This window comes from Pan paniscus, chromosome 19 (assembly GCF_029289425.2).
Source record: "Pan paniscus chromosome 19, NHGRI_mPanPan1-v2.0_pri, whole genome shotgun sequence".
Classification (NCBI taxonomy): Eukaryota; Metazoa; Chordata; class Mammalia; order Primates; family Hominidae; genus Pan; species Pan paniscus.
Genome location: NC_073268.2, coordinates 12,728,391 through 13,302,413, shown reverse-complemented (window position 1 = coordinate 13,302,413; position 574,023 = coordinate 12,728,391). Strand labels below are relative to the sequence as shown.

At 45.2% G+C, this 574,023-nt stretch overlaps 14 protein-coding genes, 4 long non-coding RNA genes, 1 other non-coding gene and 1 pseudogene across 67 annotated transcripts; 12 read left to right on the top strand and 8 right to left on the bottom strand.

The window, feature by feature from the left end:
* The first annotated feature begins 107,566 nt into the window (after positions 1-107,566).
* Positions 107,567-205,495, top strand: NLRP1 (NLR family pyrin domain containing 1). Of its 26 annotated transcripts, none has more exons than XR_010110609.1 (18): positions 107,634-108,691; positions 109,527-109,703; positions 110,311-110,514; positions 131,983-133,687; positions 138,456-138,626; positions 150,317-150,487; positions 152,759-152,929; positions 155,306-155,395; positions 158,263-158,348; positions 158,846-158,938; positions 159,246-159,408; positions 161,603-161,826; positions 170,511-170,773; positions 171,276-171,407; positions 174,395-174,536; positions 176,774-176,818; positions 190,441-190,576; positions 205,231-205,495. XR_010110609.1 is itself a non-coding variant. In XM_063598905.1 (17 exons), the coding sequence occupies exons 1-17, from the start codon at positions 108,421-108,423 to the stop codon at positions 177,536-177,538; spliced, it is 4,428 nt and encodes a 1,475-aa protein (XP_063454975.1). In that variant the 5' UTR covers positions 107,567-108,420; the 3' UTR covers positions 177,539-178,176. The 26 variants fall into 26 exon arrangements, 21 of the variants coding, with proteins under 21 accessions (XP_063454975.1, XP_063454976.1, XP_063454988.1 ...); XR_010110608.1 differs by lacking the exon at positions 205,231-205,495 and adding an exon at positions 191,010-191,148; XM_063598905.1 differs by lacking the exons at positions 190,441-190,576; positions 205,231-205,495 and adding an exon at positions 177,219-178,176 and having other exon boundaries at positions 107,567-108,691.
* On the bottom strand, positions 132,663-174,478 carry LOC117976418 (uncharacterized). Of its 2 annotated transcripts, XR_008621587.2 has the most exons (10): positions 174,197-174,478; positions 158,545-158,666; positions 155,198-156,490; positions 154,438-154,689; positions 154,061-154,193; positions 152,156-152,210; positions 148,262-148,298; positions 145,337-145,380; positions 137,865-137,985; positions 132,663-132,799 (listed from the first exon to the last, which is right to left on the bottom strand). It is a non-coding gene; the product is annotated as an uncharacterized LOC117976418 (long non-coding RNA). The 2 variants fall into 2 exon arrangements; XR_008621588.2 differs by lacking the exons at positions 145,337-145,380; positions 155,198-156,490; positions 158,545-158,666 and having other exon boundaries at positions 148,112-148,298.
* On the top strand, positions 178,015-178,076 carry LOC112437628 (U7 small nuclear RNA). The gene has a single exon (XR_003026190.1). It is a non-coding gene; the product is annotated as a U7 small nuclear RNA (small nuclear RNA).
* On the top strand, positions 179,037-181,324 carry LOC100983257 (zinc finger CCHC domain-containing protein 9). The gene has a single exon (XM_034941380.3). The coding sequence runs from the start codon at positions 179,551-179,553 to the stop codon at positions 180,262-180,264; it is 714 nt and encodes a 237-aa protein (XP_034797271.1). The 5' UTR covers positions 179,037-179,550; the 3' UTR covers positions 180,265-181,324.
* On the top strand, positions 191,285-191,720 carry LOC117974258 (uncharacterized). Its single transcript, XM_034941382.3, has one exon. It carries the CDS (start codon positions 191,357-191,359, stop codon positions 191,714-191,716), a length of 360 nt encoding a protein of 119 aa, XP_034797273.1. The 5' UTR covers positions 191,285-191,356; the 3' UTR covers positions 191,717-191,720.
* On the top strand, positions 191,986-192,885 carry LOC100973474 (uncharacterized). Its single transcript, XM_034941381.3, has 2 exons — positions 191,986-192,282; positions 192,363-192,885. Exons 1-2 carry the CDS (start codon positions 191,990-191,992, stop codon positions 192,514-192,516), a joined length of 447 nt encoding a protein of 148 aa, XP_034797272.1. The 5' UTR covers positions 191,986-191,989; the 3' UTR covers positions 192,517-192,885.
* On the bottom strand, positions 201,487-205,954 carry MIS12 (MIS12 kinetochore complex component). 6 transcript variants are annotated; one of them, XM_055101017.2, is made up of 4 exons: positions 205,613-205,740; positions 204,593-205,296; positions 203,696-204,089; positions 201,487-203,462 (listed from the first exon to the last, which is right to left on the bottom strand). In XM_055101017.2, exon 4 carries the CDS (start codon positions 203,420-203,422, stop codon positions 202,805-202,807), a length of 618 nt encoding a protein of 205 aa, XP_054956992.1. In that variant the 5' UTR covers positions 203,423-203,462; positions 203,696-204,089; positions 204,593-205,296; positions 205,613-205,740; the 3' UTR covers positions 201,487-202,804. The 6 variants fall into 6 exon arrangements, with proteins under 6 accessions (XP_054956992.1, XP_003810212.1, XP_063454996.1 ...); XM_003810164.6 differs by lacking the exon at positions 204,593-205,296 and having other exon boundaries at positions 205,613-205,906; XM_063598926.1 differs by lacking the exon at positions 205,613-205,740 and having other exon boundaries at positions 205,266-205,423.
* A 122-nt stretch (positions 205,955-206,076) lies between these two features.
* Positions 206,077-218,009, top strand: DERL2 (derlin 2). Of its 4 annotated transcripts, none has more exons than XM_014341934.5 (7): positions 206,094-206,230; positions 207,089-207,151; positions 209,416-209,489; positions 210,912-211,005; positions 211,721-211,916; positions 212,159-212,249; positions 217,510-218,009. In XM_014341934.5, exons 1-7 carry the CDS (start codon positions 206,102-206,104, stop codon positions 217,613-217,615), a joined length of 753 nt encoding a protein of 250 aa, XP_014197420.3. In that variant the 5' UTR covers positions 206,094-206,101; the 3' UTR covers positions 217,616-218,009. The 4 variants fall into 4 exon arrangements, with proteins under 4 accessions (XP_054956990.1, XP_014197420.3, XP_003810210.1 ...); XM_003810162.6 differs by having other exon boundaries at positions 207,086-207,151; XM_034941378.3 differs by lacking the exon at positions 207,089-207,151 and having other exon boundaries at positions 206,106-206,230.
* A 3,183-nt stretch (positions 218,010-221,192) lies between these two features.
* On the bottom strand, positions 221,193-223,211 carry LOC130540917 (uncharacterized). Its single transcript, XR_008954951.2, has 3 exons — positions 223,164-223,211; positions 222,302-222,382; positions 221,193-222,204 (listed from the first exon to the last, which is right to left on the bottom strand). It is a non-coding gene; the product is annotated as an uncharacterized LOC130540917 (long non-coding RNA).
* On the top strand, positions 222,953-251,017 carry DHX33 (DEAH-box helicase 33). Of its 2 annotated transcripts, XM_003810157.5 has the most exons (12): positions 222,953-223,731; positions 228,627-228,787; positions 229,767-229,994; positions 230,764-230,934; positions 235,691-235,876; positions 236,602-236,713; positions 237,880-238,039; positions 238,192-238,280; positions 240,933-241,060; positions 241,461-241,664; positions 242,982-243,068; positions 247,369-251,017. In XM_003810157.5, exons 1-12 carry the CDS (start codon positions 223,443-223,445, stop codon positions 247,675-247,677), a joined length of 2,124 nt encoding a protein of 707 aa, XP_003810205.1. In that variant the 5' UTR covers positions 222,953-223,442; the 3' UTR covers positions 247,678-251,017. The 2 variants fall into 2 exon arrangements, with proteins under 2 accessions (XP_003810205.1, XP_008960763.1); XM_008962515.4 differs by lacking the exon at positions 228,627-228,787 and having other exon boundaries at positions 223,561-223,731.
* C1QBP (complement C1q binding protein) lies at positions 248,209-259,106 on the top strand. 2 transcript variants are annotated; one of them, XM_003810159.5, is made up of 6 exons: positions 248,209-253,077; positions 253,646-253,796; positions 256,916-257,009; positions 258,115-258,213; positions 258,466-258,588; positions 258,720-259,106. In XM_003810159.5, exons 1-6 carry the CDS (start codon positions 252,846-252,848, stop codon positions 258,867-258,869), a joined length of 849 nt encoding a protein of 282 aa, XP_003810207.1. In that variant the 5' UTR covers positions 248,209-252,845; the 3' UTR covers positions 258,870-259,106. The 2 variants fall into 2 exon arrangements, with proteins under 2 accessions (XP_003810207.1, XP_008960768.1); XM_008962520.5 differs by lacking the exon at positions 258,115-258,213.
* A 62-nt stretch (positions 259,107-259,168) lies between these two features.
* On the bottom strand, positions 259,169-271,864 carry RPAIN (RPA interacting protein). Of its 7 annotated transcripts, XM_003810160.6 has the most exons (7): positions 271,601-271,864; positions 270,426-270,596; positions 269,063-269,123; positions 265,808-265,919; positions 265,595-265,658; positions 263,675-263,815; positions 259,169-259,340 (listed from the first exon to the last, which is right to left on the bottom strand). In XM_003810160.6, the coding sequence occupies exons 1-7, from the start codon at positions 271,679-271,681 to the stop codon at positions 259,311-259,313; spliced, it is 660 nt and encodes a 219-aa protein (XP_003810208.1). In that variant the 5' UTR covers positions 271,682-271,864; the 3' UTR covers positions 259,169-259,310. The 7 variants fall into 7 exon arrangements, 6 of the variants coding, with proteins under 6 accessions (XP_003810208.1, XP_003810209.1, XP_034797268.3 ...); XM_003810161.6 differs by lacking the exon at positions 263,675-263,815; XM_034941377.3 differs by lacking the exon at positions 265,808-265,919.
* Positions 271,865-272,208: 344 nt separating this feature from the next.
* Positions 272,209-305,772, top strand: NUP88 (nucleoporin 88). Of its 2 annotated transcripts, XM_055101008.1 has the most exons (18): positions 272,401-272,538; positions 273,757-273,880; positions 275,223-275,392; positions 277,752-277,877; positions 281,091-281,177; positions 282,956-283,132; positions 286,623-286,809; positions 287,619-287,766; positions 292,228-292,326; positions 296,895-296,985; positions 300,221-300,322; positions 302,923-303,081; positions 303,977-304,102; positions 304,205-304,270; positions 304,411-304,491; positions 304,767-304,893; positions 305,051-305,169; positions 305,604-305,772. In XM_055101008.1, exons 3-18 carry the CDS (start codon positions 275,319-275,321, stop codon positions 305,665-305,667), a joined length of 1,833 nt encoding a protein of 610 aa, XP_054956983.1. In that variant the 5' UTR covers positions 272,401-272,538; positions 273,757-273,880; positions 275,223-275,318; the 3' UTR covers positions 305,668-305,772. The 2 variants fall into 2 exon arrangements, with proteins under 2 accessions (XP_003810206.1, XP_054956983.1); XM_003810158.4 differs by lacking the exon at positions 273,757-273,880 and having other exon boundaries at positions 272,209-272,538.
* Positions 305,773-306,058: 286 nt separating this feature from the next.
* RABEP1 (rabaptin, RAB GTPase binding effector protein 1) lies at positions 306,059-409,754 on the bottom strand. Of its 4 annotated transcripts, XM_034941375.3 has the most exons (18): positions 409,480-409,754; positions 383,183-383,311; positions 359,790-359,993; positions 356,603-356,763; positions 353,810-353,929; positions 345,200-345,335; positions 341,192-341,370; positions 337,333-337,464; positions 330,138-330,605; positions 328,796-328,900; positions 326,575-326,691; positions 323,458-323,556; positions 318,430-318,570; positions 314,601-314,790; positions 313,675-313,730; positions 311,445-311,543; positions 310,406-310,522; positions 306,059-308,770 (listed from the first exon to the last, which is right to left on the bottom strand). In XM_034941375.3, exons 1-18 carry the CDS (start codon positions 409,511-409,513, stop codon positions 308,669-308,671), a joined length of 2,589 nt encoding a protein of 862 aa, XP_034797266.1. In that variant the 5' UTR covers positions 409,514-409,754; the 3' UTR covers positions 306,059-308,668. The 4 variants fall into 4 exon arrangements, with proteins under 4 accessions (XP_034797266.1, XP_063454992.1, XP_034797267.1 ...); XM_063598922.1 differs by lacking the exon at positions 311,445-311,543; XM_034941376.3 differs by lacking the exon at positions 383,183-383,311 and having other exon boundaries at positions 409,480-409,728.
* Positions 409,755-436,600: 26,846 nt separating this feature from the next.
* LOC103784728 (uncharacterized) lies at positions 436,601-500,549 on the bottom strand. Of its 2 annotated transcripts, none has more exons than XR_004667091.3 (5): positions 500,378-500,549; positions 478,325-478,484; positions 477,233-477,379; positions 469,035-469,202; positions 436,601-452,341 (listed from the first exon to the last, which is right to left on the bottom strand). It is a non-coding gene; the product is annotated as an uncharacterized LOC103784728 (long non-coding RNA). The 2 variants fall into 2 exon arrangements; XR_001337288.4 differs by lacking the exon at positions 436,601-452,341 and adding an exon at positions 455,379-458,421.
* On the top strand, positions 457,374-497,375 carry SCIMP (SLP adaptor and CSK interacting membrane protein). Of its 2 annotated transcripts, none has more exons than XM_003810168.5 (5): positions 457,374-457,504; positions 469,063-469,165; positions 471,175-471,238; positions 477,528-477,601; positions 481,576-497,375. In XM_003810168.5, the coding sequence occupies exons 1-5, from the start codon at positions 457,484-457,486 to the stop codon at positions 481,758-481,760; spliced, it is 447 nt and encodes a 148-aa protein (XP_003810216.1). In that variant the 5' UTR covers positions 457,374-457,483; the 3' UTR covers positions 481,761-497,375. The 2 variants fall into 2 exon arrangements, with proteins under 2 accessions (XP_003810216.1, XP_003810217.1); XM_003810169.5 differs by having other exon boundaries at positions 469,063-469,186.
* Positions 500,550-500,640: 91 nt separating the features above from the next.
* ZNF594 (zinc finger protein 594) lies at positions 500,641-510,843 on the top strand. The gene is given in 3 exon segments (XM_014341948.5): positions 500,641-500,793; positions 508,266-510,676; positions 510,679-510,843. Coding segments are annotated over 2 exon segments (2,424 nt in total). The 5' UTR covers positions 500,641-500,793; positions 508,266-508,285; the 3' UTR covers positions 510,712-510,843.
* A 4,898-nt stretch (positions 510,844-515,741) lies between these two features.
* On the bottom strand, positions 515,742-569,046 carry USP6 (ubiquitin specific peptidase 6). Its single transcript, XM_055101784.2, is given in 35 exon segments — positions 515,742-519,372; positions 520,506-520,598; positions 521,267-521,703; positions 523,122-523,410; positions 524,054-524,245; positions 529,181-529,301; positions 530,577-530,663; positions 536,886-537,070; positions 543,716-543,927; positions 545,289-545,400; positions 546,309-546,460; positions 546,904-547,078; positions 547,620-547,793; positions 549,926-550,031; positions 550,289-550,418; positions 550,928-551,002; positions 552,751-553,170; positions 554,152-554,304; positions 554,675-554,774; positions 555,239-555,304; positions 555,691-555,785; positions 556,498-556,618; positions 557,144-557,192; positions 558,436-558,545; positions 558,882-558,989; positions 559,442-559,522; positions 559,997-560,036; positions 561,751-561,833; positions 561,996-562,068; positions 562,346-562,499; positions 563,302-563,483; positions 564,800-564,935; positions 566,493-566,610; positions 567,133-567,190; positions 567,323-569,046. Coding segments are annotated over 29 exon segments (4,212 nt in total). The 5' UTR covers position 562,068; positions 562,346-562,499; positions 563,302-563,483; positions 564,800-564,935; positions 566,493-566,610; positions 567,133-567,190; positions 567,323-569,046; the 3' UTR covers positions 515,742-519,198.
* LOC117976687 (uncharacterized) lies at positions 562,397-570,237 on the top strand (annotated as a pseudogene).
* Positions 570,238-570,357: 120 nt separating this feature from the next.
* On the bottom strand, positions 570,358-571,882 carry LOC106633948 (uncharacterized). Its single transcript, XR_004667090.4, has 4 exons — positions 571,610-571,882; positions 570,910-571,024; positions 570,649-570,833; positions 570,358-570,524 (listed from the first exon to the last, which is right to left on the bottom strand). It is a non-coding gene; the product is annotated as an uncharacterized LOC106633948 (long non-coding RNA).
* Positions 571,883-574,023: the final 2,141 nt, after the last annotated feature.

Genomic DNA, 574,023 nt, shown 5'->3' with positions numbered 1-574,023 from the left:
CTCAGCAAAATGAGAACAGGTCACAGCTACTAAGCAATTTTTGGCACACCAGGCACTGCTCTGGCCTCCTTATGCATTTCAACCCATCGACTCTTCACAATACCCAGTGAGGGAGTTACAGCTTCTCTCCCCATTTTATAGATGGTCGCATAGCAAGGAAGGGGCAAGGCTGGGATTTGAACCCAGAGCCCAGAGGCTTATCTTCTCTACTACATGACCTACCTGGTGAAGCCCAACTACACTGCACCCTCGCCCACCTCCCCTCATCTGACGATGCCGTTCCTTCCGTCAGAATCTTCCCTCTTTGTCCTCCTTGGCTGGCTGGTTCCTCCTTGTCCTTCCAGGTTAAGTTCCTCCATGCTACTTGACAAAGCTCCCCGGTCCTGCTCAGTACCCTACACCCTTTGTACAGGTCTCTGGCATTTATTTCCCCTGTAGATTGCAAACTCCCTGAGGGCAGGGATGGTGCCCTCTGACATGGGCTCTGCGTCCCCAGCTCCTGAAGCCAGGCCTGGAAGGCAAGAGATGCTCAGTAAATATTTAGTGAATGAGCCACTGAGTGAATGAGCAAAGGGGCCCGACTCCCAATTTTCCAATTTGGAAAGCTTGCTGCTCTCCAGGACAAAGACTTCACATCACTCATGGATATAAATCGACAGTTTCAAAAGCTTAATCCTTCCACACTTACTGCAAACCCATACACACGTGAAAATAAATAAGTTTCTTTTCTAGGAGGAAAAAGAAAGCTTCTTCATGGCAACATAAAAACAACGGTTTATTTTTCATCTCCCAGAGTCTGTCTGGGTTTAGTTATGCTCTGGAGCCCGCGAAAGACTCCGAGCTAACACTTACTTGAAAAATCACTGTCTCCACGGCTGCCCAAGGCGCGTGGAAGGAGTAGAAATTTCTCTGTGTGTCCATCTGTGTGTGCCCAAGTGTTATCAATCAACCTCAGAATGGGGCCTGTGTGGGTGGGGTGGCTCTGTCATCCACAGTAAATGGCAAACAGATTTGGTGAAAGAGAGGACATGTAGGCAGGGGAGCTGGAAACGATGGAGAGGAAAAGAACACGCATACATTTTCAAGATGCTTAAACCTATTATTAGGACCCAAGGAGTTCCAATGCCCTTAAAGTGGAGCAGTTGCAAGTCTATGCTGTCTTTTCCTGGGTCCATCAATAACCACTAAACTCAGATGGAGATTCTAAGTGCATTCATTCATGCATGCATGCATGCATTCTGACATGGGCATTAATGCTGCCCCCGTAATACTTGCCCCCTCTGCCTGCTGGGCACACCAGGGTGAATATTCTAGCCCCCTGTGCATTCAGCTGGGGAGCTAGAATAACTAGACTAACTCTGGCCAATAACTAACTCCGGTCAGTGAATTTGAGTGGAAATAATGAACGTCACTTCTAGGTTGGGGCATTGATTTGCCAGTGTGAGACCCTTGGGAGATCCATCCATATTAGAGTTGGTGGCCACTCTGCTGGCCTGGAGTCGGAGTAAAGAGATAAGGGGCAGCAGCACCAGCCACTAGGATGGATGTGGCATGAGTGAGAAAAAGTTGTGTCGCTGTAAGACAACAAAAGATCTGGGTTTTGTTGTTGCTTGTTACTGCAACATAATCTAGCCTACCCAGACTAATACCAAGTAATCAACTGACCCCAAATCCAGAGGCCTTCAGCTTCAGTCCTGGGTCCTATGACATATTAGTAAAGCATTGTTGAGTAAGTCTCTGAGCTTGAGTCCCCCCAGCTGTAAAATGGGGATAACAGCAAAACCTTCCTCTCTGGGCATCTGCACCAAATGAAAAGCACTTCTGGCTGTCCCTTTCCTGTACCTGGGTCCCTACCCCATCCTCTCCTTCCTACCCTGGAGTCTCCACAACAAGAGCAGTTCACAGTCCTGGCATGAGACAAACAAGAAAAAGAAACATTGGCTTCCTTCACCAAACACCAGCCCCAGAGCAGACACATGGCTACTGCATGTTTTCCACTGGAGGAACCCGTCACCCAGCCCAGCCCCAGAACTGACACCTACCGAACAGTTAGCCCTTTAGGAATGTGAATTTTTTTGAGTGTATAGGCCATGTATGTCTATGAAGCTTTGCAAAGAGAAAGAGGGGCAGCACGCTGTCTTCGTCAGCTCAAGCTGCCATAGCAAAATGCCAAAGGCTAGGTGGCTTCAACAACAGACATTTATTTTGCACAATTGTAGAGGCTGGAAAATCCAAGATTAAGGTGCCAGCCAATTGTGTCCCAGTGAGGGTTCTCTTCCTGGCCTACAGACACTCCGTCCTCTCGTTGTATCCCCCCAAGGCAAGAGAGAGCCAGCTGTCTGGTGTCTCTTGTTATAAGAACATTAATCCTAAGACAGCAGATCTCACGACCTCATCTAACCCTAATTATCTCCCAAAGGTCCCATCTCCAAACACCATCACATTAGGGGCTAGATTGCTGACAAACGAACTGGGGGCAGGAGGACACAATTCAGCCCATGCTAAATGCATAGCATGACTCTTGAAGTCTCTGAAACGATTACCATCTGCCCAGCACTTTACAGTTTACAATGCACCTCCCATACATCAACACATTGGATATCCGGAATCAGCCTGTGAGGAAGGCCTTGTAGGTGAGGAGATAGAGACATACAAAATCTAAGCAGTGGGGCCCACATTTACTCAGCAGGAGGTCAAGAACCCAGGATTCAAGCCCAGATCTTCTGCCTCCCAAGCACACTCTCCCTTCTTTACACTAAACTGCAAAACCTAATACGGCCATTATTCAAATAACCAGGGGCTGGGAGTGGGCCATGAACGACCTAGCAGATGAGTGAGGTGGGCATGAGGGTTCAGTTCAAGGGCTCTGGACAGGCAGCCCTGAGTTCCAGTCCTGGCTCAGGCTGCTGCCTGTGTTCTGACCCTGGGCAAGTCATTTACCTCCAAGCTCAGTCCTCCACCTGTAACACGGAGGTCACCATTGTTCCTACCCTACAGGGTTGATATGGGGATTCAGTGAGATAAAGCATGAGCTAAGCACAGAGCCCAGCACAAAGAAAGTCCTTGTATTAGTCTGCTAGGGCTGCGTTGACAAAATACCACAGGCAGGGTGGCTGAAGCAACAGAAGTTTATTTTTCACAGTTCTGGAGGCTGAAAGTCCAAGGTGGAGGTGTCAGCAGGGTTGTTTCTTCTGAAGGTCTCTCCCCTTGGCTTACAGATGACTGCCCTCCAGCCTCCTCTTCACCATGTCCTCACAGGTCTTTCCCCTATGTGAGCTCACGCCTGCTGTCTCTCCTCTTTTTTTTTTTTTTTTTTTTTGAGATAGAGTCTCGCTCTGTTGCCGAGACTGGAGGGCAGTGGTGCAATCTCGGCTCATGGCAACCTCCACCTCCCAGGTTCAAGTGATTCTCCTACCTCAGCCTCCCGAGTAGCTGGGATTACAGGCTTGCACCACCACACCCAGCTAATTTTTGTATTTTTAGTAGAGACAGGGTTTTGCCGTGTTGGCCAGGCTGGTCTCGAACTCCTGACCTCAGGTGATCTACTCACCTCAGCCTCTCAAAGTGCCAGAATAACAGGAATCTCCTCTTCTTATAAGGACACCAGTTGGATTGGATTAGGGACCACCCTCAAGGCCTCATTTTAACTTACTTAACTCTTAGAAAGCCCTATCTCCAAATGCAGTCACCTTCTGAGGTACTGGCAGTGAGGGCTTCAATGTATGAGTATTTGGGGGAGATGCAATTCATCTCATAAAGTATTCAGTGCCTATTCGCTCTTAGAGGGAGGACTAGAGCATAACTCTCTCTTTCTGTATCTCCCATCACACTGCCAATGGCATTGCAAATTTGTCTACCCGCTTTGGGTGGACTGCGCTGCTATGCAGTATCTACTCAAGGTGAACATGCACATACCTTATGACCGGGCAACTCCACCCCCACCAGAAATGCATCCATGTGTTCACCCAAAGACAGCCACCTGAATGAATGTTCATTGCAGCCCTATCCATAATAGCCCCAAACTGGAAGACACCCAGACACTTCGAAACTGTTAAATGGATAAATAATGTGTGGTGTCATTACACAGTGGAATACTCCACCCTGCCGTGAGAATGAAGAAACCACAGCAACCTGGGTGAACCTCACAGGTAGAAGGTTGAGCAAAAGAAGCTGCACGCTGGCCGGGCGTGGTGGCTCACACCTGTAACCCCAGTGCTTTGGGAGGCCAAGGAGGGTGGATCACCTGAGGTTGGGAGTTCAAGACTAGCCTGACCAACATGGAGAAACCCCGTCTCTACTAAAAATACAAAATTAGCCGGGTGTGGTGGTACATGCCTGTAATCCCAGCTACTCGGGAGGCTGAGGCAGGAGAATCGCTTGAACCCAGGAGGTGGAAGTTGCAGTGAGCCAAGATTGCAGAGCGCCATTGCACTCCAGCCTGAGCAACAACAGAGAAACTCTGTTAAAAAAAAAAAAAAAGAAGCTGCACACAGAAGAGCAAATGCTTCTGATTCCATCTATATAAAGTTAAACAGGCAAAACTAAGGAGTGCATGGTGTTGAAATCAAGACAGTGTTTACCCTTGTGGGGTGGGGAGTGGATAGGGGTACAAGAGGCCTTCTGTGGTGCTGGAAATGCCCCATCTCTTTTATTTTTTTTTTTTCCGAGCTGGAGTCTTGCTGTGTTGCCCAGGCTGGAGTGCAATGGCACAATCTTGGCTCACTGCAAACTCCACCTCCCGGGTTCAAGCGATTCTCCTACCTCAGCCTCCCAAGTAGCTGGGATTACAGGCACGTGTCACCATGCCCGGCTAATTTTTGTATTTTTGGTAGAGATGGGGTTTCACCATGTTGCCCAGGCTGGTCTCGAACTCCTGATCTCAGATGATCTGCCTGCCTCGGCCTCCCAAAGTGCTGGGATTACAGATGTGAGCCACCGCGCCTGGCCGGTGCACCATCTCTTGATCTAGAACCTGGTTAAACTTGCGTAAACTCTGTGAAAATGCATGGCACTATACACCAAGGATTTGTGCAGAACTTTCTGCAAGTTATACTGGAATTAAAAGTGTTTCAGGGAGTGGGGGGTGGGAAGAGAGTAATACCTTCTTGGGGGGGAAAGGTCTTGCTCTGAGAGACTCCTCAGTCCACCCAGGTAAAATCCATGGCTCTCCCCACTTCTGCCTTCTGACAGCTCCACCCAGGCTTCTGCTCTGTCTAGCCCCAGTCCTCAGGCAGCCCAGCCCTGATCTTTGCTTGGTTTCCTGCAGCCGCCCACCCCCTGCCCTCCACGGCCCCAGAATGCAAATCTCCCACTTCCAAGAGCACAGCCCTTTCGCCTGTTCTCAATCAGTTCTCACCTGCCTGACCTGCTCGCCCTGGACAGAGTGGTTTGCTAGACCAGGTTTGTGAATGGGAGCACCTTCTCAGTCCCAAGCCAGGAGGCAGATGGTGTGTCTCTGCCCCTCCCTGACCTCCTTTCTAATTTGTCGGATTGACACCTGTTCCTTGACCCCACTCCTCAGGAAAAAAAACAAAGCATTTTCTGCTGACCCAGATTCTACACCTTTGACGGTGAATAAGAAGTTGGACTTTTGCCTCCAGAGAATGAAGCTTTGCAAAATGCTAGCTCAAATCAGGTTAGAAAAAGAAAACAGGTCGGCTCAGGGTCGGGGGCTTCTCTTTGTGGAAAGAGCGCTGGCCAGAGGGACAGGAGGGAGAGGGGCTGGTTCCTGGGCAACCTCAATAGGTAAGAACAGGAAAGACCCTTCAGCTCTTCTTGACCAGAGGTATCAAGGTGTTTTTCTATTTTGTTTCAAAAGCTTTATGGAGATATAATTTAACCACCATAAAATTCACCTTTCTTTTTTTTTTTTTTTTTTTTTTGTGATGGAGTTTCACTCTTGTTGCCCAGGCTGGAGTGCAATGGCATGATCTAGGCTCACTGCAACCACCACTTCCTGGGTTCAAGTGATTCTCCTGCCTCAGCCTCCCGAGTAGCTGGGATTACAGGCATGCACCACCACACCTGGCTAATTTTTTCATATTTTTAATACAGACAGGGTTTCTCCAAGTTGGTCGGGCTGGTCTCGAACTCCTGACCTCAGGTGATCTGCCTGCCTCAGCCTCCCAAAGCACTGGGATTACAGGCATGAGCCACCGCGCCCGGCCTAAAATTCACCTTTCTAAGGGTTCAATTCAGTGATCATTGGTTTATTTACAGAGTTACACAGCCATCACACAACCTCATGTCGGAACCCTTCCATCACTCCCAACCATCACACAGTCTCATGTCAGAACCCCGCCATCACTCCCAACCGTCACACAATCTCATGTCAGAACCCCGCCATCACTCCCAACCATCACACAGTCTCATGTCGGAACCCCGCCATCACTCCCAACCATCACACAGTCTCATGTCAGTACCCCTCCATCACTCCCAACCATCACACAACCTCATGTCGGAACCCCTCCATCACTCCCAACCATCACACAACCTCATGTCGGAACCCCTCCATCACTCCCAACCATCACACAACCTCATGTCGGAACCCCTCCATCACTCCCAACCATCACACAGTCTCATGTCAGAACCCCTCCATCACTCCCAACCATCACACAACCTCATGTCAGAACCCCTCCATCACTCCCAACCATCACACAGTCTCATGTCAGAACCCCTCCATCACTCCCAACCATCACACAATCTCATGTCAGAACCCCTCCATCACTCCCAACCATCACACAGTCTCACGTCAGAACCCCTCCATCACTCCCAACCATCACACAACCTCATGTCAGAACCCCGCCATCACTCCCAACCATCACACAGTCTCATGTCAGAACCCCTCCATCACTCCCAACCATCACACAATCTCATGTCAGAACCCCTCCATCACTCCCAACCATCACACAGTCTCATGTCAGAACCCCGCCATCACTCCCAACCATCACACAACCTCATGTCAGAACCCCGCCATCACTCCCAACCATCACACAACCTCATGTCGGAACCCCTCCATCACTCCCAACCATCACACAATCTCATGTCAGAACCCCTCCATCACTCCCAACCATCACACAGTCTCACGTCAGAACCCCGCCATCACTCCCAACCATCACACAATCTCATGTCAGAACCCCGCCATCACTCCCAACCATCACACAGTCTCATGTCAGAACCCCTCCATCACTCCCAACCATCACACAACCTCATGTCGGAACCCCTCCATCACTCCCAACCATCACACAACCTCATGTCGGAACCCCTCCATCACTCCCAACCATCACACAACCTCATGTCGGAACCCCTCCATCACTCCCAACCATCACACAGTCTCATGTCAGAACCCCTCCATCACTCCCAACCATCACACAACCTCATGTCAGAACCCCTCCATCACTCCCAACCATCACACAGTCTCACGTCAGAACCCCTCCATCACTCCCAACCATCACACAACCTCATGTCAGAACCCCGCCATCACTCCCAACCATCACACAGTCTCATGTCAGAACCCCTCCATCACTCCCAACCATCACACAATCTCATGTCAGAACCCCGCCATCACTCCCAACCATCACACAGTCTCATGTCAGAACCCCGCCATCACTCCCAACCATCACACAACCTCATGTCAGAACCCCGCCATCACTCCCAACCATCACACAACCTCATGTCGGAACCCCTCCATCACTCCCAACCATCACACAATCTCATGTCAGAACCCCTCCATCACTCCCAACCATCACACAGTCTCACGTCAGAACCCCTCCATCACTCCCAACCATCACACAATCTCATGTCAGAACCCCGCCATCACTCCCAACCATCACACAGTCTCATGTCAGAACCCCTCCATCACTCCCAACCATCACACAACCTCATGTCGGAACCCCTCCATCACTCCCAACCATCACACAGTCTCATGTCGGAACCCCTCCATCACTCCCAACCATCACACAGTCTCATGTCAGAACCCCTCCATCACTCCCAACCATCACACAACCTCATGTCAGAACCCCTCCATCACTCCCAACCATCACACAGTCTCATGTCAGAACCCCTCCATCACTCCCAACCATCACACAATCTCATGTCAGAACCCCTCCATCACTCCCAACCATCACACAGTCTCACGTCAGAACCCCTCCATCACTCCCAACCATCACACAACCTCATGTCAGAACCCCGCCATCACTCCCAACCATCACACAGTCTCATGTCAGAACCCCTCCATCACTCCCAACCATCACACAATCTCATGTCAGAACCCCGCCATCACTCCCAACCATCACACAGTCTCATGTCAGAACCCCGCCATCACTCCCAACCATCACACAACCTCATGTCAGAACCCCGCCATCACTCCCAACCATCACACAACCTCATGTCGGAACCCCTCCATCACTCCCAACCATCACACAATCTCACGTCAGAACCCCTCCGTCACTCCCAACCATCACACAGTCTCACGTCAGAACCCCGCCATCACTCCCAACCATCACACAATCTCATGTCAGAACCCCGCCATCACTCCCAACCATCACACAGTCTCATGTCAGAACCCCTCCATCACTCCCAACCATCACACAGTCTCATGTCAGAACCCCTCCATCACTCCCAACCATCACACAACCTCATGTCGGAACCCCTCCATCACTCCCAACCATCACACAGTCTCATGTCGGAACCCCTCCATCACTCCCAACCGTCACACAGTCTCATGTCAGAACCCCTCCATCACTCCCAACCATCACACAACCTCATGTCAGAACCCCTCCATCACTCCCAACCATCACACAACCTCATGTCGGAACCCCTCCATCACTCCCAACCATCCCACAGTCTCACGTCAGAACCCTTCCATCACTCCCAACCATCACACAACCTCATGTCAGAACCCCGCCATCACTCCCAACCATCACACAGTCTCATGTCAGAACCCCGCCATCACTCCCAACCATCACACAATCTCATGTCGGAACCCCGCCATCACTCCCAACCATCACACAGTCTCATGTCAGAACCCCGCCATCACTCCCAACCATCACACAATCTCATGTCAGAACCCCGCCATCACTCCCAACCATCACACAGTCTCATGTCACAACCCCTCCATCACTCCCAACCATCACACAATCTCATGTCAGAACCCCTCCATCACTCCCAACCATCACACAGTCTCACGTCAGAACCCCGCCATCACTCCCAACCATCACACAGTCTCATGTCACAACCCCTCCATCACTCCCAACCATCACACAATCTCATGTCAGAACCCCTCCATCACTCCCAACCATCACATAGTCTCACGTCAGAACCCCTCCATCACTCCCAACCGTCACACAGTCTCATGTCAGAACCCCGCCATCACTCCCAACCATCACACAACCTCATGTTGGAACCCCTCCATCACTCCCAACCGTCACACAGTCTCATGTCAGAACCCCGCCATCACTCCCAACCATCACACAACCTCATGTTGGAACCCCTCCATCACTCCCAACCGTCACACAGTCTCATGTCAGAACCCCGCCATCACTCCCAACCATCACACAATCTCATGTCAGAACCCCGCCATCACTCCCAACCATCACACAACCTCATGTCAGAACCCCTCCATCACTCCCAACCATCACACAACCTCATGTCAGAACCCCTCCATCACTCCCAACCATCACACAATCTCATGTCAGAACCCCTCCATCACTCCCAACCATCACACAACCTCATGTCGGAACCCCTCCATCACTCCCAACCATCACACAATCTCATGTCAGAACCCCGCCATCACTCCCAACCATCACACAACCTCATGTTGGAACCCCTCCATCACTCCCAACCGTCACACAGTCTCATGTCAGAACCCCGCCATCACTCCCAACCATCACACAATCTCATGTCAGAACCCCGCCATCATTCCCAAAAGCAGCTCTGCCTACTCAATGGGCTGCTTTGGGAAAAACCACTGCACACGAACACTTTGCATGTGTTCAGTACTTTACAGTTGGCAAAGTGCTTTCCCATGGACTGTCTTAGTTAAGCCCCATTTCTAATATGATTACCCCCATTTTATAGATGAGGAAACCGAGGCTCTGAGAGGTTCAGTGACTTGCCCAAGGTAACAGAGCTAATAGGTAACAGAGCTCGGATTCAACTCAGGTCTGTCTGAAATCAAAGCCGTTGTTCTTAACTATTCTGCTTTTATTTCCACAGCCTGATAGCTACAGCATAAGTGCTCTCACACTGTCTCATTCAGAATGAGATTTAGAGAACAACGGAGGTTTGTAAGGCACTATTCTAAATGCTTTACAGAGAGTAACTCATGTAATCCCCATAACTAACAATGTGTGGGGTTCTATTCTTGCCCTATTTTCTCAAGCTCAGAGAGGTCCGATATCTTGTTCAAGGTCACTCAGCAGAGCCCATAATCAAACCAGGGAGTCTGGTTCCAGAACCCGAGATCTTATCCCTCCCACTGTCGATTTTATAATGCAAACAGTTCCAGAGCAGAAACTTAGTTTATCTTCGTTAAATTAAATAGAGTTGCGTTCCCCGTTCTCTATCTCCCACACCCCAGTTCTGAATTCATATTTCACCCCTTCCTATGAGAACAACAAGCTCTTCCTTACAATCAGAACAAACTCTAATTACAAGGAAATATGGCCTGGATGGAGCCTCCCTCGCTCCAGGTGGCCTAAGTCCTCGCTCCAGGTGGCCTAAGTCCTAAGACCCTGGGTCCTGTCTTCAGTGCTGCTTTGCATCACCAGGGAACCGGGTGGAAATGCATCATCTTGGCTTCACTCCACGCCTGCTAAGTTGGAATCTGTAGTTTGACAAGATCCCCAGATGATCTATGTGCTCATTAAAGTTGGAGAAACACAGCCCCAAGAGTTTATGCCCACAACACCGTCTCCAGCCCTCTCCTCGTACCCTCACTACCACTTGGGCACACCTTCCTGGGGAGGCTCACCTGCTGAGCAACCACACCCCACCTGCAGGTGAGCACCTCCCAGGTCCTTCCTCGTGTGTCCCTTGTCCAGGCTTATCCCAGGCTTCCTCTCTTTTGCTTCTGGGAAAGTGCCATTTCCAGAGGCCTCAGCAGCCATGAGTCAAATTTTTTAATTTGCATTCAGATGCCCAATTCAAACAGGAAGACATAGACCAAAATTTCCCCCAGTCCTCACGCCTCCCTATTGCTGACTCCGTTTGCTTTCATCAGCAGCACTACCTGCCTGGCTCCTGAGGGCATTTGACATTGTAAGTCCTGGTTTAACATTCCCTTTTACATTCACCAAATAATTTACATTCCACAAAAAAAAAAAAAAAAAAAAGATTCCCACAAGATGCTTTGGGGTAAAGATATTCCAAGGTTAAGTGCATTTTGGGAAATAGTATTGATAGTATTATTTCCTCTCTGGTAGATTACAAAGCATTTTAAAGGCCCTGAGAAGCCCTCAGTAAGAAAAAAAAAAAAAATCCTAATTTACCCAGCGTTCCCTAAATTTATTGGTTTACAAAATCCCTATTCTCAAGTAATCTCTATAAATATTCAATGAATATAGTGTTGCTAGGAACTCATCTTAGGAAAAACTGCTGTGCTGCTGTGGGTAGAGTCATATTATCACTATATAAGGCTAGTGGGCCCCAGGAAATCTGCACTTTATCACATTATCTACCTTTACCAGGTAATTTTGATGTAGAGGCACAGTGCATCAGAGCATGTATGACTCATGAAGTCACTGATGATTACTATTTGCCCAGTACTTTACCATTTACAAGACACATTCCCATATATCATCACATTTAAAATGTTATCTTATTCAATTTGGGCTGCCATAATGAAATACCATGGCTTAAACTACAGACATTTAGTTCCACAGTTCTGAAGACTGGGAAGTCCAAGTTCAAGGTGCTGGCAGCTACACTGTCTGAGAAGGACCCACTTCCTAGCTTGCAGATGGCCATCTTTTCACTGTGTCCTCAAATGGCAGAGAAAGAGATAGTTCTGATGCTGCTTTCTCTTTCTAAAAGGGCACTAATCCCATCATGGGGGCTCCACCTTGATTACCTCATCTAAACCTAATTACCTCCCTAAGACTCCCACCACCAAATATCACATTAGAGTTAGGTTTTCAATATATGGATTTGGTGGGGACACAAGTCAGCCCATAATAGATGTGCAATTAACATCATAGAGAGTCTTTGTAGATGTATACCCTTCCTTGAACCAAAGGAACAGGCCAGGCATTACATGTTTCTCTGCTGTCTTTTCATCATGGCTAAGCCAAGGCTTCTTCCTCTTTGCTCCATCCTCAACCAATATGGCAGCAGAGCCCAGAGGGATGTAAGGCCCCCAACTGGCACCAAGCTGATAGGCTCCATGAGAGGGGTGCAAAGCCAGGCTTGAGAGTCTCGATGGCCTGTTCTTCTTGGAATAAGAACCCCTCAAGAGAAAAATGGAATATGCCCCATTATACTGATCACCAAAAATAGGTCAAGTCTCCCTACAGTTGAACATAGTGGCTAGGAGAAGTAACCTTGGGCTGATTGCGTAACTCTCCAAGGCTTCATTTTCTCATCTATATAAATAATAGAGAGCTATGGTGAGGGCTAAATAAACTGACTTGATTAACAGCACTTATCATAGATCTTGGCACATAATGAATGCTTAATAAATGTTAAATAAAGATGACATTTTCCCATCTTGGCTGTCTTAGTCCATTTGAACTGCTGTAACAAACTACCATGGACTGGGTAGTTTATAAAAACAGATATTTATTTCTCACAGTTTGGAGGCTAGAAAGTTCAAGATCAAGGTGTCAGCAAATTCGGTGTCTGGTGAGGGCCCATTTCTTGGTTCGTAGATGGCCATCTTTTCTCTATGTCTTCACATGGTGGAAGGGGTTAACAAGCTTTCTTGGGTTTCCTTTACAAGAGCACCAATCCCATTCATGAGGGTTCTGTCCTAATCACCTCCCAAAGTCACCACTTCCTAACACCATCACCTTCAGGGGTTATAATTTCAACATATTAATTTTGAGGGGATAAAAACATTCAAACCATTTGATTATGCCTCTGGACCCCCAAAATTCATGTCCTTCTTACATGCAAAATATATTCATTCCATCCCAATAACCCTAAAAGTTTTAACTCATACCAATATCAACTCAAAACCTAAAGTCCAAAGTCTCATTCGAATATCATCTAAATTAGATATGGGTGAAACTCAAGGTCCAATTCATCCTGAGGCAAATTCCCCTCCTTCTCTGAGTCTGTGAAATCAAAGTTAAATGCTTACAAAATACAATGGTGGTTTGGGCACAGGACAGACATTCCCATTCCAAAAGGGAGAAATAGTGAAGAAGGAAAGAGTGACAGGTCCCAAGCAAGTCCAAAACCTTAGGCTTGAAAAAAATCTTCTTTGGCTCAATGCTCTGCCCTCCGGGCCCACTGGTGTGGAAGTCTCATCCCTAAAGGCTTGCAGGGTAGAAGTTGGGCACCCAACTTCTAAAGCTGCCCTCACAGCTTTGCTGGATACAACCCCTGCCACAGCTCTCACAGGTTGGAGTTGCGCGCCTGTGGCTTTCCAGTGCTGGAATCATACACTGATGCCTCTACTGTTCTGGGGTCTCAGGGTGACCTTTCCACCTTGGTACTACTAGGCATTGCCCTACCAGTGGCCCTCTATAGTTTTCTGCCTGGGTGGCACACCCATGACTTCAGGTGGCTCCATTCTTAGAAATCTAGGTGAAGGTAGGCTTGCCCCCACAGCTCATGCACTCTGAGCACCACGCAGACACAGCCAAAGTCTGCTGCCTGTGCTTTCTGGATGGGCAGCCAAGCAGCAAAACCCTGGAATGCAGTGGAGTGGCGCCTGTGATATGAGGGATGCTACACAAAGCCTGCAGGGGTCCAGCAGGCACCTGCAGCCCGTCCTATGAAGTTGTTCTGATGATCTCTGGAGCACCTTGCTATGGAAGGGGTTCATTCTTCCATTGTCTTGAACAATAGCCCCTGGCTTCTGTTCAGATGGCTGACAAAACTCCATGTAAGATGTGGCCATTGGGCCACACCCTTAAAGTTCTTTAGGAACAGACCTTTTCATTCTTTACAATATGGAAAGGCTGAGAAGTTTCCAAATCTTTAAGTTTGGCTTTCTTTCTGATTAAGAATTCCATCTTTAAGTCATTTCTCTCTTTTTTCATTTTACTATAAGAAGTCAAGAGAAGCCAAGCTGCTCTTTCAACACTTTACTTAGATATTTCCTCAGCCAAATATCCAATTTCATTACTCACAAGTTCTACCTTCCACAAACTACTAAGACACAAACACAATTCAACTAACTTCCTTGCCACTTTGTAAAAAGGATGACCTTTCCTCCATTGTTCAATAACATCTTCCTCATTTCCATCTGATGCCTCATCAGAATGGCCTTTACCATCTGCTATGGTTTGAAAGTGTTCCCCAAAGTTTGTGTGTTGAAAATTTGATCTTCAATGCAGTAGTGCTGGGAAGTGGAGGCTAATGGGAGGTGTTTGGGCTATGGGACCACTGCCCTCATGAATGGATTAGAGGACTTTTATTATCCTGGAAGTGAGTTCCTCATAAAAGGATTAATTTGGCCCTTTCTTCTCTCTCTCTCTGTCTCTCTCTCTCTCTGTCATCTTTCACCATGGGACGACACGGCAAGAAGGCCCTTGCCAGATGTCAGCACCTTGATATTGAACTTCCCAGCTTCCGGAACTGTGAGAAATTCTCTTTTCTTCATAAGTTACTCTGGCATTTTATTGTAGCAGCACAAAATGGGCTTAGACACCATCCATATTTCTACCAGCATTCTTGATTACTTAGGTATTCTCTAAGAAGACTGAGACTTTCCCTACAGCTCCCCTCTTTTCTTTCTAAGCTCTTACCAGAATCACTCTTAATAGTCTCTTCACAGCAATGTAGGCTTTCTCTAGCATGCACCTTAAAACTCTTCTAGCCTTTCCACATTACCCTGTTCCAAAGCTTCTTCCACAGTTTTAGGTATTTGATACAGCAGCACCCCCACTTCTCCGTACCAATTTCCTGTCTCAGTCTGTATGGGCTTCTATAATATGAACTAAAAACTCCATTAAAGCAAAGTCTGTGGGTATTTTGCTGACCCCAGTGTCCTAGAACCCAGCTTTCACATAGTAGACACTCAAATAAATACCTGTGAGGGAACGAACGAAGGTGTTCTCACAGCTCTCTGCCTTTGCCCACTTATACAATGGCTCACCCAGTACTGAAATTTACTGTTGAGCTCTCAGCCCCAGGAAGCCCGAGACTGTGTCTTCAATGTTCAGAAAATGTCTGAGGGACACAGCTCATGGCTAAAGAACAGAAAGGCCCTCATCATATTGACTGACTGAATGAACGAAGAGGGAATATAACTCTGCATACAGGCTTCAGAGTTAGATATGGGTGTTCTGGGAGTGACCTCGAGCAAGTTACTTAATCTCCCTATGCCCCAGTTTCTCATCTGCAAAATGGGAATGATAAGACAGCTTTTACCCGTAGAGTTATTTTACGGATTATATTAACTAGCAGTTGTGAAACCCTTAACACAATGCCTGGCACAAAGTCATCACGTAACTGATGCCTAATAGTAACAGTTGTTGTTATTACTAGGCTCATTAATACTCGTCAAGAACAGGTGCTCAGAACAGGCTAGCATCCCTTTAGGCAATGAAGAGCATCAACTTCTGTTGAAGCTCTTGTTGAAGCATGAAATTTCCTTCCTTCCCTTTATGCAAAAAGACAAAAGCATGTTCGATTTAGGCTCGAGCAAAGAGCTCTATATGAGACTACAGGAAGGTGAAAATGACTTCATTGTCATTCATCTTCCCTGGGCTTTTTCCTCTGAACTGGCAGCAGAGCTTTAAGCATTTGATATTGGCTTGTCCTGATTCATTACCCTGGCCATTTCCTGCACACCCTCCTCTGCCAGCTAAGTTGTAAAGCACAGCTCCAGATGGTCCCCATCAGAACTTGAGGGCTCACCACACAAATGGAAAGCACTTGGGTTGCCTCTCTGCTCCTTCTTGCCTTGCAAAGCTATTTCCTTCCCTGATATGCTTTTTTGTCTGCCATCCCCAAGAAACACTACCAGCCCTCCATTGTCATGTGGAAATGACCTCCAGGTAATGGCTTTTAAAACACCAAATTGCATCAAGTACAAGGGCTGCTGAGAGTCCCATCTTCAGCAAGGAATTTTCCCCTGTTTGGTTTGGCCATCCAGTGGAGCATTAGACAGCAGTTTAATCATTATTACCGGTGCTGCACTGCGACTCTCTGGAGAAGCACTAAACTGGAATGAAAAGGAACTGACATAATTAGTCTGACACAGTTCAATAGGGAACTATTACACCAAAGGTAATGAGCTCCAATGATATGTTAATGTTATTGTAAGAAATTATGCTGGTGCAACAAAGTGGCTTTGAGTTGGGGGCGGGGAGGAGGAGACAAGCTATTCCCAGGCAATACACCAATGCAAAACAAAAATTGAGAAGGCTTATAAAATGCCCTTTCCTTTGACCCTGAGGAGCTGTGGTCTCCTAGAGCTGAGAATCTGTTATCAAGACTACAGGATGCTGCAGAGGCCACATAGGCGACACTGCTAGTGTCCATATGCATAAGTAGCTGGGTATTTCTGCAACTAGGGAAATTTAAAACTCAAGAAAATTGCTCTGAGCACTAATAACAAATCCCTTACAGTTGTTCAACCCTGCACAGCTCACAAAGTGTTTTCATGTCCCTTATTAGAAGCAAAGGGGTACAGTCAAAGGGCAAGAACCTTGCCACTTAAGAAATTGTGACCCTAGTCAAGTAATTTAACATCTATGGGCCTCAATTTTCTCATCTCTATAGTGGAAACAATAGTACCTACCTTGCAAGTTGAAATCATGCCCATAAAGCTTCCATTCTACAGCATGTGTGCAATAAGACATAGTTGGATTATGCTTATTAATTGTCTTTATATTGGGGCGATACTGACAAGGACCAACTCTGTGGGACATCAACATTCACTAGAACCTCCTGATTAACTTTCAGCCTCAGAAGAAGGAACGTGGGCAACACTGTGATGGTCCCAAGCCAGCAAATGTCAACATTTCCAAAATACGATTGACCATTTCCCAAACCCAAATAATCAACTAACCCCCATCTTTCATGTTAGTGGGTGTCATGGCTAAAGTTGATATGACAGCTGAAGTGTGGACTTTTGTGTCATGTCATTTTTTTAAAATTTTATTATTATTATACTTTAAGTTTTAGGGTACACGTGCACAACGTGCAGGTTTGTTACATTTGTATACATGTGCCATGTTGGTGTGCTGCACCCATTAACTCGTCATTTAGCATTAGGTATATCTCCTAATGCTATCCCTCCCCCCTCCCCCCACCCCACAACAGGCCCCGGTGTGTGATGTTCCCCTTCCTGTGTCCATGTGTTCTCATTGTTCAATTCCCACCTATGAGTGAGAACATGCGGTGTTTGGTTTTTTGTCCTTGCGATAGTTTGCTGAGAATGATGGTTTCCGGTTTCATCCATGACCCTACAAAGGACATGAACTCATCATTTTTTATGGCTGCGTAGTATTCCATGGTGTATATGTGCCATATTTGCTTAATCCAGTCTATCGTTGTTGGACATTTAGGTTGGTTCCAAGTCTTTGCTATTGTGAATAGTGCCGCTATAAACATACGTGTGCATGTCTCATGTAATTTTTAATCTGAGTTTTCTGAACATAAGGAGAAAAAAGAGGAAATGAATGCCTGGGTCTCAATGGAAAGTAGTTGCTCTCTTCATGACTGTTCCATTTCTCCTTTCTCCTTTGATTCCCTTGCAAACTTAAAACAGTGTTAGAATTCACACAGGTACACAATTTATAGCTCACATATCAATTTCACATCCACTGCCTCATCCTCCCAAAACAATCCCAGTGAGCAGTAGGACAGACATTTTCATTGTTCCCATTTTACAGATGAGAAAATCAGGGCTCACTAAGTTAAGTTCCCCCAGGATCACACAGCAGAGGAAGGTGAGGTGGGACGTGAGCTTGAGCTTTGATGTCAATGCAAGGAACAAGAAGGTTCTGTCATGGGGCTGCTCTCCTTTCCAATCCACTTCCACTTCTGCAAACCTCAACCCCCCAACACAAGGCACTCTTGAGTAACTATCGTAGCAGGGGCCCTTCTTTCCATCCTAGAAAGGGGCGTCCTTTGTCACTTGGGGGAGTGGGTAAATCAGAGGAATTGGCCGGATGGTCTCAGGCTGGAGAGTGGCCTCTAGTCTCTTATCCCCGGGGAAGGAAAAATCAGTGCCCAGCCCCATTATCTGGGGGAGTCCGCTCCACCCCGTCCCCTGCCAGTACTCTTCATCTTCTCAGACCAAACACACACTGAACCTGAGGGAGGTGTAGGCAGCTCCCTGGTGAGGAATTCGAGTAAGCACCAAAAAATTGTACAATAGAAGCCGGCCACATCTAGACCAGTGGCTCTCAAAGTGTGGTCCTCTAACTGGCACGGTCAGTGATACCAGGAGCCTCTTAGAAATGTCAGTTATCAGGTCCAATCCCGGACCTACGGAATTAGAAGCTCTGGGGTGGGGCCCAGCAGTCCATGTTTTTGCAAACCCTGCCAGTGATTCTGATGTGTGCTGATGTGTGAGGACCACTGCTCTGGCATCTCATCCTCACGTCACAGGGTGGAGAAACAGGAACTAGGTCTCACTAGGGACCCCCCCTTCCTTCCCACTCTCCAGCTCACAGCCCCACTGCCTCTTCCACCTGCAGCCCCCTGGCCCCTACCTGGGTACCCCCACCCTTCCCTGGAGACTTTTCACCTTTCTAAACAATACTGGAATCTCGCCTCTTGCCCTGCACTCTGCCCCCTCCATCTTCAGCCTGATATCATGGGACTTCCCCTGCTCTGTCCCAGAATGACTGGGACCTGTGGGCCAGGGTGGACCAGGCTTCAATTCCACGTCAGGCTCTCCCTACCAACCACAGCCATAACCAGTGTTTTCTCCTGATGACTTAAGGACAAACTCACCTTTCAACCAAAGAATCAAGTTTCCCTGGAGACATCATATTTTAGTTTACAAGAGAAGTGTGACTTCTTCCTGGTCATGTGACTGATCCTACACTTTGTGAAATAATGGCCTGCTCTTATCACATCAGAGCAGCATCTGCTGACTCCCTGTTCCTATTTTCACACCAAGGGGCCAGTACTTAACTGAACGTGTCTCTGAGTCACCCAGGATGACCCTGACTCCCCATTTCTCCCCTGGTAGAGGAGGGGCACAATGCATCCCATCAATGGGTCACTCTCAGGATAAGGAGCAGGCCCGGGAAGAGCCAGCAACAGGGATGCTAGCACCACTCGACCTCACTGCCTCAGGGGGTGGAGGCCAAGCTGCATTCCTGCCCCCATCAGCACCCACTGGGGCTGGACCTTGTTGGACTGCCCCTGTCACCAGGAAGAGCTTGGTAAGCAGAAACAAGGACCCTAGGAGGGTGCTGGGTTCTACTTCCCTGAGTTTTCCTTAGGTAATCCACAGCACAAGGAATGCCTGGATTCATGGCCCCTAATTTCTGCTCATCATTCCCACACCATGATAGCATAGCTCGAGCTCCAGTGCCTCTGGGAGGAGGAGGCCTCCAGCCAGGATACAGCCCCTCTGGCAGACACAGCTCATGGAATTCCTGCCCAGAACTTCTCCCTCGCACAGTTGCCAACTGTACACACTGCAGGGCCTCCCCCAACCCCAGGCAGCCACCCACAAGCCCCAGGTGGAGCTGGTCCCTCATCAGTGGAGGTGGGGAAGCCCTGGCCATGTGCCGATGCCACCTGTGTGGGCAGCAGCATCACTCGTGTGAGGAGCATTGAGGTCAGGCCCTCCTTCCCACCTGCGAGCTGCTTGTCTGGGCCCTGCTCAACAGTCAGGTAATCCCATGAGCTCTCAAGGGACCCAGCAGAGGTTTTGTTCCCAACAGGCTCCCCAGTGGCCACCAGCAGGGGCACCTCCCAGGAAGCCCAGAGCTTGGACACAGGCAGATTGAGCGGGGCCCCCAGATACCACCTTGTCAGATGGCAGCTCTGACATTTCCCCATAGGCCGCCCCACCATGAGGCTCCTGATACTATCTCTTTCAAGCAGCAAATAACACAACAGTTAGGAGCCAAGGTGTCAGACTCATTTGACCCATGATCAAATCCCAGTCCCACCATTCCTATTTGAGCCTCTGGGAGGCTACTTTAGCTCTCTGGATCTCCATTTCCTCATTTGTTTGATAGGAATAACAGTAATACCTACTTCAGGGTGAATAGCTCACAGTACCTACTCACTTCAAACATTGAAATAAGGTTTTTAGTTTTATTTTACTGTTGGCAGCAGCCATAGGATGGGAGGGTACCCAAGTGGAAGTTACAAGAAGGGAACCTCACCCTTGAAACAGCCTGACCTGCATCCTGAGCTGTGTCCAGCAATGGAGAGGGGATAAGCTGAACAACCACACTCTCGAAAGCACACTAATGGCCAAGGGAGTTTTTTCATGGCAGAGTCTGAGGCCTAAGCCATGGCAGGGTTTGATTTCTGCACCAATGATTCTTCTGCAGCTACCAGGGCAGGGCCACCTCAGGTAGGGGGCACTGGGACCTTGTATTTTCATCAAAGGGCAAAAAGGCCTCCTTGTGCCCAGTGCATGACCAGGAGCCCTCATGCACAGAGACCCCCACGCTGAATTTCAGGCTGCATCTACACAGCCAAAGCTAGACCAGTCCACAGCAGCCCCTTGCCCTGGGCTTTGCACAGCCTTAGAGCAGCCCCTTACCCTGCCCTAACCTCTCCAGGCTCTTGCCTTTAACCTCATGCCCTGTTTGACTTAAGACTGTTTAGGGGCAAGTGATCAAGCTGGCTTAAGTAAAAGAAGGAGTTCAGAAAGAGCTAGCTCCAGGCATGGCCGTATCCAGGGTCTCAAATATGTATTATTCAACAAATATTTATCAGTACTTCTATGTTCCAGGCACTGTACTTGGCATACAAACCAAACACCTGCCCTCATGAAGACTAAGACTGCATAAGAATGTGCATTCTCACCTATGTCTTCCAGTGGGCACAGCCAGATGGCCCCTCATGGCCACAAGTGGCTGTAGCAGCAGCTCTTGAGATACTATCCTTCCAGGTTCAAATCCACCACAGAAGAGTGAGTCCCAACAAAAGTCCTTAAAACACTAATTAGACATCTAAGGGTCAAGCTCCCACTGCTGAAGCAATCACTGTGGCCAGGGAAATGGGATGCGGTGATTGGCTGGGGCCCTGGTCTCATGATTCATTCAGACCATTGAAATGAGGCTGGAGGACAATGTGGCCAAGGAAGGGAGTGAGTGCTGGGGAGCAACAGCAGATGTCTTCTCCATTCCCCCTGCCCAGGGTCTCCTTGCCTGAGGCTCATTCTCCTCTCCAAACGAGCTCCTCTGAGAAGCTGAGCAGGCTGCATTGTGCTCTCCTTTCTTCTCTGGTTTCCTCCCAAAAATAATAATAATAAAAATGTATACGGGTGTGCAAGCTACAGTTTACACATTAATTTCACATCCATTGTTTCACCCTCTCCAAATGATCCCTGTGAAATTGTAGGTGCTATAAACTGAAGGCTTGTGTCCCCCTAAAACTCATATGTTGGAGCCCTAACCCCCAATGGGATGGTATTTGGTGGTGGGGCCTTTGGAAAGTGATTAGGGTTAAATGAGGTGATGAAGATGGCACCCTCATGATGGGATTGGTGTCCTTTTAAGAAGAGAGAGCTTCCTCACTCTCGCCTTCACCCTGCATGCACACAAAGAAAAGGCCAGGTGAGGATGCAGAAGGCAGCCATCTGCAAGCCTAGAAGAGAGCCCTCACCAGAACCCAGCCATGATGGCACCTTGATCTCAGCCTTCCAGCCTCCAGAGATGTGAGAAAATAAGTGTTTATTGTTGAAGCCACACGATCTGTGATATTTTGTTGGGGCAGCCTGAGCTGACTAAGACAATAAGGTAGGCTCTAACCTCTTCCTGTCCCAAGCCCCTCCAGGACTGTCTAGAAAGGCAACAGGGTTTTGAGAAAAGGCTTCTGTGCTATGTAACCTGGAGTAGGATGACATAAAGGGAATTCCAGGCTGATGGAAGGGAGGCAGGTGAGGGATACGCCCATGTCTCACTCTGCACCCTACTGCCTTGGACTCTGATGCAGGGACAGGAAGGACTTCCCATCCCCTCCCTTTTTTTTTTTTTTTTTTTTTTTTTTGAGATGGAGTCTCACTCTGTGGCCAAGGCTGGAGTACAGTGGTACAATCTCAGCTCATTGCAACCTCCACCTCCTGAGTTCAAGCGGTTCCCCTGCCTCAGCCTCCCAAGTAGCTGGGATTACAGGCGTGAGCCACCATGCCCAGCTAATTTTTGTGTTTTTAGTAGAGACCAGGTTTCACCATGTTGGCCAGGCTGGTCTCAAACTCCTGACCTCAGGTGATCTGCCTGCCTCGGCCTCCCACAGTGCTGGGATGACAGGCGTGAGCCACCGCGCCCAGCCGCCATCCTCTTCTCAGGCTCAGCACAGGAGTGAGGGTCAGGACTGGCCACTGACTTGGACATCAGGACACCTGATCCCTAGTCTCTGCTTTGTCCCTGACTTGCTGGGTGACCCTGCAGGTGTCTTCCCCTCCCTGAGCCTGTCTCCACTTCTGTAAAATGATGAGTTGGGATGTTGTACACACAAGGTCCCTTCCAGCTTGGAGTGCTGGTCTGTGCTCTGGAGCCTCTGAGGAACTGGGACAGCAGAGAGCCATGCAGAGCAGATGGGTGCCCAGGTACCTGACCCTGGCATGCTCCTCCTTCCCTTCACTCAGGGCTCAGGGGAAGGTGCAGCCCAACAGCACCAGCGAGCTCAGCATCCATTTGTCCCCCACAGGTTCACCCAGTCTGACCTGGGTCGAGCCGCTCGTAGAATTTCCGATGCTTAGTCATACTTTTTTGAGTAAATATCATGGTAAAAAGACATGACATTTCCGGGGCCAGTATTCAGCATTAATAAAAGATTCCAAGAACAGGGTGACCTTTTCACAAAGGATTTGTAAATGCCAAAAACTATATAAAACCTCTCTTTCTGAGGCAGGCAGGATTGTCACAGCTCAGCATTTATTCCCCCACATGCGAGGCTGGCTCTGGTTTCTCCCAGTTCTACGTGCTGGCAGGTGAGAAGCTGTGAGCACTGTCTGAGGGAGGAGGAGGGAGGAGGAGCAGGAGGGAGGAGAGGAAGGAGAAAGAGCGGAGGTGAAGGAGAGGAAAGATGGAGAAGAGAGAAGAGGAGGGAGAAGGAAGGAGGAGAGGAGAAGGAGGAGGACAGAGGAAAAAAGGAAAGGAAGAGGAGAGGAAGAAGAGGGTGAAGGAGAAGGAAGAAAAAGGAAGAAGAGGGCAAGGAAAGGGGAGGAGTAGGAGGAAGAAGAGAAGAAAGAGGAGGAAGGGAGGAGGAGGAGTAAGAGGAGGAGGGGAAGGAAGACGAGGGAGAAGACCAGGAGGAAAAAAGAAGGAATAGCAAAGTGTAGGGCAGGGCCAGCCCTGGAAGCAGCATGGGTGGGTGAGGACCTCTCAGTTGCTTAGGAGGCCACTGAGAATGAAGCGTCTAAAGTGCCATCCTTCAACCTCCACCACAGGACTGTCTGTCACATCTGAGCTGGTCAAGCAAAAGGTGGCTCCTGACAGCAACCAACCAACGCAGTGAGAAATAAAAAACGTGTCTTCCCATGGAAGTCCCAGGCTATGCTCCTCCCAATGTGCATAGGATCCCAAATACTCACTCTGTTGCTAGCCTTCCCGCATCCATGGTCCACAGAACCTCAGGGGAAGGCAGGCAGCACAATGTCTGCAAAGAATACAGGCTTTGGGGTCACACTCACCTCGTTCTGGGCTGGACTCTTTCCAAGCTTCAGTTTCCTCATCTAGAAAAAAGACCTCCCTCTTAGTAGTAGACGGATGATGCCAAAACATTACCAGGTGCAAACTGAACACTAGGAGGAGCCGTCCCTACTAGGGTGCCCAGCTCCAGCCTTCCTTGTGGTCCTTCTCATTGGTACAAATCTCCAGTGCGTGGGCAGGCATGGAAGCCTGAGTACCTTCAGAAGCGGATTTTGCTTCTCAGGCCAGAAAATTACATCAAACTCTCCCCACTCCCCTCTCTGGGGCAGGGACCTGGGAGGAGAAGGAGACTTCCCAGGCAGGGAACCCTCCATGTGGAGTATTGCCTCGGCAATGAGCAGCTCTAGACAACTGCTCCCCATACCACTTGCGGCCTCTGCTTGGCTGGAAGCTTGGCTGCCCCTTTGCTGGGTTCGTTGTGTAATGGTGCTTGACAGATCCTAATTTTCTTTTAAAAAGACATGCATTATAGCAGAGGACATAATAACACCCATCAGTGACATGAGGCAATTGTCCAGTTAGTGAGGATGGAGTGGGTTTCCCTGCCCGGCTCAAGTGCTTGACTGATGAAGAATTTTAGAAAGGGGTCTGCAAAGAGCTTTTCAATTTAATGATCATATTTTCAGGGCTATTGATGGGCCAGGCCCTGTGCTGAGCAATGGGGAAGTCCACATAGAGAAGCCTGGTCCCTGCCCTTTATAAGCCCTGAAGTAAAGAAAGATGAGTCCTTACCACAGCCCTGTGGATTAGATCCCATGAAATGAAAGCCCAGAGAAGGTTAGAGATTTGCCCCAAGTCACACAGCTCCCTAAGGCAGAACGAGGACTAGAGTTCAGATCTTTGCCTGTTGGGCCACCACTCTTTAGCCCGTCCTGTGGGAAGTGAGCTCCAGACTGATTCCCAGTTGTCTTTCAGGTAGGATGGCACAGTGGTTAAGAAAGCTGATCTCTGGAATCAGACAAACTCAGTGTTTCCTGACAGTTGTTATATCAAATCAAGCTCATTTCCTGTTCTGGTGGAAGGAATGTCACTTGATTCAGTGAGGCGGTTGGCAACATCTCCCACGTCATCTTTGTGGACAAGGTGGAGACATGGGGACTAGGTGTTGCTAGAGTTGGGAAGATTCCTACAGTCGATTCCTTGCTCACCCGGCTAATTCAACTTCCATGGGGTGTGGCTAGAGAGAGGCAATTAAAGATGACTCTGGGCCAGACGCGGTGGCTCACGTCTGTAATCCCAGCACTTTGGGATGCTGAGGCGGGTGGATTACCTGAGGTCAGGAGTTCGAGACCAGCCTGGGCAACATGGTGAAACCCCATCTCTACTAAAAATACAAAAATTAGCTGGCGTGGTGGCAGGCGCCTGTAATCCCAGCTACTTGGGAGGTTGAGGCAGGAGAATTGCTTGAACCCGGGAGGCAGAGGTTTCAGTGAGCCAACATTGCACCATTGCACTCCAGCCTGGACGACAAGAGAGAAATTCCATCTCAAAAAAAAAAAAAAAAAAAAAGATGATTCTGGATGAACCTGGAGAAAAGTCTCTGCCTGCGTGGGCTTTCTTTGCTCTTGGCTTCATCATCACTATCATTCATTCATTCGATATACATTCATCAAGCACTTGCTACTCCCAGCCTTACACCAGGCGGTGGGGGTATAATGGGGTGCAAAACAGACGGAGTTCCCGCCTTGAAGGAGTTTATAGTCTGGTGGGAAAGACAGATAACTCAGTAAGCAGTAATCACTGAGGGAGGCCAGTTACCCAGTGCCATGACTGGAGGTGGGTCTCATAAGAGCAAGAGATGGAAGCCTATCCTGGGGGTGGTGGGGTGGCAGGGAAGCCATAATCATATGTGAAAGGTGAGTTAGCCAGAGGAAGGGGGTGGGGTAAGAGCGGGTTCCTGCCAAAAAGGATAATGTGTGCAAAAGTCCAAGTTTCAGAGGAAGCAAGCGTGCTGCAAATGGACCAGTATGGCCAGAACATGGACTGGGGGATGGATGCGGGGAGCCATGAGGCTGGAGGAGAGAACCGGGGCCAAGTCTGGAAGTGCCTGGAACTCAGGCTTCATCTTGAAATCCGGAACGATGCATTGAAGGATTCTGGACAGAGTTGCCGTGGTCAGGTTTGTCCTCTGAAGAGAGCTCTCCGGCTGCTGTTGGAAAGTGGGCTGGAGGCGAAAAGCCTGGAGGCAGGGAGTACAGGTCAGAGGCTCTGGGAGCAGCCAGGTGAGCGATTGGGCTGGACACGCATGGCACTGGGGGTGAAAGAAATGGACAACTTCGAAGATAACAGAGAGTAAAAAAGACAGACTTTGGTGACTGAGGAGGGCGCTGCTGGGGCTGGGGAGGGGTCCTGGCCGTCACAGTCCCCACATAGCACGAAAAAGGGAGAAGCTGTTGGGCCTGGCAAAGGTTCATAAGTCCAGAGGTCAGAAGCAAAATCATGTCCATTGGAGTGAGCCTGAGGAGGGAGCACCAGGAAGACACATCCAAAACAGAGCATCGGGGGGCCTGCGTGTGCTGAGGGAGGAAGCCAAAAAGGGTCAGAACACCAGGGAAGGGGATGTTAGCAGGGAAGGCCAAATTGGGGAGCAGGGAGCATTGCTCTGAGCCCCCTAGCCAAGATCCCGCTGCCCTTTTGTGTAGGGGTTAGGAAAATGCCAAGGGGCCAGTGCAGGGGACAGCTGAGGATGCCACTCACAGGAAAGGCTGGCAGCTAAAGTGACAGCCCACACTGACAGAGCCAGAGCGTGAAGCCTGCGCTGAGGCTGGACACCCAGGCGCGGAAGTCTTAGCTCGCAGCTGCTCCCACAGGGCGGTCCTGGTGTCTCCATCTGACTGCAAGGTCTGTGCGAGCCGCCAGCCGCATGTGGCTGCCAAGAAAGCAATTGCTTTCTCTGACTACATTAATAGGAGTTTAGTGTCCCGATCAATGTGGCTAAGAGTCCCGCTGCACTCAGCACTTGTCAAGTTAAATCTGAGCTCAAGACTGTAAGGAACCTGCGTGGTTCAGACACTTCCCTTGGGGGTTCCCCAGGCCCCGGTCTAAAAAGCCGATGCTCCTCCTTTTGGGTGACAGTGACCCCACTCCCACGTCTGCAGGGCCTACCTCACCTGGGAACGTTCCACCTCCAGCTGGAATTGCCTAGGAGGCTCTGAAACAGGCAGGAGTATAGGTCTAATTGTTGCCAGATCACCCTATATTTTAAGATAAAATTCAGAACATCGGATTTATATGTGAAATCTAATGATTTTAAAATACTGGTCCAAATGTCTTTTGTTGTTGTTTTTGTTTTGTTTTGTTTTTGAGCCAGAGGCTCACTCTGTTGCCCAGGCTGGAGTGCAGTGGCGTGATCTCGGCTCACTGCAAGCTCCGCCTCCCGGGTTCAAGTGATTCCCATGCCTCAGCCTCCCGAGTAGCTGGATCTACAGGTGTGCACCACCACTCCTGGCTAATTTTTGCATTTTTCATAGAGATGGGGTTTCACCATGTTGGTCAGGCAGGTCTCGAACTCCTGACCTCAGGTGATCCACCCACCTCGGCCTCCCAAAGTGCTGGGATTACAGGCATGAGCCACCTTGCCCGGCCTTGTTTTTGTTTTTGATAGAGAAAGGGGCTTGCTATGTTGACCAGGCTAGTCTGGAACCCCTGGCCTCAAGTCATCTTCCCACCTCAACCTCCCAAAGTGCTGGGACTACAGGCGGGAGCCACCGTGGCTTACCCATCCAAATGTTTTTAAAAACCCAGTATAGGCCAAACACGTCTGTGAGCTGTATCAAGCCTATAGCCTCCAGTCTGTGACCTCTGAGCTAGCCAAGACCTCCATTTTGCAGGTAAGGAGAGCAAATCTCAGAGCACACAGCTCAGCACCAAGCTGAGGCCCTTCCTTTGTTTTTCTCCACAGCCGCACCCTGTACCCCATCCTCAAGTCTTAGTCCCTCATACCTGAGCCCCTATCTTTGTGTCTAGGATCTTAGCACCTCTGAAACCTTGTTGAGCTCCATCCTCCAGAGACCTCTAGCATTGTTCTGATCCCAGCCTACTTCTGAGGCCCTTTCCAGCTCCCAGATCTGTCTCCACATTCTGCCTACGGTGTGAGTCTCTCAGTGTGCCTGAAGAGCCCAGGGACCCACCCACCCCATGCCTGAGCTCTCCTGATTTCTCATGTTAGTTCCTTATTGCTGCTATAACTTAGTGGTTTAAAATAACACAGACAGATTATAGTTCTGGAGGTCAGAAATCCAAAGCAGATCTTACGGGCTAAAATAAGTGTCAGCAGAGCTGCACTCCTTCTGATAGTTGTAGGGGAGAATTCGTTTCCCTGTTTCTTCAGCCTTATAGATACTGCCTGAATTCCTTGGCTCGTGGCCCCTGCCTCCGCCTTCAAAGCTCATCACTGGAGCCTCTGCCTCCATCATCGCATCTCCTCTCTGATCCTGAACCTTTGCCTCCCTCTTACAGGGACCTTTATAATTACATTAGGACCACCGGGATAAGCCAGGACCCTCTCATCCTGAGGTCCTTAACTTAATCATATCCAGAAAGTCTCTTTTGCCATCCTCACGGGTTCCGAGGGTGAGGATGTGGACGTCTTTGGGGGCCATTATTCTGTCTACCATACTCCTCGTCCTTCAATCTGAATGCTTGCCCTTCCCAAAATATCTATGACTCATCTGCTATGGTGGATGGGTCTACTCTCTAGATCCTGGTGAGCTGTGGTTCTAACAGGCAGAAAGACACGTGGACAGACATTTCAGCAGAGGAAGTATTTGTTAGTGTGGAGACAACACTGACCCTTGTTCCTGTCATCGTAACGAATAAGCAAACACATGTGCGTCCACGAGTAAGGAAAAAATAAATAAATAAATAGAATAAGTGAACACCACATTTCCCAACTAGGAAAAAATATACCAAAACTAACAGGATCACCCTATCTAGTTCTGCCCCCAACCCCACCTCAAACAAATGAAATATTGAGCCTTCCCAGTCATTGACTGACTTTGTAACAAAACAAACTTTGTCTCTGACTTTGGCAATGCTGATAACTAAGAGCCAGAAAGGAAAGACAGCATCCACATACATGCAAGTGTGAGTGTTTGTGCATGGGTGCATGTGTGTGAGTGCATGTCACATGGGAAGGGGACAGGAAACCCTGACCCACAGGTAGGTTCTCCAGCCCCTTCTCCTGCTCACAGTCCCGCTGCGTGTCACTGCCTACACCCCTTGCTCTGAGTCCATTCTCTGAAGTGTTGGGTCAGCATTTTTCCCCACCCCCCAAATCATTTACCAAATTAGATTAGCTGTGGACAGAACCCATTAAACAAATGCACCTCCCAGCCTTGATTTACTGGAAGAAAACAAGAGATGTTTTTCTTTCTGGGAAGGTATCATTCTTATGTGCGCTCACATGCAAAGACTCCACTCCTGCAGGCCTTTTGAGTCATCTCTCTCAGTTAGGTGGCGGGGAGCTGCTCCTTAGAACCAGAGCAGCAGAGCTGAGAAGAGACTGAGAATTCATTCAGCCCAGTGAGGGGCAAGGATTTGAACAGGCAGCACCACTTGTGAGAAGAATGGGCACAGACAGCCTGGCTCCTAACTCCAGGGAACCAAGAGCCAGGGGACACTTGGAAGTTGAGACTGTCGGAAAGTGACATCAACAGGTGACAGGTCCTTAGGTGCCTTCCCGCCCCACCCCACCCCCAACTAGTTGCTCAAAGTGGGACTATACTGGCCAGGGAGGAACAGCACTGCAGCCCAATTGTATGAACTGAGCTCACTGAGTCAGGCTGCACGCATGTGGCTGGGAGAACAAACTTGGGATTCAGACAAAACTGAGCTCAGCTCCTGCCTCCGTAAACACTCGCTAGTTCTAGAACTTCAGGCAAGTCACTTAGCTGCTCTGTTCCTCAGTGTACCCGTCCACAAATTGGACATAAAACCACCTGCTCATAGTTGTTAGAGAAATAGATGTTACATTATGTACAAAGTCATTAGCACGATGCTTGCACTGATCATTGCTATTGGTAGTGGTATTTGTCATATCAGGCTAAGAGGGCAGGGCCAGACTAGCAACCTGGAAAACTTGCCATGGAGTCCTCTGAGCCACGTAGAAAGTGACTCTACCCCTCCTGCCTGGGTGTGGGAAGGCCCTAGCATCTGAGCTGGGACTGAACCTGAACCTGAAGTGGGGTTCAAAAGGCTCTGCCTGTGGGGAGCTAAGCCAAGCTGCGCATTCAGCGTTATCACTCCCATGGCAGAATGAACATGATGGTCACCCAGGACAGGAGACCAAGAACACCCGCAGAGCCTCTCTCTCTCTCCGTCTCAGGGGCTAGAACACTGGAGTTCCGTCCCAGGCCTTCTGGTCAGGCCTGAGTGACACAGAGGACACTTGGACCAAGAGAAGCAGGGAAATCCCAGGAGCCCTTGGGTAAGCAACATTCTCCCCTCTGGGCCACTGCTCCCTCGTCTGTAAAACATAGGAGTTGCACTCAGTGACCCTTGGGGCTCTTTCAGTCAGTTGCAAGCAATAGAATCTGCCATCTGGATTTTATCAGGAGAGGAGGTGTTTATCAGTGTGGAGACAACACTGACCCTTGTTTCTGTTGCCATTAAGAATAAGTGGGGGCCAGGCGTGGTGGCTCAAGTCTGTAATCCTAGCACTTTGGGAGGCCGAGGCGGGTGGATCAACTGAGGTCAGGAGTTCAACATGGCCAACATGGTGAAACCCCAGTTTCTACTAAAAATACAAAATTAGCCAGGTGTGGTAGCACGTGCCTGTAGTCCCAGCTACTTGGGAGGCTGAGGCAGGAGAATTGCTTGAACCTGGGAGGCGAAGGTTGCAGTGAGCCAAGACCACCCCATTGCACTCCAGCCTGGGCAACAGAGTGAGACTCTGTCTCAAAAAAATTAAAAAATTAAAAAATAAGTGGGGGCCAGGCACAGTGGCTCATGCCTATAATCCCAGCACTTTGGAAGGCTGAGGCAGACAGATAACCTTGAGGTCAGGAGTTCGAAACCAGCCTGCCCAACATGGCGAAACCCCATCTCTACTAAAAATGCAAAAATTAGCCGGGTGTGGTGGCGCATGCTTGTAATCCCAGCTACTCAGGAGGATGAGGCAGGAGAATGACTTGAACCTGGGAGGCAGAAGTTGCAGTGAGCCAAGATGGTACCACTACACTCAAGCCTGGGCAACAGAGCAAGACTCTGTCTCAAAAAAAAAAAAAAAAGCCTGGGATCAGGCATGGCATCTCATACCTGTAATCCCAACACTTTAGGAGGCCAAGGCAAGAGGATCACTGAGCCCAGGAATTTGAGACCAGCTTGGGCAACATAGCAAGACCCCATCTCAAAACAATTTAAAAAATAAAGAATAAGTGAACACACCATGTCTCCCAACCAGGAAAAAAGAAACCAAGAATAAGAAGATCATCCTATCTAGTTCTGGCCCCCCAAAACAAATGAAATCTTGAGCCTTTCCCTTAGTTGGCTAACTTCATAACAAAACAATTTTTATCTCTGACTTGGGCAATGCTGATATCTAAAAATTTGTCACGACTTTTATGGGTGTGATAATATGTGAGAAAATTGCTATTTTCCGCCATGAATGGACTCAAAACAAACTCAGTGACCTTGGAAGGTTTGTCGTGCTTTTTTCCTTAAATTCCTGTTGCGTTTTATTTGATAAACCAGAGTCTTTATGAATTCTGACTCTCTTGAGCTTCTTTACAAGTAAGCTCTTTCTTTTTTTCTAAATGCTATTGTCTCTGAGCCTTACTTTCACATTAAGTAATACACAGAACTATTGAGCGGGACAGAGAAACAGAGTCAAGGTTAAGTTTCCATAAGGAACATCTAAAACTTTGTCAAAGAACCAGTCTGAAGTGGAGTCATGTGGCTGGCCCTGGCGTTCACTGAATGTCTGGCTCTCAGCAAGACAGCACAAACAGGAGGTTCCCAGGAAGGGGAATACATCCCCCTGGAAACCAGACCCCTGCAGGAGTCAGGCAGGTGGGTGACTGCACCAAGACCCAGCACAGCCTTTGAATCCCTGTGGATGTGGATTGGAATCTTGTCTCTACCATTCATGTTACCTTAGGTAAGTCTCTTAGCCTTTCTGAGCCTCAGTTTCCTCCTCTGTACAATGGGAATAATTAGAATCCACTTCTTTGATCTACTCTTAGGTTTAAAGGGCCAGAAGCAAAAAAAGGCCCTCAACACACAGAACTTTGCTTCCTATCCTGAGCTTAGAGGAACCAATGTTGGGCTGGGGTCCAGGGATGGGCCACTACCCCTAAGAAGGGGCAGTTAGAAAGGATGAGGAGGGAAACAGGGCCTCATAGCGACTGAAAGAAGTAGAGCTGGGAATGGACCCAGCTGTTAGAAGTGGGAACCCCGGCCAGGCGCGGTGGCTCACGCCTGTGATCCCAGCACTTTGGGAGGCTGAGGCAGGTGGATCACCTGAGGTCAGGAGTTCAAGACCAGCCTGGCCAACATGGTGAAACCCTGTCTCTACTAAAAATACAAAAATTAGCTGGATGTGCTGACAGCCACCTGTAATCCCAGCTGCTCCGGAGGCTGAGGCAGGAGAATCGCTTGAACCCAGGAGGTGGAGGTTGCAGTGAGCCGAGATCGTGCCACTGCACTCCAGCCTGGGCGACAAGAGGGAAACACTGTCTCAAAAAAAAAAAAAAAGAAAAGAAAAGAAGAGAAAAGAAAAGGGAATCCCGGCAGTTGGAGGAAGGAGAGGAGAGGCTGGGGCTCTAGATGGAGGCCGAGGCCTGGTTAGCATAACTCAACCCTAGCATCAGGGGCTGACGGGCTGACAGCAGGACTTGATGCTGAGCCCAGAAGGGGAGGCTAGAACTCTTCAACATCTCCAACCTCAAGTGAGGCTTGATCCTGCACCTGGGCTCTGGCCAAGCCAACTTCCGGGCCTGATGGCCCCTGCTGTGAAAAGAGGAGGGTCTCACAGTGTTGCTGCCGAGGAAGAAAGGGCTGCCTAGGGGTGAGGGGTGAAGCCTCCCTGGGCTACATCCCTGACTCCCACTTCTGTCCATGATGAATGGGGATGTGGCTGTTTCCAAACTCAGCTACATTTATTATCTCTGAGCCCTGCTCCCTGAGCAGCTATTACGTAAAGCACGACCTGACTCTGCAAATGGACAACCTTGGCCACTGCCGGTGGAAGAAGTCAAGTTGCCTTTTAGTTCCAGCCTTCACATGCACTGCCACTCCCTCTCTTCATAGCCATACTCTAGTGTGTCCTCTTTGCACCCAATGGCCCGTCTTCCTGCCATTCAGCAGATGTGAGGGGCAAAAGAGGGCAGGTGTGGCAAGGCATCGCCAAGCACAAGCATGGGCCAGCATGTATCCTCTTCCCTAATCCCTGGCTGGCCCCCTAGACCAGAGGCCTCCTTAAGGGAAAAATCACCAACATGGCCCCTGAATGGCTGCAAACTCTGAGCCAGCTCCACCCTCCCCAGCCCCAAACCCATGGCTTCAGAAGTCAGCCTTGCCTTCTGGGCCTCAAGAATATCAAAGCCACATAGCTCTTGTATGGAGGCTTGGCTTGACCTTATGGGCTTACAAAAAGCTTCCATGTTTCCAATCTTATTAAATCCTCACAGCAACCCTGATAAGTAGGCCAAGCAATAATTAACCACTGCATTGCTCAGCCAGGGAGCTAAAGCTCAGAGAGGGCAGGTGGCTTGTGCATTGCTCAGCCAGGGAGCTAAAGCTCAGAGAGGGCAGGTGACTTGCACAAGGTCACAAAGCTAGTAAGTACCAGAAGTGAAATAAACATCCAAGTCTCTGGCCTCAAGGATCACACTTTCTGTTCTCTGCTTCAGCCATGCCTTTCTAGGGGTAAGCTTCCCATCAGTCAGATGGGCAAGCTGAAAGTGTGGAGGGTCTTTCTCGGGAACTGGCACCTAGAGGGTTGCCCAAAGCCCAAGGTCAGGTCATGTGCAGATTTGTCGTCAGTGCTTTGGGCAACATGAACCACAGACCTAAAAACAGTAGCCAAAATCCTTCCCCATCACAAGAAGGAGACACAAAACATCAGGCAAAGGCTTCTTTCAGTTCTCCCTCCACTTAAGCGGCGAAAAGGACACCGTGCTCCCCACCAGGCCCTCAGGTAGAGTCCAGGTTCTGCCACGTAAGTCATGTGGCTTTGGGTAAAGCAGCTCAACTCCCTGAACTCAATGTCTTCATCTTTAAAGTGGGAATGATACCTCCATCCCCAATCTCGACATAGCCCAGCTCCCTGCTTCAGACCTGGGGACTGTGGATTCTCACCGTTCCCTCTCAGGCTCCCCTGAGAAAGAGAAGGCTCACATGGCATCCCCTCCCTCCCTTCCTGATCCCCAACCTCCACCTCCCAGCCCCAGATCAAACCCAGTTTACCAGGAGCCAAAACAAGGAGCTCAGTGCAATGGAAAAATCAGCCCAAGCAATTGTCTGACCAAATTGACTTGTCAGTCACCCTGCCCAGACAGGGCCTGGGAGAATCACCTGATCTGCACACAGGAAAGAATGATTTGTAAGCGTTGAGGCCAGGAGGAAAAACACCCAGGAAAGCCCCGACACAGAGACAACAACTCAGTCTGGGTTTCCATAGCAATCCCAGGAGGAACAGGAGGAGCTCGTGCCAGGATCATTCAAGAGATGGCAGCCAGCAATCACCTTGCTCCGCCATCCACCGCTGAGCCATCTGCCGCACGTCACTGAAGCAACAGGTTCCCTCTGCAAAGCCACCAACCCACGTGCCCAATCATCCAGCCCCAGACAAATTTGAGATCTCCCCACCCTCTCTCCAGAGTCTGCTATGGTTTGGGAGAGGAACCCTAAAGCCATGTCCATACAATAATACATGGAAAATATGTGCAATCTTTTGTTGTTGTTGTTGTTGAGACGGAGTGTTGCTCTGTCGCCCAGGCTGGAGTGCAGTGGCACGATCTTGGCTCACTGCAAGCTCCACCTCCTGGGTTCACACCATTCTCCTGCCTCAGCCTCCCGAGTAGCTGGGACTACAGGTGCCCACCACCACGCCCGGCTAATTTTTTTGTATTTTTAGTAGAAACGGGGTTTCACCATGTTAGCCAGGATGGCCTCGATCTCCTGACCTCATGATCCGTCCGCCTTGGCCTCCCAAAGTGCTGGGATTACAGGCATGAGCCACCACGCCTGGTCAATATGTGTAATCTTAAGTAAAAACATTACATCTACATATTTGTCCTAAGAGTCTAAGAAGAAAGAGCTCAAGACAGCAGAGCTTGCCCCTCTAAAGACTAGCATGTTCTTATGGCCGATCCACACCTCAAAATCAGGACCGTGAAAAGTGAGTTACAAATAACTCAGTTTTCTTCCTCTGAGAAGTATTAACTACCTCTGAGATTTCAGCATTTAAAACAGTTCTTTTCCTTATGCACTTTGACTTGATCTGTCTGTAGCATTTCTTATTTGGCAATAGGTATTTCCTACACCACCTGCTCTGGAAATAATAAGAAATATACTCCAGGTGTGGCAAAGTCCCTCTGTTCTGTTCCAAGTGTGTTTTTGATTGCTCGTGGTACAGGCTGAGGGAGGGAAGTTTGCTAAAAATTTGGGAAATTCAGTAACTGTCGCTGCCTCCTGCACCCGCGGTTGGGGTCTTCTCTACCCCTTCTCCTCCACCCTTGCTTCTTTCCAGCTTCTATCCCTTCCTTTGGTGACCCATTGGGTCCTTCTGTTTTGTTAAGATGCTCCCGCTGGGTGCCAGCACAGGCTCTCCCCAACTCCTTCCTTGCTGAGTCACAAAGTAGAAGGTGTGTATGGGAGAAACTGGGTGTGGGGTATACGGGAACTCTCTGTAATATTCTTGCAACTTTCCTATACATCTAAAACTATTCTAAACTGAAACATTTATTTTAAAATAAAATAACCAACCAAAGAGGAGGGTGCGGACTCTGCTCCCAGGAGCGAGGAGAAAGCGTGACCTGGAATCTTCATTCAGAGTTTACATAAGGCCCAAAGACACCACATCAGAGCAAGTCATAATGTTTCCCACATGAGAAAAGGTTATTCCTCCTGTTAAGACAACATCGACCTTGTCCTTGAAGAGAAACGATTCCAGCACATTGTTGTGCTAGAAACATTTGACTCTGCATTCCCACTGTGAAGGACACCCTCTCTGAGGGCATGGCACCAACTCTGACTGGCGTGTTTGTTTCAAATCTCTCTCTCTCTCTCTTTCTCTCTCTCTCTCTCTCACACACACACACACACAAACACACACCCCTACTCATTATAATGGAGGGGGCAATGCATCTTGCCACATCATAAAAATTGAACTTGCATGGGGTTAATAATTATTTGAATAGTGTTACATCATAGTGTGTTATTATAATTGTTTGAATGTCTTGGATATAACAGAAGTGGAGGACCTATCACCTCGCTGAACCTGCACAACCTCTCCCTGAGGCAGGCATTGTGACCTCCATTTCACAGCTTGGGAAGCTCATTCAAAGAGGAAGGCCGTTTGCCCAAGCTGACTGTGAGGTTAGTCCGTGGTGGAGCTGAGATCCAGCCCCAGGCCTCTCTGCCTCCAGGGCCAAGACGGTTCTCCCTTATTCCACAGCTACTCCAGGCACGGTTTTCTCTTTCGACCAAACAAGACCCAAATTTCAGCAGAGACTCCTGAGACGTGCTGAGGATGGGGGAGATTCCCTGTGTCCATCATCCCAGAGCCAACGCTCTTCATTGAACAACTGTTAGAAGGAATCCCATGTGCTCAGATACATTTCACCTGAAATTCTAACACAAGACAGCGGGGGCATCTTGTAGATATTGCTGAATCGGGCAGGAGAAAGCTCCTACCTGAAGTAATGTAACCAAAAGCCTTGCCTGGTTGGTAGGAAACACATCCGGGTTCAAGGAAATGCACCTGCCTTTTCTGACCACCAAGTTCTGTGTGGCCCAAGCTTCTCATCATTTAAGCATGAGCTTAAATGTCACCTCTCAGAGAGGCCTGCCCTGAGTCCCTGATCTCATGCATGTCCTCCTGTGAATCTGAATAGCTTCTAGAGCTTTTTCATAATAACAGCTACCATCATTTGTGAATTTATACTTATTGGTGAGCTCATAAGATTTTTTTTTCTTTTGAGATGGAGTCTCGCTCTGTCGCCCAGGCTGGAGTGCAATGGCCTGGTCTCTGCTCACTGCAACCTGTGCTTCCCAAGTTCAAGCGATTCTCCTCCCTCAGCCTCCCGAGAAGCTGGGATTACAGGCATGCACCACCACACCCGGCTAATTTTTGTATTTTTAGTAGAGAGGAGGTTTCACCATGTTGGCCAGTCTAATCTCGAACTCCTGACCTCAGGTGATCCACCCACCTCAGCCTCCCAAAGTGCTGGGATTACAGGCATGAGCTACCATGCCCAGCAATATGCTCATAAGATTTAATGTCCTGTCCCCCCATTAGGAAAATGGACTCAGAACCTGTCTTGTTCATCCCTGTATTCGCAGGCATCATTCTTTCCCAAAGTAAGCGCTCAATAAATATTTCAAGAAAGGCAGTTTAGAAAGCTGCCTTTCTAACACACAGAGGGTGTTCCTAATGCTTTTAACACAATGGAAGAGCAACGTACTTGAGCATGAGAGAGTCTGGAGATGGACAAAGGACAGAGAATGGAACACTGCTGCCCAGTGAGGTGGAAGCTACCCTGCAGTGCTCTGGACACTGACGTGGAGGGGAGCTGTCACGGTGACGAGGACCTTCACCTCGGGGGGAACTCACCCTCCAGGATGCCAAATCTGATAAGTCCTTTAGAGGCCTCCAATCAGATTCTGACCACACGCCACCCCTTCCAGTAACCTTGCAGACTCCAGGGACAATCATCTGCTCCTAGGGTCACTCTGTTCATTTTCCATAGCTGCTGCAACAAGTTATCACAGATTAAGTGGCTTAAAACTACACAAACTTATTAGCTTATGGTTCTGTAGGTCAGAAATTTGACATAAGTCTCACTGGGCTAAAATCAAGGACAGGACTATGGACAGGACTATGTTCCTTCTGGAGGCTGCAGGGGAGAATCCGTGTCTTTGCCTCTTCTAGCTTCTAAAGGGTACCTGCATTCCCTGGCTCACGGCCCCTTCCACTACCTACAAAGCCAGCAGAGGCTGGTAGAGTCTTTCTCACAACCCATCGCTCTAACCTTCTCTTCTACCTCCCCTTTCTGTTTTTAAGGGCCCTTGGGATTACATTGGTTTCACCAAGAACAATCCAGAATAATTTCTTCTTCTTAAGTCATCTGATTAGCAACCTTAATTCCACTTGCAACCATAATTCCCCTTTGCTGTGTAAGCTAACAGATTCAGAGGTTCTGGGGATTAGGTTGTGGACATCTTGGGAGGGACATTATTCTCCCTGCCATAGTCAAAAATTTTGATGGCCACCACTGTCTCTAAAACCCAGTGGGCTCCTGTGTACTGTGCTAACATGATGGAGAGGCCGTTTCCCTACTCACTGGCCTGACTAGAGCCCTGGCTTTCTTGGAAGCTGCCAGGGTGGCTCCCTGTGCTTTTCTAGAAACCTCCCAGGGTCCTGAGCAACCCCCTGTGTTTACTGCAACGCTGTGGTCAGCCCAGTAGCACACATCCTTGTATTTGCTTTGACTCCTTTTCTGCTTCACTTTCCCTTTTTCTCAGACATGATTCCTGGGACTTGCACACATCTTCCCCTAAATAAACCATCAGCAAGGAAACTTTTGTCTCAGATTCTGTTCTCTAGGAAATGCAGACAACCACTGTCAAGTGTGACCCTAGAAAGCTGGAGCTCAAGAAGGGACTGTGGAGTTGGGGTGACCACATGACTTGAGTAGTAGGCACCGGTGGCTGGGGTAAAAGGGCAGTGGTAACCTTTGGCACATAATGACATCAATTCATTCCCCTGTGTTTACGAGGATGAGTTTGGTGAGGAAGGTGACGTAGTAGAAGATCCACTCAGCCCTACCTATCCAACCTGGGTCTCTGCTATGTGCCTCATGTCCTAGCCAGGGCAGACCCAGTGACATCTCATCCTGTTCCTATGGAAAGTCCCAATGGCTGCTGCTGCCACTACCAACCAAGCTCCCACTCACAGCACCAGTGAATGAAGAGAGCTGGCCACATCAGCACAAGAGCCAGTCTGGGCCTTGGAGGCTCCAGCTTCCCAGAGGCTGCCTAGAGTTGCCCCCTCATGGTGTTTGGGGATTAATACCCATGGTTTTGATCCACGGTGAGACAGAGATCCATGGTTGATCCATCAGTGAGAAAGAGATTATGGGAAAGGTACAGTAAACACCTACCTTGCCCTTCCTCCCTCCCCATATACTATTCTGAAGAGCAGGAGTCTCATACCGCCTTTCTGGAAGCGTTTCACAAGCTCAACACATCCTCTTGTATGTGCTCTCTCTCCTTTCTCCTTCCCTTGCTTTTATGTTGCCTCATTCTTCATTCCCTGGAATTACACCATTCAACAAAGCATTGGATGTAAGTTTTTGCCTCTAGGATCTTGCTCTCTAGGGAAACTGAACTAAGATACACTTCTATTTCTCTTCCCAAGAAACAGAGAAAACAGTCAGAGCAGCACCTTCCCCTTGCCTATATGTGACCCAAAAGGAAATGATGGTTGATGGAATGGAAGTGGCAAAAAGGTGAGAGGAAAGGTCTGTGTCTTCTTGAAATCCAAAATTCATAGCAGAAGAGATGTGGCCTTACAAGGTGTTAAAAAGGCAGACCACAGGCAATATAGCAAAAATAGAAGGGTAATTTCAAGACCAGAAACTCTAAAAGGGAATTTATCTTAGAATGATAAGAAGTAAAGAGCAAGGTAGAAGGTAAGGAACAGAAGGAGATGAGTTTAGAGGTTTAGAGCCAAATCTCATTTGCATTATTCAGTAAATAAATTGCTTCATCAGGTTACTATACTTTTCTAAGACTTCAGCCTCTAAAACAAGAATAAAAAAATGGTTCTGTATAGAAAACCATTGTTATGAGGGTTAAATAATACAATACAATGTTTAATAAATATTAACAATTATTTTCCCTCAAAATACACAGAATTTCACAGTTTGCAAAGAGCTTCACATCACTGAATTCTCACAACAACCCTGTAAAGTGGACAAAACCATCACCACCTCCGTTTGGCTGATGGAGAAAATGGGGCTGAGAGCTTAGAGATTTTCCCAAGGTCCTGCAGCTAACAGCATGGGTGAGGCTTAAATCAATAGCTTAGGTCTTTTTGTTAAGTGGTCTTTCCAGACTATCATTTAGAAGTTGGGGGGTTGGAATCATTCTGAAGAAGCAAACATGGAAATGCATGTTAAGAAGAAAAGACAGAGAGTGAAACCAGTGTGTTTGACGTAGGAGGAGGCATATGCCCAAAGACAGAGGCAGCCCAGTTGAAATTTCCACATTATGGTTCTGCTGGGCTGAACCCAGAGAAAGCAGAAGTGTTACAGCTTTTGGTTGTACAGGAACAGACCAATATGCTGAGACAGCACGGTTTGCAGCAGAGAAAGAGTTTAATGATCACAGGGCAGCCAAGCAAGGAGATGGGAAGAGACCCTCAATCCATCTCCCCAAAGAGTTCTGGGCTGGGGCTTTTAAGGGGATCATGGAGGGCAAGGGGCTGGGAATTGGGGTCATTGATTGGTTAGGGTAAGGGCGATGAAATCTTCAGGATGTGGAAACTGCATTCTCTGGGGAGTCAGCTCCTCGTGGGGTCCTTCAGGCCAGCTGACATTGATAGTTTCACTGGTATGCAGGGTCTGAAAGACTGTCTCAATGGGAAAACTTAATATTCTGTAATGTTCAAGTTGTTACCTATGGAGCAGTTAAGGGAAACTGTAATCTAGGGTCAATGTGATTCTAAGACAATAGGCACCAAACAACTATGAGGAAGTGGGTCGGTCAGAGAGCAGCTGATCTCATGTTAATGCCAAATGTGCTGCAAGCTGTGTTTATTTTCATTTCTTTCTCTCTCTTCTTCCCTGATGAACTTTACAAAGTTTATAGGGACAGTTTCAGAAACACATGTGGAAACAGTAGACAACAAAAGCAATTAAAGTAATAGCTGCCTTTTATTGAGGCTTTCTCAATGTCAGACACCATTCAGAGTGCTCACATTGGAAAATCCCACTTTGTCCTCAGAACAATCTTATGAGATAAGTACTTCTGTCAGTTATGATGTTTTAGGTTGTAAGTAACAATTTTTTTTTTTGAGACAGAGTCTCGTTCTGTCACCCAGGCTGGAGTGCAGTGGTGCAATCTCAGCTCGCTGCAACCTCCGCCTCCCAGGTTCAAGCGATTCTCCTGCCTCAGCCTCCCAAGTAGCTGGGACAAGCACGTGCGACCAGTCCCAGCTACTTTTTGTATTTTTAGTAGAGACGAGGTTTTGCCATGTTGGCCAGGCTGGTCTCAAACTCCTGAGCTCAGGCGATCCACCTGCCTCAGCCACCCAAAGTGCTGGGATTACAGGTGTGAGCCACCACACCCGGCCACAACAATATTATTTTTAACTAAAAATGGTTTAAACACTAATGGAATCTCCCAGCCAAGATGATACTGTAAGTTCATACTTCAAGCTCTTGCTCTGATCCCAACACGTAGCACTCATAGATAAAATATTAACAACAAGAGCTAAGAAGACATAGCCACCTTCAAAAGTAAGATAAGTATCTTTCTGGACTAGAAATGGTAGAAAAGAACAAAGAAAAAAGCTGACTGAATTGCAGGTCTGCTGGACTGGGGCCAAGATGCAGGAAGAGGTGGCTGGAGCTCTATCTTGTGGGGTGGCTGGAGCTCTATCTTGTGGGGTACAAGGAACTAAAAATGTAGAGATATTGATCCAGACTTACTGGGCCTGGGATAGGATTTCCCTGGTCAGGGAAGGAGTTTGAAACCAACTGCAATGTATCTGGCCCAGGGTTGTGGTTTATATGTAGCTCAGTGATGACGAAGGTAGGAGTGGGGATGTGCAGCCTTCCAGCCAGGACCTATAGGCAAACCAGCCAAGTTCTTGGATCTGCATCTTCCTCTGTCTCCTTAAAGAACCAGAGCCCCAACCACCAACATGAGACCAGTCCTTGGACAAAAGCCTCATGACTGGGTTGGAGATGACCACAAAAGTTGAATTGGGGGTTGAGGGAGTTGAGTGGATTCCCACAGTAATCATACATAATTATCCTACAAAGCTAAGTTCTGAAGCATATGAGGAAATCTAATGCTAAGAAAAACAGCCGACAAAACCATACTCAGAAGGTTGATGCAGCCCAGGAAAGTAAAATAATAAAGCAATCAGAAAATATTTTTTATTATTTAGGATCCACAATGGATAAAGGAAGAAATAGCATGACTAATAACAATGAGAAATTGTGAAACAAAAGCAAGCAAAAATATAACAAGGTACGGTGGACATTTAAAAAAAGAAACAGATGTAAAATGCTGAACACAAAATAGGCATTTCATTTACAATACTTTTCAATAGAAGGAATCAATGCTAGAGAATAAAAGAAGGAATCAATGCTAGAGAATAAAGTCAAAGAGAGAATAAGTACATTGGATGATGGTGCTAATTTAATCACTAAGAACACAGCCTAAAGAAATAAAGAAAAATAGGAAAGAGCTATTAAACAAACAAAAAAAAACTCTGGCTCAAATATGTGTTGAAATAATAGCTCCAGAAGATAATAGAGGGGGGCTATGAGGAAGGAATTTCCAAAGAGGTAAGGGCTGAGGATTTTCCAGAATTGAAGAAAAATGTGCATCCTCAAAGACGTATACTAAATAGAATAAATGTCTTAAAACTACACCTATTTATATACCACAGTGAATCTATAGAATATCAGGGTAAAGAAAAAGTTATTTTAAAAAACTATCAGATAAAGAAAAAGCAGACAGATTAGCTGCAAAACAAAACAATCTAATGACTGTAAGTTTCTCAGACTACAATAGAGGATAGAAGGCAATGAAGTCATATCTTCAAAAGGCTGAGCAAAAATAACTGGAAGCCGGCGGGGCTCAGCGGCTCATGCCCATAATCCCAGCACTTTAGGAGGCCGAGGCAGGTGGATTTCCTGAGCTCAGGAGTTCAAGACCAGCCTGGGCAACACAGTGAAACCCCATCTCTACCAAAAATACAAAACCGGCTGGGAGTGGTGGCACATGCCTGCAGTCCCGGCTACTTGGAGGCTGAGGCAGGAGAACTGCTGGAACCCAGGAGGTCGAGGATGCAGTGAACCATGTTTGTGACACTCCACTCCAGCCCAGGTAAAAGAACCAGACCCTATCTCTAAAAAAAAATAATTAATTAATTAATTAATTCAAGTAACTGGAAGCCTAGAATAATATCCTCAACTAAACTGTCATTCAAGACTGAAAGTGAAAATAAGACATTTTCAGACATAAAACTGTTTGCCATCCAGGGAAACTAACTGAAAGAATTGGCAAAGAATGTACTTTAGCAAAAAGAAAAGTGAATCCAGAGGAAAAGTGTCATGCAAGAAACAAAGGTAAACTCAGAAACTGGTAAAATGTTAATAAATTTAATAAATTACTAAGTAGTGCTTTTTTATTACTATATAATTACCAAACAATAATAATGTCTAGAACAAAAGTCTGGACAGCAATAATGAGAAAGATTCAAGGTTTTATTGTACATGAAAGATTCAAAGGTTCTATGGGTAAAGTATGCTAAAGTCTTACCTGAAGGAGAACATAAATAATGAATAACCTTTGACTTTATTTAAAAAACGTAATAGTTTTCTTATAAATAGAAATAAAAATAGAATTTCTTAAAAATAGAAATGCTAAAAATACACATCTCATTGCTAAAAGAAGACTAATATAATGTATAGTCTCTGAGTCAGCAGGAGAAATGGAAAAAATAAAACTTTATCAATCTAACAGCAGCTAAAAAATGAAGCAGAAAAAATAAAGAAAAACACAAAATGGGCTGGGCGCGGTGGCTCACGCCTGTAATCCCAGCACTTTGGGAGGCTGAGATGGGTGGATCATGAGGTCAGCGGTTCGAGACCAGCCTGACCAACATGGGGAAACCCCATCTCTACTAAAAATACAAAAATTAGCTGAGCGTGGTGGCGGGTGCCTGTAATCCCAACTACTCAGGAGGCTGAGGCAGGAGAATTGCTTGAACCTGGGAGGCGGAGGTTGCATTGAGCCGAGATCACGCCACTGCACTCCAGCCTGGGCGACAGAGTGAGATTCCATCTCCAAAAAAAAAAAAAAGAAAAAGAAAATGGTAGGCCTAATACACTAATAAGAACCAAAAAATGTAAATAGACCAAAAAAATCTGGTAAAGAATAGATGATGCGATTGAATTTTTTAAAAAACTATATGTTACTTACATGTGACAGAGAAACTTTGAAATAAAGGGACAAAAAAGAACCCATCCTTAGTGAATATTTAAGCAATGCTAATGTAGCCAGAATTGGAGGCAAAAAGCTATAAGAGAAATAATGAGGCATTATTATTAAACATAATGATAAAAAGGAACACAGTCCACCAAAGAGACAGAACAATCATAAACTCCTGTGAGTCTAAATATCCTGTCTTAAATATATAAAGCAAAAACTGGTAGAGTTCCAAGGAAATATTGACAAATACCCAATCACAGAGGAAGAGTTTAGTGTACCTCCCCAGAGACAAATAAATCAAGCAGTAAGGGTATTGATTATTCGAACCACATAATTAAAAGTCTTGATGTAATAGATAAATCTGGAATCTTGCTCCCAATAAGCATGGAATATTAATTCGTTTCAGACACGCAAAGCATGTTATAAACATCGACAATGCACGGGGTCACGAAGACAGTACCAACAAATTTGAAAGAATCCGTGTCACACAGACTATGTTCTCCAACCAATTCATTTGTATTACAATTCAACAATGAAAGTAGTTTAAGATGCATTTGGAAAAGAAAAATATGCTCCCAAATAACATGGGTTAAAAAAGAAATTCACAGTGAAAACTTACGAAATATTTAGCGCTAAATGACAATCACTATGCTTGATGCAAAATCTGCAGGACATGATTAAAGCTCTGCCTAGAGGAAAAATTTAGCCTTCAATGTATTTATTAAAAATGAAGAAAGATTAAAAATAAATGAGTTCCTTGTTCAACTGAAGAAGCTAGGAAAAGAAAATCAGGGTAGAATAAAAGAAATAATAAAAATGAGAGCAGAAATTAATGAAAGGGAGAAAATCTTACAGAGGATTAACCAAAAACAGACTCTTTAAAAGATCAACAATATAGACAAACCTCAAACAAGGAAAAAGGATACAATAAATACTTGAAACCACACAAGAAAAATATGAACTTCAAGTCAATGAGACATGAACAATTTTCTGTAACAACATAAATCCTAAAAACTAACTGGAAGATACATAAAAAACTTAAATAAACCAATAACGTTAAGAAAATATAATGGGGCCAGGCACAGCGGCTCACGCCTGTAATCCCAGCAGTTGGGGAGGCTGAGGCGGGCAGATCACTTGAGATTGGGAGTTTGAGACCAGTCTGGCAAACATGATGAAACCCCATCTCTACTAAAAATACAAAAATTAGCCAGGCATGGTGGCACGTGCCTGTAATTCTAGCTACTCAGGAGGCTGAGGCAGGAGAATCGCTTGAACCCAGGAAGCGGAGGTTGCAGTGAGCCAAGATTGCACCACTGCACTCCAGCCTTGGCAACAGAGTGAGACTCTGTCTCAAAAAAAAAAAAAGAAAGAAAGAAAGAAAAAGAAAAAAGAAAATATCTCCCTTTCCAAAGACACCAAGCCCAGACAGTTACAGAAGCAAGTTTTACCAAACCCTCAAAAACGAGTAATTCTTATTTTACAAAAGCTTATTCAGAGAATTGGGGGGTAAGGGTGGATAACGCTTCTCATTTTATAAGGCTAGTATGTTCTTGCTACCAAACTGGACAAGGACAGTATAAAACAGTAAAATCAGACTTTTAAGTTTATTAACAGAGATACAAAAATCTTAAATAGTGGCAAATCCTCTCCAGCAGTATGCAAAATATAATTATGTCCAAAAAATATAATTATGTCCAAATACCTTCCAGAAATGCGAAGGTAGCTCAAAATTAGGAAATATTTTGACCTAATTCAACATATTAACAGATTATGGAGAAAAATTATATGATCATTTCAAAAGATACACCAAAAGCACTCAATAACATTTACCACATTCATGATTTTTTAAAAGAGGGAAGAAAACTCGGCCGGGCGCAGTGGCTCACGCCTGTAATCCCAGCACTTTGGGAGGCCGAGGCAGGCGGATCACAAGGTCAGGAGATCGAGACCATCCTGGCTAACACGGTGAAACCCCGTCTCTACTAAAAATACAAAAATATTAGCCGGGCGTGGTGGCGGGCGCCTGTAGTCCCAGCTACTCGGGAGGCTGGGGCAGGAGAATGGCGTGAACCCGGGGGCGGAGCTTGCAGTGAGCCAAGATCGCGCCACTGCACTCCAGCCTGGGCGACAGAGCGAGACTCCGTCTCAAAAAAAAAAAAGAGGGAAGGAAACTCTTAGCAAAATACAAATAGAATGTCATTTCCACACCAAATAAAGCATAGGTATCAAAAATGTCCAGTAAACATTATAGTTAATAATAAAAATTTAGGCTGCTTCCCAATTAAATCAGGAAAAAGACAAGGATGTCTGCTATTGACAGCACTATTAAAGATTGTACTGGAAGTCTAGCTAGTGTGCTAGAGAGTAAGGACTGGAAAGATTGCACAGGATCTGGATTTTATAAAAATTAATCAATTAATTAAAATTTAAACTGTAAAAAGAACTGGAAAGAAAGCTATTAAATACAAATTTGTCATTCTTTTCAAATGATAGGCTTATCTGCATTAAAAATGCTTAGTAGGGCCGGGCACGGTGGCTCACACCTGTAATCCCAGCACTTTGGGAAGCTGAGGCAGGCGGATCACAAGGTCAGGAGTTCGAGACCAGCCTGGCCAAGATGGTGAAACCCCATCTCTACTAAAAATATAAAAATTAGCCGGGCACAATGGCCGGCTCCTGTAATCCCAGCTACTCAGGAGGCTGAGGCAGGAGAATCGCTTGAACCCAGGAGGTGGAGGTTGTAGTGAGCTGAGATCGCGCCACTGCACTCCAGCCTGGGCGACAGTGCGAGGCTCCGTTTCAAAAAAATAATAATAATAAAACTTAATAGGCACTCAGGGACTGAGTGAGTGACTGACTAAATAAATAAATAAATAAATGAAATGCAGTTTGGCTCCATGGGGTCAAGGACAAACGTAGCAGAATATCACAGTTCCCTGGAGGCTCAGAGCTTTGGGAGGCCAGCTCACCTGTTCATTAGACCACATAGCTGTGCCTCAGAATTCATAAAAGCCTTCTGTCCTATTGATCCTGCCTTGATTTAAAATGTTGCTATTATTTCATCATGAGTATTTTGTATTAATTGGGGTTTTCAGATATCATTAAAATACTGCTTATCTTCATTACCGAGTTGTTTGGTGCCCCCTTAAATCTTGTGGGTGCCTCACTTGCACTTGCCTCGCCCCAGTCCCGGCCCTGCAGAGGCTGATGAAGTTTTATGCACTGACGCTGTCTGCCCAAAAAGTGGAGATCGAGCCTCAGGGCTGAGAGGCATCCGATCTATTAAGGGATGCCCTGCTTTCCCAACTCCTACACATTGCTGTCATTCAGTCAGACGAGACAAGCAAAGCTGACAGCCTTCCAGTCTGAGGCTGAGGGGGTGGGAGTTGTGCCCAGGAGCCGTTTTCACTCCCAATGCCAGGCCTGCTTTCTTTCCATAGCTGGGGAAGGCCCTGTTTACTGTTCAGCTGAGCAGCCTTCTGGTTTATTGTGCCCCAGCAGGACCCAGCCCTCTCTGAGGACCCTGCAGTCCAGAGAGCTACCATCCTACCACCCCCTGAAAAACAGCCACCTGCACACAGCCCCACAGGATCCCCAACTCGCCCACTGTCAGGTCTTAGTCCAGGGAACCTGCATTTATGCTCCCCGCCTTATGCCAAATAGGCAGGCCATAGATCTTAGAGGTTAAGAGCAGCCCTCGCTGAAATTCAAATCTTACTCATATGTGAGAGATTAAAAAAAAAAATTGATCCCCTGGAGGTAGAGAGTAGAATAATAGTTACCAGAAGCTCGGAAAAGGAGTGGGGATGGTGGATAAAGAGGGATTGGTAATGGGAAAACACTGCTGGATAGAAGGACAATATCTAGTGTTCAACACTACAGCAGCATCACTATAGTTAACAATAACTTACTGTATATTTCAAAACAGCTAGAGGAGTGGATTTGGAATGTTCCCAACACAAAGAAATAATAAATGTTTAAGGTGATGCAGAGCCCAAATACCCTGATTTGATCATTACAAATGGTATGCATGAATCAAAATATCACATGTACCCCATAAATATGTACAATTATTATGTACCCATTAAAATTTTTTTTAATTCCAGCTCTGCCACTTACTACCTGTGTGCCACTGGTAACATTATGGTGAACCTTTCCAAGCTTCCATTTCCCATCTATAAAAAGGTCATGGAAACACCTGCTCCCAGGGCTTGTGAAAGGATGGAATGGAGGTGATGCCATAAAGTGCTTGGCACAGTGCCTGATACATGCTTTGTCCTCTGCACACATCCATCAACAGACATGTCATTGACAGTATTAAAGAAAGCTTTAACAGGCTGGGCGCGGTGGCTCACGCCTGTAATCCCAGCACTTTGGGAGGCCGAGATGGGTAGATCACCTGAGGTCAGGAGTTCAAGACCAGCCTGGCCAATATGGAGATACCCCATCTCTACAAAAATACAAAAATTAGCCGGTCATGGTGGCGCCCGACTGTAATCCCAGCTACTCAGGAGGCTGAAGTGGGAGAATAACTTGAACCCAGGAGGCGGAGGTTGTAGTGAGCCAAGATCATGCCATTGCACTCCAGCCTGGGTGACAGAGCAAGACTCCATCTCAGAAAAGATAAGAAAAGAAAAGAAAAGAAAAGAAAAAAAAGAGAAGAGAAGAGGGGAAGGGAAGGGAAAAAGGAAAGGGAAAGGGAAAGAAAAAAGAAAAGAAAAGAAAACTACAAGCCATAGGATGTGGGAGTGAACCATGAAGAGGGTGAGTGCTTTGCCATGAACTTGGGGGTCTCATGTCAGAGGCCACACTGGAAGAATGAGAGGACTTCAGTAGGGAGAAGAGCTGAGGTGACGTGCTAGGCTGCGGGGACACATCAGCATGTCAGGCCTTAGAGGACAGAGCAAAACAGGGGAGCACAGGACAGGTGGAGGGACACCTGTGAGTAGTTAGGAGGCCAGGAGCCGACGTGAGAAACTTAATGCTCTGTGCAAATGAGCTGGGCGTGTTGTGGGAGCCACTGCTGTTTCTGGAGCAGTATGGTGGGGTAACATCACCTGTCTGGATGGAGGAGCCTGGAGGCCACTATCTCCTCCTACTTCCCAGCCTGTCCTCTCTTCCTCTATAGGTTGTGAGTTCCTTGAAGGCAGGGACTGGTAAGATTCATCTCATGGTCCCAGTGCCTGGCAGGTGGCCTGGCTCAGTACTCAGTGAATGAATGGAGTCTGACTTGCAGAAGACCTGAAGCTCCTCTTTCTTCACCCTTCTCTCCCCACAAGGATGAATGGGAATCAAGGGTGAAGAAGAAGGATGTTCATTCTGTAAGGAGGAAGAGGCACGGCCTGGTTAGTTGGATTTCAGGACACTGATTGGACTGATGTTTGTAGGGGCAGAATTTTCAGTGGATGGAAAAGCTTCTCTTTCATGGTGGCCAGCTTGCTTCTGCTCTTTAACCCCTCTCTCCTACACTGTAACGTGACAGCTAATTTTATGGGTCAATTTGACTGGGCCATGCTAGGCCACGGTGTGCCCAGATATTTGATCAAACACTATTCTGGGTGTTTCTGTTAATGACACTAACATTTACATCTATACACTGAGTAATGCAGATTTCCCTCTCTACAGTGGGTGGGGCTCATCCAACCAGGTGGGCCTGAATAAACCAAAAGGGTGACCCTCCTCCAATTAAGAGAGGATTCCTCCTACCAGACTGCCTTCCAACTGGAGCTTTCTCTATCTTTGGACACAAACTCGAGCATCAGCTCCTCCTGGGCCTTGAGCTTTCCAGCCTTCAGACTGGAGCTACACCATTGGCTCTCCCGGTTCTCTCCTGGTTCTCAGGTCTTCGAACTTGAACTGCAGCCACTTCTTCAGCTCTGCCAGGTTTCCAGCTTGCCAACTCACCCTGAAGACCTTGGGACTTGTCAGCATCCATAATCACCAAAGCCAATTCCTTATCATAAATCTTGACTTTTGTCCTCTGGAGAACCCCAAGAATTACAAGTAGCCAGTCCCAGGGACACTGCCTAGGTCTGGAAGGGCAGGGGGAGGACAGCTAGGGACAATTATGCCCTAGGCCTTAGGGAAAATGCTTTTTTTTTTGTCCCCCAAGACGGAGTCTTACTCTGTCATCCAGGTCAGAGTGCAGTGGCGCAATCTCAGCTCACTGCAACCTCCACCTCCCAGGTTGAAGCAATTCTGTCTCAGCCTCCCAAGTAACTGGGATTAAAGGCACCTGCCACTGCACCCAGCTAATTTTTGTATTTTTAGTAGAGACGGGGTTTTGCCATGTTGGCCAGGCTGGTCTTGAACTCCCGACCTCAGGTGATCTGCCTGCCTCGGCCTCCTAAAGTCCTGGCATTACAGATGTGAGCCACTGCACCCAGCCTGAGAAAATGCTCTTTCTCTTCCTCCCTAGATCCATTCCCCCTCGTGTTGGCTTTTCCTTGCATTGCAACAATAAGATTTAAGATTTGGGTTTGAGCAGTAAGAGGTGAAACAGAAAAGTGTGAACCTCCTGGCCTTGGTCCTAAAGCTGTTTAGGCTTAAGAAGTGTAGAAGAAAGAAGCTGTTCACAGGGTGCAACCAGTCCACTTGAATTCCACATCAAGATTTGAGCATCAAAACCTCAGCTATTTTTGAAAAGATTCCTTTGCCTCTGTGGCAGATGGTATTTTCCTATATGATGCAGCAATATCTCTCATGTTACATGCCTCTCATGCAATGTGACTTCAACATTCCTCCCACTGAGAAGTGGGATCTTTGCTCCCTCTCCACGAAACTGGTCAGGCTTGGGATCGCCCCAACCAATAGAGCTCAGCAGAAGTGATGCTATGCACCTTCCAAGGCTAGGTCATAGAAAACACGGCACTTCCACCTGGGTCACACTGTTTTAGGGAGTCTTGCTCTGCAGAAGCCAATCATTATGCTATGAGGAAGCTCAAACTAGCCCACACAGAGAGAGCACACAGAGAGAAAGTGAGCACCCCAACCAACATCCAGCAGCAACCACAGACATATGAGCGAATGAGCCTTCAGATGGCCTTGGGAACTTTAAGGACAGAATGAAGCTCCTGGGTCCTCTGACTGTAATATCATCTCATAGCATGCCAATCTCACCATGACTCATTCACAGAGAAAAGGAGAGATGATGACAGGAGGAGAGAAGGAGTGAAGGAAGGAAATTGCAGGCAGTATTGCAGCCCGAAGCAGCTGTACATTTAAAAAAAAATGTTCTTTGCCTTCTTAAAGGGTATTCACCCCCTAATTGCCTCCACCATTGTGTGAGGAATTAGCCCCTGCTGGCCCTAGTGAGAAGGTCAACTTGGTCAGACAGAAGCACCAGGGTTTGTAGGAAAGGCCTTTGTATTCTAATGGCCGTCCTCCAGTGCCAAAGCCAAGCAAGACAGGGAGTGCCTGCAGCCTGGCCCAGAGTGCTCCACTGAAGGTTTGTGCACTGAGAAAGCCCTAGACAACGAGCCCAGAGCCCAGCAGGGACAAAAAATTGTTATTGGAACCTGAGAGCAAGGGTCATCACAGGAGGACTGCAGCAGATGATTGAAACCCAAGTCATCCAGAGACACAGGTCATGAAGCAGGTGGCAGGTGCCAGAGTGTGTGGTCTGAGAGAAGCAGCTCTGCCCACATCTCCAGCAGCCCTGCTTTGACCAATTTATGCAGCCATGCTGGTGAAGAAGTACCTGCCATGCGGCAAGTGGCATGGGCATGCGTAACCCTTGTCATCGCTTGATGTGTGACACGAGGAGGAATGACCCAGCAATGGGAGGCGTTTCTAGTTACATCAATGAGGAAGAGAGTGAGACACACCTGAGATATGGTCATGTTGGTTGGCTGACCCTTCCTGCCTCCTTTTCAGCCCTTTCCAGGGCCCCTTCCTCAGGAACTATCTCACCCACCCTTGCCTGCCTGGCTCAGACACCGGTAAGGAGACCAGCTGGGCAAGGTCATGCTTAACTGAAGCCACTCAGCTCAGCCCCCAGCTCAGACACTGGAGCAGATATTGGTCCATCTGACTGAGCTCACAGCCAAACAAATGAAGACCTTGTCCTTGACTGCCCTGAATCTGACAACCTCCAGTTTGGCAAAGGTGGCAGGACCCACAGAAACCTTGGCAGGTGCTGGCAAACAACCCGAGAGCCAGCCCATCGGAAGGAGTCAGAGCGCCTGCTCACATCCAGCTGTTGAGGGGAGGCCAAGGTGCTCACAGCCAATTGGTGCTCATATCCAATTGATGGGGGGGATGGGTGACTGTACCTCCATGAAACCCACACCCACTTCTGCCTTTACCAGTGGTACTCAGCTGGCCCATCAAGGAAGCCTGCACTTGCTGATTCTGGATCTCTCCATGAAGGAAGTTCTTCCTGAATTTTCCTTCCCCTTCACCGCTTCAGCTCAGACACTTTGTCATGCCTATGGGGTGTCCCAAAAAAGACTAATTTAGGTACCCCTTAGTATGAGATATCATCCCACTTCTTCCTGCAGAAGCCCAGTGCCAGAAAGCCCATCTCCAGGTTCTGGATTGATGGTAAAGGCAAAGTATTGGCATAGGAGGCCCATCCCTAAGCCCTGGCTGACTGATGTATGCATACACCCATCTGAACACCCACCTACAGAGAGACAGCAGCTAGCACTGGAACCCACCAGGCCTAGAGACAGCTGCATGACCCAGTGAAGTCCACATCCAGTCTCACATCACGTCTTGGAGGCAGGAAAGGTGAAGTGCTATGTCAACTTAGCTCAGCTAGAGCTATGGTTCTCAGAACTCCCTTTCAGCTGCATGACCCAGTGAAGTCCACACCCATGACCCAGTGAAGTCCACACCCAGCCTCACATCATGTCCTGGAGGCAGGAAAGGTGAAGGGCTATGTCAACTTAGTTCAGCTAGAGCTACAGTTCTCAGAACTCCCTTTCTGTCATGCTTCTGGTTTCAGGGTGGCCCCAAGAGAAATTTGCACAGGATTTGGGAAGCAGAAATGAAGCACCAGCCATTACTCTCAGAAGGTCAGTGAAAAGCACCAGGCAATGTCACAGTTTACACACAATGTCTCTCAACTGCTAGCTCACCTTTCTGGTGGGGAGCTGGTATGGGAAACACCTGAGCTGTAGCTCCTCCAGTTCCTTCTGGGTCTTCTCCTTCAATTTTTCCAGGTCTTGGGCCAGGTATATGGTCAGCTCTGCAATAAAGGATGCCAGCTTCTCCTTCAAGTCACCTGTGTCAACAAGATCGGAGGCAGTGAGGAACAGACATAGGTTCTGATTGTCCTTATGGGATCCAGTCAATAATGTTCTGGTAACTGTTTAGCAACCAGCTCACCAGGTATAGTTTCAACAAGAACGTCAGTTGGTATTTTTGTTTATGTGAATAAGCAAGACAAAAGTGAAACAATGAAGATGTATGTTAGCACTTCACTTGTTCATCAATGTTGTAAGCTACTTCTTTGCTAAATTGAAAAATAGTTCTGAATGCCAAAAGACTATTTCCTATATTCACAATGTAACTGCTACAAATAGGTCAAATTTTTAAGTTTAATTTGCTTTATTAACATTTTCTTCATTGCCTTCTTAAGTCTATATAATCAGCAAAATCATAAATCAAGCTCTGATCTATAGTGTTTGCCAATCTCTATGGTGTAAATAACTCTCTCCGGGGCTACGTTAAAGCTGTCAACATGATATCATTGAACATTGTATGGCATTTCCAACATACAGATGTAATAGACATGAATAACCTCAAGGGCATAGGTAATAACAAGACATTGCGAAATGATTAGGAAGGAATGAGTCTTGACTATTACATTTGTTTTAATGTAATTTATTTAATTGGATCTTTATATAGTTTAATTTTTTTTTAAGACAGAGTCTCGCTCTGTTGCCCAGGCTGGAGTGCAGTGGCGCAATCTCGGCTAACTGCAACCTCCACCTTGAACCACAGGTTCAAGTGATTCTCATGCCTCGGCCTCCCAAGTACCAGGGATGACAGGTGGCTGCCACCACGCCTGGCTAATTTTTGCATTTTTAGTAGAGATAGGGTTCCACCATGTTGGCCAGGCTAGTCTCAAACTCCTGACCTCAAGTGATCCACCCACCTCAGCCTCCCAGAGTACTGGAAGCCACCACACCCAGCTTTTTAATTTTTTAATAATGGCTGTGCTTAACAGCTTGATCACAAAATTCCTAAAAATTTAATAATCAGCTCTTGCAAGTTGGTACCAGCCAGCTCTGGTTGAAGTGTCTTCATGGTTTCCAGCTTGTGTTTGCTCTCCCCAAGTTCACATCCAGCCTTCCTTTCTAGCAGCCAGCTTTGCTGAACTATAGCGACATCAGGCACAACATCAGACACAGAAGCAGCAACCTTACACAGAGGTACGAACCTGCTCCTACAATTATATCACTTGTAGTTCCTATAAAACATCCCTTATTCTGTGAAACTCAATATGTTTCTGCTTCTATGTTCAAACCCTGACTGATACAGAAATAAAGGGATTTCTTGAGTCCAGAAAGGATGCTGGCCACCCCTGTAGTAGGCTCCAGAGGTTTGTTTCCATTTCTCAATAATGCAAGCACACAGCCGTCTTCCAAGCTGCTCCTAAATTACACACATCAACATAAATGTGCACATGCTTCCTGTGGACACAGAACGGCAGCATGCAGAACCAGGGCTTGGACCACTATTCCCAGCCTGGTGTGACAGCCAGAGTGATAGAGTCAGGATTCATCTAAGAAGGGCACTGAGGGGCTGTCCCAGCAGCAGGGTTGAGAAGGTGTCAGGTGAGTAAACTTGCAGGAACCACTAGAGTATCTCAGCATGTATGGGACATAGCCACGAATCCTAGTAGCAACAAGTCAGAGTGGAAGGCCTGTCCTTTGTGAGCACTTGCTCACTCATTCATTCATTCACACATTGCCTATTCTATGCCAAGTCTTACACTGAACTCTGGAGCACAGTGATGAAAGCAGAGGCTTCCTACATAGAATGTTTATTTGCTTAAACAAAAATATCAACTGACATTCATGTTGAAACTATACCTGGTGAGCTGGTTGCTAAACAGTTACCAGAATATTAGTGACTGGATCCCATAAGGACAATCAGAACCTATGTCTGTTCCTCACTGCCTCCAATCTTGTTGACACAGGTGATTGAAGGAGAAGCTGGCATCCTTTATTGCAGAGATGACCACATACCTGGCCCAAGACCTGGAAAAATTGAAGGAGGAGACCCAGAAGGAACTGGAGGAGCTATAGCTCAGGTGTTTCCCATACCAGCTCCCCACCAGAAAGGTGAGCTAGCAGTTGAGAGACATTGTGCGTAAACTGTGACACTGCCTGGTGCCTTTCACTGACTTTCCGAGAGTAACAGCTGGTGCTTCGTTTCTGTTTCCCAAATCCTGTGCAAATTTCTCTTGGGGCCACCCTGAAACTGGAAGCATGACAGAAAGGGAGTTCTGAGAGCTGTAGCTCTAGCTGAGCTAAGTTGACATAGGCCTTCACCTTTCCTGCTTCCAAAAAATGATGTGAGACTAGGTGTGGACTTCACTGGGTCATGCAGCTGTCCCTAGGCCAGGTGGGTTCCAGTGCTGGCTACACATAATGTGGTACCTACAATAGACTCTCAAACAGAAAGGGGGCATGAGTAGAAAGACTGGTGAAATCTGAAGAAAGTCTCTAGTTTAGTTAGTAGTGTTGTACCAAAGTTAATTTCTTAGTTTTGACATAAGTACCATGGTTATGTAACATGTTAACATCAGAGGAAGCTGGATGAAGAAAATACAGAAACTATCTTTGTGACTTTATGCAAATCCAGAATTATTTTTTTAAAAAATGTTATTTTAGAATGTTAAAAAGTGGGGAGAGAATCTCCAGTTCCCCATCAAGGCCAAGGCCAATCACATGGGAAACAGGCAAAATCTAAGCAAGGCATTCCTTCCAGGAATGAGGTGTGAGGACTGAGCTATTCACCAGAACTTGAGGAGAAACCAAGCCCAAAGCTTGAAGAAAGACTTAGAAACAAAGACTTGAGGCCAGGCGCGGTGGCTCACACCTGTAATCCCAGCACTTTGGGAGGCCGAGGCGGGCGGATCACCTGAGATCAGGAGTTCGAGACCAGCCTGACCAACATGATGAAACCCTGTCTCTACTAAAAGGCTGAGGCAGGAGAATCGCTTGAACCTGGGAGGCGGAAGTTGCCGTGAGCCAAGATCACACCATTGCACTCAAGCCTGGGCAACAAGAGCAAACTCCATCTCAAAAAAAAAAAAAAGAAAAGAAAAAAGAAAAAATAAAGAAACAAAGACTTGGGTCCCCAGTTCTGAACTTGTCAGAGCAAGAAGATGAAGTTCCAAAGCCTCTTCTTTGCGTCTTATAAATACAAAGAGATACCTGGTTAGGCAGAATTTAAACCTTTATAGGGAATTTATAAGCTGCCATTTAAATGTTGCAGCTAGTTTATTCCATAGATGAATTGTTCTAGAAAACCTCATCTGGTCCTTACGTAAAATGACAAATAGCCCCCTAGTGCCTCGCAAGGGAGGGCTGCAACTGGACATTTTCCTAGCCAACCTATTGGTTGCTCCTGCTGATACTCCTTGGAACGCAGAAGTGGTACCAGAAGGAGGAGATTGAGTCCTCCGGCAGCTTCTCAGCAAATATGCCAATGTTGCCCTCTGCCATTGTTAAGTTCAAACCTATTGGAATTGCTGGGGCACTGTGAGGATCCCGATTGAGAACTATCAGCAGGAAAAGATCCCTCTGGGAGGCTGAGACTCACCCTAAAGGGAGGGGAAATCTGGAGAAGGGACCCAAGCTAATCTCAAAGAGAGTTGGTCTTGAGGCCATGCATGCTGAGGCCGGCAGAACCCCCGTGGCTGCTCCATCACATGACGGGGCGTGGCTGGGAATATACTCATGAACAAGGAAGCTATTGGTTTAGGAATCCCAGTGTGCAGCACCCTGTGCCAAGCGTAACACTGAGGAAAGAGAATCCCTGTCCTCCAGTGGCAGCTTGGGTCTGGAGCAGTGGCTCATGCTTGTAATCCCAGCACTTTGGGAGGCCGAGGCAGGTGGATCACCTGAGGTCAGGAGTTCAAGACCAGCCTGGCCAACACGGTGAAACCCCGTCTCTACTAAAAATACAAAAATTAGCCAGGCATGGTCGTGGGCGCCTGTGATCTCAGCTATTCAGGAGTCTGAGGCAGGAGAATCACTTGAACCTGGGAGGAAGAGGTTGCAGTGAGCCAAGATCGCACCACTGCACTCCAGCCTGGACAACAGAGCGAGACTCCATCTCAAAAAATAAATAAATAATAAATTTTAAAAAATAGCAACCTGGTCAGTGCAAGGATGTGAGCCAGCAAGCACATCCTCACAGCCAGGGATAAGAGGGGACCACGTTGTGCTGGATCAGTTTTCAACAACCATCCCATGTGGCGGCAGCAGCGTTGATGGCAGCTGAAGCCAGCCTGCCTACTGGTGGACTAGACATATTTCCCAGTTTTACCAGCATGAGCATATGGAAACCGGACTGACCACTTAGGACTGAGTGCACACTAAGGGGTTTTTTAAAATAATCTAAAAGCCCCAAGAAATTTCCTGAGATTTTTTAAAATATGGCAAGTGAGGGGCTTAGCCTATTTTTATTCAAAAATACAAAAGGTAACCAAATTCACTCTTAATGAAGCTGGAGAGTCTAGTTGTAGAAACTCAGTTCACTTCAGAATTGTTCCCTGATTAGTCTCTCTTAAATCCAACTTATTTATGCCTCCCAGAAGGGCTGTGCTTAGAGTTCTGAACCCAGGATTTTAAAAGCAAATTTCGTTTCGTCAAAACAGAAACAAGGGCCATCAATTGATGAATGTGGCTTGGAGCTAAAAGTTGAGGCTGCAGATACAAGAAGACAGAGAGAGAGAGCTCCAGCTATTTGCAAAATCCTCAGGCTGGGCTCTTGTTGCCAATGAGATGGGCCTCCTGGACCCTGAGAAGCCCAGTTCTGCTCTCACTGGATGAATAAAGCAGCAGACACTTGGTCTCCTGAACCTCTGCTGCCCAAAAGTCACAGATTCTGGAGGTCATTAATCTTAAAGAGCAGAAAGCAGATAGTCCCTTCTGTAAGATAAAAATCTCAAAAATATCCTGTTTCCCCAAGTGTCTGCGGGTGTGTTCAAGGTGAGCCTCTTGGACAACTCAGGATGTGTCTGACAACTCGAGCCCTGCCATCTGCCTGTGTCTCCGTCAGTCCGTCAGGACCACTGGGCTGCAGGGACATCAGCCACAGCTTGTCCTGCAATACAGAGATGGGGGTGGGGCACAAAGGAAGAGAGAAGAACTTCGGAGTCAAAGAGACCAGAGTTAATTTCCAAGCACTCTCTCTCTCTCTCTCTCTCTCTCTCACACACACACACACACACGCACACACACACACATGCACACACACAGAGTAGATAAAGACACATCACTCCTCTGAGGCCTAAATTTTCCTGTCCCTTAAGTGAGACAATAATAGTGTTATCTACCTTATGAGGATTAAGGATTCCATGAGATGATGCACACAGAATACCTCGCACAGAGCCTGGCCTTAAAAAGCACTCAAAAAACGTGAGCTGTTGGAATGTGCACTACACCTAGTTTCCAGATTCTGTCATCCCATTTGCTGTTTGATCCTCAGAACAACTCTATGAGGAAGCTGGAGCAGATATGTTTGCCCCCGGCTTTGGGTGAGGAAACTGATCAATCCTTTGCCCAAGATGACACAGAGTTAGTGATGGGGTCAGGTCTGAAACATGGGCCTGGCTGCTTTAAGTTCTGTGACATTTCACCTCCTCAGAGCACCTTCCCCATTTCCCCAAGCCCTGAGCCCTCCCTGCTGCCGTCCTTCACCTGCTGAAAGGGATCAGGAGAGATGAAATCTCAAGGCCCTCATCATTTAATTCACTTTAAGTGATATTAAAGAAAGCTTCTTTGAGGGGTAAAGTGGCACCGCATTTTGCTACCATTCTCCTTGACAAGGGTTTCCATGGAGAAAGTGCCTGTGTCTCCAGAGGGGCCATCCCCCAGCTCCCTCACTGGGGAGCTGCTATATGCCACTAGAGCAGGAGAAATAAATCCCCTTCCAATCTGCTTTGCTACAGTCCAGAGACCAGCAAGAGCCTGCTTCTCCAGCCCCCATGGAGGCCATATGGGCATGTACAAGGCAAGATTAAGTGTGTTTGTGGGAAGGGGGCAGAAAGACAGCTGCTCTCATGACCAAGAAGGTTCTACATGCTCTAGGGAAGCTGGTCCCATTAAGAGAAGTTGCTCTACCTGCACTAGCAGATGGAGAGTCCCTGCTGACTGGCTGCTGGAGGAAAATCACTGCCATCCATTTCTGTTCCCTAATGAGAGATGGAAGTCTGGGACCTACACACCTCGTCAGCACCGTGGAGAGTTGCCTGCTCTTGGGCCTATAGAAGACAGTGGGGCTCTCAGTCTGGTAGGAAGAAAGGAAGCAGAGAGAGAGAACAGAGAAAGGAAGAACAGACAGAGTGAAAGCCAGAGAGGGAGAGAGAGAGAGAGGAGTGAAGAACAGAGACAGACAGATAAGCAGAGATGGAGTACAGGAGTCATAGAGATAGACACAAAGAAAGACACACAAGCAGACATACAGAGACTCAAACTAAGAGAGAAAGAAACAGCAACATTGCATAGAGCAAGGACTTTGATAGAATTTAAACCCTAGATTCAAGCCCCAGCTCTTTAGCTCTCTTGAGTTATACAGCACAAATAAAAGCTAACATGTATCAAGCACTTATTATGAGCCAGGCTCTAAGTTAAGTACCTCCACACATCACAGCCTTTGATCCTCACAACAGCCCTACAGAGTGGGTACTAAAATCATCTTGATTTTTCAAATGAGGAAACAAATCATGTCAGCTGGGTTTCCACTGCCAAGGAAGCACTCTGCAACAGAACTGGGGTCTTCTCTCCTGAGAACCACGCGTGGTTTTTGGCTACTAACATTGAAAATGCCTTTTACATCACCTAATGCAGCTGCCTCTTTACTAAGGCAGGTTCTCCCTAAAAACTGAGGTTCATCTTCCCATACTCTACTTAGTTAAAAGAAGCATGAAAACACCAAGGCTGTCCTTACCTCAAGACTTTCACACTTGCTGTTCCTCTTGCCTGGAACCCTATTCCTCAGATCTTCAGACATCACTACTTCATATCATTCAAATCTGCTGCAGTGTCACTCCCCAAGGAGGCCTTCCCTGAATTCCCAATACAAACATCACATACACACATGATCACTCCACCTCTCCTTACCAGGATTATTTTATTTGTGTATTGTTTTCTAGCTCTCCCACGAGAATATAAGTCCCAGCAGGCAAAGGACTTTATCTTCTTCATAGTTGTATTTCTAACTCCTAAAAGAAGGCACTCAATTAATATTACTGAATGAAATTTGAATGAATGAACTCTTCTTCCTGGAACCGAGGAGTATTGGTCGGATGCTGCCCAGGAGCCAAGAGCTTTAAGCTAGAAACTAAGGGAGACGTGCCTCTGACTCCATCCAGGATCCACACTGGAGGCCCCATGGGGAAACAGTCAATAAACTGAGTCTTATCTGGACTTTATGGTATTTCGTTAGAGAATGTGAACACTGGATCATGAGAAGTCACACAAGGGGCAGGTTGTCACAGCATCTCCATTAAGCAGCCATCTCTAATGGATGCTGTGGGATGCTGCCCAGATCCTCCTTTAGGACAAAGGCACTCATTCCTCCAGCTCCTGGAAATGTTGGTGGCTGATGACTCCCAGCTGAGTTGCTCTCCTGGAATTGCCCTCTACTGAAGAGCAGCCTCATCCACAATCCCTCCTCCTACTTCCCTGGGGGACAGCTGCATCTGATGATTGGTCAGTGAAAGGTTCCAAAGGGCTGACTCTCCAGCCTCAATTCAGGACCATTCCAAAGGGCCGCCTCCACTCCAGGGGTCCCCAGGGGAGTAGCTGAAGCTCTTTTGCAGTTTTGTCATAGCTCAACTCCTTCCTCTGCCTAGTCATGCTTCCTTTACCAGATATTGATCATGGAGGCACTTCCTGATAAACTTTGTGCATTTGGAGATTCATCTCAGAGCTATGTGCCAGGGAACCTGACCCAAGGCACCATAAGTACTCATGCCTTCTATCCTTTATCTGGACAGCAACAATGAGGAGAAAGCTCTTCCTTACACTCACCCGAAATATGCCTCCCTAATGGTGTCCTCTCATTCATAGCCATCAGTTCTTTCCCTCAGGGACACACAAAACAAGTCAAATCCCTTCACCCCCAATAGACTCTCAGATATTTAAAACTGGTCATTGTGTCTCCTGAGAGCCATCTGCTGCCCTCTCCAATCTAATCAACTTCACTTTCTTCAACCTTCTAATATGGAACATCCACATTTTCCTGCTTGCTTTTACGAAATTCCCATTCCCCTATTGAAGTGCATCAATTACAAAAACAGAACACGTGCCCCATGTTTATGTAATACCCCTTTATGTAACCACCACAAGCACCGGTCGGGGCCACCTTGATGCTAGAGGCAAGGACCCCTTGGGTTTGGACACACTTGGAATTATTCTTCTATTTTGGTCACTTCTCCTGAAACTTGAGTTCTTTCCTTTGGAAAAGAGCACGTGTAGGCAGACCATTCCCCCAACTTGGGCACAATCACTGATCATTCTTTTCATCAGAGACTTTGCTCTTTTGTTCTAAACTACAATTTTTGACCAAAATGAATCTAGCTCTTCTGTCACCCCACAGTGGTAATAGCTAAGAATCTCGCTGGTAGCAGAGACAATCTTTCCTTTTTATAACTGGCTTCGGTCAAGTTGCAAATCGAATGGATACTGCTCTGTTGGGGGGCTAAGAACACCCTGTAAAACAGGCTGTTGTCTTTAAGAAGGAGAAAAAAAATCTCATATTAATGGGCAAGACACGTGTTACTATGACTACGGTTTTTAAAAGATTATGAACAAGCCAAATGTCTTCTATTATTCATAAAGAAAAAATAATGTTTTGCCATCACCCAATGATGTGCCCTGCATCAAGATAGACTGCCTTTTATCTGAATGTGTGGAAGAGAACAGCAGTTCGATGTATTTTGTCAGCGTCGTTAGCTTCTCCGGAGAGAATATTGGAACACTGTTGATGACGGAGCATCCATTACGCTGCAGACAACTTCTTCTGAAGCACTAATTTTCTCAGTATTGTGCAATCTAACTTGTGGATCTGCACTGCACATCAGCTCCGCAGTAATGCAATAATCAGCTGTAAGCATCCTGCTTCAGCTAAAACAACAGGCTTGGAGAGGCACGCATCTCTGAGTAGATTTACACACTTGAATCAGAAGGGCTTTTGACTAGCTCAGGCTCCAAACAGGAGTGTAGTGGGGAGATGGGAAAGGGGAAGCTTTCAGAGTGTGGAGAGCTGATTCGGAGGCACGTAGCCTGGAGAAGATGAGAGGGGCAACCTCGTGAGGAAGGAGGCAGGGCTCAGAGCCAGTTCGGGCTGACACTGTGGGGAAAACGTGGAGGGCAGCATCTAAACCCTCATGTCAGAGACCAGGGCTGCGGAGACCTTGGTACTGACTGAACAAACAGCCTCTTCAGCCTGTCATGTATCCAGTCCTATGCTAAGCCCTGGGGTTACAAAGGTGGTGAACACAGGGGCCAACCTTGCCCTTGGGGAGTTCACAGCTATGTGCCCAGTTTATAAAATCCTTTCTATAGAGTCTGGAAAGCTCTCTAGAAACACTGTGTGGGATGTGTCCAGGTGAGAGGTGCCTAACAGGGATTTAAGGCAGGGATGGCAAGCTGGTGGCCCCAGGCCAGAAGCAACCTGGCTTGACCGGCCTGCTTAAAGGTTTTAAAATCAGGAGACTTTATATAAAAACTCAGCCTTGTCTTGAAAAATCAGAAGATCTATCCACATTGAGTCCACAGTCCAGGGAGGCAAGAATTATCTGGGGCCAGGTAACAACAGCCCCCATGGATGGACACAGGGTCTCCCACACCTACATCCAGCTCTGACTTCACTCCATAAGCATCTGAATCCGGAGCCTTCTGGAGTCTTTTTTACAGGGAAGAAACATTTAGGTTGGGCATTGAAGGGTGAGTAGGAGTTCTCCAAGTTGAGAAGTTAAGAGGTGAGGAAAAAAGAAAATGTGGCCAGACAAGAAAAGCTACACCTGCAAAGGCACATGGACGTGAAACAGCCCCTAGTGTTTGAGTCTAACCTCAGGGTGGCTTGAGAATGGGTGCATGGTGTCTGGTCTGGCTCCTCTGATAGGCTGAAGTAAGGTAGTTGGGGTGAGAGGAGTGGGTCAGTATAAGAATACACAGTTAGGGGTGGGGCGCTGTGGCTTACGCCTGTAATTCCAGCACTTCAGGAGGCTGAGGCAGGTGAATCACTTGAGGTCAGGAGTTCGAGACCTGCCTGGCCAAGATGGTGAAACCCCGTTTCTACTAAAAATACAAAAATTAGCCGGGCATGGTGACACAGGCCTGTAATCCCAGCTACTCGGGAGGCTGAGGCAGAGAATCACTTGAACCTGGGAGGTAGAGGCTGCAGTGAGCTGAGATCGCACCACTGCACTCCAGCCTGGGCAACGGAGTGAGACCTTGTCTCAAAAAAAAAAAAAAGAATACACTGTTAGGAAGAAGATTGTGTCTAAAGTAAACTCAAGAAAAGGAGCTGTAGAGGAGGGGGCAGGCCTCCCTGAGTCTGAAACTGGAGGGTAGACACAGGCCAAAGGAAGGCCTAGTACACCAGCTACTACTGCTGCATAACAACCCCTGAAACTTTGTGTCAATCATTTTATTCTGCTCATGGACTCTACGAGTCAAAAATTCAGACAGGGCACAGCACGGACAATCTGACGCTTCTCTCAATGTCTGGGGCTTCAGCTGGGAAGATGTGTCAGTTGAGGGTAACTCAATGGCTAGAGGCTAGGATCATCTGGAGGTGTCTTTATTCCCATGTCCAGTGGCTGAAGCTGGCTATCAACTGGAACTCGGCTGGGCTGCTGGCCAGAATACTCACAAGTGGCCTCTCCATATGGTGTCTTCACGTGGCCTCATTTGGGCTTCCTCATAGCATGGTGGCTAGCTTCCAAGAGTGAGCATCTCAAGACAGCGGGACAGAACTGCATGGCATATTGATGATCGAGCCTTGGAAATGACATAGCATCACTTCAGCCATACTCTATCCGTCACAACAGTCACAGAGGTCTTCCCACCTTCAATGGGAAAGAACATAGATCCAACAGGGGAGGAATGTCAAGGATACACTGTAAGAAAATCATGAAAGGCTGGGCCTGGTAGCTCACTCCTGTAATCCCAGCACTTTGGGAGGCCAAGGCAGGAGGACTGCTTGAACCCAGGAGTTCTAGACCAGCCTGGGCAACATGACCTGATCTCTACCAAAAAAAAAAAAAAAATCAAGAAAATTAGCCTGATGTAGTGGTGCACTCCTATAGTTGCAGCTACTTTGGAAGCTGAGGTGGGAAAATTGCTTGAGGCTGGGAGTTTGAGGCTGCAGGGAACTGAGATTGCACCACTGCACTCCAGCCTGAGCAACAGAATGATACCCTGTCAAAAAAGAAGAAAGGAAAGAAGAAAGAAAGAAAGAAAGAAGAAAGAAAGAGAAAGAGAGAGAGAAAGAAAGAAAATGAAAGAAGGAAAGAAGGAGAGACTGGATTCATTCAACTTTTTTCCCCAAGAAGACTGGATATATAAGCCTAGGATTAGGGAAGATGTCTGAGTTAGAAGCAGAAATCTGGAAGTCCTCAACAAGTACATGTTGTTTTAGGACACCAGGAAGGATGAGATCATCAAGAGTGTGAGCATAGGCAGGGAAATAAAGAGGAGGGACAGGGACTGATCCCTGGGGCACCCCAACATTTCAAAGTCTGGGAGATGAAGAGGAGCCAACAAAGGAGATTAAGATGGATCCGTTGGTGAGATAAGAGGATATATAGATGAGCGTGTATCCTGAATACAAAGAGGGAAAAGTGTCTCAAGGAGGGAAGAATAATCAACCCATGATCCTTGCAGCCGCTGGAGCCTTTGCATTTGCTAGTGATAGGGTCTGAGCTATGTTTTAGGAAAAAAAAAAAATCTGGAAGTAGTATATAGGACAATTTGGAGACAAAGCAAAGATGGAAGCAAATCGATGATGGCCAGATATAAACCCTATATCTCGGTCCTTAGGGAGTTGAAGGAAGACTGCACAGGATTGCCCCCAAAGCCTTCCTAAGACAGTTGAATCCAGAGTCAGGAATGAGAGGAAGTGATGAGCACAGCCTTGGAGAGCAGCCGGGGAGCCTCCCTTGCAGGTGAAACAGCTTGGCAAAGGCTTGCAGGCTGCAATGATGTGGGGCCACTGAGCCCAGGGGCAAGTCTGACCCCGTGTGAGTACCCAAGGGCTTCTTCGCTGTTCCTTGGCCCTGGATTAACCTATAAACCCACTGAAGGTTTATTGAAGGCAAGAATTATCAGAAAAGAAACAGTAAGGATTGAGTAAGCCACTCACCACTGCTGAAGAAATAACTACCTTCATATACAAAGTGCACGTCATTGTTACAACCCTAGGAGGATCCTGGAGAAATAAAACTCTGAAAACTAATATATAAAAACAGTTTTTTGGCCAGGCGTGGTGGCTCACACCTGTAATCCCAGCACTTTGGGAGGCTGAGGTGGGCGGATCACGAGGTCAGGAGATCGAGACCATCCTGGCTAACATGGTGAAACCCCATATCTACTAAAAATACAAAAAATTAACCAGGCGTGGTGGCAGGTGCCTGTAGTCCCACCTACTCGGGAAGCTGAGGCAGGAGAATGGCGTGAACCCAGGAGGTGGGGCTTGCAGTGAGCAGAGATCGCGCCCCTGCACTCCAGCCTGGGCGACAGAGCGAGACTCCGTCTAAAAAAAAAAAAAAAGAACAGTTTTTTAAAAGGACCATGGCAACTTCCTTAAGGCCTCTGTTTGGCCCTAACTCATTCTTGATAAGCATTCTTTCTTCTGCCCTGTACATTTGTCAAAAAGCCTTCCGTGCTGAGTTCCCTGAAGGAAGGGTTAAATAAGCCTCACTTCCTTGGCTTCTGCCACCTGGTTTTTGTACCACGCACATGGCAAGGACCCTATTCCTCCTTTGATGCCTCCTCTTTCTTCTTGTAATTGATTTGGTTCTTACATTGTTTGCTCTGTGAGCTGTGAGGAAGATATAGTCTCCTGGACAATCAAGCCTGGGATTTCACTGCTGCAGGTCCCCCTGGAAATGCAGTTTTATGTCATTGTTAAAGTAAGAGTAGTGTGACATCTGTGTGTCCAGGGATGTCACACTGGCTGCTGGTGATGTTGGCTGATGTTTCAACCCTTGTCTGGGTATTTGGCATCATAGACATCATCAAAGTGATTTGGATATTGAAGATTTGACATTTCCATACTGAGTAGCAAGACCTGGTTTAATAATATTCTTTGTGGCTTATTAATATATATGTTCAGTATATTAAGCATATGCATATATATATAAATGCATATATATAACTAATAAAAATATTACTATTTCTCTGGGAAGGTTTTCTCTCTTGGTGTGCACCACAGAATGGTCGTAGGTTCTGGAGGGAGTGAGATCAAAGGTTCAAGCCTTAGCTCTGCCATTTACTAGCCTCAATTTGCTCAACTGCAAAATGAGAACAATATGACTTCTTTGTAGGATTAATGAGAATGTATGCAAGGCATCTGCACATATCAGAGGTCTAATAATTGAAAGTTGTTATTATTGTAATCATTACTCCTTCCCCCAAAACTTACTCCCTCATCTTCCTCCCTCTCCTTAACATGTTCATTTATACTTTTCTTCCCTAGAAATGGAGCAGTATCTTCTTTTAACTGCGAATGGCATCCCCCATCATTTGTGTTTAAAGGAGTTTCTCAAGGCAGCTGGTATGTAGGTGGGGAATTTCCCAGAAACTGTGAGGTCCCGGGACAGGGAAGCCACATTCACAACTCAAGTCTTGCATTAATCAGAATCCAACCAGGAAAGAGAAACCACCAGATTGTTCAAGGCAAAGGGACTTGAATGCAAGGAACTGGTTACATGATTGATGAAAAAGCTCAGAAGCCCAGTAGGACAGTGAGGCAACCAGATGTTAGCAACAGCAGGAAGCCACTACCATCTCCAGGCCACAGGACAGAGAAAGAAGCCCAGGAGGGGCCCAGGGTCACCCTGAAGAAGCTGCAACTATAAAAGAGGTATAGCAGCTACTGGAGACTCCACCCAAAGCAGACAAAGAGGGAGAAATATCCTGGTTTCTCCCTTCTTCCCACTACCTCCCTCTTCCATCAGAGCCTCCCACTGGCTGCTATTGACAAAAGGCTGGGAATGCTGCCTGCAGAAGTCAGCCCCCTTCCATACACAGCAGGGCACAGAAAGCTAGGGGATAGATCTGAGAGCAAACAGACCCGGAACCCATACAGACTTCTAAATCTTTCATTAATTTCTTGGTTAGCCACAGTCATCAGGTGTCTATACCAGCCCTGGGATGAGACAGGAGAATGAATCCCTGCCTCAAAGAGCAAATGAAAAACCAGACATAGCATGCCCTGCAGAACTTCTCCCCAGGGAAAATGCCCTCATTCAACACCTCTGTTTTTAGTACTCAAACTTCACAGAACATCAAGTATCTCTCAGTACAATATTTGTGGTTGATATTTGCATAAGAAAAAATATTTGTCCCAAAAATCCAATTCCAAATTTGTAACAAAACACTCTACAGGACAGCTAACTATACCAGCCTCCTATATTGTCTTCCCACCTCGCCGTTCTCCTCCTCCCTAATCAATCTTTTCAAAACTCAGATTTGATCATTTACTTCCTCCCTAAAATGATTTGATTGTTTTGAGGAAAAATAGTAAAGTTACCCAACACAGCCCTGGACAGGTGGCCATTACCATACCTCCCATCTCCCCCTGGGCTGCACTCCCTTGGAAAGCATTCCAGTCACACCAGCTGCCTCTCCTTCTGTGAACTTATTGTTTCTCTCGCTCTCTCTCTTTGCTCTCACCAAGTCCACTCCTCTTCTCCTAGATCTCAGCTGAGAAGTCTTCCTTGCCTCCCTGACTAGGTTCCATCTCCCATTACAGGTTTTCACGGCACTGTGTACCTCTCCTTTACAGCAATTTTCTCCATTGCAATTTGGTATTTGCCTGTGTTAATGTCTACCTCCTAGATAGTAAGCTCCCTCAGGGAAGGAACTGTTTCTGTTTTTCTTGTCATTGCACTTTCAGCACCAAGTATGGTGGCTGCATCACGATAGGCGTTTAGTAAACATCTGTCGTATGAATGAATAGATGGGTAGATGGACAGATAGGAGGGCAGATGGATAAATAGGTAGGTGAGTAGATGAATAGATAGATGAGTGGCAGGTGTGTAGATGCATCAGTAGGTGGGTGCAGGGATATACAGAGGTGGAAGATAGATGGGTAAAGGGCAGATACATGGGTATGTGGGTGTATGGACAGGTGGATGTGTGGAAGTATGGATAATACAAGGGTGGATAGGTGGGTGAAGAGTGGATATTTGGGTAGGTGAGTGGATGGATAGGTAGGCGAGTAAATAGGTAAGCAGAGAGTGATGAATAGATGGGTAGGTGGGTGGATGGATGGATGGATATGTGAGTGGATGAATGGGTAGGTGGGTGGATGAAGGGGTAGGTGGATAGATGGAATAGGAAGGTGAGTGGAGGATGGATAGATGGGTAAGTGGGTAGATGGACAGATATATGAGTAGACGGATGGATATGTGGGTGGATGGATGGGTAGGTGGGAGGATGGATAGATATGTGAGTAGATGGATGGATATGTGGGTAGATGTATAGGTGGGTGGATGGATGGACAGATAAGTAAGTAGAGAGTGATGGATAGATGGGTGGATGGATGGATATGTGGGTGGATGGATGGGTAGGTGGGTAGATGGGATAGGTAGGTGAGTGGAGGATGGATAGATGGGTAAGTGGGCAGATGGACAGATATGTGAATAGATGGATGACTATGTGGATAGATGGATGGGTGGGTGGGTGGATGGATAGATACGTAAGTAGAGAGTGATGGATAGATGGGTAGGTGGGTGGATGGATAGATACGTGAATAGATGAATGGATATGTGAGTGGATGGATGGGTGCGTGGGTGGATGGTTGGGTAGGGGGGTGGATGGTTGAGTGGAGAGAAGAAAGTGGATGAAGGTGACATGATAGCTCCCACATGTGAGTGTTAGAAGGATGTCTCACTCACTGGACAAGCTCTGGGGAGGAGGTTTCTTTAGAATCTGTTCTCTGTCAGTGCTTGGTGCCCAGGAAATGGATGCTTTCTCTCATTTTTGCCCCACCTAACCTTTTCCCACCACCTGAAGGAGACACTTGTTCTTGTGGAGACTGAGGATGCTGACACTGGTTTAGCAGGAGTGTGGTCTCTGCTCAAGCTATTGAGGGGAGTCTGTAGTCACCTCCTCCAACAGTAAGCCATTTTGATCAGAGATATGGGTTCCAACCCATGGGAGTCCCTTTTTCCTCTTGCTTCTTGCTTTACATACTCACAAAGAGACTAAGTTGGTTTCTTCTTCCTCCATAGATCCAAGAAGTGAATTTGGGGAATGTGACGGTCAGTTTCATGTGCCAATTTGGCTAGGGCACAGCCCCCAGTTATTCCATCAACACTAATCTAGATGTTGCTATGAGGGTATTTTGTAGATATAATTAACGTTTATAATCAGTTGACTTTAAGTAAAGTACAGTATCCTGGATACTCTGGGAGGAACTGATTCAATCAGGCAAAAGCCGTAAGAGCAGAACTGATGCTTCCCTGAAGAAGAAGAAATTCTACCTGTGGACAGAAGCTTCTGTTCTGCCTGAGAGTTCCAGCTACCCTTCCTGATGGCCAGCCTAGCCCCCATCCCCCAAAATGCATAAACCAATTCCATAGAAGCACACATATACACATACATATACATATGACATATGTATCTACATATACATATACACATGCACATCTGTATGCCTGTGAATCCTGATGTTTTCTGTCTCTCTGTTGGAATCTGACTGATACAGGGGAGGAAGAGGAGAGGCAGCCGCTGGGTCCTAGAATAGATGCTAGAAGCAGAACCAGTTGTGTGGTAGCTTCCTCAGATGAGGTTGTGGGAAACCTTGACATAGAAGCAGTGAACACCCTCTTCTTTTATGATATGAGAATACCCATAATGTGGGTGACTAGCCCCATCCCATCAGTCCCCACATATGGCCTGAGGTGTTGTGCAGATGCCAGGGATCACTCTCAGAGGCTCAGGACTCCTTAGCATGACTTGTTCTACAGAGTCAAAAAACACCAATGGCCTTTGCACCATGGCAGGGCTGGACCTTCCCTCTAGAACACTCCGAGCCTTCCTGACCCTTAGTTTCTCCTCTCCCAGCCAGCGGGGGACTGAAGTTCAAACTCACTTGTAATTTTGGGTCACCAGTCTTCATGACAGTCAACTCTTCCCCCAGACTGTGCCCTTTCTGGCAGAAACCTTATCTTCTCTATTCTCAGCAGAGCAAGACCAGAGCTGAGCACCAAGCATGGTCTGGAAACCCCGGCTGGCGTAGCAAGTTCAGCCCTGGTTTTGCAGAAGATGTCCTGTGGTTATTGCCTTGGGGCTGCTTGCAATCAGTGGATGAGACAGATGATAAACACAGGAGGACTATGCCATGTGGTCAGGGAGATGCCAGGGGAAGCTCCAGGGTCGAGGGAGCCCAGGAAAAGGGGAAATGCTGACTTCCTAGAATAGTTAGAGGCAGCTCCTCAGGCTTAAGCTGGGTCTTGAAGGATGAGTAAGACTGTATCTAGGGATTTTTTGTATTGTTTTGAGAACTTATTCTGGACCTCACATTTGTCTAAGTTCTTTACAAGAACTATCTCATTTGCTCTTCACGACCACCCTAATAGGGAGCTTCTGTTATATCTTTTCCACCAGTGAAGAAACTGAGATGCAGAGGGAGAAGTTAAATAATTTGCCCTGAATCACATAGCGGCTGAATAATGGTACCAGGATTAGAACCGAGGTAGCCCGGTTTTGTTTGTCATTTGTCGTTTGTGTGTATGTTTTGAGACAGGGTCTTGCTCTGTCACCCAGGCTGGATGCAGTTGTATGATCATGGCTCACTGCAGCCTCCACCTTCCAGACTCAGATGATTCTCCCACCTCAGCCTCCTGAGTAGCTGGAGGTACAGGTGCACACCACCACACCCAGCTAATTTTTGTATTTTTTGTAGAGACAGTGTTTTACTACATTGCCCAGTCTGGTCTCAAACTCCTGGCCTCAAATGATCTGCCCACCTCAACCCCCCAAGTGTTGGGGTTATAGGTGTGAGCCACCGTGCCCTGCCTGGTCCAGTTTTAAGATCTTGTTCTTCACCAGCACCCTACACCACCTAGACAGGAGAAGTGGTACCCCATGTAAAGAGGACACGATTGTGTCAGCACCATGTGAACCCATAGTGAAGCCAGACTCAAAGTCTGCCCTTTCCCAAAACTAGATTTTGAAAATATGACTGATGCACTTGCTTCTACTAAAGCCAGGAACATGAAATTATAATAAATTCTGGTCTGGGTAAAAATAAAATATTTAAACTTAAAATAACGTTGTGAGTGGTGATACGTCTACTTTTCTGTTTTGCAATACTTAAATTAACCCTTTAAAAATACATAAAAACACATTTGTTAGGATGCACCTTTTCCCCTTGCCTCAGGCTCCAAATAACACTCTGCACAGCACTGTCAGAGCCTGTCTTTACATGAAATTCTGATATTACGTTAGTTGTGGGTTTTTGGCACTCACTTTGATTTTTTTAAATATTGATTTAAAATTTTGGTTATAAGTTTTTGACACCTGTAGTAACGGCCTCCTTTGTTTGCCCCAGACCTGAGGCAAAGAGCTATGACAGCCCCCTGCACTAGCTGGAGTCAGGGGTGGACGTGAGAAAATCACATGAAAGGGCCCTGATGAGGAGACTGTGGGCCAGGGCACAGGAGACTTTCTAGGCCATGATGAGGAGCTTAGATTTATCCTGTGGGCAATGGGGAGCCACTGAAGTATTTTAATGAAGAAAGGGGCAGGGTCAGACTTGTGTCTTAGAAAGATCACCGTACCCTGCCTGCCGGACCATCAAGAAGGCTGATGCACGGGTCGGATGAGAAAGGACAAGGCCTAATCCAGGGCAGGGGCCGTGCAGATGAAGTTCGGGGTCATGGGGTGGGTGGCATCGTCAGAGCCCCCAGGCTGAGCAGCAGGAAGTTGAGTCTGGGAAGACTCTGGAAACCACCCTGAAAATGTTCGGTTCTGTGTCCCCACTTAAATTTCACCTTGAATTGTAATAATACCCACGTGTCAAGGGCAGGACCAGGTGGAGATAATTGAGTCACGGGGGTTGGTTTTCCCCATACCGTCACATGTCTCGCGATAGTGAGTGAGTTTCCACGAGATCTGATGGTTTTATAAGGGGCTTCCCCGTTACTCAGCACTTCTCTCTCCTGCCGCCATTTGAAGGACGTGTCTGCTTCCACTCCTGCCGTGATTGTCAGCTTCCTGAGGTCTCCTCAGCCATGCTGAACTGTGAGTCAATTAAACCTCCTTCCTTTATAAATTACCCAGTATCGGGCAGTTCTTTATAGCAGTATGAGAACAGACTAATAAGTACCTGGAGTCTGGGAGCGTGCGCTGCGGCTGCCATCATGGCGAGCGTCATCAGGGAGAGGGGCCAGGAAGGCAGGTGACTTCACCCACACAGAAAAAAAAAAAAAAAAAATGCTGCTTCTGCAGCCCTTCTTCCCTGTTACCTAGAGTGGGTTTCAGCGAGAAGACTCTGACAGACAACACCTGAAATCAAACGTGTAGTCTTCTAAATTGTGTGGGACCCTCAAAGGAGGGCTGGTCACGAACCAGAGGGCATAAGAGACAAGTAAACAATAGACTCTTCATTTTTGATTTCCCGTCCCTGGCGTCCAGCGACACACTTTTAATTCCCAAGGACTTCCAGGGACCCAAAGTCCTCCCCTGGCTTGCTTTTGTGAAGCCCATGATCTTGCATGGAAACCTAAAAAAAAAAAACTTAAAAACAAATGTTCATAGCATCTTTATTTATTATAGGCAAAAACTGGAGACAACCCAAATGTCCATCAACAGGTGAATGGATAAACAAATTGTGGTATATTTATACAATGGAACATGACTCAGCAACAAAATAGTGCAAACACCACATGCACAGTGTATGCACATCATGAATGAATCTCAAAAGCATTATGCTGAGGGAAAGAACTAGATGCAAAAGATATATACTGTATGACCTCATTTATGAATTCAAGGACAGACAAAACTAATCTATGGTGATAGATTTCAGAGCATGGTTACCCCGGGGATGATGGGAGAGGGTGAGACAAAATACTGGCTGAAAGGAGTACGAGGGAGTATCCTGAAGTGATGGAAATATTCCATATATTAATTTGACTGGTAGTCACGCTGGTATATACATATTAAAAATTCATCGACCTGTACACTTAAGATTTGTGCATTTTACTATATATAAATTATGCTTCAATTTAAAAATATATAAAAACAAATAATTTGTAAAAGAGGAAGTGATTGATGTGTGTATGTGTGTATAAATCTATGTAATGATGATAAAATGCAAGTTTCGGCTGTAACCTATTGCCATAGATCAACACTGTCCAATAGAATTTTCTTTGGTGATGTAAACTTATGTATCTGCACTGTCCAATATAGTAGAAACTAGCCACATGCAGCTATTGAATACTTGAAATAGCATGTGAGTGGCTAATGCAACTGAGGAACTAAATTTGTTGCTTCATTTTAATTAATTTAAATTTACATTTAAATAGGCACAAGTGGCTAATGGCTACCATTTGGGACATTACAGCATAGATTTAGTAAGATGCCAAACCAAGATGTTTAAATTTTCCACTTTGAGCCAAGCGTGAGGACCTTCAGCAGGACCACTCAGGAAGTCTGATATGTTCAGGGACAGGGTGAATGCTTTGGAGACAGGAGTTTTTTTAGAAGTTCTGTTCCCTATCATCCTGTTTCTTCTGCAACCAATGTCCCATTTACCTTACTTTGTCTCTTGATTAATTCAGATTCTCCTCAAATGTTCGGGGATCCTTGGCCATTCATTCATGTTTATAAATGAACTGTTCTGACCAGGAGCTCTCTATCCAAGGGCGGGACTGGCCACTGGTGGCTTCATGCCACATGAATGATCAGAAAGACAAAATCACACAAAACCTTCCCCCCTCAAATGCCAGAAGGCAGAGGACGTTACTCTCAGACCCCAACTCACACTCACTGCCCAAATTCTTCCCGGACATTTATGGAATTTCTTAAGAAATAATCATTCTGTTTTGTCCTAGGGGTAAATTCTGGACTGTCATCTAGTCTGCATTTTGGGAAAGAGAGTGAAGGTTGTGACGGTCAACTGTTTTTGTACACATCTTCGATTATTCCTCCTGTTTTCAGCCTCACTCTCTCGTTCTAGGCCATCCTAAAGTACCTGTCATCTCTACATCTGCGGCCTTCTCTGGGCTCCACTAAGCATGTCCCCTTTGCATGTATTCCAAGCTGGGAGTTTCTCCACTCTGCTTTCCAACCAGCAGAGTTCATATACTTCCTCCCTTCTGGAAATCTGTTAAAATGCCTCATTCACTGCCCCTCCCCATTGTCTACCTTGTTAGAGGACTATACTATTGTATCCTTTACTGTCATTTAGTGGAAGGAGGGAATATAATGTGCTCAGTGCAGCATCTTGAATAGGAGTCCTTCAGGAATATCTTTAAACTCTCATGGACATAGACAGGTCTCCAATCTCTGCTACCTCTTGAAGAAAATTCCCAAGGTCTCCTCATTATCATATGACCTTGAATTGCATTCCTCCTCTGGGGTGGGGTGAGGGGAATAGGATCTGTAAGACCAGGGTGGAGCAGAAGGGATGAGCAGCACAGCTCAGTATTAGAAAGGATGGGAACTTCCACTTCCACCCAAGATGAACTAGTAAAAGGATGCCTAAGGACCCATGCCCCAAAACCACTTTAGGGAATAGGCAGTGGTAAGGGGGCCTGAACTCACCCTTGGTTAGATCCCTGAGCAACCTTCCCAAAGGGCTTAGGGAGGGAATAATGTCCTGAGCTCCCAGGAAGCTAGGCACCATGACAGTGAGGTGAAGAATTACAACCGCAAGTAGTGGGAGCCGTCCCATGCCCCTGGTAGGCTGAGCACCTCCAGGTTAACTGCTAAGGGAGGGAGCAGACTGGCAAAGGCCCAGGAGCTGGCACTTGCCCGTGCTGAGTGGGAATCTATTTCAGAAGGCAGAACACTGCTTGAAGAACACAACAGCATCTAATGGTGGCTATGTTTGAAAGTAAAGAGCTTGTCATTTTTGACACAGAGAAAAAGGTGGCTGTGCAGCTGGAATATGATTAATTTCCCTTCAAGGTATGTCTGTACTGATCAAAAGACAACCAGATAGAGAATTGAAGAAAACAACAAAAAGAGTTTGAGGATGGTCCACTTAGAGGAAAGGCCTCTGTTGTCCTTTAATATGCACACTCACTGACCTCCTCTTTCAATATTACAGAGTTGCACATGTGTAGAATTAATCATTTATTGTTTGAATATACAGGTTGAACTCCAGTGCATTCCACAGTCCTTGGGTGGACCTGGAGATGAAGTAGTCCATCATCAAGCAAGGAGGTTGTCAGGTTTTAAAAGCCTTGTACTACGCAGGGGTCATATTCAGAATAGTTAACTAGTGTAGGCATAGGCACTGACCAGTCAGAATCAACATTGAACTTAATAACCCATCCAGTCAAACCAATACTGACAGTCAGCCTGCATACATGCACACACAGCCTCTGCAAAGTGGAATGAGCTCTGCTGAGCTGCACTACCTGGCTGCTTGGCCGAGCCTGGAACCTTCAGCCTGTGTTGTACCTTCAGCTCGTGTTGTTTGCTACTTTACTCTGGATATCTGTATTGGAGGAGCCTCTGGGAAAATTCCCTTTGGAGCCTGGGCTCCCCTTACATCTGCCACTTTCTCCCTTAGTCACATAACTATCCTCAAATTAGCAAGATGCCTGTATGCCTTAAATTAAGAGCAGACTGGTGCAGCATCAGGATGCATCAGTCTAAATTTAGACCCAGTGTTCTGTGGAAATGAAAGAGCATGTTTGGGTTTTAATAATAGAATTTTAAAAGACTGGTAGATCACTTGTGCGTGGGTCACCCAGCTCCTGAACACCTGGGTATTCTCAGTAACAGCTATAACTATACAGTCTGATACATCAGGAGTTGCATTAAGAAACTCGTAACAGAAAATGGCAATAATTTTTTTCTCTCTTATATACAAGAAGCCCTGGGATAAACAGAAGAAAATATTCTGTAGTAAATAGAAGCCAGGATCTTCCATCTTTATGTTCTATCACCCTTAGAACACGGCTTTCATCCTCAAGGTCACTTCCTGATGACTTTTGGGGCTCCAGTCATTATGTCTGAGTTCTAGGCAGAAAGCTAACAGGAGAGAAAAGGCCGGGCGCGGTGGCTCACACCTATAATCCCAACACTTTGGGAGGCCGAGGTGGGCGGATCACAAGGTCAGGAGGTTGAGACCATCCTGGCTAACATGGTGAAACCCCATCTCTACTAAAAATACAAAAAATTAGACGGGCATGGCGGCGGGTGCCTGTAGTCCCAGCTACTTGGGAGGCTGAGGCAGGAGAATCGCTTCAACCCGGGAGGCAGAGCTTGCAGTGAGCAGAGATCATGCTACTGCAATCCAGCCTGGGTGACAGAGTGAGACTCTGTCTCAAAAAATAGAATAAAATAATTAAAATCAAAATTAAAAAAAAAAACAGGAGAGAAAAGAAGGGGCAGAAGTCACATACCATTGCCTGCCCTTTGTTAAAGCACTTTCTCAGAAGCTCTACCCAACCACTTCTGCTCCCAACCTGTTGGTCACCTCTAGCTGAAGAGAGGCTGGAACACTTGGTCCTTTAGTTAGACCCATTGCCACACGAAATAGAATTGGGGCTCTGTTATGAAGAACAAAGAAGAGAATGGATATTAGGGAGGCAACTAGCATTCCTGGCTTCAGCCTGTATAAGAAAGTCCCATGAGTCTCTGTCTCTCTCTCTCTGGGGCCATATGAAGAGATAGGAGATGCTCCCCAAAACCTGCCACTGCTGTTGCACCAGCTGAGGCCTCCTGCAAGAATCAGGAGCAACCCTCCCCTGAGCAGACAAAGTTGACCCAGTTGCTCAGGGGCTCACAGGCAGCCAGACTGGAGCCTACCCTGCAGGGGCAGTGGGAAGCTGTAAGCCTTTCAGCCCGGACCTTCCCTTCTCCTCCTCACTGGGTTGCCGGATGTGGCACGAAAGTTTGGAAACCTGAACTGTCCATGAAGGGGTCACCCATACAAGAAAAGAAACTACTGTTCTCAGCACCACTTTCAAAAAAGGAAAATTAGCCTAGAGTCACACTGAGAAGACCTTAGAGAGACCACGTCAACCCAAGGGTGGGCATGGAGGGTCAGTACTAGAAGTCCAGAAAAACAGAGAGCAGGGCTGGGAGTGGTGGTCACCACTTTCCATCCCAGCTTCTTCTCTCTGGATTTCACAAGTCCAGGGAATGAGGGTGATCCAACTGTATGGGTAGCAGCACTGGAAACTCCCCTGGGGAAGCTGGAGAGACGGTGAGGAAGGGGTGGCTTCTGACCTCAAAGAAATTACATCCCAAGGAACTCACGTTGAAACCCAAATCAGAACGTAAGGAACGAGGTTCAGATGCTGACCCTGGGGGAGATGGACTGAGGAGGGAGGTGTCCTTCCAGTTTGGGGACTCAGAGAAGCCTGAGGGGGGCTAAGCTATTTTTCAAGCATAAGGATGATTGGTTATGGATGATTGGGCAGCATCCTTTGAAAAGTCAGTGTGACATGAGCAAAACTAGGAGAGGGGACCTTGACAGCTGGGGGCTTTGACTCTGTCCCTCCCTCTTCCTCCTGCTTTTCCTTGAGCCCGTGAATTTCCTTACTGCTTCCTAAGGTGGATGGAAGGAAGCACTTCCATCTGAGGCTAGCACTTCAGGCCCGACTGATTGCTTCAGCAAGCAAGGACCCACTAGTGCTCCTCTACCCCAGCCCACACCCACTGCCTAGATTCTGTCCGCACAGCACTGGCGCTCAGTGCAATCTTTTGGACAAATTAATGTGTGAACAAATACAATTGCAAGGGGGCCACCAGAGCAGCTGAACCTGCTCTTTGAGGGATGTTCTCCATGCAGAGAAACACCAGTCTACAAAATGGCCTTGTTTCAGGTCCACCCAGGACTATGTCTCAAAGGGAAAAGTGACCCGTAAAATATGTTTGTGCAGTAAAACGAATGATCGTAGTGTCAATTATTTAGAAACAAGCCCCTAATGTGAACAATCAGAAGTGAGGAAAAATCGATACACTTCTTCTCATTGTGTAGAAATGGAAAACAAGCTTCATTTTACTCCAGCCCCAGGGAGAAAAGAGCAAATTAATGATTCCTGTCAAGGGCTCCTGTGCTACGTCTCTACCCAGGGCCTGGCTCAGGAAGGTGCCAGATAAATGGGTTAGGAGGGTTCTGATCTCAGGCCCAAAATGCCCAAGTGAATCCAGGGTGCACGCATGTGCACACAACACACATAACACACAGAGGTGTACATATGTGTTCTCAAGTGCCTTATGCATGCGCACCCATGTACACACATGCCTGCACATAGTCATACACATACATAGACACATCTGTCTACACACGCACGAGCAAAGATGACATGTTCACTCACACAGGTGCACGTATGAATATTCACACACGTGTGTGAGTACCTGAACACGGATGGCTATACCACTCACTCACATAGATACTTACCTGTGGGTCTCAGGCATATCATGCTTGCTGAGTTCAATTACAGTGCTGTATGTGTTGTGGCCAACTAATAAAGGAATAGCTGAAGCTTGCAGCCGTCCCAGGAATCTGCTGGCTTCTTCACCCCTATTTTGCCACCAAAAGGGCTCCCCTTACCCAAGACATGTAGACTTTTATGGAGAGATATACACTTAGAAAGTCATGTTGGGCCGGGCACAGTGGCTCACGCCTGTAATCCCAGCCCTTTGGAAGGCCAAGGCAGGCTGATCACCTGAGGTCAGGAGTTCGAGACCAGCCTGACCAGTGTGGTGAAACCCCCGTCTCTACTAAAAATACAAAAGTTAGCCAGGCTTAGTGGCACGTGCCTGTGATCCCAGCTACTCCAGAGGCTGAGGCAGGAGAATCACTTGAACCCGGGAGGCGGAAGCTGTAGTGAGCTGAGATCGCGCCACTGCACTCCAGGCTGGGCGACAGAGTGAGACTCTGTCTCAAAACAAAAGGACATGTTGTGCATACACATAAAGCACACATTTAGGAATACTCGTATTGGTTTCCTGTTGCTATTTATAACCAACTACCACAAACTTCGTGACTCAAATTTGTCATCTTAGAGTTCTGGAGGTCAGAACTCCAAAATGAGACTACGAGGCTAAAATCACAGTGTCAGCAAGCCTGCGTTCCTTCTGAAAGCTCTAGGGGAGAATTCGTGTCCTTGCCTTTTCCAGTTTCTGAAGGCTGTGTGCATTCTTTGGCTCATGGCCCCTTCCTCTGTCTTCAAGGCCAGCAGCATAGCAGTTCAAAGGTCTCTCTGATCCTCTCTCTTCTATTTATAATGACCCTTGTGATTACATTGGGCCCACCCAGATCATCCAGGATAATCTCCCTTTCTGAAGGTCAGGTGATTAGCAACCTTAATTCCATCTGCAACCTTAATTCCTCTTTGTCATTTCCAGGGACTGGGATGGGGACATATTTGGAGGTCCATTATTCTGCCTACCACACTCACACACATTCAGAGTAAAGAGAACGGCAGCGTTTGCAGGATGAGAGGCAGAAAAGCTTGCTGGTAAGAGTATGGGTTTTAGGGTCAGATCCACCACTGAGGTTTTTTTGTTGTTGTTTGTTTGTTTTTTGTTTTTTGTTTTGAGATGGAGTCTCCCCCTGTCGCTTAGGCTGGAGTGCAATGGTGCCATCTCAGCTCACTGCAACCTCCCCTTCCCAGGTTCAAGCGATTCTCCTGCCTCAGCCTCCTGAGTAGCTGGGATCAGAGGCGCCACCACGCCCAGCTAATTTTTGTATTTTTAGTAGAGACAGCATTTCACCATGTTGGCCAGGCTGGTCTCAAACTCCTGACCTCAGGCGATCTGCCCACCTCAGCCTCCCGCAGTGCTGGGATTGCAGGCGTGAGCCACCGAGCCCAGCCTCCACCACTGAGTTCTAACTCTGGCTCTGCCTCACATAGTTGTGTGACCTTGGGCCTGTTTCAGAACCTTTCTACACCTCAGTTTCAGCATCTGTGAAATGGAAATCATCACATCTACATTCTGGGATTATTATAAGGGTTAAATGAGATAATGCATGCAAAGTGACTGGTAGAGTACCCATCAGTCAGCTTTGGCTGCAAAACAAACAACAAAAATCTTACAGAGGAAACCCCTAAATTTTATCTCCCAAGGCTATATCGTAGTGGCCACACTTCCGGTTTGGTAAGACATTGTTTTGTTTTCCCACCATGCAATTTCTGGCCTCTTTATAGTTCCTTAAAATTCTGCTTGCAAGCCGGCCACTTCCTCCTTGAGCTTAATGCAATTAACAGTAGTCAGCACATACTTTCAACATCCTGCCCCAGATTTTTTTCATCCAATGTGACAAATGCTTCAGGCACATTCTTTACCTTCCAGACTATTCCAAGTGACAGCTTTGCCAAACGTTTTGCCATTACATAACATGAGTGCCATTTTACTAGCCTCCTACAACACTTCCCTCACCACCTGCCACCCGGTCTCAAAACCAGTGCCACGTATTTCAGGTTTTTGTTATGAAAGCATTCCACTTCAGATACCAATTACTGTATCGGTCAGCTATTGCTGCATGACAACCACAAAAGCTCAGTGTCATACAACAACAAGCACTTACTTTCTCACTCATTTGCCTGTGGATTGGAGATTCAGGGGGAAGGAATGAGTGATGAACAATAATTTCGTCTACCACACATAGCGAGGATATAGTGATTTTTCAATAAATGTCGGTCATTGTTAGCTATTCTGCCAACTCCTCATACAGTGACATTCCGTAGTAAATATGCAGAATTGGCTTCTAATCCCAACTCCACCATTACCTCACCGTGAGGCTTAACGGAAGTCACTTAACCTCTCTAGGGCTTGGTTTCCTCATGTAAAAAGTGAGGACGCTGAGTGCAGTGGCTCACACCTGTAATTCCAGCATTTTGGGAGGCCGAGGGCGCTGGATTTCTTGAGCCCAGGAGTTCAAGACTAGCCTGGGAAACATAGTGAGACCTTGTCTCTATGAAAAATACAAAAATTAGCCAGGCGTGGTGGTGTGCACCTGTAGTCCCAGCTACTAGGGAGGCTGAGGCAGGAGGATTGCTTGAGCCCGGTTGCAGTAAGCTGAGATTGTGCCACTGCACTCCAGCCTTGGCGACAGAGCCAGACCCTGTCTCAAAAAATAAATAAATAAAACAGTGAGGACAGTGGAACTAGAATGTCAGATGTCTGCTGTAACTTTCACTTTTCCCCCTCCAAAGTCTGTGGTAGACTCACAAATAGATCAAGCCACCTTTTCCTCTGAGCCTGAACTTGAATTCTGAATTAATCTCCAGAAGGTACACCTTGTGGCCACCACTAAAATGATCTGAAGTTGGTTCATTAGATGAAATGATTGTTGTATCCTGAACTAGAATTGCCTCACTTAGAGCAAGATGTAACATTGGCTATCATCCAGCTCACCCTCCTTCTGAAGATGCAGGAATTTAGGTCCAGAGAAAGAAACAGCATGGCTGAGAGCACACAGCTAGTTAATGGAAGGCCATGCCCAGAATCTGGGCTGGTATTCCTTTCACACCACACAGCTGGAAAGAGAGGGCGCTGGTCCTCAAATGCAGGTCTTCCAGTTCCAGGGATGTCCTCTCCCTCTGCTCTCTCACAGACACAGAACTGGGGGAAATGATTCCACTGGGTGGAGGGAGAGGGGGCTCTTCTCATTGCTTGGTAGGAGTAGAAAGCCCTATGAAAGGCGCAGCCCTCTGTCAGCCCTCTCTACAAAACTCACCGTCTTCATTCACACTGCTTCACTTGACATCTTTTCTGTATAGTTTTTGAAACGATTATGTCAACATAGGAAAGGAAAGAGGTTAACACACTACAAAAAGGCCAGAGAGAAGAGCAGATGAGAGCTCATACTGGATGGAGATCACCTGGGTTTGCATCTTGACTCCAACACTTACCAGCTCTGTGATGTTGGGCAAGTCACAAGTCACTTATCTCTCCATGCCTCAGTTTCCTCACCTGTAAAGTGGAAATACTAATAGTAATTACCTCAGAATGGTTATGAGGAAGCTGTTTAATACATATATGTTAAATGTATGTAAAATATACATATAGGACTTAGAAGAGTCTCTGACACTTAGTAGAATTATATAAACATCAATTGTTACCTATTCCAGTTTTCTTACCTTAGAGTTGTAGAAAATGCAGCAATTTGGAAAGCTCTGCTCTCTGCAGCCTTGCTCTCACCTGGCAGCATTCTGTCACCAACCAAATGAACCTGAAAGCCCCTCAGCCACCTCCAAGAGATCACGACTTCACATACGTCATATGGACATAGGTGGTGAGAGACGCCCCTAAGGAAAAGTTCTTTTTCCATTTGATGAGAAACTAGAACTCAATTTTCAAGAAAGTCCGCATGCTTTTAGAGCTGCTTTTAGCAGAAAGGAGCCACTGAGTTGAAAGTTTCAGGGCCTTTTCTATTGGTGTGTGTGACTCATTTAGAGCAGTGGTGATAAATGAGAGAAGGTCATGGGAGCTGGGGCAAGGCGGCAGGATTTGGTGGGGAGAATCAGAACTCCATTGTTCGCAATGGATTGCTGGAGGAAATGCTGTTTGCTTGGGAGTCATTTGCAATTAACTCCACCTAGGATGAAAAATGGTGTGGGTATGAAAATGTTATACTACCCGTGTAATAATAAATCGTTAGCAGATGCTGTGGGCATGAAGATTGTTGTTAGTGACTTTGGGGAGAAAAAGGTTTGTGGGAAATGTTTGATTCGAAGGGAGGACATGGTTCTTGCTGCAGCCCTGCCTGTTTGGTTGGCCACAGCACTGGGAGTTTATAGAATGGCTTGAAAAGGAGAAAGGTGTCATGTGCAGAGGGACCTGATCTGGCTCGTCCAAGCTGATGAGAGCTCTCCGTCCAGATGTGGAGGCCTGGAGCTCACCGTGCCCCTCCCGTAGGGAGACTGTATCTGGGCTTCTCGCTCTACTTTAGGTCCTGAGTCCTTGGAGGTCTGGGGCATTGCTGCTCTTGTGCATACCTGAGGGCCTCTGGCTGGAAGTGTCACACTCCAGGAAGAGCCACAATTTGGTTCAGCACAGCCATCACTTTTGGGGTGCTCTCTCTGTGCCAAATTCTCAACTCAACTCTCACCAGAGTGTTCCAAAAATTCAATCGTAAGAAGCAACAAAAATGTCTGACCCTCCCTCTCCCAAGAGTCTTCTAGGTAATCAAAGCTTGCAGCACATCCCACAAATATCTGCCTTTGCAGCCTTGTCTTGCACCCAGCATGGGCCCGGATAGTGCAAGGCTGAAGCACTCAGTGTTGGACAGCAAAGTGCTGGGTGGTGCAGTGGTTAAGCGTGGGCTTTGAGGTTAGCCCTGACCAGATTTGCCTGCAGCTTTGCCTCTTCTTAGTAGTAGTGTGGTTTTTGGCAAGTGAGCTCACCTCACTGATCCTCAGTTTTCTCACCTCTCAAATGGGCAAACAAGTAATATGTATCCTCAAGTACTTTTTTTTTTTTTTCTTGAAACGGTCTCGTTCTTTCACCCAGACTGTAGTGCAGTGGCATGATCATACTTCACTGCAGCCTCAAACTCCTAGGCTTAAGCAATATTCCAACCTCAGCCTTCTGAGTAGCCAGGACCACAGACACATGCCACCATACCTGGCTAATTTTCTCTACCTTTTATAGAAACAGGGGGTCTCCCCATGTTTCCCAGGCTGGTCTCTAACTCCTGGCCTCAAGTGATCTTCCCGTGTTGGCCTCCCAAAGTGCTAGGATTTCAGGGCTGAGCCACAGTGCCCAGCCCCCACGTAATTTTTGAGGATTAAATAAGATATAGAAAACACTTAGTCCAGGCCAGGTGCGGTGGCTCACGCCTGTAATCCCAACACTTCGGGAGGCTGAGGCAGGCAGATCACCTGAAGTCAGGAGTTTGAGACCAGCCTGACCAACATGGTGAAACCCCATCTTCACTAAAAATACAAAATTAGCCGGGCATGGTGGCGCATGCCTGTAATCCCAGCTACTGAGGAGGCTGAGGCAGGAGAATCACTTGAACCCATGAGGCGGAGGTTGCGGTGAGCTGAGATCGCACCATTACACTCCAGTCTGGGCAACAAGAGCAAAACTCCGTCTCAAAAAAAAAGAAAAGAAAACACTTAGTCCAATCCTGGAGAGTAGTAATAAGTCCTCACATGTTTTCAATGGTGACGTGTCAAACCCCTCACCGTGAGGGTTTCCATATCCAGGCTCTCCCCCTCCTGCCACCCTTCCCTTTGGTGCACTGCTTCCTCCCTGAGGCAGCCTAGCCAGCACTTCAGAGCATGAACTTTGGGCTCCACGGCCCCATCTTTAAGCCCTGGCTTCTCTACTCACTAAGTCTGCAAACACAAAGACGTGTCTTAGTTCTCCAGGACGTGGTTTTCTCGTGTGTAGAATGGGGATAATAGTGGCATATGCCACATCTGTGCTGTTAGGAGGGCTAAGTGAGACAGCAGTGGTAAACCACCGGGCACATGGGATGTGCCCCTCAGTGCTGAGTCTCAGAACTCTGCTAGATGCTGTGGGCAGGAGGACTAGAGCAGGAATGAGGTCCATGCCCCAGGAGCTTGCAGTCCAGAACTCCATGCTGGCAAAGAGGCGTCTTGGTCCAGGCTCACTCTGCTCAACATTGGGGTGAGCTGGGGCCACAGATCTCTGCACTTCAGCACTCCTTTACCCCATTCCCCTCCCCCTCCTTCACTGCCATCGTCAGCCAAATCCTGTTTCTTTCACACCTGAGATCCACAGACAATTGGGCTTAAATCCACACTTTCTCACTGTGTGACCTTGACCTTGGGCATGTTGCTTAACGTCTCTGAGCCCATTTTCTCACCTGCAGCTGTAGGGACCAAATAAGATGGAGCAGGCAGCATGCCTAGTCCAAAGCCTGGCACTGTTTCCAGGTTGAACTGTTCCCTCCATCCTTACTTTCGGTCCTAAGTGCAAACTTCTCTCTCTGCCATCTCCTCTCCAGATATATACTGTGCCCAAACACTTCTTCCAACACAGTGTGCCCTGTGGCTCCTGTTGTATTGGAATCAGAGTCTTCTGCATTCCACATCTTCTCTAGAACCACTCTTTCCATTTGCATCTTAGGGTAGAAGCAGTGGCTCTCTCCCAATGTTAGCTCTCCTCACTGGGGTAGATTATTGTGTTTATGGCTCCAACTTTGTTCACTCTTTCTTTTTTTTTTTTTTTTTTTTTGAGACAGGGTCTCACTCTGTCACGCATACTGGAATACACAGGTACAATCACAGCTCACTGCAGCCTCGACCTCCCAGGCTCAGGTGATCCTCCCACCTCAGCCTCCTTGGTAGCTAGGACTACAGGTGCCTGCCACCACACTCAGCTAGTTTTTGTACTTTTTTTTTTTTTTTAGAGATGGGATTTTGCTGTATTGCCCAGTCTGGTCTCAAACTCCTGGCCTCAAGTGATCTGCCCACCTCGGCCCCCCAAGTGCTGGGATTACAGGTGTGAGCCACCGTGCCCAGCCCTTTCTCCATCCCCTTATCTTCCCCTTACCTGATTCAGTACTTGCTGTGTGACTTGCTTCAGCCAATGGGACAATAGCAATGTGTGGCAAGAAGATATTTGGAAAGTGTTTGTGCCCTGGGGCTTGTTCTCTCTTGTGGCTCTTGGAACCCTCAGACAATCAGAGGAAGAGAGGCTCCAGTCATCCCAGCCATCTCAGCAAAGATGTCATAAACCCCACAACCTGAGCTGACCAAAAATGCAGGAGAGATTTAGGCCCAACAGAAGAACCATCCTGCTAAACACAGCCCAAATTGTTCACCTACAAAATCTGAATGTAATAAACAAATGATAGTTTAAGCAACTAAAATTTAGGTGGTTTGTTACACAACAAAAGCTAACTGAGGCCGGGCACAGTGGCTCATGCCTTAATCCTAGCACTTTGGGAGGCCAAGGTGGGTGGATCACCTGGGGTTAGAAGTTCAAGACCAGCCTGGCCAACATGGTGAAACCCTGTCTCTACTAAAATTAGAAAAATCAGCCAGACGTAGTGGCAGGAACCTATAATCCTAGCTACTTGGGAGGCTGAGGCAGGAGAATCGCTTGAACCCAAGAGGCGGGGGTTGCAGTAAGCCAAGATCATGCCACTGCACTCCAGCCTGGGTAACAGAGCAAGACTCCATCTCAAAAAACAAAAAGAAGCGAAAAAAAGCTAACTGATACACCCATGCCTACCGTGCAGCACTCAGGTGTTTTGGATGGCCTCTAATTAGTCTAATCCAATCTGGATAATCCCAGTCTCCTTGCCACGGGCTCTGGGATGAATAGAATTGAGCCAGTCAGCACACGAAATCCACCAGCCACCAACTTGTTCAGGAAAGGGCATGGGATCCAATTCAAGCCAATGAAACCACAGAGAGGTTTGCTGGAAGATTCTGAGAATAAAGCTTCCTTTATTATGAAAAATCTTTCAGACAATTTCTCTTCCTCTGGATTTTATGTGTGGATGTGGAGCCAGAAACTGCTACCTCTTTTTTGCCTCCAAAAAGGAAGCAGTCTGAAGACAAAGACTAAGCAAAAAGAGAGTACAGATGAGGGAATTGCAGAAAAAAGGACACTGGAGCCTTTGGATTAAGCTAATCTAAGACCATTGTACACATGGGCTTCACATTATATGAGCCAATAAATTTCCTTATTATTTAAACCAGTGTGAGTAAGGTTTTCTCCTATTAGCAGCCAAAGTCATCCCAATTGCTGTATCTCCTATCATAAAATGAAGAATGTCTCTTAAATGAATACACTTCCCACAATAACTTTACTCTGCAAGTGCTTCCCCCAACCTACCTGGTGACAAATCGAGGGCCCTAGTCAAGGAATGAGCACCTCACTCCCTCTGAGATAATGGATCTCTTCCCTGGGAATTTTTTAAATGTGTGTCCCAGAAGATCAGTCTCTTTGGTGATTAAAGCTATAAGAAGTAAACCTCAGAACTGCATTGTGTCCTGCCACATGAAGAAAGTGATTCATTATGGAAACGGCAAATGAAACAAACATGTCCAAGAAGCAAGATATGGACAGAGAAAAGGACAGAGACACACACACAGAGAAAGACCTGTTGGCATTAAAATCCCTGGTTCCAATAGTTCTTGAGACCCAGTTGCTTCCCTGACTGTCCCATAGCTTGACTAATCTACCCTTCCTAGGATACTCGAAGCCAACAAATTATCCTTCTCTTGCTTAAGTGTTTTTGAGGTTGGACCATTCTGTAACTTTCAGTCTGAAGTGATCTTTAAAATGTGCTCTACACTCTATCCCTTGATATCATCCTTGATGAACTCAGCATCCAAGATGGTATCACTCTTGACATCCTGGTCTTACAGTTCTCCAGCCTCCTTAACTCCAGCAACATTCTCCTCTATATCACTGCCCCCAGGCCAGGGACCCTGCCATAACTCTGAACTCTTCCACCTCCAATGTCTCAGACAGAGCTGTGATGTCATACTCAATGCACAGATCTAGAGTCAGAAGCTCTTAAAGCTCTTGAAGGATGATTGAAGCTTAGAAATCAAACCTGCCTATTTTCGGCCAGGCATGGTGGCTCACGCCTATAATCCCAGCACTTCGGGAGGCCAAGGCGGGTGGATCACCTGAGGTCAGGAATTTGAGACCAACCTGGCCAACATAGTGAAACCCCATCTCTACTAAAAATACAAAAATTAGCCAGGCATGGTGGCGTGCACCTGTAGTCCCAGCTACTCTGGAGGCTGAGGCGGGAGAATCACTTGAACCTGGGAGGAGGAGGTTGCAGTGAGCTGAGATCGCACAACTGTACTCCAGCGTGGGCGATAGAGTGAGACTCATCTCCCTACAAATTCTGGACCAAGTGCTGCTCTTAGTGACACCCTGAGATCCCTTGAACCCATGCCCTACAGTCTTGTCCTCTATAGACAAAGACCTTGTCCTTTGACCTGTCTCTAATTCTCAGACCACTGAGCTTTGAGGGAAATTATGTGCCAGAGCTTCTCAGTCATTCAGTCCACAAACATTGATTGAGCACCAATGATATGGAGTTCACTGGTTGATTAGAGATCAAACCCAGCCCCTGCTTTTGCCAAGCTCTCAGTTTTATGGGGGATCCATACTATATATCACACATATTATACTGTGTGAATGCTATAAACAAATAGCATTCACACAGTGTATTAAGTCCTATGTTTTAAACGAGAGTATTATAATAGCCCAGTGGGGAAGTAGCCACTAGAGAAAGTGCCCTAAAGTTGGTTAACTTCTGAGTTCAATTTTGAAGAACTAGTAAGAATTTGGGCTGGACACAGTGGCTCACGCCTATAATTCCAGCACTTCTGGGAGGCCAAGGCAGGCAGATCACCGGAGGTAAGGAGTTCAAGACCAGCCTGGCCAGTATGGTGAAACCCCGTCTCTACTAAAAAATACAAAAATTAGCCAGGTGTGGTGGCGGGTGCCAGTAATCCCAGTCAGGAGGCTGAGGCAGGAGAATCACTTGAACCCAGGAGGTGGAGGTTGCAGTGAGCTGAGATCGTGCCACTGCACTGCAGCCTGGGCAACAGAGGGTCTCAAAAAAAATATTTGGAGGCATAGAATACTGCAAGCAGAAAGTAAATGCAAAGTGACTAGAGTATTCATTCATAATTCAACAAATATTTATTGTGAACCTACTAAGTGGCAGGCATTATTACAAACACAGAGGATTCAGTGACTCAAACTCTGCCTAGTCCTGCTTTTTCCCAGACAAAACCCTAAGCTTCCCCTCACCAATGGGTATGAAAGACCGTGGCATATGTGGAGGACTATTTAATACCCTGGTCACCTGTGAATCTTCTCCCTCACACCAGCCACCAACTGCCATTGATTCATAGACCTTTATATTGGTAACACCTCCACTGTATCCATATTCAGTGGCATCTTGTTAATTTCAGTCAAGTCTGCCAAACTATCCACATTTTTTAAAATACCGAATAGCCATTCAGTGTGTTTATTATCACTTCCAGGTTTGCATTACCTGCAAAGTCAGTAAAGCATCTTCCTTAGCATCTTGATCATAAGATCAAGTATTATTCTGTGATGATAATACTCACAGAAGTATTAGACACATTGTGCTTGAAATTAAATTATCATCGCATGCCAGACACGTGGTGCTGACTAAGAAGGGTTGTCTCCTCACTGACATCAAATGATCCCCTCATTCGACAACCCAAATTTTGACTATGTGCTTGACACTGTTCTAGTGACAGATAGGTAGACATAACTAACTATGCTCTTGAAGTATTTTGTATCTAGACAGACTTAACAAAGAAGGCAGCTAGTAACCCTGACAAGAGAAGGCAGGAAATATTTCCGGGAAAAAAAAAAAAAAAGAGGTGGGGACATTTAGGCTAGCTCTTGGCAGATGCATAGGAGTTTGCAGGGTGGCTAAGAAGAGAGGAACATCCAAGGAGAGAAAACAGTGTGTGCAAACGTGATGTTTCAGGAATCTGAGTGCCTGGGTGAGGCTGCAGCTTGGGGGATATGGGGATTGGAAATGTGGGCAGGTACCAGACGCTAAGAAGCCCCATGTCTAATTAATTCTTTAAATCCATGTCATCCTCCATCAAGTCCACAAAGACATCTTGAGAAGCCACTCGGTTTTGTTGTGGAGCTGAGTGTGCCTGAAGTTCCAAGTAGCACCACTTCTTGATAAATAATTCAAAGCCCTGTCTTCATGAATCCACATACATCTTCTCATTCAAGGAGTCTGATTTATAGACACTTAGCTTTTGAACACAAAAGGCACTGATTCTAATTTGTTGGGTTTTTGTTTTTGTTTTTGTTTTTTTTTAAGCAGAAGTGTTCAGGATTTACTACACTGATAGGCATGTATGGAAAATGAGCACAAGAGGAGCTGGGGGCTGTTTGTATAAATATATGGGAATGCTAATGCAGTCCAGCTGCAGATGAACCATCCTGCTGCCTGCCTCCCAGTCTCTCCATCCCAATGGGCAGAGAGGGACAAGACGCTCTCTGTCCACCCCAGTGATTCCCTATTACAGCTCAGCCCCTCTGCGTCACAGATGGGAAAATCATCTAAAGCCATGCAGAATGCATGGAACCACTCGGAGCTCTGCACCTCGAGCTAATGAAGTTTCCGCTTCCTTGAAGCCTCTTTAGTTTCTTCCAGTCCAAAGCACATGTGGACCTCTACAGGGAGGTAGTGTGGCTGACCGGAGAGCAGGTCCTGACATGAGGGAGGTTCTGCCATGCACCAGCTGCATGATCTTAAGCAAACTACTTAATCTCTCTATGCCTCAGTTTTCTCACCTCTGAAATGGGGGTAACAATGAGTAGATGTTGTAAGGATTAAATAATGTTGGGAGTGCTCCCTAAACACGCTCATCTGTAGTTCAAAATTGTGCTGAAGGGACTTTATGTCTTTTGCCATATTTTTTTTGCGGGGTTGGAGGGTTCATTTTTTGGTTTTTGTTTTTGTTTTGAGACGGAGTCTTGCTCTGTCACCCAGGCTGGAGTGCAGTGGCGCGATCTCGGCTCACTGCAACCTCTACCTCTGGGTTCAAGCAATTCTCCTGTCCCAGCCTCCTGAGTAGCTGGGATTACAGGCACACGCCACCATGCCTGACTAATTTTTTTGTGTTTTTAGTAGAGACGGGGTTTCACCATGCTGGCCAGGCTGGTCTCGAACTCCTGACCTCGTGAGCCGCCCACCTCAGCCTCCCAAAGTGCTGGGATTACAGGCTTGAGCCACTGCACACAGCCTTTTGTTTTCTTTTATATCATGTCTGCACATCTATGGTGTAAAGTAAGAACTTTACTTCCATCTGTATAAATATCTTCATCTTGTGTGAAGTTATTTGGATATTTCTTTAACCCAACAGCTGTAAAGTGAGTAAATCCAGTGTTCTTGAAGGTTGAGGAAACAGGTTTTCTTTTTATGCTGTTGAATTGTAAAATATGTAATCAAATTTAAAATACAAATACCCTAAAATCTTATGATCTTGCTCCAGAACTCTATCTTACAGAAATACTAGTAAGACCATGTGAGGCACAAAGTGTAACATTGGTTGTAATGGTAAAAAAACAAAGTGGAAATAATTTAAATGTGCATTCATATCTGAATGAATAAATTATAGTATATCCCTACAAATAAAATTCTACACAACCAGTTAAAAGGTGCCATATGTACAGACTTGGAAAGAAGTCTATAACATATTGTAAAGTGAAAAAGGAAGTTGCCACACAATCTGTAGAGTGTTAATACTCATTTTGGATTTTAAAAGCCATGTTTAATAAAAATCAGTAATGATTTATTAAATGCTTATCTTTGCCAATTATTTAAATATTTTACCCTTACAGCAACCCCTTGAGATAAGTACTATTATCCCATTTTGTAGATGAAGAAACTGAGGCACTGAGAAGTTAAGTAATTTTCCCAGGGTTGTGGAGTTAGCAAGTAGTGGAGCCCAGAATCGAACCGGCCCATCTGGCCGCTGAGCCCACCCCTTCAGCTCCATGTGTCAGAAGCAAAGAAAAAGGTCTCAAACTGGAATGGGGAGGACAGTCCTTCTCCACCTCCTTTATCCACTTTTATGTTGTTTGGATTTGTTGCAATGAGCATGTAATTGAAAAATAAAAATTTTATAAAAGCACCCAACCATGTGGAATCCTTGCCTGGGATAGGAGCCAAGAGTGGGTGGAGGGACCACAGACACTTTTCCCAGCCAGGCTAAGCTCAAACCTGACGTCCACAGATCCCCAATATACACCTTACCCGTCGGCAAGGAGAGGTGTGTGGGGAAAGGCACCAGTTTGGGCCTAAGACAATCTGAGTGCAATCCCACCTTCACCACCTTCCAGCTGGGTGGGCTTTCACAAATGTCTTAACCTCTCTGAGCCCCCACTTCTCAGCTGCAAAAGACTAATGCCACCATTACAGGCTTGCTATGAGGATTAGAGAGAATGACTTATGCACAGCAGGTGATCAGGAAGAGGAGCTTGTTGTGGCTACTGGGTCCCATCTCTGCAGCCATGGCTCCTGGGAACTTAGTATCATGTGAATAAAGACAAAGTCCGCTGGCTGACATCATCTGGGAAAATTTTCTTGTCACACAGCGTTCATAACCAACTCTCAAGTCCAAACTCAATTCAGAGAAAGAGGATTTCACAATTATAAATTCAAAAGCCCAATAACTTCCCAAGTCTCCCCCTAGCTTCAAGGCTCCTCCCATTCCAACGAACAAAAGGGATGGAAAAAGAGATTTCTGTTCCCACTTTACCCAGTGATCTACTCTCAGCCTCTGGTGTTCCAAATCTGGTCGGGCGTTTGGAAGAAACAGTTTGCCTCGAGTCTGCCTGTCAGTGGGTCTGGGAACCACCTGGACAATTGGATGCAAGGCTGCAATACAGAAAGAACAAAGCCTTTAGACTTGGGTCCTGCCTTTAGAAACCTCAATTTGAGGGTGCTCAGCCCACGGGAGACAGAGAAGGGCTAGAAGGTGTTGTGACCCCTTTAAAGTTTATATTTCAACTTTAAAATGACTTTAATATTCTAATATTCTCCCTCCCAATATTATGCAGCATTACCTGCATTGATTGGATTATCCAGATAATGACTGGAGTCTCTACTACCCCTACTCCCAGCCCCTAACTGGGTACTGACCTCAGAGTGAAAGCACTCCCCCTTCTGAAAGCCCTTGTGAAGCCTGTGTGATGCTGTGTAATCTCCCAGGCAGCTTCGTTTATCACTATTCTACGTTCCTACAGATTCTTAGTTTAATGACACCCTTTCTGAAGCAGCAGCGATGGTGCCAAATGGCACTTGCATTTCCAGGAAAGCAGCCAAACTCATTAAGTTAATAAAGGAATTTAGCTGTATAGAGATGCCTCCTTCACATGCATTCCCGAAAAACCCTCACTCTCACAACTCAGCAGCAGCAGCCGTTAAATCTCTGCCTCCACCTGCAAAGCACTGGCCCCACTGAGTCAAACCGCATCGGCCCTGCGGTCAGCTGCAGAAGACAGGGCACATCTCAGAGCCTGGCCAGCTGACTTCTCTGCCACTTCTGCTCCCAAAGCAGCTCCCCAAGGTCCCTCTCTCCATGCCAGAGTGAGCCCCATTAGGGCCCACAGATCCTGGTCAGGGATGGGACAGGCTCCCTCTGTCTGCCTGGTTGTTATAGCTGGACTGTCTGGAGTCACAGCATAGCCTGGGCTGGTAGGAAGCAGTTGTCACATGAACCATCACAAGTGCCACCTGTGTGGTCTTCTTGCCTCGGTCTTACCCTCTCTGATCACACTTCCCCGTTGCAGCCAGGGGAATCTTTCTAAACTATAAATCTCACTGTATCACTCCTCCAGCATATTGTTTCAACAGCTCCACATGACTCGCAGGAGGCCAGTCCAAACTCCTAGTAGCATCAGGCCTCCCAGGGTACCTCCACCACCACTTGCCTCTCCAGCCTCTGCTCACATCATCACCCATCCAGCTCCCAAAACACACCCAGCTCTCCCTCACTCCAGGCCTTTGGGTACCACTCTCCAGATGCTGTGATGCCTTCACCAGCCCCTCTGCTTCCTCTTCCTGCATAACTACAGTTTTTCCTTCAAGACTCCATGCAGAAATCTCTTCCTCCTGGAAGCTTTACCTGGCATCCCAAGTTTGCTTAACTCAGGTGCTCCTCTTTTAAACCCCACAGCAACTGGTGTGCCCACACACCTGAGCCCATACCACACTGAATTGTGGTCATCTCCTTTATTCTCAGTCTCCACAGTTGTGGAGCACACAAAGAGCAGGCACTGTCTTTTTCACCTCTGCATTCCCACGTACCTGGCACACACAGGCACTAAATAAATGAAGCCACAGGCTCCTGTCTTGTGGAATGGGCCTCAGTGTCCTGCATGTTGAATTCCTGTCTCCTGCCATCCTATCTCCTCAATGACCTTTATAGAAATGTCCACCCTTGGCCGGGCACGGTGGCTCACACCTGTAATCCTAGCACTTTGGGAGGTCGAGGCAGGCAGATCACAAGGTCAGGAGTTTGAGACCAGCCTGGCCAACATGGTGAAACCCCGTCTCTACTAAAAATACAAAAATTAGCTGGGCATGGTGGCACACACCTGTAATCCCAGCTACTCGGGAGGCTGAGGCAGGAGAATCACTTGAACCTGGGAGGCGGAGGTTGCAGTGAGCCAAGGTCACGCCACTGCACTCCAGCCTGGGTGACAAAGTGAGACTCCACCTCAAAAAAAAAAGACAAAAAAGGAAAAGAAATGTCCACCCTTTTTCTAGTGCCCAGATCTCTCTTCCTTGCCCTCTCTTAGCTTTTTCTCTTCTCTATCATACATACTTGTCAAACTGAAGCTTTAAGTATTTTCATTTCTCCACTCTTGGGAAAGGTTTCACCTGGTCCCATCTGCTGCCTTGGAGTGACCCATCCATCTCTCCAGCCCTGGTTCCCTCACCTCAGTTCCTACACCTTTAACTCCACCAAGGGTTGGGGAGTCCCTTTACCCTCCTGCCATCCTGCAAAGGGATGTGAGAGCCACCAGGGGGTCAGCCTCTGGTCCACTCAGCCCCGGTTCTGGCTCCAGCCAGGTCCCCTAAGACACATTATCACTGCTCCATAGTGGGGGGTGGCTGCATGACAGACTCATTTCCCTTAATCATCCTACACTGATCAATTGTTGAGTTCAGCCAAGCCTCTCAGGAAGGGTTTATATTTCCTATTGGCACCAGCTCTTGGCATAATGAATTGCTGGAGTTTACTAGCATCTGAATGTGTTTCAAACACTCTTCTTCCAAGTGTCAAGGCACAGAAGGTAATTAGCATCCTGGAAGTAGTGGCCACATGTGGGTTGTGGTCTTGCACCAAGCCTCCTACCCCACTCCGCCAGGATTCAGAATCCTCCTCCATAAGAACCAACAGAAGCATTGATTCAGCCAAGGATCCAGATCACCGAAATCTCTGAAAGGGAATCATAAGGCAAATAGCTGCAGGAGGCAACACTGGTGCTTATAAGGGCCACCAATGGCTGGCTTGCAGGAACACTGTGGCCAAGACAAGAGACCCCTATGGGTAGAACCCAGGGCAGAGGCTGGTCTAGGAACCCCAGGACTGAACCTTCAGCTGACTGATGAAAGAAGACTGTGATGATCAGGATCTAGTCGGGAAAACCGAAACCACTCTAGTATTTCCATCACAGGGAATTTGATAGGAAGGACGGGCCACAGTGAGGATAAAAAAGATGAAGAAGCCATGCAGAGATGGTAAAGCCACCCAAATATGAGCAACGGCAGGGGCTAGTTTCGCCTCCAACAGCTGCAGGACACAGGGGGGTGACAATATTACCAAAACCCAGAAGCCAGGGCCACCCAGCCCGAGCTAGAACCATAGCAGAGATTGCCAGGAAAAGCTGAGACCGTGGTGTGAGGGGCCGTCCAGCTGGGACCTGAAACAGCTGTCCAGATGCAGCCATGGCCAGAAAATGCCCTCCCCCACCCAGAGCAGAGAGAAAAGGAGAAATGGCCTGACCTCGCCCTTCCTCTCATGCTCCAATCTCCTGCCAAACCTAGACAAACACCCATGGCAAGGGAACCTGGGAAACACAGCTTGCAGGAGAAAGACGGGGGATGGATCTAAAAGCCAGGGGCAATGACCAACTGAGGGACCACTGGAAAAACAGACACCCGTAGTTCATGTGCCCCTCTCTGTTCTCCTTAGCGTTTTATAGCGTTCGGTTGTGTCCTTTCTCAGCTTCCATCCTTCTAGACTGAAGAGTTTGTCCCCACGAGGCAGTCTTCTGTGTCCATCCTATGGGCTCAATTAATTTTACAATTCTCCAAATACTTACTATGCATCAAATATGTGCCAGGCACTCTGCTGGGCAATGGGAGGAAGGGGATGCTGATAGAAATAAGCTATCACTCTTGCTCTCAAAGTACTCGTGGTCCAGGGGACAGGGGTAACAGATAGTGCACAGCTCGCTATAACAAGAAGTAAATAATTTATGTGTGGCCAGTGAAGGAACTGTGCCTGGGGACATGGGAGAAGGCTTCCTGCAAGAGATGACATCTGAACTGGAATAGAGGAGGAGGAGTTTATCAAGTCGGAGAAAGCCTCCCAGATAGAGGGAGCAGTCTCCCAAAGGCACCCAGTGGGTGGCAGAACGCGATGGTTCTGGAGACGCCGAGAAGGCAAGGCTGACACGGAGACCATGTCGGGAGAAAGATACAGACAAGGCCTGAAGCTTGTACCAGGGCTAAAGGACCTGGAGCACCACACAGCAGTGGGGAGTCATAGAAGGGGTTTATTGAAGGGTGTGATACGATGAGGTACGAGTTTCAGAAAGGTCTCTCTGACTACCTACATGAAGGATGTGTTGGAAGGGGTGTGATCAGAGGCAGGGAGAAAGTTTGAGAGGCAATTACAGGGTAATGCATGGTAGAAATGATGATGAGCAGAGAGGATGGAGAGGAGGACCAGGGACAGGAAATGAGCTGTCTTAGGGACAGAGCACTGTGAGGGAGGATGAGGGTTGCAGGCCCCTGATACATGGCCTGGCATTGAGCTTTGCAGTCTCTGTGCATTTCCAAGGTGGTGCTGAGGTCAAAGCTGAGCCCAGAGCCCTGAGGATGTGCAAAGAGAGAGGCTGAGCCCAGAGCCCTGAGGATGTGCCTGGTGGTGCCAGGCCTTGGGGACTGTTTTTGCTGCAGTTGTACATTGGGCACTGACATCAGAGTTCCCTGAATCATACCAGAGCAAGGTTTGAGTCATTTTCCCAAATGGCTCCCTGTATCCACTTCTTGGTTCATCTATTTTAATGGCTCTGAAATTTTATCTCTTTACCCACTGGTTTCTGAGCTGGGGAGCAGAAACTTCTGTTCCCCAGAGCCTGTTTGAGAGACTGAAATCTTGGTCTTAGATTGACTCCCCTAGTTTCTCCTTTTTTTCCCCCAGTTCTTCCCTCCCTCCTCCCTATCTTAGCCTTGTATTATATGATAGTCTGAGATACTAAGAAGCAACATAGAAGAATCAAGAACTGGGTTTTTTTTAGCCAATCCAGATGTGAGTAAACAAATACAAAGAAGAAATAAATGTAAACAGCAATCCTTCGTCTTCTACTCCTCAGAAAATATCAACTGAGACATTTCAGGGGGGTGAGTTTAGAGCCAGGTCCACATGTGCCATATCCTTGCACAGTCCTGCACGATGAGAAATTATGCGCCTTTTATTGAGAGCTGACTTTGTGCCTGGAATTGTGCAGGACACTGAGCACCCAGAGATGGGCAAGGCACACTCCCTGCCCCATGAATTCATGCCCTAAGCCCCTGCAGTCTGGCCCCAGCTCACCCCTCCAGCAACCTCTTGTGCCACTTCCTACCACACATCCTTCAACCGTAGTGACATGGAAGGGACTGGGATTCAGAACTAAAAACTCCATAGACACAGATGAAGAATGAGGCATTTAACCCAAGTGGTTCTGTGCAGAGAGAACCACTCTTTTGGACCTAGCTCAGCAGGCTGTTTGGGGGCCACCACGGACACAGTAAGACTGTCAAGGAAGTACATAATTCAGTGAATACATACTAGGAACAGGTTTTGTGTAGTGTTGCGGCAAAGCCCTGGGAGGAAGGCAAGAAAGCAAAAGACCAATCCGTCGAAGGAAGTCAGGGACTGGTAAGAACCCTGGACAGCTCCATGAAGGCCAGCTCTTGTCCTAACCTTCATTCATTCCTTTGTTCAACACGTAGTGAACTTCTACTTACATATAACTAATCCACTGCATTAGGTGCCGGTTGTATGGTGGTGTGCAAAATGGACATAATCCCTGCCCTCAAAAAAGTTATAGTGTAAGAAATAGGCAAGAACACATCAAGAATCAGTGGCCTCTCCCCTGCAGCCGGAGAGCTCCCTAGTTTGGGGGAAACTGCAGATGGGCCTTGGTCTGATTGTTCCAGGCCACACCTCCTTGAAAAGGGGGACTTGGGGCCGGGCGCAGTGGCTCACGCCTGTAATCCCAGCACTTTGGGAGGCCAAGGCGGGTGGATCCTGGGGTCAAGATATCGAGACCATCCTAGCCAACATGGTGAAACCCTGTTTCTACTAAAAGTACAAAAATTAGCTGGGCGTGGTGGCAGGCACCTGTAGTCCCAGCTCCTCAGGAGGCTGAGGCAGGAGAATCCCTTGAACCCAGGAGGCAGAGGTTGCAGTGAGCAGAGATCACGCCACTGCACTCCAGCCTGGCAACAGAGCGAGACTCCTTCTCCAAAAAAAAAAAAAATCTGCCCAAGATCCATTGGGCAGCAGAGCCTTGTCCTCCAGTCTAAGGAAAAATGATCATAGGCTGGGCATAGTGGCTCACACCTGTAATCCGAACACTTTGGGAAACTAAGGTGGGAGGATTTCTTGAGCCTAGGAGTTCAAGACCAGCCTGGGCAACATAATGGGATCCTGTCTCTACAAAAAAGTTAAAAAAAAAAAAAAAAAAAAAAAGACAGGTGCGGTGGCTCGAATCTGTAGTCCCAGCTACTTGGGGGGCTGAGGTGGGAGGATCTCTTGAGTCTGGGAGGTCAAGGCTGCAGTAAGCCGTTATCACACCACTGCCACTCCAGCCTGGGTGACCGAGTAAGACCATGGCTCAAAAAAAAAGTGATCACGGTGGGAGCCTAGGAGATCCTTAAGAGTCAGGAGAGGCATCCCATTAGTGGATCTGCTAATTGCACCTCAATCAGCACTGGATTCACAGAAAGGTTCCTCCTCTTGCTCCCAGAAGCAACCTTCCAGATTGCTTTTAATGCATTCTCTCATGATTAGAAGAAGCCCTGTTTAATCAGCTGTTTAATTATCGCCACCTACTGGCCTAAATTAAATTTTGTCAAGAAAAGAGAGCCTGGAGTAATGGAGTTTAATGACCAGTTGACATCATGGATTTGTAGTTTTCTAGGGAGGCTTAGCAGGGCTGTCACAAGGGGCCTCAATTCTCCGCAGTAAGCCCCAGACAGTTGCAAATTTAGCTTATTCTTAAAGGCTTCTGGAAGGGAATTCCACGCTAACCTCCCCTATCTCATTCCTACAACTTAGCATCCCTCACTGGGCAGAAGTCCTACCCCAGGGCTAATCCTAGTTCCTCCTGCTGCACTTAAAGCCCCCTTGCTTTGATTGTCATCCACGGAGCTGGATGTTCTCAGCGGCCATCATCTGACCTCTGTATTTTCTAGCTCAGAAGCCTCCATAGGGAGGGGTAGGCAACAATCCACTTGAGGTACAGATACGTTCTGAGAGGCTCGGGCTTCCCCCATGTAATGGCCAAGGCAAGCGCGGAGCAAGCCGAAAGCAGCCTCGGGAGTGAGAGGAGGACAAGCCTATTGGAGAGGGATCTGCTGGCTGGTCACTCGGCGAGCACACCACTCAGCACATCAGTGCCATTGCGATGCATGGGAAGGAGGAGGCTTTGGAGTCTTATAGATCTGGTTCGCATCTGCAAAATAGGGACAATAATTTTAATCTTAAAAAAATAGTTGGGAAAATGAAATGAGCTAACTCTACAAAGTGCCTGGTATGAAACAGGTCCCATTCAACAGACGTGTCATCTGCTTGTCTCCCAACTCCCAGGACTGTCATTAAGAAAACTCCATTCAGGCCAGGTGCAGTGGCTCATGCCTATAAACCCAGCACTTTGGGAGGCCGAGGTGGGCGGATCATCTGAGGTCAGGAGTTCAAGACCAGCCTGGCCAACATGGTGAAACCCTGTCTCTACTAAAAATTTAAAAAATAAAAAATCAGCTGGATGTGGTGGTGCATGCCTGTAATCCCAGCTACTTGGGAGGCTGAGGCACAAGAATCGCTTGAACCGGGGAGGTGGAGGTTGCAGTGAGCCGAGATCGTGCCGCTGCACTCCAGCCTGGGGGACAGGGTGAGAGGAAAAAAAAAAAAAAAGAAGGAAAGGAAAGGAGAGGAGGGGAAGGGAGGGGAGGAAAGAAAGAAAACTGGATTCAACCATTTTGTGTACTCACAGCACATATTGTTCTGGAGCGACTCAGTGAACAAATTTACATACATATAAAGATACGTGATAAAATTAAAATGTTATTACCTTAGTATGTACAGCAAGCAAAATTAAAACAAGAGTAGGGAGAAAATAAGATGAAACCAGGAGTTAACATTGTAGACATATCATGTGCTTTAAGATTGAACTTGGCATGTACATTTTTAAGAGATGGGCCAAACCTCTGACTTGAAAACCTCCCAGAAGACAAATAAAAGATGCATGAGTCTAGTTGTTGATGCCATGGTTGAAAGACAAAAATAATGAACTCTCAAGAGAAGCATATTTCTTTTTTTTTTTTTTTTTTTGAGACGGAGTCTCACTCTGTCGCCCAGGCTGGAGTGTAGTGGCGCAATCTCGGCTCACTGTAACCTCCGCCTCCCGGGTTCACGCCATTCTCCTGCCTCAACCTCCCGAGTAGCTGGGACTACAGGCACCTGCCACCATGCCCGGGTAATTTCTTTTTGTATTTTTAGTAGAGATGGGGTTTCATCATGTTAGCCAGGATGGTCTCGATCTCCTGACCTCGTGATCCGCCCACCTTGGCTTCCCAAAGTGCTGGGATTACAGGCATGAAGCACATTTCTGAACCCAAATTTTTATATGTGTGATCTCTTCAACCCAGAAATTCCTTTTCTGGGACTCTGTCCCTTGGAGGTACTCACATGTGTGTGATAAGATACACTTGTGTACGAAGTTGGTTATCACCATGTGGCTGGTAACAGGGAAATGCAAATGAAAGCCAGCTAGATTTCCATCAAATTTGACTAATCAAATAAATTATAGTAGATCCAAACTATGAAAAACTCAACAATTACAAAAAGAGAAGAAAGAACGACTTAGATCCATATGTACTAACATGGAGGGATCTGCAAAATATTTTAAGAGGAAAAAAATTCACTCCTAAAAAACTTAGATCCTATATATTTGGCACATAGAAAAGTAACTGTGTTCATGTAAAACTGTGTTTTTTTCTTCGTGGAACACTGAAACATTCATGTAACATTGGTTATTCCTGGGAAGTAGATCTGATGGTGCAGAAAGTCAAAAGAACATTTTTATTTTTCCCCCTACATATTTCTGTATTATATTTTTATAATCCTAATAAATCTAAACAAGATGAAAATGTCATTTTAAAAGTTACATGTAATTGGATAGTAGTATTGCATCAATGTTTTAAGCTTCCTGAATTTTATCATTGTACAGTGGCATATAAGAAAACATCCTGATTCTTAGTAGATACTGCCAAAGTTCTTAGAAGTAAATGTTATGGGCCAGTTGTGATGGCTCATGCCTGTAATGCCAGCACTTCGGGATGCCAAGGGGGGGGGTGGCAGATCACCTGAGGTCAGGAGTTCGAGACCAGCCTGGCCAACATGGCAAAACCCCATCTCTACAAAAATACAAAAATTAGCCAGGCATGATGGCAGGCACCTGTAATCCCGGCTACTAGGGAGGCTGAGGCAGGAGAAACGCTTGAACCCAGGAGGCAGAGGTTGTAGTGAGCTGACAATCGTGCCACTGCACTCCAGCCTGGGCAACAGAGCAAGACTCCATCTCAGGGAAAAAAAAAAAAAAAGAAGAAGAAGTAAATGTTATCATATCTGCAACTTACTCCCAATAATCAGCAAACACAATTAAAAGATAAAACAATAGTAAATGTTAATAATTGGTGAATGTGGGTTAAGGTTATATGGGAGTTCACTGTACAACTCTTGACATTTTCCTGTAAGTTTGAAATGTTTTCAAAGTAAAAAGAGTCTCTGAAAAGTTATGCATGACTTCCTCCGTTTAGCATAGAGACCTGGGTGTGCCTTGCCTGGTTTCTAAGAGGACCTTATTGATGGGTGTTTTAGGCCTATAAAGCAGGAACAAGTCATTGTTCTTTACTGAGATTTAAATGCAGTTAAGAAGATCAAATGAGAATACTCAGAGTGAGAGATACGTTCTGTTGTAACTGATGTAAATTGACTGTGACCTTTGGCTATCGTGTGTTCTTGGAAGATGGTGATGCGGGTATGTGTATTCTTGTCCAAGTTCACAGGACATTAAAGCAGACCATGGTAGGGGCAACACCAAGTCCTAATATTTCCTTCACTTCACACTGGAGGAAAGACTAGAAGGAGGAAGAGGAGTAACAGGGAGAGGAGGAGGGCTGGATGAACTAGACTACGTTTTTTAACAAAAGATTTCACCTGTTGATGTTCAAAGCACCATTTTATCTAAGCCTGAAACACACCAACTTGGGGGAAATGAATTGTCAAACTATTGAGATGATCTTGTTGGGTCCATAACACTGTTGGATACAGTGAGTTCCTTTTCAAAGGTTCCTCTTGTTCAATTCTCTCATTCTTTGTCCTCTATTTTCAAAGCCTAACTGTTCTGCCTCCTTGCCCCTAGTTACAGTAAACAACCTTCCAGCCGTTCCCAATCTGTAACTCACATCCATTCCCAATCTGTAACCCACATCCATTCGCAATCTGAAACAACCCACATCTGTACCTTATTTGGCCAAAACTGCTCTTCCCGCTGCTGTAGCCCCCACCCCTGCTCCATTTGAAGTAGCCAATCAGGATCAGCTTAGACTGTGCAGTCCAACTCCAGCCAATGGGGACCGGACACAGTATCAGGGACTGACTGTGTTAGGGATAAAAACCCCTTCCCTCCTTTGTTCAGTGTGCTCTTGCAGTGGCCAGAAGGGTAAGCGACACCCTTCTCCAGAAGTAAATTTGCCTTGCTGAAAAAATCCTTTATTTGAGTGCTCATTTTCTCTGTGACTCCGAGCTTTTATTTCCAACAATACCAAGCACACACGTGAAGGGACTAGATATTTCCATGTCGATCATCCTGGAAGGAGGATAATCCTGGGGCCTGTGCTAGGAGTGATGTGAATGTAGGACAGCTTGTTCTCTTTCTAAGTATTAGAGCCAGAGGGTCCTGGCCTCCAAAGGGCAGAGGAGGCTGGAGAATCTTGAGGCTGGGCAATGACCTGCCTGTGTGTAATGGAAAGCACCAGAGCTGCAGAGGGCTCCAACTGGAAAAGGGATAGCAGGGATGATCCTGGACCAGAGAGGGCTCTGAGGACAGTGTGAGCCACAGCTACAGAGAGTGACGCCCTGACGTATTTACCATCCTTCATCCCTGAACCTTGGGGAAGTTCTCGCTCAAAATCATATCCTCATGTCACAGTCTCAGCTGTGCCGTGAATTGGGAAAATCTTGTCCCACATTTCAGGAATGGGCCAGAAAAGAGCCGTGCCCTAAAATGGTGGTGACAGAGAGGACACCTGGGCCCAGCAACTTCAGGAGGATAGAAATGGGGTCTGAGACCAAAGGGACGACAGCAAGGTAGTCAAGACCAGTCGATCAGAGGGGAACCGAGAACTGACTTCAGAACCCCATGAGGCAATGCCTGGGACACGCTTAGAAATAGGTGGGAGGAGAGGAATTTCAAGGAGGCTGATTTCAAGTTATCCAGATCTTGATTCAAGTCATAGTAATTTGAACCTAAAGAGAAAGCCTCACTGTACTCTGCTGGAGTATTGGCCATACAGATATTCCTCATGAGTTAAGTTTTAATTGAAAATAGCATGACTTGAATAAAAGTGAGTTTTAATGTGTTCCTAAAATGCCTCAAGGAAAGGAAACAAAGGCCCAAAGCACCAGAAACAGGGATAACTTTAAAAATTCAGGCTCAGAGAGCGCCAGTGGGTCCTCTCCACCAAACCCATGAGGCTGCTTCAATTCTCAGAAAGTACTTGAGTGCCATCTAGTGGCCAGAGTGAGTAGCTGTTTGGAAGGATAAAAAGGAAAGCATTAAAGGAAAGGGTTCAGAAGACATTCAATGTCTGTGGTATTGATTGTGCTGACATTGTGGGCCAGGCACTGATTTAGGCATAGCGGATACAACAGCGAACAAAACAAGCCAAGTCCTGTCTCCAGGGACCTAACATCCTATTGGCAGGAGGGGGTGACAGAAGGTAAACAAATAAACAAGTCTGTAACGTCAGGCAGTAATAAATGTCATGCGGAAAAATGAAGCACGGAATGGAGGAATTCTACTTTACAGAAGGTTGGATAGCACACCTCTGAATATCTGGGGAAACCATTCCAAGACAATGGAAAGACTAGTGCAAAGGCCCTGGAGTGAGAGTATTCTTGGTGTATTCAAGGAACAGGGAAAAGACTAAGAGGATCCAGTGAGGGAGGGGGATAGGGTAGGATATAATGCCGGAGAGATATCAGGGGCTAGATCATGCAGCCCCCGGGAACCATTGGGAGGACCCTGGGAGATTTGGGGAGTTGTTGTTGTTGTTTGGTTTGGTTTGGTTTGGTTTGAGACTGTGTTTCACTCTTGTCACCCAGGCTGGAGTGCAATGGTGCAATCTCAGCTCACTGCAATCTCTGCCTCCCAGGTTCAAGCAATTCTCCTGCCTCAGCCTCCTGAAGGAATACGGCGTGCGCCACCACACCCGGATAATTTTTTTTGTATTATAATTATTAGAGATGGGATTTCACCATGTTAGCCAGGCTGGTCTTGAACTCCTGGCCTCAGGTGATTTGCCCGCCTCAGCCTCCCAAAGTGCTGAGACTACAGGCATGAGCCACTGTACCTGGCCGGATTTGGGAAGTTTTTTAATATTATGTCATAGGGACAGGGTCTTGCCATGTTTCCCAGACTGGTCTTGAACTCCTGGCCTCAAGCGATCCTCCCACCTCAGCCTCCCAAAGTGCTGGGATTACAGGCACGAGTCACCACACCTTTGGTTGGACTTTGGTTTTTACTCAGAGTGAGATGGAGTATGGGAAAGTTTTGAGCTGAGAAGTGACCTGACCTAATTTATGCTTTAAGTGGATAATTCTGGCTTCTAGACTGAGAGTAGACAGTAAAGGGGCAGCATCAGCATGGGTGGAGAACATGTGGAAGGCTAGCACAGTGATCCCAGTAAGAGACGACTGAAGGCTGGACCAGCAGCCCCAGTGGGCGTGGTGGGAAGGGTCAGGTTTCTGATCTATTTAACAGGTTGAGTGGATCTCCAGCGGCCAGTGATTTAATGAATTATGCCTATGAAGTGAAACCTCCAAGAAAACCCCACAGTCTTGTTTGTTTGGGGTTTGGAGAGCTTCCAGGTTAGTGAAGCAGGGAGGGGCAGGGAGAGTAGGGTGCCCGGGAGGGCAAGGAAGCGCTGTGCCCCTCCCCCACCCACACCTGGACCTCGGCATCTCTTCCGTTGGGCTATTCCTGAGTCGTATCCTCCATCATGAACCGATAATAATAAATAAAGTGCTTTTCTCAGTCCTGTGAGTCATTTCAGCAAATTATTGAACCTGCCGGGGACTGTGGGAACCCTTGAATTTGTCACCAAGTCAGACAGAGATGCCAGTGGTCTGGGCACCCCATTTGCAACTGGCATCTGATATGAGGCCAGCTCTTCACTGAAACCCTAAACCTGTGGGGTTTGATGCCGACTCCAGGCAGTCAGTGTCAGAATTGCACTGTAGGACACCAGTTGGTGTCTAGAGAGTTGGTGCCAGAACTGGCTGGTGTGAGGAGGAAAAAAAGCCCACACAGCCCTCCTCCAGGCCATTCCTCCCGCTACATGGAGTCTCACGGTCCTTCACGGAGTGCTCAGAGCCTCCCGATCATCCCGCTTTTAGCACAGCACTTTTCCACTTCTGGTCAATCTGATATTAGAATGTCCTACAATGTGCTTATTAGCCATTTTTTAAAACTAACATTTATAAAATTTATTTAGGCCAGGCACGGAGGCTCACACCTATAATCCCAACATTTCGGGAGGCCGAAGTGGGCAGATCACCTCGGATCAGCCTGGCTAACATGGTGAAACCCCATCTCTACTAAAAATACAAAAAAATTAGCCAGGCGTGGTGGTGAGTGACTGTAATCCCAACTGCCCAGGAAGCTGGGCTGAGGCAGGAGAATCGCTGGAACCCAGGAGGTGGAGGGAGCTTGCAGTGAGCCGAGATCTTGCCACTGCACTCCAGCCTGGGCAAGAGAGAGAGACTCTAAGACCTTTTGCTGAATTGAAGCCTCTTGGTAAACCTATGATGTCCCATTTAATAGATGGGCAAACTGAGGCTCAAAGAAATAAATCAGGCACATAAGGAATCCTTGTCCAAGCAAGCCGTGGGTTGAAGCCTGGGCTCTGCCAGTCCAAGTGAAACCAAAGCATCTCCAGAAATTCCTGGTGGTGTGTTACATCAGCAAATGAGTAGGTAATGTCATTCCTCAACCTGAAGTCATTGGCATCTTGCAGATTCCACGAAAGAGGAAGTCTGCACCTGGCTCCCCGAGGCCTGCTTGCAGGAATGAGGAAGGGGCTGTTCTGCTTTCAGGTGGAAATGTTCACCAGCTAAGTGCTGGGCTGCCCAGAAGGCAAACAGCCCCCTGGGCCTGGGACACATGCTTTAGTGCCCCTGGTAGCATGGCAGGACATGCAGTGCAACTCAAGAAGCTCCCAAAACCATGAGAGGCTGGGAAAAATGTTCCCTGGCCCAGTTCTGATGTTTCCCAATAAGGAGCTGCCCAGGCAGACACAGGGGGCCCCACCCATCCTGAGAGGCTGGGCCTGGGCTGCAGACACAACTGCTTGGAGAGTCTGCATCCTGGCTCTGCAGACAGGCTGTAGATGATGGGCTGGCGGAGTGCCCATGTGGAGGTGCACACACCGTGTTCAGTATGGGCCTGTACCTGCTGCAGCGTCAGCTGGTCTGGGCCTGTGCTCCTGGTCCGCCTATAGATGCCATGTGGCCCATCTGAATCTGTGACTCTCAGTCTGGCCTACCCAGGCCTGGTTTGATCCTACCCCCTGGCCACGCCCCTTGTGGGTTTCCTCTGGGTGACGTTTCCTTCCTGCTCTTGTTGACTAGGCGCTGTTCTTGCTGGCTGGTGCCCCAGGGCCTGGAGAGGTCTGAAGAAACCTGGGAGCCAGCAGCCCTGGGCTCCGCTCTGGGTTCTGAAAGCCCATTCCATGCTCTGCGGCTCCTCCCACCCCACCTCTTCTCAGCCTTGCAGCTCAAGGGTTGATCTCAGGAGTCCAGGACCCAGGAGAGGGAAGAATCTGAGGAACACAGAACAGTGAGCGTTGCCCACACCCCATCTCCCGTCACCACATCTCCCCTCACCCTCACCCTCCCTGCCTGGCCCTGGACCCCATCCCAGGACCTCCCTATCAGCTGACTTCTTCCAGTGTCTCGCAGGCCCCTCTGGGCTCCTCCTTCCCCTGGCTTTTCCTACCACTCCCCCTCTATCGGCGTCTATCTGTAGGTGCCCTGGGATTTATAAAACTGGGTTCTGAATGCTGAATAAGAGACGGTAAGAGCCAAGGCAAAGGACAGCACTGTTCTCTGCCTGCCTGATACCCTCACCACCTGGGAACATCCCCCAGACACCCCCTTAACTCCGGGACAGAGATGGCTGGCGGAGCCTGGGGCCGCCTGGCCTGTTACTTGGAGTTCCTGAAGAAGGAGGAGCTGAAGGAGTTCCAGCTTCTGCTCGCCAATAAAGCACACTCCAGGAGCTCTTCGGGTGAGACACCCGCTCAGCCAGAGAAGACGAGTGGCATGGAGGTGGCCTCGTACTTGGTGGCTCAGTATGGGGAGCAGCGGGCCTGGGACCTAACCCTCCATACCTGGGAGCAGATGGGGCTGAGGTCACTGTGCACCCAAGCCCAGGAAGGGGCAGGTGAGTGGACAGAGGACCCCACTGCCCGCAGGACATCCCCTGGCCCTCATGCCTGCCCTGCCCTCTTGGGACCCCACCACTGAGCCCTCCCTGCCAGGCCTTCCTCTGAGCAGTGACACGGAACTGCCCTCTCAAAGGGGGATCCAGGCCCCAGACTACGCTGGAGCCAGGAGGCTTGCTGGGGGGCCCCTGCTGCACCTCAGAGCCCCACACCCTCTTCTATTCAAGTGCATTCCCGGTACTCGCCTGGCATTGTAGTTATGAGCACGGACTTGGGAGTCAGGCACTATCACCAGTCCTGGCACTATCACCCTGGGCCAATCACTTCACTGCTCTCTGCCTATTTCTCTGTCTGCAAAATGGGAGAGTGAGAGCCCGCCTCCCTGGGCTGTGTGAGGGTTAAAAGAGATCATCCAGGTTAAACATTTAGCACAGAGTCTGATATACAGTAAGTGCTCAATAAATAAGATCTCCCATTGCTGTTGTTGCTGCTGCTGCTGCTGCTGTTATTATTACTATTAGCCACCCTGGGTTGCAGATGCCGTTGGCCCAATAAAGCACAGCTGAGGCTCAGTAGGAGTAGTGATTTACACAGGGAGATAGAACCAAGACAGATATGCAAATTTCCTGATCCTAGATCAGGATTTTTTTGCCTAGCAGTATCTATAAGAACATCATTCTTCAGACAAGCCTCTAGAGGAAGTTGTAGAGGGCTGCAGCGGGTTCACTGGTGTATCCTGACCTCTCTTGGTTGAGAGAGGAGACCAGCTCAGTTCCCTGGCACCTGCCCCTGCCCCTCTGATGTGTCTCCAACCTCTTTGTCTCTTTCCTGTAGGCCACTCTCCCTCATTCCCCTACAGCCCAAGTGAACCCCACCTGGGGTCTCCCAGCCAACCCACCTCCACCGCAGTGCTAATGCCCTGGATCCATGAATTGCCGGCGGGGTGCACCCAGGGCTCAGAGAGAAGGGTTTTGAGACAGCTGCCTGACACATCTGGACGCCGCTGGAGAGGTGAGGTGTGCTGAGTCAGGCTGACAGCCCTGGGTGGAGCTGTGAATCAGCTGGTGGGCCCCACCCAGAGGATCATGTCTGTGCATGGGGACCTGACATGGGGGACAGCAGAGGAAGGATAGGGGAGCCAGGATGGGCTGTGAGAGGTAGGCCTGAAATTGATCTTTCAGGGACCTTCCGGTGCTGAGATTGCATCCCTCCCCGTGTGGCAGATGGGGAAGCTGAGACCCATGTGGGTCAGGCAATGAGTCTTCCCCAACTGGGTGCCCAACTCGTGACATGGTCCTTGCCCGAGAACTCAGCTCATAATATTGATGGGCTCTGAAGATCCTTAGGGTCAGGGTGGTCCAGAAGTTCCAAGGAGGACTCTGTTTTCCAGACAGACCCCAAGAAGAGGCTAGGCTTAGTCCTCAGCCCAGGCCAGCTCCCTCACATGACTTCTCTCTTCACTACTAAGAGAATAAAATTGTCCCTCTACTTCAACATGGTTTTCAAAATAATATTATTAAGACCCATCTCTCAGGACTGTTGTGAGAGTTTAAAATATATGCACCTAAAAGAAAATAAATGTTCAGTAAATGGTTATTTTTCTTTTCATTCCCCCCAGAAATCTCTGCCTCACTCCTCTACCAAGCTCTTCCAAGCTCCCCAGACCATGAGTCTCCAAGCCAGGAGTCACCCAATGCCCCCACATCCACAGCAGTGCTGGGGAGCTGGGGATCCCCACCTCAGCCCAGCCTAGCACCCAGAGAGCAGGAGGCTCCTGGGACCCAATGGCCTCTGGATGAAACGTCAGGAATTTACTACACAGGTGAGACCCTACTGAGCTCCTGGCGGGGTGGTGAGGTGGGAGAGGCAAATGTATGGACAAAGAGTCCCCTGGGGACCAGGTTGGCAGGCTAAGCAGAGGTTCTGGAAAACATCTGAAATTTCCCTCAGGAAATCCCACCCTTGGAGCCTCTCCACTGGTCCAAGGCACTGTTCCCGGGAGGCACCTGGACATTAAAATACAGATGTGTTACCCAGCACATCTGGGGGACAACAGAGCAAGGAGAGGGGAGCCTGGATGGGGTTACACATCACCTGGTTTACTGGACAGGGCACTGGCCTGGGGTCAGGAGAGCTGGGTTCAATTTCCACTGAGCTCCTCACCCCACAAGTGGACTACAGCTAGTCCCATGCCCATCAGTGCTCACTGGACACTCTCTGGGTTAGACCATGTCCAGGGCTTTACGTGTACATTGGACTTAAATTCTACAACCACTCCGTGAGATAAATATTGCTATTATCATACCCTGGAGATGAGAAAACCAAGGATTAAAAAGATAGTCTCACAGTTAGTACTAGCAAAGATGGAATTCAGCCTTCACTCTCTCTCACGCAGCAATCCACACTTTTAACTCTTACCCAGGGAGTGCCCTCATCTGGGCAATGAGGACAGTCATACTAAAGCCACAGGTACAGAGGCTCCTGATGCCACAGGTTCTTTAACCACTGAACCATGCTGCCTCTCAATGCCGGAGGATGCCTCCTTTGAAATCTGAGAGGTTTTAAGTTAAAAGGATTTCTTCTGCACCCAGCAAGGAGTGAACTTGTAGATTTTGTGGTCATATATGGCCTAGGCTCAAAGTATATCAGTTTACTTAATTACTCACACCACTTGCCATTCAAAAAAAGAAGCCATGTAACAAACCTGCACATATACCGCGTGAGTCTAAAATAAAAAATAAACTCATATTTTAAAAATCTTGATAGGGTATATAAGGAAAGATCAACATTCGAGTTAAACTAAGGAAAACAGAAAGTCAAGAAAGGAAGATTCTAATACTTTAAGTTGTTTCTTTCTATATTTGAGAATCACAAAGATAACTTTTTCTCAGAATTATTTTGTGAATTAAAAAATCCAAACAATAAAGACAATTAAAACTGAAAAACAGAAAAGAAGGAAGATAGGAAGAATATAAAGACATATCAGAGCCATCTATAGAAGCATAAAAATGCAGTAACTTTAAAAGTGAAAAAAACAAGTATGAAAACCACAAAGACTAACTCATTGCTATAAATAAAGTTTCCATCAATTGTGGGCATTCTAGCAACACTGGCAAAAGGGGAAATATAATGGGTTACACAATACCTGTTACTCAATAGAAAAGACCAATGCAAGGGAAATAACAGTTTTCCCTGATTCTAAATTCTAAGGGAATTCTTCAAATAGGGAACTTAAAAAAAAAAAAAACAAACTTTTATTTTAGTTTCAGAAACACATGTGCAGGTTTGTTATATAGGTAAGTTATGTGTCACAAGTGTTTGGTGTACAGATTATCTTGTCGCCCAGGTAATAAGCATGGTACCTGTTAGGTTGGGTTTTTTGTTTGTTTTTGTTTTTGTTTTTTGTTTTGTTTTGTTTTGAGACAGAGTCTTGCTCGGTCACCCAGGCTGGAGTGCAGTGGTGTGATCTCCACTCACTGCAAGCTCTGCCTCCCGGGTTCACGCCATTCTCCTGCCTCAGCCTCCCGAGTCGCTGGGACTACAGGGGCCCGCCACGAAGCCCTGCTAATTTTTTGTATTTTTAGTAGAGATGGGGTTTCACCATGTTAGTCAGGCTGGTCTCGAACTCCTGATCCGAGGTGATCCACCCGCCTCAGCCACCCAAAGTGCTAGGATTACAGGTGTGAGCCACCGCACCCGGCCCGGTAGTTTTTTAATCCTTACCCTTCTCCCACTCTTCACTCTCAAAAGGTCCCAGTGTCTATTGTTCCTTTTATGTGTCCATGTGTACGCAATGTTTACCTCTAACTTATGAATGAGAACATGCGGTATTTCATTGTCTGTTCCTGTGTTAGTTCACTTATAATGCTCTCCAACTCCATCCAAGTTGTTGCAAAGGCATGACCTCATTCATTTTTATGGCTGTGTAGTATTCCATGTGTAAATGTCCCACATTTTCTTTAGCAGTATGGTTGATTCCATACTGGTGCTATTTTGACTAGTGCTGCAATAAACATACATGTACATGCATCTTTATGGTAGAATGATCTACATTCCTTTGGGTATATACCCAATAATGGGATTGCTAGATTGAATGATAGTTCAGAGTTCTTTGGCAAATCGCGAAATTGCTTTCCACAGTGGCTGAACTAATTTACATTCTTACCAGCAGTGTATAAGTGTTCCTGTTTCTCTGCAATCTCACCAATATCTGTTATTTTTTGACTTTTAAATTATAGCCTTTCTGACTGGTGTAGAATAGTACCTCATTATGGGTTTGATTTGCATTTTTCTTTTTCTTTTTTTTTTTCCAGAGAAGGTCTCTTTTTTTATTCTATTCTGGCCTTCAACTGATGGAATGAGAGCCACCCACATCAGGGAGGGTGATCTTATTTTTTTTTTTTTAATACTTTAAGTTCTAGGGTACATGTGCACAACATGCAGGTTTGTTACATGTGTATGCATGTGCCATGCTGGTATGCTGCACCCATTAACTCATCATTTACATTAGGTATATCTCCTAATGCTATCCCTCCCCCATCCCCCAACCCCACGACAGGCCCCGGTGTGTGATGTTCCCCTTCCTGTGTCCAAGTGTTCTCATTGTTCATTTCCCACCTATGAGTGAGAACATGCGGTGTTTGGTTGTTTGTCCCTGCAATAGTTTGCTGAGAATGGTGGTTTCCAGCTTCATCCATTTCCCTACAAAGGACATGAACTCATCCTTTTTTATGGCTGCATAGTATTCCATGGTGTATATGTGCCACTTTTTCTTAATCCAGTCTATCATTGATGGACATTTGGGTTGGTTCCAAGTCTTTGCTATTGTAAATAGTGCCACAATAAACATACGTGTGCATGTGTCTTTATAGCAGCATGATTTATAATCCTTTGGGTATATACCCAGTAATGGGATGGCTGGGTCACATGGTATTTCCAGTTCTAGATCCTTGAGGAATTGCCACACTGTCTTCCACAATGGTTGAACCAGTTTACAGTCCCACCAACAGTGTAAAAGTGTTCCTATTTCTCCACATCCTCTCCAGCACCTGTTGTTTCCTGACTTTTTAATATTCACCATTCTAACTTGTATGAGATGGTATCCCATTGTGGTTTTGATTTGCATTTCTCTAATGGCCAGTGATGATGAGCATTTTTTCATATGTCTGTTGGCTGCATAAATGTCTTCTTTTGAGAAGTGTCTGTTCATATCCTTCACCCACTTTTTGATGGAGTTGTTTGTTTTTTTCTTGTAAATTTGTCTGAGTTCTTTGTAGATTCTGGATATTAGCCCTTTGTTAGATGAGTAGATTGCAAAAATTTTGTCCCATTCTGTAGGTTGCCTGTTCACTCTGATGGTAGTTTCTTTTGCTGTGCAGAAGCTCTTTAGTTTAATTAGATCTCATATGTCAATTTTGGCTTTTGTTGCCATTGCTTTGAATGTTTTAGACATGAAGTCCTTGCCCATGCCTATGTCCTGAATGGTATTGCCTAGGTTTTCTTCTAGGGTTTTTATGGTTTTAGGTCTGACATTTAAGTCTTTAATCCATCTTGAATTAATTTTTGTATAAGGTGTAAGGAAGGGATCCAGTTTCAGCTTTCTACATATGGCTAACCAGTTTTCCCAGCACCATTTATTAAATAGGGAATCCTTTACCCATTTCTTGTTTTTGTCAGGTTTGTCAAAGATCAGATGGTTGTAGATGTGTGGTATTATTTCTGAGGGCTCTGTTCTGTTCCATTGGTCTTTATCTCTGTTTTGGTACCAGTACCATGCTGTTTTGGTTACTGTAGCCTTGTAGTATAGTTTGAAGTCAGATAGCGTGATGCCTCCAGCTTTGTTCTTTTGGCTTAGGATTGTCTTGGCAGTGCGGGCTCTTTTTTGGTTCCATATGAACTTTTAAGTAGTTTTTTCCAATTCTGTGAAGAAAGTCATTGGTAGCTTGATGGGGATGGCATTAAATCTATAAATTACCTTGGGCAGTATGGCCATTTTCATGATATTGATTCTTCCTATCCATGAGCATGGAATGTTCTTCCATTTGTTTGTGTCCTCTTTTATTTCATTGAGCAGTGGTTTGTAGTTCTCCTTGAAGAGGTCCTTCACATCCTTTGTAAGTTGGATTGCTAGGTATTTTATTCTCTTTGAAGCAATTGTGAATGCGAGTTCACTCAAGATTTGGCTCTCTGTTTGTCTGTTATTGGTGTGTAAGAATGCTTGTGACTTTTGCACATTGATTTTGTATCCTGAGACTTCGCTGAAGTTGCTTATCAGCTTAAGGAGATTTTGGGCTGAGACGATGGGGTTTTCTAAATATTCAATCATGTCATCTGCAAACAGGGACAATTTGACTTCCTCTTTTCCTAATTGAATACGCTTTATTTCTTTCTCCTGCCTGATTGCCCTGGCCAGAACTTCCAACACTATGTTGAATAGGAGTGGTGAGAGAGGGCATCCCTGTCTTGTGCCAGTTTTCAAAGGGAATGCTTCCAGTTTTTGCCCATTCAGTATGATATTGGCTGTCGGTTTGCCATAAATAGCTCTTATTATTTTGAGATACATCCCATCAATACCTAATTTATTGAGGGTTTTTAGCATGTAGGGCTGTTGAATTTTGTCAAAGGCCTTTTCTGCATCTATTGAGATAATCATGTGGTTTTTGTCTTTGGTTGTGTTTATATGCTGGATTGCATTTATTGATTTGCGTATGTTGAACCAGCCTTAGCATCCCAGGGATGAAGCCCACTTGATCATGCTGGATAAGCTTTTTGATGTGCTGCTGAATTCGGTTTGCCAGTATTTTATTGAGGATTTTTGCATCAATGTTCATCAGGGATATTGGTCTAAAATTCCTTTTTTTGTTGTTGTGTCTCTGCCAGGCTTTGGTATCAGGATGATGCTTGCCTCGTAAAATGAGTTAGGGAGGATTCCCTCTTTTTCTATTGATTGGAATAGTTTCAGAAGCAATGATACCAGCTCCTCCTTGTACGTCTGGTAGAATTTGGCTGTGAATCCGTCTGGATTGGTAGGCTATTAATTATTGCCTCAATTTCAGAGCCTGTTATTGGTCTATTCAGGGATTCAACTTCTTCCTGGTTTAGTCTTGGAAGGGTGTATGCATCCAGGAATGTATCCATTTCTTCTAGATTTTCTAGTTTATTTGTGTAGAGGTGTTTATAGTATTCTCTGATGGTAGTTTGTATTTCTGTAGGATCGGTGGTGATATCCCCTTTATCATTTCTTATTGCATCTATTTGATTCTTCTCTCTTTTCTTCTTTATTCGTCTTGCTAGCGGTCTATCAATTTTGTTGATCTTTTCAAAAAACCAGCTCCTGGATTCATTGATTTTTTGAAAGGTTTTTTGTGTCTCTGTCTCCTTCAGTTCTGCTCTGATCTTAGTTATTTCTTGCCTTCTGCTAGCTTTTGAATGTGTTTGCTCTTGCTTCTCTAGTTCTTTCTATTGTGATGTTAGGGTGTCAATTTTAGATCTTTCCTGCTCTCTTGTGGGCATTTAGTGCTATAAATTTCCCTCTACACACAGCTTTAAATGTGTCCCAGAGATTCTGGTATGTTGTGTCTTTGTTCTCATTGGTTTCAAAGAACATCTTTATTTCTGCCTTCATTTCGTTATGTACCCAGTAGTCATTCAGGAGCAGGTTGTTCAGTTTCCATGTAGTTGAGCGGTTTTGAGTGAGTTTCTTAATCCTGAGTTCTAGTTTGATTGCACTGAATGGTCTGAGAGACAGTTTGTTATAATTTCTGTCCTTTTACATTTGCTGAGGAGTGCTTTACTTCCAACTATGTGGTCAATTTTGGAATAAGCGCAATGTGTGCTGAGAAGAATATATATTCTGTTGATTTGGGGTGGAGAGTTGTGTAGATGTCTATTAGGTCCCTTGGTGCAGAGCTGAGTTCAATTCCTGGATATCCTTTTTAACTTTCTGTCTCGTTGATCTGTCTAATGTTGACAGGGGGGTTTTAAAGTCTCCCATTATTATTGTGTGGGAGTCTTAAGTCTCTTTGTAGGTCTCTAAGGTCTTGCTTTATGAATCTGGGTGATCCTGTATTGGGTGCATATATATTTAGGATAGTTAGCTCTTCTTGTTGAATTGATCCCTTTACCATTATGTAATGGCCTTCTTTGTCTCTTTTAGTCTTTGTTGGTTTAAAGTCTGTTTTATCCGAGACTAGGATTGCAACCCCTGCCTTTTTTTGTTTTCCATTTGCTTGGTAGATCTTCCTCCATCCCTTTATTTTGAGCCTATGCGTGTCTCTGCACGTGAGATGGGTTTCCTGAATACAGCACACTGATGGGTCTTGACTCTTTATCCCATTTCCCTGTCTGTGTCTTTTAATTGGAGCATTTAGCCCATTTACATTTAAGGTTAATATTGTTATGTGTGAATTTGATCCTGTCATTATGATGTTAGCTGGTTATTTTGCTCATGAGTTGATGCAGTTTCTTCCTAGCATTGGTGGTCTTTACAGTTTGGCATGTTTTTGCAGTGGCTGATACCGGTTGTTCCTTTCCATGTTTAGTGCTTCCTTCAGGAGCTCTTTTAGGGCAGGCCTGGTGGTGACAAAATCTCTCAGCATTTGCTTGTCTGTAAAGGATTTTATTTCTCCTTCACTTATGAAGCTTAGTTTGGCTGGATATGAAATTCTGGGTTGAAAATTCTTTTCTTTAAGAAAGTTGAATATTGCCAGGCGTGGTGGCTCACACCTGTAATCCCAGCATTTTGGGAGGCCAAGATGGGCAGACCATGAGGTCAGGAGATCGAGACCATCCTGGCTAACATGGTGAAACCCCATCTCTACTAAAAAATACAAAAAAAATTAGCCAGGCGTGGTGGCGGGCACCTATAGTCCCAGCTGCTCAGGAGGCTAAGGCAGGAGAATGGCATGAACCTGGGAGGCGGAGCTTGCAGTGAGCCGAGGTTATGCCACTGCACTCCAGCCTGGGTGACAGAGCGAGACTCCATCTCAAAAAAAAAAAAAAAAAAAAAAGAATGTTGAATATTGGCCCCCACTCTCTTCTGGCTTGTAGAGTTTCTGCCGAGAGATCCACTGTTAGTCTGATGGGCTTCCCTTTGTGGGTAACCCGACCTTTCTCTCTGGCTGCCCTTAACATTTTTTCCTTCATTTCAGCTTTGGTGAATCTGACAATTATGTGTCTTGGAGTTGCTCTTCTTAAGGAGTATCTTTGTGGTGTTCTCTGTAGCTCCTGAATTTGAATGTTGGACTGCCTTGCTAGGTTGGGGAAGTTCTCCTGGATAATATCCTGCAGAGTGTTTTCCAACTTGGTTCCATTCTCCCCGTCACTTTCAGGTACACCAATCAGATGTAGATTTGGTCTTTTCACATAGTCCCATATTTCTTGGAGGCTTTGTTCGTTTCTTTTTACTCTTTTTTCTCTAAACTTCTCTTCTTCCTTCATTTCATTCATTTGGTCTTCAATCACTGATACCCTTTCTTCCAGTTGATCGAATTGGCTACTGAAGCTTGTGCATTCTTCACGTAGTTCTCATGCCATGGTTTTCAGCTCCATCAGGTCATTTAAGGAGTTCTCTACACTGGTTATTTTAGTTAGCCATTTGTCTAATCTTTTTTCAAGGTTTTTAGCTTCTTTGTGATGGATTCGAACTTCCTCCTTTAGCTCGGAGAAGTTTGATCTTCTGAAGCCTTCTTCTCTCAACTCATCAAAGTCATTCTCTGTCCAGCTTTGTTCCATTGCTGGCGAGGAGCTATGTTCCTTTGGAGGGGGAGAGGCGCTCTGATTTTTAGAATTTTCAGCTTTTCTGGTCAGTTTTTTCCCCATCTTTGTGGTTTTATCTACCTTTGGTCTTTGACAGAAAGATGGGGTTTTGGTGTGGATGTCCTTTCTGTTTGTTAGTTTTCCTTCTAACAGTCAGGACCCTCAGCTGCAGGTCTGTTGGAGTTTGCTGGAGGTCCACTCCAGACCTTGTTTGCCTGGGTATCAGCAGCAGAGGCTGCAGAACAGCGAATATTGCTAAACAGCAAATGTTGCTGCCTGATCCTTCCTCTGGAAGCTTCGTCTCAGAGAGGTAGATGGCTGTGTGAGGTGTCAGTCTGCCCCTACTTGGGGGTGCTTCCCAGTTAGGCTACTCGGGGGTCAGGGACCCACCTGAGGAGGCAGTCTGTCTGTTCTCAGATCTCAAACTCCATGCTGGGAGAACCGCTGCTCTCTTCAAAGCTGTCAAACAGGGACATTTAAGTCTGCAGAGGTTTCTGCTGCCTTTTGTTTGGCTATGCCCTGCACCCAGAGGTGGAGTCTACAGAGGCAGGCAGGCCTCCTTGAGCTGCGGTGGGCTCCACCCAGTTCAAGCTTCCCAGCTACTTTGTTTACCTACTCAAGCCTCAGCAATGGTGGGCACCCCTCCCCCCGCCTCACTGCCACCTTGCTGTTCAATCTCAGACTGCTGGCTAGCAATAAGTGAGACTCCGTGGGTATGGGACCCTCTGAGCCAGGCATGGGATATAATCTCCTGGTGTGCCGTTTGCAAAGACCGTTGGAAAAGCGCAGTATTAGGGTGGGAGTGACCCAATTTTCCAGGTGCCATCTGTCACAGCTTCCCTTGGCTAGGAAAGGGAATTCCCTGACCCCTTGCACTTCCCAGGTGAGGCAATGCCTCGCCCTGCTTTGGCTTATGCTCGGTGGGCTGCACCCACTGTCCTGCACCCACTGTCTGACAAGCCCCAGTGAGATGAACCCGGTACCTCAGTTGGAAATACAGAAATCACCTGTCTTCTGCGTTGCTCACCCTGGGAGTTGTAGACCGGAGCTGTTCCTATTCGGCCATCTTGGAACCACCCCAATTTGCATATTTCTAATAATAAGTGATGTTGAGCATTTTTTCATATGCTGTTGGCCATGTGTATGTCTTCTTTTGAAGAGTCTATTGGTGTCCTTTGTCCACTTTTTTTTTTTTTTTTTTGAGACAAAGTATCACACTGTCATCCAAGCTGGAATGCAGTGGTGAGATCTCTGCTCATTGCAACCTCCACCTCACGGGCTCAAGGGATTCTCCTGCCTCACCCTCCCAAGTAGCTGGGATTACAGGTGTGCACCACTACGCCCAGCTAATTTTTGTATTTTTTAGTAGAGATGGTCTGTTGGCCAGGCTGGTCTCGAATTCCTCACCTCAAGTGATCTGCCCACCTCAGTCCCCAAAGTGGTAGGATTACAGGCATGAGCCACCATGCCTGGCCATTTGTCCACTTTTTAATGGGATTGTTTTTGGCTTATTAATGTGTTTAAGTTCCTTATAGATTCTGGATATTCCAACTTTGTCAGATGGGTAGTTTGCAAATATTTTCTCCCATTCTGTGGGTTGTCTATTTACTTTGTGGGTAGTTTCTTTTGCTGTGCAGAAGTTCTTTAGTTTAATTAGGTCCCATTTGTCAATTTTTGTTTTCATTGCAATTGTTTTTGGCATCTTCCTCATGAAATTTTTGCCAGGACCTATGTTCAGAATAGTATTTCCTAAGTTTTCTTCAAGGGTTTTTAAAGTTCTAGGTTTTACGTTTAAGACTTTCATCCATCTTCCATTGATCTTTGTATATAGTATCAGGAAGGGGTCCAGTTTCAGTCTTCTGCATATGGCTAGCCAGTTATCTCAGCATCACTTATTGAATAGGGAATGCTTTCCCCGTTGCTTGTTTTTGTCAACATTATCAAAGATCAGATGGTTGTAGATATACAGCTTTATTTCTGGGCATTTTATTCTGTTCCATTGGTCTATGTGTCTGTTTTTGTACCAGTAGCATGCCGTTTTGGTTACTGTTGCCTTGTAGTATAGTTTAAAAATAGGTAATGTGATGCCTCCAGATTTGTTATTTTTTACTTAGAATTGCTTTGGCTATTTGGGCTGTTTTTTGGTTCCATATTAATTTTAGAATTTCTTTCTCATTATGTGAAGAATGTCATTGGTTGTTTTCTAGGAATAGCATTGAATCTGTAAATTGCTTGGAGTAGTATGGCCATTTTAACAATATTGATTATTCCTATTCATGAGCATGGAATGTTTTCCATTTGTGTGTGTATCATCTCTGATTTCTTTCAGCAGGGTTTTGTAGTTCTTGCTATAGAGATCTTTCACAATCCTGGTTAGATGTATTCCTAGGTACTTTTTTGTGGCTATTGTGAATGGGATTGCATTCTTGATTTGGTGCTTATTGCACAATGTTACATAATACTTACTACCCAATAGAAGAAATTGATTTTGTATCCTGAAACTTTGCTGAAGTTGTTTATTAGATCTAGCAGATTTGGGACAGAGACTAGGAGGTTTTCTAGGTATAAAATCATAACATCTGCAAACAGAGATACTTTGACTTCCTTTCCTCCTATTTGGATGTCTTTTACTTCTTTCTCTTACCTGATTGCTCTGGGTAGGACTTCTAGTACTATGTTGAATAGATGGTGAGAATGAGCATCCTTGTCTTGTTCTGGTTCTCAAGGAGAATACTTCCAGCTTTTGCCCATTCAGTGTGATGTTGGCTGTGGTTTTGTCATAAATGGCCCTTATTATTTTGAGGTATGCTCCTTCAATGTCTAGTTTGTTGAGAGTTTTAACATTGAAGGATGTTGAATTTTATCAAATGCTTTTTCTGCATCTATTGAGATGATCATGTGGGGGCTTTTTTACTTCTATTTATGTGATAGATCACATTTGTTGATTTGCATATGTTGAATCAAACATGCATCCCAGAGATAAAACCTATCTGGTTGTGGTGAATTCGCTTTTTGACGTGCTGCTGGATTCAGTTTGCTAGTATTTTGCTGAAGATTTTTGCACCTATGTTCATCACAGATATTGTCCTTAAGTTTTCTTCTTTTGTTGTGTCTCTGCCAGGTTTCGGTATCAGAATGATACCAAACTCATAGAATGATACCTAACTCATAGAATGAGTTAGAGAGGAGTCCCCTCCTCCTCAATTTTTTGGAATAGTTTCAGTAGAAATTGTACGAGCTCTTCTTTATGTGTCTGGTAGAATTCAGCTGTGAATCTCTCTGGTCCTGGCCTTTTTCTGGTTGTTAGAATTTTTATTACTGATTCAATTTTAGAACTCGTTATTGCTCTGTTCAGAGTTTTAATTTCTTCCTGGTTCAGTCCTAGGAATTTATTTCTTGTAGGTTTTTCTAGTTTCTGTATATAGAGGTGTTCGTAATAGTCTCTGAGGGTTTTTTATATTTCCATGGGGTCAGTGGTAATGTCCTCTTTGTCATTTCTGGTTGTGTTTATTTGGATCATCTGTCTTTTTTTTTCTTTATTAGTCTAGCTAGTGGTCTATCGATCTTATTTATTCTTCCAAAGAATGAACTTTTGGTTTTGTTGATCTTTTGTATGGTTTTTTCCATCTCAATTTTATTCAGTTCAGCTCTGATTTTGGTTATTTCTTGTCTTCTGCTAGCTTTGGGATTGATCTTGCTCTTGTTTTTCTAATTCTTCTATTTGTGATGTTAGGTTGCTAATTTGAGATTTTTCTAACTTTTTGATATGGGTATTTACTGCTATAAACTTTCCACTGCTTTATCTGTGTCCCAGAGAATTGGCATATTGTATCTTTGTTCTAATTGGTTTCAAAGAATTTCTTTATTTCTGCCTTAATTTCATTGTTTACCCAAAAGCCACTCAGGAGCAGGTTGTTTAATTTCCATGAATTGTATGGTTCTGAGCTATCTTCTTAGTATTGATTTTTTTTAATTGTGCAGTGGTCCAAGAGTGTGGCTGGTATGATTTGGGTTTTTTTAAATTTGCTGAGAACTTTTTATGGCAGATTGTGTGGTTGATTTTACAGTATATGCCATGTGAAAATGAGAAGAATATATATTCTGTTGTTTGGGGTGGAGAGTTCTGTAGATGTCTCTTAGGCCCATTTGGTCAAGTGTCGAATTTAGGTCCCAAATATCTTTGTTAGTATTCTGCCTTGATGATCTGTTCAATACTGTCAGTGGGTGAAGTCTCCCATTATTACTATATGGTTATCTAAGTCTCTTCATCAGTCTCTAAGAACTCGTCTTATGAATCTGGGTGCTCCTGTATTGGGTGCATATATATTCCTGATAGTTAAGTCTTCTTGTTGAATTGAACCCTTTATTATTATGTGATGCCTTTCTTTGTCTTTTTTGATTGATGTTGATTTGAAGTCTGTTTTGTGTGAAATTAGAATGGCAATCCGTGCTTTTGTTTGTTTTCCATTTGCTTGGTAGATTTTTCCCCATCCCTTTACTTTGAGCCTATGAATGTCATTGCATGTGAGATGGATCTCTTGAAGACAGTATCCATTTGGGCCATGCTTCTTTATTGAACTTGCCACTCTGTGCCTTTTAATGGGAGCATTTAGCCCATTTACATTCGGATTAATATCGATATGTGTGAGTTTAATCCTGTCATCATGTTAGCTGATTATTTTGCAGACTTGATTTTGTAGTTGCTTGATAGTATCAGTGGACTGTGTACTTTAGTGTGTTTTATGGTGGCCAGTGATGGTCTTTTGTTTCCATATTTAGCACTCCCTTAAGAACCTCTTGTAAGGCAGGTCTGGTGGTAATAAATTCCCTTAGCATTTGCTTGTCTGAAAAGGATCTTATTTCTCCTTCGCTTATAAGGCTTAGTTTGGCTGTATATGAAATTCTTGGTTGGAGCACAGTCATAGTGGTGGTGGCCACGGGGGTGCTTGTGTCACTTTTTAATGAGGTTAAAGGTGGCTTTAGGTGGCTTAGAAGAGACAGAGACTGTATGTTTGGCAGAAAGTAAGGAAAGAGAACAAGAGTCTCTGCCTGGTAACCTAGATAATTCAACCAGATTTTGTCTAAGACTATTAAGGTGGTACCTCTATGACTGTGCAAGAACCACAGCATTACTGGGCTTAGGGTGCCCTCTAAAGCAGAAATGCCTTAGATCACAAAACTCAAGTCCTTTCAAATCTGGAAAAGCCTTTCCAAAAAGGCTGCCTATAAATAAGCCTGGACAGTGAAGACTACAATAAATGCTCAACTCTTCAATGCCCAGACACTGAAGAACATCTACTAGCATTAACACCATCCAGGAAAACATGACCTCACCATAAGGCATCAGGGACCAATTCTGGAGAAAGAGAGATATGTGACCTTTCAGACAGAATTCAAAATAGCTGTGTTGAGGAAATTCAAAGAAACTCAAGATAACACAGAGAAGGAATTCAGAATTCTAGCAGATAAATGTAATAAAGAGATTGAAATAATTAAAAAGAATCAAACAGAAATTCTGGAGCTGAAAAAATTCAATTTGCATACTGAAGAATGCATCAGAGTCCTTTCATAGCAGAATGGATCCAGCAGAAGAAAGAATTAGTGAGCTTGAAGACAGGCTATAATTGAAAATACACAGAAGGGACAAAAGAAAAAAGAATAAAAAAAACAATGAAACACACCTGCAGGATCTAGAAAATAGCCTCAAAATGGCAAATCTAAGAGTTATTGGCCTTAAGGAGGAGGTAGTGAAAGAAATAGGAGTAGAAGTTTTATTCAAAGGGATAAGAGAAAATTTCCCAAACCTAGAGAAAGATATCCAAGTACAAGAAGGTTTTAGAACACCGAGTAGATTTAACCCAAAGTAGACTACCTCAAGGCATTTAATAATCAAACTCCCAAAGGTCAAGGATAAAGAAAGGATTTTAAAAGCAGCAAGAGAAAAGAAACAAGTAACATACTATGGAGTTCCAATACATCTGGCCGCAGACTTTTCATGGAAACCTTACAGACCAGGAGAGAGTGGCATGACATATTTAAAGTTCTGAAGGAAAGAAAACTTTTACCCTAAATAGTATATCTGGTGAAAATATCTTTCAAACATGAAGGAGATATAAAGATTTTCCCAAACAAAAGCTGAAGGATTTCATCAATACCAAACCCATCCTACAAGAAATGCTAAAAGGAGTACTTCAATCAGAAAGAGAAGAACATTAATGAGCAATCATCACCTGAAGGTAAGAAACTTACTCATAATAGTAAGTACACCGAAAAACACAGAATATTTTTACACTGTAACTGTGGTGTATAACCTCTCTTACCCTAAGTAGACAGACTAGATGATGAACCAATCAAAAATAATAACTACAACAACTTTTCAAGACACAGTCAGTAAAATAATATATAAATAGAAACAACAAAAAGTTTAAAAAGCTGGGAAATGAAGTTAAGTTTTTATTAGTTTTCTTTCTGCCTGTTTGTTTATTTGTTTATCCAAATAGTGTTGTTATCAGATTAAAATAATAGATTATAAGATGGTATTTGCAAGCCTCATGGTAACCTCAAACCAAAAAACATAAAATGGATACACAAAAAATAAAAATCAAGAAACCAAATTATATCACCAGAGAAAATCATCTTCACTAGAGGAAGACAGGAATAAAAGAAAGAAGAGAAGATCACAAAACAAGCAGAAAACAAATAATAAAATGGCAAGAGTAAGTCCTTACTTATCAATAATAAGTAATGTAAATGGATTAAACTATCCAATCAAAAGACATAGACTGGCTGAATGAATGAAAAAACAAGAACCAATGATCTGTTCCCTACAAGAAACACATTTCACCTATAAAGACACACGTAAACAGAAAATGAAGTGATGGAAAAATATATTCCATGCCAGTGGAAAACAAAAAAGAGCAGAAGTCACTATACTTGTATCAGACAAAATAGATTTCAAAACAAAAACTATACAAAGAGAGACAAAGAAGATCACTATATAATGATAATGGAGTCAATTCAGCAAGAGGATATAACAATTTTAAATATATATGCACCCAACACAGGAACACCCAGATATGTAAAGGAAATATTATTAGAGCTAAAGAGAGAGATAGGCCTCAATACAATAATAGCTGGAGACTTTAACACCCCACTTTTAGCATTGGACGTATCTTCCAGGCAGAAAATCAGCAAAGAAACATCAAACTTAATCTGCATTACAGACCAAATGGATCTAATAGATATTTACAGAACATTCCATCCAAGAGCTGCAGAATACACATTCTTTTCCTCGGCACATGGATCATTCTCAAGGATACATCATATATTAGCTCACAAAACAAGTCTTAAAACATTCAAAAAATTGAAATAATATCAAGCATCTTCTCTGACCACAATGCAATAAAATTAGAAATTAATAATAAGAGGAATTTAGAAAACTACATAAATACATGAAAATTAAACAATATGCTCCTGAGTGACCAGTGGGTCAATGAAGAAATTAAGAACAAAATAAAGAAAGAAAAATTTCTTGAAACAAATGATCATGGAAACACAATATACCAAAACCTATGGGATATATTAAGAGAGAAGTTTATAGCTATAAGTGCCTATATCAAAAAAGAGGAAAAACTTCAAATAAACAATCTAATGATGCATCTTAAAGAGAGAAAAGCAGGAACAAACCAAACCCACTATTAGTAGATGAAAAGAAATAACAAAGATCAGAGTAGAAATAAATGAAATTAAAAAGAAAAAATACAAAAGATCAATGAAACAAAAAGTTGATTTTTTGAAAAGTTAAACAAAATCGACAAACCTTTAGCCAAGCTAAGAAAAAAAGAGAGAAGGTCTAAATAAATAAAATCAGAAATGAAAAAGGAAACATTTCAGCTGATACTGCAGAAATTCAAGGGATCATTAGTGGCTGCTATGAGCAATTATATGCCAATAAATTGGAAAATCTAGAAGAAATGGACAAATCTCTAGATACATACAGCCTACCAAGACTGAACTAGGAAGAAATCCAAAACCTAAACAGACCAATAACAAGTAACAAGATGGAAGCCGTAATAAAAAGCCTTACAGTGAAGAAAAGCCAAGGACCGGATGGCTTCACTGCTGAAATTCTACCCAACATTTAAGAAGAACTAGTATCAGTCCTACTGAAACTACTCCGAAAAAATAGAGGAGGAAGGACTATTACCAGACTCATTCTCTGAGGCCAGTATTACCTTAATACCAAAACCAGACAAAAACCCATCAAAAAATTGACTAAAAACTTAAATCTAAGACCTCAAACTATGAAGCTACTACAAGAAAACATTGGGGAAAATCTCCAGGACATTGGTCTGCAAAGATTTCTTGAGCAATAACACACAAGCATAGGCAACCAAAGCAAACATGGACAAACAAGATCATGTCAAGTTAAAAAGCTTCTGCACAGTGAGGGATACAATAAACAAAGTGAAGAGACAACCCAGAGAATGGGAGAAAGTATTTGCAAACTACCCTTCAGACAAGGGATTAATAACCAGAATATATAAGGAGCTCAAATGACTCTATAGGAAAAAATCTAAAATTCGATCAAAAAATAGTTAAAAGATTTGAATAGACGTTTCTCAGAAGAAGATATACAAATGGCAAACAGGCATATGAAAAGGCATTCAACATCACTGATAGTCAGAGAAATGCAAATGAAAACTGCAATATCACCTCACCCCAGCTAAAATGGCTTTTATCCAAAAGACAGGCAAGAACAAATTCTTGTGAGGGTGTGGAGAAAAGGAAACTCTCATACACTGTTGGTGGAAATGTAAATTAGTACAACCACTATGGAGAACAGTTTGGAGTTTCCTCAAAAAAACTAAAAATTGGCTGGGCGCAGTGGCTCATGCCTGTAATCCCAGCACTTTGGGAGGCCGAGGTGGGCAGATCACGAGGTCAGGAGATTGAGACCATCCTGGCTAACACAGTGAAACCCCATCTCTACTAAAAACACAAAAAATTAGCCAGGTGCGGTGGGTGGCGGGCACCTGTAGTCCCAGCTACTCGGGAGGCTAAGGCAGCAGAATGGTGTGAACCCAGGAGGCGGAGCTTGCAGTGAGCCAAGATTGCGCCACTGCACTCCAGCCTGGGCAACAGAGCAAGACTCTGTCTAAAAAAAAAAAAAAAAAAATTGAGCAATCTCACTGCAGGGTATACATCCAAAAGAAAGGAAATCAGAATATCGAAGAGATACATGCACTTCTATGTTTGTGGCAGCACTGTTTATAATAGCCAAGATTGGAAGCAACCCAAGTGTCCATCAGCAGATGAACAGATATAGAAAACATGGTGCATATACGTACTATTCAGCCATCAAAGAGAATGAGTCCCAGTCATTTGCAACAAACATGGATGAAACTGGAGATTACGTTATGTGAAATAAGCCAGGCACAGGAAGACAAACATCACATGTTCTCACTTATTTGTGGGATCTAAAACTCAAATCAATTGAACTCATGGACATAGAGAGCAGAAGGATGGTTACCAGAAGCTGAGAAAAGTAGTGGGGGGCAAGAGGGAAAGGTGGGGATAGTTAGTGGGTACAAAAAAATAGAAAGAATGAATAAGACCCACTGTTTGATAGCACAATAGGGTGACTATAGTCAATAATAAATTAATTGCATATTTTTTAATAACAAAGAATATAGTTGGATTGTTTGTAACTCAAAGGGTAAATGTTTGAGGAGCTGCATACCCCATTCTCCATGATGTGCTTATTTTACAGTGCTTACTTGTATCAAACCATCTCATGTATCCCCATAAATACATACACCTACTACATACCCACAAAATTTTTAAAAAATAATTTTAAAATTTTAAAAAAGAAAAGAAATTATTGGCTGGAATTTCTTTTCTTTAAGGATGCTGAATATAGGCCCCCAATCTCTTCTGCCTTGCAGGGCTTCTGCTGAAAAGTTCACTGTTAGCCTGATGAGGTTCCCTTTTTAGGTGACCTGCCCCTTCTGTCTCTAGCTGCCTTTATTGTTTTTTCTTTCATGTTGGCCTTGGAGAATCTGAGGACTTGGGGAATCTGAGAACTATGTGTTTTAGGGATGATTGTCTTGTATAGTATCTCACAAGGATTCTTTGCATTTCCTGAATTTAAATGTTGGCTTCTCTAGGGAGGTTGGGGAAACTTTTGTGGACAATATCTTCAAATACGTTTTCCAAGTTGCTGGCTTTCTCATGCTCTTTCAGGGATGCCAGTGAGTCATAGATTTGGTCTCTTTCCAAAATCCCATATTCCTCAGAGGTGTTGTTCATTTGTTTTCATTCTTTTTTATTTTTGTCTGACTGAGTTAATTTGGAGAACCAGTCTTCAGGCTCTGAGATTCTTTCCTCAGCTTGGTCTATCCTGTTGTTAATACTTGCTATTGTATTATGAAATTCTTGTAGTGAGATTTCCAGCTCTATCAGATCAGTTTGGTTCTTTCCTAAAATGACCATTTCGTCTTTCAGCTCCTGTATCATTTTATCGTATTCCTTAGATTGCTTGGACTGGATTTTGACTTTCTCCTGAATCTCAATGATCTTCATTCCTACTCATATTCTGAATTCTATGTCTGTCATTTCAGCCATTTCAGCCTGTTAAAATACCATTGCTGAGGCACTAGTGCACACGTCTGGAGATAGGAAGACACTGTGGCTTTTTGAGTTACCAGAGCTCTTGAGCTGGTTCTTTCTCGTGTGTGTGGGCTGATGTTCCTTTAATCTTTGAAGTTGTCTTCCTTTGGATGGGGTTTTTTTTGTTTTGTTTTTATCTTGTTTGAAGCCCTTGGGGGTTTGATTGTCGTATAAGGTGGGTTCAGTCAACTGGCTTCGATTCTGGAAGATTTCAGGTGGCCAAGGCTCAGCTCAGCACTCCTGAGCTGCCTGCTCTAACTCTAGAAGGCTGGTACTGGGTCCCCAGCCTTTTCCTCTGGCCCCCTGGGGTTCAGAACCTGCTGCATTAGAGGGGCCAAGGTGTTCCCAGTCCGCTGGCCTCAACAGTCCGGTGGGGGTGCAGGCCAAAGTGCTTCCTTGTGGCAGTGCCAGCAGGATCTGTGCTCACTCACACATGGCACCAGCCACAGTGGCATGGCAGGGTGCATGTGTGTTGGCTGGGGCAGGGCGCTGGTGGGAGCCTTTGCCTTAGTTTTCATGGCACTGAATACTGCAAAACATTTTGGTGTTGTATTTTGGGGCCGCCATCCAGTAGGCAGTGCTTAAGAGTGATCACCAGGAGATACACTCTTACTCTGCTGCGTGGTTCTTCATGTTTCGGTACAGTTGGCAGTAGTGTTCCGTGTGTGTTGGGGACAGGGGGGTGACCTTCTCACTTAGTCCACTCCTGGGCCTTAGACAAGACCCTTCTGATTACTGGCTCCACACCTGCATTTCTTTTGTTGGGTGTTCTGGTAAACGGGGTTCCTTCAGGCAGGGGCTGTGGTTGGCAGACAGGCCGTATCCTTGCTGGGTCCGCCCTGCAGAGAGAGGCATACCTGCTCCACCTCACTCCTCCACCAGCCTACACTCGGACATCTCACCTCTGTCAGTGATAAGAGAATGAGGGCTCTTCCCTGCTTGGGCATTGTCCAAACCAGCAAGTCCTGCTCAGCTAGGATCTGCAGAAGTGGGTGGGGTCACATAATCAGCTGTCTGGGTGCTTCCCAGAGGAACAGGGGATGGCACCCACCCACAGAGTAGCGGGACTGCTGGGCTGGAAGCTCTAGCAGGTGTGGCCCATCTGGCTACCACAGGCAGAGGTGGTTGGAGTCACCCACCCTGCCATCTGGGTGTTTCCCTGGGCAGTAACAGGAGGCTGCACCCCTCAGCCGGATTCAGACAGAATTAGGACCACTGCGCTGGAAGCTCTAGCAGACATGGCCTGCATGGCTAGGAGAGGCGGTGGTGGGTGGAGTCACCTGCCCTGCCTTCAGAGTGTTTCTCGGGGAACCGGGAGTTTGCCTCTGCTGGCTGAGTTCAGACAGAAGCAGACCGCTAGCAGACATTGCCCGCCTGGCTACCAGTGGCAGGGATGGGCAGAGTCACCCCCTCTGCTGTCCAAGTGGGGAACCTGAACAAAATAATATCCCAAAGAACAGTTTCATGGCAAGTATAAAAACCACATGGCATGCTTTTTGATCTATCAAGAGCAAAGGTAGGAAAACTTGTTTGAGTAAAAGACAAGATAGTAGGCTGGGTGCGGTGGCCCATGCCTGTAATCCCAGCACTTTGGGAGGCCGAGGCGGGCAGATCACGTGAGGTCAGGAGTTTGAGACCAGCATGGCCAACATGGTGAAACCCCATCTCTACAAAAATACAAAAATTAGCTGGTGTGATGGCGGGTACTTATAATCCCAGCTACTCGGGGGGCTGAGGCAGGAGAATCGCTTGACCCTGGGAGGCGGAGGTTGCGGTGAGCCGAGATTATGCCACTGCACTCCAGCCTGGGTGACAAGAGAGAAACTCTGCCTCAAAAAAATAAATAAAATAAAATGAAATTCACCTAAGGAGAGAAGGGAGAGGCACTGAACATATTGTGAAGAAAAGAACAGAAGGGGTTGTAACTGTTGTTCTATTTGGAATCTGACTAAGATAGGAGCCTGAGGTCCCTCCCTGGGAAACAATGGTGTATATGACCTCAGCTTCTCACAGGTCATGAGGTATCTTCCATCAGTCTCAGGTCGGGCTCGCCCGGAAGCCTGAGACCGGATTTGGTTGCAGGTGGCTTACTGGGGAGGTGATTTCTTGGACTCATCAACAAGAGAGAATGGTGAGGCGGGGAAACCCAGGAAAGGTAGATTATGGAACAGGTTACCTTGTGAGCAACTGAGGCTCCATGCTGCTGCGGTTGTCTGGGAGACTGTGAGAACATGCCTGAGTGTTATCTGTCCTGGGGGCAAGGGACCCCATCTGTCATCCACTAAGGGCACCTCCTGGACTGGAGAACTATCCTCCAGTATTTCTGGCCCACCCGGCTTACAGGCAGAGAAAGAGCCCTCAGACAGATGACCACAGCTGTTGCCGAGGGACACCATTGGCAGGTACTGCAATAGCAGGTGCTTGGGATGCTGTCAGCATCTGCTACACACTCCAGTGTCTCCTCCAGTCCTCCATGACCTACAACCCCCAGCTTACAGATGAGAAAACTGAGGCTCATAGGGGCTAATGGCCAGCATCATGAGCTTAGTGAGGACTGAGAGTTGTGTCTGTTTTGTTCACTCTTTATCCCCAACCCCTATAGCAGCACCTGGCACAGAGTAAGCCCTTGATAAATATTCAGTGAAGGAAAGTCATTCAGGGAGTGTGACTTAGTTGAGTCAAGACTTGAACTGGGATCTTCTACCCCAAAGCACATGTCCTTCCGCCGCATGGCAAGAACATACCAGTGTCTGCAGCCAGCGCAGTGTGTGGCTTGGAGTAGGTGCCTAAAACAGTTGTTTAATTAATTAATTAATTCTTCTATTCTCTACCTTTACGTTCCTTCTTTCCCTCCCTTACTTAGAAATCAGAGAAAGAGAGAGAGAGAAATCAGAGAAAGGCAGGCCCCCATGGGCAGCGGTGGTAGGAACGCCCCCACAGGCGCACGCCAGCCTACAGCCCCACCACCACCCATGGGAGCCTTCTGTGAGAGAGAGCCTCTGTTCCACATGGCCCTGGAAAAATGAGGATTTGAACCAAAAATTCACACAGCTGCTACTTCTACAAAGACCTCACCCCAGAAGCCAAGATCCCCTGGTCAAGAGAAGCTGGCCTGATTATGTGGAGGAGAATCGAGGACATTTAATTGAGATCAGAGACTTATTTGGCCCAGGCCTGGATACCCAAGAACCTCGCGTAGTCATACTGCAGGGGGCTGCTGGAATTGGGAAGTCAACACTGGCCAGGCAGGTGAAGGAAGCCTGGGGGAGAGGCCAGCTGTATGGGGACCGCTTCCAGCATGTCTTCTACTTCAGCTGCAGAGAGCTGGCCCAGTCCAAGGTGGTGAGTCTCGCTGAGCTCATCGGAAAAGATGGGACAGCCACTCCGGCTCCCATTAGACAGATCCTGTCTAGGCCAGAGCGGCTGCTCTTCATCCTCGATGGTGTAGATGAGCCAGGATGGGTCTTGCAGGAGCCGAGTTCTGAGCTCTGTCTGCACTGGAGCCAGCCACAGCCGGCGGATGCACTGCTGGGCAGTTTGCTGGGGAAAACCATACTTCCCGAGGCATCCTTCCTGATCACGGCTCGGACCACAGCTCTGCAGAACCTCATTCCTTCTTTGGAGCAGGCACGTTGGGTAGAGGTCCTGGGGTTCTCTGAGTCCAGCAGGAAGGAATATTTCTACAAATATTTCACAGATGAAAGGCAAGCAATTAGAGCCTTTAGGTTGGTCAAATCAAACAAAGAGCTCTGGGCCCTGTGTCTTGTGCCCTGGGTGTCCTGGCTGGCCTGCACTTGCCTGATGCAGCAGATGAAGCAGAAGGAAAAACTCACACTGACTTCCAAGACCACCACAACCCTCTGTCTACGTTACCTTGCCCAGGCTCTCCAAGCTCAGCCATTGGGACCCCAGCTCAGAGACCTCTGCTCTCTGGCTGCTGAGGGCATCTGGCAAAAAAAGACCCTTTTCAGTCCAGATGACCTCAGGAAGCATGGGTTAGATGGGGCCATCATCTCCACCCTCTTGAAGATGGGTATTCTTCAAGAGCACCCCATCCCTCTGAGCTACAGCTTCATTCACCTCTGTTTCCAGGAGTTCTTTGCAGCAATGTCCTATGTCTTGGAGGATAAGAAGGGGAGAGGTAAACATTCTAATTGCATCATAGATTTGGAAAAGATGCTAGAAGCATATGGAATACATGGCCTGTTTGGGGCATCAACCACACGTTTCCTATTGGGCCTGTTAAGTGATGAGGGGGAGAGAGAGATGGAGAACATCTTTCACTGCCGGCTGTCTCAGGGGAGGAACCTGATGCAGTGGGTCCCGTCCCTGCAGCTGCTGCTGCAGCCACACTCTCTGGAGTCCCTCCACTGCTTGTACGAGACTCGGAACAAAACGTTCCTGACACAAGTGATGGCCCATTTCGAAGAAATGGGCATGTGTGTAGAAACAGACATGGAGCTCTTAGTGTGCACTTTCTGCATTAAATTCAGCCACCACGTGAAGAAGCTTCAACTGATTGAGGGCAGGCAGCACAGATCAACATGGAGCCCCACCATGGTAGTCCTGTGAGTATACCCAAACCACCCATGTCTGCAGCTCCTCTGTCAGTCCATAAGCCCGAGTGACCTGAGCACCGGAGGCATGCTCACTGAGCCTGGCCAGGGGCGGGGGTGGCTAAAGGATCAGGGTCTCCAGTGACTTCTAACTGCCCAATCTGACCACCATGCTCTGTCTACCTAAGCTCCTCTGCAGTGCCCGGCTGTGGGGCAGGCCCTGCTTGCTTCTGGAGAGGCCACTGGGCCCTGCCGTGTCTGCCACCTCTCCTCCTACCCTTAGAATGAACGTCCATCTTCTCTCCTGGACGTGCTCCCACCTTCCTGCTGACCTTAGCTACCCCCACACTCCCCAAGGATCAGGCAGCCCCCCTACCCCTGCTCCTCTCTCTGGGCATTCATTCTCTCAGAGAAATTGCTCCTCCAGCTGCTTCAGGAACCCTTTCAATGACAACGACATTGGCCCTGAGATCTTCCCCATCAGCTCTCAAAAACAGTTACCTATTTTTCCCTGCAAAACTGACTTCATAATTATTTGTGACCATGGTGCCACCATTGCCCCACGCACTCAACCTGAAACCCACTCTCTGGCTGTGCAAGAATAGCTTCCTCTAACCATTCTCCAGCCCGGCAGTACTGAGAACTTCCCCATCCCGGTTCCCCGACCTCTGTCGTGGTATCCATCACATGCTATTGGTATGTGTCTATGTCCTGCTTTAGATGATTCATTCCATAAGTATTTATTAAGCACTGATTCTATGCCAGGCCCTACAGATCACAGATTAAAAAGCACAATACGTGCCTTAAGGAGCTCAAAAAATAGGGGAGAAGACAAACATTCATTTAATGACAACAGAGTGTGATGTCTACAACAGTAGAGGTATGGACAAGGTACTGTGGTGGCCCAAGGAAGGGAGTGATCACACGAGTGGGTAATAAAGATTCTCAGAGGAAGAAATGTTTGATGTGGGCCTTCATATTTATATTTTTAAAACTTTTTCTCACAATAAAATTCATGTTCATTATAGGAAAAAAAAAAAGATATGTAGGCTGGGTGAAGTAGCTCACACCTGTAATTCCAGTACTTTGGGAGGCTGAAGCAGGAGGATCACTTGAGGCCAGGAGTTCGAGACCAGCCTGGCCAACATGGCAAAACCCCATCTCTACCAAAAAATACAAAAATTATCTGGGCATGGTGGCACACGCCTGTAATCCCAGCTATTAGGGAGACTGAGGCATGAGAATCACTTGAATCTGGGAGACGGAGTTTGCAATGAGCTGAGATCATGATACTGAACTCCAACCTGGGCAACAGAGCCAGACTCCGTCTCAAAAAACAAACAAAAAAAAGATAACGTAGATAAGCAAAAAGATGAAAAGTAGTATCAATAAGAATTCCATCATTCTGTAATAACCATCATTAAAAATTGGCTGGGTGTGGTGGCTCACACCTGTAATCCCAGCACTTTGGGAGGCCGAGGCAGGTGGATCACCTGAGGTCAGGAGTTCGAGACCAGCCTGGTCAACATGGTGAAACCCCATCTGTACTAAAAATACATAAATTAGCTGAGAATGGTGTCAGGCGCCTGTAATCCCAGCTACTCAGGAGGCTGAGGCAGGAGAATCACTTGACAGGTCAGGGGCAGAGGTTGCAGTGAGCTGAGATTGTGCCACTTCACTCCAGCCTGGGAAAAAGAGCAAAACTCAGTCTCAAAAAAAAAAAAAAAATTAATGGTCAATTGTAAGAACCCCAGTCTTTTTTCTGTGCACATGTCTATGGCGAAATCGAACCATATTGTACATTTTATTTTATAGTCAGTTTTATTTTCTTTACATATCAAGGCTATCTTCTTGTGAGTGGGTGTGGGGTATTTTTTTTTTTTTTTTTTTGGTTTGTTGTTGTCTGAGACAGAGTCTCGCTCTGTCCCCTAGGCTGGAGTGCAGTGGTGCAATCACAGCTCACTACAGCCTGGACCACCCGAGTTTAAGGGATCCTCTTACCTCAGCCCCCCTAGGAGCTGAGACTATAGGAGCATGCCAACATGCAGCGATAATTTTTGTATATTTTTTGTATAGAGATGAGATTTCACTGTGTTGACCAAGCTGGTCTCAAACTCCTGGGCTCAAGCAAGCTGCTCACCTTGACCTCCCAAAGTGCTGGGATCACAGATGTGAGCCACCATGCCCAGCCCTTCATATGTGTGTGTGTGTATGTGTGTGTGTGTAGAGACAGAGAGACAGAGACAGAGTCTTGCTCTGTCACCAGGCTGGCATGCGGTGGCACGATCTCTGCTCACTGCAACCTCTGCCTCCCAGGTTCAAGCAATTCTCATGCCTCAGCCTCCAGAGTAGCTGGGATTACAGGCACGCACCACCACACCCAGCTAATTTTTTGTCTTTTTAGTAGAAACGGGGTTTCACCATGTTGGCCAGGTTGGTCTTGAACTCCTGACCTCAAATGATCCTTCTGCCTCGGCCTCCCAAAGTGCGGGGATCACAGGCGTGAGCCACCATGCCAGCCCTTTATATATTTTTAAGTAGTCTGATACAACACCATTTTGAATGACCACATGCTATTCCATAGGGAAAGTGCCATGGCTGATTTGACCATTCTCCTGTTCTTGGCCATTTTAAGCTGCTTCTAGTTGTTCATAGCTATAAATGTGAGGTAGGCTTTAAAGGACCTGGATACAGGTACTGCAAGTAGCAGTGGACAGGTGGGAAATCTTCAAAGAGTTCCAAGCAGCTAGAGGCAGAGACCAGATGGTGGCTGGCCGGGGGATGGGGGCTGGGATAGGCATAGGGAACCAAGAACACCAGGCCAGAGAAGAGAGTTTGGGATGGGCGGGAGCAAGTGGAGCCTTAAGAGAATGCCATGGGAAAGTCAGAGGCTTCAGCCACAAGTGGGAGGAGAAATTTTCAAGGAACTGAATCAGCTAGGCAAGGCAGAGAGAAGAATAAGGAGGCTACTATAAAAAAAACAAGAAAGTTCAGGAAGAAAGGGTGGAGGTTGGCCAAGGGCTGTGTGAAGGAAGAGGAGAACCAACCAGAGATATTAAAGAAATGAAGATGACAGGATGGGAGCTTCCAGGTGTTTGGCATGTGATTAAGCATTGTGCATTTTCAAGTATAAATTTTTAATTTTTTTTCAGTCACCTTGATTAAGGATGGCAAATGCCAACAGAAATAAAAAATTTAAAATGTATTTTTCAAGTTTCACAAAACTAAGTAAATGTAAAAGAAATTCAAGTAAGCTTTCATTTATGGCTTTTTTTCGTGTGTGTGTGTGTGTGTGTGTGTATGTGTGTGTGTGTGATGGGATCTCACTGTGTCTCCCAGGAATAGTGCAGTGGCATGACCATACCTCACTGCAACCTTGGCCTCCCAGGTTCAAGCCATTCTCCTGCCTCAGCCTCCTGAGTAGCTGGGACTACAGGTGCACACCACCACATTGCCTAATTTTTTTTATTTTTTGTAGAAACAGGATCTTACTATGTTGCCCAGGCTGGTCTTAAACTCCTGGGCTCAATCGATCCTCCTGCCTCTACCTCCTCAAGTACTGGGATTACAGGCTAGAGCCACTGCACTCAGCTGGCTTTTTTTATATGTTTGTAGTACTTGTACTTTCACAGTTATTAAAACTTAAAACTGCTCTAGGACTTTTGGGATACTCTGTAGTAGCTTTTAATTCTCACATGCCCCTCTGCAGCAGGTGCTATTGCTGTCCTCTTTTTGCAGCGGAGGAGACGGAGTGAGGGATAGAGAAGCAGAGCCCACATGCAGGCAGCTCCTTGCCTCTGCTTCTTGCCCCCACGTGGCTCTGCAGACTTAGGGGGAAAAGATGAATTCAGGTTGGGGACTTGTTGGGACAAATTAGATCCAAGAATTACTGGGATGTCAAGGTGGGGATATCCAACCAGAAAATAGAAAACTCAGTCTGAAACTTGGAATAGAGATTTGAGTAGTTGAAGCCTTGGAGGCAGATGGCGTCACTAAAGTAGTATGTGAACACAGATAAATGGGTGGAAATTCCATGAGTCGGAGTCTACTCTAACACCCTCAGACAAAGCCCATCATCTCCTCCCCTCAGGCTGCAAATATTCTCTCCTAGGGCACTCCCCACAGCCATCCCTCTCCTGCAGACCCTCTTGTTATCCTGGGAAGGGGATAGGGTCCCATGTGAGCCAACCTGGATAGCAGTGCATATGATCATATACAGTCTTCCATCACAACATCATCCTCAGGCCATCTCTCCCAGGCTCTGCTCCTGCCTCCCGTCTTCTTTCCTGGGCACTGGGACTCCAGAATGTCTGTGCCAAAGGAACACAGGTGTGTTTGCATCAAAGGGAGGAAGGCTGTCAAATTTTTTTTTAATTAAAATTGTCAATTTTTTTAAAAAAATTTTTTTCTTATCTGCAGTGCTCAGCACAGAGGCCAGGCCCTATGCTGAGCAGTGCAGATTTAAAAAAAAAAAAAAAAGACAAATGTCTGTCCCTGCCCTCAAGGAACTCCCGGACTGAGGCAGAAACAGACGCACGAGATGAACACTTCAGTGTGCTATGGTAAGGGCTGTAGAATGAGGAGCCACATGGAGGAGAGGGACCTAGCCCTGGGTGACAGGGGCAGACAGGCAGGGAGGGCTGGTCAGTACTGGAGATGGCACTACCCACTGTGGCCTGGTGCTCAGGGGGACAAAGCCCAACTGTGTTGTGCAGGGCTGGGCACCTCAAACCCCTGCCAGACACATCACATCTCTCCTGTCCTTCTCTCTCCCCGTCAGGTTCAGGTGGGTCCCAGTCACAGATGCCTATTGGCAGATTCTCTTCTCCGTCCTCAAGGTCACCAGAAACCTGAAGGAGCTGGACCTAAGTGGAAACTTGCTGAGCCACTCTGCAGTGAAGAGTCTTTGTAAGACCCTGAGACGCCCTCGCTGCCTCCTGGAGACCCTGCGGTGAGTCTGGCCTGGGTTCTGTTCTGAAGCAGGGATGGGGAAGAGATCCAAGGCAGAAGCTGAGTCTGGGCTGAGGGATTTGTCTTTGTATTTATCAAATATTCGTTGAGGTCTTCTCTGGCCGGGGTGACTTTAGTAAACAAACACAGATAGGATTTTTTGCTCATAAAAAAAAAAATTCCTTCATGAAGGGAGGTTTGAGGGAGGTCTGAAGAATACAGAGGATTTAACTAAGCGAAGCAGGAAGGAAAAAGTTCCAGGAAAAGAGAATAGCATGTACAAAGGCTCTGTGGAGAAGGCAGGAGGAGGCAGTCAAGAAACTGAAAGCAGGCCAGTGTGGCTGGAGGGCAGATAGCAAAGGGTTGAGATAAGGCTACAGATACCAACAGGAAGTAGACTATCCCAGGCTTGTGGGCCATGTTGGATTTGGGTCTTTTCCTGATGGTGTGGAATTTTAAGCAGAAGGTTGACAAGATCAGTACATTTTCAAACTAGAAACTGGCTGCAACATGAAAAATGGATTGGAAGAGTGCAAAAGTAGAGGCTGGGAAACCAATTAGTAAGAAAATTGCAGTAGTCCCTGCAAAGATGGTAATAGTTTGGACTAAGGAAAATTATAGTACTTTTAAATGTAAGAGACAGTCATAGCTTGGACTATGGTATTGGCAATGGATATGGAACAAAGTGGCTAGATGTAAGAGAGCTATAAAAGTAAAATCAACTGGGCTCAGTAATGGATTGAATTTAGGAAAAAAAGGAAGAGGAAGATATCAAGGATGATTTTAGGTTTCTGACCAAAGCAACTCATGGGATAGTGGCATCTTCATTAAGATGGGGAATACTAAAAGAAAAGTGATTGGGGGGTGGAATGTCATGAGTGTGATCTCATGCTTGCTGGTTTCAAGATCCTTTCAAGGTATCCAACTGGACCTGCCAAATAGGTATCAAATAAAGCTCTGTCCAAAGATAAGATGGCCCCATAAAACAAATCTCAACAAATCTGCAAGGACTGAAATCATACAAAGTATATTCTCTGACCATGATAAAATGAAATTAGAAATCAACAATAGAAGGAAAGTTGAGGAGTTCATAAATACACTGAAATTTAAAAACACACTCCTAAATAACCAAGGGTCAAAGAAGAAATCACAAAGGAAATTAGAAAACACTTTGAGAGGGATGAAAACAAAATCACAACATGCCAAAATGTATTGGATGCAGCTAATGCAGTGCTTAAAGGGAAGTTTATAGTTATAAATACATCTATTTAAAACAAAAAAAAAAAGCAAAGATAGAGCCAGACATGATGGCCCATGCCTGTAATCCCAAATCTTTGGAAGGCCAAGGCAGGACGATTGCCTTAGGCCAGGAGTTTGAGACCAGCCTGGGCAACATAGAGAGACTCTGTCTCTACAAAAACATAAAATAAAAAATTAGTTGAGAATGATGATGTGTGCCTGTTGTCATAACTACTTAGGAGGCTGAGACAGGAGGCTCACTTGAGCCCAGGAGTTCAACACTGCAGTGAGCTGTGATTATGCCATTGCACTTCAAGCTGGGCAACAGAGACAGACCTTATCTCTAAAAAAATTACTCAAAATTTTTTTAATTAATGAAAAAAAGAAAAGATACCACTACACACTTATCAGAATGGCCAAAATCCAAAACACTGACAACACCAAATGCTGGCGAGGATGTGGAAAAACAGGAACTCTCATTCATTGTTGGTAGGAATGCAAAATGAGACAGCCCCTTTGGAATACAGTCTAGCAGTTTTCTACAAAACAAAATATACTTTTACCATAGGATCCAGCAATCGCATTCCTTGATATTTACCAAAATGAGTTGAATACCTCTGTCCACACAAAAACCTGCACATGAATGTTTATGGCAGCTTTGTTCATCATTGCCAAAACTTGGAAGCAAGCTGCCCTTCAGAAAGTGAATGGACTCATAAATTGTGGTACAAACAGACAATGGACTATTATTCAATGCTAAAAAGAAATAAGCTATCAAGCTACACAAAGATATGGAGAAACTTTAAATGCATGTTACTAAAAGAAGCCAATCTAAAAAGGCTACATGCTGTATGCTTCCAACTATATGACATTCTGGAAGAGGCAAAAACAAGGAGATAGTAAAAAGATTAGTGGTTTCCAGGGCTTCGGGGAAGGGAGGAATTAATAGAGCACAGAAGAGTTTTAGGGCAGTGAAACTATTCTATATACTATAATCGTTCATACATATTATTTTACAGCAATCAAAATCCATAGAATGTACACCACCAAGAGTGACCCCTAATGTAAACTATGGACTTTGGGTGATGATGTGTCCATGTCAGTTTATCAATTGTAACAAATGTCACCACAATATACTAGTGTGGTACAGCATGTCAGCAGTGGGAAAGATTGTATGAGGGATGTGGGGACAGGGAGTATATGGGAACTCGCTGTACTTTTTGCTCAATTTTACTGTGAACCTAAAACTACTCTAAAAAATAAAGTCTATTGAAGAAGAAGAAAAAGAAGAAGCAGAGAAATCTCAAATCAGTAACCTAAACTTACACCTTAAGAATTTGTTTTCCTTAGGTCTTTCATGTTAGTAAAGAATTTTTTTTAAAAAGCAAACAAGGCCGGGCGCGGTGGCTCACGCCTGTAATCCCAGCACTTTGGGAGGCCAAGGCGGGCGGATCACGAGGTCAGGAGATCGAGACCATCCTGGCTAACACGGTGAAACCCCGTCTCTACTAAAAATACAAAAAATTAGCCGGGCGTGGTAGCAGGCGCCTGTAGTCCCAGCTACTCGGGAGGCTGAGGCAGGAGAATGGCGTGAACCCGGGAGGCGGAGCTTGCAGTGAGCCGAGATCGCGCCACTGCACTCCAGCCTGGGCGACAGAGCGAGACTCCGTCTCAAAAAAAAAAAAAAAAAAAAAAGCAAACAAAACCAAAAGCAAGCAGGGGGAAAGAAATAATAAAGACTAGAGTAGAGATAAATGAAACAGAGAATAGAAAACAATACAGAAAACCAATGAAACTAAAAGTTAGTTCTTTAAAAATACCAACAAAATTTGACACCTTTTAGCTAGACTAACTAAAATGTAAGAAGATTCAGATTACTAAAATCCGAAATAAAAATGGGGTATCACAATTGAACTTACAGAAATAAAAGGATTATAAGTGAATATTATGAAATATTGTAAGCCAACAAATTAGATAACCCAGATGAAATGGGCCAACTTCCAGAAAGACACGAATACCTAAACTGACTTAATAAGAAATATAAAATCTTAGTAGACTTATAACAAATACAGATATTGAATTAGTAAGTTAAAAACTTTCTATGAAACAAAGCCCAGGCCCAGATGGCTTTACTAGTGAATTCTACCAAATATTTAAAGAAGAATTAACACTTATATTTTCAAACTCTTCCAAAAATAGCAGAAAAGAGAACACGTGCCAATTTGTTCTATGAGACCAATATTACCCTGATACCAAAATTAGACTAAGATAACCAAAAGCATCACAAGAGAAAAAAAAAATCTGCAGGCCAACATCCTTTATGAATATATATGCAAAATTACATAACAAAATACTGGCAACATATAAAAAGGATTGTAGACCATGACCAAATGGGATTTATCCCAAGAATGCAAATTGGGTTTAACCTAGGATAATTGATCAATGTCATGCAAGATGTTAATAGAATAAAGAACACAAACCAGTGATTATCTCAAAGACACAAAAAAAGCATTTGACAAACCCTCAACACCTTTTCACATTGAAAACACTCAGCAAACTAGAAATAAAAGGGAACTTTATCAACCTGATAAAGTTGTTACCAGTAAAAAACCCACAGCTAACATTATACTTAATGGTGGATGACTGAGTGCTTTCCCCCTAAGATTAGGAATAAGACAAAGTTGTCTGTTCTTGCCATTTCTATTCAACACTGTACTCAAGGTTCCATCCAGAGCAATTAAGCAAGAAAATGAAATTAACAGCTTCCAGATTGAAAAGAAAGTAATTAAACAATTATTTGCAGGTGACATGACATTGTATGTAGAAAATCCTAAGGAATCTACAAATATTAAAATTAGGGCCAGGTGTGGTGGCTCATGCCCTGTAATCCCAGCACTTTGGGAGGCTGAGGTGGGTGGATCGCTTGAGTTCCGGAGTTCAAGACCAGCCTGGGCAACATGGCAAAACCCTGTCTCTACCAAAACTACAAAATATTAGCCGGGCGTGGTGGCACACGCCCACAGTCCCAGCTACTCAGGAGGCTGAGGTGGGAGAATCGCTTCAGCCTGGTAGGCAGAGGTAGCAGTGAGCTGAGATTGTGCCACTGCACTCCAACCTGGGTGACAAAGGGAGACCCTGTTGAAAAAGAAAAATAATAATAATAATGATTTCAGCAAGGTTTCAGGAGACAAGATCAATATACAAAAATTAGTTGTACTGCTATACACTAGCAATGAACAATCCAAAAATTAAATTAGGAAAACAATAAATTTAACAAAAGAAAACTTGTATACAGAGAACTACGAAAAATGGTTGAAAGAAATTATGTAAGACCTAAACAAATGAAAAGATGTCCCATGTTCATAGATTGGAAGACTTGATATTATTAAAATGACAATACCCCCCAAACTGATCTATAGATTCAACACAATCCCTAGCAGAATCCCAGCTGCCATTTTTGCAGAAATGGACAAGCTGATTCTAAAATTCACGGGCAAAAATAAGATTGCATGTCAAGCCTGGGGAACACCCCCACCCCAGTATTTAATGGCCAAAGAAGAGCCAACCAATAAGCCTGAGAAGGAGGGGCCACATAGATGAAAGGGACACCAGGAGAGAGAGGTGTCATGGAACCCAACAGAGCAGAGGGCCTCAAGGAGGTCAGCAGGGACTACTGCTGCTGGGAGGTCAAGTAAGATAAGGACTGAAATTTGTCCATTGGATTAGTGATAGGAAAGTCATGAATAACCTCAGCAGAAGTAGCTTATGTGGCATGAAGAGGCCAGAATGCAGACTGGAGTGCATTGAAGAGGGAGAAGGAGGTAAAAAATGAGACCACAAATATACTTTCTTCAAAGACTTTGATAGTGAAAAGGAGGAAAGCACTAAAGCAGAGGGGATGGTGGGCTGAGTAAATGTGTGTGTCTGTCCATCTGCTTACTTGCATTTAAGAAGGAAAAGATCTCAGTTTGAGAATCAGTGAGGAGGAGTGATAAAAGACACAAGAAGGAGAAGGAGTCATTGATGGCTCTCTATCCTCAGAGGGAGGAGGGAGGAAAAAGACTGGCCTTGGAAGAGGGAGGAAATGTCTCCTTTACTGTAACAGGAGGGGAGATGAGGACAGGGAAGAGAGAGGTAGAAACATAGGTTTCACTCTGAGAAGCTGAGAGGTTCCCATCTGATGGCTTCATTTTTCTCTGAGAAATAGGAATTGAGTTGTCTGCTAGGAGTGAGTGTGAGGGTTGAGGTGTTGGATGTTCGGAAAAGGCAAGAGCTTCAAATGGCCATAGTAGAGTGTGAGATCTCTGCCAGTCAGGCATTGCTGTGGCCCATGTGAGGGTCGTGGTCATGATTCAAGATGGCAGCCACCTACTCTGTTGCACAGGTGGGAGTTTGGGTGGAGAGTGGAAAGATAGCAGAATTCAGGGTTAGCCAGAGGAATGTGATGGAAGGTCAGAGGGTAAGAAATTCAGGATACTGCCAATGAAGGATCATGGAATCTAACCTACATTCCAAGGAAATTGAAGAAAAGAGAGTGATAAGAGATTGAAAGAAAGGAGATTGTAAGAAAGGAAAGCAATCAAGAGATTATTCATTGAAAAGGAGTTACAGTGGGAGAAGTTGAGCAGGCAGAGTAAGGAGGCAAGCCCAGCCTCGTGCTGTGACTTTCTGTATCCTTATGAGGCTGCTCTACCCACTCCTAAGACCTATCCAAGGAGAACCACCAGAGTCCAGTAAAAATGTTTTTGAGCAGGACTAAGGAATCCTGGTTCTACCTCAAACTTCACACCCCAGTAGGAAGACACCAATCTTCAATGTACTCTTTTTACGTTGGCATAAAATTTCACTATCTCAAACCCAAACACCTCCATATCTGTTAATTCCTTGGGCCTTCCAAAAAACACCCTGCAAAAATGGCAGAGCAGGGACAACTATTTCCATTTTCCATATATAAAGAAATGGGCTGGGGAAGGACATTCCCTGGAGCCAGACACACACAGGTTCAAATCTTGCCTCTAACAGTTACAGATTGAAAACTATGGGTAGGTTTCTTTAGCAAGTTTCAGTTTACTCATTAATAACATGGATTCACCATGTCTGTTGCACAAGGTGGCTGCAAAGTCAAAGGAGATCATGTATGCTATGTACTTAGGACATGTATGCTATGTACTTAGGGTCATGTATGCTATGTACTTAGGGTCATGTATGCTATGTACTTAGGACATGTATGCTATGTACTTAGGGTCATGTATGCTATGTATTTAGGGTCATGTATGCTATGTACTTAGGATCATGTATGCTATGTACTGAGGGTCATGTATGCTATGTATTTAGGGTCATGTATGCTATGTATTTAGTGCCTAAGTTGTCCTAAGAGGCTCAGAGAAATTAATGACTTGCCAAATTCACATAGTTAGCAGTGGGAGAGCTGGACACAACTCAGTGAGGACATGACCCAGCACCAACACCTACCTCCTCTGTATCAGGTAAGCCAGGGCCTGATTAATTCTGGCTCACTGGGGGTAGCACCATAAAAAGAAAGAAAATCTGGATCAGGCAAATGTGAATATTTCCCACAATAAAAACATCTCCATATGGAAGAGCGCACAGCCTTACACACGCTTGGATGCCAGACTACCCAAGACCCGCAAGCAAAGTCCTAACTATTGTATTTCTCTTTTTTTATTTACCTACATCTCCTCATTTCCTCCCCCTCCTCGCCCCTGATAACCACCATTTATTCTTTCTTTGTATGTATTTTGCTTTTTTAATATTTCACCCACAAGTGAGACCATGTAGTGTTTTTCTTTCTATGTCTGGCTTATTTCACTTTTGGATTTATCTTGAAATGCATTGAATAAGCTGGTGTCAGGAATTCTGGGGTTTTGTCACTAATGGCCTGTAAAATTGAGCACATTATGCAGACAAAGGAGAAATTGGTGGGAGTGGGGTTGGAGAGCTCAAAAAAGGAATGCCGGAAAGAGCAAGGTCAGGGGAGAGACCAGACAGAGGGTGTGGAATCGAAGACACATGAGGGTGGACCCTTGGCCTCCTCTGGAACAGAAGAGAAAGGACTATGTGATGACACAGGCAGCTGAGGACAGAGAGGTGGAGGGACATTGAGGGTTTTGGTTACCACAGCAGCAGCATCCTTTAAGCACTAACCTTCTGCCAGGGGCTTCCCTAAGAACATGGCATACATGATCTCCTTGGATCTTTGCAGCCAGCTGGTACAATAGACATGGCAGATCCATGATACTGATGAGTGAACTGAAACTTGGTAAAGACATCTGCCATAGTCTTCAACTTGTAACTGACAGAGGCAAGATTTGAATCCATCTCTGTCTAGCCCCAAAGCCTGTGCCCTTCACCTGCCCACTGGGGTCACTGCTGCCCAGGGTCAGATGGCCTGAGCCTCCTCACAGAGGTCCAATACCAAGTGTCTTCACTGGGGCTTGGGAGTGGGTAGGATTGGAGGAGGGAAGTCCACACAGCACAGCTTGTAATGGTAAGTTGTTTAAAAATAAATAAAGCCCCAAGAGAGGCACATTTGTTTATACTGAGATGAGTCCTGGGGGCAGGAACATGCCTAGTGAAAATGAGCTTGTCAACAAGCAGGAAATCAGATAAGCCAGGTGGGTAGAACCGACCACCCAGGGAGAGAGTGGGCTGGCAGGAGACAGCCATCTGGGAAGTAGGCCCTCAGCTGTGAGATGCCAGCCACAGGCAGTGAGCACAGAGCCATATCTGCCAGCTGCGTCTGGACGTCCTTGGGCCACACTCTGCAGCTCAGGGTTGGAAGCAGAGAAGGAAGACAGTGATTGTCCAGGGAGATGTTACCGAGGGCCTGGTGCACTCTAAAATCCAAGTGCTCTACAATGCCACATACTGAGTCATGTGTGTGTGTGTCTGTGTGTATGTCTGTGTCTGTGTGTCTGTGTGTGTCTGTGTGTCTGTGTCTGTGTGTGTATGTGTGTCTGTGCGTGTCTGTGTCTGTGTGTGTGTGTCTGTATGTGTGTGTCTGTATGTGTGTCTGTGTGTCAAAGTGTGTGTGTCTCTGTGTGTGTGTCTGTGTATCTGTGTGTGTGTGTATCCGTGTGTGTCTGTGTGTGTGGGTGTCTGTGTCTGTGTGTGTGTCTGTGTGTGTGTGTGTGTGTCTGTGTGTAAGAGAGACAGGGGGAATTGGGGTTTCGTTCTGTCACCTAAGCTGGAGTGCAGTGGTGTGATCATGACTCAATGCAGCCTCAAACTCCTGGATACGAGCCATCCTCCCACCTCGGCCTCCAGAAGTGTGGGGATTACAGGCAGGAGTCACCACACCTTGCCAGGATGTGTGTTTAATGCAGCTGACCTTAAATTCCTGGCTGGATAGGAAAGTCCAGAAGGAAGCCAGAGAAAAACAAAGGGGAAAAGTAGGTCTTATGAGAGCAAGGAAAGACAGAGATTTTTGGAGGGGATGGAGAGTGGTATTTGAGTCCAACCAGAAGGATAACCAGGCCCCACCTTCAGCCTCCTTCCTCCTCACGCACAGCCGCTCCCATAATCATATCAGATGGCCGCTCCCACAGTGTCTGCCAACCCTGCATCTGCAGCTCCAGACCCAAACCCAACACCCTCCTCTGAGGTGTCCCAGAGGCTCCTGAAATTCAGCATATTCTTACCTAGACTCTCCTCCCTAACTAAAAACAAACGGTTCCTCCTCTCAGAACCAACTGCATCATTTTCAGGACCCAATACAAAATGAAAATGCAGTGTCCTAGCTCAAAAGTCAGGATGAAAGTGCTGTTAAAGGTACTACGATACAGAGCTTTTTCTTTCTTCCATAGTTTCTCTCTCAACCTATCACAGTGTATTTTATTTGCTATTTAACAATGCATTCCCTTGGGCACTGGGACACTAGCAGTGTTTGTCCAGACCCTCAAAGGTGCTCGGAGGCCTCTCCACAGCTCAGCATGTGCACATGGTGCACCAGATGCAGGGTGCCTCTCCCACAAGTCACCAGATCCAGGCACCATGCCCCAGAGTGGGTAAAATGTCAAGCCAGACATGTCTCCTTCCCATGGGCTACCACCCCAGCTTAAAGCAGATGGGAGACCCTCCAGGGTATTGCCAGGATGCATTAGGTATCTAGATCAGTGGTGGGGGAGATTTGCCCCCACCAAATCACCAAATGTGCCATGATGCTGCCCCCCCAAATCGAGAAAGGCTGCCACCTGCCCTGCCCCAAGATGCCCCACCCCAACCTACCCATGCCTGATCCAGGCCCCCACCAGAGATAAAGGGTGGCAATAATCACTGGGCTGAGGTTGAGTGGGGGCCCCACAACACTCAAATGCAGGATGACCAAGAACTATTTCCCCTAGAGGGAGGGAGGGAGGTGGCAGGAGATGGCATCACCTATGAGCTGAGGCTCCATGGTCCCATCAGACTTCACCTACAAAACACAAATTTAAAGACAAAATTATTAAGAAATTCAAGATGGCCACCACAGAGCATTAACCCCCCCAATCTAGAAGGGTCCTTCTCACACCCCTGCCAGTTCCGGGTCCTTCTGAGCACGGGGCCCTGTGCAACCACCCTGGTTGTACACCAATGAAACTGACACTCTTCTAACATCTACTTTCTCAGTAAGTGACAGCAGCTTCTACTCTGAATCCAACCTAGAGGCCTCCCTGGACTCCACTGAGTGCCACAGGGTCTGCTCCAAACATCTCCCGAAGTTGCTGCTCTGACAGTTGCTCATCCTCCCCCACAGACCCCTTGCCTCCTGCCTTTCCCCACCCAGCCACCTCCACTTCCTCAGGGATCTTGCATTTTTTTTTTTTTTATTTGAGATGGAGTCCTGCTCTGTCACCCAGGCTGGAGTGCAGTGGCATGATCTCAGCTCACTACAACTTCCCTCAGGGATCTTTCTAAAGCAATGCAGAGACCACATCACTGCTGTCCTCAGGAACTTTCATGGGCTCATCACTGCCACAGGGAAATAGGTCTAAACATCTTATAATGACATCCAAGACCTACTACTATCTTGCTATTTTCTAGCTTTACCCTCAGACTTTCTCTCTACCTGGGTAGCCTTTACGCTAACGTCACTATACTAACCGCGTGCTGTGATTTCACATCCGCCCTACCAGCCACACGTGCCCCTGCCTCCGCCCTCACCTCAGTGAATCACTCATTTAAGTTTCACCGTTTCCTCCCTGCCTTGGCAATCAGTCATTCCTCTGCCTTCAGCTGCACCTGACTTGCCCCTCTTTTGAGACTATTTCATTCATTTATTTACTACATACTTACTAAGCACCTACTGTATGCTAGACCCTGCTCTGGGCACTGGGATATGACTAGTAATGAAAATGGGGCTGGGCACGGTGGCTCACGCCTGTAATCCTAACACTTTGGGAGGCTGAGGTGGGTGGATCACCTGACGTCAGGGGTTGAAGACCAGCCTGGCCAACATGGCGAAACCCCGTCTCTACTAAAAATACAAAAAGTAGCCGGGCATGGTGGCAGGCGCCTGTAATCCCAGCTACTCAGGAGGCTGAGGCAGGAGAATCACTTGAACCCAGGGCGCGGAGGTTGCAGTGAGCCGAGATCACGCCACTGCACTCCAGCCTGGGTGAAAGAGCGAGACTCCATCTCACAGAAAGAAGGAAGGGAGGGAGGGAAGGAGGGAGGGAGGAAGGAGAGAGAAAGGAGGGAGGGAGGGAGGAAGGAAGGAGAAAGAGCGAAGGAAGGAAGGAAGGAAGGAGAGGGAGGGAGGGAGGGAGGGAAATGGGCAAAATTCCTTCCTCAAGGAGCTTACATTCTAGTTGGGAGGGAGGACAAGAAGCCAAATAAGTAAGTAAAATATATTGTGAGTGACGTGAGCTATAGAGAAAAGTAAAGCAGAAAGAAGCAGGGAGTCTGGGGATGGGTGTGCAATTTTAAGCGGAGAGACGAGGCAAGATGTCACCAAAGCGACTTCCTTCTGAGCAAAGACCTGACGCAAGTGGAGGAGCACCCCATGAGGTGTCAGCACCAGATTGTTCCAGGCAGAAGAAGCAGCAGAAGCAGCAGGTGCAGAGACCTTAGGTGGAACTGTGCCTGGGGTGTGGAAGGAAGAGAGAGAAGGGCAGTGACTATGGACCTAAAAGAGATTAGAGATGAGGACAGAGATGATGAGGATCCAAGTCCCCAGGGCCCTGTAGACCAGGAAAAGGACCGTGAATTGTATTCTGAGTAATATGGGAAAACATTGGAGGGTTTTAATCAAAAAGAATCAAAAAACTAACTGTTATGTGTTTCTATGTCTATCCCCAAGTACCATGTGCATTTCTGGGGCCTGGGAGGGTTTTCTAGACCTCTGCCTGGCCCACAGGCCTGGTGCATAGTAGGTGATTAATGGTTGCTTATGGGTGTTTGTTGAATCAACAGGTGAGTAACCTCAAGACCATGGGTGTGTGTCTTCCACAGGTTGGCTGGCTGTGGCCTCAGAGCTGAGGACTGCAAGGACCTTGCCTTTGGGCTGAGAGCTAACCAGACCCTGACCGAGCTGGACCTGAGCTTCAATGTGCTCACGGATGCTGGAGCCAAACACCTTTGCCAGAGACTGAGACAGCCGAGCTGCAAGCTACAGCGACTGCAGTAATTGTTCTTGGTGGGCAGGGGGAGGTGGAGGGAACTGCCTGCCACCATGAAGCAGGCAGAGGGTAAGAGCAGAGAGAAGGTGAGACCTGCTTTGTGGGAGTGGGAGGAGCCTACAGGATCTCAGCCAGGCAGTAGAGGCTCAGGAGGAAGCTCATCCACCCTTGGACAGAGGGAGGGGGCCTCCAGGCTCCAAATACAGCAAGAGAAGCCAAGTCGAGTCAAGGGACGTGAATGCAAGGTGGGGACAGGGGGCAGAATTTGTGGCCATTTTCACAGACTACCACAGAGGATGATGATAATCGTGCCCACTTCATAGAGCTATGAGGATTGCAGCAGTGTTTTTCTATTCTTCTCCTGTTCCCACCAGCTGTGATCTGCCTAGTAACAGGTCCTCTTACTTGGCATGGGGTTCTGCCACGGAGAGCTGAAATCACTGGTGTCCACTTAGTTCGATTTTCTATCTCATCCGAGGGGACAGAGCCATCCCCCCCTCCACCATGTAGAAACAAGTGAGGCGCTCTGGCTCATGCCTGTCATCCCAGCACTTTGGGAGGTCGAGGCAGGCAGATCACTTGAGGTCAGGAGTTCCAGACCAGCCTAGCCAACATGGTGAAACCTTGTCTCTACTAAAACTACACAAAGTAGCCAGGCGTGATGGTGGGCACCTGTAATCCCAGCTACTCAGGGAGCCTGAGGCAGGAGAATTGCTTGAACACAGAAGGTAGGCATTGCAGTGAGCTGAAATCACCTCATTACACTCCAGCCTGGGCAACAGAGCGAGACTCCTTCTTAAAAAAGAAAAGAAAAGAAACAAGAGTGCATAGTTCCCTCTCCCTGGTCCTGCTGGGCCTCCTCCCTTGATGCACAAAGTTATACACACCCCTCTGTGCACCCGCTCAGGGGGCTGCCTTCAGGGTCTTCTTTTGTTTCTGCCCAAGCCCTGAAATATCCTTGTTTACACCTTGCGAGATCTTTGTTCACACATCACACGTCCCTTCCTTCTTCCCAAGGCCAAACCTCTCCCCTTCCCAAGGCTATTGCCTGCTTCCCCATTCAGTAATCCTGATCAAGAGTTGATGGGAAGGGGGCATGGGAAGGGGAGACAATGAGGATCCTCTCCTAGTATCAGGGGTCGGCGATCCCTGGTCGGCTAGGAAGTCGGTAACACTTGTCAGATTTAATCCTCACTACATCTACAGAAGACAAGATTGGATCTCGGAGAGATTCATTATTTTCCCAAGGCCACATAGCCAGGAAGTAGCTGCACCAGGATTTGAAGCCAGGTCTGACCTCAAAGCCTGGTTTTCCATTTTCCCTGTTCCCTCTCTTAGCGAAGGCCCTGGAATGCTTTGTGACATTTACAAGCTTGGACTGCAGCTGGGTCTGAGCAGACCCAGCTGGGAGAGCCAATAGTTCTAGAAGCAGGGCTGAGACCCCAAGAGCAGAGGATCCCCAGACAGGAGATCCCCCAGAGAGAGCCTACGTATATACAACATACAGCAGGTACATAGCCCTTTTCTGGCATAAATGGTAGCACAGCACAAACTCTGCCCTGCACTTTGCTTTATCAGTTAAAATATATCTTGGAGATGGTCCCACATCAGTACGTACAAAGTCACATCATTCTTTTTAATCACAGCATGGAATTTCACTACATGGACTTACCATCATGTTTTTATCCATCGCCTATTATGAGCAGCCAGATTGTCTCCAGTGTTTGCTGTAAACAGGGCAGCAGTTAACATCCCCCAATGCGTCCTGAGACCCAGCATATTATCTGTAGCTTAACTTCCGAAAAATGGAACGGCTGGGAAAAGGGTATGTTGCTAATTTTGCCCTCTAAAAAGGCCCTACTGGCCGGGCACGGTGGCTCACCCCTGTAATCCCAGTACTTTGGGAGGCCGGGGACACAGAGCGAGAACTCGTCTCAAAAGAAAAAAGAAAAAGAGAAAACAGATAGACCCAGGTGTACAAGTGGGACATTGAGTAAGTTACTCATCCATGTGGACAGAGTGAGGGGACTGGATCAGTGTGAATCACACAGGATTGAGAAAGGGTAGGTGCCGGCATCCTGAGGGGTTCCGTGGCTGCAAGAGGAAAGTGAAAATCTCTCAGGTTACCGCAAGCCAGGAAAGTTTGTATCTTCTCTGCATGTCATCCCAGACCCTCAAAAGGCCACAGATGCTAGGAAGGAAGATCAGACCCTAGTTACCCTGAAGAGCGAGCCCTCAGGACAATGACCTGGGCTGGCTTGTATCTTTCCTGCAGGCTGGTCAGCTGTGGCCTCACGTCTGACTGCTGCCAGGACCTGGCCTCTGTGCTTAGTGCCAGCCCCAGCCTGAAGGAGCTAGACCTGCAGCAGAACAACCTGGACGACGTTGGTGTGCGACTGCTCTGTGAGGGGCTCAGGCATCCTGCCTGCAAACTCATACACCTGGGGTAAGGCCCTGTGGGTCCCTTCTGGGCAGAGGGAAGAGGGTTGGGGGGGTGTCGGACAGGGGATGGAAAAAGGACTGATAAATGCATAGCCAACCCAAGTTTCTTACCAGCTCTACCACTTACACTGTGTGACTTGGACAAGTCGCCGAATTCTCTGGGACTCTGTTTCCTCATCTGTGGAATGGGAGTATCATACCCACTTCATGGATTGTAATGAAATAAAATGTATATAAAAACAAGGACAGGCGGGGCGTGGTGGCTCACGCCTGTAATCCCAGCACTTTGGGAGGCCGAGGCGGGTGGATCACTTGAGGTCAGGAGTTCACTTGAACCTGGGAGGCGGAGGTTGCAGTGAGCTTAGATCACAGCACTGCACTCCATCCTGGGCAACAGAGTGAGACTCAGTCTCAAAAATTAATTAATTAATTAAACAAATAAAATAAAAACAAGGACAGTGCTAGGAAGAGAGTCGGGCATGATCAAATGATAACTATTACTGAGGCTGCATGCTCTAGGGGACGCTCAGGTTCCCCTCACTCCAGGGCAGCGCTTCATTCATTCATTTACTCATTCATTCATTCACTGAGTGCCTCCCGTGTGTAAGCACCAGACCAGGCCTTGGGGTACAATAGTGACCAGACAGACATGGGCCCTGCCCTACTGAAGCTTCTACTCTAGTGGGGAAGAGATGGACATTGGTCACCTGTAAATGCACAAGTCTATATTTATGAGCTCTGTGGAGTGAAAGGAAAGTACAGGGTATTATGAGAATGTAATATTGAGGGAGGATGGGATTTGATCGAAGGGCCAGAGAGGACTTCCCTGAGACAGTGACGTCAGGCTGAGGTCTGAAGGAGGAATAGGTACCCAGGCCAAGTTGGGGAGAGTATTCCAGGCCTAGGGATGGTGTGGGGAAAGGCCCAGAACAAAGAGGCACTTGAGCCCCGGAGAACTGAAGGACCCTGAGTGGCTGGAGTGGAGTGAGCCCCCAGCCCTCACTTCCCATCCCGTAGGCCCCAGAGATCCTTGCCCTTCCCCGAGGAGCCACCCCCACACTATCTCTGGGCCACTTCTGCTCCCCTCCACCTCCCTGGGAGCAAGCCCATGAGTGGCTTCTGTCTTGACACTTACCCACGGCTCCTGCCAGGGGCCCTGCCACATCTCAGGGAGCAGACAGGGGCTCCAAACCCCCACATCCAGAGCCTTCTCAGAGGGGGTCCGGGAAGCCTGGGCCTCGGGCTTTCCTCAGCCAGGCCTCCCAAACCTAAAGAAGTGGTCAAGGCAGAATAACAGAAATAAATAGTCTACATTTGGGTTCTCCTGTAGCTGACACTGGCTATCTACAACCATGGGAACTCCATCCCAAGGGGGCAGCACCTTTGCACCCCAGCCTGCTGCTCCCCACTGAGTATTTTTGGCTATCACTACCTCCCTTATGCTGAAGAGCCTTTCCCCAGAGCTTGGCCATGGCAGGCAGATATGGCTTCAGGCCCCAGCTCAACACTTACCTGTCAAACCTGGGCTGCTTCCGAGGGGGTTTGCTCTCTAGAGTCCCGAGTAGGTTTCCACCTCCTTCCCTCCTGGAGCCGGGACTTAGTTGAGAAGAATAACCTTCTACTTCAAGGTCTGCGCTCCTCCCCAGGGGAAGAACAGCTCTAACAGCAGTAGGGGAATGAATGCAGAGCCCTTCGCAGAAGACAGGGTCTTTTCACCGCCTCCTTGTCTGGGCCTCAGAACAGGCAGGGCAGGATTGATTCATCCTACGTGGTAGATGGAGGACACAGAGACCCAGAGAAGACAATCAGCATCTCACATCTGGCAGAAACCCCAGACCACAAGGCCTGGGAGGATGGAACCAGGACTCTCTCTTCCCAGCAAAACTTCCGACCACTGGGAAGAAAATCCCAGGACCCAGGCCTGAGGTGGTCATTTTGAGGCCATGGGGAAATCCCTGGCAGCCGGCTGTAGAGACAGCCTCTGCCAGTGAGAGCCGCCTCACCCAAGGCCACATCTCCTTCCTGGGGAGGCCCACATCCGATGACTGGCCAATGTTGGGGTAGAAAGGCCCAGCCCCTCAACCCAACTCCTTTAAACAGCTCTAAAGGATCATCTCCCAGAGTTGGCTGAGGCCTCCATTGGAGACTGCCTCACAGCCCACGTCTCCCCGATTCCCTCCCTTCCCTTGCCCTGGCATTGACCCAAGAACACACCCTAATGAATCTCCTCACTGTACCCTCCTCCTCAGAGCCTGGCTTCCAGGAAACCCACCCTGCGGCCGCTGCCTCAGAAGGTGACAGGTCCCGGGATTCTGGGCCCTGGGGACCTGGGGACCACATGGGGGATCCCAGGAGGACCCGGCTCCCTTTGTGCTTTCAGGCTGGACCAGATGACTCTGAGTGATGAGATGAGGCAGGAGCTGAGGGCCCTGGAGCAGGAGAAGCCTCAGCTGCTCATCTTCAGCAGACGGTAAGGGGGGACCCAGAACTCCCTCTGGCTGACCCAGGCCCAGGGCTGAGCAGGAGACAGGGAAAGAGCCATGGGGTGAGAGACGAATACAGCCAGGGAGAAACCCAGACACCGCAGCAGCCAGAGTGAGGTGCGCTTGTCAGTGCAAGTAGAATCAAATCCCCCCTTGCTTCAACTCTTAACGTTAGACAAACAAGGAAAGGAAAACATGAAAAAGTAAGTGGGCTAAAAAATTAGCCAGGCGTGGTGGCAGGTGCCTGTGGTCCCAGCTACTCAAGAGGCTGAGGCATGAGAATAACTTGAACCCAGGAGGTGGAGGCTGCAGCGAGCCAAGATCGCGCTACTGCACTCCAGTCTGGGTGGCAGAGCAAGACTGCATCTCAAAAAAAAAAAAAAAAAAAAGCCAGGCATGGTGGCTCACGCCTGTAATCCCAGCACTTTGGGAAGCTGAGGCAGGTGGATCATGAGGTCAGGAGTTCAAGACCAGCCTGACCAACATGGTGAAACCCTGTCTCTACTAAAAATACAAAAATTAGCTGGGTGTGGTGACGCACGCCTGTAACCCCAGCTACTTGGGAGGCTGAGGCAGGAGAATCACTTGAACCCAGGAGATGGAGGTTGCAGTGAGCCAGGATCGCGCCATTGCACTCCAGCCTGGGTGACAGAACAAGACAACATCTCAAAAATTAAAAAAAAAAAAGAACAAGAAAAAGTCAGTGGGTGGGTGAGCCAGCGAATCCCCTGGACCCAGCACAGCATGATACCAAATGGCCTCTAGTCCAGGAATCCTTCCATGAAGAACAGAGAAGGTTTGGAACAATGAAAGCGATGATCACAAGAGGGAGATAAAGACAGAGAGAGAGAGCGCCTGTGCCCTGGGAAAAAGACCATCCTCGCCATCACCGTCACCCACCACCCTCACCACCACCACCACCACACACACCCCTGACTTGAGGGGCAAGCCCCGGGGGCCAGGAAAGTCCATCTTCCCTTCCCCGAGGAATCTGCTGCAGCTCCCGCATTCTCCCAGTTGGGTGCATTTCCACCTGACCATGAAGCTCATCTGTCCCCAGGTTCCTGGCTGCTGTGGCTCACCTGAAATGGAAGGAAAACAGCTCCTAGGCTTAAGAGGAGCCATTTATTCATTGAACAAACATTCCCTGCAGACCCACTATGTGTCAGGCACTGTTTTGGGATCTGAGGACACAGCAGTGAACAAGAAAGACACAACCCAACCTCCAGGAGCTTAGTCCAGCAGGGAGACAGGCACGGGTTATCCCACGAGTGTCTGTGCAAATGCACCTGGGGTCAGTGTGAGTGTACCTATGGGCCTATTTGACCTGGTCAAGAGGATCTGGGCTGAGGTCTGAAAGACAGGACAGGTTGGCTGGGCCCAAGAAGGGGTGGAGTCCAGGCAGAAGTAGAGGCTCTGAGAGAGAAAAGAGTTTAGCCCCCTGGAGGAATGGGAGGCCAGGCGTCAGGAGCAGCTACTCAAACTGTGATCCGTGGACCAGCAGCATGAGCATCACCCTCACTGGGAGCTCGATAGAACTGCACATTCTCAGGCCCCACTCCAGACCCACTGAATCAGAATCTCTGGGGTGGGGCCCAGGAATCTGTGTCTTTTTTTTTTTTTGAGACAGAGTCTCGCTCTGTCACCCAGGCTGGAGTGCAATGGCATGATCTCGGCTCACTGCAACCTCTGCCTCCCAGGTTCAAACCATTCTTATGCCTCAGCCTCCAGAGTAGCTGGGACTACAGGCGCATGCCACCACACCCGGCTAATTTTTGTATTTTTAGTAGAGACGGGGTTTTACCATGTTGGCCAGGCTGGTCTCAAACTCCTGACCTTGTGATCTGCCCGCCTCAGCCTCCCAGAGTGCTGGGATTCCAGGCATGAGCCACCGCGCCCGGCCGAATCTGTGTCTTAACAAGCCTTCCAGATGATTGTTGAGCACACAGTTTGAGAACCGATGGACTAGAGGTCAGTGAGCCAGGAAAAAGTGGCCCAGGTGACATTGGAGGGTGACAGAGGCCCTGGCAAGCCCTTTTGGACTATGTTAAAAACTTTCCATTTTCCCCCAGAAGCAATGAAGAGACATTACAGGGTTGCAGCAGCCAAGTGATGGGTCAGGTTCCTATTTCAAGATTGGCTGCTGTGTAGAAAATGGGCGGCAGAGGGACCCGAGCAGAAGCAGGGAGACCTTTCAGAGGATGCTGCAGTGGTGCGGGCCACAGAGGCCAGGGCCTGGGACTCAGGTGGAGGTCATGGAGGTGGAGCGAAGACAATAGAAAGAAGAGCTATTTGAGAGGTGTTGTCAAGGTGATCAGCTCTTAGGGTGGGCGAGGAAGGAGTTGGGATAACACCCCAGCTCTAGCCTGGATGCATGGGTGGATGGAGGCTGCTCACAGAGACAGGGACCACAGAAGAACCACAGGATTGAGTTCAAATTCGGATGGAGTTTTTTTGTTTGTTTTGTTTTGTTTGAGACAGGGTCTGGCTCTGTCACCCAGACTGGAGTGCAGTGGCATAATCTCAGCTCACTGCAACCTCTGCCTCCTGGGCTCAAGTGATCCTCCCACTTCAGCCTTCCAAGTAGCTGGGATACAGGTGCATGCCACCATGCCCAGCTAATTTTTGTATTTTTGGCAGAGATGAGGTGGAGAGGTCTCACTATGTTACCCAAGCTGGTCTCGAACTCCTGAGCTCAAGCTATCCACCCATCCCGGCCTCCCAAAGTGCGAGGATTACAGACATGAGCCACTGCACCCGACCCGAGGAGGAGTTGAATTTTTAGTGGGAATGTCATGTGGACAGCCCTCGCTTCCTCCAAGATCTTAGGCAGAATGAACAATTCTTTGTCCAGGAAACCAAGTGTGATGACCCCTATTGAGGGCCTGGATACAGGAGAGATGAGCACATCCTCACTCAAGCGGCAGAGACTCGGATCAGGTAGTTTGAAGGGGCAAAGCTGGGAGCATCATGACAGGGGTTGGGGGAGGTCAGCTGTGGGAGGTCATTCCCTCCATCCCTCTGCCCCTGATGTGGGACGGGGCAGGTTTCCTACCCAAGAGGGTGCTACCCCCACGAGAGAGCTCCCACTCCTAGGAACTGGCTGGATTTCCGTTTCCCTCTCTCCGAGACCCACCGGCTGGTGCTTCCCCTCTCCAGAACGTCTATGGCATGTATCAAACCCTGAACCGGGGTCCGGCCTCTTCCATTCTTGGCTGCTAAGGCCTGGGAATCACATCTCCATCTTTGCCCTGCCATCTAAAAAAAAAACAGAGTCTCACTCTAGTGCTCAGGCTGGAGTGCAGTGGCATGTTCATGGCTCACTGCAGCCTCAACCTTCTGAGCTCAAACAATCCTCCCACCTCCGCCTCCTGAGTAGAACTGGGACTGCAGACGCTCACCACCATGCCTGGCTGATATTTTTCTTTTTTCTGTAGAGAGGGCGGCTTCCCATGTTGCTCAGGCTAATCTCAAACTCCTGGACGTGAGCAAGATCTTCCCAATTGCTGAGATTGCAGGCAAGAGCCACGGTGCCTGGCCCCTTTCATCTTTTGAACCATGTTCTCTCTCAACCTGCCCACCTGGGCATGCTGGGGAGAGTGGCACTTCTATTCCAGTGGGGAAGGGGAGATGGGCGGAGGCTGGGCTGGAGGCACTGGAGTGGGGCTCCCCAGACAGCAGGCAGGCAGCCATGGAGCAGGAGCAGAAGCTGCAGACACACTCCCTGCCATGGTCCAGGCAGGCCAGCCTTGGGAAGGGCCCCTTACAGTGCAGCCATAGGGGCTAGGGGAGGCCAGGCGGGAAAATCTGGAGCTGACCGCTGCCTTGCTGTTTCAGAGGAAAGCTCCCCAGAGGTAGTACCGGTGGAACTCTTGTGCGTGCCTTCTCCTGCCTCTCAGGGGGATCTGCATATGAAGCCTTTGGGGACTGACGATGACTTCTGGGGCCCCACGGGGCCTGTGGCTACTGAGGTAGTTGACAAAGAAAAGAACTTGTACCGGTGAGTGAGGGGGCTCTGCTGGTCCCAGGCTGGCCTCCCGCACCCCACTGCCCATCCTGGGTCCCCACAGACAGTCAGCGCCACCCCCTACCCCCAACTCACACTCACCACTGGGTCCCCTCCTCTTGCCAAGACAACAGGCAGAGACAGGGCTGAGACACTGGGTGTCTGCTTTTCATATGGAAAAAGATGTTTTCTTATGAAACTTAAAATTTTCAAACATATACAAAAATAGTACAAGGAGCTTCCATGTACCCATCACCCAGCTTCAGCCACTGTTTTGCCAAATTCGTTTCAGCTGTTCACTTTCCCCCTCTTTGTTATTGTGACAGTATTTTAAATCCAAGACATCGGGTGATTTTACCCTTAAATATTTCATTACGCATCTCAAAAAACAAAAATAAAAACCTTTTCTTCCATAACATAACTACAATGCCAATATCACATCTGACAAAGCTGGCAGTAAGTCTTTCATTTCATCTACTCCCCAATCCATATTCAAATTGCTCAATTGTCTAAAACATGTTCTTATAGTTGGTGTTGTGGTTTGGTTGGGTTTGGTTTGGTTTGGTTTTGAGACAGAGTCTTGCTCTGTCACTCAGGCTGGAGTGCAATGGCACAATCTTGGCTTACCTCAACCTCCACCTCCCAGGTTCAAGCGATTCTCCAGCCTCAGCCTCTCTAGTAGCTGGGACTACAGTCACACGCCACCACGTGTGAAAAATGAAAATTGTATTTTTAGTAGAGATGGGGGTTTCACCATATTGGACAGGCTGGTCTCGAACTCCTGACCTCAGACGATCCACCCTCCTCAGCCTCCCAAAGTGCTGGGATTACAGGCGTGAGCCACCGCGCCTGGCCAGTTGGTGTGTTCTTATCAGGATCCAAACAAGGTCCACTCATTTTATTTTCTTTGTTATGTTTCTTAAATCTCACTTAACTCTCTTAATCTGTATGCTCCTGTTTTATTAACAGCCACTAATGAGCTAAGGACTGTACTAGTAGCTGGGGACCCTAAGATGAATATGGCAGCCCTGCCCTCCCAGGGCTTACAGTCGCACTAGTAGTAATTCTCTATAGTCATACTCATGATCTCTTATATAACATGTTACCACTCACCAAACACTGCCACAGACATCATCTCAACCAGGAGACAGCGTCACTCCCAGCTCACACCTACAGAAGCTGGGGCATCCCGGGACCCACTATTAACCCACCTGAGGAGCCTTGGGAAAATCACTTCTGATCTCTATAAAAGTGTTGTTTCCAGTTCTAAGGGTTTAGCATTAATATTAGCACATACGGCCAGGCATAGTGGCTCATGCCTATAATCCCAGCACTTTAAGAGACCGAGGCAGGAGGATCACTTGAGTCCAGGAGTTCAAGGCCAGCCTGGACAACATGGCAAAACCTTGTGTCTACAAAAATTACCAAAAAAATTAGCTGGGCGTGGTGACATGTACCTGTAGTCCTAGCTACTCAGGGAGCTGAGGTGGAAGAATCGCCTAAGCCAGGGGTTTCGAGGCTGCAGTGAACCAAGATCGGGCCACTGCGCTCCAGCCTGGGCAACAGAGTGAGACCATATTTCCATAGATTAGATAGATAGATAGATAGATAGATAGATAGATAGATAGATAGATAGATAAGATAGATAGATTAGATAGATAGATAGGTAGATAGATAGATAGATAGATGATAGATGATAGATAGATAGATGATAGATGATAGATAGATAGATGATAGATGATAGATAGATAGACAAGACAGACAGATAATCTTAGCACATATATTGTTATTAATTATTGGTAAATAGGCCCCTTACATATACGAACACTTGTTATTTCATCATTACCATCATTGCCATCATCAACATAGTAGAAACAGTTCACTGCTCCCAGGCGTGTACTAAGCTGTGAGCATGCATTAAGTCACTTATTCTCGTAACTAGGAGATGGGAGCTATAATTACTCCTACTTACAGATGAGGAAACCAAAAACAGGAAGGTTAAATGACTTGCTCAGGGATCCACAGTCAAGAGCAGAAGAGCCAGGACTAAAATGCAAGTCCATCTGATTCCGAAGTCTGGGCTTGAAGTCACTGTACCGTATCCACAAGCCCCTGCATGGGGTCTGGCATCCAGCAGGTGCTCAGTGAGTTCGTGCAATAAGTGTCTGCCTCTCCCTCTTCTTCCCAGAGTTCACTTCCCTGTAGCTGGCTCCTACCGCTGGCCCAATACGGGTCTCTGCTTTGTGGTGAGAGAAGCAGTGACCGTTGAGATTGAATTCTGTGTGTGGGACCAGTTCCTGGGTGAGATCAACCCACAGCACAGCTGGATGGTGGCAGGGCCTCTGCTGGACATCAAGGCTGAGCCTGGAGCCGTGGAAGCTGTGCACCTCCCTCACTTTGTGGCTCTCCAAGGTAAACAACAGGGAAGGATAGGGAGGAAGGTGGTGGTAATTATGGGCCTGAAAGGGAGTGTAGAATGATGATCTCCTGGGAGAGGGTGTTGTGGCTTCCTTAGAGGGGCCGGGGGGGTGGTTATGGAGATGGGGACTAAGATTTTCCTGCATTCCACTCTTCTCTGGACTTATCTTTTTGAAACACATCTCCCAGCCTCATAATTATATCTGCCTAAACTTACTTGAAAGTTTTTATTAAGTGTCATTTATATAGACTGTATCACTCAAGGTCCCAGCAGGAAAGAGATGATATGCTCAGTTGAGATTTTTGAAGAAGCTTTTCAAAGACAGGACCATTTACAGAGTAAGGCTAAGTGAACTAACGAAGAATGTTGGGGCAACAGGGACTAGCAACAATAGGAAGCCATCACTACTCCTACAGGCAGGGAGAAGAAACAGTGTCATCAGACGCCATCTGAGAGCTGGAGCCATGAAACAGGGGCTTCCCATAGAAGATAGTAATCATAAAGTATGATTTTATGTCACCTCCAAAGACTTCCCACAGAGTTCCAAGAAATATCAGCTAACAGTCAAAAATCTCACAAAGGGGAAACAAGGCACCAGAAGTAAGAGCCAGCAGAAATGACAGATACCAGAATCAGTCCCTTAAATCCTTCAGATGCTGAAATTATCAGAAAAAGAACATAAAATAAGTGTGTATAATATGACCAAAAAAAAAAAAGTAACCTTAAAACTATCAGCAAAAAGCAATGAACCATTAAAAATGACAAATCAAAGTTGGAAACTAAATTGACTAAAAAAAATGAAAAAACAAGGCCGGGCGCAGTGGCTCACACCTGTGATCCCAGGACTTTGGGAGGCCGAGGAGGGCGGATCACGAGGTCAGGAGATCGCGACCATCCTGGCTAACAAGGTGAAACCCCGTCTCTACTAAAAATACAAAAATTAGCCGGGCGTGGTGGCGCCTGTAGTCCCAGCTACTCGGAAGGCTGAGGCAGGAGAATGGCGTGAACCCAGGAGGTGGAGCTTGCAGTGAGCCAAGATCGCACCACTGCACTCCAGCCTGGGCCACAGAGTGAGACTCTGTCTCAAAAAAAAAAAAAGAAGAAACAATCAAGTAACTTGTAGGATACCATGATAAGTCCTAATATATATCTAAATGGAATTCCAGAAAGATAAGATAGAGAGAAGGGAAAAAAATGGAATATTCAACAAGACAATTGCAAACAAATTTCTGGAAGTATTGAGACATATGAGACTTCACAGAATGAGAATCCCCAAAACTGCAATGCAGGAAAGAGAGAGAGAAGGGAGAGAAAAAATCAAGATTAGTCTCATTAATGTGAAACTACAGAATAAGAAAGTATGAGGGAAAGCCTTGACATCAGCCAGAAAGAAAGGGTTATAGGTGTGAGCCACTGTGCCCAGCCAATGTCTATCAATTTAGTGAGCAAGTTAGAAGAATCTGATGTGTCCCCATGTCAAATCATGACTCCAATAGAAGCTTCATTTAATTGCTGATAAAATGATTTGATAAACAATTTATGTTATAGCTTACATCAGTTATAAGCACTTTTATGATTTGTACAGTTTAGCTAGATATTAAATGGGTTTTTAATATTTTTTCTTTTCTTAATTTCTTTATTTCCCAGGAATAGAGGTAAATGAGAATTTATTTTTAATTTCTCATTTGTTAGTTGATATGTTGTAGTATCATCCCAGTAGTTCAATGTATTTTTAGTATCACCTCAAAATAAAGGTATTAACTTTACAGTATGCATATATTAAGGTAATCAAGGCATATATATAAGAAAAATTATTTAGAAGCTAGTAGAAAGAGAAAAATCAAATGAGAAAAATAAAAAGCAAGGAACTGCTCAGTACCCAGAACCAGGAAAGTCTTGTTTGTTGAGGCCACAAAAGTTCAGTAAACAATTCAAGCTGCACACCAGGAGGAGAGCATGGGGCAGGGAAAGAGAGTCCCGGGGGCCTCAGGATCCCTGGGGCACCTGGTTGAACAGTCAGGGTCATATGGGCATTCCCTAGGGAAGGTCCCAGACTAAAACAGAATAGAGGGATGAGGTGCAAGACAGCTCTGGAATTGTAGAGGTCCATTTAGAAAGGAAGAGATTGAGGAGAGGAAACTGATGGCTGAAACAAGAAGCTGGGACAAGTTACTTGTTCCCACCGGGCAATCTATAGAGTAATGAACACAGCCACGACCACAACCAGCCTGCCTCTTCCACAAGTGAGACCATGGCCAGGGGTCCCCAGGTACTCTATCAAGAAGAGAGGGGCCTGGCTAATAGAGTCAGTGGGCTCAGCTCTGTCGTAGCTCTGCCCATGACCAGCAGCAAAAGAACTTGGCTTGCCCCAACCTGGGATGCTCAGGGCTGCACCACCACTCCCTGCTCTAACCAGGGTATTCCAGGAGAAACCTCATGCAGCTAAGGTCTGGAGCCAGAATGTACCACCAGGGCCCGAGGGGACAAAGTCTGCCTTCAGGTCCTGCTCCAGCGCCCCCTCATTCCCCACTCTCAGAGGTGGATGAGCTGGCCCTCCCCATTGTGAGGACTCCCAGGCCATGCCCTGCTCAGTCTCCTGCGTGCATCAAGTGGGCCTGGGAGACGGGATTTGTCCAAGGAATTGGGTGACCCTCCGAGTGCACAGGCATCTAGCTGAAGCCTGCCAGGCTGACAGCCAAATCAGAATAGGAATGAATTCACTGTGCTTGTGGCACTGTCCTTTGTGGCACTGGAACTTGGCCAATAAGAACTGTGAACAATAACTGAGCATCCTGTGCCTGGAACCATGCAAGGTAGTTCCGTATATATTAATATCATCTCTTTTTTCATAATGAACTGGGAAATTAGGCACTACAGTTTTCCCTTGGTGTACCAGTGAGGAAACTGAAGCCGAGAGAGGTGAAGACCCTCTTCCAGAGTTGGGATTCTATCCCAAGTCCTGTTTATCCCAGGCTAAGAGCTACACCCCTACCCCTCCCCAGTCCTGCCCAAGCCCATGTCCCACTAGCCTTCTCTAGACCAAATTCGGAGCCTCACCTTGTGGCCAGATAGGATTTACTCCCTTTGGACTCCGTACACAAGCTTGTACAACCTGCGGCCTGTGGGCCACATGCGGCCCAGGATGGCTTTCGATGAAGCCCAACGTGAATTCGTAAACTTTCTTAAAACATTATGAGACTTTCTTGCGAATTTTTTAAAGCTCACCAGCTATCATTAGTGTTAGTATATTTTACATGTGTGGCCCAAGACAATTCTTCTTCTTCCAATGTGACCCAGGGAAGCCAAAAGATTGGACACCCCTGCCACAGAACAAGAGGCAAAATGCACAGAGGCCGCTTTTAGCTAGCCATGACCAGCCAGGAAACCAATCCCTGGGGCCGGGCAGGGCCCCTTCCAGAAATGCTTGCTGCCTGCTGTCTGGGCTGCAGCTGTTCATTGCCCTGGAAACGATGACCTCACTGCCTGACACAGGGTCTGATTTAGGACTTGGGCACTGGTGCTTCATCACTGTCGTCGCTGAACGGGTGATGAGTCATTAACTTTCCATGGTGAGTTTTCTCCCACTATAACTAGAGCTTGAGGCTTTCAGCCTCTCAGCTTCATCACCGTGGCAATGGGCATTCTCACCCTCCTGCAGGACCAGCTCTAGCAGTCATAGGGCCCAGCACAAAATGAAAGCGCGGAGCTCTTCATTCAAAAATGATTAAGAATGTCAAGACCACCAAACATGAAACCAAGCACCAAGCCCTGCTGAGCTCAGGACCCTGTGTGACTGCACAGGCCACACATCCATGAAGCTGGCCTTGTCCTTCGGGTCCTTCGTTCCCCCACCCACCCATCTCCTTCAGCACACACAGACCTCTGCTCTCCACACAACCCTCCCTCCAAGAGGAAGTGAGTTCCCTCATTTTTGTCACACTTGCTCCTCTCTGTGCTGCCTGTGGGAACAAGAACACTTCACACAGACACCTGAGTGGGGTCTCGCCCCATTCCCACTCCCTCCCCCTGCCCACCTACTCAGGAGTTCAACCAGATGAGATGGGCTGGAAACCACAGTGATATCCCTCAGGCCTCAAAACTGTTGTCTTCCTGGAACCAACACTTACTGAATCGTATAACAATATAGAGTCCCAAAACTCAGATTAAGCAAAATGGATATTCAAAATACCTTAGTGGCTGGGTGCAGTGGCTCACACCTGTAATTCCAACACTTTGGGAGGCAGAAACGGGAGGATGACTTGAGCCCAGGAGTCTGAGACAAGCCTGGGCAACATAGTGAGACCCCATCTCTACAAAAAAAATTGAAGAATTAGCCAGGCATGGTGGTGCACACCTGTAGTTCCAACTACTCAGGAGGCTGAGGTGAGAGGAGCACTTGAGCCTGGAAGGTCAAGGCTACAGTGAGTCATGATCGTGCACTGCACTCCAGCCTGGGTGACAGAGCAAGACTCTGTCTCAAAAAAAAAAAAAAAAAATTTAGTAGCTTTTTCTTCCCAGACCCCAAGAGTTACCAAGAGGACTGGGCCAAGTTGTTTGAGGAAGAAACAGAAAGAACCACCACAGCCAGGTGGATAGATTGGTCAAGCTGCATTTTATCTGTAATACGAGCAAGTGGCCCTTATTATCCCCAGGGCTTTGTAGACACAAACCCAGTCAATCTGCACAGTGACACCGGGAGGGGGATGCTGTTATCAGCCCCACTTTACAGATGATGCACAGAGAGGGCAAGTAATCTGCTCAGAGTCCCACAGTTGGCAAGAACCCTTGCTGGGAGTCAAAGCCAGGCAGTCCATATCATTTAGCTGCTCTGCTAGACAACCCTCTAGTGCCCTACCTTCATGTGATGTGGGTCCCACTGTCCCTGCTTGAGCAGGAGAGCCACTGTGCCCCTCAACAGCTCACCTGAGCCTGGAAGGTGCTGAGCACACACACTCAGCAGGAAGGGCACGGCCAGGCATCAGGCCACAGGCCCAAGGGCAGCATCTAAAGGAGGGAGAGTCCCCAGGCTCCCGGACAGCAGGAGCAGCAATGTCCCAAGGCAAACACCGGGCATGCGGCTGGGAACGGAGGAAGGAGCTGACAGGCTTCCATTGGCGGAGCACTTGTGATGCTTTGAGCCATTGTTCTATTTGCTGTCTGTATTCCCCATTGGGCCACAAGCTCTGGAATTGCAGTGCCCATGTCTTTCCTGTTCACAGCTACATCCACAGGGGCTGGCACATTGTCCGTACTCAATAAGCTTTTGTGTAATAAGCAGATGCAAAGCCCTGGACCCCGGACCCACAGAAACATGCCTACCTCATGATAGCTTTTTCTAAATTTTTCTAGTGCAACCAGCCAAAGGCAGCGTAGGTCTTTCTGCCAGTGAGACTTCCTCCAGTCAACACTCAACCTTCTTCTCCTTCAGACCACAGTCTTCCCCATTGCTTCCCTTCTCTCTCCAATCTATCAGCACAAATATACCGTCAGGTTTGGATGAGGTGACTCTACCACAATCTACGGAAAGGGCAGTATATGCAAGAAGGGGGGTGACCAGCTCATCTTAACACTGACAGTCCTGCACCCCCAGGAGCCCTCTCGGTCCTGGGCAAGCATGGACAGTTGGTCACCCTAGCAAGAAAGTAAGTTGGAGACACCCAGCACCTTCTGGAATTCAGCAGAAATTCAAGTGGCACCGAGCATCTGTTAGTGCTCCAGACTGTGGTCAGAATCCTGGGATCTGGTCCTAGGACCATGGCTGGTTGTGTGGCCTTGGAAAAAGCACTTTCCTCCCAGGATTTCAGCTCCCTCAACTGACATGTGAAGACATTCCAGTGCTTTGGAGGTCAGGATGAGACCATCCATTTAGTGCCAGTGATGGCAACGCAAACCAGCATCGCCTCTTGGAGAAGCAACTGGGGGGTGAAGGAGGTCATACCATCTCACAAGCTTTCCTCATCCCTTGGTACTGATTGATTTCAAGGCAATAACACAAGGGAAATAGAAGCTTTCTGCAGAATATGTGCATTGCAGGTGCCATTTATCATGGTGAAAAGTTGGAAGCAAACTCAACACTGAAATGAGAAACAAGCTGAATCACAGGGTGGTGCATCCACTAGCAGGGATCATATACGCGGTAATTAAATGGTCTGACATCCTTGCAGCAAGTTAAACTATCACAGGAAACAAGAGACAAAGTGTCATGGACTACAATAAAAATAGGAAAAGGTGTTGCTGCAGAGAAAGACTGTAATGCAGGCGTCCCATGCTAAGAATAGTTATACTGTGGCCAGGCGCGGTCTGGGAGGCCGAGGCAGAGGGATCACCTAAGGTCAGGAGTTCAAGACCAGCCTGGCCAACATGGTGAAACCCCGTCTCTACTAAAAAGCCAGGCGCAGTGGTGCATGCCTGTAGTCCCAGCTACTCGGGAGGCTGAGGCATGAGAATCACTTCAACCCAGGAGGCGGAGGCTGTGGTGAGCCAAGATCACACCACTGCACTTCAGCCTCGGTGACAGAGCTATACTCTGTGTCAAAAAAAAAAAAAAAGAATAGTTGTATTGTTGATTGGTAAGATTCATAGGTGAATTCGTCCTCATTTTTTCAGATGATAGATACCACTGTGACTTTATTTTCATCCCAAAAACGCAGTTAAATGACAAAACTTAAGTAATGGTCTTCATGGACCCTTCTGGGATTGACATCTGACTAAGGGCTTTGTCCAGCTTGGTGGATGCCTTGTTGCCCAGAAACCACTTGCATTGCAGCAGTTACCAGGCAATGCAGGGATGGAGCTGGGACCTCTGATCCCTAGGCCAGTGTCTCTCCCATTACCAGTATTCATCCCTCAAGCTCTCTTGTAACTTCAATGTCCTTGCCTGGCGCTGGTCAGAGACTGCAATCAAAGGTACCAATTCTGGCTGATTTAAGCAGAAAAGGGATACATTGAAAGGTTATTGACTAACTCATAGACTTAGCAAAAGGTTATGCAACAAATCTAAGCGGGGGGGGGAAGATAGTGACCCAATGACTCAGAGAAACCAAGGGCAGAGCCAAGGTCACATCAGGAAAATATGGAGACAGGCCGCAGAAAATATGGAGACAGCTACTGTAGGACCCTCCTGCCCAGGAGCCACTGGGCTCTTTTTCTTTCTTTCTGGTTTTTTGTTTTTTGTTTTTGAGACAGGGTCTCACTCTGTCACCCAGGCTAGAATGCAGCAGCACAATCATAGCTCATTACAACCTTGAACTTCTGGGTTCAAGTGATCCGCCCACCTCAGCCTCCTAAGTAGCTGGAATTATGAGTGTGCACCACCACACCTGCCTCTCACTGGACTCTTCACCCAACTGCTACTGCCAGAATTCTCTCTCTCTGCATCTGTTTCACCCCTCTAGACTTGAGGTCCCAGTTAGAGACAACCACTTAGTCAAGTCTTGGTCACACACCTGTGTCCTTGCTGCCAGGGAGTAGTAGCATCCTGAGTGGGGGGCTTGGCTTGCCTCCTGCCAAGACCCACACAGTGCTGGAGGAGGAGGCTCTTCCTAAAAAGAAGAGTTTGAATAGTGAGTGGCCAAACACCTTGGTCACTCTATGTTCCTACTGCCCCTTCCTCCTCCTTGTTCTCTACCTGCCTAGTCAAACCTTCCAGCATCACTCAATGGTCTCTCATAGAGAATCCACACCAGCACAGGCAACTAAAGGTTCTATATCTTTCCCAGCTCCAGGGCGAGGGGCTGGGTTTGCGTATAAGTTTGGCTCAAGGGTGATCCTTGAGCTCCACTTAGGAGTTCAGCACTGCTAAGTGCTCCCACCTGGTGGCACAATTTCCCACAGCCTCCAAAGGCCCCAGGCCTAGAAATGCCCTCTTCCCCATGCTGGGTGTCTTAGCCTGTTCAGGCTGCTATAACAAAATACCATAAACTAGGTAGCTTGTAAATAACAGAAATTTGTTTCTCACAGTTCTGGAGCCTCGTAAGTCCAAGATCAAGGCACCAGCAGATTTGGTGTGTTGGTGAGGCCCATTCCTCATACATGGAGCCTTCTAGCTGTGTCCTCACAGGGTGGAAGGGGCAAGCAAGCTCCCTTGAGTCTCTTTTGTAAGGGCACTAATCCCATTCATGAGAATTCCACCCCCATGACCTATTCACCTCCCATAAAAGCTTCACCTCTTAATACCATCACCTTGGGGGTTAGAATTTCAACATATGAATTGTAGGAGGACACAGACATTCAAGACCATAGCACTGGGCTCCCCCAAGAAGGTACCTGAGCCTAAGCCCTGGGATCCTACAGTGCCAGCAAATCCTGACTCAGTAACAACACTAAATCTAGGCCTCTTGGGCTGGACGCAGTGGCTCACACCTGTAATCCCAGCACTTTGGGAGGCCGAGGCAGGCAGATCACCTGAGGTCAGGAGTTCAAGACCAACCTGGCCAACATAGTTAAACCCCATCTCTACTAAAAATACAAAAATTAGCTGGGCATGGTGGCAGGCGCCTGTAATCCCAGCTACTCGGGAGGCTGAGGCAGGAGAATCGCTTGAACCCAGGAGGCGGAGGTTGCAGTGAGCTGAGATTGTACCACTGCACTCCAGCCTGGGCGACAAGAGCGAAACTCTGTCTCAACAAAATAAATAAATAAAAATAAACCTGTGCCTCTTCAATCCATTCTTTTACAGGGGGCCATGTGGACACATCCCTGTTCCAAGTGGCCCACTTTAAAGAGGAGGGGATGCTCCTGGAGAAGCCAGCCAGGGTGGAGCTGCATCACATAGTTCTGGAAAACCCCAGCTTCTCCCCCTTGGGAGTCCTCCTGAAAATGATCCATAATGCCCTGCGCTTCATTCCCGTCACCTCCGTGGTGTTGCTTTACCACCGCCTCCATCCTGAGGAAGTCACCTTCCACCTCTACCTGATCCCAAGTGACTGCTCCATTCGGAAGGTGACACTAAGAGCCAGAAAGGCTGGGCCACGGTGGGTTGATGGTAAACACAAAATGCAGCCAGAGAGCCCCCTAGAGGGTCTTCAACTGGGACCAAGGGTGGGCCTCTTGTACAGGAGAACCTTGAAGTGGGCAAACAATTCGTCCCTTCTCAGTCTTGGACTGGTGTCCTGCCTCTCCAAGGTATCCCCCTGCTAGGTTCATTGATCAATCACTGATCTTTGGACAGTTTCTTGCGGCCCCTGTCCAGGAATCAAAGGATTGGAGGCCTCCATGCCTAAAACTGTAGCCTTTCCTCATTCTAACTTCCCTAACAATAACCCTATTCCTATCCTGAAGACATCAAAGACCAAGTGCGGGCTGTCTCTGTAGCGGGGAGGGAGGCAGGGGTGATATAGCCCCACTCTGTCCACACAAACACACAGATGCACCATCCCCCCTATTCAAACCACATTCCACGGGGCAGAAGCCTCCCTTAATCATTGTTCCCTATGTTCTATAGGCCATAGATGATCTAGAAATGAAATTCCAGTTTGTGCGAATCCACAAGCCACCCCCGCTGACCCCACTTTATATGGGCTGTCGTTACACTGTGTCTGGGTCTGGTTCAGGGATGCTGGAAATACTCCCCAAGGTGAGCAGCCCAGTGTCTGCCTCTTCACTGCGAACAGAAGTCCTACCTGGGAATGAATGCCTGTGGGGCAGGTCTCAGGGCTTTCTCAGGGACAGGATAAATCGAGGTTGAACAGAAAGTGAGTGGGATTTAGAGAAAGTGGGAATGCTTCCAGGACTGGGAGAAAGAAAGCTCGGAGGAGGGAGGATCACATGCAGGATGAGAAGGATGATGGGGTTTGACCTGGGGGCACCGGGAAGTGTTTGGGCTATAGGTCGTCAATGTCCTTCAGTCCAGAGCACCAGGAACAAACCTGTAGTTGAGCATACTGGGTTTATTAATCATTGCAGTGGCAGAACACATATTATGGGGAACCATGGGGTGTCTCAGTAAAGGGTGTTAGAATCTGCTATAGGATTTGGGCCTTGGTTGCATACATCTGAGGAAGATCTAAGGAAACGAAGATTTTCTTTAGATTGGGTGTTGGTTCAGGCCACACGGAGATTTGTGGAAGAACATTTCAGGCAGAAGGAATGTGTGCAGAGGCATAGAGGTGGGAGCAAGCTTGACGCCTCCAGATGACAAAAAAGAGGTCAGTATAGCAAAAGATGAGTCAGATTAGAGGCAGGGTCTTACCAGGCCTCATCTGCCCTGTTGGCCCTGGTATGCACTTTGCACTTTGTTCTAAGTGCAATGGCAAGCTTTTGAGGATCATAAACATGCTAATACAAGACCTGATTTACAGCCAGGCGCAGTGGATCACGCCTGTAATCCCAGCACTTTGGGTACCGAGGCGGGCAGATCACTTGAGGTCAGGAGTTCGAGACCAGCCTGGCCAACATGGTGAAACCCTGTCTCTACTAAAAATACAAAAATTAGCTGGGTGTGGTGGTGTATGCCTGTAATGCCAGCTACTCAGGGGGCTGAGGCAGGAGAATCACTTGAACCCGGGAGGCAGAGGTTGCAGTGAGCCGAGAGTGCACCACTACACTCCAGCCTAGGTGACAGAGCAAGACTCTGTCTCAAAAAAAAAAAAAAAAAAAGACCTGATTTACTTTCATAAAGATGCCTCTGGCTGCTGGGTGAGAACGAATGATAAGCAGGCAAGAGTGAAAGCAGAGAGACAAGTCAAAAGGCCATTATGGGCCAGGCGCGGTGGGTCATGCCTACAATCCCAGCACTTTGGGAGGCCAAGGTGGGTGGATCACCTGAGATCAGGAGTTTGAGACCATCCTGACCAACATAGTGAAAACCTGTCTCTACTAAAAATACAAAAAATTAGTGGGGCATGGTGAGAGGCACCTGTAATGCCAGCTACTCGGGAGGCTGAGGCAGGAGAATTGCTTGAACCCAGGAGGTAGAGGTTGCAGTGAGCCAAGATCACTCCCCTGCACTCCAGTGTGGGCTACAGAGCAAAACTCTGTCTAAAAAAAAAAAAAAAGCCAGGTGTGGTGGCTCACTCCTGTAATCCCAGCACTATGGGAGTTCAAGGCAGGCAGATCACCTAAGATCAGGAGTTCCAGACCAGCCTGGCCAAGATTGCAAAACCCAGTCTCTACTAGAAATACAAAAATTAGCCGGGAGGGCCAGGCGTGGTGGCTCAAGCCTGTAATCCCAGCACTTTGGGAGGCTGAGGCGGGCGGATCACAAGGTCAGGAGATCGAGACCATCCTGGCTAACACAGTGAAACCCCATCTCTACCAAAAATACAAAAATTTAGCCGAGCGTGGTGGTGGGTGCCTGTAGTCCCAGCTACTTGGGAGGCTGAGGTAGGAGAATGGCGTGAACCTGGGAGGCGGAGGTTGCAGTGAGCCAAAATTGTGCCACTGCACTCCAGCCTGGGCGACAGAGTGAGACTCCGTCTCAAAAAAAAAAAAAAAAAATTAGCCGGGAGTGGTGGTGGGCACCTGTAAACCCTGATACTCGGGAGGCTGAGGCAGGAGAATTGCTTGAACCTGGGAGGTGGAGTTTGCAGTGAGCCAACATCGTGCCACTGCACTCCAACCTGGTCAACAGAGCAAGACCCTGTCTCAAAAAAAAAAAAAATGCTGTTGTGGTTGGGTACAGTGACTTACGCCTGTAATTCCATCACTTTGGGAGGCCATAGTGGGAGAATCACTTGAGGCCAGTAGCTCAAGACCAACCTGGGCCATGTAGGGAGACCTCATCTCTATGAAAAATGAAAAATTAAGATGAGTATGGTGACGCACGCCTGTAGTCCCAGCTACTCAGGAGGCTGAGGCACTTGAGCCCAGGAGTTCAAGTCCAGTCTGGGCAACATGGAAAAACCCCATCTCTCTTAAAAAAAAAAAAAGAAACAAACAAACAAAAAAGAAAAAAAGAAAAAGAAAAAAACAAAAGGCTGTTGCAATACTGCAAGCTACAGTTGAAGGTCACTTGACTAGGAAGGTAGCGAGGGAGATGGAGAAAAGTGTATGAATTCAGGGTTGATTTTGAAGGCAGAGCCTACAGGACCTGCTGGATTGCCTGTGTAGGGAAGGACTTAAGCATGATTCCGAGTTGGGAGGCTGCATGCTCAGTGGATGGTCCTATCCTTTACTGAGTTTGGGGAAACTGGAAAGGGAGCATGTTTGGAAGACAGTGGGGAATCAAGAGTTCTGTCTTAGCTGGGATTTAGGAAAGGGGATGGATATAAATTTTTGTCAATCGACGGTGGAGTTTAGGGTCCATTGGGAAGACAGGCTTTGGGCTGGAGAAATGAGGGTTTGGATTCAAGATGGGGGAGGTGAAGGAAGAAGGATCTGGCTTAGGATTATGAGCACTACGTTTAAGGACAAGCCCTGACTTACCCGTGAGGTACTCAGTTGTGTCCTCATCCTTCTGTGGAAAATTGGGAAAAGAGCAGTGTCTGAAGGTGATGGTTGATTTCAGTACAGGGATCATCGGAGTGTCCTTATGGAGCCAAGCAGGGCCAAGAAGGCGTCAGGTGGGGAAAGACCTTCCATGCAAGATGAACAGGGTGGCAACTCAACTCTTTGCCTCTTCAGGAACTGGAGCTCTGCTATCGAAGCCCTGGAGAAGACCAACTGTTCTCGGAGTTCTACGTTGGCCACTTGGGATCAGGGATCAGGCTGCAAGTGAAAGACAAGAAAGATGAGACTCTGGTGTGGGAGGCCTTGGTGAAACCAGGTAAATCCAGGATAATTCCAGAGAGCTCAGAGGTGGGAGGAGAAAGAAAATCAATGAAGGAGCTGGGCACAGTGGCTCACGCCTGTAATCCCAGAACTTTGGGAGGCCGAGGCAGGCAGATCACAAGGTCAGGAGTTCAAGACCAGCCTGGCCAATATGGTGAAACCCCATCTCTACCAAAAGTACAAAAATTAGCCAGGCGTGGTAGCGCGTGCCTGTAGTCCCAGCTACTCAGGAGGCTGAGGCAGAAGAATCGCTTGAACCCAGGAGGCGGAGGTTGCAGTGAGCTGAGATCGCACCACTGCACTCCAGCCTGGACAAAAGAGCAAGACTGCAATCCAAAAAAAAAGAAAAAGAAAGTCAATGGAAGAAAGTCTGTGTATGTGTGTGGGGAGGGGGGGGTGCAAAGTGCACTATCACAGTTTATTGATGAGAAGAAATAGCCCACAGGAGGTAGGAGGTAGGTGGCTTTCTCAAGTTACATAGCAGTTGTTATGACTAGAATTTAAACTTGACTCAATCTGACCCTCTAAAATTTATGCTCTCTCCCATGCACAATGGTGTCTGTACAGTGCCCTTGAATTAACAGATGTCGTCATACACAAAGCTTTTAGCTAAGTTTCTCATGATAGTTTGGGTGTGAGGTGGAAGAATAAGACCTAGATAGTCATATGGTTGTATGGGTTAAACCGATTTGGCAATTTCAGATACTCTCCCCTGTATCGCTCAGTATTTTTGAGGTAGACAAGAGGAAATCAAATAATACATTTTCTGGGATAGAGAAAATTTATGGACTCTTAGTCTAGTACCAACAATCTAAGAACCCAAACCCTCCAAACAGTCCTTCTAGGACAACCATCCCTAGTCAGCTCTCAAAAAATGGTGAATCTACCTCTGAGCTGCAACAAGCTGGCTTTACAGTGTAGTGGAAAGAGGATGGGCTTTACTGAATCCTGGCTTGGGTGCAACAACAGATGGAGAACTAACCAGCCCCAGCTTCAGACCTGGATTCAAATCCCACTCTGGCACTTACTTGCTGAGTGACCTTGGGAAAATTACTTAATTCATTTGAGTCCGTTGTCTGTAAAAAGAGGATCATAATGACTAATTTGTAGGAATGCTGGAAAGATTAAACAAAGCGATGTCTATACATGCCTCATGCAGTAATCCTTAACAAATCGTAGCAATATTATCTTTTTCCTCATGTTAAGCCAATCTCTGCCTCTTATCAGTCTTAATTCTGTCCCTTGGAACTCATAGAAAAAGTCTATCTCCTTCCCCTTAAATCTAAAAAGCCATTTAGATTCTCGAAGACTGTGGTCATAGCATTCCTGATGACTCTTGTTATGCAAGTTAGACATCTCAGCTCCTTCCATCATTCCTCTTCTATTTTGGTTTGTAAATTCTTTGCCATCCAGTCACCTCCCTCAGTAGATGCTCCAGTGTGGGAATGAGTCAGAATTGACCCCTGGACTGTCCAGTCAGCAGAGAGCATGTAAACACCCTCCATTCTCCACCCACATGGACCTGGTGCTCCTGGTACCACAACCTGAACTCCCTCCCCTGTGCCCACCTCCCTGAACTGTGAGATCACACTGAACTTGGAGCCTGCTCAGACTCTCAGGCTTTGTACATGCGAGCTGCTGTGAACTTCCCCTTTCTCTCCTTTGCAAAGCAATTTTTAAGTCCCTTCATTTTTGTTGTTGTCTGTTTTTTCTGTTAAAATTAATTTGTTATTCCCATGTCCTAAGATTGCTTGATCTTGATTCTAGATTGTGACATCCAAATCCAGAACATACACCTTTGGTTGGTGCCAGTCTAGAAGGCTAAACAAGAACAAGGAAGTAGATTTCTGCTCAGAACAAGGAGGTGCTAAATAGTTCAAGCTATCTAGCAAGGGGTTTGGTTAGTTCACCAGGGATACAATTCAGGCCAACACGGGATTAAAACCAAGTCTGGGATGTTATAGGAGAAATTGCTATCGCTCATTTGGATGTCTTCTATTACTGTATGACCACAGCTTCTGGGCCTCAGTTTCCCCATATGCATAAGGAAGGGATTCACCTAAATAACCTCTAAGGACCCTTCCAGTTCTTACTCCAGATTCTACCAGAATTTGTCTGTGGCTTTTTTCTAAATCAAAGAATCTCAGAAGTGAGTGGGAGCTTGGAGGTGTATCGTGTGTGTTAATAACTTAGCACTGTTTCAGATGCATCTTCATCTCTGTTTTCCTCCAGGAGATCTCATGCCTGCAACTACTCTGGTCCCTCCAGCCCGCTTAGGTCAGTAACAGCTCTCAGAGACCACAGGAGGCGGTGGCAGTTCTGGGGTACTGTCTGGTTCTGGGGGGAAGGGAAGAGAGAAAGGAAGGGACTCATCATTGCAAACCTCACAAAGGGTCAGGCCCTGGAGAGCCGTGCATGGTCACTCCCCATACCCCCTTGTCCTATCCACAGAGACCCTAGAATTCCTTATCTGACAGCCTCCAATGCGCCCAGCAGGAACCCCACTCCTGATCCCCACTCTGGCAGAATGTCAAGCTAGATGCTGGCATGAGGGAGGACACAGGTGCATTTCTGGAGGCAGAAGGAAGCGAGGGATGCAGAGATGAGAGAGGAAAGCACTGAAGGTGGGGACTGGAGGTGGAGGCTGTGGTTGGAGCCCTTCTTTGTTTGTTGCCAGCCGTACCTTCACCTCTGGATGCCCCGCAGTTGCTGCACTTCGTGGACCAGTATCGAGAGCAGCTGATAGCCCGAGTGACATCGGTGGAGGTTGTCTTGGACAAACTGCATGGACAGGTGCTGAGCCAGGAGCAGTACGAGAGGGTGCTGGCTGAGAACACCAGGCCCAGCCAGATGCGGAAGCTGTTCAGCTTGAGCCAGTCCTGGGACCGGAAGTGCAAAGATCGACTCTACCAAGCCCTGAAGGAGACCCATCCTCACCTCATTATGGAACTCTGGGAGAAGGGCAGCAAAAAGGGACTCCTGCCACTCAGCAGCTGAAGTATGAACACCAGCCCTTGAGTCCTGGCTTTGGCTGACCCTTCTTTGGGTCTCAGTTTCTTTCTCTGCAAACAAGTTGCCATCTGGTTTGCCTTCCAGCACTAAAGTAATGGAACTTTGATGATGCCTTTGCTGGGCGTTATGTGTCCATGCCAGGGATGCCACAGGGGGCCCCAGTCCAGGTGGTCTAACAGCATCTCAGGGAATGTCCATCTGGAGCTGGCAAGACCCCTGCAGACCTCATAGAGCCTCATCTGGTGGCCACAGCAGCCAAGCCTAGAGCCCTCCGGATCCCATCCAGGCACAAAGAGGAATAGGAGGGACATGGAACCATTTGCCTCTGGCTGTGTCACAGGGTGAGCCCCAAAATTGGGGTTCAGCATGGGAGGCCACGTGGATTCTTGGCTTTGTACAGGAAGATCTACAAGAGCAAGCCAACAGAGTAAAGTGGAAGGAAGTTTATTCAGAAAATAAAGGAGTATCACAGCTCTTTTAGAATTTGTCTAGCAGGCTTTCCAGTTTTTACCAGAAAACCCCTATAAATTAAAAATTTTTTACTTATATTTTTAAATTTAAGAATTAAAAAATATATAAAAAAGAAAAAATGAAAATAAAGGAATAAAAAGTTGCCTACTCCATAGGCACAGCAGTCCCGACTGGCTGCTGGTTGGCTATTTTTATGGTTATTTCTTGATCGTGTGCTAAACAAGGAGTAGATTATTCATGAGTTTTCCAGAGAAAGGGGTGGGAATTCCTGGAACTGAAGGTTCTTCCCCCTTTCAGACTACTTAGGGAAACTTCCAGATGCTGCCATGGCGTTCGTAAACTGTCATGGCGCTGGTGGGAATGTCTTTTAGTATGCTAATGTATTAAAATTAGCATATAATGAGCAGCGAGGACAACCAGAGGTCCCTTTCATCACCATCTTGGTTTGACGGGTTTTGGCTTCTTTACCACATCCTGTTTTATACGAGGAGTCTTTGTGAAACCAGTCCTGCCAACCTCCTATCTTATCCCCACCTCAGACATTACATACTCGTCCGTAATCTTAAGAGATTGTAGAAGGACAGAGATCTATCTTCTGTCACTGCTTCATGCTGAACAGGGGCCACCATCCCTACCTGCTCTGGAGGCATAGAAATCTCTTCGTACCTGATCGAATGACTTATAGGGACTCCATCTTTTCTGCAGTGGCACAGGCTGGAACATTGGACTAATTATTGTTCTCTGAAACTGTTGTAGCCTGGAAGACATAAACTTGAACCGTCCGAACACCTGATGAATATAACAAATATTTTTAAAATCAAATAGCACCTAGTGATAATTCATAAAATACTTAAGCCCAGTTTTAAAGAAGAGATCAAAGCCAAGCATGGTGGCTCATGCATGTAATCTTAACACTTTGGGAGGCCAAGGCAGGAGGATCACTTGAGCTCAGGCTTTTGAGACTAACCCGGGCAACATAGTGAGACCTTGTCTCTTTAAAAAAATAAGAAAGAAAAAAATAAGAGATCAGATGCCATTTGGAATCTAAGTGAACAGGCTGGAAAACTAGTCTTCTGTTGTCTGAAATACAAAGCCAAACAGATTTTTAATAAGAGATATTTTTATGAGAACAGAAGAAAAAAAGGTTAATGCTGGACACAGTCTATCCAGGTATTAGACTCAAAAGCATCTTTAGTTATAAAGCAGGAAAGTGGTGGCAATCTGACACGCCTGTATCACAAGGTATAAGCTTTAGCTTGCAGGGCCTCAGGAGAAAGGTAGTAGTAATTTTATTGTATGCAGATCTCTAAGCTGGGGGTGACACAGGAGGTCGGCAGGACTGGCTTCACAAGATGCAGGTCACAAAGACTCCACTGATACAGCAAGATGCGGTAAAGAAGCTGGCCAAAGCCCACCAAAGCCAAGATGGCAATGAAAGGGACTCCTGGTTGTCCTCACTGCTCATTATATGCTAATTTTCACCCTCCTGTAGGACCAGCTCCAGCAGTTGTGGGACCCAGTGCAAAATGAAAACACAGGGCCCCTCGTTCAAAAATGATGAAGAATGTCAAGACGGTGACAACAGAACATCAAATCAAGCGCCAGGCCCTGCTGAGCTCAGGGCTCTGTGTGACCGCACAGGTCACACACCCATGAGCCTGGCCTTGTCTTTCGGGTCCTTCGTGCCCCACCCACCCGTCTCCTTTAGCACATGCAGACTTCCACTCTCCACACAGCCCTTCCTCCAAGAGGACAGTCCACGGGAAGTAAGAAGATTTAAAAGACAAGGGGCAAAGAAAAATGCAATGGTGTGTTTCCATTGTAGAAAACCTGGTCGTGGAATTGCGGATTGCCCTGCCGCCCTTGAAAATCAAGATATGGGCACTAGAAGATGTTACAAGTGTGGGTCCACAGAGCACGAAATAACCAAGTGTAAGGCTAAAGTAGACCCGCCTCTTGGCGAATGTCCTTTTGCAAAATGTTTTGTCTGTGGAGAAATGGGGCACCTGTCTAGATCTTGTCCTGATAATCCCAAAGGACTCTATGCTGATGGTAGTGGTTGCCAACTTCATGGCTCTGTGGAACATTTAAAGAAAGATTGCCCTGAACGTGAGAATTCAGATCGAATGGCCACAGTTGGTCTGTGGGCAAAGGGAATAAGTGCAGACTATGAAGACATTGTGGATGCACCAAAACCACAAAAACCCAAAACAAAAATATCTAAAGGTGTTAATTTTTGATAACAACTAGTACTGTCATTAGTTACCACCTCATTGTTACTTTCTAAACCAGGCCCACTTCACAAGTTACAGTTGGGCTCCCTTGTAGCCAGGACTATACTGTAGATATCAGTATGATCTGGGTGTGGTCAAAAACAATTTTCAACAGAGAGAGAGAAAGAAGAAAGAAAGAATAAAGAGAGAGAAAGAAAAAGAAAGAAAGGAAGAGAAAGAGGAAGGAAGGAAGAAAAAGAGGAAGGAAGGAAGGAAAGAGAGAAAGGAAAGAGAAAGAAAGAAGAAAGAAAGAAAAAGAAAAGAAAGAGAAAGGGAGGGAGGGAGGGAAAGAAGGAAGGACCCACGCGAGGAGGGGCTCCGCCAACCCGCTAAGCCCCGCAACCCCCGCATGCCCCGCCCCCTTCTGCAGACCTCCCCCTCCCTCATCCCAGCAAGTCCTCACGTTAGTTGCCGGAAGCCTAGGAAATATATTCCTAAATCCGGAGTCGTCTCCATGGCAGCGAGCCCCGAAGTGGAGCCAGTCTTGGAGTAGGAGAAAGGCCAGACACAAACAAGTGTGTGGGGGTGGGGGAGACACACATGCATGTCCGCTTTGGATCCAGATTCTCTCTTTTTTTTTTTTTTTAGACGGAGGCTCGCTCTGTCGCCCAGGCTGGAGTGCAGTGGCGCAATCTCAGCTCACTGCACTCACTGCAACCTCCGCCTCCCGGGTTCAAACGATTCTCCTGCCTCAGCCTCCCGAGTAGCTGCGATTACAGGCGCCCACCGCCACACCCGGATAAATTTTTGTATTTTTAGTAGAGACGGGGTTTCACCATGTTGGCCAGGCTGGTCTCGAACTCCTGGCGTCAAGTGATCTGCCCGCCTCAGCCTCCTAAAGTGCTGGGATTACAAGTGTGAGCCACCGTGCCCAGCCTGGATCCGGATTCTAATAGCAACAGCTAGAATTCTGAGGGACAGGCAGTGAGCTGGGAATCAAATTCTTGGCTCTACCACCCATTAGATGTGTGATCTTGAAACAGGTTTTCAGATGTGTAAGAAGGGAATAGCAAAGCTTGCGTCAAACGGTTGTTTGATTAGGTGAGCTCCTGAGTGGGAAGTTGTTCTGGGCGAGCTGGTACACAACACTAGGCAGGCAGTAAATCTTAGCTTCTTTGAGCCTGAAGCTGTTGTAGGTGCCAGTGATAACAGAGGCCAGAGTATCTATTCTCAAGCAATTTATATTCTAGTGGCAAGGAGATACGAAATATGCACCCATGTCTGTAATCCCAGCACTTTGAGAGGCGAAGGCCTGAAGATCTATTGAGACCAGGAGTTTGAGACCAGGAGTTCAAGACCAGCCTGGGCAACATAGCAAGACCCCGTCTCTTAAAAAAAAAAATTTCATTTTTTTGGCCAGATGCAGTGGCTCATGCCTGTAATCCCAGCACTTTGGGATGTCAAGGCGGACGGATCACCTGAGGTTAAGAGTTTAAGAGTTCAAGACCAGCCTGGCCAACATGGTGAAACTCCGTCTCTGCAAAAATACAAAAATTAGCTGGGCATGATGGCAGGTGTCTGTAACCCCAGCTACTCGGGAGGCTGAGGCAGCAGAATTGCTTGTACGTGGGAGGCACAGGTTGCAGTGAGCCGAGATCACGCCATTGCCCTCCAGCCTGGGCAACAGAGCGAGCCTCTATCTCAAAAAAAAAAAACCAGTTTTTTTAATTAGCCGGGCATCGTGGTACATCCCTGTATTCCCAGATACTCTGGAGGCTGAGGCAGGAGGGTCCCTTGAGCCTAGGCTCCAGTGAGCCATAATCATGCCACTGCATTCCAGCCCTGGAGACAGAACAAGATCCTGTCTCTAAATAAAAATAATTGGCTTGGTGCTTACCTATAATCCTAGCACTTTGGGAGGCTGAGGCCAATGAATTGCTTGAGTCCAGGAGTTTGAGACCAGCCTGGGCAACATAGTGAGACACTGTCTCTATTTAAAAAAAAAAAAAAGAAGAATAGAAGAAAGATCTTTTTGAATAGAGATAGATGGCAACTTCCTCAGAATGGACGTGACGGTTGAACAGCACGTGGAGATGATGGGAATGAGAAGTGCAGGGCAGCAGGGATCATTCTCAACAATGGTGGAAAATTGGAGTCTTCCAGGATCACTGTGTTCAGACTAATCCACCCTACATGAAGTTTTCTTTCTCTTTAAAGTGGGCCACTTGGAACAGGGACCCCTGTCAAAGAATGCATTCAAGAATCATGGATTTGGCTGGGCGAGGTGACTCACGCCTGTAATCTCAACACTTTGGGAGGCTGAGACGGATGAATCACCTCAAGTCAGGAGTTTGAGACCGGCCTGGCCAACATGGCAAAACCCCATCTCTACTAAAAATACAAACAAAATGAGCTGGGCGTGCTGGCTCATGCAGTGAGCCGAGATCACGCCATTGTACTCCAGTGTAGGCAACAAGAGTGAGACTCCATCTCAGAAAAACAGAAGAATCATGGAATGCTTCCACCAGGCACTCTGATGGATGGTGGGAGCCCTGGGCTGAGCTTAATGCCTTTCCTGAAGGAGTCACTTTCCCAAGGAGTAGGATTTGCCAGGTGCTAGAATCCGATAGAGGCCGGGAGCAATACTTGTCTCAATGGTGGGATAACTACAGATTTAAACTTTGAGCCATGCACACACTCTGGTCCAGGCCCCAGTCCTGGAGCAAGAAGGAAGCAGGGGAAGGAAGAAGGTCCTCTGGAACCTGTGATTACCTGTGTTGTGTCAGGTTGTATGATTGTGGGGACCCCATTGAGTGCTACTCACAGGTTAGCCCCAGGCAGGTAGGAATGAGAAGGAGGAGAATAGGAGAAGAAGAGGAAAGGCTAGACAGGAGCATGACTGTTGGAGAGAACTTGAAGGGAAGGCTAGCAGTAGTATGGACGCTGTGCTATTGGTCAGGAGTCCTGCTGTGTTCTTGGTTTCCTAGCAACTGCTGTTAAGCAGGTAGTTGCTAGGCAATGCGGGGCCATCTAGGTGGTTAGGTAAGGACCTTTGTCTGCGTGGGCATGAATCAGACCATCACAGAGTATTGTTAATCCTGAAAATGGCCACTGGGTCCATTACTTAGATTTTTTTGGCCTTGTTGCACAGAAACTAATATAACCATGGTGCACAAGTTCTGGTCAAATGAGAAAGAAGTCACCCCATGATCTCATTATCCAAACAATACAAAAATTCTGTCTTTCCTCTTTCCATTCCAGTCTTTCTCTGCAGGAACACATTTTCATCTTGTTATCATCCTAGTACATGGGGTTTTAAACCTTGTTTTTTTGACTTTGATTTAGATCATCACAAGCATCCCTCAAGCTACTTAAGAGTTTTCAGGATAATCTTCCCCTGCATGACTCCTTGCAGGAGATATATCATTTACTTAACTATTCTCCTCTTGTTCTGACATTGAGTTTGCTTCCAATTTTTTGCCACAATAAGCAGTACTGCAATACACGTCTTTCTGCAGAGAGCTTTTCTTTATCCTTTAGATCACTGTCTTGAAGTCAATACTAAGGGATAGGATGATTGTATCAAAGGACATAAATAGTCTCATGACTTTCTATATTTTGCAATAGCTTCCCTCATGCTGGGTGCAGTGGCTCAAGCCTGTAATTCTCACACTTTAAGAAGCCAAGAAGGAGGATCACTTGAGGCCAGGAGTTCAAGGCCAGCCTAGGCAACATAGCAAGACTCTGTCTCTACAAAACAAATTTATTTTATCTTTTATTTTTCTTTTGAGACAGGGTCTCATTCAGTCACCCAGGCTGGAGTGCAGTGGCGCAATCTCAGCTCACTGCAACCTCTGCCTCCTAGGTTCAAGTGATTCTCCTGCCTCAGCCATCTCAGTAGCTGGGATTACAGGTGCACACCACCATACCCAGCTAATTTTTTTTTTTTTCTGAGACCGAGTCTCGCTCTGTCCCCCAGGCTGGAGTGCAATGACACGATGTCAGCTCACCGCAACCTCCGCCTCCATGGTTCAAGCAATTCTCCTGCCTCAGCCTCCTGAGTAGCTAGGATTACAGGCGTGTGCCACCACGCCTGGCTAATTTTTGTATTTTTAGTAGAGATGGTGTTTCACCATGTTGGCCAGGCTGGTCTCGAACTCCTGACCTTGTGATCCGCCCACCTAAGCCTCCTGAAGTGCTGGGATTACAGGTGTGAGCCACTGCGCCTGGCCGCTGGCTAATTTTTTTCTTTTTTGAGACGGAGTCTCGCTTTGTTGCCCAGGTTGGGGTACAGTGGCGCAATCTCGGCTCACTACAACCCCCGCCTCCCGAGTTCAAGCGATTCTCCTGCCTCAGCCTCCTGAGTTTCCAGTAACTGGGACTACAGGCACGTGCCACCATGCCTGGATAATTTTTTGTATCTTTAATAGAGACGGGGTTTCACTGTGTTAGCCAGGATGGACTCGATCTCCTGACCTCGTGATCTACCCGCCTCGGCCTCCCAGTGGGATTACAGGCGTGAGCCACAACACCCAGCCAATTTTTGTAGTTTTAGTAGAGGCAGGGTTTTACCACGTTGCCCAGGCTCGTCTGGGACTCCTGGACTCAAGCACTCTGCCCACCTCGGCCTCCCAAAGTGTTGCAGTTACAGGCTTGAGCCACCATGCCCGGCTGAATTTCTTGATTCTTTAATGGCTGGTTTTTGTTTTCTTTTGATTTTAGAAGGCCTTAATTTGAAGACCTTTAATTTAATTTAATTTAATTAATGTATTTGAAGACAGTTTGAGGGAGAACAAAATGTCCTCACAGTTATTTTTTCATTATTTTAGTTGAATATATCTATAATATAGTTTATGATTACAACCATTTTTAAGTGTAAGCACATTCACCTCGACGTGCAACGATCACCACTGTCCATCTCCAGAATTTTTTCATCTTCCTTAATTGAAATTATGTACCCATTAAATAATAATTCCCCATTCCTGCCTCCTTTCAGCCCCTGGGAACCACTATTCTACTTTCTGTCTCTTTAAATTTGACCACTCTAGAAACCTTATATAAGTGGAATCATACAATCATCGTCCTTTTGTGCTTGCTTCTTTCACTTATCACAAAGTGTTCAAGGTTTATCCATGGTATTGCATGTGTCAGAATTTTTTTTTTTTTTTTTTTTTGAGATGGAGTTTCGCTCTTGTTGCCCAGGCTGGAGTGCAGTGGTGCAGTCTCAGCTTACTGCAACCTCCACCACCCGGGTTCAAGCCATTCTCCTGCCTCAGCCTCCCAAGTAGCTGGGATTACAGGTGTCAACCATCATGCCCAGCTAATTTTTTTTTTTTTTTTTTTTTTGTATTTTTAGTAGAGCCGGGGTTTCACCATGTTGGCCAGGCTGGTCTCAAACTCCTGACCTCAGGTGATCCTCCCGCCTCGGCTTCCCAAAGTGCTGGGATTACAGGCGGGAGCCACCGCACCCAGCCAGAATTTCCTTCCTTTTAATGTTGGAAAACATCCCATTGTATGTCTATGCCACATTTTGGTTATCTGTTCATCTGTTGATGGACACGTGTGTTGCTTCCACCTTTCGGCTATTGTGAGTAATGCTGCCATGAACATAGGTGTACAGATATCTCTTTGAAACCTTGTTTTCAACTCTTTTGGGTATATACCCAGCAGGGGAATTGCTGGATTATCCTCACAGTTCTTAACCATTTAGTGTGGGTCAGCTTCTGGGTGGATAGAGTAATGGAAGGAGAAGAATGATGTTGCTGAATTGGCTGTTTGATGATTTTTTTTTTTTTTGCTTTTTGAGACAGACTTTTGTTCTTGTTGCCCAGACTGGAGTGCAATGGTGCCATCTCGGCTCACTGCAACCTCCACCTCTTAAGTTCCAGCGATTCTCCTGCCTCAGCCTCTCGGGTAGCCGTGATTACAGGCGCCCACCCCCATGCCCAGCTAATTTTGTATTTTGAATAGAGACGGGGTTTCACCATGTTGGTCAGGCTGGTCTCGAACTCCTGACCTCAGGCGATCCACCCTCATCCGCCTCCCAAAGTGCTGGGATTACAGACATGAGCCACCACACCTGGCCCTGTTTGATGATTTTTGTTCTATAGGAGCGGCACAAAGAGAAGAGGACAGAACAAAAGTAACCAAATCTATTCTCTCTGAGGAAGACCATATGTAGAGAGCAGAGGTCTGTGTGTGTGAAAGAAAACAGGGAAGAGGATGAAAATGTCCAGAGTGGTGAGCTCTGCTAGGCCCTGGAATGAAGCTGAGATGCTGGAAGCGCTAAGTTCTCTCTAGTGGGAGAAAAACCACTGTGGAAAGCTAATCATTTGATGTAGAACCTCACCAATGACCAGGAAGAAGCAATCAGTGCCCAGCTAGGCTAAACTGGGCCTGCGATAGGGTGTGAGTAGGGCCAGCTTCCTGGAAGTGCAACCTGTGCAATGGCAGTAGGCCCCCATGCTTGGGGTTTAATGCGTGGCAGTCACTGCCTTGAAACTCTTAATAATTGTATCTTTGAATTTGTGCTTTGTAAGTGAAGTTTGATGGGACCTGGAGCATGCATAGGGGCAGGAAGGGAGGGTAGGGGGGCTTGGAGCCACAGCTCATGTGGAATCCCACCTGCCAGGTGCCACCTCACAGCCCCCAGACAGGTTCTTAGCTTCCCACTGTCTGCCCCGTGGAGCCCCAGGCTTTACTCAGCCTCCCCTTCTCTGCCTTGCTCAGCAACCATTGCTACCCCTAACCCCAGCAGGGGACTGAGTGGAGCACAGGGATGATGAGCATTGGATGTGAGCTCCCAGAAGCCTCTCAGAGTGGGGCAGGCAGCTGACCCTGCACTGGGCTAGAAGTGCCACAGCACCTTCAGCAGGTGACTAGGCTTATCCAGGCACATCCTAGTGTAGAGGTTGCAATACACTTGCAGGTTTCCCATCAACTGTGGGTCTGGGTAGAGGACCTGTGGAAAGGGGAGATTCCTGGCTTGACTTCCCTTCTCCCAGCCAGGGCACGCACAGAAATTAGAAGTTGGCAGGAGAGGAATTCGGCAGCCATGGTTTCCAGGATAACAAACAGCTGTAGCCCAGGCAGCAGAGATTCCCGGAAGGTCCTTCTCTCCCACCCACCCACTGACACATACACCCCACCACCACCACCACCACCAAAGCCTGTTTCCTCAGCTGGGCATGAACACTTCGAGCTAAAAGTGGCCTTTGTGAATTTTGCCTCTTGCTCTGTGTACACATTCTAAAGGGAACAAGTCTGTTTTGCTGCAGGGTGAGGCCCAGAATGCGGCCTGGGAAAGGCTAACAGGGCACAGTCTTTGATGGTGAGCAAGCCTGGGGTGGGTAGCTGAGGGGATTGGGAGGTATACTTCTTACCCTTGGGTCAGAGAGATGTGGGTTAGAACCCCAGCAGTCAGTGTTTTATTCTATTCTATTCTATTCTAATTTTTTTGAGACAGAGTCTCAGTCCATCACCCAGGCTGGTGTGCAGTGGTGTGATCTCAGCTCACTGCAACCTCCGCCTCCTGGGTTCAAGTGATTCTCGTGCCTCAGCCTCCCAAGTAGCTGGGATTACAGGCATGTGCCACTATGCCTGGCTAATTTTTGTATTCTTAGTAGAGAGGGGGTTTTGCCATGTTGGCCAGACTGGTCTCGAACTCCTGACCTCAGGTGATCCACCTACCTCAGCCTCCCAAAGTGCTGGGATTACAGATGTGAGCCACCACACCCGGCCCCCAGCAGTCAGTATTAGTGGCAGATTTTAGATTCCTTCACCTCTCAGCCTCAGTTTCCTCATTGGAACATTGGAGAAAATACTGGTGCCTAATTTAGGGGGTCATGAAAATTAAGTGAGACCATCTCTGCAGAAGTGTTGAGCACAGTTCCCAGCACACAGTCGGTGGCCAGTGATTGGCTGCTGCTGCTGCTGCTGCTGCTATCATCCATGTGTGTCCTAGGATTCCTCATAGAGGGGGTCACCAACATGATCAACTGGCCATTGTCCGGATCCAGGCTTTGGCCTGGCAGACTCAAATCTCTGATTCCTATTGACTCAGACAGTGTATCTTTCTTCCAGAGGCAAATACCCCTAAATGGATGAAGGAAACCTATCAAAGTATAGCACCTGAGAAAAGATCCCCCTAGAAGAGGCCTCTCTCACCTCTGAGAGGGGTATGTACTCTGGGCAGGTCCCAGAAGCAGGAGCTAAAGGTAGCCTTTGTCCATTCAGGGGTTTTTTTGGTTTATTCTGGCTCCAGGCCCTGGACTCATGAAGTTTTTCCTGGAACACTCTGGTGTCGAGCAGAGTGTGAAGTTGTAGCTTGGGATCTTCCAGTATCTGTCCTGTCAGGGATGTCTAGTGGTCCTGAAGTCCCTGGCCTGGGACGAAGTTAGCTCTTGTTGCTGGGCATAGGCATAGCTTGCACCAGGATGAGGCCATGGAGTCAGCCAAGCTCTCTCAATTCCTGACAGACAGAGCCCCCAGGGGTCACCTGGGCTGGGACCAGCACTGTTTTGTGATATATTCATTTCTGTACAGGTAGACCAGGTAAAAAATAATAAGGTGTCCTAGAGACACCTGGGCCTCTGCTGTCTGAGCTCCGGATTTAGCCTCACATCTTCTCAATATGCAAAGGACCCTGCAGTTACTAAAGCATTTTTAACACCTGCACTCCTCACTGACACCCAGCTCCTCCCCAATAAGCCTTTGCATGGTTCTGCCCGAGACCCTCTTGGTTACTGAGACTTCCCCACTACCTACTCCCACTTAAACTGCATAGGTAGGTTTGGGTGACTTTCTCAATGCCACAGCCTTACGTAAAGCTCTTCCATCCCACTCTACACACCCTTCCATTCCACCTTGAAAACCCTCTCATTGCACCCTACACACCCTTTCATTCTAGCCTTACACCCTTCCAATCATCCATCACACAATTCCATTTCACCCTTCACACCCTTCTATTCCACCTTGAAACCCCTCCCATTGTACCCTACGCACCCTTTCATTCTAGCCTCACACCCTTCCAATCATCCATCACACAATTCCATTTCACCCTTCACACCCTTCCAGTCCATTATTCATTCACACCATTTCATTCCATTCTTCACGCCATTCCATTACAACCTTCATATTCTTCCACTCCACCTTACACACCTTATATTCCACCCTTGACACTCTTCCAGTCCACTACATGTCCTTCCGTTTCTCTCTTCACATCTTCCATTTCACCCTAAGCAACCTCCCATTTCACCCTTCACACCCTTCAATTCCACCCTTCACACCCCTCCATGACATCCTTCAAGCTCTTCCATGCCACCCTTAACATCCTCTCATTCCACTTTTCACTCTCTGGTCCTTCCATGTCCTTCCATTCTGCCTTCTGCAACCTTCCATTCCATTCTTCACATTCTTTCACTCCACCTAAACCATACTTCCATTCCACCCTCCACACCTTTCAATTTCACCCTTCATATACTTCCACCCGGCTTGGCGCAGTGGCTCATGCCAGTAATCCCAGCAGTTTGGGAGGCCGAGGCAGGTGGATCACTTGAGGTCAGGAAGTTCGAGACCAGCCTGGCCAATGTGGTGAAACCCTGTCTCTACTGCAAATACAAAAAATTAGCTGGGCATGATGGTGTGGGCCTGTAATCCCAGGTACTCAGAGGCTGAGGCAGGAGAATCGCTTGAACCTGGGAGGCAGAGGTTGCAGTGAGCCAAGACCGCTCCACTGCACTCCAGCCTGGACAACAGAGCAAGACCCCGTCTCAAAAAAAAAAAAAGGAACTGCACCATTTTACATTCTCAACATCACGGATGAGGGTTCCATCTTCTCCTCATCCAGCCAACTGGAAGCCCTTTTAGCTGAGGTGGTTAAGCTGTGAGAACCAGAGTTTGCTGCTGCCGTTATTCACTGCATCATTCATTCAGCAAAAACCTGAGTACCTACCACTACCTAGTAGGCTCTGGCCATGCAAGAAGTCCCTGGCAACGCTGTAGGATAGAGAGGAACAGCACCCTGGTTACAGCGTTTCAGCACCCTGGCCTTGGTTCACCCCGGGCCTTTCACTTGCAGGAGGCAGGGAGTTCTCTGATGGCAGTTTGAGTTGGATTTGCTGCAACTAACAAAGCTGGCCAGTGGACCTCTCCAATCTACTGGGACTCAAATAAATCCAAGTGATTGTTCTCCCTCCATTCCAGGAAGGAACACCAGCCAGCCGTGGAACCTCAGGTGCAACAGAGACGCCAGGAGATGCTAGTGCCCAGCAGCCTGCGGCAGTACCAATGAAGCCAGAGAGGGCTTGGTGGATGACAAGGAGGCCTGAGTAGACCGCAGGTGGGTCTGAGAAATGGGCTTAGGTGAGGCAGGTCTTTGAAGGATTTGTTCTTAATCATATGCGAGATGCTCAAAAGGCTGGATTCCTGCTTTTGTGGGTGAAGAGCAAGAAGAGAAAACAGGTTGTACACATACAGATGCAGATGGAGAGACAGAGAAAAAAAAGGAAGAAGGCAGAGAAATGCACCAATTCTTGAGCTGTATTATCTCTGGACCTTGGGATTGTGGGAGGCTTTATTTTACTACTGATTTTGCCTACACTGTTTTCTCAATTTCTAGTTTTCTACAAAGATGATGTGTTCGCTTTTTCACGCATTAAGATTAAAATTTAAAACAGACCACACAATAAATATTTCTTTTAAAAGGAGAAATATGCCCTGGGGAAGCTCCCCACGCAGCTGAGAGCCTGGCTGGTTGCATTTCGGCTTCTTAGGTGCCAAGCCTACTAGTGCCCCGGGGTCCCAGCCAGCGGCTCGCGTTTCCTCCCCCTTGCGCCGCCAGTCTGGTTGCCATGGAGACAAACCTTGCTGCGCAGAGACTGCCGAGCCGCAGGCAGCGGCGCTGGAACCCGGCGAGCCAGCCTCTGCAACAGGCTGGGGGCGGAAGGAGGAGCTAGGCGAAGCGGCGCCTCCGCTGAGAGGCCCGGCGGACCCTGCAGAGGCCCCCTGCCCCTCTGGCTCCGCCCCCACCCGGGTCGCTAGAAATACAGCCGCAGCCCCGCCCACCGCCCACTGCGCTCTGACCCAGACCCGGCTGACCCACCTACCCGCGATCCTGCCCATGGCTGACGGACTCTTTCGGCGCAGACCCTGGGGTCTCGAGCAGATTCGCCCGGACCCCGAGTCCGAAGGCCTGTTTGACAAGCCTCCCCCGGAAGACCCTCCCGCTGCCCGCGGGCCCAGGTCGGCGTCGGCCGCGGGCAAGAAGGCTGGTCGGCGCGCGGGCGGGAGGGCGCAGGGGGGCCGCGCCGGGCAGCCCCCGAAGGCCGCATCGCGCCCCCCGCCCAAGAAGGAGGCGCCTCCACTGGACGAGGGCTGCTATCTCGACCATTTTCCGCACCTCTCCATCTTCATCTACGCAGCCATCGCCTTCTCCATCACCTCCTGCATCTTTACCTATATCCATTTACAGCTTGCCTGAGTGGCCAGCGCGGGACGGGGTGGGCGCAGGACCGAGCGGGGAGGGAAAGGGAAAACAGGGCTCGGCATTTTGTGTTTTAGAACAGCGCTGCACCCCCTTCATGTAGCTTTCGATGCTTGTTTCTTTCCGTCTTTGTTGTCACTATCTTTGTCTATCAGTACGAAAGTACAAAGTAGCTGCCGGCAATGAAATAAGGGTGCTGTTTGCACCTGCAGGTTACGGGTGGAGGCGTTTAGAATTCTGGGGTGTGATTGAGCCCCGTTTATAATTAGAATGTCCCTGGACCCCTACCACTCTGTGACGTGGGGGCACGCGCAGGGATCCCATCATTTTGTGTTTGGGGAGCTCAGAGTGCGCCCAATCTTGGAATCTTTAAGGGATGAGCCAGACCCAGACCCGCGGCCTTCTAGAGAGGGTCCGGCAGGGAGGGTCGGCGCCCTGGCCCGGGGTGGGCCGGAGCCCTGTGATGCTGCATCGCCCCCAGGAGGAGCCAGCTGTGCCCCAGAGTTGGCGCGGCCGAGAGAGGACAAGAGCGCGCAGCAGGCGAAGCTGGAGGGCGGGACTCGGTAAGTGGCGTTCGTCGGGGTGTCGTGCTGCGCCCCCAGGGGCTCTGGCTGACCACGACTGTGCGTTTTTCCTGCTTTAGACTTTGTTGTCGCTGCCCGGAGGAGTCGAGACTGGTACCCGGAGGAGGTGTCTCACCAGGAGACCACGCCCTGGAAGTGTCCGGGACTCGCGGGACCTGTGGCTGCAGACCCCGCGGGCACGCAGGCCCGGAGCTGGCGCACTCCTCAGGATGAGACTCTGGGGGCCCTAGCCGGGGTCCACGGGAAGGCTGTCCTTGGGGACTCTAGGATGGCTTCGTTCTGGCCCGGCGCACTTTTGGAGCTGTGAGACCCAAGACAAAAGGGGCTGAGGGATTTCTCATTGACAAGAGTTCGTGCGGGAAAACCACCTGACCCCTAGGGATTTGTCATCTTAGACTCAAAAGGCTTAATACCAGAAACCACCTTGGCAAGATATTTACCCACCGGCCATCTCTGTTTACTCATGAATGTTAAATGTCAAAACGCAGCGCTCTAACCCTGCATATTATTTACTTGCAAATGTCTGTAATCTGTAATTGTAATGCCTCTGATGGAATAAATTATCTTTTTCAGTCTCCTCTATATTCAATTCTCCATTAATTTCCAACTCTTCTAACTTCTTCTGCCAAACTTCCTAGTCTGCTCCACAGCATCCCCACCGTCCCTCCAAAACAGACTTAATCCTGTGACCCAGCATTCCAAAATATAGCCTCTCCCTCCACTAAATAGCTACAAGGCCTTTCAATGGCATCTTTCTCCACATCAGGTCCTCACAACATGCCAGTATCCGAGTCTACCATCCCTTATGGCAGATCAGCCACTATCCCATTGTGGCATTGCCTACTGCCCCTCAGTATTTCGTTTCCACTTGCCTCCATTATGAAGACCGAGTACGGCCCCCCAGCTAAGCTCTGGAATTTTCCCCCTGGGTCTTTACAAACGCCCTGTTTTCCAATATCAGGGCCTTGCCATTTCTCAGTTCTGACTTCCCATAATCCCGTATCACTCTGTGCCTTGATATCTTGCCCCCGGACACTTGTTTCAGTGCCACAAGTATGACATCCACTGTTCCCCAATGTCAGCCTGTGCTTTACAATCACACTTTACTACAGCAATTCCCCCACAGCAATCGGTGGCACTATTTCCCAAAATTAGGTCTCCAGGCCGGGCTCGTTGGCTCACGCCTGTAATCCCAGCACTTTGGGAGACCGAGGCGGATGGATCACGAGGTCAGGAGATCGAGACCATCCTGGCTAACATGATGAAACCCCGTCTCTACTAAAAATACAAAAAAAAAAATTAGCCGGGCGTGGTGGTGGGCGCCTGTAGTCCCAGCTACTCGGGAGGCTGAGGCAGGAGAATGGCATGAACCCGGGAGGCGGAGCTTGGAGTGAGCCGAGATCGCGCCACTGCACCCCAGCCTGGGCGACAAAGCGAGACTCTGTATCAAAAAAAAAAAAAAAAAAAAAGTGTCTCCAAAGGACCACAATATTTATCCCTCACTGGTTTCCACCTTTCAATCGTGGATATTCGATCTTCTGCTATTGCTTAGTATTGAGTACTCACGGGCTCCCAATATATAGCCTAGCGCTCTCCAAACATTTGATCTCATTGTTTCCCTTTCATACATGCCCTGTTCTCTCTCATACAGTCCCTTAGTGACTACTCGGTATGTGATCCCCCAGCTTCTTTTCCTCCGTCAATCTCCTGATAGTAGACTCCTCCTCCTGTTCCAAAAACCAAAGGTCCCTGTTCCTCAACATTCGGTCACTGTTCCACAATATCATGGCCCTTTTTGTGCCACAAAATCTGGGCCTCCATTTTCTCTTTTTTTTTTTTTTCTTTTTTTTTTCGTGCAGTGGCATGATCTCAGCTCACCTCAACCTCTGCCTCCCAGGTTCGAACAATTCTCGTGCCTCAGCCTCCCAACTAGCTGGGACTCCAGGTGCGTGCCACCATGCCCAGATTTTTTTTTTTTTTAGACTGAGACTCACTCTGTGCCCCAGGCTGGAATGCAGTGGCCTGATCTTGGCTCACTGCAACCTTTGCCTACTGGGTTCAAACAACTCTCCTGCCTCAGCCTCCTGAGTAGCTGGGATTACAGGCGTGTGCCACCACACCCGGATAATTTTTTTGTATTTTTAGTAGAGACGGGGTTTCACCATGTTGGCCAGGCTGGTCTTGAACTCCTGACCTCAAGTGATCCACCCGCTTCAGCCTCCTAAAGAGCTGGGATTACGGGTGTCAGCCACTGTGCCTGGTCTGGGCCTCCATTTTCTACCCCAAATTCCAACACCTGGTTCCCATGACTATACTGTTATTAGATCTTATTGCCTCTACAATATTAATATTGGCTTCAATATTCTCCTAAATATCCAGCCCCATTTGATCCCCTTATTTCAGTATTTATTGCGTTGTTCCCCAAATACTTGATTATTGTCTCAATATTGTACTCCAGTCTTCCTTGACACTCACCCCATCACTGCTGTCTCCAATATTAAACTCACTCCAGCCCCCAAATTCATTTTCTTCCCATACCCCCATATTCTCTCCTATCAGCCCATCTCTCTTCCCCATACTTCTCCCAATTTCACTCTCCTTCAAATTCCTGGTTCCGTAGAGCTCCAGTACCTGGCCTGTATTTTCTAATCAATATTAAATTTCCATTACTCTCACGTCATCTACACAATGAGATACCACTTAATCCTCACTAAGTATTAAGTGTACACTTAATCCTAAGTATTAAGTGTACACTTAATCTGTACACTTCAATGTGTACACACAATAAGCATGTACTTTTAGTATCATCATGCGTCTAAGGTGGCCAATTTTCCTCTTATATAGTTTGAGTTATAGTTTAGGTATCCCAGGAATATGTGATGACATATCTCCCTACTGCCCACCTAATTTCGCAGTTACTGCTTTACCTATATTGAGCTTGCAACTGTCCTCCAATTTCTGGGAGTCCAGTAAGAGTTTCCTTTGTCCAAAATATCAAGCCTTTCCCCGTCTGCTTAGTATACACGGACAGCCTTTTAGGCCATAAAAACAAATGGGCCCCCAAGCCAGGTGCAGTGATGCACACCTGTAGTCCCAGCTACTTGAGAGACTGATGCAGGAGGATCCCTCGAGGCCAGACATTTGAAACCAGCTAGGCAACATGGCAGAGACCCCATCTCCAAATAAAACAAAAGGAAAAAACAAACAAACAAGGACCCATTTTTGGGGTCCTTGTGCCGTGCTGCTCAAGAATCAAATTCTACAGTCTTATTAGCCTGGCTGAGGTCACATGCCCATCTTTGGCTAAAAGGCAGAAGAGTTATCTTAATAGGCAATCCTGTGAAAATAGCATGCAATAGGAAAGGAATAGTTCCCAGAGGAAAACTGAAGAGCCATGGATGCTAGGCAGGTGAAAAGATCAGATATTCAGTAAACTGACTTTCGGTAAGTCACAAAGGATGAAGGTAAAGCCAACTGTTTCGGGTAATTTGGGTTGTCAGTGGTAGGTAAATAGATGGAGACAGTGAAGTAAGCAGTGGTTCTGAATATCATGGAACAGTAGTAAGTTTAAGTTGTTGAGAAACAGTTGAAATTTAGCTATTTGAAACAGTAGAAACTGATACTGGGAAAATTGATTAATTTTTTTTTTTTTTTTGAGACAGTCTCGCTCTGTTGCCCAGGCTGGAGTGCAAAGGTACAATCTTGGCTCACCACAACCTCCACCTCTGCCTCCCAGGTTCAAGCAATTCTCCTGCCTCAGCCTCCGGAGTAGCTGGGATTACAGGTATGCACCACCATGCCCAGCTAATATTGTATTTTTTTAGTAGAGATGGGGTTTCTCCATGTTGGTCAGGCTGGTCTCAAACTCCTGACCTCAGGTGATCCGCCTTCCTCGGCCTCCTAAAGTGCTGGGATTACAGGCATTAGCCACCGTGGCTGGCCAGATTAATTTTTTAACTATGTCATTGCTTGTTAGAGTCAAAGCACCGGAGATAATTATCAGCAAAACAGAGACAACCCTTGCCTTCATGGAGCTCACTTTGTTAATGATAGAATTTAAACATGTGGCGGCTTAGTGTTTTATTTAGTGTGAGTTCATTGAATTCTCACAACCCTGTGAGGTAGGTTCTATTATTCTTCCCATTTGGCAGATGAGGAAACAGGCATAGGTGAAATGATTTGCCCAAGGTCACAGCAATGGAGCAAGATTTTGAACCCAGGCATTGTTTCTGGAGTGTGTATTCTTATTTTTACCAGCTATATTAAGACATAATTCATATAACTCATAACTCACTCATTTAAAGGGTACAATTCAATGGCTTTTAGTATACTCAGAGTTGTGCAACCATTACAATTGATATTGGGACATTTTTTGTTTCTTTTGTTTGTTTTTTTTGAGACTGGGTCTGGCTCTGTCACTCAGGCTGGAGTGCAGTGACACAATCTTGGTTCACTGCCACCTTCACCTCCTGGGCTCACACGATTCTCCCACTTCAGCCTCCTAAGTAGCTGGAACTACAGGTGAACGCCACAATGCCCAGCTGATTTTTGTATTTTTTGTAGAGATGGTTGGTTTGTTTGTTTGTTTTTTGAGACAGAGTCTCGCTCTATTGCCCAGGCTGGAGTGCAGTGGCACCATAAACTGCAACCTCCGCCTCCTGGGTTCAAGCAATTCTCCTGCTTCAGCCTCCCCAGTAGCTGGGATGACAGGTGTACGCTGCCATGCCTGACTAATATCTTGTATTTTAGTAGAAACGGAGTTTCACCGTGTTGCCCAGGCTGGTCTCGAACTCCTGAGCTCAGGCAATCCGCCCACCTCGGTCTCCCAAAGTGCTGGGATTACAGGCGTGAGCCACCGCGCCTGGCCTCTAAGGGTTCTTTATATATTTTAGATACAAGTCCATTATTAAATGATTTACAATTTATTGTCCCATTCTGTGAGTTGTCTTTTCACATTTGTGATGGTGTCTTTGAAACACAAAAGTTTTAAATTTTGATGATATCCAGTTCATCTATTTTTCCTTTGTTGCTTATGTTTTTGGTGACGTAGCTAAGAAACTACTGACCCACAAAGATTATGAAGATTTAAACCTAATACATGTTTTCTTCTAAGAGTTTTATAGTTTTAGCTCTTAAATGTAGGTCTTTGATCCATTTTAAGTTCATATTTGTACATGGTGTGCAGTAGGATCCAACTTCATTCTTTTGTATGAGGGCGTCCAGTTATCCCAACACTGTCTGTTGAGAAGACTCTTCTTCCCCCATTGAATTATCCCAGCACCCTTATCCAAATCATTTGACTGTAAATGTGAGGGTTAATTTCTGGTTTTTGTTGTTTTTTAAAAGTATCTGTGTGTGTGTGAGGGTTAATTTTTGGATTCTCTTTTTTTTTTTTTTTTTTTTGAAATGGAGTCTCACTCTGTCCCCCAGGCTGGAGTGCAGTGGCATGATCTCGGCCCACTGCAACCTCCACCTCCCAGCTTCAAGTGATTCTCCTGCCTCAGCTTCCCAAGTAGCTGCGATTAAAGGTTTGCGCCACCATGTCTGGCTAATTTTTGTATTTTTTTTTTTTATTAGAGATGGGGTTTCACTATGTTGGCCAGGCTGGTCTTGAACTCCCGACCTCAAGTGATCCACCTGCCTTGAACTCTCAAAGTGCCAGGATTACAGGCGTGAGCTACCTCACCTGGCCTGGATTCTTACCTCTATTTATCTATATGTCTATCTTTATTCCATTAACACACAGTCCTGATAACTGTAGCTTTGCAGTAAATTTTGAAATTGGAAAGTATGAGTTCTCCAACTTTGTTATTCTTTGTCAAAATTGCTTTTGCTAGTCTAGGTCTTTTGAATTTCTATATACACTTCAGGATCAGCTTGCCAATTTCTACAAACAAGTCAATTAGAATTTTGATAGGGATCGTGTCTTTATTAGCATCATGAAAACGGACTAATACAATGAGTTTTCTACATTTTCTGTTAAATTTCTTCAAAGGATTTTATTTTTGGTGTCTTCAAAATGGAATTGATTTCTCAATTTCATTTCCTGTTTGCTCATTGCTAGTGCATAGAAAAATAATTGAGGCTTGGTACAGTGGCTCATGCCTGTAATCCCAGCACTTTGGGAGACTGAGGCAGGAGGATCACTTGAGCCTGTGAGTTTGAGACCAGCCTGGGCAACATAGCAAGACCTCATCTCTACTAATAATTTAAAAAATTAGTCGGGCATGGTGGCAAGCTCTTTGTGGTCTCAGCTACTCTGGAGGCTGAAGTGGGAGGATCACTTGAGCCCGGGTGGTTGAGGCTGCAGTGAGCTGAGATCTTGCCACTGCACTCCAGCCAGGGCAACAGGGCGGGACCTTATCTCAAAAAAAGAAAAATAATAGCTTTTCTTACATTGATATTATATTCTGAATCCTTGCTGAAACTCATTTATTTGTTCTAATAATCATAACTATTAGTTCTAATAGTTTAAGATGACAACAGAATGGTCTTCTACAAGATCATATCATCTGCAGATACGATCTGTCTTTCCAATCTGGATTCCTTTTATTTCTCTTTCTTGGGAAACTTTCCTGGGTAGGATCTTCAGCAAATGCTGAATAGGATGCTGAGAGTGGACCTCCTTTGCTTTCTTTCCTGATATTCAGTATTTCACCATTAAGTGTGATGTGAGCTGTGAGTTTTTCATAGATGCCCTTTATCAGGTTAAGGAAATTCCCTTCTGTTCTTAGTTTGTTGAGTGTTTTTGGCATGGAGGGGTGTTGAATTTTGTCAAATGTTTTTATGTGTCCGTTGAGGTGATCATAGGGTTTTTGTTCTTTATTCTATTGAGGTGGTGTATTTCATTAATTCATTTTCAGCAGTTAAACCAACCTTACATTCCTGGGATAAATCCCACTTGGTCATCGTGTATAATCCTTTTTATATACTACTGGATTTGATTTACTTATATTTTGTTGAGGATTTTTTTTTTTTTTTTGAGACAGGGTCTCACTCCGTTACCCAGGCTGGAGTGCAGTGTTCATAACCATGGCTCACTGCAGCCTCAACTTCCCTGGCTTGAGCTATCCTCCCACCTCAGCCTCCCAGGTCTCTGGGACTACAGGCATGTACCACCATGCCTGGCTGATTTTTTCTAGTGTTTGTAGAGATGGGGTCTCACTATGTTGCCTAGGCTGGTCTTGAACTCCTGTGCTCAAACAATCCTCCCACATCAAGTCTCCCAAAGTGCTGGGATTACAGGCGTGAGCCACCATGCCTGGCTTTGTTTGTTTGTTTGTTTGTTTGTTTTTACAGAGTCTCAGTCTGTTGTCCAGGTTAGAGTGCGGCGGCAGGACCTCGTCTCATATTGCAACCTCTGCCTCCCGGGTTCAAGTGATTCTCGTGCCTTAGCCTCCTGAGTAGCTGGGATTGCAGGTGCACGCCAGCACGCCTGGCTAATTTTTGTTTGTTTTTTGCTTTTTGAGACAGTCTCACTCTTATCACCCACGATGGAGTGCAGTGGTGCAATCTCGGCTCACTGTAACCTCCACCTCCCGGGTTCAAGCAATACTCGTTCCTCAGCCTCCCAAGTAGCTGGGATTACAGGAGCGCGCCACCACACCTGGTTAATGTTTGTATTTTAGTAGAGATAGGGTTTCATCATGTTGCCCAGGCTAGTCTTGAACCCCTGAGCTCAGGCGATCTGCCTGCCTCAGCCTCCCAAAGTGCTGGCATTACAGGCATGAGCCACTGCACCCAGCTATGTTAAGAATTTTTTTTTTTTTTTGCATTTACATCCATTATGTAGTGGTGAATAGGCATGACAGTAGAGAATAAATAAAACCAGGGAAGGTTTGGTATTACAGAACAACGGGATCTCGTATTGGGGTGGGGGGGGGGAGTGAGAAATTGGGTGAGATTGATGCTGGATGGGAGATGGGACAATTTTATCCTTTATTCTCTTGTGGTTCTATTTATTCTGTTCTATTGATGCATTTTCACACGTTAAAACAACCTTGCATTCCAGGGAAGCAGAGAATGGGTAAACAACTGTATATAATTCTGATTTAGTCATAAATTTCTGAAGGGAGAATTTACTTATTAGAGGATGATAGGGTCAACTATATTATTTCTGCAGAGACACCACCATAACAAACAGCAACAGTAATGTCCAGCAATTATTAAGCATGTACTCAACACAAAATGGACCCGAGTTCAAACACTGGATTTCACCCTTCTATCCAGGTCATGACCATACTTAACTGTATTAAGATGAACCATATTACTGCATATAATAATGACAAGGCCTCAGCAGTAGTTTCCTTAATAGATAGCTTATATCCTCATGAACATCTCAATATTCTGATTTCACTAACATGCCTACTAATAGGTATATTGTTTCCTGTGACTGCTGTAACAAACTGATGACTTAAAACATATTCTCTCACAGTTCCGGAAGCCAGAAATGCAATCCACCTGTTGGCTCTAAGGCAGAATCTCTTCTTTGCCTCTTCCAGCTTGTGGGGGCTGCATTACTCCAAACTTTTTTTTTTTTTTTTCTGAGATGGAGTCTTGCTCTGTCACCAGGCTGGAGTGCAGTAGCACGATCTCCGCTCACTGCAACCTCCGCCTCCCGGGTTCAAGCGATTCTCCTGCCTCAGCCTCCCGAGTAGCTAGGATTACAGGCATGCACCACCACACCTGGCTAATTTTTTGTATTTTTGGTAGAGACAGGTTTTCACCATGCTGGCCAGGCTGGTCTTGAACTCCTGACCTCAAGTGATCTGCCCACCTAGGCCTCCCAAAGTGCTGGGATTACAGGTGTGAGCCACCATGCCCGGCCCCAACCTGCCTTTAGGTCATAATACCTCCTGCTTTTCTGTCTGAAATCTCCCTCTGCCTTTCTAAGGAGACTTTTCACTGGATTTAGGGTCCATCCAAATAATGCAGGATGATCTCCTTATCTCCATATCCTTAATTATACCTGTAAAGACCCCGTTTCTGAATAAGGCAACATTCACAGGTTCCAGGAATTAGGACATGGACCTATCTTCGGAGGGATCACTGTTCGACCCACTACAGTAGATTCTGAATAAGCTATAAATGTGAAAAAGATAGTGTTTTCAACTGAGTAAAAAGTCATACTGGAAAGAAATATACCATGGCATTATAGACAGCAGAAAATAAAAAACCAAACCCTTTAAAACACATATATTTAATGTACAGAATTGGAAAAAGGACTTCTTGATAATAAACATACTTCATGTAAACACAAGCTTTCAATATCTATGAATATTTCATTGCAAATACACCCTAAGTTACTTCTTCTCTACATAAAGGAGAAACTCCAAGTTCTGCTCTTTAGGAAGACATGGAGGGCAAGCAATACCTTAGGAACAACCATTGCTATTTCTCCCCTTTCCTTGGGTGACCTAACATTTTACAGGGACTAACGACATAAAGAAATATTAGATTCCATTGAGTTTAAACACAAATTTCCCACTGAGGGCATTAAATATTTGATGCTTATGAGTGTGAATAAATAATTAAATATTAGGTATAAGGCAGATTCCAAAACCAACTGAAGTATGAAAACAAATTGGCATAGATATCTAACAGTCAGTAAAATTAAATTTCACTACTGAGTATATGCTACATGCTTCCTTTTCTACTCCAGTGGGTTCTGCTTTTTTTGTCTAAGGTCTTCTGCTGGACTCTAAGACAGTCAATTGCTTAACATCACCAGGTTTTTTGTCAGGGGATTTATTTCAGAAATAAACCAACTTCTTTTTTATTAAAGGTCAAGGTTGTCTTTTTTGCTACATGCTTCTTTCCACTACATATTGACTCCCTCATGAAAGAAAATTCACAGGGCGAGAGCAAGTACTCTATGTTGGCTGTTCCGCAGTGTAATGACTGGTTAATAAAAGAGCCACTCAGCCTGGACAATATAGTGAGGCCTCGTTTCTGCAAAAAAATTAGCCAAGCATGGTGACATGCACCTGTGGTCCTAGCTACTTGGGAGGCTGAGGCAGGAGGATCACTTGAGCCCAGGACACAGAGGTTGCAGTGAGCCAAGATTGTGCCACTGAAATCTACTCTAACCTGGGTGACAGAAGGGGACCTTGTCTCAAAAACAATAATAATAATATTAAAGGAGCCACCCGTTTAATCCTTTTCTTGTCTGGTCTCATCCAAAGAGTAAGCCAAAATAATCAAGGTCACAAAGGACTTATGACCAAGGTATAACTCTGCAAATGTCTTTAACTGGTCATGGCTTCTTTGTTTGATCCCTTCCCACTTACTAGAAGACTCTAAGGAACAGATGCTTCAGCCTAGTTCAAAGTAGTACACTTCATACCTCAGCAAAGTGGACCAAAAAAGAGGAAAACACAGAATACAAGAAAGAGTTGACAAAGCAAATCTAATAAAAAGTATGGTTGGTTTGAACAGTCACTGGTATAAATTCCTTATGATTCTACTTTTTGACAGGCTCCTCCTTTTGACTACTGAGCAATTAAGATATTTTCAGTCGTTTCGATTCCTTTTCCACATTGTCTCTAATGTTCTGTAGTTTTCTGGAGTTCTGAACCAGGGATACTAAACTCTCCCTAAAATCACTAGTCCCATGATCTCTGCCAACATTATGAAGCTCATCAAAGAAAGTCAACGTCTGTTTGAGTTTGGCCTGAACAATTTTTTGCTCTTCTAATTCTGCAAGAAGGGCCTGCTTAGTACATAATTCAGTCTTGTACTTCTCCTGTAACTGTTCAATTTCTTTCTGGAGATGCTGAAAATCTTCCTCACTATAAGGTGTCTCCTTACATTTATCTTCAGGAAGCAAGATGTTTGAGGGAATACGTAAAATCAGCTGTAAAAACAGTTGCTCCATTTTGCTAAAAAGGTTATCAAAATGTCCTTTCATGAAGCAAAGAAACTTCTCTGTGCATTTGCGAATCTGCACTGGGCTAATGTCACAGTCTGGGATGCCATCCAGCTTCTTCAGAATAACCTGTTCAACGGCCTGCATCACTTCAAATAGGTAGTCTTGAAATGCAATGTAGATCCGAAGCATGCACGTTTGTGGCGTGAAGCCAAAGAACTGGGCCTCGTAGGTCATTGGATCCACAGACATCTTGGCTTATTTTGCTATATTATTTTCAGTCGTGAAAAACCTGCAAATGTAAAAATGAAATAATTCATTTGGAAAAAAAAAAATCTTCTGCAGGAAGTAACCAATCACATTACATATAGCAAACAAAGAAGCAAATCAATAAAAAATAAGGAGTTTGTGTTCCTTTATACCTGATGCCACTCCCACAACAGGATATAAACTCTTGCCTCTCTGAGGCTCCTTCCATCAGCCTATACCCTCCCTTTTCCCCTCCTCGTTGTTCACTTCCCTTACCTGTGACTTTGGCACAGATCAGTCTTCTGAATTATCATCCTAGACAACTTTGAAGTCTAGACAGATGACTTAACCAATGCCCTAGAGACTCAGTTTCTTGAGCTTCAATGACCTATAGCTCCACCTTTTAGCCACCTGGCTCTTGATATTTGTAACTACTCTTCCAAACTGCTTCTACTTTTTGACTACTGCCTCCTATACAATTCTTCCAAATCTTACTCATATACTCATATTATACCCTAATCTTCAAGATTTACAGCCCCTCCACCCTCTCTTTCTGTTCTCAGCCTCTGCCACTTCTCTTCTTTCCTTATTCATTTTAGGCCTCATGATCTATCATTTTGATCACTCCGTTGCCAATGTCCTCAATTTGCTTGTCCTCCAGCCAAGCCATCTGAAAAAAACCCAATTAGAAGATGAGTAAGTCCCTTGTCAGCTTTATAACCCTGACATGTTTTTTCAAGGGTCTGCGAGTAATTCCTCTCAAATATAAACATCTAGGAAAATAAAACCCCTATCTCCTTATCATTGTGGGAATTCAACCTAGGCATCTTTTTCTGAGATGAAATGATATGCTTGTCATAGAAATAAGAGAAATTTTATTATTCCTTCAGATACAGGCAATTAGCTAAAACAAACTGCTACTTCAATTATCAGGTGAATTTAGGATGCACTTTATGAAATAATTTGCAATAAGCAGTACAGTCAAATCTTCTTATGGGAAGATAAGATGCAGCCAATCTTAAGAATTTATGTTTGTAGGCTGAGCACGATAGCTCAAGCCTGTAATCTCAGCACTTTAGGAGGCCGGATGGACGGATCACCTGAGGTCAGGAGTTCGAGACCAGCCTGGCCAACATGGCAAAACCCTATCTCTACTAGAAATACAAAAATTACCCAGGCGTGATGGTGGGCACTTGCAATCCCAGCTACTCGGGAGGCTGAGGCAGGAGAATCACTGGAACCCGAGAGGCGAAGGTTGCAGTGAGCCGAGATTGTGCCACTGCACCCCAGCCTGGGCAACAGAGCGAGACTCTGTCTCAAAAAATAAAATAAAATAAAATAAAAATTTACGTTTGTAATGGCTAAATATGGAGTGGTTATAACTGTTTGACTGTATATGTAAGGTAGGATTTCTTTCTGTTTTTCTTTTTTTCTTTGAGACATGTTCTCGCTCTGTCGCCCAGGCTGGAGTGCAATGGCACGATCACGGATCACTGCAGCCTCAACCTCCCGGGCCCAAGCAATCCTCCCACCTCAGTCTCCCAAGTAGCCGGGACAACAGGTGCAGGCCACCATGCCTGGCTAATTTTCTTGTTGTTGTTGTTGTTGTTGTTTGAGACAAAGTCTCACTCTTTCGCCCAGGCTGGAGTACAGTGGTATGATCTCGGCTCGCTACAACCTCTGCCTCCTAAGTTCAAGTGATCCTCTTAGCTCAGCCTCCCAAGTAGCTGGGATTACAGGTGGGCGCCATCTCAAACAACAACAAAAAAATACACTTCCTTGATTAACTCCTTTCTTCGAATTCCCATTAGGACTTCTCTTCGGGCACTGACTGATGAACATCTACCGCCTCATCTTCTCTGCTAGACTTAGAGTTCCTGAGAGCAGAATAAATGCGGCTTGATCAGTATTTGCCGATTCAACGCAGAGGTGCCCAGGTCATCTCGGCGAGTTGAGCTGTCTAAGACCCCGCGATCGCGCAGGACAGGACCCAGAAGCCAGAGCGCAGGAACTGCTTCCGGCCGGCTCCCGGCTTCCGTCGGGCCCCGCGCCCGCGCTGCATGCTGGGACCTTCAGGTCGGAGCCCGGGGTGAGGCCGACACACAGGCCGCCGCGCTCCCTCGCGAAGACGCTTAAGCCAGTCTCGCCCGTCCCCGCTCCTCCTCAGAGAAAATGCTGCCCCGCAGCACTTACCGGAGCGACCATGAGGGTGACGAATTCGAGCACACACAGGCTTCCCGCCACCTCCTTGAAACCGCAGCTGGCTTGCCAGGGACAGACGGCGCGGTTGGCTCCCCAAAATTCCGACTGATACGCGCCTCGGCGAGCGAAAGCAAACGCGGGATACTCTCGCGTTCCTGATTGGCTGGTTTTGGACACCTCAATTATGACAGAAAGGGGCCGGGCGGGAAAGTTAGCTGTGGCCGGCGGGGATTGGCAGAACGAACCTGTACTTACTCGTTTTTCCCGGACGTTGGCTGGTGGAGAAGAGAGGGTGGGGAGATGGGGCGCTGGGGGGCGGTGGCGACGCAACTCGTGATTGGCGGATGTGCGTTCCTTAGGTCTCTACGGATTGGCGGCTGGCCGGTTGCTTGGCGTTGATTGGGCAGTCGCGGGAAAACTAAAGTGGGCGGGGAGCCTTTGGGCCCGCCCCGCCGCCGGGGCCTGCTGGCGGAAGGGGAAATGGGGCGGGGGGTGGGGCAGGCGACGGTGGGGAAGATGGCGTACCAGAGCTTGCGGCTGGAGTACCTGCAGATCCCACCGGTCAGCCGCGCCTACACCACTGCCTGCGTCCTCACCACCGCCGCCGTGGTGAGCAGCTGCAGTGCCACCTTCTCATTATCTGGGCTGGATATGACTGGGTCTTCAGGAAACTGGGGTTTGGGCCTCGGGGAGGCCCAGAGGGGCTGGTCCCGGGGATGGGTGGAGGCGTACAGGGATTACTCTGGGGTTCGAGTTGGCGCCAAGAATGCTTATCCAGTGACGTGAGAAGGGAGTGCTGCTTCATGGGGGGTCAGGTCAGTTTCTAAGAGATGAGCGCCCGACCTATAGCGGGTTAGGGTTGCGGGAGCCTCCCACCCAAGAAATGTGTCCGAGAGCTCTGCCAATGGCCAGGTGGTACCATGGTGACTAGTGAGAGGAAGGTCCGTTTAGTGAAGAAACAGGAATGGGGAAAGCAAGCTGGAAACTGTCGAGAGGGGAGTGGCTTATAATAAAAAGGGTCTCTGAATCTAAATAAGGGGCTAGCTGGAGGTACCCAGCCCTAACGGTGGCAGGGTCTCCAGTCTCCGTTATTTCAAGTGAGTTTTGTTGTTTCATACAGCTGTTTCAGGTGGTGCCCATGTGGTGGGTAGATTCATAGCAGCTGTTTTTATTTGTCCTGTGTCTAAAATATCACCACCTGTCTGCCTCATTTCTTCATGTCAGCCTCAACTATTGCAACATAAAACAGACTTTTTTGTGTTAGGTATTGAGGATACAAAGAATTCTACCAATCCTAGAGAATTCTTTACCAACCTCTTCCTCTGGCCTAAGAAGAAAGGCTTAAAGGAAATCAGTCTAAGTGACCGAGAGTTGGAAATTGCTAGACCTACTAATTCTTTGTTGTAAATGATGAAATTTTGTTTCTTGGTTGATTTGCTTTAAGAAGCTCTTTTTCTATTTCAGCAGTTGGAATTGATCACACCTTTTCAGTTGTACTTCAATCCTGAATTAATCTTTAAACACTTTCAAGTAAGTGGTTCATCACAATAGTGATTAATGCTTCAGTTTCTTCTTTTTCTTACTGTTTAGTAGCAAATCCTGTTATACACTATCCTAAAAAAGAACCCAGTGGGGACCTTTGATTATAAGTTGCCTTGTCAGGATATAAAGCAGTGATTCTGCAGCCTGGTTGGACTTGAGAATCCCTTAGGGAACTTTGAAGAGATTCTCAAGCTCCTCAACAAGTACCAAATCAGAATTTGCAAGGGTAGGAATTAAAATCTGTGTTTTATTTTTAAAGTTCCCTGCATCGTTTTGATGTGTCCAGTTCCTGTATTTGGAAATCACTGGTTTAGACTTAATGTTGTCGTATGAGAGGAGGCTGACTAGCTAGCTGCTTAGGGGTTGTCTCACAGGGATGGCCTTATTTTGTCCATTCAGCACCTAGGCACACCCGCCACCTTGGTGTTATCACCATGGTCCAGAAACTCAATTCTGTTAGTGCTTTTAAATTGTGATCTGTCTTCCAGGGATCAGATCATACTAACCAAATTCCAAACATCTAAAGCTATATGGTGGTTTATTAGATTGCAGTGGGAGATGGTCCTTTCCAGTGATTAAAATGCCAAAAGAGGCTGGGCGCAGTGGCTCACGCCTGTAATCCCAGCACTTTGGGAGGCTGAGGCAGGCAGATCACCTGAGGTCAGGAGTTCGAGACCAGCCTGGCCAACATGGTAAAGCCCTGTCTCTTACTAAAAATACAAAAATTAGCCAGGCGTGATGGCACATGCCTGTAATCCTAGCTACTGGGGAGGCTGAAGCAGGAGAATCACTTGAACCCGGGAGGCGGAGATTGCAGTGAGCCGAGATTGTGCCATTGCACTCCAGCCTGGGAGACAAGAGCGAAACCCTGTCTCAAAATAAAATGCTAAAAGAGAGATGGATTTTTCTGTTCCCAGATGATCTTACCATAGTTGGAGTAGGGGAGAGACCCAAAAGCCAATAATTGTGCCTCTACACATGCTGTTCGGTCTGTCTCAAATGTGTTTCATTCACTTTATATCCATTGAACTCTAGCTTGCCTTTCAAAACGCAGCTTTTGTGTAACCTTTATGTACTCATCCTCCTTTGTTTTAGAACATCTCTCACTTTTACTTTGCAGTTATGCATATGCTTGTCTCCTCACTAGGATGAGGACTCTAAAATCTGGATAATTAATATGTAGAACTGAATTGTTTCAACTTTAATAGTTAACAATTCTCAAGAATTTAGTGGTCTGTAAAGCAGTCCTGTCATCTCTTGTCACTGTGTTCCCACAATACTCACATGGAGCTGTAGTTCCATCCAAGTAAGTCTTGCTTCCTACTTGGCTTTACTCTGCCTGGGGTTAAACTCTTGATGACACTGTGCATTTGGAGTTAGGAGTTCTAGATTTGCCATCAGAGTTTCCATCTACTCCTGCGGGTCCTTGGTCAGGACATTTAAAAGTTCAACTTTTAGCTGAATAACTAATATTTAGCTAGTTAGTCAACTTTTCATCTCCTATCTGTGAATTGGGGGTAGCCTGCTTGTCTCAGGATCACAAGAGATAGTAGACATTTTAAAACGTTAAGCACTCTACCAATTGCGAGTGGTTACTGTGGGTGTGGAGATGTTGGGTAGGGAAGGGTCTATCAGGGTTTCCAACAAGAAAATAAGTGTTTGGCAGGGTGCAGTGGCTCACGCCTGTAATCCCAGCACTTTGGGAGGCTGAGGTGGATGATCCCTTGAGGCCAGGGGTTTGAGTCAGCCTGGGCAACATAGTGAGAACCTCTTTTTTTTTTTTTAATTTTAGTTTAAAAAAAAAAGAATTTTCCTTTCTTTTAGATGTTTCTGACTGCCTAATGTAAACATTTCTCAGCAATTTATATTAGACCCCGAAGTTTTTCTCTGATATGTCAGTTCTATTTATTATATGATGATACTACATATGAAAGCACTGTTTTCTGTTCTGCCGGTTAACCTAGTTTTTCCAGCAAACTTTCTCCATAAGACGATCACAATTTAAAATTTTCTGTCCTATTATTACAAATGTCACAGTCCCAATGATGTCTTTCAGACTTTGAACTAAAAGCAGCAAAAAAAATCTAACATCAGATTATATGCCCCCGTTTTTGTTTCAGAACAGAGTATCACTCTGTCCAAGGCTTCTCAACCATCGCAGTCATAGGATGTTTCTTTTGTATTAATATGGAACTGTTTCCTGGTAATTTATTTTACTTAATACATCTTTCTCTTGATTTTTTTTTTAACAGATATGGAGATTAATCACCAACTTCTTATTTTTTGGGCCAGTCGGATTCAATTTTTTATTTAACATGATTTTTCTGTATCCTTTATTAAATGGGGTCAGCATCAAAACTTTTTCTTAGGAAGTAAAAAATTAAGTTGAAACTTTTAATCCTGTTACTTGTTTTTGGTACCATCTTAGCTATGATTTCTGGGTCAGTGGTACATAAAGTAGTTGGTTAGGTAGTAATGTTTTGAAAATGTTTGTAGGTCACTTTGTTCAAATGGGAGGTTTTAACCATAAAAAGATAGCACTTCTGCTCTTTTGTTACTTACAAATCTGATCAAGGGAGGGGAGAATTGATTTAATTGAGGCATACCTCCACAGTAACACCAACAGGTTCAAAGCGGTAAAACAACCTGAATACAATGATAATTTAGCAGAATTTGGGCATAAGTTTTGGAATGGGTTCATGAGGAGTAGGAACTTGAGATCTCCTTGGGTCCTGGTTGCTGGAACTACTGGCTGAAAGACAGTGGTTGTGTCTGCTGGGCTTGTCAAGTTCCGGTTTGTTGAAAGGAAAACCCCAGCTCTGATCCAATGGTAATTGGGGCCACAGAGCAGGGCATTCCTCTTCCACCCCTGCCCTCTGTGTATTAAGAGGGAGTTACAGTTCAACTCATCTGCAGCTGCATTCCTTCCTGAGGATGGCAGGAATCCATTTTAAATCCTATGTAGGATATCATTCTGATAAGTTTCCATTAAAGTTTTTTCTCATCGTAATTCATCTTTATTGACTGAGGTGCTCAACCTGCCAGGCTGGAAAAGTAGTTTAGCACACAAGGCTTCTTGCTGCGGATTTCTTCCAAGTTAGGATGTGGGAAAGCAAAGATGGTGCATATTAAGGTGTGGCTGAGCACAGGAAAGACAATACAAATTTTTAAAGGTTTAATAGGGGACTGGAGGGCCGGGTGTGGTGGCTTACACCTGTAATCCCAGCACTTGGGGAGGCCAAGGCAGTGGATCACGAGGTCAGGAGTTTGAGACCAGCCTGGCCAACATGGTGAAACCTGCTCTCTACTAAAAATACAAAAAATAGCCTGGCATGGTGGCACACAACTGTAATCCCAGCTACTCAGGAGAATGAGGCAGGAGAATCGCTTGAATCTGAGAGGCAGAGCTTGCAGTGAGCCGATATGGCACCATTGCACTCCAGCCTAGGTGACAGAGCGAGACTCTGTCTCAAAAGAAAAAAAAAAAGAATAGGGGACTGAAAGCATGTCTGTGTGTCATCTGGATTAGTTCCCAGCCAGGGACAGTTTGTAAAAAATGATGCTGGTCTTGACCTTTTCTAAAATGCTTGGTAAAAAAGTAATCACATTACCACTCAAACATTCTTATACAAATGAAGACTTGACTAATTACAAATAATATGGAATCCAGGTGTACTTACAAGATAACATTAAATTTTTACTTTGTTCATATTCGTGTGCTTAATATTTTCTTAACTTGGAACTTAAGATATCGTTACTGTCGAATGCTAGAAGAAGGCTCTTTCCGAGGTCGGACAGCAGACTTTGTATTTATGTTCCTTTTTGGTGGATTCTTAATGACTGTATCCTTCAACAAACAGAACACGGGAAAATGTTGAAGAACACCCTGGCTCTTCCTAAAGCTTGTCATCTGTCTCCCACAGTTCTCTAGATCTTAGCTTCAGGGCACTATCATTTATTTTACAGCACATTTTCTGTGACAAGTTTCCAAGCCTAGCAGTCGGACAGGATGAGCAAGTCAAAGGAACTTTTAACCCAGGTGGGTTACTGTTAAGCAACTCAGTTATATCATTACTGCTTGGCGTACTTCACTTTTAAACTAAGTTGGTAAGACATTTACTTGGTGGCTATCAAAACCAATAAATTATTTTTTCAGAAAAAGAATTTTCACCTATACAATAGACTTAGATATGGTACGGTCTGACAAGATGGTTTTGTTCCAGCTAGCTTTATTCATCTCTGTAAAGGTGCTAATCGTGAGCAAGCTTTAATATAATTATTGACCGAAGAATTAACACATTTTCCAAAGAGGCAAGAACTTCACGAAAGCAGAGTATTTGTTTGAAGTAGCTGTAAATCTTGATAATTTAGCCTAAGCAGATTTTTGCCTGATTGCTCTGGGTAATTATTTTCTGGGTGTTTTTCCTTCTATTCTAAAGATGTAACAACTTGACTTTTCCAATTCAAACTTTTGTTAGAACACAATCTTTAGTTCTCCTGCTCAGTCTTCCCTATTAAACTTTTAATGTTGATATTTTCCTTAATGCCATCTGCTAGCTTTTTGGTCTGTTTGTGAGCTTAGTTTTCTTGGGCCAGGCCTTTACAATAATGCTCGTCTATGTGTGGAGCCGAAGGAACCCCTATGTCCGCATGAACTTCTTCGGCCTTCTCAACTTCCAGGCTCCCTTTCTGCCCTGGGTGCTCATGGGATTTTCCTTGTTGCTGGGGAACTCAATCATTGTGGACCTTTTGGGTAAGGCTCTTCTCACTGTTTTTTAAATTATTTTACCTGTAAAAGTATTTTGTTACTATTTTTCATGTTTATTCTGTTTGGCCTTCATGTATTACCTATTGTAAAATACTACAATATTAGTTCCTTAATTTTTAATAATTATGTTGACATTCATCCTAAATATAGGCAATTTATGTTGGTAGGTCTACCTGCAATCTAAATTTTAATTCTCTCCCTCATCCTTTATTTCTGCTTGACTCTAGGTATTGCAGTTGGACACATATATTTTTTCTTGGAAGATGTATTTCCCAATCAACCTGGTGGAATAAGAATTCTGAAAACACCATCTATTTTGTGAGTATTTAACACCGGGTTACATACTCTTACAGGCAAACCAGGACAGGGGCATGATCTTTGTTTTCTTTGGCTCCCCTAGCTCCTAGTACACATAGTTCAGGTCAGTAACTATTTGCAGATTGAGCATTCTGGCTACAGTTGAAGAGCACTTGGACTGGGTAGGAGCAGACAGTGCCAGGGTTGTGGCAAGACCAACGTCAACAGGCTCAAGATATCTTGGGAGTAACCTGTTAATTGTTAGAGATGACCACTAGAACTTCTATTCTGGTAGGAGCCTGCTGGTTTTATGAAAGCTGCTGTCCACGTTTAGTGAAGTAAGGTAGCAAAATGGGCAAAACTGATGAAAGTTTCTGATGGTGGACTTTGTGGCCTGCCAAGCAGGTGGTTGAGATAAGCAGTCAAGCAGAGTGGAAATAGCTTTGGACTGGAAACCAGGTGTAGCTGTCCCACTGACCAGCCATAGAGCAAGTCCTTTCTTTTTTGCACTTCAGTTTCCTGAGATAGAACTTTGATTTCTTTCTTTTTTTTTTTTTTTTTTTTTTTTTACATGGAGTCTCACTCTGTCACCTAGGCTGGAGTGCAGTAGAACTTTGATTTATGAGACCTCTTTCTACTCTGGAATTTGGTATCCTTGGGAGATGCCATATTAAAAAGGGCTCAATTGAGAAGTAAAATGTGAGTTTTTGTTATAAAATGTTTGTCGTAGAATAGTAAGCAAAAAAGAAGAAAGTGAAATTGTCCACTATCCCGACACTTGGGTATAGCAGTGGCCACCATTGTTAACTTTTCAATGTGTATTCTTCAGTCTTTGTGTACTTTTTTAAAAATGCTGAGCCAGGCAAGGCTGCAGTACACTATGATTGCGCCTGTGAATAGCCACTGCTATTCTTGGGTTAGGCCTTTAACATAGCCACTGCATTCCAGCCTGGACAACATAACACATTCCTGTAATCCCAGCACTTTGAGAGGTGAAGGCAGACGGATCACTTGAGCTCAGGAGTTTGACACCAGCCTGGGCAACATGGCAAAACCCCATCTCTACAAAAAAATCCAAAAATCAGCTGCATATGGTGGCATGTGCTTGTAATCCCAGCTACTCGAGAGGTTGAGGTGGAAGGATTGCTTGAGCCCAGAGGGTTGAGACTGCAGTGAGCCGAGATCGCACCACTGCACTTCGGGCTGGGGGACAGAGTGGCACCCTGTCTCAAAAAACAATTTTTGTAACCTTGTAAACTTAGTATGTCATAATTGTTTTTTCTACCCTGAAGTGTTATAAAATTATAACAGGTGATATTCCATGGTATGGATATGGTGTAATTATACTAATCCCTTATTGATGGACATTGACATTAGTGCTTGGTTTTCTCTTCTGTAATTGGAGTGGTGAATGTCCTTGTAGCTAAATCTCTGCACACATCCATGATTATTTTCAAAAGATAATTCCTAGAAGTAGAATTCCTATTTTGTTGCCAAACGCCTTCCAGAATGGATGTTCAAGTTTACATTTCAACTAGCATTTATAACTGTTCATTTCCCCACATCCTCATCAAACAAGGGAGGCATTTTATTTACCCTTTCCTAGTTGAATAGTTGTAGGATGATGTCTCATTGTTTATGATTTTTAAAAAATGTTTTGAAACAATTTCAGTCCTACAAGAAATTACATATGCAGTACAGGTCTCACTCCATTGCCCAGGCTGGAGTGCAGTGGTATTGATCATAGCACACTGTTAACTCAAGCCCCTGGGCTCAAGTGATCCTCCCACCTCAGCCTCCTGAGTAGCTGGGACTACAGGTGCACACCACCAAGCTCTGCTTATTTTCTTTCTTAAATATTTTTTTTTGTGGAGACAAGGTCTCTCTATGTTGCCCAGGCTAGTCTCGAACTCCAGTCCTCAGGTGATCCTCTTGTCTCTTGGCCTCCCAAAGCACTGAGATTACAGGTGTGAGCCACTACACCCCACTTTTTATTTTTTTATTTTTTTGCAATTGTTTTCTGGCACAACAAGATATACCAGGCTCATCTTGTGCTCTCCTTGATCCAGTCCTAGAATCAGCTGTTTCTTCAAGGAGCCCTGGTTCCTTTAAAGTGGAGAATGGTATTTAGAAGCCAAGATCTGGGTGCTAGATGTGCTCATTGCTATTGGAGTGTTGCTATTCCCAGATCCTCTCAGTGAACAGAGCAATGGAATTATATGTATGTATGTATGATAATGTATACACGTGTATATTTTTAGATCTATGTATTTTTTAAAAACATGGGTTTATACTATACTCCCATTTCTAGTACTACTCATGGTTCATTCTAGCTTTTTTCCTATTTGTTTCCTCCAGTATTTTATTATGAAAATTTACAAACTTATAGGAAATCAGAAAAAAATTGGAGTGAGCTTCATGTAGCCACCACATAGATTCTGTAATTAATAGTTTCCTATTCTTATTGCACACCTATCCCTACATCTAGCTTTCCAATCCAAAATGTATGTGCCATTATATGTATACTTAATTCCTTGTATACTTGAGTGTGCATATCAGTAACTAGAGTTTAGTATTTATGTGCAACAAAATACACAAATCTTGAGTGTGTCAACTGAGTTTTTATAAATGCACACATCTGTGTATCTATCAAGACAGAAAATTACCATCAACCAGAAAGTTCCCTGATGTCCTTCCCTGTCAGTCATTGTACCTGTCCCCCAAGAAGCAATTGCTATTCTGATTTTGTTCCTCTGTAGATTAGTTTTTCATGTTCTACAACTTCATGAGTAGAATTGTATAGTATGCATGTACTCTTTGGTATAAGGCTTCTTTCATTCAACATAATGTTTTTGAGACTCATCTGTGTTCTTGTATTTATTGGTAATTTGTTCCTTTTTATTGCTGAGTATTATTTGGTTGTATGAATGTACCACTCCTTTCCATCTGCCCTTTCCATCTGTCCTAACCTGATTCTTATTATGATTGTTTTACCTACCTAATTACCCCTCATATGTAACCAGTCTTTCGGGATAGTCTCCACCTCTCCCATATGGATGCCTTGCTTATCTCACTCACCCTCAGATTCCCCAGACCAGGCTGCCCTCTTACAGGGATGCCTCCCCATCCTACTCGGGCTAACATCTCGTCAGGCCACCTCCATGTGTGCATGGTCTGATGGGGCTCTTGACTCCCTATTCCAGGCTGTGCCCCCACCCCCATCCTGCTAATGTTTGGGCAGTAGAAGGGATCTCAGTTTTGTTTTTGTTGTCGTTGCTGTTTTTTGAAACGGATTCTTGCTCTGTCACCCAGGCTTGAGTGCAGTGGCTCAATCTCGGCTCACTGCAACCTCCGCCTCGTGGGTTCAAGCGATTCTCCTGCGTCAGCCTCCCTAGTAGCTGGGATCATAGGCATGCGCCACCACACCCGGCTAAAATTTTGTATTTTTAGTAGAGATAGGGTTTTGCCATGTTGGTCAGGCTGGTCTTGAACTCCTGACCTCAGGTGATCCACCCTCCTCGGCCTCCCAAAGTGCTGGGATTACAGGCATGAGCCACCACGCCTGCCGGGATCTCAGTTTCTAATATGCTTTTCTTTGATTATTGTGAGAGCAAACATTCTCACGTTTATTGACCACATGGATTTCCTTTTTGAATTGCATATTCATCCCTTTGCCCATTTTTTCTGTTGGTATGATTGTTTTTATTGTTAATTTGTAAGGATTTTAAAAACTCATTTTGAATTATACTATTTTCTGACTCCAGTATAAATTAGAAGTTTTCAGATACATTTCTAATTTTATCAACTGTGGAGGATTACAAGTAGAAATATAAGTGCAAATTGAGGATGCTGCTTTAATGGTTCCTTCTTTAGTGAGGTTTTGAATTACTACATCATAGTACTTAGGGAGTCTTTTGGACATTTACTATCCCCTCCTATGTTCTGCAGTAATTTTTCTTGGGTTACCTTGTTAATTTTTTAAAAATTTTGTGGTAAAATAATACCTAACATAAAATTCACCATCTTAACTCATTTTAAATGTTCAGTGGCATTAAGTATATTCATACTGTTTTGCTGCCATCACCACCATCCATAGAACTCTCTTCATCCTACAGAACTACAGCTCTGTACTCATTAAACAACTCCCCACCCCAGCCATCACCATTCTATTTTCCTTCTCTGAATTTGACTACTCTGTACCTAAGTGGAATCATACGATATTTGTCCTTTTTTGTCTGGCTTATTTCTTATTTCATTTAGCGTAAAGTCCTCAAGGTTCATCCATGTTGTACCATGTGCCTGAATTTCCTTCCTTTTTTTTGAGACAGTCTTGCTCTGTCACCCAGGCTGGAGTGCAGTGGAGCAGTCTCAGCTAACTGTAACCTGTGCCTCCCAGGTTCAAGTGATTCTTCTGCCTCAGCCGCCTGAGTAGTAGCTGGGATTACAGGCATGCGCCACCACGCCAGGCTAATTTTTGTATTTTTGGTGGAGACAGGGTTTCACCATGTTGACTAGGTGCAGTGGCTCATGCCTGTAATCCCAGCATTTTGGGAAGCCGAGGCGGGCAGATCACCTGAGTTCAGGAGTTCGAGACCAGTCTGGCCAACATGATGAAAACCCGTCCCTCCTAAAAATACAAAAATTAGCCGGGCGTGGTGGCGGGCGCCTGTAATCCCAGCTACTCGGGAGGCTGAGGCAGGAGAATTGCTTGAACCCGGGAGGCGGAGGTTGCAGTGAGCCGAGATCGCACCATGGCACTCCAGCCTGGGCGACAGAGTGAGACTCCCGTCTCAAAAAAAAAAAAAAAAAATTCTGTTATATGTGTGTACCGTATTTTGTTCATTCACCTGTTGATGCACACTTGGGTGATACCTTGGTTAAGGGGAAACATTAATGATAAATATGTGAAAGTCAGGTTACAAAACAGATGTAGTGTGATCTAACTTTTGTAAAATGACATAATGTAAAAGTTCCCAAAGAATAACTAAAACATTGACAATAGTTACCTCTGGAAATTTAGGATATTTTGCTCATCTCTATTTCCTCCTTGTCTGTAATCATTATGATTTGGATTGCTTTTGTAGTTAAAATCAGTAAAAGATAAAAGCTAATGTAAATGTTAATAATTATAGATGCTCTTACAATGTGTTAACTGTTTAATTGGCAGGCAGGTGTAATGCTTACCTATTGGTGGAAACCCTATGGGGCCTGAACTGACCTTGTAGTACTTTGGACCTGAGATGACTCTGGGACCAAATTATATCTGTTGCTTGTCTTTTAGGAAAGCTATTTTTGATACACCAGATGAGGATCCAAATTACAATCCACTACCTGAAGAACGGCCAGGAGGCTTCGCCTGGGGTGAGGGCCAGCGGCTCGGAGGTTAAAGCAGCAGTGCCAATAATGAGACCCAGCTGGGAAGGACTCGGTGATACCCACTGGGATCTTTTATCCTTTGTTGCAAAAGTGTGGACACTTTTGACAGCTTGGCAGATTTTAACTCCAGAAGCACTTTATGAAATGGTACACTGACTAATCCAGAAGACATTTCCAACAGTTTGCCAGTGGTTCCTCACTACACTGGTACTGAAAGTGTAATTTCTTAGAGCCAAAAAACTGGAGAAACAAATATCCTGCCACCTCTAACAAGTACATGAGTACTTGATTTTTATGGTATAAGGCAGAGCCTTTTCTTCCTCTTCTTGATAGATGAGGCCATGGTGTAAATGGAAGTTTCAGAGAGGACAAAATAAAACGGAATTCCATTTTTCTCTCACTGTATTAAAGCTTTTGTGTGTGATCTTTTAAATTCTGATAATGCATTGTAGCCCTCCTGCGTAGGTCTGAGCTCAGAACAGTTTACACAGCTGTTCTTCCTGTGTCTTCACAACTTTTAACTGGATTTCATTTCAGGATTGGAAATACGTGGCTGTCATGCTGTGGTTGTGTACATCTTACTAACCCAGAATGCAAGCTTCAGCAGGAAGATGATTTATTTCTGTCATCTGGATAGGTTGTTTTCCATCTGGGTTTTGCCAAACTTTGTCAGACAACATGAAAAAAAAGGAGGGAGGATGGTTCTTGTAGCAGTAGGAATTCAGCTACAGGAAAGTCAGCTGTAAGCTAATGTGGCATCTTATTTGCTTTACTTACATTTCTCCATTAAGAAGTATCCAGGGAAAGATTGGTAAGGGCCACATTTTTGGAAAACTAGGAAGATTTTCATTAGACTTTTTTTTTTATTTTATTTTTTAAAAAGTTTTATTTTTTTTTTTTAAATAGAGATGGGGTCTCACTGTGTTGCCCAGGCTGGTCTTGAACTCCTGGACTCAAGCAATCCTCCCACCTCAGCCTCCCAAAGTGCTAGGATGACAGGCATGAGCCACCATGCCCAGCCTTTTTTTTTTTTTTTTGCCTTTTTTGTTTTGTTTTGTTTTTTGTTTTTTTAATTAAAAAAAAAAAATAGAGACAGGGTCTCAGATTTTCATTAGATTTGGAAACCAAATTAGAATGTTGACTTTGGAGCCAGATGAACAGATACCAGTTAGCTAGGCATATGTTCTTCCAGGGTCTTTGGCTAGTTAACATTAGTCATTTGCTTCGTGAAAATTCAAGAACCTTTTCAGAGCCAAGTACCTGAATTACCTTCCCAATCAGGTAGAAATTAGACAGGGTCCACAGAAGTAGGCACTTAATGCTGTGGTTCAATAAATACTTCCCCTAAATATTAAGTCTTCCCTGAGTCTCAGCAGGTTTGCATTCACACTGCTTAAGTAACTTCCAGAACCTGGAAGAGTCGAAAGAGCACCCCTAGGAAAGAGATGATTCCAAACAGCTTTCATTAACGGCATGTAGGCACAGGTCCCTTTCCCAAAAGTGGATTGTTAGTAGTAGTTCATTCAACCTTTGTTAAGGGGTAGCTTTCCAGACATTGTCCTCAGAAAGATAGACATAGGCTTAAACATAATGGACATCCTAAATAGGAATTTTCAGATTGTTTCTGAAGTGAAAAGTGTTTTAATGTCTTTAAATGGAATTGCATAACTAATGGTATTTAAGTATTTTACATGTTGCTAATAACTTTGAATATGATTGTTGCAATTTTATGGAACCTGGGTCTATGGGACTGCTTTTTCTTTAAGCAGTTTAAAAAAGGTTTTCAAAGTTTAAAAGCCAATCTTAGCATGTATAATCCTTATGGGATTCTTAAGTTTTATCCTATCTTGTTTTTGCTCAAGAACGCTTTATCAGTGACGTTTGTTAGAGTTTTGTTTTTTTGTTTTTTTTTTTTAAATTGTTTTTGGGCTAGAAATGAGTTTCTCTAGTTTTATTTGTTCTCCCTGAGTTGGAGTTATGCAATGAATGGCATTTTTGTGGTAAAATACTAATCCTAAAGTCTGTTAACTCACTGTTCATTTAAGTAGGGAATATCTGTATACATTAATGACTAGGTAAAACAGGAAATACATTTTGAATGTACAGCCTAAAGGCAGGCAGTTACAGGGTTTTTGATTTCTCCGATTTTTTGGGTGCAAGTTCCCAGTGGCAGGATGCCCTGCTGTGTGACTGACTACACTGTGTCCTGAGCAGTGGTAATTTCAATCACCTCTCATCAGTTTGGCCAGCCCTACAACCACCATTCCTAGCCCTGTGTTGCTTGACAGGATACCTGTGCTTGAATGGACATAAGGAAAAGTCCTTACTTTCTCCCCAATTTACCTCTCAATCTTAGTTCTTCCAGAACACACTTCCCTTTCACAATGCAAATAAACTGAAAGTGAGATTTTGATACATGGAATTTTGAGACCAACCAACTAACCTTACACATAATTTGAGGGATTCCTGGATTCTTCTAGTGATACTGAAAAGCACACTTGACTAAAGCATAGTGTTTTTTGTTTGTTATGGAAATACAGTATATGTTCATTTAAAAATAAATGGACATACAAATTGCATCTCCTTAGGAGATACATTTTATATACATTTCAGTGCGTTTTTTTCCAGTATGGATTTCTATTTGTTTCTCTCTTCCACTTGTTTTTTCTGTGTCACTCTTGTATGTCCTCATATCTTTCATACCTCTTGTGTAGTCTCTAGAAGCAGAACACCTAAGTCCTGGGTCTGGATAATGAAACCCTCAGTCTCTGGGGCCTCTGAAAATAAGGAAGCATTGGAGCTATTGCCATGTTGAGTAATGGGCTTCCTAGAACTATTGTCATCTATCCTGCCAGTGTTTTATGTTGTAGCTGTTTTTCTTTGACAGGTGAGTTCCAGCTATGTTGTTAGTCATGATCCTGCCATTATTTTCTGTGTTCTGTAGGATGTCTCCAGGCTACTTAAACATATTTTATGAGTTTGCAATAAAATTGTTGAATCTTGTATGATCAAGTCACTCCTCTGCTCAGAAATCCACAGTGACTTCTTAGTAAGCCCCTACATTATATGCATACTTGTTTTTTTCTTAACTTTACTCCCACTTCTACCTAACAGGGACCTCAACTTAAGTCTCTTCAGTTCTTCAAGGCCTGGCCTTGTTCCTGATTCCTCAAAAAATCTTGACTCTAAGGCCTATATTATTGTCTGTCTCTGAATCCCTATAAAGCTTCAAGTCTGTATGACATATTCTTAACGCCAAATTATATATTGTCTTGTACTGTTCCTAGCTGGTACATGTATATTAGTCTTGTCTCCCTCATGAGAATGTAAGCTCCTTAAGGGCAGGGACCATGTCTTAATTTTTGTATCCACCACAGTGCCTAGCGCAGTGCTTGGCACATGGGTGCTGAATAAATACCTTTGTTTATTGATCAGCAAAGTATTATCTGGTATTTTTAATTATAGAGGGATTAAAGTGTATGCATGCAAGCTTGAGCCTAGTTGCTGAAGCTTGTGGTTGTCTCTGAAAGTGGGATAGAGGGAAACTGAACATGATCAAGGGCAGTAATTTGGTGGTCGGAAAAGCAAAGGTGACCACCAGCTGTTATGGTCGTGATCAGACCAGTTAAGTCCACAGACCATCCCAGACAAGTTAAAAATGAAATGTGTCTGACACTTCGTCGTTTGAAGGAAGAACCAGGATATTCTCTGAATAGTTATTAGCTTGTCAATATCTACATATGAAAGCTGGTGAACCCCAAGAGACTTCTTCAGGAGAAACAGCAGATTTCAGTCTACCAATGGGAGAAATGTGGGCAGCATGGCTTGATACATATATAGGACTTAATTTTTCCACTCTTTGGTCCTCTTAGCTTTGAGGCTATAGAATAGCTGGATCATTAGGCCAGAGATTATGGATGAGTTACCTACAGATTGGTTACCTACCTATGTGCTTTGTTTTGACAGTACTTTTTTTTTTTTAAGTTTAAGCCTGTATTTAACATTGACAGATAAAAATCTTCACTTTTGGCTTTTCTTGAGAAAATTGGAAGATCTGGCAATAATAGGTCTACATGACAGCCCTTGCCTAGAAATGATTAGGGGCTGCATCTAGAGGTGGAATGTGCTCAATCAAGAAATAAGTCCACCCATTTACATTACCTAAATTATTGTAATCATTTGGAACATAGGACTCCTACCTTAAGTTACTCTGGAAAGCACACTGGGAAAAAGGACTGGGATGTCTTTACTCAAAGTCCATAATTTGAGAGTTAACATTTATTATCCCTTGTAGTTTTGGGTTGCCTTTCTAAATATTTCAGGGTAGGAAGTGAAAATTTGTCAGTTTATTCTTAAACACAAATCTGCTGCTGGTTCAACGTGCACATTTTCAGTAATGCCTGGTCACCAAACTGTCAGCAACTAGAGGAAAATTATCTCCGACCTGGAGCAAAGGGGAGGTTTTTTGTTTTTAGACTGGCTCTCTCACGAATCACGGGAAGGGAGATATTTAACAGGGCGAGTTTCATGGAAACGAGCTTCAGAAGATACCCTTCACATGAGCTGAAGCTTACGGTGTATTCTCTGGAAATCACATTTCCTGTAAGAGCAAACAGCTACTTGGCATTCTCCGTGGTAAATTAGCAAATCATCTAAGAACTTTTAGGAGGGTAAGGAAGAACTAGTTATAATCCTACTTTTTTCTGCTGCAGTTCTGAATCTTCACTGAAGTGTCTGTGATGGGGTTGCACAGCCATGTAGAGAACTTGAGAGTCTGGCTGGAATGGTTGGGGGAAAGGAAAGATAAAAGACAATTTTAGTTTCATTGAACTCCCTCCTTTCTCTGCTTGTATTACTGGAGGCGACCACATCCGTTGGAGGAGTCATTTTCTGAGTTAAATTCATGTATATCAGAATTGGTTTTCCTTTCTGTAACACAAGATGATCACAAAATTATGATTTGGGGACATCTGAATGACTAAGATGACTCAATTTCTTCATCTGTAAATTTGAGATAATCTAATAACCAGTATATACCACATAACTTATAAGTTGTTTAGAGGATTAGACAATGCACGTTTGCGCTTCTCATTGATTTTACAGAATTAAGTACTTTCCTTGAAGAGTGACTGTTATTTGGACAGAGAAGGGGAAAACGCGGGTTTACTGAAAAGAAGTAATGCTACTAGAACAAAACAATGGGCCGGGCGCGGTGGCTCACGCCTATAATCCCAGCACTTTGGGAGGCCGAGGCAGGCGGATCACCTGAGGTCGGGAGTTCAAGACCAGCCTGACCAACATGGATAAACCCTGTCTCTACTAAAAATACAAAATTAGACGGGGCGGTGGCGCACGCCTGTAACCCCAGCTACTTTGGAGGCTGAGGCAGGAGAATCGCTTGAACCCAGGAGGCGGAGGTTGCTGTGTGAGCCGAGATCGCGCCATTGCACTCCAGCCTGGGCAACAAGAGCAAAACTCCGTCTCAAAAAAAAAAAAAAAAAAAAAAAAAACAATGAGAAAAACCTCGTTAACCAAGACTACAGTCCCACGGAACCGTACATCCTGTGTTTCCCGGTTGTAGCTCCGGGCCTTTTCCTGGTTGTACCTCAGGCCCTGCTTTTCCCACCCCTAGGAAGTGAAAGCCTTCCCAAGCCCCCAAGGCATGCTGGGAGATGCAGTCCCTTTTCTAAAGACTGGAGCGGCCGTGAGGTCATCGGTGGTCGCCGGGAGCCGCCACCACGTGGCGGCGAGGAAGGGGCGGTGCGCGCCTGTTGTCTGCACCTGAGAGGGGGTAGGAGCTGCCGGCGCTTGCGCCTCCCGCCGCGGTGCCCTCCCGACATGCCGGAGGAGGCGGGCTTCCCGCCGGCCAAGAGATTCCGGCCAGGCTCTGGACCTCCGAGCCGCGCTGGGTCCTTCCCTCCCGGGAGGCAAGTGGTGATGCTGCTGACTGCGGGCAGCGGCGGCAGAGGTGGAGGAGGAGGCCGGAGGCAGCAGCCGCCCCTGGCCCAGCCCTCGGCCAGTCCCTACCCTGAAGCTGTGGAGCTGCAGCGCCGGAGTCTGCCCATCTTCCAAGCGCGGGGGCAACTGTTGGCCCAGCTCCGAAACCTGGACAACGCGGTCCTCATCGGTGAGTGGCCGCGCCGGCGGGCTCTTCCTTGCACTTCGTCCGTGGCTTAGCTAGAGCAGTTTTTCTTACCTGTCTCTCAATCCCTTTCGTTCGTGGCTTCAACAAACCTGAATACCTTTTCTGGGCCAGACCTGGAGAGGGGCCTCGAAGAAGAGTCCGGCAGCCCTGCCCTGGAGGCGCTGGACAGCCCGGTGAGAGTGACCGACGTGTGTAGGCAAAGACTCACCTTCCGTGTAAAAGGGTAGAGAAACGTACCGGGGGCTTGCGGAGCTTCGAAGAGTGGATCTGACCCGGTTTGTGAGGAGGCGGCTGGGGAGGTCGTGTGGGAGGGAGGGCATTCTAGGCAGGGGGGAAAGCCCGTTTGAGGGATGGGAACCTGAACACATTCCGGTCGAAAGGGAAGGTGTAGTTTCTGGTGCATGAGAAGAGGCAGAGTTGTGGGGCAGGGACTGATTTCATGGGGCTTATGATCCCCAGCGTGTTAGAGGAGATACTGAAGGACGGAAAGGATGAGCAGCCAAAGAGAGGAAGGAGACCCATGAGTGCTGCTAGTCAAAGGAATAGAGAGCGAGCAGATGCAGCAGTCAAGTCCAGTTATACTGGGCTTGGATGTGATGCCCACTGGATTTGGATGTGAGCTATTTGTAAGAGTTAAAGAAAAAGGAAAGAAACACGAAACGCGGCTGGCAGTTAAAGACAGCTTTTCTTTAGTTAAAACCTGAGAGGCGCTCCTGGCCGATTTCGGTCAGGAGCCCTTTCTCTTACAGACTAAGAGTATATATTGGTGTTAGGGTGAGGGGGCTTATCACAAGCTTGGAATGTTTATATGTGTGGAGAAGTTTTTGGCAGGGTTGGACTCTTTGGGAGCAGGGGAGGTTATCTTGGGGCAGACATTTTTCCGGCCCGAGGGGGTTTATCTCCCGGCTGGCATATTCCCGGCTGGCATATTCCCGGCTGGCATATTCCCGACCAGAGTGGGGTTATCCCTTAACATGTCTCTGGTCGGGGAGGAGTTTGGAATGTTTCTGGCTGGAGATGTTATTTGTGGTTTATGGTCGTGCTGACCTTAGCCATTAGGCTGATGCCTTTTGGATTTAGGCGGTTTTTTATTAAGGTGAACTTTTGAATGAGGGGCTTGTCCAAGATGGTGATGTTCCTGCTTTGTCAATCCAGACCCTATAGTTATAAAAAGGAGGAGAGACGGCATGTTCTTTCTGGCTCCTTCCTGCAACGAGGGGATGGAGAGTTTCCTGCTCTCGGGTTGACTAGGAGCAATGCCGTCTGTAGATGTTTTGGGGTAGTTGTTTGTGAAATGGCCATGATCCTGTCAGTTAAGAATCTTTGAAAAAGATTAATTAGGCAGGGTAAGAACATTAGTTCCAGGCATATTATTAGGAGAGGGCCCAGGAATGGGATGACCCATGCTATGATTTTGTTTTCAAACCAAGAGTCCATTTGGTGGCTTTGGTGCTCCCTTAGCTTTTTAGCCTTTTCTTTACGTTTTTTAGCAGCGCTTTTTACTAGGCCCGATTGGTTGATGTAGAAACAGGCGTGAGCCACCGCACCTGGCCCCCTCAAAACAATTGTTTAACCTTTTAACGTATGTAAAAATGTGCGTTCTTATCCCTCCTTATAATCGTTTTACCGAAAGTGTACTTTACTTTCCTTACACACCTTGCACATAAAGTGTCTCTTCAATAGTTTTAAATACATGTTACACTGTTAACTTTCAGCAGCCTTTACCTTTGTTGAAAACCTTGGTGAGTTCGGGATTTTAATTATGCGTTAGGTGTACAGCCTAGGACTTAGACAGAAGTGCAGTTAAGGTCTGGCTTATTTCAGCATTTAGCTCCATGTGTCCTAGGTTTTACCTAGCTGCAAAGCAGGCAAGTTGTACAGCTAAGAGTTATGGTGACATTTTATAAAGCATTCAGGAGGCCTAATCACTTTTAAATTGTAAAACATTTCTTGCATAAATTTCCTCTCATAAAATTTTTCATGACTTTCACAGACAATCTCTGACACTATTGATCGTGGATCCCATCGAGAGCTATTTCAACAAAGCTGTGTGGGTAACAGCTGATTTGTCATTGAGCTGAGGGTTGAAAACAGGGGGAGCAGGCTTCTGTTTTGAGGAAAAAGGAGGGAAGCTGAGAGAAACTTTACGGATGCTGCTCGATTTAGGATGGGGTTATGTGTGGATGAATCCACCCATCCTCATAAGTTGAAAATATCCTAAGTTGGAAATGCATTTAATATGCCCAGCCTACCTTCAGTGTGCTCGGAACATGTACATTCGCCTATGGTTGGGTGATATTATCTAACGTGAAACCTATTTTATAATAAAGTCTTGAATGTTTCATGTAATTTATTGAATACCATACTGAAAGTGACAAACAGTTGTGTGGGTACTCAAAAGTACAGTTTCTACTGTACGATTTTGACTTTTGCTCCATCCTGAAGTCAAACAGTTCTAAGACAGGGACCATCTGTATTCAGAGGTTGAGGGGAAGAACTCAGTAGGGAGGGAGGCAGAAGATAGAATCGAGCTAACAGAGCAAAGATCAGGAGGCATGGGGAAGGGGGGAACTTGGCCACAAGGGCTAGATGCAGGGCTGGTCTGGAAGAGGAGGAAGGCTAAGAGGCTGCAGGGCTGGAGAACGGATGTAAGGGTGGTGCACTGCAGAAGGGCTTCTAGGGGCAGTTAGGGAGAGACCACATTTTAGAACCCCACTTCTGTGAGACAGGTTCAGGAGCCCTGCTCAGAGTGGGAGTCACTGGGCTTCAAGTGGGCCCTTGGGGAGGATGGAGACAAGACAGGCTGCAAAAACAAGAAAAAAGATCGATGGTAGAAGTGGTGCCTAGGTGCATTTCGGCTATACTATAAACTCAGGTTTGCTTCTGCACAGCCAGATTATAGGTGGAACATCCCAAATTTGAAAATCCGAAATCAAGAATGGGCTCCAAGGAGCATTTCCTTTGAGCGTCATATCAGATGCTCAAAAAGCTTTGGATTTGGGAGCATTTAGGACTTCAGATTTTCACATTTAAAATGCTCAGCCAGTAAGTATAATGCAAATATTACAAAACTTGAAAGAATCCAAAGTTCAAAACACTTCTGGTTCCAAGCATTTTGTATTTTACTTTAGCAACGCTCAGTTGCCCTGGTATAGGAGCATGAAAGATAGAGACACTGATCAAAGTTTGGGGTTTTGCCTAGGGGATTCAGCAGGAAGATTGCAGAATAATCAAATCCTTTGTCTGATTCTTGTCTGGGTCAGGAAGGATGAGCAGTCAGAGGGGGCTGACAGACTGACAGGAAAAAAAACCCACAAATCATGGGACTGGAGGACTTTTTGAAGTCAGAGAGGCCTGGTGGTAGCTAGAGGGAGGGGAAGGAAGCGCAGGTTTACTGAGTTCTTTGCTCTAATCAGGCACTGTTAAAGGAGTTCACACAAGGTAGGAAGTAACATTTACTGCGTGCTTATTGTATGCAAAATACTCAAGTACACGAGAGGGACATTCAGAGCACTGCCCTCTGGGAGCTTCGCTTCTGGTGTTGGAGAACGGACACATTTAAACGCTTCTGTACAACACAGGATGGTCAGTGCTGGAAGAGAGATGAACAAGGCACTACGGAGCCCAGAGGAGGGCCACGGTGCAGCCAGGAGAGCGTGTTTGAGGCCTAACTCATCTTAGAGTTTGTGAGGCAGGCAGTGTGAGGGCAGGTGTTCTGCCCATAGTGTGGGCAGAGGCAGAGGGTTTGAAGGGAGGCAGCAGGCTGGGGAGTGGCCAGGAGTTGAAGGCAGCAGTGCATGAATGGATGTCTCTTCATGTCAGTCAGTATGCAGAAATCTATGTAACGGTTGTATTTTATTTTATATTTTAACTATGTAAATTACCTTTTGAACATTTACATTGTTTCCAATTTTTTTCTGTCAGGAGCAAAATTGAATAAAATCTCTTTGAAGCTGTATCTTTATACACATGTTTACTTATTTTGTTAGAATCAATTTCTGCAAGTAGAATTGTGGGTCAAAGGATATAAACATTTTAAAGATTTAAAAAACATAATTTGACTTCCTGAGAAACAATACCAATTAACCAGCTAATTTCACCAGCAGTATACATACCTGAATGCCCATTCTCCTGAGGTTTTACCAACACAGGGTATTTTATCTTTTACTTCTGACTTTGAGCTGTTTGTTTGGTGAAATTTATGTCAATTTGCTTTTTGTTGTTGTTGTTTTTCTAAGACAGGGTGTCATTCTGTTGCCCATGCTGGAGTGTAGTGGTGTGATCATGGCTCACTGCAGCCTCAACCTCCCAGGCTCAAGCAATATGCCCACCTCAGCCTTCAGAGTAGCTGGGAGCACAGGCGTGCACCACCACGTCCAACTAATGTTTGTATTTTTTGTAGAGACAGCATCTCCCTATGTTGCCCAGGAGCAACTCCTGGGCTCAAGTGATCCTCCTCCCTTGGCCTCCCCACGTGCTAGGATTACAGGCATGAGCCACTGTGCCCAGCCGATTTGCATTTCTTTTTTTATTTTTATTATTTTTTTTGAGACAGTGTCTCACACTATCTCCCAGGCTGGCATGCAGTGGCACAATCATGGCTTACTGTAACCTTGAACTCCTGGGCCTCATGATCCTTCTGTCTCAGCCTCCCTAGTAGCTGGGACTACAGGCACATGCAACCACACCAGGCTAATTGTTGTTGTTGTTGAGACGGGGTCTTGCTATGTTGCCCAGGCTGATTTTGAACTCCTGGGCTCAAGAGAGCCTCCTACCTCAGCCTCCCAAAGTGCTGAGATTATAGGTGCCAGCCCTGGTGCCCAGCCCCAATTTGCATTTCAGTGAGCCTTTTTTTTTTTTTTTTCCCTCTCTCCTAGGGGAAACTGGCTCTGGGAAGACAACTCAGATCCCTCAGTACCTGTATGAAGGAGGGATCAGCCGCCAGGGCATCATTGCTGTGACCCAGCCTCGTCGAGTAGCTGCCATCTCTCTTGCTACTAGAGTCTCAGATGAGAAGAGAACTGAACTTGGGAAGCTGGTACCTGGTTCCTTCTTTACTATTAGTACTTCTTGACTCAACAGCTCTCTCCCCATGCCCACTGCCTTTTATTTTTCTAAACAAGACTCCTTTTACATAGTGAGCTGCTTTCTTGCCTATTCTTCCGAGAGTTCTTTACCAGCTCCTGAGAGATCAGGGGCTCTATTGGTCCCATGTGCTTTGCTTTCAAAATCTGTCCTCAGGTTGGATAAATTAGTTGCTTTCCTTGAACATCTTAAGCCTTCAGTAACCTCTCTTAACTCTCTTATCTATATATCGTTCTAGAAAAATTGTAAGCATTATGCCAGTGTATATGTGAGTATTGAGAATGAGTCTCAGAACTGTATATAAGACAGATTTATTTGTGTGTGTGTGTACTCATTTCACTTAAAAATACCTTAGACGTCTTTTCATATCTGTACATAGCTTCACATGAAACTTTTTTTTTGGAGATAGTCTCGCTCTGTCGCCCAGGCTGAAGTGCAGTGGCGCAATCTTGGCTCACTGCAACCTCCGCCTCCAACCAAGCGATTCTCCTGCCTCAGCCTCCCGAGTAGCTGGGATTACAGACGCGTGCCACCACACCCAGTGGCTAATTTTTGTATTTTTTAGTAGAGACGGGATTTCGGCATGTTGGTCAGGCTGGTCTCAAACTCCTGACCTCGTGATCTGCCTGCCCCAGCCTCCCAAAGTGCTGGGATTACAGGTGTGAGCCACCACACCCGGCCCACATGAAACTATTAAATAGCTTGAGGTAGAAGGTTAATTTTAAATATTCCTTGTAATAGTTACATTAATTGCGGTTAAAGTAAACTTGACCATTGTCTCTCTCAGCGGCTAGACTGCATGCTTCCCAAGGGAGTGGGAAGCATTGGTGTTGGTCTTGTTCACTGTGGTAGTGCAAGTGCCCAACTTAGTGCCAGACACAGTGGGCGCTCAAGAAATGTTTGATGACTGAATAAATTGTTTCCCTGCACAGGTTGGCTATACAGTGCGCTTTGATGACGTCACCTCAGAAGACACCAGGATCAAGTTTCTGACAGATGGCATGCTTCTGCGTGAAGCAATTTCAGACTCTTTGCTTCGGAAGTACAGCTGTGTCATTTTGGATGAAGCTCACGAACGGACTATCCACACAGATGTGCTCTTTGGAGTGGTGAAAGCTGCACAGAAGAGGAGAAAGGAACTCGGGAAACTTCCCCTGAAAGTATGTGTAACACATGGAAGGAAACAGGCCTGGCCGGGCGCGGTGGCTCATGCCTGTAATCCCGGCACTTTGGGAGGCCGAGGCCGGTAGATCACCTGAGGTCAGGAGTTCGAGACCAGCCTGGCCAACGTGGTGAAACCCCGTCTCTACTAAAAATACAAAAAATGATCCAGGCATGGTGGCACATGCCTGTCGTTCCAGCTACTAGGGAGGCTGAGGCAGAAGAGTCACTTGAACAAGACTGAAATTCCGTCTTGATTTTTTTTTTTTTTTGCACTCTGTTACCCAGGCTGCAGTGAGGTGACACGATCTCAGCTCACTGCAAGCTCCGCCTCCCAGGTTCACGCCATTCTCTTACCTCAGCCTCCCAAGTAGCTGGGACTACAGGCGCCCGCCACCACACCTGGCTAATTTTTTGTATTTTTAGTAGAGACGGGGTTTCACCATGTTAGCCAGGATGGTCTCGATCTCCTGACCTCGTGATCCGCCTGCCTCGGCCTCCCAAAGTGCTGGGGCTGGGATTACAGGCGTGAGCCACCGCACCCGGTGAAACTCCATCTCAAAAAAAAAAAGAAGGAAAGGAAAGGAAACAGACCTGTGTGCTCTAGCAGGGTGTTTTCCTCTGCCTGTTCTGCTCAGAGCCTTGGAAGAAAGTAAACTATGATGGGGGTGGCACAGGCCTCAATCATCTCCTTTTGGGGCTTGAGAGGGACACGGAAAGGCCTTCCCACTATTTGTTTCTGGTCCTCCTCTTCGTTCTCTTATGCAGGTGATTGTGATGTCAGCTACGATGGATGTGGACCTGTTCTCTCAGTATTTCAATGGCGCCCCCGTCCTCTACCTAGAGGGTCGGCAGCATCCGATCCAGGTGTTTTACACCAAACAGCCTCAGAATGATTACCTGCACGCCGCGCTTGTCTCCGTCTTCCAGATCCACCAGGTATGGTGCTGGGGGCAAATTCCTGAAAAGTTCTCTTTTATCTTGCAGTTGGTAGTGAGAACATTGAGCCTTGAAAAGAAAAGCTACTGAATAAAACTACTTTGTGAGTTGTGTCATCAAGATGAATAAGGAGGCCAGGTGCGGTGGCTCACGCCTGTAATCCCTGCACTTTGGGAGGCCGAGGCAGGTGGATCACCTGAGGTCAGGAGTTCAAGACCAGCCTGGCCAACATGGTGAAACCCCGTCTCTACTAAAAATACAAAAATTAGCCAGGCATGATGGCGGGTGCCTGTAATCCCAGCTACTCGGGATGCTGAGGTGGGAGAATCGCCTGAATCCAGGAGGCGGAGGTTGCAATGAGGCGAGATTGCACCACTGCACTCCAGCCTAGGTGACAGAGGGAGACTCTGTCTGGAAAAAAAAAAAAAACCCCACAATGAATAAGGAGTTCATTTGCTGTGTCTGGATTTTTATCCTTTATTTATGATATCTCTAATTTTCATTGAAAAGAAAAATAATTCAGCTCTGACCAGCAGCTTTCTTACACTGAGCCAGAAAATTTTCATGTTAAAGCACTAGCTTACCAACTTTTCTTGATTATAACCGCCATTAAGAAGTACTTTTGGCCGGGCACGGTGGCTTATGCCTGTAATCCCAGCACTTTGGGAGGCCAAGGCGGGTCGATCATGAAGTCAGGAGATCGAGACCCTCCTGACTAACATGGTGAAACCTCGTCTGTACTAAAAATACAAAAAATTAGCCGGGGGTGGTGGCGGGTGCCTGTAGTCCCAGCTACTCGGGAGACTGAGGCAGGAGAATGGTGTGAACCCAGGAGGCGGAGCTTGCAGTGAGCCGAGATCGCGCCACTGCACTCCAGCCTGGGTGACAGAGCGAGGGTCTGTCTCAAAAAAAAAAAAAAAAGGTACTTTTTCTTTTGCAACCCAGTACGCTATACATATAACTGAAATAGGTCTATGAAACACTGCTTCTGGCCAGGCATGGTGGCTAACACCTGTAATCCCAACGCTTTGGGAGGCTAAGGCAGGAGGATCAGTTGAGTCCAGGAGTTCAAGACCAGTCTGACAACATAGCAAAACCCTGTCTCTATAAAAAATATATAAAAATTATTTTTTAAAGAAGAAGTACTGTGTCTTTTACTACATGTAGGGTACTCTGATATTTTGTACCTCATTTAAAGAAAATGTTGGCTGGGCACAGTAGCTCACACCTATAATCCTAGCACTTTGGGAAGCAGAGGTGGGTAGGATTGCTTGAGCTCAGGAGTTTGAGACCAGCCTGGGCAACATAGCAAGACCTTGTCTCTACTAAAAATCAAACAATCAGCCAGGTGTGGTGGTGCATGCCTATAGTCCCAGCTACTTGGGATGCTGAGGTAGGAGGATCACTTAAGCCTGGAAGATTAAGGCTGCAGTGAACTATGATCACCGCACTCCAGCCTGGGAGACAGAGCAAGATCCTATCTCAAAAAAAGAAAAAGTTGACATTGGCCCAATAATGGGTTGCAACTTAGAGTTTCTTTTTTTTTAAACTATATTAGGAGAATATTTTAAAATATTTTCTCATTTTATTAAACATTTACTTCAAAAATTTGAATCATTGTCACTTTTGTTTAATTTGTATAAAACTTAATGTTTTTACCTTCCTATTAGCTTTCTGAGAAAATCCAGAGGCAAACTTTTAAAATTACTTTTTATTTAATTAATTTACTTATTTAGAGACGGGGTCTCATTCTGTCACCCGGGCTGGAGCGCAGTGGCGTAATCACAGCTACTACAGCCTCGATCTCCTGGGCTCAAGCCATCCTCCAACCTTTGCCTCCTGAGTAGCTGGAACTATAGGCACACACCACTACACCTGGCTAATTTTTTTTTACGTTTTGTAGAGACAGGGTCTTGCTACGTTGCCCGGACTGGTCTCAAACTCCTGGCCTCAAGTGATTTTCCCGACTCAGCCTCCCAAAGCACTGGGATTGCAGATGTGAGAAACCGTGCCCAGTCAATTTTTATTTTAAAATAAGTGATGCATATGGGATTTAAAGTTTTAAAAAGTCAAGTAGTTTATAGTAAAAGGTTTATAATAAAAGAATAGCAGTTGTTTTTACTTCAACATCCCAGATTTCTGCTGTTGAGGGCACCTACTTTCAATCTCTACATATTGCTTTCATGTTTCTAAACTACCTTGCTTTGACCACTATTTTTTGAGTTATGGGTATCTGGCATCATATGCTAATTTCTTACCATGGTGACAAAAGTTTAGAATGCCCCTCCCCAACCCCCTTTATCTCCAACCTCTTGACAGTTCTATCATGTTTTTGTTTAGGTTTTTGTTTTTGAGGCAGGATCTTGCTGTGTTGCCCAGGCTGGTCGTGAACTCCTGGGCTCAAGCAGTACTCCCACCTCAGCATTGGGAGTAGCTAGGACTACATGCTTGCACACCTGTGTCTGGCCTATTATGATGTTTTCTGAGTCCAGTATCAATACTAACAATCTTATGACCACACATTGCTAGTAGCGCACCATCATCCCTGTACCTTGTTTCTTGAACAACACAGTTGTGCAAGCTTTCTGGGTAGCTCTGGCTCATTTTCTCCCAAATATTCCAACATCTCATATGCCAATCGTGTATAGTTCTGTGTTCAAGCACAGTCTGTCTTTTCAGAGTCCTTTATGCTGCTGTTCCAGTTGGGGCAGGTGGCTCTCCTGGGCCTTTGTGCCGTCGTCATCTTGACTCTTCCCTTTGTCACCATTTTCCCGTGGTGAGGCCCATGGCTTCCCAGTCTCCTGGCCGTCCTGGGTAGGAGAGGGAACTGAAGGGTTTGACCACTCTATACTCAGACTTTGAACCAATCCCTGAGTTTTCACTCTCCCACAACGTAATTTGTAGTTTCCTCCCTCTAGCCAAGTCATCCAGCCCCTTTCCCCTCTCTTCCAAAATGAGTTGAGCCTCTTCATCTCTCACTGCCTTTTCTTTCTAAGACAGTGGCCTTTACTGTCGTTTTCATAGTGTTTGGGGAAGAAGTCTGCCTTGTTCAACTGTAGAAAGCAAACGAGAATTTTTCATGAATGATGGCTGCTGGTGCATTAGGTTACCACTGGCTTTGATGAATTCTCCCACTGATGAGGTTTTGACTGTTTTAGATTTTATCCTGTCTGTGTATACCTCTGGACATTTGTTCTGTTAATACTGGGCTGAAAAAAAATACATATTAAAAAATACGTATTTTTACATATATATATAAACATACATATAATTATTAACATTTTTTTCTATTTGTTTTGCCATTAGGCACTTTTTTTTTTTTTTTTTTTTTTTGAGATGGAGTCTCACTGTGTCGCCCAGGCTGGAGTGCAGTGACACGAGCTCAGCTCACTGCAACCTCCACCTCCCAGGTCCAAGTGATTCTTGTGCCTCAGCCTCCTGAGTATCTGGGATCACACCTAGCTAACTTTTGTATTTTTAATAGAGATGGGATTTCACTGTGTTGGACAGGCTGGTCTCAAACTGCTGACCTCAACCCATTTGCCTGCCTCAGCCTCCCAAAGTGCTGGGGTTACAGGCATGAGCCACTGCGCCCAGTCCATCAAGCACTTCATTTTATTTATTTTTTTTTGAGATGGAGTCTTGCTCTGTCGCCCAGGTTGGAGTGCAGTGATGCAATCTCGGCTCACTGCAACCTCCGCCTCCCATGTTCAAGTGATTCTCCTGCCTCAGCCTCCTGAGTAGCTGGAATTACAGGCGTGCGCCACCACGCCTGGCTAATTTTTTGTATTTTTAGTAGAGACAGGGTTTCACCATTTTGGTCAAGCTGGTCTCGAACTCCTGACCTCAGGTGACCTGGCCGCCTCGGCCTCCCAAAGTGTTAAGCACTTTACATCAAACAAATTAATGTATCTGATCAGAAATCAAAGAAAAATCAGGGCATTAGGTATGTCATTCACACTTGGGTGTTGTTCCATTTGAAAGTGAGGAACCCCATTAACCTCAGTATCTCAAGCAGTTGTCCGAGTATAGTGTGTGTTTTGGGGCGTGTGAAAGCGCTTTCGACGGCGTCATTCATTAAAGGCTCCTTCTCCAGCATGGCTGCGCCTGTTCATTTCCATGGATTAGGATTTCCCCAAGTTGCCTTCTGTTTTGTCAACTTCATTTTTCAAGATGCTTATAAAAGAAAGGAAGCTTCATGCAGATTTTATTTGCTTGCCTGATTATGCTTTTCATGGTATTGTTCTTGTTAGAAAAATCAATCTGATGATTTCCCTTCAAAATTTCATCACTTGGCCTATAAACATAGCTGGCTAACTCCTATATATTACAGTTTTGTTTTTTGTGTTTTTGAGTCAGGTTCTAGTTCTGTCGCCCAGGCTGGAGTGCAGTGGCAAGCAGCTGGAACTATAGGCATGTGCCACCACCCCTGACCAATTTTAAAAAAAGTGTTTTGTAGAGATGGGATCTTGCTGCACTGCCCAGGCTGGTCACAAACTCCTGGCTGCAAACGATCCTCCCGCCTTAGCCTCCCAAAGTGCTGGGTTTACAGGTGTGAGCCATCACACCCAGCCTGTTACCATTTACACACTGCTGGTAAGGGTTCTCTCCAAGCTAGACATCAACCTTTAGGCTCATTTACATTTCCATAGTTAAGAGAAATAACTCTGGGAAACATCATCAATCACCATTGTCTTTTTCTGTGCAAGCTGCAATTCTATCAATGCCTAGTAAACCCACTCTACCTTTTTTACAGGAAGCCCCTTCTTCACAGGACATCCTGGTGTTCCTCACTGGGCAGGAGGAGATCGAAGCCATGAGCAAGACGTGCCGAGACATTGCAAAGCACCTCCCAGACGGCTGCCCTGCGATGCTGGTCCTTCCTCTATATGCCTCCCTGCCCTATGCACAGCAGCTCCGAGTCTTCCAAGGGGCCCCAAAGGTGAGTGCACCACCTCTTCTGTCCAGCCCTATTCTGGGCACCCAGACGGATCCACCAGCGACGTCTGTACCTATTACCAGGCTCCAGATAAGGTGTATGGGATGGGATACCCAGGTGCCAGATCAGCGCACTGAGGAGGCGCAGGAATAAAATGCGCGGTGACACACGCAGCGCTCCTGTGACAGGAGCAGGGAGACAGTTGTTGGGATGAGGGAGAGTATAAACCAAAGCTGCAAGGTAAACGAGTGACTTCTAAGGACCAGCATAAATTGCATTTGTCCATAGTGCCATTTCTTGTGTGCCTTTGCCGTGCCAGGCGCTGTGCTAGCATTTATATCCACTGTCTCTCGTCCTCGTGGGAACCGGCAAGGCAGGTTATGATCCCATGGGGATCCTGAGGCCCCAAGAGGGGAAGTAACAGTTGCTCAAGGGGGCGCATAGTAAGTCACTGGCAGGGCCACGATTCCAACCCACGTCTACTTGCTTCTGATTCCTGTGCTTGTTCCACTACATCTCATTGTCTCAAATTGACCTTTAAGACTGCAGCGTCCCCTTCCCCTGCCCGGTTTAATGACCAACCATTAATATTAATGACTGCCATTAATAATGGAGTCATCTTCTGTTGGTCAAGCGTGAATTGTGGAAATTAATGGTGAGAATATGTTTGAAGACTTCTGAATCATCCATGTGTCAATGCGGCTTTTTGGTTTTCTTCCTCCTTTTAGGGCTATCGCAAAGTGATCATTTCAACCAACATCGCTGAAACCTCCATAACCATTACAGGAATAAAATATGTAGTTGACACGGGCATGGTTAAAGCAAAGAAGTATAACCCTGGTGAGAATTTGTAGTTCATGAATGTCTCTCCTGTGTCTAGTGAGCAGCCACTGAAACTGTAGTCCCACAGTTTTCCCCTGAGTGTTTCATGTTTGTAACTAACAAATTCAGGTGGCAGGCAACATGAGTGAGATCACCTACACTCCAGGTCCGCGAAGGAGTCCTGAGGTGGGTATGTGAGACAGGAAGTAGAGGCAGGAAAGAAGAGCCCAGGTTGAGCAAACTTGGGCACACAGGGTCAGGGACCTGGGCAGAGGGTCTGGTACCCCATCAGAAGTCGGCTCTAAGGCCAGGGACAGCTGGGTGTCAATCAAAGGCTGTCATCAGAAACTATATATATATGGCTGGTTTGAGCTCCCAGGTTTCTCAGGAAGGAACCAGATCTCCTGGCTGAGGTGAGGCATGGAAGGAGCACTGGCTTCTCCTAAGAAGGTGCAGTGAGAAGCTAACTTAAGGTCATCTTGACTCATGTCTGTTTTATACTTTGCTTTATTCCACAGAGGATTTGAGGCCACTGAAATTATTGCTCCCAATTATTGAACTGAAATGCTCTAGTAAACATTTGAGGGTCCTGGCTTCCACAGGTGTATCTTTTTGTGATGACGTAGGTAAAAGAGCTTGGGTCTCCAGTGCCTGGCTAATGATACACCTTCATCAAGAAAATGAACCTCATTTACTGCTAGAAAACAGACATCACATTATTTCTGTCTTACAACAGAACTGGGAGGGAGGATAAAGCACACAAGTGATTTGAGGCATTTAATTTCGTAGTCATTGATTGATAGTATGACCCCCATCCTAGTTTGCTGAAACTCCCAGTTTTAGCACCCAAAATCCGACATCCCAGGAAACCCTCTGTCCCAAGCAAACTGGAGGGGTTGGCCATCCTACCATCTAAGGCAAGACCTCGGAAACTACTCCTCTCGCCCCTTGCTGCATCTGATGTTTTTGTAACAGATTTCACAGTGGGCTTATTGCAAAGCCTTGTTTCACTAGGGCCAAACCACTGCGGAGCAGTCTGGTTTTGTGCTGTCCATTGTGCTAGCCTTGAGGCTTTCTGGACCCCCGTGTTGCTGAAAGAACCACTGGTGTGCTTCTTTTTATCGACACTGTAGAAAGAGTTTGTTCATGTGATGAAGCACTAATGGGGCTCACTCTCCATCCAGACAGTGGTCTTGAGGTGTTAGCAGTGCAGCGGGTATCGAAGACGCAGGCTTGGCAGCGCACAGGGAGGGCTGGCAGAGAGGACAGTGGCATCTGCTACCGGCTCTACACGGAGGACGAGTTTGAGAAGTTTGATAAGATGACCGTGCCAGAGATCCAGAGGTAGGCACCAGTTGCTCCTGCACTGCTGCTGTTTGTCACCATGTCTCTCCTGCTTGCCCAGAGCTGCAGTTTTTACTCACACTCCTCCATGAGGGGTTCTGACTCAATGGCAGAGGGATCAGGTCATGACCCTGGTCTCATGCTCTTCACAGGTGTAACCTGGCCAGTGTGATGCTTCAGCTTCTAGCAATGAAAGTCCCAAATGTGCTCACCTTTGACTTCATGTCCAAGCCATCTCCAGGTAAGTGAAATCCACAGTTTTGCAGAAGGTGGGTGAGGAGACAAACAACAACAAATGGACACTTCCAAAAAAATAAAGTATTTTGGTCATCTCCTTTTGTTTATTTAATTTTGTGGATGACAACATTAGTTATTAGAGAAGCATCTGAAAATCATGAAATGATAGATAGATACATTGATTGACTTTTAAAGAGACAGGGTCTCACTGTGTGGCCCAGGTGGAGGTGCAGTGACTATTCACAGGCTCCATCACAGCCTCCAACTCCTGGGCTCCAGCGATCCCCCCGCCTCAGCCTCCCAAGTAGCTGGGACCACAGGCATGCGCCAATGTCCCTAGCTATGAAACGATAGATTCTGTACTATCAGCACCATCAATAAAGTTCCTTGACCTCTGGAACCAGTGAAGGTCATCATGCGAGTCCTTGGGATACTACAGAAATGTAATGAAATTGTACTTTTATCAGCACAGGGACTGCAAAGATCACATTTCTTTGCCTTTAACTGGAATTTGATCCATCTCTCCTGTTCATTAGTAATTTCTCTACAGAAGAAGAAAATAATTGGAAATCTCTATGATATTGGCTTTGACACCTGGCCTCTCATCAACGCACCATTTTCCTTTTCTTTTTTTTGCCCCCCCTTTTCTTAAGAAATGCAATTGGTTTTAAAAAGAAGGAAAGAAAACACAAAGTCACCAGTTGATGGGTATACAAGGGTCCTGCCCTGATCCTCAGGTTCACAGTTTTCTTCCCCTAGAACAACCACTGGAACCATTTTCTAGTAGACTTCTAGAGCAAATGTATGCATATATGAGTATATGTAGTGTGTTTAACAATTTTATTTATGTATTTATTTATTTATTTTTGAGACAGGGTCTCACTCTGGTTGTCCAGGCTGGAGTGCAGTGGCACATTCTCAGCACACTGCAGCCTCAACCTCCCGGGCTCAGGTGATTCTCCCACATCAGCTTCCCAAGTAGCTGGGACTACAGGTGTGAGCCACCAAGCCCCTGCTGTAGTATGTTTTTGTTTTTGTTTTTGTTTTTGTTTTGAGACAGGGTCTCACTCTGTTGCCCAGGCTGGAGTGCAGTGGTGCGATCCCAGCTCACAGCAACCTCTGCCTGCCGGGTTCAGGTGATTCTCCTGCCTCAGCCTCCCGAGTAGCTAGGACTACAGGTGTGCACCACCATGCCCGGCTAATTTTTGTATTTTTTAGTATAGATGGAGTTTCACTATGTTGACCAGGCTGGTCTTGAACTCCTGACCTCAGGTGGTCTGCCCGCCTCAGTCTCCCAAAGTGCTGGGATTACAGGCGTGAGCCACCACGCCCAGCCTGTAGTATGTTTTAAAACACAAATAGCAACACACATTGAGTATTGTTCTGTGCTCGATTTTTTTTCTTTCATTGCTAAATTCTTACAGATAAATGAAGAAGATACATAAGGTGTAAGGAATGGTTAAAATCTAACACCTGTGTACCCAATTGAAGCCCCCAGGAGTCCCCCCCACCCACTTGCCCTCGCCTCCTTCCACTCTTTTGGGGTACCCACTCTTCCACATTTTGTTTGTAATTGCCTTGCTTTTCTTCACTGTTTTACTATATGCGTATGTATCCCTAAACGACCTGTGGTTTGTAAGTTTATGTTAGTTATTCTTGAGTAAGCGGTTTTCATTCAGCTTGTTCCGTATAGTTTATTTGTGTTGATGCTTTTTCACACTAAGTGCTATTCCATTCTGTGAATAAACCAAAATGCATTTATCCATCCTTCAGTTGATAAATATTGCTTTAAAAAAGCAATGAGAAACACACTGCTTTTTTTCATTTAATACATTTTACAGATCACTCCTTATTGGGATGTATATATTTACTACATCCTTAGAAATGCTTTTTTATTCTTTAATAGGTAATATATTTACATGGTTCAAAGTTTAAAATATATAAAATAGTAAATAGTAATAATGTCCTTCTCATCCCCTTGTCTCCCAGCCTCCCCAGCTGGCCCCTGAGACAACTGCTATTTCCACTGTTATGTGTTTGGTTCTGGAGATATGGTCTCTGTGCGATGTGTATCTGCAGGTGAAATTCGTAAGTGTAACATTGCTGGGTCAGACGTTACACTTTTAATGTGTATATTTACATACATATTGCCAAATTACAGGCAATTGTATGAGAAAGAGAATTGAGGCTGGGCATGGTGGCTCACACCTGTAATCCTAGCACTTTGGGAGGCCAAGGTGGGCAGATAACCTGAGGTCAAGAGTTTGAGACCAGCCTGGCTAACATGGTGAAACCCCGTCTCACTAAAAATACAGAAATTAGCTGGGCACGGTGGTGGGCACCTGTGGTCCCAGCTATAGGGGAGGCTGAGGCAGGAGAATCGCTGGAACCCAGGAGGCAGAGGCTGCAATGAGCCGAGATCACACCATTGCACTTCAGCATGGGCAACAGAGCAAGACTCTGTCTCAAAAAAGAAAAGGGAATTGAACTGAAGACAGTGATGTCATTCTTTGACAAGTGTGTCAAGGGGGCAGTGGCGGTTATGATTTTTGCTGTTGTTTGATGTAGAATTATCAAAAGCTCCCAGAAATACTGAACTAGCTGCAACTTCATTTTTTTGGACTTTTGGCTCCTTTTTATGTCTCTGTTTCTTTAGATCACATTCAGGCGGCCATTGCCCAACTGGACCTGTTAGGTGCTCTTGAACATAAGGATGACCAGCTTACCCTGACTCCAATGGGAAGAAAGATGGCAGCATTTCCTTTAGAACCCAAATTTGCCAAAGTAAATGATACCCTCTCCTCAGTCCCCTTTCTGTACATTACAGTTAACCGTCCCAAAGTAGAACCATCTACCCAGTGCTTCTAGATTAATCTCACTTTTTCTCTTACATAATTACCAACCCCTAGTTTGCAAATAGCCCTGATTCATGTTCAGTGTGGGATTCAAAGAGATGAAGTTAAGAGCCCCTACCCACAAGAAATTTGGAACTCTGTAGGGAAGGCAGTCACCTGTTTTATTGAATATTAAAGAGTGAAATAACACTAATGTACATCGCCATGGTTTTAGAAATACCTGCCCTTTAACTCCTTAGAAGGGAAACTGCAAAAGCAATGTACAGAAATAGTGCATTCTAAAGCTAGGAGAAAGCTGGGTTTACACAATTTTAAATTTTGCTTTGCAGACCATCCTCATGTCCCCCAAATTCCACTGTACAGAGGAGATCCTGACCATTGTCTCCCTGCTGTCTGTGGACAGCGTCCTCCACAACCCTCCTTCCCGGCGAGAGGAAGTGCAAGGGGTCCGCAAGAAGTTCATATCCAGCGAGGGGGATCACATGACCCTGCTCAATATCTATCGGACCTTCAAAAACCTAGGCGGAAATAAGGTGAGCCTTGTCTTGCACCTGTTCTCCAGCGATAGCTGCTTGTCTCTGCTATGTGCTTCCCTTTTTCTACTGAAGCCGTGCAAAAAGTACGCTTTCCCTTTTTGGCTAAATTATCTAAAGAATCACAAAAAGAAAGCCAGACAGCATTTCAGAAATGCTTCAGTACTGGGAGGTTACCAAAGAAGTGTCATTCTGGTCTCTGTTCCGAATGTGTTTAAGTCAACAAGACTTAAGTGACTCCCAACCCATCAAAACTTAATTGGCACTTAATCAAGTAATATGTCTAATAATGACAGTGCGTACCAATGAATGAGTACTTACTCTGTGCCAAGCCCCATGCTAAGCACTTTTTAATGTAAGATCTCATTTATTCAGTAAAGTAATCCTAAGAAATGAGCACTATTATTATTATTTTTTATATTCATGAAACATGTAGTCATGGAAACGAAGCTTCGTGCAGTTGAAAAACTTGCCCAGGGTCAGGCACAGTGTCTCAAGCTTGTAATCCCAGCACTTTGGGAAGCCAGGGCAGGTGGATCACTTGAGCCCAGGACTTCCAGACCAGCCTGGCCAACATGGCAAAACCCCGTCTCTACTAAAAATACAAGAATTAGCCGGGCGTGGTTGTGCATACCTGTAATCCCAGCTACTCGGGAGGCTGAGGCATGAGAATCATTTGAACCTGGGAGGCAGAGATTGCAGTGAGCCGAGATCGTGCCACTGCACTCCAGCCTAGGTGACAGAGCGAGACTCTATCTCCAAAAAAAGAAAAAAGAAAGAAGAAGTCTTACATAAATTGACTGGGCATTTCTGTTTTGTTTTCTGTGTCTGTTCATATCCTTTGTCCATTTTTCTACTGGGTCGTTGGTCTTTTTCTTAATGACTTGTAGAACTTTTAAAATCAATTCTAGAGATTCTAATCATTTATTGGGTATGATGAGACAAATATCCCAATCTGGGAAACTTCATGTTTTTCTTTAGTTTAAATTATTAACACTTTCCTTATAGTTCATGTTTTTTGATATAAAGATATTTTCCTACGTTTCTTTTTGGCACCTGAAGTTTTTTCTCTGAATTCAACTGTGTTCTAAAAATGTTGTTATATTTTCTCTATAGAGATGAGAGGATTGTTAGCTGGGCATGGTGGCATGTGCAGGTAGTTGAAGCTATCTGGGAGGCTGAGGTGGGAGGATTGGTTTGCAGTGAGCTATGATTGTATCACTGCACTCCAGCCTAGGGAACAGAGCAAGACCCCGTCTCTGTGAACATATAAATAGTGAATGAGTGGATTGTGATATCGCTCTTTCTCCTATTCAGGATTGGTGCAAAGAGAATTTTGTCAACAGCAAGAATATGATGCTGGTAGCAGAAGTCAGAGCACAGCTGAGGGACATCTGCTTAAAGGTATCGTGTGGTCCTAGTGTTCTGTGGGTGACAAAGCTGTCACTTTGTTCAAGGTAGAAATTTTGAAGTTGCTTATTGCTAGTGATTATAAAAGGATTTCTCATTGTAGAAAATTTCACAAATAAGAAAAAAGGAAGTTACCCACAATTCCACAATTCAGTAGTTTAGCCTATTTCCTAATAGCCTAGTTTTTATTGTATTTTTTTACATAGTAAATTATATGTATAATTTATATTTGGTTTTATAATCTTTATAAGCATTTTCCAGTGTTAGAATTCTTCATAAGATTTTTTTTAAGTATGAATATCTGCATTATTTCCTTTTAGATTACCAAAGTCGTGTATAGTATTTGACACAATGCAGAAAATAGTGATTTATAATGTAGAAAGTTTAAAAGTCTCCCATAATCCTGCCCCTCCAGAGATAACTACTGTTAACAGTTTGGGGTAGCTCCTTCTAGAATTTGTTTCTGTGTATGTATGTTTTTGTGCATGTCTCTGTGCCTGTGTGTGAGCACACACATAACGGATACGTGCATATGAGGTACATGTTCCACAACTTCCTTTCTTCCACATGGCATATTTCTTTCTTTCTTTCTTTCTTGTTTATTATTTGAGACAGAGTCTTGCTCTGTCACCCAGGCTGGAGTGCAGTGGTACCATCTTGGCTCACCACAGCCTCCGCTCACTGCAACCTCCGCCTCCCGAGTTCAGGTGATTGTCCTGCCTCAGCCTCCCGAGTAGCAGGGATTACAGGCGTGCGTCACCACGCCTGGCTAATTTTTGTATTTTTAGTAGAGACAGGGTTTCACCACGTTGGCCAGACTGGTCTCGAACTCCTGACCTCAGGTGATTTGCCCGCCTCGGCCTCCCGAAGTGCTGGGATTCCAGGTGTGAGCCACTGCGCCTGGCCTCACATGCGTATTTCTCAAATCCTTCCTGTGGCTGGGCTTTCAGTGCTGCATGTGTCTACCTCATTCATTTTAGTGATTTCATAGCATTTCATTGTATTCAGTGCAGTTTATTTAAGCCTCTAATAATGGTCATTTAGATTCTGTTGTAGTGACCATCCTCCGTATGTGCTGTGGTGCACACAGAATGAATTTCTAGATGGGGGAATTTGGATTTTGTTAGATATTGCCAAAGTGTCCACCACAAAGTGTTTTTTTTCCTTTCTTTTTTTTTTGAGACGGAGTTTTGCTCTTGTTGCCCAGGCTGGAGTGCAGTGGCGCGATCTTGGCTCACCGCAACCTCCGCCTCCCGTGTTCAAGCAATTCTCCTGCCTCAGCCTCCCGAGTAGCTGGGACTACAGGCATGACCCACCACGCCCAGCTAATATTTTGTATTTTTAGTAGAGACGAGGTTTCACCATGTTAGCCAGGATGGTTTTGGCCTCCCAAAGTGCTGGGATTACAGGCGTGAGCCACCACGCCCGGCCTAATTTTTTGTATTTTTAGTAGAGACAGGGTTTCACTATGTTGGCCAGGCTGGTCTCGAACTCCTGACCTCAGGCGATCCACCCGCCTTGGCCTCCCAAAGTGCTGGGATTACAGGCGTGAGCCACTGTGCCCGGCCCACAAAGTTTTATATTAGCTTTTTATTCCCTCTTAGAGTACATGGTGTTTTAAAGAGCTGTCATGGTATATTTAATGCTCGCATGACACTCCACATTTTATGTCAGAGATAGAGGGTAGTGGAAGTGTTCTTTTGCTGTTGATCACTGAGACAGTGTCCGTGTGTTTGCTGTCGTCATGAGTACTCTGTGGTGAATGTCTTGTGCCCCCTCAGTGCGGACGCTGCTGGGAGACAGTCACAGCCTGTACCCAGGCCTGTGTCTGATGCCAACGGCCTATGGTTGGCACTAGAGCTGTTTCTTCTCATAGTAGCCTATTGTATTCTGTCTTTCACACATTTTTTTAAACTGCTTTTGTATTTGAACAGTTTCCTGCCAGTCTGTCTCTTGGCTTCATAAGTTTTCTCAATTTATTATTGACAGTAGAAACGGTGCTTCTCTATTAGTTGTGAATTTAGGACCCTGTAGTGGCCAGGGATACCTCTCATTATATGTCAGGCACTGGTAAGGTCCTGAGACTTTACAGACATGCCTACTCAGTAACTAAGTAATAATCTAGATGGTGACCTGACGTACATACACTCATGCCAGGAGGCCATCGAATTAAAATAATCACTATCATTTATGAAGTGTTTGTTCAGCACTGTTCTGAGTACTTTTTATGTGACTGCCTTATTTAAACTTCTCGTTTCTTTTTTTTTTCTTTTTTAACTCAGACCTTAACTCAAAGGATAAAATCCTCATTTCAACCTATAAGATTGATTCTTTTGTTATTCCCATTTTACAAATGATGAAACTAAGCCTAATCAGGTTAAATAATTTGCCCCAAATCACTCAGCCAGTGAGTGGTAAAGCTGATAGTCTGGAAGGAGAGACCACCAGTTAGCCTCTGGGGCTCCTTGGAGGTGGTGACAACTGAGCTAGATCTTGACAGATAAGGAGATAAAAGAGTATCTTCCAGGCCAGGTGTGGTGGCTGGCTTATGCCTCTAGTCCCAGCACTTTGGGAGGCCCAAGCAGGTGGATTGCTTGAGGCCAAGAGTTCGAAATCAGCCTGACCAACATGGTGAAACCCCATCTCTGCTAAAAATACAAAAATAAGCTGAGCGTGGTGGTGCATGCCTATAATCCCAGCTACTCAGGAGGCTGAGGCACAAAAATCGCTTGAACCCAGGAGGCAGAGGTTGCCAGCGAGCTGGGATTGTGCCACTGCACTCCAGCCTGGGCAACAGAGTAAGACCCTGTCTCTTAAAAAAAAGTATCTTCATCAGGCATAGATCAGCTGATTGTCAACAACAGAAACCCTAGAGCCATCATAAAGGACAAAATAAAGATTCTTCCAAGGATGGAAAGGTATCTCTGAGAACCGATAGGCAGGAAATAGAGTCACAGGAACCAGAAAAAGCCTGCAGTAGCCAGGGCCGCCGCTTTCTCTGGACCTGCTGCTTCTCTTGCTTTGAGTGCCCTCTGCGTGCCTCCTTCCCTTTTCTCACCTTTACCTCCGCATGGAAGTGATTTCTCTGCATGGCCCCTCCACTCAAGAGCCCAGCAGAGATTGACAAGTTTTCCAGTTTCAAACCTAAAAGATGCCTGGAAGAGAAAAGCTGGCCAGCTTAGGTCCAGCGTGGGTGTACCACTGGTTTGTTCATCTGTGCCCAGGGGTGTAGGTTACATGCCCCACTCATCAAGAGCAGTAGAACAAGGACATTGACTGGTGACTGACATTTCCTCTGATGAGACAAAGGCAGCATTTCTACTAAGAGTAGCAAATGTGAAGGCAGAGATAGGAATCATGAAACGGGGCGAGGAAAGCGAAGGCAGCCAGCTATGGGGGACCATGGAGTGTCTAAAGAAGAGTGGAGAGGCCGGGCGCAGCAGCTCACGCCTGTGATCCCAGCACTTTGGGAGGCCAAGGCGGGTGGATCACTTGAGGTCAGGAGTTCAAGACCAGCCTGACCAAAATGGTGAAACCCCGTTTCTATTAAAAATACAAAAATTAGCCAGGCGTGGTGGCAGGCGCCTGTAATCCCAGCTACTTGGGAGGCTAGGGCAGGAGAATAGCTTGAACCTGGGAGGTGGAGGTTGCAGTGAGCTGAGATCGTGCCATTGCACTCCAGCCTGGGTGACAGAGAGAGACTCAGCCTCAAAAAAAAAAAAAAGAAAGAAAGAAAAAGAGTGGTGAGAGGAAAGACAGGCGAGCAGCTCAGGGTGGCTCCTTCGTGGCTTCACCACGGGAAGTTTGCATTGTTTTGCAAGGAGCAGTAGAGACGTTGTTGAAGGTATTTGAGTGGATGAAGAGTGATTCGAGTTGTGCTTTAGGTAGATTAGCTTGGCAGAAGCAGGTGGGTGAATCGGAGTGAGGAGATGGTGAGATGGTCAAAGCGAGAGGGAAGGGCCTTTCCTTTCCGGGCCGTCCTGATGGAATTTAGGTGAGGGGTGGGTCACCCAACCTGCCTGTGGTCTGGTGGCTAATGTGAGCACCTCCCTCCCAGCTCTACCTTCACAGGCGGTAGTTTCCCTGTTTCTGGTCTGTGCTCCTCCAGCTGGGCCTTCTTCCCCTGACCTTGCTGATCCTTGGTGACCACCTCCGAATGTCAGAATCCACTTCGTTAGGCTCACAATGTGGGCTGCATTTGCCCCAGTGGGTCCAGTTGCCCCAACACGCTGTGTAGTGCTGACCGGTGTTTACCTGTGGGGTCGGCTCCATTCCTCGCTTTCTCCCGAAACAGATGTCAATGCCAATCGCATCATCCCGAGGAGACGTGGAGAGTGTCCGCCGCTGCCTGGCTCACAGCCTCTTCATGAGCACCGCCGAGCTTCAGCCAGACGGCACCTATGCCACCACGGACACCCACCAGCCAGTGGCCATCCACCCGTCGTCTGTCCTCTTCCACTGCAAGCCGGCCTGCGTCGTGTACACTGAGCTGCTCTACACCAACAAGTGCTACATGCGGGACCTCTGCGTCATAGATGCAGAGTGGCTGTACGAGGCTGCCCCTGAGCACTTTAGGAGGAAGCTGAGAACCGCCAGAAACTGAGCCGCCCCAGGATGCCGCCAGAATCACTGGTCCCTGGGAGCTTGGACTACAGTTGTCCTCACAGCAGGCTTCCAGTTTGGCGCTTAGAGAAGCCTTGGAATCAGCTGAAGGTGCCTGACTTCCAGGAGCGTGAAAGCATCTTTGCTCAACTCCTGGGACTGAACCATGTAGACATGGACATATCATTTGTACCTGGAAACCTCAAAATTATGCTTTTGGTTCTTACTGGGTGACTTTGACTTAATTAACACCTGAGCCTCAGTTTTCTCATCTGCCAAATGGGAGTAATAATAATAATCCTTATAAAATTGGGTGCATAAAGTTTAGAGAAAAGGAATGGAAAGTACCCAGAACTATGCCTGGAGCACGACGCACGTACAGTGAGTTGGGAGCCGTTAGGCTGAATGTTACTGCTTTCGATATGATGTGAAGTACAGCAATATCCCAAGTTCTTGTGACTGAGGGAGATTTTCTGGAAGGGCCACAGGAGGTTGCGGAGCTTGGATGTTGCCCTTAGTTCTTGTTTAATGTCTCTCTGAATGCAGTTTTAAAATAGAAAACAAAACTGACTTCTGTAGAAGTTTCCAGAGGGAGGTGCTGTTATCTCGTACCTCCTGGGATGGCGATCCCTACTGAACGCTTGTGTCTCAGGGTGGACCGCTCTGTGTCTGTCTCCAAGCAGAGACCAGTAAAGGAGCCTCCTGGTCCTCGGTGCGTGACCCTGTCAGTGCTTTCAGGAGACATGTAAGCTTCCTGGGTGAAGGTTGATTTGTACCTTCTGAATCCTGTCACGTGTAGAGATGGGAAACTGACCTATCAGTGTTTTGTGTGTGTAGGTGACTCCCACATACACAGTTGCCATTTTTCTCTCTAACTGGGCACCAGTGAACATGTGGGCATGAGGAGTGACTCTGTGTACCATTTCAGCTGTTTCTTTTTGGGCAGACCCCTGGTCAGAGGTGGTGGGGGTGGGGGAGGGGAGAGGGGTACCTAGAACCCAGAGAACATTGGCTTATGCCAGATACCACACCACATCTGGGCTTACATTCTTGTATCTTTTTTGGTGTGTGGGCGGGGGGGGTGGTGGGGGGCAGTTCAGTGAAGTCTAGAAGACCTGCTGGACAGATTCTACAACAGCTAGAGCTGTAACACTTACTCTTGCATCTTATTACTTTTCTATGGTATTTTTCCTTCTTCGTAGGGACTTGGGACAATCTGGCTTTGCTGCTTTCTAACTGCTAGGCACCTCTCTCTAACCCTCATTGTCAGAGGGAATTGGAGGATCTCCACAGTCTCTTCCTGTTCTGATATTCTGAGCAGAGAAAAGGCACTAACGGTTCCTTTTAGCTATTTAATTATCAGAAGCAAGTAATCTTTCCCCAGATAATATTTTGCCCTAGGAGAAGCCGTGATTTAGCTCTTTTATTGTGCTTACTTGGTCCAAATACATCTGTGGGGTGTTTTGTCATTTCTTAATGAATGAATCATAGTTATAACCAGGGGCCAAACTGCCCAAGAGGCTCTTCAGAGATCATGGATGCTCTCTTTCTGGAAGCTGTGGCCTGATGGAGCAGCCCCATTCCAGGGTCCCATCTGTCCGGAGTTGTGTATGTCAAGTCTGGCTCAGTCTTTATTTCCAACACTAGCCGTGGTCCTGTGCAGTCAAGCTCTCAGCTAGTGTTTAGGGCTGTCTGTCAGAAATGGTTATACGTGGGCAAAATAAGATCTGACAGCTCCTATATACCTTATCTTACTGAATTCTTAAACTTTGAACCAGTTCTTCCACTTCTCACTGACTTGTTACCACTGCTGACTTTCTGAAAAGTTTTCCACAGTTTTTTTTTGTTTTTTGTTTTTTGTTTTCCAGTAGGGGATTAGGATGTTTAGTCCTACTTAGAAAGAAAAAGTATTGTATTTTTAATCATTCATAGTGCTGGTAAAAAAAAAAAAAAAAATTGGGGGGTGGCCGGGCGCAGTGGCTCACACCTGTAATCCCAGCACTTTGGGAGGCCAAGGCGGGCGGATCACCTCATGCCTGTAATCCCAGCATTGGGATGGGAGGCTGAGGTGGGTGGATTGCCTGAGAAGTTGAAGACCAGCCTGGCCAACATGGCAAAACCCCGTCTCTACTAAAAATACAAAACTTAGCTGGGCATGGTGGCACACGCCTGTAATCCCAGCTACCTGGGAGGCTGAGGCACAAGAATTGCTTGAACTTGGGAGGCAGAGTTTGCAGTGAGCCAAGATCATGCCACTGCATTCCAGCCGGGCCGACAGTGTGAGACTGTCTCAGAAAAAAAAAGAAAGGAAGGAAGGAAGGAGGGAGGGAGGGAAGGAAAGGAAGGAAGGAAGGAAAGAAAGAAAGAAAAAGAAAAAACTTGGGGTAATTTATGTCCAGCTTAAGTACCTGAACAGTTTCCGGAAATGTATATTTTTTTTCTGAGAGGCAAAGGATGTAAACAGCTTCTAAGTAGCTTTAATGTTTCTGTACAGAAATAAGTTTATCCCTGTAACATTGTGGTAGAGTTTTAATACAGTATTTAGTTTTTTATTGGGCTTTTTTAAAAAGTTAACTTTTAACATAGCTGCTCAGGGATTAAATCAGATTGGAAAACCCATTCTGACTCCACATACTGCTACAAAGAAATACATCGTTGTTTATATTGAGCTGCAGGAGATAGTACACTTTAAACTTAAGAAAGTTAAATGTTTCACAATAACATTGCAATATAATCTTCAGCTACTCTCTTTCCATTGGTAAAATCTCTGATGGTGTGATAACTCTTTGCCAACCTACAAAACCCATATCTGGAAGAATCACCAGCTCCCGTGAGCAGCTTCATGTAAATAGATGCACTCCAAGCAGATTGCATGCCTCAGGTGTTTGTCTTCTAGTAATCATGGAGTGTGCAACACCCAGAGTAACACTACAAGGGACAGGACTGCAAACAGCAGGTCCTGGCTAAAAACCCTTAATGCTGCATTGCTGCCAGTTGTAAAGAAATGCCTGAATGGAGGCAAGTTCTGCCCTGTGGGTGAAACTGATGATGTACTGTACTGTCATATATAAATCCACTAAATCCAGCTACCAGGAACTGCCTGCAACTGTGGCCATGCATTTTTTTTTTTTCTTTAAAGACCAGTGTGATAGTAGGCCATGCATCTGAGATACGATATTCCTTGGTAACTAGAGGGAGAAAAAAAAATCAAGTAGGTTCAGGCTTATGTTGTATTTTGAGAGTCTGGTTTTATTTGAACAGAAATAACTCTACAGAAAGCTCTTGTAAATAATGCTCAAATTTGCACCCGACGATCAAATCCATTAAAAATGAATCTTGTATATGATGTGTGTGACTTGTTTCTTGCATCTCTTTTCCATTATTCATAGAAAATTATTTAGAAAATATTAAGTGTTAGTCTTACCATGAGTTAGTAAGACATAGCTTCTTAGTAGCTTATATGTCCTGTATATCCTGGGAAGGTAGGATTGTTGATTTTTAATAAATCTGAACCCTGTCTTTGGGTTATATTAATTTACTGGAGCAACTCACAGAACTCAGGGAAACACATTTACCGATTTCATACAAAAGATATGACCAAGGATACAGGTAAGGAGATGAGCAGGGTGGGGAATGGGGAAGAAGCTCCGAGCCTCCATGCCCTCCCTGGGCCACCACCCTCCAGGAACCTCCATGTATTTAGCTATCAGAGGCTCTCCAAACCCTGTCCTCGGGTTTTTATGGAAGCCTCTGGACTTAACTAAATGATATAAGCTGGCTTCTTGTCCCCAGAAAAATGATGTTCCATTAGAACTTGGATGCAAGGTTGGAGGTGCAGAGAGGGAAGGTCACAAAAATTAATCATGGATCCTGCCCTTGAGGATGTCACAGTCTGGTTGGGTTTAACCTGGTTAAAGCAGCAACGCTAGGAGGTTCCTGTTGAAAAGAGAATGAAGCATATGGGCTGGGTGCGCACGAGCATGAGTTCCGAGCCGGTGGAAAAAAGGTTCTAGGAAGGCCTCTTTCCTTTGCTCTCACAACACAACAATCAACACAGAAGACTTCTGTGGCCAAAGGTTTGGGTTTTTTCCCTCCACACTAAGCAGCAGACACCAGCTGGGTGTCCTCCAATTCAATCCCAACAGTATCTACCTGGAGATAGTGTCAGATCCCATAGGTTGAGGGCTCAGTCCCCAAGACCGCCCCCACCTTCAGACAGCAATGGCAAGTCTGGGCCTCTGAAACTTCCGACCAACCCGCTTCAAGTTGGGGTTCCCACGACCCCCCTCTTTGGATTATGTTAACTCACTGGAGCAGTTCACAGAACTCAGGGAAACACATTCACCGGTTTCATATAAAGGATATGACCAAGGATACAGATGAGATGAGCAGGGTGGGGAATGGGGAAGAAGCTCCGAGGTTCCTTGCCTACCCTGGGCCACCACCCTCCAGGAACCTCTACGTATTCAGCTATCAGAGGCTCTGCAAACCCTCTCCTCTTGGGTTTTTATGGAAGCTTCTGGACATCAGCATCCCTTCCCCCAGGGTATATGGTGGGACCTTCTCTGGGAAGGGACTTAAGACCCATAATCAGAAATGTGGAAGGAGATTAGAGTCCTGCTTTGGGGCAGGTAAAAGGAGGGCAGGAGAAGGGGAGACAGAGTCTGTTTCCTGAGGCCTAACACACCCAACATTATCACAGAACATTGTAACAAGGGCTATAGGAGTTACGACCCAGGAACTGTGGATGAAAACCAATAAATATATATATCATAACACCACAGCCTCCTAGAGGAAAGTGACCGTGGAAGGGTCTGGTGAGAGCTGGCGGGAGACAAGAGTGCATTCCACGCAGCCCAAAAGCCTTGCGTGCTTTGAGAACAGCAGGTGGAAAGTGGGTAAGCGGCCACTAGAGGGAATTAAACAGCTTCGGACAGCGGACTCGGCAGCGCAGCAAGAAAGCTCCGGAATCCGGATTCGAGGCTTCCCGGGCTGCACCGGAGGTCTCCAGCAGAGGGCGCGATTCCGCCCGCTGGCCTTAGGTCTTCAGAGCGCCGGCGCGGGAAGCGCTTCCGGGCAGGGGCGGGGCTTCCGGCGGCGCGTCAGGTCGCGGGGCGCCTAGGCCTGGGTTGTCCTTTGCATCTGCACGTGTTCGCAGTCGTTTCCGCGATGCTGCCTCTGCTGCGCTGCGTGCCCCGTGTGCTGGGCTCCTCCGTCGCCGGCCTCCGCGCTGCCGCGCCCGCCTCGCCTTTCCGGCAGCTCCTGCAGCCGGCACCCCGGCTGTGCACCCGGCCCTTCGGGCTGCTCAGCGTGCGCGCAGGTTCCGAGCGGCGGCCGGGCCTCCTGCGGCCTCGCGGACCCTGCGCCTGTGGCTGTGGCTGCGGCTCGCTGCACACCGACGGTGAGGGTTAGCGGGCCGGGGGTGTGGTTTGCGTTCAACAGAGGGGAAACGTAGACCAGGAATGGGGCCTGCAACCGACCTCTGAGGTCTGGGACATTTTTCCATTGATTGGCAACCAGCGGGCTAAACCCACGTATGATCATATTTCCCCCACCTCCCCTATCCAGCAGTTTCGTTTTCTTTTGGTAGGGGGTGAATAAAATTAAATACTAGGGTACCTTTTTCCTTAGTCTTATTCTATCGAAAGTGGACCTTTGGGAAGGCCCATGGTCGTGGTTGAAAATAGCATAGTTATATCGTTTGGCAAGTGGAAGAGGATTGGAAATTCTCCTGGTTTATAGCGGAAAGTGGTAATGCGTTCATTGTTGGAAATCACTTTTCCAGAATCAGGCTCAGCTTCCTACTAATATTATGGTATTTTTACCGATAAGGAAACAGGCTTCTAGAGTAACCGTAATAGCAGAGAGATTAGAAACAGTCCAGGTTTCTGGCTGCAATAACCTGGGTAATAGTTTTATGTTTTAGACTAACTGGCTTTCCTTTTTATGTATCTGGGTTTCTTTTCTAGGAGACAAAGCTTTTGTTGATTTCCTGAGTGATGAAATTAAGGAGGAAAGAAAAATTCAGAAGCATAAAACCCTCCCTAAGATGTCTGGAGGTTGGGAGCTGGAACTGAATGGGACAGAAGCGAAATTAGTGCGGAAAGTTGCCGGGGAAAAGTAAGTACTGGTCTGGGAATCCCAGGGCAGCAACTCCCTTAACCTTGCAGGACCCATCCTGGGTCATCCCCAGAAGAGCCTTGAGTACAGGTGTGGATACTTTGATAAATGGGTTTCAAGAGAGTGAAGGATTCATTTGGACAACTTCGTAAGCCCCAGGCAGTCCATTCACTGAACACAAATTTGCTGTGGGCTGGTTACTAAGGAGACAAAAATGTAGTGCAAAAAAGTACTGGCAGAATCAGTTTGATCTCTGATTTACAGCCCTGATAAAACAGGACACTGCTCTCTAATGTTTAGCATGGGTGAAAATGAAAAATATGTAACTTCTATGTAACAGGATGGGGTTACACTGTAGTAAGGGCTGCCAACAGAGGTGGGGAGTTTGTGACCTAAGTCAGCTCCCCCACCATCTCCTAAACTGTTAAAGTGTTTACACTTTTCTGCATTATAGTCATCCATAATCTCATTACACAGATAAACATTTGGCATCTTCCAGGTTTTTAAACTGAGGCTGGGCGCGGTGGCTCACACCCATAATCCCAGCACTTTGGGACCGGCAGATCATGAGGTCAGGAGAAAATCCTGGCTAACACTAAAACCCTGGCTCTACTAAAAATTAACCGGGTATGGTGGCACGTGCCTGTAGTCCCAGCTACTCAGGAGGCTGAGGCAGGGGAATCGCTTGAACCTGGGAGGTGGAGGCTGCAGTGAGTCGAGATCTCGCCACCGCGCTCCAGCCTGGGCAACAGAGCAAGACGCCATCTCAATAATAAATAAATAAATTGAATTTCCTTCATAATTGACCTTATGATGTGTATGTAATTCTTTTTTTAAATCACAGCTTTTATGAGATTTCATTGAGATGGCATACGATTTACCCATTTATTGAAGTTTATTAAATTAAGTGGTTCTTAGTCCTCGCAGAATTATGCATCAGTTATCACTACCTCATTCTAGAACACTGTTGTCATCCCCAAACAATACCTATTAGCAGTCACTCATTATTCCTCCCTGTAGCCACCCCAGGTAATCACTAAGCTACTTTCTCTATGGATTGCCTCTTTTGGACATTTCATATAAATGGAGTCATACAATTTGTAGCTTCCCCCGCCCCCACCCCACGGAGTCTTGCTCTGTCACCCAGGATGGAGTGCGGTGGTGCGATCTTGGCTCACTGCAACCTCTGCCTCCCAGGTTCTGACAATTCTCCTGCCTCAGCCTCCTGAGTAGCTGGGATTACAGGCGTGCGTCCGGTTAATTTTTGTATTTTTAGTAGAGACGGGGTTTCACCGTGTTGGCCAGGCTGGTCTCAAACTCCTGACCTCGTGATCCGCCCGCCTTGGCCTCCCAAAGTGCTGGGATTTCAGGTGTGAGCCACCCTGCCCGCCCTATTTACCTTTTTAATTGTTGGGTTGTAAAAGTTTAAGTTTTTCTGGGTACAGTTATCTTATCAAATTAATGATTTGTAAGTACTGTTTCCCATCTTGTGGGTTTCCTTTTCACTTTCTTGGTAATGTCCTCTGACACAAAAGTTTTTAATTTTGAGCAAGTTCAGTTTACCTATTTTTTTGGTCGCTTGTGCTTTTTTATTTATTTTTTACTTTGCTTCTAATTCACCAAGTGCAACTTGTGCTTTTTTAGTGTCACGTCTAAGAAACCACTGCCTAACCCAAGGTTGTGAAGATGTATGCCTTAATTTTTTCAAAGTTTTCTAGTTTTAGCTCTTAGTTTAGGTCTGTGATTCATTTTGAATATGGTGTGAAGTAGGGTCCTGATTCTCTTGCCTGTTGCATAGTGTGTTTTTGTCCTACACAGGTCAATTGTGTCTTCTGTAATCTCACCTAAAAACCATTTGCGCAAGGTTTTCATAGCTATTTGGGGGCCATTAAAAATAATGCTCTGATGAACGTCATTCAATTTCTGTGCCCAGGAGCTCAGCTTAGTCAGCACAGTTGGAATTAGACAGATTTTGTCAACCTCAGACTGCCTCTGTTGCCATGGAAAGGTGGCTTCCTGGCAGAGCAGCTAGTTAGCACAAGTGGAGGGCGGCACTTCATGTACTCTTTTTTTTTTTCTGAGACAGAGTCTTGCTGTGTCTCCAGGCTGGAGTGCAGTGGCGTGATCTCGGCTCACTGCAACCTCCACCTCCCAGGTTCAAGCAATTCTCCTGCCTCAGCCTCCTTAGTAGCTGGGATTACAGGCGCGTACCACCACGCCCAGCTAATTTTTTTTTTTTTTGTATTTTTTAGTAGAGATGGAGTTTCATCCTGTTGGCCAGGATGGTCTCGATCTCTTGACCTCGTGATCTGCCCACCTCGGCCTCCCAAAGTGCTGGGATTACAGGCGTGAGCCACTGCGCCCGGCCTTCATGTACTCTTGTGTGGAATGGTGCCTGCCAGAGTTGCATAGCCCAGCAGTTTTGGTTCTAAACGTTATGTCCCAGGAATTTTGACTCAAACTTTGGAACATGATTTGTCAGGTGTGGATTCTTGCACCTTAAAATTGTCACTAGTTGGTGTGTCTGGCCTGCTTTGTGATTATGAAACTTCCCACAAGTACTCTAAGGGATGAGTCTCTACTACAGCCCTTGTTCTTTGTGAGGCCTCCCCTTCCCGGGTCCAGGGCTGCTCTCGGTGTTGAGCAGAGGCAACCCTCCACTGCTTCTTCCTTTCCTTGCAGGGCAAATCTTCTGATGGGGAAAGTCTCTTAAAGGGGCTTCTGTTCCATCTCACCAGCCTCTCAGGTCCTTACTTTGACCAAGGGTTCCCTGGAAAGACCAGGGTGGGCAGTGTCAGCTGGCTGTGGCCATGAGATGCCCAGTCAGCACATGGCAGTGAGCCCTGGGGTACTGGCCCTGTTGGGAGTAACCCATGCAATAAACTGAGGCCAGCTTTGGCTTCCAGCAGCTGGTACATGGTAGGCACACTTCAGACCTGCTGAGTCACTCAGGATTGGATGTAGGCACCCAGCCTAGTTTGAAGTTCTGCATATAATTCAGCCAGCTAGGACAGAGACATTGTTTCAATACGCCTTTTTAACTGTAGCAGATTTCCATGTTTATGTGTTAACCTGCTCAGTTAAAACCATGCCTTGTCTGTTTTCCCTTGCCGTTTTAGAATCACGGTCACTTTCAACATTAACAACAGCATCCCACCAACATTTGATGGTGAGGAGGAACCCTCGCAAGGGCAGAAGGTTGAAGAACAGGAGGTAAGCTAATACTATAATCAGCTTTTACCTCAGTTCTGACAGGCTGTGCCTGGGGCTTAGAGGAGGAGCGTTTTTCTTTGCTCTTTCAAAAAAAAAAAATTCCTCTAAGTCCAGTCGCATGGCTCACGCCTATAATCCCAGCACTTTGGGAGGCCGAGACGGGCAGATCACGAGGTCAAGAGATCGAGACCATCCTGGCCAACATGGTGAAACCCCGTCTCTACTAAAAATACAAAAATTAGCTGGGCATGGTGGCAGGTGCCTGTAATCCCAGCTACTTGGGAAGCTGAGGCAGGAGAATCGCTTGAACCCGGGAGGCAGAGGTTGCGGTGAGCCAAGATCACACCACTGCACTGCAGCCTGGCGACAGAGCAAGACTCTCTCAAAAAAAAAAAAAAAAAAAAAAAAAAGAGAGAGAATGGCAGGGGCATAAGAGACTTTAACTGGATCATGCCTACTCTTCAAACATTTCAGGAAGTGCTGTGCCCAGCCTAGTAACCAGCCAGTATGAGGGCCACAGAGTCCCTAGACATTCTGCCCAAGAGCCATCAGTACAGTGTTGGGTCATGACCTGGTGTGGACGGCGCAGCTCTCTGGTGTGCTGCTTTCCCAGCCACCCCAACTAGCATCTCCCTGACGTTGGACCCAGTCTGCTCCCAGAGCTCCGCATCAGAGGAAAAGCTGCTGCTGTTATTCAGCCATAAGGATGGCCAGGTTCCCCAGCCTTTGACCCTGGTCCCTTATGAAGACTCCTGGAACAGTCAAGCTGGAAAGAGATCTTGAAACTTTAGGAAAGCTTTGCAGTGTACGGGTGGAGGAAAAGGCTTGGAATGTTAAGGGACTGATATAAACTCAGTTAATTGGCACATAGCTGAGGCTGGTATCCACATTTCTTAATTGAAAACCCAGTGTGTTATGTAACCAAGCAGGGTGCCAACAGAAGTGAGATCAAGCTCTTCATTTGGGAATAGTATGGCATAAGACTATTCAAATGGCTACATAATATCCTAATAGTGGTGGCCATCAGACACTCTGAACAGAGATCCTTGATCCAGGCATCCATCTCCTTCCAGCAGCAGCATGTATTGACTTCTTGTTTCCCCAGCCTGAACTGACATCAACTCCCAATTTCGTGGTTGAAGTTATAAAGAATGATGATGGCAAGAAGGCCCTTGTGTTGGACTGTCATTATCCAGAGGATGAGGTATGCAGGATGGAGTGCTAGCCTCTTGGCACCCCTGGGGAACAGTGTGTCCCTTGGGAACTTCCTGTCCCTATTTTAGCAGAAATTTAAAACTTTTCTAGCTTAGACCAGGCCAGCAGGGGGAGAGAGGTGGGGAGTGAGGGAAGAGGGTTAAAACCTGATGAGTTTCATGCTGTCAGTGGCCCCCTTTCTTCCTATGAGTCTAGCTTGTCCTGGAGAACCCTTCAGTTTCCCAATATTGTTTCTTCTCAGGTTGGACAAGAAGACGAGGCTGAGAGTGACATCTTCTCTATCAGGGAAGTTAGCTTTCAGTCCACTGGCGAGTCTGAATGGAAGGATACTAATTATACACTCAACACAGATTCCTTGGACTGGGTGAGTGCTTGATAAGGTGGGGGAACCTTTTGGGCCTTGGAAGGAAGGGTCCTAGTTCAAGGGGAGAAAAAAGCATTTTAATGTTCATTACAGATTTTTTTTTTTTAACTAGTAAATATTGTTCTTTGCAGGCCTTATATGACCACCTAATGGATTTCCTTGCTGACCGAGGGGTGGACAACACTTTTGCAGATGAGTTGGTGGAGCTCAGCACAGCCCTGGAGCACCAGGAGTACATTACTTTTCTTGAAGACCTCAAGAGTTTTGTCAAGAGCCAGTAGAGCAGACAGATGCTGAAAGCCGTAGTTTCATGGCAGGCTTTGGCCAGTGAACAAATCCTACTCTGAAGCTAGACATGTGCTTTGAAATGATTATCATCCTAATATCATGGGGGAAAAATACCAAATTTAAATTATATGTTTTGTGCTCTCATTTATTATCATTTTTTTCTGTACAAATCTATTATTTCTAGATTTTTGTATAACATGATAGACATAAAATTGGTTTATCTCCTCCAAGGCAGTTTGTCTTTTTCTATTCCTCCCCCTTCAACCTGCGTCACAAAAACCAAGAACAGATGTCGGAAAAGTTTTTTTTTCTTCAGTATTGTTTAAAAGTTTCAATACAAAATAAGTTATAAATAAAAGGCTTGTATGTACAAGGCTCCTCAGAGGGAATGAGTTGTCTTCAACCCCATAGAATGATGTGAGTCCAAGCTGCCTCTAGAGGATCACAGCCCAAGTATCACAGGCCTAGGTTTAAACAGGAAAATAATTAGCTTAAATTGTATTCTAGTCATGAAAGATATCTGATATAGTTAAAAGTTGTAATCGGTGAGAATTCTACACATTAGGTGAGGTCTCCTGAGTCCAGTTTCAATTAGTTCAGTAGTGTAGTTTGTCATGATGACCGCCCCTCTTTGGCATTGCTGGACCTCTATCCTGCAGCCTTCAAACAACTGCCCTGGGAACCATCAGCATCGATAGTCTTCAAGCTAAGATCAAATCCTGTAGATGAACTAATCAAACATCCTCACCATCAGGAAACCACTGACCAGAAAGATTGTATTCAAACTCTTGATAGCTTGGAGCTTTTAGAGCCCAGCAGGAAGATGAGACTCCAAATCTACACAAGATTGAAGCAGGTATGTATCATAGGGGAGGTGCAAACCATGCATGATCAGTACGGGCAGAAAACATGTAAAGACATGATCAGTAAGCACCTGAGTGTAAAACTGCCTCCCGATTCCCGGGTGGCTCAGCCTCTCCACTATGCTAAGGAATCCAGTCTGTCCTTAACCCATTTATGCCACAGGTTGCAAATTTTTTTGTGTGAAAAATCAGACCTTGGCGATGACCTTGAGCAATAGGGGATCAATAACTCCCACAGGCTTAGCTTTCCAATAATTAAACAGTAGGCATAAGTGGGTTACTCTTGTTTCTTACCACTTCCACAGGTAATATACTTGGCTTTCTCTAAAAGACACTATAACTCTGCTAATAGGCGGTTTAGCATATTCCATCCCATGACCACCACTTGAGCACCGTCACATCCGAAACATTCCTAGTCCTGTAATAGAGTGCAATCTTCTGTAACCCACCCCTATCTTCCAACACATCCTCAGCCATCTGTCCTGAGCTTCCCTACATCCTGACCTCACTGGATTCTAACACAATGGTCCTTGATTCCCCCTTAAGTGAAAACCAAAGGTCTAGTGGAACTAGAGCATTCCAAATGTCTACCTTTCCAAATGTTGAACTCAAGACCTACAGAATACAATTTTGTCTTTCCCCTTCCTCTTTTTATTTTATTTTTATTTTTTTGAGGCACAATCTGGCTGTCACCCAGCCTGGAGCCCTCTCAGCTCACTGCAACCTCTGCCTCCTGAGCTCAAGCCATCCTCCCGCTTCAGCCTTCCGAGTAGCTGGGAGTACAGGTGCGAGCCACCACACCCAGCTAATTTCTGTATTTTTAGTAGAGACAAGGTTTCACCATGTTGCCCAGGCTGGTCTTGAATTCCTGGCCTCAAGTGATCCTCCCACCTCAGCCTTCCTAAATGCTGGGATTACAGGTGTGAACCACAGTGCCTGGCTGTGTTTCTCATATTTGCTGTGACCCCCGCCTCCCCTCACTTACCCAACAATGGTCTTCCTGCCCACCCCAGAGCCGGCACTGTCAACTATGATCTCCAAGACTGCTGCACAGCACTCACCTTCCAAACCTCACCTCCTACTTAGCTTCACTGCTGCTCTGAGCCACAGGGCACTGACAGTTAGGTGAGTGGATAACTGGGGTCCATAACAATTATATGCTGAGCTGAAGCTGTACACTTGGCAATTAGGCCATCTTCCACTTACCTTTTAATTCCCCTTCTCATCCCCCCACCAGCATTTTGTCTTTCACACTCAAGGGGACTTTCATACTCAAGGAGCTGTAGACTCCAGCTCTGCTACCATTATAATCTGTGTGGATGACTCACTGTTCACCTTACTAAGAAGACAGAAGCCAAAGCCAGCTGACCTGTGCCTCAACTCTCCTCCCTCCACCTTAACTCATTTGTACAAACATCTTAAGCACCTATTTATTAATATATGCTAAGCACTGGAAATAAAAATAAATATGGGCCTTGCCCTCAAGGAAAAAGACATAAGCAGGTAACTACAACACTGTTACAGGTGACATGGCATGAGGTACGGTGAAAGCCCAAGGAGAGACTGGCCAGTTCCCCTCTGCCAGCCCTCATTAGGTTTATTGAGAATGGTAACACAGACTCCAAAGGAATGGACTTCTCAGGCTGGCCAATTCTTTTTTTGTTTGTTTTGCTTTTTTTGAGATGGAGTTTCACTCTTGTTGCCCAGGCTGGAGAGCAGTGGCGTAATCTCTGCTCACCGCAACCTCCGCCTCCTGGGTTCAAGTGATTCTCCTGCCTCAGCCTCGCGAGTAGCTGGGATTACAGGTGTGTGCCACCATGCCTGACTAATTTTTTTGTATTTTTAGTAGAGACAGGGTTTCATCATATTGGCCAGGCTGGTCTTGAACTCCTGACCTCAGATGATCCGACCGCCTCAGCCTCCCAAAGTGTGGGGATTACAGGCGTGAGCCACTGCACTCGGCCACCAATTCTGTTTTTGAGACAGAATCTCACCCTGTTGCCCAGGCTGGAATCCAGCAGCACGATCTCAGCTCACTGCAACCTCCGCCTCCCAGGTTCAAGCGATTCTCCTGCCCCAGCCTCCCGAGTAGCTGGGATTACAGGCACCCACCACCATGTCCAGCTAAGTTTTCTATTTTTAGTAAAGATGGGGTTTCACCATGTTGGCCAGGCTGGTCTTGAACTCCTGACCTCAGGTGATCTGCCCACCTCGGCCTCCCAAAGTGCTGGGATTACAGGCGTGAGCCACCGTGGCCAGCTGAGACTGGCCAATTCCTTGTGAGGAATCAGGCTGAATGAAGTACATGGCATATTGTAGTGCTCGATAAATATTTGTGCAAATGATCCTTAAATGTAGTGGGAGGAGTCAAAGTCATTCAGACAGAACAGCCTAAACAACAGCACAGAGGCCTGAAAGCACTGCATATTTGAGCATCTGCTACCAGTGCTGGATAGCTGGAACAGAAGGGAACATATGCCTGTAGTCAACAGGAAGTGGTGAGGGGTTTTATTTAAACTTTCACCTGCTATGTCTCTTTCCATACAAGCTGATGGAAAATGGCATCCTTCCACCAAGGCCTGAGCCTGGAGCAGGAAACAGCAGGGGCATGGAACCACAAAGACCTGGGATCTAACACCAGCTCTATCGCTTATTAGTAGTAAAATTTTGGCCAGATTACATCACTTCTCTGAATCTGTTTCCTATTCCTAACAGGAACTATCCTCTCCCTCATGAACCTAATGCTCCAGCTAAGTAGAACAAGATGCTCTTTGTATATACTCCAGTTTCCTGCTTCTCTGCCTTGTTCTTCTATGTGGGGATCTTCCACTTAAGCTCTACCCCCACAACTCACCAGATCTCCATGTCTGTCCAGATCGATTCCATGCTTCAAGGCCAAGTTAAATGCCTCCTCCAGGAAGGTGTCACCATAAAGGAGATCACCCTCCTCTGAACTCCCATAAGCCCTCCTTGTACAGCTCTCCAGGGTACTGCCTGTTTATTCTGTTCTCTTATTACCAACCCAAGGCTTGAGCTCTGTGAGAGATGTGTATTTCTCAATGTTAATGAGTCCTCAATTCATTTTTTTTTTAATGAATGAGTAGAATACCTATGGAAGAAACTTGATAAAGGTGAAATGGCTGTTACCAGGCAATGCTGCTTATAATAAAAATGACCTCTGTAGGTTAACTGCATTTGGAATGACAGGGCCATGAAGGAATTCTAAATTCCCAGTAGAAAGCCATGGCTATGAACTTCCTGAAGTACAGTGTGCTCCTAATCCCAAGGCTCCCCCTGCCTGGGATCTAAAAGCAATAATAATATGTATCATATTGGTTTTATGTGTGTTTGTGTGATATATATACACATGTACATACATACATACACATATATGGAAAGGACATGGATTATAAGAGATATTGGTTCCTATAGCATGCTTCTAAGACAGGTGGTTCCCTTACCCACTTGTGTTCCTGGCCCTCACACCTCAGTTGTCACTCAGGTTAGCGAATAGCCCTTGGACCTCTGTGAAAACTCCACTGACAGACAAACCTAATGCTGCCCTGCTATGCTTCTGCCCTGTTTCCTTCTGCAAAAGTGGTGCCAGCATGGCCTATCTGGGTCTTATGACTATGAAATGACCAGCTGAATCCAAAACCACTACTACTGTTCTAAGAAGAGCAGGTGTGGAGCCAGGCGTCCTAACTCCCAGACCAATCCTCTTGCCGTGATCCTATGCTGCCTCTTCCCTTCTTTCTGACTGGCCTTTGAGTCTAAATGACTTGTTACCTTCACTTTTCTATGCAGATAAATTCCTCAGATAATAAACTGCATTAAACATTTACCTGTTTCTAGGTCATTATTTCTATCAAAGTGGGAATAAAACCAACCACAGTTCCCTCTTTACCACAGAGTGGGTCCCAGGAGAGGCTTACCAGACAGCTCATGAGAAGACTGGACTTTTCTTCTGTTCCTCCAGTGACTGAAAATTCAGGTGTGTGGGGACAATGTGCACTGTGCTCATTTATACTACCCTCTAAACAGGCACGAAGCTTCTGCTCTGTCAACTCAGAAGACTACAAAATAAAAAAGTTCAACCTCCTCTCAGTGACTTGATAGCCAACAGATGGAAAATCCTCATTCCTCATGCCAACCAATATAACCGTGGCTCACTGTGATGGCTTGACTCCTTGGAGCCTTAAAGACACTCTTGGGCCCATGACTGTACCAAGATCTCTTAACCCATCTCCATTTAACTGCCTCTCCAGATTAACCAACGCCCTCTACTCCTGCTGTCAAACACACTGATGGCCACTCATGGCAGGAAGAACGCTCAGAGATTATAGGCTACTTTCCAGCCTCCCTCTGCCTCTGCCCCCACCAGCTGAGTGCATCCTTACCAACAACTAGCAGTATATGCTCCCGGGTCTGCTTGGGTTACTTGAACTTCCTACTGTAACTCAGTAACGCTAATTACTTATTATGTAAATAATAAGTTTTATTTTTATAGCGATAAGTAGAATGTTTAGGAAACAAACAGATGAGCTGCTTAAAAAAAAAAAAAAGAAAGAAAGAAAAAGAGCTATAGAATTAGGTAAAAGATGGGGAGGAAAAATTCCTAAGTTGTATACTCAGTTTCTTGATCCACTTTATGGAATTAAAACCGGAAACTCTGGACTATGTATTATAGAAGTTATTTATGTAAAAAAGGTGACTCAGCGAGGCACAGTGGCTCACGCTTGTAATCCCAACACTTTGGGAGGCCGAGGTGGGCGGATCACCTGAAGTCAGGAGTTCGAGACCAGCGTGACCAACATGGTGAAACCCCGTCTCTACTAAAAATACAAAAATTAGCCAGGCATGGTGGCACGTGCCTGTAATCCCAGCTACTCAGGAGGCTGAGGCAGGAGATTCACTTGAACTCTGGAGGTGGAGGTTGCAGTGAGCAGAGATCACACCACTGCACTCCAGCCTGGGTGACAGAGTGAGACTCTGTCTCAAATAAAATAAAAAATAAAACAGGTGACTCAGCTCTCCAATCAGCAGGGCCCCACTCAAAGGCTGGCAAATAAATTTATGTATTTGAAACTTACCATAAAACATTTTATTTTTATAATTTGCCTCTTTAACCAATCGCTCAATTAACTGGCAAACTTGCAGTCCCCATCATGCCAGATAAAAGGGCTTTTTCTGTATTTTAAGATTACTGAAGGCCGAGCGCAGTGGCTCACACCTGTAATCCCAGCACTTTGGAAGGCTGAAGTGGGTGGATCACGAAGTCAGGAGTTCGAGACCAGCCTGGCCAAGATGGTGAAAACCCATCTCTACTAAAAATTAAAAAAAAATTAGGTGGGCGTGGTGGCAGGCACCTGTAATCCCAGCTACTTGGGAGGCTGAGGCAGGAGAATGACTTGAACCCGCAAGGCAGAGGTTGCAGTGAGCCTAAATCACGCCACTGTACTCCAGCCTGGGCAACAGAGTGAGACTATGTCTCAAAAAAAAAAAAAAAAAAAAATTACTGAAGCTTAAATTCTGAATTAGGTATGTCTTCATATATAGAAAATTTTTATGAAACATCAGATACAGGCGTTTCCAATCCCAAGCTGAGGTCTCCATAAAAACGTTAAGCGGTGATGGCTCTCCAGGGCCCTAAAGGCTCTGATGTGTACTGTTTGCCAATTTTCATGCCATAGATATTCTCACCATGGCTGATTTGAAGCTACCAATGTGACACCACTGAACATAAAACTGGGAAGAAATATGCACAATGGGCTCCAAGTCAGCACTGGAGGATCTTCAAGAAAGTAGATCCATGTGGGAAGAAGTATCATGAAATCCGTGTGTGGAACACTCACATGAGATGGGATGGACAGGCCACACTGACACACCACCACACCGCTTGTGATTCTCAGGTTGTACCTAGAAACAGAATTAGGATCCCAGAGCATCATGGCCACCAGACCTGGATCTCCAAACCTTTTCAGGTAACAAATCTTGGGGGAGATTCCACTCACCTTGGAGTGGGGAATGGGAACGAATAATGCTGAAAAGGTTTTAAAAACTCTTACTTTGTACATACAGGACAGATGAGTGGGTTTGCCTCCCACTCAGCCAGCATGATGCTGAGACACTTTTCATCAAACTGCAAGCTCTTCTCATACTCGCTGATGATGGACTGCTCTGCAAGGCAAAGGCAGTTGGAGGGCTTCACCATGCTTCAGCTGGCCCTGTATTTAATTCTAAACTTCACTGTCAAAGGCTTCCTTCACAAAAGGGAAAGATTTGGGTAAGACCACAATACCAATCACTAGTTTTTATGCTCTCTCAGGCTGGCTTCATCTTGCTGGATTCCTCTCCCTCCTCTCTGTCCCCTTTTTGTGAGCACAAGAGGTGAAGTAGGCTAAGGGCCAAGGAGACAATTTTCACACACATCTCCAGAGGCCATAGGAGCACAGATACAGAATGTCAGGGTCCCACAGGCAACTAAAGAAAGTTGACAAAGAGAACTGATTGCTGGCCAGGCACGGTGACTCACACCTATAATCCCAACACTTTGGGAGGCTGAGGCAGGCAGATCACTCGAGGTCAGGAGTTCGAAACCAGCCTGGCCAACATGGTGAAACCCGTCTCTACTAAAAAAACACAAAAAATTAGCCAGGCATGTGGCGCACGTCTATAATCCCAGCTACTCGGGAGGCTGAGGCAGAAGAATCACTTGAACCCGGGAGGCAGAGGTTGCAGTGATCCGAGATTGCGCCACTGCACTCCAGCCTGAGTGACAGAGCGAGACTCTGTGTCAAAAAAAAAAAAAGAGAGAACTGATTTCTGATGCCAGGACGACCCTGCTGATTCCACATACTTGGCATCTGTGTTGTTCAGAATCTGTGTGCTCATTCATTCAGCAAACATACAACAGTACCTAGTATCTGCTAGTCACAGGGGCACAAAGATGAAAAAGACTGTCATTGTTGAGCTCACAGTCTAGACATTAGGGAAGGGGTCAAAAAACTACAGTCACGCTTATTTGTTTATGTAGTGTCTATAACTGCTTTTCCACTAGAACTGCAGAGCTAAGAAATTGTGCCAGAGACCACATGGTCTGTGAAGTCTAAAGTATTTGCTATCTGGCTCTTCACAAAAAGTCTGCCAACTTCTGCTTTAGAATGTTCCTTATGGCTGAGTACAGCACAACACAGTAAATCCTTGTCACTTCAGACTTATTAGTTAAGTATGCCCCAAAATAAAACATTTGGTCAGGCTTATGTTTCACCACTAAGATAGGTTTTGTAGGTGGGAGAAGGGAAAATCAATAAAAAAAGATGATAACTTAAGGAATTTACAGTCTAACCAGAGTCGACAGCAACAGTCATTAACAACTAACACTTGCATGGCACTTATGTGTCAAATGCTATTTTAAATTCCTTACATATATTAACTTCTTCACTATTATTATCCTTATTTCAAAGGTGAAGAAACTGAGGCACGGGGAAATTAAGTGCTTTGGTCGGTGCCACACAAATTAAAGTAGTAAAGCCAAGTGAATCTTAGAGGTATGACTCAAGAGCTTGTGCTCTTGCCTCACCATAATAATAGCTGTTGATTATTGAAAGCTCTCTATATGCCAGACAATGCACTAAGTCTTCTACACACGTTATTTAAGCCTTACAACAAATTTATAGGGTATTCTCTCCATTTTATAGGTCATAAAAATGAAGCCTAAGGCTGGGGGCCATGCCTCATGTCTGTAATCCCAACACTTTGGGAGGCTGAAGTAGGAGGATGGTTTGAGTCCAGCTGTTTGAGACCAGCCTAGGCAACATAGTGAGACCCTGCCTCTACAAAAAAATTTAAAAAATTAGGCTAGGCATTTTGGCTCATGCCTGTAATCTCAAAACTTTGGGAGGCTGAGGTGGGGGGATCACTTGAGACCAGGGAGGAGTTCGAGACCAGCCTGGGCAACACAGTGAGACCCTGTCTCTATAAAAAAATCAAAAAACTAGCTCGGTATGGTGGTGCACACTTGCGGTCCCAGCTACTCGGGAGGCTGAGATGAGAGGATTGGTTGAACCTAGGAGGATGAAGCCACAGTGAGCCATGATTACATCACTGCACTCCAGCCTGGGCAACAGAGCAAGAACCTATCTCAAAACAAAAATACATAAATAAAATAATTTTTTGTCTTGTTTTTATCATCTTTAGCTAAAAAAAAAAAAAATTAATAAAAAAAAATTAGCCAGGGGTGGTGGCACACGCCTATGATCCCAGCTATTCAGAAGGCTGAGGAGGGAAGATCGCTTAAGCCCAGGAGGTCAAGGCTGCAGTGGGCCGTGATCACGCCACTGCATTCCAGCCTGGGCAGAGACCCTGTCTCAAAAAAAACAAAAACAAAAACCAAACAAGGCCTAATCAAATCAGGGCTACATGGAATAAATGACTTAACTATATAAGGTACAAAATTATGCTCTCTACACCATGCTATGGACACCTCCCTCAAGGAGTGGATGCTCACAGGCCCTGGGGAGTTAATAGAGAATGTGGCACTTAAAATGAATAGGGCAAGGGATCAGACCATGCACTATCACTGTATCCTGTAAAATGGCAGGTTTACTTTATTTTATTTTATTTTTTAAAGTGACAGGGTCTCCCTCTGTCAGCCAGGCTGGAGTGAGGTGGTAAAATTATAGCTCACTGTAATCTTAAACTCTTGGGTTCAAGTGATCCTCCTGCCTAAGCCTTCTGGCTGAGGGAGGCTACAAGTATTTGCTACCACACCCAGATAATTTTTTTTTTTTTTTTTTTTTTTACTCCTGTAGAGACAGGAACTTGTTATGTTGCCCATGCTGGTCTTGAACTGGCCTCAAGCAATACTCCTGCCTCAGCCTCTCAAAATGCTGGGATTACAGGCATAAGCCACCACCCTCAGTGAACTATTAACCCATTAATAGAGAGGCAGAATGGTAGAAGAAACATGGGAACTGGATTCATACAACTGATTTTGCTTCCCATCTCCTCCACTTACTAGCTGTATGACCTGCATGAGAACACCAACCACCTTCTGTTCTAATACTACTATCTTACAGGGCAGTCACATGGAGAAAACAGCATCATTAAATGAGAAGTTCTTAGCACAAAGCCTAGCACCCTGGAGACCCTTATTATTGAGAAGCTAGACAGCCAAGATGTCAGAGTACAAAAGGAGTCTTTTGGACACTTGACTGATGGAGGTAGACAAAGGGGACTTATAAACTAATCCTGATTGGAGGAAAGGTCACAGTATTCCAGTAGCTAAATACAGGTAAGGAAGGACTACTACTAGGGGTTACCTTGGTTGATCAGCTCCTGTTGAATTTCCTCCAGCACAGCCATGTCTATCAGCTCCTCCAACTGGAAGAGAAAGGAGCGGCATCAGAAGTTTGAAGTATTAATCACCAACCAAGCCCCACAGTGATTCATACTTGAAGGCTGGCTTGAAGAACCCAGATTTAATGGACAAAATCAGTCCAGTCCTCCTGCAGAATATGCTGACAGTGGGGTAATGCTGTCATGCTGACAAGCCATCAACAAATGATCCAACTATCCAGTGACAAAATAATGGTACCCAATTTTGGAGAGACGATATAGGGTAGCAGTTAGGTACATATTCTTCCAAGGCTACGTAACCACAGGAAAAGTTCCTAATCTCTGCAAATCTCAGTTTTGGCCTCTGTAAAGTGGGAATAAAATCTATCTAAGAGGGTTACTGTGAGTACTAGTTGTGGTGATATAAGGCAAACATTGGTGTACTGCAGGACACACAAAAGCCACTGAATAATGCATCATTATTACACAGTGTGTTGATGGTTTCAAACAGTTGCCCACATTTTCTTACACAGTCCTTACAATGCTGAAAACATTATCTTCTCATTTTATAAATGTGAAAACTAAACCTCAAAGAGGCAAACTGAAGTTAACAGTCAATAGCCAAACCAGGATTTGAATTCTGGAACTCCTGACTTCGAATCCAGTGTTCTTCCTGATACACTATAAATGGTTTTCCCTTCCACACATGGCTGCCAACGTTGGCTGAGATTAGAATCGGAAAGTTTCTGGAGACCTTTTTAGAAAGAGATTCCTGACGTGGGCAGATCACTAGAGGTCAGGCGTTCAAGACCAGCCTGGCCAACATGGTGAAACCCCATCCCTGCTAAAACAGAAACAAAATTAGCCAGGCATGGTGGCACACATCTGTAATCCCAGCTACTTGGGAGGCTGAGACAGGAGAATCGTTTGAACCCAGGAGGTGGAGGTTGCAGTGAGCCGAGATCTTGCCACTGCACTCCAGCCTGGGCGACAGAGCAAGACAGAAAAAAAAAAAGAGCGAGAGAGAGGGAGAGAAAGAGATTCCTAGCCTATGCCTATTGAATCATAATTTCCAAGGGTGGAGGCAAGAAATGAAATTTCTTTCTTTTTAGTTTCATAAATGATGATGTTGCAGTGATGAGCAGGTCTACGGTCTGGTATTTCAGAACATTTCATCTAGACAAGTCTAACATTAAGTGTAGAAAAGCCTGGGTTAAAGGCTATTGAATTCTAAATGGGGGTAGGGGAATGGTGGGTTTAGAGGACTCAAGTAACCAAATAAAAGAGGACACGAGCCGTTCTTGGTGGTGCAGTCCCCCTCCCTGAAAACACATAGCCCAGCCTGACCTGAGCCAAGTCTTCTGGACAATTCTCCACTGACTGCAAAGCATTCCACTCTTCTTCCATCACCTCTTGAACTAGAAAGCTGTTCTGAGAATTCCCTGGCCCACTGCTTCCAGCCTGGCGGTACCTGTTTAGGAGCCTGTCCCGGCTGTTTCTCATTCTCTCCAGGCATCTCTGGGAAAAAAGAGCAAGATTGGGGGGGAAAAAAAAAAGCATTTCTATTTTTAAAAAACACTCTTACATTAGTTGAGAAAACATTAAAGAAAGTTTATAGACACAAAATTTCAATGATAATACTAACTAGTGTTACTTTTGCATATTCCTCTGTAGAGATACATAAAATTACAATGCTTTGTACATGTATTTACAAAGAACCATATTTTTTATTCTAGCTTGCCAGTTTCCTTAATGGTTGTGTGCATAATATCTCAGCATCCAATGTCCTATTACAGAACATTTATATTCCTTCCAAATTCTTGCTACTCTAGATATGGCTGGGTAACGGCCTTCCTGCACAGCAGCGTTTCTGAACTCAGGGAGGTTTTGTCCCCCAAGGAACATTTGGCAATGCTTGGAGACATTTTTGGTTGTCACAATTCTAGTTATAGGACTATTAGCATCTAGTGGGTGGAGCCCGAGACGTGGCTTAAACAGCCCTCCACAACATATAAATATCTCCCTCAAAATGTCCATTGTCAAGGCTGAGAAACTCTGCTGTATCTGCTATCTTTCTTGCGTCGGGTTACTTTCTTGGACATTACTTACTAATAACCACACTGTGTTCAGAAGAGGCCAGAACTGAGGTGGAGCCCTCTTCTAAGCCTCATTTTACTACTCTCTAGAATAGAAATCATCTCTATCTCACAAGACGAACGTAGACAAAGTGCCTCTCTCGGTGGCCACCTCCGCAGCAACAGTAGGTAGTGTTATTGCAGAGGTGCAAACGGTGATGTCCTGACCACAATTTAAATTCAAAACAAAATCGAATCCAAAAACAAGGCTTTCTAGGACTTGACCGACCCGGGCTAATCCCACACTCTACAGTCAGGAGGCCTGGGTTTGACCAGACCAGGCGCGCTGCGGCACCTGCTCCACGGAGCAGGGCTAAGGCGAAGGCAGGGAAGACGGCGGCCACCGGGACGATCTAGGGTAGACCACGGCACAAACCCCATACCCACCTGCCGGAAAGCCTCTTTCCAAGGCGGCGAGCCCACCAGTTTGTACAGGGAGCGGCGCGGAGACCTCAACGACTCCGCCATCTCCTCTTCGCGGGAGACAAAGCCACAAGACCCGTTCCCTGGCGGCGCGCACAGACCCCTGGGAGGTGTACTTTCCGGGTGCAGACCGCGAATGGATCGCAGCGTATTCTGGGAAGTGTTGTTTTATCGACCGGCCCCACGTGGAGACAGATTTAGGCATCCAAGCGAAATGCGTGAGGCCAGCCCGACCTGCACTGAGGGAGGTAAGTCTTGAGGGAAAGTTCTGGATGCCTGGGTTTACCCAGATGGAGGTGTCCAATAGGCAATTAGATAAAAAAGTCTCAGGCTCTCCCCAGGTGCTAGATTTCCAGCAGCACCACCATTCCGTTGACTTCTCGTCCCGCCCCCTTGGGCTTCAGAAATAATGGTGATTGGCTTTCCCTTGGTGACGCCCCTGCTTGGTGGGCTGGCCTCGCCTTCGCCCCCCGACCTGGCACGAGCCTCTCGAGCTTCCGGGCCGTCTGCTCGGTGATTGGCCGAAACAGTGAGTGGACGGCCGCGGATTGGCTGTGCTCAGCGGCGGGCTGAGCAACTGGAGTGAGGGGAGCAGTTGGGCCAAGATGGCGGCCGCCGAGGGACCGGTGGGCGACGGCGAGCTGTGGCAGACCTGGCTTCCTAACCACGTCGTGTTCTTGCGGCTCCGGGAGGGACTGAAAAACCAGAGTCCAACCGAAGCTGAGAAAACAGCTTCTTCGTCGTTGCCTTCGTCGCCGCCGCCGCAGTTGCTGACGAGAAACGTGGTCTTTGGCCTCGGCGGAGAGCTTTTCCTGTGGGACGGAGAAGACAGCTCCTTCTTAGTCGTTCGCCTTCGGGGCCCCGGCGGCGGCGGCGAAGAGCCCGCCCTGTCCCAGTACCAGGTAGTGCCAGGCCGATCTTGGAAGTGACCCTCACCGGGATCTGAACCAGTCTTTTTGTTCCTTGCCCCTCTTGGCTGTTTTTCATCTTGTGGCGGGCGTTCCAGCGGATTGACTCCGACGCTGCCATACGCGGTCGCGGGGACTCGGGCTCTCTCGATGCTTACGGCCTGGAGGCCTGGGAGGAAGGAAAGGGTCATTGAATATTCAGTAAAAATACTAGTGACGGATGAGTGCTCTGGAGAAAAACAAAGCGGGCTAAAGGGGTTGAGAACGAGTGGGCGGAGTTGCTATTTTTAGTTTCGTCGAGAGAAACCTGTTTCCTGATGTGACGCTTATGATAGGTATAGATCGTAACTTTCTCTTGCGTTGTGCACAGCAAGTCAGGTAGCAGGTTTCAAAGCACCACGTTTCATGCTTGACATGGAGGGGGAAGTCTCTGTTAATTCTTACCCCCGTAACGCCCGCTTTAGAAAATAAAGCCATACCCAAAATGGGGATTTTTGTTTTTGATTAGCCGACAGCATGTGAAAATGGGTGTGATCCAGAAAGTATTACACACTTGCCGTGATCAAATATTGGTTTATGGAAATGTTTATTTGTAATACACAGATTCTCTTAAAGATGAAAAAGAGCTTGGTACTCATTCTAAGGTATGACATCTGTTGTGTGCCCGGTCCAATTCTTGTTACCGAGAAGTGATTTAATTTTAATAAGACGCTAGCAATGCTTCTGCAGTTTTGAAAATAGGGCAGGAGTCTACAGTCTACTTATTTACCCAATTTCAGTTAAAAAGAATTATGAAGGCCGGGCGCGGTGGCTCACGCCTGCAATCCCAACACTGGGAGGCAGAGGCAGGTGGATCACCTGAAGTCAGGAATTCGAGACCAGCCTGGCCAACAAGGTGAAACCCCGTCTCTACTAAAAATACAAAAATTAGCCAGGTGTAGTGGCGCGCCCTTGTAATCCCAGCTACTCAGGTGCCTGAGGCAGGAGAATCGCTTGAACCTGGGAGGAGGAGGTTGCAGTGAGCTGAGATCACGCCACTGCACTACAGCCTGGGCAACAGAGCAAGACTGTGTCTCAAAAAATAATAATAATAATTACCAAATGTGCAGCACGCAGTATTCTAATAACATTCTATACTGCTATGTAGCATTTGACATAATCATAACTGAATTATTTATAATTATTTTGTGTCTTTTTTTTTTTTTTTTTGAGATGGAGTTTCGCTCTTGTTACCCAGGCTGGAGTGCAATGGCGCCATCTCGGCTCACCGCAACCTCCACCTTCCAGTTTCAAGCGATTCTTCTGCCTCAGCCCCCACGAGTAGCTGGGATTACAGGTATCTGCCACCACGCCCGACTTAATTTTTGTGTTTTTAGTAGAGACGGGGTTTCGCCATGTTGGCCAGGCTGGTCTTGAACTCCTGACCTCATGATCTGCTCGCTTCGGCCTCCCAAAGTGTTGGGATTACAGGCGTGAGCCACTGCGCCCGGCTGTTTTTGTTTTGTTTTGTTTTGTTTTGAGGCAGGATCTCGCTCTGTTGCCCAGGCTGGAGTGCAGTGGTGCAATCTCAGCTAACTGCAACCTCCACCTCATGGATTCAAGCAATTCTTCTGCCTCAGTCTCTTGAGTAGTTGGGATTACAGGCCCACTCCACCGTACCCGGCTACTTTTTGTATTTTTAGTGGAGACGGGGTTTCACCATGTTAACCAGGCTGATCTGGAACTCCTGGCCTCAGGTGATCCACCCGTCTTGGCCTCCCAAAGTGCTGGCATTTCAGCCGTGAGCCATGGCACTCTGCCTCTGTCTTCTTTTCTAGACTGTAAGCTCCAAGGCAGGGGCTGGGTCTGCCGTTGTCATTTTTTAAAAATGTATTTTATTTTTTATTTTTGAAATGGGGTCTTTCTCTGTTGCCCAGGCTGGAGTGCAGTGGTGTGATCACGGCTCATTGGAGCCTCTACTGTCAGGGGTCGAGTGATCCTCCCACCTCAGCCCCTGGAAGTAGCTGGGACTACAGGCATGTGCCACCACGCCTGGCTATTTACTTATTTTTGTATGTCCAGCATACAAAAATGCTGGAGTGCCCAGAATTTATAAGCTTTCAGTAAATATTGGTGACTATCTCAATAACCTTCACTCCTCCAAAATCTCAAAACCTTAGAGATGGGGAAGAAAGCAGCTTATCATGAGTTGTAACTTTGGATGTTAAAAGCAAGCATGAGTAAGTTGGGTGTGGTAGCTGTAGCCTATAATCAGCACTTTAGGAGGCCAAGGTGGAGGCAGGTGGATCTTGTGAGCACAGGAACAGGTGTTCAGACCAGCCTGGGCAACATGACGAAACCCCCATCTCTACAAAAAAACCTTTTTAATTAGCTGGGAGTGATGGTGCACACCTGTAGTCCCCGCTCCTCTGGAAGCTGAGGTGGGGAGGACACTTGAACCCCCATAGTAAAGTCTGCAGTGGGCTGCCACTGCACTCCAGCCTGGGTGACAGCAAGACTCTGTCTCAAAAAAAAAAAAAAAAAAAAATTTGTGAGTTAATGGTACAAGTGTGAGTACTTATCCAGAGTTTTATTATCCTATAATTGTAGTAAACTAAAGTATTACTGTGATTTCAAGTAACTGCCACCTATATTTATATTAAAATTAACTATGTTGACTGGTTTGCTCTAATTTTCAGAGATTGCTTTGCATAAATCCACCCCTGTTTGAAATCTATCAAGTCTTGTTAAGCCCAACACAACATCATGTAGCACTTATAGGAATAAAAGGACTTATGGTATTAGAATTACCTAAAAGATGGGGGAAGAATTCTGAATTTGAAGGTGGAAAATCAACAGTGAATTGTAGGTAAGTTGTATACTATTTATCTGTATAATTTATTATATATACAGAAAATTGTTCAAGACTAGTGGTTCTTAAGCATGTTTAGTATACTACTCTTAAAACATTAAAACACTCCTCGTGGTCTGCAGACTGGCTTCTGTGTTATCAATGTTTATAGTATACGTGTAATTGATTGTACTTTATTCTGCCTGAAGTACCACATTGCTGTCTCATTTGAGGCTAGGCCATTCTTTCGATTAGGTAGAAGTAAGATTTTGTAAAACCAGTTATCTGTCAGCCAGAAGTTTGCCAGAAGTGTAAGTATTTTATGTGTGTGTGTGTGTGTGTATATATATATATATATTTTTTTTTTTTTTTTGAGATGGAGTCTTGCTCTGTCACCCAGGCTGGAGTGCAGTGGCACAATCTCGACTCACTGCAAGCTCTGCCTCCTGGATTCAAGCGATTCTTCTGCCTCAGCCTCCCGAGTAACTGGGATTACAGGCAAGCGCTACCATGCCCAGCTAATTTTTGTATTTTTAGTAGAGACGGGGTTTCACCATGTTGACCAAGCTGGTCTTGAACTCCTGACCTCAAGTGATCCACCCACCTTAGCCTCCCAAAGTGCCGGGGTTATAGGTGTGAGCCACCGCACCTGGCCTATTTTTATATAATTTCTTTTTCAACAAATCCAGAAAAGTGAATCTGAAAGATCTACTGAAAAGAGTACAGATGCTTTTCAACTTACGATTGGGTTATGTCCCGATAAACCCAGTGTAAGTTGAAAATGCATTTATTGCTGACAACACAGCAGAGGATCCCCAATTTAGGATGGTTCAACGTAGGATTTTTCAACATTATGATGGGTAACCCCATCATAAGTCGTAAGGAGCTCCTCAATATATGTTGGCTTATGTACTGGTAAACCCATTGTAAAGTTGGGGATCATCTGTATAAGGTAGAAACTGCTTTTAGCTCCACAACTTATAAGTTGAGTCCCCTTAAACTGTTTACCTTCTAAATCTGTTTCCTCATTTTAAAAATAGGATTGATAATATCTGCCCTTGTAATTTCCTTACAGGGTTAGTAAAAAGATCAAATGAGATACTATATCTGAAAACACTTGTACTGTATAAATATGTATCAATCCTAAGTCAAACCATCCTAAAATGTATATATACGTATGAAATATGCTATAATTTGGAGCCAGGCATGATGGCTCACGCCTGTAATCCCAGCACTTTGGGAGGCCGAGGCAGGTGGATCACCTGAGCTCAGGAGCTTGAGACCACCCTGGGCAACATGGTGAAACCTCATTTCTACTAAAATACAAAAACTAAGCGGGGTGCGGTGGCACACGCCTGTAGTCCCAGCTACTCAGGAGGTTAAGGCCCAAGTATTGATTAAATCCAGGAGGCGGAGGTTGCAGTGAGCAAAGATCACGCCACTGCACTCCAGCTTGGGCCACAGAGTGAGACTTCATCTCAAATAAATAAATAAAATTTAAATAAATAAATTATTAAAATAAATAAATTATTTATTTATTTTGAGACAGAGTCTGGCTCTGTAGCCCAAGCTGGAGTGCAGTGGCGTGATCTCAGCTCACTGCAACCTCCTCAGCCCGGGCTGGAGTGCAGTGGCACGAGCTCAGCTCACTGCAGCCTCCGCCTCCTGGGTTCCAGCGATTCTTCTGCCTCAGCCTCATGGGTAACTGGGGTTACAGGCACGTGCCACCACACTTGCCTAATTCTTGTATTTTTAGTGGAGACGGGGTTTTACCATGTTGGCCAGGCTGGTCTCAAACTCCTGACCTCAGGTGATCCACCTGCCTTGGCCTCCCAAAGTGCTAAGATAGGCGTGAGCCATTGCGCCCAGCCAATGTGCTATAATTTAGAAGATATTTTTATTTCAATTCTTTGATATTGATTGAATAGTTGCCTTGAATGCCCTCTCAGCATGATTTCAGGGAAATAAATCTGAAGGAAAGAGAATCAAAGAGTGTTAAAATAGAAATTTCTTCAGGGCCTGGCGTGGTGGCTCATGCCTGTAATCCCAGCACTTTGCGAGGCCGAGGTGGGCAGATCACCTGAGGTCGGGAGTTTGAGACCAGCCTGACCAACATGGAGAAACCCCCTCTCTACTGAAAATACAAAGTTAGCTGGGCGAGATGGCAGGTGCCTGTAATCCCAGCTACTTGAAAGACTGAGGCAGGAGAATCACTTGAACCTGGGAGGCAGAGGTTGCAGTGAGCCGAGATTGTGCCGTTACACTCCAGCCTGGGCAACAAGAGAGAAACTCCATCTGCAAAAAAAAAGAAGTTCCTTTAGAAGATTTTCATCCAAGTTGTACAAAATGTTTTGGAAAATTATTATCTTTATTTTAGTACCACTCCAGTTGCTGAGAGATTTTTCACCAGTTCCACCTCTCTGACTCTAAAGCATGCTGCATGGTATCCAAGTGAAATCCTGGATCCTCACGTAGTGCTGTTAACATCAGACAACGTAATCAGGTAAATTTTATTTCTCTCTCTTGAAGCCTTGCGAGTGGGAAAGCTCTGTTTCTGTTTGCCAATTAACAGCTCAACATAGAACGAAGTGAGTCATTGAATGAGTCAGTGCTTTTATTGGATGGCTGTTGTAACCCATTCTCAATCATAAGAATTGCCTAACTGCTCTAACTTACCACTATTCCTTCTCAACTAGTCTTCCTGCCTCCAGGTATCTCCTCTCCTAATCTGACACCTTAGAATAATCTTTCCAAAACTCTTTCATCATTGTCACCCTTTTGGTAATAATGTAGCATAAAGGAAAGAGAATGTAAGTGTAAATTGAGAGATTTGAATTATTGTCCCACCTCCTTTTCTGTTATCTTTGAGATCTTGAGCTTTTTAGGGGTTGGGGGGCTCAGTTTCCAATCTTTTAAATTGAGCAGGTTTGATTCAATAGTTTCTAAAGCCCCTTCCAAGCTTTGCACTCTATGATTAAATGCCCTAATGCTACGTAGATTTCTACTCTATTATCAGCTAACTTTCTGGATCGGCCTTATGTAAAAAGTTATTGGGGGGACTCGGCAGAGGTACAGATACCTTCAGTTTTATTTTTCGTAATCACTGCTTTTAACTGTGCTCTACTAAATCTTCCTTCACAGCTGAATGACTCACCCCTTAATGATGTCTTATACAGATCCCCATAGCTTTCTCGTTACTTCTAGTTATGAAAACAGTGTGTCCAGTTTAAAACTCATCTTGGCCGGTTGCAGTGGCTCACACCTGTAATCCCAGCACTTTGGGAGGCCGAGGTGGGAGGATCATTTGAGCCCCTGAGTTCGAGACCAATGTGGGCAATACAGTGAGATCCTGTCTCTGCAAAAAAATTAGCTGGGCATAATGGCATGTGCCGGTAGTCCCAGCTACTCAGGAGACTGAGGTAGGAAGATTGCAGCCTGGGTGACAGAGTAAAACCCTGTCTAAAGAAAATAAGAATGTCAAAAGCTATTTGATCTCAAATCTTTCACAACTATGTCCTGGCCCTTTTGTAGGTCAGACCTGGGTTTTGTGGGATCAGAAGTGATTGGAGAGTGTGCGGTCTGCTCTTTCACTCTTCCTGTTATCCCAGCACTTTGGAGCATAGGGTGAAGTGTAAGGAATGGGCTGCCCCCTCCTTCCTCCAAATCTAACTCCTTCAGTGTGGGGTAGGGGAGTGGGACAGGTGAGGTAGAGATCTTACCGAACTGGTAGCCTGTGAGTGATGGGGAAGTATGCCTGATCTTGTTTGAATCTCGTTCCATCTGTCACTAGTGAACTCTGTTGATGTGGTAGTCTCTGCATAGATGGTGTGTTTGTGTGTGTGTATGTTGGGGCGGGGGGTGGTGGTGGAGGGCAGTGTTGAACTTCCAGCTCCCCCCATCACTGAGGAGCTCTGGCTCCCATTGGCTCCTGTCAGTTCTCTATGCCCTGAATCTTCTCTCAAGATGGGGTACAGTATACCTTATCTGCAGGGTGTGTGTTCCAAGACCCCCCAGTGAATGCCTGAAACTGTAGATAGTACTGAATGTGATACGTGTGTATTGCTATGTTTTTTCGATCTTATAACTGAGACAGCTACTAAGTGACTAAGGGGCATTCAGCTAGGAAATGCACCAGTCTCTCTTATTACAGGTACCTCCACATCTGGCTGTTTCCTAGAGCCTTCCCTGCCCACCCATTTGGCTTTAGAGTTCAGGGCAGAGAAAGAGGAGAGGGAAAATCTTCCCATTACAAACATTATACTGTACTCCTAAGGAATCTTTGACATCCTCTCTTCTTAGTCTTCCTTTTATATGCTATGATGGAAAAGGAGATGGTGGGAAGATAGCATAGGTACAGTTCTTAAGCCCCAAAGGAAGTATCTGGCCCCAAATATTGAAGGTTCTTTTTTAAAATATGTGGTATTTAACACTTCTGTTTTCCTAAGCTTTGGAGATTTTGGGCAGTTTCAGAGCAAAAGGAAATTTTCACCGAATGCCCTGTTGCACCTTCTTTTTCTTTCACTGTTCCCCAATACAACATTATTGTCTAGTATTTATGTGTATTCTGAAGTTAGTAACGCTTGTAGGAACCTAGGAAGACCGTAATAAATGTGTATTCAAATGGATCAAGTTATCATTAAAAATTTATTAAATACTTAATGTGGCATTTTATTGATATTGGAAGAAACCAAGTTAAAAAATTCTTAATGGCGTCAGACAAAATAAGTGATTATAAGGGACATTGGATTTCTAAAATGACATTACTGGCCTTTTGAAAATTCCCTTTTTCACAATAGCCTTATATGCTGTGAAATGTAGGTTACTTTAAATTAAAATAATTTTGGTTAAAAAAATTCAGTATTATACTTGCCCTTGAAAATAGAGATGATACGATATTGGGTTTGTTTGTTTGGTTTTTTTTTTTTTTTTTTGAAATGGAGTCTCGCTCTGTCGCCCAGGCTGGAGTGCAGTGGCGTGATCTTGGCTCACTCCAGCCTCCAGCTCACTGCAACCTCCACCTCCCAGGTTCAAGCGATTCTCCTGCCTCCTGAGTAGCTGGGATTACAGGTGTGTGCCACCACACCCAAATAATTTTTGTATTTTTAGTAGAAACGGGGTTTCATCATGTTGGCCAGGCTGGTCACGAACTCCTGACCTCAAGTGATCTGCTCACCTTGGCCTCCCAAAGTGCTAGGATTACAGGTGTGAGCCACCGTACTTGGCCAATATTGGGTTTTTATATAACAAACACATAAGTAGATTTGCAGGCTAAATATCACTCACTCTGTCAGCCAGTTGGCATATAAAGAATAAGATACAGTTCTTTCTCTGGTGGGATTTGGTGTACAATAGGCAGAGATAGATGTGTGTAGTTGAAGGAAAACTGGCAAGCTTAGGGGCAATAGTGAGATGACTGGACAAGGCGAGTATAGCTAAGGGCTCAGGACGGAAGTGACAGAGGTGCGATGGTATGGAATAGGCTGTTAAAGGGTATTGGTAAGGATAGAGAACATTTCTTCAGGCCCCAATGAAACTCCCTTATGTAGTTAAAGAATAAATGAAGTAGACTACTTTGCAACAGCAAGATTTTTGCAAAGAAATAGTTGTGATAAGTGTTAGAAAATTCTCAAGAACTGACTAGATGGAGAGGAAAGTGCAGTTTTGGGAAATGAAAACAGAATTTTAAGTGCTGGTTTTCTTCTCTTTTGGTTGCTAGAATTTACTCACTACGTGAGCCGCAGACACCCACTAACGTGATTATACTTTCAGAAGCCGAAGAGGAAAGTCTAGTACTCAATAAAGGGTAAGTTTTTATTTGAGTCTTGAAATGGTTTTTTAATTAGCTTATTGGGATTATAAATGCAATTTTAACAGGTTGCAAGGTTTTTCAGAGGTGACTAGCATGCTTTTGGTAATGTGAGAAGTAAGTGTATTTTTAGTAGAACAGGGATTCGTCGTGTTGGCCAGGCTGGTCTGGAACTCCTAGGCTCAAGTGATCCTGCTCGTCTCAGCCTCCCAAAGTGCTGGAATTACAGGCCTGAGCCACCATTCATTTCTTTATCACCTTTCTATGTGATGAAGAAACTAAGATAATATCTTGCATTGATGTTTGCTCTCTCAACTATATGAAATTGTGATTTCATTTTAACCATATTTGTTAACTTTGTATTGAACTAGAATCTTCCTGAATAACTACAGTAAATTTTAAATATAAAAACAGCATGGTTTTATGATTTGCCTTCTTGATATACATGTAATGTATATTTGCTGTAGAAAATTGAGAAAAATAGATCAAAGTATTAAGAAAATGAAAATCTTTTGTAATCTCCTATAGCTATAGCCTGTTTCAATACAGCACCCAAAGTTTAATCACATCATTCTACTTTAATCTAAGTTTAATCAGATCAGTTTAATCAGATCATTCTACTTCCCTGCTCTCCATACCCCGTTGATTTCCCAGAGTCTTTACCTATAAAGGGTCCACAGGTATGCCACCTGATTGCCTTTCCAGCTTCATTCCTCCCTCTGTGCCCTGGCTCTCTGGGCTCCAGGCACCTTGGCCTCCTTGCCATTCCACTGACATTAAGCACTTCTACCTTAGAGCATTTGCTCTCCACCTCAACTGCTCCTTCCCTAGTTAACCACAGACTTGCTCTCTTACTTCCTTCAGATCTTTGCTCAAATATCTTATCAGAGTCTTTCCTATACCAAGTAGTCTAAAGTAGCACCTCCATCAATACCCTCTTACCCTACTTTATTTTTCATGATATTTTCTGAGTTTATGTTCCATCTTTATTTCTTCTCTTTTTGTGGTATTTCTCTCTCTAGAGGGCAGGGCATTTGTTTAATTCACTGACATATTCCCAGACCCTAGAAAAGTACCTGGCACAGAGTAGGTGCTTTGCGAGTATTTGCAGAACTTACGGATCCCGCTGCTCAGAGACAACTGTTGATGTTTTCATGTTTCCTTTTTGCATTTATGTGTGTGTATATAATAAATTTTTGCTATTTGTATATCTGTGTATTTAAACTATTTAAGATGAGAGTAGAACCAAATAATTTTATGGCCAGCTTTTTTCACTTAATTTCATGAGAATTTTTTTTTTTTTTTTTTTTTTTTTGAGACGGAGTTTCGCTCTTGTCGCCCAGGCTGGAGTGCAATGGCACAATCTCGGCTCACTGCAACCTCCGCCTCCCAGGTTCAAGCAATTCTCCTGCCTTAGCTTCCCAAGTAGCTGGGATTACAGGCACCTGCCACCATGCCCAACTAATTTTTGTATTTTTAGTAGAGATGGGGTTTCACCATGTTGGCCAGGCTGGTCTCGAACTCCTGACCTCAGGTGATCCACCCACCTCGGCCTCCCAAATTGCTGGGATTACAGGCATGAGCCACTGCACCCAGCTGAGAATTTTTAAATGTTAACATTCTTCATAATCATTTTTTGTCTTTTCAGTCCATTGCCTACAAATTCCATACATACCCACCTCCTGTTATTAGACATTTTGTGGTTTTGTTTTGTTTTTCTTTTTACTTTTTGTTGTTTTTGTTTTTAACAAGTTGGTTTTTACATCTCTTTCCAGAAGGGCGTATACCGCATCTCTAGGAGAGACAGCAGTTGCATTTGACTTTGGGCCATTGGCAGCAGTCCCAAAGACTCTATTTGGACAAAACGGCAAAGATGAAGTAGTGGCATACCCACTGTACATCTTATATGAAAATGGAGAGACTTTCCTGACATACATCAGTCTGTTACACAGGTAAGTTGAGGTGGTCACCCACCTGAAATGAAAACTCAGTTTGGGCTCCAGTAGAGATCATTGAGGCTGGACTTGGGAGCCATGTTTTTGAGTCTGTGGAAATGTTGCAGCCTTCACATGCTTGGCTTGCATATTTTTGAGAAAGAGTTAGTACAGGTCATTTGGCCTTTCATTTCTTCATATTATTTGGGTAAGTTCTATAGAATTCTTGGATAATCACTTATGATAGGCCTGGATTTGTGTTCACAAATTCTAGTTATCCGAACAAGTGCTTATTGTTTATCTTATATGAACAAGACACCACGTAGGCGTGGTAATCTGGTATCTTATGTCCCAGTTGTGGGGAGAAAGATACATACATATGAAAAAATACTATCCATACCACAGTATTGGTACACAGACAGTAAGAACCCCGAGGAAGGAGAGATCATTCTGACTGGGAGGTTAAGGAAATTTTCGTAGAGAAGGAGTGGTGTCATGTGTGACTTAAAGGTCTCATTCAGGATTAAATGAAGTATCAAGGAAGAGTGAGACCATTTCTGTCAAGGGCAGCATAAAGTAGCGTCTGAAAATAAGCAAGTGCAAGTGTCATTCAAGCTTAATTTATTAGACATTCTGGGCTAGAGCTGAGGATTCATGTAGGGAGCATTAAGTGATAAAGCTGGAGTATCTGTCCCGAGAAAATTTGCTGGAATTAAAAATACCTCGTTAAAGAGTGAGTGTGGGTTTTTTTTTCTGTAGGAATAGGGTAGTAGGAAGCCAGTGATGGTTTCTGAACAGAAGGACAAAACAATTGGTTAGGGAGGGGACTGGGATAGAGACTTTTAAAGAAGCTTTTGCAAAATTGAGCTTGTCATTTATGAGAGTTTGAACTTGGGTGGTAATAGAACAGAGGGAAAAATGAAACACAGTAGATAACAACAAAGGAAGGATAAATAAGACTTAGTTACTGTTTGGATAAGGGAGTATGCCATGAACAGAAACAGGTCAGTAAAGGCTGCTAATTGGGGGAGAAGATTTATTTCTAAGTAAATCAGTGTAAGATAGCATTGGACCAATAAAATGGAAATATTCCATGGACAGTTGGAAATACAGGATGATGAGAGACAAGAAGAATTAAAATAGAGGTATGAGAATCATCTGTCATGGTGAGAGAGTCTATACAGGATAAGAATTTGAGGGAAAACTGCAGAGGCATAAGGCTAAGGGCTGAGCATTAGAGTTTATTCGCTTGTAAATCGACTTAACAGATACTTATTCAGGACCCACTCTGGCAGAAGATGGAAATACAAGATTGAAGGCAAGGTTCCTGCCATGTGGTTCCTTAACTACCAGAAGGGCATACAACTAAACCAGTAACTATAGTACAGTGTCATATGCTCAGGGCATCACCGGGTTCTTCAGGAGTGTGATGGAGTAAATGAGTAGGCCTGCTCATCTTGGAAGACTTTAAGGAAATGCTATTACAAAAGCTTGAACTTGAAGGATTCACTAGACAGAATCAGAAGTGGGTACAGGAGAGAGAAGAGAGTATGCAAAACCATAAAGATTAGAAAGATGAAAGAGCTCGGTAGGTTACAGAATGGTGAGGATTCACTATTGAGTGCATTCTCCTTGGCAGAAATGTTCTCTGCCTTTCACTCATGATCTCAGGAGGATTTTGTGGTAACTTTAGTACCTTCCCTTACCCTTTCTCCTCTTGCTGCTGAGCCCTCATTTGTCCAAACCATGATCTGCCTAGTAACGTTAGCCCAAAACCCAAAAGTTTTCTTCATCCTTACATTTCATCAGTCCCAAATTTCTATTGATTTTGTGATTTAAATTTTTCGGAAGTATACACCAAGCTTGTCCAACCCACGGGCTGTGCACAGCCCAGGACAGCCTTGAATGCAGCCCAACACAAATTTGTAAACTTTCTTAGAACATTATGAGATTTGTTTGCGATTTTCTTTTCTTTTCTTTTCTTTTTTAAAGCTCATCACGTATTGTTAGTGTATTTTCTGTGTGGCCCAAAACAATTCTTCCAGTGTGGCCCAGGGAAGCCAAAAGATTGGACACCCCTGATTATACACCCTTCTCTGCATTCCTCTGTCCCTGCTTCAGAACTGCATCATCTGCCTACTTCACCATCTGCCTGGCTTATTTTCTTAAATAGTTTCCCCAAATCCCATTTTGGACCCTTCCATGTCTTCCTCCCTAGTACCAGACTGATTTGTAAAGTGAGGCTCCATCGCTTGATTTAAACCTCTAGTGATATACTGTTACCCGGCAGATAGATTTCGAATAGTTTAACATAGCACACAAGACTGTGTACTTCATAAGCCAGTCCTGGATGTCTGTCTAGCTATTTTGCCGTTGCCTTCAACCTTGTACTTTGCCTCCCATCATACTAAATAAGTTTTCTTGTTCTTAGTTCTTTGTCTTTCATGTTTCCAGGACTTTGCATAAACTGATCTCTAGCTTGGAATGCTCAACAATCCCCTTCCCAGAAATCATTCTTTCTCATTTTTCTCATTTATTTTTTATAGCTTTCTTCATTATCTTTGTATCTTTTTGTCATTCCTTTGTACACCATAAATCCTTCTGTTGTTGCACTTACCACATGGTATAGTAATTCTGGTTAAATGTCTGCCTCATCAACTAAACCATCATTCACTGGGAGTATCATCTAGCACTCAATAATAAGTATTTGTCAAATCAAATTTAATATGGGGATCCAAAGCCTTGAAGAGAAGCTACATTTTAGAAGAAAGGATTTGGTAGTCTTTGAATATAGATGGTAGTTAAAACGAGGCATAGTTTAATAGGCTCTCATTTAAGTGTGTATTTTGAAAAAAGTCAAAGCATACAACAGAATCCTGGAGAACACCAATATTTAAGAGACAGAAATTAGAAAAGGACGTTAGAAAATTGTGTTTAAAGAGGTAGGAAGAGAGAACTACAAGAAAGAATTGTTACAGCTGTTGAGTAGCAGTAGTCGTTAACCAGTGATAAATGCAGCAGAAGGTTAAGTGCATTTTGGATTTAGCAAATCTCACAGGTGACCTTTGCCACAGTAGCTTCAGTGGAGTGGTGAAAGCATAAACCATAGTAAATTTAGGGCAAGGGTTTTCAACCTTTGTACTATTGACATTTTAGTCTGAATTATTGTTTGTTTTAGAGGTGCTGTGCTGTGGGGGAATGTTTAGCGGCCTCTGTCTAGCCTCTAACCACTAGATGCTAATACCTCCCCCCACATTGTGACAACCAGTTGTGACAAGCCAAAATGTCTTCAGACATTGCCACTGTCCGCTAGGGCAAAATTATCTCTGGTTGAGAAACACAGAGTGGTGGGATCTGAGTGGGAAAGTGAGAAGATGGAGTATTGGGAATACACTACATTTATAATGAAGGTATGATAGCTGGAGGAAAACAAAGTCAAAGAATGGTTTTATGGGATGAGCATGCATATTGTCAACATTTCCCAAATATGTTTTTACTCCTTCTTTAGCCCTGGAAATATTGGAAAGCTGTTGGGTCCATTGCCCATGCATCCTGCGGCTGAAGATAACTATGGTTATGATGCGTGTGCTATACTCTGCTTACCCTGTGTCCCCAATATCTTAGTGATCGCTACTGAATCAGGAATGCTGTATCACTGTGTCGTGCTAGAAGGGGAAGAAGAAGATGACCACACGGTAAGTGCAGGCTGCTGTGGTTGTTTGTATCTTCAACACCTGGCATAGTTCCTGACCCAATATGAATGCTTAATATATGAGAAGGAATTTTAACTTATTTATGGAACTTCTGATATTTTGGAAATTAAACAGTTAAAAAAGTAGCTGAAGCACACTTAGCAATCTAAGTGGAAAGAAGTTAGAAGGTTGCCCAACTTACTTGGTCCACCAGTCTGCATGTTACTTTCTGGTCTCTATATTGCAATCTTCAGGGACAGATACAAAGAGCCTTGGAATCACTGAATTGGCTTTTTTCACAAACATCTTCCTAAAGGAAGAGAGACATTTTGTCTTCAGAATAACAGTGCACTGTTAGGATAGAGGTGGAATTAAGAATTTGAAAGTACTGTTTGACCCAGCTTTTTTTTCAATTTTTTAATTTTTTTTTATTATTATTTTTTTGAGACAGAGTTTCGCTCTTGGTGCCCAGGCTGGAGTGCAATGGCGTGATCTCGGGTCACTGCAACCTCTGCCTCCTGAGTTCAAGCGATTCTCTTGCGTCAGCCTCCCCAGTAGCTGGGATTACAGGCACCCACCACCACGCCCGGCTGATTTTTTGTACTTTTAGTAGAGACAGGGTTTCAGTATGTTGGCCAGGCTGGTCTTGAACTCCTGACCTCAGATGATCCACCTGCCTCGGCCTCCCAAAGTGCTGGGATTACAGGCAAGAACAGCCGCACCCGGCCCTGACCCAGCTTTTTGCCTGTTTTTAATTGTGTACATTTTCAAATTAACATGCAAGATCAAAATTACAACACTTTTTTTTACAGTCAGAAAAGTCCTGGGATTCCAGGATTGACCTCATTCCTTCTCTGTATGTGTTTGAATGTGTTGAGTTGGAGCTTGCTTTGAAACTGGCATCTGGAGAGGATGACCCTTTTGATTCTGACTTTTCTTGTCCAGTCAAACTTCATAGAGGTAAGCTCTTCAATAAATGTAGTGCTTTTTTCCCATGATTTTTATACTAAGACTATCATAGACTGTTCCTATGTAATGTATTTGTTCTGTGGTTCCAGCCTTTAAAAAGTTGACTGGGTTTTTTTTAGCTTTTTAGTCACTATAGTACACTTTTTGTCTAAGACAGACTGAGCAAATTTCCCAAGTTTTAAAATAGTGGTCTTTGGTCCAGATCACCAGATTCCTAATAGTGAATTTTTCCTGGTCCTTTCAAAAGTAGAACTACCATGTTATTCAGTAGTTCCACTACTGGGTATGTCAAAAGGAAAGGAAATAATAGGTTGAAGGGATACCTGCACTCCCATGCCCATTGCAGTGTTATTCACAGCAGCTAAGATGCTGAATCAACCTGTGTCCATCTACAGACCAAATGGATTTTGTTGTTGTTGTTGTTGTTGTTGTTGTTGAGATGGTGTCTGGCTCTGTCACCCAGGCTGGAGTCTAATGGTGCAATCTCGACTCACTGCAACCTCCACCTCCCAGGTTCAAGCGATTATTTTGCCTCAGCCTCCCAAGTAGCTGGATTGCAGGTACCCACCACCATGCCTGGCTAATTTTTATATTTTTATTTCATTTATTCATTTATTTTGAGATGGAGTCTCGCTCTGTTGCCCAGGCTGAAGTGCAGTGGCACCATCTCAGCTCACTGCAACCTCCGCCTCCTGGGTTCAAGCAATTCTTCTGCCTCAGCCTCCCTAGTAGCTGGGACTACAGGCATGTGCCACCACGCCCTGCTAATTTTTGTGTTTTTAGTAGAGACGGGGGTCTCACCATATTGGCCAGGCTGGTATCGAACTCCTGACCTTGTGATCCGCCCACCTCGACCTCACAAAGTGCTGGGATTCCAGGCGTGAGCCACTACGCCTGGCAATTTTTGTATTTTTAGTAGAGGTGGGATTTCACCATGTTGGCCAGGCTGGTCTCAAACTCCTGGCCTCAAGCAGTCCACCTGCCTCGGCCTTCCAGAAGTACTAGGATAACAGATGTGAGCCACCGCGCACCTGGCCCCAAATGGATTTTTAAAATGTGGCATTGTATACACAGTGGAATACCATTTGGCTTTTGTGTGTGTGTGATATGATCTCACTGTGTCATCTAGGCTGGAGTACAGTGGCGTGATCTTGGCTCACTGCTTCGCCTCCCAGGCTCAAGCAATCCTCTCACCTCAGCCTCTGGAGTAGCTGGGACTACAGGTGTGCACCACCACGCCTAATTTTTGTATTTTTGGTAGATACGGGATTTTGCCATGTCGTCCAAGCTGAAACTCCTGAGCTCCAGTGATCCTTCTGCCTCAGCCTCTCAAAGTGCTGGTCCACAGGTGTGAACCACCATGCCCAGCCCTATTTGGCTTTAAAAAAGAATGAAATTGTGTCATTCACTGCAACATAGGATTTCAATCTTGTAGCAGTTTGACCTACTCTCCTTACAGTTCTTGTTAGCCAGTTTGCCTAGTTTTGGTAATAACGGCCTCAACTCTGTACTAAAGTATAGCCAAAACATTTAAGGGGGCAGAATTCCTTACATAACAACCCAGCAAAGAGTGTACATTGGGTTTGTCTAATTAAGGTATTTTGAGATTTATGTTGTCTAAGAATTTTATAGATGAGGAAACAGACCAAATGAAGTAAAGTGACATAAACTAATTGGTTTCCTCATATAGATACGTATATCCTTGGGAAATCTTAAGTGTAGACGTGGACGTTTTGTTCTTGGGTTTTGTTTTTTGTATTTTGTTTTTTGTTTTTTTTTTGAGATGGAGTTTTGCTCCTGTTGCCCAAGCTGGAGTGCAATGGCACGATCTTGGCTCACTTCAACCTCCGCCCCCTGGGTTCAAGCGATTCTCCTGCCTCAGCCTCCCAAATAGCTGGGATTATAGTCATGCGCCACCAGGCCTGGCTAATTTTTGTATTTTTAGTACAGATGGGGTTTCACCATGTTGGTCAGGCTGGTCTCGAACTCCTTATCTGTCCACCTTGGCCTCCCACAGTGCTGGGATTTTAGGCATAAGCCACCATGCCCAGCCTTTTCTTGGTTCTTCTAATGAGAGTAACATTTTCATATGTGAAACTAAGAAATTTTTGACTTGTTCCTAATTGTGCTGAACAAGGCATATTATAATCACTGAGGCACACCAGATTTCTTAGTGACAAAGTGAAATGGCTACAGTATAGCATAGGGTGGTATCTAACAAATTTCCTGTTAAGTAAATGTTGGCTCTTTTTAGTAATCAATTTGTTTTACACCCCAGTGTTAAGACTTTTCTGTTGATGTTAGCACTACAGGTTTTGAAAAGCCATTTTAACAGTGTTAGATTTAATGAGATGATTTGAGCCTTAAGTCTTAAAACATAGGCAAATGAAAAGAAAATTTTCAATATTTTAATTATGCAAACAGATGATTCCCATAGATGAGGGTTTTTTAAACTTTTTATAGCAGAATGCTGTTTTCTAAGCTGTTTTATGGAACCTCAATATATAAGACAGAAAAATAATATATCAGCTTTAGAATATTAATTTATGATAAAGTCACTAACCACAAAGTGAGACTGTTAGATTAAAGGAAAATTTAATTTAGGGGTTTTATGGGTTATTGTTGCCATTTTATCAGCTTTAATATATACCTTATCTCTGTATTTTGTTTTAGTTTAATAACATTATTATTTTGTTTTTTTTTTTTGAGACGGAGTTTCGCTCTTGTTGCCCAGGCTGGAGTGCAGTGGTACAACTCGGCTCACCGCAACCTCCACCTCCCAGGTTCGAGCGATTCTTCTGCCTCAGCCTCCCGAGTAGCTGGGATTGCAGGCGTGTGCCGCCACGCCTGGCTAATTTTGTATTTTTAGTAGAGACGGGGTTTCTCCATGTTGGTCAGGTTGGTCTTGAACTCCTGGCCTGAGGTGATCTGCCCACCTTGGCCTCCCAAAGGGTTGGGATTACAGGCGTGAGCCACCACACCCGGCCAATAAGATTATTATTAATATTAATAATAAAAATATTGAGTTACAGAGATAAATATTTATACATAATAATAGGTATTCAGTAGTTTATCTTTTAGTCTCAGGATTGTCTTACTGATACTGGGGCTCAAAGGAGGTACAGAAATTTTTGTTTCAAAACCAGTTAATTAAAATTGTATAACAACTACTCATACTTCTTAGTTATAAATGATTGTCAAACAAAAAGAGCATCCAAAACTGAAAATAACCTTTGAAACTATCTGTAAGTCAACATTATGAAGACATACGAAACTTCACTTCTCATTTCACACCTTACTATACTGATAGAACTGTTCCCTGAGCCGTTGTGTTAAAGTCTTTTGTGATAACTATGCTGTAGAAGTGCATTTGCTTCAACAATTTTATTTAAGTCGATGTATGCAAGCATAAGCATAGGTTTTCTACAGAGCTGCTATTTTAACCACCATTTTCTTTTGAAGAACTAAATAAATGCACAGAGAAAAGCATAAATGAGTTACTTGCCAGCAAGTATTTATGTTTTGGTGAACCTCATTGTGTTCATATTTAGAAAATAACATTTGGATTGAGTTTTTGATTTTTTTTTTTTTTTTTTGAGACGGAGTTTCACTCTCGCCCACGCTGGAGTGCAGTGGTGCTATCTCGGCTCACTGCAACCTCCACCTCCCGGGTTCAAGTGATTCTCCTGCCTCAGCCTCCTGAGTAGCTGGGATCACAGGTGCATGCCACCACGCCCGGCTAATTTTTGTATTTTAGTAGAGACGGGTTTTCACCATGTTGATCAGGCTGGTCTCGAACTCCTGACCTTGTGATCCTCCCACCTCGGCCTCCCAAAGTGCTGGGATTACAGACGTGAGCCACCACACCCGGCAATTTTTTATACTTTTTAAAACATAGGCATACCTCCTCATTTTATTGTGGTTCACAGATAGTGCCTTTTTTTTTTTTTTTTTTATACAAATGAAAGATGTGGCAACCCTGCATCAAGCAAGTCTATCGGCACCATTTTTCAAACAGCACGTGCTCACTGTGTCTCTGTGTCAGCATTTTTTAGCAATAAAAAATGGTTAAGGTATGTACATATTTTTTGACGTAACACTATTGTGTACCTACTAGTATAAACATAACTTTCTGCATAGTGTAAACATAACTTTCTTATGTACTGGGAGACCAAAAGATTTGTGTGACTCACTTTATTTCTGTATTCGCTTTATTGCAATGGTCTGGAACCAAACCCACAGTATCTCTGAGGTATATCTGTACTTAAAATATATTTGAAATTTGAATTCAAATTTTAAAATTTCAAAACCCCTAACAATATGAAAGTCTTTTATAAAACCTTCCATCAACAAATGCGTTTGTAGGCTAATGTGGAATAGCCAACAAATTTGAGGTAAATTTTTTTAGTTATCCACTGGCTACCTTTGTATCATTAATCATTCTATTTGCAGATCCCAAGTGTCCTTCAAGATATCACTGTACTCATGAAGCTGGTGTACATAGTGTTGGGCTAACTTGGATTCATAAACTTCACAAATTTCTTGGATCAGGTGAGTTTACTAACTCTCTGCACTTTTAATAGATTTCAAGAGGAAAAATAGATTTAATAGATTTCAGAAAAGTAGTTTGGAATAGAAAAATGATAGAGAAAATCAGTGAAACTGAAAGGTTCTTTGAAAAGATCAACCACATTTCACAAGCCTTTAGCTAGACTAACTATAATCAAGAATAAAAGCAGGGATATTACTATTGACCTTACAGAAATAAAAGATTATAAGGGAATATTATGAACAAATGTATGCCATTTACATAATCTAGATGGAATGGACAAATTCCAAGAAAAAAAAAAAAGCTACCAAAACTGACTCAATCAGGGTCTGAGATAATTTGCTTTAAAAAAAAAAAAAAGGCCGGGTGCGGTGGCTCACGCCTGTAGTCGCAGCACTTTGGGAGGCCGAGGTGGGCGGATCACAAAATCAGGAGATTGAGACCATCCTGGCTAACATGGTGAAACCCCATCTCTACTAAAAATACAAAAATAAATTCGCCAGGCGTGGCGGGCGCCTGTAGTCCCAGCTACTCGGGAGACTGAGGCAGGAGAATGGTGTGAACCTGGGAGGCGGAGCTTGCAGTGAGCCAAGATCACGCCACTGCACTCCAGCCTGGGCAACAGAGCGAGACTCCATCTCAAAAAAAAAAAAAAAAAAAAGGCTGGGCGCGGTGGCTCATGCCTTTAATCCCAGCACTTTGGGAGGCCAAGGCGGGCGGATCATGAGGTCAAGAGATTGAGACCATCCTGGCCAACCAACATGGTGAAACCCTGTCTCTACTTAAAATACAAAAATTAGCTGGGTGTGGTGGCACACGCCTGTAGTCCCAGCTACTCGGAAGGCTGAGGTAGGAGAGTCGCTTGAACCAGGGATGGAGGTTGCAGTGAGCCGAGGTCATGCCACTGCACTCCAGCCCAGGCGACAGAGCGAGACTCTGTCTCAAAAAAAAAAAAAGTTAGGCCAGGCACAGTGGCTCACGCCTGTAATCCCAGCACTTTGGGAGGCCAAGGCATGTGGATCACCCGAGGTCAGGGGAGTTTGCAAACAGTCTAGTCAACATGGCGAAACCCCGTCTCTACTAAAAATACAAAAATTAGCCAGGCATGGTGGTGTGCGCCTATAATCCCTGCTACTCTGGAGGCTGAGGCAGGAGAATCGCTTGAACCCAGGAGGCGGAGTTGCAGTGAGCCGATATCGTGCCACAGCACTCCAGCCTGGGTGACAGAGCAAGACTCCGTCTCAAAACAAACAAATAAAAACTGACACAAAGAGATTGATTAGTAATCAAAACTATCCAAAAAGAAAAGCTGAGGACCACATGGATTCACATTTAAAGAATTAATACCGGTCAGGTGCAGTGGCCTACGCCTATAATCCCAGCACTTTGGAGGCCGAGGCACTTGAGGTTAGGAGTTCAAGACCAACCTGGTCAAAATGGTGAAACCCTGTATCTACTAAAAAAAAAAAATACAAAAATTAGCCAGGCATAGTGGCGGATGCCTGTAATCCCAGCTACTCGGGAGGCTGAGACAGGAGAATCGCTTGAACCTGGGAGGTAGAGACTGCTGTATCGAGTCAAGATCACACCACTGCACTCCAGCCTGGGTGACAGAGCAAGACTCCATCTCAAAAATGAAAATAAAAAATAAATTAAAAAAAAGAATTAATACCAATTATTCACAGAGTGAGAGCAGTTAAAAAAAAATCTAGCAGCCTTTCATGTTAAAAATACTCAACAAACTTAATAGAAAGGAACTTCCTCAAACTAGTGAGGAAACTTTTCATCTACGAAAAACTTGCAACCAACACAATGCTTAATGGTAAAAAGACTGAATCCGTTATTGGCTTTCTACTGCTACTGTTGTAAATCATCACAGACTTAATGGCTTAAAACATGACAAATTTGTTATCTTATAGTTTTGTAGGTTAGAAGTCCTGCATGGTTCTCACTGGGCTTAAGTTGGCACAGCAGTTTTCCTTTCTGAAAGCTCTAGGGTAGAATGCATTTCCTACCCTTTTTCAGCTCCTGCCACATTCCTTGGCTTGTAGTCTCTTCCTCTATCTTCAAAGGCAGCCAGCAGCAGTGGGCTGGGTTGAGTCCTCATGTTGTATCACTCTGTTTCACTTTTAAAGAAACTTGTGGTAACATTAAGTCTGCCCGGATAATCCAAGGTAATGTCCCTATTTTAAAAAAAAAATTCTTTTAAGAGACAGAGGGTCTCACTCTGTTGTCTGGGTGGGAGTGCAGTGGTGCAGTCATTGGTTGCTGCAGTCTCGAACTCCTGGGCTCAAGCAGTGCTCCTGCCTCAGCCCCCAAAGTATCTGGGACTACAGGAGTGAGCCACCATGCCCAGCTAATTTTTGTGTTTTTTGTAGAGATGGGGTTTTACCGTGTTGCCCAGGCTGGTCTCAAACTCGTGGGCTCAAATGATCCACCCACCTCAGCCTCCCAAAGTGCTAGGATTACAGGTGTGATCCACCGCACCTGGCCATCAAAATTTAAATCTTTTTTCTTCAAGAATACTATTACAAAAGGGAAAACAGCCCACAAAATGAGAGAAAATATTTGTGTGATAATGGACTTGTATGGAGAACAATATAAAGAACCCTTAGCATTTGATACAGTTGGGCAAATAGCATATATATAAAAAGATGTACAACATCATTAGTCATTATGGAAATAAGATACCACAAAACCACAATGAGGTATCACGTCATATCCACTAGTATAGCTAAAATGAAAAAGATGGACATTAACAAGTGTTGAGGATGTGGGAAAAAATGGGGACTTTTATACAGTGCTTATAGAAATGTAAAATGGTACAGTCTTTGGAAAACAATCTGGCAGTTCCTCAAATGATTATTCATAGAGTTACCATGTACCTGATAGTCCAGTCCTGAGTATATTTCCAAAAGAAATGAAGACCTGTATCCACACAAATACTGGTACATGAGTGTTCACAGCAGTATTATTCATCATAGCCCAGAAGCCACATACCCAAGTGTCCATAAGCTGATGAATGGATAGATAAAATGTGGTGTGTCTATACAACAGAGTATTATTCAACAATGAAAAGGAATGAAGTATTGATACATGCTCCAATATGGATGAACGGTGAACAGATGCTAAGTGAAAGAAGCCAGTTACAAACAACTGTATGGCTGTTTATATGAGATGTCCAGAATAGACAAATCTACAGAGACAGAAAGTAGATTAGTTGCCTAGGTCTGGGAAGTTTGGTAGAAACTGAGGAGTGATTGCTAATGGTTATGTGGGTTTCTTTTGGGGAAATGAAAATATTCCAAATTGTTAATGATAGGTATACAATTTTTTTTTTAGACGGAGTTTCACTCTTGTTGCCCAGGCTGGGGTGCAATGGCATGATCTCGGCTCACCACAACCTCCACCTCCTGGGTTCAAGCGATTCTCCTGCCTCAGCCTCTCGAGCAGCTGGGATTACAGGTGCCCACCACCACGTCCAGCTAATTTTTGTGTTTTTAGTAGAGACAGCGTCTCGCTACGTTGGCCAGGCTGGTCTTGAACTCCTGACCTCGGGTGATCCACCCACCTTGGCCTCCGAAAGTGCTGGGGATTACAGGCATGAGCCACCGCACCCTGCCAGGTATACAATTCTTACACTAAAAACTTACTGAATTGTATACTTTAATGGGTATACTTTAAATGGATGACTTGTATGGTACTGTGAATTACGTTTCAAAAAGCTGTTACAGGCCAGGCGTAGTGGTTCACACCTGTAATCCCAGCACTTTGGGAGGCTGAGGCAGGTAGATCACCTGAGTTCAGGAGTTCGAGACCAGTCTGGCCAATATCGTGAAACCCTGTCTACTACTAAAACCTGGGCGTGGTGGCGTCCACCTGTAGTCCCAGCTACTCAGGAGGCTGAGGCAGGAGAATCACTTGAACCCAGAAGCCGGAGGTTGCATTGAGCAGAGATTGGGCCACTGCGCTCCAGCCTGGGCAACAGAGGGAGACTCCATCCAAAAAAAAAAAAAAAGCTGTTATAAATTGAGTATCCCTACTCTGAAAAATTTGAAATCCAAAACTTTTCTTTTTTCCATCCTTGAACCTGAGTGAGCTACAAAAGTTTTTGAGTGCTGTCATGACAACAGAAATGCTCATTGGAGCATTTAGGATTTTAGATTTTCAGATTAGAGATGTTCAACTACTAAGTATAATGCACATATTCCAAAATCCAAAAAAAAATGTGAAATCCAAAACACTTCTGATCCCAAGCATTTTGGATAAAGGATACTCAACCTTTATGAAAATAAAATCAGTGTGGGTAAGCAGCACCCTAGAAGAGAATGATTTCACTGTTCTTAGTGAAACATTTTTGCATTCAGAGACATTACGAAGGAAAATCCTACTTCTTGGGGCGGAAATCTAGACCCCCTGGGAAAGCGTATGCCTATGTCAGAAAAGCGTAGTACTTGAGAAGCAATGTTTTCAGACAAGAACCTCACTGCATTTAACCCAATATCATTAGCATTTTAATTTGGAGACTTGTCTAAGCATCATTTCATTTATATAATGTCTTCCATGGTAGATGAAGAAGATAAGGATAGTTTACAGGAACTCTCTACAGAACAGAAATGCTTTGTTGAACACATCCTTTGTACGAAGCCATTGCCCTGCAGGTAAGGACTCTCCCTCCCTTGTATATCAGAAAACAATTGTTCATTTCAGCAGTTCAGATACGTTTGTATCCGTTACACTCACATCCACAGTATTCACTGCTGAGTCATTTGAAAGTTGCATACGTGATACTTCTCCCCTAAGAGTGTCCTGCTCATCAGAAGCTTTCTCCTGCTCCAGGGCCACTCGACATACTGTTTCCTGACTGGAAGGTCCTTCCCCAGCCCCAGCCCCAGCTTGCTGTCTTCTCTTGGCTAACTCCTACCCTTCTTTCTGATCTTAATGTCACTTCTTCACAGAGAACACCCTTGACTCCCCAGTCTAACTTGGGGCTCTCCTATTCTCTTATCCCTTGTAGCACATATTACACTATTTATATTTGCATTTTTTTAATGTCTGTCGCCACTACCGGAATGTATATGTTTCATGAGAGCAGAGACTGTGTCTGCCCTTCACTGCATTGCTGTGTTTATTTGATGTGGTTGCCCATGTCTCCTCTTTGAAACACATTCTCCTTGGCATCCTTGACGTCTGTCCCTCCAGGTTCTCCTTCAGTCCCGCCAGCAGCCCTTTTCTCAAGTTTCCTTCTTGGGCGGGTTCCTCTGCCTCTCCTCACTGCTTATAAGTGATGCTCACAACTCTTTCCTTGGGTCTTCTCTATTCTTTCTAGGTCCTTTCCTGAGTAACTTCTGCCGTAATCATGGCTTCAGTGCTGACAGTTCCCGCATCCATATCGCCCTAGCGCAGACCACTCTGAACTCCAGACTCACATACCCAGCTGCCTACTGGGCTCCTCCACTTGGATATCCTATAGGAACATAAAACTCCAGATGTCCCCTTAACTCATCTTCCGTCTTCCCAAATCTGCTATCTCTCCTGTGTCCCATTTTTCTGAAGGGTGCCATATCACCCCAGTTATCCCCAGTAGAAACCTGGAAGGTATTCTAGATACCTCCCTTTATTCTGTTCATCAATTACTGGATATCTCATAAGCACTGTTAGACATGGAGTATACACAGACATGAGACAAATAGCATACACTAAGAAATAGACATAGTCTAGGTTTGGCAATACAGAGGACCACAGGGAAAACGCTTGGTGGGGAATGAGAAGGATAGCAAACTGTACCAGCTTGAAAAGTGAACAGTGAAACCAGGCACTGTGGCTTACGCCTATAATCCCAACATTTTGGGAGACCGAGGTGGGTGGATCACACGGTCAGGAGTGCAAGACCAGCCTGGCCAAGATGGTAAAACCCCATCTCTACTAAAAACTACAAAAATTAGCCAGGCATGGTGGCAGACGCCTGCAATCCCAGCTACTCGGGAGGCTGAGGCAGGAGAATTGCTTGAACCCGGGCAGCAGAGGTTGCAGTGAGCTGAGATCATGCCACTGCACTCCAGTCTGGGCGACAGAGTGAGACTCCATCTCAAAAAAAAAAAAAAGAAAGAAAAAGAAAAGAAAAGTGAGCAAGGAAAATACATAATAAAATCCCATGTAGGCTGGGCATGGTGGCTTACACCTATAATCCCAGCACTTTGTCAGGTGAGGCAGGAGGATCACTTGAGGCCAGGAGTTTGAGACCAGCCTGGGCAACATAGTGAGACCCTTTACAAAAAAATTTAAAAATTAGCTAGGTGAGGCCAGGCGTGGTGGCTCACGCCTGTAATCCCAGCACTTTGGGAGGCTGAGGCAGGCGAATTACTAGGTCAGGAGTTCGAGACCAGCCTGGCCAACGTGGTGAAACCCCGTCTCTACTAAAATACAAAAAAAAATTAGCTGGGTGTAGTGGCGGGCACCTGTAATCCCAGCTACTCAGGAGGCTGAGGCAGGAGAATCGTATGACCCTGGGAGGTGGAGGCTGCAGTGAGCCAAGATCATGTCACTGCACTCCAGCCTGGGCAACAGAGTGAGACTCCGTCTCAAACAAAAAAAAAAATTAGCCACTGTGGTAGGATGTACCTGTGGTCCCAGCTACTCAGGAGGCTGAGAAGGAAGGATTGTTTGAGCCCACGAGGTCAAGGCTGCAGTGAGTCGTGATCGCACTATTGCACTCCAGCCTCGGCAACAGAGTGAGACCCTATCTCAAAAAAAACCCAAAATCCCATTTATATCAATTTCAGAAACAGGTAAAATTAAACAGTCTTGCCTAGGAATGAATACATAGATAGGAAAACTATAAAGCAAAGCAAAGACATGATATTATGAATGTCAGAGTAGCGGCTACTTCTCTGGGGAGTGAAAGGCTATGACCAGGGAAGGTCGCATGGGAACCCTGAGGCCCCCTGCAGTGTCCTGATTCTTGACCTGGATACTGGTTACATAGTGTATAGCCCAGTAGTGTGTAGATTTCACACTGATAATAAAAAGTTAAAGTTTACAACCTTCCAGATATCGTCTCCATGTCTCGTCCAAAAAGGTAAATGGGAGCTATGGAAGGGGAACTAGTGTTTGCAACTGCTGTTTAAAGACTGCTGGTTCTAAAGGGATGGCGAGAAAGAATAGCTTAAGGGGAACTGGACATTATATTGAAATGGGAGTATTTTAAATGGAAGAGACATGAGTTTGCAAGCTGAGGGGAAGTAGATAATAGGGAGATTTTGAAACGACACAGTTGATGGTACAATTTTCAGAAGGTGTGAGAGGAGGCGGCATCCACATTCGGGGGCAGATGTGTGTTGTAGGCATGCAGGTGGGATGGGCATGGGAGCCGCTAGGAGAGCATGTTGGCAGAATGACAGTTCCCATCTGAGGTCTCAGTTTCCAGTGTCTTCACGGAAGTGGGAAGGAAGACTGAGAGAGATACACGCTGTGCGTGCCAAGTGATTTCCTGTGACATTGACGTTGGGCCTCATTGAGAGAGACTCGGTAGTTCTGTTCATTCAACAGTTTCTAAGCACTTAATTTGTTAGACACTGGGCTAGGCAAACAAAGATAGCTGGGGCTTATGTGCAAGTTGGAGAGACAGATCTTCAGTGTAATTTGTAACTTTTGAGATTACAGTCAGCAGCACGCTACAGTTAGGGATTCCTGAGTGACTTAGTCACATGGGCTCTAGGCTTTAGTGTGGAGCTGCATTAAAGGTTTCCAAGCCACCACTTTTGAGGTTAAGGTACTGATAGGATGTCCCAAGCAACTTCAGCCCAGGCCTGAGAAGGCCGTGGACCTGTCATGTCTTTGCTCTTGGTTCCATTGCATTTGCTGCTTTGTAATTTAACTATGACTGTGTTTTTCCAGGCAGCCAGCTCCGATTCGAGGATTTTGGATTGTACCTGACATTCTGGGACCCACGATGATCTGCATCACCAGTACCTATGAATGCCTCATATGGCCGTTATTGTACGTCCCATTTTATATTCTCCACACAGCTCTTGTTAATTCTGCAGTATCTAAGTTGGGAAAATGCACTCAGTAACCAACTTGAAGCTATACATGTGTGGTTTATACTTTGGCTTCTGACTTGAGGGTTGGAAGGATGGATATTTCTGTTCCTGCCATCATCTCTATAAGGTTTCATTGTAGGTATAGTTTCTGGCATCCCCTGCACCTAGCTGAGAGTCAGGAGCTTTTCTTCAGAGTGTGGAGAAAAAATACTAAAATTGAATACCAAATTCCATTATCGATATGAGTAATAATTATCAAGCTGTGACCATATGCCAAGCTCAGAAGTAAGCCCCGTACCCGCACTCCCTCCTGGAATCATCAGGGCAGCCCTGTAAGGAAGGCACTGTCATTTCCATTTTATAAAAGTGGAAACGGGGATCGAGAGGTTAGTAAATGCTGAAGTCACAGGTAACAAATAGAGCTGGGATACAGATGCAGGTCTCATTGACTCAGAAGTCCATACTCATACTCTTTAATTTCTCCATCTCTGCCAGCCTGAGGGACACTGTAGACTATGTAAACTGGAATAAAGCTGAACTCAGGCTGGGTGCAGTGGTGGTTCATGCCTGTAATCCCAATGCTTTGGGAGGCCCAGAGTTCGAGATCAGCCTGGGCAAAATAATGAGACCCCCATCTCTACAAAAAATAAAAAAATTAGCCAGGCATGGTGGTACACATCTGTAGTCCTAGCTGCTCAGGTGAGAGGATTGCTTAAGCCCAGGAGTTTTAGGCTGCAGTGAACCATGATCATGCCACTGCACTCCAGCCTGGGTAACAGAGCAAGACCCTGTGTCTTTTAAAAAAAAAACAAAAAAGCTGAACTCTTAGTCTTTGCTCCTTTAAGGAACTCAGATAATTAAGCTGTAATCACTATCTTCCTTTTCCAACAGCCCTGGAAGATCATTCTGAGTTACATAAATGTAGGAATATGAGTACCAAAAACAAAAGTCACTGGAGCTTCAAACACTCGACAACACCCCCACCCCTTGTCCGTTCAAAGCTTGCACCTCTGGATGCTAACATAAATTCCTAATACTGGCAGTAGTTTAGTGTCCTTAGAGGATATTCCATAGTCTTTGAAGCTTGATTAAGTTGTACTATCTGGATGTAAAAATAAATATAAATTTTGTGTTATTTACACTGAAGGCACTAAAAGCTAGCAAGACCAAACAAAAATAATAAAATCACTGGAGAAAAAATTACCTGTCAGTTACCTCAGCATACTTTTTAAACACCCACAGTACATTTAGTAAAATAAAACCTAGTCACACTAGCTTACTTCAGAATAAATACGAATCCCAAAGGGGAAAAATAAACATTAATTGTCTGGATAATTTTTTTTTTTTTTTGAGACGGAGTCTGCTGTGTTGCCCAAGCTGGAGGGCAGTGGCATGATCTCAGCTCACTGCAACCTCTGCCTCCCGGGTTCAAGTGATTCTCCTGCCTCAGCCTCCCTAGTAGCTGGGATTACAGGCGCACACCACATGCCCAGCTAATTTTTATATTTTTAGTAGAGATGAGGTTTTGCCGTGTTGGCCAGGCTGGTCCTGAACTCCTGACCTCAGGTGATCCACCCACCTCGGCCTCCCAAAGTGCTGGGATTACAGGCATGAGCCACCGTGCCGGGCGAATTATCTGGATACTTTCAGATCATATTTCTGCCAACTCCCTGAAATACAAGTTGTCTATAAAGTTATGCTATTTCATGAACTTTCACTTTTTTTTTTTTTTTTTTTTTTTGAGACAGAGTCTCACTCTGTCACCCAGGCTGGAGTGCAGTGGTGTGATCTCAGCTCACTGCAACCTCCGCCTCCTGGGTTCAGGAGATTCTCATGCCTCAGCCACCCAAGTAGCTGGGATTACAGATGTGTGCCACGACACCCAGCTAATTTTTATATTTTTAGTAGAGACAGTTTTACCATGTTGGCCAGGCTTGTCTTGAACGCCTGACCTCAAGTGATCCACCTGCCTCAGCCTCCCAAAGTGCTGGGATTACAGGCATGAGCCACCACGCCCAACCAAACATTCACGTTAGAATTGTTGCCTTCAGAGTAAGTCACTTGCCATGCTGCCAAAGTCTGTGAGATCTTTTAAGCTCTTTTTGAAGTTTGAGTATTTGCACTTGACTGAATAGTTTTTAGAAATGAAATTATATAGAACCAATATGGTATATACAGCAGTTTCTTGGCTTAATATTGGTTTTGATCAACTCTAAACCTAACAAATAAGTAATTTATGTTTGTGGCTCCGGCTTATAAACTGGCTTTCAAGTCCTTTGCCGAGAATCCATGCTAGGTGTTTGTGCTGCCTTGATCTTTTAGAAAAGAACTGGAAATGGCAGTCAGAAATGCTTTCACAAATCAAGGGCATTGGAATAATAAGGGTGTAGCTTCCCAAAGTGACCTTTTCAAGGTGGAAAACATGCATTCTTGCACTTTTACAAAAGTTACACTTTATTTTATATTCTGAAAGTTCTGGATTAATGTGGTTTCTGCTTTCCTGTAATACAGTAAATCACTCCATGGTAGAATTCAATTTACTTACTTATTTTGCAGAAGTACAGTCCATCCAGCGTCTCCTCCCCTGCTTTGTACTCGAGAAGATGTTGAAGTGGCAGAGTCTCCCCTCCGTGTTCTGGCTGAAACCCCAGATTCCTTTGAAAAGCATATTAGAAGCATTTTGCAACGTAGTGTTGCCAATCCAGCATTTTTGAAGTATGCAACCTTGGGCATAGCGGTTTTATGAATGGGTTCTCTTCTGTCTTCAGAATTACTGTGCATCCTTTCTGTCCTCATCTGTTTCATATACTTTTTACTGTGATAAATTTGGAAGAAACTGGATATATTTGATCAGCTAGTGAATGGGGAGCAGGAGGGAAGTGGCACCTGAGAATGATAAACAGGAAGTGTTTAAAAAGAAGTTAGGCTAGGCCGGGCGTGGTGGCTCACACCTGTAATCTCAGCACTTTGGGAGGCCAAGACGGGTGAATCGCGAGGTCAGGAGATTGAGACCATCCTGGCTAACACAGCAAAACCCCATCTCTACTAAAAATACAAAAAAAAATTAGCTGGGTGTGGTGGCAGATGCCTGTAATCCCAGCTACTTGGGAGGCTGAGGCAGGAGAATCGCTTGAACCTGGGAGGCAGAGGTTGCAGTGAGCTGAGATCCCACTACTGCACTCCAGCCTGGGCAACAGAGTGAGACTCGTCTCAAGTTAGGCTGGGCACGGTGGCTTACAGCTGTAATCCCAGCACTTTGGGAGGCCCAGGCAGGCGGATCACCTGAGGTCAGGAGTTCAAAACCAGCCTGGCCAACATGGTGAAACCCTGTCTCTACTAAAAATGCAATAATTAGCCAGGCGTGGTGGTGGGCACCTGTAATCCCAGCTACTCGAGAGGCTGAGGCAGAAGAATTGCTCGAACCTGGGAGGTGGAGGTTGCAGTGAGCCGAGGTAGCACCATTGCACTCCAGCCTGGGTGACAGAGCGAGACTGCATCTCAAATAAATAAATTAAAAATATAAAAAGTTTAAAAAGCACCTGTGACTTGAGTCTATTTTCAGTTGTTTTACTCAGCTAAGGAAAATAAAGGTAGAAACTTTGTTTTTAAGAGCTTCTGAAAAGGACATAGCCCCTCCTCCTGAAGAATGCCTTCAACTCCTCAGCAGAGCCACCCAGGTGTTCAGAGAGCAGTACATTCTCAAACAGGACTTGGCAAAGGAGGAGATTCAGCGGAGGTATGATGTCCTGTGTTCACAAACCATCGATCCCTGGCTGGTAGCTGATGCTGTATGGTAGCCTAGACCTGGCTTCTGAATAAACTCTTTTTGTTTTTAAAGGGTCAAATTATTATGTGACCAAAAAAAGAAACAACTAGAAGATCTCAGTTATTGTCGAGAAGAGAGGTAAGTGTCAAAAATAAGAAGAATACAATAGGTCAGTAAGACTGGAACCATATTCTCACCCTAAGATGCTGAGCCACATTAGCTGGTTTCAGCATCAAGGTGTGGACCTCAAGAGTCTCTTGTGTCTCACACATCATTAGGAAAAGTCTGCGGGAAATGGCTGAGCGTTTAGCTGACAAATATGAGGAAGCTAAAGAAAAACAAGAGGATATCATGAACAGGTCAGTGGGCTGTATAACATTTAGTTACCTAGTCAGGTACTAACAACGATATTTAAGAAAATGGGCATTGGCAGGTGCTTACATACCTACGGAACTGAACTGATCCCCCTGCCTCTCCTCTGAAGTATATGTTGGGGAAAACATGAGGCTCTCCCCTAACCCTTCCTCTGGGGCCTACTTCAGAAACACCAGATTCATGAATTATGAGCTTGTGATTATGTTTCTCCTAATTAGTAGAGACCTTAAATTGAGATGTTTGCTTGCCTTTTCTAAAGGATGAAAAAACTACTTCACAGTTTTCACTCTGAGCTCCCAGTTCTCTCTGATAGTGAGCGAGACATGAAGAAAGAATTACAGCTGATACCTGATCAACTTCGACATTTGGGCAATGCCATCAAACAGGTAGGAATAGATCCAAACTAGCTAAATTTGGTAATTTTTCTTAAAGCACTTATTCTACAGAAAATTTTACAAAAATGTAAAAAGAACAGATTCAAATAGATACTGTGAAAATGTGTGGCAAACCACTGCCAAAATATCTATTATTTTAATACTTAAGGTTACTATGAAAAAGGACTATCAACAGCAAAAGATGGAGAAGGTGTTGAGTCTTCAAAAACCCACCATTATTCTCAGTGCCTACCAGCGAAAGTGCATTCAGTCCATCCTGAAGGAGGAGTAAGTAAATACTTCCAATCAGCTATTATCGTGAGATAGTTTTTCCTTTACAGTATGCCAGAATCAACCTGTCTTAATAGAAACCTGAATCTTGGTATTTGCATGTCAAGTAATTACTGGGATGAGAGCCACATGATACATAGGGACTTAAGAAATGACAATGGTGGGAGGATTGAAAGGGATGACCTTCTAGTAACATGATTTTGTTGTGTGGCCAAAGGTATTTTACAGTAATTATGTTCAAAAATATTTCCAGTACTTGCACCGTTTGCCACCTTAAATGGTGAACACTATTGCTATCCACCTGAAACCTTCAGCTGTTAATTTTAGCAAAGCAGTTCTTAGATATTTCAACATTACCAGTTTAAATTCTTAAGAATCCATATAAATGGTTTATTATAATTCCAAAAGTGAGTGACTTTACAATTTTACAGGGGTGAACACATAAGGGAAATGGTGAAGCAAATCAATGATATCCGCAATCATGTAAACTTCTGACACCACCAGGAGCTGACTCACACCTGAACTGAACACCATTGAAGGCTTAAACCCATATTGTAAAACAGGTAGAATTATCTAATTTATAAAAAGGTGTTTTGATGACCTTTGGTGTGGTTCATCTTTTTAAATATGTTGTTTTATAATAATTGAGCAAATGCTTTTATTTAAAATTTGGAATGTGCTTTATAACTCAAGCCTACAGTTGTGTTCAGCAAGGACTCAGGATTATTTCACACTGCACACTGCCAGAACCTCCCTGAACCCTATTGAGTTTTCTCCATATTTGAGCAAGTTATTCTTGTGAGCTGTGTTTTAAAGTAGCAGCACCAGAAACATGACTCTGAAGAGGGATAGAACCCTAGGATTCAAAGGAGAAGACCACACAGTGTACTTGGCAGCAGCTTTTTTAATTTGAACACTTTCTTCTTGAGGACACACCTTCAGTACAGTTAACAAATGGTTACACCTGAAATCTGCTGAGAGCAGAGCTCAAGATCCACAATTGCAAAGGCCACTGCTGGCTCACTTCCTCACAGGCTGTATTACCTTTCAGAGCTGAGTGAGGCTGTGCTCTACGTCCCAATACTTGTTACTGAGTGGACATGAGGTGCAAGTTTAGCACCTTAAAGGGAGAAAAAAATAGGTTAGTATGCAGAATGTGATTTTGTCCTCACTTCACCTTAAGTCATCTTTTTACACTTGCCAATGTGAGTTCTGAAAGGTAGTACTATATCTGCTTAGAAATGGCTGAGTGACTATCAATTAAAAGCCACATGATAAGGTAGGTTACAGGTAAGAGGTAAATCAGGTTAGACATGCATGAGAACATGTAGGCACAGACTGAATATAAGCACAGGAACACTTCGTGAAACCCAACTGAGCTTTTCTTTTGCCTAGAAGGGCTAAATCCTGCCTTCTACATCAGTTCCCATTTATGCTGAAAACCCAGTTGAAAGAATTGTTTCCTACCTGGACAGTGACACAGTAGTTTGTTTCATACCAGAGACACATTGCTAAACAAAACTTAAGAGTCTCAGTTTGGGTTTTTCTACAATAAAGTGAATTCCAACAGTTGGCATTTGCCACAGTAGAGACCACTAACCGGTTATTCCCTAATTGTGATGATTTTATTACCCAGCACCATCTTCTGGAGAAAAATATCTGTAAGGTGCTCAGTCTCAGCAGAACACTTCACTGCAAGCTCTAGTTCAGTCAGTTCAGAAAGGCTGTGAATTGCCCACCCTGATTTACAGCACTAATTTTAATAATCTCAAGACAAATTCGCTTGGGGCTTATCCAAGGGACTAGTCTTAAACCTACGTAATTTAAATTGATTGCATTTTATAATTAATAAAATCCCCTGTAACTCAATAGTTATATGTTTCCTTTATCTAAACCATGTAGCACTCTTTATAAAGGGACTTTAAACCAATTAAAATAATGTTTCATGCGCGGCAAGCCTTTAGTACTATTTCCATAATTGGTATTTATTTTTAAATTCATAATCATGAATGCAAGACTACAATAATAACCCAAGAGATGAGGTATGTAGTACTTATCATTTGTCCTATGGAAGACAGAAGTACAGAAGATCTTTAGGGTAAGTCCATAGTGACCTCATTTATAACAAAGACAATTCACTTTAAGTTGATGGTGGCGTTATGTGAACAGAACAATCTACCTAGTTCACTAACTCCCAGAAGGCTCTTTCAGGTACCCTGCTGTTATGCAACCAATCTCAAAAATGATTTGAAAACCATCTTACTTTTGAACCTCCTGGATGATGAATCCATCCACTGGATATTCCTGGGACAGTACTCTCAGCAGGTATTGATGAACATGAATCAATTCTTTGTGCTTTCTGTAGCACTTCATAAAGTTATGGCAAAGACCTGTTTCACTGAGGCTTTCTTCACACAGGAAAGGAATCTAATGCTTGTAAAATGACAAGACAGATTTCCAATTCTAACTAACTGGCTTTCTATAAGCATTGTCACTTACATTCCAGGTCTGAATTCAAAAGAAAAATACAAAGTATCTGTCAACCTAGTTACCATTTTTGTATTTGACACATTTGAAACAAGTAGTACGTAAGCCTAATGATCCAAGTTGAAAAATTAGCCGATTTAAAAACGTATACTAATGTTTTTCACTGATCCAATAACTAGACTAAAACACTTCAAAAGAGTAGATGGTACCAGTTCGGCTTTATCCTGGTACCTGTGGGCCCATGAAGATCATCTAAGTATGCAGAAAAAGTGCTTCCAAAGTTTCTTGTGCTTTTCCTTTAACCTTCAACTTCCAGTATATATAGCCCCAGCCAAGTTTTCAGATCCTCATCATTAATTCACTTCATGAACTGGTTTTGTTTGCCACAGTCCTATGGTTCTCAGGTAAGTTTCAGTAGCATTTAAGGTCCTCCAAAGCAAGATAAAATGGTAAAAGGAAAACAAAAATGTACTGAGCAAGGGAAATACAGTCAGTAGCCAACGGCCTGCTCTCAAACCTTCATATTTTAATATAAAATATTCATACAGCATACTACACTTCTGTCTGCTAACTGAATACTGTTACTGATGAGCTCTAGACAACAGATAAAGCAAATTCTCTCTTCCAATATCTATGAACAGAAAATTCCAAACACTACTGGGATGTCGCTTTAGGGTAGGGAAATGTGTTCCGAAAATCCCGAAAATCTATGTTGGAGAAAGCAGGCAAGGAAACAGCGCTTTTTCCATCACCAAATCTGATCCCACGCCTGTTGGAATCAAGCCTGGAGTTTATAGTGTTCGCATTTGAAGGTCTCTGGGCTGCAGATCACCCCGCTGTTTGCTGTTTCCTGTGCCACACAGTCTTCTCCCTCTAGAAGTAAGCATTTCTCCAGTCTTCCTTTTGTTGTGACTTCTCTTTCTTCAGTTAAGAGTTAAATAATAATTACTGTTGCTCTAAAGATGAGTTAAAAACCCAAAGTGCAGGCTAGAATCCTGCCATCAGGGTGTCATGTCTCAGGAAGCTGGTTAATGTCTGTCAGTTTAGTATCATTCAGAATTGCCCGGATTCTCTCCAAGGAGTCAGCTTGCCGGATCCGCTCTAACTGCACCTGGAGAAACAATGGTGAGATAACTACAGGTGGCTCCTGCCTAGATTTTCTGACTGGTTTAGCTGAGATGTAGCAGATTAACTCACCAGAGTAGTAGTCACTTCAAAGGGAGACAGCAAGAACAATTAAAAATTTTAAAAATAATTCCCCAAAGCTACCGTGTAACGGACTGGGATTTTTTTTTTTTTTTTTTTGGGAGAGTTTTGCTCATCACCCAGGCCAGCCCAGGCCAGAGTGCAATGGTGTGATCTCGGCTCACTGTAGTCTCCACCTCCCGGGTTCAAGTGATTCTCCTGTCTCAGCCTCCCGAGTAGCTGAGATTACAGGTGCCTGCCATCACACCTGGCTTGCTTGCTTTTTCTTTTCCTCCAGATGGAGTATTGCTCCGTCACCCAGGCTGGAGTGCAGTGGCACGATCTTGGCTCACTGCAACCTCCACTTCCCGGGTTCAAGCAATTCTCCTGTCTCAGCCTCCCAAGTAGCTGGGATTATAGGCACACGCCACCACGCCCGGCTAATTTTTGTATTTTAAGTAGAGACGGGGTTTCACCATATTGTTGGTCAATCTGGTCTCAAACTCCTGACCTCAGGTAATCCATCCATGTCAGCCTCCCATACTGCTGGGATTATAGGCGTGAGCCACCATGCCTGGCCCAGACTAGGATTTTAAAGTGTAATGTGTTGGGATTATGGAGACAAATGAGACCTGACTCCCAATCCTGAAGAATCCACAGTTCCAGTCCGGGCATGGTGGCTCACGCCTATAATCCCAGCAATTTGGGAGGCTGAGGCAGGTGGATCACCTGAGGTCAGGAGTTTGAGACCAGCCTGACCAACATGGTGAAACCCTGTCTCTACTAAAAATACAAAAATTAGCTGGGCTTGGTGGTGTGTACTTGTAATCCCAGGTGGTGTGTACTTGTAATCCCAGCTACCCAGGAGGATGAGGCAGGAGAATCGCTAGAATCCAGGAGGCACAGGCTGCAGTGAGCCGAGATCACACCACTGCACTCTAGCCTGGGCAACAGAGCATGACTCCGTCTCCAAAAAAAAAATAAATCCGAAGTTCCACTGGGAAAAAAACTTAGTTTTAGCACAATATTCTAAATGTCATTGTGTCATTACAGGCATTCATAGAGTGCCCGAGGGAGCATGGCAGAGGGAGGGGCACTTTAGCCCAGCTCAGGAACCTAGAAGAGCTCCACAGAGGGGACAAACCTACGCTGAGCCTTGAAAGAAAGGAGTCAGGAGGGGATGAGATGAGGATGCTCACCAGACAGAACACCACGTTGTGGGCGAGGAACCACAAGCAGTTAAACTTAAAACAAGGCAGAGAGATGAGCAAAATACAGGGGTGGGCCTGGTTGGGAAGAGTCTTACATGGTATGCTAAGGAGTCAGTACTTTACTCATAAGGAGGCAAAATTGGCAAGGCATACAGAAAAAGAAAAATGGGCCAAGTGTGAAGAACACACCAGGTTTTTGGCTTGAATGATGAGTCAGACATTTGGGGTGGAGGTAGGAGCAGCCAGTCTCTAAACCTCTAGCTACTGCCATTGGTCAAGTCAGGGATCGGCAAGGTTCTGTCCCCCAAAACTGCCTTCGTGCTCTGTATGTGGTTCCCCAAATGCCTCACCTGAAGGGTCTGTGAAAGCTTTACAAAATCTCTCTGGACTTGCTCACTGACATCTAATTCTGTCTGCAATCTCTGAGCTTTGTTCTTCTCTTCAAACATTAGTTGTTCAACGGTAGCCTAAAAAATACAAGTTTTGAATGAAGATTAATGCCAAAGGGCCGAATTAGGAAATCCAGTAACTTGTAGTTACCTACTACTAGGGCAGAAAGGTGGGTGGATATCCGTCACACTCCTATACACGACCAATCTCTTTATCTATAGGGCAAGCGTGCAGGCCATCTAGACTACTTGCTCTAAGTCCTGAGATGAACTGGGTATGAAAAGCCAAAGGAAGAAATGGATTAAAGTGCTGCCCTCCCCCACCCCCAGCAGCTGGTGACAGTGACGATAATCACCAAAACAGCTGCTAAGATCGGTGTCTGTCACACCAACAGGGATACATACAGGACTTTCTCTGACAACCTCCACAGTCAAGCATCCACCAGGAAACTTAGTGAATACGCCCCAGCTATCCCCAGTCTCTCTTACAGAAAACCAGCAGGATGTGTGGGAGCCTTTCCAAAAACAAGCAGTTCAGCAACACTGTCTGCACTTTCAGGTCTGACCACTCAGCTCACTAAGACCATTTCTAGGAAACTACCCCCACAACATGCACGTTTATTCTAACGGAACTCATCAAAATTTAGGCAGCAAACCTGGTTTGATGCAATCTCTCTTAGGATTTGATACATCAGTCAAATGGAATGACATTTTCAAAGCACTGCTTCTAACTGGGCAGTGCCCAGGCTTGGTCAATGGCCCTGACTGCCTACTATCTGAAGCTAGCCTATGACACAGGCCTCCAGACCTGGCAGAAAAGATTTAACCCAGCTGGAATAGATCAATTCGTTTTAAGTTTTTTCTTTTCACAAGCTGTCAGTTTTGCCAACTTTTTAAAAGGTGACACTTCAAAGCACCAATATTTTTTTTCAACAAGCAAGATGTGATCCTACATTCTTAGCCCTGCTTTTTAAAATTAAATGACTAATGAAAACACTACCTTAGCAGCAGTCTCTTTCTTTAACTGCTCTTCCAAACTGATCTTTATTTCCTGAAGACTCTCAAGCTGTTGAGACTTCTCTCTTAATGTGGACTCCAACTGTGAAAAAGGAAAAAGCTGAAACTCACAGAAACTCCCTCGGCCCCAGTGCACTACCTATAAGAGCCTAGAGCCTGGAGAATTACACCAAGACACTTGGGCTACACTGGGAATACTCCTCTCACCCTTTCAGCTCTGTGGATCCCCTCTGTATTCTTCCTGAACTATTCTTTCATTAACCATTATTAGGTGCCCACTATATTCTAAGGCCTCAAAATGGAGAAATCAGGGTAAACAGACATGTAAAGGATGAAGAAAGAAGCATTTAATTCTGCCAGAAAAGTTACAAAGGACTTCCTAGAGGAGATGACATTTGACTCCTACATTTTTACAGGGCAAAGACAAGGGTGACAAAGGGAGAAGATGAAGAGATACTCCAATAAGAGGGAATGGATGGCACACATTAAAAACACATGCAGCAACAGTGGCATGTTCGGCTGGCCTACAGCACAGCACGTTGGGAGCCACAGGCACTGAGGCAGAGAGGTGGTGTGAGGCAGGAGAGCTCTGGCTGGGCTAAGGATATGGACTTGATCCTGTAAAATAAAGGGAACTACGGGAGGGCTTTCCACTAGACTGGGACGCGAACAAGTTTCTAATGTTTAAATATCACCTTGATTTCAATATGGAGATGATTTAGGGACAAATTTTGGAGGCAGGGAAAGTTAGGCTGTTACAATAAGCCAGGTGAGAGTGAAGTCTGAACTCAAAGAGTGGCAGCTAGAATGGAAAGGATGAGATGTTATTTCGAGCGCTGGTAATTTCTGCTGGTGCAATCTCAGTAGCAAAGTGGAGGCAGGAGGCAGACTGCAGCAGGTGGAGGGATGCCTGGGAAGTCAGGCAGTGGAGATGATCAAGACTGTGGCAACAGAGGGAGGAAGAAAGAGTGGTAGCTCGGGAGAGGAGTGCAATCCAAAGACAGACTTTTTCCTTCTGAATATGAGACACCTGAGCCTGTTCATGCATAATGGAAAAGATCAGTCAAGAGGCAGAAGTTCAAGGCCCGGCACTGCGCGGGGACATCTGGAAAAGTCGGAGATACTCAGTCAAAGCACCTATGCAATGACACTGTGGTCAGAAGCAGGTCATGATATTCTCTGAAGAAAAAGAGAAGACTGGGAATAAAAGGAAAACCTGTAATTGAGGAGCCCAGTAGCTGAAGGTGGCCCTGCCTGATGCCTGAGGAGTGAGGCCAGCATCTGCTGAGAGTGAGGGGGCTGAGGTGAGGTGACTCTGAAACTGCCACTGAGGAATGGAAGAGACGCAACTTAGGACACATGAAAGGCTGCATGAGGAACACTGGAGGCCCATCTGGCAGCTTGAGCATGCAGTGTCACCAAGTCTCGTGGCATCAGCAGCTGGGGACAGCAAGACTAGTCCAAGGTTGGGCAGTGGTCAGGTGAGGGCAGCAGCGGGACAAGGAGTCAAAGACCATAGGGACAGGTGTGGTGGGAGATGAAGGGAAGAGGCAGGCCAGTAAGATGCAACCTAGGGGAAAGAAAGCAAGCCTTTGAAGCTGCTGAAACCAGGATGAAAGGGGAAGTTCAGAGAACTGGAGGTCTGAATGAGGTACTCCGATGGAAGAGCTGGAAGGATGGCAGATTGTGGTCAAGGAACTTAAGGCTGCAGTGAGATGTCACAGTTGGGCAAAATGCAGCCCAGTGTGTGGGAAGGGAGAGCAGGGTGGAGGTGAAAATCTCTAAATCAAGGAACAGTGAGGTCAGGAAGTTGAATGGGGTTACTATGAAAGGAACTCATGATGTCTAAGAGGACTAAGCCAGCTAGAAAATGTCATCTCTTGTTTGTAATGTTTTTTATACATATTTCTACTGTACCTCTAAGCATGTAACATGTTATGACCATGCCTTGCCTATCTTCTCACTACACTGGAAACTCCAGGCCACAGTCACATCTTAGCCTTACCTCCTCCAGTTTAACCTAGCCTGACACACAGGGCACTGTCAATAAATCACCAGCACACCCTTACCCCGTGGTTTTCTTCCCACAAGACAAAAGTTCCTTAAGGCAGGGCCCATGCCTTAACTATTTTTTATTCGTTGGGTGCAGCATAGTAGGAGTCAATAAATAACCACTGGTTGCTGATAGAATTAATTTGAAACTCACGACTTACCTGTCCTTTTTCCACTTTGATTCTTTCTAATTCAGCTTTTAGGCTAGAAATAGAAGCTAGAAGGAAAAAAATGAGATGTATTAGCATTCATCTATTATTGTGCATGAAAATTTTTTTCTTTAAAATTTTAGAGCACCCCCCAAAGGATTCAAATGTATGCTGAACATGGGTTCTGGGGGGCTGTCTCAAAATTACCACCAAGCAATCAGCATATTTAAGCTCAGGGAAAAGCAGGATCTATGCAAATGGACACTGTGTCATAAACTACCTCTAGATCATGTATCACATCTCTGCAGGGAAATGCCACCCATTGAATCACGTTCCCCTGGTTCTGGGTTCAAGTACTGAGAATCCTATCTATGAATAATTGCCAAAGAGGCCACAGAACTCCTAAAAAGACGAGTTTTCGGCCAGGCGCGTTGGCTTACAACTGTAATCCCAGCATTTGCAAGGCCGAGGCAGGCGGATCACCTGAGGTCAGGAGTTCGAGACCAGCTTGACCAACATGGAGAAACCCGTCTCTACTAAAAATACAAAATTAGCTGGGTATGCTGGCACACATGCCTGTAATCCCAGCTACTCGGGAGGCTGAGGCAGCAGAATTGCTTGAACCTGGGAGACAGAGGTTGTGGTGAGCCAAGATCGCGCCATTGCACTCCAGCCTGGGCAACAAGAATGAAACTCCGTCTCAAAAAAAAAAAAAAAAAAAAAATTTTTAAATAACCAGAATTTCTGATTATTTGACTATATCAGAATATATATTCAGAATCTGAATATATCAGAATATCTACAAAAAATGGACTGAGTCCTTACTAAATTCTTTCCTAAGCTTTTCTGTGTTCCAGACTCCATGGCCATGTATTGCTTCTTTTACTGAAGTTTTATTTAGTGACTCTAATTCTAAACTACATCACTTTTATCTTCACCTATTTCCTCCTTGCAGTTTTCTATTTCTAGTTGCAGAGTTTCTTCAAGATTTTCTTTTAAACACTGTTCTGCTTGGATCTGCTCTTTTAGGAAAAGTATCTCAGCCTTCAGCTTTTCTTCTACGTGGTCTGCTGCTGTCCGCACATTAATGATGTCCTCACGGTATTTTAATACCAACTCCCGCAGTGCCTGGATTCAAGAAACAAATGATTATTGGGTTTGTGAGAGTGAAAGGAAATAAAGAAGCTAAAGATTTTTTGTAACCAGAATCTCAGATGTTGTTTTAATGGTTCAAAAATTAAGACTTTGACCATTAAGCCACTTAGAGCTTCAGGGCAGGTGCCATGTCAGGTTAACATTCAGCATGTTATAGAAAAGACATTTCTGGCCAAGTCGTATCTTGTAAGCCACATACTCTTCCCTCAAAACTGTTTCATAAGCAGAAAAATAAAAAGATTAAGTGACTTACAATATGCCATTCAATAGAAATAATACCTTAGAATCCTCTACTATTACTTGCAGAAATTTGGGAGGAGTTAGGAAATGAAGACAAAACTGAGTAGCAAGTTCACACTCAGTAGCAAGTGTGAACTAAGAGGATAACATTTATTTACTTACTCACTTATTCATTCATTCAAACATTTACTAAACATCTACCAGAGGCAAAGTACTACCTTAGGCCAGAGGTAAATAATGGCAAAGGTGGCTTTCTAAGGTGGTAAGCTGTTTTTCTGTAATAAATTCAGTATAGAATTTATTTTTCTTCCTAACTTTTAGTTCTGTCTTCTTTTAGAAATCCTTCCAATTATATCCTAAAGCAACTCTAAAGTAAAAACGAGATTCTCAAATAACAATATATATAAAACAACAGTTTTTAAAATTTCCTAAGATTTATTGCTGAAGCAGGTCCAAGAATCAAGGATTACACACTGACTACATTCTTCAAGGATTCTTGGAACTTTTTTTTTCTTTTTCTTGAGACAGGATCTTCCTCTGTCACCCAGACTGGAGTATGGAGTGCAATGGCATAATCATATCTCACCACAGACTCAAACTCCTGGGCTCAAGCAAAACTCCCACTTCAACCTCCCAATGTGCTGGGATTACAGGCAAGTGCCACTGTGCCCGGCCTGGATTCTTGGAACATTTTAAGATCTAGGACTAGGCAGGCGCGGTGGCTAAAGCCTGTAATCCCAGCACTTTTGGGAAGCCGAGGAAGGCGGGTTCCTTGAGGTCGAGAATTCGAGACCAGCCTGGCCAACATGGTAGCCAGACATGGTGGCACACACCTGTAGTCCCAGCTACTCAGGAGGCAGAGGCAGTAGAATCGCTTGAACCCAGCAGGCGGAGGTTGCAATAAGCTGAGGTTACACCACTGCACTCCAGCCTGGGTGACAGAGCAAGACTCTGTCTCAAAATAAATAAATAAAATGAAATAAAATCTAGGAATAAAGTCTCTAAAGAACATGGAAGACAGGATTCTTTCCTGACAAAAGAGAAAAATCTAACAGGTGGAAGGTGGTAGAACGGTGATTTTAAGCTGATAGCAAAAGTAGACAGGTTCCCAAAACCTTTTTTTTTTTAATTGAGACAGGGTCCTCACTCTGTCTCCCAGGCTGGAGGGCAGTGGCGCGATCTCAGCTCACTGCAGCTTTGACCTCCTGGGCTCAAGCAACCCCTCCCACCTCAGCCTCCCAAGTAGTTGTAGCTGGGACTACTACAAGTGTGTGCCACCATCCTTGGCTAATTTTTTTTGTTTGTTTCAGTAGCGTCGGGGTTTTGCCATGTTGTCCAGGCTGGTGTTGAACTCCTGACCTCAAGCAATCTGCCTGCCTTGGCCTCCCAAAGTGCTAGGATTGCAGGCCTGAGCCACCATACCCTGCCCCCGATACCTTCTTTTGATGACAGCAGTCACCAATTCAGAAAGGAAAGAAGGCTCTGCCAAGAGTGCCTGTAACATGAGCTGAGACGATAAGAAGTTGGGGAAAGGTGGGAGACAGCAAAGAGCTAATGGCAAGATAGGCAACTGGTTTTTTGTAAATGATGAAATAAACATAAAAAATAACAGTCATGTTAATACATATATAGGAAAAAAGAATGAGGTCCAAATTGTAGAGATTGAATCTGTAGGGTGTAATTAGGGGAAAGTTCTACTTACTAAGATTTCCTTAAAAAGGAAAAAAAAAAAGAAAAGAAACAGGTATAAAGATTGGATAGGACAGGCACGGTGTCTCATGCCTGCAATCCCAGCACTTTGGGAGGCCGAAGCAGGCTAATCACTTGAGATCAGGAGTTCAAGACCAGCCTGGCCAACATGGCGAAACCGCATCTCTACTAAAAATACAAAAAAAGGCCAGGTGCAGTGGCTGATGCCTGTAATCCCCGCACTTTGGGAGGCCAAGGCGGGCGGATCACGAGGTCAGGAGTTGGAGACCAGCCTAGCCAATGTGGTGAAACCCCATCTCTACTAAAAAATATTTTAAAAAATTTGCCAGGCACAGTGGCACGTGCCTGTTGTCCCAGTACTCAGGAAGCTGAGGCAGGAGAATCACTTGAACCCGGGAGACAGAGGTTGCAGTAAGCCTAGGTTGCGCCACTGCACTCCAGCCTGGGTGACAGAGCAAGACTCCATCTCAAAAAATAAAAATAAAATAAAAAATAATAAAAAAAATAAAAATACAGAAACAAATTAGCCCAGCGTGCTGGCGCACGCCTGTAATCCCAGCTACTCGGGAGGCTGAGGCAGGAGAATCACTTGAACCCAGGAGGCGGAGGTTGCAGTGAGCCAAGATCACACCACTGCACTCCAGCCTAGGGGACAGAATGAAACTGTGTCTCAAAAAATAAAAATTAAAAATAAAGCTTGGATAAAGTTAAGGAGAGAATTATGAATGTCTCTGGGAAACCAGTTTTGTAGCCCAGGTTTACCCAACCACAGAAGAATGTAAGTGACCAAAAGTGCCATCTTTGGCTGGGCATGGTGGCTCACTTGAGGTCAGGAGCTCAAGACCAGCCTGGCAAACATGGTGAAACCCCATCTATACTATAAATGCAAAAAATTAGCTGGGCATGGTGGCAGGCACTTGTAATCCCAGCTACTGGGGAGGCTGAGGCAGGAGAATCGTTTAAACCCGTGAGGCGGAGGTTGCAGTGAGCAGAGATCATGCCATTGCACTCCAGCCTGGGTGACAGATACTTTCTGTCTCAAAAAGAAACAAAAGTGTCATCTTTATGGACAGCATGATGGTGAGTGTGTTATAACTTTTCAAGTACTAGATACAAAAACAAACGTCATAAGCAGCCAGCATGGTAACCCCTTCAAACTTTTAATTTCTGGCACACTCTCAATCTGGGCCGACAAAAATAACATAGATCTTGAAAACATTAAGGCTACGTGAAAGAAGATGGACACAAAAGACCACATATTGTATGATTCTATTCATAGGAAAGTCCAGAATAGGGAAATCTACAGAGGCAGAAAGGTTAGTAGTTGCTTAAGGCTAGGGGAGGAGGGGGAATAAGGATGGTAGCTAAAGGGTGAAGTGTTACTTCTTCTTTTGTGTGTGTGTGTGTGTGTGTGTGTGTGTGTGTGTAGCTGGTGTAGTCGGGTCACAAGGAGTTACTACTTGAGGTGATGAAAATGTTCTAAAATTGATTGTGATGATGGTTGCACACATCTGTGAGTACAGCAAAAACCACTGAATGGTACTTTAAATGGCTGAATTGGCACGTGAATTATATCTGAATAAAACTGTTTACATAAAGAACATACGGCCATTTCAGAGAATGTACTTGTTGACATTTTTGATCATGTGGAAAGTAAGTTACCTCTGCAGTGTCTGGGAGGATGAAGTCTTCTGCTTGCTGTAATGACACATGCAGGCTGTGCTTTCCCTGGAGACTGTCATTATCTTTCTGTAACCTCACCAGCTCTTCTGAAACCTGTTCCCGTGACTGCATCAGCACCGCCTAAAACAGAAGTAGATACTAATCACAGCCAGAAAGGTAGATCCGGTCTGGTGATAGCTACACCAGAGAAAAACAAGACCAAACTAAAGGAGTGCTGAGGATGGACGGGGTATGGTGAAGTTCTGCTAGACTTAGAAAAAGCTGCGCAGAGATTTTCTGATTTACAGCATATATTCAACAAGGGACAGGCAATGAAGCAAGTATCTGAGGCTCATTCTCCACTGTTTCTACAAACCGCTTAAAAATTCTATCTTTTGGTTGGGTGTGGTGGCTCACGCCTGTAATCCCAACACTTTGGGAGGCTGAGGTGGGTGGATTGCCTGAGCTCAGGAGTTTGAGACCAGCCTGGGCAAAACAGTGAAACCCTGTCTCTACTAAAATGCAAAAAGTTAGCTGGGTACAGCGGGGTGCCTGTAATCCCAGCAACTAGGGAGGGAGGCTGAGGCCGGAGAATCGCTTGAACCCAGGAGGCGGAGGTCGCAGTGAGCCGAGATTGCACCATTGCGCTCCATCCTGGGCCACAGAGCAAGACTCCATCTCAAAAAAGAAAAAATTAATAATATTTTCCCTCCATATCCCTGTACTACAGAAGGACCAGGATCTCTAGTTCAATGGAAGTGGCTGACACCATCAAGACCTATATCAGACAGAGCATGTACTCTAAGACAACTCCCATTTCCCCATGGCGTGCATTCGACAGAAAGGAGGGAGAAACAGAGTAGTGTCTTCATTTCCCATTATGTATACCTCTGTTCAGGCTCGGAATCACTGTGAATGGCCCAGCAGGCCCAGATACTGGAAGTCATCAAGAGGATCTAAGCTCAGGAATCACAGAGCACTTGAGAAGCTTATTCTTTTTTTTCTTTTGAGACAGTCTCGCTCTGTAGCCCAGGCTGGAATGCAGTGGTGTGATCTCGGCTCACTGCAACCTCCACCTCCCGAGTCCCGGTTCAAGTGATTCTCCTGCCTCAGCCTCCCAAGTAGCTGGGACTACAGGCACGCACCACCACGCCCAGCTCATTTTTTTGTATTTTTAGTAGAGACAGGGTTTCACTATGTTGGCCAGGCTGGTCTCAATCTCATGACCTCGTGATCCGCCCACCTCAGCCTCCCAAAGTGCTGGGATTACAGGCGTGAGCCACCGCACCCAGCCAGAGAAGCTTATTCTTAAAATGGGACACACTCCCACTTCTGCTTGTTGATGTGTAAAACAATTTTAGGTATTTCATATTATTTGTATCAATATAAAAGTTATCCACCGAATCCGAGTATCAGATAAAGCTCTACGAAAGCACGTGACTCCTGCTAATCTGTAGTACTAAAGTCACTTACCTTAAGGGCACACATACATGTAGATGGTGCTCTCATACGATGTTTATTGTGCAGCTACTACTCTATGCCACGTGTTTTGCTGCCCACAGGAAATACAGAGATAAAAGACGAAGACTTTGCCCTGGAGAAGCTCATGGTCCAATAGAGGAGAAAGACAAGTAAACCAAAAACTACTCTACAATACCATAAACTGCTATGACAGAGATTGGGTACTGCAGTGATAAAAGGACAAAGGGGTACCTAATTTGGGGCAGGAAATTGGGAAGAGGGTTAAAGAACACTTCCCAGAGGAGGCGATGACTGAGCTGCATTCTGAAGGACAAACAGGCCAGAGACAGGCAGTCACGGCCATGCATATGCTCTGGCTAAAGCCCACTGGCTTTTATTGTCTTCAGACTAGAATCCGCTGTGCTTTATGATCACTGTCACCCATTTACAACAAAATCTTAGTATCCCACCACCTTCTGGATATGAAAGAAGGGAAAAAAGAATATGTATATATTTGCTTGTTTTTGTAAAGAGAAAAACAGAAGGATAAGCCAAAAATAAATTAAAATAATTACGTATAAGAGTGGAAATGGGGTGAAAAGGACAGGGAATGGAAATGGAGCTGAGTATTTATTTTTATACTTTTGATTATGAACCATGTTACATATTCAAAATATAAATCAAGAAAGAAAAATCAAATCTGAAAATGTAATATAAAGAGAAACAGCCCAGGCGCAGTGGCTCACGCCTGTAACCCCAGCACTTTGGGAGGCCGAGGCGGGTGGATCACGAGGTCAGGAGATCGAGACCATCCTGGCTAACACGGTGAAACCCCGTCTCCACTGAAAAAACAAAAAATTTTCCGGGCGTGGTGGTGGGCGCCTGTAGTCCCAGCTACTCCAGAGGCTGAGGCAGGAGAATGGCGTGAGCCCGGGAGGCGGAGCTTGCAGTGAGCCGAGATCGCACCGCTGCACTCCAGCCTGGGCGACAGAGCAAGACTCCATCTCAAAAACAAAAAAAAAAAAAAAAGAGAAACAAATGGAGCAAACTATATATCAAATTCCTAATACAACCACAGAGAGAAAAACTAACATTTGAACACAGTACTTAAACTGTAAACCCTTATCTGAGATAGTCTAAGGGCAGAACTACAAAGAAATGTTGGCCTTTACTTAGTAGGTTTGCTGTTGGTAGTAATATTGATATAGTCATTCTGAAACTATTTTGTCCCCACCTTAACCAAGTGATCAAATTTAACATCCCCAGTAATGGAAGCACCCATCATTAACGTGCCTCATTATGTTATGAACCTCCCATTGAACCATTTCATCTGTGCAGTATTCTTGCCAAGATGTCTAACCTGAATCAAATCACAAGGAGATAATCAGACAAATGAATTCTACAAGACAGATGGCCTGAAACAAAGCAATTGGCCGGATTCTTAAAAATAAAAAGAGAGTGGGAGACTGTTCTAGATGAAAAGTGACTAAAGCGACATGGCAACAAGATGAAATATGTGATCACTGATTGGTTCCTGGATCAAAATATAGAAAATATAAAAAGGAAAACCACCACTAAAAAGTAATCAAGGACTTACTGGGACAACTGGTTAAATTTTAAGGATGTAATAACAGTACTGTAGTGATGCAGAACAACTCTTTGTTTTAGGAAATACATACTAAAATACTTACGACTGTCATGTCTACAATAACTCCAAACAGTCCAGCAAAAAACACAAACCAAGACATACATACACACACGCATCATATACCTACAAACATACACAGAAAGACTAAGAACAAGGGCAAGCATGCACTAACGTGGTGAGTTTCTCTTCTTTATGGTAATTTCAACAAAATGGTCATGTACTGGAGTTCATAGGACCTCAACCTTAATTTCAACAGTTCTCCAGTGTCACTGACACACATTCATTTTAAGTGAAACCAGCCTGAAAAGTGTCTGCAAGGGCTGATGGTTTTAAGAGACAAGAAGGAGGCTGGGCACGGTGGCTCATGCCTGTAATCCCAGCACTTTGGGAGGCCAAAGCGGGTGGATCACCTGAGGTAGGAGTTCGAGACCAGCCCGACCAACATGGAGAAACCCCGTCTCTACTAAAAATACAAAATTAGCCGGGTGTGGTGGTGCATGCCTGTAATCCCAGCTACTCAGGAGGCTGAGGCAGGAGAATCACTTGAACCCAGGAGGAGGAGGTTGCAGTGAGCCGAGATTGCGCCATTACACTCCAGCCTAGGCAACAAAAGCAGAACTCTGTCTCAAAAAAGAAAAAAAAAAAGACAAGAAGGAAAAAGATGCAAGGGGTCGAAGGAGTGTAGGAGGCTCACCGCTATGAAACTGTCAGTATTGAGCAGTGATTTTTACGCCAGTGTTGTTATATTGTATTTTCTAATTAGAGAAAACACATGAAACTATGGGTCAATGATTAGGATGAGATGCTTCCCTACAGACCAGGTTTAAGATTTAGGGATCAGCTCATAGGCCATTCAGATACTGACCTAATAATGCCAATTAAAAACATTCAATGACCATTCCACCCAAGGCTTTTATTTTTAAACTGTCATCCCCGGGTAAGCATCAGCCTTGTAGAATCACCCCAGCAGAGCCACCTCTACTTTAATTTAGTTGGAGGCATCAGATGTAGGCTCCAACTTTGAGAAAGGAAAAACAAAGCAAATGCAGCCAGACTAGTGAGGAGGGAGCCCAAGCCTGGGGACTATCTGCAAAGGCTCTAGCTGGCACTTGCTCATAACACTCTGCCCCCATCCCTCTCAGCATAGATGGCCTTCTGGAAGGTCCCCAGCACCACCACAGTTACATGTTTTTTTTCATAACCCCTGTGAAACTAATAAGGTTATTTTTTTTTTTCTTTTGAGAGAGAGTCTTGCTGTGTCACCCAGGCTGGAGTGCAGTGGCGCGATCTCGGCTCACTGCAACTTCAGCCTCCCAGGTTCAAGCGCTTCTCCTGCCTCAGCCTCCCGAGTAGCTGGGATTTGCAGGTGCCCACCACCACGCCCAGCTGATTTTTTGTATTTTTAGTACAGATGGGGTTTCACCATGTTAGACAGGATGGTCTCAATCTCCTGACCTCGTGATCCACCCGCCTCAGCCTCCCAAAGTGCTGGGATTACTGGCATAAGCCACTGCGCCCAGCCCTAATAAGGTTATTCTAAATAAATTAGCCATCCAGGAAAATCACAAAATGACTGGTCAAAAGCTGTACCAGCTAGGGCTCTCAGACATTCAATTTTTTAGCTTTTATTTGGAATTAAAAATTAAATTAGGTCCATAGTTTATTCTGTTTAGGTTTCCCAAATCAGAAAAATAAGTTAAACGATGAGAAAAAATTTTTGTTTGGCCAGAAAGTAGGTTTAAAAAAGGAATAATGTCTTTACAATATTTTGTCCATTATTAATGTTCTACAGTCCCGGGAGAAGACAACAGTAACTACTTTGGACAGGATGATAAATTCCTATCAAAGATGATATCAAGATAGAACAAAAAAGGAATATATAGTAACATAGTTGTCATTTACTTAAAATGTAAACTTACCATCTGTTCCTGAACATCCCTCTTTGCCTGGGAAAGCCCCTGCTGTAACTCTTCAAGTAAGATCTCGGAGGCCTGGGCTCTTAGGACGAGTGCAGAGATCTTTAAAAAAACACATGTATAGAAACATAGTTAGGAAATCGGTTATTCTGAAACTAACTCTTCCATCTTCTAACTATTTAGTGTCTGGAATTGACATTTTATTTGTTCATGGGAACCACTGACCATCATCCAACAGCTGCATGCACATCTGCTATGTGCAAAAGCCTTGGCCTTTCGGATAACACAAGGCAGTGCCAAAACCCGAGTCACATGCAGCCATACATTAACAAAGAGCATTCTATGGGTTTCTAGGCAGACAGTAACTCACGTGACCTAGTTGTAGCTATGTTTAAAGATGTTTAAAAAAAAAATCAGGCTGGGTGCAGTGGCTTATGCCTGTAATCCCAGCACTTTGGGAGGCTGAGGCGGGCAGATCACCTGAGGTCAGGAGTTCGAGACCAGCCTGGCCTGCATGGTAAAACCCCATCTCTACTAAAAGTAAAAAAAAATTAGCTGGGTGTGGTGGCGGGCACCTGTATTCCAGCTACTCGGGAGGCTGAAGCAGGAGAATTGCTTGAAAACCAGGAGGCAGAGGTTGCAGTGAGCCCAGAACGCACCCTGCACTCTAGCCTGGGCAACAAGAGCAAAACTCCATCTCGGGTTTTAAAAAAAAAGAGATAAAATTTTATTTCACATAAATCACAGTGCAGAATTTAGCACAAAAAAAAGGCAAACAGACCAACTGAACAGAAGATAGTTCTGAAACTAATCTACACAGAGCAATGGGGAAAGGTGGATCTTTTCACCAAGTCATACAGAAATTGGCTATCCATACTTTTTTTAAAAAAAAGTTTTACCCTTGGCTGGGCACGGTGACTCACGTCTGTAATCCTAGCACTTTGGGAGGCCGAGGCGGATGGATCACAAGGTCAGGAGTTCGAGACCAGCCTGGCCAAGATGGTGAAACCCCGTCTCTACTAAAAATAAAAAATTAGCCGGGCGTGGTGGCAGGTGCCTGAGTAGTCCCAGCTACTCAGGAGGCTGAGGCAGGAGAATCGCTTGAACCTGGGAGGCAGACGTTGCAGTGAGCCGAGATCGTGCCACTGCACTCTAGCCTGGGCGACACAGCGAGACAAAAAAGTTTTACCCTTATCTACACTGTGTGTGTGTGTGTGTGTGTGTGTGTGTATCTAAGTCACTTCTAAATTTTAGATATAAATGTGAATAAAACCTCTATAATATAGGGTATCTTCATAACTCCATAGGAAAAGATTCCTTTTTAAAAAGGAGGAAAATCACAAACCATAAAGAAATGATTAATAAATTTGATTTTTTTTTTTCTTTCAGACGGAGTTTCACTCTTGTTGCCCAGGCGGGAGTGCAATGGCATGATCTTGGCTCACTGCAACCTCCGCCTCCCGGGTTCAAGCGATTCTCCTGCCTCAGCCTCCCAAGTGGCTGGGATTACAGGAATGCGCCGAAACACTCGGCTAATTTTGTATTTTTAGTAGAGACAGGGTTTCTCCATGTTGGTCAGGCTGGTCTCAAACTCCTGACCTCAGGTAATCTGCCCGCCTCGGCCTCCCAAAGTGCTGGGATTACAGGTGTGAGCCACCGTGCCCGGCCAAATTTGACTACATTATTAAGGACTTCTGTTCATTAAAAGACACCATTAATGAAGACATAAGCTACTGATGGGCCAGGTGCATGGCTCACACCTAGCACTTTGGGAGGCTGAGGCAAGTGGATCACCTGAGGTCAGGAGTTCAGGACCAGCCTGGCCAACAACGTGAAACCCCGTCTCTACTAAAACTACAAAAATTAGCCAGGTGTGGTGGTAAGTGCCTGTAATCCCAGCTACTCAGGAGGCTGAGGCAGGAAAACTGCTTGAACCCGGGAAACAGAGGTTGCAGAGAGCCGAAGTTGCACCACTGCACTCCAGACTGGGCGACAGAGCGAGACTCCGTCTCAAAAAAAAAAAAAAAAAAAAAAAAAAAGATGAGGATAAGACTTGAGCAGGAATCTCTCACACACAGAAAATCCCAATGGCCAAGAAACATGAAAAATGCTAAGTAACTTCAGTGGTCATTAGAGAAATGCAAACTAAGCCACAGTGAAATACCATTATACATCCACCGAAATGGCTATAATTAAAATAACAAAATGACATTTTTCCACACCTTGGAACCACAGGAACTCTCATACATTGCTGGTGGAGGTATAAACTGGTATAACCACTCTGGAAAATTATTTGGCATTTTGAACATTTGTACCCAAGCATTCCACCCCTAGTTACATATCCTGCAGAAACATGTCCACCACGCCCTATACAAAAATTTCAAAGGAACATTATTCATAATATCCCAGAACTGGAAACAACTGAAATATCCATCAACATTAGTCTAGATAAATTGCGGTATATCCGTATAATGATATGACTATTCAACAATGAAAATGAACAAACACTCCGTGCATCACGAGTAGGAATAGTACACTGTTGAACGGAGGAACACAGATGCAAAAGAACACAGACCGTATGGCTTCATTTTCTAAAGTTAAAGCACAGGCTGATCTAATGGTGTTACAAGTTAGGACAGTGGCTGCCTGTCGGGAGGGAGTTGTAAGTGCGGGGAAAGTGAGGGCTTCTGGGGTACCAGCTAATATTCTATTGCTTGATCTCAATGGTGGTTACACAGATGTTGGTTCTGGTATGTTTGGTGTATCTGTATATGTTTTTTTTTTTTCTTTCATGTTGCTATACTTTTAAAAAGTTTAAAAGAAAATAATTAGTATCTTTGTCAGCAAGTTTCCAGTGCAGCAGGAAAACCTAACTAATACAAATAAAGGAAAGGAGAATCAGAACCTCCTGGCATTTACTGACCAATTATTTCGAAAGTTATTCTTTAAAAATCTGTAAAACAGATATCACAGAATGATCAGTAAGAAATCTTTTTACCTGAGGGAAAATAAAACTGCCAAATCTTCAAGGCAAAAAAAAACATGACTATATTTTTTGAATCTTTCATTTAAATAACCCAGTCATCCCTCGTGGGCCACAGTCTATAAACCCTCCCTTACCTGGTGACTCGAATCTTCGCTGCTTTGCTTTATGAAGTCTTCCAGCTCCTGCTTATCTTTCATTGTCTTCTCTAACTGGTCATTAGCTTGCCTTAGCATCAGCTGTAGTTTTTTCACCTATATCATTTTAAAAGTCAATTAGAAAAACCAGAATCCTTTTATAAATTTTTTTTTTTAATCTAACTCCAGAATTAAAAAAAAAAATCTCTTATGTCTTTTTCTGGGAAACACCACAGATTTTCTAATTCAGACAGACATTAGATAAATGACCTCAAGAGACAACTGTACTGTGGTTTACAGTTAACAAATCATTTTTCACACACATCTCATCTGAAAACATCTGCTTCTCCCTCAGATCCTCTAGACCATGACACTGTTCTCCCTAACTAGAGTGTATCCTCTGTCTCCAGTCTACAATCCACACTAACACCAGAAATTTTATAAAAGTGAAATAATATAATTTCCCTACTTAAAACTCTAAATGCCTCTCAAAGTCTTCAGGGTAAATTTTTTTTTTTTTTTTGAGACAGAGTCTCTCGCTCTGCAATCTCGGCTCACTGCAACCTCCACCTCCTGGGGTTCAAGGGATTCTCCTGCCTCAGCCTCCCGAGTAGCTGGGATTACAGGCATGCACCACCACACCTGGCTAATTTTGCATTTTTAGTAGAGATGGGGTTTCTCCATGTTAGTCAGGCTGGTCTATGAACTCCTAACCTCAGGTGATCGGCCCGCCTCGGCCTCCCAAAGTGCTGGGATTATAGGCGTGAGCCACCATGCCCGGCTTCAGGGTAAAATTTAAATCTCTTCAATCATCACCCCTCCCTAAGTGATGTCTTCATGGCTTTCCTTTGTAGCTTACATTCCCATTATTTCGTAACAGTCACCCCCTGTGCCCAGCCACATAACTACTCATACTTCCTACAATACATCATTTTCTTTCCTAACTCTGTTCTTTGTATATCTTTTCTCTCCATGAACACCCTTTTCCCACTTCTTTTTCTGACTAATTTTTAGCCAGGCTTTAAAACAGTCTACTGAAATGTTTATGAAAACCATTCCTACACCACACTATCAGGGGCCAACTACATTAGTTTTGCAAATACATTTAGAAATTTACCTTCGAAACATCTATGCGTAAAGCACACAGTATATGAAGGAACTCAATAGCAATGACATTTGAAAATATTAAACCATCATTCTAATTGGCTTGAAGTTATTTTGAAGGCTAAGGGAACAATCTTCATAACAGCCAAAGAACAATTTGGAAATATGAGGGAAAAGTATCTTTCTTACGTAGACTTTGACAAGCCCACTCTCATGAATTTCTACATTATTTCCTAACTGCTATCAAGGTGCCCATTATTAAACACTGCACTTGAAAAAGTACTGAAGATTTATCAATCTCAGCATACCAAATCTACCAAAGCTTAATTTCTGGGAACGTATTAACTTTAATTCAACAAATTTATGACAAGAAATGAGTAATATGCACTGAAGGACACAAATTCTGATTAATATAACATTCAATTAAGCCTTTATTCTACTGGAGGCAACAATCAACCTTTTATCTCCCTGAGATCTCCATATCATAAAGTACTTGCCATGTACTTAAAATCACTTTTAGGCCTTAGGCGGAAGGGGCAGGGTGGAACAGATTAGGTAGTGTCCCTTTAAGAGTTGGGCTGACCTGTGCAGATATACAAAAACAGAGTCTTGGCTGAGCGCGGTGGCTCACACCTGTAATCCCAACACTTTGGGAGGCTGAGGCAGGTGGATCATGAAGTCAGGAGTTTGAGACCATCCTAGGCAACATGGTGAAACCCCGTCTCTACTAAAAATACAAAAAATAGCTGGGGGTGGTGGCGTGTCCCTGTAATCCCAGCTACTCGGCAGGCTGAGGGAGAAGAATCACTTGAACCAGGGGGTCGGAAGTTGCAGTGAGCTGAGATCCCCCCTGCACTCCAGCCTGGCAATAGAGCGAGACCCCCTCTCAAAAAAACAAACAAACAAAAACAAAAACAAAAAAAAAACAAAAGCAGAGTCCTAGTGAGCTCCCACTGGAAATGTAACTGCCATTGCATGTACCAGGTTATTTCATAACTTAATAAGATGGATATGCTTCATAATGTAAATGGGGCTGGGGCCGGAGAGGGGGGCAATCAATTCTGCACCTCCAATGAAAACGACGATATCCAATTTGGCGCATCCAGAAGAAACTCACCTGGTCTCTCGTTTCAGCCTCCTGAATCTGAATTCCTTGTAACTGTTTTTCGTAATTGGAACACATATCACAACGTCTACCAAGTTTATTTCCAGCATTATGTACCTGAAGGGCACCAAAATTACCTCTTATCAGGCAAAACAAAATAATTCTACATCACACACTTGAGGTACACGTGCATAGTCTTACCAATGGTAGTCAGTAGAACATGAAGTAAACACTTTCTTCAGGGCCTTATGGCAAAAAGTTACAATATAGGGTCAGATTCTAAAAAATCAAACTCTCCAGTACAAGTATGATAGGACACATGGGACACAATTTATCGCCAAGAGGCACAAAACATCACGTGAGGAAAATGCAAAGCAAGCAAAAGGTACTATCCCATGGCACTCATGGTATAATACTAAATAACCAAAGGGAAGGAAAGACAAATAAAAACAGTGCCAAGTCACCGTTTCACCAGCTCCAATTATAAAATAGGTACCAAACTAGTAAATAGCACCTTCTCACGTATGTGTTACATAAGACCAATGAGAATAGTTTCTTTCAGGCCTCAGTAAGCTGTTCCACTTACTGAGTGGCTTCCTTAAAGGGAAAGCAGCCCTCAGTCAAGGAAAGCACCAGGAGTCAGGTTTTGTGACTAAGTCAAAGGGAACACTTGAGCAACTCACTTTATCTTTCCCAGCCAGTTTTCTCACCTGTAAATGGGGGATAACCATGCCCCACTTGCCTCATTATAATGATAAAGCTTAAAGAGATCAGGTATGTGAAAGGTCTTTGTAATCTATAAAGCATTAGGCAAATATCCAAGTGTTTATCTCCTAATCTTATCTGTGAATTTACAAATTCTCTAAGGAGGAAAATCAACTTCATTAAAGATTGGTTTCTTTTCTCTCCCATATTCCCAACCCCTCTTTAAACCCACTCTCAACATCAACAGCAGACCGGCAATTGCGCTTTTGATCTAAAGGAAAGATGAAAGCCTGGATCCTGCAATACACTGAGATTATAGAAAACTGCAAAGCAAACCAAATTCAGGTTGCTCTAACTTAAATTCCGCAATGCTAGTCAGGCAGATTGCTCCAACCTGAGAGCTGTGAGTTCAGGTGGGGAAGTTCACATTCACTGTGATTAACTAGCTAGCTCCTTTCTCTGTCACAATTACCTGGAATAGCCAAAGCAGACTATGACAAGGGTCAGGTGACACACGTTAATATCCACTTGCTGGCAACATGTGCCTGCACTGACTCCAGGAACCGTCTGTTGAAGGAATGCTAAATCCCAGAGCTTCCCAGTGTGCCTCAGCGTGAGCAAGAGGAAAAACGTGAGAAAGGTAACTCACCTCTTTCTGCAAGAGATTCCATTCTGTTTCACTAACTAAACGATAACCACTAGGGGACACATAGGCACTCTCCATGCCCTGGGTAACGCTGGAGAGGAGGGACGCTGTCTCTTCTTGTTCTGGTGTCATCGCCTTGATTGCTCTTTCCTGATCTTTGGTTAACATAAACCCACTTGGCATCTGGAGTGACCCAAGGGATGCAGTATCAAAGTTCTCAGACACTGAATCTGCTCCTACCAGTGGTCCAAAATCTGACTCATCCAGGTTTCCAGCAGATTTTGCTTTGTAGTTATAGCCTAAAGCTTTGGATTGCAATGAGCCCGAGGTTCCCAAGCTGTCTGTAGACTGTGCTCTCCTGAGTCCATCTTTAAACATGTCATTGTCCGATTTACTGAAAGGATCTCCAGATGGCAACAATAAGTCTGCATCTAAGGAATGAACTGAACCATGGGTGCTGTCTAAATGCTCCTGAAATGTGAAAATATATATGGCCAAGTTAGACAATTCTCTGCATTTTTAAAGACAAAAACTATAATAAATGTATTCCGCCACTCATTACACATGATAATCATTAATGTGCTACCTTCACAGACTCACTGAACAAACACTTACTAAGTGTCATTTCTACATGCTGGACACAAAACCAGGCCCTCAGGATACAACTGTGAGCAAGATATAATCCCTGACCTCGAGATACATACGGCTCCAAAAAAAAAAAAAAAGATAAGTAAGCAGACTGTTATAATACTGTGATAAAAGGATGGGCTGGAGCTATGTGCTGAATGCTCTGGTAGCTCAAAGAGCTCCCAAATACGAAGAGTTGAGGAACGTCACCTGCAATTCAGTGTGGCGTGTGTCAAGCGCGAGATGCCTATCATGAATCCAAGCAGAGATATTCCCTTGACAGAGGGACACAGAAGTCTTTCGATAGAGACTTGAGAGTAACTATCGTATAATGATAATTAAAGTCACAGTAGCAAATCAGAACACGTAGGATGAGTGTGTAGGAAAAGAGGGCCAAGGGCAGAACCCTGAGAAAGACTAACATTTTGGGGATGAGCAAAGGAGAAGCCAGAGTAGTAGAAAGGAAATGACAAGAATGTAGTATTTTCTTTTTTTCTGAGACAGAGTCTTGCTCTGTCGCCCAGGCTGGAGTGCAGTGGCGCAATCTCCGCTCACTGCAAGCTCCGCCTCCCGGGTTCACGCCATTCTCCTGCCTCAGCCTCCCAAGTAGCTGGGACTACAGGTGCCCGCCACCTCGCCCGGCTAATGTTTTGTATTTTTAGTAGAGATGGGGTTTCACCATGTTGGCCAGGATGGTCTCGCTCTCCTGACCTCGTGATCCCCCCACCTCAGCCTCCCAAAGTGCTGCGATTACAGGCGTGAGCCACCGCACCCGGCCCAAGAATGTGGTATTTTCCAGCAAGGTGTAATCAACATGTTCAATGTTGTATACTATGCGAAAGCAGATGCAAAAAGTCACATATTATGTAATTCCATCTATTTAAAATGTCCAGAACAAGTAAATCCATAGAGCCATAAAGCAGGTTAGTGGTTACTAGAGGCTAGGGCAAAGGGAAAATGGCGAGTGACTCTAACGGGTATGAGGTCTCCTTTGGGAGTGATAAAAATGTTTTCAAACTAAAAACATTTGTGTATATATGCAATGTCACTGAATTGTACACTTTAAATTTTATGTTACATCAATTTTATCTCAATTTTTAAACAACGTGGTACAGCACATTCCCGAAGGCAAAAAGCAAACCAGTGCCATTACATGAAGCAGTTGCATAGTTAGTGGGAAATAAGAAGAATGATTTAAAGAAAAATGTAACAAGTTTTCCTTCCAACTAAATTTATTCCATTTAAATGACAATGTTTTAAGATAATATCCTTTCTACGTTTTGTTGTTAAATGCCCTGTTTTAAATGAACCAGAGGAGACTGTGGAATACAGTTGTTGTTACTGGCAAGCTCATGTAACCTATTTTTTTAAATGTTTTAAAAATATTCTTGGTGTAATAAAAAGGTGACAAATTTTGAGTTAATGCCTCCATTTCTTTCCTTTTAAAGATTGTTACTCATCTGAAACTGCAATGGCTAAGAACACAAATCTCGTATATATTAAGCTTACTATGGCAAAGATCCCAAGTAAGTATCCTAATAAAAACTGGGATAAGCCATTCTGTTAGTTTACAAATAACCCTAACACCCACTGCTATGTATCACATACAGTGCTGCTGTGATACTGAAGAGGGAAGGGGCTAGGGATAGAACAGTTGTGAGGGCCATTTGAAAAACATCAGACTGGCTGGGCGCAGTGGCTCACACCCGTAATCCCAGCACTTTGGGAGGCCGAGGCGGGCAGATCACAAGGTCAGGAGATCAAGACCATTCTGGCTAACACGGTGAAACCCCGTCTCTATTAAAAATTACAAAAAATTAGCCGGGCGTGATGGCAGGTGCCTGTAGTCCCAGCTACTTGGGAGGCTGAGGAAGGAGAATGGCGTGAACCCGGGAGGCGGAGCTTGCAGTGAGCCAAGATCGCACCACTGCACTCCCGCCTGGGCAACAGAGTGAGACTCCGTCTCAAAAAAAAAAAAAAAAAGAAAACATCAGACTACAGGCCTGGTGCAGTAGCTCACGCCTGTAAATCCAACACTTTGGGAGGCTGAGGTGGGAGGATAGGTTGAGCCCAGGAGTACAAGACCAGCCTGGGCAACATAGGGAGACCTCGTTTCTACAAAAAAATTTAAAAATTAGCCAGGCATGGTACCACACGCCTGTAGTCTCAGCTACTCAGGAGGCTGAGGCAGGAGGATTGCTTGAGCCCAGGAGATCGGGGCTGTAGTGAGCTGTGATGGTGCCACTGTACTCTAGCCAGCCTGGGTGGCAAGAACGAGACCCTGTCTCAAAAAATACAAAAAACCCCACATCAGACTACTACATTGGCAATAATATCTTAAAAATGTTTACATCCTTGAATTCAGCAGTTCTCTTTTTTTTTTTTTTCCTGGAGACAGTCTCGCTCTGTCACTCAGGCTGGAGTGCAGTGGCGCATTCTCGGCCCACTGCAGCCTCCGTCTCCTGGGCTCAAGGGAGTCTCATGCCTCAGCCACAGTGAGTAGCTGGGACGACAGGCGCCAGACACCATGCACGACTAATTTTTGTATTTTTAGTAGGGATGAGTTCCGCCATGTTGGCCAGGCTGGTCTCAAACTCCTGGCCTCGAATGATCCGCCTGTTTCAGCCTCCAAAAGTGCTGCGATTACACTTGTGAGCCACCATGCCCGGCCAGGCAGTTCTTTTCCTAAGAACTCACACTAAAAAATAAAATAAAATAAAATCAGATGCATCCATAATGATTTTTGTACAAGGAAAAATTATATATAACATTATGACATTACTTATAATAACGAAAAATTGTATAGTAGTAAAAAATGGAACCAACTTGACTATCAGTGTGTTAATCACGCTTTTCATTTTCTGTATTTCATAATGTTTTGATTTACTAGAGGCCTTGCTGGCTGTGAAGAAACTGCTTCCCAGGACTAGCTAATTTCTAGAGATAATAAACAACTCACCTAACTGTAAACATGCCTTTCACACACAAACCATTCAATCCCAAACCCATATCCCAACCACCTCCCTTACCTAAGTCACACACCGAGCCAGTATTTCCCCTGCCCTAAATGAACCCAGGGCCAGTTCCAAACAGCTAAGAACAGACCCTATACCCCAAAGGCTGCTGGAATTAATTACTAGCCAGTCCTAAACCCTCTGCTCTGCTCCACTTTGCTTTTCCCAAAGAAACCACAATAATAGCTATGGCCCATGCTTTTCTCTCGCTCCTGCTCCTGCCTCCTGACCACCTCTGGTGCTTCCCTGCTGTGGCCATGCAAGGTGTGCTGTACCTCTGCTTCCAAGAGAACTGTGAGTAACACAAAACTTTTTTCAGGGGCATTGAACTCCCTATGTCATCACTCAGTCACCATTATGAATTAAAAACCAGGCAGAAGCTGGAAACGGTGGCTCACACCTGTAATCCCAGCACTTTGGGAGGCCGAGGTGGGCAAATCACTTGAGGCCAGGAGTTCGAGACCAGCCTAGCCAACATAGTGAAGACTTGTCTGTACTAAAAATACAAAAATAGCTGGGCGTGGTGGTGTGCACCTGTAGTCCCAGCTACTCGGGAGGCTGAGGCACGAGAATCGCTTGAACCCAAGAGGTGGAGGCTGCAGTGAGCCAAGATCACGCCATAGCACTCCAGCAAGGGTGAGACAGCAAGACTGTCTCAAAAAAACAAAAAAAGTCACAAATCAATTAGTAGGGAATTGGTTAAAAGAATTATGGTACATTGACACGCTGAAATTCTGTCAGCCACTAAATATCATTTCAGGGAAAAACATTTAATGATGTGCCAAAACTTTAGAGTAGATTTAAGTTGGGGAAAAAATTTACACAAAACACTATGTAGTTATAATCTAGATTATGTTTTAAAAGTGCAAATAGAGCCAGGCATGGTGGCTCAAGCCTGCAATCCCAGCACTTTGGGAGGCTGAGGTGGGTGGATCACGAGATCAGGAGTTCAAGACCAGCCTGGCCAACATGGTGAAACCCCATCTCTACTAAAAATACAAAAATTAGCCTGGCGTGGTGGCTCATGCCTGTAATCCCAGCTACTCAGGAGGCTGAGGCAGGAGAATCGCTTGAACCTGGGAGGCAGAGGTTGCAATGAGCTGAGATCACGCCACTGCACTCCAGCCTGGGTGAAAGTGAGACCCTGTCTCAAATTTTAAAAAAAAGTGCAAATAGAAACACATGTGTTCCAGCCGGGGCAACATGTTGAAACACCGTCTCTACAAAAAATTAGCTGGGCATGATGGCGGACGCCTGTAGTCTCAGCTACTCAGGAGGATGAGGCAGAAGGACCGCTTGAGCCCGGGAGGTCAAGGCTGCAGTGAGCCAAGATTGCACCACTGCACTCCAGCCTGGGTGAGAGTGAGACCCTGTCTCAAATTAAAAAAAAAAAAGAAATATGTTAACATATGTTAACATATATATTATCTCTGGAAAAGAAAATAAGGAAAGGAAGAAAGAGATACATACCAAAATATTAGTTGTTACCTCTGGGTAGGATGATCTATCAGTTATTTTTATTTTGAATGGTGTTTTCTATACTTCCCAAATTTTCCATAATGAACATTTTGTAGACAGAAAAGCATATTATAAGCATCAGGTTAAAGAAAATGTGAGGTCTACAAATTTCAAATATCTTTAGCCATAAATCCAACTCTCCAAAGCATCTCAGATTAACTTTTTTGTGTGTGAGACAGGATCTCACTGTCATCCAGGCTGGAGTGCAGTAGCAAAATCTCAGCTCATTGCAACCTCCACCTCCCGGGTTCAAACAATTCTCATGCCTCAGTCACCTGAGTAGCTGGGATTACAGGGATCCACCACCTCGCCCAGCTAATTTGTGTATTTTTAGTAGAGATAGGGTTTCACACCATGTTAGCTAGGCTTCAGATTAACTCTAAACCAAGAGTTGTGTCATTATTCTCAATACAAAACAATTATATTCAACATTCAAACTGCAAAACACCAGCTCTGAAAGTCTACGGATCTGTTAAGAGAGAATCAAAAATAAAAATACTTCTCTGTAAATCACAACAAATGTCCCTTTCCTGTTTTCCCACTTTTCAAACATTCCTGGATAGATTACTGCATGATGAAAACACTATGTAATCGTTGGCTGTACCCAAAACTTGAGACATTCTCTTGGGAGTCTAAATATTTTTAAAATGCACAGCAGAATTAGACCAAGTGGTTCCCAGTCTATGTCCCAGAACAAAGAATGAACAAAACAACTTCAATATACAGCACTTTTTAGTGTCTACTAAAATTTTTTTTAAGTTTTTCTTAAACATCAAACAATCTGTAAGCATGGGCATATATATAACCACCAGGATGTAGATTATGTATGGCTCAAAGTAAATCTGCAAAGTAAATAGAAACATGATACCCCTGGAAGTAAAGACAAGACCTGTATCCAATTTAAGTGCAATTCATTCACCAGGCCAGGAAAGGAGGTGCTGCAGGGAAGTGAGTGTGATTCTAAGCCGCAGGGACAGGCCACATGAGCATGAACAGTAAGTGCACAGGTCTGGCTACAGAGAGGTGGAGAGCAGTAAGTGAGGCTGGAAGGGCCATTCAACTGTGAATGCCCTTGTATGCCATGCTAGGGATCTTGGGGGATCTTAGTTTTTATTCTAAAGGCAGTAAGAGAAGCAGTTCCTTCACTGATAACAAGATGAGCTTTGAAAGATGAGTAGAAGGATTTCAATACTCAGAAAGGCAATGGGAGGAAAGTACTCCAAATGAAGGAACCAACAGACCAAGTGGGAGTACAGCCCAAGATGATGACCAACATGGCTAAAATGTAATCCAGATGATGAAGGGCCTTAATTGTCAGAGTGAGGAATGTGTGCTTAATTATATAGGTAATGGGAGTCAATGGTAGTTTTTGAGTAGGGGAGTGGCCTGACTGCAGCTGCACTTAAGAAAATGAATTTGACAGTAATGCTGAGGACGCAGTGGAATGGGACAGGTTGAGGCAGGAAACCCAGTGAGGAGGCCCTTGCCACACTGTAGGTGAGAGGTGACAAGGCCACAGAACACCTAACACTTCCAGGTCTCTCTACTCTACCCATTCCTAGTACCTGAAACATTTTACCCTGTGGTGTTATCTGCCAAACCTCACCCATGGCCGTCAGGGATGAAAACCTAATACTGGTTAACACTCATATACATGCTACAGGGAGTTAAGCATTTCAGCGCTTTAGATAATCTCTTTTTAAACAAAAAAGACAAGTATTAGCAACATGTACTATTCACATCAAAAAAGATTTTGCAGACATTATTTAAAGGTTTATTCTAATGTATTAAATTTTGGAAATACTGGAAAAAAGAACATCTATTTCAGACAGCGAATGAAGCTGCAACATGTTTTAAATAGTGCTACCTATAATGCCATAAAAACAACTGAAAATAAATACTGTCATTTTTATCTAACTTTCACCTCGTAGCTATGCACTTCTCACTTCTCATATGAACAATGTAATTAACTGATGTATGAGTAAGCTAAAATTGTTGACATTCTGTATATAATGACTTTAATTATAGACTCACTATACCTCTTCATTTGATAACTGGGCTGAAGATTCTTCTTGAGTTAAAGCACACACTACTGGTATTTTTATTTCTTCCTCAACATCTGCTTTTTTGTGATCCTTTCTCTTATTGAGTCTTTGTTGTTCATCATCCTCCTAAAAGGAAGAAAAAAACATATATATCACCCAAGTAACCTACTTAATAAGTGACACAGTTCTTTAACCATTCAGAACAAATAAAGAACAGAGCGTTATGATAAGAGAAAACCGGATACTTACGCTTCTTTGTTTTGTAATCCCATCTAAGGGCCTCTGGCCATTACAAAATATTTTAATACTATAAGCACAAACTAAGAACACTGGTATAAAGAAGAAATCAGGAAGCAGCTTCCAAGAAAAGTATACTGTATAAAGTAAGGCAAAATAAAAGAAAGCAAAACCGCCTCTTCAAATGATCCTTGAAAAAAAAAATTTACACAGAACATTCCTTGTGATTACTGTAGAAAATAAATATGAAAAAGTTTGTTTTTGAGACAAGGTCTTGCTCTGACACTCAGGCTGGAATGCAGTGGTGCAAATATGGTTCACTGCAGCCTCAACCTCCTGGGTTCAAGCAATTCTCCCACCTCATCCTCTCATATAGCTGGGATCATAGGCATGTGCCACCACGCCCGCCTAATTTTTTTATTTTTTGTAGAGACGGGGTTTCACATTGTTGCCCAGGCTGGTCTTGAACTCCTGGGCTCAAGCAATCCTCCTGCATCAGCCTCTCGTGTAGCCGGGATCACAGGCATGCACCACCATGCCTGGCTAATTTTTTGGTTTTTTTGCATAGATGGGGTCTCACGCTGTTGTCCTGGCTGGTCTCAAACTCCCAGGCTCAAGCGATCCTCCCACCTTGGCCTCCCAAAGCGTTGGGACTACAGGCATGAGACACCACACCCCACCCAAAAAAGTTTTTATAATGTTACACATCCATTAGAAACATTAACAAATGTATATGAATACAAAAGGAATGATTAAAGTTGATAGAATAATTCACTCAACAAAGATGAGTAAGATACCTTATACCTTCAATGTCACGTAAAACAGCCTAGGGAGGAGAGACAAACAATTACAATACAAGTATGTACAAGGTTCTAAAGAAGGAGAAAAACAATGACTGATTTCATCTGAAGGAACCAGCAAAGGAGGCCCAAAGGAGGTAACACTTCAGCTGAATCTTGAAAGATCAGTAAGGTAAGTTTGCCAGTTGCATGAGAAGAGACAATTAAGGGTTCCAGGGAGAAAGGAGGCACATACAAAAGACAGAAACATGGAAAAGCAGGCCTGTGGAGGAATTCTGTGTAATGTTATATGGATGAAAAATGGGCAGGCACATGAGAAGTAAAGGACATGGAGAAAGAGGTAGTGAGTAAGCACTTAGACTCTGGAATCAGAGATTGTTCAAGCCTCAGATGGGCCATACATGACCTCTCAGCCTGTTTACTATTCTAGAACACAGGAACCATATAATTGTAGTCCCTACTGCTTATGGAGAGTTTTTGATAACCACTTGAGATAAAGATTTATACATAAAGCCTTAGCACAATGCTAGCACATAGTAAGAGCTCAATAAATGTTGAAAAGTTTTAAATGATCATCTTAGTAAAGTTTAGACTCTTTGTTTTTGTTTTTTGAGAGGGAGTCTCACTTTGTCACCCAGGCTGGAGTGCAGTGATGTGATCTCGGCTCACTGCAACCTCCGCCTCCTGGGTTCAAGTGATTCTCCTGCCTCAGCTTCCCAAGTAGCTGGTACTACAGGCACATGCCACCACACCTGGCTAATTTTTGTATTTTTAGTAGAGATGGGGTTTCGCCAAGTTGACCAGGCTGGTCTCAAACTCCTGACCTGAGGTGATCCACCCACCTCGGCCTCCCAAAGTGCTGGGATTACAGGTGTGACCATCCGCGCCCGGCCAAGTTTAGACTCTTTTAATGGGCAGCAGGGAAGGCAGGATAAGATCTGTACTTTAGAGCAGGGCATGGTGGCTCATGCCTGTAATCCCAGCACTTTGGGAGGCCGAGACGGGCAGATAACTTGAGGTCAGGAGTTTGAGACCAGCCTGGGCAACGTAGTGAAACCCTGTCTCTACTAAAAATACAAAAGTTAGCCAGGCATGGTGGCACACGCCTGTAGTCCCAGCTACTTGGGCGGCTGAGACAGAAGAATCACTTGAGCCTGGGAGGCGGAGGTTGCAGTGAGCCAAGATTGTGCCACTGTGCTCCAGCCTGGGTGACTGGAGTGAAATCCTGTCTCAAAAAAAAGAAAAAAAAAAAAAATCCTTATGTTGGCTTTGACTACACACAAGACGAATGAGTCCAAATTAAGAGACAAAAAGGAAATTTAAAAAAGAAGAAACTTTGCAAAACAAAATCTAACCTAAGTCACATAAAGCAATTTGAAACGTTTGACAAGATACTTAGAAAGGCAGTGAACACTTTTACATAGCTATCCTAGGGAAGTATCTGCACATATACACAATACGGTCAAGGATTTAGCTGCAAGATTATTTGAGATGACAAGAAAAGGGGGACCACCTAGATACACGCTACAAGGAGAAAGGGTAAATCAATATGGTGCATCCATCTACAGTCAAGAACAAAATACAACGTCGATATGAAAATACATCCAGGATAATGCTTATGGGAAATATATATACTTTCTTTTGAGATAGGATCTTGCTTTGTCGCCCACAGCTGAAGAGCAGTGGTGTGATCACAGCTCACTGCAGCCTCCGCCTCCCGGATCAAGTGATCCTCCCACCTCAGCCTCCCAAGTAGCTGGAACTACAGGCACGTGCCACCATGCCCAGCTAATTATTCTTCTTATTATTATTGTAGAAACAGAGTCTCACTATATGGCCCAGGCTGGTCTTGGCCTTTTGGGCTCAAGCGATCCTCCTGCCTCAGCCTCCCAAAGTGTTGGGATTACAGACATAAGCTACCATGCCCTGCCTAGAATACATACTTATAGTATAACTATAGTTGTGTAAGAGGAAAACTACACCCTAAATGTATATCATAAACACACAGAACTGGTTTAGAAGGCTCTCTACCAAATGGTAAAACAATCTTCTGACAAGGGGAGGTGTGGGAGATGTTAAGGAAGATTTTTCACTTGATCACTTTATATTTATTTTTTCACTGTATTTAAAACAAAAAATTTATGATAATGTGTATAAATATATATATATTATTCATGCAATTTCAATAACTAAAAGATAAGGAGAAAACAGGAACCTGAATATGCAGTGCTCTGAACACCTGCCACCTCCTATTACTCAGCCTCTCCATTCATATCATGTCACCTGGTAGAGCTCTTAGAGCAGGTGTCCAATCTTTTGGCTTCCCTGGGCCACACTGAAGAAGAACTGTCTTGGCTACACACAAAATACACTGACGCTAACGATAGCTGATGAGCTAAAACAAACAAAAAAAGATTGCAAAAAAATCTCATAATGTTTTAAGAAAGTTTACAAATTTGTGTTGGACCGCATTCAAAGCCAAGAGCTGCAGGTTGGACAAGCTTGACCTCAAGACTTGGCCTGGGAGAACTGGTCAGCACAGGAGAGAAAGATTTTCTCCGAAATATGCACTGCTGCATCCTGCAGTCACTGAAGATCATTTCCAAATCAGTTTCCCCACCCCCCAGAGGAGGCCATTTCTAAAGATGAAAAACAAAACCCCTCAAATGTAGCTGTTATGTTTTTAAAAGTGGCACATATCACCTTATCACCTTGTTGCAGCTTAAGTCAGTCTCTAATACACATAAGGTAATGCAATCACATGTGGTGGGGGACATTACTGACAAAGCAAATCAGTCCTAAAAACTTCTATTCACCTGATCTTTCTTCTTCAGTTCTTCAACTTGTCGGAGCTGTTCTGAAGTTAGCACAATCTCCATTCGCTGCATGTCTCTCATCAGTAAACGCTGAGATTCCAGAAACTGGTCATTGGCCTTCTGCCACGTATGTTTTAACTGGTTGTGTTGTTGTCGCTCTTGCTCCAAGAGATGGCAAACTGTTTAGGAACCCCCCCACCACAAATCAAAAACACTGAATTTTAATGGTAGGCAATTTCTTTTTTTTTTTGAGATGGAGTCTCGCTCTGTCGCCCAGGCTGGAGTGCAGTGGTGCGATCTTGGCTCACTGCAAGCTCTGCCTCCCGGGTTCACGCCATTCTCCTGCCTCAGCCTCCGGAGCAGCTGGGACTACAGACGCCCGCCACCACGCCCAGCTAATTTTTTGTATTTTTAGTAGAGACGGGGTTTCACCATGTTAGCCAGGATGGTCTCGATCTCCTGACCTCATGATCCGCCCGTCTTGGCCTCCCAAAGTGCTGGGATTACAGGCGTGAGCCGCCGCGCCCGGCCGATGGTAGGCAAGTTCTTTAGCACAGGGCTCCTAGCCCAGGTCTGACCAATGGTCCACATCTCTAGGATTCTGTCCTTGGCTGGACCAAGGGGCAACCTATCCCCACACCATCTCTTTAAAGCAGAGTCTCCCAAAGTGCACTCCTAGGAATACAGCAAAGAAAGATTTCTGTTCTTAGTAAGTCTTAGAAACTTCAAGTTAAAGGGAGAAATTTATTATTGTTGTTATTTTGCAAAGGCTCCTCCATAATTAAATAAATTTTTTTTTTTTTTTTTTTTTTTTTTTTTGAGACGGAGTCTCGCTCTGTCGCCCAGGCTGGAGTGTAGTGGCGCGATCTCGGCTCACTGCAAGCTCCGCCTCCCGGGTTCACGCCATTCTCCTGCCTCAGCCTCCCGAGTAGCTGGGACTACAGGCGCCCGCTACCACGCCCGGCTAATTTTTTGTATTTTTAGTAGAGACGGGGTTTCACCGTGTTAGCCAGGATGGTCTCGATCTCCTGACCTCGTGATCCGCCCGCCTCGGCCTCCCAAAGTGCTGGGATTACAGGCGTGAGCCACCGCGCCCGGCCTTAAATAAATTTTTAAAGATTTCTTTACTGCAGGACTTTGAACTCGGGGTCTTAATTATGTCTACGTTTTCTTGGAAGGTGATATATAATATAGCCTTTCCCAAATTTATTTGACAAAAGAAAAAAAAAACTTTTCACAGTACAACTCAAATTACAAGTACTCTAGGGAATATACTTTGGGAAACATTGCTCCAAAGGCCAAAGGTGGAATAAACACTCCTAATTGTGTTTAATACATTCTGATAAATCTGTTATCCAGAAATCCTCGTTGGGTCCGGTTAATATAGACTTCTTATGACAAGTCAAGGAATCTTTGTAAAATGTATGTGTTGTTGATACTCATCAGCTCAGCCATCTTCTGCTAGAAAGAGAATAGGTAGCATGATCTATCCACCCATCTACCAAGCCACCCAAGCCAACTCATACTTCTGATTTTTCCTCGCCCCAACATATTCAACTATGACAGAGACCTGCTAACTCGGCCTTCTCTGCAATATGATATATCTATCTTCTGGCTTCTGCCTTAGACCAGCACTTATGACTTAAACAACTACAACAGAGGCCCCTTTTTTATTCTTCTGCCCTCAGTCTTGCCCTCCCTATTCTATTCACCACAGTGCTATGAGACTGAACTTTCTAAAACGCAAAACTAATATTACCGCTCTCCAGTCTAAAACCCTTCATTGAAGCCAGACACAAAAAGGCACCTATTATAAAATCCCATTCACATCAAAGTCCAGAATAGGCAAGTCCACAGAGATAGAAAGTAGATTAGTGGTTGCCAAGGGCTGGAGGTAGAGACATAGGAAATGACAGTAAATGGGTACAGGATTTCTTTTTGAGGTAATGAAAATGTTTTGGAATTAGACAGTGGTGATGGGGCACAATTTTGTGAATATATTAAAAACTACTGAATTGTATACTTTAACGAGTGAACTTTATGGCATGCAAATTTTATCTTAATAAAACTATTGTTTAAGAGAAAATAGGCCGGGCGCAGTGGCTCATGCCTGTAATCCCACCATTCTGGGAGGCCGAGGTGGGCGGATCATGAGGTCAGGGGATCGAGACCATCCTGGCTAACACAGTGAAATCCCATCTCTACTAAAAATACAAAAAAATTAGCCGGGCGTGGTGGTGGGCATCCGTAGTCCCAGCTACTTGGGAGGCTGAGACAGGAGAATGGCGTGAACCCAGGAGGCAGAGCTTGCAGTGAGCCGAGATCGCGCCACTGCACTCCAGCCTGGGCGACAAGGGCAAGACTATCTCAAAACAAAAAAAAAGAGAAAATAAAAAACCTTCAGAGGATCTGAACTGCCCAGATGATCAAGTCCAATATTCTGAGCATAAGACCTCTATGTCCTGGCCTGTTTCGACTGCTCCAACCTCACATTTTGCCCATTGCCTCTTGTATTCTAATTGTGCTGAACTGCTTTTCTTAGACTTCCTTACCTAGCTGCATCACATGCAAATGGCCTTGAATGCCATGCTTCTCTCTGACTACCTGACAATCCCCCTACCCACCTTCCAAAACTCCATTTAAGAACAACTTCTTTTAAGAAGCCTATCTGGGCTGGGCGTGGTGGCTCACGCCTGTAATCCCAGCACTTTGGGAGGCTGAGGCGGATGGATCACCTGAGGTCAGGAGTTCAAGACCAGCCTGACCAACACGGAGAAACACCCCATCTCTACTAAAAATACAAAATTAGCCAGGCATGGTGGCGCATGCCTGTAATCCCAGCTACTTAGGAGGCTGAAGCAGGAGAATCACTTGAACCCAGGAGGTGGAGGTTGCGGTGAGCCGAGATCACACCACTGCACTCCAGCCTGGGCAACAAGAATGAACCTCTGTCTCAAAAAAAAGACTCTATTTTTTATTGTGAGTGTTTCAGTATGGAAATTACTCCATGTCCTTCCTCATTTTAATTAACCTTCTCGGATACTTTTCAAGGTTTATTAGGAAGGTTGGTAGTCTCAATAATTTACATTATTTCTGGAAGTGTTAGAGGGACATAGTTTAAACTGAACTAGTTCTTTTGGACACCTTTAAGAATATGAGTGTCTTTTTATTGCAATAGCACACTTGGAAATTGTTTCCTGAAGGCCAAAACTTCACTCAAAGTTTGGGTTATTTTCATAATATTTTAGTGGGGAAAGAATGCACCCCTGGAAAATAGAGTCAATTTCTGTATCACTGTGCTACCAGACTAGTGAAATCAAAATTGTCCCCTTAAAAACAGAGTGTTACTTAGGGCCTCCAGAATACACTCTCTGCCCTCTTCCATTTTCACTTTTGCTAATACACCTCCATCAAAATGAGTGTGGGGGGAAAAGTAGTTGAAGCAGAAATTCCCAGGTTTATTATCTCTCTGCCCAGAGCTCACGCCTGATGATGTTTTTTTTGTTTGTTTGTTTGTTTGTTTTGAGATGAAGTCTCGCTCTGTCGCCCAGGCCAGAGTGCAGTGGTGTGAGCTTGGCTCACCGCAACCTCTGCCTCCTGGGTTCAAGTGATTCTCGTGCCTCAACCTCCTGAGTAGCTGGGATAACAGGTGCGCATCACCACACCTGGATAATTTTTGTTTTTGCAGTAGAGACGGGTTTTCGCCATGTTGGCCAGGCTGGTCTCAAACTCCTGACCTTAGGTGATCTGCCCACCTTGGCCTCCCAAAGTGCTGGGATTATAGGAGTGAGCCACTGTACCCAGCCACCTTGTGAAGTTATTACTGAGCTCACGAAGGAAAAACCATAATTTCAGCTTTGCATGAGTACATTTAAACCAACTACAAGGCTTAAATTGAATCACTAACATGTTGCATTGTTATTTTAAGATTTGTCACTGTTATTAGTCAACATCAATTTAACTTATATGGTTCTTAGAGACAAAGATAAAAATATACAGTATATTTACCTTCATGCAATTCTTTCCGCAGTTTCTCAGCATCTTCCTGTAGAACAGATTTCTGAGTATTCAAAACAGCTACATACATCTCTAGATCAGTCCTACAAGATTTCTCAGCTTCCAGATAATGATTCAGTTCTTTAACCTGAAAGAAGATGCAATTCCATTAAACTGAAATTTACAACAGTTTCTATCTTAGATACAAAATGATGGTAAGTTCTGGCTATGCCTTAAAAAAATTTACACTTACTTTTACATCTACATAAATTAACATTTATAATTTTTAATTATAAAATATGTACTACAGAAAACTGGGAAAATAACTTAATAGATGTTATCCATAATCACACCACCAGAATAAAATATACAATTGAGATTTCACATAACAGTTTTGTCCCTTGCTTTTCAAAAAGGTAGCTCCAATTTGTATTCACACATCAACATATGCATGTATCTGTTTCAGCCATAACAGTAACACCAGGTATGTTTTGCTTTTTTAAATCGGTAGTTAATTTCTAAGGACAAAAACGATACCATACACTTTTAAGTTTGCTTTCCTTTTACTTCTGGTGAGGGAATTCCAAATGCTTTAAATGTATAAAAAGAAGACATTTTCACAGATACATATACTCATGGAAGTAAAAAAGAGGAAATTATAATGGAACAAATAACTAGTCTCACACTGTAATGACTTAAAGGCAAATGCAGAAAACCACATCTTGCCCAGGTGTGGTGGCTCACGCCTGTAATCCTAGCACTTTGGGAGGCAAAGGTGGGCAGAATGCTTGAGCTCAGGAGTTTGAGACCAGCCTGGGAAACACGGAGAAACCCTGTTTCCAAAAAATAACAATAAAATAAAACCACATCTTTAAAAAAAATACTTTTTTTCTGTTGATCAATTAAGTGTAATACTCAAAATAGTAACAATATAGTCTAATATAGGAAAGTTATAACCAAAAAAAATACAATTCTTCCCCAGAAAATCAAGGATTATGTCACTTTAGACTGTCACATAAATTGTCCATTCTAAATTCTAACCCTTTAGTTAACTTTCAACTTTTTCAAATGGTTATATCTAATATCACATTCAAGGTCCTTTTCATACCTTTTATCTTCCTATTTCTTCAAACTTAAAGTGGCTTATCTGTTTTCAGTTATCTTTACTCCTAGGCCATCATGCAATAATAGTCAAAGACTTAAATGACCATTTAAGCAATCATTTGATGCTTCACTGAAGGTTGACAGTCCAGCACATGATATGAACAAAGAATGGTAAAGTTGCAACTATCGTGAAATACTTTCTCTAACACCTGAGGACGGTGGTAATTCAGCTGATGGTAAAAGAGTCCGTATGGCAGATTTAAAATGGTGGTATATAACCCACTAATTCTACCAGTTATTACTTTTTGGAATAAACATTTGGTTTAATTAATAATGAATTTCTAATATTTGAAAACTACTGAGCAGGACCCTGGGAAGATGATGGCAGTAGTGACATACTATTTGAATTACTTTGAGTTCCATACCCTGGAATGACCAAAACCAACAAGAAATGGACATCTACAAAAAGCCAGGTGACAAGGAGAGGGTACAAACAAACCACTGAAAGCCACCTATTCAGAAAAATGTATGTGGTATCAGGATCTATGCAGGAGAAAGTACAGAGAAGCAATGAGGGTCATGAGAAACCAAAAACAGTCAACTGGGAGGACAATTTGACAACAGTGCCTTAAACGGAAGAGTTTCACATACACCAGTCGTCGGTGAATGCAACCAATTTCTCTGTAACCCTTACAACCTGGTTAGGGTAAAATGATGTCCCACTTTCATTTACATTTCCCCAATTTCTAGTGTGGTTGAATGTTGACTATCTTTTCACACTCCTTGACTATTCTGGTTTCCTCTTTTGTTAACCGACTGCTCATACACTTTACCTGTTTATTTTTTTTTCTTTTTTTTTCTGAGACGGAGTCTCGATCTGTCGCCCAGGCTGGAGGGTGGTGCCGCGATCTCAGCTTACTGCAACGTCAACCTCTGGCTCCTGGGTTCAAGCAATTCTTATGCCTCAGCCTCCCAAGTAGCTGGAATTACAGGCATGCGCCACCTAGCTATACTTTACCTGTTTTTCCTTTTTTTTTTTTTTTTTTTTTTTTGAGACAGTGTCTTGCTCTGTCACCCAGGCTGGAGTGCAGAGGCACGATCTCGGCACACTGCAAGCTCCGCCTCCCGGGTTCACGCCATTCTCCTGACTCAGCCTCCCAAGCAGCTGGGACTACAGGTGCCCGCCACCACGCCCGGCTAATTTTTCATATTTTTAGTAGAGACCGGGTTTCACCGTGTTATCCAGGATGGTCTCCATCTCCTGACCTCGTGATCCGCCTGCCTCGGCCTCCCAAAGTGCTGGGATTACAGGCACGAGCCACTGCGCTCGGCCACTTTACCTGTTTTTCTTCAGAATTATCTGTCACTTGTGGACTTGGCAATTTTGAGAGAGAGTCTCACTCTGTTGCTCTGGCTGGAGTGCAGTGGCACAACCTACGCTCACTGCAGCCTCCATCTCCCGGGTTCAAGTAATTCTTGTGCCTCAGCCTCCCAAGTAGCTGGGATTATAGGCGTGCACCACCATGCCCGGCTAATTTTTGTATTTTTAGTAGAGACAGGGTTTCTCCATGTTGCCCAGGCTGGTCTCAAACTCCTGGTCTCAAGCAATCTAAATACTGGGATTACAGGTGTGAGCTACCACGTCCAGCCAACTTAGCAATTTTATTACTTTGGATATTAATATTTTGTCAGTTATGAGGTATTGATATCTTCTTATAGTCTGTAGCTTCTCTTTTCAACTTTTTGTATTAATAGTATCTTTTAACAAAGAACTTTATATTATAATGTAGCTAAACTTGCCAGTTTTCCTTTCACAGTCAATATTTTTGTCTTATTTAGGAAACCTTGGGCCAGGCACAGTGACTCATGCCTGTAATCCCAGCACTTTGGGAGGCCAAGGTGAGTGGATCACATGAGGTCAGGGGTTCGAGACCAGCCCGGCCAACATGACAAAACCCCGTCTCTACTAAAAATACAAAAATTAGCCAGGTGCAGTGGTGCACGCCTGTAATCCCAGCTACTTGAGAGGCTGAAGCAGGAGAATCGCTTGAACCTGGGAGGTGGAGGGTGCAGTGAGCCAAGATCATGCCACTACACTCCAGCCTAGGCAACACAGCAAGACCCTGACTCAAAAAAAAAAGAGAAAAGAAAGAAAGAAATCTTTTTGAAGACAACAAGGTGGAGAGAGTGGGCCTACCTATCAGATAGTACGACTTGAAGTAAAGCTACTATAATTAAGATAGTTTGTTACCGGTTCAGGAATAAACCTGTCTCCCGGGCTGGAGTGCAGTGGCCCAATCTCAGCTCACTGCAACTTCCACCTCCTGGGTTCAAGTGATTCTCATGATTCTCATGCCTCGTCCCGAGTAGCTGGGACTACAGGTATGCACCACCACATCTGGCTAATTTTTGTATTTTTTGTAAAGAAAGAGTTTCACTATGTTGTGCTGGCTGGTCTTGAACTCCTAAGCTCAAGCAATCTGCCCACCTCAGCCTCCCAAAGTGCTGGAATTACAGGCATGAGCCACCGCACATGGCCAGATAATAATTTATTTATTTTGAGACGGAGTTTCACTCGTCGCCTAGGCTGGAGTGCAATGGTGCGATCTTGGCTCCCCGCAACCTCCGCCTCCCAGGTTCAAGCGATTCTCCTGCCTCAGCCCCCCAAGTAGCTGGGATTACAGGCGGATGCCCAGCCAATTTTTGTATTTTTAGTAGAGGCAGGGTTTCACCATGTTGGCCAGGCTGGTCCCGAACTCCTGACCTCAGGTGACCCACCTGCCTTGGCCTCCCAAAGTGCTGAGATGGCAGGCGCGAGCCACCACACTCAGCCAAAAAGGGTATTTTTTAACAATCCATTCTTCACCCACTGATTTGTAATGCCACCTGTCATATATCAAATTTACACATATATAGGTCTGTTTCTGGGCTTTCTGTTTTATTGATCCATTTGTTTATCCCTAAACCAGTAACAAACTACCTTAATTATAGTAGCTTTACTGTGGTCCTGCTATCTGGTAGGTAGGCCAAGTCTCCTCATCTTGTCTTCAAAATTTTGCTAAGTATATTCCTGTTCCTTCACTTCTCTATATGAAGTCTACTTCTAGAACTGAATTATCAAGTTCCTAATTAAACCCTATTGAAATTTAAGTAAAATTTTAAAATTTGGGGATACAATGTCTACTTTATAATGCTGTGTGTGTGTGTGAGACAGAGTCTCGCTCTACTGCCCAGTCTGGAGTGCAGTGGCACGACCTCAGCTCACTGCAACCTCTGCCTCCTGAGAGACTGGCACTACAGGCTTCCGCAACCATGCTCGACTAATTTTTGTACTTTTAGTAGAGACTGGGTTTCACCATGCTGGCCAGGCTGGTCTCAAACTCCTAACCTCAGGTGATGCCCCTACCTTGGCCTCCTAAAGTGCTGGGATTACAGACGTGAGCCACTGCACCCGGCCCAATGCTCTATCTTTTCATTCAGGAAAATACAGATTCAGGTCCTCATTTATTATGTAGTCTATAAGGACCCTGCCCATCTTTATTTAGCTATATTGGTAGCTAACTAGTTTTTCTTTTTCTTTTTTTTCTTTTTACTCTTGTGAATAGGATCAATCTTTTTTCCACCACTGCATTCTTCAACTGGTTATCACTGGGGCATAGAAAAACAATTATCTTAGTATGTTGATTTTGTTGGAACAACTTTCAAATTGTTGAACTCTTATTAGGTCTAACAATCTGTTGTACATTCTCTGGTTTCTTTATACAGACAATTAAATCAGTCTCGTTGCTTTCTTTCCAGTTCTTATGCCTCATTTCTGAATTACTGAGCATGGGTCTGCCCCAGAATGTTCCCACCATTAATGGTAAGGCTGCTAAATATTCACCCTTAACTATGTTTGCCAAAGGTTTGATAAATAGCCCTTTACTAAGTTACTGAGTGGTCAAATTTCTCAAATACCTCTCTGAATCCAAAATGAATATAATGCTGTTCTTCTACAATCATTTTACGTGTACACTGCAATGATAGATTTTCTGATAAATTTCTGGGAATACACCCTACTTGGTCATGATGTATTTCTCCCCCTTTATTTTACCTACGATGTTGAAAATTTTAGCTTCTGTATTCCTGAGACAGATCTATAATTTCTTCTCATACTACCTTTCTATGTGTTTGCTCACTTGTAGTGAAGATCTACTAGTCTCATAAAAAGAGTTGGAGAGCTTTCTCTCTTTTTGTATTCCCTGAGAGTTTGTAAAATATAAGAATTTGCTCTTTCTAGAAAGTCTGGAAAAACTTACCTGTAAAATCAACAGTTTAATATCTTTTGGTGAGAGGAGGCAAGAGACAATAAGATTTTTTACTCTAGATCCACTTTCTTTAATAATTACTGACTACCTTTCCTGTTTTGGAATAATTTGGGCTAATTATCTTTTATTAGAAATTTTTTTCATCTGTTTTCAAATTTATTTGTGTGACAGTTTATAGTATTTGTTATTTTTAAATTTCTACTGATTTGTAGTTATGTCCTTTTTTTTTTTTAAGACAGGCTCCCTTGCCCAGGCTGGCGTGCAGTGGAGCCACCATGGCTCACCACAGCCTCAACTCCTTGGGCTCAAGTGATCCTTCTGCCTCAGCCTCACAAAGTGCTAGGATTACAGGCATGAGCCTCTACACTCGGACTCACTTCTGATTTCTCATTTTTGTTTTCATTTTTCCTGATCAGTCTTACTAGAGATTTGTCTATAGTTTTTCCATTTTTTCATTATATTGATAGTCTCTATTGTTCTTTTGCTTTTCTATTTCACAAATTCCTATGTTTATATTATTCATTTCCATTTATTTTGTTTGTACTTTTTTTTTTTTTTTTTTTGAGACGGAGTTTTGCTCTTGTTGCCCAGGCTGGAGTGCAATGGCAAGATCTCAGCTCACTGCAACCTCTGCCTCCTGGGTTCAAGCAATTCTCCTGCCTCAGCCTCCCCAGTAGCTGGGAAGGCGCCCGCCACCACGCCCAGCTAATTTTTTGCATTTTTAGTAGAGATGGGGTTTCACTATGTTGGCCAGGCTGGTCTCGAACTCCTGACCTCAGGCGATCCACCCACCTCAGCCTCCCAAAGTGCTGGGATTACAGGCGTGAGCCACTGCGCCCGGCTCAGTTTGTACTTTTTTTTTTTTTTTTTAAAGATCTGGCATAATTCACATCATTCTAAATATTTTGTAATTACTTTTTCCATGAGTATTTTTTTCATGTCCAAGCATTTTAACTATCATTTTAATGTAAATACCTGAATAACCCATAGTTACAGAATTGGGTCTGCGTAACCTCAATTCTAAGATAATGTATCTAAAAATAACTATACCTTGTCCCAGGTACTATCCTAAATGTTTATACGTATTAATTTATATGTTCCTCATAATAGCCATACAGTGGCTACTATAGGGATTAATTTATATGTTCCTCATAATAGCCATATGGTGACTATTAAGGTGGGCTTATTATCCCCATTTCACAGTTGAGAAAATCAAAGCACAGTATGATTAAGTAATTTGCCCAAGGTAACCCAGGCTACTAAATGCTGAGCTCTTAACTATTATGTTCTAGTACTGTATGCGATACCATCTCGCTCTTGGATACCGAGTTCTGTGTGTCAACTACAACTAAATAACTAACCTGATCGTTCAAAATGTCTATAGCTCTACTAATAATTTTTTCTGATTGTATTCTGTAAAGGTCAATTTTAATCTGCTACTATATTTGTGAAAGTCAGTTTCTCCTTGTAATTGTCATTATTAGTTCATGTATTTCATGACTATGTAAGGTGCATTCAAGTTCATGACTATTATATCTTTCTTTTTTTGAGATGGAGTCTCACTCTGTCGCCCAGGCTGGAGTGCAGTGGTACAGTCTCAGGTAACTGCAACAATCTCCACCTCCCGGGTTTGAGCAATTCTCCTGCCTCAGCCTCCCAAGTAGAAGGGACTACAGGCGCGTGGCCACCACGCCTGGCTAATTTTTGTATTTTTAGTAGAGACAGGGTTTCACCATGTTGGCCAGGCTGGTCTCGAACTCCTGACCTCAGGTGATCCACCCACCTCAGCCTCCCAAAGTGCTGGGATTATAGGCATGAGCCACTGCGCCCAGGCTTCTTTTAAGACAGAGTCTCACTCTATCACCTAGACTGGAGTGCAGTGGCATGATCATGGCTCACTGCAACTTCAACCTTTTGGGTTGAAGTAATTCTCCCATCTCAGCCTCTCAAGTAGCCGGGACCACAGGCACACACCACTATAACTGGCTAATATTTTCAGTCTTACCTTGTGGTTTGATTTTAGGCATAGCTCTTACAAGTAACATAAAGTTAGATTTTTACAATCCAATGTGATAATCTCTTTTAAACATAGGTATCAGTTTACATTTACCAAGACTATTGATAAATTCCCATTTATTTTCATATTGTTTTTATTTTCTTATGCTTCTTTTGTTCCTACTTTCTTCCTTTTTTTCTTTGGGTGTGGGGGACAGGGTCTCACTCTGTCACCCAGTCTGGAGTGCCAGTTCACTGTAGTCTCAAACTCCTGGGCTCAAGTAATCCTCCCATCTCAGTCTCCCAAGTAGGTGGGACAACAGGCATGCACCACCGTGTCTGGCTTTTTAAAAAATTTTTGTAGAGACAGGGGTCTCACTATGTTGCCCAGGCTGGTCTCAAATTCCTGGGCGCAAGCAATTCTCCCGCCTCAGCTTCCTGAAGTATTGAGATTACAGGTGTGAGCCACAACACCTGGCCTGTTCCTACTTTAATTATTTTGCTGTGTCTTTATGGCCAACAAATTCAGCAATACTATAGCTACATTATCTCTAAAAGATCAATGCTGGAGCTGGCATCAGAAAACAAGGTCAACTTCGAACGGTTTATTTTCCTTAATAGGAAAATGAATGAGACGGGGTCTCATTTTCTTAAGAAAATGAACATTAACTTTGTGACAAAGCAGCCCCTTGTGATAAAACACCATTATTGTGATTATTTTAAATGTCCATAAGAGCAAAACCATCTCAAAGCAGTTTTTTGCATTTAAATTTATTTTTTATTATTGAGACAGAATTTCGCTCCTGTTGCCCAGGCCGGAGTGCAAAGGCACAATCTCAGCTCACTGCAACCTCCGCTACCGGGCTTCAAGCGATTCTCCTGCCTCAGCCTCCCGAGGCTGGGAGCAGCCGGGATTACAGGCATGCGCCACCATGCCTGGTTAATTTGTATTTTTAGTAGAGATGGGGTTTCTCCATGTTGGTCAGACTGGTCTCCAACTCCCAACCTCAGGTGATCCGCCCGCCTCAGCCTCCCAAAGTGCTGGGATTACAGGCGTGAGCCACCTCGCCCGGCAGTTTTTTGCATTTTAAAGAAAGGTTCTTAAGATGCATAGTCTAAATTACAGGTTTTTTTCCCTATTACTGATTCTAATTTTGTTCATGGCATTGGGGCAGAAACTTGGGTTTCAAGCAAATGGATTACAATGTTTCATAACCTTTGAGGCCTCCAGCTCTTTAATTTTGTCTTCAGCCTCTGTCAGTTTATCCTTCAAAGCTGCAATTTCCTTTTCCATTGGCATCACAACGGACCGAAGTTTCTCAGCATCCTCTTGGGCCTATGGTTAAAAAGAATTAAATGCTACGACTTATTCATTTACTGCTTTTCTAAGAAACTCTAACCCTTCCATTTGCTAAAAATTATTATAACAAGTAACTTGACCAGACACTATATTAATATTCACAAAACTGAACTAATGTCTAACTTTCAAATAGTGCATTACTTTGAATGTCAAGGTATAACTGAGTTTTCCCAAATATTCCATTTAGAATTCGGGAGTAAATGGGAAAATTGATTCACTAAAACAAATTTGACTTCTTAATCAATTAAGAAAATATCCCATATATAAAAGGAAATACACATAATAAATAAATTTTTTTTTTTGAGACGGAGTCTCGCTCTGTCACCCAGGCTGGAGTGCAGTGCCACGATCTCCGCTCACTGCAAGCTCCACCTCCCAGGTTCACACCATTCTCCTGCCTCAGCCTCCCGAGTAACTGGGACTATAGGCGCCCGCCACCACACCCAGCTATTTTTTTTTTATTATTATTTTTAGTAGAGACAGGGTTTCATCGTGTTAGCCAGGATGGTCTCGATCTCCTGACCTCATGATCCGCCCGCCTCGGCCTCCCAAAGTGCTGGGATTACAGGCGTGAGCCACCGCGCCCAGCCCATAATAAATAATTTTTAAAATTCCTGGGTTAGTAAGTTCATGAGACAATAATTTCTTATGAATAATGAAAGGGCTGATTACATTTTAAACACCCAAAATAGAATAACGTGTTTTCTAAAATGTTAGAAAATTATGTTGCTATAAAAAGGCTTCCATCCAATTAAACAGAGTACTTTAAATACTATTTTACTTTTATCATCTAAATGAAACAAACACAAAGACTGACCCCTTAAAACTATCATTGCTTTCCCAAGTCCATTCTCAAAAACATGGATTAAAAGGAACCAACTTACATAAACTAGTAAACTGGTGAGAAACTGAATTTTCATTTCTTATATTCACATACACTTACACGCAGAGAAACAAAGGCAGGCTCAAAAAGTTGGCTTTTTTCCTTCTAGAGAAACTGAAAACCTAATTCACTGAATTTAAATGAGTGCAAAGTTATACTAAGTTGTGCACGATAGGGAAAAATATCATAAATGCCCAAACGTGAGGGGGATTTTCCCCAAATAACATACCCCTCAAAAAACAGGTTCAGATTCACTTTGTTTTCAGGTCCTTACAAAGCCATCATTTATTTTATTTTGAATTAAATACTATTTGGAAAAGACAAGTTAAAATATCTCAGTCAAGGCTAGTTTAGGATGCTTATAAAGGTCATCTGATAAAAAACAACAGGAAAAAAAAGGAGGGAGGAAGCAAAGAACTGATCACAAATCAAGTTATTTATTAATATAAATATGACTTCACAATTCCAAGTGCTGAATGTCATCATAAACAAAACCTTTAAAAAGCACTTTTAAAAATGACAGAAAGGTCATTAAAAACAAGAAAAATCTGAGAAACTGTCACAGCCAAGAGGCACCTAAGGAGACACAACTAAATGCAATATGGTATCCTGGATGGGATCCTAGAACAGAAAAAAAAGGACATTAGGTAAAAACTAATGCAATCTGAATACAAAAATGGACTTTAGTTAATAAGAATAAATTGATAGAGGCTTATTAGCTGTGACAAATGTACCGTGCTAATGTAAAACATTAACAACAGGAGAAACTAGGCATGGAGTATATAGGAACTCTGTACTATCTTCCCAATTTTTCAGATAATCAAAAACAGTTCTAAAATTGAAAGACTGTGGAAATCATGAATATACATGCATTTGAAGAATGAACTAAGAATTAGGAACCAAAAAGGCATGATCAATTCAATTGAAAAGAAAAATCAATTACTAATTATACAATGTGATTTTAAATGTGTATGCATATAAAATAATGTAAAAGTTTATTTAATTAAACTAGCTAAAAAGCTTTTAATATTTTCTCAATGATAAAATGTCTCAATTTACATTTAGTTGCCCTATGTTCAAGTATTATATGGTATTATGTTCAAGCATATGTGGTACATAATATGTGGTACACAGAAACCAAAGGATACCGAGAAAGAAGGAAAACTAACATCTATTCTAAAACTTTGCTTTAGACACAATCATCAAGCAACAACACCCACTCAACTGGTATTTAGGAGTTCAAGCACCTATCTCCTAGACACTATGCTAGGCATTTAGGATATACAAATAAAAAACAAGCACATGTACCCCTGAAGCTATTAAAAAAAAAAGAGAGAGAAAGAGAAACTCCTGCCTTCACAGAGCTTATATTTTAGCAAGGAAAGAAAGACGGTAAACAATAAACACAATAGGTGAACTCTGTGTAGTATAAGGAAATATGTGCTATGGAAAGAGAAAAACTAGAGAAGGATAAGGGAGAGGAGAGTAGTGACAGGCGGCAGAGGGAAGTTGGCAGGTTGCTATGTTAAATGGCGGGTGGTCGGGAAAAACCCCATGAAGTAGTGACATTTGATCAAAAATGTGAAGAAGGTGAGAGAGTTAGCCATAGATATAACATTATTTAGTACTATGTTTAGGTCTGTGTCCAAATAATTACTCTCACAGGAAATATCAAAGAACTTCTATTACTTTCTATTACACAACAATATTAAAGCATTTTGCATTTGAATTCAAATATTTCTTCAAATGAACACATTCCTTCATACCTTTTTCATTTCATTTTCTAAATTTTCCTCCTCTTGACCTTCAGACAGCCTTCTTCTTAAATCAGCTATTTCCCTCTCTGCGGATTCTCTATACTGTGCCCACTGTGTTCGCTCCTGCTCCAGCCTAAGGTGGAACTGGTGCTCATAGTCACGAACTGTTTCTACAAAACATCACCACATATTTCACATCTAAGCATTATGAAAAAAAAAAATAACCTGGCACACTAAATTTTTTAAAGTTATATAAAAAGCTTACGTCTAATTTCTGGAAAATGTTTAATTCACTAAAAAACAAGACAAACTAGTTGTAGTTCTTATTATATACAGAAATAAGGGCTTTAAATCATCACTTCTAATCTTCACAATAAACCTGTGTCATATATTATTTTACGAAGGAGAAAACCTTAGGAAAGATTAAATAGTCTGGCCAATGTTTCATGCCCAGAATGAAGCAAAGCTAGAATTCGAACTTAAGGCCAACTCCAAAATCTATGTTCTTAGACACTATACTATGGCTCCCAAGGCAAATATAACATGTCGCTCCAATCCCACTACCTGAAAGTATAAGAAAAGGGATATATTTCTGGAATAGTTTACCAGAACCCAAGATTGTAAGTTGAGGCAAACTCTATAAGGTCTTTAAAAAAATGGCTTTCTCTTTAATATAATCTTAAAACGTGGCCGGGCATAGTGGCTCACACACACCTGTAATCCTAGCACTGTGGGAGGCAGACGGGCAGATCACTTGAAGCCAGGATTTCAAGACAAGCCTGGCCGACATGGCAAAACCCCGTCTCTACCAAAGATAGAAAAATTGCCGGGTGTGGTGGCTCACGCCTGTAATCCCACCACTTTGGGAGGCCGAGGCGGGTGGATCACCTGAGGTCAGGAGTTCGAGACCAGCCTGACCAACAAGGTGAAACCCCATCTCTACTAAAAATACAAAAATTAGCTGGGCGTGGTGACAGGCACCTGTAGTCCCAGCTACTCGGGAGGCTGAGGCAGGAGAATCACGTGAACCCGGGAGGCAGAGGTTGCAGTGAGCCGAGATCGTGCCACCGCACTCCAGCCTGGGTGACAGAGTGAGACTCTGTCTCAAAAAAAAAGAGAAGGAAAGGGGAAGGGAAAGGGAAAAAAAAGAAAAGATTATTTGGGTGTGATGTCGCCATGTCTGTGGTCCCAGCTACTTGGAAGGCAGAGGCACGAAAATTGCCTGAACCCAGGAGGCGGAGGTTGCAGTGAGCCAACATCACACCACTGCACTCAAGCCTACGTATCTCAAAAAAAAAAAAAAAAACCACTAGGTGACAGACCCTGTTGATTGCCCATTAATTTCCACTACTTCCTCCTTACCAGTAAGACTCCAATTTTGTTTAGGAAATCAATGTGCGCAATTTTAAAACTACATTGTCCAGTTTCCCTTGTAGTTATGAGTGACCACACACTTGGTCAACAAAGTGAGAGGGATATGCTGGGTAGTTCTAGAAAATTTTTGCTTTTCTGATGCAGACTGAAGGAGAAGCAGCTATTTTTCAGCTGAGGCAAAGATTAAGTTGAAAACCATATGCTAAGGATGAAAGAACAGAAGGGCTGAAGGAGTTTGAGGCATTGTTGACATCATGGAACCAATGCAACCAGGCCTAGATTATCTACCTTTGGATTTCGTGTTCTGGGAGAAAAAGGAACTCCTAATTCGGTAAGCCACTGTAGTTAGGTTTGTTATATGAAGCCTAGAGTAATCTCTAGGCCATAGCTATACACTCAGAAATAGGGCTAGCCTCACCTGCCTTTTTATAAAGAGCACTAAGGCAAAAAGTGATACACAATTGCAAACACGGTGGAAAAAGTCATCACTATTTCACATTTAGAATATTAACTAATCTGGGCCCAGCATGGTGGCTCACACCTGTAATCCCAGCACTTTGGGAGGCCGAGGCGGGCAGATCACGAGGTCAGGAGATCGAGACCATCCTGGCTAACATGGTGAAACCCAGTCTCTACTAAAAATACAAAAAATTAGCCGGGCGTGGTGGCATGCGCCTGTAGTCCCAGCTACTTGGGAGACTGAGGCAGGAGAATCGCTTGAACCTGGAAGGCGGAGGTTGCACTGAACCGAGATGGTGCCGCTGCACTCCAGCCTGGGCAACAGAGTGAGACTCCATCTCAAAAAGTAAAAAATAAAATAGAATATTAACTAATTCCAGGAACCCAAAGATTCAGTGACAACTTACTTTGTTTCATCATCATCTTCTCAGAAATTTGGGAAGTAATTCAGCACTAGTGCCAAAAGGAGTCTGAGAATAAACTACGTCTCTTCTTTTAGACGAAAGGTCATAAGCTGGCAGCCCATGAAGCCTACCTTAGCCCATAGGCCATTCTACCCAACAGCGTGCAGTGAAGATTTCACATACAAAGTTTCTTAAAAAATCTAAACCAGGCCAGGCGCTGTGGCTCACACCTGTAATCCCAGGACTTTGGGAGGCTGAGGCAGGTGGATCACCTGAGGTCTCAGGAGTTCAAGACCAGCCTGACCAACATGGCGAAATCCCGTCTCTACTAAAAATACAAAATTAGCTGGGCGTGGTGGCACATGCTTGTAATCCCAGCTACTCGGGAGGCTGAGGCAGGAGAATCGCTTGAGCCCGGGAGGCAGAGGTTGCAGCAAGTACAGTGAGCTGAGACTGCGCCACTGCACTCCAAGCTGGGCAACAGAGCGAGATTCCATCTCAAAAAAAAAAAAAAATTCTAAAACATATGGCCAAACTACACTGGAAGGGCAATAATTAGCTGAAGCTCATCAATGTAAACAGTTACTTTACCCTTTGCATGGCAGCTCTCTCTACTCCAGCACATTCCCTGTGCCCATACAGCTTAATTATTTGAGATTACTAGCCTGCCTCCTAGAAGAAATCGACTTTTAAGCCTTACAATGAACTATAGTCCTCATTTAATGCATTATCTCTATAACATTCCTATTATAACTCTCCATTATTAAGTTAGATACGATTGATATATCCATTTATGTTATTAGTGACTTCTCTTTTATCTGAAAGTATATCTTGATGATGACAGTACATAAAACCACAAATGAAACTCTGTATATATTTTAAGATTCTCTGAAAATATTCTCAATCATCAGAATCGGATATCTTAGAAAATCACAAAATTGATCTTTCTCTGTCTTTACCTTTCATAACAGCCTGAAGTGAAGCAACTTCTTCTCTCCACTGTCTTTTCACTTCATCTATAGCTTCTTGCTTGGTGTTCTCAGAGACTGTGGCAATCGCCTTAATATTCTCCATCTCTGCTTGAGCTTCCCACAGCTGGGTTCGAAGGTGTCCCAAATCATCTTGTGCAGCTTGTAATACTGCATTTTGCCTCTTCAGATCCTCTGGAGAGAAAAGTAAAAGATAGTCCATTAATGTTCACTTTGATCAGACTGGCATTCCAATAAAGAAATAAGGTATTAAATTTTAAAATATAAACATACAAAATGACACCCTTTTAATAGAGGTGAGATTTAAGGTAAGCTGGGTATCACAAATCAATTGTTACTATCTATCTAATGATCCAGTAGTTACAGTCATGGTTTTAGAGCTCAATTTACGCATTCCCGTCTGCTGACTAAATGAACTTGGTCATGTTATTTAATCTCTCTGGCCTAAGTATCCACATCTGCAAAACGGAAGTTAAAAATAGCCACCTCACAAGGTTGTTGTAATGATAATTTATTGGAAACGCTAATTAGTACATTACCTTCCACAAACATTCAAAAAATATTTAATAAAAGAGAAAAGAAAGCCAGAGCACATGGCAGTGACTAGACGTATGTTCTTTAAAGTTAGCATTAATTTCTCGGCTCCCTCTTACCATCTTTTAAATACTAAGTTGATGTAATGTGCCTACTACATGGTTTAAGCCCAGGCAGAACATATGTTTGGCCAAACTAACTTCAAAAAAAAAGATGAACTTATCAACAGTATACAGGGATGTGTGATTGTTTTCCCATACCCTTAACAACAGTCACTATTTTCCATCTTTTAAAAATTCTTGTAAATATCATGGGTAGCAAATGGTCACTTTAATCTACATTTTCCCTGTTAATAAGGAGTTTGAACATCTTTTCATATATGTACTAGTGACTCATTTCCTCTTTGGTGACATTCTTTACATTTGCTTCTAATGAATGATTTTCCTTCTGATCTGTAAGAGCATTTTATATATTCTGGATATTAAGTCTGTCTTCTCTTACAAAACTTTTCCCAGTCAGCCGCTGTGTTTCTTAAAAAAAAAAAAAAAAAAAAAAAAAAGTTAAGAGATAGGGTCTCAATTGTCGCACAGGCTGGAGTGCAGTGACGCAATCATAGACCACTATAACCTCAAATTCCTGGGCTCAAGCGATCCCCCCACCTCAGCCTCCTGAGTAGCTAGGACTGCAGGCATGCACCATCACGCCCGGCTAATTTTTGAAATTTCTTGTAGAGACAAAGTTTCACTACGCTGCCCAGGCTGGTCTTGGCCTCCTGGGCTGAAATGATCCTCCCGCCTCAGCCTCCCAAAGCGCTGGGATTACAGGTGTGAGCCACCGCGCCCGGCCTTAACTTACGCCTTTTAGCATCTAAAGTTGTAAGGTATTTATGAAAAAAAAAATTGTTCATCTTTGTAAAAGTATCAATTTCCTCTCCAAAGCACAATAACTGAGCCAAACTGACCATGAAAATAAACTGATTTAAGGTCTAATTCTACCGCTAACCAGCTGTATGACTTTAAGGAAATCACAAGATTCTCAAGCCTCAGTTTCCTCATGAAGACAGTGGCAATACTTTCTTGCATAAATTTCTAACTACTTATAAAAATCCAATAGTAAAATAAGAGAACTTTTAAACGTTGTGAAATGTTCATTGTTATCACAGGAGTTAATGATTTGGTAGTCAAAGTCACAGAGGGAAATACCTAGTCATGCTAAGTTGTTTTGAAATCTTTACTCTCTCAACATCAGTTTCCATCACTCTTAAAATATTTTGAATCTCTAGCCAAAGACAGTTTTAAGAACATTAATTACAAAAAGTAATTGTGTGAAGTCGCTTAAAGACGGACACCTGGGAAGTTGTGGTAGGCATGCAAATAGACAGACCCAGAAAGATGTAAACACGTGAAACCACAAAGGAAAAGTTTGTGTGTGTCAACTCTGTATTCTGAGTGTTAAACTGTTTCATAAAATGTGAAAAAAGAAAAAGCATTATTTCTGGGATACTTTATTCATTTTTGGGTACTACAATTTTATCAAGGCTCAAGTTTATACACTTAACAGGTCCTCATGCTAATTACCTCTGGTACTTTTGATTTGCTGGAGATTACCCAGAGCTATTCACTACCATGTTGTCATTATGAACAGAAAAACTGTAAACAAATACCAAGCCTAAATATCCATTTTTGGCACTTAAAAGTGAAATAGAGAGCCTGGAGGAAGACTTGGTCAACAGTAACTTTAGTTATATATATATATGAACATATATATGAATGTTATATTTATATATATAAATACAAAAAAACAGGAGACAGAAGTTTAAAATAAAGTTAGAAAATCTTAATTTTTTGTAGTAAAGCATTTCAAACATTATGTTTGCCAACAGTAGGAGTTCTAACATTCGTTTATTGCTTTTACTGCTGTATATGTAATTATTAAGATTTTCAAACATATTCAAAAGCTGAGGGTATACTACAACAATCCTTCATATAGCTTTCACCAAGACTCAAAAGGTATTAAGATTTGCCATGCTTATTTATTTTTTTGAGACGGAGTCTCGCTCTTGTTGCCCAGGCTAGAGTGCAGTGGCACGATCTTGGCTCACTGCAACCTCTGCCTCCCGGGTTCAACAGATTGTCCTGCTTCAGCCTCCCGAGTAGCTGGGATTACAGGCGCGTGCCACCACGCCCAGCTAATTTTTGTATTTTTTAGTAGAGACGGGGTTTCGCCTTGTTGGCCAGGCTTGTCTTGAACTCCTGACCTCAGGTGATCGCCCGCCTCAGCCTCCCAAAGTGCTAGGATTACAGGCGTGAGCCACCACACCCAGCCTGCCATGCTTATTTAAACTATCCTTTTTCTTTCCTGTAGTATTTTAAAGCAAGCCCCAGAAATACTACATTATCTAACGTACTGTACAGATGCATCTCTAAAAATATGGACAGTTTCTTATATAAACAAAGTGCCACTGTCACACAAAACAAAATTAACAACTGCCTGATAACTAATACCAAATCTCTGGTAAAACTTCTCCAATTGACAAAAAAAAAAAAAGTCTTTCTGAATACTTGTTTAAATTAAGATCAAAACAAGATTCAAGTACTTCATTTGGTTATACTAATAATTTATTTTTTTTTTTTTTGAGACAGTCTCACTCTGTCGCCCAGGCTGGAGTGCAGTGGCGCAACCTCTGCCGCCCAGGTTCAAGTGATTCTCCTGCCTCAGCCTCCCGAGTAGCTGAGATTACAGGCGCCTGCCACTGCGCCTGGCGAATTTTTGTAGTTTTAGTAGAGACAGGGTTTCACCATCTTGGCCTGGCTGGTCTTGAACTCCTGACCTCGTGATCCACCTGCCTCGGCCTCCCAAAGTGCTGGGATTACAGGCGTGAGCCACTGCGCCCGGCTTTTTTTTTTTTTTTTTTTTTTAACACGGCGTCTCACTCTATCGCCCAGGCTGGAGTGCAGTGGTGAGACCTCAGCTCACTGCAATCTCTGCCTCCCAGGCTGAAGTGATCCTCTCACCTCAGCTTCCCACGTAGCTGGGACTATAGGCACATGCCAATACACCCAGCTAATTTTTATATCTTTTTGTAGAGAGGGAGTTTTGTCATGCTGCCCAGGCTAGTCTCCAACTCCTAGGCTCAAGTGATCTGCCCACCTCAGCCTCCCAAAGTGCTGGGATTACAGGCATGAGCTACTACGCCTGGCCTATACTAATGCTATAAAGCATTATAAACTACTTCAAGCATAGAAACAATATAAAAAATCCTATAATGGGCACCTATTACCTATCACCTAGATCCATCATTTTTAATATTTTGCTACATCTCCTTCCATTTCTTTTTAACTTCAGGAAACAAAACATCACAAATACACTACCTTCCTCTGAGGTAACAACTGTCAGGAATTTGGGTTTATCATTACAGTGCGTATATGTTACATCTTTACTTACGTTGCAGGTTTTGAAACCTTAATGTTCTTTTGCAGTTACTTCTTAGCCCTCAACATTGTTGACTGTTGATAACTACTTCACTCATTAATTAGAATATCACAGTCTCAATATATCATATATTATGTTCACAGGTATCAGGTGTGAAACTGAAACCTGCTTTATCTGTATAGACGTTCTCATTGTCCTATGCCCATTGTCCCAGTCTTTTCCCATTTTGACAATGTCATCTTTGTCATATTTCAAATTTTCACATTTGTGAGGGTCCCATTTGGGGAACTCTGTTCTATAAAAATTGTCTATTTTCATGCCAATACTTTATATACTGTCTAACATAGCTTTATACTGTTTTGCCTACTTTTGTCTATTTTTAAATGTTTACGTAAGAAAAAGTTTAACAAAAAGGTAATGATCATTTTGAGTAAGTGGGGAAATTTGCCCTACCAGATACCAAAAATTATTATAAAATTCATGTATGCACCAGCCAGCTCCAGTAACCATACACTCATGGCAAATCATCCCCAATCCATCCATATGTACTCCATATATATTGTGAGACAAATCTCAGACACATAGTCACATGCAAAATAATCACGTTTTAGTCAACAACAAAAAACATACACGACAGTGGCTACATGAGATTATAGGGGCTGAAAAATTCTTACTGCCTAGTGACATCTAGCCATGGTAACATCGTACTGCCAAACATCTTGTCTATGTTTAGCTATGTTGCTTTTTGGGTTTTGTTTGTTTTTTTGGGGTTGTTTTTTTTTTTTTTTTGAGACAGAATCTCACTCTGTCGCCCAGGCTGGAGTGCAGTGGCATGATCTCGGCTCACTGCAACCTCCAACTCCCAAGTTCAAGCGATTCTCCTGCCTCAGTCTCCCAAGTAGCTGGGATTACAGGCATGTGCCACCACACCCGGCTAATTTTTGTATTTTGGGTAAAGATGGAGTGTCGCCATGTTGGCCAGGCTGATCTCGAACTCCTGACCTCAGGTGATCCGCCCACCTCGGCCTCCCAAAGTGCTGGGATTACAGGCGTGAGCCACCGTGCCCAGCCTGTTTAGCTATGTTTAATACAAAAATATCACTGTGTTGTAACTGCTTACAGCATTCAGTACAGTAACGTGCTGTACAGCTTTTCAGTTTAGTAGCAATAGGCTATACCATGTAGCCTACATGTGTAGTAGGCTATATACCATCTAGGTTTTTGTCAGTACATTCCGCGTTCGCACACGGACAAAATCACCAAACGATGCATTTCTGAGAATGTATCGCCATCACGAAGCAATGCATAACTGTATTTTCTTATTTTTTTTAATAAACGTTTTAGCAGTTTCAGGTTCTCAGCAAAATTGAGCAGAAAATACAGAGGTTTCCCATATGCCCCACACCCCTGTACATCCACACTCCTCTACTACAGGCACCCTGTACCACAGTGGCACATTTGATACAACTGATGAACCCACACTGGCACACTATCATCACCCACTTCGTTTACACTAGGGTTCACTCTTAAATGTGCTACATTCTATGGGTTTTAACAAATGTGTAACGACATGTTCCCACCACCACAGTATCATATAAAATAGTTTCACTGCTCTAAAAATTCTCTGTACTCTACATATTCACCCCCTCTTCCTCCTACCCCTGGCAACCACTGATCTTTTTTTTGTTTCCACAGTTTTGCCTCTTCTAGACTGTCATATGCTTGGAATCATACAGTATATGGCCTTTTCAAATTGCCTTCTTTCACTTAGTAGTTTGCATTAACATTCCTCCATGTCTGTTCATGACTTAATAGCTCATTCCTTTTTAGCATGGAATAATATTCCACTGTCTCAATATACCAGTGTATTCATCCATTAACCTATTGAAGGACATCTTCCATGCTTCCAAGTTGTGACAATTATGAATAAAGCTGTTATATATATATTTGTGCAAGTTTTGGGACAAAGCTTCTCAAGTCATTTAATTGCATACCAAGGAGCATGACTGCTGAATCAAAAGGCAAGAGTAGGCCTAGTTTTGTAAGAAAGCACTAAACTTACATCCCAAAGTGGCTACATCATTTTGCATTCCCACCAGCAATGAATGCTGCTGTTGCTCCACATCCTCACCAGCATTTTTTGGTATCGGCAGTATTTTGGATTTAGGCCATTCTCACAGTCTAATCATCTTTTCATATACTTACTTGCCGTCTGCATAGACTCTTTAGTGAGGTGTTTGGGTCTTCTGCCCATGTGGTAATGGGGCTGTTCATTTTGTTACTGTTGCATTTTATTTTTATTGATGCACATGTACATAGTTAAAGTACATGTGATACTACATTAATGTAACTTGTAAAAATCAAACTGGGTGTAGTTCGGGTATCTATCACCCTAAATATTTGTCGTTTTTTTTTTTCTTTCATCCCATGGACACCAAGGGTTGTCTTTTCTTTATGCTAGAACCATTCGAATTCTTCTATTTTGAAATCTAGAATAGATTACTGTAAACAAGAGTCACCCTATTGATCTGTTTAACACTAGGTCTTATTTCTTCTATCAAACCACATACTCATACCCATTAATCAACTTCTCTTCATCTTCCCCGACCCCCGCTTTCCCTGACCTTCGTACCACCAATCTAGTCTATCTTCTCATGAGATCCACTTTTTTAGCCTCCACAAGTGAGACCATGTGATACTTGTCTTTCAGTGCTTGGCTTATTTCATTTAACATAATGACTTCCAGTTCCATCCATGTTGCTGCAAATGACAGGATTTCATTCTTTCCTTTTTTTTTTTTTTTTTTTTGGACGGAGTTTTGCTCTTGTTGCCCAGGTTGGAGTGCAGTGGCACGATCTTGGCTCACTGCAACCTCCACCTCCCGGGTTCAAGCGATTCTCCTGCCTCAGCTTCCCAAGTAGCTGGGATTACAGGCAGGCACCACTACGCCTAGATAATTTTTGGGGTTTTTTTTGGTTTGTTTTTGCTTTTTTAGTAGAGACGGGGTTTCACCATGTTGCCCAGGCTGGTCTCGAACTCCTGAGCTCAGGCAATCCACCTGCCTCGGCCTCCCAAAGTGCTAGCACTTTGGGCATGAGCCACCATGCCCAGCGATTTCATTTCTTTCGGATATATACCCAATAGTGGAATTGCTGGATCATATGGCAACTCTTATTTTAGTCTTTTGAGGAACCTCCATACTATTCTCCACAGTGGCTGTACTAACTTACATTCCCACCATCAGTGGATGAATGCCTGTCTTTCTGATAAAAGCAATTTTGACTGCGGTGACAGGATATCCCATTGTAGTTTTGCTTTGCATTTCTCTAATGATTAGTGATGTTGAGCATCTTTTCACATACCTCTTGGCCATTTACGTCTTTTGAAAAATGCCTATTTGAATCTTTTGTGTTTAAATAAGATTTGCTTCTTTAACAAATCTTCTTTATACATTGTAGTTATTAATCCCTTATGAGATGGGTAGTTTGCAAATATTTTCTCCCATTCTGTAGCTTGTCTCTTCACTTTGTTTCCCTTATTGTGCAGAGGCTTCTTAGCCTGATGCAATCCCATTTGTCTATTTTTGCCTATGCTTTTGAGGTCTTACATACACACAAATCTTTGCTCAGACCAATGTCTGTTTCCCCAGTGTTTTCCTCTAGTGGCTTCATAGTTTCAGGTCTTAGATTTAAGTCTTTAATCTACTTTGATTGTTGTGTATATGGAGAGAGATGGGGCCTAATTTCATTCTTCTGCAAATGGTTACCCAGTCATCCTACCACCATTTATTGAAGAGACTTTCCTTTTCTCATTGAATATTCTTGGTGCCTTTGTTGCAGATGAGTTGACTGCAAAATGCATGGATTTGTTTCTGGGTACTCTATTCTGTTCCATTAGTCTACGTGTCAGTTTTTATGCCAGTGCCATGCTGATTGGGTTACTATAGCTTTGTAGTAAATTTTCATGTTATATAGTGTGATTCCTCCAGCTTTGTTACCTTTGCTAAGTATAGCTTTGGCTATACAGGGTCTTTCACAGTTCCATATAAATTTTAAGATTTTTCTGTTTCTGTGAAAAATGTCATTGGTATTTTGATAGGACTTGTATTGAATCTGTAAATTGCTTTGGATAGTATTGTCATTTCAACAATATTAATTCTCCTAAATCCATGACCACAGACCATCTTTCCATTTGTATGTGTGTCCTCTTCAATTTCTTTCATTGGTGTTTTACAGATCTTTCGCTTCTTTGGTTAAATTGATTCCTAGATATATATATATATATATAGATAGATAGATAGATAGATAGATAGATAGGTTCCTAGAGAGATATATATATATATCACCAATGAAAGAAATTGAAGAGGACACACACACAAATGGAAAGATGGTCTGTGGTGTGTGTGTGTGTGTGTGTGTGTGTGTGTGTGTGTGTGTGTGTGTGTGTGTGTGTTTTGTAGCCACTGTAAATGGGATTGCTTTGATTTCTTTTTCAGGCTGTTCACTGTTGGTATATATTAATGCTAATGATTTTTGTGTACTGATTTTGTGTCCTGTGATTTTACTAAAGTTATCAGTCAACAGTTTTTTGGTGGTGTCTTTAAGTTTTTCTAAATATAAGACTGTGTCATCTGTGAACAAGACAAACTTAACTTCATGCTTTCCAATTTGGATGCCCTTTATTTCTCTTGCCTAAGTGTTCTGGCTGCAATTTCCAATACTATATTAAATAAAACTGGCTGAAGTGGGCGTCCTTGTTCCAGATCTCAGAGGAAAGGCCTTCAACTCTTCCCCATCCAGTATGATGCTAGTTGTGGGTTTGTCATGTATGGATGGCCTTCATTATTTTGAGGTATGTTCCTTCGACACACAATTTGATGAGGGTTTGTATCATAAAGAGGTGCTGAATTTTACTGAATGCTTGTGCAGCATCTATTGATATAACCATAACAGTTTTTGTTGTTGTTGTTTGTTTGTTTTGAGACAGTCTCTCACTCCATCACCCAGGCTGGAGTGCAGTGGCATAATCTCAACTCACTGCAACATCATCTCCCGGGTTCAAGCAATTCTCATGCCTCAGCCTCCAGAGTAGCTGGGATTGCAGGTGTGCACCACCATACCCGGCTAATTTTTTGAATTTTTTGTAAAGACGGAGTTTCACCATGTTGGCCAGGCTGGTCTCAAACTCCTGGCCTCAAGTGATCCACCCGCCTCGGCCTCCCAAAGTGTTGGGATTACAGGCATGAGCCACTGCACCTGGCCAACCATATGGCTTTTGTTCTTGGTTATGTTAATGTGATGTATCACATTTCTTTATTTGTGTATATCGAACCATCCTTGCATCCTCAGGAGTAATCTACTTGATCGTGGTGGCTGATCTTTTTAATATGTTGTTGAATTCAGCTTGCTAGTATTTTTTTCAAGGATTTCCGTATCTACTGTGTAGTTTAATTCTGATGTCTCTTTGTTGATTTGCTGCCTGGATAATCTGTTCATTACTAAGAGTGGAGTGACAAAGTCCTCTATTATCGTATTGCAGTCTCTCTCACCCATCAGATTGGCTAATTGTTTTATATGTACTTGGAAGTACCAGTGTTAGGTGCATAGATATTTATAATTGTCCTCTTGCTGAATTGACCCCTTTATTATTATATGACCCTTTTTTCCTCTTTTTACGGTCTTTTCTTTTTTTTCTTTTGAGACAGTTTCACTGTCACCCAGACTTGGCATGCAGAGTGGCACAATCATAGCTCACTGCAACCTCAAACTCCTGGGCTCAAGGGATTCTCCCACCTCAGCCTCCCAAGTAGCTGGGACTACAAGCATGTACCACCATGCCTGGCTAATTTTTTTTGAGATGGCGTTTCACTTCTGTTGCCCAGGCTGGAGTGCAATGGCACAATCTCAGCTCACTGCAACCTCCGCCCTCTGGGTTCAAGCGATTCTCCTGCCTCAGCCTCCCAAGTAGCTGCAATTACAGGCGCCCACCTCCATGCCAGGCTAGTTTTTTGTATTTCTAGTAGAGATGGGGTTTCACCATGTTGGCCAGGCTGGTCTTGAATGCCTGACCTCAGGTGATCCACCCGCCCTGGCCTCCCAAAGTGCTGGGATTAGAGGCGTGAGCCACCGCACCCGGCTTCCTGGCTAATTTTTAAATTTTAAATTTTGTTTTAGAGACAGGGTTGCCCAGGCTAATCACAAACTCCTGGCTTCAAATGATCTCACCTAGGCCTCCCAAAGCAATGAGATTACAGGTATAAGCCACTGCACCTAGCTGTTCTTAAGTCTTAGATTTGTAGTCTATTTTAATCTGACATAGGTATACTTACTTACTCCTGCTCTTTTTTGGTTTCCAGTTGCATGAAATATCCTTTACTAGCTCTTCACTTTCATTTTATGTGTATCTTTACAGGTAAAGTGGGTTTCTTTCTTGGGTTATTTTTTTTGAGACACGGTCATGCTCTGCTACCCAGGCTGGAGTGCAGAGGCACAAATACGGCTCACTGCAGCCTCAACCTCTCAGGCTCAAGCAACTCAGTCCTGCCTCAGCCTACTGTGTATCTGGGACCACAGGCACATGCCAGCATGCCCAGCTAATTTTTGCTTTGTTCGTTTGAGATAGGGTCTTGCTCTGTCACCCAGGCTGGAGTGCTGTGGCACAATCACAGCTCACTGCAGCCTTGACTTCCTGGGCTTAAACGATCCTCTCACCTCAGGCTTCCAAGTAGCTGGGACTACAGGCACATGCCACCACATCTGGCTAATTTTTGTATTTTTTAGTAGAGATGGTGTCTCAGTTTGTTGCCCAGGCTGGTCTCCATCTCCTGGGCTCAAGCAATCCTCCCACCCTGGCCTCCCAAAGTGCTGGGATTACAGGTGTGAGCCACTGCACTCAGCCAGTTTTATTTTTTGTAGAGCCAGGGTCTCACTTTGCTGCCCAGGCTGGCCTCAAACTCCTGGGCTCAAGTGATCCTCCCACCTCAACCTCCCAAAATATTGGGATTACAGGCATGAGCCACTGCACCCAGCCAAAGTGGGTTTCTTGTAGGCAGTATATAGTTGGGGCTTGTTTCTTTAACCATTCAGCCACTCAGGCTTTAAATTGGAGAACTGAGTCCATATACATTCAGTGTTGTTATTATCTATAAGAAAGGACTTACTACTGCCATTTTATTGCTTGTTTTCTGGTTGTTTTGTAACTCCTCTCTTCTTTCTGTCTTTGGGGCTAAGTGATTTTTTCTGGTAGTATGTCTTAATTCATTGCTTTTTATTTTTAGTCAGTCTATTATAGGTTTTTGTTTTGTGTTTATCACAAGGCTTACAAAAAACATCTTGTAGATAACAAGTTACTTTAAAGACAACTTATTTTAAAAAATAGAAACAAAGAAATAAGTGGGAAAAAAACTTCTACAACTTAGCTCCACTTTCCCCACATTTTGAATTTTAGTTGTCTCAACTTACATGTATCTACATTACCTATCTCTGAATAGGCTGCCATAGCTATTACTATTCTTGGTAGATTTGTCTTTTGGGCTTTATACTAGAGTTATCAACTGCAGTATTAAGAGTCTAACTCTGTCCATGTCTGAGTCTGTCCATGTACTTAATTTTACCAGTGTGTTTCTTTTTTTTTTTTTTTTTTTTTTTTTTGGTGTGTTAGCATTTTTTAAATTTCAAATGGAAGAACTCCCTTTAGCATTTCTTGTGGGATGGGTCTGGTAGTGGTCAATTCTCTCAAACTTCTGTCTGGGAAAGAATGTATCTCTCCTTCATATTTGAAGGATAACTTTGTTGGATATACAATTCTTAGATGTTAAAATTTTTTTTTTCTTTCAGCACATTGAAGGTGTCATTCCACTCCTTCCTTACCTTTATGGTTTGGTAACAGAAGTCTGTTGACAAACTGACTGAAGCTCCATTAGGGTTATTTGCTACTTTTCTCTTGCTACTTTTAGGATCCTCTCTTTGTCCTTGACCATTGAGAGTTGGTTATTATATACCTTGGGGTGGTTTTATTTGGGACAAATCTCTTTGGTGTCCTCTGGCCTTCCTGCATGTGGATATTTATATCCTTCTCAAGTTTTGGAGAGTTTTCTGCTATTTCTTTGAATAAGCTTTCTACTCTTGCTCTTGCTCAACTCCCTCTTGAAGACCAACAATTCTTAGATTTGGTCTTTTGAAATAATTTTCTACATCCTGTAGGTCATCTTCACTGCTTTTCATTCTTTTTTGTCCTCTTTGTATTTTCAAACAGCCTGTCTTCAAGGTCACTGCTTCTTTCCTCTGCTTGATCCATTTTGCTACTGAGAGCCTCTGATGAATTTTCCAGTTGAGAAAATCTATTTATCAGTTCTAAGACTTCTGTTTAATTTTTTAATTATTTCAATATCCTTGTTAAATTTCTCGGGTAGGCTGGGTGTGGTAGCTCACGCCTGTAATCCCAACACTTTGGGAGGCCAAGGCAGGCAGATTGAGGTCAGGAGTTCGAGACCAGCCTAGCCAACATGGTGAAACCCCATCTCTACTAAAAATACAAAAATCAGCCAGGTGTGGTGGCGGGCGCCTGTAATCCTAGCTACTTGGGAGACTGAGGCAGGAAAATCACTTGAACCTGGGAGGCAGAGGTTGCAGTGAGCCGAGATTGCAGCACTGCACTCCAGCCTGGGTGATGAAGTGAGACTCCACCTCAAAAAGGAAAAAAATATACATAAGTTTGCTTTTTTTGTTTTTCTGTTTTTTTTTTTTTTTTTTTTTTTTTTGAGACAGAATCTCATTCTGTCACCAGGCTGGAGTGCAGTGGCATGATCTCAGCTCACTGCAATCTCTGCCTCTGGGCTCGAGCAATTCCCCTGCCTCAGCCTCCCTAGTAGCTGGGATTACAGGTGTGCACCACCACACCCGGTTAATTTTTTGTATTTTAGCAGAGACGGGGTTTCACCATGTTGGCCAGGATGGTCTGGAACCCCCGACCTCGTGATCCACCCACCTCGGCCTCGCAAAGTGCTGGGATTACAGGCATGAGCCACCACGCCCGGCCTAAACTTTTTAATTGAAAAATAGTAATTGTATATATGTATTGGGTACAAAGTGGTATTCTGATACATCTATACATTGTGAAATGATCAAATCAGTGCAATTAACATATCCATCACCTCAAATATGGTAAGTTACACATTGATTTTTGAATGTTGAACCAGTCTTGTGTACCTACACAAATGCCACGTGGCTGCAGTGTATAACTTTTATACATTGTTGGATTGGATTTGCTAAGATACTGTCAAGGAATCTTGCATCTATGTGCATGACAGATGTAAGTCTGTAGTTTTCATTAAATGTCTTTGTATGGTTTTGAGATTAGGATTATGCAGACCTCATAGAATGAGTTAGGAAGTATTCCCTCTGTTTCTACCTTCTGAAAGATTATAGAGACTCAGAGAGATTCGTATAACTCATGGTATAGTTTCTTCCTTAAATGGCAGATAGAACTCACCAGTGAACACAACTGGGCATAGTGCTTTCTTTTTTGGAAGGTTATTAATCATCAAGTTGTTCCATAATTTTCTTATATTATCCTTTTACTATATATGGGACCTAGAGTACAGTCTCCTCTTTCATTTCTGATACCAGTAATTTCTCGTTAGTAATCTTTTTTTACTTACATTGGCTTACTGTACTTTTTTGTAACAACTTCATTGAGATATAATTCACATACTACTTTTCGCCCACCAGTAACCAATCAGTAATTCTGATAGCATACTCCCATTGGGTGTCCTCTAATTTAATTCTGACACTATCTACCTGGAAATAACTCAGATCATACAAGCTGAAAATTCAGTCTAACAAGACTGAAGTCCACTTCTGATATCAATTGTAAGCTTCAAAATTATTTTACCTGTGTTTCTGACTGACCAGCTATAAATCGAGGTTCCTACAACCATCTCCTTAGGTTTGATTAATTTGTTAATGGGCTCACAGAACTCAGGGAAACATTTATTTGCATTTACCAGTTTATTATAAAGACTATTACAAAGGATATAGAGAAAAAGGTGCACAGGACAAGGCATGTGGGAAGGAGCATGGAGCTTCTACGCCCTCTCTGGGGCACCACCCACCAGGAACCTTCACATCTTCAGTTATCTGGAAGCTCTCCAAACCCTATCCTTTTTAGTTATTAGAGGCTTTATTACATGGACATGATTAAATGGCCACTAATGATCAACTTAACCTTTAGCTCCTCTCCTCTCCCTGGAGGTTGGGAGGTAGGGTTGGAAGTTCCAACCTCTAATCCTGTGTTGGTCTTTCTGGTGACCATCCCCTATCCTGAAATTACCTAGGGGCTGCCAGCCATCCGTCAGCTCATTAACAAAGACACCTATCACTTTAAAATTGTTAAGGCTTTTAAAAGTTATATGCCAGCAAACAGAAAACTACATATATATATGTGTGTATATATATATATATATATATGTGTATATATATATATGTGTATATATATATGTGTGTATATATATATGTGTATATATATATATGTGTGTATATATATGTGTATATATATATGTGTATATATATATATGTGTGTATATATATATATGTGTATATATATATATATATATCCTTTTCAATATGGATTCCTTTCCTTTCCTTTTTCTTTCTTTCTTTGGGTAAGTGCCCTACATAGATCCTCACTTCTAGATGTTGAACAGAAGTGGTCAGAGTGTACATAATTGTCCTGTTTCTGATTTTAGGGGAAAGGCATTTGGTCTTTAAACATTAAGTGTGATGTTAGCTGTAAGTTTTTTGTAGAAGCCCATTTTCAGGTTGACAAAGTTCCCTTCTATTCCTATTTTAGTGTTTTTATCATGAAACAGTGTTAGGTTTTGTCAAATACTTTTTCTGTGTCTAGTAAGATGATCATGTGTCTCTGTTTTTTATCCTACTGATTTTCAGGTGTTGCACCAACCTTGCATTCCTGAGATGAATCCCACTTTTCATGCTGTGTGATTCTTTTTACCTGTAGCTTAATTTGATTTGCTAGTTCTTTTGTGAGAATTTTTGCATCTATATTCCCAAGTAATACTGGGCTAAGTTTCTTGTGATGTCTTCCTTGGTTTTGAGGTCAGGATAACACTAGCCTCAAAGAATAAGTGGGGATGTGTCTCCTCCAAAAATTAGCCAGGCATGGTAGCAGGTGCCCGTAATTCCAGCAACTCAGGAGGCTAGGGCAGGAGAATCGACTGAACCTGGGAAGCAGAGGTTGCAGTCAGCCAACATAGTGCCACAGCACGCCAGCCTGGGTGACAGAGCAAGACTTCATCTCAAAAGATAAACATTAAAAAATTTTTTTTTAATTTATCAATTTCTGTATTTTGTATTGTTTCTTATATTCTTTTTTTTTTTTTTTTTTTTTGAGACAAGAGTCTTGCTCTGTCACGGACACTGGAGTGCAGTAGCGCGATCTCAGTTCACTGCAAACTCTGTCTCTTGGGTTCAGGCAATTCTCCTACCTCAGCCTCCCGAGTAGGTGGGATTACAAGCGCCTGCCACCACGCCCAGCTAATTTTTGCATTTCTAGTAGATACGGGGTTTCACCACGATGGCCAGGCTGATCTTGAACTCCTGACCTCATGCAATCCGCCCACCTTGGCCTCCCAAAGTGCTGGGATTATAGGCATGAGTCACCGTGCCCAGCCTATCCTATTTCTTACATCCTATATATTTCCTCTATGTTTTCTTTTTGCGAATGTCTATCTCTCTACCAGCAGTTCTTTTTTTTTTTTTTTTTTTTTTTTTTGAGACAGAGTCTCACTCTGTCGCCCACGGTGGAATGCAGTGGCAAGATCTCGGCTCACTGCAACCTCCACCTCCCGGGTTCAAGCCATTCTCCTGCCTCAACCTCCCAAGTAGCTGGGACTACGGCCCACACAGCCATGCCCAGCTAATTTTTTGTATTTTAGTAGACACACGGTTTCACCGTGTTTCCCAGGTTGTTCTCAAACTCCTGAACTCAGGCAATCCGCCTGCCTCGGCCTCCCAAAGTGATAGGATTACAGGCATGAGCCACTGCAGCCGACCTACTAGCAGTACTTTTAGTGATTATGTAGATGGCTAAGTGCTTAGTTTTTATATGCCTAAAATATTTATTTTGCCCTCACTCTTACATAATTTAGCAGCATATAAAATTTTAGGTTGACAATTATTTTTTCTCTGCACTTTGGAGATCTTATTTCATTGTCTTCTGGCATCTATGGTGTTTATGAAGTATCTCCTGTCATTGTAATTGTTTCTTTTCTCTGGTAGCTTTTCACATTTTCTTTTGATTCTTGATGTTCTATCTTACAAAAGATGTGTCAAGGTATGAATTTACTACTTTTTGTTTTGTTTTGTTTTTTGAGATGGAGTCTCACTCTGTGGCCCAGGCTGGAGTGCAGTGCTGCAATTTCAGCTCACTGCAACCTCCGCCTCCTAGGTTCAAGCAATTCTCCTGCCTCAGCCTCCCAAGTAGCAGGGATTACAGATGTGCACCACCATGCTCGGCTAGTTTTTTGTATTTTTAGTAGAGATGGGGTTTCATCATGTTGACCAGGCTGGTCTCAAACTCCTGCCCTCAAGTGATCCACCCGCCTCAGCCTCCCAAAATGTTGGGATTACAGGCGTGAGCCACCATGCCCGGCCTGAATTTACTATTATTTTTCCTGTTTGGTACTCAGTATTTATGTTAAGGACTCACATTTTTTATTAGTAAAAATCTAAGTTATTATCTCTTCAAATATTCTTTACTATTCCTTCCATTCTCTTCCCCTGGAACTCTTTTCAGATGTGTGTTGAAGGCTCTTAATTCATCCTCTATGTCTTTATATTCTTTCATATTTCCCTCTTTGTCTCACTAGGAGGAAGAACTCAGTACTGGTTTCTAATTTACTAAAACCTCTGTATCGTCTCTACTGGTTAAATCTATTAGCAAACACTATTTTAATTTCTAATCGTTTGTTTACAGTATTACTAATGGGTTTTAATTGTTAATTTTATATACTCTGTTTTCATTTCCCTATCTAAGTGCAAGTTTATAGTACTGGAACCACAGATAGCTTCCTAAATCTAGCTTTTCATTATTGAAATTCTGATTAGTTAGCGTAACAGCTTTATATAAATTACAACCATGTATAAAGACCTTCTGAACACCAGTAGAAAATTTCAGTGTCCTCTGGTGATTAGCTATAAGCTCTATTCCTACTATTTTTTGTCAAATTGAAAACTATATGGCCTTTTGTTCTGTGTTTCACGTAACCGTCTCTTACTCATTGCCAACACTACAAATTTCCAAAGCACAAAACATAAACACTGCTGTAATGCCAAGCTCTGAAGTTAGTTTAGGAAAAGCTGAATCAGAAAATACTTCAACAGAAAAGCAATAAAACTTTCGGAAATATAGCCGGGCATGGTGGCTCACACCTGTAATCCCAGCACTTTGGGAAGCTGAAGTGGGCGGATCACGAGGTTAGGAGATGGAGACCATCCTGGCTAACACGGTGAAACCCCGTCTCTACTAAAAATACAAAAAATTAGCCGGGCGTGGTGGCGGACGCCTGTAGTCCCAGCTACTCGGGAGGCTGAGGCAGGAGAATGGCGTGAAGCCGGGAGGTGGAGCTTGCAGTGAGCCGAGATCGTGCCACTGCACTCCAGCCTGGGTGACAGAGCAAGACTCCGTCTCAAAAAAAAAAAAAAAAAACTTTCAGAAATATTTATAACATTCCCAGTTGAAGTCGGCTTGGAAAAGAAGGGGTACTAAGACCAGCCTGGAAAACGTGGTGAAAGCCCAACTCTACTAAAAATACAAAAACTAGCTGGGCGTGGTGGCACCCGCCTGTAGTCCCAGCTACTCAGGAGGCTAAGGCAGGAGAATCACTTGAACCTGGGAGGCAGAGGCTGCAGTGAGCCAAGATCGTGCCACTGCACTCCAGCCTGGGCGACAGAGCAAAACTCCATCTCAAAAAAAAAAAAAAAAAAAGAATAGGTACTAAGAAAAGAACAGGCAGTAAGAGAAGTAAAAAGGTGCATTTCTCATTACCATTTGCACTCATATTTCAGATATTCTCCAAACAAGTGCAAACACTAAAGCAAAAGCTGGACCTATTGGGGGAAAACCGATGTTTGGACTTTCAGGGTTACCTCGACCTGGTTTTCCTGAAAGAGAAAAGAGAGACTGCTGTCCACATCAAAATCCTGCTTTATACTGTAAACACCTGTGGCAATCATTAAAGACTAGATTTAGACTTCACAGTAGATACAATAAAAGCTGCTGTCTCAGGGGAAATCTTCACATTTGATTTTTATTATGATATAGGCTAACGGCCAAGACAAAAACTAATAATCAGCATTGACCTTTTATATACTATGCATTTTCTTTAGGAACGCCACCAAAAACTCAAAAAGGATCACGGTATTTTTTTTGAAATTTTGTAAAAAGCTACCCCAACTGTTCGCTGTGGCCAGCTGAGTTTACTGAGCGCTCTGGACAGTAAAGATACAACAGTACACAAAAAGCCTATTTACCGGGTTTAGATGCATCAATGCAATCTTAACAAACCAAGCATGTTTTCTGAACCAACCCATGTTACAAGCTCTTTAATTCACAGATCTAAAACTGCAGTTGATAATGCATTTCAGAAATGGGAGGTTCTTAGTCATTTTCATTTCTTCAGAGTTTTGGGGAAAATTCTATTTTATAATTTCAAAGAAAATAAGAAAACAAAGGAACCCTAACAGTTTTATTGGGGACAGAGAAAAAGAAAGCAAAACAAACAAGGTTTAGACAAGACTGACTTCAATTAGCTGTAGACAGGATGAACAAGCTACAGAGGTTTTGGTATAAGAGGTAAAGGAGAAAATGGATATCATTAGCCAGCATCATACTGCTGGGTTTCAACTTATCACCAGAGAAAATACTACCACAACCTTTTATATATACATCAAATGTATTACAGGTCATCTTGACAAGAATATAGCATTTCAGAGTTGACAGTGGTGCTTGATTAATTCAAAAACATAAATTTTAAAAGGGAGACGATAAATTCATGTAAAGATACTGAATAACCAGATAGAACTTATTTCTCTTGAGACAGAGTCTCGCTCTGTCGACCAGGCTGGAGTGCAGTGGCGCGATCTTGGCTCACTGCAACTTCTGCCTCCTGGGTTCAAGCAATTCTCCTAACTGAGCTCCCCAAGTAGCTGGACTACAGGCACACACCACCACCAGGCCCAGCTAATTTTTGTATTTTTAATACAGACAGGGTTTCACCATGTTGGCCAGGCCGGACTCTAACTCCTGACCTCAGGTGATCCACCCGCCTCAGCCTCTCAAACTGCTAGGATTACAGGCATGTGCGACCGTGCCTAGTCCAGACAGGACTATTTCTTGTGACACACAATACATCTTGAAATGATGATACTGTGCAAAATGTATTATCTACCACAGTAGACTATTCTTTCTTGGGAATAGAAACCATGTATCTCATTCATCCCAGCCTCCACAGTGTCTTGCAGAGTGCCACCATGCCTAGACATGAACATCAGCTTTCCCACCTACTTACCAGCCTATAAAAGAAAATAAAAAACAGCCCTCCTGAAAGCCATGAAAAAATGGAACTCCATTCCATACCACAGTCAGTAATCCTTTCCAAGCCAGGGCTAAATTCTACAAGGCCTAAGAACCTTCCATCATATAGTATTTTACTATGGTGCATTGTCCTGTTGTATTAAAAACTCCTCTATGAGGCCAGGCACGGTGGCTCATGCCTGTAATCCCAGCAGTTTGGGAGGCTGAGGCGGGCAGATCATTTGAGGTTAGGAGTTCAAGATCAGCCTGGCCAACAGGGTGAAACCCTGTCTCTACTAAAAATACAAAAAAATTAGCCAGGTGTGGTGGCACACACCTGTAATCCCTGCTACTCGGGAGGCTAAGGCAGGAGAATCACTTGAACCGTGGGGCAGAGGTTGCAGTGAGCCAAGATTGTTGTGCCACTGCACTCCAGCCTGGGCGAAAAAGTGAGACTCTGCCTCACAGAGGGATAACTAAAATTAGTGTCAATAATTAAAAAGTGAATGACTAATAACAGTGTAACAAATCTTTTGGCAAGTCAGGTGGACCCAAGTCCTCTTTCAACAAAATTGAAGACAGACCTAATTCAGTTGTTAGCTGATAGGATAAAAACATTTTGATGCTAAAAAACTATGTAATTTAACATATAATTCAGAAACAGCTAAGAGAATTGAATAATAATTGCTGTAATAAAACTCTGTTTCTATTTACTCACTCATGAGACCAAGGGTTCTTGGCATTTATATGTTTAAAAAAATAAAACTACAATAGAATTGATGCTGACAAGCTATCTTTTTCTGGCAGTAAATAATATGCATCCAGAGATTAACGATTTAATGAGAACCAATATATCTCAAAAGAGCTGCATTTCCAATGATTTTTATATTTTCCTATTTTTTATTCTGGTTTTTTTTTTTTTTTGAGATGAAGTCGCTCTGTCACCCAGGCTGGATGGAGTGCAGTGGCACAATCTCAGCTTGCTGCAACCTCCGCCTCCCAGGTTCAAGCGATTCTCCTGCCTCAGCCTTCTGAGTAGCTGGGATTACAGACCCATGCCAACATGCCTTCTAATTTTTGTATTTTTTTTGTAGAGACAGAGTTTCACCATGTTGGCCCAGCTGGTCTCGAACTCATGACCTTGTGATCCGCCTGCCTCGGCCTCCCAAAATGCTGGGATTACAGGTGTCAGCGCCTGGCCTTATTTTCATAGTATTTAAATATGTAAAATATCCATAATGTGATCAACTGTGTATTTATAATAAATTTTAATAATATCTCCATAAAGAAAACATTTATATGCATATTTTAAGAGTTTCAAGCACAAGATATTACTTTAGGCCAATAGTTTTTAAAGTATGGTCTCTGAACAGTAACATCTCCATCAACTGGTAACTTGCTAAAAACACAAATTCTGGATCCCAGTGACCTAGTGAATCAGCATCTCTGAGGGTGGAAGCCAGTAATCCTTGTTTTAACGAACCCTATTAGGTAATTCAAATGCACACTCAAGCCCATTGTGGTGGCTCACGCCTGTAATCCCAGCACTTTGGGAGGCCGAGGCAGGCGGATCATCTGAGGTCAGGAGTTTGAGACCAGCCTGGCCAACGTGGTGAGACCCTGTCTCTACTAGAAATACAAAAATTAGCAGGGCCTGGTGGCACACACCTGTAGCCCCAGCTACTAGGGAGGCTAAGGCACAAGAGTCGCTTGAACCCAGGAGGCGGAGGTTGCAGTGAGCCAAGATCACACCACTGCACTTCAGCCTGGGCAACACAGCGAGACTCGGTCTCAAAAAAAAAAAAAAAATGAATGAAACAAATGCGCACTCAAGTTTCAAAACCATTTTTAAGAAAAAAATTCTAAAGGAGATGTAAAGAAGAAAACCCAACGCAAGGAGGAAAACCACCGTAAAATTTCTGCTATAAAGCTATTCATGTGTTTGTTAAACAGATAACAATGGATAAATCACTGATATTTTCATTCCACTGGATATGTTTAAAAGCAGGAAGTTGGCCAGGCGTGGTGGCTCACCCAGCACTTTGGGAGGCCGAAGCGGGCGGATCACAAGGTCAGGAGTTTGAGACCAGCCTGACCAACATGGTGAAACCCTGTCTCTACTAAAAATACAAAAATTAGCCGGGCATGGTGGCACACACCTGTAATCCCAGCTACTCGGGAGGCTGGGGCAGGGCAGGAGAATCACTTGAATATGGGAGGCGGAGGTTGTAGTGAGCTGAGATAGTGCCACTGAACTCCAGCCTGCGTGACAGGGGAAGATGTCGGGGGAGACTCCCATCTCAAAAAAAAAAAAAAAAAAAAGCACGAAGCTTTCATTTAAATTGTAAATATCAACAATATAAAATTTTATCCTTCACATCTTTTCAAGCAAAAAATTTTAAACATCAACTTTAACATGTATGAAGGTTGTATATAAGTATATATTTTACAGAGTTCATAAGTTAAAAAAGTTGCATGATCACTAGTCCAGAACAGGATTTCTCAAACTGTAGTACTTGAACTAGCAGTAACTGGAATCATCTATGAGCTTATTAGAAATGCAAATTTCTGGGCTCCACCCAAACATACTGTGGTTTAACAAGCTCTCCAGGTGATTTTTATCCACATTTGAATTTGAGAGCCACTATTCTATTATAGACTAGAGCAGTTTTCAAAATTTAGTGTGCAGCTGGACCCAAATCCCACAGTTTCTAACTCAGTAAATCTGGGTGGGACCCAAACATTTGCATTTCTAACAACTTTCCCAGGTGATGATGATGATAATGATGCTGTTCCACAATCACACTTTGAGAATCACTGGTCTAGAGAGCTGTGGAAACTATATTCACATTATTCTAGGTCGATACTCAGAAAGTAAGCCCCTTCCCTGATCCTTCAAATTAGGTCCCCCATCATGTTCTCTCATGTATTTTCCTTATACAGTTTCTTTTTCTTTTTTTTTTTTTTTTTTTGAGATGGGAGTTTCACTCTTGTCGCCCACGCTGGAGTGCAATGGCGCAATCTCAGCTCACCTCAACGTCTGCCTCCTGGGTTCAAGCAATTCTTCTGCCTCAGCCTCCCGAGCAGCTGGGATTACAGGCATGCGCCACCATGCCCAGCTAATTTTGTATTTTTAGTACAGACAGGGTTTCTCCATGTTGGCCAGGCTGGTCTTGAACTCCCGACCTCAGGTGATCCGCCCCCACCCGTTGGCCTCCCAAAGTGCTGGGATTACAGGTGTGAGCCACCGCGCCCAGCCTGCAATTTCCTGTTTTAACGACTCATCACACAATTACTTAACATCTGTTTTGCTCATTGAGTTCAACCAAGTTAAAGAACCACATGAATTTTCCTCTTTCTGTATACCCAACACATAAGTATAATGTCTGCCTCATAGTAGATATTAAATAAATATTTATTGATAAATAACTGAATATTTGTTGGGTAAAACTGATGTTTCATGAAATTAAAGATAACATAGCTAAAGCTGTTATTAGAATGCCAACAATCCTAGTTTGCCCACAACTGTATCCCAAATGTTAAGAGCAATAACATTCTCTTATCTCAAGGCTATGCAACCTAAATATGAACAGTAAGATCAAAAAACAAGGCAAAATCTGAAGAAGGCATTTTTCAACTTGTTTTTCAATCCCATTCTTAACCTAGCCTTTAAACAGTATTCTTTTATTATGCAAGTACAAATAAAATCATGGTTTATTTAATGATAAAATTAACACTACTACCAAGAAACTCAACACTTTAAGGCAGTTTTCGCATTGAAGTTGGTGCGAGACTTATGAACTTACCCTCTTTAGCCAAATATAACTCCTTAAATTTTGCTCTCTTTTGATTAAATTCTTGTTCAAGCTGCTGTTGTGCACGTAAAAATTCTGCATTAATTTTTTCCAATTCTGCTACCCGTTGTTGAAGAGAAACTGGGGGAAAAAAACACTAGTTAACAAGTAATAACTTTTATTCATAAATTTATAAAACAGTAAATTAGTATTCTAGCTGTACATTGCTATACGTGAAACAAGTAGTCAAGCTTCTTCCAAAAATCCACCATATGCTAGGATATTCTAATGTTTAAAAAAAGTCAGACAGACCAGGCATGGTGGCTCACGCCTGTAATCCCAGCACTTTGGGAGGCCGAGGCGGGCGGATCACCCGAGGTCAGGAGTTCAAGACCAGCCTGGCCGACACAGAGAAATCCCATCTCTATTAAAAATACAAAAATTAGCCAGGTGTAGTGGCAGGTGCCTGTAATCCCAGCTACTCAGGAGGCTGAGGCGGGAGAATCGCTTGAACCCGGGAGGCGGAGGTTGCAGTGGGCCGAGATCGCACCACTGCACTCTAGCCTGGGTGACAGAGTGAGACTCTGTCTCAAAAAAAAAAAAAAAAAAAGATCCTTGTATTAGACTTAATACACAACTGTAAATGAGTCATGTAAAGTGAAACCACAAATATACAGAGAATCACATAAGGCCAACTTCCCCACCAAAAAAAGAGCTTCTAAAGTGCCTTTGTGCAACTGAATAGCAATTTAATTTTAGAACTGTTAAATATTGGATTATTTGAACTACTTATCCCACAAATGAACCTACTGCCAATCTTGCTATTTCCCATTTCTCTCAAGTGTCACAAGCGAAATCTAATAGGTTCCCTAACTAGTGTAGCCATACCAGACTGAACTATTCTTCCAACTTCAAAATGATCCATTACCATTATACTGAGATCATAATCAAAAACCCATTCATAGAGAGGATACAGAACTGCACATTCTATATAAACTCTCAATTACTGGGAGATAATCTGGTTTTCTTCCATGTTTTCAATATTGATCATGGTGTGCGGAGATTAGCAGACATTTTTTTTACTTTACGGACTCTATAATTTGGACACAGCTGGTTAAATGATTGCCTTCCCTGACCAAACCCAGGGGTTCTTTTGATTGAAGCATAAGATAGGAGGTCCAGCTGTGCAAACCCCTGATCTCCCCTTTTGCCCCAACAGCATCCCAGCCTTAAAACTATGACCATAATCCCTTTAGGGGATATCGGTTAGTACTAATCAACCACTAACTACTTAGGCCAGCAGAGGGCCAAGTTTCCTACTACAAGTCACTCCAGATAATGATGATTTGCCTAGAATTTTAATCAAGATCTGAGATTATCTTTGAAGGCTATCCCCTCTTCCAATCACTCAATTTAATTGAGCGCTGATTTTAAAATGTATAGAAAAAAAGACTGGAAAAAATGTACCAATGATTTATCTATGAGTAACAGAATTATGGCTCATTAATTTCTTCCATATGCTTTTGAGATGGAGTCTCCCTCTGTTGCCCAGGCTACAGTGCAGTGGTGCGATCTCGGCTCACTGCAAATTCTGCCTCCCAGGTTCAAGCAATTCTCCTGCCTCAGCCTCCCAGTTAGCTGGGACTACAGGCATGTGCCACCACGCCTGGCTAATTTTTGTATTTTTAGTAGAGACGGGGTTTCACATGTTGGTCAGGCTGGTCTCTAACTCTTGACCTCAAATGATCCACCCACCTCGGCCTCCCAAATTGCTGGGATTACAGGCATAAGCCACCGCATCTGGCCTTCCATAAGCTTCTCAAAGTTCTCTTCTATGCAGATATGTATTCCTTTGACAATGAACTAAAACCAACACAGATGGTTCAAACTGATGGTTTCACTTACAATTTTTCCACTTTATTATGGTACTCATACAACCATTCTTTTTACTTTCAACTTTCACTAGAGGATTCAATAAATTACATGAGATATACAACATTTTACTATAACTTGGTAAATGTTAGCTGTTAGCTGTCATTATTAAATTGGTGGTATTTATTTAATGAGTAACAAAAAAAAGTAGCAATCAAATGACCTTGTATATAGCCAGAAAAGACCAGAAGTCACTTCCAACCTCATGATTCTGACTCAGTTCCATGCTTAGACTTCCAGCTTATACCCTCCTCTATTATCATGTATCTTTTTTTTTTTCAGACAGAGTCTCACTCTGTCACCCAGGCTGGAGTGCAGTGGTGCAATCTTGGCTCATTGCAACCTCCGCCTCCCGGACTCAAGCGATTCTTCTGCCTCAGCCTCCCGAGTAGCTGGGAGTACAGGCACATGCCACCACGCCCAGCTAATATTTGTATTTTTAGTAGAGACAGGGTTTCACCATGTTGCCCAGGCTGGTCTTGACCTCCTGACCTCAGGTGATCCACCCACCTCGGCCTCCCAAAGTGCTGCGATCACAGGAGTGAGCCACCGTGCCCGGCCTACCATGTATCTTTATAGCATTGTGAACAAACTAATTACCGTAATGCCAGCCTTCAACAATATTAAACCTTCTGAAATTTACAAGGCTGAGAATGTAAGTATGCCAGCCTTTGTCAACAATAGGCTTTCTGTTAGAAGATTTTGCCCAGCTGCAGGCTAATATAAGCATTCTGGGTACATTTAAGGTAGCTAGGCTAAGCTATGATGTTCCGTAACTTAGGTATATTAAATGCATTTTATGTTATTTCCAATTTATAATGGGATATAGCCCCATGGTAAGTCGAGAAGCATCGCTATGTGTTCATTCCCATGAGACCTTGAAACTAGCCTCACTATAGATTTAATAGTGTAAGTGCAATCATTGCCGAAAGAGGATGACTGCTGCTTTGAGTTCCATGTCACTAATGGTAATTTTTGAGGAACGAACATGTAGGGTCTCTAAGTCAAAGCAATGACTTCTGGTCAACTGAAGGTTTGATAACTTTGAGAAAAAGAGGGATGAGAAATCCACTGGAAGGAAAATGTGCAATTATATTACCCTTTGAAATCATGAAAGAAATCTGTTCTCTGTGCTAATTCTGCTGGTATTTTTATTGTTAAATCCACATTGTTTAATAAGTTAAACAACTTTTCCACTTAACACTTTAGTATTACTGGTAGCTACTGATTAGTACAGAGGTAACAAAGGGCTATGGGGAATCAAGGAAAGAGAAAAACCAAAATCCCTCTGTTCTTATTTTTCTCTAATAAGATGTATCCCCTCCTATCCCTACCTTCTACCAAAATGCACACATAACCGAAACACCCATACCCCTCAACATTAATATATTTATAATTAGGAAATGAGGCAAATGAATCAACAAAACAAAAATGCAGCTGTTAAAGATGCAGCCAAGATTAAGTATGTTTCCATTACTCCCAACCCCTTCATGGCTCTGACCCACAGTTTAGACTCACTCTATACCCACAAAGCCTGGCTCTCTCCAGGCTTCAGGACAGTGTTCAGTTCTAGAAATCATGACCTTTTGAGAGTATATCGAGTAATTGTCTTATTTTAAGAAGTGATCATCCACCTCAAGTACTTCTAACATACTGCAATTCTACAATATAGAAAGACAAAAAAAACTGCTTTTTACAAGAATGCCTTTACTACAACATCTAGACAAATCGATTCACTCTCAATATGAGAAAGTTTACAAATAAGCATATCCTAATGCATTAGCAACCAACCACAAATCAAGGAGAAAATAGCTCTCATCACACAAAATGCTGTATTATTTTTTATAACATGGTAACTAATAGGTCACTATCATTAGCTAATAGTTCATGTAAAAAGTACTTAGTGTGGCATATAGAACAAACTTGATAAGTGTTAGCTGTCATTATTAAATTGGTAGTATTTATTTAATGAATAAAGAAAAAAAGTAGTGATCAAATGACTTTGTATGTAGCCAGAAAAGACCAGAAGTCACTTCCAACCTCAAGATTCTGACTCAGTTCCATGCTGAGACTTCCAGCTCATATCCTTCCCTATTACCATGTATCTTTATAGCATCATGAACAAACTAATACTAATTACTGTAATGCCAGCCTTCAACAAAATTAAACCTTCTGAAATTTAGAAGGCTGAGAGTATCAGTATGCCAGCCTTTGTCAACAGTTCCACACATCCCATATTTGTTGCCTTCATTTGAGCAATAAGAAAAAGGGAGAAATTATCTAATCCATTGCCTACTTTTTTTTTTTTTCCTTGAGACAGAGTTGTTGCTTTGTTGCCCAGGCTGGAGTGCAGTGGCGCAATCTTGGCTCACTGCAACCTCCATCTCCTGGGTTCAAGCGATCCTCCTGCCTCAGCCTCCCAAGTAGCTGGGATTACAGGAGCCTACCACCATACCCAGCTAATTTTTTTGTATTTTTGGTAGAGACAGGGCTTTACCACATTAGCCAGGCTAGTCTCGAACTCTTGATCTCAGATGATTCACCCGCCTCAGCCGTCCAAAGTGCTAGGATTACCGGTGTGAGCCACCACGTCCAGCCATGCAATGGCTACTTATAATGCTTGACATCCAAAGGGAAAAATGACTATGTCACTCAATTCAGAATGTCTCAAATAGCAACAGCAATACAAAACGAAAAAAGAATACAATAAATAAATGGAGTAAAGACCTAATAGTAATTTTGATATAAACAAGAGAACACGCAATAACTTAAAATATTTCTAAGACTCAAGCTGTGTCCTATTACTACGTTCCTCTTACAAGTAAAACAATATAATAAATTTTTATTTTTATTTTTTTTTTGAGATGGAATTTCGCTCTTGTCGCCCAGGCTAGAGTGCAATGGTGCAATCTCGGCTCACAGCAACCTCTGCCTCCTGGGGTTCAAGTGATTCTCCTGCCTTAGCCTCCCAAGTCGCTGAGATTACAGGTGCCCACCACCACTCACAGCTAATTTTTGTACTTTTAGTAGAGATGGGGTTTCACCATGTTGGCCAGGTTGGTCTCAAACTCCTGACCTCAAGTGATCTGCCCGCCTTGGCCTCCCAAAGTGCTGGGATTATAGGTGTGAGCCACCACACCTGGCATCTTTACACTAAATTTGATAAAGACATAAGCAATGTGAAATTTACTACGACCAAAACCTTTTTGTTTAATGATGTTCAAAATCCAAGAAAACACCTATTTCAACCAATTTACAACAAAAAATAACTCCAGTGGGATCAAAGAATCTGAACAGTTCCTAAAACTCATATGTCTTATCTTGTTTCTCACTGGATTTTAAAATAAAACTATTGGACAGGCACAGTGGCTCATGCCTGTAATCCTAGCACTTTCAGTGGCCAAGGCAAGTGGATCTCTTCAGGACAGGAGTTCAAGACCAACCTGGTCAATGTGGCGAAACCCTGTCTCTACCAAAAATACAAAAATTAGACGGACGTGGTAGTGCGTGCCTGTAATCTCAGCTACTTGGGGGTCTGAGGCACAAGACTTGCTCGAACCTGGGAGGCAGAGGTTGCAGTGAGCCAAGATCGCACCACTGCATTCCAGCCTGGGTGACAGAATGAGACCCTATCTCAAAAAAAATAAAATAAAATAAAATAAAACTATTAAGTATGGTAGGTATATCCTACCCATCCTACATATTCATTCAGTGAAGTAATACCAAGCCAGAAAAAGTTATATTAAGTAAATACATTATACATAGCACAGTATGAGCTACACAAAAATTATATAGAAAAAAAGACTGTAATGAATATCCAAAATGGCATTCAGAGTAGTAAAAGAATTATGCTGATGAGATTTAAATCAAAAGGCAATGAGATGCTTTATCTTTCTTGTTTTAAGAATTATTTTATTGCTCTACCTCAATCTATTTGCTCATAAAAAAGTATTCATAATTTAATGGTCTTAAAATATTTCAACACAAAAAAAATGATTTTTTAAATTTTGCTCTTAAGAAACTCACAGTCTATAAAATCATTTTTTAAACTACACTTAAGATTTTCCTAGCCAGGCCCAGTGGCTCACATCTATAATCCCATTACTTTGGGAGGCCAAGGTGGGAGGACTGCTTGAGGCCAGGAGTTTGAGACCAGCCTGGGCAACAGAGTGAGATCCCATCTCTACTAAAAATACAAAAATTAGCCAGGTGTGGTTGTGTGTGCCTGTCGCTTGCGCCTGGGAGGTTGAGGCTGCAGTAAGCCAAGATGGCACCACTACACTCCAAAAAAAAAAAAAAAAGTCTAAAAAATTAAAAAGCTTATAAGGTAACTTTATAGACTAAGGTAAGCTGGCCGGGTGTGGTGGCTCATGACTGTAATCCCAGCATCTTGGGAGGCCGAGGGGGATGGATCGCCTGAGGTCAGGAGTTCGAGACCAGCCTGGCTAATATGGCAAAACCCTATCTATACCAAAAAAACAAAAATTAGTTGGGCATGGTGGCGGACGCCTGTAGTCCCAGCTACTCGGGAGGCTGAGGCTTGAGAATTGCTTGAACTGAGGAGGACGAGGCTGCAGTGAGCTGAGATCACACAACTGCCCTCCAGCCTGGGCAACAGAGCAAGACTCCGTCTCAAAAAAAAAAAAAAAATGTTTTCAGTAACATTCCCCTAAATCTGCTCCCTTAGAGATTTTGGTTCTGCTCTCCATAATTAGAGAGCAGATTTTCTAGTATCTGAAATTTCACACCCACCGTTTTCTTCTCCAGATTTCTCCTAATCATGATTTCTAAATGCTTCATTATCCAGGTTGCTCACCCTTCAAACTAAACTTAGTCAAAGTTCCACATAAACTATGACAGTCTGATCTAAACACAAAACCAGCATAGAGTCTAATAGAAATATCTCCTTTCTTCAGAGGACCATACCCTTAACAATGTACGGTAAATCTACTCTAGCTTTTTTGCCACAACCCCATACTGTTATTGTTATCCCATAAGATTAATGTAATCCAACACTGTCCTTAAACCCTTTCCACTTGAACTGCTATTAAATCAAGGCTCCTCTTACAACCTGAAGCTAGTGCAGTTTTAACCATGGCACAGGTGGTTTTTTTTTTTTTTTAAACAAAGTTATTGGTTAGGCCTAAGAGACCCTTGGTATATCACCTGAAATCTTGGTGGAGGTTGATATTGATTTATTACTCTAAGTTTGGTATGCAGACTGTTACTGGTCTAAGAATGAGATAAGGAGTTTGTGCCACAACGTAAAATAAACTAAGACACTAAGCACATTGCTTAGTTCTACTGACATTTTTCAATGAAGAAAGCAGTACATGGATTCATATTCTGGTTCAGGTTCCTTGTGCCCTAGAAGACCATTAAAAACAGTTTGTGGACAGGTTACTTTCAGTAGTACTGCTATAGTTGACAACTGCCATATCCATGGCTGTCTATCAATCTTTTGCATAGTCTTCTTACATTTAAAGAAATTTCCATTTTATGAGTTTCAGCTTCCCAAAATAGAAGTCAAATACAAATCCCCAATCTCCCTTAAAACCAGAATGCAGGCATGTGACCCAGCCTCCTCCAATCAAACACACTCAAATGCAACTTCAATTCAGAATAGAGCAGTGTAAAGAAACGAGGTTCCATTCTCATTGCTGTAAGACTTTTAGTCGTGTCCCAGTGGTATAGGTCTAGCTCCTGAATCAGAAATGGTATCAGTCCAAGCAGCAGAGACAACAGCATTAAAGTGAATTTCTATAGGCCAGCAGCACCAGAGGCAACTTTCCTGTAAGGTCAGTTCTAGAGCAGCTTTTGGGTATTCCTTAAAGTTTAGCATAAAGGAGTGATTCTCCAAGTGTAGCTCTGGGACCACAACATCACCATCACCTGGAAACTTGTGAGAAGTTTTCAGGCCCCATCCCAGGCTTCCCGGAATCAGAAATTCTGGAGATGGGGCCCAGTAACATGCTTTAAGAAGCCCTTTTAGATGCAGGCTAAAGTTTGAGAATCATCTAGAATCTCTCTCCCTTGCCCTCCCAATGACTCTGTAAGCAACTTCATATCTTCTCAAAAATACCTTTTCTGCTTAGACCAGACAGGACAAATTGTTTTGTTTGCAACCAAGAAGCTTGGGCAAAACATACTGTCACTCCCACTACCATACTCTTAAAGACTGCTCATAGGGTGCTAAGCAATGATTAAACAATAATAACAAACATCTACAAGGAATTAACAAGAGTTAGAGGGTAGGAAACAGTTGAAAAATCTGCTTACGATCAACCTGGCTGATTTCATAACATCATATGGGGATGGGGGAGCACATACTGACTTCCTTCTCAAGAGTACAGTATAGAAAGGTCCCCCTGCTTGCACCCCAAGAAAGAGAGAGAAACTTGATCAATACTACCTCAGTAGGGGTGGTCAAGGCTACACATCACTGATAAGCCATGTATGTAACCTTGATGTGACACAAAGAAAACGATACTTTACCCATGTGCTCTTCTTCCCAAGACGCTATGTCAGTCTAATCATGAGAAAAACATCACGCAGATCCCAATTTAGGGACATTCTACAAAATACCTGACCAGTACTTCTTAAAACTGGCAAGATCATCAAACCAAAGTCACAGAAACTGTCACAGTCTAGAGAAGCCTAAGGAGGCCTGGCAACAAAATGTAATGTAACAGCCTTCAAGCTTAACAGAAATGAAAAACTCATGCACTTGAATGCTTAGCTGGGTAGATTTTCCTTGCCATCTAACTGCATATTATACTCTATAAGACCCAGTCATATCTCCTAATATAACCCTCAGTTTTGCCTGGAGTCCAATCAGAGAGAAAAAGCAGTTTAGAAATGAGTGTAGGCCAGGCGCGGTGGCTGATGCCTGTAATCACAGCACTTTGGGAGGCCAAGGTGGGCAGATCATGAGGTCAAGAGATCAAGAGCATCCTGGCGCACATGGTGAAACCCCATCTCTACTAAAAATACAAAAATTAGCCGGGCATGGTGGCGGGAGCCTGTAGTCCCAGCTACTCAGGAGGCTGAGGCAGGAGAATCGCTTGAACCCAGGAGGCAGAGGTTGCAGTGAGCCGAGATCACGCCACTGCACTCCAGCCTGGCGACAAGGAGAGACTCTGCCTCAAAAAAAAAAAAAAAAAAAAAGAAAAGAAAAAAGAAAAAAAGAAAAAGAAATGAGTGCAGAGAGCAGCTTGAATAGCCCTGTAAATGAGAAACAAACCCCAATGACAGCAGAGAGGACTGGGTCACAAGGCAAAAATAACACCGTGACTAAAAATGAATTGGAATTCAGAACCACTTAATATAAGGGCAAACAAAACTAACTGAAAACAAACTTCAGTGGCCCTAGGGACTCATTAGCTTACCGCTCAGTACCAAAACTAACTTCCATAATACTAAGTCCTCAATAAAAGATTAAATGATGCCCAGTGTTCTCTGTTTAAGGATAATAGTGATAATAGTGATTTAAGTAAAACTGCTAAAAAAAAAAAAAAAAAAAACCTGCTACACACCTAGTACCCAGACTGTGTTCTCTAAATGACATTCCCCACTAAAAGGAACTAGGGATCCTTAGGAAAAAGGACCGATTCCAGGTCCAGGGCAGGAAGTGTACAAGATAAGCCTGGAACATCTTGTCTGTTAAGGTTATATAAAAAGATTTAGGAGTCAATGTAAAGAGGCCACACTGGCCAAAAATGAGACAGTTTGGGTATCAGTGTGGTAGGCTGAAACTTCCTCCCACCACACCCCCTCCACACACACACAAGTGCGCACGACAACTGGGGAATATGTGAACACAGAATGGATATTTAGTGTTACTGTTAACTGGTTTTAGGTGTTATAATACCATTGTGGTACGTTTACACATACACTGAAATATTTCCAAATAAAATCACAGATTCCTAGTTTAAAATCCTGGAGGAGGCCGGGCACAGTGGCTCACGCCTGTAATCCCAGCACTTTGAGAGGCTGAGGCGGGCGGATCACGAGGTCAGGAGATCGAGACCATCCTGGCTAACACGGTGAAACCCCATCCCTACTAAAAATACAAAAAATTAGCCGGGCGTGGTGGCGGACGCCTGTAGTCCCAGCTACTCAGGAGGCTGAGGCAGGAGAAAGGCATGAACCCGGGAGGCGGAGGTTACAGTGAGCTGAGATCGCGCCACTGCACTCCAGCCTGGGCGACAGAGCGAGACTCCGTCTCAAAAAAAAAAAAAAAATCCTGGAGGAGGTGGGAGTTATACGTGAGACTGGCCATACATTAAGAATCATGACACATGGAAGGTGGTGACTCTACATACTAATCTTTTTAAGTGTTTAAGAAGCTCCATATGAAGATATAACGAGGCATTATGCACATACACACACAATTCACAGTGGAGAACTATTCATAAAGAATATCATAATCTCTGGTTATTACCAGTTCCTCTAATATAAACAGTAATTGGTTTAGAATAGTCTTAAGATTTTTATCATTTACAAGAAAAAAGCCTAATGCAACAAAAAACACCTCTTAGAACCATATTTAATTATACCGTAAAACGAATCAAATTCCCTATATATACTCTTCCCTTGATTGTAACATAGAAAATTTTAAAATGTAGATGTAATTCCTTATCTCCCTACACTTGGGTTATAAAAAGGCTACACATTAGCTATAAACTCTACAGTGGGGGTTACTTATCAGAAGAAAAGTTCTTCTAAATAAATAATAAAAACACAGGGTTATATTTTATTTACAAGGAAAGTTGGCTGCATTATTTATGGGCTTTTCCGAAATAGCAAGGTCATACACAGAGAAGGAACAGAATTTTTAATAAATAGCTATCTGCCTACATGTGGATGAAGGAGATTAACTGTATGTCTCAGGAAGGGAAGACAAGAACCAAGAGGAAAGAGAAGTCTTAAGGAAAGAACGCTGATGTTAATACTTGGGAGGAAACTCTTGATTAAAGCTACAGAAAATGAAATGTGTAATTGAGCTAACAATCAAGTATCCATTGCCTATTTATCAACTATTATATGAGAAGCCATAGAGCATAACAGCTGAGAGCACAGGCTCTGGAATTAAACTAGGGTTTGAATCCCAGCCCTCCCACTAAGCTGGTTCCTTCTCTCCATCTGTAACAACGGGGACTAATAATAGGACTATCTTCTAGCTTTGTAGTAAGGATTAATTCACAAATAGCTCTTCATGGAGTATCAGGCAAGTTATTTTATACACTGGCTCATTAAATTTTCAAACCAAACCATAAAATAGGCATTATCACCCCAGTTACAGATGCAGAAACATTCTAAGATTAAGCTAACCTATTGATATACAGCTAGTAAGTAGCAGAGCTGGATTCAAACACTGACCTGCCTGGTTCCAAGGCCTAGCTGGATTTCCCCATGATTACAGGTGTTTAATAGAGGAGATTCATGAGTCACATGAGCAGAAGTTGTAAACGGTGTAATACCACCTCCTAGGGATGTTCTTCTTTTATGCAGTCACACTGTTCATTTATACGTTGAAATCTGTAAGCAATCTGTATTAATTACAAATTATTTTCCTTTACAATAAAGGCATTATGCTGTTAGGTTTTGGGGTTTTTAAAAAAGTCTTGTGTACAATTTTATATCAGAATGGTAAAGGGGGTATCCTAAAGCATTGTGTCATAAACCAGTGGTTCTCAAGTAAAGGTCATTATACAATTTCACCACCAAGAATTTATCCTAAGGAAATAATCATAGATATGTGTAAAGACATAATTGCAAGAATATTGACTGCAGTATCAGTTAAAATTCCAAAACATTCGGAAAAAGTCAATATCTAACAATAGAAAACTAACAAAAAGCTGGGCACAGTGGCTCATGCCTGTAATCCCAGCACTCATGGAAGCTGAGGCAGGCAGATCATTTGAGCCAAGAGTTCGAGACCAGTCTGAGCAACATGGTGAAACCTCTTCTCTACAAAAAATAAAAAATTAGCCAGATGTGGTGGTGCACACCTGTAGTCCCAGCTGCTCAGAAGGTTGAGGATCAACTGACCCCACGGGGTCAAGGCTACCGTGAGCCATGACTGTACCACTACACTCCAGCTGGAGCTACAGAGTGAGACCTTGCCCACCCCAACCAAAAACAAAAAGAAAATAAAATTGACAAAATAAATTATGCAATAGCTATACAAGTTAAGATGAATCTTGAAAGAGAACATAAATTCTATCAAATGTTCAGAGAATATTTTCTATACTACTTAAACTGTCCTCAACATAGAAAAAAATGAAATGTTTCCCGTTTTACCAAGCTAGTATAATCAAGATACCAAAACCAGGCTGGGCACGGTGGCTCACATCTGTAATCCCAGCACTTTGGGAGGCCAAGGCGGGTGGATTACCTGAGGTTGGGAGTTTGAGACCAGCCTCATCAACATGTAGAAACCCAGTGTACTAAAAATACAAAATTAGCCGGGTGTGGTGGCACATGCTTGTAATCCCAGCTACTTGGGAGGCTGAGGCAGGAGAATCACTTGAACTTTGGAGGCGGAGGTTGTGGTGAGCTGAGATAGCGCCATTGCACTCCAGCCTGGGCAACAAGAATGAAACTCTGCCTCAAACAAACAAAAAAAAGACACCAAAACCCAATGCAGTACCAAAATGGAAAACTACAAGCCAATCTCACTTATGAATATAATCGCAAAAATTCTCGAACCTTAGCAAATCAGATCTAGCTACATACTACAATAACAATCCATCACAACCAGGTTGAGTTCATCTGAAGTGCGCAAAAACTAACATCCAGAAATCCATTAATGCAATCCGTTTTGTTAAACACATCAAAAAGACCTGAGATAATCTCAGTGAATTTTAAAGAAAAGTAAAGCAATTAGAGAGTAAACAGCTATGAGAAACAGACTATCCAATATAAGGATTATCCATGTGCCTGAAGTAGAGAGCCCAACAAATGTAACTAAGAAAACAGTAGAAGATTTAAAGGAATAAATAGTCCCAAAAAGAAATCAGAACTAAATCTACAAAAAATAAATGATGTGGCAAACAGGCCCACAGAGGAAGAAAGCAGAAAACTGAAGAAACTCAGATCTTTGACATCCTTGAGCAGCTGAACCAAATTTAGAATGCTCTACCTGTGAACGTGTAACACACAGAAAAACTGAATCCTTCACTTTTGAAGCTACTAGGGGTTGGCTTTCCAGTTGGTCTCAGACAGTTATTCCTAATGACACAAAAGAACATATAAAAACTTAAATGTATCAAAAGTATCAAATTTTAAATGTATGTAAACTTTGACAGAACAGGGATTTAGCAGAGGGAAGTATTTGGCTAAATATTTAGAGACACATGTATCAGGATGTTTGCCGCAGTGTCCTTTGAAATAGAAAAAAATAAAAACAATACTTACTAAGAGGGTTAATTAAACCTATTATGGAATCCATACATTAGAATACTATTGTTACATACCATTAAAAATAACTTTTTTTTTTTTTTTTTGAGACGGAATCTTCCTCTGTTGCCCAGGCTGGAGTGCAGTGGCATGATCTCAGCTCACGGCAACCTCCACCTCCTGGGTTCAAGGGATTGTCCTGCCTAAGCCTCTCTCAAATAGCTGGGATTACAGGTGTGCACCACCATGCCTGGCTAATTTTTGTTATTTTTTTTTTTAGTAGAGACGGGGTTTCATCATGTTGGTCAGGCTGGTCTCGAACCCCTGACTTCAGGTGATTTGCCCGCCTCGGTCTCCCAAAGTGCTGGGATTACAGGTGTAAGCCACCGCATCTGTCCTCAAAAATAACATTATTTAATAATACATCATGAACATCTCTTCATTTAAGTGGGAAAAAACATGCTATAAAAGTACTGTAATTTTCTATCAAATTTTTAAGTTTTTTTTTTTTTAACATATTTTATACATATGAAACTCTAAAAAGACAATACCGTTGGCCAGGCACGGTGGCTCACGCCTGTAATCCCAGCACTTTGGGAGGCCGAGGCCGGCAGATCACAAGGTCAGGAGATCGAGACCACCCTGGCTAACATGATGAAACCCTGTCTCTACTAAAAATACAAAAATTAGCCTGGCGTGGTGGCGGGCGCCTGTAGTCCCAGCTACTCGGGAGGCTGAGGCAGCAGAATGGCGCGAACCCAGGAGGCGGAGCTTGCAGTGAGCCGAGATCGCGCCACTGCACTCCAGCCTGGGTGACAGAGCGAGACTCCGTCTCAAAAAAAAAAAAAAAAAAAAAGACAATACCGTTTTCCCTCGGTATCTGAGGGAAATTGGTTCCAGGACCTCTCAGATACCAAAATCTGATGATATTCAAGTCCCTTATATAAAACAGTGTAGTATTTGCATATAACTTATGCATATTCTCCCATGTACTTTAAATCACCTCTAAATAACTTATAATACCTAATACAATGTAAATACTATGTAAATAGTTGTCATACTGCATTTTTTAATTTGTATTTTTATTGTTTTATTGGTTTATTTTCTTGAGTTGGAGTCTCACTGTCACCCAGGCTGGAGTGCAGTGGCGCCACCTCAGCTCACTGCAACCTCTGCCTCCCGGGTTCAAGCAGTTCTCCTGCCTCAGCCTCCTGAGTAGCTGGGATTACAAACGCGTGCCACCACGCCCAGCTGACTTTTGTATTTTTAGTAGACAGGGTTTGTCAGACTGGTCTCGAACTCCTGGCCTCATGATTCCCCCGCCTCAGCCTCCCAAAGGGTTTATTTTCAATCCCCAGATGGTTGAATTCATGAAAGTGGACCCCGCAGATACAGAGGGCTAACTGTATGCCAAAGTGTTAATAAACTGTCTTTGCTGACTGTTCACTTTACACTTTTTTTGCATTTTCTTAGTTGTCTGCAATGGGCAATATAAATTTTATCTGTAATTATAAAATAATTATAGAAAGAAAATTAATGACAAATGCAAGATGTGGAAGATCCAACTTGACAAACAGCTCACATAGAAACAACTTAATAATTGAAATGATGTAGAAAAAAATTGGCCACTGTTTAAAAATAAATTTAAACACTAACAACATAAGTTATGAGCGGCTATCTAATTCATTTTGAGACAGAGAACATCTTTGAAAATGTCAAAATATTACCAATAAGTTTGTCCAAGTGAAATTTTAGATTTCTTTATAACAAAAATTATCCCAATGGCCAGATGCAGTGGCTCACACCTGTAATCAAAGAACGTTGGGAAACTGAGGCAGGTGGATCCCTTGAGCCCAGGAGTTTGAGACCAGCCAGGGCAACAAAGGGAGATTCTGTCTGTACAAAAAAATACAAAAACTACCTAGGCATGGTGGCATGTGCCTATAGGGCCCTCAGGAGGCTGAGGTGAGAGGTCAAGGTTACATTGAGCCGTGATCACACCACTGCACTCCAGCCTGGGTGATGGAGAGAGACCCTGTCTCAAAAAAATAAATTACCCCAAAAGCCAAAATAAGACAAACGTGGAAAATACCTGTAAATATCTGTAACAAATAAAAAACAAAGGCCAATGTCTATGAAGATATTATATAGAAAGAGATATATAGAGAGAGAAAGATATACAGATTTTTTTTTTTTTTTTTTTTGAGGGGGGAGACAGAGTTTCCCTCTTATTGGCCAGGCTGGAGTGCAATGGTTCAATCTCGGCTCACTGCAACCTCTACCTCCCAGATTCAAGCGATTCTCGTGCCTCACCCTCCCAAGTAGCTGGGATTACAGGCACGCACCACCACACCCAGCTAATTTTTGTATGTTTAGTAGAGACGGGGTTTCATGTTAGTCAGGCTGGTCTCGAACTCCTGACCTCAAGGGATCCACCTGCCTCAGTCTTCCAAACTGCTGAGATTATAGGCATGAGCCACCACACCTGGCCAATATTTATAAATTAATAAGAAAATGAACAAGGCACAGCAGCTCATGCCTGTAATGCAAGCACTTTGAGATGCCAAGGCAGGCAGATGGCTTGAGCCCAGAAGTTCAAGACCAGCCTGGGCAACATGGAAAAACCTTATCTCTACTAAAAATACAAAAACTAGCGAGGCATGGTGGTGCATGCCTGTAGTCTCAGCTACTCCAGAGGCTGAGGTGAGAGGATCACCTGAGCCCGGAAAGCAGAGATTGCAATCAGCCAAGATCGCACCATGCCACCAGACTCCAGCCACAGAGCAAGACCCTGTCTCAAAAGCAAATAAATAAAGGCCAGGTGCAGTGGTTCACACCTGTAATCCCAGCACTTTGGGAGGCCAAGGTGGGTGGATCACATGAGGTCAGGAGTTCCAGACCAGCCTGATCAACATGGTGAAACCCTATCTCTACTAAAAATACAAAGTTAGCCAGACACAGTGGCACACGCCTGTAATCCCAGCCACTCGGGAGGCCGAGGCAGAACTGCTTGAACCCAGGAGGTGGAGGTAGCAGTGAGCCAAGATCGCGCCACTGCACTACAGCCTGGTAACGAAGCGAAACTCCATCTCAAAAAAAAAAGTAAATAAACTAAAAATTTAATAAGAAAGGGGTAAAGGACATCATGAGGCAATGCACACAAAAAAATGGCCAATATATATATTTTTTAAAAAATCAAAAACAAAAAAAGGAAAAAAAATGAACAAAAGCCAATCATACTAAAACTGCAACAAATATCAGTCAGATACCATTTTTAGGCCTTGCCTATTGGCAAGAACACTTTAAGTCTATACTTCACGTTGACAAGGATGAAGTGAGACTAACAGACATCGTCAGCACTAAGAAGAAATGTAAACTAGAACTGGCTTTCTAGAAAGCAATTTGGCAATATATACCAAAATGTCATACTTCAGATCCAGAACACTCTAGGAAATAAAGATGAGATCAAAGATTAATGTACGAGAATGTTGTTTCCTATGTAATTATTAATAGCGAGAATTTATAAATGATCAAACTGGCAGTAATAGGAAAATGATACATTTATATGATGAATCAGACTTATCACCACTTTTGAGACAGAGTATCGCTCTTTCCCCCAGGCTGGAGTGCAGTGGCTCAATCTCAGATCACTGCAAACTCCACCTCCCAGGTTCAGATGACTCTCTCCTGTCTCAGCCTCTGGAGTAGCTGGGATTACAGGCGCACACCATCAGGCCTAATTTTTGTATTTTTAGTAGAAACGGAATTTCGCCATGTTGGCCAGGCTGGCCTCAAACTCCTGACCCAAGTGATCCACCCACCTCAGACTCCCAAAGAGCTGAGATTACAGGCGTGAGCCACTGCAACTGGCCAAAACCACTAATAAAACAAAACAAAACAAAAAAACTTACAACACAGGGAAACTGTTCACATCATAACCAAATGAAAATGGCAGAATGCAAAACCACATGTGCAATATGATCAATTGTTTTAAAATATTTTTATTTGTAGATATAAAAATTAATTAAAAATGTAGAATAAAAAAATAAAGGACAGAATTATGTGTAAGTCTAGTTTTCTTTTTTTTTAAACAGAGTCTCGCACTGTCGCCCGGGCTGGAGTGCAATGGCGCGATCTTGGCTCACTACAACCTCTTAGCCTCCCAGGCTCAAGCAATTCTCCTGCCTCAGCCTCCCAAGTAGCTGGGGTTACACGCGCCCACCACCACGCCCAGTTAATTTTTTGTATTTTTAGTAGAGACGGGGTTTCACTCTGTTGGCCAGGCTGGTCTCAAAGTCCTGACCGCGTGGTCCACCCACTTCAGGCTCCCAAAGTGCTAGGATTACAGGCATGAGCCACCATGCTCAGCAAGTCTAGTTTTCTTTTACACTTTGTACTTTATGATCAGAAAATTGGAGCCTTAATTTTGCCTTTTTAAAAATGATCAAAGTTTACTAAGCTAAAACTGGCCTGAGGGATAGCTAGAATGAAAATAGTCACGGCAACCTGGATTCTAGGCAAGTTACTAATTTGTATAGCCTCAATTGTGAAAGTGTTAATACTACCTTTAAAGAATCAGAAGGATTAAAAAATATAATTAATGCATCCAAGTCTGGTGGCACACACCTGTAATCCCAGCACTTTGTAGGCCGAGGTGGGCAGATCATTTGAGGCCAGGAGTTCAGCACCAGCCTGGGCAACATGTTGAAACCCACTCTCTACTAAAACTAGAAAAAAATTAGTCAGGCTGGGTCATGAGCACGGAGTAATTCCAGCTACTCCAAAGGCTGAGATAAAAGGATCACTTGAACCCGGGAGGCCAAGGTTGCAGTCAGCTAAGATAGCGGCACTGCATTTTAGCATGGGCAACAGAGAAAGCCTCTATCTCAAAAAATAATAATAAATATTATTATTTAAATTAATATGCACTTAATGCATTAATTTATCTTAATTGTAAAGATGTTAATGATATATGCTCTCTTGAGCTTATAAACGCAACAGATATTTTTTAAGTCCTTTTTTTAAACAAGAGAGGGAAGCACAGTGGGTGCACTTAACGTACTCATTCCAAATTTTTTCTGAATGAATAAATACTTAAGAATAATCAAGGAGGCCGGGCGCGGTGGCTCACGCCTGTAATCCCAGCATTTTGGGAGGCCAAGGCGAGTGGATCACGAGGTCAGGAGAGCGAGACCATCCTGGCTAACACGGTGAAACCCCGTCTCTACTAAAAATACAAAAAAATTAGCCGGGTGTGGTGGCGGGCGCCTGTAGTCCCAGCTACTTGGGAGGCTGAGGCAGGAGAATGGCGTGAACCCAGGAGGCGGAGCTTGCAGTGAGCTGAGATCGTGCCACTGCACTCTAGCCTGGGCGACAGAGCGAGACTCCGTCTCAAAAAATAAATAAATACTTCTATAAAGACAATATTCAAATTAATGACTACATAAGAAGAGAACATCAAACTTCAGTGGATAAAAACCTAGCATATGATAAATGGAGATATTTTAGAAATTAGAGCCCTTAAGATTCAAAAGCAATTCTCTCCACAGAAAGCCAGGTAAGACATGAAAATTAAAGGCCATTACCTAATTCCAGGCTACTGTGTGTTTTGATATCAGAGTGACAAAGACAGTGGATAAGTGCAGGGCTTTTGTTTTTCAGATTAAGTATCTCTGCTAGTTCAAAGGTTGGGAGATTTACCAAGTTATAATTTACAAACAAAAACATGAACTATTGAATAAACGTTAAGACAACTATCTATCTATTCAGAAAAAAAAATAAAGGGTGCTCTGACAGCCCTGGAAGCGAGACTGTTCCTTATGTCTACTAGTCTTGTATTCTTTAGGGTTTTCTTTTGTCTTAGTGGGTGATCTCCAGTTTAGTTAATAATTCTTTATATTAAACTTCTCTAATTTAAAAATAAATAAATTGCAAATGGATTGGACTACAAAATATAAAAAACAACCACAAGTGTTGAAAATGATAAGGTTTTTTCTCTTTAAATACACATGAGAGTTGGGGAGGTCTTCCTCAGCGAAATAAGAAACCCAGAAACCATGAATTTTTTTTAAAAAAAAGGTCAGATCTACATAAAAATTAAAGCTTTCTGCATAACAAAAAATTTTTAAAACGAGGTAAATGACAAACTGTGACACCAAAATTTGCACTACATACCAAAGGGCTAATATAATTTACAAAGAGCTCCTCCAAATTACTGAGAAAAGGACAACCCAATGGAAAAATGGGAAACAGATATAAACAGACAAGCCACAAAAGAAAGATGTGAAACAGCAACTCAAAGTAGAAGAGAAAAGGAAGAAGAGGAAGAAGAAGAAGAAAGGGAGGGAGGAAGGGAGGGCAAGCAAAAAAAGAAAAAAATGAAAGAAAGAAAAAAAGGGATGGAAGGAAGGAAGCAAGCCAGCCAGCCAATAAACAAAGAGGCCATAATTAATAGAATTCCTATCCTGGAAGTGCAAATTAAAAAGCCACACTCAACCAGGCACAGTGGCTCACTCCTATAATCCCAGCACTGGGGGAGGCCAAGGAGGGTGGATAAATTGAGAACAGGAGATCAAGACCAGCCCGGCCAACATGGTGAAACCCTGTCTCTACTAAATACACAAAAAAATGAGCCAGGTGTAGTGGTGCACGCCTGTAATCCCAGCTACTTGAGGGGCTGAGGCACGAGAATCGCCTGAACCTGGGAGGCAGAGGTTACAGTGAGCAGAGATCACACCACCGCACTCCAGCCTGGGCAACACAGCAAGACTTGGTCTCAAAAAAATAAAGAAAAGAAATAAAATAGGCCAGGCGCAGTGGCTCACACCTGTAATCCCAGCACTTTGGGAGGCCAAGGCGGATGCATCACCTGAGGTCAGGAGTTAGAGGCCAGCCTGACGAACATGGCGAAACCTCATCTCTACTAAAAATATAAAATTAGCCGAGCATGGCAGCACATGCCTGTAATCCCAGCTACTTGGGAGGCTGAGGCAGGAGAATCACTTGAACCTGGGAGGTAGAGGTTCCAGTGAGCCGAGATAGTGCCACTGCACTCTAGCCTGGGCGACAGAGCGAGATCCCATCTCAAAAATAATAATAAATAAAATAAAATAAAAAGCCACACATCATCTACCTGCTTAAAACCCTTCAGTGGGTTCCCGTACACCTCTAAGGAAAAAGACCCCTCAGGCCAGCCCATACCTACTCCTCTACCCAGGCACAGTGACCTTTCTTCAGTTATGTTACTCGTTCTGCATCCTCCAAAAACCGGAGTCCTGCTCATCCATCAGATCTCGGCTCCAGGACTACTTCATCAAAAGCCTTTACTGACCTCTGTATATTGGTCAAATAAGTCAGTTATAGGCATTCATAGCATTGTGTTCATCTAGTTGCTCAGGCCAAACACCTTTGAGTAATCCTTGACTACTCAGTTTCTTTTGCATCCCATATTCAATCCGTCAGCAAATCCTGTTGGCCATACTTTCAAAATATAACCTCCATCCTGGTCCAAGCTTCAACATCTTTTTTCTGGATTCATACCTCCCTATTACTCCACTGCCAATCCAGCAGCCAGAGTGATTTTTTTTTTTTGAGACAGGGTCTTACTCTGTCACCTAGGTGGGAGTGAAGTAGCAAGATCACAGCTCACTGCAGCCTCGACCTCCCAGGCTTAGGTGATCCTCCCACCTCAGCCTCCTGAGTAGCTGGGACTAGAGGCACAGGCCATCACACCCGGCTAATTTTTTGTAGAGATGCGGTTTTGCCATATTGCCCAGGCTGGTCTCAAACTCCTGGGCTCAAGCAATCCACCCACCTAGGCCTCCCAAAGTGTTGAGATTACAGGTATGAGACAACACCACGCCCGCTCAGTGTTCTGGGTTTTTTTTTTTTTGCGACAGAGTCTCACTCTGTTGCCCAGGCTGGAGCACGGTGGCATGATCTTCGCCCACTGCAACCTCCACCTCCCAGGTTCAAGCAATTCTCCTGCCTCAGCCTCCCAAGTAGCTGGGATTACAGGCGCGTGCCACCATGTCTGACTAATTTTTGTATTTTTAGTAGAGATTGGGTTTCACCACGTTGGCCAGGCTGGTCTGGAACTCCTGACCTCAGGTGATCCACCTGCCTCAGACTCCCAAAGTGCTGGGATTACAGGCGTGGGCCTGTATACTGTTTGTCAGGCACAATTCTAGGCATGAGCCACCTCGCCTGTAATCCCAGCACTTTGGCCCAGAGTGATTTTTTTAAAACATAAGTGAGATCACATCATTCCTCTGTTCAAAGTTTTTCAATGGTTCCCCATAGTGAAAACCAATCTTTGCAATACTTCTAGGGCCCAAGAAGATCTGCCTCCACCTCGTTACCTCTCTGACCTCATATCCTACTACACTCTTGCCCCAGGCCCCGTAACATCATTCCAGCCACACTGACCTCCATGCCATTCCTCAAACATGCCAGACATGCTTCCGCCCTCAAGGCATATGCAAAAACTGATCCCTGCCTAGAACACCCTTCCACCAGATATCCTCAAGGCTAACTCCTCTATCTACTTCAAGTCTTTGCACAAATGTCATCTTCTCAATAAAGCTGCCTGACCAGCCTATTTAAAACCAGCCCCACCCCCTTCCCTTTATCCTGCTCTGTTTTCTTTTTTCCATTGCACTTATCATCTAACAACCCATATCATTTGCTTACGTTTGTTGTTTAATATCCGTTTCTCCCACACTAGGGCAGGGTTATTTATTATCTATATTGCCCACTGATGTATTCCAAATGCCTAGAATTGTGCCTGACAAACAGTATGCATTCATATTAGATGAATAAGTAGTTTTGTGTGTGTCTATAGGATTATCTAATTAATGGCTGAATGATTCACTACCTGGGAAAGGGACTGGGTCTGGTTTTGTTCATCACTGTATTTCCTAGATCCTAGCATAGGATTCGGCATAGAATAGGCACAGAAATACTTGTTAATTGAACAATACAACTCTTTTTTTTTTTTTGAGACAGAGTCTCACTCTGTCCCCCAGGCTGGAGTGCAGTGGCACGATCTCGGCTCACTGCTCACTCCACCTCCCGGGTTCAAGCGGTTCTTCTGCCTCAGCCTCCTGAGTAGCTGGGACTACAGGTGTGCACCACCACACCCGGCTAACTTTTGTATTTTTAGTAGAGATGGGGTTTCACCATATTGGCCAGGCTGGTCTTGAACTCCTGACCTTGTGATCCATCTGCCTTGGCCTCCCAAAGTGCTGGGATTACAGGCATGAGCCACCATGCCCGGCCAAACAATATCACTTTTTTTAATCAAAAGACACAAATTTAAAACAAATGACATCATCCAGAGCTTGTAGGATTACAGGGGAAATCCACCTGCCATATATCGTTGGCAAGTATGTAAATTGATGCCTTTGAGAGTAAGCTAGCAACAGGTATTAAAATTTAAACCACTCGGAACTCATGCCCTTTATTTAATTCACTAGTCTTACAGAAGTAAAAGAGTACCTTAAAAAATATGCACAAGGACATCCATTACAACACTGCTTATAAAATAATTAAAATTTGAAAACAATCTACTTGCCCCACAATAGGGAAATAGGCCACAAATCATGCCTGGTACATGCATATGACAAGATCGTCTTTAAGAAGAATGAAGAAGGCCTACAACACTGACCTGGAAGTAGTCCATGATCTAGTACATAAGCCAGATGGCATGGATTTGAATCCTGCTCCCCCACTTAATAGCTGTATAACACAGGCACGTTTCTTTAACTTCTCTGTGCTTCAGTTTCCTCATCAAGAAAATAGAAGCAGTAATATTCAATAGTACCATTGCTATGAAGATTTCCTAAGATAATGCCTATAGTGTTTGCAGAACATTACATGGCCATATAACTATGAGTATATAATATGATAGCTAACATTTATTAAGTGAGATAGGGAAGTTGCAGACTTATGTATGTAAAGCATGTCCTTCAGGGGTAAAAGGTAGCATGTCTGTGTAACTAACAGGAAACAATCAGGAATCCAGCCTGGCCAACATGGCAAGAATAAAAAATAATGAAGTAGGCTGGGTGCAGTTGCTCATGCCTGTAATCCCAACACTGAGAGGCCAAGATGGGAGAATCACTTGAGCCCAGGGGTTCAAGACCAGACTGGGCAACACAGTGAGACCCTCTCTACAAAAGAAAAAAAAAAAAGAAAAAAAGTGAAGTAAAACCAGAGCAAATGCTTCAAAGATATAGTTGAACTTAGATTAAAAGAAATACTAAAATTAGAAAATTTTCATTTTTGAATTCTCAAGGGAAAACAGATCAACTGAAATTTCTTTAACTATTAAAATTACCTGTATTCCAAATAAGTAAACTAAGATGCAGTATCAAAAACCCCAAACTTTTTTTAACTTACAAAATAATTACAATGAATAAAATGATTACATTTCATCCCTTCAATTTACACACAAATCGATTTTCCTAATCTACCATATGGCCATGAAAAACAGACTATATATATATATTTTTTTTAAAAGTCATCAAAGACAATCGCTTCTGAAACAGGATAAAACAAGATAAAGTCAAAGACTAAGCAGTTAGTTATCTTTCACCACCAGTTTGACACAAAAGAATTCTGGCGATTTTTTTTTTTTTTAATCAGCAGGACTAGGAAATTCAAACGTGCCTAAAGCTAAAATGGTCTACATGAGTTCAGCTAAAGACACAAATTAAATCCCCAAAAGCCGGACTCACGGGCTCACACCTACAATCCTAGCACTTCGGGAAGTGTAGGCAGGTGGATCCCTTGAGTTCAGGAGTTTGAGACCAGCCTAGGCAACATGGCAAAACGCCGTATCTACAAAAATACAAAAATTAGCTGGGAATAGTGGCATGCACCTGTAGTCACAGCTACTTGGGAGGCTGAGGTGGCAGGATTGCTTTGACCCCAGGAGGTCGAGGCTGCAGTGAGCCAAGATCGCGCCACTGCTCTCCAGCCTGGGCAACAGAGTGAGATACTGTCTCAAAGAAAAAAAAAAAAAATTAAAATCCCCAAGATGAACTTCTAAGGCACTGACACAAGGCACTCAAACGTACCAAATTATCTCTCTCCTACTGTAAAAAGTAGCCATGGCTACCTACATTAATTTAAAATAAAAATTGCAATCTATGCAAACTAAATCTCATCCTAGAGTCACAAGATTTGAGAAATAGGAAAGAAACCTGAACTAAAATACCAAGAATACAAGATTTCCTAAAGCTAGTTTTCCCTAGCCTTTTTCAAGTGCTTAGTCACTTCTGCCTATTTACAAGGAAGACCATTTCATATCTTGAAAGAGGCAGGGAATTTTGATTCCAGACGGTCATGTCACCTGAGCTGCCCTAGACGTTTCTTTCCATGCAACTCAAGAGAAGGCAGCAGCCAGCTATGCATACCTACCACTCCTGTTCAGAACCACAAGCTCTCTGTATCTTGCCTCTGTGTGCAGTAACAAAGTGGGATTGTGGAAGAACAAAGTTTTCTTGCCTGACACCAAATGCAAAAGGTGATCATTAAAATGCAGCCTGAAGACATCCCAGTTTCCTCTCTCTGACAGCCCACCAAAAATGCTTCCCTTCCCTTCTCCTGGAACAGAAACAGCAAAGCAGGTTCTTATAAAAGTCTAAATGCTTACTGGACATCTCCCCTTAGGCAAGCAACAACACCCAAAACTACAGGCTAACAGGCTCTGAAGCACATTTCCCAGAGAGCAGCCAGAACCTTAAAATCTGATAACATGGTTTCAAGTTCCCCAAAGGCAAGAATAAAAAGTAAGGGTTTCACGAAAGGTTATTTTGAGACAACCCCAAGGAAAGCCAAGTTTTAAAGTACCTACTCCGTACCAAGCCCCTTTTCCCAACATTCTACTCTACTCACACTTAAAGATGCTAAGCACACACGCTGATTATAGAAATACACCAGAAAGAACTTTCACAACTGGATACAGTGGGACCTTGGAAAAGCCCAAGCACACTATTTCCAAACATCAATTCTAGGTGGTAAAACCTGCAACCATGTAGTCAATCTGTGAAGCACAGCTTAGTCCAATTTCCCAGAAGGTCACGAAGGGCTCTGACAACCAACTTTGATTATTTAGGATGGGGCCCTTTTTTCCTTTCAAGAATATAAATGACACATTTCTTCGACTTCACTTTTTTTTTTTTTAGTTCCACAAGCAAATATCTTCAAGTAGTGCAAGTAGGCCTCAGCATTCTCAAACACTATTCTCATTATTCCTAATACCTCCATAATACTATTATTGTATATACACATTCGTGTTGCTATTTTTATAGATAAAATATAAAGGCATGAATTAACCTCTTGGTTAATTCGTGGGTGAGAATACTGAGGCTCAACGAGGCTAAGAAATGAGCCCAGAGCTTGCTGGTTAAGAATACAGGTCCTCTAGACTCCCAGGCCCCAACACTTAACCATTAAGCCACACTGCCATTCAGGGAATGCTACTAAATCCAGTTACTGTACACAACTACTTTCAGCTCACATAACTGGGTGCAAAGAGTTCTATAGCAAGGATTGGGGCGGCAGGGAGGGTACACTACCTAAGCTAAGATTTTTTTTCTTTAACGAATATAGCACATGTTCCCGATTTCCATCCTCCCCCACGGGCAGAACCCACGTGCCGGTCCCCCGCTACCCAGAACCGCTCCCTCCCCACACTACCCCACGCTACCCAGCAGCCTCCCCACGCCCTTCCCTCTGCCCTCCCGCAAGCGCTGCACCCGCGCCTCCCGCCCCCTCCCCAGCGACGGCAGCCGGGGCGCCCGCGCCGCCCTCGCGCGCCGCAGCCCGCGCGCCCCCGCCTCCGCCCGGCGGGGTCACCCCCGGGGCCTGCGCGCGCCCTTGCCGCCGCCTGCCCGCCCCGAAATCCTCCCGCGACGCCGACGCCGGGCAGGCCGCGCCCGCCGCGCCTGCCATGGTGGGCGCCTCACCGTCAGGCTGGGAAGCCGGGCCCGGCTGCGCCATGACCAGGCGGCCGGCCTCGGGGAGCGGGGATGGGCGGGGAAGCGGCGTCCCGGGCTCCCGCGGGCTCAGCTGGCGGAGGAGGCGTCAACCGAGCCGCCGCCGCCGCCGCCCAGAGAGGAACCGCTAAGGCTGGATCCGCCGGCGCCGCCACAGCCGCGGGCAGAGACGGACCCGACCGCCGACCTCCGCCTCCTCATCCTGACAGCGGGAAATAAGCAGTGCGCAGGCGCAGGGGGATGGGGCGGCACGTGACGTTGGCCCGAGGGGAGGGGCGGGGCCTCGGGAGCGCGGAGGGAGGGCCGGGGAGGGGAGGGTTTCGGCGAGCTGGGCGCCTGACCCAGCGGCACGGGGAGGCTGAGTGCCGAGCGGAGCTGGAGAAGAGGGGCTGCAGTAGAGGCCTGGCCTCTCGAAGGTGCCGGTCCCGGTTCTCCACCCCAGCACAGTGAGGGGGAAAAAAAAAATGAATAAGAGAGGAGAACCGATGGCGGGGTGCAGTTCCAGCCTCTACCTCTTCTAGCTTTGCGACCTTGGGAGAGTCACTTCACCTCTTGGAATTTTTATCAATATAATGGCTAAGAAAAGTTTAAACGAGGTAATAAAGTATGAAGAACTGTTTCCGACAGTACTGGGCCTGGACCCCAGGTCTTCTGATGCAGAGGCCAGTATACTATCCATTCAGCAAATACGTTTGGGTTTTCAGTCGTGATAGATGGTGGAGATACAGCCAGGTACAGACCCTGCCCTCATGGCAGGAAAGGAGAAATCATATACACAAAGTGTGGCCCTTATACTTGGGCCCCTGGGCCCTATACTTTAGGAACTCCCCTCTAATCACCACTCCCCGTCTGATTTCGACACCTGGAGCGCCCCATGCCAAGGAGGTAGTTTAAAAAGCTTTTTTTTTTTTTTTTTTTTGGAGATAGAGTCTCACTCTGACACCCAGGCTGGAGTGCCATGGTGCGATCTCGGCTCACTGCAACCTCTGCCTCCCGGGTTCAAGCAATTCTCCTGCCTCAGCCTCCCGACTAGCTGGGACAACAGGCGCACGCCACCACACCCGGCTAATTTTTGTATTTTTAGTAGAGACGGGGTTTCACTATGTTGGTCAGGCTGGTCTCAAACCCTTGACCTCGTGATCCGCCTGCCTCAGCCTCCCAAAGTGCTGGGATTACAGGCGTGAGCCACCGCGCCCGGCCTAAAAAGCTATTTTGAAATCAGAGAGGAGCATCAGGAATTATGTACATTTTAAGACCCAGCAATCCCACCCCAGGATGAGGGAGTCCACAGGGTTTGGCACTTCAGGACCAAGTTCTGAATACTTGTGGCCCCAGAATTCCCTTTCCAGATGGCTGAAGCTGTGGTCTCTTTCCCAGATCCATTCTCTCTATGGCAGAGTCTAGACATCCCTAAAAGAAGCTAAAGTGAAAGCATAAAGAATGAGTTCATGTCCTTTGCAGGGACATGCATGAAGCTGGAAACCATCATTCTCAGCAAACTAACACAGGAAAAGAAAACCAAACACCGCATGTTCTCACTCATAAGTGGGAATTGAATAATGAGAACACATGGACACAGGGAGGGGAACATCACACACCGGGGCCTGTGGGGGGTGGGGGGAAGGGGAGGGAGAGCATTAGGACAAATACCTAATGCATGCGGGGCTTAAAACCTAGATGACAGGTTGATAGATGCAGCAAACCACCATGGCACATGTATACCTATGTAACAAACCTGCACATTTAGCACATGTATCCAAGAATTTAAAGTATAATACAAAAATAATAATAGGCCGGGCACAGTGGCTCACGCCTGTAATCCCAGCACTTTGGGAGACTGAGGCAGGTGGATCACGAGGTCAGGAGTTCAAGATCAGCCTCTCCAAGATGGTGAAACCCCATCTCTACTAAAAATACAAAAAATTAGTCGGGTGTGGTGGCAGGCGCCTGTACTCCCAGCTACTCGGGAGGCTGAGGCAGAGAACTGCTTGAACCCAGAAGGCGGAGGTTGCAGTGAGCCAAGATCGCACCACTGCCAGCCTGGGCAACAGATCGAGACTCCATCTCAAATAATAATAATAATAATCAGAAAATCCACTAATTAGAATCAGTTTCTACTTTCTTTAAATCATTTGTTTTAAATAAGGTATACTTTTATTAAAATGATTATTTCTCATTGAAAAAAAGGGGGGCTAAAGGGCAGCTTTGTTTTATTTTAAGGGGGTGACACGACACTTGGGTGTTTGAGCTCCTATGTCCACAGATCCCTCATGGTGCAGGACAGAGGTGAGAAAAGAAGGCAAGTGAACCAAGAGACAATAGTTGGGCCAGGGCCTGTGCTGCTTTCGCCACCTCATTCATGGGCATAACTCCCAGGAGCCCAGGAATTCTAAATTTAAACCTGGTCTTCCAGGTCTTAAACAGGTAGATTTGTCCAAGTAGAAGAATAGACTGTATTAAGGTTAGCGGTTAATTGGAGTAGTTTGTAATTTTATTTTATTTTATTATTTATTTAATTTTTGGAGACGGAGTCTCTCACTCTATTGCCCAGGCTGGAGGGCAGTGGCACCATCTCAGCTCACTGCAACCTCCACCTCCCGGATTCCAGTGATTCTCCTGCCTCAGCCTCCTGAGTAGCTAGGATTATAAGCGTGTGTCACCACGCCCAGTTAACTCTTGTAATTTTAGTAGAGACAGGGTTTCACCGTGTTAGCCCGGCTGGTCTTGAACTCCTGACCTCAAGTGATCTACCCACCTCGGCCTCCCAAAGTGCTGGGATTACAGGTGTGAGCCACCACGTCCAAACTGGTTTGTAATTTTAAATAATTTAGGTATCTATTTGTACTTTTGCCCCAGGTCCTGCCATCGTTAGGGGAGAGCCAAAATACAGACTCGAGTTTTTTGAGCAGTTAATGTCTCCCAAATGGCTGGTGTGCATTTGAGAGAGCAAGCAGGGTCTCCCCAACACCCTGCCCAACCCCCCATAAATGATTTTCCTGGATGAGCAAATCCATGCTTACCAGGAAGACCTTTGGCCAGGATAGGGCAGCCCAGTGCATCCTCTGTATTGTTGTGATGACTCACACGAGGCATAAGCCATAAAGATAGCAGATGCGGCCAGGTGTGGTGGCTCACGCCTGTAATCCCAGCACTTTGGGAGGCCGAGGCGGGCAGATCATTTGAGGTCAGAAGTTCAAGACCAGCCTGACCAACATGGTGAAACCCTGTCTCTACTAAAATACAAAAATTAGCCAGGCGTGGTGTTGGGCACTTACAATCGGGAGGCTGAGGCAGGAGAATTGCTTGAACCCAGCAGGTCCAGAGGTTGCAGTGAGCCAAAATTGCGCCACTGCACTTCAGCCTGGGCGACAGAGCAAGACTCCCTCTCAAAAAAAAGAAATAAATAAAAATAAAATAGAAGGGGCTCCTTCCAGTGAGAGAGTGGCAAATTTATTGCCATTGATAATGAGGCTTGAAGCCAGGCCCTCAAGTCAAGGTCCCTCAGAAATGGTCAGGCATATGATTGGGACACCTAGGGCTCTCCATGTGAAGGAAGTAGTTAAAAAGCCATTTTGAAATCAGATAGGAGCATCAAGAATATTGAACATTTTCGTATTTTTAGGTAAACCCTAAGACCCAGCAATTCCACCCCTAGGAATATATTTTAGGAAAACAAATGTATGCTCAAAGTCTTTATTAAGTATAAAAGATGTGATTCTTATGTTCTGAAGGAAATTGGGAATAAGACATAAACACATGAAATAATTAGTTACCAATGACATTGCCCATGTGCCCCAGGAGACACACGAATATTCACAGTGGCATAGTTCATAATACCATAAATAAAGGACTCATATGTTCATCAACAGTGGACTAGATTTTTAAAAAGTTTTAACATACAGGGCATCATGGCGGGTGCCTGTAGTCCCAGCTACTGGAGAGGCTGAGGCAGGAGAATGGCGTGAACCCAGGAGGCGGAGCTTGCAGTAAGCCAAGATCACACCATTGCACTCCAGCCTGGGCGACAGAGCGAGACTCTGCCTCAAAAAAAAAAAAAAGTTTTAACATACAATGGAATATTCTACAGCAATGAAAATGAACAAACTGGCCAGGTGCGGTGGCTCACGCCTGTAATCCCAGCACTTTGGGAGGCCCAGGCGGGTGGATCACAAGGTCAAGAGATTGAGACCATCCTGGCCAACATGGTTGGCTCTACTAAAAATACAAAAATTAGCTGGGTGAGGTGGCATGCACCTGTAATCCCAGCTACTCGGGAGGCTGAGGCAGGAGAATCGCTTGAACCCAGGAGGCGGGGGTTGCAGTGAGCTGAGATCGAGATCATGCCATTGCACTTGAGCCTGGCGAGAGAGCAAGATTCCATCTCAAAAAAAAAGAAAAAAGAAAAGAAAATGAACAAACTAAAGCCACATATTTAATGTAGATGCATCTCACAAACCTAATTTTGAGAAAAATAAGAAAATTATACAATACTTAGAACCTGATTTCACCTGCATAAAGTTCCAAAACAGACAAAACTAAACATTATGCATACATAGTTGGTAAACGATAAAGATAGGAAGAAAACCAGTATCGCAGAAATCATGACAGTAGTTCCTGGACCAGGGAGGGACAGGTATGAAAACCATAGACTTGGCGTAGTTTAGGTGAGAAAGATTTGGGTGTGGCCAGGCGCGGCGGCTCACGCCTGTAATCCCAGCACTTTAGGAGGCCGAGGTGGGCGGATCACCTGAGGTCGGGAGTTCGAGACCAGCCTGACCAACATGGAGAAACCTCGTCTCTACTAAAAATACAAAATTAGCCAGGCGTGGTGGAGCATGCCTGTAATCCCAGCTACTCGGGAGGCTGAGGCAAGAGAATCGCTTGAACCTGGGAGGCGGAGGTTGTGGTGAGCCGAGACTGCGCCATTGCACTACAGCCTGGGCAACTAGAGCGAAACTCTGTCTCAAAAAAAAAAAAGAAAGAAAGATTTGGGTGTGTTTGCCCATTACAAACTTAAAATGTGCAAGTTCTGGCCCGGCGCGGTGGCTCACGCCTGTAATCCCAGCACTTTGGGAGACCGAGGCGGGCGGATCACGAGGTCAGGAGATGGAGACCATCCTGGCTAACACGGTGAAGCACCATCTCTACTAAAAATACAGAAAATTAGCCAGGCATGGTGGCGAGTGCCTGTAGTCCCACCTACTTGGGAGGCTGAGGCAGGAGAACGGCGTGAACCCAGGAGGTGGAGCTTGCAGTAAGCGGAGATCGCGCCACTGCACTCCAGCCTGGGCAACAGAGCGAGACTCCGTCTGAAAAAAAAAAAAAAAAGAGCAAGTTCTGTGGAACTGATAGAAAGCATTCACTCTATGTTTCATTAATAGAGTCACACAGTGTAGATTATAGGAACGGACGCATCTCCTGCACATTATCCTGATTGGGTCACATCAGCAATGTTGGTTCTGTGCACCATTTTTTGCAGGGACACTGACCAGCTGCAGTGGATGGAGACCCAAGGAATGAAGTATCTATCCAAAAGTTTCTGTGCAAAATACATGGATATATCAAAGAAAGTTACACTAGGGGTAGGAGGGTGGATGACTTGGGCCATGAAGATTGTCCTCAAATCCCTGGAGTACAGTGCATACAGATGGGCAGGGATTGCAGCAAGAGAGTCTTCAGCTCTTCAACTAGATTTCTTCAACTAAAGAAGAACTTGCTCTCCCTCAGAGCTGACCAGAGCAAGAAGGAACTGCCTTTCGGGCAGTAAGCTTGTCACTGCAAGTGTACAAGCAGATCTGGCTAGCAAGTGGTCAGACATGCTAGAGAACAGACTGCTGCATTTTAACGTTGACTACATGTTTCCCATAAATATTATTTCCCCAACTGACAACCCAAAAGGTGGGCAATAGGCACAGAGTAGGCCGGGTGTGGTGGCTCATGCCTCTAATCCCAGCACTTTGGGAGGTAGAGGCATGCAGATCACTTGTGGTCAGGAGTTCCAGACTGCCCTGGCCAACATGGCAAAACCTCAACTCTACTAAAAATACAAAAATTAGCCAGGTGTGGTGGCACGCACCTGTAATCCCAGCTACTCGGGAGGCTGAGGCAGGAGAATTGCTTGAACCTGGAAGATGGAGGTTGCAGTGAGCCAAGATCTCGCCACTGCACTCCAGCCTGGACAACAGAGCAAGACTCCAAGTCAAAAAATAAAAATTTTTAAAAAAGTGGGCACAGAGTAGATAAATCAAAATATCCTCAATGAATTCTGTTTCAAGGATTCTGTCCTGTGGTTTCCAATAAATACAAATGGCTGTCAGACCAGGTGTATCAATTCAGGGTTGAGCTGATAGTACTCACTACTGTTGATAGTACTGACTACTGTTGGTTTTCCTCTCCCTCTGGAATCCAGATTCTCAAGAGCAGGAAGGGACCAGGGAGTGGGGCCAGGGCACCATACGTCCCTGGCCTTCAATAAGGGACAGGTTCAGTACCTGTTATAGGGGAAGGACCAGAAGCAAGGACTTCTGCTTCCCAGACACTTGTCACCTTCCAGGCAAGTGGAAACCCTTGGAAAGTCACAAACTGAGTACTAGCTTCCTCACTAAAGCTTCCCAGGAAGAGCTCACGAGGTACAGACACCCTTGTTGTCTTTAGCCGGGGTGATTCCCCAGCCTGATTTCTCGCTCTCCAAGTATCCCCTGGTTTATTTGGCCATGAGCAACTACTTTCCCCTCCTGGGACCTACAGAAGGAAAACTAGAATCATGATCATTGCTCCATTGCATCCTTGCTCCACCCCTCCATCCCTCTCCCAAGTAAGGCCTATGTGGGAGAGTACCGCAAACATAAGGCTGAGGCTGAGTTCTTTTTTTTTTTTTTTTTTTTTTTTTGAGACAGGGTCTCACTCTGTCGCCCAGGGTCGAGTGCAGTGGTGCAATCTCAGCTCACTGCAACCTCCACCTCCTGGGTTCAAGCAATTCTCTTGCCTCAGCCTCCCAAATACCTGGGACTACAGGCATGCACCACCATGCCCGGCTAATTAAGGCTGACTTCTCTATCACAGTCTCACAAGATGTAGATTGATATCTAGGGAAGAGCTCCAGGCTTTGAATCAGAAGACCTAGAAATTCTGGTACATGGTGGCTCGCACCTGTAATCCCAGCACTTTGGGAGGCCCAGGTGGGTGGATCTCCTGAGGTCAGGAGTTCGAGACCAGCCTGGCCAACATGGTGAAACCCTGTCTCTACTAAAAACACAAAATTAGCCAGGCACGGTGGCTCATGCCTGTAATCCCAGCCCTTTGGGAGGCCGAGGCGGGCAGATCACGAGGTCAGGAGATCAAGACCATCCTGGCTAATATGGTGAAACCCTGTCTCTACTAAAAATACAAAAACAAAATTAGCCGGGCATGGTGATGGGCACCTGTAGTCCCAGCTATTCGGGAGACTGAGGCAGGAGAATGGCGTGAATCTCGGAGGCAGAGCTTGCAGTGAGCCGAGATTGCTCCACTGCACTCCAGCCTAGGCAACAGAGCGAGACTCCATCTCAAAAACAAACAAACAAACAAACAAAAAAACACAAAATTAGCCAGCAGTGGTGGCACATGCCTGTAATCCCAGCTACTCAGGAGGCTGAGGCAGGGGAATTGCTTGAACCTGGGAGGGGGAGGTTGCAGTGAGCCAAGATTGCACCATTGCTCTCCAGTCTGGGCAACAGAGTGAGACTCCGTCTCAAAAAAAAAAAAAAAAAAGAAATTCTGGTACAAATTACCTTTTGACCCAAAACACATTGTTTAACCTCTCTGAGTTCTTGTTTATCTAAGTTCCTTATCTCTAAAATGGGAATAATAAATCAGCCTTTCAGTACATCAGGAGGCTAAAGAGATCAAATACCTAACCTCTAACACATGGTAGTTGGTCTATAAATATCAGCGTGCCCCTCTACTCATTTCTTTCTTTCTGTCCTTTTTTCCTAGATAGGTAGTTTCCATCCTGGGAAGAAGGGTCCTGGACCATAGAAGTCAGTCTGTGAAGGTATCACTAGGGATCCAGGGCAGAAATCACCAATATTTGCAAAAGCCTAACGGAACCGTCACATTTATTCTAGATAAGGTTGCAAGGCTAAAATGTCAAGTTTCTTTGCTTTGGACAGAAATTATATCATATTGCTTATCACATGCTGATTAAAAGTTCTTTTTTTTTTTTTTTTTTTTGAGACAGAGTCTCTGTCACCCAGGCTGTAGTGCAATGGCACGATCTCAGCTTACTGCAACCTCTGCCTCCTGGGTTCAAGTGATTCTCCTGTCTCAGCCTCCTGAGTAGCTGGGATTACAGGCACCTGCCATTATGCCTGGCTAATTTTTGTATTTTTGCAGAGACAGGGTTTCACCATGTTGGCCAGGCTGGTCTTGAATTCCTGACCTCAGGTGATCCGCCTGCCTTGACCTCCCAAAGTGTTGGGATTACAGGCATGAGCCACCGTGCCCAGCCCTTATTAAAAGTTGTTATTCCAGTTATTTTATTTTATTTTATTTTTATTGAGATGGAGTCTCCCTCTGTCACCCAGGCCGGAGTGCAGTGGTCCGATCTCGGCTCACTGCAACCTCCGCTGCCCGGGTTCAAGCGATTCTCCTGCCTCAGCCTCCCGAGTCGCTGGGAATACAGGCACACGCCACCACACCCGGCTACTTTTTTTTCTTTTTTTAGTGGAGACGGAGTTTCACAATGTTGGCCAGGCTGGTCTCAAACTCCTGACCTCAGGTGATCTGCCTGCCTCAGCCTCCCAAAGTGCTGGGATTATAGACATGAGCCACCGCGCCTGGCCTGTTCTTATTCCAGTTCTAATTGGAATTAATTGTTGATTAATAATACAAAGAGGGATCCATTTTTACTTTTTGTTTTGTTTTGTTTTTTGAGACAAAGTCTAACTCTGTCACCAGGCTGGAGTGCAGAGGTGTGATCTCAGCTCACTGCAGCCTCTGTCTCCTGGGTTCAAGTGATTCTCCTTCCTCAGCCTCCCAAGTTGCTGGGACTACAGGTGCACCCCCATGCCTGGCTAATTTTTTTTTTTTTTTTTTTTTGGTAGAGAGAGGGTTTCACCAGGTTGGCCAGGCTGGTCTCAAACTCCTGCTCAAGTGATTCGCCCACATTAGCCTCCCAAAGTGCTGAGATTACAGGTGTAAGCCACCATGCCTGACCCATTATTACTTGATAAATGTAGTTTGCTAGATATAGTTTCTTCAGAGCTGGTGGATGCACCATTCTCACAGAATTCCTCTTCTGTAACATCAACCACGCCGTGGCATAATTGGCTGGAAATAAAAATAGCTCATATTTACTAGTGTAGACCATGTGCTAAGCAGTGGCCTAAGTGCCTTACCCTTGTGTTGACTGATGTAATCCATTAAGAACAATATGATGGAGATATTGGTTGAGGGAACCTGTCGTCTATTCATAGAGGCAAAGTGGTTTATTTCTTCTTTCTTTCTTTTTTTTTTTTTTTTGAGATGGAGTCTTGTGCTGTTGACCAGGCTGGAGTACAGTGGCGTGATCTCGGCTCACTGCAAACTCCCCCTCCCAGACTGAAGCTGTTCGCCTGCCTCAGCCTCCCAAGTAGCTGAGATTACAGGTGCACACCACCACACCCAGCTAATTTTTGTATTTTTAGTAGAGATGGGATTTTGCCACGTTGGCCAACGCTGGTCTTGAACTCCTAACCATCTCGGCCTCCCAAAGTGCTGGGATTACAGGTGTGAGCCACCACGCCCAGCCAAAGCTGGCATTTTTTTTTTTTGAGACAGAGTCTCGCTCCATCACCCAGGCTGGAGCGCAGTGGCTGGATCTCAGCTCACTGCAACCTCCACCTCCAGGTTCAAGCAATTCTTGTGCCTCAGCCTCCCAAGTAGCTGGGACTACAGGAGCTCACCACCACACCTGGCTAATTTTTTGTGTTTTTAGTAGAGACAGGGTTTCACCATGTTGGCCAGGCTGGTCTTGAACTCCTGACCTCAAGTGATCCACCACCTTGGCCTCCCAAAGTGCTAGGATTACAGGCATGAGCCACCATGCCCAGCCTGCAGACCATAAAATTAACTGTTAGTAATACGTACCACTTACTGAGCACCTACTATTCACTAAAGATTTTTTATGGGGCGGGCTCGGTGGCTCACGCCTGTAATCCCAACACTTTGGGAGGCCGAGGCGGGTGGATCATGAAGTCAGGAGATCGAGACCATCCTGGCCAACACGATGAAACCCCGTCTCTACTAAAAATACAAAAAAATTAGCCGGGCGTGCTGGCAGGCGCCTGTAGTCCCAGCTACTCCGGAGAGGCTGAGGCAGGAGAATGGCGTGAACCCGAGAGGCGGAGCTTGCAGTGAGCCGAGGTCCAGCCACTGCACTCCAGCCTGGGCGACAGAGCGAGACTCTGTCTCAAAATAATAATTAATAATAATAATAAAATAAAGATTTTTTATCTCCTCAATCCTTTTAACAGTCCTTTGAAGTAGGTTCCATTATTATCCCAGAGCTCAGAGAGATTAAATGACTTGCCCAATTCACACAGTCAACGGGAAGAACCAGAATTTAAATCCATCTCTGCCTGACTTCAGAGTGTATGCTTATTTGCTGTTGGTGCTGGCTAGCCATATGTGTCAGATACCAGCGAATGTAACCGCCCAAGGGGTTCCTTCACCTTGCCCGCTGCCTAGACAGAGCCGATTCATTAAGATAGGGAAATTGCAATAAAGAGTAATTTATGCAGAGCCAGCTGTGCGGGAGACTGGAGTTTTATTATTACTCAAATAAGTCTCCCTGAGCATTGCGGGAGCAGTATTTTTAAGGATAACTTGGTGGGTGGGGGGAAGCCAGGCCAGTGAGTCAGGATTGCTGATTGGTCAGGGATGAAATCACAGGGAGGTCGAAGCTGTCTTCATGCACTGACTCAGTTCCTGGGTGGGGGCCACAAGATTAGACAAGCCAGTTTATTGATCTGGATGATGCCAGCTGATCTATCAAATGCAGGGTCTGCACAGTATCTCAAGCACTGATCTTAGGAGCAGTTTAGGGAAGGTCAGAATCTTGTATCCTTCAGCTGCATGACTCCAAAACCATAATTTCTAATCTTGTGGCTAATGTTAGTCCTACAAAGACAATCTAGTCCCCAGGCAAGAAGTAGGTTTGTTTTGGGAAAGAGCTGTTATTGTCTTTGTTTTAAACTATAAACTAAGTTTTCCCCAAAGTTAGTGCAGCCTACGCCCAGGAATGAACAATGACAGCTTGGAGGTTAGAGGCAAGATGGAGTCGGTTAAGTTAGATCTCTTTCACTGTCTCAGTCATAATTTTGCAAAGGCAGTTTCATGAATATCCCCAAACTTCCATGCTGTAATATTATCAAATGAATTGATTTTTGTAGTTTTCATAGGTATCTCTAAAAGTTACCCTCCCTTATATTTCTTCTTTGTTTTAAAAACTAAGGCCGGGCATGGTGGCTCACACCAGTGATTCCAGGACTTTGTGAGGTCAAGGCTGGCGGATCACCCAAGGTCAGGATTTCGAGACTAGCCTGGCCAACATGGTGAAACCCCGTCTCTACTGAAAATACAAAATTAGCCAGGCATGGTGGGATGCGCCTGTAATCCCAGCTACTTGGGAGGCTGAGGCAGGAGAATCGCTTGAACCCGAGAGGCAGAGGTTGTAGTGAGCCGAGATCTAGCCATTCCACTCCATCCTGGGCAACAAGAGTGGGACTCTGTCTCAAAAAAAAAAAAAAGCTCTTTAAACATGTCAAAAGATGCTTAACTTCACTCAAAAGAGAATTCAAACTGAAACTCCACTGAGATACTGTTTCTTTTTGTTTTTGTTTTTTGAGACGGAGTTTCGCTCTCGTTGCCCAGGCTGGAGTGCAATGGCACAATCTCGGCTAAATGTAACCTCCGCCTCCCGGGTTCAAGCAATTCTCCTGCCTCAGCCTCCTGAGTAGCTGGGATTACAGGCATGCGCCACCACGCCCAGCTAATTTTGTATTTTTAGTAGAGACGGGGTTTCTCCATGTTGGTCAGGCTGGTCTCAAACTCCCGATCTCAGGTGATTCGTTTGCCTCGGCCTCCCAAAGTGCTGGGATTACAGGTGTGAGCCACCACACCCAGCCTGAGATAGTTTCTTACTCACTGACTGACAAAAATTCAAAAGGTGGCAACCTACTATATTAATGAAGCTGGAAGGAAAATAATAACTCTTATTACATTGCTGTTGGAAGTACAAACTGGAACAAATACTAGAGAGAGAAAATTTGGCAATGTTTAACAATCATACATTCACATGTATCTATCCTTTGACACAATAATCTCTTTTATAGGAAGTTACCTTGAAGATACATCTGTAAAAAATGAAAGAACAAGTGCACAAGGTTATTAATTGTGACATTTTAGCAAAATGTTATGAACAGCCCATATGCCACGTACACAGGAAACTCATTGAATTATACATGGTAGAGCTACACAATAGAGTACTATGTGGCATAAACGAGAATGAACAGAAGTTCCATGTATTATTATGAAGTGAATGTCATGATATACATTTTTTTTTTTTGAGATAGAGTTTTGCTCTTGTCACCCAGGCTGGAGTGCAATGGTATAATCTCGGCTCACTGCAACCTCCATCTCCCAGGTTCAAGCGATTCTCCTGCCTCTGCCTCTCTTTTTTTTTTTTTTTTCCTGAGACAGAGTCTCGCTCTGTTGCCCAGGCTGGAGTGCAGTGGCACCATCTCGGCTCACTGCAACCTCCGCCTTGCAGGTTCAGGCAATTCTTCCTGCCTCAACTTCTTAAGTATCTGGGACTACAGGTGCCCAAAGTGCTAAGATTACAGGTGTGAGCCAGCACACCCGGCCATCATGATATATTTTTAAGTGAAAAAAAAAAATCATAGTTCAAAAATGTATATAGAGTATGCCACATTTTGTTAAGAAAAGTGGGAAAGGCCAGGCGCGGTGGCTCATGCCTGTAATCCCAACACTTTGGGAAGCCAAAGGGGGTGGATCACTGGAGATCAGGAGTTCAAGACCAGCCTGGCCGACATGGTGAAATCCCATCTCTAGTTAAAGTACAAAAATTAGCCAGGCGTGGTGGTGCTCACCTATAATACCAGCTACTCAGGAGGCTGAGGCAAGAGAATCGCTTGAACCCGGGAAGCGGAGGTTGCGGTGAGCCCAGGTCACGCCATTGCACTCCAGCCTGGGTGACAAGAGCAAAACTCCATCTCAAAAAAAAAAAAAAAAAAGAGAGAGAGAGAGAGAGAAAGAGGAGGAAATAAGACTATATATTCTGTATTTCCTAAATTTTTAATAATAGCTTTATTGAGATATAACTCAAATTTTAAATTCTACCCCTTGAAAGCACGCACTTAAGTAGTATATTCACCATGCAATCATCACCACAATTTTAGAACAGTTTAAACATCACCAAAGAAACCCTGTACCAATTAAAGTCACTGCCTAGTCTCCTTTTCTGACAGACACTGGCAACGAGCTACTAATCTGTTTTCCTTGTAGATGGATTTTCCTATTCTGGACATTTTATATGAATGGAATCACACAATATGCTGGCATTTGCATCTGGCTTCTTTCACCAAGCACGTTTTCAAGGTTCATTGTCTCATAGCACCTATCAGTAATTTGTTTCCCTTTGTGACCAAATAATGTTTTATTGTGTGGCTATCGCACATTTGGTTATTCATTCATCGGTTGAGGAACATTTGAGTTATTTTCATATAACACTGCTGTGAACATTTGTGTGCAATTTTTATGTGGACATATGTTTTCATTTTGCTCAGCTATATAACCAGGAGTAGAATTGCTGGGTCATATGGTGACTCTATGTTTAGCATTTTGGAGAACTGCTAAACTGTTTTTCAAAGTAGCTGCACCATTTGATGATTCTACCAGCAATGTTTGAGGGCTCCAAATTCTCTACATCTTTGCCAACACTTATTATTGTCTACTTTTTTTTTTTTGATGGAGTTTCGCTCTTGTCACCCAGGCTGGAGTGCAATGGCACAACCTTGGCCCACTGCACAACTTCTGCCTCCTGAATTCAAGCAATTCTCCTTCCTCAGCCTCCTGAGTAGCTGGAATTACAGGCACCTGACACCATGCCTGGCTAATTTTTGTATTTTTAGTACAGACGTGGTTTGGCCATGTTGGCCAGGCTGGTCTCAAACTCCTGATCACAGGTGATCCACCTGCCTCGGCCTCCCAAAGTGCAGGGATTACAGGCGTGAGCCACCGCACCTGGCCTATTGTCTACTTTTTAAATTTTAGCTATCCTAGTGAATGTCAAGTGGTAACTTGTGGTTTTGAGTTGCATTTGCCTGATGGCCAATGATGTAGACTATGTCTTCATGTGCTTATTGTTCATATATATATATCTTTTCTGGATAAATGTCTATTCAAATCCTTTGCCCATGTTTAAATTGGGTTGTTTTTCTTTTCATTGTTGAGTTGTAAGAGTTCTTTTTGTATTTCGGATTCAAGTCCCTTATCAGATATATGACTTGTAGATATTTTCTGCCATTCTATAGATTGTCACTTCACTATCTTGATGTCCTTTGAAGAAAAACAGCTTTTATTTTAATTTTATTATTATTATTTTTTGAGATGGACTTTCGCTCTGTTGGCCAGGCTGGAGTGCAATGGCATGATCTCGGCTCACTGCAGTCTCTGCCTCCCAGGTTCAAGCTATTCGCCTGCCTCAGCCTCCCGAGTAGCTGGGATTACAGGCGTGTGCCACCACACCTGGCTAATTTTGTATTTTTAGTAGAGATAGGGTTTCTCCATGTTGGTCAGGCTGGTCTCGAACTCCCAACCTCAGGTGATCCACCCGCCTTGGCCTCCTAAAGTGCTGGGATTATAGGTGTGAGCCACCACGCCCGGCCAAAGCTTTTGATTTTGACAAACTCCAATTTATCTATTTTCCCTTCATTGCTTACAGTTTTGATGTCATATCTAAGAAAACATCAACCGATCCAAGATTATGCCTATGTTTTCTTTTAAGAGTTTAATACTTTTAGCTTTTACATTTGGGCATTTGATTCCTTTTGAGTTAATTTTTGTCTTTTATCGTGAAGGAGTGCAACTTCACTCCTTTGCATATAGGTATCTATTTGGCCCAGCACCATTTGTTGAAGAAGCTATTCTTTCCTGCAATGAATTGTATTGACACCCTTGTTGAAAACCAATTGACAATATGTATAGGTTTATTTCTGGACCTCGATTCTATTCCATTGATCTTTATGTCTGTCTTGTGTGAGTACCACGCTGTTTGGATAACAGTAGCTTTGTAGTAAATTTTAAAATCAAGAAGAGTTAATCCTTCAACTTTATTCTTCTTTGTTAAGATTGTTGGCCGAGGCCAGGTGCCGTGGCTCATGCCTATAATCCTAGCACTTTGGGAGGCCACAGCAGACAGATCACTTGATGTCAGGAGTTCTAGACCAGCCAGGACAACATGGTGAAGCCCCATCTCTACTAAAAATACAAAAATTTGCTGGGCATGGTGGTGGGCACCTGTAATCTCAGCTACTTGGGAGGCTGAGGCAGGAGAATGACTTCAACCTGGGAGGTGGAGGTTGCAGTGAGCTGAGATCATGCCACTGCCCTCCAGCCTGGGTGACAGAGGGAGTCTTTTTTTTTTTTGAGACGGAGTCGCCCAGGCTGGAGTGCAGTGGCGCGATCTCGGCTCACTGCAAGCTCCGCCTCCCGGGTTCACGCCATTCTCCTGCCTCAGCCTCCCAAGTAGCTGGGACGACAGGAGCCCGCCACCACGCCTGGCTAATTTTTTTTGTACTTTTAGTAGAGACGGGGTTTCACCGTGTTAGCCAGGATGGTCTCGATCTCCTGACCTCGTGATCTGCCCGCCTCAGCCTCCCAAAGTGCTGGGATTACAGGCGTCAGCCACCGTACCTGGCCGACAGAGGGAGTCTTAAAAAAAAAAAAAAAGAAAGATTGTTTTGGCTCTTCTGGGTTCACTGAATTTACATATGAATCTTAAGATCAGGCTGCCTTTGGGAAGTGGAGATGGGCGGATCACCTGAGGTTGGGAGTTCAAGACCAGCCTGACCAACATGAAGAAACCCCGTCTCTACTAAAAATACAAAAATTAGCTGGGCTTGCTGGCGCATGCCTATAATCCCAACTACTCAGGAGGCTGTGGCAGGAGAGTCGCTTGAACCCAGGAGGCAGAGGTTGCGGCGAGCCACAATTGCGCCATTGCACTCCAGCCTGGGCAACAGGAGGGAAACTGTCTCAAAAAAAAAAAAAAAGATCAACTTGTCAATGAAGTCAGCTAGGACTTTGAAAAACGTTGGGGTTGAATCTGTCATTCTGAAGAGTGTTGTTCATTAAACAATATTGTCTTCTAATTTATGAATATGGCGTGTCTTTGCATTTTTTTGGTCTTAAATTTCTTTGAACAATATTTTATACGTTTTCTCTTTTTTCGTTTGTTTTTTTGAGATGGAGTCTCACTCTGTCGCCAGGCTGGAGTGCAGTGGCGTGATCTTGGCTCACTGCAACCTCCGCCTCCCAAGTTCAGGTGATTTTCCTGCCTCAGCCTCCCGAGTAGCTGGGATTACAGGCACGCGCCACCACGCCGGGCTAATTTTTGTATTTTTAGTAGAGATGGGGTTTCGCCATGTTGGCCAGGATGGTCTTGATCTCCTGACCTCCTGATCCGCCCACTTCAGCCTCCCAAAGTGCTGGGATTACAGGCATGAGCTACCGTGCCCGGCAGTTTTTTTGTTTGGTTTTTTTTTTTTTTTTGAGACAGAGTTTCGCTCTTGTTGCCAAAGCTGGAGTGCAATGGCGCAATCTCAGTTCACCGCAACCTCTGCCTCCCGGGTTCAAGCGATTCTCCTGCCTCAGCCTCCTGAGTAGCTGGGATTACAGGTGCCTGCCACCATGCCCAGCTAATTTTTGTATTTTTAGTAGAAACAGGGTTTCACCATGTTAGCCAGGCTGGTCTCGAACTCCTGACCTCAGGTGATCTGCCCGCCTTGGCCTCCCAAAGTGCTGGGATTACAGGCATGAGCCACTACACCTGGCCAATATTTTATTGTTTCTAGAGTATAGATTTGGTACTTCTTTTGTTAAATTTATCCCTAAGTATTTCATTGTTTTCAGCCCTTTTAAACAAAATTGATTTCTGAATTATATTTTTAGATTTTTTTTTTTTTTTTTTTGAGATGGAGTCTCGCTCTGCTGCCCAGGCTGGAGTGCAGTGGCGCAATCTCGGCCCACTGCAAGCTCCACCTCCCAGGTTCACGCCATTCTCCTGCCTCAGCCTCCCGAGTAGCTGGGACTACAGGTGCCCACCACCGTGCCTGGCAATTTTTTTGTATTTTTAGTAGAGATGGGGTTTCACCATGTTAGCCAGGATGGTCTCGATCTCCTGACCTTGTGATCTGCCCACCTCGGCCTCCCAAAGTGCTGGGATTACAGGCATGAGCCACTGCGCCCGGCTGAAACAAAATTCTTTAAAGACAGAGTCTCACTCTGTTGCCCAGGCTGGAGTGCAGCAGTGTGACCTCGGCTTACTGCAGCCTTGACCTCTTAGGCTCAAGCAACCCTCCTATCTCAGCCATCTGTGTAGCTGGGACTATAGGCATGTGCCACCACATCAGGCTACTTTTTGTATTTTTTGTAGAGATGGGGTTTCACCATGCTGCCCAGGCTAGAAAATACAATGGATTTCTGTTTTTTGGTTTTTTTTTAGACAGAGTCTCGCTCTGTCGCCCAGGCTGGTGTGCAGTGGCGCGATCTTGGCTCACTGCAACCTCCGCCTCCCAGGTTCAAGCTATTCTCCTGCCGCAGCCTCCCGAGTAGCTGAGATTACAGGCATGCGCCACCATCCCCGGCTAATCTTTTTGTGTTTTTTGTACAGACAGGGTTTCTCCATGTTGGTCAGGCCGGTCTCGAACTCCTGACCTTAGGCGATCAGCCCTCCTCAGCCTCCCAAAGTGCTGGGATTACTGGCGTGAGCTACTTCGCCCGGCCAGATATTCTTAATTGCCTTGAACCAATAAGCTTCACAGCTTTTGCCAAGGGGCTCAGTGTGTATGTTGGATCACACCTGCAATGCTCCAGGAGACAGTTTATGACTCTCTCCTATCCCTCACTTCCTGTTTGTGCATAGCCTCAAGGCCAATCAGAGATGAGATTTTGGGGCCTTCTCAGGGCTTTCTTGGGCATGTGCACAGCCCTGTGTGTACATGTGTCCTTCTAGAGTCCTAAGAATAAGTCAGAGATTATCAAAGCCCTCTATGGACATCTCATTCCCCAGCTTTTCCTTTTAAACTCTTTGATCATCTTCTTGTTAGCCCCAGCTGGCATTACCACCTTGGGTAGCTGCAATGTTAAGCAATTGCAGCTGTTTTTCTTTTTTTCAACAAATGCCATAGGATAGGACCGTTTGCATGGAGCCTGTTCTGAGTCTGTTCAAATAAAGACAAGCCCTAGGAGTAGAGATTTTCAGGGAGCTGCCAGATAGATCAAATAATGACAATTCTCTGCATTAGGAGTTTGATGATCTCTGACTTATTCTTGGGACTCTGGAAGGATACATGCGTGGGCAGGGCTGTGCACATGCCCAGGAAAGACCCGAGAAGGCACCAATCTCTCACCTCTCACTGTCCCCTCCAGTGGCTGCTAGGCTGTTGCTTTTTTTTTTTTCTTTTTTTTCTTTTTTTTTGAGACGGAGTCTCACTCTGTCACCCAGGCTGGAATGCAGTGGTGAGATCTCGGCTTACTGACACGGCCGCCTCCCGGGTTCAAGTGATTCTCCTGCCTCAGCCTTCCGAGTAGCTGGGATTTATTTATTTTTTTTTTTTTGAGACGGAGTTTCGCTCTTGTTGCCCAGGCTGGAGTGCAGTGGCACTCCACTATAAACGCGATAGAATCTCGTTCTGTCACCCAGACTGGAGTGCAGTGGTGCAATCTCAGCTTACCGTAACCTCCTGCCTCAGGCTTCTGAGTAGCTGGAAGTGATTCTCCTGCCTCAGCCTCCCGAGTAGCTGGGATTACAGACCTGCGCCACCACCACGCCCGGCTAATTGTGTATTTTTAGTAGAGACGGGGTTTCTCCATGTTGGTCAGGCTGGTCTCGAACTCTCGACCTCAGGTGATCCACCCACCTAGGCCTCCCGAAGTGCTGGGATTACAGGTGTGAGCCACCTCGCCTGGCCTCGGCTGTTGCTTTTTTTTTTTTTTTTTTTAAAGACAGTATCTCTCTCTGTCACCCATGCTGGAGTGCAGTGGCACAATCTCGGCTCACTGCAACCTCCACCTCCAGGGTTCAAATGATTCTCGTGCCTCAACCTCCTGAGTAACTGGAATGACATACACGTGCCACCACGCCCGGCTAATTTTTGTATTTTTAGTAGAGACAGTGTTTCACCATGTTCGCCAGGCTGGTCTCAAACTCCTGAGCTCAAGTGATCCACCCACCTGGGCCTTTCAGAGTGCTGGGATTACAGGCCGTAATATCATTCGGGTAGTTTTCTCAACCAAAAACGTTGAACCTGAACCTAATCATGAACAAACAATCAAATAAATCTGGACTAGGTTTTCCCAACCTCAGCACTACTGACATTTTGGGCTGAGTCATTCTTTGTTTTGGGAACTGTCCTGTGCTTTGTAAGATGTTTAGCAGTATACCTGGCTCCTGCCCACTGGATGCCAGTAACACCTTTCCAGCTGTGACAACTAAGTATCTTCAGGCCGGACATGGTGGCTCGCACCTGTAATCCCAGCACTTTGGGAGGCTGAAGTGGGTGAGACTCTGTCTCAAAAAAAAAAAAAAAAAAACAAACTGGCCGGGGGCGGTGGCTCATGCCTGTAATCCCAGCACTTTGGGAGGCCGAGGTGGGCAGATCACGAGGTCAGGAGATCGGGACCATCCTGGCTAATGCAGTGAAACCCCATCTCTACTAAAAATACCAAAAATATGAGCCGGGCGTGGTGGCGGGTGCCTGTAGTCCCAGCTACTCGGGAGGCTGAGGCAGGAGAATGGTGTGAACCCGGGAGGCGGAGCTTGCAGTGAGCCGAGATCGCACCACTGCACTCCAGCCTGGGTGACAGAGTGAGACTCCGTCTCAAAAAAAAAAAAAAAAAAAAACTAACTTGATTTCAAACGTTCCAGTAAAAAGTAAACTCTGTGGGACAATGGGGAGAGGTGAGGAAAAAAGGAAGAAAGAGGATGTGCACAAATGTTGGCAAATTAGCAATTTATGAATTTTATGGAAGAGTATATGGGTGTTCATAGTTATTATTTTTCCTACTTTTTGGTAAGTTTGAGATTTTTCAAAATAAGAGAAATATGATAAAGGTGAAATGTGATAAAATTCATGGAAAAAGTAAATTAAGCAAAGGGGCTGGAAATCACTTAGGGAGTGAATGTAGATAGAGGAGAGAAGGCTGCTAAGGACAGAGTCCTGGGAAGCCAAGTAGATTGACAAGGAGAAAAACCAGGGAGGCTTGAAGCCATGGAAGCTCAAAAAGAATGTATTTCATGAAGGACAAAGTTTTCAACTGCTTCGAATGCTGCTAAGAAGTTCAATAAGATGCCAACAGAAAAATTAAACAAGCAAACATTGGTTTTGGCAAGATGTACAGGTCATTAAAGACCTTGATTAAATAACGAGAACAAAAGCCCAATTGAAGTGGCTTGAGAAAAAGTTGCAGATGAGGAAGAATGAGAACAGAATAGACCACTGTAATGACAAGGTTGATTTGGAAAGAGAACAGAGTCGAGAGTTGAAAGAGGACATGGGCTTGAAGCAGGTTTTTGTTTTGTTTTGTTTATGTCTTTGGAGATGAGTGATATTAAAACATCTTTTTGTTGTTGTTTGTTTTTTTGTTTTTTGAGACAGGCTCTCACTCTGTTGCCCAGAGTGCAGTGGCACTCCTGGACTCAAATGATCCTCCCACCTCAGCCCCCCAAGTAGCTGGGACTATAGACACACACCACTACACTGGCTAATATTTGTAGTTTTTGTAGAGACAGGGTTTCACCACATTGGCCAGGCTGGTCTCGAACTCCTGGGCTTAAGCGATCCTCCTGACTAGGCCTCTCAAAGTACTGAGATTACAAGCATGAGCTACTGCACACAGCTAAGATATGTTTCTATACCAATGGGAAAGATCCACTGGAGTATGAAAGAGGGAAGATTGGCCGGACGCAGTGGCTCACGCCTGTAATCCCAGCACTTTGGGAAGCGGAGATGGGCAGATCACGAGGTCAGGAGTTCGAGACCAGCCTGGCCAACATAGCGAAATCCTGTCTCTACTAAAAATACAAAAATTAGCCGGGCATGGTGGCACACACCTGTAATCCCAGGTACTCAGGAGGCTGAGGTGCAAGAATCGCTTGAACCCAGGAGACAGAGGTTGCAGTAAGCCGAGATTGTGCCATTGCAATCCAGCCTGGGTGACAGAGTGAGACTCTATCAAAAATAAAAAGAGGGAAGATTACAGGAGCAAATTCTGAGTCAGTGAGAGGGGATTGGATTCAGAGCACTAGTGGAAAGGTTGCATTTGTGGAAAGAGAAGATCAATAGACCTCCTCTGATTGCATCTGTTTTCTCTAGGGATCACTAACAAAAACACCATTGAATTGAGGAGGAAATGTTGGAGATTTGTGGGGGGAGTAATATGAAATAGTGCCTCAGAAAGTAGAAAAATTAGTTTATTAGAAAGTGGATAGAAATAGAATAGTCTGGCTGTGTTGCAGTTCATTTGAGACTTGAGGTCATAAATTTAAAATGATTTAATCTGCATGGAGAAGTGATTTTGCTTACGACATTCACTTGTTTGGGCACAGGTGCAGAGTAAGGACAGTTGGGCTTAACCAGATATATTAGACTCGTATTACTCTTGTATTACTCTTACTGGCTGCTCACACTCAGAACCCCTGTCTTTTTCTTTTCTTTTTTTTTTTTTTTTTTTGAGACAGAGTCTCACTCTGTCACCCAGGCTGGGGTGCAGTGGCATGATCTTGGCTCACTGCGACGTCCGCCTCCCGGGTTCGAGCAATTCTCCTGCCTCAGCCTCTTGAGTAGCTGGGATTACAGGTGCGTACCACCATGCCTGGCTAATTTTTGTATTTTTAGTAGAGATGGGGTTTCACCATGTTGGTCAGGCTGGTCTGGAACTCCTGACCTCGTGATCTGCCCATTGGAACCCCTTTCCCCATCCTAACAGGCCTGGTGAATGGCATAACTGTCCTCCCAACATCAATGCTGAAACTGCCAGATACCTACTTTCCCAACCTTCTTTGCAGCTAGGACTGAGCACATGACCTAGGTGTATGTAATCAGATGCACTATCTTAAATTTTGCATTTGGAGCTCAGGAATAAACAGGAGCAGTGGAACACCTCCACTGGCAGCGGTAGAGATGGTGGCAGTAGTGGCAACAGTGCCAGTGGTGGCCTGCAGTTCCCAGTGCCATCAGCAGCATCATTCCAGCACCTACCCCTCTGGAATGCAGCAGAGATGTCCTCACCAGACCAGTTCTACATCATAATTTTGGTTGTGGTTTTTACTACATAACCTCAAACCTGGTTCTCCAGCTATCCCAGCCATTCACTGAGCCCGTCAATGTCTATGCAATGTAAATACCTCCTTATAAAATGACACATGAATTATCATAAAACCACTGAATTCATTTACAAGTTGAGTGGGCAAGTTCAATTTTTTACAAGCATATTTTGGGGCCTAAATGAGCACATACAATTTGCCATAATAAATATATTTTACAAGTTTTTTTTTGGTTTTATTTTTTTTTTGAGACGGAGTCTCACTCTGTCACCCAGGCTGGAGTGCAGTGGCGCGATCTCGGCTCATTGCAAGCTCTGCCTCCTGCGTTCATGCCATTCTCTCGCCTCAGCCTCCAGAGTAGCTGGGACTACAGGTGCCCGCCTCCGCGCCTGGCTAATTTTTTGTATTTTTAGTAGAGACGGGGTTTCGCCGTGTTAGCCAGGATGGTCTCGATCTCCTGACCTTGTGATCCACCCACCTCAGCCTCCCAAAGTGCTGGGATTACAGACGTGAGCCACCGCGCCCGGCCACAGGTTTTATGATTCCCAAACTCGTGGTTAAAGCTTGCATTCCTGTGAGATTAAACAAAAACAAAAAACCTCCTGGACTCTAACAGATTAATATCTCTTGGAGCCTCTTTACTTCCTTCTCCCTGAAGACGAGTAAACATGCTGAGAGGAACTGTCATCGCAGTGACAAAGAAGCAAGCAAGTATAGTTTAATTATAAATTAGATCTTTGGTGACACCTGGCTAATCCCCAACAGTGCTAACCTTTTCTTTTTCTTTCTTTTTTTAGACAGGGTCTTGTTCTGTCACTCAGGCTGGAGTACAGTGGCACAATTATGGCTTACTGCAGCCTTCAGGCTCAATCTATCCTTCCACCTCAGCCTACTGAATAACAGGTGCATGCCACCATGTCCAGCTTACTTTTTAAATTTTACATAGAGGCAGCATTTCACCATGTTGCCCAGGCTGGTCTTGAACTCCTGGGCTCAAGTGATCCGTCCACCGCAGCCTCCCAAAGTGCTGAAATTATAGGCGTGAGCCACTGTGCCTGGCCTAACATTTTCTTCCTTCTCTTGCCAACATGATAACAACCAGAACAACACTTGCATTCTCAAATAATTTTGGCAAAAATAGGTTTCCTCTCCAGGCTTCTTATCAAATATTATTGTGACCAATAGTTGCTGTTGTTGTTTTAAACCAGGGTTGGATTAAAGTTTTGAGTCTTACAATTTTGAGTCTACATTTCTAGCAAATGGACCTCTTGTTTATTTTTCTTGTGTCATTGCATATGATAGCACCTTAAGATCATTATTGAATTGGAGAGGTGAGATGATTGTGGTCATCCTTTCCGTCATGCAACTACGCTTTTCCTTCAGTGACCAGTGTCAATTCATTCTCCAGCATATAGTTGTGGACTACGGAAGAGAGTAAAGCAGGTGGAATCTGAGGTGTATACATTAGCCTAACCTCTCATTTTATTTACCTTGGCTCATTATTCTTCCCTTCACTCTCAGCAATCCCACCTTTGTTTTTCAGACCTCATGCATTAGTGGTTTTTTGTTTGTTGTTTGTTTTGTTTTGTTTTGTTTTCTAGTCTCCATTTTGCAAATGAAGAAAGCAGCCTCCAAAAGCTGAAGGCTGGATGCAGAGAATGAGTGACTGCCAAGTCTATAATCAGAATTTTGTGGCAGTAAGTCCAACCCTTTTTCAGAATACTATTATTCTGCTGCTGCTGCCGCTGCTGCATTCTGTGAGTTTGGTTTTTCTTCTAATTTAAGTTCCTACAAGGCAGTAATGAAATTTTTCTATGTTTACATAATGCAAATCACTTAGCCAATGAGGACGGACCTTCATTAAATTCAGTAATAAATTAGTTAAGAAAAAGTTGTTAATTGAGCTTTGAAAAAAACAGAAGCTTTTTTTTTTTTTTTTTTTTTTGAAATGGAGTCTCGCTCTGTTGCCCAGGCTGGAGTGCAGTGGCTCAAACTCGGCTCACTGCAACCTCTGCCTGCCAGGTTCAAGCGATTCTCCTGCCTCAGCCTTTCAAGTAGCTGGGATTACAGGCCCGTACCACCATGCCTGGCTAATTTTTGTATTTTTAGTAGAGACAGGGTTTCACTATGTTAGCCGGGCTGGTCTTGATCTCAGGTCATCCACCTGCCTCGGCCTCCCAAAGTGCTGGGATTACAGGCGTGAGCCACCGTGCCTGGCCTGGATGTGGATTTTTTTCTGATGCAATGAGAGGCCATTGGAGGCCATTAGGCAGGAAAATCAAGGATCTCATGTTCAATACCTGCTATAGGCTACATCAGAGCTTTTTCCACCTCTGACATAAGAGATAGCAGCTGCCAAGGGCCTGGGTTCTATTTCCAGAAATCCACGAAATGACCCACTAGCATGTGATTTTGTATTAAATGTAGCAAGACTGACATACATCAAATCGGGCTGATATATATATTTTGCAGTTTGGCACTGACATCCTGGTGTGTAGCTCAGATCACCTCGGGTAGGGCCAGGTGCACAGTGTCTGATGGAAGAGGGGAAGCCTGCCTGCAGGTAGGGGACACAACAGCAAGTGGGGTCATTGCCTTTACCATACTGTGATGCATTGCAGCTTAAATGGATGCAGCTAAACAGCTTTTTTTCTTCTTTGAGACAGAGTCTCGCTCTGTTGCCCAGGCTGGAGTGCAGTGGTGTGATCTCGGCTCACTGCAAGCTCCGCCTCCCAGGTTCACGTCATTCTCCTGCCTCAGCCTCCCAAGTAGCTGGGACTACAGGCGCCCGCTACCACGCCCGGCTAAATTTCTGTATTTTTAGTGGAGACGGGGTTTCACTGTGTTAGCCAGGATGGTCTTGATCTCCCGACATTGTGATCCGCCTGCCTCGGCCTCCCAAAGTGCTGGGATTACAGGCACGAGCCACTGCACCCGGCCTTTTTTTTTTTTCTCGTTTTGTTTTGTTTTGAGACAGAATCTCGCTTTGTCACCCAGGCTGGAGTGCAGTGGCACGATCTTGGCTCACTGCAACCTCTGCCTCCTGGGTTCAAGCGATTCTCCTGCCTCAGCCTCCGAGTAGCTGGGACTACAGGCTCATGCCACCATGCCCGGCTAATTTTTTTGTATTTTTAGTAGAGATGGAATTTCACCGTGTTAGCCAGGCTGCTCTTGATCTCCTGACCTCGTGATCTGCCTGCCTCAGCCTCCCAAAGTGCTGGGATTACAGGTGTGAGCCACTGCGCCCGGCTGAGCTTTTCTGATTATATTATCGTTACCACTAACCCAACCCTCAAAAACTGGACATGGGGCTTGCAAAGATAGACAGATTGAATATAAACTAATAAAGCCAGCACAAGCCACAAAAAAGGAAATGGCAGACCTGATGCTTCTTCTCTTCATAAGAGAAGTCCTTCATTAGCCACATTATAGGTAAAAACATGATCTCATCAGATCTGCCAAAAATCTGGCAAATGAGCAAGAGGGAGTGAGAGAAATGATCAAAAAGAGTGTTTGCAATACATTTGTACATCCCTTATCACTAACAATGCCTTTCACCTTCAGTATATAGTCTGTCCTGAGAAAAATAATAATAGTGGTATGAGTAATTATAAACAAATAATTGGAACAGTTGGCAGCGTGTGCTCAAAAATGTTTTGTTGTTAGTGGTAAAATCACCTAACTCAGGAGATCATTCCAATGCCTGCAAATTTCTTAATGAATCCAGGACTATTTTTTAAGACATTTTTTATTTTTTGAGATAGGGTCTCACTCTGTTGCCCAGGCTGGAGTGCAGCAACTTGATCGTAGTTCACTGCAGCCTCCAACTCCTGGGCTCAAGTGATCCTCCCACCTTAGCCTCCTGAGCAGCTGGGACTACAGGTGCATGCCACCACACTCAGCTAATTAAAAAAAAAAATAGAGACAAGGTCTCAAAATCCTAGGCTCAAGCAATCCTCCTGCCTTGGCCTCCCAAAGTGCCCAAACTATTCTTGACCCCCTGGCACAATGTGTGACCCACAGTAGATCCTTAATTAATATTTGTTCAGGCCGGGCGCGGTGGCGGGCACCTGTAATCCCAGCACTTTGGGAGGCCAAGGTGGGCAGATCACCTGAGGTCAAGAGTTCGAGATCAACCTGGTCAACATGGTGAAACCCCATCTCTACTAAAAATGCAAGAATTAGCTAGGCGTGGTGGCGGGCACCTGTAATCCCAGCACTTTGGGAGGCCAAGGTGGGCAGATCACCTGAGGTCAAGAGTTCGAGATCAACCTGGTCAACATGGTGAAACCCCATCTCTACTAAAAATGCAAGAATTAGCTAGGCGTGGTGGCGGGCACCTGTAATCCCAGCACTTTGGGAGGCCAAGGTGGGCAGATCACCTGAGGTCAAGAGTTCGAGATCAACCTGGTCAACATGGTGAAACCCCATCTCTACTAAAAATGCAAGAATTAGCTAGGCGTGGTGGCGGGCACCTGTAATCCCAGCACTTTGGGAGGCCAAGGTGGGCAGATCACCTGAGGTCAAGAGTTCGAGATCAACCTGGTCAACATGGTGAAACCCCATCTCTACTAAAAATGCAAGAATGAGCTAGGCGTGGTGGCGGGCACCTGTAATCCCAGCACTTTGGGAGGCCAAGGTGGGCAGATCACCTGAGGTCAAGAGTTCGAGATCAACCTGGTCAACATGGTGAAACCCCATCTCTACTAAAAATGCAAGAATGAGCTAGGCGTGGTGGCGGGCACCTGTAATCCCAGCTACTCAGAAGGCTGAGGCAGGAGAATCATTTGATCCCAGGAGGCGGGGGCTGCAGTGAGCTGAGATCACGCCATTGCGCTCCAGCCTGGGTAACAGGGCGAGACTTTGTCTCAATCAATCAATCAATCAGTCAATATTTGTTTGGTGAGTTAGTGAGTGAATGAAGGCATTCAAGGTTAGGAACTTGCCAGTATGCCCAGCCTTGCCTCACCTCATCCCGGCCCCCAATGCCATTTCACCCTAATTGCCCAATATCCAGACTGCTTACTGCTCCCTCAGGGTCTTCCCAGCCCATCTGTCCGACCCTGGCACACCTCTCTCAGCTTATTCCTACAACCCCTTTGGGACTTGAGTGTGAATGGAATCTTTTCTAACAAACCTTCCCTGACCCACCCTCTGCCAGATCTGGGCTGAAGACCCCTTTGGAGCCCTTTTCATATTGTTCGTAATTTTTAGTTTTATTTTTTGGGGCCCACTCCTTGAAGGCAGGATGTAGGTCTGCCACCAGAGTTTCTTTTTTTTTTTTTTTTGAGACAGAGTCTGGCTCTGTCCCCCAGGCTGGGGTGCAGTGGCACAATCTCGGCTCACTGCAACCTCCACCTCCCCGGTTCAAGCGATTCTCCTGCCTCAGCCTCCTGAGTAGCTGGGACTACAGGCATGCCCCACCACACCTGGCTAATTTTTGTATTTTCAGTACAGACGGGGTTTCACCATGTTGGTCAGTCTGGAGCCACCAGGGTTTCAATGAATATTTGCTGGATGAATAAATAAATGGAAGAAAGAATGAAACAGTTGGCTTGGGCATGGTATTCAGGCACAAGTTTACTATTATTATGTCAATCAAAGGCTCGCAGATTCCTCATTAGGTAGAATAAAGTTTACAGGAACCCATCCCTTACTGATGTTAGTCATTTTTCAAGGCTCTAAACTTTGCCTCTGGCCTTGGTTTTGGCACCCATCTTTCTCTGGACCAAGCTGTCTCCTACCACACACCCCTCTCCTCCCTTCCCCTTCTCTCTGTCATCAGATTGCAAGCTTGTACCCTGAGGGCTGTCTCAGGCAGCAAGGATCTGGATCTACAGGCTTGGTGAAGGCACAATTCCTAGTCTCTTGCCTTGAGCACACACAGGAAGTCAGCCACCCAGCCACAGTTATATTTAGATTCCTGTCACCTGATGGGGTCATCTGTTAATCAGGGCATAGTGGTAGGTGCAGCATTTTGGGAGTAAACTGAGGTAGGACCAAGGTAGAGAGGAAGTGAGCAGAAAAGTCAGGTACTGACTCCAGGCTCTTTGGCAGGATGAATATTCATGGCTTACATTACACCTAGAGAGATAGAAGGCAGACCAAAGGAGGAACTTGACTTGAGAGAGAAAACAGTTCTTGGCTTGGGCAGGGTAACGGTGGTGCCCCTGAGAGCAGCAGGAAGAGCTGGCCCCTTGGGGCCTCTTGCAGTCCTGAAGGCCAGTTGGGTGCAGGAGCAGGAGCACGGGCCCCTTTGCTGAGTGAGCGGGGCCGAGTGAGTGGTTTTTTTCCATAAGCAGGAATACCCAGCTGCGGTCAGCAGAAAGAGCTGTGGTCACAGGACCCCGTACACAGGGGAGAAACCAGAAAGAAGCAGACATAGCAGGAATTTTTTTTCAAGCTTCCAAGAGCCTTCTCTGCCCTCGATTTGGTTTATCAAATGACTGCTTTGGGAGCTGGGGGACGGGCCCTAAATTGTCATGGATCCAGTTGCTTCTCCCTCCTTTTCTTTTTCTAACCTCGCCTTCATTTCCGAATGACCCCCTTTTATTTCTAGAATCCACCCCCACCACTATAGTAGGTTCCTTGCAAGGAGCTCCTGCCCACACTCCTTTCTTTGGCGTCCAATCCATTCCAGATCCTGCTGACAGTGTTGGCTTCCCACAACCCACTCCCTTCTGAAATGCTCGGGTGCTGGCCCATCACCAGGGGATCGTCTACACCCCTCCATCTGGCTTCTGACTTCTCCATGTTCTGAGTGACACTCACCCTTCCCAACCCCAGACTCACCTTTCTTTCTTTTTTTTTTTTTTTTTGACAGCTTTATTGAGTTATGATTGACATGAAATAAACCGCACCCATGGCCAGGCGAGGTGGCTCGTGCCTGTAATCCCAGCACTTTGGGAGGCTGAGGCGAGTGGATCACAAGGTCAGGAGATCGAGACCATCCTGGCTAACATGGTGAAACCCCGTCTCTACTAAAAATGCAAAAAATTAGCCGGGCGTGGTGGCACGCGTCTGTAATCCTAGCTACTCAGGAGGCTGAGGCAGGATAATTGCTTGAACCCAGGGGGCAGAGGTTGCAGTGAGCCGAGATCGCACCATTGCACTCCAGCCTGGGTGACAGAGCGAGACTCCATCTCAAAAAAAAAAAAAAAAATCAACTGACTATATATGTGCAGGTCTATTGCTTGACTTTCTTTTCTTTTTCACTGATCTATTTATGTATTACCTGCAACAATAACACATTGTTTTTATTACTGTAGCTTTATGAGAATTCTTGAATCAAGTAGTAAGTCCTCCAACTTATTCTGCTTCAAAGTTATTTTGGCTATTCTAGGTACTTTCTAAATAAATTTTAGAATCAGCTCATTCTACCAAACAAAGCCCACCAAGGTTTTGATTGGAACTGTGTTGATTTTGTAGATCAATCTGTGGAGAATTGAAATCTTACCAATATTGAGTCTTACGATCCATGAATATGATATAACTTTCATTTATTTTGATTTTCTTTATTTCTTTCTTAATTTTTTTTTTTTGACAGAGTCTCGCTCTGTCACCCAGGCTGGAGTGCAGTGGCATGATCTCAGCTCACTGCAACCTCCGCCTCCCAGGTTCAAGCAATTCTCCTGCCTCAGCCTCCCCAGTAGCTGGGATTTCAGGCAGGTGCCACCATACCCAGCTAATTTTTGTATTTTTAGTAGAGACGGATTTCACCATGTTGGCCAGGCTGGTCTCGAACTCTGACCTCAAATGGTCCACCGGACTTGGCCTCCCAAAGTGCTGGAATTACAGGTGTGAATCACAGCATCTGGCCCTTTTAGTACTTTTTAAATGTTGCTTTAGCATCTTCTGCATCACATTAACTCCCAACAAGAAGATTGCTGTCATTTTTATATTTGTTTTTTTCTCTGGCTGCTTTTATATCTTCTCTTCATTGCTGTTTGTAAGTAGCCTCATTAAGATGCACCTTGGGCGGGCCATGGTGACTCACGCCTGTAATCCCAGCACTTTGGGAGGCCGAGGCGGGCGGATCATGAGGTCAGGAGAGCGAGACCATCCTGGTTAACACGGTGAAACCCCGTCTCTACTAAAAAAATACAAAAAAATTAGCCGGGCATTGTGGTGGGCACCTGTAGTCCCAGCTACTCGGGAGGCTGAGGCAGGAGAATGGCGTGAACCTGGGAGGCAGAGCTTGCAGTGAGCCGAGATCGCACCACTGCACTCTAGCCTGCGTGACAGAGTGAGACTCCGTCTCAAAAAAAAAAAAAAAAAAGATGCACTTTGATTAGTGTTCTTCATGATTCTTGTGCTTTGGGTTCATTGAGCTTGCTGGGTGGGTGTATTATCTACGGGTGTATCATTCTCATCAAGTTAGGAAAAATTTTTCCCTTATTTCTTTAAATATATTTTTCTGTACCTCCTCCTTTTGGAAATGGAGTCTCGGTTATTGGAAACTCCAGTTACATGTACATTAGGCTTCTTGAAGTTATCCCACAGCTCATTGTTCATTTATTATCAGCCGTTGTTTTTCTCTGTATTTCACTTCAGATTACTTTCTTTTCTTTTTTTCTTTTTTCTTTCTCTTTTTTTTTTTTTTTTTTTTTTGAGAAGGAATTTCACTCTTGTTGCCCAGGCTGGAGTGCAGTGGTGTGATCTTGGCTCACCGCAACCTCCGCCTCCCAGGTTCAAGTGATTCTCCTGCCTCAGCCTCCTGAGTAGCTGGGATTACAGGCATGCACCACCACGCCCAGCTAATTTTGTATTTTTAGTAAAGACTGGGTTTCTCTATGTTGGCCAGGCTGGTCTCGAACTCCTGACCTCAGGTGATCCGCCTTCCTCGGCCTCCCAAAGTGCTGGGATTACAGGTGTGAGCCACCATGGCCCGCCCAGATAATTTCTATTACTGTGTCAAATTCATTAATCTGTGGTCTGCAGTGTGTAATCTGCTGCAAATTCCATTCAGTGTACTTTTCATCTCTAGAAGAGATAGATGATAGATACACTCATATATACATACATAGTCTATCAGTATCTATATATCTTCTATGTCTCTACATAACATGCTCTTGTCCACTAATCTCATCATCTCTGCTATTCCTGGGTCTGTTGCAATTGATTTTTCTCTTCATCGTGAAAGTATTTTTCAGATTTATTGAATACCTGGTAATTTTTCACTGAGGGATGTTATTTTAGATAAAATCAAAGCCTCTCTGAGGAGGGCAACATTAGGTTGGAAAATAAGAATAGTTGACCCTTGAACAACACAGGGGTTAGGGGTCCCAGCCCCGGGCGCAGTTGATATCCCACGTGTTATTGGTAAGGCTTCTGGTCAATAGTAGGCTTAACTGCTAATAGCCTGCTGTTGACCAGAAGCCTTACCAATAACATTAACAATCGATTCACACATTTTGTATGTTATATGTATTATATACTGTATTCTTACAGTAAAGTAAGATAGAGAAAAGAAAATGTTATTAAGAAAATCATAGGCCAGGTGCAGTGGCTCACACCTCTAATCCCAGCACTTTGGGAGGCTGAGGCAGGCAGATTACTTGAGGCCAGGAATTCGAGACCATCTGACCAACATGGCAAAACTCCATCTCTACCAAAAATACAAAAATTAGTCGAACATGGTGGTGGGCTCCTGTAACCCAAGCTATTTGGGAGGCAGAGGCAGGAGAATTGCTTGAACCTGGGAGGCAGAGGTTGCAGTGGGCAGAGATTGCACCACTGTACTCCAGCCTGAGCGACACAGCAAGATTCCGTCTCAAAAAAAAAAAAAAAAAAAAAAAAGGCCAGGTGCAATGGCTCATCATGCCTGTAATCCCAGCACTTAGCACTTTGGGAGGCCGAGGTGGGTGGATCACCTGAGGTCGGGAGTTCGAGACCAGCCTGACCAACATGGAGAAACCCCATCTCTACTAAAAATACAAAATTAGCCGGGTGCGGTGGCGCATGCCTGTAATCCCAGCTACTCAGGAGGCTGAGGCAGGAGAATCACTTGAACCCGGGAGGCAGAGGTTGCAGTCAGCTGAGATCACACCATTGCACTCCAGCCTGAGGCAACAAGAGCGAAACTCTCTCAAAAAAAAAAAAAAAAAAAGAAAGAAAGAAAGAAAAAGGAAAAAGAAAATCATAAAGAAGACAAATTATATTTACTATTCATGACATGAATATTTAAGAATATTTGTTTTATTTTTTTACATTTAAATTTTAACTAAAATCTGGAATTAGTTTTGATGTGTGAAATATGATTCCAATTTTACCAACGAATTTTTTTCCCCTTCCGCCAGCACCTGGCAACCATCATTCTACTTTCTCTTTGTATGAATTTGCCAATTTTAGGTACCTCAATATAAGTGGAATCATACAATTTTTTTTTTTTTAAAGACAGAATCTCGCTCTGTCACCCAGGCTGGAGCATAGTGGCACGATCTCAGCTCACTGCAACTTCTGCCTCCCGGGTTCAAGTGATTCTCCTGCCTCAGACTCCTGAGTAACTGGGATTACAGGCATGCACCACCATGCCCAGCTAATTTTTGTATTTTTAGTAGAGACGGGGTTTCACCACGTTGACCAGGCTGGTCTCAAACTCCTGACCTCAAGTGATCTGCCTGCTTCGGCCTCCCAAAGTGTTGGGATTACAGGCGTGAGCCACCATGCTCAGGCACAATGTTTATTTTTTATGTCTGGCTTGCTTCACTTTAGCATCGCATCCTCCAGATTCATTCCTGGTGTAGCATGTACAAGAATTTCCTCTCTTATTAAGGCTGAATAATATTCCACTGTATTTTTTTCTTTTAATTGAGATGGAATCTCACTCTGTCACCCAGGCTGGAGTGCAGTGGTGCGATCTCGGCTCACCGCAAGCTCTGCCTCCTGGGTTCAAGCCATTCTCCTGCCTCGGCCTCCCAAGTAGCTGGAATTACAGGCGCCCACCACCAAGCCAGGCTAATTTTTGTATTTTTAGTAGAGACGAGGTTTCACCATGTTGACCAGGCTGGTCTGAAACTCCTGACCTCAGGTGATCCACCTGCCTCGGCTTCCCAAAGTGCTGGGATTACAGGTGTGAGCCACCACGCTGGGCCTCCATTGTATTTCTATAACCACATTTTGTGTCTCCATTCATTCATTGGTGGATACTTGGGTTGCTTCCACATTTTGGCTACTGTGAATAACACTGCTATGAACATGGATGTACAAATATCTCTTTGAGCTCCTGCTTTCAATTCTTTGGAGTACGGACCCAGAAGTGGAATTGCTGCTGGATCACATGGAATCTTAATTTTTGAGGAACTTTCAAACTGTTTTCCATAGCAGTTGTGCCATCTTACATGCCCACCAAGAGTGCACAGGCAGATTCTTTGTCTCTGTCTCTCTCTCTGTCTCTCTCTCTCCTCTCTCTCTCTCTCTCTCTCTGTGTGTGTGTGTGTGTATGTCTAGTAGCCATCATAATGGGTGTGAGATGCGGGTATAAGGGCTTCTTGTCTGGTTTAACAATTAGCCGATGAAGGGATGATGGTCGCCATCTGGTGGTAGAAGTGAGAATGTTTCCAACCTTTTGGCAATTTATAATTTCTACTGAGCATCCCAGGACGAGTCTGGATGAAGGTAGAGGCAGGGTTTGGCAGCACCAGCCAGGCTGTAACTTTCTGAAACTCTCTTCAGTTCAGTGGGCACTGAAGTGTGTACTTTTTTTTTTTTTTTTTTTTGAGACGGAGTCTCGCTCTGTCCCCCGGGCTGGAGTGCAGTGGTGCGATTTCGGCTCACTGCAAACTCCGCCTCCCGGATTCAAGCCATTCTCTTGCCTCAGCCTCCCGAGTAGTTGGGATTACAGATGCGCGCCTCCACGCCCAGCTAATTTTTGTATTTTTTTTAGTAGAGACAGGGTTTCACCATATTGGCCAGGCTGGTCTTGAACTCCTGACCTCGTGATCCACCCGCCTCGGCCTCCCGAAGTGCTGGGATTACAGGCGTGAGCCACCGCGCCCGATTGAAGTGGGTTCTTCTCCCCACTCAGCTTTGGGAGTGACAGGGCAGAGACCGTGGGCAGAGCTCCCCACACCTTTGTTCGTGAGGGCTCCAGGATGCCCCCACGCAGCTGGAATTCCCTCACAGACTCCCCAGAGTCCTTCTTTAGGGAATCCCTGGGACTCCTTTGAGGTAACCTTGTCTTTTCCGGTTCAGTTCTGGAATGCAAAGGCCTCCCTGGCCTGGAGAATATCAAAGGCTGCTCCCGCTCTACGGGGGCCCTGCCTTGTGGCTTTGAGAGGCTTCCTGCCCACAGAATCTCTGGGATCCAGCCTTGCTTTCTGCCTCCTCCCTTCCTGGCTGTCCCTGACGCAAGCCCTGAGATCTCTCACATCAAAGAGGTTCATTGCCAAATTCAGCAGGAAACCCAGGTTATAGGTAACAATCTAGCAGCGGAAGCTCTAGTATCTCTCAGAAATATGAGGGCTCTTGTTCTTGGTCTACAAACTGCTCCTGAAGCCCCTTTTCTCTCAGAAGTTCTACTGACCTGGCCAGGCAGGGTGGCTTATGGCTACAGTCCCAGCTATTGGGAGGCTATGGTGGGAGGCTCATTTGAGGCCAGGAGTTTGAGGCTGTAGTGAACCATGATCATGCCACTCCACAGCCTGGGCAACAGAGTGAGACCATCACAAAAAAAAAAAAAAAAAAAGGGTGTGAGCAGTGCCTCACACCTGTAATCCCAGCACTTTGGGAGGCAGGCAGATCACAAGGTCAGGAGATCGAGACCATCCTGGCCAATATGGTGAAACCCTGTCTCTACTAAAAATACAAAAATATTAGCCAGGCGTGGTGGCACACACCTGTAGTCCCAGCTACTTGGGAGGCTGAGGCTGGAGAATCGCTTGAACACAGGAGGCGGAGGTTGCAGTGAGCTGAGATCTCACCACTGCACTCTAGCCTGGGCGACAGGGTGAAACTCTGTCTGAAAAAAAAAAAAAGTTCTACTGACCTGCTTTTCTTTCGAATTTCTCAGCCTCAGCCATCTCTCATAGAGAGGAAAGTCTGTGTTTCGTCAGAAAGCTGTGCAGTATATAAACTCTAGGGCAGCATCGGGGACTGGTTTTGTGGCACCAGGGACTGATTTCATGGAAGACAATTTTTCCATGGAGCAGCAGAGTATGGTTTCAGGATCATTCAAGCTCATTATATTTATTGTGCCCTTTATTTCTATTATCATTACATTGTAATTATAATGAAATAATTATACAACTCACCGTAACGTAGCATCAGTGGGAGCCCTGAACTTGTTTTTCTTCAACTAGACAGTCCCATCTGGGGGTGATGGGAGACAGTGACAGATCATCAGGCATCAGATTCTCATAAGGAGTGCGGAACCTAGATCCCTGGCATGCTCAGTCCACAATGGTGTTCTCACTCCTATCATAATCCAATGCCCCTGCTGATCTGACAGGAGGCGGATTTCAGGCAGTCATGCAAGAAGCTGTAAATACAAATGAGGCTTCGCTCACTCACCCAATACTCACCTCCTGCTATGCAGCCCAGTTCCTAACAGGCCCCGGACCCCTGTTCTAGAGGATCTATTTCTGGGTTATCTGATCTCAATTCTCTGTAAAGTATGGATGACTGATAGCAATGCAAAAATAATTCTTGTTTATAGAGGTGGATATTCTGTCCAGTCCTATAGAAGTTGCATTGATTTTCTTCCCCACCCCCTTTGTTAAAAAACAATTTGCTTACATTTGCTCGTCCTGTTACCCAAATGAACTTGGGTCTGCCTGCCTGACCCAGCAAAACTAAAACACTGGCATGAGGATTGCAGCCAGAGAAAGTGGGGCATTTATTGCAGGGTGCCAAGCGAGGAGAATCTGGCAGATCCTGCTTAAGACCTGAACTTTCTGATGGCTTACAGACAAAGGTGTTTATTTTTTATATTTATTTATTTTTGAGGCAGGGTCTTGCTCTGTCACCCAGGCTGGAGTGCAGTGGCGTGATCTCGGCTCACTGCAACCTCCGCCTCCCGGGTTCAAGCGATTCTCCTGCCTCAACCTCCCAAGTAGCTGGGATTATAGGCATGCGCCACCACACCTGGCTAATTTTTGTATTTTTAGTAGAGATGGTTTCATCATGTTGGCCAGGCTGGTCTTGAACTCCTGATCTCAGGTGATCCGCCCGCCTCAGCCTCCCAAAGTGCTGGGATTACAGGCGTGAGCCACCATGCCCGGCCAGGCAAGGGTTTTTAAAGGCAGAGAGGCAGAGGTTACAGGCAAAGTTGTAAATCAATACATACAGGCTATATATTGATTTTACCTAAAAAGGAGGGACATCTCAAAGGGAGGGAGACCACAGGTCATAGGTAGGTTCAAAGATTTTCTGATTTGCAATTGGTTCAGGAGGCGAAGCTTTGTCTAAAAATTTGAGGTCAGCAGAAAAGAATGTTAGCTCTGGCTCCTGGGCATGACTTCCTCTAGGCCCCTCAGGAAGAAATTTGGAACAAAGACCAGAAGTCAGAGTTCAGTTCTCAGCTGCCCTTATCTGAAGTCTACGGGCCAGCAGATCCATTTGGTGGGTGTCCGGATTTCTGAAAAACAACTCAGGGACATGGGTAACAAAATATCTCCTCACTCTAACTTCCTCGGCTATTTTTTGTTAGTGTTTTGTTTTGTTTTGTTTTGTTTTTTGTTTTTGAGACAGAGTCTCGCCCTGTCATCCAGGCTGGACTGCAATGGTGCAATCTTGGCTCACTTCAACCTCCGCCTCCCAGGTTCAAGCAATTCTCCTGCCTCAGCCTCCCAAGTAGCTGGGATCACAGGCACCCACCACCACACCCAGCTAACTTTTTTTGTATTTTTAGTAGAGACATGGTTTCCCTGTGTTGGCCAGGCTGGCTTGAACTCCTGAACTCAGGTGATCCTCCTTCTTTGGCCTTCCAAAATGCTAGGATTACAGGTGTGAGCCACCGCGCCTGGCCTTGGCTATTGTTTTAAGCTACTATTACCTTCTTGCTTATCAAGTTACTCATTTACTTCTCAGGGCTAGCTAGGTGCCTGGAATTTTCTTTGAAGGAACTCAAGATTTTCCTTTATTTCCATGCTTAAAAGGGCTCTCAGGCCCCTAAAACGGGTCCCTGCTCTATCTCAATTTGTTTCAATAACCTTGATTTATAAATGTTATCTGGTCTTTGGATTTTCTTTTAAACCTCTTATAACATTGGCCTTCTTTTTTTCTTTTTTTTTTTTTTTCGGACAGGATCTCCCTCTGTTGCCCAGGCTGCAGTGGCTTTCTTCCCTCATTGATTAATAAGTGGAATAAAAATTTTTTTTTTGAGACAAAGTCTTGCTCTGTTGCCCAGGCTAGAGCACAGTGGCTCGGTCTCGGCTCACTGCAACCTCTGCCTCCCAGGTTCAAGTGATCCTCCTGCCTCAGCCTCCTGAGCAGCTGGGATTACAGGTGCCCACCACCACGTCTAGCTAATTTTTGTATTTTTAGTAGAGACAAGGTTTCACCATCTTGGCCAGGCTGGTGTTCATTTTTATATCTTCATGAGATTCATAGTTTTATCTTTTATTTAAAATTATCTTTTTTTGTTGTTGTTTTTGTTTCTGAGACAGAGTTTCGCCCTTGTTGCCAAGGCTAGAATGCAGTGGTGCAATCTCAGCTCACTGCAACCTCCACCTCCCAGGTTCAAGCAATTCTCTTGCCTCAACCTCTCGAGTAGCTGGGATTACACGTGCCCACCACCACGCCTGGCTCACTTTTGTATTTTTAGTAGAGACAGAGTTTTACCATGTTGTCCAGGCTGGTCTCGAACTCCTGATCTCAGGTGATCCACCCGCCTCAGCCTCCCTAAGTGCTGAGATTACAGGCGTGAGCCACCATGCCTGGCCTACTTTGGCTTTTTTCTTTTTTTTCTTTAGACGGAGTTTTCGCTCTTGTTGCCCAGGGTGGAGTACAATGGCGCGATCTCGGCTCACCGCAACCTCCGCTTCCCAGGTTCAAACGATTCTCCTGCCTCAGCCTTCCCGAGTAGCTGGGATTACAGGCATGCGCCACCCTGCCTGGCTAATTTTGTATTTTTAGTAGAGACGGGGTTTCTCTATGTTGGTCAGGCTGGTCTTGAACTCCCGACCTCAGGTGATCCACCCGCCTCCGCCTCCCAAAATGCTGGGATTACAGGCATGAGCCACCGCGCCTGGCCTACTTTAGCCTTTTTCAAGAAAGAATTGCTACCAGGGGCAGGAGAGAGTGGACAATGGTTATAGTGTTTCACTTTAGGAAGATGAAAAAGTTCTGGGCTGGGCGCGGTGGCTCATGCCTGTAATCCCAGGACTTTGGGAGGCCAAGGCAGGTGGATCAGGAGGTCAGGAGTTGGAGACCAGCCTGGCCAACACAGTGAAACCCCATCTCTACTAAAAATACAAATGGCTGGGCATGGCGGTGGGGACCTTTAGTCCCAGCTACTCGGAAGGCCGAGGCAGGAGAATCGCTTGAATCCGGGAGGCAGAGGTTGCGGTGAGCCGAGATCGCACCATTGCACTCCAGCCTGGGCAACAAGAGCGAAACTCCGTCTCAAAAAAAAAATTAAAAAAAAAAAAAAGATTAAAATAAGCCTTATGGTACATACATTTTACCATGTTTTTTTTTTTAAAGAAAACGATTTGCTAATTTTGTCATGAGCGGTACAAGGTTACAGATAACCAGGTCCATGTGTGTTTGTGTCCTTCCACAGTGTCACGCTTTTATTCATGCTACTTAAATCACAAAAGCCACAGGCTACGTGGAGTTCCCAAGGAGGCAATTCTCCTTAGTAGTTCCCATCACTCAGTAGTCAGCTGCGGGCACGGGCACGCAGGCTCCAGCCAGTCCACAATAATTAAGTCAATGCTGCAAACCGTACAGAATAACATACTTAATTGATATATAAGTGTTACGTAGTAAACATCCCACAACAAACAAAGTAACATTTAACATCAAGAGGAAAAAGAGGAGAAAGGGTTAAGGAACCAGTCCAGGGGGAGCAGGAAGACCAAAGGAGTCCTGGTCTGGTGGTCTGGTGGTCTCTGGGCCCCGTTAGATCTTGCAAGGAGGAGTCTTTAATGTGGCCGAGCTTTTGGGGGTCAAATGCTGAGTTGTTTTGGTTTGTTTGTTTTTTGAGACGGAGTTTCACTCTTGTTGCCCAGGCTGGAGTGCAATGGCGTGATCTTGGCTCACCGCAACCTCCGCCTCCCAAGTTCAAGTGATTCTTCTGCCTCAGCCTCCCGAGTAGCTGGGATTGCAGGCACACACCACCACACCCAGCTAATTTTTGTATTTTTAGTAGAGACGGGGTTTCACCGTGTTGGCCAGGCTGGTTTCAAACTCCCAGCCTCAGGTGATCTGCCCGCCTCGGCCTCCCAAAATGCTGGGATTACAGGCATGAGCCACCACGCCCAGCCAAATGCTGAGTTCTTATCATGAGTGATGATGATGAGTTATGGCTATTTCAAGCTGCTAGAGGCCTGCTTTTTTTTCTTTTTCTTTTTCTTTTTTTTTTTGAGATGGAGTCTTGCTCTGTCACCCAGGCTGGAGTGCAGTGGCATGATCTTGGCTCACTGCAACCTCCGCTTCCCGGGTTCAAGCAATTCTCCTGCCTCAGCCTCCCAAGTAGCTGGAACTACAGGCGAACGCCACCATGCCCGGCTAATTTTTGTATTTTTAGTAGAGATGGGGTTTCACTATGTTGGTCAGGCTGGTCTCCAACTCCTGACCTTGTGATCCACCTGCCTCGGCCTCCCAGAGTGCTAGGATTACAGGCATGAGCCATTGCACCCAGCCAGCCAAGGCCTGATGTTTTATAGTTACAGAGTCCTCTGATGAGAACTGATGGTGGAAGAGTGTGCTTGTTTGTATCTTTATCTGGTTGGATGCAGTCTTTTTTTTTTTTTTAATTTGTTTCTTAAGCAAAACATCTTATCCTAATTGGCAAAGTGCTCTATGAAATATAAAATGGAGTATTTTTCTAAGATGGAGTTAGTTACGTCAAGGGTGTTCTATACAAGTTTGAATACTTTTCTGGTGGGTTCCCATGGGGAAAGCCAAAATTAGTCAAGATTTCACAGGTTCTCAGAGCCTGAACCTTTTTTAGTATGTGTGATTTTTAAAAATAGACCTTCTTCCTCCTACCCCACCCCCTCAGTTCTCAACCAAACAACAAACAATGACTGTGACCTCACCATTGATAAGGTTTCAAGGACCAGAATAGAGGAGATGGAAGGAGACTTGCTATTGTTGTGTAAGGATTGTTTTGGTAGCAAATGGTGGCAGCCTTCCTGGAACTGGCTTAGACATAAACAAAAAAGTACTGAGGCCGGGCATGGTGGCTCACACCTGTAATCCCAGCGCTTTGAGAGGCCGAGGCAAGCGGATCACCTGAGGTCAGGAGTTCGAGACCAGCCTGGCCAACATGGTGATATCCTGTCTCTACTAAAAACTACAAAAATTAGCCAGGCGTGGTGGCTCACACCTGTAGTCCCAGATACTTGGGAGGCTGAGGCAGGAGAATCGCTTGAACCCGGGATGGGGAGGTTGCAGTGAGCCAAGATTGCACCACTGCACTCCAGCCTGGGCAACAGAGTGAGCCTCTGTCTCAAAAAAAAAAAAAGTACTGGGAGGATCCTGCAGGTGTTGAAGGGTGTATTCACTTCCTGTTTCTGCTGTAGCAAAATATCACACGTTTGATATTCTCTTACAGATCTGGAGGTGCTAAAGTTCAGCAGTCTGAAATGTATTGGCAGGCAGGTTCTTTCTGCAGGCTCTGGGGAAGAACCTATTTCCCTGCCTTCTTCACCTCCTAGAGGCCACCTGCATTCCCATGTGGCAGTGGGGAATGAAAACAGGAAAGTGGCAGCTCTGACCGAAAGCAATGTGATTGATAAAGAGGGTGGGCACTGGGGGGACATTTCCTCAAAAGAAAGGATTGCTATTCACCGAAGAGGGAGTGAAGTCCTGGGAAGGCAAGATAACACGTGTGCACTCAGCTGTGATAGAGAGGCCGACCAGGTACGCTGTTTGCAGCAAAATGGGCGTTATGCTTTGCCCCTGGAGGCGTGGAAGTGGGGCAAGAGGGTAGAGAAAAAGTTGTTCCAGCCACTACGGATGTGTAACAAGTTACTGCAAATCTTGTTGACTTAAAATAGCCACTTGGTTTGCTCATGATTTTGTGGGCCAGGAATTTAGACAGGACTGAGCCTGGCAGGTCTCACTCAGTGTTTCCCTAGCAGCTGCTCAGATGTCATCTGAAGGCCCCACAGGGCTGGACGTCCAAGATGGCTCACTCACATGGCTGGCACGGGTTGTGTCCTGGTAGCTCAGCTGGGGCTGCCAACCCAGGGCTCTGCATGGCTTCTCCAGCATGGCAGGGTCTCAGAGTAGCTGGACTTCTTATGTGGTGGCTGGCTTCCCCCTCCCACTGAGTGGGAATCTTAAGAGGACGAACTGGAAACTTCATAATTTTTTTTTTTTCTTTGAGATGGAGTCTCACTCTGTTGCCCAGGCTGGAGTGCAGTGGCCTGATCTCGGCTCACTGAAACCTCCACCCCCTGGCTTCAAGTGATTCCCCTGCCTCAGCCTCCCGAGTAGCTGGGATTACAGGTGCCCGCCACAGCGCCCGGCTAATTTTTGTATTTTTAGTAGAGACAGTGTTTCACCATCTTGGCTGTTACACGCCTCCGTATAAGAGACCACCTGAGCAGGCTTAGTGGAGCAACAAGGCTGTTTATTCACTTGGGTGCAAGTGGGCCGAGTCAGAGAAAGGAGTCAGCGAAGGGTGGTGGGAGTGGAACTGGTTCTATAGGTTTGGGGTAGGTAGTGGAAAGTTACAGTTAGGGGCAGTTTTTTTGGGCAGGGGAAGAATGTTACAAGGTGCATAGTCACAAGGTGGGGGAAGTCACAAGGCACGATATCACAAGGTGGATGGATTAGTTGGGGAAGGGCAGGAACATATCACAAGGTGGATGGATTAGTTAGGGTAGGGAAGGAACATATCACAAAGTGGATGGATTAGTTAGGGTAGGGCAGGAACATGTCACAGTGGTGGATGGATTAGTTAGGGTAGGGCAGGAACATATCACAAGGTGGATGGATTAGTTAGGGTAGGGCAGGAACATATCACAAGGTGGACTGTTGCGAGGTCGGTTAATCATTAAGGCAGGAACTAGCTGTTCCGTCTTCTTTAGTGGTTCTCCTGTTGCTCCAGGCTTTGTGACTCCAGGAGGCCTGTAACATGTGGGTCACAGGGGTCACAATGGCTCGACCATGGTGTAGCCCATTCAGAGGACCTTCCATTGGCCAGGTTGGTCTTGAACTCGTGACCTCATGATCCACCCGCCTCGGCCTCCCAAAGTGCTGGAATTACAGGCGTGAGCCACCACGCCCCGCCCAAAGCTGCATAATTTTTTATCCTCAAAAGTTAAGCAGCTTTCCTTCCCCTACAGTCTGTGTTATAAGTGAGTCACTAACGTCAGCCCACTTTTGAGTAGAGGGGACATAGATTCCCACGGCTCAATGGGAGGAGTGTCAAAAAAATGTATGAGCATATTTTAAAACCATTGCAAAGTATGTCATGGGGAGAGTGTCCAGAGGAGAGATGACTGAGTTGGGTTAAATTGCCAGGCCAGGCACAGTGGCTCATGTCTGTAATCCCAGCATTTCGGGAGGCCGAGGCGGTAAAATCTCTTGAGGCCAGGAGTTTGAGACCAGCTTGGTAAACATAGCGAGACCCCCATCTCTACAAAAAATTTAAAAATTAGCCAGGTGTGGTGGTGCATGCCTATGGTCCCAGCTACTTGGGAGGCTTAGGTGAGAGGATCGCTTGAGCCCAGGAGTTCGAGGCTGCGTTGGGCCACGACTGCACCACTGCACTCCAGCCTGAGTGACAGGGTGAGACCGTCTCAAAAATAAATGAATAAATAAATTGCCAGGCCACAGAAAATGCTTAAGTATTACAACTGGTAAATCATAAGAGTTATGGTTGATGTGGCTCCCAGTCAGTTGAGTGGTAATGGGGCTGGTGGACTCATGTTTGGGAACGAAGAAGAGAGAAGGTTCAAGAGTGAGAACTGAAATCACTGCTGTCTCTCCATCCCTGTCCCAGGGGAAAATCCATTGCCCAGCCATTACCAACTCCTTGAGACTGCCTGCATTTCTTGGCTCGAGACCCCTTCTTCGGATCTCCCCAGTCTCTTGCCTCTGCCAGCACATCCCCTGCCACTGACCCTGACTCTCCTGTATCCCTTTCAGAAGGATCTTGTGATTACATGGGGTCCATGTCGATAATCCTGCATGACTTCCCCACTTCAAAATCCTTAGTCATATCTGCAAAATCCCTTTCACCATCTAAAATAACATACTCATGGGTTCTGGGGTTTAGGGGCCCAATGCTCCTAGTACCTATCATGGGAATCTTTTACCTCCAGAAACGGGGAGAAGTGGGCAGGGACTCCCTTCATACACAAGACACGGCTGCCTCCTGCCACACCCCCAAATACTTATACACTTGCCTTTTTACATCTGAGCTGGAACGACCCCACCTCAATGTCACGGGGCCAGGGTGGGAGACAGAGGAGCTACAACATCTGCTTGGCTATTGTTAGGGACAAACAAAGCAGCCACGGTCGCTTAGTGATGACTTCTGGTTCCACCTGAGTGCTTTGGCCACCCATATGCTCTCAGAGCTCTTTAAAGATGAGTTCTTGTGCCCGGAGTGGTGGCTGACGCCTGTAATCCCAGGACTTTGGGAGGCTGAGGTGGACAGATCACCTGATGTTGGGAGTTCAAGACCAGCCGCCTAACCAACATGGAGAAACCCCATCTCTACTAAAAGAACGAAATTAGCAGGGCATGGTGGTGCATGCCTGTAATCCCAGCTACTCTGGAGGCTGAGGCAGGAGAATTGCTTGAACCCAGGAGGCGGAGGTTGCAGTGAGCCAAGATTGCGCCATTGCACTCCAGTCTGGGCAATAAGGGCGAAACTCTGTCTCAAAAACAAAAACAAAAACAAACAAAAAAACCCCACCTTTTTAAAAACTGCAATAAAATCTATTAATGTTCTAATTATATGTTGTATCTTATGATTTCTTTCTTCAGTTTTTTTCTCATGATGGGGATTAATTGACACTTGTGAGTGGCACAAAGAATAACACCTCATTTTACACATGACTTAGATGACTGAGTGAGAAGAAACAAAACGGCAGAAGCTGGGTGCCACCCGGATGTTGACAAAAAGTTTGAGTCATGAGATGAGGGGTGGACTGGAATCCCTTCTGAGTGTCCTCTAGCCTGATGGTCTCTGTAGCTTTAAGAGGTGAACATCTTGTGTGTCCAGCCATCCCTATAGGGAGGTCAGAGGGACCAGAATCCTGAGGAGAAAGCACCACAGGTGACCACTAGAGGGTGCCCTTCATTCTCCTTGACGCCCTCTGGTCCAGCCGCTAATCTAGGGCTCTCAGGGACCTCTTTAGTTGCCCAGACCAGCAGGTGGCATTTCAGATGTGCAGAAAGAACACAACCACCCCAACTTCCTGCCCTCCTCTTGTGGTGGAAAGACAAATGGTGGAGTCGGGGAAGAATGTAGATAGCAAGGAAGTGGGTAGATCCAGATGCCGTGGTGTGTGTCCCTAAACTTTTGCTCTCAAGCCTCTGACTGCCCAACACATTCACTCTTGATCAGCCATGCAACCATCTCTTTCTCTCCAAATACTATGGCTGCTTTGTGTCTGTCCACATTCTGTCCATTTGGTGAGCTCCTACACATCCTTCAAGGCCCAGTTCAAATGCTACCACTCAGACCCTTTCTTCTCTCCCACTTTTGTGCTTCCACAGCACTAGCATTCATCACTTTGCATAGTAATAACTTATGTGCCTTCTGTCCTGTAGAACATGTGCTCTACCCATGAATGACTTGCCCAGTTCTGAGTCTCTACTTGTTGAGCACAGGGTCTGGCACAAATTGAAGGTCATTGTATTTAGCCTGCATCATATTATGGCTTCAACTTCCTCCTACACTTTGCGGGACTTTCTTGAGGGCAGATGGCAAAATCCCTGGAGCACTTTCATATTTGTCAATTGAATTCTTTCATTTTACAACAAGGAAACTGAGGCTCAGAGAAGGGAAGCATTCACAAAGAAAGTTGTTGTCAAACCGGGCCTGGAATTCTGATCACCTGACACCTCAGGCTTGAACTTGCTGTGCAAAAGGCATTGTTAGAAATAGTAGGGCTACAGAGTTTACTATATCACAGCTGAACTGGGGTCCTTAAAGGTTAGCAAAATAATTTATTGAGTAATTTGTTGAATGAATGAATGAAACACAAACCAAGAAGTCACAGCTTTGTTAGCCTAGGATGAGCTCTATCCACAGAAGCATTTATTCACCCCTCAGAAGAGAATTTTTTTTTTTCTTTTTGAGACGGAGTGTTGCTCTGTCGCCCCGGCTGGAGTGCAGTGGCTCGATCTTGGCTCACTGCAACCTCCGCCTCCCAGTTTCAAGCGATTCTTCTGCCTCAGCCTCCCAAGTAGCTGGGACTACAGGCGCCTGCCACCACACCTGGCTAATTTTTGTATTTTTAGTAGAGACAGGATTTCACCATGTTGGCCAGGCTGGTCTCAAACTCCTGACCTCATGATCCACCTGCCTTGGCCTCCCAAAGTGCTGGGATTTCAGGCGTGAGCCACTGTGCCCGGCCTAGAAGAAAATTTTAAATTGGCTTTTAGGAAGGTTTTTTAGCAGCTAAACTTTGGATGAGCCTAATAAGAAAGAGTTCAGGCCTTGGCCAGGTGCAGTGGCTCAACTCTGTAATCCCAGCACTTTGGGAGGCCGAGGCAGGTGGATCACTTGAGGTCAGGAGTTCGAGACCAGCCTGGACAACATGGTGAAACCCTGTCTCTACTAAAAATACAAAGATTAGCCGGATGCGGTGGCACACACCTGTAGTCCCACCTACTTGGGAGTTACTTGGGAGGCTGAGGCAGGAGAATTGCTTGACCTGGGAGTCGGAGGTTGCAGTGTGCTGAGATTGAGCCACTGCACTCCAGCCTGGCGACAGAGTGAGACTGCATCTCAAAAAAAAAAAAAAAAGAAAGAAAGAAAAAGAAAAAAGAAATTAGTAAACACTGCAAATCAGGAATCTTCTGAGCCAGATGTTTTGTTTTGTTTTGTTTGAGATGGAGTCTTGCTCTGTTGCCCAGGCTGGAGCGCAATGGTGTGATCTTGGCTCACTGCAACCTCCACCTCGCGGGTCCAAGAAATTCTCCCGCCTCAGCCTCCTGAGTAGCTGGGACTACCAGCTCACACCAAAATGCCCAGCTAATTTTTCTATTTTTAGTAGAGATGGGGTTTCACCATGTTGGCCAGGCTGGTCTCGAACTACTGACTTCAGGTGATCCACCCGCCTTGGCCTCCCAAAGTGCTGGGATTACAGGTGTGAGCCACCGCACCCAGCCAGAGCCCGGTGTTTGTTAAATTTACCAGACATATATCAGACATTATCAGATATTTATCAGACATATCTGGTTATCATTATTACTGAAATGGATAACAACTCATTCGCTCTGGGCAGATACAATGCACATCCGTTTGCCTATTTTTACTAATGTGACTGCTCATTTGAGTCAGAACCAGCCAATTCAACAAAATGGTTAATTGGTTTCCCCACCCCAACCCCCATGGTCAGAGGCCATGGGCCTCGCTGGGAGTTCTGTCTCACAGTATTGCACGAGGGGACCCAACTCAGTCAAAATGCTCCACTGGCCACATTTCTCAAGGTCGCCACTCACACACCTTTAGAAACAGGAAGCCTGTCCCTTGCCTCCTCCAAGCAGAAGATGTCTCAGCAGTTCCAAGGTGCTCAGGAGCTTTCAAGAGTCACCTTCATGGTGAGATGGTGAGTTTGTCACACATGAGCTGGTTTCTTACCGGATCTGTCTCTGCATGGGAGCTGGCGTCCTGTCGCTCTTCTTGAGACTGAGGTTGCCACATCCAGGAATGCTCAGGGCAAACTCGTCTGTGGGGACACCAAACCCACCCCCACTGCCAAGTCTCCACCCTGGCCCCTGGCCCCTGCCAGGACCCCCTACCACACCATGAGGGTCCTCTGGTAGGCCTTGCGGGAGCGACACGGGGCAGTGAGAAGATTCTGGCTTCTGGACAGCCGTGGGTCATGAGCTTCCCTGGAAAAGGGATGGTTGCCTAGAGATGACGCCAGGGTCTCTGCCCCATGGGCTGACTAGAAAGGGGAAGTGGTCAGGATGGGGCTCACTGTCTCTAGCAGTGGGTGAAGGCCTGTGAGTGAGGAATGCCTCTCACCAGCTGTGCCTGAGCTACAGCACTCCAGCCACTGCTGTCTCCTTAGCTGCTCACATATGGATACTTTCACAGTTCAGGTAAGCATCTCAGCTTTCCAAGGGACAGTTTCCTGCTGTCTTCACAGCAGACATCTGCCAGCGCTGGCATCAGGGCGTGTCCCTGGGAGCCACCGATCAGCACTGGGCCAGGGGATTGCAGCCTGGGGCCCTGGTACGACTGCTGTGTAGGGTTGGAGAAAAACTTGCATTGAAGGATCTGCTCTACTGGTAACTGGCTGAGTGACCTGAGGCATCACTTCACCTCTCTGGGCCTTTTCCTCATGTGTATGTCAGGGGCGATGAAGAAGTCTACCTCTTGGATTGAAATGAGATAATGACCGGGAGTGAGAGGTCTCAACTGTAACGAGTTACTCTCACTTTCTGGATGCCGATGGTGTGTTTTGGGACTTGTTATGTGAGAAGACTGTCATGGTGCTATGCTGGAGGTGGGGGTGGGAGCGAGGCACTGACTGTGTCCATTTATTTATTTTTATTTTATTTTGAGATGAAGTTTCGCTCTTGTCGCCCAGGCTGGAGTGCAGTGACGCGATCTTGGCTCACTGCAACCACCGCCTCCCGGGTTCAAGCGATTCTCCTGCCTCAGCCTCCTGAGTAGCTGGGATTACAGGCACCCGCCACCACACCTGGCTAATTTCTCTATTTTTAGTAGAGACGGAGTTTCACCATGTTGGCCAGGCTGCTCTTGAACTCCTGACCTCAGCCTCAGGTGATCTGCCCGCCTCGGCCTCCCAAAGTGCTGGGATTACCGTGGCGTGAATTTAGGCTACGTCTTGGGGCTCTTGGATGAAAGACCTGGATCACCTCCAGTCTTGGTACCTTTGTCATTGCATCTCTGGCTTTCAGCAGTTCATTAGGCACCTTCCCTTCCAGAGGCCTCGAGATCAAAGTGTGTTGGGCTGGCGTGAGTTCTCGGTGGAGCCATCTGCTTTTGCCCTCTGGAAAATTATTTTGAGAAGAGATCTGGGTTTGGCTTTGCCATATCCACTCCCACTGCCCGGTGTATCCACTTGTCCCTGAGGTCTTGGCCATGAAGCAATGTGGAGCACAGGCTTCACTCTGCTTCAGTGGTAAATAACTACTGAGAGGCAGGCGGGGCGTGGTGGCTCACGCCTCTAATCCCAGCACTTTGGGAGGCCAAGGTGGGCAGATCAGAAGGTCAAGAGATCGAGACCAGCCTGGCCAACATGGTGAAACCCTGTCTCTACTACAAATACAAAAATTAGCTGGGCATGGTGGTGGGCGCCTATAGTCCCAGCTACTCGGGAAGCTGAGGCAGGAGAATCATTTGAGCCCGGGAGGTGGAGGTTGCAGTGAGCCAAGATTATGTCACTGCACTCCAGCCTGGTGACAGAGCAAGACTCCATCTCAAAACAAACAAACAAACAAAAAAAAACTACTGAGAGGCTTAAAGCAAGGAAGGGACAGGGTCACACTGGTATTTGGCAGCCAGTGGGGAGCCAGGTGGGGGCTAGGGGCCAGCGAAAATGCAATGGTCCAGGTACAGAGATGAGGACTTGGACTACATTTGGAGGCTGATGGGCTGAAGCGGGGTGGGGATGGGGCCATGGGAGAAAGAGGAATGAGGCGAGGTTTCCGGTCTTTTCCAGAAGTGAAAGTATAGAGAAGGGAAGAAGAGAGGCTGGACTCCTTTTAATGACCCTGCCGTGCACTTCCCTATGCACACTTGGGTTTTAAGTTGCCAGTGACTATCCACATGGCCATTTCTGGTGCTGACATCAGTGAGAAGGACAAGTGGAGCGAGCCTCAGTGGCTCACGCCTGTAATCCCAGCACTTTGGGAGGCCGAGGCAGGTGGATCACTTGAGGTCAGGAGTTTGAGACCAGCCAGGCCAACATGGCAAAACCCCATCTCTACTAAAAATACACAAAAATTAGCCGGGTATGTTGGTGCGTGTCGGTAATCCCAGCTACTCAGGAGGCTGACGCAGGAGAATAGCTTGAACCGGGAAGTAAAGGTTGCAGTGAGCTGAGATTGCACCAGTGGAGTCTAGCCTGGGTGACAGAGCAAGACGCCATCTCAAAAAAAAAAAGAAGAAGAACGAGTGGGAACAAGGCCTCACTTAGCATGAACAGCAACAGTCGGGGAATTAGAGGTGAACTGGGGCAAGAACTGCTCATGCCAACCGGCCTAAATGTTCTCTACAGCCTCTCAGACCCTCGAGATCTAGACTGAGATTAGTTCGAACCCTCATTCCAGGCCTGCCGAAGTCCAAAGCCCTCCCCAGGACTTCTGTGGACTCCCGAGGAGCCCACCTCTTTTTCCACGGTCAGCAATGGGCCTGCAGCCTCTGTGGGTAAAACTGTTTACACTGCGCTGTTTATACTGCACTGTTTACACTGCACTGTTTACACTGCGCTGTTTACACTGCGCTGTTTGCACTGTTTATACTGTTTATACTGCACTGTTTACACTGCACTGTTTATACCGCACTGTTTACACTGCGCTGTTTATACCGCACTGTTTACACTGCGCTGTTTATACCGCACTGTTTACACTGCGCTGTTTATACCGCACTGTTTACACTGCGCTGTTTATACCGCACTGTTTACACTGCGCTGTTTATACTGCACTGTTTACACTGCGCTGTTTATACTGCACTGTTTACACTGCGCTGTTTATACTGCACTGTTTACACTGCGCTGTTTATATTCCACCCCTTTCTTAGTCCCCCACACCCCTAGAACAAATCTGCTCACAAAAGCATTGGCAGATGCAGCAGACTTTACCAAAGACTCAGCGGGGGGCCACCAGAGGGGCTTGTAACGCATCAGTGCAAACAACTGCACACAGAACATAACACGGCGCTGCTCTGAAAATGTCTTTGCCAGCCCATCCCTGAGCATTTTCTATCAGCTCCTCCTCTTGATACCAAATGAGGCCCATTCTGCTCATCGCACAGTAAGCCAATCACTGAGGTGACCATTTTTTTTTGTTTGTTTTTGAGACGGAGTCTCGCTCTGTCACCCAGGCTGGAGTGCAGTGGCGCAATCTCGGCTCACTGCAAGCTCCGCCTCCCGGGTTCACGCCATTCTCCTGCCTCAGTCTCCCGAGTAGCTGGGACTACAGGCGCCTGCCACCATGCCTGGCTAATTTTTTGTATTTTTTAAGTAGAGACAGGGTTTCACTGTGTTAGCCAGGATGGTCTTGATCTCCTGACCTCGTGATCTGCCCACCTCAGCCTCCCAAAGTGCTGGGATTACAGGTGTGAGCCACCGCGCCCCGCCAAGATGACCAGTTTTGCAGCACAGAATGCATTTATTCATGAGGCAGCCAAGTGAGGAGATGGGAAAACAGGTCTCAAACCCACTTCCTCGAAGATGGGGTTTAGAGACGTTTATGGGACAAAGAAGCAGGTGGCCTAAGGTGTGGGGAAGGTGATTGGAGGGAAAAGTAGGACATCGGCGATCTGTGCAAGCCTAGTCAAGCTTCATCGTTCTTCATAGGATGCAGGTTCACAAAATGGTGGCATTAGCATGATGGAGGATGGAGTTTTTGGTGCTCTGACATCAAACGTCACCTACTGGACACTCACACAGATCAAGTTGAAGGATTGATGGTCATAAGTGGCTTGAACTGGATAAGAGCTGACCCCAAGTTCCTGAAAAACAACTTTTTTTCTTTTCTTTTTTTTTTTTTTGAGATGGAGTTTCACTCTCCTCACTCAGGCTGGAGTGCAATGGCGTGATCTTGGAGGCTCACTGCAACCTCTACCTCCTGGGTTCAAATGATTCTCCTCCCTCAGCCTTCCGAGTGGCTGGGATTACAGGCGCCTGCCACCACACCAGGCTAATTTCTGTATTTTTAGTAGAGACGGGGTTTCACCATCTTGGCCAAGCTGGTCTCGAACTCCTGACTTCAGGTGATCTGCCTACCTTGGCCTCCCAAAGTGCTGGGATTACAGGCGTGAGCCACCGTGCCCAGCCCTTGAAAAACAACTTAAACAACCATTACTATGATGACCTATATGTCAGAGATGTTATCCAGCAGGAAGCTAGTGGAAGTCCAGTTAAATATTGCTTAGCTACATGACTTTTAGCTCTATAGGCTTTTTTCTTTTTTAAAGACAGGGTCTCACTGTATAACCCAGGCTAGAGTGCACTGATGGTAATCACAGCTCACTGCAGCCTCAATCTCCCAGAGTCAAGCCATCCTCCCACCTCAGCCTCCTGAGTATCTGGGACTACAGGCACATGCCGCCACATCTGGTTTTTTTGTTTGTTTCTTTTGTTTTGTTTTGTTTTTGTTTTTATTTTCAGTAGAGAGAAAGTCTCGCTGTGTTGCCTAGGCTGGTCTTGAACTCCTGGGCTCAAGTGATCCTCCAGCCTCGGCCTCCCAAAGTGCTGGGATTACAAGTGTGAGCTACTGCCCCCAGCAGCTATATAGGTTTTAAGATCAACTAGAAGCAAGTGACTAAAATCAAGTAAGGTAGGTTAAGTTCTGCAGGCCTAATCTAGCCCTCGGGTTCACTCCCACCTTTGCACCATCCTGCTGGCTTCCCTTCTCATCTTTCCATCCCTTCTTCTCATCACCTTCCCTCCCAGAACTCCAAATTCTCCCCTTCTATAACCCAGAGGAATTCAACATTCCCCAGTTCCTACCAGCAAACTTCATTCCTAACCCAGCCAGCTTTGCAGATCTGCAGATCCTCTGCAGGGAGAATAGGGGACTCTCCTGGTCGGTAGCTGCCCTTCTTAGAAGACACTTGCTATTGTAAATAGAACTTGGTTGGTTTGCCCTTAATAATGCCTCATGCTTGGTGATCTTCTGCACACAGAGCTCTTTTGCATGCAACATCTCTTGGAAGCTTTTCAGAAGCCTGCAAGGAGACGTTAAGCATCTTATTCCAAGTGCAACAGCTAAGTGGGAACAGGAAACCTATTCCCTCTGGCCAGGTGCAGTGGCTCATGCCTGTAATCCTGGTACTTTGGGAGGCTGGGGCGGAGGATCACTTGGGGCCCAGAGTTTGAGACCAGCCTAGGCAACATTTTTTGTGTGTCTACAACATTTTTTTGTCTCTACAAAAAGGAAAGGAAGGGAAAGGAGAGGAGAGGAGAGGAGAGGAGAAAGGAGAGGAGAAAAAGGAGAGGAGAGAAGAAAGGAGAGAAGAGGAGAGGAGAAAGGAGAGAGGAGAGGACCGGAGAGGAGAGGAGTGGAGAGGAGAGGAGCAGAGAGGAGAAAGGAGAAGAGGGGAGAAAGGAGATGGGGGGAGGGGAGGGGAGGGGAACTTGTTCCCTTGATGGCCAGCCTAGGGCCCTTTAGCGCTTCATTTATGTGAATACATGAATAACTATCGCAACGTAAACTATATTTCTTACTGAAGATCTTCTTTTAAAAATGCTAAATACGCCAGATGCAGTGGCTCATGCCTGTAATCCCAGCACTTTGGGAGGCCAAGGCGGGTGGATCACCTGAAGTCAGGAGTTCAAGACCAGCCTGACCAATATGGTGTGAAACCCCATCTCTACTAAAAATATAAAAATTAGCCAGGCATGGTGGCGTGTGACTGTAGTCCCAGCTACTTGGGAGGCTAAGACAGGAGAATTGCTTGAACCGGGGAGATGGAGGTTGCAGTGAGCCAAGGTCGCGCCACTGCACTCCAGCCTGGGCAACAGAGCAAGACTCTGTCTCAAAAAAAAAAAAAAAAAAAAAAAAGCTAAATAAACCCACAGTCTCAGAAATTCCTGGTGAAGGAAAATGTGATTTCTGTCCCTGACACCCTGGAAATGCCCTTTGGAGAAATGAAAGTGAAGCTGACGTGTTGACTGCCTTCAGTTGTTCTCCCACTCACACGCCCTCTTCACTGTGGAAGGTCTTGCCAAATCCTTTCCACTGAAACCACCCAGAACTGCAACAGGCTCACTCATGTTCCTTGAAAATGTCATGGACAACTAGAGGAATGGGGAGAAACAAAGGGGAAGCTGGAACTCCACCTCCCCAGCATTGCATTGCCACTGCTTCCCAGCCAGCCTCTTGGCCCCAGTAGCCAATGGCCAGCGCAGGACGGGGAGCCTGCCCAGGGTCGCGTGTCCAGATGAGGCTTTGGAATTAGACTGCACAGCACAGGAATTTCAGTTACTGGACCCAAAGTGACTTCTGCCTGCATTCTCGGGTGGGACGTCCATCTATAGCAGGGGAAAGAGACTGGGGCATCATCCATTCTTTCGTATATTCACAGATATGTATGGTTATGTCCTGCCCCAGGTGATGTTCTAGGCGCTAGAAACACAGTGGTAATTACAGGCAAAGCCTCTGCTCTTACGCTGCTTGCCCATCAGTGTGGGAGACAGACAAGGAACAAACAAATAAAAAGAGAACAAATACACCAAGAGACAACTGTCGCTGTCACAGGCTCAGTTGGAAGAAAAATGCATTTCACTGTTTTTTCTTTTTTTTTTGAGACAGGGTCTTGCTCTGTCACTCAGGCTGGAGTGCAGTGGCACATTCATGGCCCAATGTAGCCTCGAATCCCTGGGCTCAAGCAATCCTCTCACCTAAGCTTCTTGAGTAGCTGGGACTATAGGCATGCACCACCTCGCCTGGCAAATTTTTAATTTTTTTTGTAGAGACAAGGTCTTGCTGTGTTGCCCAGGCTGGTTGCTAACTCCTGGCCTTCAGTGATCCTCCTGCCTCAGCCTCCAAAACTGTTGAGATTACAGGTGTGAGCCACTGTGCTCAATGCATTTTTTTTTTTTTTGAGACAAGATTTGGCTCTGTCACCCAGGCTGCAGTGCAGTGGCGTGACTGCAGCTCACTACAGCCTCAACTTCCTGGGCTCCAACAATCCTCCCACTTCAACCTCCCATGTAGCTGGGGCCACAGGCACGTGCCACCATGCCCAACTTATTTTTGATTTTTAAAATTTTTTTTGGAGAAGGAGTCTAGCTCTGTTGCCCAGGCTGGAGTGCAGTGGCGTGATCTCGGCTCACCACAACCTCCGCCTCCCAGTGTCAAGCAATTCTCCTGCCTCAGCCTCCCAAGTAGCTGAGATTACAGGTGCACACCACCATGCCTGGCTAATTTTTGCATTTTAGTAGAGACGGGGTTTCACCATGTTGGCCAGGCTGGTCTTGAACTCCTGACCTCATGATATGCCTGCCTCGGCCTCCCAAAGTGCTGGGATTACAGGCGTGAGCCACCGCGCCCAACATATTTCACATATACATATTGCAGGGGTAGTGACATCCCTTCACGTAGCTGAGTTCTCCTTGGGATGCGGTAGGCAAGGAGAAAGGATGGCCTCACGAGAGAGGCTCCACCAACTAAAATTGTGAAGAAAGCGCCATGGGAATGGGGGATGGGGACTGGGCTGGAAGGTGGAGGAGTTGGTGCGTGCTATTGCACTGCTCTGCTCAAGCCAGACCCCTCCCACCTCAACCCCCACGCTGTTGACTTTGCCTCCCACCTCAGAGGAAATGGAAACTTAGGTGTGAGCTCTCAACTTCCTGCCCCCAAGCCCCTTCTCTCTGGTTCTATTCGGTGTCACTCCCTTCTCTAATCCTTGTTCCCTTTTGAAAGTTCATTCTGGGTGGGCAGGGTGGCTCACGCCTGTAATCCCAGCACTTTGGGAGGCCGAGGCATGCGGATCATTTGAGATTAGGAGTTCAAGACCACCCTGGCCTGGCCAACATGGTGAAACCCCCTGAGTAGCTGAGGAGGAGCTTAACCTCCTGAGTAGCTGTGACTATAGGCACATGCCGCCACGCCTGGCTAAGTGTAAGAGTGTGTGTGTGTGTGTGTGTGTGTTGTGTGTGTGTGTGTATATAGAGACAGGGTCTTGCTATGTTGCCCAAGCTGATCATGAACTCCTGGACTCAAGTGATCCGCCTGCCTTGGCCTCCTGAAGTGCTAGGATTACAAGCATGAGCTACTGCACTCGGCCAGTGCAAACACTTCTTTGCGATCCTTCGGTAGCCCTCAGTAGTCCTGTACTCACAATCTTATCGGCCCTCTGTGGCCACAACTCCAGGTCTGCCAGCACAGGTAGGATCCAGCTTCCATGCCTTCCCAGGGCCTGAACTCGGTCATGCAGCCATTGTGTACTCCCTGTTTTCCGTACTCTCTGTCATCCTTCCCCAGGGCTTCCTCTCTCTGGAAGCACCTTGGCCATTAAACCAGCCTGGTGGCCTAGAGGACACCCTACTGGAACTAGGATGTGATTCTCTTAGGCCCCTCTCAGCTGCCCTCTCTCAAAAAGCAAGCTCTCCTTGGTTCTATTAAAAATGTGTCGGCCGGGCGTGGTGGCTCATGCCTGTAATCCCAGCACTTTGGGAGGCTGAGGCAGGCGGATCACCTGAGGTCAGGAGTTCGAGACCAGCCTGGCCAACATGGTGAAACCCCATCTCTACTAAAAATACAAAAAAAAATTAGCCGGGCATGGTGGTACACACCTGTAATCGCAGCTACTCGAGAGGCTGAGGCAGAAGAATCGCTTGAACTGGAGAGGTGGAGGGTGCAGTGAGCCGAGATCACGCCATCGCACTCCAGCCTGGGGTACAAGAGCGAGACTTCATCTCAAAAAAAAAAAAAAGAAAGAAAGAAAAAAGAAAAGAAAAAGTGCCTCTCTGCGGTCCATTTCACTTGTAAGAACAAAACTGACAAAAAATATTTATTACTCTGAGTAGTTCTGAAAATGACCCATGGTTTCACTTTCTGACAACATCATTCCACTTCCTCTTTCCCAAGAAACTGATGAGAATGAAATTTCCTTGACCTTGAAACCCAAGCAATAGTTTTTTTTTGGAAGCTACACTACATGGCCAATTTATTCTTTCCAGTGTTATCAAAGTAAATGTACGTAGTGCAAAAATCAAGTAATGCAGAGTTTATAATGAAAAGCAACAGCCCCTGTCTTCCCGCCTCGACCTTCCACGCAGTCACAATCCAGATACAACAGCTTTGAATGCGCAGGTCGTGGTATTTATTTCTATCGCTCTAAAGAGTATTGTTTCAGGAAAAACTCTGCAAGCGGTGTTTTTCCTCTGTTCTCACACCACCACAACAATCATCAACACAGAAAAGGGCTTCTGTGACCAAATGTGTGAGGGTTTTTCCGCCACACACCAAGCAGTGAACACCAGCTGGGTGTTCTCCAATTCAATGCCAGCACTATAGACCCAGAGATAGTATCAGATCTCACAGCTCAGTTCCCAAGACTGCTGCCCCCAACTCCCCAAACGTCAGTCGCAAGTCCGGGCCTCTGGAACTTGAGAGCAACCAGCTTCAAGTTGGGGTTCTCACAACTCCCCCTTTGAGATCAGTGTTTTTTTTTTTTTTTGAGATGGAATCTCGCTCTTGTTGCCCAGGCTGGAGTGCAATGGCACAACCTCGGCTCACCGCAACCTCTGCCTCCCGGGTTCAAGCAATTCTCTTGCCTCAGTCTCTCAAGTAGCTGGGATTACAGGCGTGCACCACCATGCCCAGCTAATTTTTTGTATTTTTAGTAGAGAAGGGGTTTCACCATGATGGCCAAGCTGGTTTCGAACTCCTGACCTCATGTGATCCGCCTGCCTCAGCCACCCAAAGTGATGAGATTACAGGCGTGAGCCACTGCACCCAGCCTTTGTTTTTGTTTTGAGATGGAGTCTTGCTCTGTTGTCCAGGCTGGAATGTAGTGGCGTGATCTCGGCTTACTGCCACCTCTGCTTCCTGGCTTTAAGCAATTCTCCCGCCTCAGCCTCCTGAGTAGCTGGGACTACAGGCATGTGCCACCACACCCAGCTAATTTTTGTATTTTTAGTAGAGACAGGGTTTCACCATGTTGGCCAGGCTGGTCTTGAACTCCTGACCTGAAGTGATCTGCCCTCCTCAGCCTCCCAAAGTGCTGGGATTACAGGCGTGAGCCACCGCACCCGGCCGTGTTATGCAGTTTTATTGGAGGTTTGATGGTAACAAAAGGTGACACCACAGCATAACCTAGGTAGCAATTTAAGGCTGGACATGAGGCATTACTGTCCTAGAAATGCCTTAGTCATTTGCCACTATGGGAGCTTCCTAACCAGGCTCTGACTTGTGCTCTCTTCTTGACCTCTCACTCTGCTGCTAACCTTTTCCGAGACTTTCCCCCTCTCTGGTCTGTCAGCTTCCAGCCCCCAAATGCCTGTTAACTCTCTCATGCAGATCAACTCAGTTTGCCCTATATCTTCAGCTTCACCCTTCTGACCATAACTCACTCAAAGAGACCCATCCAGCTATTTTTCTAACCCTCAACTCAAACAAAAGCTCTCAAAATTTCTCTCCCCTGCTATGCATTAAGTCTGACTTGTCCTTGTGATTAAAAATAACTGGCTGGGCATGGTGGCTTGCACCTATAATCCTAGCACTTTGGGAGGCTGAGGCAGGTAGATCACAAGGTCAGGAGTTCGAGACTAGCTTGGCCAACATGGTGAAACCCCGTCTCTACTAAAAATACAAAAATTAGCCAGGCGTGGTGGCACACACCTTTAATCCCAGCTACTCAGGAGGCTGAGGCAGGAGAATTGCTTGGGAGGCAGAGGTTGCAGTGAGCCAAGATCGCGCCACTGCACTCCAGCCTGGGCGACAGAGTGAGCCTCTGTCTCAAAAAACAAACAAACAAACAAAAAAACTGGCCTGGTGCAGTGGCTCACGCCTGTAATCCCAGCACTTTGGGAGGCCGAGGCGGGCAGATCACGAGGTCAGGAGATCGAGACTATCCTGGCTAACATGGTGAAACCCCGTCTCTACTAAAAAAATACAAAAAAATCAGCCGGGCGTGGTGGCGGGCGCCTGTAGTCCCAGCTACTCGGGAGGCTGAGGCAGGAGAATGATGTGAACCCGGGAAGCAGAGTTTGCAGAGAGCCCAGATCACGCCACTGCACTCCAGCCTGGATCACAGAGCGAGACTCCGTCTCAAGAAAAAAAACAACAACCCTGCAGTCAATTATTGCTTTAAATGGCATCTTCCCCCTCCTGCTGCATGTCTGAAAGAGCAGTGATGATGTCTACCATTTCTAGAGGGCCCAGTAGGTACATGCTTGATCTCCAGTCCTCACAAACCTCAGTGAAGTAGGAGATATCATTCCCATATTATAGATGAGGCTCACAGAAGGTCGAGTGACATGCAGGTGTTAATGAGTAGGGTATGGCTGTGAACCAGTGCCTGATTCCTAAGCAGATGTCTGCATCTCTACACAACACAGTAGATTAGCTGGGCACGGTGGCTCATGTCTGTAATCCCAGTACTTTGGGAGGCCAAGACAGGTGAATCACCTGAGGTCAGGAGTTCCAGACCAGCCTGGCCAACGTGGCGAAATCCCATCTCTACTAAAAATACAAAAATTAGCCAGGCGTGGTGGCAGGTGCCTGTAGTCCCCGTTACTCTGGAGGCTGAGGCAGGAGAATCACCTGAACCCGGGAGGTGGAGGTTGCAGTGAGCTGAGAGCTGAGATCACATCATTGCACTCCAGCCTGGGCGACAGAGTGAGACTCCGACTCAGAAAAGAAAAAAAAAACAACCCACAGTAGATAACTGCCCCACTCCACCCAACCCCAGGATATCTTTCATTCATACCTCATTCTTCTCTCTCCATTCTTCTCAGGATTCCACTGCAATGAGCTGGTGGAGGAATAATTTCTGGATCATCTTAGCTGTGGCCATCATCGTTGTCTCTGTGGGCCTGGGCCTCATCCTGTACTGTGTCTGTAAGTGGCAGCTTAGACGAGGTAATGGCCATTTTACCTAGGCAGGTGGAGGGAGGAGCCAGGTGGTTATCGGTGCAGTAGAGCTCCTTTAGGGCAAGCAAATCAATCCTGGGCCTGAATGAGCTGAATTTTGGATTAAGCATCTTGCATTCTGGGTTTGAGTCCTAACCCTGCCACTACATTATGTCTCTAGGCCTCAGTTTCCTCATCCACACAGTGAAAGGAGGGACATCAACTAATCTCCAAGAGCCCTTCCAGCCCTAATCATCTGGGTGAAAGCAGAATCTGTTTGAAGGCACAGTATGCTCAAGTGCTTTTTCTTCCCTATGTGGCTACTGAGCACAGCATCTTGCGAGAACACAAGTATATGGAATATTAAGAACTGTCTCGGCTGGGCGCGGTGGCTCATGCCTGTAATCCCAGCACTTTGGGAAGCCCAGGCGGTGGGATCATCTGAGGTCAGGAGTTCGAGACTAGCCTGGCCAAAATGGTGAAACCCCGTCTCTACTAAAAATACAAAAATTAGCTGGGTGTGGTGACGGGTGCCTGTAATCCCAGCTACTCAGGAGGCTGAGGCAGGAGAATCACTTGAATCCAGGAGGCGGAGGTTGCAGTGAGCCGAGATCGTGCCACTGCACTCCAGCCTGGATGACAAGAGTGAGACTCCATCTCAAAAAAAAAAAAAAAAAAAAAGAACTGTCTTGAGGAATAAAATATGGACTCAATCCACAGCCAACATGTTTGGCCACCATGATTGCCTTCTCTGAGACCATACTCTGAATTTTCTGGTATTACCTAGACCAGAAACCTCTTGGCACCCTCAGACATAAATAAGTGGCCTAGGGATTAACACTAACTTTAGATTATCTGTAAGTGGGGTTTCCACTTTCCTGTTCATCTCCAGAAACACGAAAGCTTTAATTCAATGGCGTGTTATCTTGACCTCTCATTCCTTTAAATAACAACCTGGCCGGGCGCGGTGGCTCACGCCTGTAATCCCAGCACTTTGGGAGGCTGAGGTGGGCGGACCACGAGGTGAGGAGATCAAGACCATCCTGGCTAACACGGTGAAACCCCGTTTCTACTTAAAATACAAAAAAAATTAGCCGGGCGTGGTGGCAGGCGCCTGTAGTCCCAGCTACTAGGAAGGCTGAGGCAGGAGAATGGAGTGAACCTGGGAGGTGGAGCTTGCAGTGAGCCGAGATCGCATCACTGCCCTCCAGTCTGGGCGACAGTGTGAGACTCCATCTTAAAAAAAAAAAAAAAAAACAAGTTTTCATTCCTGCCAGGTGCAGTGGCCCATGCCTGTAATCTCAGCACAGCACTTTGGGAGGCTGAGGCGGGTGGATCACTTGAGGTCGGGAGCTCAAGACCAGCCTGGCCAACATGGCGAAACCCCCATCTCTACTAAAAATACAAAAATTAGCCAGGTGTGGTGGCAGGCACCTGTAATGTCAGCTACTCAGGAGGCTGAGGCAGGAGAATCGCTTGAACCCAGGGAGCAGAGGTTGCAGTGAGCCGAGATTGCGCCACTGCACTCCAGCCTGGGCAACAAGAGTGAGGCTCTGTCTGGGGGGAAAAATAGTTTCCATTCTCAAATATGGACAAAGGAATGACCCTGAACTAAAACTTCACCTACTTTCTTTTTATCCTCAACCACTCATATTAACAAGCAGGCTATAATTTATAACAATGTGTATGTCCATCTACAGGATACAAACTGCTTTTCCGATTCTTTATCTGATTTCCTCCCAACCACACTTTGATTATTCATTCAACCAACATTTCTAAGTGCCACCTAAGTGCCAGGCATAGAGGAAATAAACACCACCCATGCTGTGGCTGCCCTCACTGGGTTAGTGCAGAGGCTCTGTGGTTAGACTGTCTGGGTTCTAAGTCCGGCTCTATCATTTATTAACTGTGTCCCTAAGTGTGTTTTCTCTGGGTTAAATTAAAAAATCACAACTTTTGCTAATTCTTCTTCAATGAACATGCTTTTCCCCTCTTAGGCAAGAAATGGGCAATTGCCAAGCCCCTGAAACACAAGCAAGTAGATGAAGAAAAGATGTATGAGTAAGTAGGGGGGAATCTTTCCGCTTTTTACTGTTGAGAACTGCCTGTTCCCTTCCACCCTTGCCCCTCCACTACTGTACCAGTATGACTGAGACATCCGCATTTCCTGTAGAGCTGGCGAGACTTCACACCTGCCAAATCTCTCCACATAAGGGCAGAGACTCAGGACATTGTCGATGCAGGGCAAGTCCTCCCTCCTCTCATCTCTCTCTCTCTTTTTTTTTTTTTTGAGATGGAGTCTTGCTCTGTCGCCCAGGCTGGAGTGCATTGGCACGATCTCGGCTCACTGCAGCCTCCGCCTCCTGGGTTCAAGCAATTCTCCTGCCTCAGCCTCCCAAGTAGCTGGGATTACAGGCACCCACCATCATGCCTGCCTAATTTTTGTATTTTTAGTAGAAATGGGGTTTCGCCATGTTGGCCAGGTTGGTCTCAAACTCCTGACCTCAGGTGATCCACCCACCTTGGCTTCTCAAAGTGCTGGGACTATAGGCGTGAGCCACCAGGCCCGCCTGGTAGTTCTATTTTTTTTTTTTTTTATTTTTTGAGATGGAGTCTCACTCTGTCACCCAGGCTGGAATGCAGTGGCGCAATCTCGGTTCACTGCAACCTCTGCCTCCCAGGTTCAAGCAATTCTCCTGCCTCAGCCTCCCAAGTAGCTGAGATTACAGGCGCACGCCAGCATACCCAGCTACTTTTTGTATTTTGTATTTTTAGTAGAGACAGGGTTTCACCATGTTGGCCAGGCTGATCTCAAACTCCTGACCTTGTGATCCACCCGCCTTGGCCTCCCAAAGTGCTGTGATTATAGACGTGAGCCACTGCACCTGGCCTCTTTTTTTTTTTTTTTTTGGAGATGGGGTCTTGCTATGTTGCCCAGGCAGCTCTAAAACTCCTGTGGGTCTCAAACTCCTGGGCTCAAGCAATTCCCCCACCTTAACTTCCCAAGTAGCCGGGATTACAAGCACATGCCACCGTGCCCAGCCTACTCTCTCTATTCTGACAAAGGTCACAGGTTGGGCTCTGTGTTCTGGGCCCAACGCCTAGTCTATAATTCTTTTCTTTTGTTGGATTCCAAATATAGTCTTCCAAAAGCTACTGCGCTGAAGAAAAATATGCCATCCACTTTACTTTTGTGTTTTGTGATCTATTTGGGGCTTTATGACCAATATCTGCGTTGGGGATCTCCAAGGCCACTCTTAGGCTTGAGAATTCACTAGAAGAACACAGAAAAGCGATTTTGCTCAACAATTACAGTACATTATGGCGAAAGAATACAGATTAAAATCAGCAAATGAAAAAGTGACGGAGTGTGGGGTCCAGCGGAAAGCAGGCAAAGCTTGCAGTTGTCCTCTCCCAGTGAAGTCACACAGAGAGCCCCAGTTCTCCCAGTAACAATATGTGGCAACAGACGCGAAGCACTGCTGACTGGAGAACCTCACCTGAGCCTTGGAGTATAGAGTTTTTCTTTTACTGGGGGTTAGTCATGTAGGCATGGAATACCTGCATTTAGCTTTATCAAATTGATAAAACATGGCCCAGGGCCCCAGGCAAACAAAAACAGGCATTCACCATAAACCACATTATTAACATAAACTATCTGGTGTGGCCCAAGGCTCCCAGATATACAAAGACACTCTTTATTTATTTATTTACGAGATGGAGTCCCACTCTGTTACCCAGGCTGGAGAGCAATTGCGTGATTTCGGCTCCCTGCAACCTCTGCCTCCCAGGTTCAAGTGCTTCTCCTGCCTCAGCTTCCTAAGCAGCTGGGATTACAGGCACCTGCCACTATGCCCAGCTAATTTTTGTATTTTTAGTAGAGACGGCGTTTCACCATGTTGGCCATGGCTGGTCTGGAACTCCTGACCTCAAGTGATCCACCCACCTTGGCCTCCCAAAGTGCTCGGATTACAAGTGTGAGCCACCATGCCCGGCCTCAAAGACACTTTTTTTTGTTGTTGAGACAGAGTCTCACTCTGTCACCCAGGCTGGAGTGCAATAGCGCGATCTCGGCTCACCACAACGTCTGCCTCCCAGGTTCAAGCGATTCTCCTGCCTCAGTCTCCTGAATAGCTGGGATTACAGGCGCGCACCACCACACCTGGCTAATTTTTTGTATTTTTAGTAGAGACGGGGTTTCGCTATGTTGGCCAGGCTGGTCTCGAACTCCTAACCTCGTGATCTGCCCATCTCGGCCTCCCAAAGTGCTGGGATTACAGGCGTGAGCCACCACGCCCGGCCGGAGACACTCTTATTAGGAAGAATATTCCAAGGGTTTAGAGATTATTTCCCAGGAGCCAGTCAAGAGCCAGTCCTTTCTTTGGAGTATACACACTATCTGAAACAAAACTTACACTTGGGGCGAGGTGCAGTGGCTCATGCCTGTAATCTCAGCACTTTGCCAAGGTGGGAGTATCACTTGAGGCCAGGAGTTCAAGACCAGCCTGGACAACATAGTGAGACCCTGTATACAAAACATTTTTAAATCTATGCTTTTCTAAAATGGCTTTTGTTGTAGCTTCAGGGATCCAGCAAATAAGACTCCCCCTGCCTCCATCAATTCTGATCCCTTTCAAGAATAAGACAAATGTGTTAGGCAGTCAGGTGACTAAATATTGCCTTTTTTAAGAATAAAACTGGGGCCAGGTGCAGCGGCTCACACCTGTAATCCCAGACTTTGGGAGGCCGATGCAGGCGGATCACCTGAGGTCAGGAGTTCGAGACCAGTCTGGCCAACATGGTGAAACCCTGTCTCTACTAAAAATACAGAAATTAGCCAGGCATGGTGGTGTGTGCCTGTAATCCCAGCTACTTGGGAGGCTGAGGCAGGAGAATTGCTTGAACCCAGGAGGTGGAGGTTGCAGTGATCCAAGATCGTGCCACTGTACTCCAGCCTGGGTGACGAGTGAAACTCAGTCTCAAAAAAAAAAAAGCAAAAAACTAAAACTGGTATTGGCCAGCGGCAGTGGTTCATGCCTATAATCCCAGCACTTTGGGAGGCCCAAGTGGGAGGATGGCTTGAGGCCAGGAGTTTGAAACCAGCCTGGGCAACATAGTGGGGCCCCATATCTGAGAAAAATACCAAAATTAGCCAGGTGTGGTGGTGTCTGCTTGTAGTCCCAGCTACTTGGGAGGCTGAGGTGGGAGGATTGCTTGAACCCCTGAGGTCAGGGCAGCAGTGAGCTGTGATCGTGCCACTGAACTCCAGCCTGGGTGTCAAAGTGAGACCCTGTCTCAAAAAAAAAAAATGTTGGTGGGACTGTAAACTAGTTCAACCATTGTGGAAGTCAGTGTGGCGATTCCTCAGGGATCTAGAACTAGAAATACCATTTGACCCAGCCATCCCATTACTGGGTATATACCCAAAGGACTATAAATCATGCTGCTATAAAGACACAGGCACACGTATGTTTATAGCAGCACTATTCACAATAGCAAAGACTTGGAACCAACCTAAATGTCCAACAACGATAGAAGGGATTAAGAAAATGTGGCACATATACACCATGGAATACTATGCAGCCATAAAAAATGATGAGTTCATGTCCTTTGTAGGGACATGGATGAAATTGGAAATCATCATTCTCAGCAAACTATCGCAGGGACAAAAAACCAAACACCGCATGTTCTCACTCATAGGTGGGAATTGAACAATGAGAACACATGGACACAGGAAGGGGAACATCACACACCAGGGACTGTTGTGGGGTGGGGGGAGGGGGGAGGGATAGCATTAGGAGATATACCTAATGCTAAATGACGAGTTAATGGGTGCAGCACACCAACATGGCACATGTATACACATGTAACAAACCTGCAAGTTGTGCACATGTACCCTAAAACTTAAAGTATAATAATAAAATTAAAAACACACACACACACACACACACACACAAGCAAACAAAAAAGAATAAAACTGGGATTGCAGAATGTGGCTCTTTTCTGTGAGCTAGTGAGTTTCCTAATTTGGAACCGGGTGACTTTCCTAACCAGTTCACAGGCAGCTCCAGAAAACCTCAGGTCTCCCCCACCGAGTAGACCCCTTTTTCTGAATGGCAAAGACCAGAGCAGGATTTGTGAATTCTGCAGTCAGGCCAGCTCTGGAGGAGAAAGTGAGAGGAGCTAGACTTTTCCCAAATTTAGCAGTCAGATGAGTTGCTTTCTTCTCTTAGGAAGAGCTACAGAGGGATGGTGAGAGCCGCCGGTGGAGCTCTACCCCCATGTCCCCGTCTGCACTCAACCTAACAACCTAAAAATGTTTATTCATTCTCAGGGGGACTTTATAGCATATAGGAGTCAAATCAGTGTACCTAGGGGAATGGAGGCCCAAGTAAGGAAGTTTTCTTAGAGTTTATCTTTTAGTTAAAACTTTGTACCAAAGTATAATATAAATACAGGAAAATGGAAATACTAAGTGTACAACCTGATGAATTTCCACGAACTGAAAAGACCCAGGTAACTGGCACCCAGATCAAGAAACAGGACATTACCAGCACTTCAGAGGCTTACTTTATGCAGCCTTTCAACCACTACATCCCAAAGGTAATCACTGTCTGTGATAGTATAAATTAGCTTTTTGGGGTTTTTTTGTTTTTTGTTTTTTTGTTTTTGAGATGGAGTCTCGCTCTGTTGCCCAGGCTGGAGTGCAGTGGCGTGATCTTGGCTCTCTGTAACCTCCGCCTCCCAGATTCAAGCGATTCTTCTGCCTCAGCCTCCTGAGTAGCTGGGACTATAGGTGCACGCCACCACACCTGGCTAATTTTTGTATTTTTAGTAGAGACTGGGTTTCATCATGTTGGCCAGGCTAGTCTCGATCTCCTGACCTCATGATCTGCCTGCCTTGGCCTCCCAAAGTGCTGGAATTACAGGCATGAGCCACTGTGCCCAGCAGCTTTTTGGTTTTTATGCAATCTATTAATGGCATCATATAGTATATATTATTTGGTGTTTGGCTTTTTTGCTCAACATCATCTTTATGAGATTCATTGTGTGTAGTTGTAGATTGTTCATTCTTGTTGCTATAGAACATTCCACCGTGGGAGTACACCAGTATTTATTTATTTATTTATTTATTTATTTATTTATTTTGAGACAGGGTCTCACTCTCAACCAGGTTGGAGTACAGTGGTGCAATCATAGCTCACTGTCACCTCAAATTTTGGGCTCAAGTGATCCTCTTGCTTCAGTCTCCTGAGTAGCTGGGACTACAGGTGTATGCCACCACAACCAGCTAATTATGTTGATTTTTTTGTAGAGACTGGGTCTCCCTGTGTTGCCCAGGGTCTCCCTATATTACCCTTAAACCCCTGGGCTCAAGCCATCCTCCCTCTTTCGCCTCCCAAAGTGCTGGGATTACCGATGTCAGCCACCTTGCCCAGTCACTTTACCATAATTAATCTATCCATTCTACTGCTGATGGGCATTTGAGTTGTGTGATGGCAAATTTTATGTGTCTGTGCTTCTCTGGACAACCCAGACTAATACAGGTCGTGTCCAATTCGGAGCTGTTATGAATACTGTTGCTCTGAACATTCTAATGCATGTTTTGGTGAACAGATGCGAGCATTTCGATAGTCTGTAGACCCAGTAGTGGAAATGCTGACTCAAGGTGTGTGTACATTCTGCTTTAGGAGTTCATCTGCTTTTGTTTTTTGTTTTTTTATTTGTTTGTTTTGAGACAGAGTCTCACTCTGTTGCCTAGGCTGGAGTGCAGTAGCATGATCTCGGCTCACTGCAACCTCCGCCTCCCAAGTTCAAGTGATTCCCCTGCCTCAGCCTCCCGAGTAGGTGGGATTACAGGTGAGCATCATCATGCCCAGCTGATTTTTGTATTTTTAAGTAGAGACAGGGTTTCACCATATTGGCCAGGCTGGTCTTGAACTCCTGACCTCAGGTGATCCGCCTGCCTCGGCCTCCCAAAGTGCTGGGATTACAGGCATGCGCCACCATGCCCAGCTCATCTGTTTTGCAAATAGAAATACATCTGGTGCCTACCTCTCCGAATCCAACTCAGGTGAACCAGGAAGGTGTGCTCCATGCTCTGAATTATAGCACTTTATTTCCCTCCCCTCATTTTCAGCCATTTCCAGGGCTACAGAAAACGGTTTCATTAGGGTGCCAATTACAAATGGGAACCAGGACCTACAAAGGAAAGGAAATGCTTCCAATTAGTAGAGACCAAGATTTGAATGTTCAACCCATTCACTTTCCTTGATGTTTTCTCTTAAATCGGCTGGGAGCAGGCATGGCCCAAACCAAACACTGATTCTCTCTCTTTCTCTCTCTCTAGGAATGTTCTTAATGAGTCGCCAGTTCAATTACCGCCTCTGCCACCGAGGAATTGGCCTTCTCTAGAAGACTCTTGTAAGTATATTTTACTGGTAGCAGTTTCATTTAGGGTAAGATAATGAGTTTATCAAGGTGTCTTTTTTTTTTTTTTTTTTTTTAGATGGAGTCTTGCTCTGTCACCCAGGCTGGAGTGCAATGGCACGATCTCGGCTCACTGCAAGCTCCGCCTCCCGGGTTCATGCCATTCTCCTGCCTCAGCCTCCGGAGTAGCTGGGACTACAGGCACCCGCCACCACGCCCAGCTAATTTTTTGTATTTTTAGTAGAGACGGAGTTTCACCGCATTAGCCAGGATGGTCTCGATCTCCTGACCTCGTGATCCACCGGCCTCGGCCTCCCAAAGTGCTGGGATTACAAGCGTGAGCCACTTTTTTTTTTTTTTTTTTTTTTTTTGAGATGGAGTCTCGCTCTGTCACCCAGGCTGGAATGCAGTGGCGCGATCTCCACTCACTGCAAGCTCCGCCTCCCAGGTTCACACCATTCTCCCACCTCAGCCTCCTGAGTAGCTGGGACTACAGGCGCCCACCACCAGGCCTGGCTAATTTTTTGTATTTTTAGTAGAGACGGGGTTTCACCATGTTAGCCAGGGTGGTCTAAATTTCCTGACCTCATGATCTGAACACCTCGGCCTCCCGAAGTGCTGGGATTACAGGTGTGAGACACCACGCCCGTCCCCTATCAAGGTGTCTTAGATAGCTCAGGCTGCTGTAACAAAAATACCATAGACTGGGATGCTTACACCACAGAAATTTCTTTTCTCGTTGTTCTGAAGCTGGAAGCCCGAGATGAGGGTGCTGGCCGATTTCTGTGAGGTTTCTGGTGAGGATTCTCCTCCTGGCTTGCAGACAGCTGCCTTCTCGCTATGTCCCCACAAATGGCCTTTCCTTGGTGCATTCAAGCTGGGGAAGAGCATCAGGGAGTCAGATTTCTCGTGTTTCTTCTTACAAGGACACTGATCCTGTTGGATCAAGGCCTCATCACTATGGCCACATATAGCCTCATTGGGGGTTAAGGCTTGAACACCTGAATTTTGGGGGGACACAAACATTCAGTCTGTAACACTAGGATTTATAGATGCAGCATCCTGATTATTTTATTTTTGAGGCAGAGTCTTGGTTTCTCACCCAGGCTGGAGTGCAGTGGCATGATTTCAGCTCACTGCAATCTCCACTTCCTAGGTTCAAGCTATTTTCCTGCCTCAGCCTCCTGAGTAACTGGGATTATAGGCGTGCACCACCACACCCAGCTAATTTTTTGTATGTTTAGTAGAGACAGGGTTTCACCATATTGACCAGGCTCGTCTTGAACTCCTGACCTCAAGTGATCCACCCGCCTCGACCTCCCAAGGTGCTGAGATTACAGGCATGAGCCACCACACACAGCCAGCATCCTGTTTAAAAGAGACAGCCAGAGGCCAGGCACAGTGGCGTATGCTTGTAATCCCAACACTTTGGAAGGCCAGGGCGGGCTGATCACTTGAGCTCAGGAGTCTGAGAACAGCCTGGGCAACATGGCAAAATCCTATCTTTACAAAAATTAGCCAGTGTGATGGTGCACACTTATAGTCCCAGCTACTTGGAAGGCTGAGGTGGGGGGATCGCTTGAGCCTGGGAGGTCTGCAGTGAGCCACGATAGCATCACTGCACCTGGACGACAGAGTGAGACCCTGTCTCAAAAAAAAAAAAAAAAAGGGATGGAAAAGCAAAAAGGGGGCAGCATAAGTACCGACGCACCCAATAGCCTGATATAAGGGTGTAAATTCATGTTCAAATCCCAGCTTGGAACATAAACAGAAAGAAACATGGGGTGTCACTAGGCCTTTCACTTCCTATCAGAAAAACTCTGCCTGGTTCCTTTGACTGGAATGTTCTTCCTTAAGCTCTTTGCCTCGCTGGATTTTTCTCATCCTTCAGATGTCAGCTCAAAAGTTACCACCTCAAAGAGGCCCTCTCTGTCCACTCAACCTAAAGTAGTTCTGCTAATTTCCTTTATGAAACTGACAGTTATCCAAAATTGTGTTATTTACTTATTGTTCATTTATGTATTATTGATCTCCTCCACTGGAGTATAAACTTCAGGAACACAGGAACCTTTTTTGTCCACCACTATTAATATTTATCCACTACCTAGAACAGGGCATGAGGCTCAGTCGATACTTAAGAAAAATATTTTGATTGGATAGATAAATAATATTAGCTAACATTTATTGAGCGTGCGCTGTGTTTCAGGTCCCACACTAAGCACTTTACAGGTATTAGCTCATTCACTCCTCACAACTCTACAAGCCAGGTACATTTTTTTTTTTTTTTTTTTTTGAGACGGAATCTCGCTCTGTCGCCCAGGCTGGAGTGCAGTGGCGCAATCTCGGCTCACTGCAAGCTCCACCTCCCGAGTTCACGCCATTGTCCTGCCTCAGCCTCCTGGGTAGCTGGGACTACAGGTGCCCACCACCATGCCTGGCTAATTTTTTGTATTTTTAGTAGAGATGGGGTTTCACCGTGTTAGCAAGGATGATCTCGATCTCCTGACCTCGTGATCCGCCCACCTCAGCCTCCCAAAGTGCTAGGATTACAGGCGTGAGCCACCGCGCCCGGCCCAAGCCAGGTACATTTTTATTCCTCTTTGACAGATGAGGATGCTAAGGCACAGATAAGTGACTTACCTATAGTCACACAGCTAATGACTGCTGGAACCTGAACATGAACTCGGGTCTGTCAAACTGCAGAGTTCTGCAAATAGTGGCATTTCAGGTTTTCTTAGGAAAAGATGAGATTGTGGGAGAGGCAGTTCTAATCCCCATCAAAGATGGAGCTGAGCTGTTTCATCATCCTTCTATTACTTATGGACCTGTTCTTTTTGTTTGTTTTTTGTTTCTTTTTCTTTCTTTTTTTTTTTTTTTGAGACAGAGTCTCGCTCTGTTGCCGAGGCTAGAGTGCAATGGTGCAATCTTGGCTCACTGCAACCTCTGCCACCTGGGTTCAAGCAATTCTCCTGTCTCAACCTCCCGAGTTGCTGGGATTATAGGCACCCGCCATCACGCCCAGCTAATTTTTGTATTTTTGTAGAGAGAGAGTTTCATCAGGCTGGTCTTGAACTCCCGACCTCAGGTGATCTGCCCACTTCAGCCTCCCAAAGTGCTGGGATTACAGGCATGAGCCACCGCGCCCCAGCCTCCTATGAACCTGTTCTGTACTAATTCCACCTTTTGAAAACAATGCCATCCCCTCTCTTCTTAGAGAGATTTGTACATAAGCAATTACAGAGAGTCCTGGAAAACAGTGTAAGTCACTGGAAGGGATGTGCCAAAAAGGAAATATGATTTGTTTCACTTCCTTGTAAAAATTAGGATCTGTAACACAACAGCACTCATATGACTACTGGGCTCTGGTCTGTTTCTTTTCATCCATTCTTTTTTTTTTTTGGAGACAGGGTCTTACCATGTTGTCCAGGCTGAAGTGCAGTAGCGTGATCATGGCTCGTTGTAGCCTCAACCTCCTGGGCTCAGGAGATCCTCTTGCCTCAGCCTCCCAATTAGCTGGGACTATAGGCATGCACCACCACATCCGGCTAATTTTTAAATTTTTCTGTAGGGACGAGGGTCTCCCTGTGTTGCCCAAGCTGGTCTGGAACTCCTGGGCTCAAGTGATCCTCCCACCTGGGCCTCCCAGAGTACTGGGACTACAGGTGTGAGCTTCTGCACCTGACCTGTTCTGTTTCTTTTCTAAGCTTTTGCTTCATGGTTTCCATGCAGTGCAGGCTTAGGCAGAAAGATACGGGAGTCAAGATGTCTGACTAATATTTTCCATTTACTCACTTGGGTGATCCTGAGGCTCTGTCAGGTCTGCGTCTACATTTCCTCTGTAAAATGGGGATCTGGCCCACTAGAAGCAGGAAGATCACTGAAACATGAAAATCACGCTGAGCCACTGCCTTCAAAAATATAAAAACACATGACAGCTTTGCATCTAAGGAGCTTTTTGTGTATTCTAGCCCCACAGGAAACCCCAAGTCAGCCGCCTGCTACATACTCATTGGTAAATAAAGTTAAAAATAAGAAGACTGTTTCCATCCCAAGCTACATTGAGCCTGAAGATGACTATGACGATGTTGAAATCCCTGCAAATACTGAAAAGCATCATTTTGAAACAGCCATTTCTTCTTTTTGGCAAAACTGAAGAGGGTTCACACGACTTATTTTAAAACAATCAAGAATGGTTGAACTTCAGTAGGTCTCTGGGCCCTGAAAGCCAGTGGTGATTTTATGAAGCTCTGTAAGATAAAGCACTTCCCAAACCTTCGATGAAGACACCCCTGCGATCGGATGACTGCAGCCCGAGGAGACACATGGGTGCTCGGCTCTGAGGACTTAGAGGGGTCAGCCTTGTGCTGTTGAGGAAACTTTCCATGGGAAGGACCATGGGGCTCCATGGCTCCCACCTGTGGGAAACTACTCATTTCTTGGCATTCTTTCCCCCTTCATTCCCTTTGGTTTGCATGGTTCTGAGTGATATTAAATCTCAGCATTTGGTTGTGCAGACCCTCCCAGGCTCCCATCACCAGCAAGGCCCTCACCAAGCATGCTGGTCTTTACCCTCTCACCCCACCCACCTCCTGCACTGTGAGGCTGTGGGTGAGTTACAGCTGAGTGCTCTCGTGCCCAGGTTCCCACACCACATCTCGCGAGTTTGCAAGGGCAGGGAGTACCTTTTGTTCTCGTGAACCCTCCCCACCTAGACACCCTGCAAACCCCAGTGCCTTTATATGATGTAGGCCAAATTGACCATAGAGATTTGAGTTTTCACCTAGGTTTTTTCCCCGTGCTTGCAAGTTGCACTGTAACAATGGACAAAGGACAAAAGTTACCTTCTGATTTACACCTAGAAGCATCATTTTGCAATAGGTGTGTTGGGGGTGCTACAGGAAAAATAGATTTCCCCCAGGACAAATCATGGGGAACAGGAAAGAAAAGGGGCATGTAACAATGGCATATACAAGATGAGAGTTCAGGGGGCTTAACATCCCCTGTCCATCATTTTCATCAGTACTTATTCGAGTTCTAGGAAAACAGCCTCAAGCCCCTTCCTTCCAGATCACTGTCCCTGGGCATCTGGGAGGAGGCAGAAGGTCCACTGTGATGTGCTGCAGCCAATGAGATGGGCCAGGGACGTGGGCAGATGTCTTGTTAAACAAGTGTCCTAATGGGGTCAATAAGGCCCGAGTCAGCTTTATAGGCTCTTAGACCTCATCAATTCCTTCTAGCTGATCGCCAGAGCCCTAGGACTTGACTCATTCTAACTATACTCACAAGATGCTGGTTTCTAAGTAACCTCTGGGAAATCTGGCAAATGAACAGCCTTGCAGAGAGAGCACTGTGAACCTGGAAAGGCCTGAGAGTGACTCTCAGATTTCCCTCAAGAGATGGGAAAATGTGTTCCTCCCATTTTCAAGCTTTCTCCCTCAATCAACGCTGGAGCACTGGGGACCTGGGCTTCCTCCCTGGTTCTCTCTTTCCAGACTCTATGAAGGCTTCCACCTTGCTATTAATACCTCCTTGGGAGGCCAAGGTGGGCAGATCACCTGAGGTCGGGAGTTCGAGACCAGCCTGACCAACATGGAGAAACCCCGTTTCTACTAAAAATACAAAATTAGTCAGGCATGGTGGCACATGCCTGTAATCCCAGCTACTTGGGAGGCTGAGGCAGGAGAATCGCTTGAAACTGGGAGGCGGAGGTTGCGGTGAGCCGAGAACATGCCATTGCACTCCAGCCTGGGCAACAAGAGTGAAACTCCATCTAAAAATAAATAAATAAATAAATAAATAAATAAATAAACCCTCCTTATGTTAGGCCAGTAGTTATCTAACTATGGCCTTATGGGACTCTGGTATCCCACCAGCCAAAGAGAGGACTCTTCCCAAATTATAGAACAAAAATAAGCCAAAGGATTGGAGTGTTTCAAACACATGCTTTCTTCTTATAAATGTTCTGTAAACCCTCCATGACTATGACAAAAGTTAAAAACAAATGCCAGACAAATGTTGATTCTTCCTTGGTTTCTGGGATGCCACCCTCTCCTGGTTCTCCTCCTGTCTCCATCTCATTTTGGGTCCACCCACTCTTTCTGAAGCATCTCTTCAATGCTGGTCTTCCTCAGGTTCTGTCCCCGTGTCTCTGCCCATCTGCCTCCAACACTCACGAGTGATCTCACCAATGTCCATGAGCTCAGTGGGCCCCTCCTTTTTTTTTTTTTTGAGACTGAGTCTCATTCTGTCACCCACGCTGGAGTGTAGTGGCACAATCTCAGCTCACTGCAACCTCCCCCTCCCAAGTTCAAGCGATTCTCCTGCCTCAGCCTCCTGAGTAGCTGGGATTACAGGTGTGTGCCAACACGCCTGCACCCGGCTAATTTTCTGTTTGTTTTTAGTAGAGACGGGGTTTCACCATGCTGGCCAGGCTGGTCTTGAACTCCTGACCTCAAGTGATCCGCTTGCCTCAGCCTCCCAAAGTGCTGGGATTACAAGTGTGAGCCACCACGCCCAGCTGCCCCCTCTATTCTGACTTCAGCTGAGCTCTTTCTTTCCAGCTGGGTTGCCTCTAAGACATCTCGTTGTGACTGTCCCACACACCCCCTCAAGTTCAGCATACACCAAAAGGAACTGATGACCTACCTCCAGTCCCAAATGTCTTGTGCTCTACTATCTTCTTAGTTGCTGAAGTCAGAAACTAGTATCCTTCTCCCCACACTGCTTTGTTTCCAGAGCTCCCCATGTTACTTGTGCCTCCCACGTGGTTCTCCAATGAGTCCACGTCTCTCCGTCACTGTTCTGAGGTCAGACAATTGCCAGCGCTTGCCAGGAGAATATCAACAGCCCCCTGACTGCTCCCCTGCCTCTGGCACCTCACCTGCCGTCCACTTTCTACATGGCACCCAGTGACTTCCTAAAGTGAACATCTGACCACTTCATTCCTTTGCTTAAATCTTCTCTTTGCCCGTTAACCCCAGAAAAAGACCAAACTCTTTAACATGGCTTACAAGATTTGTCAGGATCTGGTCACTGATTATCTTTTGCCAAACTCTTCTCCCCCAACCCCCTTGCAACCTCCACTCTGCCCGAGTTTTTTGCTCCAGCCACTTAAAATGACCTTTACAGGCTGGGCACAGTGGCTCACACCTGTAATCTCAGCACTTTGGGAGGCCGAGGTGGGTGAATCATGAGGTCAGGAGTTTGAGACCAGCCTAGCCAAGATGGTGAAACCCCGTCTCTACTAAAAATACAAAACGCAGCCGGGTGTGGTGGCACATGCCTGTAATCCCAGCTACTCGGGAGGCTGAGGCAGGAGAATCACCTGAACCTGGGAGGCAGAGGTTGCAGTGAGCCTAGGTTGCACCACTGCACTCTAGCCTGGGCGACAGAGCAAGACTCCATCTCAAAAATAATAATAATAATAATAATAATAATAATAAAATAAAATGACCTTCACTATGGTCCCTCTTGCCCCTGTGCACAGCACTATTCCTCTGTATGAAACATTCTTCCCCACCTTTGGATCCTTCCCATTTCATCTTGGCTACCCTTTCCTCATGACCCAACTTGGGTTGGTGCCTCCCGGATGCTCTCCTTTCATAGCATTAGCATGTTATAATTATTGCTTATCTGTCTCTCTCCTCCACTAGACCCAAAGCAACATGAGGGCAGGGAATGTGTCCTTCTTTCCTCTACTGTTTTCCCTGTTCCTAGCACAGTGCCCAGGTACATTGTAGATGCTCAATAAATATGTTGAATAATCAACTGGGTTGAATGAATGAATCAATGAACTCTGAGCTCTCACAGCTCCCATACTTGGCCCTATGGAAATACTTCTCCCTTTGTATTATAATTATTATAATTATAATTACCTGGTTACTTTCCATCCTCCTTTCTAATCTGGGGGCTCCTCTGGGATGGAAATTGTCTCAGTGCTGTATTCCCAATGTCCAGCACAAAACCTGGCACATGGTAGGCAATATTTATTGACTGTTGAACATTCATGGAAAATCTACCAACTGGTTTGACAAAACAATTTTTTTTCCTCTGGACATGTGTAATTTGGCTGAGATTTTATACTGGGAATGTATAATAAAGCCAAGTTTTCTACTAGGGAAATTGTTACCAGTTTGGATGATAGATTTAAATATACCAAGATTTCATAGGATCTTTTTGTATATTCCAGCACCACAGGAAACCCCAAGTTACCTATTGAATACATACTCATCAATAAATAAAGTTAGAAATAAGGGCTGGGCGCAGTGACTCACGCCTGGAATCCCAGCACTTTGGGAGGCCGAGGCAGGTGGATCACCTGGGGTCAGGAGTTCGAGACCAGCCTGGCCAACATGGTGAAACCCCGTGTCTACTAACAATACAAAAAATTAGCCCGGCATGGTGGCGGGCACCTGTAATTCCAGCTACTTGGGAAGCTGAGGCAGGAGAATTGCTTGAATCTGGGAGGCAGAGTTGCAGTGAGCCAAGATCATGACATTGCACTCCAGCCTGGGCAACAGTGAGACTCTGTCTCAAAAAAAAAAAAAAAAAAGAAAGAAAGAAAGAAGGAGATAGTTTCCATCCTGAGCTATATTGAACCTGAAGATGACTATGATGATGTTGAAATACCCACAAATATTGAAAACCATCATTTTGAAAGAACTCCTGTTCTGCCACCTTAACTGTTTTAAGAACTGATGCTTGGCCAGGTGCGGTGGCTCATGCCTATAATCTCAGCACTTTAGGAGGCCGAGGCAGGTGGATCACTTGAGGTCAGGAGTTTGAGACTAGCCTGGCCAACATAGTGAAACCCCATCTCTACTAAAAATACTGAAATTAGCTGGGCATGGTGGCGGGCGCCTGTAATCCCAGCTACTCAGGAAGCTGAGACAGGAGAATCACTTGAAGCTGGAAGGTGGAGGTTGCAGTGAGCTGAAATCGCACCACTGCGCCCCAGCCTGGGCGATAGAGTGACTCTGTCTTGAAAAAAAAAAGAACTGATGCTTTACTCATACCACAAATCAGTGGATTATAGTTTTCCTTATAATAATTACTATCTGATCTTCTTTGCAATACAAACAAGATTGTTTTCAGGAAATGCACTGGTATTACCAACAACGAATTTTACAAATCATGTGTATTCATTAGGATGCTTTAGGCTGCAAAGAACAGACTATCCAACTAAAGATAACTTACACAATGAGGAGTTTATAATTTCACAAAGCAAGAAGTCTAGAGGTAAACACTCCAGAATTCAGCAGCTCCATAATTTAGGGGTGTGGACTAATTTCAAATTGCTTAGCTTTATCCTCATGGTGGCAAAATAGCTGCTATAGCTCCAAGCATCTGTACATGATAACATTGAAAGTTAGAAAGAAAATGGGCATTACTAACATGTATCTTTTTTTTTTTTTTGAGATGGAGTCTCATTCTGTCACCAGGCTGGAGTGCAGTGGTGCGACCTTGGCTCACTGCAACCTCTGCCTCCTGGGTTCAAGCGATTCTCCTGCCTAAGCCTCCTGAGTAGCTGGGACCACCACACCCAGCTAATTTTTGTATTTTTAGTAGAGACAGGGTTTCACCATGTTGGCCAGGATGATCTTGATCTCTTGACCTCATGATCCACCTGCCTCAGCCTCCCAACATGCTGGGATTACAGATGTGAGCCACCGCGCCTGGCTGTATCATTTTATTAGGGAGGTGAGCCCCCAGCAACTTTCCCTAATGTCTCATTGGCCTGGAGTGGTCCACATACCCAGGGTTTTAGTCCATTTGGTCTACTATAACAAAATTCCTTAGACTGGATAATTTGTTAAAAACAGAAATGTTGCTGAGAGTTCTGGAGGCTGGGGAGTCCAAGATCAAGGCGCCAGCAGATTTGGTGTTTGGTGAGGGCTCACTCTGTGCTTCACACCTTCTCACCATGTCTTCACATGATAGAAGGGGAAGACAGCTTTCAGGGGCCTCTTTTACATTATTTTATTTTTTGAGACAGTCTTACTTTGTCACCCAGGCTGGAGTGCAGCAGCACAATCATAGCTCACTGCAGCCTCAAACTCCTGGGTTCAGGTGATCCTCTCGCCTCAGCTTCCTGAGTAGCTGGAACTACAGGCACATGCCACTACACCTGGCTGTTTTTTTTTTTTTTTTTTTTTTTTGAGACGGAGTCTTGCTCTGTCGCCCAGGCTGGAGTGCAGTGGCATGATCTCAGCTCACTGCAAGCTCCACCTCCTGGGTTCACGCCATTCTCCTGCTTCAGCCACCCAAGTAGCTGGGACTACAGGCACCTGCCACCACAACTGGATAATTTTTTTGCATTTTTTTAGTAGAGACAGGGTTTCACCATGTTAGCCAGGATGGTCTTGATCTCCTGACCTCATGATCCACCTGCCTTGGCCTCCCAAAATGCTGGGATTACAGGCATGAGTCACCGCGCCCGGACTATTTTTTTTCTTTCTTTCTTCCTTTTTTTTGGTAAAGATGGAGTCTCACTATGTTGCCCAGGCTAGTCTTGAACTCCTGGACTCAAATAATCCTCTTGTCTCAGCCTCCCTAAATGCTGGGATTACAGGTATGAGCCACCGCACCCAGCCTGGGTCCTCTTTCATAAGGGCATTCATCCCATTCATGAGGGCAGGGCCCTCATGATCTAATCACCCCAAACGCCCTGCTTCTTAATACCATCATCTTGGGGGTTAGATTTCAACATACGAATTCTGTGGGGACACAAACATAGACCATAGCATTCTGCCCATGACCTCACAAAATCCATGTCCTTCTCAAATGCAAAATAGATTTATTCCATCCCAATAGCCCTAAAAGTCTTAACTCATTCCAATAACAGCTTTAAAGTCTAAGTCAACATCTCAACTAAATGTTGACTCATTCCAAGTATGGGCAAAAGTCAAGATATGATTCATCCTGAGGCAAATTGCTCTCCAATTATGAGCCTGTGAAATCAAACTACTTATACAATGTAAGTATGCTTCCAAAATACAATGGTGGGACTGACATAGGATAGAAATTTCCATTCCAAAAGGGAGAAACAGGAAAGAAGAAAGGGGTGATGGGGCCCAAGTAAGTCCGAAACTCAACACGGCAAACAACATTAAGTCTTAAGGTTTGAGAATAATGTCTGACTTGACGTCCTACCCCCCAGATATTGGGATGGGGGTTGGGCCTCCAAGGCTCGGGGTGGCCCCCCCATGGCTTTGCTGGGCACAGCCCACTCTGCAGCTTTCATGAGTTGGAGTCTCGGACCTGCAGCTTTCCCAGGCTGGAGTTGCACGCTGGTGGCCCTAACATTCTGGGGTCTTGGAGGCACCCCCGTCCCCATGGCTGTGCTGGGCATTGCCCTAGCGGGGACTCTCCGCAGTGGCCCTGCCCCTTTGGCGGTGCTCCGTCTGGGCCTCAAGCTTCCCCCAGGAATCCTTTGAAATCTAGGTAGAGGTAGCAATGCCCTCACAGCCCATGCACTTTGTGCAGCTGTGGAGATAAAACTGCTTGGACACCACCATGCTTTACTGTCTATGCCTCCCAGAGGGATGGCCTGAGTCACAGCTGGGCCCACTTGAGCCACAGCTAGGGTATGCCAGGAGCCCTGCACCAGAATGCAGGGAGCAGAGCCTTGAAATCGCTTTGACTTCAAGGTCCTAGTTTTCTGGGCCTGTGATGGGCAGGGCAGCCTCTAAAGATCTTCGGAATGGTTTCAGGGTCCTTCTTCGCTGTGATGCTGAGCATCTGGCTTCCATCTCCCCACACTAACCTCCTTATCAAAAGTTTCCTTGGTCACATTCTTGGTGTTTTCTCTTCAACAAGCTTTTTCATTCTTTACAACATGGGCAGGTTGGTAAATTTCTAAATATTTAAATTCTGCTGCTTTTTAAATCATAAATAACATCTTTGGCCAGGGGCGGTGGCTCATGCCTGTCATCCCAGCATTTTGGGAGGCTGAGAAGGGCACATCGCCTGAGGATAGAAGTTCGAGACCAGCCTGGCTAACATGGTGAAACCCCGTCTCTACTAAAAATACAGAATTAGCCGGGTGTCGTGGCACAAACCTGTAATCCCAGCTACTCAGGAGGCTGAGGCAGGAGAATCACTTGAACCCAGGAGGTGGAGGTTGCAGTGAGCCAAGATCGCGCCACTGCACTCCAGCCTGGGCAAAAAGAGCAAAACTCTGTCTCAGAAAGAAAGAGAGAGAGAGAGAGAAAGAAAGAAAGAGAAAGAAAGACCATCTTTAATTGGTTTCTCTCTGCTAGCATTTTACTATAGGCATTCAAGAGAAGCTTTGCCGCACTCTCAACACTTTACTCAGATATTTTTTCCACCAAATATCCTATTTCATCACTCAGAATTTCTACCTTCCATAAAACACTAGGACATACAATTCAGCCACATTCTTTGCCAGATAATCAGGATCATTTTTCTGCCAGTTTCCAATAACATGTTCTTCATTTCCATCTGAGACCTCATCAGAATGGCCTTCAACATCCATACTTCTACTAGCCTTCTGGTACAACCTCTTAGGTAATCTCTAAGAAAACTGAGGCTTTCTCTGTAGCTCTCCTCTTCTTCTGAGCCCTCACCAGAATCACCCTTCACAATCTATTTACAACAATACAGGCTTATTTTGTGTGTGAGACAGAGTCTCATTCTGTCACCCAGGCTGAGAGTGTAGTGGCTCGATCTCAGCTCACTGCAACCTCCGCCTCCCAGGTTCAAGCGATTATCTTGCCTCAGCCTCCCGAGTAGCTGGGATTACAGGTGCCCACCACCACACCTGGCTAATCGTTGTATTTTAGTAGAGATGGGGTTTCACTATGTTGGCCAGCCTGGTCTTGACCTCCTGACCTCAAGCAATCCACCTGCCCTGGCCTCCCAAAGTGCTGAGATTACAGGCATGAGCCACCGTGCCCAGCCAGTTTTGACTCTTTAAAGAGATTCAAATAATCTCTTAAGTCAGTAGTCCAAAAGGCTAAGACCAACAATTTTGGTTTATCTTCCCGTTGAAAGGATCCTCCATACAGAACTCCACATCCAAACCTATTCATGCTGTATCAACAACTTTAGAACCCAGTAACTCCAGGAGTCTGGTTATTATGACAAATGAATACAGTGGACCATCTCTTCTGCCGAGGCGACAGTTCCCTCATTTAACCCCACTAATAGCTAGATAATCCCCTAAAGACAGATTTAAAAAAAAATTTCTTGCCAGGTGCCATGGCTCACGCCTGTAATCCCAGTACTTTGGGAGGCTGAGGCGGATCATAAGGTCAGGAGATCGAGACTATCCTGGCCAAGATGATGAAACCCCGTCTCTACTAAAAATACAAAAATTAGCTGGCGTGGTTGTGTGCACCTGTAGTCCCAGCTACTCGGGAGGCTGAGGCAGGAGAATCGCTTGAACCTGGGAGGCGGAGGTTGCAGTGAGCTGAGATTGTGCCACTGCACTCTGGCCTGGCGAAAGAGCAAGACTCCATCTCAAAAACAAACAAACAAACACAATTCCCATTTGTTTTTGTGATGTATGTTGCATCATAGTACTATTTCTGCGTGGACATGTCTCCTGAATTGGAGTTTGCTTCTGTTTATAACCTATTCCATCTGCTTTCCCTGAGTGCACATGTGTGTGCTCTGCCATGGCTAAGCGGCAGAATGGAATCTCACTTAAATTAACAGTTGGTTGCCAAACACCCTCCAGCATAAATAGGTAACCGTTGACTGTGGTAGCATTTCATTTTACTAGAGCAGAGTGTACATACAACTATGTGCCAAACTACTGTCAGAAACAGCCAATTAATATCGCTGCACCTTGCCCCTTCAACTGTAAAACTCAACCTCTCATATTGATCAACATATTTCTTTTTTTCTAGCTGGTATTATAGGCGCCCACCACCACGTCCGGCTAATTTTTGTATTTTTAGTAGAGATCGGGTTTCGCCACATTGGTCAGGCTGGTCTCGAACTCCTGACCTCAGGTGATCCACCTGTCTCGGCCTCACAAAGTGTTAGGATTACAGGAGTGAGCCACTGCACCCAGCCTGATCAACATATTCCATTGCCAAAATTTAATGCCATTAAAGTTTTAGATCAGCTACACCTGAACAATTAAATATTCTATGAATAATTTTAAAAAGCCCTAAATTGGTAAAAATAAACTCTCATTTACAAAGTGAACTATAAACTAACAGCCTTTAAGTTGTTTTAACACTAGATCCCTCTGTATTTTTTTTTTTTTTTTTTTACAAATTAGGTGTTAGTGGAACATGGTTTTAACAAAAATTGCAGAAGGTAGTATTTAAGAATAACGAAATTCCCCTGATGTTAAAAAAGGTTTATTTGCATAACTTGTACACTTTTATCCCCAATGAGCCCCCAAACAAAAATAAATTTTCCGATACATGTAATGTTGATACTGTACAAAGCCATTCTCAGTGACCAAGAAAAACTTCCTGAGAACATTTAAGATAAATATGACCCTGCTTTTCACAGTATTGTTTAGAAAAGAAAATGAACATTTCATACAGCAACTCACTGTTGTATTGTATCACTAGTCTACTTTTTTTTTTTTCTTTTACTAGTCTAATAATTTCACAATTCTTTACAATTTGAGATTTGGGAAAAACAACAACAAAACCATCAAGGATATGTACTTTTTTTTTTTTTTTTTTTTTGAGACAGGGTCTTACTCTGTCACCCAGGCTGGAGTGCAGCGGCACAATCTCAGCTAACTGCAACCTCTGCCTCCCAGGCTGAAGCCATCCTCCCACCTCAGCTTCCCAAGTAACTGGGACCACAGGCATGCACCACCATGCCTGGCTAATTTTTTTTTTTCCCTAAGTTAGTAAAGGCTTCTAACTAACTTTTAAAATTATTTTCTGTAGAGATGGGGTTTTGCCATGTTGCCCAGGCTGGCCTCAAATTCCTGGGCTCAAGTGATTTGTCCTCCTCAGCCAGTTTTTTTGTTTGTTTGGTTGGTTGGTTTTTTTCTTTTTTTTTTTTTTTTTGAGACAGAGTCTCGCTCTGTCACTCAGGCTGGAGTGCAGTGGCGCGATCTTGGCTCACTGCAACCTCTGCCTCCTGGGTTCAAGTGAGTCTCCTGCCTCAGCCTCCTGAGTAGCTGGGACTACAGGTGTGCACCACCATGCCCAGCTAATTTTTGTATTTTTAGTAGAGATGGGGTTTCACCATATTGGTTAGTCTGGTCTTGAACTCCTGACCTTGTGATCCACCCACTGAGGCCTCCCAAAGTGCTGGGATTACAGGCGTGAGCCACCGTACCCGGGCTGGTATTTTTGGGTTTTTTTTTGTTTGTTTGTTTTTTGTTTTTTAAGATTAGCTTTTGACCTGTCGAGGTGGTTCACGCCTGTAATCCCAGCACTTTGAGAGGCCGGATGGCTTGAGGTCAGGAGTTTGAGACCAGCCTGGCCAACATGATGAAACCCCATCTCTACTAAATATATAAAAAAAAGTAGTCAGGTGTGGTGGTGCGTGCCTATAATCCCAGCTACTCAGGAGGCTGAGACAGGAGAATTGCTTGAACCTGGCAGGTGGAAGTTGCAGTGAGCCAAGATTGCACCACTGCACTCCAGCCTGGGAGACGGACTGAGACTCCTTCTTAAGAAAAAAAAAAAAAAAGCCCAGGAGCAGTGGCTCACACCTATAATCCCAGCACTTTGGGAGGTTGAGGTGGGTGGATCACGAGGTCAGGAGTTTGAAACCAGCCTGGCCAACATGGTGAAACCCTGTCTCTACTAAAATACAAAAAATTAGCTGGGCGTGGGAGTGCGCGCCTATAATCCCAGCTTCTCGGGAAGCTGAGGCAGGGGAATCACTTGAATCCAGGAGGCGGAGGTTGCAGTGAGCCAAGATCGCGACACTGCACTCCAGCCTGGCAACAGAGCAAGACACCATCTCAAAATAAATTTAAAAATAATAATAAATTAGCTTCAGCCACTTTGGAGAGCAATTTGGCAACACCTAGTAAAACTGAAATTGTGGACACTGTAAAACACAGCAACTCCACTTCGGGATAGATACCATAGAACAGCAGTCCCCAACCTTTTTGGCACTAGGGACGGGTTGGGAGGAAAGGGGGAAATGGTTTTGGTATGAAACTGCTCCACTTCAGATCATCAGCCATTACATTCTCGTAAAAGGCGTGCAACCCAGAGTCCTCATGTGTGCAGTTCACAATAAGGTTCGTGCTCCTATGAGAATGTAATACCGCCCCTGATCTAACAGGAGGCAGAGCTCAGGCAGTAATGCTCGCTTGCCCTCCACTTACTTCCTGCTGTGCAGCCTGGTTCCTAACAGGCCACAGACTGTACTGGTCCAGGCCCGGGCAATGGGGACCCTTGCCCTAGAACAGTGAGTCTCAAACCACTTGGTACCAGGTCTCCATTGCACTTAAAAATGATGGAGGGAGCCAGGCTCAGTGGTGAGAGCTTGTAGACCCACCTACTTAGGAGGTTGAGGTGGGTGGATTGCTTGAGCCCAGGAGTTAGAGGCCAGCCTGGGCAACATAGCAAGACTCAATCTCTACAAAAACTAAAAATAAAAACGTTAGCCAGGCATAGTGGTGAGCACCTGTAGTCCCAGCTACTTGGGAGGCAGAGGCGGGAGGATCACTTGAGCCCACGAGTTTGAGGCTGCAGTGAGCTATGGTGCCACTGCACTCCAGCCTGGGCAACAGAGTGAGACCCTCTCTCCAAAAAATAATAAAATAACTATATTTTCCCAAACAAAAAAATTAGTGAGAAAAGTGTCACTGTGTATGTTACATTTTTTTTTTCAAATCTCATATCTGGCTTAATAGAAAACATCTGAATTCTCCTATCTGCTTCTGCCGTCAATTTGTTGCAATGTCGTATGTCATGTAGCCTCATGGAAAGGTCCATTGAACATTCATGAGAAGAGTGAGCATGAAAAAGGCCAAATAACATCTTAATATTATTATGAAAATTGTTTTGGTCTCATGGCCCAGACCACTCTTTGAGAACCACTGCCCTAGAGAAACTCAAGTGTATGTATAAAACGTTCTTTGCAGTATTATTTGTTATAATGAGAAGGTGGAACCAACCTATCTGTCCATCAATGAGGGACTATAAGATCCACAGGGACTACACTGGTGTTGCTTTGCTCACCATTGCATTTCCAGTAACTTAGCATATATTAGCACACAATAGGTGCTCAGTCAACTTTTGTGGAAGTAGAGAAGGAAGGGAGAGAGGCAGAAAAGAAGAAAGTGAGGAGGTACAAATATTGTTCTGCAACCTGCTATTTTAATTCAACTCTACCTCATGGACATCTTTTCACAGATTTAGACTCAGTTCACAGGGTAGGAAAGCACAAAGGCCATAGGACTCTTGCATAATGGGAAGCTTATTTTTCTATTGTCTAAAAATAAAGGCGTACTTAAGATGTCTCTTTAGGCGGGGCGTGGTGGCTCACGCCTGTAATCTCAGCACTTTGGGAGGCCGAGGTGGGTGGATCACCTGAGGTTGGGAGTTCGAGACCAGCCTGACCAACATGGAGAAACCCCGTCTCTACTTAAAATACAAAAATTAGCCGGGCATCATGGCACATGCCTGTAATCCCAGCAATGTGGGATGCTGAGGCAGGAGAATTGCTTGAAGCTGGTAGGCGGAGGTTGTGGTGATCCAAGATCGGGCCATTGCACTCCATCCAACCTGGGCAACAAGAGCAAGACTTCGTCTCAAAAAAAAAAAAAAAAAAAAGTCTGTTTAATACAACCACGGGCTGCAAATCTCTGCCACCTAGTGGTGTATTAAGAAGTTCACACATGGGGCCCTGGCGCGGTGGCTCAGGCCTGTAATTCCAGCACTTTAGGAGGCCGACCTGGGCGGATCACCTGAGGTCAGGAGTTTGAGACCAGCCTGGCCAACATGGCGAAACCTCGTCTCTACTAAAAATACAAAAATTAATTGGGCATGTTGGCGCGCGCCTGTAGTTGCAGCTACTCTGGAGGCTGAAGCAGGCGAATCGCTTGAATCCAGGAAGCAGAGGTTGCAGTGAGCCGAGATTGTGCCACTGCACTCCAGCCTGGGCAACAGAGCAAGACTCCATCTCAAAGCAAAAACAAACAAATGGCCAGGCACAGTGGCTTATGCCTGTAATCCCAGCACTTTGGGAGGCTGAGGCAGGAGGATCACCTGAGGTTGGGAGTTCGAGACTAGCCTGACCAACAAGGAGAAACCCTGCCTCTACTTAAAATACAAAATTAGTCGGGTGTGGTGGCGCATGCCTGTAATTCCAGCTACTCTAGAAGGCTGAGGCAGGAGACTCGCTTGAACCCGGGAGGCGGAGGTTGCGGTGAGCCGAGATTGCGCCATTGTACTCTAGCCTGGGCAACAAGAGTGAAACTCCATCTCAAAAATACAAAAACAAACAAACAGACAAAAACTGTCTTTTGTATGCTGCTGAGATGGCTGGGAGCCCCTAGATAACTTCAGGATGGGGGCTAGTCGCCAAAAAGATCAAGGCAGGATCTCCAAGGGAGGGGAGGGAGAGGGGTTGAAGGTTGAGTTCATCACCAATGGCCAATGATTTAATCAATCATGCCTATGTAATGAAGCCTTCATAAAAACCCCAAAGGATAGAGTTCTAGGAGCTTCCAGATAGCTGATCACATGGAGGATGGTGGATGGTTCCTGGAGGATGGCACTCAGAGAGGGCATGGAAGTGCCACACCCCTTTCTGCATACCTTGCCCTATGTATCTCTTCCATCTGGTTATTAACCTGTATCCTTTGTAATATCCTTTATAATAAATGGGTAAATATAAGTAAGGTGTTTCCCTGAGTTCTGTGAGCTGTCCTAGCAAACCCTAGGAGGGATTTGTGGGAACCTCACTTTAGAGCCAGTTTGTCAGAAATACAGGTCACAGCCAAGGGTTTACAATTGGCATCTGAAGTGGGCAGTAGTCTTGTGGGACTGCGGGATCTAACACTATCTCCAGGTAGATAGTGTCAGATTGAATTGAATTAGAGGACAGCTATCTGGTGTCTGCTAGAGAATTGCTCGGTATGTGGAGAAAGCCCCCACCCATCTGGTGTCAGAAGTATTGTGTTGAGTGACCGCATAAGACAGTAAAGAGGGCCAGGCTCAGTGGCTCACGCCTGTAATCCCAGCACTTTGGGAGGCTGAGGCAGGCAGACCGTGAGGTCAAGAGATCGAGACCATCTTGGCCAACATGGTGAAACCCCGTCTCTACTAAAAATACAAAAATTAGCCAGGTGTGGTGGTGCGCGCCTGTAGTCCCAGCTACTCAGGAGGCTGAGGCAGGAGAATCGCTTGAACCCAGGAGGCAGAGGTTGCAGTGAGCTGAGATCACACCACTGCACTCCAGCCTGGTGACAGAGCAAGACTCTGTCTCAAATAAAATAAAATAAAATAAAATAAAATAAGCTCCAAGACCGGGCACGGTGGCTCACGCCTGAAATCCCAGCAGTTTGGGTTTGGGAGGCTGAGATGGGAGGATTGCTTGAGCCAAGGAGTTCAAGACTAGCCTGGGCAACATAGTGAGACTCAGTTTCTCCAAAAGTACAAACATTTTCTGGGTGTTGTGGTGTGCACCTGTGGTCTCAGCTACTTGGGATGCTGAGGTGGGAGGATTGTTTCAGCCTGGGAGTTTGAAGCTGCACTGACCTGTGATTGCACCGCCATACTCCAGCGTGGGCCACAGAGTGGAGCCTCCCATCTCAGTTAAAAAGAAAAGAAAAGAAAAGAAAAGAAAAGAAAAGAAATCTGGTAGGCCAGGAGTGGTGGCACGTTTGGCTCATGCTTGTAATCCCAGCACTCTGGGAGTCTAAGGTGACAGGATTGCTTGAAGCCAGGAGTTCCAGAACAGCCTGGTCGATCTAGGCAGACCCCATATCTACAAAAAACTAAAAACAAAATTAGCCAGGCATGGTGGCAGTACCTGTAGTCCCAGCCACTCAGGAGGCTGGAGGATCACTTGAGCCCAGGAGGATGAGGCTGCAGTGAGCTATGATCATGCCACTGACAGAGTGAGACCTTGTCTCTAAAAAAAAAAAAAAAAAAATCTGTCAGGGTTAGTTGTCATCAGAACCATTTTACATGTGTACGAATGTTTTCTTGTAATTCTTATACTACTTTTAAAATAACAAAATAAAGTTTAAAAAAATTTATTTTAAGAACTGAGATCTGCATAAGCCAGAAAAATGAAAATGGGAGGCAGTGGGTGTGGGGAAGACAGCAGCTGCATTTTTTTGTTGAGAAATACATAAGTCTTGCCAAAAGTGGTTATTTTGGCTTTTTAGTCTTAAAAAGAATAGCTCTTCTTTTTGATCTCCTTTAGAGTTCACATGCTACCCCTGACAGCAGCATGGATTCATTATGTAATTTATTCATTCTACAAATATGTATGGAGTGCTGGCTCTGTGCCGGGCACTGGTGATACAGTGAATGTTGAGGAAAACCCAAGGCACTCTCAGGGAACCTGAAGTCATGTGGAGCTCTTTTATGTTATGCATGTTATCCCTTTTCCTATCATGCATGTTACAAATATTTTCCCTTTTAATACTTTCACGATCTACACCACTTCTTTTTTCTTTTCTTTTTTTTTGAGAGGAGTCTCGCTCTGTCACCCAGGGTGGAGTGCAGTGGCGCCATCTTGGCTCACTGCAACCTCCGCTTCTCCAATTCAAGCGATTCTCCTGCCTCAGACTCCCAGGTGGCTGAGACTACAAGCACGCGCCACGACATCCAGATAATTTTTTTTTTTTTTTTGAGACGGAGTCTTGCTCTATCGCCCAGGCTGGAGTGCAGTGGCAAAATCTCGGCTTACTTAAGCTCTGCCTCCTGAGTTCACGCCATTCTCCCGCCTCAGCCTCCCTAGTAGCTGGGACTACAGGCTCATGCTGCCATGCGCGGCTAATTTTTTTTTTATTTTTTTTATTTTTTAGTACAGACGGAGTTTCACCATGTTGGCCAGGCTGGTCTTGAACTCCTAACCTCAAGTGATCCACTCGCCTCAGCCTCCCAAAGTGCTAGGATTACAGGCATGAACCACCTCGCTCAGCCTGTACGATTTTTTTTAAACCCATTTATTTTATTTATTTATTTGTTATACTTTAAGTTATAGGGTACATGTGCACAACGTGCAGGTTTGTTACATAGGTATACATGTGCCATGTTGGTTTGCTGCACCCATCAACTCGTCATTTACATTAGGTATTTCTCCTAATGCTATCCCTCCCCCAGCCCCCCACCCCCCACCAGCCCTGGTATGTGATGTTCCCCACCCTCTACCCATGTGTTCTCATTGTTCAACTCCCACTTACGAGTTCTAACTCATTTTTGCCTCCCAGAGGATCCCGGTGTCTTAGCTGTGGATCTCCCAATACCTGCAGGTCACAGGGCCACAGAGGCTGGGCCTCTAGGAGCAGAGGACACGGAACAGTCTATTTTTTTTTTTTATTTTTTTGAGACAGTGTCTTGCTCTGTTGCCCAGGCTGGAGTGAAGTGGTTCGATCTCGGCTCACTGCAACCTCCACCTCCCAGGTTCAAGCTATTTTCCTGCCTCAGCCTCCCAAGTAGCTGGAACTACAGGCGCCTGCCATCATGCCAGTTAATTGTTTTGCATTTTTAGTAGAGACGGGGGTTTCACCATGCTGGCCAGCCTGGTCTTGAACTCCTGAGCTCAAGTGATGCGGCCTCCTAGGCCTCCCAAAGTGCTGGGATTACAGGTGTGAGCCACCGTGCCCTGCCTTAAAAACCCATTTCTAAATTCCAAAGAGTAACTTCTATTAGTGCACTCTTATTAAGAGAGGTAAAGCAAAAGGAACTATAAAAGCAACTATAACTGAAGTCTATTTGAGACATGGCTCAGTATTTCAATGAAAATGTAACACAGTCAATGAAATACTATCTCAAATGTAGTTGTGCAAATTAAGGAATAGTTGGTAGTAGCTGCATTTACAAATTCAAGAGTGAAACGTGCATAATTCGTGCAACCCAAAGTTTGGGACAGAGATATATGAGAAGCCAAAGTGACTAGTGCACTGACACTTTTGCTTGGGAAAGGCTTGGGGTTGGACATCTTACATCTTTACATACATATATAACCCTTACCACGATCCTACGCTACGCGAACCAACATCATCTCCATAGTAATAACTAATATGTATCTGGCCTTCGCCACATGCAAACTTCACATACATATGTCAGTGAGGTCGGTCCTATTATTTACCTCACTTTACAAATGAAGCAACGGAGGCGCGAAGAAGCTATTAATAGGTAACTTGTTCAAAGTCACATAGCCCCTAAGTGGTGGGGCAAGGATTCTGAGTGTCTGACTTTCTCACTTCGGAACTTACACTTTTAAACATTAAGCTGTCCTTGTTGGGATCTGTATCGCCTAGCCTTTGACCGGGCATTGCAAATAGAAGTCATCAATGAATGAGACCACAAATGCATGCAGGGAACAACAACAAAAGATGAAAACAGAACAGGCAGAACAGGAGTTCGAGACTAGCCTGGCCAACATGGCGAAACCCCGTCTCTACTAAAAATACAAAAATTAGCAGGGCGTGGTGGTGGGCGCCTGTAATCCCAACTACTGGGGAGGCCGAGGCAGGAGAATCGCTTGAACCTGGGAGATGGAGGCTGCAGTGAGCCGAGATCGCGCCATTGCACTCCGGCCTGGGCGAAAGAGCGAGACTCCATCTCAAAAACAAAACAAAAGGGCAGAACAAAAACGTAGTTACTTGGAGGGGTCACTCACCCCGGACCCGACCGTGCCACAGCCCCGACGCCACGCCTGTCTAGGACCAGCTGAGGACTCGGCGTCTCGGTGGTAACCTTGGTAACCAGCCAGCGCGCCGCTGGCCCTCCGGAAGTCAGACTCCGCCGGGCTGAGCCGAGCTACGCCAGCGCCGACTGGCGTCGTGGAGGAGTCTGCGCAGAGGAGACACCTGATCCGGTGGGAGACGGCCAGGGGAGCGCGCGCGGATTGGCTGCAGCCGACGGGGGACGGCTGGGCGGGGCGCGGACTGGGGGACCGCCGTCCCGGGGAGCGCACCGGAAGTTCTCGCCTGGCCCAGGCGCGGGGTCCAAGATGGTGGCGCTAGGAGCCGCGACCCAGTGATAGCGGCCGTGGAGGGGCCCCCGACCGAGCGGGAGGTTGGGGGTAGCCTGGAGGTGAGACCCCGCTGCGTTCACAGAGCTGGCGGCCGCGGCGCCTGCGTCCGCTGGCAAGCGAGGAGTGAAGCAGAGCTCATATGCCTATGGGGAGAGGCCTGGGGGACCGCAGGAGGATGTAGGCGCCGGGTGCGCATGACTGGGCCTTTTTGCTCTCGGTCGGCTTCTTGGTCTCGGCGTGCCCCATTCCCGGCCCTGTCCGGCTACTCTTGCCTGTTCCAGTTCCCTCCTGTGGGTACGGCTAACGGCATCTTCCCGAGGCCCAGAATCCACCGTCAGGCATAAATTGATTATTCCTCGCCCAAATCTGTGCCAGGTATATTTGTATATGTAACCAAATCTGGTTTCTGCATCCCACGAGTGACCCCGCTGGGGAGACTAGACTAAGCCACAGGAATGAACTGTATTGTTCATATATGTTCTACTACTCAGTCTAAAATATTAGGACTGTTAGAGTTCAAACAAGGGAGGGATTTAGGTGGGCTGGTCTCTTTGTAAGGGTCTACATTGCTTTTAGGAGCAGCTTCTATTGTGACCAAGCGAGTTACAGAGAAACGCCACACTTTGAGACAAATTAAAGAGTCCTTATTAGCCGGCAACCGAGAGGCAGCTAGCGCCCAAAATTTTCTCGGCCCTGAGGAAGGGGCTAGTTTTGTTTTTATACCGTGGTCTAAATAGGGGAGGGGGGATTTTAGCTGAAGCAATTTTTACAGAAGCAGAACTGGCAAAAAGTTAAAAAATTAATTGGTTACAAATGCAGTTACAAAATATAAACAGTTCCAATTGCACGGGCTTAAACTATCACAAAGAGATAAATGCAGGGGTTTTGCTTGCCATCCACCGAGCGCGTCCCCAGGAGCTGCTGATGCAGCTTGCCTCAATATCTTATCAGTAGGTGCATTCCTGGACGTGCTTTGAGTCAGTTTACACTAGCTGTGCCTTAAGGGAGGGACGTGAAAGGGGGCTGCCAGTGGAGAAACTAAAATGGAGTCTGTCCGGCTCTCTCTCTGCTAGGAGAGAGTCACTCAGGTTAAAACAAAGTAGGGTATCACACTTCAAAAGTCATTTCTTTTGGGAAGCCTTCCCGGATTGCCACCGCAGCGCTTTTAGCATCTAATTCATAGGCTCTTACTACCTTGTTTCGTGTGTGAGTCTTCCTCTAGGCATAGACTCTTTGTTTAGCTTCACCTAATGCGTGCCCATGAATGTGAATTAAAAAGGATTGACATAGTTAAAAGATACTAAGAACTGGGCATGAAATAGTGGCATTTCTTAAGTTAAAAAATAGTGGCCCCTAGGCCAGCTTTGAGTGTAGACACATTTTCTTGGCTCATGCTGTTTGTTTTTATTTGAATTAATGGCCAACTTCCTTTTTTTTCTTGAGACAGAGTCTCGCTCTGTCAACAGACTAGAGTGCAGTGGTGCGATCTCGGCTCACTGCAACCTCCGCCTCCCGGGTTCAAGCGATTCTCCTGCCTCAGCCTTCCGAGTAGCTGGGACTACAGGCATGTGCCACCACGCCCAGCTAATTTTGTATTTTTAGTAGACACAGGATTTCTCTCCATGTTGGTCAGGCTGGTCTCAAACTCCCAACCTCTGGTAATCTGCCTGCCTCAGCCTCCCAAAGTGCTGGAATTACAGGTGTGAGCCACTGCGCCCAGCCTATGTTTGCTCTTTTCTTTAGGAACACTAATTATATGTATTTGATTATCTTTCTTTAGTTACTGGTTTTCTCTGTAATCACATTTGTATTCATTTCATTTTTTATTATTTCTCCAGGCCTCATTGTGACCTTGTAGTGATTATTTTTGTTGTTCCTTATGTGAATTTCATCTACATAATGCTTTTTATTTGCCCTTCCATTTCTTTCCTCAGCATTGTCAAATCACTTCTCACTTCTTTTTATTGTTTTCTAATCTAATTTGTTTTTGGCCAGGCATGGTGGCTCATGTCTGTAATCTCAGCACTTTGGGAGGCTGAAGAATCCCTTGAGGCCAGGAGTTTGAGACCTGCCTGGGCAACATAGAAAGACCTTTTCTCTACAAAAAAATTATTTAAACTAGCTGGGTATGGTGGTGTGCCTATGGTGTCAGGCTGAAGTGGGAGGATTGCTTGAGCCCAGGAGTTTGAGGTTGCAGTGAGCTATGATTGCACCACTGCACTCCAGCCTGGGTGACAGAATGAGAGCATGTATGAAAAAAACAAAACAAGCTGGGCACAGTGGCTCACGCCTGTAATCCTAGCACTTTGGGAGGCTGAGGCAGGAAGATCCCTTGAGGCCAGGAGTTCCAGAACACCCTGGACAACACGGCAAGCCCCATCTCTACAAAAACTTAGCCATGTGTGCTGCAGCATGCCTGTAATCCCAGCTACTTGGGAGGCTGAGGTGGGAGAATCATCTCAGCCTGGGAGGTCAAGGCTGCAGTGAACCATGATTACACCACTGCACTCCAGCCTGGGTGACAGAGACCCTGTCTCCAAAAAAAAAAAGTGAAAAAAAAAATGGCCTGGCACAGTGGCTCACACCTATAACCCCAGCACTTTGGGAGGCCAAGGTGGGAGGATCACTTGAAGCCAGGAGTTCAAGACCAGCCTGGGCAGTATACTGAGGCCCCATTGCTATTATTTTTTCCTTTTTCTTTTCTTTTTTTTTTTGGCTACGTGACTCAATATTTTTTTTTTAATTAAAAATGTCAAATTTTTGGCTGGGTGTGGTGGCTCACGCCTGTAATCCCAGCACTTTAGGAGGCCAAGGCGGGCGGATCACGAGGTCAGGAGATTGAGACCATCCTGGCTAATGTGGTGAAACCCCATCTCTACTAAAAATACAAAAAATTAGCCTGGCGTACTGGTGGGCGCCTGTAGTCCCAGCTACTCGGGAGGCTGAGGCAGGAGAATGGCATGAACCCGGGAGGCGGAGCTTGCAGTGAGCCGAGATCGCGCCATTGCACTCCAACCTGGGTAACAGAGCAAGACTCCATCTCAAAAAAAAAAAAAAAAAAAGTCAAAATTTTAAATGTAAATGTGTAATCTGTTTTAAACCCTTATATCTCTTCTTTAGGCTTTTATTTAAAGAGTTATTTTGTCTGAAATTTCTTTGAGATAATGGAGAACTCTCTGCTGAATGTTTCCTATTAATTTCTTTGTATTCTTCATGGATGTATGTTTCTGTTACTGATGTTCCTTTCTTTCCTTTATTCTTCCTTGAAAATGTGTATTTTTTTATTTTAAGCATACATCCCACAAATTTATCTTAACAATTACTACTCAATAATGAATGAAGCAGGCTCTTTATTAAAAAGTACTATGGGAACAAGCAGAGGAAATTGAGCCCAGGCACTTGAAAGCCTTCATACAGATTTGCTGCCACAAACGCCTCATCAAATCTAGAGGCATACCTTCCTTCAGCTTCTGGCTTTCAAGACTTCAGTATGACACAATAAAAGCCCTTCAGATCACAAGTTTTTTGTGAAAAAAAAAAAAAAGGGCAGCCTTTAATCTACTATCTTTTAAATAGTAATCTGCTCCTGAATTTTGAACTCTCTCTCTCTCTCTATATATATATATATCAAACCAAAAAAAAAAAAAACACTAAACACTTCAAGGGAAAATTATGACAAAGCCAATTCTCTCCAATAATAAAGGTCAGGGATTTGATAATATGGACACCCAAAAGCAGTAAGGCCACTGTCTTTCAGTTGCAGGAGAGGGTATGGTATTTAAATGAAACCCAAGGCCAGGTGCAGTGCCTCACACCTGCAATCCCAGCACTTTGGGAGTCCAGGGCAGGATGGCCTGAGCCCAGGAGTGTGAGACCAGCCTGGGCAACATGGTGAGACCATATCTCTAAAAAAAAAAAAAAAGGAAATCCAGCCTGGATATGGAGGTCTGTTGTATGGACACATTACTTAATATTAAAGGGTAAGTATTAATAGTAATAATAACAGCAGCTGACGCATAGTGCTTTCTGTATGCAAAGCACTGTTCTAAATGTTTTATGTGTATTTATATATATTTGATTCTCATAACAACTCTATGAGGTAAATACTATTATTATCTCCATTTTATAGATGAGGAAGCTAGGGCACTGAGAGCTCCAGTGATTTGCCTGAGGTTTCCCCATCATTAAGTGGTGGAGCCAGGTTTCAAACTCAGGCAGTTTGCCTTTCAGTCCATGCTGTTAATCACTGTGCCATGTTGCTGCTCATTCACTCCAAGAAGATTAATGACTAGAGTCCCTATCAGCAGGACCAAAATAAAATGACTCTCCCAAGGAGCTCAGAAATGTGTTTTTGTGACTGACTGATATGGTTTGGCTCTGTGTCCCCACCCAAATCTCATCTTGAATTGTACTTCCATAATTCCCATATGTTGTGGGAGGGACCTGGTGGGAGATAATTTGAATCATGGGGGTGGTTCCCCCATACTGTTTTCATGGTAGTGAATAAGTCTCATGAGATCTGATGGTTTTATCATTGGTTTCCGCTTTTGCATCTTCCTCATTTTCTCTTGCCACCACAATGTAAGAAGTGCCTTTTGCCTCCTGCCATAATTCTGAGGCCTCTCAAACCATGTGGAACTGTAAGTCCAATTAAACCTCTTTTTCTTCCCAGTCTCGGGTATGTCTTCATCAGCAGCATGAAAACATACTAATACAGTAAATTGGTACCAGGAGTGCTGCTGAAAAGACATCCAAAATGTGGAAGCAATTCTGGAGCTGGAGAACAGGCAAAGGTCGGAACAGTCTGGGGGGCTCAGAAGAAGACAGGAAAATGTGGAAAAGTTTGGAACTTCTAGAGACTTGTTGAGTGGCTTTGACCAAAGGCCTGACAGCATTATGGACAATAAGGTCCAGGCTGAGGTGGTCTCAGATGGAGATGAGGAACTTGTTGGGAACTGGAGCAGAGGTGACTCTTGTTATGTTTTAGCAAAGACACTGGTGGCATTTTGCCACTGCCCTAGAGATTTGTGGAACTTTGAACTTGAGAGAGATGATTTAGGGTATCTGGTGGAAGAAATTTCTAAGCAGCAAAACATTCAAGGTGTGACTTGGGTCCTGTTAAATGGATTCAGTTTTATGAGGGAAGCAGAGCATAAAAGTTCAGAAAATTTGCAGCCTGAGAATGTGATAGAAAAGAAAAACCCATTTTCTGAGGAGAAATTCAATCAGGCTGCAGAAATTTGCATAAGTAACAAGAAGCTGAATGTTAATCCCCAAGACAATGGGGAAAATGTCTCCAGGGCATGTCAGAAGTCTTCACAGCAGCCCCTCCCATCACAGGCCTGGAGGCCTAGGAGAAAATGGTTTTGTGGGCCAGGCCCAGGGTCCCAATGCTGTGTCCAGCCTAGGGACTTGGTGCGCTGCATCCCAGCCGCTCTAGCCATGGCTGAAAGGGGCCAATGTAGATAGAGCTCAAGCTGTGGCTTCAGAGGGCGCCCTAAGCCTTGGCAGTTTCCACATGGTGTTGAGTCTTTAGGTACACAGAAGTCAAGAATTGAGGTTTGGGAACTTCCCCCTGGATTTCAGAAGATGTATGGAAACGCTTGGATGCCCAGCCAGAAGTTTGCTGCAGGGGCAGGGATCTCATGGAGAACCTCTGCTAGGGCACTGCAGAAGGGAAATGTGGGGTCGGAGCCACCATATAGAGTCCCTACTCGGGCACCTTCTAGTGGAGCTGTGAGAAGAGGGCCAATGACCTCCAGACCCCAGAATGGTAGATCCACCTACAGCTTGCACCGTATGCCTGGAAAAGCTGCAGACACTCAACACCAGCCCGTGAAAGCAGCCAGGAGGGAGGCTGTGCCCTACAAAGTCACAGGGGTGGAGTTGCCCAAGACCATGGGAACCCACCTCTTGCATCAGCATGACCTGGATGTGAGACCTGGAGTCAAAGGAGATCATTTTGGAGGTTTAAAATTTGATTGCCTTGCTGGATTTTGGACTTGCATGGGCCCTGTAACCCCTTTGTTTTGGCCAATTTCTCCCATTTGGAACAGCTGTATTTACCCAGCAATACCTGTACCCCCATTATATCTAGGAAGTAACTAGCTTGCTTTTGATTTTACAGGCTCATAGGAGGAAGGGACTTGCCTTGTTTCTGATGAGACTTTGAACTGTGGACTTTTGGGTTAATGCTGAAATGAGATGAGACTTAGGGGGACTGTTGGGAAGGCATGATTGGTTTTGAAATGTGAGGACATAAGATTTGGAGGGGCCAGGGGCAGAATGATATGGTTTGACTCTGTGTCCCCACTCAAGTCTCATCTTGAATTGTACTCCCATAAATCCCATGTTTTGTGGGAGAGATATGGTGGGAGATAATTTGAATCATGGGGGCAGTTTCCCCCCTACTATTCTCATGGTAGTGAATAAGTCTCATGAGATCTGATGATTTTATCAGGGGTTTCTGCTTTTGCATCTTCCTCATTTTCTCTTGCCACCACCATGTAAGATGTGCCTTTCACCTCCCACCATGATTCTGAGGCCTTCCCAGCCATGTGGAACTGTAAGTCCAACTAAACCTCTTTTTCTCTCCAGTCTCAGGTATGTCTTTATCAGCAGCATGAAAACGGACTAATCCACTGGGGAAGGTCAGGGATTTGATAACGTGGACCCTCAAAAGCAATAAGCTCATCTATCTTGTAATTTCAGAAGAAATCAAATTGCTACACAAAAGGAGGCAATTCCATCAGAATATCAGAAAGAAAAATGTGAGGTCTGAGAAGAAGAGAATTGATTTCTATTGAAATGACAGCCAAACGTTTTTATTCTGAGGCATAGTACAGATTTGCTTAACTATCATGATATATAGGGAGGAAAGAGCAGTATGCTGGTTATTAATTTATTGCCTCTCAACTCCAGATCCACCCATCTTTGTTTGCTTTTGTTACAAAGCTGGATTCTGTAAACATTTCTCCTTTGCCAGTTCGTACAAGATTTGACTTTGTCAACAGAGGATGCTGGAGGGACAATGCATGGCCATGGGAAGAGAAACTAACTTCTCTTCCTGGTACTGGTGTGCTGTTCTATTTTTATTTATTTATTTTAATTATTTACTTATGTGGCTGCTAGCAGATCAACTTGTGGGAGGCCTGGAGGCCTGGTGGGTTGCTTCCTGTGAACCAGTTCAGGCCCAGCCACACGATCCAGCAAGTTCCTCCCCCATCCAACAGGCCACTTCCTGTGGACCAACTCCAGATTGCCCTCCTCCCCCAGTGAATTAATTCACCACCCTTTAGGCCACTCCCACAGCCCAGCTCCAGCCTGCACCCTGGCGGGTTTTTTCACCAACAGGGTATGTGGTAGCACAGGTTCCTGTGATAGCCACAGTGTCGCTAGTGAAAGCCACATCTCAGCTTTGGCAGGGAAAGGTCCTCTGAGTTCTTTGTTCCTCCCTCTTAGACTGCCCAGTATAATGAAGAGATGATATTTGTATTTTAGGGATTACAGAATGATCTACTTATCATTTCAGATTCTGAAGACAGGAATAAGATGAAGGAATGGAAATCAAAGATGGAAATGTCTGAAGAAAAGAAGTCAGCAAGGGCTGCATCCGAAAAACTCCAAAGACAGATCACCCAGGAATGTGAGTTAGTTGAAACCAGTAATTCTGAGGACAGATTATTGAAGCACTGGGTAAGCCCTTTAAAGGATGCAATGAGACATCTCCCTTCCCAAGAGAGCAGTATCCGGGAAATGCATATTATCCCCCAGAAAGCCATTGTGGGAGAGATTGGCCATGGATGTAATGAAGGAGAAAAAATACTTTCTGCAGGAGAAAGCTCCCATAGATATGAGGTTAGTGGCCAAAACTTCAAACAGAAGTCAGGATTAACTGAACATCAGAAAATTCATAATATAAATAAGACCTATGAATGTAAGGAATGTGGAAAAACCTTCAACAGGAGTTCAAACCTGATCATACATCAGAGAATTCATACAGGAAATAAGCCATATGTGTGTAATGAATGTGGGAAAGACTCTAATCAAAGTTCAAATCTTATTATACATCAGAGAATTCATATAGGAAAGAAACCTTATATATGTCATGAATGTGGAAAAGACTTCAATCAGAGCTCCAGTCTGGTGAGACATAAGCAAATTCACAGTGGTGGGAATCCCTATGAGTGCAAAGAGTGTGGGAAGGCTTTTAAGGGAAGCTCAAACCTTGTCCTGCACCAGAGAATCCACAGTAGGGGGAAGCCATATTTATGCAATAAATGTGGGAAGGCTTTCAGTCAAAGCACAGATCTTATTATACATCACAGAATTCACACTGGAGAGAAACCCTATGAATGTTATGACTGTGGACAGATGTTCAGTCAAAGTTCACACCTTGTCCCACATCAGAGAATTCACACTGGAGAGAAACCCCTCAAATGTAATGAATGTGAAAAAGCCTTCAGGCAGCATTCTCACCTTACTGAACACCAGAGACTCCACAGTGGAGAGAAACCCTATGAATGTCACAAATGTGGGAAGACCTTCAGTGGGCGCACAGCTTTTCTTAAACATCAGAGATTGCATGCTGGAGAGAAACTTGAAGAATGTGAGAAAACCTTCAGCAAGGATGAGGAGCTTAGGGAAGAGCAGAGAATTCACCAGGAAGAGAAAGCTTATTGGTGTAATCAGTGTGGTAGGAATTTCCAGGGCACCTCAGACCTCATCAGACATCAGGTAACTCATACAGGAGAGAAACCATATGAATGTAAAGAATGTGGGAAAACTTTCAATCAGAGCTCAGACCTTGTGAGACATCATAGAATTCACAGTGGAGAAAAACCTTGTGTATGTAGCAAATGTGGGAAATCTTTTAGGGGCAGCTCAGATCTTATTAGACACCATCGTGTTCATACTGGAGAGAAACCCTATGAATGTAGTGAATGTGGGAAAGCCTTTAGCCAGAGGTCACACCTTGTTACACACCAGAAAATCCATACTGGAGAGAAGCCCTATCAGTGCACTGAATGTGGGAAAGCCTTCAGGCGGCGTTCACTCCTTATTCAACATCGGAGAATTCATAGTGGTGAGAAACCCTATGAATGTAAGGAATGTGGGAAGCTCTTCATTTGGCGCACGGCTTTCCTCAAACATCAGAGCCTGCATACTGGAGAGAAACTTGAATGTGAGAAAACCTTCAGCCAGGATGAGGAGCTTAGGGGAGAGCAGAAAATTCACCAGGAAGAGAAAGCTTATTGGTGTAATCAGTGTGGTAGGGCTTTCCAGGGCAGCTCAGACCTCATCAGACATCAGGTAACTCATACAAGAGAGAAACCATATGAATGCAAAGAATGTGGGAAAACTTTCAATCAGAGCTCAGACCTTCTGAGACATCATAGAATTCACAGTGGAGAAAAACCTTATGTATGCAACAAATGTGGGAAATCTTTTAGGAGTAGCTCAGATCTTATTAAACACCATCGTATTCATACTGGAGAGAAACCCTATGAATGTAGTGAATGTGGGAAAGCCTTCAGCCAGAGGTCACACCTTGCTACACACCAGAAAATCCATACTGGAGAGGAACCCTATCAGTGCAGTGAATGTGGGAATGCCTTCAGGTGGCGTTCCCTCCTTATTCAACATCGGAGACTTCATAGTGGTGAGAAACCCTACGAATGTAAGGAATGTGGGAAACTCTTCATGTGGCGCACGGCTTTTCTCAAACATCAGAGACTGCATGCTGGAGAGAAACTTGAAGAATGTGAGAAAACCTTCAGCAAGGATGAGGAGCTTAGGAAAGAGCAGAGAACTCACCAGGAAAAGAAAGTTTATTGGTGTAATCAGTGTAGTAGGACCTTCCAGGGCAGCTCAGATCTCATCAGACATCAGGTAACTCATACAAGAGAGAAACCATATGAATGTAAAGAATGTGGGAAAACTTTCAATCAGAGCTCAGACCTTCTGAGACATCATAGAATTCACAGTGGAGAAAAACCTTACATATGCAACAAATGTGGGGAATCTTTTAGGAGCAGCTCAGATCTTATTAAACACCATCGTGTTCATACTGGAGAGAAACCTCATGAATGTAGTGAATGTGGGAAAGTCTTTAGCCAGAGGTCCCACCTTGTCACACACCAGAAAATCCATACTGGAGAGAAGCCCTATCAGTGCACTGAATGTGAAAAAGCCTTCAGGCGGCATTCACTCCTTATTCAACATCGGAGAATTCATAGTGGTGAGAAACCCTATGAATGTAAGGAACGTGGGAAACTCTTCATGTGGCACACAGCTTTCCTCAAACATCAGAGACTGCATGCTGGAGAGAAACTTGAAGAATGTGAGAAAACCTTCAGCAAGGATGAGGAGCTTAGGGGAGAGCAGAGAACTCACCAAGAAGAGAAAGCTTATTGGTGTAATCAGTGTAGTAGGAATTTCCAGGGCAGCTCAGACTTCATCGGACATCAGGTAACTCATACAGGAGAGAAACCATATGAATGTAAAGAATGTGGGAAAACTTTCAATCAGAGCTCAGACCTTGTGAGACATCATAGAATTCACAGTGGAGAAAAACCTTATGTATGCAACAAATGTGGGAAATCTTTTAGGGGCAGCTCAGATCTTATTAGACACCATCGTGTTCATACTGGAGAGAAACCCTATGAATGCCCTGAATGTGGGAAGGCCTTCAGTCAGAACTCACACCTTGTCAGTCATCAAAGAATTCATACCAGAGAGAAACCCTTTGAATGTAGCAACTGTGGTAAGGCCTTCAGTGGGTGGACAGCTTTTCTTAAGCACCAGAAACTTCACATTGGAAAGGAATTTGAAGACTGTAAGAGTCTACAAACAGGACCTATTCTAATAGGTAGCAGAAACCTAATGAATGCAGTAAAACTAGGAAAAGTCTGATGGGAGACCACATCTTATTGCACTACACATGAGTTTTATTAGAAAAACCATGTGAAGGTGGGAAAGCAGAGAAAATACCTACTGGATTTTTCAAACGTAAGTATAATCAAGTGGAAAAGCTAAAAGCTCTTGGACATAATCACCTTTTTTTTTTTCTGTCTCAGAACTGACACTAGAATATGGTCCCAACAATACAATTTTTTAAATTATTTATTTTTTAACATACAAAGAGATGAGGTCTCACTATGTTGCCCAGGCTGGACTTGAACTCTTGGGCTCAAGCACTCCTCCCTCTTCAGCTTCCCAAAGGGTTGGGATTACCGGCATGAGCCACTGCACCAGCCCCAGGGGTCTAATTACTTGAGAATGTTTTAAGGGATGTCTATCATTATTAAAATCATTATAAATCACTTTGGCAACAACCCCAAAACTAAATTATTCATGGGAAGAGCCATTTCAATCTTGACTTCCTAGTCAAGTGACAAGTTTAAATGTGGGAAAAAACCCTGTGAAAGTAATGAGTGTAGGCCAGGTGCGGTGGCTCGTACCTGTAATCCAGCACTTTGGGAAGCCAAGGTGGGCAGATCACGAGGTCAGGAGTTGATCATGAGGAGTTACTATGCCCAGCCAACACACTAAAACCCCTTCTCTACTAAAAATACAAAAATTAGCCAGGCATGGTGGGGCACGCCTGTAGTCCCAGGTACTTGCGAGGCTAAGGCAGGAGAATCACTTGAACCTGGGAGGTGGAGGTTGCGGTGAGCCAAGATCATGCCACTGCACTCCAGCCTGGGCAACAAGTGCAAAACTCCATCTCAAAAAAAAAAAAAAAAAAAAGTCTAACTCTTCTGCTTGTCTTTACAATGCTGTACAGTGAGAGCTAATGTTTATAAGGATAAACAGGATACTTACAGGGATTTGAAGGTAATTTAATTCAGTGGTTTCCAACTTTTTAATCACCAAGGCCTTCTTTTTACTCCCCTATGTCCTGTGTCTTAAAAGATTGTGTTTACCAAACTGCATTTATTAAATAATTATATTTTGCTACATAAAGGCATGTACAACACAAATCATGCTTCTGACTGGCACCATGTAGGCAGACCTAGGTACTAAAATTCCAGCCCAAAGCAAATAATTTACCATTTTCATTAGTCTTTTTATTCCTTTTGTGGGCAAACATACCATCTATGTTAGGCTTTTTGAAATATTAACTATGACTTGTAAACTCCAGATTAAAAACTAACCAATTCATCTTTGATGGAGCTTGAATCAAACTAAGGGTATTGGACTTTTGAAAGATTGAAATTTTTGTTACAGTATGGAATGTTTTTAACTGAATGTTGAAATAAATGTTATTTAAGAATTACTTAGTGACTGTTTAGTATGTGCCAGGGGCCGTAATTAGATGGGGCTGAAGAAAGATAGTCATTGTTGAATCTTCTTCAGGTAGACCAGGTCCTCCTTGAGGTTCTCAGGCTGCATCTCCAGGTTGGCTCCGGCCAGGGTCAGCTTGTCCAGCCCCTGGCGCAGCTCCAGAGACCCAGCCTCGCTTGGTGCAGAAGTCATTGGCAGCCAGGTGGGCATCATCCACCTGTAGCCAGCGCTTCTCCATTCTGCCAGCGTCTCCGGCCTGGTGAGTCTGGATGTGAGCGCATCCCAGGGGGCCCAAGGCACAGAGAGAGAGAGGAACGGGGTGGAGGGAGGGAAGCATGTGCAGGGGCCAGGAGCGCCAGGCTGCTCGGGCTTCCCGGCCCCTGCAGCCCGCCAGGAGCTGTGGCCAAGGCAGAGGCCCGCACTGCTGCTGCTGGCGCTGTCACCTCCCTGTGGTCCTGCCTTCTGGGTCCTTGAGGGCCTCCTGTCATCTGGAACTGGAAATAAGTTAGTGAAGCGACGTTTTGTGAATATTTATTGGCCTTTGCGTCTTTGTCTTCATTTTCAGTGCTGGCTTTTCTGTTGGGTCATTTGTGTTCTTACGTTGATTTGAAGAATTTAAAAAGGTATTCTATAAATTAATCCTTTATGGGGTCATTTCTAGTGCAGATAGTTGTTTCTTAGTCTGGTCATTGTACCGTAATTTTATTTCACATTTCTTTCTTGCTGGTAAATAAGAATCTAATTGATTTTATAGATTGATTTTGTATCTTGTTACCTGGTTTAATTCACATATTCATAGGCATCATTTTTGGATTGTGGTGGGTTTTTCATGTACTTATGTACATGTAGTTATGTACTTATGTACTTAAATACTTAACGTACTTACATACTTATGTAGTTAGTGTCAGCCACATATAATAACACCTATATTGCTTAAATGTTGGTACTTACACCTTTATTTTTCTTTATTTTCTTCTTTTATTGTCCTGATCACACCTCCTGAACACAGTGTGTCTGGTTCTGATTCCAGGGAACAGGTTTCAGTGATCCTGTATTCCTTATGTAGTTTATTATAATTTCATTTTAGACAAACTTAATGAGATTAAGGAAGCTGCCTTCTTTTACATATGCTAAGAGTTATTTATGACTAATTGTTGAATTTGAATAAATGCTTTTTTTTACATATACTGTAAATAATCATATGTTTTTCTCGTATTTTTCTGAAAATAGGATATTTTACGTGAACTATTTTTGGATGTTAACCAATCCTGCATTTTTTAGTATATCCCACTTGGTATCCATGTGTTACATTTCCATATGTGGTTTAATTCATATGATATGGTTTTTTTTAGAATATTTGTATTTCTGTTAATGAAAGAGTGGGCCTAATAATTTTTTTTTCTAAGGTCCTGTTCAGATTGTGGTGTCAAAGTAATGCTGGCTTCACACACACACACAAAAAAACTGAAAAATATTTCCTATATTTCTTCTCTTTGGAAGAGTCTGAGAAATTTAGGTGTTTTCTTCCTTAAATATTTGGAATATTTCTTTAGGTATGGAATTTTCCTTGTGGAACAGTATTTTTGTTGGCTGGTTTGACTTCTAATAATTCAAATCCTTCGGTATATGTAGGAGTTTTCTTGTTTTATGTTATTTCTGTGTCTGTTTTAGTAAGTTTATTTTTATTTTTGGGGGCACAGAGTCTCACTCTGTCTCCCAGGCTAGAGTGCAGTGGCGCAATCTCGGCTCACTGCAACTTCCGCCTCCTGGATTCAAGCAATTCTCCAGCCTCAGCCTCCTGAGTAGCTGGAGTTACAGGTGCGTGCCACCACCCCGGCTAATTTTTGTGTTTCTAGTAGACACAGGGTTTCACTATGTTGGCCAGGCTGGTCTCGAACTCCTGACTTCGTGATCCACCTGCCTCAGCCTCCCAAAGTGCTAGTATTACAGGTGTGAGCCACAGTGCCCGGCTGTATTTTTTAGTAGAGACGGGTTTTCAGCATGTTGGCCAGGCTGGTCTCGAACTCCTGGCCTCAGGCGATCCACCTGCCTCGAACTCCCAAAGTGCTGGGATTACAGGCGTGAGCCACCATGTCCGGCCTAGTAAGTTTATTTTTCAATGTGATGTTATTTGAATCTCTGTTGTCAAACTTGTAGTCCTAAGTATTTCACCGAACCCTCCTAGTGTCTTAATACACTGCTCTATGGAGCAGGCTTTTGTTTTGGTTCCGGATATTGGTTTTCTGTGTCTTTCCTCTTTGCCTCAGTTGGTTTCACTAGTGGTTTCTTAAGTGTATTAATATTTATAAACCAACTTTTTTTTTTTTTTTTTTATGAGACAGAGACTCACTCTGTTGCCCATGCTGGAGTGCAGTGGTGCGATCTCGGCTAACTGCAAGCGCCGCCTCCCTGGTTCAGACCATTCTCCTGCCTCAGCCTGCCGAGTAGCTGGGACTACAGGCACCCGCCACCCCGCCTGGCTAATTTTTTGTATTTTTTAGTAGAGACGGGGTTTCACTGTGTTAGCCAGGATGGTCTTGATCTCCTGACCTCGTGATCCGCCTGCCTCGGCCTCTCAAAGTGCTGGGATTACAGGTGTGAGCCTCTGCGCCCAACCCTATAAACCAACTTTTATCCTTGATTTGTTTCTGTTGCTTTTTTTTTCCTATTTCATTGATGTCTGCTCTTTATTACTTTAATTCTCATTCTTTCATTTTGATTGTTTTTAATTCTGGTTTTTTTTTTTTTTTTTTTTTTTTTGAGACAGAGTTTTGCTCTTGTTGCCCAGGCTGGAGTGCAATGGCGTGATCTCGGCTCACTGCAACCTCTGTCCCCCGGGTTCAAGCAATTCTCCTGCTTCAGCCTCCCAAGTAGCTGGGATTACAGGCATGCACCACCATGCCTGGCTAATTTTGTATTTTTAGTAGAGATGGGGTTTCTCCACGTTGGTCAGGCTGGCCTGGAACTCTCAACCTTAGGTGATCCACCTGCCTTGGCCTTCCAAAGTGCTGGGATTACAGGTGTAAGCCACTGGGCCTAGCCCATTTTATACATTTTTAATGTGTATTCTTGTTTTTGGAAAATGTGAACAGAGGACTATTAAACTCTTTTAGCGTCAGTGTAGCAAGGAGGTAAAAAAACAAACAACAAAACAAACAAAAAATCCCTCTTTGTGAAATAGGATTGAATATCGTTGGATTGAGCATTTACCAAGCAACTGTGCCAGGGTTTGTGTCCTTCATTTAATTCTTACAAGCCTGAGTGTTCCGTATTTTAACTTTATAGGTGAACAAATAGAAGCTGAGGGTGAAGGACCTACAGCTGTCACCTTCATCTCTTCTCAACACTGCCAAATGTCTCCTTGGATCTCCCAGACAGACAACAAGGGGCATCTCTGGTTTCTCGGTGCCCGCTAGAAACCTAGGGTAATTTCAAGGCATTATGCAAATGAGAAGCTTTCCTTCTCTTCACCTCATCTCCTGATCTGCACAAAAACGACTGTAGGACCCACTGTAGGTACCAATGTAGGCACCAATCCTCAGTTTACCACCTGCTCTCTACTTGCTTCCCTGCCATAACTTTCTAAAAGGGATGTGAGCCATGTTTAAAGTCACCTGGTCACTGGAGAGATCTTGTTCTACCCTCTACGTCAGTGGTTGCCAACCTTTTTGGCACCAGGGACGGGTGTTGTGGAAGACAATTTTTCCACGGACTGGGGGGATGGGGGGAATGGTTTCAGGATAAAACTGTTCCACCTCAAATCATCAGGCATTAGATTCTCATAAGGAGCACACAACCTAGATCGCTAGCATGCGCAGTTCACAATAGGGTTCTATCTCCTGTGAGAATGGCGTGCCGCTGCTGATCTAACAGGAGGCAGAGCTCAGGCGGTAATGGGAGCAAGGGGGAGCGGCTATAAATACAGCTCGCCACTCACCTCCTGCTGTGCAGCCAGGTTCCTAACAGGCCATGGACGGTACTGGTCTGTAACCCAGGAGTTGGGGAATCCTGCTCTACAGAGTTTCCAACCTCAGAGATGAAGCATCCCCTCTGTAAGTCAGAAAGAAATTATTCAAGTAGGAGAATTAAAACAGGATCACAGAGAGGGAGGCTGAAGAATTTGACTTTCTGTGTTTACTTGTATGAGGAAAAATAGCACATAGAGGCAACCACAGTATTTAATTTGTTTGGATAATAGTTACAGATAAACAGGTACACCCCATATACAATTACCAATACTTTTGATACAGTTCATATTTCAGTACATCAACACTATTTTATTTACACTCTATTTATGTACATTAACATCTTTCTAAAGTCAGTGCATTGTCAACAAGTTTTATACAGTAATTTACAAGGTGAATATAGTTAATAGTTAATTTAATAAATTTTCCGCTAGTTCATGAATTAAAAAAATTAATTACAACCAGTATAACAAACACAAATCAAACAACATTAGTAGATTGTGCTACCTGCTTAAATAAAACATCTGTAAAGAAATTATTTAAAATCTTCCACTTTTTAATGGGACATGTCCAGGTAGGAATGGACAGATTTTATATACTGAAAATCTTGAAACTATAAAGTGTGCATTTTGTCTGACTTTATTACATTAGACAATTTAGGCCACTCCTACCTACTTGCAATTATATTTTTTCTGAAAAGGATTTCAATTTAGGTAGCCACTTAAGATAACCTTTCCAAATGCTCTGAGAACTAGATATTAATAGTTACTGGCCTCAGATATCAGAACACAAATGCTTAGTTACATTGGTAATTACTACCTATGAGGAAGAAAGGGTAATGGAATCTGGCAATGAGAATCAACTTGCAGGGTCTAAATGAATAAACAAAGACCAAAAATAAGGTGAAACATTTCCTTCAAGTATATATTAAGAAACTACATGAAAAAAATTCTACCTGAAATAAATAATATTTATACTTTTGTTCCAATCTTAAATAATTAGAGGAAAAAAATGAAGTAAGCAAAGAAACATAACTTTCAATGACTACTGTAAAATTTAAAAAAAGACAAATATCAAAATAAAAAAGCTAGTGGACATGCAAACAAAGCAAAACTAAAGTTGACTTCCTAAAACCACCAATTTCATTAAATATACTTATGAACTCCTAATGTTTGGGATGTGTTTTGTTTGTAATTTATAGCCCTTAGAGCCATCAAATACACACAAGCAAGTTCATTTGCATGTGTTCTCTCTTTTTTAAAGTGCAAAACAAACACAGAAAAGAATAACGACTAATTGTGAAACGTGATCTAGCTCCGATGCCGCTTACCTTCCCAGAAGCTCTTGTTGCAACATGTGCATGTGAAGATGGTGCAAATATTGGCAACTGCTCCCCTTCCCTCAGCATGGGCGGGGCCGGGGGTACAGAATACATTTCTGAGGATACTTGAAGTAGCCTAAATGTAAGATGCCTCCACTGGGAGGGCCCTGGTAGCTGGATTTCCCAGGATGTTTTTCTTTCTACTGGGTCTCCCTCTGGTTGGAAGGCACATAGCTCTTAAGAGAGCCTCCCTTTCAGACTGACCACTCTATGCCCCTGCCACCAATGACTGGTTGTGTCTCAAATGTAAACACAATGGCAAAAACAAAAAGCAAGAAAAAGAAAGGGTATGGGAACAGTTTAAAAAATAAATTGAAAAATCCTCGTCCATGCCGTAAGAATCATTTGCACACCTTCATGATCTTGCTTTCTCCATCTTGTCAATATAATGGAATAAAACTTCAGGAAAAAGGAGGTAGCGTATCATGTCGTCCCTAGACAACATTATAATTGTTTGTTTTTTCCTCTGACTCCAAGGAAATCTTTAATATTTGTTATGATTATTGGTAAACTCTATACTCACTACATATTTGTTCATATCTGGACAAGCACAATTCAATTCTTATTTGGTCCCAGGTGGCTGGTGCCAAACCTTTTGTTTACAGGCTAATGGTGGGATCTGCCTGAAAGTTCTCTATCAGACAGCTTGTATGAGACTTCAAAATACAATTGTTTCTACTCTTCAAGTTAACTATTTTAATTAGAATTTTTGTTCTAACAGGATAAAATAACTACATTTAGCTTGTCTTTCAGTGACACTTTTGCCAAGTATCAGCTACAAGGAGTCTTCTCCCTCGCCACCAAGCTGTCTAGCAGCCAGAGTGGTAGCTTTACTGTAACATAGAGTACTTTTTGTAATCAGACTCAAAGTCTTCATCCATACTGCTTGTGTCTGCCATCTTTTTGCCATCAATCTTTGGCAGAAATTGTGCATAGTCTATCCCCTGCTGCTCATAGAAAAGAATGTAGGCAGAGTCGGTATCAATTTCATCAGGGTGAAGTTCCTGAAAGGGCAAGAAAAACCTTTAACAAAAAGCCATCACTATTATGACTCTAAATCCTTGCCAGGAAAGGGAAGACCAACCCTCTGTAATTACTAACCTGATTGCTTCCAATAAGCTCACTAGTTTGGCTGTCTCACACCTGCCCCTTTAAAATGAGCCCCATTATTTCCAATGTTTGCTTTGGGGAAAATATTTTGACCATAGACAAGTCAAAACAGAATGACCTAAAACCCCATCAAATTCTAATTATTTATTTTGTATTTATTTATTTTTTTGAGATGAAGTCTCGCTCTGTCACCAGGCTGGTGTGCACTGGTGCAATCTCAGCTCACTGCAACCTCTGCCTCCTGGGTTCAAGCGATTCTCCTGCCTCAGCCTCCCGAGCAGCTGGGACTACAGGCATGTGCCACCACATCTGGCTAATTTTTTGTAGTTTTAGTAGAGATGGGGTTTCACCATATTAGCCAGGATGGCCTCTATCTCCTGACCTCATGATCCGCCCACCTTGGCCTCCCAAAGTGCTGGGATTATAGGCATGAGCCACCGCGCTCGGCCCAACCCCATCAAATTCTAACAGTCTAGAAGATAGGAGCTTTTTGCATTAACTAACTCCTTTTTTTTTTTTTTTTTTTTTTTTTGAGACAGAGCCTTGCTCTGTTGCTCGGGCTGGAGTGCAGTGGTACAGTCTTGGCTCACTGCAACCTTCACCTCCCAGGTTCAAGCCATTCTCCTGCCTCAGCCTCCCGAGTAGCTGGGATTACAGGCATGCGCCAACATGCCCAACTAATTTTTGTATTTTTAGTAGAGATGGGGTTTCACCATGTTGGCCAGTCTGGTCTCGAACTCCTGACATCAAGTGATCCACCTCCTAAGCCTGCCTCAGCCTCCCAAAGTGCTGGGATTACAGGCATGAGCCACTGCGCCCGGTCAACTAACTCTTTATTTTTCCTCACTACTCATGTTTTCATTCCCTGCTCTGCATATCACTTTTGTTCCTTTAATACTGACAGCATCTATATATTGATTCTAACAGAAATATCTATTTCCTATTCAAGAGATAGTCCATTATTTCAACAAATGTTCCCCAGTTCTGTTGATATTCTAACTTTCATTCAAAGATTGAGAATGTTTACCTCACAGCTGCTGTCATTATAACAGTACCACTTGCAGTTTGGGTTTTTGGCATAAGTGATGTAATGGCCCCCACTCAGAATTCCTGAATGGCACTGTAAGAGATAAGAGAGTGGAGGTATGTTAGTAGTTAACTGTACTATGGCCAGGGTATAGCACTAAGATCTGAGCAGGAGAACACTGATCACGTAAATGATCAGTAGGTGAGAAAATATTTTAGAACCCTCTTTCTCTAAAACCAAAATAAGCAAAAAGCAAAATACAAAAGTCATAAGCTCCAAGTCTTGTGTGGATAAACAATCATTTTATAATTGTAATTACTATTATTATTATTATTATTTTGAGACAGGGACTTGCTCTATCACCCAGGCTGGGGTGCAGTCGAGTGATCACAACTCTCTAAAGACTTGACCTTCTGGGCTCAGGTGATCCTTCTGCCTCAGCCTTCCAAGTAGCTGGGACCACAGGCACATACCACCATACCTCGCTCCATTTTAAAATTATTTGTAGAGACGGGGCCCAAGCTGGTCTCAAACTCCTGGGCTCAAGCGATCCTCCTGTCTCAGCCTTCTAAAGTGCTGGGATTACAGGTGTGAGCCACCACACCACATCTGTGAGCCCAGATTTCAATGTTAACTTTGTCTATCACTAAGCTCAATGCTAGGAAATTAGCAGGACCTGAAAAATACTTGCTGATGAATACATGAAGACAAGTGAACAAAACACAGACCACTCTCTGAAAACCGTATAATAAACCACTTACTGAAATTGCATATAGATTATAAATAGGCTTAATATGAGTGTCTTCTCTTTGGTCATCAGTGCTGTCTTCTTCACTGTGGTTTCCAAGCTGACCATTGCTGTAGCCATCGCCACAGCCATTGCCACATGCTTCATGCTCATAAAGGAATCCATTGGCCAAAGCTACCTCATGGTCCTGAGGAGTGACCAGCTCTGGTTGGCTGCCCCCCAGCATATGCCCTCGGCTCAAGGCGTCAGCCAGCTCACAGATCTGCCCAGCCCCATTCTCTTTGCTGGCATCCAAGTTCTTCTTACTACTTGACGGCTTATTTTTGCTGCCAATCTGGGGCAGCCGGAGCCTCCCTTTGCTCCTCCCCAAAGTCCGTGGGCTGCTATTAGGGCTGCTGTTTTTGCTGGAGGGACAGCTGGTTCCACTTTTTCTTGATGAAGAAGGAGAACCTGTGAACAGAACAGAAGAAAAGATTCACAAATCCAAATGCCACAAAGTAAGCCAGCCCCAAATGCTAACTCCGAGGTTAGCTTTGCAACTGTACACACAAAGGTAAAGACAGGGGAGTCGTGACTGGCTACCCTTTGGTTCCTATTATGTAGCCAATAAGTTACATTTTTGTCTTCTTCAATGCCAAGTCCCTATAAGCAACAATGTCCTGAAAATATAAAGTGCATTATAGGGACTCAGAAAATAGCAGAAAGATGATTTATGTCAGATTCAGTTGAAAAAAATCCAACTATTAGAGTAAGGAGTTTTCCAAATACATATTCCTCTCCTTTGTAAAATTAGACAAAAAATGTGACCACCATTTACTGAGTACTTCCTATTGTTAGGCATGGTACTGGGAATTTCCTGCTGTCCGTTGTTACCTCTGTGTCTCACAAAAATCCTACAAGGCTTTAAACTTTTTAGTTATAGCCTCTTACCCCTACCCCCTTTTATACCTTTAAAAATTATTGAGAACCTTTAGAACTTTTATGTGAATTTTATCTATCAATATTTCCTGTATTAGAAATTAAAACTGAGGAATGAAAAAGTACAATACATTAGCACAGACTTCACTGTCAAAGTGACGATATTATTCCATGTCATGTTTTCTCTTATACCATTGTACATCTGTGAGAGAATAAAAGTGAAAAAGCACATATTTTCTCAGTATTTTTATGAAAATCATTTTGGGCCAGGCACAGTGGCTCACACCTGTAATCCCAGCACTTTAGGAGGCCGAAGCAGGAGGTTCACTTGGGTGCAGGAGTTCGAGCCCAGCCTGGGAAACATGGCGAAGCACCATCTCTACAAAAAATACAAAAATTAGCCAGGTGCAGTGGTGCATGCCTGTAGTCCCAGCTACTCAGGAAGCTGAGGTGGGAGAACTGATTGACCCCAGGAGGTCCAGGCTGCAGTGAGCTGTGATCTGTGTTGCACCACTGCACTCCAGCCTGGGTGACAGAGTGAGACCCTGTCTCAAAAAAATAAAAAATAAAATAAATAAATAAAAAAGGAGTTTTGATCCTCTAGACCCCCTGAAAGATGGGGAACCTCAGAACTTTCACTATAAGGGGACAAGACAGCAGCTACCATTCCTGTTTACCATACATCAGGCACTGTGTGAAGTGCTTTACTCTCCATGTGTCAAACTCTCAACTCTGTAAACCTGGCATTATCTCCATTTTACAGATGAGGAAATAGATTCAGGGAGGCTGAATCTCTTGCTACAACTTACATAGCTCAAATACAGATAGGTCTGATTCCAGATAGGTTCCTTCCACCCAACCAACCTGATGTTCCAGAACAGAAGACAGAGAAACATATGTAGCCTACAGGAGTCCCAAGAAAGCAACTGCATAAGGCCCCCAGGCCTCACCTTTTGGGCTGCTGCTGCTGTTAGCGCTGAGTGAGGATGGGCTTTTGCTCAGGAGCATGTCCTCTTTTCCAGCTGAACTCTGCGCATCCACTTTCTTCACCTCTCTTGCCAGAATCCTGGGCTTGGAGAGCTCATCCCCCTGGGGTGTGAGTGGTTTATGCTGGCAGAGGGCCGGGTCTCGTGGTACCAAAAAAGCACTCGGATCAAAACTTTCCCGAAGAAATTTGACAATTTTCTGGGATTTTATCCACTAATCATTTACAAATTGAAATCGCTTAAGGTGAATAATCTGGAGAAGTAAAGGTAGAAAACATTGCATTAAAGGGTTCTGAAGATACAAAATTTACATGGAAAAAACAAGTCAAATACATGTGAATGTTTGGAAATATATAACAGAACATTTACTCTTCATTATTTTTTAAAGACTTCAAAAATATGGTTTCATAAAGGCCTCTACACAGGCCCCAGTGCATTGGTGTGCTTGTGCACACACGCTCAACTCAGCAGTGTGGCCACAGCCACGTGACTATGTGCAGTGGGTATTGCCTCCGGGCTCAGTTGCTCTTCTAGAGTCCACAAAGGGCTAGCCTAAGCTTCCTCTCTCCACAGAGCCAGAAGTTCACCCTCTCCTGAAGTTCACATTCACCACGTTGTACCCCTTGTGGCAGTTCTCACATCGCACTGAATTGCAGTTACTGGGCTACATGATTGATCTCTTCTTCTAGGTTATGAGCTTTTTAGGAAAAGGAACTACCAAATATTTGTAGAAAGATTCATCTCTGTATTCAACATAAAAACCTTGTACAGAATGTGATTTAAACACTGCTGCAGGAAAAGTCTTATTCTCAAAAATAACAAAACCTCCTGTTTGTTCATGTCTTCTTTCTTTTATGCTAGATTCCTGCTCTCTCAGAGGCAGGACCGTAACATACCAGGAAGGGTGGAAGCCTCCAGAGATCCAGCTTCTTTGTTGCTAGGCAGTGGGTCTTACACTTGGAACAGTAGTACATCTCACTTTCCCCTAGCTCTTCCTCACTGGTGAAAGCACGGAGACAGCTGTCCAGGTTGATGGGCTCGGCTTGCGCTCGCCGACTCTGCTCCACACTCTCATGCTTATCTACAACCTGTAGGTAGAGGGAACAGGAGGAAAGGGGTGTGTGGGAAGGCATTTAAACTGGTGATCTAGCTATGCATCAACCGCTCGGTCACTCACCCTTATTTTACTCTTTATAAGGAAAAAGAAAATACAACTGGCTGGGTATGATGGCTCAGGCCTGTAATCCTAGCACTTTAGGAGGCCGAGGTGGGGGGAATCGCTTGAGTCCAGGAGTTCAAAACCAGCCTGGCCAACAGAGTGAGACCCTGTCTCAGTAAAAGAAAAATCTAAAAATTAGCTGGGCATTGTGGCGCATGTCTGTAGTCCCAGCTACTCAAGAGGATTGCTTGAGTCTGGGAGGTAGAGGTTGCAGTGAGCTGTGATTACGCCACTGCACTCCAGCCCGGATGACAGAGAGAGACCCTGTCTCAAAAAAAGGGAAAAGAAAACACAACCCAAACTAGAGTCCGAGCAAATACAACACCTACACATTTATTCACAAATGTTACATCAGTAACATTCTGGATAAAATTTCTATTTATATGACCATAACTTTTCTTGAAAAATTTTTGAATGCTTCAAAATGACAAAAACAAAAAGAATTGAATTTATTTAACAACTTTGGAATCCTATAAGGGGTTACATGTGAGCTGGCCCTCAAGCCAGGGGTGCTGATAGTAAGCCATTTATTTTTAATCAGAAAGCCAGAGCATTATTAGTATGCTGCAGAGTTTACGAGGCTAGGAGAAATAACATGAAACACAGAAACCAGAGCTGGATGAAATGAGGGCACAGAAAAGCTCACCATGAGAAGACAACACAGCAGAGCATGAAACACCACAGGGTACAACTCATTTGCATCTGATCCCATGTAACACAGAGTTATCAGAATACCAAGTCTATAATTATCTGTCTCCTCCCTCATGGGGCCTTTTTATCTGAGATGGCAACAAAAGGAAGAACAAGCTCAAGAGTGTGCTGCTTTTGTTGAGAAGGCCTCTAATACCCACCCAAACCTTTGGGGTCCTGTTAATCAGCATGTTAGGCTGTGGAGCAAGAAGGAGTCAAGTGTAAGAAAGGAGAGAGAGCAAAGAATGGGCGGGGTGCAGGGATGTATGTTGGGGATGGTGTAGAATGAAGAAGGAGAGAAGGAAGGATCTAGAATGCAGCAGAAGAGAAAGAATTTTTCCCTCTCCATGCCTGGCTGCTACCTGACAAACAATCAAGAACCATAGAGCTGGGATCCTTCTGTTTGTCCCTCTAATGTATGGGAAGGTGGGTGAAGTGTCAGGGTTATGAATGCTACTGTAAGACTTCACACAGTATATATTTGTGTCCCAAAGCACAGCCCGGACCACAAGGCCCACACTGACTGCCTCTGTGTGGCAAACGTCACGTATGTCCATCACCCACCCTATTTATTGCTCCTCCCTTCCAGAGGTGAACTTCCTCCATGAATTTCCCTTCCTGAAACTCATGATGGGAACCTTAGGCTGCCTGGAATACAAATTGGCACAGCATAAGACATTCAGCTTAGCATGGGTTTTCAGGTGAGACTTTTTCCCTACATGAGAGTCACGAGGCTGTCAAATGCTGTTATAAACTAGCAAGGTTGGGTTTGATCATGCAGTTACGGTTCTAGCACTGCATAACTACCCAGGCTAAAGAGCTCATTTAAAAAGGGGAACTTAGAGGAAAATTGTTTTTTTTAGAAAAGGAAATCTGGCTTGGACTTGGGTTATAGACTTCCTTTTTGAGTACAAATTCTGTAGTAACAAGATATTAACTGTCATCATCTTTTGAACTGGTCACTCAAGGAAAAAACTGATGTGCTTCAAAAGGAAACATGCTGTATCATAGTTGTTGGAATGAGTAGAAAAAGGGGTGTATCATATACGATAGTGTTTCCTTTCTCATAGCCAGTTAAATATTATCTCTATTATCTCTACCAGGAATACTTTATGGCCAACCACAAATTAGAGTAAGCTAGTAAAGAATGTTGAATTTTATTGACTATATTTTCTGTGGAACACAGGCTATGGTGCTAGAGGAAGACAGGGAGGAAAGAAGGCTGATAAAAAAACATTTGTGGACTGTACTGACAATAATTTCTATTTATCAGTAAAATTTCCCAAAGTGATAAAGATTCCCTTTACCTCTTGGGATCTATGCTTAAGATCCTCTACTACTGTTTAAATAGTCTATAAATTACCTATAGGAACCATCTTCTTTTTCAGAGTTGCTTTAAAGCTCATCTTTAACACAAAACACAGGAAATGAAGTAATAGTTTTCATATAAGACTATTAAAGAGAGAGGCCTAAGAATTTGTCTAGTTTAATTTTTTTTTTCTTTTTTGTTTTTTTGTTTTGTTTTGTTTTGTTTTGAGACAGTGTCTTGCTTTGTTACCCAGGCTGGAGTGCACTGGCGAGATCACAGCTCACTGCAGCCTTGATCTCTTGGGCTCAAGCAATCCTCCATCCTCAGCCTCCCAAGCAGCTGGGACTATAGGTGCACACCACCACACCTGGCTAATTTGTGCATTTTTTGTAAAGACAGGGTGACATCATATTGCCCAGGCTGGCATCTAGTTTAATTTTCTACTGAGGAATCTGAGGTCCAAACAGGAGAGAAATGTAAAGGATAAGAGTGATTGCCCCTCTATTTTTTTCTGATTACTAGGTATAATATTCACGTGGAAATTTTGGAAAGCAGAGAAAAATGTAAAAAGGCAGGGAATCCTGTTATATTCTTAATACAAAGGCAACCCACTGTCAAAATATTGGCAGATTTTCTTCTGTCCTTTTTCCTAAATAGTATTTTTTTCAATATTGAAGGTATTATTTCCAGTATATGCAACTTTATGTCTTGTTTTTAAAACAATGTTCACATATCGTAAGCATGTTCCCATAAATGTTAGCAAAAACTCCTAGTAATCATTTTCAACAACTGCATTATATTTTATCCAATGAATACACCATGCTTTATTTAACCATTCCTCTAATGTGAGACAAATATAAGTTGTTAATAACTTTTTACTCTCCTAAAAAATGCTATGATGATATTTGCCTGCAAATTATGGAGTAATTACAGAGTATTCTCCCCTCAGATAAATTCCTAAAAGGGAAATCACTGGAATAAAAAATATAAAGCATATGGGCAATAATCCCAATTTAAACCACAGTATCTCTTTTGTCTACATGACTTTCTAAGCACATGCAGAAACCCTACATGTAGTGGAGCCCAGATTAGGCATATGGCCCCACTCCCTAGCAAGGCATCAACAGCCCTTTGTTTCCATGGTATCCTAAGTGCATCACTGAAAGTGGAAGTAGGGTAAGATTTAACAGGTCACGTAGGCCGTTTCCTATAAGCAGGATGTCCTAAAGAGCTTTTCCGATTGCACATTGGATTTGTTAAAAAGAGGAAGAGATTTATAGAGCCAAATAATTTATCATCATTGACAGTAATGTCAGAATAATGCCCTGTCAGATTTTGTGCTAACAAAGATTTATGAATCTATCAACTCGTAAAATTTTCCCTCCTTGCTAGTGAGCATGATCTAGAACATTAGTTTCTCTTCAGCTTTCTTTAGCTTTAGCCTAGTGATCTTTCATTTGACAAGTATCCACAAATTATACTTATTCCTGCCTAGAAAGGGCTCCCAGGAGCCTCGGTGTGTGGGGCATATTTTGGGATCTAAATAGGAAACTAGGTCTAGAATTGGTAGTTTCCCCAGTCCTCCATAGCATAACAAGACAGAAAAGTCAGTTACCATTATTAACTTATCCAAAGGGAATGCTTTAAAAACTAGTAAAGGAAATTTCCAACTATCAAGAGCCATAAAAATGCAAAAACCACTACAATTCCTCATGTGACTTAAGGAACTCCTTTGACTCTGTTGCTTTTACCTCTCCATCAGATTCTTAATGTCTTTACCTTTCAAATAATATTTGGTTGATTAAAAACTGCCTGAGGCAAATATTTTTAGGTATGGAATTAAAATTATTTCTGAAGCAACATTTTCAAAATTTAAAAATTGCTCTGGCCAGACAGCGACAATAGAAGGATGTGAAGTGTGAAGAGCGGCCATTGAGATGTGCTCTTAGGTACCCAAAATGGAAACATTTCAATCCTTTCTCTAACTGTTCTGATCACTCTGCCTATTAAAGGGAGCAGCTACAGCCCTGGGACACACTTGAACTAAGTAACTGTGGTTACCTGGTTACCAAATGCTGCAACTTCAATAATATTTAACAGAGAGATGCTTATTGATATGTCATGGCCAGACACAGTTTTGTTTCAAGATTTACTTATTAATATTTTTGAAATTTAATGCCTGCTATAGTTTGGATATGGTTTATTTGTCTCCACCAAAATGCATGTTGAAATCTGATTCCCAATGTGGCGTTGTTAGGAGGTGGGGCCTAGTAGGAGGTGTTTGGGTCATAGGGGTGAAACTCTCATAATGGTTGGTGCCATTCTTGCAGTAGTGAGTTCTCTTCTGAGAACTTAGTTTCCAAGAGAGCGGGCTGTTAGAAAGCGAGGATCTTCCTCCTGTTTGGTCCTCCCTCTTGCCTGTGTCTGTTCTCCTTTGCTCTTCTCTGCCATGTTATGATGCAGCACAGAAGTCTTTGCCAGAAGCCAGGACCATGTCCTTGAACTTCCCAGGCTGCCGAATAGTAGTAAGCTAAGTAAACCTCTTTTCTTTGTAAGTTACCAGCCTCACGTACTCTGTTATAGCAACACAAAATGGACAAAGACAATGCCCCAATACAATGAACTCCAGAAGCTGGAAAATGAAAAAGCTCAAGCAAACATATCAATATATTAGGTGCCATAGAGGCTGCCAATGAAGGTTTTTCTGGTTGTTTTTAAATTGTCAAACAGAAATGGCATAATAGTTACACTGGTGGAAATTTCCCATATAAAAACCACCATTTTACGGTGGCCCTAAATACTTACCCTTTCCTGGGATGTTTGATAGCGAAGGTGAAGGGCTGTGGGGTGCCAATCCACAGCAATATAGGCATTTCCAATGAAAGCTCTGTCTTCCCCACAATCAATTTTACAGCCTCTGCAAAATCTAAAAAGGGGGGAAAGATCCACAGAGGAAGAAATAATTATGAAGGAATTTAAATTTTCTTAATAAAAAATATTCTCCCTTCCTACTTTTCTGCTTTCCTCTTGGGCCTCACAATTTGTCATGGGCTTCTAACTTCAGACTCTGATAAATGTAAGGATACTTATTAATAATTATTATCATTTCACGGAATCATGCTTTTCACTTTTCAAGTCTTTATTTTTACAAAGTACTTGATAACCATCTGTTAATCACAGGAAGATGTGAACTTTATGGCAAATAAATGACATGGGAATTGGCTGTTTGAGATACTACAGCATGCAAGAAATTCCAAATTCAGTTATTTAATGCTCTGAGGTAGGACAATTTATCTGGTATAACACCTAGCTCCTTGTTTGTAAAATGGCAGATTAAATAAATGCATATAAAAGTTTACAGAGGCTGGGCATGGTGTCTCATGCCTGTAATCCCAGCACTTTGGGAGGCTGAGGTGGGTGGATCACCTGAGGTCAGGAGTTCGAGACCAGTTTAACATGGCGAAACCCCATTCCTACTAAAAATGCAAAAATTAGCTGGGTACAGTGGTGTGCAACTGTAGTCCCAGCTACTCGGGAGGCTGAGGCAGGAGAATTGCTTGAACCTGGGAGGCAGAGGTTGCAGTGAGCCAAGATTGAGCCACTGCACCCCAGCCTGGGTGACACAGCGAGACTCCATCTCAAAACAAAACAAAACAAAACAAAAAAGGCGAGGTGAATTTATAGAGTAATAAATGTTTATCACAAGTTATGAATTTGGTATGGACTGTAGTTTATAAAACCAGCTAAGTCTCAAAAGCAAAACTTATCTATTGACCTCAAAAGGAAGTGAAAAACTTTTTTTGAGACAAGAGTTTCACTCTTGTTGCCCAGGCTGGAGTGCAATGGCGCAACCTTGGCTCACTGCAGTCTCTGCCTCCTGGGTTCAAGTGATTCTCCTGCCTCAGTCTCCCAAGTAGCTGGGATTACAGGCACGCACCACCATGCCCCACTAATTTTTGTATTTTTAGTAGAGATGGGGTTTTACCAGGTTAGGCTGGTCTCAAACTCCTGATCTCAGGTGATCCACCCGCCTCGGCTTCCCAAAGTGATGGGATTACAGGCCTGAGCCACGGTGCCCAGCCACAATTCTTAAGTTTCTCATTATTCACTATTTACTTCTCAAAATTGGAAATCTTAGGAAAATTGTATAATATCTAAAGCTGAAATTCTACTAAAGTAATTCTTTTGCAGGTCCCTTTACCTATACTGTGGGCACCAAGCACAGGAGTTCCCATCTTTCTGCACAACTCGTAGAGTGAATGGATATTGATAGCCCATACAGTTATCACTGAAACAGAAGAGAACAAAAAGAGTGTAAGAAGCATTTCTGGTTCGAGGTCCAACTCCCTTTCATCTTCTCTTGAAGTAATCCTAGGAAGGGGCATTTGCCACAGCAGTATGCTCATGTTGACAGCTCAATGTTACTTACCCTAATCCATTAGCTGCAGCCCAGTACCAAATACACTCTGGCTTCCCATCCTCTATCTGGGCTTACAGAAGGGTAGACATACGACTGCCAGATGTCTCTAAGGGAGTCCATGTGGCCCACGAAAATTTTACAAGATAAGCTAATCATGAAATCAAATACCAATTATCCTTCATTCTATCCTTAATTCTATCAGAGGATTTAATTCACATTAAACTAAAATAATTAGATCTTTCCATGACAAGAACACTGACACATTGCAGAAAGCTGTATATTTAGAAGTCTTCTTTAATCAGAATCGCTGACGTGGTACATGCTAAGTACTGCCTTAACTACTCAGAGTTATAAGCTACATACCATTTTTGGAGTAACTTCTTTTTTTTATTATACTTTAAGCTTTAGGGTACATGTGCACAACATGCAGGTTAGTTACATATGTGTACATGTGCCATGTTGGTGTGCTGCACCCATCTCACACCAGTTAGAATGGTGATCATTAAAAAGTCAGGAAACAACAGGTACTGGAGAGGATGTGGAGAAATAGGAACACTTTTACACTGTTGGTGGGACTGTAAACTAGCTCAACCATTGTGGAAGTCAGTGTGGCGATTCCTCAGGGATCTAGAACTAGAAATACCATTTGACCCAGCCATCCCATTACTGGGTATATACCCAAAGGATTATAAATCATGCTGCTAGAAAGACACATGCACACGTATGTTTACTGCAGCACTATTCACAATAGCAAAGACTTGGAACCAAGCCAAATGTCCAACAACGACAGACTGGATTAAGAAAATGTGGCACATATACACCATGGAGTAACTTCTTTTAACTGCCAATGATTATGTCAAGATGGCCTTGTGAATTTTCCAACTTTTAAAAAAATTTACTCATCCTTGCCCTAACAAGGAGCAGTGCAACAATTTATACATATTATCGAAATATAAGCTGTATGTCTTAGATGTATATACAATTCCTACTTGTCAATTATAGTTCAATAAAGCTGGGGGTGGGGGAGAAGGAAGCAATGCAAGGAATATAACATAAGAGTGGCATACTTTACAGCTCATCTGGCAAATGATAGTGGTTATTACATGGGCTATTGAAGGTAATGAAACCATGATAAAGAGTCACTGTAGGCCGGGCGCGGTGGCTCACGCCTGTAATCCCAGCACTTTGGGAGGCCGAGGCGGGCGGATCACAAGGTCAGGAGATCGAGACCATCCTGGCTAACACGGTGAAACCCCGTCTCTACTAAAAATACAAAAAATTAGCCGGGCGTGGTAGCGGGCGCCTGTAGTCCCAGCTACTCGGGAGGCTGAGGCAGGAGAATGGCGTGAACCCGGGAGGCGGAGCTTGCAGTGAGCCGAGATCGCGCCACTGCACTCCAGCCTGGGCGACAGAGCGAGACTCCGTCTCAAAAAAAAAAAAAAAAAAAAAGAGTCACTGTAAGGGCAAAAGTGAGAATCACATCTGGCATAAGAGTTCCCATCTTTCTGCATAACTCATCCAGTGATAGCCTGTACTGTCTAGTACCATGTCCAACTCAGGCCAGCAATAAGTGAGGAATCAAAAGAAAGATAATGGGATAAAACAATCAAGTAGCACTCTCATAGAAAGCTGTGCAACACTTCTCTTCTAAAAATTTCTTTTACCTTTTTGCTCTAACTGAACGAAGCCTGGCTTTCTTGAGAATCCTGCTCCCCCTGCAGACTTTTTCCTTTTTTTTTTTTTTTTTTTTGAGACGGGGTATCACTCTGTTGCCCAGGCTGGAGTGCAGTGGCATGATTATGGCTCATAGCAGCCTCCACCTTTCTGGGCTCAGGTGATCCTCCCACATCAGCCTCCCAAGTAGCTAGGATTACAGGCATGCACCACCATACCTGGCTAATTTTTACATTTTTTGTAAAGACAGCATTTTGCCATGTTGTCCAGCCTGGTCTTGAACTCCTGGGCTCAAGTGATCCTCCTGCCTCAGCCTCCTAAAGTGCTGGGATTACAGGCTTGAGTCACCACACCCTACCCTCTGAACTTTTTATTCTCATACATTCCAGAACCTGGAGGTAAAATAGATCTCTTCCTTATTCCTATGCCACTTGTACATGATCTCTTCTTCCTTCCTTTTCTAAAACATTCCAGCTTCTTTGTATCATGTGCTACTGAATCATGCCACCTGCTATTCCTCCTTGGAAGGTACATATCTTCTTTACTCACTACAGATTGCAGCACCTAGTTCACTGTGTTTTTTCTCCACCACTTCTGTTATTATTCTTGGTGACATCAGCATCAATGCAATTAATACAACAGTAACTTGGTCTTCTCTCTTCCAACAATAACTTCCTCCACCCCATATGTAAACCCTCTCCAAATGTCATATTCTAGACCTTGTGAATACAAACTTTTCTACCTCCAAAATCTCAATTCCCGGTATCCTACTTTGCAACCACAACCTCCTATCTTTTTGGGTTACTTACTACTTATTCAAACATCCCTATTCTAATGATTCTTTCACCCAAGAGAAACCTCCAATCGCTGCCCTGAAATCCTCACTTGCCTCTTTACCCACTGTCCCTGAAAATAATCACTCTTCTACATAGACCCTTAATTCTAGGATTTTGTCCATTTAATCTAAAATTTCAAATTTATTGACATAAACACTCAAGAAGTTGAGAACTATGCAATGAAATACCCCATGTATTCTTTACACAACTATAAAAATAATCAACTCCAGGCCACTCTTATTTCATCCATAACTTTACCAAGTACCACTAGAATCAGGTGAGAGCTACCATGCCTGGCTATCTTCTTTAACGTCCAAAGGACCGTTCTCTCTTTAACCCACTCCAATCTCTACTCCTTTATCTATACTAAAATAGCTTTCACAAAGATCACCAAAGACCATTTTATCAAATCCAGTGGGCAATTCCCAGTCCTCTGTAGCATTTGAAACAACTATCACTCCTTTCTTGAAGTACTTCCTTCACTTAACTCCTGGTTTTCTTCTTACATTACGGGCTGCTTCTTCTCAATCTCTCTCTCTTTCTCTCTCTCTCTCTCTCTCTCTCTCTCCCTCTCCCTCCCTCTCTCTCTCTCTCTCTCTCCCTCTCTCTCTTTTGAGACAGAGTCTTGCTCTGTCACCCAGGCTGGAGTACAGTGGTGTGATCTCAGCTCACTGCAACTTCCACCTCCAGGGTTGAAGTGATTCTCATGCCTCAGCCACCCAAGTATCTGGGATTACAGGCACGTACTACCATGCCCGGCTAATTTTTGCATTTTTAGTAGAGACGGGGTTTTGCCATGTTGGGCAGGTTGGTCTTGATCTCCTGGCGTCAAGTGATCGTCCCACCTCAGCCTCCTGAAGCGCTGGGACTACAGGCCTGAGCCACTGCACCCAGCCTCGATCTCTTTTGATGCTTCTTTTTCCCTTTTCAATCTCTAAATGTCGGAATGCATATGAACTCAGTTCAGAGTTCATGTATAGATCATGGGAATCTTCTCTATTTAAATCTCACTCTCTAAATGTTAATCATCTGGTCTCAGGGCTTTAAATACCACCTATTTGTTGATGACATCTATGTTTATATCTCCAGCAGAGGACATTCAAGTGAATTTCACACTTGAATATATAATAGACTTCTTGAATTTAACTTGATTCCTGTCTTTTCTTGCCAAAATCTGCTCCTTCTCCAGTTTTCCTTTTTCCATTAAATGGTACCACCATTCACAAACAATTGTTCAGGGTAAAAAGCCAGCCTGGGCCGGGTGCAGTGGCTCACGCCTGTAATTCCACCACTTCGGGAGGCTGAGGTGGGACCATGAGGTCAGGAGATCGAAACCATCCTGGCCAACATGGTGAAACCCTGTCTCTACTAAAAATACAAAAATTAGCTGAGTGTGGTGGTGTGCACCTGTACTCCCAGCTACTCGGGAGGCTGAGGCAGAAGAATTGCTTGAACCTGGGAGGCAGAGGTGCAGTGAGCTGAGATCATGCCACTGCACTCCAGCCTGGCGACAGAGCAAGACTCCATCCCGCCCCCACACCCCCACCCCAGAAAAAAGAAGTCAGCCTGGATTCCTCTTTCCCTATACTCCACATCCAATTCATTAGCAAGTCCTGGGAAAAGCCCACATCTAGAAGCTTTTTAATTCAATTACTTCACTTCAAATTTAATCTTGTCCAACTTTCATCTTTACTAAACAAAACATTCATTAACTAAACTGCTTATCTATTATTTGCAGTTTTCCTTTACGATTTATTTAAATCTTAAATACTTTAAATAATTATTTAAATAACTTATTTTGGCTGGGCGCGATGGCTCATGCCTGTAATCCCAGCACTTTGGGAGGCTGAGGCGGGCAGATCACTTGAGGTCAGGAGTTTGAGACCAGCCTGGCCAACCTGGTGAAACCCTGCCTGTACTAAAAATACAAAAACTAGCCAGGCATGGTGGCAGGCACCTGTAATTCCAGCGACTCAGGAGGCTGAGGCAGGAGAATCGCTTGAACCCGGGAGGTGGAGGTTGCGTTGAGCCAAGATCACACCACTGCACTCCAGCCTGGGTGACAGAGCGAGACTCCGTCTCAAAAAAATACAAAATAAAAATAAATAAATAACTTATTTAAGTAAAGATTTATTGAAATCTTTAAATTTAAATCTGGCCAGGTGTGGTGGCTCACACCTGTAATACCAGTACTTTGGGAGGCTGAGGTAGATGGATCACTTGAGGTCAGGAGTTTGAGATCAGCCTGGCCAACATGGTGAAACCCAGTCTCTACTAAAAATACAAAAATTAGCTGGGTGTGGTTGCGAGCATCTGTAATCCCAGCTACTCAGGTGTCTGAGGCATGAAAATCACTTGAACCTGGAGGCGGAGTTTGCAGTGAACCAAAATCACACCACTGCATTCCAGCCTGGGTGACAAATTAAGAATGTCTCAAAAAAAAAAAAAAAGATGTATTTATCCTAAGCCCTACCCTAATCATCAAAAGACCCCACATCATAACAAATAAGTAAAGAACTTTTTTTAGTTACCATAAAACAGAACTCTCATTTGTACCATGATGGCAAGAAAATGATCTACAGGCTGGGTGAGGTGGCTCACGCCTGTAATCCCCGCACTTTGGGAGGCTGAGGCAGGCGGATCACCTGAGGTTGGGAATTTGAGACCAGCCTGACCAACATGGAGAAACCCCATCTCTACCAAAAAAACAAAATTAGCCAGGCATGGTGGTGCATGCCTGTATCCCAGCTACTCAGGAGGCTGAGGCAGGAGAATCGTTTGAACCCGGGAGGTGGAGGTTGCAGTGAGCCAGGATCGTGCCATTGCACTCCAACCTGGGCAACAAGAGCAAAACTCTGTCATAAAGAAAAGAAAAAAAAAAAAGAAAAGAAAATGATCTACAATTTGATTGAGATAAAAATAAGACATCATCACAATCCCAAAAATTATTCAGAGTAAATGCATTTACTAATCAAATAGAACAGTGGTAGGAAAAAGGGAAAGAAAACAGAAAATGTTAATTATTTTTATCTAGATTTATGAAATTACTTCACGTTAAAATGACATGGTAAGGGAAAAAGAAAAAAGAATGACATGGTATGGAAATAATCCAACAGAATTATTTTTTGTATCATGAGACTTTTCAGAGTTCATGTATGCAGTTGCTCTCATTCTGAATTTCAGAGGACTGAGATTATACACGTTTCCTGGTGAATTCATACTCTCTACTTCTGCAACACAGAAGACAAGGATATTACTTGAAGCATTAGCAGGACGAATCCAGGCAGAAGATTAGAGAATGGAAGGATTATTAGACACTAGAATGTTTGGCAAAAGGAAGCTGTATCGTCCCTCCTACTCCAAATATCAAGCCAAATGGTTGAATTGTATGCTCTCTGAGTGGTTCTTCCAAAATAAAGTATTTATTTAAAATAAATACTTTAAATAATTATTTAAATAACTTATTTTGGCTGGGCGCCAAACTTGACATGGGCTGGGCCCTATCAGTCATGTAGAATTCATATAAATTATTTTTCTAGAGTTTGGAAACCACAGGTTTAGATGGATCCCCTGAACTCACCGATCCTGGGCATGAATACTAGCTTCCTGAGGTGGGAGTGGTCTTGCTAACCAGGATACTTGAATCCAAACCGCATCATATAGGTCTTTCTTCCGGGTATGCACAGTGCATGGAACAATCGATGGCATTCCAAAGAGGCTGGGGCGATTCTCCTGAGGTGACAGGAAATACAGTTCTGTCCTCATCTGTATGTACAAACAAGAATAGAGAGTTGAGAAGACAGGCCTCTGATTCCTCCCTTTAGTTCTTCTAACTCTGCCAATGATAGGCATTATCACCATTTCAAATTAGTCACTATCACATTCTTCTCTATGTTTATAAAACCATCTTTATTGACACAAAGAGAACGGTTACAGTGGAGTCATTAAAAGCACTGAGGTATTGCCAGTTTTAGAGTTGTTGCCTATTCTATCAAACTTGGGTTTCAGCAATTAATATATTCAAACCAGAGTTTTCTCTGATAAACATTTCTCACATACACTGAATCACATGTAAAAACTAGTAATAGCTTCATAGCTAAAGGCTTTTAAACAATTGAGACTCTTTCTTTCTCCAGAAAATATGCCAGTAAGCTGGGTGTGGTAGCTCACACCTGTAATCCCAGCACTTTGGGAGGCTGAGGCAAGAGGATCCCTTGATCCCAGGAATTTGAGATCAGAATGGGCAATGTAGGGAGACCCCATCTCTATAAAGAAATAAATACAATTAGCTGGGCATGGTGGCATGTGTCTGTAGTCCCACCTATACAGGAGGCTGAGGTGGGAGGATTGCTTGAGTCTGGCAAGTTGAGGGTACAGTGAGCTGTGATTGTGCCACTACATTCCAGCCTGGAAAGTAGAGTGAGACCTGTCTCAGAAAAAGAAATGAAAAGATGCCAGTGGGGGGGAAAAAAAAAAAAAGACTATCTCAACTATAGTTTTCTAGGGATAAACTGTCGATAGTGGTTGTTGGAGTGGCAATTCCCAAAGTTTCGGAGATTTGTGAAACCTAGTAATTCTATTTTGTAACAAGCTTATCCACCTTCCTAAAAGCAGTTAAGTGATTTTAATCTTTTTTGTTTGTTTGTTTTTTAAATACAGGATAGGATAAAAGTAAGGTAAAAATTTTAAAAATTTGCTTTGAGTATGTTAAAGAGATATTTATGATATTCCTTAATATAGAGATACTGCACAGAATTATCCTGGAAATGGCTGTTTAATAAACATTTAGTATAATGGAATGGTTGGTGGGAGTTCAAGGTTATCCAAAGCTGCTGAACCTTTGAATATTTAATTCTCTAAGAAGTTTGGTATTTATTGAGTAATTAGAAAAGCTAAATCAACAACTTATCAACTCACTAAGGGTTAAGTTAGCTAGTTTCTAAGTAAAAAGACCCTTCTTTATTCAGATTATTAAGCATTTTATTTTGCCATTTTCATTTAAGCTTAAATACATAATTTTAAGACCCTATTTCATATGTTACTATTATTATGAGACCCAGAGAAATCCAGACAGAGTTCAGTACAAACATTTCACAAAATTTTAAAACATAGCTAAACCCACACAATTTTCATCCTCTCATTAAGGAATTTCTCCTAGTGCCCTAGGGCCCATACTTTCTCAGTTACTACTGAGATAAATTCTACTCCCAGTTATTAACATGGTTAGAAACTTCAAGCCAGGGCCAGGTGCAGTGGCTCATGCCTATAATCCCAGCACTTCGGGAGGCCAAGGCAGGCAGATCATGAGGTCAGGAGTGCGAGACCAGCCTGGCCAATATGGTGAAACCCTGTCTCTACTAAAAATACATAAATTATCTGGGCATGGTGGCACGCGCCTGTAGTCCCAGCTACTTGGGAGGCTGAGGCAGGAGAATCACTTGAACCCAGGAGGCAGAGAGTACAGTGAGCCGAGATCGTGCTATTGCACTCCAGCCTGGGCAACAACAGCAAGAATCTGTCTCAAAAAAAAAGAAAAAGAAAGGAACTTTAAGCCAACGGCTACTAATTCAGAGAAAAATAAAAATCAGAGGTAAAAGGGTACATTTCTGGCTGGATGTGGTGGCTCATGCCTGTAATTCCAGCACTTTGGGAGGCCAAGGTGGGTGGATCACCTGAGGTCGGGAGTTCAAGACCAACCTAACCAACATAGAGAGACCCTGTCTCTACTAAAAATACAAAATTAGCTGGGCGTGGTGGCGCATGCCTGTAATCCCAGCTACTCGGGAGGCCGAGGCAGGAGAATCACTTGAACACAGGAGGCGGAGGTTGCGGTGAGTTGAGATCGTGCCACTGCACTCCAGCCTGGGCAACAAGAGTGAAACTCCATTGCAAAAACAAAAAAAAGTACATTTCAAATAATTATCACAAAGCAACTAGCTTTCCGTTATCACTGAGTTTAAGAAACAGAATATAGTGAGCACTCAAAAGCCTCCCATTTGCTTCCTCCAAATCACAAATTCTCCCTTCCTCACAAAGGTAACTATTATTCTAAATGTTACAGTAATCACTTTCTTGCTTTCCTTTACAGTTTTATATCCTATGCAGAAGTAAATAAACACTAGATTTCATTTTCCCTGTTTTAAAAGTTTTTATATTTATAAATAGAATTACTTAATTCATTTTTTTTGTTTGTTTTTTGAAACAGGGTCTAGCTCTGTCATCGAGGCTGGAGCATAGCGGTGTGATCTCAGCTTGCTGCAACCTCCACTTTCTGGGCTTGAGAGATTCTCTTGCCTCAGCCTCCTGAGTAGCTGGGACTACAGGTGTGTGGCACCACACCGGCTAATTTCTGTATTTTCTGTAGAGATGGGGTTTCACCATGTTGCCCAGGCTGGTCTTAAACTCCTGGGCTCAAGCAATCGGCCCACCTCAGCCTCCCAAAATGCTGAGATTACGGGTGTGAGCCACTGTGCCTACCCTAATTCTTTTTTGTCTGGCTTCTTTCCATCAACATTAGGTTTACGAGATTCATTTATACTGGATATAACTACAAATCCATTCATTTTCATTCCTGTATAATGTTCTTTTATCTTAATATACCTCAACTTCCCAATCCCTTCTACAACTAATGGACATGTAATGTTTTCATTTTGGGGCTACTATAGATAATGCTGCTATGAATATTCTTGTGCATCTCTCCTGGTACACATATCTTTTGGGTGGATACCTACAGGTAGAACTGCTTATCTTTAACTAGAAAATTGTATTCCAAAGTAGTTGTATTAATTTATATTCTCATCAGCATGGTATGAGAGTTCCTGTTGCTCTACTTAGCAACCCTGTCAGTCTGTTTAATTTTACCTGTTCAGATGAGTGCACTGATATCATAATATTGTTTTAATTTACATTTCACTGATTACTAGTGTCATTGATCACTTTTTTTTTTTTTTTTGAGACGGAGTCTCGCTCTGTTGCCCAGGCTGGAATGCAATGGTGTAATCTCAGCCCACTGCAACCTCTGCCTCTGGGGTTCAAGCGATTCTCCTGCCTCAGCCTCCCAAGTAGCTGGGACTACATGCACCCACCACCATGCCCAGTTAATTTTTGTATTTTTAGTAGAGACGGAGTTTCACCATATTGGCCAGGCTGGTCTTGAACTCCTGACCTTGTGACCCATCCGTCTCATCTCGGCCTCTCAAAGTGCTGGGATTATAGGCATGAGCCACCGCACCCAGCCAAGTTATCAATTTTAATGAAGTCCAATTTAATCTTTTCTTTATATGCGTAATGTCAGGAATGAATTCACCATTATTATCTTCCAAGGGCTGTTTCATTGTTTTGCTTTCAAATTTAGCTCTATAGACCACCTGAAATTGTGGTGAAAGGTAGGTGCCAAGTTTCATATGGATATCTAATTGTCCCAGCACCACTTGCTGAGAAAACTTTCTCTCACCACCCTGCAATGTTCTCTTTGTTATAAATCAGGTGTTCATACATTTGTGAACTGGTTTCTGGGCTCTCTATTCTATCCCAGTTGTCTATTTGTCTTTTCTTGTACCACTATGACATTATTTTAAGTATCATATCTTTGTGAAATAAATCTTGATATCTGGATGATATCCAATCTTGATGATATCCTCATACCTTATTCTTCTTCAAGAGTATCTTGGCTATTCCTGGTGCTTTGTATTTCCACATATGAGAATCAGCTTATCAACTCACACACCACACACACACACACACACACACACACACACACACACACAGACTTTGCATTTTTATTGGGATTGTGCATTAAGTCATCTGTAGATTAGTTTGTAGAGAACTGACATCTTAAAATATCGAGTCTTCTAATCCATGAACATGGTTTATTCCTTCCAATATTTAAGTCTTTAATTTCTATCAATATTTTATTTTCTATATAGATGTCTTATGTGTCATTTTTAAAGTTTATTCCTAGGTACTTAATTTTTTTCTCAGCATTTAATTTTTTTGATACTAAGATAAATAATATCTGTAGTTGAGTTGAATGGTCATCCCTAAAACAGTATATCCATGTTCTAACCCCTGGAACCAGTAAATGTGACCTAATTTGGTAAAAGGATGTTTGTAGATATAATTAAGTTGAGGATGTCAAGATGAGATCATCCTGGATTATCTGGGTGGGCCCTAAATTCAGTGATAAGTATCCTTATCAGAGAAAGACAGAGAGAAGGAGAAGGCCATGCGAAGAGGCAGGGATTGCAGTTATGTAGTCACAAGCCAAAGAATGCCTGGAGCCACCAGAGGTTAGAAGAGACAAGCAAGCATTCTCTCCTAGAACCTTTGGAGGAAGCCCCCACCCTACTGAAACCTTGGTTTCAGACTTCTGGCCTCCAGAAGGTGAAAGAATAAATTTCTGGGCTGGGTGCAGTGGTTCACACCTGTAAACCCAGCACTTTGGGAGGGCGAGGCAGGCAGATCACGAGGTCAGGAGATCAAGACCATCCTGGCCAACATGGTGAAACCCCATCTCTACTAAAAATACAAAAATTAGCCAGGCATGGTGGCGTGTGCCTGTAGTCCTAGCTACTCGGGAGGCTGAGGCAGGAGAATTGCTTGAACCCAGGAGGTGGAGGCTGCAGTGAACCGAGATTGCACCACTGCACTCCAGCCTGGGTGACAGAGCGAGACTCCGTCAAAAAAAAAAAAAAAAAGATATATTTCTGTTGTTTAAAGCCACTAAATTTATGGTAATTTGTTATAACAGTCCTAAGAAACCAATACGGTAGTACCTTTTTTACAATTTCATTTTCTCTTGTTGCTGCTATACAATCAATTTACTTGATCTAGAAGCCCTAATTTCCTTTCCTTTATTTTATTTATTTATTTATTTATTTATTTTTTAGACGGAGTTTCGCTCTTGTTGCCCAGGTTGGAGTGCAATGGCACAATCTCAGCTCACAGCAACCTCCACCTCCCAGGTTCAAGCGATTCTCCTGCCTCAGCCTCCTGAGTAGCTGGGACTACAGTCGTGTGCCACCATGCCTGGCTGATTGTTGTATTTTTAATAGAGACGGGGTTTCACCATATTGGCCAGGCTGGTCTCGAACTCTTGACCTCATGATCCACCTGTCTCAGCCTCCCAAAGTGCTGGGATTACAGGCATGAGCCACTGCACCCGGCCTTTCCTTTCCTTTATAAAATTAGGACACTAAAGTCCAAAGAGCTCAATCAGCTATCTAGTGGCAGAATTAGAACTAAAACATAGGTTGCTAAATTCCTAGTTCAGTGCCCTTTCTACTCTACCAAGTTGCCACTATACCCGAAGACTACCTCTTTAACAATTATCCACTGACCACAGTTTTCAAACCTTCCTTTTTCTTTTTTACCAAAGAGTCAACCTTTAATGCAATAGTTATATATTAGACTATCAAGAAAGGAATTATGCACAACTTGATTTTGCCAAAGAACATTCTTGTGTCCTCTAAGAAAAAAAAAGCAAAACCCAAAACAAAAAACTTTTCCAAAGCCATCCGCATTTATGTGGCAGTGAAAATGTACATACCTACATAAACACTCAGGAAACATAAATTTTGTGTGTGTTGGTTTTTGTTTTTTTCTAATTTTTTTAGAGACAAGGTCTCACTTATTGCCCAGGTTGGAGTTGAGTGGTTATTTACAGGTGTGAGCATCATAGCATATTATAGCTTCAAAATCCTGTCCTCAAGGGATCCTCCTAAACATGTCTGGCTTAGGAGATACTTTGTTTTTGTTTTTGTTTTTGTTTTTTTTTGAGATGAAGTCTCGCTTTACCACCCAGGCTGGAGTGCTGTGGCACAATCTTCACTCACTGCAACCTCTGCCTCCTGGGTTCAAGCAATTCTCCTGCCTCAGCCTCTCAAGTAGCTGAAACTACAGGCGCATGCCACCATGCCCAGCTAATTTTTGTATTTTTAGTAGAGATGGGGTTTCACCATGTTGGCCAGGCTGTTCTCGAACTCCTGACCTCAGGTGATCCACCTGCTTCAGCCTCCCAAAGTGTTGGGATTACAGGTGTGAGCCACTGCACCTGGCCAGGAGACACAAATTTTTAAAGAAAGTAGTACTCAGATGTGCTGACTATCCTGTTGCCTCTTAATATACGGATAAGGAATGTCATTTCATACATTAGCCACCATGAGTAATACTAAATCCTGGCTCTGATCACTTATATTAGCATATATAATACATTGAAAATGCATTCACAGCAACAGATTTTGAGGACAGGATAGAAAAGTAAAAAAATAAAATTTGTAAAAGTATTAAATTTTTAAAAATTAAAGAAAAAAGAGAAGAAAATGCATTCAATGATGTTGCAAAGACAGAAAATGGCTATTTCACAAATGACACTAGCAAGACTGGCAGTGAGTTGCCTAACATTTAACTAACCATTTTTCGGTGGACTGCAATGATGTAACCTGTAAAGGGGCTGTCAGGAAGAGATGGCATGTGACCATTAACCATTCCATTTGTGAAGTTCTTCTCAGTTCCACATGGCACAACCGTGTTTGGCATTCCATTGGGGATGAATATTGGTTTGGGTAGGTCCCCATTGGTAGTTAGGGTGAACATTCCATTTGTAGATGGTGAAGAGGAGAAATCTACAAATTCAAAGATAAGTACAGCATCATAAGCTTGTGGTATTTTCATCTTTGCTCTTTTCTCAAGTATCCTGAGGACCAGAGACAGTGTAGTCTCTTAACACAGGGCAGGGAGAAATCATAGTATAAATAATTCTAGATTTATTGGAAGATTTTAATTTCCAGTTTTACTTCCCTAACTCACACTTTTGACCAAATGAAAAGGAAAGAGTAACTGCTGGAAACTATTAAGCAGAATTTTTGCAGAAACCTGTATCAGCACCATGTTGTAGCACACAAACAGTTCTACCACTTGTTTTCTTTTCCTTCTGTTCGCCTTTGAAGACACCGTCCAATACAGTAACCTCTACCCAGATGTTGCATTTAAAATTTAAATTAGGCTGGATGAGGCAGCTCACATTTGTAATCCTAGCACTTTAGGGGGCTGAAGTAGCAGATCCCTTGAGCCCAGGAGCTAGTGACCAGCCTAGGCAACATGGTGAAAACCCATCTCTACAAAAGATACACCATAGCTGGGCATGGTGGTACACATTTGTAGTCCCAGCTTCTTGGGAGGCTGAGGTGGGAGGATTGCTTCAGCCCATAAGGCAGAGGCTGCAGTGAGCCAAGATGATGCCACTGCACTCCAGGCTGGGTGACAGAGTGAGACCCTTTCTCCAAATAAATAAATAAAATAAAATAAAAATTAAAAATGCATTATTCTCAGTCACACTAGCCACATCTCGAGCTCTTAACAGTCCACGTGACTGGTGGATACTGTATTGGATGGGAAAGATCACAGAAGTTTCCACCACTGCAGAATTCTATTAGACAGCGATACTCTAAATTAAAACTAAAATTAGATCATCCACCAACTCACCGTCAGGACTATCTACCTACTACACGTCAATGAAGGGAGCCTCATAAAGCCCTTTATAGTTGGGGAATTAGCCTAATTAACCTAATTGTAAGTAATATAAAGAACAGACAAAGCATACTAGTGGCTAAAAGACTCAGTGAGTGATCACATTAAATTACATATAATATTGGATTTCTTTCTAGCTATATCTATTATTTATATTTTCTGGTAGTATGTTCCTCTCATACTAGCTGTTGCCACGTTAGTATTAGATAAAAGTTCAAAGAGATCTGAATTCCAAGAGTATATTAGCTAACGACTACCTATCTAACTGAAGTCACTTGGGTTCTCTAAATTTTAGGTTTCTCATCGAAAAAATATGGAATAATCAGTAAGGTTTCCCTTGAGTTCCAAAGTTCTTCTGCTATAACATCCTCAGCATGAACAAATATAAAAAAGATGACAACTCTTAGACAAATATTTAAAGGTGCAGTCATGAGAAGGAGTTCTAGTTCTATCTTACCTATCTGTGTTGGACTAGAAGCTGAAATTGGAGACGCAGGGACAGGAATTTCAAATGCACACAAAAATCCGCTCACTGAGAGTTGTACTTTTTGGTTATCCTGAGGAAAGTTCTACAGAAACAGCAGCAAGATGAGAAGGGGGAGACGTTTCAGATAAAAAGGAAAAGTTCTCTCTCTAATGTATTTCAAAAGAATGTCTTAGGTCCTTTCATCCATAAAACCAACGAGATGATTGAATAATTTTTCAACTACATAAAGGATGAATGCTTGATAAAAATAACTGAAAACTAATCTCAATTGTTGAACTATTATCTCTTTTCACAGGAAGAAGTGTGTTGTATATGACTGACTTCTTCAGTTTTGTCCTTTGTCTCAGGGATCTAAATTCCAACCCTCAGAGACGCCATTGTTGCATTTCATATTAAGAAAATGTCAATGAGGTGAGAGTGTGTTCAGAAATCCCAAAGATGAATATAAATAATACCAGTTGCAGGAGCTTAATTTAGAGTAAGCAATATATTTATTAGATTATTTGTTTCCCCAGCTGGTTTGTAGAAAGACATGATTGGTGTCAATTTGTCTTTACTCTTAATTTCTTAGTGTGTTAAAAGACCAAGTATATATATTCGTAAATACATAAAATGCTTTAACCTAGGAAGAATTCTAGTAACAGTGGTAATATAGAAGAGCTGTGAAGTGTAACAGCAGCAGTCTTTGGTAATAGCAGCAGTCTTTGGAGGAAACCTATACTATAGTGACACAGCTAAAACACTCCATATAGGCAGCCTTACATATTTCCCTTCTTCAAAAATACCACCATCAGTATTATCCCTTTATTCTGGTAGAAAACTCTTTTAAGTTTCTGGGTTGGAAAACTTGGCATTTTTTGTTGTTGTTCAGTTTTCGTTATGTTTTAGTATCTCTCTTGGTCACATAACCTAACAACTGATCATCATAATTGAGAAAAATGTCATCTTTGAAGGATAGAATCAAAAGTTTCTTAGAGTAGTTAACATTACCTTTATGTTGGAATCATGTACTTCTGCTAGTAGGATTTGTTCTGAATTAAGTCCACAGAGATCCCTCAGCTGTTTTTTTAAACCTGTGTACTTTTCATCCATATTCAGTCTTAGTCCATACCGTACAGGGGTAATACCATCTAACTTAATCACTAGTAAAGAGAAAAGATCTTTTATCAGTAAAATGCGGGTTTCATTGAAAGCCTTAAATGCTGTGTACAGATATATCTGACCTGTAAATATAATAGCAAATATTTCAGCCTAGAATTTTTATTTTATGGGTAAACACTAAAACAGATGGTACTTAGGGATAATATTAAGTGAAATCAGTATTTTTTTGGTGTTCATCTGACATAAAAGTGTGAGTGGCTTTGCAGGGTTTTAAAGAGAGTTGCTGGCATATTTGAAACCAAAAAAACATGCCCCAATCTACATCTTTCAAACCTCAAGTCATGCCTAAAATTAGGTTGCTCGATTATAATATGCTGACTACCAGTCTTTATTTGTAAACAAATAACTATGCTTACAAATTCAGGCTATTTAAATAAAGTAAATTTAATGGAATCAAGTAATTTTTCAGAACTTTGTGACCTACCTGTTATTTCTAAGTCCATGTAACTGTCCATTGGTAGTGGCAAAGACAAAAAATTGAAAGGGTCAAATCGGACACTTATATGCCCACATGTCTTGCATTTGACTTGAGATCTTAGCTGCCCATGGAACAAATCCACAATAATTGATCTATTTCTTCTTAGATGGTTGTCCCAGGCCTAGCAATAAAAAAGATGAGAATTTTCTCTCAAAATCCAAAAGAGAGGCATTTCTATATAAATTCACAGAAACTGGTTAAATATATTGGATTTAAAAGTAAAGAATATAATCCTTACTCTTCATTTAACATAAAATATTAAATTGAGATGGAAAATCCTATTTTTCATTTGTTCTTATCAAGGTAACAATGGTAAATATTAAAGTTATTTGTCCATTAATAAGTATAAAGCATGCCTATTGGTCACTGTATGCATTACTTTAGCAATTACAGGGACTCTTTAAATTCCACTGGATAATTATTCCTACATCCAGTCCCATAAAGTTTACAATGTGAAATGGCAACAGTTTTCTATATTCATTAAAGGTATTTTTGTTTTGGCATTATCACATAACAATTAAGCATAGAAATAGAAATTCCTTAATTTTTGCAGTAAAATTCTGATCTCAGAATAGTTTAGTTTGCATTTAAGTTGTGCTACATGTATTTGTGGCCAGAACATTTTGTCTATTGCTTACATTAGAAACTCAAAACTGACAAACCTCTGCAGCTACTTCCCAGTCTGGTCGGCCATCACTGTCCTTCAGTTCCACATATGGCTTTTCATGGACTCGGTTGAGATCTTCATGAAGACCATCCAAGAGAAAAGCCAGAAGTTCTTGGGAGTCTTGTTGCTGAAACCCATCAAACCTGGGAGCATATTTTGCTATGGTCCGCTATAAATATAAGAGAAGTCACAGTCATTATTTCCTACCCATAAAATTGGGAATGAACATGTCCTATAATCCAATCAGAGCCATTGTAAGAAAATAAATAGTATAGTACTTAGTCTGCCTCCATTTCAACAAATGTATTTTGGATAATCATGAAATCTTTTGAATCTTAATGTCAAATGACCAAAAAAAAAAGAGAAGTATTTTGGCCAATACTGTGTCCTCAGTTCAGTATCATGTAAGCAAACTGTTCTTCAGGCACATAGATGTTATTTAAGACAGAAATATTAAAACAGCATTTGCTCACATGGAAAGACATCCTGTTCTATAATGTTTTACACATTTTTATATGCATATAAAATATGTATATTTTACAGGTACACAATATATACATAACATGCATAAAATAATGTGTATATAATAATACATAGCATGTATAAAATAATATGTGTATATATTATTTTATATAATGTAATGTTGTCTTCAACAATTACATTTTCTGGTCTTGTTGCATCCTAACTTTTATTAACTGCATTAGAATTATTTAGAGGATATAAATTAATTAGAATAGTGCCTGGCAAGAGGTAAGTAGTCAAATGTGTAGCTGTTATAGTTAATAATTCGTAATATAAAAAGCTTTTGCTTTGTATTTAAATAAAAATAATGAATAATCCTAACTTCACCAAAATCTACTACATGTGATATTAATATAAAACTTATATTCATTAGTTTCATTCATTCATTCTTCTACTTTTTTTTCTTTTTGGAGACAGAGTCTTACTCTGTTGCCCAGGCTGGAGTGCAGTGGTGCGATCTTGGCTCATTGCAAACACCACATCCCAGGTTCAAGCATTTCTCGTGCCTCAGCCTCCCAAGTAGCTGGGATTACAAGCATGCACCACTAACCACTATGCCTACCTAATTTTTTTTTTTTTTTTGATCATTCTTGGGTGTTTCTCGCAGAGGGGGATTTGGCAGGGTCATAGGACAATAGTGGAGGGAAGGTCAGCAGATAAACAAGTGAACAAAGGTCTCTGGTTTTCCTAGGCAGAGGACCCTGCGGCCTTCCGCAGTGTTTGTGTCCCTGGGTACTTGAGATTAGGGAGTGGCGATGACTCTTAATGAGCATGCTGCCTTCAAGCATCTGTTTAACAAAGCATATCTTGCACCGCCCTTAATCCATTTAACCCTGAGTGGACACAGCACATGTTTCAGAGAGCACAGGGTTGGGGGTAAGGTCATAGATCAACAGGATCCCAAGGAAGAAGAATTTTTCTTAGTACAGAACAAAATGAAAAGTCTCCCATGTTTACTTCTTTCTACACAGACACAGCAACCATCCGATTTCTCAATCTTTTCCCCACCTTTCCCCCTTTTCTATTCCACAAAACCGCCATTGTCGTCATGGCCCGTTCTCAATGAGCTGTTGGGTACACCTCCCAGACGGGGTGGTGGCCGGGCAGAGGGGCTCCTCACTTCCCAGTAGGGGCGGCCGGGCAGAGGCGCCCCTCACCTCCTGGACGGGGCGGCTGGCTGGGCGGGGGGCTGAGCCCCCCACCTCCCTCCCGGACGGGGCGGCTGGCCGGGCGGGGGGCTGATAATTTTTTTTAGTAGAGACAGGGTTTTGCCATGTTGCCCAAGCTGGTCTTGAATTCCTGGTTTCAAGTGATCCACCCACCTCGGCCTCCCAAAGTGCTGAGATTACAGGCGTGAGCCCCTGCACCCAGCCTACTTCTTTGTATTCTACAGATATAACTATCTTAGTTATGTTGAAAATGTATTGGATTGGATGTAATTAATAAGACTCTGAGGTCCACCTTGCAGTTAGAATACTGCTAATAGTGAAGTATTACCAAAAAAGGTTTACTCTTCATATAAGATGTTTGACAAATTAGTAAAATGAATGACATCCCAAATTTAGAGTGTACCTTTGGTCTTTATCCTACCCACTGCATATACAGTAGTATTTTGCAAATATTTAAACAAGCAAAAGAGTTTGGCCTCTTGTTTATACCAAGTAAAGGATCCAAAAACGTTCATTAAGCTAAAAGGCTAAACACAAAAAACAAGTAGAGAAAAATGATTAAACAACTATTTAGGAATTAAATACTTTTATATTATTTTAACCTGCTTACCCGAAGCTTTAATGGGGCAACACTCTTCTGAGTTCCACTCCAGAGTTCCTGCACTAAATCACCATAGCATTTAGCCATATGCCCCTTCATACCAATGGGATTTGTCCTAGAAGTTTGAGAGGAAAATTTGTTGCCAAAGATTCTCATAAATCACAATCATGTGGGCACAAAGATGCCTAGCATCTCACATCAAAATATCTTTTCTTTTTGAAACAAGAGATGTATTCCTTGGCCTATTTCATATTAAATAGGGCAAATAAGATAAAATCTTTCTCCCGCAGGGTGAAAAAAGAGGAAATTTAGGTGATAGTGGGTTTATATCAAAGTCACAGGTTAAGAGGCCAGTGACTCAAGAAAGTTTACCTGTTGAGTTCATAAAGATGTCTCCCTGAGATAAAATACTGTGTCAGTGGCTGTGTGTTACTAACGCACTGGATGCTTGAGTTCATGAAGCATGTGTTTCCCAGGTTGCTTAGACCTGTGGCTCCCTTTTCTGTGGGAACAGGAACAAACAATATGAGAACCAAAGCTTAGCTGTAGTAATATGCCATGGCACAAACAGTTACTTATATTCAATGAAAAGATTTTTTATAACTCTCATAATCAGCTAAATGGTGCTAATAATTCTCTAGCAGGTCTTTGAAATGCTAGAGAAGGCTTTTCATGGTATGTCTGGCAACAGTGATGATCCATGCTCTGTAACCCAGAAGCAGCAATTATTCTTTTTAATTGCTATGATTTTTCAAAATAATTCAAACAATTCTTCTTCTAGCATGTCTTTTAAAACATATAAATTATTTAATTGCAGAGTTAGAAAGAAATTTAGAAAATAATTTGATGGTGGGTTTGCCAACATCAAATGCTGCTTCAGGAAAAAAGAAAAAGAAGGGCCCTAATTACTTTTGAACTAGAAAACCAAAAGTTGTTAGCACTTTAATAGTTGAAAGAAGAAAAAAAATACATTTAAAGTAATCTCTTTAAAAAATAATACTGGAGACTTACCCTTTTGTCTATCTATTTTACTACTATTTGCTGTAAAAGACATCTCCTCAGGCCAACTCATATCTTTGTTGTGAACTGGAAGGACAGATAGGAATGTGTTAATTTCTTATCTGTCTAATTTACACCCACTTGATTGCTTCTGTTTTTTTTTTTTTTTAAAGACATCTTATTCCTAAATCGGAAGTTTTAAAATCTAGCTAATTCTAGTACATGCATTGCTTAATGATGAGGTTACATTCTGAGAAATGCATCATTAGGTGATTTTGTCTTTGTGTGAACATCACGGAGTGTACCTACACAAACCTAGGCTATGTATGGTATAGGCTGTTGCTCCTTGGCTACAAACCTGTACAGTATGTTACTGTATTGAACACTGTAGGCAACTGTAACACAATGGTAAGTATTTGTGTACCTAAACATGTTAGAACATAGAAAAGGTACAACTAAAAATACAGTATTATAATCTTATGGGACCACTGCAGTAAGCCATGATTGCACCACTGCACGCCATCCTTGGTGACAGAGTGAGACTTTATCTCTTAAAAAAATTTAAGAAATTCAAGCTAGAGCAGCTGATGAATATTGAGGCCTAGATTCACTGTCAAAGTGTTTCTTAAAGGGTGCTCTCCAGAACACCATGGAAAACTCATTGACTGTATAAGTTTGAAAATCCCTGCCCACAGGTCTACCCTTGTGTATGAGCAATCAGCTCTACCATTCAGCCCAGGTGTGTGTTTACTGGACCATCTACAGGAAGCGGAAGAGGCATGAGCTGAAGGCAGAGGGTGAGTCCGAGATGGGATCTTAGGACAGGTATGAGAAGTTAGGCGAAAATGGGACAATTATAGCCTTAATAACCTTAGATAATAGTTCACATTGGGATTGTACTCCCATTACATTTCTTAATTTTTTTTTTAAGAGATACTGTCTCACTCTGTCACCCAGGCTGGAGTGCAGTGGTACAATCATGGCTCACTGCTTCTTGGAACTCATGGGCTCCAGCAATCCTCCTGCCTCAGCCTCCTGACTAGGTGGGACTATAGGCACATGCCACCATGCCTGGCTAATTTCTTTGACTTTTCTTGAGAGACAGGGTCCACCTATGTTTCCCAGGCTGGTCTCAGACTTCTAGACTCAAGTGAACCTGAACCTCCCACCTCGACCTCTCAAATTGCTGGGATTACAGGTGTGAGCCACCACACCCGGCCTAAATTTCTTATGGGCCATGCTACTACAAAACGTCATTATTAGGGGCAGCTGGATGGAAGGTGTAGGAGGACACTGTAGTGCCTTTACAATATTTCTGTATATCTAAAATCATTTCAACAGGAAACATTTATTTCAAAACATGAAGGTGGTTATCCTTCCATGAGTTTAAAGTACAAAGGTAGGCTCATGGTGTTGTCAGAATTCAGAACGCTGGTCGTGGGGCTGGGGGTGCTGGGAGGGGGCTGGGCATGGTTGGCTTTGTGATGTGGGGGCTGGTGTGTTCCATCTGTGCATGTCTTTCAAGCTGCACGCTTTCTTAATAAATTTTCATAAGTTTAACAAAAAATAAAACAAGGATGCGAAGCCTGCTTGGATTGTTAAGCCTCGGGAAATTATCCAGCCATGAGCCCTGGCCCAGATGCTTCTAGAAGCCTGGAGGGAACCGAGAACTTTCCAAGTAGAGGTGGCAGAGGCAAGGCCCTGAGGTGGGAGCGCACTGCTGCTCGTCCCTAGCTGCAAAGGAGGTATCCCGGTCGGAATCAGTGCTGGGTGCACTGCAGGGCCGGGAAGTCCATGCCCACATTGTGGCTCAGTGCAGTGAAAGCCAACCTCACCCTCTCCGCAGTGTTCAGCCTGCCAGCAGGTGGCCAGCTGGTCCTCCTGGGATATGGCACGGATCCAGCAGCTCCATTCAAAATCATAATGGGGGAACCAAGGGCCCCCTATATCCAGGTCCGTTGGGAGCTGGGGCATTGACTTCCACTCCACGAATCTCCAGGAACCCTGAGGTCCTCCCTGAGCCAGGGACAGGCTGGGCACACCCTGAGTGCCCATAGGGTACGTGTCTTCCCGGACAGCCCCACCAGGACAGGGTGTGGAAAAACGAGGTGCCCATGGTGGGGAAGCTGAGCAAATGGGCCGCTGGAACTGGGCTGGTGGGCCTGGAGGGGCCTGCCTATACCCCTTGCAGAGGGTCTTCCCACCACGTGAAGCCGGCACAGGCCTGGGTGCCAAGGACCCTTGCTCGGGTTTGGCTGAAAGGAAAACAGACGTGGTCAGCATCTCCAGTGAGCCCATGCAGGCCTTTCCGGGCTGGGCCCCACCTGCCTGCATCTCTGGAGTCCTTGGGGTCTCTGTGTGGCCCCTGTGGTCTGACACTGACGACACGCCTGTAGTCTGCTGATCCCAGAGGGAGGGGTGTGTGCTGCCTGGCATGGGGAAGCCGTTGGGGCATGGTGGGTGGCTCCTGGGACTGCCCCCAGGGTTCAGACTGGCTGGGGGCTTCCTGCCACACACCTTCGTCCCAGGGCTGTTGGGCCTGGGATATGGCCCCCCATCAGAACTCAAGTGGGAGGGGCCTTGGATGTCACCCAGCCCCTTGCCACCTCACATGGGGACCTGTCTCCGCAGTGGGTGACTGGGCCCGGACGTGGGTCACCCTCTGCCCCCCTGGGCTGCCCAGTCCATGCCAGGACTGACCGTTCCCACATCTGGCTGAATTCTTGGCTCTGGCTCTGGGCCCGGGGTCCCGCCTGTGCCCTCTCCCTGAATGCCCTGTGGGTCAGGGACACCCGATTCCCTTGTCTACCTTGCTCAAGGCTTGTTGTCCTGGCAACCTTGGAGGAGCGTGCAGGAGTGAGGGGCCTCTGCTGCTCTCTGAGGCTGTGGGTGCTTGCAGGGAGGGGCGGGGTCTCCCACAAATGGGTCTGGCTCATCTAGTAACTTTGAGGGCCCTGTGAGGGAGAGAGCGAGACACCGTGGAAAGTGGGAGGGGGCTTGTTGGAGGGTCTTGCCCACATCCCTCTCCTGCGTGCACAACACATCCAGTATACACGCACTGAGCGCCTGCCCTGAGGACCGGTGGGCCTCCTGTACTTTCTTAGAGTCCAGGAGGAAGAGGAGGAAGAAAAGGTGAAGAGGAAGGCCCAGGTAGTAGGGTTGCTGGTCCGGGGCACTCGCCCACTATTGACTGCCCCAGAGGCTGACATGGGAGGGGACATGGCACTGGAGCCCACCTGGGGGTGGCAGGTCCCCTTGCTTCCTTGTTAGTTTCTTCGTAGAGGCCCTAAGATGCTTGAGCACGGTGTCATCATTCATGGCCCAGGTATCGAAGAATTGGTTCTGCAGACGTGCCCACAGGCCACACCTGGATGTCTTCATGAGGCGCTCTAGGGACAGGGTCGATATCAGGCCAGGAGAGTTCCCTGGGAATGGTCACAGCTCATACCCTGTGGCCACTTCAGTCTCCCACTGGGCGGTGCCGGACCCTTTTGTGGCCACCCCAGGCATCCAGATGTACACAGGAGACTGTGGCTGGGGGGTGATCTGGACAGGGAAGTGCTCACCACACTCTCGACTTTCATCTGGGTCATGTGGGGGATGGGCTCGGTGTCACAGTGCCCTGCCCCGCCCACCTGGCCAGACCTCCCTCTGGGCCAGAACAGAGGATCATGAGGACAGTGTGAGGAAGCTGCCCTTGGGCCAGTCGGGGTCTGACTGCAGGGCTCCCCAGGCCCCACTGGGCACACGTAGACTTACTCTGCTGAACCTTAAGAGCAATGCTGGTTATTGGCATCAACACCTGTTCTCCTTCCACCAAATACACGTCCCACAGGCGCAGGGTGAGCCCGAGAGAGATCTGTGGGGACAGCAGGTATGAGAGAACCTGGCCCTTCCAGGCTGGGGCTGGTGGCTCGAGCTGCGCACACTGGGGCTTCAGTCTCCAGAGTCAGTGACCTTCCCCATGAGGGTCACCTGAGCCCTCCAGAATGCTGAGTCAGAAAAGGTCTTGCAACTTCTCATGGGGGGGTACTCATTTGAGTGGGGATGTGGCTCCTGGAGAGAGGGGCTTGCCCAGGGCTTGAGGCTTCCCTGAGCCCTCTCAAGTTGGGTCCTGACCCAGTCTGCCCATGAGGCTGGACCTGAGTCCCAGCCATTGCCCTGGGATGACCCCTCTTGGGCAGAGGGTTTTGCTTGTGTGTCCTTCGGGGACCCGCCTGAGCCTCCTGTGGGCTGGGAGTGATACAGACCCCCGGGCTGGGGAAGCAGGGCACTGCAGGGCAAGGAGGGTCCCTGAGCCAGGGTCTCCCTATGCCTCCTTACCCCGTCAATCAGGTTCCGGAGAAGGCAGCCTAACGAGGCACACTGCCCGCATAGACCTTCCTTGTCCTGATGGGATGAACAGAGGTGCTCAGGGCCCCCTGGGCTGCCCTAAAAACCTCCATCTTCCAGGGCCTCTGAAGACCTTTCCCCTAGTGCAGAACACTGGGCGGTGTCCAGAACTCCCCACAACACTGTCCCCTTCCCACACTCCCGGTGGACACACTGCCCTTTGCCCTGCTCTGCAGGAGCTGGGCCCCCATCCCTGTGCCTCTGTCTCCTCCAGGGCATGAAAGGAAACCAACTCCCAGACCATGGAGAACCCGACGTCCCAGGTCAGGCCCGAGCTGGGACTCCGCCAGTCACCAGTCCCACAAGGGGCTCCAGTCCCCCTGCTCCTACAGCCCCACGGGAGGCAGGGCCTCTGAGAAGAGCCGAGGGGACCATAAACTCACCTGATGCCACATGGTCTTGGGTTGTGACTTGGGTACCACATGCTCCTGTTGGTCTTGGAGCCCCTGGACTGTCCCACCATTTGGGCTGTGGAATCCTGAGAAGCCCCCAGCCCATCATGAAATCAGAGCCTTCCCCCAAGGTGTGGAGCCATCAGCTGAAAGAGCTGGGCAGCTGCAGAGGCCCCCAAACCCCAAGGCCTCCCGCCCTCCCATCTGGTGACCCTACCATGCGGCCTTTGCCCTGGGGAGGTGGGACAGGAACATCCCCTGGAGCCTGGCTGGAGGTTCCCCTGGAAGCCTCCTGGGCCAGGGTGCAAAAGGGCAAGCCTGACTTTGAGGCCACAACAGAGCGGCCAGAACAGGGTGGGTGCTGGGCTTCCTGGTCATCTCCTGGAAGTGGGGTCGGGCCAGGGGACACGGGATGGTGAGATGCTGCCACCTGGGCTTGGTCAGCCCATTTGTGGGCACCAAGGGCAGCAGGAGCCCAGGCAGCTGGAGGGCAGGAGGACCCTCAGGGAGGGGAGAGTCAGCTGCACAGAATCAGAGCCGGAGGGTGTGGCTCCAGGACACAGAGGGTGGCCATGGGGAGGATGAGATGCCCTCTGCTGATGGGGATGAAAGGCATCTGACTTGGGTTGTGGGGGTCAGCTGCGGACTCCTGTGGGACCCTCAGCAGAGACGTCCTAAAGGCTCCCAACAAGCTGGCGACACAAGGAGTGTGCCTTGGCTGAAAGCCGAGATCACCTGGCCACAGTGGCTGTCCCCGGGTCTGGCTGCGTGAGGCCCCACGGGCAGCTGTTCACCTACCTGGCAGGGAGTGCCTCTCACTGGCCAGCAGCTGCACCAGTGCCCAGAATGCGTCCTCCTCAGGCAGATAAAGGAGGAATAAGGCGGCGATGTGGCTCAGGTCCCTGCAGTAGCCCACCTCCTGCAAGAGCCAGAGTCACCATGGAAGGACATCACCTGGGAGGGCTGAGGTCACCTGGGAGGACTCATGTCATTGGAGAGGGCAGAGGTGACTGGGGAGGCTTCCTCTGAAGAAGAGGCTTCCTCAGGATGCAAATTCATTTCATGACAAGAGCAAAGTCCATCAGGCACTTCAGCACCTTGTCCAAAATGTCTCCTGAGAGCACCGTCCTGCGTGTGACACTGCCAAGCTCCTTGGCTTTGGAGCAGCCCCAGGAGGAGGGCGTCACTTCTTGTTCTGAGAAGTGGTGGTCAGGCCCAGGTGACACCAGGAGTCCAGGCCCCAAGTCCTTTGTGTCTCAGCTTGACCCCTTGAGACCACCCCCTTGCTTGGAGGTTTATGCCAGCGGTGACCTAGAATCCTACCTCCTATATCCTGGTGAGTCACAAATACTAACTTTAAAAGAAGCAACGACACCCCCACCAGACACCCACTCCTGTGAATATGGAAATACAGCCTGGGAACCTCACTGCCGGGAATACTCACCGGGTTATACTCCGAATAGGCCAGGAGGATGTAGAATAGTTCCCTCTGCCTAGGAAACACAGAAAGGGGGCTATGGTTTGGTTTGTGCAGATGCTGTTAGTTTCACTTTGTCTACAAATCCTAACAAATCCCATTTCAGGTTCAGATGATTCACCAGATAAGCAGTGAGCTCTTCAGGGCCTGAGACTGTTGAAGAAATGTTTCAGTAAAATCCACATCTGTGACATGCAAATAGCCCAGTTCTACAGTGAGTTTACCGATCCTTTTCACGCTGAATGATTGTTTTTTTTCTTTCAGTTTGCACACACACCAGTTCAGTCTTTGGGTGTACAGTTCCTCCATGGTTCCAAACCAATGTGCAGTCTCCCAGCCACCGCTCCAGCCCCTCCTGGAGCGACTCTATCATCTTCCAAATCTCCAGGGTTTCCCCTATGCACCCAGCCTCTCCCCGATCCGTCAGCCCCTGGCCACCCAGACTGCTGCTCAGTCCCTATGGTTTGGCCTTTTCCAGAATGGCCTAGGAATGGGAATCCTACTATGGTAGCTTATTGGGTCTGGCTTCTTTCCCTTAGCAAAATGCATCTAGGATCCACCCACGTTCGTGCAGGCATCACTGGTTCGTTCCCTTTTCTCACTGGGTCTTCCGTTTGAAGGGAGGACCAGCCTGTCTCTCCCCATTCCCGTGTTGAAGGCCATCCCCGAAGGCTCCATGTGTGAGTGACGAGGAATCAAGCAGTGAACCTGGCATGCAGGTTTCATGTGGATGTCAGTTTTCAAATCAGTGGGTTCAATATCTGTGACATCATGGGGATGCGTGGTTCAAGTCCATTGAGCTTTGTGAGCCACTGCCCAACTGGCTGCCAATGTGGCTGTGCCATGTCATGTTCCCAGCAGACCTGGATGACAGTTTCCAGGACCCCTAATTCTCCCAGCATTTGGTGCTGTGTTGCCTGGGGAGGCTCATGGGCCCTCCATCCTGCCACCCTCCCGTGGGTCCTACCATGGGTCTCCGTGGGTCAGGGAGAGCACCTTTCACCATTGCGCGTGATTTTCTTTGCTGTTTTCTGTCTCCTCAGGATCCTCCTGGGTTCTGGCCCCACATGTTCCAGCCTGGCCCAGGGCTTGGAACCAGGGAGGTGCTCGGTTCATGGTGCCGGCTGCTCCCTGGGCCAGGAGAGCTCTTGGCAGCTCTGTCATCCCTCCTGGGTGACCCTGGCTTCTGCTCCAGGGAAGTCCCCATCCCTCTCGTTCACCCCATCTCTGCTGGGACCGTGTGGCTCCCGTAGGCTTACTTGGCTCCATATCGATCCCTAAAGAAGACATGGTTCCGGAGAGTCCTCCTCACGTCCAGGTCGATGTGGTGGATGTGTTCAGATGACCTCTTGCCCCTCTCCTTCATGATCTGTAGGGCAGGGCCAAGAGGAGGAAGCAGCCTCAGAACAGATGGAAGACTCCCTGCCCCAAATGGCAGTCAGCCCACAGTCAGCACTTCGGGAAGGAAGGAAAGAAGGAAGGTTTCCTTCTGTAGAAAGCTGCTTTTTGGCTTGCTACTGAGGCCAGGGAGGGTCACCACAGCCGAGTTTGTCTGTGGTGACTGTGTCACCGTCCATGCCCAGGATGTGCATCTAACCATCCCCTCCCACCCCCCCACCCCAGGGTGGGCTTGACGTTCCCTCCAGCTGGAGACCTGGGCCCCTGACACGGCCTGTCCTGTTTGTTGTGCTCTGGCTGAGCGTACCTGGTATCTTCCGGGGTTTTTCAACTTGATTTCCTGAATGTTCAGGAGGACTGACCACACCGGGCCCCGGATGTTCATGGGAATTCCCTTGTACACTCGATCTATGAGCTGTGGGCAGAAAAGAATCTGGTGTCACAGGCCATGGGGTGACCCCAGTGAGGACCAGAGCCTGGGGATTCTGGAAATTGTCAGTTTTGGCCCCATGATTCCTCAGTAGAGGTGAGATCAAGCTGGGACAGGGTCTCCCTTCCCAGGACTGAAAGAGTGGATGGACACTCAGAGTCTAAACTCTGATCCGAACCTTTTCCTTCCTTCGGGTCACCAGGGCATCCCTAGCCTTGAGCTCTGGGTGGTCCCAGCCCTAGATTCAGATTCCCTCCCAGCAAGGTGACACTTGCACGAATAGGCAGGCAATCCGGTGACCAGGCCTGCAGTCCTCTGGGCGAGGACAGTGTGCCACCCGCCCTCTGAGAGGCTGACGGTGCCAGGCCACAGCCATGGGTGCCTGTCCCCTGTTTCTGCAGAGAGTGCTTCCAGGGGCCTCTCCCTCCACACATTACTTTGCTACTGTGCTTATATGTCTCCCATTCTCCCAGCATTTCCATCCACTTGCTCGTTCGTGTCATCTCCCGCCGAATTTTCTGTCAAATGAGGCATGTTGGAGTTAGTGGAGCTGCCAGGCTTCCCAGAGCCACCCGTGGATGCTGAGTCTTGGGCTCTGGAGCCCTGGTGGGACCCAACTGGAAGGAGCCAGGGAAGGGCAGACCCTAAGGGCTGAGAGCCTTTGAGCAAGTGAGCACCAGTGGGCTGGCTTTGGGACCCCGGGACATGCCATCCTCAGGCCACAGACACACCAGTCTTAGGTCCCAGCCTCTAGGTGGGGTCCTGACACAAGCACGCAGCCACCCCCCAAGCCAGGACTGTGGTTCTCACTTTGGAATTTTATCAAACTGCCAAAGTTACAGCAACTTGGGGTCAGGTCTCTGCTGCCCCTCCCAGTGACAGCGTGTTGCCCTCACCCGCCACCGCCCAGGCCGGCTGCTTCCTCTGCCTCACTGACCACCCGCCCAGTCCCTACGTCCCTGGACCAGCCCCTCCATGCATCAGGCTCTTACCTTCGCCTCCCGTGCAGTCACAGGAGGCAGCTCCGTCTCACTGTAAGGCAACCCAGGCAGAGCTGAGGACGTGCACAGGGCCTGGAGCCGCCCAAGCCTGGGAGCCGACCCCCAGAAAGGACTGGCTCTGTCTCTATCCAGCTCAGGGCTCAGCCCGGGAGAAGGCACAGGGAAGGGAGGACAAGGGCCTTCCTGTGGCACTGACTCCCAGGAGGGGCGGGACCTGGGAGAAGAAGGAGTGCAGGGACAGCCTGGCTGGGGTTACTGGGGCCCCTGGCATGGGGGGTGGTCAGGCTGCACAATGGGGCTGCCCGTCCTGGACTTGAGGTGGTGCTTTCTGCTGGAGCTGAGAAAGGTTAGCCCTGAGATGGGATGGGGGCCACCCAGCATGGGCAACCGGGCCCTGACAGGAGTCCCTCAGGGAGTGACCACATCACCCTGCCAGGGTCAAGGAAGCCTGCTCCAAGACCTTCCCGGTATACTCTGGGTGCACTAAGGGCCCATCCCACTTGACAGCCCCAAGGCTCTTGCAGGTTCTGACCTCTCAGCATCCACCTGCCTCTCCCTGCATCTGAGCCACACACCCTGCATTTCAGAAGTGGCACAGCTCATCAGCTCCCTCCCACCCTACCTCCCCTGGGATCCTCTGTTTCTCCATCCTATGATCCCTGAGGGATGGGCTCCTGGCTGGGCTCCTCTTACCTGGCCCCAGATCCCTTCCCAGCACCAGACCCAGGGTCTTTAGTCACAAGCCCTGCTGCCTCCCTGGCCTCACTGTGAGAGGCCCAGAATGGGGCCCTGCCCATCTTCTCCCCCATTCCCCTAGGGCCACAACTCCCACTGTCCCCATGCCTTTCCCCCTTCCCCATGGGGACATTGAGGGCTGTAGATATAAGGACATGGGGGAGAACAGGGGCAGGTGGGCCCTCAGAGACCTGCTGGACAACAGCCCTGAGGATGGCCAAGCATCCACCTGCCTCTCCCTATACCCGAGCCACACACCCTGTGTTTCAGAAGTGGCACGCCTCATAAGCTCCCTCCCACCTTATCTTGCCTGGCATCCGCTGTCTCTCCATCCTATGATCCCTGAGGGATGGGCTCCAGGCTGGGCTCCTCTTACCTGGCCCCAGATCCCTTCCCAGCACCAGACCCAGGGTCTTTAGCCACAAGCCCTGCTGCCTCCCTAGTCTCACTGTGAGATGGCCAGAGCAGGGCCCTGCCCGTCTTCTCCCCCATTCTCTTCGGGCCAAAGCCCCCACTGTCCCCACACCTTTCCCCCTTCCCCATGGGGACAGTGAGGGCTGTAGCTCTAGGGAAATGGAGGAGGACAGGGGCCGGTGGGCTCTGGAGAGACCTGCTGGACAACAGCCCTGAGACTGGGCCAGGTGTCTCCTCACCCTGTGGCCATAACCCTTGGATCTCACTGGGGTTGTCTCCTGGTAGACAGGACCAGAACCTCAGGCTGCCCCGCTCCTCTTGTGCTCACTTGCCGACAGAACTGCTGAGAGCCCAGGGGCCTGGCCTAGCCCAGTCTCCATTCCCACCAGCTCCCTAGATGGGCCTTGCACCTCTGGCCTAACAACAACCTCGGGCTGGACCTGCAGGGGAGCCAGGGAGGAGTTCTGACCCTGGAAAAGAGGTTGGCCTGACCTAGCGAGACATGTCCTGCATCAGAAAGGCCTTTCTAAAAGCAAACCCATCCCTGAGCTGAGACAGCTGCTTTAGGGGTGAGGGGAGCACAGAGGATGACTCACTGCAGAATGCCAAAACGATCAACGCTGCTGTAAATTCCAACGGGCTCAGGCCCCTTGTCCTCTGGCATTCCAGCTCGGTGTCCCTGTAACCCAGAGGGAGCCTTGGTGAGGGGTCCAAGGTAAAGGGTGCAAGGGCCTGGGGGTATTGGCCACCCGTCCCTGCCCTGTGCTCCTAGGGAACCCAGGACCCTTTGACCAGGGCGCACTGGAAGAGGCCTCCCTCCAAGGAGCAGACCGAACTGTACCTTGTCATACTTCATAAGTATGTCCTTCCGCTCCTGTGCCTGCAAACTATCCGCGTTCTCTACCATGTCCATCCTGTGAGACAAAATTGTCTAAAGGTTACACTGTACCCGACAGCTTCGGAGAACACCTGAACCGCTCCCACCGGGCTCCCAGATGCTGACTGGTTGTATAACCTTCATTCCACCACTGCACTCCGGTAAAAAGGGGCCAAACCCCGTGGCCCACACCTCCATGGGTCTCTGCAGTCTGAAGCCCCAAGCAGGGGTGGGCATCTTCCCAAGGACTCGAGAAGAGTGGGACCTGGACAGAGAATCCCGTTGTCCCCATATGCCATGAAACGGGCACACACCTGCCCCGGCAGGTTGAATGGTGTCCACCTGCCAAGGGTGAAGAGCCTGTGATGGTCTATTCCAGGGATGTGGATGTGAACTGCGGTCAGGCACCAGAGGTCTCTGTACGATCGGCCTCCTGGGATGTTCAGGGCCACAGAGATGCCCAGTTTCCTACGGGGAACAAGATCTCTCCTGACTGCTCCATTCTACCCCGCTCATCACTTGGGCTACCATGGCCCTTCAGTCTAACCAGTGAAGCTGCTTTAGGAATAACACCATTTGAGCAGGAGTGTGTTTGGTTTTGGGGATGAAAATGATTACTGTCTCCAAAGCAGCCACTGTGCTCATGGAAACCATGTCTCTCAGGGAGGGACTGTGGACTCCACCATTCTGAGCTGTCCCCACAGGAGGGGGCTTCATTTTCCTGGGTCACTGATGAAGAACAGTGGGTCCTTGCTCCTGGAGAACATCTAGATGGACCGTCCCTCCTGAGAATACTCAGGGCAAAAGGAAAGCGAGGCCAGACAGAATAAGAAATACTTGGGGAGAGCCCCAGTGCCTGGACCCCTTTGAACACAAGGGAAGATAGTCTCCCCTCAGCCAGCTCTCCAGGGCTCCTTCACTTTCCACAACTGCCCAAGGGCAGAAGGCTCCCCATGCCACTCCCAGACAAGGGACTGTGTGTGTCCAGTGGGTCCCACAGTGACCATCAGGACCCAGCTTAGGCCCCAGGTGTGTTCCGAGGACCCTTCCCTCCTCCCCACCCACAGTGGATCCATCCCAGTGTCTCTGCCAGGGCCAGGCTCTGCCCCATTGGGATCGGAAATCTGGGCAGATTTGGGATCTAGAGCAGGGAGGTCTCAGGGTTGAGGCCTGAAGTCTAGCATGGCACACAGCAGGGCTGAGAGCAAAACCCAGGGTCTTGTCTGGATTCCCAGGCCAGTTACTGCCTCTCTGACCCCAGACGGCTCACCTGTCGAATGGGTACATTCGGGAACAGCACCCACTCTACGAAGCCACCATGAAGACGAAAGAGAAAATCGTCTACATGGGCAGTGTAGAACAGGCGCCCGGTGAGTGCTCAGGGATGACCCTCCTCTGTAGCTGCCCAGAGGCCAACACCGCCCATACCATAGCCACTGTCCCCAAGTCAGCCTGGAGGGAAGAGAGCAGGTCACACTCACCTGATTCTGATGAATCAGCTGGCCTGGGTTATGCCTCTCAGGGAGAAAACCTTTGAGTCCACAAAACCGCTCGTGAACACCACTACGTGTGTGTAACTGCCGTAGAACACAGACGCAGTCTGGAGAGCGGATAGGTGCTAAGCACCAGTGACATTCTGAGGTCATGGCACGCATCACAATGGGGCCTTGCCCGGGTCAGCAGGGCCCAGAGTCAGGGTCCTCTGCTGCCTGAGGCGTCAACATGCCTGCCTGCAATGTGTTTGTGCACATGCGTGCACATGTGTATGTGGGTAAACATGTCTGTGCACGTGTGTGTTGCTTCTCTGGCCAGGACCGGCTGCCCCACTCATGTGTGCACCCAGTTCCTCATCACTGTCACCCCCGGAGCCCAGGACCAGCATCAGACCTCCCTGACCTCAGCCCTCCCCGCCCAGGGTGGTCCTGGGATACACATAGGAGTGGAGGGAGGTGACTGCTGCTGTTGAATCTCAGAATACAAAAGCTAACACTATTACTTAATGGTATTTTTAGTATTTCTAATCGTCTTTTTAGTGTCTCTAATGGTATCACTTTTTCATTTCTGATATTTTAACTGGGTATTTCTCTCCATGACCCTTGAATATTCCAGCTAGAGGATCCTGTGGGGAAAGTGCCAGGCACACAGTAGGGGCTCGCTCTTCTAGACATGTTATCTAAAACCTGGCTCAGCTGTCCCACCCAGGGCCTAGGGGATGCCAAATTCCAGGGTCCAGAAAGAGCTTGGGATAAAATGAACATCCAAGGGGAGGGCTTTGACCTGGGCTTAGTCTGCCTGTGCCATCCAAACGGAGTCTCAAGTCCTGAGACAGGGCGTCCAGATGCCCCAGTGCAGGGTCCCCCGATCAACACCTGCTCCCCTGTACTCATTAGCAACCTCACCCACCCTACTCTCAAAGCACACTTGGCCCTCGTATCTGGGAGCTCTGCAACTGTGGATTCAGCCAACAGCAGATGGAAAATATTCAGAAAACAAATCGGATGGTTGTCTCTCTACTGAACATGTGCAGACTTTGTTCTTGTCATCATTCCCTAAATACAGTATCACAACCATTTATATAGCATCTGCATTGTATTACACATAATGAATAATCTAGAGATGGTCTAATGTATACAGGAGAATGTGCATAGCTTATATGTAAATACTAGGTCATGTTATGTCAGCGACTTGAGCATGCATGGATTTTGGCATCCCCGGGGACCCTAGAACTAATCCTCCATGGATACCAAGGGATGACTATATAAACTCACTCAGGAAGGCTTCTCACTGGAGGAAGGGCCCAGTTCAGGACACACAGGGACATCTCCCTGGACTGCTGTCCATTCTTCCATCCATTCATCCATTGTCTCCCCCGACTCCCCATCTCAGACTGTCCCAATGACAGCCCTAGCAAGAAGAGACAAGAAACAAGACAAGTTCACGTTGTCCAGTTTTGAGGTCTTGGAAGAAGTTGCACCAGTATGAGAATAGTGGGTCAGTTTTCTCCAGGATCCAGAAAGCATATCAGGCAGCCTCGGGGTGAGGAAAGGAGCCCACCCTCTCCAGCAGCCACACAGACCTGCAGTAGGATGGGGCTGGGGCTGGTTTGGGGTGCAGGATAAGTGACAGCCAAGGTTTGTCAGCCTGCAGAGGGGTGGCTGACTCATGGATTAGGGGCTGTGGAGCCCAGTGGTTGCCCTTAGTTCTTGGATCCTGGGAGACTTCTGGAGCCTGGATCTGGACAGCCTAGGGGTGGAGGTGATGAGGGGCAGGGGTGGGACGGGAGGCCTTGCATGACAGGGTGCAGGGCAGGAAGTCAGCCAGGGACTGCTTTGCAGCGGCTGCTCCCATCCCCATTCCCACCCCAAACCCACCCCTCCCCCCACCCTGGTGCGGGGTCAGTCGTGGGCAGGTGTCCTCTGCTTTGGCCTCAGCAGATCCCAAGATGGAAGCTGGCAGCCACGTGGGCATGTCACTTGCGCCAGCTTTGTCCTGCAGTTTCTGCTTCCTGGAGCGTGGGGCGCCCACCCAGGAGAGCATGGGCACACCCCACACCTCTCATTTTGAGGGTGCTGGGAGGTGGGGGACCAAGGTCCTGCAGCCCTGTGCTTGTGCCGTGAAAATTAGCCTAGGAGTCCTGTGTCCAACCGTCCACGTGGAGCCCCAGGAGCCTGAACAGTGGCATGAAGCGAGATGAGGAGAGAGAGAGGACTGGAAAAGGAGAGAGAAAGAGAGATGAGGAGAAGGGAATGAGAGAGAGGAAGAGAAATTGGGAGAGAGACAGAGGAGGCTGAGAGGATAAGGAGGGCGAGAGATGGGGAGAGAGACACAAAACGCAAAGAGACAGAGACGTGCATGAGTAGGAGGTCGAGTTACTCTTGATCCCAGTTCCCAGTGAAAACTGTAGGTCACCGTCACCTAACCACACATGCAATAAAGTCTTCTGCCTGCTGCTTAGAGCCCTGAGAACCCCTTCTCGTGGAGCATAAAACCTTTGACTACTGCCCTTCCTCACTGCATTTTTGTTGTCTCTTCTGGCGAACCGTGATGTCTTGTCTATTGCCTTCCTGAGCTCAAGGATCCATAAAAAACCGACGCCTCTTTTGGGGAGGATCTGCAGTGCTTTCCACTCACTAGGCTCCCCAGGAAACTTGCGCACTTGGCTTGGGCCCTAAGCAGCTGGGTACATGCTGGGGCTCTGCTTCTCTCAGTAAGAAGGAGAACTAAGAAAGAGACTGAAGCATGGTCTACGGAGAAGGCACTTGCGCAAACACCAGGAGAATGAGGGTCCTGAGTTGTCTTCGTTTCTCCTAAAAGCATGCATTCCCGGCTGGGCGCGGTGACTCATGCCTGTAATCCCAGCACTTTAGAAGGCTGAGGCGGGCGGATCACCTGAGATCGGGAGTTCGAGACCAGCCTGACCAACATGGAGAAACCCCATCTCTACTAAAAATACAGAATTACCCAGGTATGGTGGCACATGCCTGTAGTCCCAGCTACTCGGGAGGCTGAGGCAGGAGAATTGCTTGAACCCAGGAGGCGGAAGTTGCAGAGAGCCGAGATTGCGCCATTGCACTCCAGCCTAGACAACAAGAGTGAAATTCCATCTCAAAAAAACAAAAAACAAAAAAAACCCACGCATTCCCTCCCAGGCCACCCTAGTGAGGGCATGAAACACTGTGTGTGTGTGTGTGCATGTGCATGTGTGTGTGTGCGTGTTTGTGTGTTGCAGGGTTTACAGTGGACAGGATGTGGGAGGGCAGCTGCAGCTCCAAGCTGTAAGTCTTTCTGATAGAATGCCTAAGATTCCTTGAACCACAGCAAGAGAGTGTTTTCATTTGCACCCATTTTTATTAGCATTTAAACCTGTATTTTTTGTAGCATGTAAACTTTAAGCTGCTTAACTATTCCTTAAAGCATTTACACCAGTGGTTCCCAACCTTTTTGCTACCTGAGACCAGTTTTCTTGAAGACAACTCTTCCACGGACCCGGGAGAAGGGGAAGGGATGATACGGAGATGATTCAAGCCCATTACATTTATTGTGTGCTTTATTTCTATTATTATTTCACTGTAATATATAATGAAATAATTACACAACTCACCATAATGTAGAATCAGTGGGAGCCCTGAACTTGTTTTCCTGCAACTACGTGGTTCCATCTGGCAGTGATGAGAGACAGTCACAGATCATCAGGCATTAGGTTCTCATAAGGAGCACGCAATCTAGATCCCTGGCATGCGCAGTTCACAGTAGGGTTCATGCTTCTATGAGAATCTAACGGCACCGCTCACCTGACAGGAGGCAGAGCTCATGCGCTCATGCGAGGGATGGGAAGTGGCTGTTTCTACAGATGAAGCTTTGCTCACTGGCTGGCTGGCTGCTCACCTCCTGCTGTGTTGCCTGGTTCCTAACAGTTGGGTATCCCTCATTTACCCAGCAAGATAAATACATTATTATGTCAATTGAAATTATTCACCTTGAACCACCCAAAATTACCTTGCATACCTACACCCACCCAAAGGTCCCGCAGCACACTTTGGGAGCTGTAGATAGTAAGCCTGGAGCTCCGTGGAGCATTCCATCCCTTCACCATCTGTGGGCTAACAGGCTGCGTTAGTTTCCTAGGGCTGTTTTACAGTACCACAGACTGGGCACCTTCAACAACAGAATGTTACTGTCTCACAGTACTGGAGGTCATGAGTGTCAGTCCAAGATCAAGGTGTCACCAGGGTGGGTCCCTTCTGAGGCTGTGCAGGAAGGCTCTGTTCCAGGCCTGTCTCCTGATGCGTGGGTGGACGTCTTCTCCCTGTGACTCTTCATTAAGGGTGATTCTGGTGAGGGCTCAGAAGAGGAGACTTGGACAGAATGTTGGTAGATAAATGTGTCAGTGGAAACCAGAGGGTAGACAGGAATCCATCCATGCCCAGGGCTTTCTGGGGACAGACCTGTCCAAGCAGCTGCCATTCCCAACCGAGTTCTGTTTCTGGAAAGCCAGGCAACAGCTGGGGCTGGGCCCTCTGGGATTTGTTTAGTGACCCGATTATGTGGGAGGCCTGGACTGGGTGGTTGGGTGGGGGGTGGTACCGCCCAACCTCATTGCATCACTCACTTCCCAGGCCCTGTCCTGGTTCTCAGCCACCCTGTCCCAGTGGGTGCTTCAGCCCACTCACTGACCAAGTGAGGGACTGACTCGAGGTTACAGAGTGCTGTGTTTATGTGACCTGAGAGTATGTGTGCACAGACTGTGCCTGCAGTGTCCTCGTATAGTTGAGCATGTCCATGTCCTGCCCGTGGGTAGGCAGCCTGTCCACACATGCCTAGGAGTGTGACTCCGTGTCCTGGTAGGGTCCCCTGATTACTTCTATGGGTGCGTGTTTGTGCGTCTTGTTAGGGGTCCTTGTTAGGGGTATGGAAGATTCTGCCCTGGGTGCCCTTGATCACGTGTGTGTGTGTGTGTGCGTGTGTGTGTGTGCGTGCTTGCACGCGAGCATGCATTAGGGGGTGTACTGTGTTAACAGCATCCTCAACCAACTCTGTATGTGTGCATATGTTTGTGTGTGTGTCCTACAGGTGTGAGCCAGTGGATGCTTCCACTACGTGTCTGCACACGTGTGCGTGCACTTGCATTGTCCTTGCACACCTGCGTGTGTCCTGTGAGAGCGAACGAAGCCCAGCATGTGCTGGCACCTGCAGGAACGTGTGAATGAGTATGCGTTCTGCGGGTCCCTGTCCTGCTGGCTCCCCGCTTGTCCCCAGGGAGTGCGCGCACGGGGTCCCAGGCCGGCGTGCCCCCCCCCGGTGTGAGTGCGAGTGAGTGTGGCCCCACGCAGCTCTCTCCGCTCCGCACTGCCTGGGCAGCCCGCACACTCACCCTGCGTGTTTGCTGCCGGGTGACGCGGGCTGGGCCGGCCCCCTGCCTGCCCGCCCCTGGCACTCACTGGCGCTGGCCTTCACGGAGGCCCCGCCGCGCCACGCCACGCCGGGCCTGCTGAGCCGCCCCCGGGCCGGGGTCGCTCCGGGCCAGGCCGTGCCCGGGCGGGGAGGCGCTGCCTCTACCACCCCCCCACCGGCGGTGCGGGGAAAAGGCGACCATTTGTATGCAGGAGCATGTGGCCACCGACGTGTGCCCCAGCCCCACCCGCCCCATCCAGCAGATCTCTGGCTACTTCCCCCACTTCCCGCGGGACCTGCCCCATGACGACCCCGCGCGCCCAGCCACTGCCAGCGCCGGCCGCTGCCGCCGCCCCTCTGACGGCGCCCGCGACGACGACAAGGATGGGGCCCATCTCTTCGGAGCCTAAGGATCCAGCCCAGGTCCAGCCCTGCGCAGCCGCCCACCAAGCTGCCAGAGGACGAGCCGGACGCCCAAGGCTACGAGTGGACGATTGCAGTAAGTTTCCAACTCGCCGACTTCGCCCCCTCCACTGGCTCCAGCTTCGCGGTCCCCGGCTTCGGGGTGCTCTCGGTCCCTCCCCCTCGCGTCGTCGCGTTCTTCCTTGGCATAACCCCCCGCCGCGGGGCCACAGACCTCTAAGCGCTCAGTGCGCTCTCCGCGCCCTACCCACCGGCCCCGACCCCTCGCCCTACCGGACCGGAGAGGTGGGAAGTTTGGGGATACCCGCTGCGGGTGTCCCATTTCCGGGGCTGGGCTCCGGGTGGGAGCTCAGGCGCGGGGCAGCTGCTTTTGTTCCCGGGAAGGACGGAGCTGTGTCCAGGGGAGACACGCGTTGCAGCCGGCCGCTCCGGGAGGGCCCCGCAGCGGAGGGTCGGGGCTGGGTTGGGCTGGGGAGGGGGCCCAGGGCTGGGGCCGGTTCGGCCTCCCGGGCGGCGCGCGGGCCGAGGAACTAAGAGGACCGCTGGGCCGCTTGTCCTTTGGAAAAACCTTGATGGAAAAACCTTTTCGGGGAGCAAAAAGCTGCAACGTGTGACTAAGCATGGAGACTCCAGGACACTGCCAGCTGAAGGCCTGATCACCCTTCCCACCTGCAAACCCGACCACCACCCACCTTGCTCTTCACCCTGTGGCTGATGGTGTCACCACTCACACAGTCATCGGAACCAGAAATCCAGGGCCATCAATGCCCACTCCTTCATGTGTTCACCCCACACTTACTGAGTCCTGACTGCAAGTCACGCTTGCCCTGAGATCCAGGCATCCAGTCCTGCTGTTTTGAGCTATAACCTCTCTTCTGCGTGCACCACCTTCCTTCCCCTGCCACCCCACCGACCCACCCTCCACCCCGCAGGACTTCTCTGGCCAGACTCCCTGCTCCAGCCCCCTGACGCATCTCTCTGGCCCCACCCTGACCCCTCTGATCCATTTCTCCCTCTGCAGCCAGAGTGAATGTTCTAAAATATCTTGATGTTCATTCCCCTCTTCAGCTCCAAATCCCTCCATGGCTCCCCATTGCCTACGTGATCTAGTCCAGACGCTTTAACTTGGCAGTCAAGGCTCCTCAGTCAGACTCCAGCCTGCATCGTCAGTTTCACCTCCTGCAAACCCCCACAAGTTCCCACATTCACACCTCCTGAACTTCACTGGTGCTCAGACACCAACTTTTTCCTAGGTGAAGTGGGCCCCCAGCCCGCCCCAGCAGGTACCCGGGTGCACACTCACTGAGCGTCCTCAACCTCTAGCAAGTGGCTGTAGGTGGCGATCTCCTGCTCCAGCTGTGTCTTCACGTCCAGAAGGACCTGGTGCTCGTGGTCCCGGTGCTCCGCGTCGCAGCAGAGCTCGCACAGCTGCTGCTCCATGCTTCTGATGAGCCCCTGCAGCTGGGCCAGCTGGGTCCCGTAACACACCTCCAAGCAGGGGTCTATAAGGCTGGGCTCACCCTGGGGTGACAGGTACAGGGTGGGGAGGGGACAGAGGCCCTACCTTGCTGAGCTGGGATGGCTCAGGTTCTGCACAGAGATGTAGAGCTCCGTATCTCCATCCTGCCGCTCTGCAGGGCCTCTGTGTTGGTGACCACCTCGCAGTTCAGCCCCTCTCTCTGGAAGGCAGAGTGGGCCACAGGGGTTTAAGGAGATTTTCAGAAGTGGGGCACAGGAAAGGGGCTGAGAACCATCCCCTAGCCCCTCCCTGCCTCTATGGGGCCCCAAAGGCACCTGCACACAAAGACCCTCTGCACCCACGTTGGACCTTGGAGGAATTCAGCCTGCTCTGCGGTTGTTTGCATTTCTTACTCCTACCGAACTGCGGCACCTCAAAGACAGGCACTGGGTGTTATTCTTTTGCACCTGTTGCTGTCCCTAGGACACTGGAGACACTCAGCCTGTGCTTGCCAAGGGTATGCGTATGTACTCAAATACACACATCCTGTAAACAGCTGTGGTGGAAACCCAAGACCAGACTTGTAGAGACCTGGATCTATTTTGCAGGCCACAGTGAAGGGCTGTGTGAGCTTGAGTCCTCTCTGAGCCTCACATTTTACATCGAAATCATGAGGGGCTGGTCCAACTGGTTTCCAAAGTCCTTCCAACTGGGACAGCCTGTGGATCTGCCAGCGTTCCAGCTGCACCAGCATGCAGCACATGTGCCCACATGTGTGCACACCTGCTTACATACGGCCACCCACCATGCTGAAGAACCAGCCCTTGGCATCCTTGTAGCTCTTCTCCACCAATTTCTTGTCCTGGTCATGCATCTCATTCAGGATCCAGCTCAGGTTCACTCCAGGCACAGTGTCCATCTTCACACTGACATCCTCATCCACCTGACCTCAAAGGGCCTTCATTTCCTGGGCAGAGAGGACAGCAGGAGCTCACCCAAGGCCATCCTGGGGAAAGACCCTGGGGCCTGCCTTCTTTCCCTCGGAGAGACAGGTACAGATGACTGACAGACAGACAGACAGACAGACAGACACAGATAGGCCAACAGCTCCTCACCCTGAAGGTGGAGGTGGATATTGTCATTACTCAAACATACAGGGCTATGAATATCAGCAACCTCCCCCAACACACACTGTGACTCGGGACTGGACTTCACCCATCCCCAACAAGTGCTAAGCCCCGAGAGATGACAACCCCCCAGCACAGTGGAGGATGACCACAGGCGACCTCACTCACTGCCCTGACCTTGCCCCCACCACTGCCTTGCCCCCACCACCAACCCCACAGCACAGGCATGCAGAGAGCAACCCTACGTTGGTGTCACCGCGCCAGGCCCCATTAGCAAATGTTAATCTGCTGGAAGAAAGCAATTGTATAACCAGCCTCAAAGCCAGGGGGAAACACCTTCCAGGTGTCCTGCTTCTTGGGGAGTAGGCTCCCCCAGCTTAGAGCAGCACAGAACTCGGCTGAGAAGGAAGCCACAGGAGAGGGCACGTAAGGCCTCCTGACTGCCCCGGCAGGACCTTGGATCTCTATCCTTGGGTTGAGCCTTGGAGTTCCTGGGACCTAGAACCTTCTGGAAAGGAGAGGCAGGAGAGGGGGCAGAGAGGTGGGGTGGATACAAGTCCGACAGACCTGAAGGAGGGTCCCTGTGCAGCCGTAGATAAATCCCTTAACCTGAGCTTCAGTTTCTTCACGGGTCAAAAGGAAGAAAGAGTATCTTTCTCCCAGCTGTTTATCAGCTGAGATGATGGCTGTGAGTCACTTGTAGTGCTGGGCAGAAGTTCCTTGTTTTAATGACTATCACTATTATAATTAATTATAATAATTGGCATTGTGTGTTCTTACACTGAGTTACTCATTAGTTAGTTAACTGCAGTGAGCTGAGCCTCAAGGGACAAATGAAGTCTATTTGGGAAGAGGGGCTCCTCCAGGCCTCACCCAGGGTCCTCTGAGGGTCAGGGCTAGGCATCCATAAAAGATGGGAACTGGACTGGAAGCATGGCCCAGCCCAGGGGGGTTCTGGGCCCCAGCCTCGCTTGCTTCCAGGTGAATTTCTGCTGCATTCCCTGAGCTGACCTCACTTTAGTGGGGGCTGAAGGAGGACAAAAGAGTTAATTTTCAGATAATCAGGTAATTCATGAAATAAAAGCCCACCTATTCAAAGCTTTTATAGGTAGCAGAAGCTAATGTAGTAATGTCCAATTTGTAAACCTGAATTCCACAAAATAAAACCTACCTGTTAGGGAGCAGTCTACTTTGGAACTTTGAGAAAAGAGCCTAAATGATCAAAGTTTGCCTTCATAAGATTTTAAACAGCTAAAGAACCAAACTCCAAGAGGACCAAAACTGAGAAAAAGTCAGAGTCTGATAATCTCTTTGAGGAAGAGGGGTGATCAGAATGTGGCTTAGGAGAGGTTTCTTCATATAAATACTTGATAGTGATAGAGGCAGGACAGGAAGTTGAGAAATTCTAAGCAGATGTGGCAGGCCCCCAGTGAAACCCCATCTTTGAGCCGAAAAGCCTGAAACCCACAGCCCAAAGTGAGAACTTCTATTCCTGTTTGCTTACTCCCTCCCGATTGGTTCTTTCTGAATAATGTCTTCTTACCAATCAAATGTTGCCTTTTCCAAACATACCTATGGCTGCCCCACCCTCATCCTGTGCCTATAAAGACCCCAGACTCAGTCAGTAGATGAGAGAGATGGCCAGACTTTCAGGAAGAAATGGCCAGACTTTGGGGAGAAGATGACCTGCCCTTTCTATCCCCTCTCTAGCTCCCCTCTCTGCTGAGAGCCACTGTGATCACTCTGTAAAATTCTCCACCTTCACCATCCTTCAAGTGTTCCACACAACCTCATTCTTTTTGGATGCCAGACAAGAGCTTGGGACCCACCAAGTTTGGCTACCCAAAGGCTGTCACACTCACCCTTTGCCCTCACCAGTGGCAGGTAGCCACCCCACGCAATGGGGCTAGGGGCCAGCTGAGCTGTTAACACATAGCCATCCTCAAACAGTGGTGCTAAGAGAGCACTGTAACACTCCCTCTGGGGATTTGGGATCACAGGCACCCCCACTTGGGCAGCACTGCAGACCCCAAATGGAGCTTGCTCCTGCAGCTGCCCAGAGCAGCCAGCTAGATCTGCAGTCGTTTGCTCA

Excerpts from the sequence above, each read along its gene's own strand:
- NLRP1 (XM_063598905.1), top strand. The coding sequence starts at position 108,421 with ATGGCTGGCGGAGCCTGGGGCCGCCTGGCCTGTTACTTGGAGTTCCTG. Across the intron at positions 108,692-109,526 it reads CCAAGCCCAGGAAGGGGCAG|GCCACTCTCCCTCATTCCCC; the intron begins GTGAGTGGACAG and ends TCTTTCCTGTAG. Across the intron at positions 158,349-158,845 it reads GCGGCAGAGACTCGGATCAG|AGAGGGCGGCTTCCCATGTT; the intron begins GTAGTTTGAAGG and ends TTTTTTCTGTAG.
- LOC100983257 (XM_034941380.3), top strand. The coding sequence starts at position 179,551 with ATGAAAACACAGGGCCCCTCGTTCAAAAATGATGAAGAATGTCAAGAC.
- LOC117974258 (XM_034941382.3), top strand. The coding sequence starts at position 191,357 with ATGGCTGACGGACTCTTTCGGCGCAGACCCTGGGGTCTCGAGCAGATT.
- LOC100973474 (XM_034941381.3), top strand. The coding sequence starts at position 191,990 with ATGTCCCTGGACCCCTACCACTCTGTGACGTGGGGGCACGCGCAGGGA. Across the intron at positions 192,283-192,362 it reads AAGCTGGAGGGCGGGACTCG|ACTTTGTTGTCGCTGCCCGG; the intron begins GTAAGTGGCGTT and ends TTCCTGCTTTAG.
- MIS12 (XM_003810163.6), bottom strand. The coding sequence starts at position 203,422 with ATGTCTGTGGATCCAATGACCTACGAGGCCCAGTTCTTTGGCTTCACG.
- DERL2 (XM_003810162.6), top strand. The coding sequence starts at position 206,102 with ATGGGGCGGGGGGTGGGGCAGGCGACGGTGGGGAAGATGGCGTACCAG. Across the intron at positions 207,152-209,415 it reads TAATCTTTAAACACTTTCAA|ATATGGAGATTAATCACCAA; the intron begins GTAAGTGGTTCA and ends TTTTTTTAACAG. Across the intron at positions 211,006-211,720 it reads TTGGTGGATTCTTAATGACT|CTTTTTGGTCTGTTTGTGAG; the intron begins GTATCCTTCAAC and ends GCCATCTGCTAG.
- DHX33 (XM_003810157.5), top strand. The coding sequence starts at position 223,443 with ATGCCGGAGGAGGCGGGCTTCCCGCCGGCCAAGAGATTCCGGCCAGGC. Across the intron at positions 236,714-237,879 it reads AGCAAAGAAGTATAACCCTG|ACAGTGGTCTTGAGGTGTTA; the intron begins GTGAGAATTTGT and ends CTCTCCATCCAG. Across the intron at positions 241,061-241,460 it reads TAGAACCCAAATTTGCCAAA|ACCATCCTCATGTCCCCCAA; the intron begins GTAAATGATACC and ends TTTGCTTTGCAG.
- C1QBP (XM_003810159.5), top strand. The coding sequence starts at position 252,846 with ATGCTGCCTCTGCTGCGCTGCGTGCCCCGTGTGCTGGGCTCCTCCGTC. Across the intron at positions 253,797-256,915 it reads CGGAAAGTTGCCGGGGAAAA|AATCACGGTCACTTTCAACA; the intron begins GTAAGTACTGGT and ends TTGCCGTTTTAG. Across the intron at positions 257,010-258,114 it reads AGAAGGTTGAAGAACAGGAG|CCTGAACTGACATCAACTCC; the intron begins GTAAGCTAATAC and ends TTGTTTCCCCAG.
- RPAIN (XM_034941377.3), bottom strand. The coding sequence starts at position 271,841 with ATGCCTAAATCTGTCTCCACGTGGGGCCGGTCGATAAAACAACACTTC. Across the intron at positions 265,659-269,062 it reads ACAGGAGCTGATCAACCAAG|GTACAACCTGAGAATCACAA; the intron begins GTAACCCCTAGT and ends TTCTGTTTCTAG. Across the intron at positions 259,341-263,674 it reads GTCTTCTCATGAGCTGTCTG|GCCTGTGATACTTGGGCTGT; the intron begins GTAAGCCTCTCC and ends GTTTAAACCTAG.
- NUP88 (XM_003810158.4), top strand. The coding sequence starts at position 272,242 with ATGGCGGCCGCCGAGGGACCGGTGGGCGACGGCGAGCTGTGGCAGACC. Across the intron at positions 303,082-303,976 it reads GCCAATCCAGCATTTTTGAA|AGCTTCTGAAAAGGACATAG; the intron begins GTATGCAACCTT and ends TTTGTTTTTAAG. Across the intron at positions 304,894-305,050 it reads TGGGCAATGCCATCAAACAG|GTTACTATGAAAAAGGACTA; the intron begins GTAGGAATAGAT and ends TTAATACTTAAG.
- RABEP1 (XM_034941375.3), bottom strand. The coding sequence starts at position 409,513 with ATGGCGCAGCCGGGCCCGGCTTCCCAGCCTGACG. Across the intron at positions 383,312-409,479 it reads CCCGGCTTCCCAGCCTGACG|TTTCTCTTCAACAACGGGTA; the intron begins GTGAGGCGCCCA and ends TTTTTCCCCCAG. Across the intron at positions 310,523-311,444 it reads AGAAAGAGACTGCTGCTAAG|GCTACCGTTGAACAACTAAT; the intron begins GTAGTGTTTTCA and ends TGTATTTTTTAG.
- SCIMP (XM_003810169.5), top strand. The coding sequence starts at position 457,484 with ATGGATACTTTCACAGTTCAG. Across the intron at positions 471,239-477,527 it reads GATGAAGAAAAGATGTATGA|GAATGTTCTTAATGAGTCGC; the intron begins GTAAGTAGGGGG and ends CTCTCTCTCTAG. Across the intron at positions 477,602-481,575 it reads GCCTTCTCTAGAAGACTCTT|CCCCACAGGAAACCCCAAGT; the intron begins GTAAGTATATTT and ends TGTGTATTCTAG.